Source organism: Mobula birostris, chromosome 29, assembly GCF_030028105.1.
Source record: "Mobula birostris isolate sMobBir1 chromosome 29, sMobBir1.hap1, whole genome shotgun sequence".
Classification (NCBI taxonomy): domain Eukaryota; kingdom Metazoa; phylum Chordata; class Chondrichthyes; order Myliobatiformes; family Myliobatidae; genus Mobula; species Mobula birostris.
In genome coordinates this window covers 2,424,404-3,001,119 of record NC_092398.1, presented here as the reverse complement: position 1 = coordinate 3,001,119, position 576,716 = coordinate 2,424,404, and the positions used below count along the sequence as shown (strand labels likewise).

Sequence of the window (576,716 nt, the reverse complement as noted above, 5' to 3'; positions counted from 1 at the left end):
TGTATGTGGCAACGAATTCCACAAATCCACGACCCGCTGGCTAAAAAAATTTCTCCTCATCTCTGTTTTAACTGGGTACCCTCTAATTCTTAGACTATGGCCTCTTGTCCTGGACTCACCCACCAAGGGAAACAACCTTTCCACATCTACTCTGTCCAACCCTTTCAACATTCGAAATGTTTCTATGAGATCACTTCTCATTCTTCTATACTCTAATGAATACAGTCCAAGAGCCGACAAATGCTCCTCATATGTTAGCCTCTGCATTCCAGGAATCATCCTTGTAAATCTTCTCTGAACTCTCTCCAACATCAGTACATCCTTTCTAAGATAGGGGACCCAAAACTGCACACAGTATTCCAAATGAGGTCTCACCAGTGCCTCATAGAGCCTCATTGACACCTCCTTACTCTTATACACTATTCCTCTTGAAATGAATGCCAACATCGCATTCGCTTTCCTTACCGCCGATCCAACTTGGTGGTTAACCTTTAGGGTACCCTGCACGAGGACCCCCAAGCCCCTTTGCACTTCCGATTTTTGAATTTTCTCCCCATCTAAATAATAATCTGCCCGATTATTTCTTCTTCTAAAATGTACAACCGTACATTTGCCAACGTTGTATCTCATCCGCCATTTCTTTGCCCACTCTCCTAAACTGACTAAGTCTCTCTGCAACCTTTCCGTTTCTTCAACATTTCCTGCTCCTCCACCTATCTTGGTGTCATCGCAAACTTAGCCACAAACCTATTTAATCCATAATCCAAATCATCGATATACATCATAAAAAGAAGCAGGCCCAACACCGACCCCTGCGGAACACCACTAGTAACCAGCAACCAATCAGAATAGGATCCCTTTATTCCCACCCTTTGCTTTCTGCCTATCAGCCAATGCTCCACCCATTTCAATATCTTTCCTATAATTCCATGGGCCCTCATCTTATTAAGCAGCCTCATATGGGGCACCTTATCGAAGGCCTTTTAAAAATCCAAATTCACAACATCCACAGCCTCTCCCTTGTCAATCTTATTCAAGATTACCTCAAAAAATTCCAATAGGTTGGTGAGACAGGATCTTCTCTTCATGAAACCATGCTGGCTTCGGCCTATCTTGTCATGCACCTCGAGGTATTTCATAACCTCGTCCTTGAGGATTGACTCCAATATCTTTCCAACTACCGACGTCAGACTAATAGGTCTGTAATTTTCTTTTTTGCTGCCTCCTTCCTTTCTTAAATAACGGAACTACATTTGTGACCTTCCAGTCCTCCAGAACCATGCCAGAGTCTATTGATTCCTGGAAGATCATTTCCAATGCTTCCACAATCTCCAAAGCCACCTCCTTCAGAACCCTTGGGTGCGCCTCATCCAGACCGGGAGACTTATCTATTCTTAGTCCACTTAGCTTCCCAAGCACTTTCTCTCTAGTAATCTTGACTGTACCTAATTCTATTCCCTGATACCTCTGGCTATCAGGAATATTGCTCATGTCTTCCACTGTGAAGACTGATGCAAAATACTCATTCAGTTCCTCCGCCATCTCTTTGTTATCCATTATAATTTCTCCAGCATCATTTTCAATTGGTCCCATATCTACCCTTGTCACTCTTTTATTCTTCATATATTTTAAAAAACTCTTAGTATCCTTTTTTATGTTAATCGCCAACTTCCTTTCATAATTCATCTTTTCTTTCCTAATGACTTTCTTAGTTTCCTTCTGTAAGTTTTTAAAGGTCTTCCAGTCCTCATTTCCCCACTAACTTTTGCTTCCTTGTACGCCGTTTCTTTTGCTTTTATTTTTGTCTTAACCTCTCTCGTTAGCCACATCTGTGCCATTTTTCCATTCATGATTTTCTTTTTTCTTGGAATATATTTTTCCTGCATTTTCCTTATTTCTTGTAGGAATTTCATCCAATTCTGCTCTGCCGTCCCTCCATTTAGTTTACTCTTCCAATTGACTTGGGCCAGTTCCTCTCTCATACCACTGTAATTTCCCCTGTTCCAGTGAAATATCGATACACCTGATACCAGCTTCTCCTTTTCAAATTTGAAACTGAACTCAATCATATTATGATCACTACTTCCAAGGGGTTCCTTTACCTCCAGCTCCCTAATCGCCTCAGGTTCGTTACACAGCACCCAATCCAAAACAGCCGGTCCCCTGGTGGGCTTCTGGACAAGCTGCTCCAAAAAGCCATCCTGCAGGCATTCTACAAACTCCCTCTCCTGAGATCCATTACCTTCCTGACTTTCCCAATCCACTTTCATATTAAAATTTTCTTTATGTCTTTGCTCTATACTGGTGCCACAAAACAATTTACATGTGATAATAAAGCTGATTCTGATTTGGATTCCTTACCCTGATCACCAGTTCTGACGGGTGACAGGATATCTGGTACTTTGACAAATGTTTCGCCTTTCGGAACTACCGTGAGACTGGAAATGTGTTGGCTACAAAATCCGGAAGGTACGAGCGTTTAAGGCACAGTTCACTTGTGTCGAGTTTGTAAGTGACAGATAATTGTTTCAGCACATCTTTTCTTTGGAACTTTGTCGAACAAACATGCAGAATTTCTTCAAATGACAGCGGGTTTATTTATGTGACAGACGAAAATGTGTGGCTCTTATATAAAACTTAGCAAAGGCTTCAAACATTAGTGGCTGTGCTTTGAAAAATTTGTCATCTGTCGTACCACATCACAAGATGCTAGAAACCACACACTGTTAGTGATTCCCTGATACATCTTTAAGTCTTTGACATTGCGAGAATGGAAGTTAGTGAAGAGAATGCTTGAAAAGTGAATAATAGTGATTTTGGAGACAGAGTCATATTTCATTCTGAGATAATACTGTGTGAAGCAGAAATGATAGGACAAAGTGGATGAGCACTCTCAATCTCCTGAATGGCAACTGATCAGCCCAACTAGTTCCAAATTTGTTTTTAGCAAGTTCAAGTTTAATTGTCATTCAACCACATTTGAATACAGTCAAACAAAACAGCATTTCTCCAGAGCCAACATGCAAAACACAGTGCCAACAGCACACAGCACATATAGTTACAACAGCAGAAAAACAGTAACAAAAAATAGCCCAGTCCCCTGAGTGCTGTGGCCTGTAGATTGATCGTGCCTGGGATGTTGTCCTAGTCCTGCTTGTTTTCTACTCAGCGAACACTGGAGGGCAGCACTGAGTGAACACTGAAGGGCATTTCCATGAAAGGGGCCAGCCCACAGTGTGGATTCTAGTGGGCCCACGGATACCTCTGCTCTGTCCCACACCACCTCGGCGTAATAGACGGCACGAGGGCCTGGTCCATACAACAACCAAGGCAACGCAGCTGCCCCGTTGCCATTCTAACCAATAAACCAGTGAACCAGGCTCAACAGTATTCTACATTTTCAATGTCCAGCCGGGTTTTGCTATCACAATAAAAACATTCAAAGCAAGCATTTAAACCATAAGACGTAGGAGCAGAATTAGGCCCTTTGGCCCATCGAGTCTGCTCTACCATTTCATCATGGCTGATCCATTTCCATCTCAGCCCCAAGCTCCTGCCTTCTCCCCATATCCCTTCATGTCCCGACTAATCAAGAATCTATCAAACTCTGTCTTAAATATACCCACTGACTTGGCCTCCACAGGCATTTGTGGCAACAAATTTAACAGATTCCTCTCTCAGAGGAGGGAGGAGAAGATGGCGACGCGATGCAGCGCACGTAGCCTCTCTGGTGAAATGATACCGTATTTGTTAAATAGGGGCCGTGCACAATTCTGATTTGATGGAGACAGCCGTGAGAGCATGGAGGAACATCTGGAGTAACTTCTGAAATGCCCGGTTTGCTGCTGCTGCTACTGTGCGATCGAGAATCTCCGGAGAGAAGGCCCCAAAATCCTCGGCTTTGCCTGCTGCTGGCGACCGGGGCTGGGGTCAAAGCGTTTGGCAGAGATGGTGCTCGGTGTCGGAGAGCTGGTCGGAGCTCGAAGTTTTCGGACGACTCAGAGTCGGACTGTGGTCGGGTATGGCAAGAAGAGCTTTCTTCCTTCTCCTATTTGCATGAGATGTGGGGCTTTCGAGAGACTTTGAACTTTTTTACCATGCCCATGGCCTGTTCTTCATCAAGTTACGGTATTGCTTGCACTGTTGTAACTATATGTTATAATTATGTGGTTTTTGTCAGTTTTTTAGTCTTGGTCTGTCCTGTGTTTCTGTGATATCACACCGGAGGAATATTGTATTATTTCTTAATGCATGCATTACCAAATGACAATAAAAGAGGACTGCGTGTCCTCATAATCTAATCTAATCTGATCTCTGGCTAAAGAAATTGCTCCTTGTCTGAATTATAAATGCCCATCCCTCTATACTGAGACAGTGCTCCCTGGTCTTCGATTCTCCCACCATAGGAAACATCCTCTCCACATCCACTTGGCCTTGGCCAAATGGCCTTTCACCATTTGATAGGGTTCAATAAGATCCTCCCTCAATCTTCTGAACTCCAGTGAGTACAGACCCAGAGCTATCAAAGACTCTTCATATGGTAAGCCTTTCAATCCCGGAATTTGCACCACCCGCGCCCATCAACAGTACGCAACGAGTGTAGGCGGCAATATGGTACATAGCTCCATCACTATCGAACAACTCACTGATGGGGTAGACCCACTGTATTCGATCTTCTTAACATCCAGAGTTGTCTTGTGATCATAAGAATGGTAAAAGACGAACAATTATCCCTTTGGTTGGGCCTACAGAGGCTGCTGCAACTGTGTGCAGCGCCATCTTAGTAGATTTCTTTGTTAATATCACGAGTAGCAAGGGAGGAGGGAGAGGGACAGAGGAAGAGAGGGAGAGAGGGAGGAGGGAGGAGGGAGAGGAAGAGAGGGAGAGAGGGAGGAGGGAGGAGGGAGGAGGGAGAGGGAGAGAGGGAGAGAGAAAGAGAGAGAGAATGAGAGAATTATAGGTTATGTATTGAGGTCTTAGCAGGGATAAAATCCAATAGTGTGACGGAACTACCACTGTCCTGTGCATGCCCCTAGTCCTGATCCTCTTCTATTCACTGACGTGCTTAAAATATCAGAGCGTTTCGAAGGTTTTATTGTCAAAGTATGCACGTACAATACAACTCTGATGTGCGACTTCTCCAGATAGCCATGAAATACAAAAAAAAACACGGGAGTCATAGAAAGACATCAACCATCCCCTCCCCGCACGAAAGGGAAAATAAAGAATGCTCGCAAACCGCTGACCCCCCCACCCCCTCCCTCGCGCAAAAAAACTGACAGATTTCCCACACTGAAAATGGCATTTGGAACACCCAACCCCTTCCTTGCACATAAACCAACAGGTCACCCACCTGGCAAACAGCATCTGGAACATCAAAAACCCATAACCCTCTCACTCACAAAAAAGTCTGCGACAACAGCATCAAACTACCTCCCCGCCCCCTTTCACGTTAAAAAACATCCCAGCAGTATTTAAGAATGTTGATTCAAACAGTACCAATGATTTATTCCAGCTTACACCTTGCAGCATGAATCACTTAGGAGATTCCCAGGAAACAGACCTGCTACTGGAGACCGTGTTTCAGATGAATTTATTGTGGGAGGAATAGCATTTCACAGGAAACAACCTTCTACATTACCATCCACTCACTCTAATGATTCCTACACTGCAAAATTATTTAACCTTTTGAGGAGTTGTTCCCCGCGTAAACATTTTTTTGATTGCCTCATTATAGGAAGGACGTGTAAGCCTTAGAGAGGGTGCAGAGGAGATTTACCAGGATGCTGCCTGGATTAGGGAGCGTGTCTTATGAAAATAGATTGAGTGAGCTAGGGCTTTTCTCTTTGGAGTGAAGGAGGGTGAGAGGTGACTTGATAGAGGTGTACGAGATGAAAAGAGGCATAGATCGAGTGGATAGCTAGAGATTTTTTTCCCATGAGGGAAACAGCTAATACCAGGGGGCAGCGGCTAATACCGGGGGCATCATTTTAAGGTGATTGGAGGAAGTATAGAAACATAGAAACATAGAGAACCTACAGCACAATACAGGCCCTCCGGCCCACAAAGCTGTGCCAAACATGTCCCTACCTTAGAAATTACCTAGGGTTACCCATAGCCCTCTATTATTCTGAGCTCCATTAAGCTGTCCAGGAGTCTCTTAAAAGACCCTATCATATCCGCCTCCACCACCATCACCAACAGCCCATTCCACACACTCACCACTCTCTGCGTAAAAAACTTACCCCTGACATCTCCTCTGTACCTGCTTCCAAGCACCTTAAAACTGTGTCCTCTCGTGCTAGCAACTTCAGCCCTGGGAAAAAGTAACCGACGAGTAACTTTTATTATTTCAACTACAAAGCACGTGGGTTCACACTCTATCTACCTGTGTGCTCCCTACTAGTAAACACAAAATAATCTGCAGATGCTGGGGTCAAAGCAACACACACAACACGCTGGAGGAACTCAGCAGGTCGGGCAGTCCTGACGAAGGGTTCCGGCCCGAAACGTCGACTGATCTTTTCCACTGAAGCTGCCCGACCTGCTGAGTTTCTCCAGTGTGTTGTGTGTGTTGCTCCCTACTAGAACCCCTGACAATCCATGAACAGTCATGAAGAGAAAGGGTATTACCTGGGGAAAGAGTACACGCCGGCCAGGCCTTTCTCTTGGTTCCGACCTCTACGTGTCTGTAAGATCCTCCTTATCCGCGAAGGTTGGTCTCTGCCTGCTGGAGAGTTATTGGTTCTGTTATGTTTTGTAATGTCAAACATTAAACTAATTCAAAAGGAAAACACGTGGGTCCAAAATGTGAATCTAACTTCGGGTTTACTTCAAGCGATGCGCACACCTATCACATGGTAGTGTGATGACGTATGCAATTCACACATAACGAATTATTTAAAGAACAAGAATGCTTACTCAAAAAATATACTATATATCCACATGGTGGAGAGGCAGATACATTAGGAGCATTTACAAAACTTCTAGGTAGGCACATGGATGATTGAAGAACAGAGGCTATGTGGGAGGGAAGGGTTAGATGGATCTGAGAGAAGGTTACAAGATCAGCACACCATCGTGGGCCAAAGAGGCTGCACTGTGCTATACTGGTCAACATTCTTTATTCTAAGTCCCAGATCTGCCAACTTACATAGGCAGTTAATCTTGAAAAGCAAACAACAGGAATTCTGCAGATGCTGGAAATTCAAGCAACGCACATCAAAGTTGCTGGTGAACGCAGCAGGCCAGGCAGCATCTCTAGGAAGAGGTAGAGTTGACGTTTCAGGCTGAGACCCTTCGTCAGGACAGGACATGCCCTGTTCTCATTGCTACCATCAGGGAGGAGGTACAGGAGTCTGAAGACACACTCTCAACGATTCAGGAACAGCTTCTTCCCCTTTGCCATCCGATTTCTGAATGAACATTAAACCCATGAACACTACCTCACTACTTTTTTATTTCTGATTTTAGCACTACTTATTTAATTTAACTATTTTTTATATATATATATATATATACTATAATTCAGTTTTTTCTATTATTATATTTGTTTTCCTATTATTCTGTACTGCAATGTACTGCTGCCACAAAGTTAACAAATTTCACAACATATGCCGGAAATAATACACCTGATTCAGGTTCTGACAATGGCGGGGTCTAGGACTAGAGGACGTAGCCTCTGAATAGAAAGATGTCCCTTATAACAGAGATGAGGAGGAACTTTTTTATTCAAAGGGTGGTAAACCTGTCGGATTCCTTGCCACACAGGTCAAGTCATTGGGTATGTATATTTAAAGCAGAGGGTGATCAGTAAGTGTGTCAAAGGTCATGGAGAGAAGGCAGGAGAATGGAGTTGAGAGGAATAATAAATCAGCCATGACTGAATGGTGGAGCAGACTCGATGGACCAAATGGCCTATTTCTGCTTGTGTGTCTTATGGTTTCTTTGCATAGTGAGGGAATTAAGGGTTATGGGGAAAAGACAGATAGGCAGAGATGAGTCCATAGCCAGAAAAGCCACGATCTTATTGAATGATGGAGCAGGCTTGATGGGCCAGATGGCTACTCTTGCTCCTAACTTAAGAACATAAGAGCATAAGAAATAGGAGCAGGAGTTGGCCATCTGGCCCATCGAGCCTGCCCCGCCATTCAATAAGATCATGGCTGATCTGTCCGTAAACTCAGCTCCATCTAGCTGCTTTTTCCCCATAACGCTTAATTCCCTTACTATATTAGAACCTATCTAACTGTTTCTTAAATATTTTTAGTGAAGAAGCCTCAACTGCTTCCCTGGGCAGAGAATTCCACAGATTCACCACTCTCTGGAAAAAATAGTTTCTCCTCATCTCCATCCTAAATCTTCTCCCCTGAATCTTGAGGCAATGTCCCCTAGTTCTAGTCTCACCTACCAACGGAAACAACTTTCCTACTTCTATCTTATATATCCCTTTCAAAATTTTGTATGTTGCTATAAGACCCTCTCTCCTTCTTCTCAATTTCAGAGAGTATAGTCCCAGGCGACTCAATCTGTCCTCATAGGTTAACCCCTTCATCCCTGGAATCAACCTGGTGAACGTCCTCTGCACTGCCTCCAAAGCCAGTATATCCTTCCTCAAGTATGGAGACCAGAACTGCACACAGTACTCCAGGTGCGGCCTCACCAGTACCCTGTATAGTTGCAGCACGACCTCCCTGCTCTTGAATTCAAACCCTCTAGCAATGAAGGCCAACATTCCGTTTGCCTTCTTAACAACCTGTTGTACTTCTTATGTTCTTATGTTATATTCATGGTCTGAGAATTTTATCCATACATGTACAGAAAATGTTAAAGGTTTCAACTTCCTGAACTCATCTTCAACAGAAAGGAATAAGTTGAAATGGAGACCAATGGATCCACTTGGGAATTCAGTGAGTAGGCAGCGTGGCCAGTTTCAGCTCTCTCTGGCATCAATTTTCATTGGTACAGTCGAGTTTATATTTCTCTGAAGAATGAGGCAACTTTTAAAATTTTAATCTATCTGATGGGAGGGTGCTGGTTGTATACAAAGGCAGCAAATGTATCACCAGTCAATTAGTTACATTTAACCAAATTTGATATTTTAAGAAGTTTGCGGATGATTATGGGTGGCGGGGTGGAGATATGTCTCTACCAAAGGAGGTGTAAGGTGCTCCTTCCTTCTGCTAGCCTGCAGGTCACCATTGGGCAAGGTGTAGCACCTGCTTAGTCCCTCAACAGGGCCATGTGAATCCGTGAGAGCAGGTGGTGGATGGTCATATGAGCAGCTTGTGGACATCACAAGTCCTGGTTATGTGACCACTGACATCAGGCAGACAATCTCTGAAGAGTATTGATAATGGCTGGGGTCACCCGTCTTGTAGAGACACCGCCCAGAAGAAGGCAATGGCAAACCACTTCTGTAGAAAAGTTTGCCAAGAACAATCATGGTCTCGGCACATTATGAATGAAGGAGCAGATGACTGGGAACGAGTCAATAGTGAGGAGAAAACTGTTGGGTCCATGAGAAGATGTCAATAGATAGATTAGTGGCCCTATAGTAACAAACAGGCCAATTCATAAACACAGGAGATTCTGCAGATGTTTGGAAATCTTGGGCAACACACACAAAATGGTGGAGGAACTCAGCAGGTCAGGCAGCATCTGTGGAAATGAATAGATGGTTAATAACTAGATAGTGAATAAACAGACAATATTCAGGCTGAGACCCTTCGCCAGGACTGGAATGGAAAGAATATGAAGGAAGTGGGGGGTGGGGGAGGATTACAAGTTGGCAGATGATAGCTGACACCAGGTGAGGGGAAAGGTGGTGGTATGAAATAAGAAGCTGGGAGGTGATAGGTGGGAAAGGCAAAAGGCTGAAGAAGAAGGAGTCTGATAGGAGAGGAGAGTGGACCATGGGAGAAAATGAAGAAAGAGGGGCACCAAGGGGAGTTGGTGAGAAAAGAAGGGGTGAGAGGGGAGCCAGTATAGGGAATGGAATGGGGGGGGGGGGGTAGAAATTACTGGAAGTTAAGGAAATCAATGCTCATGCCATCAGGTTGGAGGCTACTCAGATGGAATATGAATGTGAGTTTCATGTCCTCCAATCTGTGCTGAGCTCCTCCAACCTGAGTTTGGCCTCACTGTGGCTGAAGAGGAGATCAGGGATCAACATGTTGGAATGGGAATGGGAAGTTGAACTGAAACAGGTGGCCACCAGGAAATCTCACATCTTGCGGCGGACGGAGTGAAGGTGCTTGATTCAATCCAGTCTATGAGTGTGAGATAATGTAGGGGGTAGTATAAATGAAGAGCAGCATTGATGCAGCACGGAATGGGCTATTTAGAAATGCAAAGGAATGATGAGGTATTAACGTGTTGATTAAACGGGGGGGGGCGGGGGGGGGCTCAACCAGCAGAGTAAACTTAGAAGATAGAGGAGTACAGCACAGGAACAGGCCATTCAGCCCACAGTGTTGTCCCGAAGCAGCTACAAATCAAATCAAACAACACCCGAACACCATGTCCATATCCCTTCATCTTCCTTACACCCTTGCATCTATGTGCCTTTCCAAATATCTCTTAAAAGCCTCTAATATATCTGTCTGTACCACCACACCAGGCAGCGTATTCCAGGCATCCATGACTTTCAGTAAAACCTTACCCCTCTCACCTTCAATGTGCATGCCCGCTGGTATTAGACATTTCAACCCTGGGAAACAGATACTCTCTGTCCACTCTATCTGTGCCTCTCATAATCTTGTAAACCTCTATCAGATCTCCCCTCAGCCTCCGGTGCTCCAGAGAAAACACCCCAAGTTTGTCCAACCTATCATGCCCTCTAAACCAGGAGGCATCCTGGTAAACCTCTTCTGCACCCTCTCCAAAGCCTCAACATCCTTTTAATAGTGGGGTGACCAGAACTGTGGGCAATACTACAGTATGCAGTACCGGAAAAATTCAGTGGTGGGTCAAGTGAGAGGAATTGTCTATGTTGAGGTGGAACTTCTCTAGCCAGGGGATGGTGAATCTATGGAATCCATTGCCGCAGACGGCTGTGGAGGCCAAGTCATTGGGTACATTTAAAGTGGGAGTTGATTGTTTCTGGATTAGTAAGGATGTCAAGTGTTACAGGGAGAAGGCGGGAGAATGGGGTTGAGAGGGAAATTAAATCAACCATGTTGGAATGGTGGAGCAGATTCAATAGTCTGAATGGTCTAATTCTGCTCTGTGTCTTATGGTCTTATGGTTTTGGATCAAAACTCTGCAAATTCATCTGAGTTCCTCCACCAGAAAGTTTGTTGCTCCAGAACCCAGCATCTGCAGGTCTTGTGCATCTCCAAGCTCGATGGGATGAGTGTTTGGCTCAGTTACACATCCGCCTGACTCACAAACAGACTGCAATTACATTTGCCTCCGGCCCTTCTCACTTTTCCTTCTGATGTTGAGCTTCTGAAGTCCTGCTGTCTCAACTCAGAACTGAAGCAGGGATGTCATCTAAACGCAAAAGCACTTGAATTTTTTAAAGAGGGGAGGGTAGTTACTTCCCTTGCACCACAGATCCCAGCTCACTTTCATTAAAACCAGATTCTGCTCTTAGTATGGCAACTGCTGTTCTGAGACAGCAAAAAAAAACCGCAGAGAGTTGTGGACAGAACTCAGCACATCACGGAAACTGGCCTCCCCTCCATGGAAACCGGCCTCCCCTCCATGGAAAACAGCCTCCCCTCCACGGAAACTGGCCTCCCCTCCACGGAAACTGGCCTCCCCTCCATGGAAACTGGCCTTCCCTCCATCGACTCCATCTACACTTCTCACTGCCTCAGTGAAGCACCCAGCCCGGACACTGGAACACAGAACAGTACAGGTCCTGTTGCCCTGAATGTCTGCTGATATTTCAGCTTACTCTAAGATCAGTCTGACCCTACCCAAATAGTCAGAGAGCCATAGAAGACTACAGGCCCTTCAGCCCATCTAGACCATGCCAAACCATTTGAGCAGCCAACTCCTGTTGTGTCTGTACAACTACGTATCAAATAAATAAAGGCATACACTCAGAGGAGAAGTTAACTGGTGTACATTCACTTTGCGGAGAGAGCTACAAATCAATGTGCATGCATAAGTTATCAGTCAATAATTAGTGCTAAGGGGAGTTATGACACTTACAACTCACATGGATCTGCACCGGGACCATATCCTTTCATACCCCTCGCATCTATGTACCCATCCAAACTCCTCTTAAACATTGAAATTGAGGACAAATGCACCACTTGCACTGGCAGCTCATTCCACACTCTCACGACCCTCTGAGTGAAGAAGTTTCCCCTCATGCTCCTCTTAAACGTTTCACCTTTCCCCCTTAACCCATGACCTCTGGCTGTAGTCCGACCCAACCTCAGTGGAAAAAGCCTGCTTGCATTTACCCTATCTGTACCCCTCATAATTTTGTATACCTCTATCAAATTCCCTCTCAATCTTCTACACTCTAGGGAATAAGATAATGGAGGAGACGCAGACGAGGGTGGCACCAGTGGTGTTCAAAGAGAGATCAGGACAGGGGAGAGAGATGTCAGGGATGGACCAAGTAAGTTCGAGGGTAGGGTGGAAGCTGGAGGCAAAGTTGATAACACCAACAAGCATAGCATGGATGTAAACATAGAATATAGAAGAGTATAGCACAGGACCAGGCCATTTGGCCATGAAATCACACCAGTGCAATTGTCAAGGTGGTACGCACCCACCTTCTCCCTCACCTGGTCTCACCGATCACCTGCCAGCTTGTACACCTCCCCCTCCTCCACGCACCTTCTCCCTCACCTGGTCTCACCTATCACCTGTCAGTTTGAACACCTCCCCCTCCCCCCACTGACCCACCCACCTCCTCCCTCACCTGGTCTCACCAGCTTGTATTCATTCCAATCCTCCCACCTTCTTATTTTGGCTTCTGCCCCCTTCCTCTCCAGTCCTGATGAAGGGTCTCCACCAGAACTGTCAAGTCATTTCTCTTCTGCCTGACCTGCTGAGTTCCTCCAGAACTCTTGTGCATGCTATCCAGGTTTCCAACACCTGCAGAAACTCATACTTATGCATGTAAGAGGGAACTGCCTCACGTCTGAAAAATGCTGACCCTCCACCTAGTCAGCCTCAAGGGTTAACATCACCCCACTATTTAACCAGCCGCAGTGACTGTTGCACAGAATCCAGATGACTGAACATCAGCAGGCAGCAAGATTGAATGCAGCTGCCACAAGCTGAAGAATGAACTTTGGACCACGATTCCTTCTGGATCCTGGACTGGCTGTGATCCCGGGTAAAAGTGTGGAGATATTTCTAGCTGTGTGAAGAGCCCCTGCTGAGGAACCGGTGTACGTGTTCAGTCAGTACTCGCTTAACCAATACTTACCATGAGCACGTGGGTTTCCTCCGGGTGCTCTGGTTTCTTCCCACAGTCCAAAGACGTACCGGTTAGTAGGTTAATTGTTCTTTATAAATTGTCCTGTGATTAGGCTCGGATTAAATCAATGGCTGGCGTGGCTTGGAGGGCTGGCAGGGCTTGTACCACACTATGTCTCGAGATAAATGAAATCAATACTGATTAATCTGTTAATATAGGATTCCCCAAAGGTTAATTTGCAGGTTGTAATTTATTTTTTTATTGAGTTTCATCATAAAACAAGCATTTTCATAAGATGTATTTCAAATACTGTACATATATATCATATAATCATATTTGTCACAGATCTCCACATACAGTAATATTTATCTGAGGTATACACTTACGGAAAGGAGAGGAAAGAAAGAACAATCGAAAAAAGAAAACTATCTACAGAGTAGGGAGTGATTTTTTTTACAACATATTCATTGACTTGTTGAGTCGGTGGTGAGGAAAGCAAATGCAACGTTAGCATTCACCTCGAGAGGACTAGAATATAAAAGCAAGGCTGTAATGTTGAGGCTTTATAAAGCACTTGTGAGGCCTCACTTGGAGCATTGTGTGCAGTTTTGGGCCCCTTAGTTAAGAAAGGATGTGCTGACATTTGAGAGGATTCAAAGGAGGTTCACAAAAATGATTCCAGGAAGGAACAGCTTGTCATATGAAGAGCCTTTGATGAATCTGGGTCTTACTCACTGGAATTCAGAAGAATGAGGGGTGACCTCATTGAAACCTACTGAATGTTGAAAGGCCTCGATAGAGTGGAGGTAGAGAGGATGTTTCTTATGGTGGGGGAGCCTAGGACCAGAGAACACAACCTCAGAATAAAGGCTCATCCCTTTAGAACAGAGATGAGGAGGACCTTCTTTAGTCAGAGATTGGTGAATCTGTGGAATTAATTGCTATAGTCTACTGTGGAGGCAGGTCATCTATCAAGCAGAGTTTGATAGATTCTTGATTAGTCAGGGCATGAAGGATACGGGGAGAAGGCAGGAGAGTGGGGCTGAGAGGGAAATGGATCAGACATGATGAAATGGCAGAGCAGACTCGATGGGCCAAATGGCCTAATTCTGCTCCTATATCTTATGGTCTTATGGAAGGGCCGGTTCTGTGCTGTCTCTCTAAATAAATACAATAAAATAAATACTGATTTATCAGTTAATGAATTATCTGGGTGAGATTTAAAAGTCTCTTTCTACAGATCCATCTTTCTCCAGAGGAAGTAGAGAAGCAAAATCTTTGAACCACAGGCAGCTTCTACAAGTACTGCCAAGTTTTTGGAGAGAGACAAGACAGCCAATGAAAACAAACTGATGTGACTGAGCATTTTGGCAAATAATGTGCGACATCATTGGTGCCACTTCATGTGATTTAGATCATAAAATATAGAACAGTACAGCACAGTACAGGCCCTTCGGCCCATCATGTTGTGCCAGCCTTTTAACTTACTGTAAGATCAATCTAACCCTTCCCTCCCATACAGCCCTCCATTTTACTATCACTCATGCCTACCTGAAAGGCCCTTGAATGTCCCTGATGTATCTGCCTCTACCACTGTAATGCAAGGCAGTTTCGAAGGTACAATGAATTAAACAGAAATCACATATTTATAATGGACACATTAACTATTTATTTATAAGCAGACTGTGAAACACTAAACCGGGTGTCTAGCTAAGCAGGAACTCTTCTAAACCACCCAAAACTACACAGAACTACGATAATGAACACTCGGTCACCCGGTAACTTAACAGGTTAATTTGCAGGTTGGGTCAGTGGTGGGGAAGACAAATACAACGTTAGCATTCATTTCGAGAGGACTAGAATATAAAAGCAAGGATGTAATGTTGAGGCTTTATAAAGCACTGGTGAGGCCTCACTTGTAGTATAGTGAGCAGTTTTGGGCCCCTTATCTAAGAAAGGATGTAAGGCTCCTACCTAAGAAACCATTAACCTAACTTAATGGTTAAATCTCCCCGGGTTTTACAACTGAAGCATGAGACAAACGAATACTTAACTAAACAAACAGTGCAGGGAGAGGGGCAACACTCTTCCACAATGGTCCTTCAGCGCTGGTCGCTGGTCGTGACTTCAGCCCAAAGCAGGCCCTGAAGACAACGAGAAAGAGGCCAAGCCCCCCACACGTTCTATTCATGTACCCCCGAGGCACCCGGAACCAGAAAACGACGCCATGGCACCTAAACCAAACAATGGGAAAGAACGGCTGTATCCTTTAACCGTGCCAATCAATGGTGGACACGGATTTCGACTGGAAAATAAGCCACACCCCCACATGACAACCACCACCCCGGCAACACATTCCACACTCCCACCTCTCACTGTGATTAAAAAACTACCTCTGACCAGAGAAAGCAGGATCTCCCAGTGGCCACACATTTTATTTCCACATCCTATTCCCATTCTGATATGTCTATCCACGGCCTCCTCTACTGTCAAGATGAAGCCACACTCAGGTTGGAGGAACAACACCTTATATTCCGTCTGGATAGCCTCGATGGCATGAACATTGACTTCTCTAACTTCCATTAATGCCCCACCTCCCCATTGTACCCCATCCCTTATTTATTTATTTGTTTGTTTGTTTATTTATTTATTCCCTTTTTTCTCTCTTTTTTCTCCCTCTGTCCCTCTCACTATAACTCCTTGCCCATCCTCTGGGCTCCCCCCCTCCCCCTTTCTTTCTCCCTAGGCCTCCCATCCCACGATCCTCTCCCTTCTCCAGCCTCGTATCCCTTTTGCCAATTAACTTCCCAGCTCTTAGCTCCATCCCACCCCCTCCTGTCTTCTCCTATCATTTCGGTTCTCCTCCTCCCCCTCCCACTTTCAAATCTCTTACTATCTCTTCTTTCAGTTAGTCCTGATGAAGGGTCTCGGCTCGAAACGTCGACTGTACCTCTTCCTATAGATGCTGCCTGGCCTGCTGCGTTCACCAGCATTTTTTATGTGTGTTGCTTGAATTTCCAGCATCTGCAGATTTCCTCGTGTTTACCTCTGACATTCTCCCTATACTCTCCACAAATCACCTCAAAATTATCCCCCTCCCTCTGATGAAGTGTATTTAATAAATCAGTAATATTTGAGTAACACTGTATATATAGTGTTTGATTAAGTATTCTTTATGTAAAAGTATGTGAATGGCATATGTCATTATGTCACCACATTAGATGTGCGAACCACACTAAGAGTAAAACTAAGCATACATGTCCTGGGCTCCCGTATTTTTCTTTTGATTAGTTTTTGGAGTTACAAAAACATAGCAGTGGTGACAAGGAAGTTTAAAATGAACCTGAGACTACTACCTACCTGTTGCTACACAGCATGTTTTTTTTCTTCTTCACAAAGGGAGAAGGATGGTTGAATTTTTAAAAAAGCACAGCATGTGTTTCTTTGATAGGGGAGAGAGATGGTCGATTTTAAAAGAAAGGCAGAAAGAGGACAAAGTTCATGAGTTCATAAACAGTGAGTACCAAGTGATGATATTAATAAATTTTTTTAAAGCACAAATAGCTGGCTACAATAGAAAGACAGATGTGTTTGATTACACAACAGATAACTGGATAATGTATACTGAATGAATTCAGCAGTATTTTGAAGCAAATGACAAAGCCAATAAAAGCAGGTGTTACTGAGTGGCATAGGTGGAAAAGGATATGGTTTCGAATAAACTCTTTTTGGGCTTCTGGCTGGGTACAGATATTGATTATAACTGTTGTTTCAATGACGAGCTCTGCTATCTTCTTCAGGGATGATGCCTGGGTATGTCTAGTCCAATGATATTTATTTGGTAGCAATATGGCTTACATCAGAAGGCAACAGCAAATTAAGTAAAATAGAATTGGACACTGGCTTGGTTGTTTCAGTCATTCCACAAAATGAGTTTCAACGATATTGAACTGCAGATATCCAAGTAAGAATTTATACTGGAGAAAAGATAACTCCTGTGGGAATAACATTAGTAACAGTGAAATACAATAATCAACAAGCCACATTGAGTTTGTATGTGGTAAAAACAGGAGGACCAGCATTGTTGTGCTGTGATTGGCTGAGACAACTACAACTTGATTGGAGATCCATCTACAGTCGACCTTCACTAATCCGACTACCTGTAATCTGGTTCCTTCGATAATCCGGCACTGATTATGCTTAATGTGATCCTTCTGTAATTCGGCATTTTCACTAATCCGGCACTCCCCCATGTCCCAATGGTGCCGGATTAGTGAAGGTCGACCTGTACCATTAGCATACCACACTCCCTGCAATAGAGTCAACTGGAAGTGAATGAAGAAAGGTACTGGACGATGCCACAGCAATGTTCAAGGATGGTATTGGAAATCTCAAACATATCAAGGGTAAAATGGTGTTAAACAAAAATGCCACAGGCAAGTTTTACAAAGCCCGTCTGGTTCCTTATACCATACATGATAAAGTAGCCCGTGAGCTCGACCACGTGGAGGCTGAAGGATTTCTTTCCAAGGTTGAGTGGAGCCCATGGGCAATGCCAGAGGTCCCAGTGGCCAAGAAGAATGGGTCTGTCGGGACCTGTGGTGTTTGAAAGTCACATCAGCCCAGCACTGGAAGTCGATCGATACTCTCTGCCCAGGATAGTGGACACCTTTGCAAACCTTACTGAAGGAAAACACTTCAGCAAAGCGGATTAAGCTGTGCCCTACCTACAGATGGAGATGGACGAAGAGTCCAAAGTATTTCTCACTATAAACACTCACTAAGGGCTTTATCACTATAATATTTTGGAGTAGCATCTGCAGCTGCTTTCTGGCAGATAGCTATGGACCAGGTGCTACAAAGCTGTCCAGTGTTACTTGGATATCACCATTGTTACTAGTGAGGATGGAAAGAAACATCTCCAAAATCTCAAAACAGTGTTAATAAGATTAGGATGTTATAGGCTCGGAGCACAAGGCAACAAGTGTGAATTTTTTAAACCAAGCATCACTTACTGTGGTTACACAATTGACGCACAAGGTTTACACAAGTGCGCTGAAAAAGTTCAAGCAGTGTGGATGCACCAAGGCTAAGGGATGTGTCACAGTTGTGGTCCTTTTTAGGATTTGTTAATTATCGTAAGAGATTCCTGCCAAATCTGAGTATTGTGGTCCACACACACAAACAAGAGAAAATCTGCAGATGCTGGAAATCCGAGCAGCTCACACAAGATGCTGGAGGAGCTCAGCAGGCTGGCGGCGTCTACTGTGGTCCACCCCTTGAACTCATTGCTACAGATTGGGAAGAAATGACAATGGACAAAGCAGTGTGAGGTCGGTTTCCAAAATGTGCAGGTCAATGGGAGGAGGCAGTTTAAATGGCTTGGCATGGACTAGATGGGCCAAAGGGCCTGCTTCTGTGCTGTACTTCTCTATGACTCTATGACAAAGGAAATGGGGATGTCAGACACTCACACATTATGATCCACGTCATCCAGTGAAGCTTGCCTGTGATACCTCGCCTTACGGTACATTCGTAGTCATATCCTATGCTATGAGTGATGGAAGAGAGCGCCCCATCATGTTCCCTTACTGCTGCAGAGAAAAATTACTCAGATTGACAGAGAGGCCATGGGTCTGGTTTGGGGTGAAAAATGTTTCAACTTGTACTTGTATGGGAGAGAGTTTAATCCTCATTCTTCACTTCTAGTAAGATAGCGACACGTGTAAATGCAGAGGCCTCTCGGAGGCAAACCAAAAGTGCTTTTTACTTTGAAAACTTTGCTTTTTATGATCCAAAGACAATTCTACTCCAAGAACATCAGGGCTACTCCATCAGGGAGCTGTTTGTTGATTGGAGTAGTTGGACTGGTGTCGACAGTGGAGCCAGCTGAGGTGTCGAAGGGCTCCACAAGATGTCGAAGAGGTCAGCCGAGGTGTTGAAGGAGCTGGTCAGAATATCGGAAGAGCCCGCTGATGTGTTGGAGGATCTAGTTTGTGTACCGAGGGACTGACCTAGCTGCAGACTGCGTTGCTGCCCGCTACTCGGAAGCATCCGAGTTGGTGCAGTATAACCATGGGAGATTGTCTCAGACATTTCACTTGCGATTGCAAGTCTCTGTTGGACAGTGATAATGTAAGTTGCTGCAGGCCTGTTACCCTGGTGTGGTGGGGGGATAGTTGACGTGGGAGCTGCGTAGCCTCAGTTGGAGCAAGAACTAGGCCTCAAGCCTCAGACTTGCCTGCTGCTGCCAACCAGGTGAGAGATGCAGAAGGTTTTTCAAATCTCTTACTAGCTCTTCTTTCAGTTAGTCCTGACGAAGGGTCTCGGCCCGAAACGTCGACTGTACCTCTTCCTGGAGATGCTGCCTGGCCTGCTGCGTTCACCAGCAACTTTGATGTGAGCGCTGGAGAGTGGGTGAGCTCAGCTGGGGCCTGGCCTCGCTGGTCAGTGCTGCCCCCCTGTGTTCGAGTGGTTGAATGGCAAGCCGGACTGCATATGTCTACACTGCTGAGAGACTCCACCATTGATCGCTGGACATTGTCACTCAGGGTCTTGGACTACAAATGTTTCATTTTTTGAGTGAATATGCTTCTTTGCTTGATATTTTGAATTATGTTACTCACTATTTTTGAATGTTTGCATGCTCTTTTGAATGTTTTGCATGTTGGCCCCAGAGGAACGCTGTCTCGTTCTGCTGTACCGATGTATGGATTGAATGATAATTAAACTTGATTTGACATGATCATTACTGATCATCAACCACTAGTGTCAATTTTCAACCCACAGAAGGCTGTTCCAGTAACAGCAGCACAAATGCAGAGATGGGCTCTGTTTTTTGAAGGATTACAAGATCGAATTCAAGAGGACGCCTAATTATGGAAATGCTGATGGATTGTCTGTTTACCCTTAGAAAAGGAAATGCCTGAAAAATTTACAAAAGAGGTCACCCCTCAACATATTCTCCCTAATGCAACTCAATTTTTGCCTATTGACCTATTGAGTCCTGCTGAAGGGTCTTGGCCTGAAATGTCAACTGTTTACTCTTTTCCATAGGTGCTGCCTGGCCTGCTGAGTTCCTCCAGCATTTTGTGTGTGTGTTGCTTGTTATCGTTTCAGTACAAGAATTCTTCATCAGAACCAGAGGAGTGAGAAAAATCACCGTGCTTCTGGCATTTCCTGTCTATGTTTCAGATTTCCAAGATCTGCAGGAGTTTCCTCCAGTCCCTGATATGGAAGGACCAGACCCCATATTCACTACCAGAACACATAAAATGCTAGAGGAAATTTGTTCTTGGTAAATTTTTGTACAGAAGTGGTTTGCCATTGCCTTCTTCTGGGCAGTGTCTTCGCAAGACAGGTGACTCCAGCCATTATCAATACACTTCAGAGATTGTCTGCCTGGTGTCAGTGGTCGCATAACCAGGACTTGTGATATGGACCGGGTGCTCATACGACCATCCACCACCTGCTCCCATGGCTTCACGTGACCCTGATCGGGGGCTAAGCAGGTGCTACACCTTGCCCGAGGGTGACCTGCAGGCTAGCGGAGGGAAGGAGTGCCACGGATCATTTGGTAAATCTTTGTACCCTCTCCACTGCAATCACATAGCACAAAAGATGGGATTTCCCAGTGTCCACCCATTTTAATTCTACTTCCCATTCCTATTCCTATATATCAGCTCATAGACTCCTCGTGTGCCATGATGAGGCCACCCTCAGGTTGGAGGAGCAGCACCTGATATTACATCTGGGTAACCTGCAACCTGATGGCATGAACATGCAGTTACAGTACTGTGCAAAAGTCTCAGGCTCATATATATCGCTAGGGGGCCTAAGACTTCTGCACAATACTGTAGTAATTTTATGTATTGCATGGTACTGCTGCCATAAAAAGAAATTATGACATGTGTGAGTGATGATAAACCAGATTCTGATACGGGTTTCTGTTGTGGACTGAGAGTGGGAAGGGGGCAGGGAGAGGGGAATCATGGTTGGGAAAAGGGGAAGGGAGAGGGGAGAGAGTGGGAAGCACCAGAGAGACATTCTGTAGTGATCAATAAGATCAATAAACCAACTATTTGGAATCAAATGACCTTGCCTGGTGCCTCAGGGCTGGCTGTGTCTGCACACACACCACCCTCACCACCCCTGGCATTCCTTCTCTGCCACCTGCCCCTACACCCTGCCCACGGTGCTCCACCCTCACTATTCCCAACATCCTTTGCTCCCGCCAGATTTACAAACTCGTTCTCCGCTCTACGTTGACAAAATACAGTACTGTGCAAATCTTAGGCATCCTAGCTATATGCATGTGCCTAAGATTTTTGCACAGCACTGTATGTCCACTGATATTAATCATTTTTGCCCTGGGAAAAAGTCTCTGGCTATCCACTCGATCTATGCCTCTTATCATCTTGTACACTTCTATCAAGTCACCTTTCATCCTCCTTCATTCCAAAGAGAAAAACCCTAGATCACTCAACCTATCTTCATAAGAAATACTCTCTAACCCAGGCAACATCTGGGTAAATCTCCTCTGTACCCTCTCTAAAGCTCCCACATCTTTCCTACAATGAGGCAATGAGCAAAATGTTTTAATGCTGTTCGATACTGATCATGTTTTCCTGAATAATTTTGGCAATATTTAATTGAAACAGTCATGAACAAATCTTTATGAGAACAATGGGAAAAGTGAATTCACTGAGTGATGTGTTGAAGCGTACCTGCCACTCATGAGCATCTCTGTGGCATAATCGCATGAATATCACTTTTTGGGTGGTGGGATGGAGATACGTCTCCACCAAAGGAGGTGTAAGGTGCTCCTTCCCTCTACTAGCCTGCAGGTCACCCTTGGACAAGGTTTAGCACCTGCTAGCCCCTGATCAGGGTCACGTGAAGCTATGGGAGCAGGTAGTGGATAGTCGTCTGAGCAGCTGTTGCATATCACAAGTCCTGGTTATGTGACCACTGATGCCAGGCAGACAATCTCTGAAGAGTCACCTGTCTTGTAGTCACTGCTAGAAGAAGACAACGGCAAACTACTTCTGTAGAAAAATTTACCAAGAACAATCATGGTCAAAGACCATGTTCGCTTACATCATACGACATGGTAGATAATGATGATGTCATATGACACGGCACCTGATGATGATGTCATATGACATGGCACATAATGATGATGTCATATGACACGGTACATGTTGATGGTGAATTTCAGATGTTCCTCTCCGTGCCTTGTGGCGCACCTTGCCATTTTCTTAACATTTTGTCTGTTTCTTTACGAGGCCAAGTTGCTAAGCTCGATGCTCAACGCAGCACAGATGAAAAGCTTGCAAGGAACCAGCCAGGTTCGAACCCGGGACCACTGGTGCGGATGCGACTACACCTAGATGCCATAAAGGTGCCACAATTGTCTTTGTGGGCTTCATGAATCAAGTTATTTTAGTTGGACAAAAACCTCATTCACCTTTTCACCTTCCAATAAAAATTCAGACTTTTAATTTTCAGGAGCCAGATGTTGAGACCCTCGTCTCAGCTGCGTTTGGTCCACATCTGTGAAGTGTAAATCAGCAGGAAAGACGGGCCTCTGATACCTTTAAAGTTCAGCTCTCCGGCAGGACCTGGCTGTTGGATGTGGACACATTCACAGCCTGCCTGACAGTGGCATTAACTGGTTATGGTGCCTTTAATTCCTGGAGGGAATCATCTTCATTAATTTTGTCACCAAAGGCACCAATCTTGCAGGGGACAGTCCACTGCAGCCTGCTCACTCGCAGACTAATTCATTCACTCTTAGTGTCAGAACACAAACTATACCATTAGACTCTACTGGTTTACCATGGGGAGCATGCTAACCAGTTGCATCACCATCTGGAACAGAGGGGCCACTGCACGGGATCAGAAAAACCTGCAGAAAGTTGTAAACTCAGCCAGCTCCATCATGGGCACCAGCCTCCCCAGCATCGGGGATATCTTCAATACATGTTGCCTCAAAAAGGCAGCATCTATCATTAAGCATCTCCACCACCCAGGACATGCCTGCCTGTCTTGGCTACCAACAGGGAGGAGGTACAGGAGCCGGAAGACACACACTCAAAACTTTAGGAACAGCTTCTTTCCCTCCACCATCAGGCTTCTGAACAGTCCATAAACTCATGAACACTGCCTCACTGTTTTGCTTTCTTTTTGCACTATTTAATTAGTTTTTGTTATATACTGTATATTTCTGATTGTGATTTATAGTAAATTTTATTTACCGATGTACTGCTGGCACAAAAAAACAAATTTCACGACATATGTCAGTGATAATAAACCATATTCTGACGCTGAAGCTGGGCAAAAAAGGCACATTGACGTTGTTCTACCTCCCTGGATAACATCTATGCGAACCATTCAGTGTGGGACAGCCCCTCGTGTAAGGGGAAATTGTTGGTCTGAAAGAACGACAATCAGTGAACTGGAGTGGAGGTGGCCATTTTGTGAGACTGTCCTTGCAGCCACCATTTTGTGAACTGTTTCATGAATTGATTCTTGCTCTGCGATAACTTAATCCGGGCAATTGAATGCGCACACAAGGAGTTTCAGCTAATGACCTGTTCAAGGTGAGACCATTACCAGACAAGTAGCTACTTATTAAATAAAGTGACAGGCTGGCAGGAGGTGGCTCAGTATCTGGGTTACCTGATTTAACTGGTTGGAACCAGAGTTGAAAAGAACAAAAGGAACGAGGCTGAGGACAGGGACCATAGAACAATACTGGTTGTGGCTCTGGACCAGAGCCAGTAAGAAGGTGACTCAGGTGACCTTGAGCAAATGAGATGGAAATGCAACATTTGAACTGATAAGAAGTGTTTAAAAGTAAGGAGCTTCAAATGCAAGGTAACGATGACTCTCCAGAGAGCAAACATCGCGAATGTGGAGGACCCCTACGTCAGACACGTGGTGATTAGATCAGGAACACGAGGAACACCTGGCCAACATAGACTCCTTTCCCGGGCATTACCTTTTCAACTCTTTGTTCATGGAGAGTCAGGGAAACTTAGTAGGTCTGCACACAGGTATTCGGTTGTGTAAATTCACGTGCTCTTCCATTGAGGCAATAAAGGTACTTGTTGGTAATTACAGATTATCTCTGTGCCTCTCTGATCATTACTATGAAAGGGTAAATCCTTGTATGAACAGGTCTAACTGAATGCTCCAAAAGGATACGGTATTCCCATATACCAATACTGGAGAGTCTGTTAAAGAAGTTTACATTGGATTCATTCCAGGACTTTGGTGAGCTAGTTTTCAGGTCTGGTTATTCTCCTGGGAGGGAGAGTCCAGGCACTTCATGAGGATGTGAGAAACAGAAGCAGGAGTTGGCCTTGGTAAATTGGTAAAGATGTAAGTTGGTTTGATTATTGTCAGATGGAGTGAAATCTTTGTTTTGGATGTCATCCTTACAGACCGTTACTTTAGAGCAGTTCATTGAGGTAGAACAAGGGAAAGCAGTTACAGAATGCAGGATAGAGTGTTACAGTTACTGAGGAGCTACAGTGTAGTAAGGTAACGAGGTAGACTGTATTGTCAAGGGTCCATCTTACCATAATAAGAAATCATTCAAAAGTCTGATAGCAGCATGTAGTGGGTTCAGCCCAGGATATCAAGGGTAAAGCCCTCCCAACCATTGAGCACATCTACATGAAATGCTGACACAGGATAGCAGCATCCATCAGAATCAAAACCAGGTTTAATATCACTAGCACATGTCGTGAAATTTGTTAACTTAGCAGCAGCAGTACAATGCAATACATGATAATATAGAAAAACATAAATAAATGAATTACAATAAGTATATATATGTATATTAAGTAGTTAAAATTAAAAATTGTGCAAAAACAGAAATAATGAAAAAGTGAGGTATGTTCATGGGTTCAATGCCCATTCAGAAATCTGATGGCAGAGGGGACAAAGCCGTTCCTGAATCATTGAGTGTGTGCCTTCAGGCTCCTGTACCTCCTTCCTGATGGTAGCAATGAGAAGAGGGCATGACCTGGGTGATGGGATTGCTTAATGATGGACGCTGCCTTTTTGAGTCATCAGTCCCTGAAGAAGTCTTGGATACTACAGAGGCTAGTGCCCGTGATGGAGTTGACTAATCTTACAACTCTCTGCAGCTTAATTTGACTTTGTGCAGTAGCCCCTCCACCCCATATCAGTCGTCATAATGCTCTCGGTAGTTCATCACCTTTTGAGGGTGTCCTGGGTGCTGGGGAGGCAGGTGCCCATGACGGGGCTAGCTGAGTTTGCAACGCTCTGCAGCTCTTTCCAGTCCTGTGTAGCTGCCCCTTCACAGCAGACAGTGATGCAGCCAGTTAGAAAACTCTCCACAGTACTTCTGTAGAAATCTGCTCGAGTCTTTGGTTCGTTTGAAAGTTACACACGCCGAATCGTTCACCTGAAGCCGGGTTACACGCACAGATGTGCAAGTGCACGCGGTGGGCCATATACATTCCTTTCTCAATTCCACATTCCAATCCAACCTCAAACTGCATAAAACATACTCACCGTGCCGCAGAATTCTCCACTGCTTCCCTCGGTTATACTGAAACTATCTTCCATTGTGCCCCTCTGGTGTAGCAGCCCTGCCTCACCTGCAGGGAGTCTGCACAGAGCTCCTAGCAACCGTCTCCACTGGGTCTGACATCACCACATAACGCAGCTGACATCAGCCTGGGTCCAGGCTCAGCTCTGCAGGAGATCAGTCAAAATGCCATGGAAATAATGCGATCCACAATACTTTGATTATTCTAAAGCTCCATCTGTTTTCATCTTCGGATTCAATTACAATAAAAATCTAGCACACCGCTTGGGTTGCGGTCTTGCGAAGAGTATGATCCCCCACATCAAACTCTTCCTAGCGTCCGCACACCATACAGCTCCAGTTTGAGATCACGGGCAGGGTGGTTTCGGTGCTGATACTGGTTTATTATTGTCACAGTGAAGAGCTTGTCCTGCATACTCTTCATACAGATCACAGAGCATTGAGGAAGAAGAAGGTAAAAGGATAACAATGCAGAATAAAGTGTGAAAGATACTGAAGCATCGCAGTGCAGGTAAACAATAAAGTACATGATCATAACGCGGTAAACTGTGAGGGCAGGATCCATATTATTGTACCAGAGCTTCATTCCAGAGTCTGATTACAGTGGGCTAGAAGCTGCTTTTGTTTTCCTATTACTTATCTTAATTTAACTATTTATATACAGAATATAGATATACCTACAGCAATTCAGTGTTTTTTTTCTTTATTTATCATGTATTGCATCGTACTGCTACTGCAAAGACGGCAAATGTCATGATTTACAGGTGGGGCTCGTCAGGTTTGGATGACAGCCCGCCTAGCAGAGTGAAAACTCTGATTTTAAACCTTTGCTGCCTTGTGGCTATACCCACCCAAGGAAGAAATCCTTGGCTGGGGTGGGGGGGGGGGTGGTTCCTAAGGCAGTTTGATGTTGTCTACAACTTCACTCTGGCAACCCCTGCGATGACACTGGTGCCAAGCTGTATGGGCGGTTGCCCTTCCCTTGGACAACATCAGTGACGTGGCGAGGGGGAGCCCGCTGCATGGGCAACAGCTGGTTCTTCAAATCTTCCCGCCCAGGCTTGCGCCCTGGAAAGGATACAGTCTATCAGAGGCGCAAACCCACGATCCCCGGGGATCGACAGCTGCCTACAGATGCCAGTGATATTAAGTCTGATTCTGATTCCTCGAGCCTGGTGGGACAAGCTTTCAGGCTTTTGAATCTTCTGCCCGATGGGAGAGGGGAGAAGAGATGATATTCAGGGTGGGTGGGGTCTTTGATTTTGCTGGCTGCTTTATCGAGGCTGTGAGAACTGGAAAGATAGATCTGTGAGTACTGGCACCAGGATACACCTCCTCAAGAGTCTCGTCAGGCCAGTAACCCTGTTCGGCTGTGAAACATGGACCCTCAAAGCAGCTGATGAAAAGAAAATGACAGCAGTTGAGATGTGGACATACAGACCGATCCTCAGGGTATCATGCATTGAAAGGAAATCCAACAATTTCATCCTAGAAAAGATTGGCACGAAACCAATACTTCTGGAAACTGTTATCCAAAGGAAACTTCGCTAATTTGGACACATCTCAAGAGCTGATGACACACTGGAACGCACTGTGCTTGAAGGCAGAGTAGAAGGAAGCTGCTCCCAAGGCAGACAGAGGCCGACCTGGATCGACAATGTCAAGAAGTGGGCCAGCCTCGCCGCCAGAGATGCAAGAGGCTTGACTGCCAACAGATCACAGTGCAAGCAAGTGGTCGTCGAGGCTCTGGCAGAGTATGGCCCATGACGATGATGATGAGAAGCGTTGACAGATCCGTGGAGGGGAGGCTGGTTCCCTTGATGTGCTGAGCTGTGTCCACAACTCTCTACAGTTTCTTGCGGTCACATGCAGAGCAGTGGCCATACCAAGCAGTTATGCATCCAGGTAAAATGCTTTCTACGGTACATCGATAAAAATTGGTAAGGGTCAACTTTTAGCCTCCTGACAAAGTTGAAGTGCTGGTGGGCTTTCTTGGTGACGGCATCCTTGTGGTTGGGTCAGGCTATTGGTTCCTAGCAACCTGAGGCCCTCAACCCTTTCAACATCAATGCCATTGATGTAGACAGGATGTGCACTCCCCCCATTACGTTTTGGAGTGTATGGGGTGTCAGGGAGGTGTAGCACCTCTGGTGGGGGAACATGTCACGTCCTTTTCAAGGCAGTTAGTCCACCTTTGGTCCCTACCTGGCACTCAGCTCTCACCTGTGGCTCCCCGTAGCTGTTTGCATGCGACAGCGGCCACACCCCGGGCAACGGCTTCGACAAGTTGGCTAAACCAGGTGAGGGTAGCCGACGGGTCTCAAACCCTCGGTGAGACAGGGAGTTGTCTATCCCAGCATGTGAAGACAGACTCCAGCAGATTGAGCGGACGAGACCTATGGAAGGTCCAAAGGTCAAGAAGGCGGTCTCTGCAAGCGTCGTGGAACGTGTAGAGCAGGACAAGACACAGAAATGTCCTGGTCATCCACCGTGCAAAGTCCCATCTCCAGCCATCTAGACTCTATCTTGCCACTGAATCCAGATGGGAATTGGGAAGAGAGAGTGAGGCTGACGCTATGCAACTCTCCCTCACTTAAATCCAAATCACGCGCTAGTCTCAACACCACCATAATGGTGTCGAGATCCTCATCGATGTTGACAATGAACGAACACATGTACCTTCAGAACATTAAACTAATTCAAATGGAGACAGGAATCTGGGAATACAGGTCTGGTTTTGTCTTTACTTTCAGCGAGCTGCGCACGTATCACATGGTAGCGCGATGATGTATGCAATTAACATATAAGCTATAATTAATTATTAAGATGAACAAGAATGCGTAATCAACCAATATATATATACAAGATTACTCAAATATTACTAAAATATCAAATACATAGGAACTTCCTAAAGACAATGACCAGATCGTTTGTTTTGCTGGCACTGAAGGGAAGGTTGTTGTCACGACAATGTGTCACTAAGCTCTTTGTCTCCTTCCTGTTCTCTAACTCATCGTTATTTGAGATACGGCCCATTATGGTGATATCATCTGCAAGGATGGAGCTTGAGCAGTACTGGGTGTTCAGGGAGCAGAGAAGGGGACTGAGGCTGCAACTCTGTGGAGCACCAGTGTTCAGAATAACTGTGGAAGAGGCATTCCTGCCTCTCCTTTCCGACCTGTGGTCTGTTGGTCAGGAAGTCAAGGATCCATTCTCAGGGAGAGCACTGACTCACAGAGTTGGTGATGAGTTTGCTCGGAATTATACTATTGAACACAGAAGTCTAGTCGATAAGCAACAGTCTGATGTAGGTGGCTTTGCAGTCTGGACGCTCTGGTGATGGGTGTAGGGCCAGGAGGTGGCATCCGCCGCAGAATTGTTTCTGCAGGAGGCAAATTGCATTGGGCAGAAGTTTCCTGGGAAGATGGAGTTGTTGCGTTCCATGACCAGCCTCTCAAAGTACTTCATGATGTCAGACCCACTGGGCGGCAATGGTTAAGGCATGCCATCTTGTTTTCCTTGGATACCAGGGAAGCAGGTGAACCATGTATCCTTGAGGTGTGCTTGTGTTGGTTGTCAGCGAGGAGGAAACGTAAACTGCGATCTGCACTGACTGCAGTCTCTTGTCCGAGGTAGCCGAGGAACCAGCTGCAGAAGAAGGGTACAGAGGCCCAGATTTTGAAGCTGCTAATTAGTACAGAGGAATTCAGCTCTCATTTGTTTCTAGCCTGGTGGTCTGACTTACCAAATTGTTGGCAGGGATGGATTGGTAACACAAATGATGCATTTCATCGTCTGCTTCAACGTCGTCGTCATCATCATCATCATTATGAGATGTGTTGTGTGACATCATCATTATGCATTTTGTATGACATCGTCATTATGTGATGTGTTGTATGACATCATCAGTATGTGTTGTGTTGTATGACATCATCATTATGTGTTGTGTTGTATGACGTGGGCGATCATGGTCTCCGTGACCATGATAGTTTGAGTTCTTGGCAAATTTTTCTACAGAAGTGGTTTGCCATTGCCTTCTTCTGGGCAGTGCCTTTAAAAGATGGGTGACCCCAGCCATTGTCAATACTCTTCAGAGATTGTCTTGCCTGGTGTCATGACCAGGACTTGTGATGTGCACCAGCTGCTCGTACGACCGTCCACCACCTGCTCCCATGGCTTCACGTGACCCTGACTGAGGGGGCTAAGCAGGTGCTACACCTCGCCCAAGGGTGACCTGCGGGGTAGTGGAGGGAAGGAGCAGCTTACACCTCCTTTGGTAGAGACGTATCTCCACCCACCACCCAATGTTTCGATGCACATGTGAAGAATAAATAAATCTGAATCTGGCAGCGTCTTTGATATTTATGTAGAAACGATCAAGAGTGGTTGGACGGGAGTCGCACTGGCCGTATTTTGGTAGCACACTGAGTTGACCTGGTTGAAATCACTGGTTACGATGAGCAGGAACTCAGAGTATCCTGTTTAAAGGCCGTTGATCACAGAGTATGGTCCCTGGATATCTTGGAATGGCATGTTTCAAAGGGATGGAGTATTGTGAGCAGCTTTAGGCCTCTTATCTTAGAAATGATGGGCTGATGTTCAAAGGCGGTTCACGAAAATTATTCCATGATTAAATGGCTCATCAAATAAAAAGAGTTTGGTGGCTCTGGGCCTGTATTCACTGGAATTTAGAAAAATGAGGGGTGACCTCATTGAAACCTATCAAATGGTGAAAAGCCTCGACAGAGTGGGTGTGGAGATGGTGTTTCCTATAGTGGGAAAGCCAGAAGACACAGCCTCATAATAGAGGAGTGTCCTTTTAGAATAGAGATGAGGAGGATTTCTTTAGCCAGAGAGTGGTGAATCTGTGGAATTCAGGTGGCTGTGGAGGCCAGGTCTTTATGCATATTTAAGGCAGAGGGTGATAGATTCTTGATTGGTCAGGGCATGAAGGGATACAGGGAGAAGGCAGCTGATTGGGGTTGAGAGGGAAATGGATGAGTCAAGATGAAATGGCAGAGCAGACTCAATGGGCCAAATGGCCTAATTCTGCTCCAATATCTTATGGTCATGTGGTCTTATGGACAGATGAGGATCAGCTGATATGTCCAGCTGGTATTATGAGGGACAAACCCTTTGCTTAATCGGCACTGATTGAGCGTAATTGAAGTTTATCTTGCGGCAGCTGCCACCGGTTTGTCAGGTGAGTGGGAGAAGCAGAGTTACATCCTCTGCTCTTAAGCAAATCTCCTGAGGTATTACAAATAATGCTATCTGCTAGTCTAGTAGCAAATCACACGCACTCGCCCATCCAAAGGAAACTAGCATCCAAAGATCCCATTACCTTTGCTGATATGTTCTCATTATAGAGTGCAATAAAGAAACCCATTGGTGAAGGGAGAGATATTGTTCCATCCATTTTAGCCTGTATTTCTGAATTATGTCCATCATTACCAAAGTGCAAAAATCAATAATTGTTGACAGAATTGTTGTCAATGCAGCTATCTAGTATGATGCAAGGGGCTAAATAAATATACTGTCTGCCAACTGAATTGATAATGAATGTGATTCATTGCTATTAATAATAGTTACTGAGCCTTCATTTAAAGTGGCTTCAGTATCTGAGAGAGTTCCTGTTGGTGACATTTGATCTACTCAACTATTAATGCAAAATACTACAGCCCAATCATTATGAAATATACATGGGCATTATCCCAGGACCGACTTCCTCGACTGCTGGGTAACTGACAGGCCAAATCGTCTCCCTGTCTCTCTCCCCCGATGCTGTCAGAGGATGATACCGAAGTTCTGGGTCCGTGGTTGGCGGATTGGTCTGTAGTTCGATTCGACTCTTCCGACTTCGTGTTTTTTTGTATTCTGTGTTTTCGCTTGTTCTTTCTTGTTGTCGTTTGCATGAATTGTTTGTTTTTTGCGCATGAGGTGGGGTTGATATTCTTGTCGTTTGCGCGATTTGTTTGATTTTTGCATGTGGGGTGATTGGTGTTCTTGTTGTTGTTTGTGTGATTTTTTTTGCAGCTGGATGTTTTGATTTGAGTGGGTTCCATGGTGTTTCTTTGTTTCGTGGCTGACTGTGGGGAAGATGAATCTCAGGGTTGTATACTGTGTACATAGTTTGATAATAAATGTACTTTAAATCTTTGAAACTTTGACCGATTTCTTCAACTGCTTTGGTCAATTTTCTCGACCTCTGGTGTGAGAACAGTCCAATTCCCTTGAACACTGGGTTACTAACAGACCAATTTCCTCAACCACTGGGGCACGTACAGAAACATTCTGACCACATGCATTTCTTGAATCCTTCCAGAAAACAACAGCATCAATTAGCCTCGCCTCAGTTTTTTCTTGGAGCCAGAATTGCTTTCCTGAAATAAAGCCTCTGTCACAGAAACAGGCCCTTTCACCTGACTGGTCAATGCTGACCAAGATGCCATTCCAAACTAGTCCTATTTGACAATTTTTGGTCCATATCCTTCTCAGTCAGTGTTAGGGTGGAGATACGTCTCTACCAAAGGAGGTGTAAGGTGCTCCTTCCTTCTGTTATCCTGCAGGTCGCCCTTGGGCAAGGTGTAGCACCTGCTTAGCCCCCCGATCAGGGTCACACAAAGCCATGGGAGCAGGTGGTGGATGGTCGTACGATCAGCTGGTGCACATCACAAGTCCTGGTTATGTGACCACTGACACCAGGCAGTCAATCTCTGAAGAGTATTGATAACAGCTGGGGTCACCCATCTTGTAAAGACACTGCCCAGAAGAAGGCAATGGAAAACCTCTTCTGTGGAAAAATTTGCCAAGAACAATCATGGTCATGGAAAGACCGTGATCGCCCACGTCATACGACACGGCACATAATGATGATGATGACGATCCTTCGAAGCCCTTCCTATAAATGTAACTCTCGGTTTGGCTAGTGGCTAGGGGATGATAGCCCGGCCAAACTTCAGAAATCTTGTTTGGGTGGATGCTGCGCAATGTGTCCCTGTTACAAATCAGTACTCCGAAATAACAAGTAGTACATAATATGTGACTAAACAATGTAGCTTTATAATTCTTAATTTGACTATAGGGTTAGTAAAGAAACAAAGTAAAGAAAAGGGCCCATTCTCATGAAACCGTCTAAGGCGCAACGTTCGAGCTCACTGTTCAGCCCACTGGTTTCCCGTCGACCTACTCCGCGCGAAGCTGACTCCTGGACCCTCGCTCCAAGTCCACTCCATCCGGCAGTTTACCAACTCTCTCCACTCACGACTTCCCTCCTCATCGCTCCCCGGCAAAAGACCGCAAAATTCCTGCTCCCAGACCCACAAGAAAGAACAACATCCCTCTCATTGGATGGCCTCACATTCCAAAGCCCCGTTATCTCTAGTCATAACCCAAACATTACTGCTACAGGGAAACCATTACCTTAGCAGTGAAACCTTACAGCGCATTACATAAAGTTCAAAGTAAATTTTATTATCAAAGTATATATATGTCACCACATACAACCCCAAGATTCATTTTCCTGCAGACATACTCAGCAAATCTATAGAATAGTAACTATATCAGGATCAATGAAAGATCAACCGGAGTGCAAAAGACAACAAACTGTGCAAATGCAAATATAAATAGCAATAAATAATGAGAACATGAGATCAGGAGATAAAGAGTCCTTAAAGTGAGATCATTGGTTGTGGGAACATCTCAATGGATGGGCAAGTGAGTGTAGTTATCTCCTTTTGTTCAGGAGCCTGATGGTTGAGGGGTAGTAACTGTTCTTGAACCTGGTGGTGCGAGTCCTGAAGCTCTTGTACCTTCTACCTGATGGCAGCAGCGAGAAGTGAGCCTGGCCTGGGTGGTGGGGATCTCTGATGTTGGATACCGCTTTCCTGCAACAGTGTTTCATGTACAAACTCTTTGTAGATGTGCTCATTGGTGAGGAGGGCTCTTCCCATGATGTACTGGACCAAATTCACTACTTTTTGTAGGATTTTCCATTCAAGGGCATTGGTGTTCTCATACCAGGCTGTGATGCAGCCAGTCAATACACTCCCCAATACACACCTGTACCTGTCCCATTGTCTTTTAAATGTTGAACTTTTACCTGCCTCTGCTTCCTTCTCTGGCAGCTCGTCCCACAGAGATTCCACTCTCATTGCAAAATCAATTGCCTCTCCGAATCCAAATCAGAATCACGCTTACTATCACTGACATATGTCGTGGAATTTGTTGTTTTGTGCCAGCAGGACAGTGGAAGAGATTTGTTAAAATACTATAAGTTACAATAATAGATAAATCAATTAAAGAATAAATAGCACAGGAAGAGGGCAAAATGAGGTAGTGTCCATAGTTCAGATATCTGGTGGTGGAGGGGAAGAAGCTGTAGCTAAAATGTTCCTTTTAAATTTGGCCTCTCTCACATTAAATCTACACCCTCTGGTTCCTGGTTCCACAACCCTGGATAAAAAGACTGGGAGCATTCCCCCCTCGTGATTTTATACGCCTCTGTAAATCACTCCTCAGCCTGGTGCAGCGTAAAAGACTCCGACTGAAGTGAAACGTGTGAAATGAAATTCAGCTAGTTTGAACAACTCATCATGCTTTGACTAATGATTGCTATTTCTGGTTCTGAAACCCTGCCTACTGGAGTATAGTCAGATAAATTGGGGTCAGGGTGTGATAGATGCTTTCCCTGACATGCACTTTTATTAATGTATACAGACGCTCTGTCAGATTTCCAGCTGCAAAGACAACACAATTATTGCTGTAACATTAAACGTTGTTACAAATGGCATCCAGGATGTTACAAAGCGTTGTGCCAACATTTCAAGTAAACTTCTCTTTAAACAATACACGCAGTCTCGAGCACGCACAGTCACAGGCTCGAAGTAAGCTATAGGAAGTTTTTTTCCCTAGTGTGCTGAGAATGGGTCCAGAGTTAGTGGGATGATATGGGAACTCTGGGAGACTCCAGTCTCCCTGATAACTACATCTCCATGCAATGCAGCTCCTTAGAGACCTGGAGCTGCAGCTCGATGACCTTCAGCTCATACAGGAGAGTGAGGAGGTGATAGAAAGGAGCTACAGGGAGGCAATCATCCATAAGATTGCAGGAGGTAACTGGGTGTCAGGAGAGGCAGTCAGTGCAGAGTACCCCTGTGGCCATTCTCCTGAACAATAAGTATACCACTTCGGATACTGTTGGGGGGAAACGACCTACCAGGGGAGATGCAGTGACCTGATCTCTGTCCCTGTGGCTCAGAAGGGAAGGGGTGGAGTGAAGAGGATTGCAGTAATGATATGGGATTCCATAATCAGAGGAGCAGACGGCAGACTCGGTGGACATGAAAGAGACACCTGGATGGTATGTTGCTTCCCAGGTGCCAGGATCAGGAAAGTCGTGGATTGGGTCCACAGCATACTTAAAGGAGAGGGTTAGCAGCCAGAAGTCATTATACACTTTGGTACCAACAGCATAAGTAGGAAAAGAGAGGAGTTTCAAAGGGAAGAGAGAAGTTCAAAGTCAATTTATTATCAAAGTATATAATGTCACCATATACAACCCTGAGATTCATTTTCTTGTGGGCATACTCAATAAATCCATAATCGAATAATAACCATAACTGAGTCAGTGAGAGACCACACTAACTTGGGCAATCAGTCAGTGTGCAACTGTGCAAAAAGAAAAAGAACGAAGTAATAATAATAGCAAATAAATAAGCAATAAATACCAATAACATGAGCTGGAGAGTCCTTGAAAGTGAGTTGCAGTTTGTGGGAACATTTCAATGATAGGGCAAGTGAAGTTATCCTCTTTGGTTGAGGGGTGGTAATTGTTCCTGAAGCTGGTGGTGAGAGTCCTGAGTTTTGCGACCCCTCTTGCAAATGACAGCAATGAGAAGAGAGCATGGCCCGAGTGGTGGGCATCCCTGCTGACAGATGCTGCTTTCCTGCGACAGTGCTCCGCGTAGGTGTGCTCAATGGTGGGGAGGGCTTTGCATGTGATGGACTGGGCTGTGTCCACTACCTCTTTTAGGAGTTTCCATTCAAGAACATTGGTGTTTCCATACCAGGCCATGATGCAACTAGTCAATATACTCTCCACCACACATCTGTAGAAATTTGTCAAAGGTTTACAGAATCTTCACAAACTCCTAAGGTAGAGAGTTGGGTAGAAGGCCGAAAAGCAGGACCTCCAGGGTAGTAATCTCTGGATTGCTGTCTGTGCCACACAGTAGTGAGGGCAAGAATAGGATGATATGGCAGATGAAGACATGGCTGAGGAACTGGTGTAGAGAGCAGTCTCTCAGATTTAGAAACATAGAAAACATAGAAAATAGGTGCAGGGGTAGGCCATTCGGCCCTTCGAGCCTGCACCGCCATTTATTATGATCATGGCTGATCATCCAACTCAGAACCCCGCCCCAGCCTTCCCTCCATACCCCCTGACCCCCGTAGCCACAAGGGCCATATCTAACTCCCTCTTAAATATAGCCAATGAACTGGCCTCAACTGTTTCCTGTGGCAGAGAATTCCACAGATTCACCACTCTCTGTGTGAAGAAGTTTTTCCTAATCTCGGTCCTAAAAGGCTTCCCCTCTATCCTCAAACTGTGGCCCCTCGTTCTGGACTTCCCCAACATCGAGAACAATCTTCCTGCATCTAGCCTGTCCAATCCCTTTAGGATCTTATACGTTTCAATCAGATCCCCCCTCAATCTTCTAAATTCCAACAAGTACAAGCCCAGTTCATCCAGTCTTTCTTCATATGAAAGTCCTGCCATCCCAGGAATCAATCTGGTGAACCTTCTTTTTACTCCCTATATGGCAAGGATGTCTTTCCTCAGATTAGGGGACCAAAACTGCACACAATACTCCAGGTGTGGTCTCACCAAGGCCTTGTACAACTGCAGTAGTACCTCCCTGCTCCTGTACTCGAATCCTCTCGCTATAAATGCCAGCATACCATGTGCCTTTTTCACTGCCTGCTGTACCTGCATGCCCACTTTCAATGACTGGTGTATAATGACACCCAGGTCTCGTTGCACCTCCCCTTTTCCTAATCGGCCACCATTCAGATAATAATCTGTTTTCCTATTTTTGCCACCAAAGTGGATAACTTCACATTTATCCACATTAAATTGCATCTGCCATGAATTTGCCCACTCACCCAACCTATCCAAGTCACTCTGCATCCTCTTAGCATCCTCCTCACAGCTAACGCTGCCACCCAGCTTCGTGTCATCTGCATCCGCATTTCTGGATCATTGGGATCTCCTCTGGGGAAAATATGATCTGTACAAAAACGATGGGTTACACCTGAACGCCAGGGGGACCAATATCCTTGCGGGCAGGTTTGGTAGAGGTGCTGGGGAGAGTTTAAACCAATTTGGCTGGGGGATGGGAACCACGGTGATGCGGCTGAGGAGGGGGCAGTTGGTGTATGACTGGGTGCAGTGTGTAGTGAGACTGTGAGGAAGGACAGGCAGATGATAGGGCAAAGTTTCAGCCAGTGAGATGAGCTAAAATGTAATAAAGGGCCAAAATCAAAAAGGGTGATGAATACAGAACTGAAGGCGTGATATTTGAGTGCACGCAGTACATGGAATAAAGTCAATGATCTTGTAGCGTAGTTAGATATTGGCAGGTATGATGCTATGGGCATCACTGAGCCATGGCTGAAAGAAGCATAGTTAGGGGCTTAACTTCAAGGATACACATTGTATCAAAAGGACAGGCATGCAAGCAGAGAGAGTGGGGTGGTTCTGTTGGTAAAAAATGAAATCAAATCCTTAGAAAGAGGTTTCAATATAGGTTCAATAGGTACCTTTAATGTCAGAGAAATGTATACAATATACATCCTGAAATTCTTTTTCTTCGCAAACATCCACGAAAACAGAGGAGTGCTCCAAAGAATGAATGACAGTTAAATGGTAGAACCCCAAAGCCCCCCCAGCTCCCCCCTCCCATGCATAAACAGCAGTAAAGCGACGATCCCCCCTCCCCCCACCAGCAAAAAAGCATCTGCTCCGTCCACCAAGCACTCAAGCGTGCAGTAAAGCATCAATAAAGACACAGACTTGCAGTACCCCAAAGACTACTCGTTCACCCAGTAATTCGACATACCACAGGCTCTCTCTCTCCCTAATAAGGGAAAAAGAGGTGTCTCCATTTCACAGCGAGAGGGGAGACATAACAAAACAGCTCGCTGGTTTATGGTGCTAAAAGTCTGCTGCATTGCTTTTTCTGAGCTCTGTGCCCAAGCATCCCGAGTATCTGGGCACACAGCCAGCAGCCAGCTCACTGCTTTCAATCATCCGTGTACTTTCACGACGCATCAGGCAGCAGCGCTGGCCTTGAATCAGCCCACCTCCAGAGCCACGAAAATCCGGCACTCTGAAGGTGTGCTAGTCCTCCAAGCCGCGTCCTTGGCGTATCAAAAAGTGGTCTGTCGCAAGACCCCAAGAGTGGGTCCCATTTCCACAAAGAACTGAAGTCAGCGTGTAACTCCAGGTCAGGGTCTTCAAAAGAAACTTGAGAAGGAAAAAAAGAGATATTAAAGATAGAAATAGAGCTGTTTTTGAAGATGCCAGCAAAGGAGACGCTGTTAGGCAGCATCATCCTCTTAAGCTGATGTAAGACGTGACATAAGATCAGAAGATGTAGAATCCTTGTGGGTAGGGTTCAGAAACTGCAAGGGGAAAACGACTCTGATAGGAGTTATATACAGACCGATGAACAGTAGCCGGGATATGGGGTACAGATTACAACAGGAGGGAGAAAATGCCTGTCAAACAGGCATGTTACAGTTGTCATGGTGAATTTCAATATGCGGGTAGATTGGGAATATCAGTTTGGTTCTGGATCCCAAGAGAGGGAATTTGTACTTCCCTCTCATAGCTATCTCTATGAGATAGCTTTTTAGTTGAATGGTTGAGCACACTAGGGTAACAGCATTTCTGGACTGGGTGTTAAGCAATGACCTAGATTTGATTAGGAAGCTTAAGCTAAAGGAACCCCCAGAAGACAGTGATCATAATGTTATAGAATTCACCCTGTTGTTTGAAAAAGAGAAGCTAAAATAAGATGTATCAGTATTAGAGTGGAGTAAAGGGGATTTCAGAGGCATGGAGGAGGAGATGACCAAAATTGATTGAAAGGGGTCACTAGCAGGAATGATGGCAGAACAGCAATGGCTGGTGTTTCAGGGGGAAACTTGGAAGGTGCAGGAGAGATACATCCCGAGGATGGAAAGTATTCTAAAGGGAGGTTGAGGCAACCATGGTTGACAAGAGAAGCCAAGAACAGCATAAAAGCAAAAGAGAAGGCATATAATGCAGCAAAAATTAGTGGGAAGGTAAAGGATTGGGAAGGCTTTTAAAACCAACAGAAGGTAACTAAATCCATAAACGTGCTTGCCAATAAAATAAAAAGAATTAAAAAGCAGTTTTTTTTCAGATGTGTGAAGATGAAAAGAGAGGCGAGAGTGAATATTAGACCACTGGAAAATGAATCTGGAGAGGTAGTAATGGGGAGCGAAGAAATAGCTGATGAACTTAATAAGTATCTTGTGTCCGTCTTCATTGTGGCATACCAGAAATGAAAGAGTGTCAAGGGGCAGGATTGAATGTCATTTCTATTATTAAGGAGAAGGTGCTTGCTGTGAAAAGCCTGAAGTTACAGTAGATAAAATCACCTGGATCAGATGGTGTATAGCCAAGGGTTCTGAAGGAGGTGGCTGAAGAGATTGTGGAGGAATTAGTAGTGATATTTCAAAAATCAATAGATTCTGGAATGGTTCCTGAGGACTGGAAAATTGCAGATGTCACTCCACTCTTTAAGAAAGGAAATTATAGGCCAGTTAACCTGATTTCAGTGGTTGAAAAGATGTTGGAGTTTTTTATTAAGGAAGGAGTACCAAGAGGCACGTGATAAAATAGGCCAAAATCAACTTGGTGTTCTAAAGAGAAAATCTTGACTGATGAATTTATTGGAATTCTTTGAGGAAATATCCAGCAGGATTAACATTCTCCAGGCACGACTTGGAAGATGGCAGCTCTGGGATGTGGCCCTGTGGACGATCGATTCCAGGCTGGTGTTGCCAACTGAGGCGTTCTGGGAGAAGGAAGATCAGGATTTCACCGTAGTGGATAAAAAGCGATGAGGCAGACCGGAATATCGTAACAGTGCCAGTCTTTACTGTGGAGGACGGTAGCAGAATGCCAGAATTGTAAGAGTATCAATGGGCAATATCGAATGTCATTGCTATTCCTAAGGAGAAGGTGCTGAAGTTACTGTAGATAAATTACCTGGACCAGATGGTGTACAGACAAGGGTTCTGACAGATGTGGCTGAAGAGCTTGTGAAGCAATCTGTAATGATATCTCAGGAATCAACGGCGGGAAAGCATCTCAGAGAAATCTATTGCATATTGAAAGGCCTTGACAGAGTGGATGTGGAGTGGATGTTTCCTATAGCAGGGAAATCTAGAACTGGGGGCACTGCCTCAATATAGAGAGATGTCCATTTAGAATGGAGATCAGGAGAAATTTCTTTAGGCAGAGGGTGGTGAATCTGTGGAATTCATTGCCACAGATGACTGTGGAAGCCAAGTCATTGGGTATATTTAAGGCAGGGGTTGATAGGTTCTTGATTAGTAAAAGAGTCAAAGGTTACAGGGAGGAGGCCGGAGAATGTGATTAAGAAGGATAATAAATCAGCTACAGTAGAATGGGGGCAGTAGACTTAATGGGCTGAATGGCCTGATTCTGCTCCTATATCTTATGCTCTTATACAAGCTTTATAACATGAAAATGATACCGCCTAGGATGGTAACAGTTTTACTCCATCACAATTTGAATACACAGGAACAAAAGAAGTAAAGAAGTTGCAGAGAGTACAGGACCATGCCCACTACATCATCGGCACACCCATGCCCACCATGGGTTGTATCTACAGGAGGTGCTGCTTCAAGTCAGTGACATCAGTCATTAAAGTTTGCCACCATCCAGGCCGTGACATTCTTTTGTTTCTCCCATCGTGAAGGAGATACAGGAGCCTGAAGCCCCATACCACCAGGTTCAGGAGCGTTACTTCCCCTCAGCTATTCGGAAAGATGTGGAGGTTTTGAAGAGAGCACAAAAGAGGTTTACAAGGTTGCTGCCTAGATAAGAGGTCATACAAACCTGGATTACTTTCTCTACAGTAACAGAGTCTAAGGGGAGATCATAAGATCATGAGAGACGTAGAAAAGGTAGACAGCCAGAATCATTCTTTTAGCCCAAGGTAGAAATATCAAGTACTAGATAGCACAGTTTTAAGTTGAGAGGAGAAAAGTTTAAAGGGAATTTGTGGGAAAAGTTTTTTTTTTACATAGAGATTGATCAGCGCTTGGAACGTGTTGCCAGGAGCGGTAGTGAAGGATCACATGTGGGCAGAAATATTTAGTTTAATTTGATATCATGTTCAGCACAGACATGATGGGCTGAAGGGCCTTTTCCAGTGTAGTATTGCCCCACATTCTATGTTATATGACTCTTCCTTTCAAACTCGCCCTCAAAACAGTATTCCATCAACTACTTTGGAGGTGTTCCTAACTAGTTTGGCTTCCCATTTCTGTGGCCTTGTAGCGTAGTGGTTAACACAAAGCTTTACAATACCAGTGACCTGGGTTCAATTCCCACCGTTGCCTGTAAGTAGTTTGTACGCTCTCCCTCTGACCGTGTGTGTTTCCTCCGGGTGCTCTGGTTTCCTCCCACAGTCCAAAGACGTACCAGTAGGTAGGTTAATTGGTCATTGTAAATTGTCCTGTGATTAGAAATGAGAGAAAGTCTGCAGACGCTGGATATCAGAGTAACACAGACAAAATGCTGGAGGAATTCAGCAGACTAGGCAGCATTTACGGAGAAGAGCAAACAGTTGACTTTTTGGGCTGAGACTCTTCATCAGGACTGGAAAGGAAGATGAGAAGTCAGAGCAAGAAGGTGGGGGGAGGGGAGGGAGAAGTACAAGGTGGTATGTGACAGGTGAAACCAGGGGAGGGGGTGAAGTAAAGAGCTGGGAGGTTGCTTGGTGAAAGAGAGGGAGGGCTGGAGAAGGGGGAATCTGCCAGGAGTGGACAGAAGGCCATGGAAGAAAGGGGATAGGGAGGAGCACCACAGGGAGGTGATGGGCAGGTACGGAGATAAGGTGAGAGAGGGAAATGGGAATGGGGAATGATGAAGGAGAAGGCAGGGAGGGGAAAATTACCAGAAGCATGAGAAATTGATATTCATGCCATCAGGCTAAGCAGATGGACAATCGGGTGCTGCTCCCCCAGCCTTAGTCCGGGGCCATTGCATTAGTTGTGGTGAATAGGCTGTTAGGCCGGGAGATCGGTGGGCAGCACGGTGAAAAGGGCCAGAAGGGCCTATTCCGTGCTGAATCTCAATAAATAAATAGTGTTTGGTCAGCATGGCGCTGTATTATGCATGGGAATTTAATGCAGGCAAGTGTGACTTTTACTTTAGGAAGACAGACTAGGGTAGGGCTTACACAGTGAAGGATAGGACTCTGAGGTGTATGGTAAAATAAGAAGACCTGGGAACACAGATCCATAATTCCTCGAGAGCGGCGTCACAGGTAGAGAGGGTCACAAAGAGATCTTTTGGCACATCGGCCTTCATAAATCAAATTATTGAGTACAGGAGGTAGGAAGTTATATTGAAGTTGCACAAGGCATTGGAGGGGCTGAATTCTGATGAGAGGTCTCGGCCCAAAATGTCGACTGTTTACTCTTTTCCATAGACGCTGCCTGGCCTGCTGAGTTCCTCCTTGGGAGGAGAAGATGGTGGCGCAACGCACCACGCGCGGCCGCTCTGAAATGATATCGTATTTGTAAGTAGGTATCGTGCACAATCCTGATTTGATGGAGATGGATGTGAGAAGCACGGAGGAACAGCTGGTGAAGCTTCTGAAATGCCCGCTTCGCTGCCGCTGCTACTGTGCGATCCAGAATCTCCGGAGGGGAAGGCCCCAAATCCTCGGCTTTGCCTATTGCCTGTTGCTGGGGCTGGGGTTGAAGTGCTCGGCAGAAATAGTGCTCGGTGTCGGAGGGCTGGTCGGAGGTTCGAAGTTTTTGGACGGACTCAGAGTCGGCTGTGGTTGGTGCTTCCAGGATGCTGCATCGGCAAGTTTGCGGTGCTGGAAGCTCATGGCAGGGAGAGTTTTCTTCCTTCTACCGTCTGCATGAGATGATGGACTTTCGAGAGACTTTGAAACTTTTTTTACCGTGCCCATGGTCTGTTCTTCATCAAATTATGGTATTGCTTTGCACTGTTGTAACTGTATGTTATAATTATGTGGTTTTTTTCAGTTTTTCAGTCTTGTCTGTCCTGTGTTTCTGTGATATCATTCTGGAGGAACATTGTATCATTTCTTAATGCATGAATTACTAAATGACAATAAAAGAGGACTGCGTGTCCTCATAATCTAATCTAATATAATCTAATTCTGTGTGTGTTTCTCTGGATTTCCAGCATTTGCAGATTTTCTCGTGTTTCTGAATTTTTCTGGTGTTCTGGTCACCTACTGAGAGAGAAGATATCAATAAGCTCAAAAAAGTGCTGAGAAAATTTACAAAGGTGTTGCTGGGACTTGAGGAAATGTTGACGAGGTTTGGGTTTTATTCCCTGGAGTATAACAATAATAGTAGTAGTAATAATAATAATTATTATAATAAATATTTAATTGATCCGGCGTGGGAAGTTCTATAGGAGAAGAACAAGGTAGAGTGAATGCATGCGGGATTTTCTCCTCAGGTTGGGTGAGACTGGAACTGGAGGTTACAGCTTTAGAGTGAAAGGTGAAATATTTCAGGGGAATCTGAGAAGGAACTTCACTCAGCAGGTTGTGCAGGTGTGGAACGAGCTGCCAGTGGAAGAGGTGGATGCAGGTTCGGTTGTAACTTATCAGCGAAGTTTCGATGGAGAGGTTTGGAGGGATCAAGTCGATGGCACTAGGCAGAAGATCGGTTCAGCATGGACTAGCTGGCCTGTTTCTGTGGCGGTGTAATCTATGACACAGGAAATGAACATCAGGAAAAATTCCTATATAGAAGTTCTTTTATAAACACTTTAATTTAATGTACTTATTTAGCTAGAACACAGAATAGAGCCTTCCAGCCCTTCGAGCAATCCCTGAGATTAATCCTAACCTAATCACAGGACAATTTACAATGACCAATTAAACTACCTTTGGACTACCCGGAGGAAACCGACACAGTCACGGGGAAAACGCGCAAACTCTGTACAGGCAGCAGTGGGAATCAAACCCGGGTTGCCTGTACTGTAAAGCGTTGTGCCAATCAGCAGTGGCTTTGCATTGCTGATGTATTTAGACGTATGCAGTACTTTATCACTGTTAGTTAGGCGACAGGGTGAAGCTGAAATCAACTCAAACGCCACAGAGAATTTCAGTCTTCATTCTGGCTCCGTAGAGTTGCCATGGATTCAGGTCAATGTAAATCAGATTATAAACATCACAACATTTGTACAGACATTGCTGTTTCTGGTCATTTCATTTTTATTCTCTGCAATAAAGTTACTTTTTAAAGGTTATGCTTTTATTTGGTACGGACTTTCTGCATTGTCTAAAGGTCTTCGTTAAGGGCCTACACAAAGGCCATGAGTCACCCAGCAGCAAACGTGGAATCATAAGATCATAAAATATAGGAGCAGAATTAGGCCATTCGGCCTGTCGAGTCTGCTCCACCATTTCATCATGGCTGATTTCTTTATTTATGGAGATACAGCACAGAGTGGGCCTTTCCTGCCCTTCGAGCCTCACGGCCCAGCAATCCCCCGATTTAATCCTAGCCTAATCACAGGACAATTTACAGTGACCAATTAACCTACCAACCGGTACGTCTTTGGACTGTGGGAGGAAACCGGAGCACCCGGAGGAAACCCACGCGGTCACGGGGAGAAGGTACGAACTCCTCACAGGCAGTGCTGGGAATTGAACCTGGGTCGTCCATCCTGTAAAGAGTTGTATTAACTACTACACTAATCTTTTCTTTTATCCCTCTCAACCCCATCCATCTGCCTCCACCCTATAACTTTTGACGCCCTTACTAATCGAGAAACTATCAACATCCGCTTTAAAAACTCCCAATCACTTGGCCTCCACAGCTATCTGTGGCAATGAAATCCACATGTTCACCTCCCTCGGGCTGAAGAAATTCTTCCTCGTCTCTGTTCTAAAGAAATATCCTTGTACTCTGGGGCTGTGTCCTCTTTTCCGACTCCCCACCATCTGTTATGACAAGCACCCAACTGCGCCAGCTTCCGGGGTTTAGATGCTCTGACTGTCCGGAATATAGAAAGTGGGAAGGGCCTCTTTAAAGATTCAAGCTTGGCCCATTAAATACAGAGAGCTGTAAAATTAGTCAACTCCATCATGGGCATTAGCCTCTGTAGAATCCAAAACATATTCAAGGAACTGTATTTCAAGAGGGCGGCATCCGTCATTAAGGACCCCCATCACCCAGGACATGCCCTCTTCTCATTACTACCATCAGGGAGGAGGTACAGGAGCCTGAAGACACACACTCAATGATTCAGGAACACCTACCTCCCCTCTGCTATCTGATTCCTAAATGGACATTGAACCCAAGGACACTATATTTACTAAAATTCACAGTTTTTTCTATCTAGTGTTATGTATTGCTTTGTACTGCTTCTGCAAAAACAACAAATTTCACGACATATCAGTTCAGGTGCCTTGCCGTTCGGCGTGGGCGATCATGTCTCTCCATCCATCACGGTCCCTGACCCTCCGAATTGTAGTTGTTGCCTCCCCTGTTTCTAACCATGATGTTATTCCATCTATCATTTTCGTTCTCTGTCTCCCTCTGATTCTTTTTCCTTCCAGCTTTCCAGTTGTAACTAAATGTTCTCGTGTCTCTCTTCACATGGTGTCCAAAGAATTTTGATTGCTGTTTTCTGATTTTTTTAAAGTAATGTACATTTTGTTTTTGTTCTCTGTAGAACTTCTTCGTTGGTTATCCTGTCCGTATATGATATGCATAGCATTCTTCTGAGGAACCACATCTCTGCTGCATTGATTCTTTTTCCATTGCGTTTGTGATGGTCCATGACTCGCAGCCGTACATCAATATAGGAAGGATGTGGCAGCTGTGGGTTCTAAGGCGGATGTCAATTGCTATTCTCTTGTTCATTAGGATGTTTCTCATTTCTGTAAATGCTGTTCCTGCCATTGCTATTCTTGCTTTTATGTCTGTTTCACATTTGCCATCAGATGTTACCCATGATCCAAGGTACTTGAAGATGTGAACTTGTTTCAGGATTTCATTTCCCAATACGATCCCACAGTTTGGGATATCAGGTTTCCTTGATATTACCATTACTTCAGTTTTCTTTTTGTTTAAGGTTAGGCCAAGTCTTTCGCTCTCTGTGTTGATGGTAGATATTAGTTTCTGTAAATTTACTTCACTGTTTGCTATCAGTACCGTATCATCCACATAGCGGAGGTTGCTGATATTGTATCCTCATATACTTATTCCAGGTGGGTCTTGTATGGTTCTCATGATGTTTTCACTGTACAGGGAGAACAGGTCTGGTGATAGAACACAACCCTGTCTGTCTCCTCACTTTTATCCCTCTCAACCCAATCCTTCTGCCTCCTCCCTATAACTTCTGACGCCCTTGCTAATCAAGAAACTATCAACAACCGCTTATCAACATGACATATGCTGGTGATATTAGAGCTATTCTGATTCTTATGACTAAACATCTTACAAAGAGTACTGTGCTTGTCATAAGGAACAATACTAATGGCTGTATTTCAAAGGAGCTCTCACACATGTCAAATTTAATAACCGAAGTGTTCTATCCGCTAACTTTGAGATCTTGCATCAAAGGCTCATCTAGATGAAGAAAACCGAGCTGCAGGGCCCGTCAGCCCGTACTCTACCTCGCCAGGAGTGTAGTGAGCAGCTCTGGTTAACACACCTGAGAAAGGTGAGATCTGTCCTGGAGGGAGACCAGTTAAGGGTTTTCCTGCTGGACAGGTGAAAGGGTAGCCTTAAGGTCACAGAGCCATCATGGATAACGTCACTCACCACAGCTCTGAGCCTACAGGCTCACTTTCAAAGACTCAGCAAGTTATGCTCTCAGCCATAGAAAAGCACAGCACAGAAACAGTCCCTTTGGCCTTCCAGGTCGGTGCCGAATCATTTAAACTGCCTCGTCCCTTCGACCTGCACCCAGACCAGAGCCCACCATACACACAGCATGCTGGAGGAACTCAGCAGGCCAGGTAGCATCTATGCCCCTACCCTTACCATCCATGTACCTGTCCAAACTTCTCTTCAATGCTGAAAGCAAAATCGTATCCACCGCCTGTGCTGGCAGCTCATTCCACACTCTCACCACCCTCCCAGTGAAGAAGTTTCCCCTTGCTACCCCATATCCTCCCTTCCCTCTCCTGACAGTCACCACTTATCTGTCTCCTGTAGCCTCGTGGTGGGTAAACTTTTCTCCTTTCACCCTTTACCCATGACCTCTTGTCATAGTCTCAACTGCCCTCTGTGCTTTATTCCCCGAAGCCTCGTACATTAAGGGTGATTTAACCTACATTTTTAAATATTAAAAAGAAGCAACAGAATGAACCAGAATCAAAATCAGGTTTAATATCACCGGCATATGTTGTGAAACCTGTTGTTATGCAGCAGCAGTACAATGCAATACATATTAATAGAGAAAAACATGAATTACAGTATATATATATTTATTAAATAGTTAAATTAAATATGTAGTGCAAAAAAAAATAGTGAGGTAGTGATCATGGGTTCAATGTCCATTCAGAAATCGGATGGCAGAGGGGAAGAAGCTGTTCCTGAATCATTGAGTGTGTGTCTTCAGGCTCCTGTACCTCCTCCCCGATGGTAGCAGTGAGAAGAGGGCATGTCCTGGGTGGTGGGGGTGGGGTTCTTAATGATGGACGCTGCCTTTTTGAGGCATCGTTCCTGGAAGACGTCATTGAAATGACTGAGTCTGGTGCCCATGATGGAGCTGACTGAGTTTACAACTCTCTGCAGCTTAGTTCGATCCTGTGTAGTAGCCGCAAAATCCCCCCCCCCCACCCCCAAACTTGACGGTGATGCAGCCAGTTCGAATGCTCTCCACGGTACATCTGTAGAAATTTGTGAGTGTTTTTAGTGACATACCAAATCTCCTCAAACTCCTAATGAAATATAGCCACTGCCGTGCCTTCTTTCTGGTTGCATCGATATGTTGGGTCCGGGATAGACCCTCAGAAATATCGACATCTCAGAACTTGAAATTGCTCGCTTTTCCCACTTGCAATCCCTCTGTGAGGACTAGTGTTTGTTCCTTCGACTCCTGGATGGAGAGAAACAATTTTGTTGAGTTGTTAGGGTAGGGGTGAGGGCCGAGTCTTTGGGCCAGTGTCTGAAAATTGCAACAGGGGTTTCAGGTTGTGAGATAGAAACTATTTCCTCACACAGAAAATGGGAAAGTGCTTTCATATGTAGTACTCAACAACGGATTAACAGCTAATTCCAAATCTGATTTTGAGAGATTATAACATGTAGAAATAATGGATCCATGGCATTCTCTGACCCTATGTCACCTCTTTCCAGACATGTAATTCCATCTCTTACCAACAGAGCCACACCACCACCTAATGTCTTCCTGTCTGTCCTTTCAATACAAAATATATCTTTTGATGTTAAGCTCCCAACTATGGCCCTCTTTCAGCCACGACTCAGCAATGCCCACAACATCATACCGACCAATCTCTAATTGCGCCATGAGTTTGTCCACCTTATTCTGAATGCTGCGCGCATTTAAATACAGCATCTTCAGTCCTGCATTTCTCACCCTTTTGAATTTTGCCTCTGTGGTACAATTTAACTCTTTGCTCTGTCTGCATTTGTACCCAGTCATTGGCTTGTCCTTCCTTACATCCATTATTTACTTGTAAACCTGCTGGCTCATCCTCAGCTCTGTCATCCTGGTTCCCAACCCCCTGTCATATTGGTTTAAACCACTCCCAACAGCTCTTGTAAACCTGCCCGCAGGAATATTGGTCCCCCTCAGATTCAAGTGCAGCCCATCCCTTTTGTACGGGTCCCACCTGCCCTAAAAGTGGTCCCAATTATCTAGAAATCTGAATCCCTGCCCCCTGCTCCAATTCTTCAGCCACGCATTTATCCTCCACCTCATTCTATTCCTATCCTCACTGTCGCATGACACAGGCAAGAATCCTAAAATTACAACCCTTGAGGTCCTGCTTCTCAGCTTCCTTCCTAACTCCCTGTATTCTTTTATCAGGACCTCCTCCCTTTTTCTACCTCTGTCCCATATGTCCCACGGTTTGTGGGTGCTCATCCTCCCCTTTCAGGACATTATGGATACGTTTGGAAACATTGCGGACCCTGGCACCTGGGAGGTAAACTACCATCTGCGCTTCCTTTCTGTGCCACAGAATCGCCTATCTGTCCCCCGACTATAGAGTCCCCTGTTACTGCTGCCATCCTCTTCTGTTCCTTGTCCTTCTGAGCCACAGGGACAGGCTCAGTGACAGAGGCACAGTTGCTTCCCTCAGGTAGGTCATCCCCCACAACAGTACTCAAAATGGGGTACTTATTGTTAAGGGGACGGCCACGGGGGCACTCTTCACTATCTGACGTCCTCCCTTCCCTCTCCTGACAGTCACCCACTTACCTGTCCCCTGTAGCCTTGTGGTGTCTACCTCCTGTAGCTCCTGCCTACCACCTCCTCACTCTCCCTAACGAGCCGGAGGTCATCGGGCTGCAGCTCCAGTTCCCTAACTCGGTCTCTGAAGAGCTGCATCTCGATGCACCTGGTGCAGATGTGGCCATCAGGGAGGCTGGGGGTCTCCTGGAAATCCCACGTATGACACCCAAAGCAGAACATTGGCTCTGTAAACATTCCCCTATTCTCTCTAGAGTTGAATAAGAAATAAGGAATGAACTCACTTAATTATCTTGCCTCTGCCTATTCTCGCTGAAGCCCCGTTGAGCCAAAGCCTTACTACTCTGAATCAAGACCACTCCGACGACGACCACTCCCACAATGACCGCTCTACTAGGTGGTACCTCTCTTTTATAGAGACTGGGATTTTAAAGCTCTTCGCCAGCCCTACGCAGAAACGCTTCTGTTGCGTCTGCGCAGTACTCAAATCAACAAAAGATTTCAATCAATGCCACTTACAGATAGAACACAGAATACTGAATGTGGAACATGTTACATTACAGAGAGGAAACAGGCATTTCAGCCCACGATATCTGCACCAAACATGGTACCAAATTAAACGTAATCCCATCTGCCTGTACAGATTCATATCCCTCTATTCCCTGCACATTCATGTGTCTATCTACCAGCCTTTCCCCATCAAAGAACCTACAAACAGGAATTTGTACAGCAACACACACAAAATGCTGGAGGAATTCGGCAGGTCAGGCAGCATATATGGAAATGAATAGACAGCCAACATTTCAGGCCAAGACCCTTCATCAGGACCGAGAAGGAGGGGGGAAGATGGCGGAATAAATAGGTGGGGGGGGAGGGGAAGGAGGCTAGCTGGAAGGTGAGGGGTGAAGCCAGGTGGATGGGAAAGGTCAAAGCTGGAGAAGAAGGAATCTGATAGGACTGGAGAGTGGACCATAGGAGAAAGGGAAGGAGGAGGGGCACCGGGGAGAGATGATAGGCACATGAGAAGAGGTAAAAAGTCAGAGTGGGGAATAGAGGTTAAAATGTTGTCCACGGTACATCTGTAGAAATTTGCCAGTGCCTTTGGTGACATACCAAATCTCCTCAAACTCCTCATGAGATATAGCTGCTGTGGTGCCTTCTTTGTAGCTATATCGACATGTTGGGCTCAGGGAAGATCCACAGAGATGTTGACACCCAGGAACTTGAAATTGCTCACCCTTTCTACTTCTGATCTCTCTATGAGAACTGATGTGTGTTCGTTTGCCTTACTCTTTCTGAAGTCCACAATTATATAATTATAAGCTCTCCACAGGGCTTTAGACCACCTGGACAACACAAACACCTACTTCAGAATGCTGTTCATCGACTACAGCTCAGCATTTAATACCATCATTCCCAAAATCCTGATTGAGAAGTTGCAGAACCTGGGCCTCTGTACCTCCCTCTGCAATTGGATCCTCGACTTCCTAACAGGAAGACCACAGTCTCTGGGGATTGGTGATAACATCTCCTCCTTGCTGATGATCAACACTGGCACACACCTCAGGGGTGTGTGCTTAGCCCACTGCCCTACTCTCTATATACCCATGACTGTGTGGCTAGGCATAGCTCAAATACCATCTATAATTTTGCTGACGATACAAACATTGTTAGTAGAATCTCAGGTGGTGAGGAGAGGGCGTACAGGAGAGAGATATGCCAACTAGTGGAGTGGTGTCGCAGCAACAACCTGGCACTCAATGTCAGTAAGACGAAAGAGCTGATTGTGGACTTCAGGAAGGGTAAGACGAAGGATCACATACCAATCCTCATAGAGGGATCGGAAGTGGAGAGAGTGAGCAGCTTCCAAGTTCCTGGGTGTCAAGATCTCTGAGGATCTAACCTGGTCCCAACATATCATTGTAATTATAAAGAAGGCAAGACAGCAGCTGTACTTTATTAGGAGTTTGAAGAGATTTGGCATGTCAACAAATACACTCAAAAACTTCTATAGTTGCATTCTAACAGGCTGCATCTCTCTCTGGTATGGAGGGGCTACTGCACAAGATGGAAAGAAGCTGCAGAAGGTTGTAAATCTAGTCAGCTCCATCTTGGGCACTAGCCTACAAAGTGCCCAGGACATCTTTATGGAGCGGTGTCTCAGAAAGGACCTTCAGCACCCAGGGCATGCCCTTTTCTCACTGCTACCATCAGGTAGGAGATACAGAAGCCTGAAGTCACACACTCAGCGATTCAGGAACAGCTTCTTCTCCCAAGGCAGTGGGACTATTTACCCCCATAACTGGGGATCTGGTTCACGAGCACCGGGGCATGTCCACACACCAGTGAGCCTGCGTGGTAGGTTTGTAGGGGCCAGACCTCTCCCCATCCCCTGTAGTTGAGCCTGAGTCAGAAAGGGGTTCAATTTCCATGTGTCACCAGCCAGGAGGCAGTTTGCTGTTGGATAGGCAGGGAGAGATTTACACAATCAACTCCCCCTTTCACGGGATAGCTAGCCAGCAGTGGAAGCTAAAAGTGAGAGCGCCAAGCACTGCCCACTACACTACCACACTAGATGCGACACAACAGCCATTTTGACGCAAAAATATAATTACTGCATATACTTTGTGTTTATGTGTTCCTAGAAATGACGTGTAGGGGTGTATGAATCTGGGATCCTGGATTCTGCTGCAAGTAAGTTTTGTTTGCATCTGTGCTTTAGACAATAAACCCAAGGTGTAGGTTGACCCGCCACTCTGTTGCCCTGCACATCCCCTTTAAGCTTCCTCCGTCTCTCCTTGACTGCCTTCCTCCTCTTCTCATCTCCCTGCCGCCCTCCCAGAGGCTGACAGATGTCTCAGGCAGGCGGAGAAGCTGAGAGGACAGGCTTGTGCTTCTTAATCAATCACTTCCCGGCTGAGGGCTGTCAAGTGTGTAGCAGCTCAGCACAGCCAGCCGGCGAGGCTGCACGACTGGAGCCGAGGCTGCGGCGCAGACCGGCCCCCGTTACTTCGGCTCGCAAACTCCACGGCGACGCTGCTAATATCTGTCAGTCATCCGGCCGCATGCAACTTGCTGGCATCGTTCAGATGTCACCCAAGGTGACCCCCTCCTCCCCACCCCAACGTAATTTCTCTGCGGCACACACCACTCAGGAGCACATAGTTAAAAAAAAGGAGTGCTGCTCTAAAATACAGCACAGAACCTGCAGGGGGACTTGGGAGAGGAGGTGGGGGGATGGAGATAATTCACAGGCGGCGGCACTGCAGAATCCTTGAGGGATGGAACAATCTTCAGACGTGAATTGATGTCTCCGGGTGCTTCAGATAGCCCACGTTTGCAACTCACCATGAAAGATGATCAAAGATCGCACTGAAGCAATTCGGCAATCCCTCTGACTGTAACTTCGCGCCCACAGCGTTTCGGGCGCTCGGGGAGCCAGACTCCGAACACATGGACACAGCAGCAAAAGTTAGCCGTGGCGCGACCGTGGCGGGCAGTGTCCGCGGTCTCGCTGAGAGCGGATCTGTCTGCAACGGCACGGAATACAACAAGCCTTCAGTCTAACTATCAGCTCATTATAAGAGTGAAAAAAAAAGATGAATTCACCGTCAACTTTAGAACCCGGAATTTAAACGGGTATTTTCCACAAGAGCTGTTACTGGCATATACTGTTAAAAGCGAGCTTTTAACGGTATCTCAGTACACGTGACAATCATACATAATTTTCAATTCCAAAAGCGTTATCGGGGTTAGGGTCCTAGAGTCACAGTTCGACCCATCTAATCTGTGCCGAACCATTTAAACTGCCTACTCCTACGGCGACCATACCCCTCCCATCCATGGGCCTATCCAAACTTCTCTTAAACGTTGAAATCGAGCTCACATGCACCAGTTGTGCTGGCGGCTCGTTGCAGACTCTCACCACCCTCTGAGTGAAGAAGTTTCCCCTCATGTCCCCCTTTACACCCATTGGGTGTACTCAAGGCAGCAATAGATCGGTTCTTGATCAGCCAGGGCATCAAAGGGTATGGGGAGAAGGCAGGGGAGTGGGGATGACTGGATGAAGTGGATCAGCCCATGATTGAATGGCGGAGCAGACTCCAGGGGCCGAATGGCCTACTTCTGCTCCTAAATCTTATGGATTTTTGGTCTAAATATTTCTTTCCAATACACTTCTGCATAGACGCTGTCTGGCCTGCTGAATTCCTCCAGTTTTGTGTGTAAGATGCTCCGGATTTCCAGCATCTGCAGATTTTCTCATGTTTGTGATAATAAACCCGATTCTGATTTTGATTCTGAGGAGCAGAATGTGAAGCATGTAGTTGAGGAAGAAGGAGATACAGGTGAAACAAAACCGATTCCATGCTAAATATTCTCAGCGGTTAGGTGTCGCGAACAGCCGGGAACCTGTTCTTGGCCACACACACTGGATCAGTGAGTAGCACATAGCCCAACAAGCAGTAATATTGACACCCGAGTGCAAACGTAGCTCACTAAATATCAGAGCCAGATTAATAAATCCCCTCAGGTGAATCCGGCATCAGATTTATTTATAATGGCTCACGCTGTGTGTTTGCACAACTCCATGAAAATCTCTGCACAAAGTGTGCTTTGGGTCATAGATGGGGCGGCATGGCAGCGCAACGCTGTTGCAGCTCTGGATGCGGGTTCAATTCCCTCATCCTCCGTAAGAAAGTTTGGATGTTATTCTGAATCAGGTTTATTATCACCGGCGTATGTCGTGAAATTCGTTAACTTAGCAGCAGCAGTTCAATGCAATACTTAATATGGAAGAAGAAGAAGAAGATAATAATAATACTAAATAAAAAGTAAATGAATTACAGTGTACGTCTATTGAATAGATTAAAAATCGTACAAAAACAGAAATAACATATATTTAAAAAGTGAGATGGTGTTCTAAGGTTCAATGTCCATTTAGGAATCAGATGGCAGAGGGGAAGAAGCTGTTTCTGAATCGCTGAGTGTGTGCCTTCAGGCTTCTGTACCTCCTCCCTGATGGTAACAGTGAGAAAAGGACATGCCCTGGGTGCTGGAGGTCCTTAATAACGGACGCTGCCTTTCTGAGACACTGCTCCCTAAAGATGTCCTGGGTACTTTGCAGCCTAGTACCCAAGATGGAGCCGATTACATTTACGACCCTCTGCAGTTTCTTTCGGTCCTGTGCAGTAGCACCCCCCCCCCCACCCCCCATACCAGACAGTGATACAGTCTCCGTGGATTGTCACCTTGTCACGGTGGAGAAGCTTGTGTGGTCCTGTGATCCCGAGAGCAATGTCCTCTGGAGCTATGCTCCTGGTAGGGTCACCCATGGCGGTAAGGTCGAGGGTGAGGTCCCTGACAAAGAATAATCCAACCAAGACCTCAACGGTGGAACAGGCGGACGAAGTTACTTCGAACTCAACGGCTGTGAAGGCGGATGAAGGCTGCAACAAATCCATCAGCTCCAATCGTCGTGGTTTCCATGCCACTGGAATCAGTTGGTTGATTTGTGAAGTATTGTGTGCTTCTTGGAGTGCAACGTCAAGTACACATTAAACAAATACATGCACAGGCGTCTTCGCTCTGTGGGCCACTTCTTCAGAATGAAGACTATCATCCTCGACCTCGAGGGATAGCCACGACGACGACAGCCTGTCAGAATGCTCTCCATGGTACATCTATAGAAGTTTTTGCGTGCATTTGTTGATATGCCAAATCTCTTCAAACTCCTAATGAAGTCACTGTCTTGCCTTCTTTTTAACTGATGGATATGTTGGGACCAGGTTAGATCCCATGGAATGCGTAGGGCTTCTCCCATATTCCAAAGGCATACCAGTTAGTGGGTTAATCATTGGCATTTAGGAGAATGAGGGGGAGGGATCTCATTCAAACCTATCGAGTATTGAAAGGCCCCGATAGAATGAATATGGAGAGGATGTTTCCGATGGTGGTGAGTGTAGGACCAGAGGACACAGCCTCAGAATAGAGGGGTGTCTATTTAGAATGGAGATGAGGAATTTCTTCAGCCAGAGAGAGGTGAATCTGCCGCAGCTGGCTCCAAATTATAGTGGGAGTTAGCAAAAGTTTGTCAAAAGAGCAATGGTACAATACTCATGGGGAATTTCAATATATAGGTAAATGGGAAATCAGGTTGGAGCTGGATCCCAGGAGAGAGAACCTGTAAGCTGCCTACAAGATGGCTTGTTAGAGCAGCTTGTGGTTAACCCCACTAGTGGATTAGCTATTTTGGATTGGGTGTTGTGTAATGAACTGGACTTGATTTGGGAGCTTAAGGTTAAGGAAACTTTAGGGGTCAGTGATCATAATATGATAGAATTCATCCTGCAATTTGAGAGGGAGAAGCTGGAGTCAGATGTATCAGTATTGCACTGGAGTAAAGGGAATTACAGCCTCATGGGAATAAAGCTGCCCAAAGTTGATTGGAAGGGGACACTAGCAGGGATGATGGCAGAGCAGCAGTGGCTGGAGTTTCTGGGGCCAATTTGGATGGTGCAGAATACTTACATCCCGGAAAAGAACCAATATTTTAAAGACATGGCTGACAAGGGAAGTCACAGCCAACATAAAAGCAGAAGAGAGGGCATATAATAGAGCAAAGAGTAGTGGGAAGTTGGAGAATTGGGAAACTTTTAGATACAACTGAAACAGAAAACAACTAAAAAAGCCATAAGGGGGAAGAGATGAAATATGAAAGTAGGCTAGCCAACAATATCAAAGAGTATACCAATTTTTTTCCTGCTATATAAAGAGTAAAAGAGAAAGTGATGCTGGAGAGGGAGCAAGGGGGGGGGGGGGACAAGGAAATGGTGGATGAACTGAATAAATGTTTTGCATCAGTCTTCACTGTGGAAGACACCAGCAGTATGCCAGAAGTTTGAGAGTCTCAGGGGGCAGAAGTGAGTGTAATTGCTATTACTAGGGAGAAGGTGCTTGGAAAATGGAAAGGTCTGAAAGTAGATAAGTCACCTGGACCAGATGGACTACAGGGATTTCATTGAAATTCATGAAAGCTCCTTTATTTAAATCTCTCAGCAGTCGTCACAGTCCTTTGTAGGGTCCTGCTTTCAGATCCTTGCAATTCCTGTACCAGACAGTGCTACGGCTGGTCAGGACATTCCCGAAGGTGCTCCTGTAAAAATTCCTCCTCACTTCCCAGACCTCTTACCTCAACATGTTCATACCCAATGCATTTGATGCAGATTTTAATGTATAGAGAGGTGCTGTAAAGAAAATACGCTGGCAGTGAGTATTAAAAGTCTTTAAGAAATGTGCAAAACTATGATGATAGCAAAACTATCACCAGATTAATTATTTGAAATATTATTTAAATAATCTGGGGACTGCAAAGTATTTGATTAATAAATTGCAAGATTAGCCAACAAAGCCTTGACCTTTCTGTTTTGCTTTGCACCTTCAAGATGTTAAAGAAAGACACTCGAGCCTGAAATGCAGGTCTAACTTTGGGTTTACTTAGGTGAGACATGTGTGTATCACATGGCAGTGTGATAATGTATGCAAGTCATGTATTTATACATATAACAGATAATGAATTATTTAAATGAACAAGAATTCTTAATCAACCAAATAATATACAAGATTACTTAAATATTACTGAAATATTAAATACACAACCCCACAGACATTGTTTACAATGAAAAGAGAAAGTATGGATGTTGTTTGGGAATGGTATTTGAATAGAATGTAGTACCGTACTTTGTTTAATTTGAAATCATGTTGAGCTTGAAAGTTGAAAACCCTTCCAGTTTATACAACTACACTAATATAAAACCCACTACAATCATCTTCCAACTTCACTGAAGCAGAAGCTGGAATGGAATTTAATGTGTGAAATTTTACAAGCAGGCTGCTAAAGGTTTCTTGTACAGATGGCTCTGGGCCTGTATTTGCTGGAGTTCAGAAGAATTGGAGGGCGGGGGTGGGAAATCATTAAAACCTATTGAATATTGAAAGGACTAGATTGAGTGGATGTGGAGAGGATATTTCCTCCATGGGAGTGTCTAGAAACCAAGGGTGAAGCCTCAGAATAGAGGGACATGCCTTTAGAACAGTGGTGAGGAGGTGTTTCTTTAACAAGAAGTGGTGATTCAGTGGAATTTATTGCCTTGGACGACTGTCATTGGGTATATTTAAAATGGAGGTTGATAGATTCTTGATTAGTAAGGGCGTCAACGGTTATAGGAAGAAAGCAGGCAAATGGGGTTGAGAGGGATAATTAGTCAACCATAACGGAATGGTGGAGTGGACTTAATAGGCCAAATGGCCTAATTTACTTATTTTAAAAGTTTTTATTGACACTCAGTGTGGAATAGGCCCTTCCGGCCTTTTGAGCCACGCTGCCCATCAATCCCCTGATTTAATCCTAGCCAAATCACAGGAAACTTCACAATGACCAGTTGTGTGCAAGGATTGTGGGAGGAAACCAGAGCACCAGGAGAAAACCCACGCGGTCACGGGGAGAATGTGCAACTCCGTACAGACTACTACTACGACGTCGACTCAGGCCTAGGGGGCCAGCGTCGGGCACAATGACGGACTCTCCACTTCTCCCTCTCCTTCATCAGTGTGTTCCGTTCATCTACATTAGCCACGCCGCTGTCTTCTAGGAGCGTGTTGACCATAGTCTTGGGAGGGCGCCCAGGGTTCATCCTCCCATGCTTGGGCTCCCATATGATGACTAGACTGGCAGGTAGCTCGGGGTGGTGTTGACAGTGCCCCGCTAGTTGCAGTCTTCTCTCCTCGATTTTAGTGGTGAGCATCGGTAGGTCGTTATAGAGCTCGACGTTCGTCATGTGCTGTTGCCAACACACGTCAAGAGCCATCTGGAGCATTCGTGTATAGCAACCATCTAGAGACTTTTGCATTGTCTTGGTGAGTGTCCACGTCTCGCATCCGTACGTGAGAATGGACAGCAGCAGGAAACCCATGTGATCACAGGGAGAACGTACAAACTCCGTACAGACAGCAGCGGGAAACCCACGCGGTCATGGCAAGAACGTACAAACCCTGTACAGACATTGGCAGGAATTGAACCCGGGTCACAGGTACTGTAAAGCGTTATGCTAACCGCCACTCTACTGTGCTGCCCCAGTGCTCCTATGTCTTATGGTCTCACCTGTATTCAAGGGTGGAATAACTCTCCTTACTGAGAAATCTCATTGTACTGATGCAGCCTGAAGTAGATGGTTTGAAAACCCTTCTGTAATTGTTTTCATTTTATAAGGATAATTGTGGACTAGGCAGTTGTTGATTTTTCAGTGTTTTGTAAGAGATTAAGACGATATAAAGGCACCTATTCATTATTTCAATTAGGGCCCAGAGATGATGGAAGGGCGGTTTGTTGATTGCAATCAAGGGGAGATAGTGGGAAGAAAATGCTTGCATTAATATAGCTTCTGTCGCACCAGCACAGCAAACTTTGTAGGTGATCAAGTACTTGTGTGATTCATAGTCACTTCTGTAATGTACGAAGAGAGAAGATCACCGGAGTCCCCCTCCCTACTGTTTGTGACGTTTATCGGGAGAGTTGCTGACGAAGGGCCTGAACCATTGTTAAAGGATTCCTGCCACCCATCCCACAATCTCTTTGGCCCACTACCATCAGGAGGGAGGTAGAGGAGCATCGGGACCAGGAACAGCTCCTTCCCTCAGGCTGTGAGACTAATGAATACCCTGCCACCACCGAGGTCCGTCACCAGGACAGTGAACTGTTTACTGCGTACTCCACATACATTCTGAGTTATATTTTATTAATTTATTTGTGACAATATTTTGTATTCTGTGCTGTGTACCATAAGACCATAAGACATAGGAGCAATATTAGGCCACTCAGACAATTGAGCCCTGTACCTTTTAAATCGATGCCCTCTACTCTGAGCAGGTGCCCCCTGGTACTAGACTCACCCACTGTAGGAAGCGTCCTCTCTACATCCACTCCATTGAGGCTTTTCAATGTTCGATAGGCTTCAATATCTCCCTCACCTTGCATTCTTCTAAATTCCAGCAAGTACAGGCCAAGAGCCATCAAATGCACCCCACATGTTAACCCTTTCATTCCCGTGATGCTCTCCAGCGCCAGCACACTTTTTTTAGATAACGGGCCTAAAACTTCTCATAGTACTTCCAGTGCAGCCTTATAAAACCAAAACATCACATTCCTGCTCTTATATTCCAGTCTTCTTGAAATGAATGCTAACATTGCATTTGACTTCCTCACCACAAACTCAACCTGCAAATTAACCTTTACAGAATCCTGCACAAAGACTCCCAAGTCCCCTTGCACCTCAAACTTTTAAATGCTCTCCCTGTTTTGAAAATAGTCTATGCCTTTATTCCTTCTACCAAAGTGCGTGACCATACACTTCACTACATTAGGTTTCATCTGCCACTTCTTTACCCATTCGCCTAATCTGTCCAAGTTCTTCTGAAGACTCTGATTCCTCAATACTACCTGCCCCTCCACCTATATTCAAATCGCCTACAAACCTGGCCCAAAGCCATCAATTCCTTCACCCAAATCATTGATATATAACATAAAAAGACAAGGAAGAGTGAACAGCACTGGTCTCTGGCAGCCAAGCAGCATAGGCCCCCTTTATTCTGACAGTTTGCATCCTGCCAGCCAGCCAAACTTCCATCCATGTTAGTATCCTTTCCCGTATAACCTTGAGCTCTTATCTTGTTTAAGCAACCTCATCTGCTGCACCTTGTCAAAGGACTTCAGAAAATCCAGGTAAACAACATCTACTGACTCTCCTTTCTTGATCCTGCCTGTTATTTTCTCAAAGAATTCCATCAGATTTGTCAGGCAAGATTATCCCTTAATGAAACCATACTGCCTTTGGCCTCCCAACCTCTGAAGTCAGGCTATAATTTCCTTTCTTCTGCCTCCCTCTCTTCTTAAAGAGTGGAGTGACATTTCCAAAACCATTCCAGAATCAGGTGATTCATGAAAGATCACTATGAACCCTCTTTCAGAACCTTGGGGTGTGGTCCACCTGGTCAAGGTGACTTATCTGCCTTCAAGCCTTTCAGTTTTCCAAACATCTTAGTAATAGCAACTACACTCGCTTCCGCCCTCAACACTTGAATGTTTGACAGACTGTTAGTGTCTTTCACAGTAAAGACTGATGCAAACTTCTTATTTAAGTTTGTCTGGCATTTCCTTTTCCCCCATTACTACCTCTCTAGCGTCATTTTCCAGTAGTCCAATATCCACTCTCACCTCTCTTTTACTCTTTATATATCTGAAAAAAATTGGTATCCTCTTTGATATTATTGACTAGCTTACCTTTATATTCCATTTTTTTAACTCCTTATTGTTTTTTTAGTTGCCTTCTGTTGGTCTTTAATAGCTTCCCAATCGTTTAATTTCCCACTAATGAGGTTCAGAGTGAATGGTAGGGCACTGAGGAGTGTGGTGGAACAATGGGATCTGGAAATGCAGGTCCATAATTCATAGCAAGTAGTGACACAGGTAGATAGGGTCATAAAGAAAGCTTTTGGCACATTGGCCTTCATGAATCAAAGTACTGAGTACGGGAGATGGGATCAACGTGCCTGAACGACTGGCGTCCTGTCGCACACATCTCAACAATAAGCAAATGCTTTGAGAGGCTGGTGAAGGATTACATCTGCAGCTTGCTACCACCCAGACTGAACCCACTACAATTTGCCTACTGACACAACAGATCGACAGATGACGCAATAGCCACTGCTCTCCATACTGTCCTTACACATCTGGAGAAGAAAGAGGCTTATGTGAGAATGCTGTTCTTGGACTACAGTTCAGCATTCAACACCATAGTTCCCTCCAGGCTCAACAAGAAGCTCAGAGACCTGGACCTTGACCCTGCCTTGTGAGCTGGATCCTGAACTTCCTGTCAGATCGCCGGCAGGTGGTAAGAGTGGGCTCCCTCACCTCCACCCCTCTGACTCTCAACACAGGAGCCCCTCAGGGCTGTGTACTAAGTCCCCTCCTTTACTCCCTGTATGCACATGACTGTATTGCCACCCACAGCTCCAAACTAATAATTAAATGCCAACAATACTACATCGGTTGGCCTAATCTCAAACAGTAACTAGGTGGCCTGCAGGGAAGAAGTCATCTCTCTGACACAGTGGTGGTGTCAAGAAAACAACCTCTCCCCCAATGTCACAAAAACAAAGGAACTGGTTGTGGATTACAGGAGGAATGGAGATGGGCTAACCCCTTTTGACATCAATGGATCTGGGGTTGAGAGAGTAAACAGCTTCAAGTCCCTCGGCATACTCATCACCGAGGACCTCATGTGGTCTGTACACATGAGCTGAGTGGTGAAAAAGGCACAACAGCACCTCTTTCACCTTAATCGGTTGAGGAAATTTGGTATGGGCTCCCAAATCCTAAGATTTCTACAGGGGCACAATTGAGAACGTCCTGACTGGCTGCATCACTGCCTGGTATGGGAACTGTACCTCTCTCAATCGCGGGACTCTGCAAAGAGTGGTGTGGACAGTCCAGCGCATTTGTAGATGTGATATTCCCATGATTCAGGACATTTACAAGGACAGATGTGTAAAAAGGGCCCGTAGGATCATTGGGGACCCAAGTCACCCCAACCACAATCTATTCCAGCTGCTACCATCCGGGAAATGGCATAAAGGCCAGGACCAACAGGCTTTGGGACAGCTTCTTCCACCAGGCCATCAGACTGATGAACTCACGCTGATTTGAGTGTACTCCATATTACGTTGACTGTTCTATTTATTATAAATTACTATGATTGCACATGGCACATTTAGATGGAGACGTAACATAAAGATTTTTACTCCTCATGTATGTGAAAGATGTAAGAAATAAAGTCAATTCAATTCAACACACATCAGATGCTGGAGGAACTCAGCAAGCCAGGCAGCGTCTATGGAGTGGAGTACAGTTCTAAGGAAAGATTGAAAAGGTTAGGACTTTATTCCTTATAACGCAGAAGACTGAGGGGAGATTTGATAGAGGTATACAAAATTATGAGGAGTATAGATAGGGTAAATGCAAACAGGCTTTTCCCACTGAGATTGGGTGAGACTACAACTTGAGGTCATGGGTTAAGGGTGAAAGTGAAAAGTTTAAGGAGAATGTGAAGGGAAACTTCTTCACTCAGAGGGTGGTGAGAGTGTGGGATGAGCTGTCAGTGCAAGTGGTGCATGTGAGCTCGATTTCAATGTTTAAGAGAGGTTTGGACGGGTACATGGATGGGAGGGGTATGGAGGGCTATGGTCCTTCCAGGTCGATCGGAGTAGGCAGATTAAATAGTGTTGGCATGGACTAGATGGGCAGAAGGGCCTGTTTCTGTGCTGTACTGTATGATTCTATGATTCTAAATGGCTAATGGATCGAATCCACAGTTAGGCGTGGATTACTGATTGTATATAGCTCACTGCTAGCCAGACACTGAAGTTCAGTTCACTTTCCAACAGATAAATCCCACTCCTGTCAGAGGCAGAGGCACCTCTGTTTCCTTAGACAGAGCAGCCCACGTGAGACAGGCAATATTACCTCTGCTTTCGTTTAATGTCAGGAGAGTCAGGAACTCCAGTCTGTACACGTGAAGGAGCTTGTCAGTGCGTGTGTGAGTGTGTGTGTGAGAGAGAGAGAGAGAGAGAGAGAGAGAGGGAAGGGGAGGGGAGGGGAGAGAAGAAGGAGAGAGAGAAAGAGGTCTAACTGAGCTAGAGGAAATGTGTGAATGCAAAGGAGAAAGTGTAAGTGAGAAATACTGAGTGTGTGTTTGTGAGACAAAGAGTGAAAGAGAGAGAATGATAGAGAGAAGGAGATAGAGAGAGAAAATGGGAGAGAGATATAGAGAAGGAGAGAGTGAATGAGAGAGATAGAGAAATAGAGAATGATAGAGATAGTGAATGAGAGATAGAGTAAGAGATAGAGAGAATGATAGATAAAGAGAGAGAAGGAAAACTAGAGACTATGTATCTTAGATAGAGACAATGTGTGCATACAAAGGATAAAATGTGTGTGTGAGGGAGTAAGTGTTTGTCTGGTAGATAGAGAAGATGTATTCATGCAAGAGAGAAGGTGTGTGTGAGAGTGGTGAGAGGGTGTGTTTGAGCCAGGGAGAGACAGAAAGTGATTGTCTGTGTTCGTGAGATGAGAAAGTGCCAGTGAGGAATAGTGAGAGGGTGTGAATGTATCCAGAGACAAAGACTGGCACGTGCTGTAATTGGGAAATTGTCTCTGGCCGTGATGTGGAAATGTGTGAGAATGAAAGAGTGTCTGTGTGTGAGTGTGTGTGTGAGTGTGTGTGTGTTTGTGAGTGTGTCTGTGTGTGTGAGTGTGTGTGTGTGTGTTTGTGAGTGTGTCTGTGTGAGTGTGTGAGTGTGTGTGTGTGAGTGTGTGTGTGTGAGTGAGTGTGTGTGTGTGTGTGTCTGTGTGAGTGTGTGTGTGTGAGTGTGTGTGTGAGTGTGTGTGTGTGTGTGTGTTTGAGTGTGTGTGAGTGTGTGTGTGTGTGTGTGTGTGTGTGTGTGTGTGTGTTTGTGAGTGTGTGTGTGTGTTTGTGAGTCTGAGAGAATGCTGCTCCTCCCCCTGCCCCCACCACCTTCTTGTTCTGTCTTCTTCCCCCACTTTCCAGTCCTGGTGATGGGTCTTGGACTGAAATGTTGGCTGTATATTCCTCTCCATGCAATGAGCTGGCAGAGGAAGGAGGTGTTGAGGCAGGTACCCCTGTGACATCTAAGAGGCATTTGGATAGATACCTGCAGGAGAAGGGCTTGGGGGGACATGGGCTGAACTTTGGCAACTGGGACGAGCAGTTGCTGGGACAACCAGGATCCCGTTAGTTGCAGGCCATAGCCTCAGTTCAGCACAGAGTTGAGTAAACTTCACGGAACAGTGAGCTGAACACCGGCCCGAGCCTCTGCTCCGGTAAGATGGCAATGTGCTAGGATACAGAGGCCAATCAAAGGTGTATTTGTTGTCCTGTACGGCTTTTTAAAGATCGTAAGTTGTTGCTGGGACATCCAGTACTGCAGGCCTATCCCATCAGCACATTGCTCGCTAATGATGGAGCTGGTCTTATTGCATACACTTACTGTAGTGTCACCGGGGCTTGTTTCGTACCATTGTGCTGTGACAGTGCGTGGAGTGAGTGATTGGCTTGGATGTTTTTATTCTGATCACAAGACACAGTCGGACATTGGTAATGTTGAATACTGCAGCTCCGGCTCACTGGTTCACTGGCGAGACCGATGGCAGGTGAGCTGTGTTGCCTCGGTTGTGGTAAGGACTAAGCCAAAGCCTCAGTCTCACTTGTTGCAGCCACCCAGGAGAGGAAACGCCAAGGCGGTGTGGGAGAGCATCACTGGGGAGTGTTGGTATCCATGTTGGATTAGGTGCTGTCTCCTCCTGTTAATCCTGCCCTTCAGTGTTCATGCAGTGCTGCCCTCTGGTGTTTGTACAGTGGTACTCCAGTGTTCACTCAGTGCTACCCTCCAGTGTTTGCAGTGCTACTCCAGTGTTCACTCGGTGCTGCTCTCTGGTGTTTGCTCAGTCCTACCCTCCATTCACTCGGTAGAAGAAGGAAGTGGGCCAGGACAACGTCCCATAAATTTACAATCGTGCCACTCAGGGACTTGGGCGGTATTATTTTATTTTAAATTTTCTTCTTTTGTGACTACATGCTTTTTGAAACCGTTACCATATGTACTATTTGTGCTATGTGCTATGTGCTGTTGGTAATGTGTTTTGCATCCTGGCATGGAGGAACTCTGTTTCATTTGGCTTTTTTCATGTATGGTTGAATGATTATTAAGCTTCAACTTGAAGAAAGATGGCAAACCAATCTTCTTATACCATAGATAATAGACATTCCATTCAAATTTGTAGAGAAGAGCTAACCAATCAGATAGCCCCTATTCAAATAATGTGATACACAAGGAACTTCCAGAATAATACAAAGAATTGTCACCACAAGAAAACACACAATTGCATGTATATCAGTAATTATATAAATAGAGGCAGGCATTGGAAAGTTAAACTACAAGAAAAGTAACAATTATACAGTCTAAATCACCACAGATTACATCATATATCAATAAACCCAGTCACAATCATGTGTAAACTTCTACATATTTCCTATGAAATTTCCAGCTCTTGTCACTTTCCTTTCCGGTAGTTTATTCTGTGTGTTGAACAAATCCAGCTGTATTGCACTCAGAGCGAGCTAAGGAGCTGGCAGAGACAAGACACCTTTAATTTTGTCAGACAGCCCGGAGTCACCAGACCAAGAATGTATTCCCAGGCAGTCAGCTGCCACACCTCCCAATGCAGAACGCAATCAGACTCAGAATCTTTCCCCAGTACAACCCTCCCAGTGCAGAATGAAATCAGACCAAGAACCTATTTTCAATGTAGAACGTAATCAGACTCAGAGCTTTTCCCTAATGCCACCCTCCCAATGCAGAACCCAATCAGACCCAGAACCTTTCTCCAGTACCACCCCTCCCAAAGCAGAACGCAATGAACACACAGGACTCATAATTATTAATCACATGCAATGCTGCATATTACTGAGTGTCATACAGATCAGAATCTGTTGAAATTATGTTGTATCATATTTACAACTTCGCTGACAAAAGTGAATATATACTCTTCAACCATTGGATTCCCCAACCAGTGTGGATAAATTCACTTAACTCAAATGTGAACTAATCACTGATTCCACAAGCTACAGAATCGCTTTCAAGAACTCTACAACCCACGTTCTCAGTGTTATGTATCTATCTATCTGTCTATTTATTTCTCTGTTTATCTACCTAGTAATCTATTTATCTACCTGTCTCTGTAAATGTCTTGAATAGTGGGAAGTTCACAACTACAGATGCGCTGGGCTGTCCGCACCACTCTCTGCAGAATCCTGCGATTAAGGGAGGTACAGTTTCCGTACCAGGCATATCAATTTACTGAATAAATTGATTTTGTTCAATGGATTGTTTGTAGTGAGTCCGATGCACTCCCATATCTCCAACTCAGTGATTGACGTACACTCAGTGCCCACGATATGCTCTCACTTTATTAGTACACCTGTACACCTCATTAATTCAATTATCTAATCAGCCAATCACATGGCAGCAACTCAATGCATACAAGCATGCAGACATGGTCAAGAGGTTCAGTTGTTGTTCAGACCAAACATCAGAATGAGGAAGAAATTACTCTGACTGTGGAATGATTGTTGGTGCCAGATAGGGTGGTTTGAGTATCTCAGAAACTGCTGATCTCCTGGGATTTTCACACACAACAGTCTAGAGTTTACAGGGAATGGTGCGAAAAACAAAAAAAAAACTTCCTGTGACTGGCAGTTCTGTGGAAAAATAACACCTTCTTGATGAGAGACAGATTAGAATCTGTTGAAAATATATTGTATCATATTTACAACTAGGCTGACAAATATGAATATATACTCTTCAACCATCAGATTCCCGAACCAGCGTGGATAAATTCTCTTAACTCAATTCTGAACTCATTCCACAACCTACGGACTCACTTTCACAGACCCTACAACAGTGTTTTCTATACTGAGAGGTCAGAGGAGAATGGGTCAAGCTGACAGAAAGGTGATAGTAACTCAGATAACCTCACGTTACAACAACAGTATGCAGGCGAGCACCTCTGAATGCACAACATGTCAAACCTTAAAGAGGATGGATTACAGCAGCAGAATACTCATTCGGAGCAGAGAGTTCCACTCCTGTACCTAATAATGTGGCCACTAAGTGCAGATTGTCAATAAATACGCTGCCAAATTCAAAGCCATAATTTCTGTTGCCTCTCTGTTGTGACATCTGTGTGGGATATTTGATAAAAAAAATCTAATAAACCCTCTTCGAAATATATAGGCAGTTGACATTTCTTGATCGTACACTAAAGCTAATCTTTTAAAAAATGTAAGCACTCAATTTTTATTGGCATTTTGTATGTTTTATTAGACAAAAGACAGAACAATGCCGGCACTCTTCAGAGCGTGCAGCTGCTGTAATACGGCTTTGCAATTTGCTTGTTCTCTGCTATTCGTAAGAACATGAGAAATGGGAGCAGGAGTAGGTCATCTGGCCCGTTGAGCCTGCTCCACCATTCACTAAGATCATGGCTGATCTGACCATGGATTCATCTCCACCTACCTGCCTTTTCCCCATAACCCTTAATTCCCCTACTCTGCAAAAATGTATCCAACCTCGTCTTAAATAGATTTACTGAGGTAGCCTCCACTGCTTCACTGGGCAGAGAATTCCACAGATTCACCACTCTCTGGGAAAAGCAGTACCTCCTCATCTCCGTCCTAAATCTATTCCCCCGAATCTTGAGGCTATGTCCCCTAGTTCTAGTCTCATCCACCAGTGGAAACAACTTTCCTGCCTCTATCTTATCTCCCTTTCATAATTTTATATGTTTCTATAAGAACTCCTCTCATTCTTCATTATTCGGTTTCTTTGTTTGCAGACCACCATCACTGCAGGACTTGTCCAGGACAAAGAAATGGGCAGGGAAAATAATAGTGGACACAACCCACTATGCAAACTTCTTTTCTAAAAGCTCCCTTCTGGAAAGTGCTGTAGGGCTATTAAAACAAAAACTTCTCATCATCTTCAACATTTCTCCTCTCAACAGTTATCTGATCAACCACTCCAGGTGGATAATTCCCACTCCCTTCTATCTATTACCCCTGTCACTGTAAATACTTTAAACCACTTTTTGTAATTAAATTTACATTGTAAATACATGTTGAAATTTATGTATTTATGCAAATGTTATTCCATATCTGTACTTTAACCTTTAACTTTAGTTTTATATAATTCTTTATTCTTTATAATGTTGCATGTCACACCATAACCAACACACCACAGCAAATTCCTGAAACATGTAAATGTATATGGTGAATAAAGACGAGCCTTGATAAGCTCTTATCTGGGAGACCTTCTACAATTGGTTTAACGTTTTGATTCACACAATGAGGGTGGTGAATCTGTGGAATTTATTGCCATAGACAGCTGTGGAGGCCAAGTCCGGTTAAGTTTATTGTCATTGAACTATATACATGTATATAACGTATATAACCATATGCAATGTATATAGAAACAAGGCACCATTTCTCTGAACCAGAGTGTAAAGCACAGTAGTACACATGACACACATTGTACGATAATTTATGAAGGTAAGGATAAATTCATTGTGTATATTTAAATTGAAATTTGATAGAATTTTAAAAGCGAACAAGGCCTAAGCTACCTCACTGCTTTTTTTCTCTTTTTGCACTATTTATTTAATTTAACACTCTCTCTCTCTATATATATTTTTGTCAGTAAGTATTTGTATGTGTGTGGGTATGTATATGAGGCAGCCTGTTGTGTCCTTGAGCAAGGCGCTTAACCACACATTGCTCTGCGACGACACTGGTGCCAAGCTGTATGGGTCCTAATGCCCTTCCCTTGGACAACATCGGTGTCGTGGAGAGGGGAGACTTGCAGCACAGGTAACTGCCGGTCTTCCATACAACCTTGCCCAGGCCTGCGCCCTGGAGAGCGAAGACTTTCCAGGCACAGATCCATGGTCTCGCAAGACTAACGGATGCCTATTTTATATATATATATATATATATATGTAACGCTCAGCTGTATTGGCTCGTATAAATCTAGAGGAAATCCTGCCCGGCGCCCGCCAGGAGGCTCCCGATGGGTCGGTTGCTGTACCACTGCCACCCAAATCAGTTTCAAACATCAATCACCAGCCAGCACACACAGTACGTTTTACCGTACACTTTATAGATATTACTAAGTCTATGAAGTTAATATAAGTTCAATACAGAGAAAGGGAATGGAAAAGGCGCCACACTTATCAAAGTTCAATTTCTTCGTGCACACGTTGGAGCTCAGGACCCTCTGTGGGACCACCCTGACCCCATCGACTCGCGGCTCGGGACCGCCCGGAGTGATTGACCTGAGCTTTCCCACACGTCCGTCGTCCTCACGGTCTCTCCTCAGACTCCCCGCTAAAGCCCCTGGTTCCCAGTCATATGGGACAGCATATCACCCCAAGAAAGAATAACATGGACACCCATTGGCTAATAGTACCTCTGCTATCTGTATTAACCCAAGCAAATTTCTAGCTGGAGACTTTCTCAGCATTTAACATAACATAGAAGCCATTTTAATCCACATACGCAGCAGTTTAAAATATTAGCATAACAAAGGAGCCATTTTAAATTTAACATAACAAAGAAGAAACCCTGTACATATACTTTAATATACAGTTTTTATTATTACTTATTGCATTGTACTGGTGTCACATAACAACAAATTTCATGACACAGGTCAGTGATATTAAACCTGATTCAATGGTTTGATGGTTTAATTTAATATCAGAGAATGTATACAGTATACAACCTGAAATTCTTACTCCTCACAGACATCCATGAAGCAGAAAAAACAAAGAATGAAAGACAGAAACATCAGAACCCCAAAGCCCCCTCACCCCCACGCAAAAGCAGCAGCAAACCCTTCCCCTCCCCCTCCTCCACTTGCTCCAATGACCCTCTCCCCTGACCCCCACCCTACAAGCAACGGCAAAGCCCCCAAAGAGACCTTGATCTAGAGTCCATCAAAGAAAAACACGTTTGACTTCTCAGACAGGCTCTCTCTGCTTCTGTTTCTGAACAGGGTTGAGAGGAGTTAGTAAATCAGGTATGATGGAATGGTGGAGCAGACTTAATGGGCTAAAAAGCCTAATTCTGCTTCTTTTTTTTATGTTTTAAAGTTTAAATTCCTGGGTGATGCGTACTATTTCAGAAGACCTATCCTGGGCCCAGCACATAAAGGCAATTCTGAAGAAGGCACCTCAGCTCCTCGACTTCATTAGAAATTTGCAGAGATTTGGTATGACATCTAAAACTTTGATGGACATATAGGTGTGTGGAAGATAGGATATGGACTGGCTGCATCACAGCCTGGTATGGAAACACCAATGCCTTTGAACTGAAAATCCTACAAAAAAGCAGTGGATTCAGCCCAGACCATCATGATAAAGCCCTCCCAGCTGTTGAGCACATCTACATGATATGCCCTCATAGGAAAGCAGTACTCATCACCATCCAGGTCATGCTCTGGTAGTTGCCGTCAGGAAGAAGGTTCAAGAGCCTCGGGTTCACGAATAGTTACTACCCCTCAACCATCAGGCTCCTGAACAAAAGCAGAAAACTTCACTCAACTTCACTTGACCCATCAATGAACTGTTCCCACAACTAATGGACTCACTGGACCCCAGCACTGACTCCAGCCTGGACGCTGTGCCCACCTAAGCCTCACAGAATGTGATTAAATTCTATGAGTTCACCCCTCGGACTATTTTCCACTGAGAGTAAATCCTGCCTAGTCAGTGTCTCCCTTTCTAGTCAATATCATGGTAAATCTCTTCAGCGTTCTCCCTTTCCCTGCCACGTCCTTCCTGTGGTCCGGAGACCAGAGCCATGCACAACGTTCCAAGTGCAGTCCATTCAATGTTTTGTACAGGTACCCAGCTCCAGTATTCAATGCTCAGCCTTTAAAGCAAGCATGCTGAATGCTTTCATCACTACCCTACCCAACTCCGATGTCACCTTCAGAGAGCTGCGGACTTGCACCCCAAAGTCCCTCTGTACACCCACATTCCTGTGGATCCTACCATTTACTGCAGATATTCTACCAGAATTTGACGTCTCGAAGTGCATTACCTCACAACTATAGTCCATAAGACCCTAAGACATAGGAGCTGAATCAGGCTATTCTGCCCATCGAGTCTGTTTGACATTCAATCAAAGCTGATTCTCCTGCCTTCTCACTGTAAGGGCTGAGAGGGTCAATGGATCAGCCATAATGATAGAGCGGAGCAGACTCGATGGGCCGAATGGTCTAATTCTGCTCCTATTTCTTATGGATCTTATGGAAACTTTGACGCCCTTGTTAGTCAAGAACTTATCAACCTCCGCTTTAAATACACCCAATGACCTGGCCTCCACAACTACTCGTCAGCATGAATTCCACAGATTTACCACCCTCTGGCTTTAAAACAGAGATTCACAGAGTCCTGATTAGTCAGGGCATCAAACGTTACAGGGAGAAGGCAGGAGGCTGGGGTTGAGAGTGATAATCAATCAACCGTGATTGAATGCAGAGTAGACTCGATGGGCCGAATGGACTATTTATGCTTCAATGCCTTATGATCTGATGGCTCAACGAGTTGAATTTTGGAAGTCAGGTGAGAGTGGATGCTCTTGGCACCAATGGAAACTATTCCAATTCTCGGAATCAAAGCTTGCGCGAAGGTAGGTGGGTGATGACAGTCTATCATCTCAGTCCAGGAACGGCTTTGCAGGAACTCCCCAGGACGCCGTCCTGGTCCCAGCTATCATCAATTGTTCCAGCAGTCATGTCCTTCCTTCACCAGTTCAGAAGATGATTGTGCAAAGTTGCAGAGAGAGAGAGATTAGAGATTACAGAGAGAGAGTAGAGATTAGAGAGAGATTAGAGATTAGAGATTAATGAAAGAGAGAGATTAGATAATGAGATTAGCGAGAGAGAGAGATTAGAGACGAGAGAGAGAGAGATTAGAGATGAGAGAGAGAGTTTAGAGATTAGAGAGAGATTAGAGATTAAAGGGAGAGATTAGAGATTAGAGATTAATGAAAGAGAAATTAGATAATGAGATTAGTGAGAGAGAGATTAGATAATGAGATTAGAGAGAGAGATTAGATAATGAGATTAGAGAGAGAGATTAGATAGAGATTAGCGAGAAAGAGAGAGATTAGCTTTATTTGTCACATGTACATCAAAACAAACAGTGAAATGTGTTGTTTTGCATCAACAACCAACACAGTCCGAGGATGTGCTGGGGGCAGCCCACAAGTGCCACCATGTTTCCAGTGCGAACATAGAACACCCAGAATTTATTAACCCTAACTGTAAACATTTGGAATGTGGGAGGAAGCCAGAGCACCTGAAGGAGACCCATGTGATGACGGAGAGAACATACACACCCCTTAAAGACAGCAGCAGGAACTGAACCCTGTTTGCAGGTGCTGTAGTAGTGTTATACTAACTGCCGTTCCAATCACAACTTTGCACCAAATGAAACAGTCCTTGCTTGGATGGTCGAGGCAATATGAGCTGATAAATGGCGAATAAAATTCCTGACCTGAAGAAGGGTCTCGGCCCGAAACATTAACTGTTTATTAATTTCCACAGATGCTGCCTCACCTGCTGAGTTCCTCCAGTATTTTGTGTGTGTTGCTCTGATCTCCAGCATCTGGAGACTATCTCATGTTTCTCTTGCAGAAGACTTCCTGCCTTGAACATGCCAAAATGTCAGAACCTCTATGAAGAAAGGGTCTAGTCATCAACCCTTGACGTTCAATACCATTATCCTTCAAGGTTCTCCCCTCTGTGTTCACCACTGACCAGGAATTTAACTGGACCATCTAGATAAATATTGCGGACCATCTAGGTAAATACTATGGACCATTTAGATAAATACTACAGACCATCTAGATAAATATTACGGACCATCTAGATAAATACTACGGACCACTTAGATAAATTGCATGGACCATCTTGATAAATACCATGGACCATCTAGCTAAATACTACAGACCATTTAGATAAATACTATGGACCATCTAGATAAATGCTACAGACTATCTAGATAAATATTACAAACCATCTAGATAAATACTACGGACCATTTAGATAAATACCATGGACCATCTAGATAAATACCATGGACCATCTAGCTAAATACTACAGACCTTTTAGATAAATACTATGGACCATCTAGATAAATACTATGGACCATTTAGATAAATACTACGGACCACTTAGATAAATACCATGGACCATCTTGATAAATACCATGGACCATCTAGCTAAATACTACAGACCTTTTAGATAAATACTATGGACCATCTAGATAAATACCATGGACCATTTAGATAAATACTACGGATGATTTAGATAAATACTATGGACCATTTGGATAAATACCACGGCTATAAAGACAGATCGGGGTTGGGGATCCTACAAGAAGTGACTCTTCTCCTGAAACCCAAAGCCCTTTTCAGCGTGACCTTGCATGCAATGTTAGCAAGAGCAAAGAGATGATTGAGGCTTACAGGAAGGGTAAGACGAGGAAACACAAACCAACCCACAGAGTGAGAAATTTCAGGTCCCTGGGTGTCACTGACTCTGAGGACATAACATAGTGATGTAGCTATAAGGAAGGCAAGGTGGTAGCTGTTTCATTCAGAGTTTGCAGAGATTCAGTTTGCCAACTAAAACACTCAAAAACTTCTACAAATGCACTGTGGAGAGCATCCTGAATGGCTGCATCACTTTTTGGTATCAGGGTTGAGGTGGAACTACTGCACAAGATTAAAATAAGTTGCAGAAACTTGTAAAATTAGTCGGCTCCATCATGAGTACCAGCCTCGGTAGTGTCCAGGGCATCACTACCATATATATATGTGTGTGTGTGTGTGTGTGTTGTGTTGTGTGTATCATATAGAGAGATAACATTCAATATCCATGGCAAACCCTGGCCAGCGGCGGGGCCTGAAACATAACCAAGGTATCATGGTGATTGCCATCGTGTCTGACGATGACAGGAAATCTGTGCGGGAGAGTTTTTAAAGTGGGAAAGCCATTGCACTGGGGCAGTTCCACTCTCTCGACTTCAGAAGTCAAAAACTGGGGTCTTCCTTGGTTGCAGTGGATGACCATAAGGGTATAGATAGCATGAAAATAAGTATCTTTGCAGCAATATCTCAATAAATTCAAACGTCATGAACATAGAGAAACATAAATTATGCATAAGTTATACATAAATCAGAGGACAAACTAAACGTAATGACTTGAGTGAAAGTTGCCAGAGAGAAACATAAATATAGACCGAGAGAGTGGTAGGGAATTTGAGGCGGGAGGTGGGGAAGAAGGCATTGTTGATCTCTGAGATATAGGTCTTCAGGTTAAAGGAGCAACACCTCTTATTCTGACTAGGTAGTGTCCAGCCTGATGAAAGTTTCTTCAATTTATCTCACTTTCTCCCTTGCTGTTTATTTGTTCTCCATTCTGGCTCCCTCCTCACCCGTTCTCCCTCCTCACCCGTTCTCCCCTCCTCCCCTCCTCACCTGTACTCCCTCCTCATCCGTTCTCCCTCCTCTCCTGTTCTCCCTCCTCACCCGTACTCCCTCCTCACCCGTTCTCCCTCCTCACCCATTCTCTTGTCATCTTGTCACCTTCAGAAGTTTTCTGATGACTCTTCCATAGTTGGATGCATCAGCAAGGGAGATGAGGCTGAGTACAGGGCTACGGTAGGAAACTTTGTCACAAGGTGTGAGCAGAATTATCTGCAGCTTAATGTGAAAAAGACTAAGAAGCTGGTGGTAGACCTGAGGAGAGCTAAGGTGCCGGTGACCCCTGTTTCCATCAAGGGTGTCAATGTGGACATGGTGGAGGATTACAAATACCTGGGGATACGAATTGACAATAAACTGGACTGGTCAAAGAACACTGAGGCTGTCTACAAGAAGGGTCAGAGCTGTCCCTATTTCCTGAGGAGACTGAAGACCTTTAACATCTGCTGGACGATGCTGAGCATGTTCTACGAGTCTGTGGTGGCCAGTGCTATCATGTTTGCTGTTGTGTGCTGGGGCAGCAGGCTGAGTGTGGCAGACACCAACAGAATCAACAAACTCATTCGTAAGGCCAGTGATGTTGTGGGGATGGAACTGGACTCTCTGACAATGGTGTCTGAAAAGAGGATGCTGTCCAAGTTGCATGCCATCTTGGTCAATGTCTCCCATCCACTACATAATGTACTGGGTGGGCACAGGAGTACATTCAGCCAGAGACTCATTCCACCGAGATGCAACACAGAGCATCATAGGAAGTCATTCCTGCCTGTGGCCATCAAACTTTACAGCTCCTCCCTTGGAGGGTCAGACACCCGGAGTCAATAGGCTGGTCCTGAACTTATTTCATAATTTACTGGCATAATTTACATATTACTATTTAACTATTTATGGTTCTATTACTATTTATTATTTATGGAGCAACTGTAACGAAAACCAGTTTCCCCCGGGATTAATAAAGTATGACTATGACTATGACTCTCCTCCTCACCCGTTCTCCCTCCTCACCCGTACTCCCTCCTCACCCGTTCTCCCTTCTCTTCTCCTCACCCGTTCTCTCCTCCTCACCCATTCTCCTTCCCTACCCGTTCTCTCCTCCTCACCTGTTCTCCCTCCTCACCCGTTCTCCCCTCCTCACCCGCTCTCTCCTCCTCACCCGTTCTCCCCTCCTCACCTGTTCTCCCTCCTCATCCATTCCCCCCCTCACCCGTTCTCTCCTCCTCACCTGTTCTCTCCTCCTCACCCGTTCTCCCCTCCTCACCCGTTCTCCCTCCTCACCCGTTCTCCCTCCTCACCTGTTCTCCCTCCTCACCCGCCTATTACCTCCCTTTGTTTCCTTTCCTTCCCTTTCTCCCAAGGTCCACTCTGTCCTATCAGATTCCTCCTTCTTCAGCCCTTTACCTCCTCAGCCTATCACCTGCCAACTTCTTACATTAACCACCTTCCCCCAACCACCCACCTTCCCTCTCACCTGGTCTCACCTGCCACCTGCCAGCTTGCACTCTTTCCCCTCCCCCCACTCCCCCCACCTTCTGCCCCCTTCCTTTCCAGTCCTGATGAAGGGTCTCAGCCCAAAATCAACTGCTTATTCCCCTCCATAGGTGCTGCCTGACCTGCCGAGCTCCCCCAGCATATTTTGTGCGCTGTTCATGAAAATGAATCTCAGGGTTGTATATAATGGCATACACGTTCTTTCATAATAAATTTACTTTGAACTTTGAACTGCTCCTGATGGCAACATTAAGAAGAGTACACGGCCTGGATGGTGGGGGTCAAAGGTGATGGTTGTCGCCTTCCCCAGACATCGTCTTTTGTAAATGTCCTCAATGGTTGGGAAGAACACTGATTTCTTCACCACTGGTGTGCACTGGCTGAGGTATGTGTGCCAATAAAAGACGTTCAGTTGCTCCGTGAGCATTTCCCAAATCTGCCCTCTCTACGCTGAACGAGTGCTGCAGGCACGTGGAGACACTGCCACCTGGTGTTTCCTCTCGGCTACACACCCTCCTGGCCCAGGCGTGCATTACAAACAAACAGGAGATTCTGGAGATGCTGGAGCTCTTTAGCAATGCACACAAAATGCTGGAGGAGCTCAGCAGGTCAGGCAGCGTCTATGGAGAGGCATAAACAGTCAACGTTTTGGTCCAAGTCCCTTCATCAGCCCTTCAGTGGAACAACCTGCTTACCGGCAATGGTGTGTCGGCTTCAAGACCCTGACAATTCCAACTGTTAGCTAGCGTTTGGTGGCTCTGTACTGTACTCAGAGAAATTCAGAAGAATGAGGGGTGATCTAATTGAAACCTATCGAAGGCTGAAAGGCCATGATAGAGATAATGTGGGGAGGATGGTTCCTGTGGTGGAAATGTCTAAGTTCAGAATGCAGAACTTCAGAATGGAGGGGCACCCTTTTAGAACGGGGATAAGGAGGAATTTCTTTAGCCAGAGAGCGGTGAATCTGTCGAACTGGTTGCCACAGGCAGCTGTGGAGGCTAAGTTTTTGGGTGTATTTAAGCAGAGGTTGATAAAATCCTGATTAGTCAGGGCTTGAAGGGATACAGGGAGAAGGCAGGAGATTGGGACTGAGAGGGAAAATTGATCAGCCATGATGAAATGGCACAGCAGACTCGATGGGCCGAGTGGCCTGATTCTGCTCCTATATCTATTGGTCTTACGGTCTTATAGATACTGTCAGCCTGCCCCCGCTGATATACCCCAGCCTGCACATGCAGGCAACTCCCAGTCTCCAGCTAGACAATAGGATTCACTCCAGACTCATCACTGGCAGCCTAATTAACCCCATTTAACCCTGGTTCTCATTCACAGTCTTTGTTCACTCAACAACCAGTCTCTCCCAGCTTTCACTCTCCCTGCCTAAAGTTTACTTTGTTGCCTAGTTTCTGTTTTGTCTTGTCTCATGGCCCCTGGCGGCTTGTTATTTTGCAGTCTATGATTAAAATCATCGTTCACTATTGTCTCTGCTGCTTTGCTTTTGGGTCAAGCCTCCTCAACAGTTCCCAACAGGTTCTTCTTAAATGTGAGAACCAACAACTTTCATGTCATATCTGAGGCCTCCTTTGGTTGGGATTCACCATGGATGTTGCATCCTATCTGTCTAGATACACAAGCCAGTGCCAACGTAGGACTGCCTTAGGCATTCCAGGTCCGGACTTTTCCCTCAGGGCTTTACTCCCAAAGCTCTGCCCCGTGAGTGGGTATGGCCACAAAGCAGTGGAGGTTTGAGATCAGAGTTTTCCTTCTCCTAGATGAGCCGCCAACCGTGGCTGACGAGCCCCATCTGCCCTAAGGCACCAACTTTTCCCCTTCTCCTTTCAGTAGAAACCGTTACGCTGGGCTTAGTAGTGAAGCTAAGCCACACACGAAGACCAGGATGTCATGTCATAAAAGTTAGTGCAAGTCGGTTTCTGGGTCCAATCTCTGCCTCCAACTCCTCAGTCAGTGTGTTCCAGCCACTTTCTGGGTAACAAAGATCTCTTTCTTAGGTCTCCTTTGACCCTTTTATGACTCATCTTTGCCTATGCCCTCTGGTTTTAGTTGCCTGCATTATGGGTAAATGTCCCTCACCGCCCACCCTAATGCCTTCAGAACTGCGTCCTGTGTCCCTCTCTATCAGATCCCCCTCCTCTGCTCTGAGCCTGAAGCTTCCTCGCATTGACAATGAAAAGACCCTCTGAACTTGCCTGGGTTCAATGGGTTGGCGCAGCCAGCGATCAGAGTACAATTCCCACTGCTGCCTGTCAGGAGTTTGTATGTTCTCCCCGTGAATGTGTGGGTCTCCTCCGGGTGCTCTGGTTTCCTCCCACGGTCCAAAGATGTGCAGTTAGCGCTAGAACATACAAAATAGAACAGTACAGACCCTTCAGCCCCTTCAGTTGTGCTGACTTTTTAACCTACACTAAGATCAATCTCACCCTTCCCTCCTACACATCCCTCCATTTCTCTATCATGCAGGTGTCTAAGAGTTTCATACTGTTTCTAATGTAGTGGCCTTTACTGCCAGGCACACACCACTTTCTGTAAAAATGAACCTCTGACATCCCCTCTGTATCTTCCTCCAACACCCTACGATGGTGCCCCCTCGTGCTCCAGGTTCCTCCAAGGACACGTGAGTTTGAGTTACCAAGGTGCGCCATGCTACACTGGCACCAGAAACGTGGCGACTGTTGGCCATTGGCACAAAGGACGTATCTCCCTGTACGTTTTGATACACGTGTGACAAAGAAAGCTGATCTGAAAAGTTGTGAATACTCCGGCCATTCTCTAGAACTGCTAAGAACCGAGAGAGGGTGCGAACCATGTAGTAAAGATGTGTTTTGGATAGTGATCTTCCATGCTACCTTTCAGACAGAGGACTTGACTGTATAAGTGAGCAGGCCACAACACAAACAGGAAGGTGTGGGGAAAGTATCGATTTCCTCACCCGCTCTGAGGAAGCGAAGGTTCAGAGGCATCGTGGGTGCCAAACAGGAGCTGTGCTATCAGATGCAAACAGGGAAAGTCTTGGAGGAACTCAAAGTCAAAGTTGAGTTTATTGTCATCTGCACAAGTCCTTGTACACAGGAGTTTACTTGGAGGAGCATCACAGATTGTCAGATAAACAGCATTCACAATAAAAACAGAAATAAGACACTATTTTTACAAGGAAATGTCAGTTGGTTCAAGAACTGAATGGTTGAAGGGAAGTAGCTGTTCCTGACCTACTGTTGTGGGACTTCAGGCTTCTGTACCTCCTGCCTGATGGTAGCTGTGAGAACACAGCTAGGCCGAGATGGTGGGGGTCCTTGCTGGTGGATGTAACCAGCATGAACAAATGCCTCTGGTTTTAGGTGTCTCCACCTAGAAATAGTTTCTCTCACTGCCTCCCGACCAGTGATCATCCTCCATCTCTGCTGCAGAAACCATCTCCTGTGCTCGCCTCACGCAGGACGTGGTGCGATCGTGTGCCTTCTCCACTGTGCGGCATGGCAGGAGAAAAACTTCAAGTGAAATCCCGTTGCATTCACCCTGCTTCTGCCTGGACCGTGTTTACAGGTGTAAGCATCGATGTGGGGCGGCGGGGTGGGGGGCGGGGGGGTGGAGGGAATTGCAAACGTGTTTGGGTTGTGATCGTGTGTAAGGGGTGGGATCTCCACTGTCAGTCCTGATGTAAAGTTTTGACCTGGATGTCAACTGTCCAATTCCCCCATTGATAAAACATTCAACATGGAACACTACATTGGGCGCAATGGTAGTGTAGCAGTTAGCGTGACACTATTACAGCTCGGGATGGGGGTTCCCAAGTTCAGAGTTCAGTTCCGGTGCCTCCTGGAAGGAGTTTGTGTGTTCTCCCCGTGAAACTCCAGGTGCTCTGCTTTCCTCCCACAGGGTCCAAAGACACAGAGAACATAGAAATCTACAGCACATTACAGGCCCTTCAACCCACAATATTGTACCGACCATGTAACCTACTTTAGAAACTGCCTAGAATTTCCCTAGCACATTTTTTAGGCTTCCGTTAGTCTTGTGAGACCATGGATCTGTGCCTGGAAAGTCTTCACTCTCCAGGGCGCAGGCCTGGGCAAGGTTGTATGGAAGACCAGCAGTTGTCCATGCTGCAAGTCTCCCCTCTTCACGTCACCGATGTTGTCCAAGGGAAGGGCATTAGGACCTATACAGCTTGGCACCGGTGTCGTCGCAGAGCAATAGTTAAGTGCCTTGCTCAAGGACACAACTCGTTCCCTCAGCTGGGGCTCGAACTCACGACCTTCAGGTCGCTAGTCCAATGCCTTAACCACTTGGCCACGTGCCCATACTAGCGCATACCCCTCTATTTTTCTAAGCTCCATGTACCTATCTAAGAGTCTCTTAAAAGTCCCTTTTGTATCCACTTCCACCACCGCCGCTGGCAGTGCATTCCACGCACCCACCACTCACTGTGTGAAAAGCTTACCCCTGACATCCCCTAGAACCATAGAAACTACAGCACAGAAACAGGCCTTTTGGCCCTTCTTGGCTGTGCCGAACCATTTTCTGCCTAGTCCCACTGACCTGCACACGGACCATATCCCTGCATACACCTCCCATCCATGTATCTGTCCAATTTATTCTTAAATGTTAAAAAAGAACCTGCATTTACCACCTCGTCTGGCAGCTCATTCCATACTCCCACCACTCTCTGTGTGAAGAAGCCCCCCCCTAATGTTCCCTTTAAACTTTTCCCCCCTCACCCTTAACCCATGTCCTCTGGTTTTTTTCTCCCCTTGCCTCAGTGGAAAAAGCCTGCTTGCATTCACTCTATCTATACCCATCATAATTTTATATACCTCTATCAAATCTCCCCTCATTCTTCTACGCTCCAGGGAATAAAGTCCTAACCTATTCAACCTTTCTCTGTAACTGAGTTTCTCAAGTCCCGGCAACATCCTTGTAAACCTTCTCTGCACTCTTTCAACCTTATTTATATCCTTCCTGTAATTTGGTGACCAAAACTGAACACAATACTCCAGATTCGGCCTCACCAATGCCTTATATAACCTCATCATAACATTCCAGCCCTTATACTCAATACTTCGATTAATAAAGGCCAATGTACCAAGAGCTCTCTTTACGACCCTATCTACCTGTGACGACACTTTTAGGGAATTTTGTATCTGTATTCCCAGATCCCTCTGTTCCACTGCACTCCTCAGTGCCTTACCATTAACCCTGTATATTCTACCTTGGTTTGTCCTTCCAACGTGCAATACCTCACACTTGTCTGCATTAAACTCCATCTGCCATTTTTCAGCCCATTTTTCCAGCTGGTCCAAGTCCCTCTGCAGGCTCTGAAAACCTTCCTCGCTGTCTACTACACCTCCAATCTTTGCATCATCAGCAAATTTGCTGATCCAATTTACCACATTATCATCCAGATCATTGATATAGATGACAAATAACAATGGACCCAGCACTGATCCCTGTGGCACACCACTAGTCACAGGCCTCCACTCGGAGAAGCAATTCTCTACTACCACTCTTTGGCTTCTTCCATTGAGCCAATGTCTGATCCAATTTACCACCTCTCCATGTATACGTAGTGACTGAATTTTCCTAACTAACCTCCCATGCGGGACCTTGTCAAAGGCCTTACTGAAGTCCGTGTAGACAATATCCACTGCCTTCCCTTCATCCACTTTCCTGGTAACCTCCTCAAAAAACTCCAATAGATTGGTCAAACATGACCTACCACGCACAAAGCCATGTTGACTCTCCCTAATAAGTCCCTGTCTATCCAAATTCTTGTAGATTCTGTCTCTTAGTACTCCTTCCAATAACTTACCTACTACCGACATTAAACTTACCGGCCTATAATCTCCCAGATTACTTTTCGATCCTTTTTTAAACAACGGAACAACATGAGCCACTCTCCAATCCTCCGGCACCTCACCTGTAGACAGCGACATTTTAAATATTTCTGCCAGGGCCCCTGCAATGTCAACACCAGTCTCCTTCAAGGTCCGAGGGAACACCCTGTCAGGTCCCGGGGATTTATCCACTTTAATTTTCCTCAAGACAGCAAGGACCTCCTCCTTTTCGATCTGTACAGTTTCCATGATCTCACTACTTGTTTCTCCTCTGTACCTATTTCCAAGCACCTTAAAACTGTGCCCCTCGTGTTAGCCATTTGAGCCCTGGGAAAAAGCCTCTGGCTATCCACACGACCAATGCCTCTCATCATCGTATACAGCTCTACCAGGTCATCTCTCACCCTCCTTCGCTCCAAAGTGAAAAGCTCTAGCTCACCCAACCTTTCCTCATAAGACATGCCCTCAGATGCTAGTGAGTTACTCCACAGAACGTTGGAATATCGGGGACATCGAAAGACAAGCTGCTAGTTCTGGAAATCTGGAATGCAAACACTCAGCGGGTCAGGCAGTGTCTGCAGGGAGAGAATCAGCAATCTGACAAAGGTCTTTGAACTGAAATGCTGACTTTTCCTGACCTGCTGCTGGTTTCAGGCACTTTCTGTTCAGCTCTGCAAATCCTTCTGGTCGTTGACCTTTGAGAACTGTAGCATCAGGGGTTCATTTGCTGGGATACCACTTCAACAAGTCCCAGAACGACAATGTGTACTGTACTTTAATCACAAACAAGAGAAAATCTGCAGATGCTGGAAATCCGAGTAGCGCACACAAAATGCTGGAGGAACTCAGCAGGCCAGGCAGCATCTATGGAGAAGTGGAAACAGTCGATGTTTTGGGCCGAAACCCACTGTACTTTAGTGTTTTTCTGTCTGTATTTTAGATGCAGAATCATGGAGCTGGACTGCACAGAAGCAAGCCCCTGGCCTAACTGGTATATACCGATGAGAATGTTTTTCTGGTGATTGCAAGACCTTGATGGACATTGGTAATACGAAATATTGTAAGTCCAGTTCATCTGTTCATTGATGAGAGAGATGGCAGGGGGAGTCACGTGGCCTCGGTTGTAGTGCGGACTAGGCCCCCAGCCCGTGGAGTTGTCTGTTACAGCCCCCCGGGTTGGAGTCACCAGAAGCAGAGTGGAAGCGAATAGATGGACCGCGGGTGCCCTGGAGTCCATGCCTGAGGACTAGGTTCTTATGCTGCAGCCTTGTCCGTGACATCCAACCAGGGGAGGAGGTGTGGGGTCGAACAGAGGCACAGCGGGAATCCATGCTGGGCTGGTCAGCCATGGGTCCACACAGGTCCACGTTTCACTGAGAGTGGCGTCATGGCTCAGCGGTCTTCATAAATCAAACTATTGAGTACAGGAGATGGGATGTTATGTTGAAGATGTATAAGACATCGGTGAGGTCAAATTTGGAATATTGTGTGCAGTTTTGTTCACCGACCTGCAGGAAAGATGCAAGTAAGGTTGAAAGGACACAGAGAAAACCTACAAGGATGTTGCCAGGTCTGAAGGGCCTGAGTTATAAGGGAAGATTGAATAGGTTAGGACTTTACAGAAGACTGAGAGAAGATTTGATAGAGTATTCAAAATTACGAGGGGTACAGATATGGTAAATCCAAGCAGGCTTTTTTCCAGTGAGCTTGGGTGGGACTACAACCAGAGGTCATGGGTTAAGGGTGAAAGGTGAGAAGTTTAAGAGGAACATGAGGGGAAGCTCCTTCACTCAGAGGGTGGTGAGAGTGTGGATTGAGCTGCCAGCACAAGTGATACATGCAAGCTCGATTTCAATGTTAAAAGAAGTTTAGATGGTAGGGGTATGGAGGCCTATGGTTCCGGTGCAGGCAGATGGTAGGAGGCAGTTTAAATGGTTTAGCACGGACTAGATGGACCAAAGGGCCTGCTTCTGTACTGTACTTTTCTGTGACTCTGTGGAGGTTGACCCTGCAGGAAAAGTATGACAACCCTTGGATTCTAGAGTGAGTCGGAATCACCGCATCTTACAGATAATCAGCTGGCGGGTGACAGTTCGATGCAGCACGTGTTTTGAAAGGAGCAGACTATGTACCTGGGAAGATCATCTCCATGTTATCCCTGTGACATGGCATTGATCTGCCACTGTGTGAGGAGCAGGGTGAACTCAGTTCTAGAAATGAACGTTCTGTCATAAATTCAGAGAAGTGCGTAGCTACCTCATGTGGTGCTCGTGAATATCACCACTTTATGTGCAAAGTCGGGCAAGCAGGAAAAGTAATGACTTCTGAATGGAAGAAGCTGACTTCTCCAACAATGCATTATTCCTCATTAAGGACATGAGCGATTTACTCTAAGAGCAATTTAACTTTTGCAAAAAAACTGCCTGCTGTTAATCTTAATTTTCCTCTCAGTATGTCACCCTGTTACTGCAGAAGACACAAGAAGCTGTCATGTAGGAAATCGCTCTCTGACGTGATGCCCAATGCCCTACCTAAAAGTGAAACTTTTCCCAGACTCAAGTTCCCGTTGTGTGATGCACAGACGTGTTTCTGGAGTGCCGCTGTTGGAATGCTGTCACTCAGCACTGCTACATTCGATTTTTGCTGAGCATGGGTTGCCAAGATGTGGAAAATCTCACCTCATTCACAAGTCACCTTAATTCAAGATCAAAATCCTAAAACCCTGTGAAACATTCCCTTGACTTGTATAATCCGGGCCTCCAAGAGGACCACAACCTCGTCGTAGGGTTTGGAGGCTTGCGTGCCTCGGTGACCCAGAGGGCTATGTTGGCTGGAGTCAGGGCTTCATGCTTTGGCTGTTGACAGGGTCACCCATGCCAAACAGGTCAAAGGGTAGAGGTCAGACTAAGAGTGGTCCACCAGTCCTCCAGGTTCAGGGGCTGAGCTCAGGGCTAACAACCCTGACTGGTCAAACAGAACTGTTATGGAAACAGCAGTGAAGAATCCTTCTACATCTGAGTGTGATGATAGGACGAACAGAGATGGAGGACCTTCATTGCTGCCCTAAACACCAGTGGTGTAACGGGCAGTGAGTAAGTGCAATCCTGAAGTGAATCTTTTACTCTGACAATCTATCATGTTTTTATGGTCCTTGTTTCTCTTTCACCTTTCAAGATTTTTGGTGCTGCTGGCCAGGCCACCATTTTTTTTTTCCATGAGACAGGATTTTGTCATAAAGTGGGGGCACTGGGAACAGACCCAAATGCAAGACACAGACACTGAAGTACTAGGAACAGGAACGGACAAAACTAAATGACAGGACAGGAAGTCAGACCAGGAGTAGGACAGGAACACAAGACTAGGCTAGGGAAGTAGGACCAGGATGAGGGACTGGGAACAAGGAGCCTGGGCGTGGACTCTGAGCCAGAGACTGGACAAGGACCCAGAATCTGGGTCTTGACTCAGGCTCAGACACCAAAACTAGGCAAAGACGCGACGAGGCTCGGGTTCTTGGAGGCTAGACGAGGACATGACAGGTCAAGGGTACTTCGAGGCAACTCCTGGGCAGGACTCAGGACTCCACACTCCTCACCACAGAGGCAAGGTCAGGGAGGGACAGACCCAACCACAGGGTAACGGCAATCAGCCTGGCTTACCCAACAGAGGCAAGGGACAGGAAGGGAACTAGGTCCGGGGTAGCTCCAAGACTCGAGGCAGCCAGTAATCTTGGCAGGCTACGGAACAGCCAATTCCATATCTCAATGACTGCACTAGCCTTCCACCAGTGAGTTGCTCCAAGGGGAGACTGACAAAACAACCCAACAACCACACTTGCTCCCAGGGCCACTTATATTCCCAGCCCCAAGATGAGCATCAGGTGCTAATGGTTAAGTCCGATCGAAACCAGGGACAGCTGAAAGACCTGGAGTTCGGAGTCTGTGGACTGGACTGTGAACCGGAATGCGGACTTCGGACCGGAGCATGTCAGATTTCCCACACACTGACTATCCCTGACCAGTGTAGACCAACCCTTTTTAATAACATTAAGCAAGGGGTTTGTGAACCCTAGTTGGGAACCCATGGTAGAGTCATAGTATGATACAGCACAGAAACAGGCCCTTCGGCCCACCTAGTCCATGCCAAACCAATGTTCTGCCCAGTCTCATTGAACAGCCCTCCATACCCCTCCCATCTATGTACTTACCTAAACTTCCCTTAAATGTGGCAATCGAACCTGCATCCTCCACTTGTGCTGGCAGCTCATTCCACACCCTCACCACCTCCTTAGAGAAGAAGCTCCCCTTAAATATTTCACCTTTCACTCTTAAAGCATGACCTCAAGTTCTCGTCCTACCCAATCTCAGTGGAAAAAGCCTGCTTGCATTTACCCTATCGAGCAACATCAGCGTCATCATTATGTGCCATGTCATATGACATCATCATTATTTGCCGTGTTGTCTGATGTGGGCGATCATGATCTTTCCATGATCATGATCGTTCTTGGCACATTTTTCTACAGAAGTGGTTTGCCATTGCCTTCTTCTGGGCAGTGTCTTTATAAGACGGGTAACCCCAGCCATTATCAATACTCTTCAGAGTCTATCTGCCTGGTGTCAGTGGTCACATAACCAGGACTTGTGATGTGCACCAGCTGCTCGTACGACCATCCACCACCTGCTCCCATGGCTTCACGTGATCCTGATCGGTGGGCTAAGCAGGTGCTACACCTTGCCCAAGGGTGACCTGCAGACCAGCAGAGGGAAGGAGTGCCTCACCCCTCCTTTGGCAGAAACATATCTCCATCCCACCTGCCCGAATCCTATCTGAACCCCCCCCCCAATAATTTTGTATACCGCTGTCAAATCTCCCTCATTCTCCTTCACACCAGGGACTAAAGTCCTAACCTGTTAAAGTTTAAGAGAAGTTTGGATTGGTACATGGATGGTAGGGGTATGAGGGTTATCATTCCTGAGTAGGTCAATGGGAGGAGGCAGTTTAAATGGTTTGGCATGGACTAGATGGGCCAAAGGGCCTGTTTCTTGCTGTACTTTTCTATGACTCTATGATACTATCCAAATCTTACCAGCAACATCCTTGCATATTTTCTCTGCACTCGTTCAATCTTACTGACATCTTTCCCGCACTTAGGTGACCAAACTGCAACATAATACTCCAAATTCAGCTTTACCTTTGTCTTCTACAGCTCAAACAGAGGTGCATTGAGTACTCTAATACAATTTCTACATTACAGAATCAGCTTCATTTCAATAATATTTCACTTGTCATCAAAGGCATCACGCAAATGTAACCTCTTTCTTTCTCTAATAGTCGTTAGCACAACACTTTACAGTGCAGGCCGTAAGGAGTTCGTACGTTCCCCCTGTGACCGTGTGGGTTTCCGCTGGGTACTCTAGTACGCTCTCTAAAGACATCTTATCCATAGTGATTTGCAGAAACAGAGACAGAATGCACTGACTTCTTTCTGTCGGAATTGGTAGCGGTTTGTGCAATGCTTTACAGCACCTGTTGTAAGATCGGGCTTCGATTCCTGTTCCTGTCTGTAAGGACTTTGTCCGTTCTTCCCCTTCCCATCGGTGTTTCCTCCAGCTGCTCTGGTTTCCACCGACATTCCAAAGACGTATGGGCTAGAGCAGAGGGAGGCCATGGACATGTCAGTCTGTAGCTTCCTCTACGGCCACTGTGGGGCAAATCTCAGGGTGGAGGACCATCTCCTCATATTCCATCTGGGTAGCCTCCAACCTGACCGCATGAACATCGATTTCTCGAACGTCTGGTCATTTCAACCCCCTTGCCCTCCTTTTTCTTATTTCACATTCTGGTTTCCCTCTTTCTCCGTCCCTTCTACTCACCTGCCTTCTACCTCCCCCTGATGCCCCTCCACTTCCCTCTCTCCCATGGTCCACCCTTATCTCCCATCATAAGAACATAAGAACACAAGAAATAGGAGCAGGAGTCGGCCATCTGGCCCATTGAGCCTGCTCTGCCATTCAATAAAATCACGGCTGATCTGGCCATGGAATCATCTCCACCTGCCTTTTCCCCATAACCCTTAATTCCCTACTATGCAAAAATCTATCCAACCTTGTCTTAAGTATATTTACTGAGGTAGCTCCCAACGATTCCTTCTTCAGCCATTTACCTTTTCCACATATCACCTCCCAGCTTCTTCCTTCATAACCACTGTCCACACACCTACCTTTCCCCTCATCTGGCCTCACTTATCAGCCGCCAGTTTATACTCCTTCCTCCCCCTCCAACTCATATTCTGGCTTCTTCCCCCCTCCCTTCCAGTCCTGAAGAAGGGTCTTGGCCTGAAATAACAACCATTTATTCCCCTCCGTAGACATTGCCTGATGTGCTGAGTTGCTCCAGCATTTTGTGTGTGTGTTAGAGTTAGTAAGTGTAGAATCAGAAGCTTAGTGACACTTGTGGGCTGCCCCCAGTACAACCTCACTGATTAGATTTGATGCATTTCACTGTGTGTGTTTCGATGTTTCAAAGTACACGTAACAAGTAAAGCTGATCTCTTCTGTTTAATTTGTGTTGATGACAATTAATTAGATGCTTTCTATGCAAGTGAGATCAGTCAGCATTCTCCAATAAAACTGAGGGAGGAGGAGAATTCTCACCCACCAGGAAACCCAATAATAATCAAGGTTCTCTGAGTGTTAATAGTGACTGGAAGCTACCTCTGTCACTCTGGAGATTTGCGGACAGTGGACTTATCACTCATCAGTTAAAAGTTGTAGTGGACGTCATCAAAACATTACAATTCTTTTGGAAAGATGAGTGAAAGTTGGAGACAGCCTTTCATTGAGTTACAGAAAGTGTATTATGTTGCTTTATGTGTCCTTGGAATTCCAGGTAAGAAATGTTTCTTCTGTTTTATTTTGCAAGCAGACTTCTGTTTTGTACTGTTTGGTCAATGTGCTTTAGTGTTACAGCATTCGGTGATTAACACACCAATAAAACATAGGAAAATCAAAAAGCTTTGGAAGTGCACTTGTCTCCCTGAGAACTAAGTGATAAAAGAAATTGTAAAGCAGTGTTCATTTAATGTGGGGACATTTCTATAAAAACTTCAAATGATCATAGAAGCAGTATGGTAAAAAAGAACTCAATTTCTATAAACCTGAAAAAAATTTACAAATAATAGAAGGAAAGACAGTTTAAACAGTTCATTCTATGGAAGAATTTTTATAATGAAAAATGACATCTATCTTCGTTTATTATTCTTTTAGAGCAGAAATTAATTTGCCAAAACTGCTTTTATAAGAATCAGTGTGGATCATAATTTAAGTAGTTGTGAGTTGCAAAGGAGTGTGTGTGCGTTGATAAAGATCAATGCTTAACAACTGATATGTTACTTTTTCTTTCAAATAATGGGAACTCTCTGAGAGGAGATTTCATTTTGAATATTCATTCTGAATTGTAAAGAACTATACAGATCTTAAAGTGGTGTAGTGGCATCCACCCCAGACTTGGAGGCGAGTAGTCCTGGGTTCGAATCCGGCTGGCTCCTTGCACGCTTTCCATCCGTACTGGGCTGAGTGTTGAGCTAGCAATTTGGCCTCGTAAAAAACAGACAAATGCTAAAGAAACGGCAACTGCCAAAGACGAGGAAAGGAACAACTATACAGATCTTAAGACGTGCGGGATTCCCTAAGGGTTAACTTGTAGGTTGAATCAAATGCAATGTTGGCATTCAATTTGAGAGGACTAGAATATAAAAGCAAGGATGTAATGCTGAGGCTTTTTAAGCTGACAATCAGACTGCACTTGGAGTATTATATTATATTAACATCCAAGGACATACATTGTATTGAAAAGACAGGCGTGCAGGCAGAGTGAGTGGGATGGCTCTGTTGGTAAAAAATTGAAATAAAATCCTTAGAAAGAGGTGACCTAGAATCAGAAAATGTAGATTCCTTGAGGGTGGAGTTAAGATTGTTATAGCTGGGGGTGGTAATGGGGACAAGCTCCCACTACCTATTAAATGGGTCTCAAATAGCCTCTGACAATCATGTCCAGTTCCTGGCCTTCACATGTGGCTTAGCTACTAAACCCAGCAGAACTGTTTCTACTGACAGGAGAAGGGGCAAAGGTGAGTTTCCTACACCTAAAAAACTAGTAGCTTTGGGCAGATGGGACTCATCAGCCATGTTTGGCAGCTCATCTAGGAGAAGGAAAACTCTGATCTAAACCTCCATTGCCTTTCATCTGTACCCACTCATGGGGAAGGCTTCGGGAGTAAACCCTGAGGGAAAAATCCGGGGCTGGAGTCCCTAAGGCAGTCCTACGTTGAGTTCAACGTTGATTAGCAACTCCTGTGATGCTGCTGGTGCCAAACTGTATCAGTCTCTGCCTTTCCATTGGGTTCATCAGATGCGTGGAGAGGGGGAGCTTGCTACGTGGGTAACAGCTTGCTCTCCATATTGTCCTGCCCAGGCTTGAATGAATGAAATTTTTATTTTGGTCAGTACAAACATAACAAAAAAACATCATTCTCAATGATGATTTCATAAAACAACAAAACAACAAAAACATAGATATTCTTTAAAACAGACCAAAAGGGTGTAGGCTGAAGCTACAGCTTATTACATCTACCCCTTTACTTATACAAAAACATATTTTGTGTCAATCTTCAAATCAAAACAAAAAAATTCATAATCTTTCAACATAAAATTCCATTCCAAGTATCATTTATTTACATTACTCCCATTCATTTTAAATCATGTATTGTATATTTGTTCATTAAATTATTTTTAAATTATTTTTTAAACTTGTTAAGTGTGGTGCATGTTTTTAAATTCTCACTACGACTGTTCCATAGATTCATCCCCTGACTGAAATGCAATGATTTTTTACAATTGTTTTTATCCTTTGTTTTTGAAATATACATGTTCCTCTCAAATCATGTTGACTTTCTCTCATTTTAAACAACCTTTGGATACTTTGCGGTAACTGTCCATTTTTTACTTTATACATAATTTGTATTATTTTAAAATCTACGGAATGTCCGAATTTTAAAGCATTTAGTTGAATAAATAGTGGATTGGTTGGCTCATAATAACTTGTCTTATTTACAATTTGTATGGATTTCTTTGCTTGTATATCTAGACCACTAAGAGTCAACATCCATGGTCACCCTTGACTGATAGAGGCCTCAACCTAAAAAATTAAGAAACTGCAAGAGTAAAAAGACCCTGATGGGAGTTATACACAAGCCTCTCTATTGTTGCCAGATGTGAAGTGCAGATTAAAATGGGAGATAGAAAAGGCATGTAAAAAGAGTAATGTTTCAATAATCATGGAGGATTTCAATATGCGGGTAAATTGGGAAAATCAGATTGGTGCTGGATCCCAGGAAATGGAATTTGTAGAATGCCTACGAGATGGTTTTTTAGAGCAGCTTGTGGTTGAGTCCACTAGGGGAAAGACAATTGTGGATTGGGTGTTGTGTAATGAACCAGATTTGATTAGGGAGCTTAAGGTAAAGGAACCCTTAGAAGTCAGTGATCATAATATGATAGAATTCATCCTGCAGTTTGAGAGGGAGAAGCTAACTGTATCAGTATTACAGAGGAGTAAAGGGAATTATAGAGAGAGGAGCTAGCAAAAGCTGATTGGAAGGGAACACTAACAGGAATGAGAGCAAAGCATCAATGGCTGGAGTTTAGGGGGGAAATTCAGAAGGTGCAGGAAAGATACAATCCAAAGATGAAGAAGTATTCTAAAGGAAGAATGAGGAAACTATGACTGACAAGGGACGTCAATGACCACATAAAAGCAAAATAGAGGACATTTAATAGAGCAAAAATGAGTGGAATGGCAAAGTTTTTAAAAACCAGCAAAAGGGAACTAAGAAAGCCATAAGGAGAGAAAAGATTAAATATGAAGGTAAGCTAGCCAATAATATAAAAGAGGATATAAAAAGTTTTTTTTTCATTTATATAAAGGGTAAAAGAGAGCCAAGAGTGGGTATCAGACTGCTGGAAAATGACACAGCAGAGATAGTAAGGGGGGACATAAATAGTGGATGAACTTAATAAGTATTTTGCATCAGTCTGTGCACTGTGGAAGACACTAGCCGTATGTCAGGAATGCAGGAGTGTCAAGGGGCAGAAGTGAGTGCTATTGCTATTACTAAGGACAAGGTGCTTGGGAATCTGGAAGGTCTGGAGTAGAGAAGTCACCTAGACCAGGTGGAGCAACGGCTCCCCAGGGGCTGGTGTTGGCACTGTTTCTTTTTATGCCGTATACCAATGATATAGATGATGGAATAGATGGCTTTGTTGCCAATTTTTCAGATGATACGAAGATTAGTGGAGGGGCAGGTAGTGCTGAGGAAACGGATAGGCTGCAGAAGGACTTAGACAGATTGGGAGACTGGGCAGGAAAGTGGCAAATGAAACACAATGTTGGAAAATGATGATCATGCATTTTGGTAGAAGAAATAAGTGTGCAGTCTATTTTCTAAATGGGGAAAGAATCCAAAAATCTGAGATGCAATGGCACTTGGGAGTCCTTGTGCAGGACACCCTAGAGGTTAACTTGCGGGTAGACTCGGTGGTGAGGAAGGCAAATGCAATGTTAGCATTCATTTCAAGAGGTCTAGAATGCAAGAGCAGAGATGTGATACTAAGGCTTTATAAGGCACTGGTAAGGCCTCACCTTGAGTATTGTGAACGGTTTTGAGCTCCTCATCTAAGAAAAGATGTGCTGGCATTGGAGAGGATCCAGAGGCGGTTCACAAGGATGATTCCAGAAATGAAAGGTTTATCATATGAAGAATGTTTGATGGTTCTGGGTCTGTACTCACCGGAATTTAGAAGGATGAGGGGGGATCTTATTGAAACCTTTCGAATGTCGAAAGGCATAGACAGTGTAGAAGTGAAAAGAATGTTTCCCATGGTGGGGGAGTCTAGGACAAGAGGGCACAGCCTCTGGATAGAGGGGCGTCCATTTAAAACAGAGATGTGGAGAAATTTCTTTAGCCAGAGGGTGGAGAACTTGTGGAATTTCTTACCACAGGCAGCTGTGGATGTCAGGTGATTAGGTGCATTTAAGGCAGAGCTTGATAAGTTCTTGATTGGACACAGCATCAAAGGTCATGAGGAAAAGGTTGGGGAGTGGGGCTGAAGAGGGGAAAAAATAAGGATCAGCAATGACTGAGTGGCAGAGCAGACCCGATGGGCCAAATGGCCTAATTCTGCTCCCATGTCTTATGGTCTTATGGTCTACACCCCAGTGTTCTGAAAGAGATGGCTGAAGAGATTGTGGAGGCATTAGTAATGATCTTTCAAGAATCACTAGATTCCGGAATGATTCCCAGAGGACTTGAAGATTGCAAATGTCACTCTGCTCTTTAATAAAGGACAGGAGAAAGGAAATTATGGAGCAGTTAGCCTGACTTTAGTGGTTGGGAAGATGCTGGAGTCCATTATTAGGAATGAGGTTTCAGTGTGCTTGGAGGCACATGATAAAATGTCAGTTAAGGGGAAATCTTGCCTGACAAATCTGCTGGAACTCTCTGAGGAAATAACGGGCAGGATAGACAGAGAACCGGTGGATATTGTTTACTTGGAGTTTCAGAGGCCATTATAACTCATTATACAGTATGTCAATGATTTTGATGATAGAATTGATAGATTTGTGGCCAAGTTTGAGCATGGTATGAAGATAAGTAGAGGGGCAGATGGTGGTGAGGTAGCAGGGAGTCTGCAGAGGGACTTGGACAGGTTAGGAGAATGGTCAAAGAAGTGGTAAATGGAATACTGTGCCAGGAAGTGTATGATCATGCACTTTGGTAGAAGGAATAAAGTCATTGTCATAGTCATACTTTATCGATCCCAAGGGAAATTGGTTTTCGTTACAGTTGCACCATAAATAATTAAATAGTAATATGTAAATTATGCCAGGAAATAAGTCCAGGACCAGCCTATTGGCTCAGGGTGTCTGACCCTCCAAGGGAGGAGTTGTAAAGTTTGATGGCCACAGGCAGGAATGACTTCCTATGATGCTCTGTGTTGCATCTCGGTGGAATGAGTCTCTGGCTGAATGTACTCCTGTGCCCAACCAGTCCATTATGCAGTGGATGGGAGACATTGTCAAAGATGGCATGCAACTTGGACAGCATCCTCTTTTCAGACACCATTGTCAGAGAGTCCAGTTCCATCCCCACAACATCACTGGCCTTACGAATGAGTTTGTTGATTCTGTTGGTGTCTGCTACCCTCAGCCTGCTGCCCCAGTGCACAACAGCAAACATGATCGCACTGGCCACCACAGACTTGTAGAACATCCTCAGCATTGTCTGACAGATGTTAAAGGACCTCAGTCTCTTCAGGAAATAGAGACGGCTCTGACCCTTCTTGTAGACAGCCTCAGTGTTCTTTGACCAGTCCAGTTTATTGTCAATTCGTATCCCCAGGTATTAGTAATCCTCCACCATGTCCACACTGACCCCCTGGATGGAAACAGGGGTCACCGGTGCCTTAGCTCTCCTCAGGTCTACCACCAGCTCCTTAGTCTTTTTCACATTAAGCTGCAGATAATTCTGCTCACACCATGTGACAAAGTTTCCTACAGTAGCCCTGTACTCAGCCTCATCTCCCTTGCTGATGCATCCAACTATGGCAGAGTCATCCGAAAACTTCTGAAGATGACAAGACTCTGTGCAGTAGTTGAAGTCCAAGGTGTAAATGGTGAAGAGAAAAGGAGACAAGACAGTCCCCTGTGGAGCCCCAGTGCTGCTGATCACTCTGTCGGACACACAGTGTTGCAAGCACACGTGCTGTGGTCTGCCAGTCAGGTAATCAAGAATCCATGACACCAGGAAAGCATCCACCTGCATCGCTGTCAGCTAAAGGTCTAAAGGTGTGGACTAGTTTCTAAGTGAGGAGAAAATTAAAAAATCAGAGGTGTAAAGGAAGTCCTTATGTAGGATTCTCTAAAGGTTAATTTACAGGTTGAACGCAATGTTGGCATTCATTTTAAGAGAGCTGGAGTATAAGAGCAAGAGTGTAAAGCTGAGGACTAAGGCATTGGCCAGACTGCTTTTGGAGTATTGTGAGCAGTTTGGGGCCCCTTAATGCTAGCGTTAGAGAGGGTCCAGAGGAGGTTCATGAACATGATTCCAGCAGTGAAAGGGTTAACCTTTGAGGACTGCTGGGGTTTACAAGAATGAAGGGGGGGGGGCGCAGGAATCTCATTAAACCTATTGAATATTGAAAGGCCTAGATAAGGTGGATGTGGAGAAGATGTTTCCAAAAGCGGGGGAGTCTAGGACCGTAGGGCACAGCTTCAGAACAGAGGGACATCCATTTAGGACAGGGATGAGGAGCAATTTCTTTAGCCAGAGAGTGGTGAATCTGTGGAATTCATTGCCGCAGGCAGCTGTAGAGGCCAACCCATCAGGAATATTGAAAGGACAGGTTGACAGGTTTTTGATTAGGACAGGCATCAAAGGTTACAGGGAGAAGGCAGGCAAAAAGAGTTGAGAAGGATAAGAAATCAGCCATGATGGAATGGTGAAGAAAACTCAGATAGTCAAATGGACTAATTCTGACCACATATCTGAGAAAAGATGTGCTGGCATTGGAAAGGAGGTTCACTAGAATGATCCCAGGAATGAATGAAACATAGAAACATAGAAAATAGGTGCAGGAGTAGGCCATTCAGCCCTTCGAGTCTGCACCGCCATTTATTATGATCATGGCTGATCATCCAACTCAGAACCCCGCCCCAGCCTTCCCTCCATACCCCCTGACCCCCGTAGCCACAAGGGCCATATCTAACTCCCTCTTAAATATAGCCAATGAACTGGCCTCAACTGTTTCCTATGGCAGAGAATTCCACAGATTCACCACTCTCTGTGTGAAGAAGTTTTTCCTAATCTCGGTCCTAAAAGGCTTCCCCTCTATCCTCAAACTGTGGCCCCTCGTTCTGGACTTCCCCAACATCGGGAACAATCTTCCTGCATCTAGCCTGTCCAATCCCTTTAGGATCTTATATGTTTCAATCAGATCCCCCCTCAATCTTCTAAATTCCAACGAGTACAAGCCCAGTTCATCCAGTCTTTCTTCATATGAAAGTCCTGCCATCCCAGGAATCAATCTGGTGAACCTTCTTTGCACTCCCTCTATGGCAAGGATGTCTTTCCTCAGATTAGGGGACCAAAACTGCACACAATACTCCAGGTGTGGTCTCAATGGGTTAATCTGTGAGGAGCTTTTGATTGCCCGGGTCTGTACTCACTGGAGTTTAGATGAATGAGGAGGGATCTTATTAAAACCTAGGGAATATTGAAAAGCCAAGTTAGAATGGATGTTTCCAGTAGTGGGAGAGTCTCGGACCAGAAGGCACTGCTTGAGAATAGAGGGACATCCATTTAGAACAGAGATGAGGAAGAATTTCTTTAGCCAGAGGGAGGAGAACCTGTGGAATTAATTTCCACAAATTCCTGTGGGGGCCAAGTCATTGAGTATATTTAAAGTTGAGGTTGATAGGTTCTTGTTTAGTCAGAGTATCAAAGGTTACGGGGAGAAGGCAGGAAAATGGGGTTGAGAGAGATGATGATTCAGCCTTGATGGAATGACAGAGCAGACATGATGGGCTGAATGGCCTAATTCTGTTCTTTTCCCTGAGAGTCACATGGTGGATGTAAAAGCATACTTTGAGCTCTGAGATTCTTTTGAGGGTGCTGAGTGTGTGCGCGGGAATTTAGAAATGAAATGTTAAGATGGACTGGTGCATGAAGCAACGATGAAGTGACGAGAGGTCTGACGTGGCCCAAGCTCTGTCCCTGCTCTATGTACAAATCTCCCTAAAGTTGCCTCAAGTCACCAAAAAAAAAAGTCAGAATTGTTTCCCAAAGAGTAAGAAATCTTGGTCGGGCAGCCACTGAGCTAGGTTCTTGATGTCAACTGCTCCCAGTGTGGAGTAGGCCCTTCTGGCCCTTCGAGCCATGCCACCCTGCAATCCCCTGACTTAATCCCAGACTAACACGGGACAATTTACAGTGACCAACTAATCTCCCAGCTGGTACGTCTTCAGACTGTGGGAGCACCTGGAGGAAACCCACGTGGTCACGGGGAAGAACGTACAAACTCCTTACAGGCAGCGGTGGGAATTGAACCCGGGTCACTGGTACTGTAAAGTGTTGTGTTAACCACTACCTTACCGCGCCACCCCACCCCCGAAACGTCTTGGTGAGATGTCAGGACACACTAAGAGATACAGAAGGATAACCATACTTCTTGAGCACGTGTCAATGCACATGAGCGAGAATTTAAAATCAGGCCACTGTCGTCTTCGGCCGTTTGCAAGCTTGCTGCGGGAGAATCACCGAGCTTCAACATCACACCAGGATCTTGATTCAGTCTCTCGCTTGCACTGAGGTTTTCCAGAATTCCTCTCCTTCAAAGTTGAAAGCCAATTTATTATCAAAGGGCATAAATGCCACCATATTCAACCCTGAGATCCATTTTCCTGTGGGCACTCACAGTAAGTACAGAGAAACATAACAGAATCTATGAAAGACTGCACATAGCAGAGTCTAAGATGTCAATGGAATAGGCAGTAGATTAGGAGTGTGGAAGGATGTGATCAAAAGCCTGCACAATGTCTATATTCTAATTGAGTGAAATGCGAAACTGTGTCGAAGTCTTAGGCACTCATATATGTAGCCAGGGTGCCTAACACCTTTGCACAGTACTGTATTTGTGGAGTGGAGTACGAGTTTGCAAATCCGGGAGAGCAAAGGATGTTGGGAATGGTGAGGGTGGAGGGGTGTGGGACAGGTGGCAGAGAAGGAGTGCCAGGGCTGGGGAGAGGCACGAGCCCAGACACACCCATCCCCTGGGACCTCTTTTACAAATGGTACAGATATGACGGGCAGAACAGCCTCCTTCCATTCGCTAAGTTTTCTCTGATGTTCAGATGGCGACATTCGCCCATGTAAAGGATGACATTAGTGGTCAGTCTGAGTACAAAGACAACTCAGGATATCAGGATGTCCCTTTGGAACGGAGGTGAGGAGAAATTTCTTTAGCCAGAGGATGGTAAATCTGCAGAATTCATTGCCACAGATGGCTGTGGAGGCTGGGCATATTTAAAGGGGAAGTTGATAGGTTCTTGATTATTCAGGGCATCAAAGGTTACAGGGAGAAGGCAGGAGAATGGGGCAGTGAAGGATTGGAAATTAGCCATAACTGAGAGGCAGAGCAGACCTGATGGTCTAATTCTGCTCCTACGTGTTATGGTCTAACTTCTGTATACAAAACGGGTAGGGTGAAGTGGAGCAACACACATCAAAGTTGCTGGTGAATGCAGCAGGCCAGGCAGCATCTGTAGGAAGAGGTGCAGTCGACGTTTCAGGCCGAGACCCTTAGTCCTGACGAAGGGTCTCGGCCTGAAACGTCGACTTCACCTCTTCCTACAGATGCTGCCTGGCCTGCTGCGTTCACCAGCAACTTTGATGTGTGTTGCTTGAATTTCCAGCATCTGCAGAATTCCTGTTGTTTGAGGGTGAAGTGGAAGCAATGCCTACAGTGCCCGTGATCAGCAACCAAGGTTTGATTGCCACCGCAGTCTGTAGGGAATCTATACGTTCTCCCCATGAACCTGTGAGTTTCCCTGGGTGCTCTGGTTTCCTCCCACGTTCAAAAGACGTAGAAGTTTGGGTCAGTAAGTCGTGGGCGTGCCACGTTGGCGCTGAAAGCACGGCGACACGTATGGGCTGCCCCCAGCACGTCCTCAGACCCTGCTGGTCGTTGACGCAAATGGTAAATTTCACTGTATACTTCAATGTTTCAATGTACATGTGACAAATAAAACTAATTTTTATCTTTATTATTTCCTCCTTCAGGAATTAATTCATCTGCTTCAGCAATCAGGTTCTGAACCAGATGATGTCAGAGTGAGTCAGAGGACGAGCTGGCTCTCAACCCTCCCTGACGGTTTTGGACTTGGTTTAATCAGTTCCAAGCCGAGGTGCCAAACGGCGGACTGGTCCAGTGCGTTACTTCCATTGCGGTGGCGGGTGAAGTGAAGCGCGAGCTTCGTCCTTGTTCACAAGCGCCAATCGGGCCCAAGGTCCGTCTGCTGTGTTAGTCCTGGCAATGGGGAGTATGGGCTGGGAACTGACCTTTGCTGGGAAGGAGACTGGAATTGGTTATGACTTCTCAGAATGCCCATTGATTTAACCCTAGCCTAATCACAGGCTGCAAACACGAGGAAATCTGCAGATGCTGGAATTTCAAGCAACACACATAAAAGTTGCTGGTGAACGCAGCAGGCCAGGCAGCATCTATAGGAAGAGGTACGGTCGACGTTTCAGGCCGAGACCCTTCGTCAGGACTGACCTAATCACAGGACATTGACCAATTAACCTATTAACTAGTTAGAACTGTGGGAGGAAACCAAAGCACCTGGAGGAAACCCACATATTCCGCCGGGAGGATGTACAGACTCCCTACGGGGGACGCTGGAATTGAACTCTGAACTCCAACATCCCAAGCTGTAACAGCATCACCACTATTGGCGTTGCTCTGGTTCATCACAGTCAATCCCAATTTCCTGCATTTGTCCTATATCCCTTCAAGTTCTTCCTCTCTACGTAGTTGTCCAAGTGCTACTTAAATGTACCTTCCTCAGCTACTCCCCCTGGCAGCTCGTTCTATGTACGCACCATTCCCCATGTGAGAGTGTTGACCCTCAAGTCCTTTTAAAGCTTTCTCCACTCAACCTAGAGCAATACCCCCTAGTTCTGAACTGGAGGTCGACTGGAACTCCAGCCCTGCATCCCTTTCACCAATCAACTTCCCAGCTCTTTACTTCACCCCTCCCCACCCGGTCGCCTCGTGTTTCTCTCCCCCCTCCCCCCACCTTTTAAATCTACTCCTCGTCTTTTTCTCTCCAGACCTGCTGAAGGGTTTTGGTCCGAAACGTCGACTGTACTTTCTTCCATAGACGCTGTCTGGCCTGCTGAGTTCCTCCAGCATTTTGAGCGTGCTGCCCCCCAGTTCTGAATTGGCCAACCCTGAGGAAAAGACTGTTACCACCCCCCTTAACTCGTAGGTCTCCACTGGTCAGAATCAACCATGGATGTTGCATGCACGAGCCTGGGCAGTACGACATGGAGAGCAAGCTGCTCCCCATGCTCCCCCTCACCACGTAGCTGATGAATGCAAATGAACGGCAGAGACCGATACAGTTTGGTACCAGCAGCATCGCAGGAGTTGCCAGTCAGCGTCGAACTCAAGGTACAACTGCCCTAGGGACTCTTGCTCTGGATTTTTCACTTGGGGTTTACTCTCGAAGCCTTCCCCATGAGTGGGTACAGCCGCAAGGCAGCGAAGGTCTGAGAGAGTTTTCTTTTCCCAGGTGAGCTGCCAACCACGGCTGACGAGTCAAGGCTGGGGAGAGGTTGGGAACTCCTGCCCTAGAGGATCAAGGATCGACTTTATTCGCATCTACATTTACATGTATTAGGAATTTGCTGCGATGTGTTGGTCAAGGTGTGGCATGCAACAGATACAGCATTCAATAATTACAACAAATTATATAAACAGATAGAAGCTGAAGTATGGATATGGAATAAATGTGCAAAAGTACATCAGTAACAGCACGTATTGACAATGTAAATGCAAATGTAGAAAGTGATAGACACAAGAGATTCTGCAGATACTGGAAATCCAGAGCAGCACACACACAATGCCGGGGGAACTCAGCAGGTCAGGCAGCATCTATGGAAATGAATAAGCGGTCGAAGTTTTGGGCCGAGACCCTTCTTCAGGACTGAGGGCACCATTTGGAATTTAAAAAATGGTTTTAGGTATTTATTGTGCAGTGCAGTGACTGGGTAATTGATGGAGGGGGGTGTGGAGGTGGTTAACTAGAATAGTTGATCAGATTAACTGCCTGAGGGAAGGAAAATTTCAAGATGGCATGGAAGCTTTTGTTTTCAATAGCCATGTAGCGTTTTCCATAAGGGAGCTTTTGGAAAAGCCAGTTTGCAGTGTGGGTAGCATGCAAAGTGGTTTCTCCTTCCCATTTCTCTGCTCTGGATACCTAAAGGTCCAACATTGCAATGTCACGTGAGACGTGTCACTTTTTAATCTGCAAAGGTTTCGTTTCGAATGCAGAATTGTAATTACCTCTCATTACAATGTTTTCTGATAGATGCTAACTTACTCATTTCTATTATCTTTGTTGCAGGAAATCTGTTCGCTATCTATATTATCTGCGGCCGAGCGTGCGGCCTGTCAAGAACCACAACCATTTATTTGGTTGCCCTGGCTGTGTCGGACACTCTGAGCCTGATCTGCGCAGGTATTTTGAACCTGACCAAGTTATGGCTGGGTCCCGGTTCTGGCTGGGTTTATACCACTTCGTGGTGCACTTCCATTGTGTTGGAGTATGGCACCGCCCTCCTTTCCGTCTGGATTATCATGGCCTTCACCGTTGAAAGATACGTCGTGTTATTCAACAAGAGACTGAAGTTCCACATAGCCAAGCCAAAGAACACTCTGTGGATAGTTCTGGGAGTTGTGGTGCTCTCTTATACCTTGACAATCCTCGCTTTTTTAATGAATAAGTTCGCAAAGCACTCCATTGCAGCAACTGTCTGGGTTCCAAGGAACTACACCAGCGAATGGCAGAAGGAATGTGTCCTCTTCAACAACACCTTTTGTCCCACAACCGTTTGGCTTCACACCATCATATCCGGTGGAATTCCTTACCTCCTGATCCTGGTCTTCAGCGTTCTGATCGCCTACAGGTTACATCACGAGACCAAGATCCACTCGGAATTCGAAAACGCCACGTTCAAGGTCACGAGGATAAAAACCAGGAGGTCGGCGCAGATCCTGCTCGCCGTCTCCTTTGCCGCAGTCGCCCTCGGCCTCCCCAGGTTCCTTACCGAATGTCTGCCAACCGGCTCAGGGGACCTGAGTTATTTTGATTACAGCGTTGTGACAAACGTGGTGCTGGACACCCTCTTCATGCTCCAGTGGTTTAATTCGGCAATCAACTTCTGGCTCTTTTCCTCTGCGTCATCTGCCTTTCGAAAGGAGTTCATGGCAATCCTCACCTTCAGCAGCTGTCGGGAAAAGCCTTCGGAGAGCATATCCACTGTGCCAGCCAACGCCCTGAAGAATGGGCTCCAAACCAAGTACTGCTTCACAAAATGAGGACTCCTTCACTTCTTCTGGAAACAGGAGGCCAGAGATTCTCATATCAGCCCTCCTTCATGGAACAGAATGACTGGAGCTGCAAACCAAAAGCGCAAGAGATTCTTTGAATGCTGAAAATCCAGAGGAACATGGATGAACTCAACAAGTCAGGCAGCCTCTATGGAGAGAATGGAGGGCCTTGGCATTCCAATGGTGTCCCAATTAGCATAACTAATCGGTAGAACTAAATTAGCGATCGAATAGCATAATAAGCAGTTTAATGACGTTCCAACTAATGTCACAATTAGCAGTTGACAAGAAAATATCAGTTCCTCTCCACTAGACTACACTAAACAACTACACCAAAGCATGAATACGTAACTATACTCATTTGCTTCTACCACGCCCCAACCCGCACGACCGATTACCATAATGAACGCGCCACAAAATGCAATCGAGACAGAAAATAGACACACGGCTCCTACACTGTCAATGCGTTAAAAGTGGTTAAGATCTCTTGGCAAAAAGTGACCTGAATAATTCTGTCAAGTTTGTACCGCTAGTTTGATAGGATATAAAATTAATCAATTCTTTTTTGTACATAACATCACTGGTAGGAAATTGGCATCAATAGTGAGCTATTGGCCTTTCCTCTCGCTGTGGCAGGAGTGATATCTCTCCTTCGTTAGTGAGAGAGTGGGCCCGTTGAGATGTCGAGGTGCTGGGATGGACGGTAATTTTTGATGGACTCTAGATCGTGGTCTCTTTGGGGATTTGCTATTGCTGGCAAGGTGGGTGGTGGGTGTGGGGGGGGGCTGATGCTTTCTGAGGGGAGGGGAAGGGTTGATGCTTTGTTGCTGCTTATGTGTAGGGGGGGCTTTAGCGTTCTTACGTTTTTCTGTCACGGTTTTTTTTCTCTCTGTTTCGTGGATGTCTGTGAAGAGTAAGAATTTCAGGTTGTGTACTGTATACATTCTCCGATATTAAATGGAACCATTGAACTATTGAAATGTTACGCAGGAAGATGTGCATTATTAATAGAACAGAAAATACTGGAAATAATCAACAAGTCAAACTGCATCTGGAGAGTGAAACAGATTTAAAGGAGTTTTAATACTCTTTGCACCAACATCCCTATAGTCCAGGGTTCCCAACCTTTTTAACGCCATGGACCAATACCATTAAGCAAGGAGTCTGTGGACCACAGATAACCATCCAATCTTTCCTGATCCCCACTGTTTGCTGTAGATTTCCAGCATCTGTGTTTATGATTTGTGATTGTTGTTCCTTTCCACACCTTGTGGAACATCAAGTGGCAAACGTTTCTTCAGCGTTTTTGTCTGTTTACTAAGAGGCCGAGCTGCTAGCTCAGTGCTCAGCCCAGCGCGGAGGGAAAGCATGCAAGGAGCCGGCCAGATTCGAACCCGGGACCACTCGCCTCGAAGCCCACCACCGGCCAAAATGATGTGATTTTTCAGCAGTTATTACCCTTCAACTGTCCAGCTCCTGAACCAGTGTGAGTAATTTCACTCACCTTGACAATGAACTGAGTCCACAACGTACGGATTCACTTTCAAGGACTCTACAACTCACGTTGTCAATATCATTATTTGCAGTTTGTCTTCTTTTCTATATTGGTTATTTGTCAGTCTTTGTGCATAGTTTTTCATTGATTCTATTGTATTGTATTACTATTGTATTGATTCTATTGTATTTCTCTGTTCTACTGTGAATGCCCGCAAGAAAATGGGGAAGTGGCTTCGATGCAATGGTTAACTCTTTGAAATTGGAGAAGAGTGTGAATCTTCTACATGGAGACATTTAGAGTCAGAATCGGGTTTTCTGGTCGCGTACCTACAGGAAAGATGTAAACAAGGTTGAAAGAATATAGGTAAAATTTACAAGGATGTTACTGGGCCTGGAGGACCAGCGTTATAAGAAAAGATTAACTAGGTTAGGCCTGTATTCTTAAGAATGTAGAAGATCAAGAGGAGGTTTGACAGAGGTATACAAGATTAAGAGGGGTATAGGTAGGGTGCCGACCGGCTCCCTTGCATGCTCTCCATCCGTGCCTGGGTTAAGTGTCGAGCTAACAACTTGACCTCGTAAAAAAAACCTGGAGAGGGATGGGCTCTGCCAGGTTTCAGATGCCCAAGACACGCCGTACGATGAGCATACCAAAAAACAGATCGATTCAAAAAGCCTGTCATGACGGCACCCCGACGACTCCACCAGGAGTTAAGGGCGCGTGCGCGCGTGCACACGCGTGCACACACACACACACGCGCGCGCACACACACTCTGGTGGCAGAGGGGAAGAAGCTGTTCCTGATAATAAATTTACTTTGAACTTTACCGACCTTTCCTTATATTCTCTTTCCTCCTTTCCCCTTTCCTTTAATAAAGTATTTACCTCATTCCCGGTATTTATTGATAACATAACCTCAGTTGGAGATGCAGACATGATGAGCTGAAACTAACCTACAACAAACAAAATATGCATCATAGTCATCATTATGTGCCGTGTCATATGACGTAGGAGATCACAGTGGCTATGATCGTTGTCAGCCAATTTTTCTACAGAAGTGGTTTGTCGTTGCCTTCTTCTGGGCAGTGTCTTTACAATTCGGGTGACCCCAGCCATTATCAATTCTCTTCAGAGATTGTCTGCCTGGTGTCAGTGGTCACATAACCAGGATTTGTGATGTGCACCAGCTGCTCATACGACCATCCACCACCTGCCCCCATGGCTTCACGTGACCCTGATTGGGGGCTGAGCAGGTGCTACACCTTGCCCTAGGGTGACCTGCAAGATAACAGAGGGAAGGAATAACTTACACCTCCTTCAGTAGAGAGTGCATCTCCACCCGGCCACCCTAACAGGACAGTACAATACATAAAAATTACCATAAATCACAATATGAAATATTGTATATTAAAAATAAATAAATAAATAAATAAATAAATAAAACAAAAAATACTAGCGTTCATGATTTCAATATCTGTTCAGAAATATGATGGTGGAGGGGAGGAAGCTGTTCCTAAAACTTTGAATGCAAGTCTTCGGGCTCCTGTTCCTCCTCCCTGATGGTAGTAATGAGAAGAGGGGTCTTCAGAATGCTCTCCAGGCTACGTCTATAGAAAGGCTGGAACATACAATGAGTGGAGGAGAGTAGTAGGTAGATATTATCTGCAAAATCTGAGGAGGAATTTCTTTAGCCAGAGGGTGGTGAATCTGTGGAATTCTTTGCCACAGGCAGTGATAGAGGCCAAGCCCAGATATATTTAAGGCAGAGGTCGATAGATTCTTAATTAGTCAGGGCATGAAGGGGTACAGGGAGAAGCCAGTAAACTGGGACAGAAGGAAATGGATCAGCCATGATGAAATGGTGGAGTAGACTCGATGGGCCAAATAATCTGAATTCTGCTCCTATATCTTACGGTCTTTTGATTTTAAATCACTTTTAGTCTCTGACTGCAGTGAGATCAGAGCTTAACAGACAGGGGACCGAGCCAACGCTCTCTACTCTGTGTGACAACGGTGTTATCATTTATTTAGGACATTATTTGTATGACATTAGGACTATCCTTGCCCTGCCCTTTCTGCAGTTGTCAGCAGGAAAGTAATCATTATTTCTTCCCCTCTAACTATTCCAGCTGAAATAAGCAGGCGCCTTGCGACCGGGGTTTCTCGATTACCGTAGGGGAGTTGTGGGGTTCAGTTGTCAGTGGGGAACAGTACAGCTCACCGTGGCACTGAACAATCTCATTTTAGTGGGAGTGTGACTGTGAGGTTACCACCAACAGCCTTGTGAAGGGATGATAAAACTCAGCCCAGGCAGTGGGATTTATAATAACAGATCCCAGGTACCATCTGCTTGACAAGCTAATGCAGAAACGAGTAATCTTCCCTCTGCCAGATTTTTTTTTAATAATGTTCTGCCTGTGACAGTATTTATTATCTCCTGCCGCACAGCACACTGCCATCTGCTCGAAGCCCAGCCTCAGAAGATTAGAGTTGAGAGCCAGCGCGGTTTGTGGAGGGATTTTGGATGAAAACGTTGAGTGTGACACAAACGTCTCCCGTGCCATTTTGTCTGTGCCTGATATGTCTGAAAGACCATCAGTGACGGCCTCTGAGATTTAGTGCTGGCAGAACTGCTGAAATAAAGGAAACCGCCATTACCGAAAAGGCTACTCTGTTTTGAGGGAGCTCTGTGGAATTATTGGAGGCTACGCAGACCCTTAAAGGGACATTCTTTTCCTGAAGAAGGTATTATTGAGTTTCCTGTTTTGTTTCAGAACAGAGGTGCTGGCAGGAGGAAGACTGCCATCACTACGTTTCTGCTAGACAGGACCATCACAAAGGGCAGCATGGTAGTGTAGTGGTTAGCACGACGGTTTGCAGTGCAAGCATCCCAGGTTCAATCCCCACTGCTTCTCCCTGTGACCGCGTGGGCTTCCTCTGGGTGCCCCAGTTCTCCTGCCACAGTCAAAAGACCTGCCGGTGGGTAGGTTAATCGGCCATTGTAAATTGTCGGGATTAATCAAGGGATAGCTGGGCAGAGCAGTTCCATGCTGCATCTCAATAAATACATTTTTTTAAAGATTCAAATAAAAATCTCGAGGCATTCAGCAGGTCAGCTCTACGGAAAGAGAAGTAGAGTTAATGACTCAAGCTCTCCACATTAGTTCTGCTTCTCCTCTCACAGACGCTGACCGACCTGCTGAGTGTTCTCACCACTTTCAGTTTTTATTTCAAATGACAAATCGATAAATTGGTTTATTATGGTCACATAAGACCATGAGATATCGGAGCAGAATTAGGTTATTTGGCCCCTCGAGCCCGCTCTGCCATTTCATCATAATAGATCCATTTTCCCCCTCAGCCCAAATCTCCTGCTTTCTCCCCGTATCCCTTCATAGCCTGAATAATCAAGAATCTGTCAACCTCTACCTTAAATGTACGAAATAACTTGCCGCTAACATCTTTGGCAAAGAGTTCCAAAGATTCAATCATCGGACAAAGTCAGCATGGATTTGTGAAAGGAAAATGATGTCTGGCGAATCTAATAGAATTTTTTGAGGATGTAACTAGTAGAGTGGATAGGGGAGAACCAGTGGATGTGGTATATTTGGATTTTCAAAAGGCTTTTGATAAGGTCCCACACAGGAGATTAGTGTGCAAACTTAAAGCACACACTATTGGGGGTAAGGTATTGATGTGGATAGAGAATTGGTTGGCAGACAGGAAGCAAAGAGTGGGAATAAACGGGACCTTTTCAGAATGGCCGGCGGTGACTAGTGGGGTACCACAAGGCTCAGTGCTGGGTCCCCAGTTGTTTACAATATATATTAATGACTTAGATGAGGGAATTAAATGCAACATCTCCAAGTTTGCGGATGACATGAAGCTGGGTGGCAGTGTTAGCTGTGAGGAGGATGCTAAGAGGATGCAGGGTGACTTGGATAGGTTGGGTGAGTGGGCAAATTCATGGCAGATGCAATTTAATGTGGATAAATGTGAAGTTATCCACTTTGGTGGCAAAAACAGGAAAACAGATTATTATCTGAATGGTGGCCGATTAGGAAAAGGGGAGGTGCAACGAGACCTGGGTGTCATTATACACCAGTCGTTGAAAGTGGGCATGCAGGTACAGCAGGCGGTGAAAAAGGCGAATGGTATGCTGGCATTCATAGCAAGAGGATTCGAGTACAGGAGCAGGGAGGTACTACTGCAGTTGTACAAGACCTTGGTGAGACCACACCTGGAGTACTGTGTGCAGTTTTGGTCCCCTAATCTGAGGAAAGACATCCTTGCCATAGAGGGAGTACAAAGAAGGTTCACCAGATTGATTTCTGGGATGGCAGGACTTTCATATGATGAAAGATTGGATCGACTAGGCTTATACTCTCTGGAATTTAGAAGATTGAGGGGGGCATCTTATTGAAACGTATAAAATCCTAAAGGGATTGGACAGGCTAGATGTAGGAAGATTGATCCCGATGTTGGGGAAGTCCAGAACGAGGGGTCACAGTTTGAGGATAAAGGGGAAGCCTTTTAGGACCAAGATGAGGAAAAGCTTCTTCACACAGAGAGTGGTGAATCTGTGGAATTCTCTGCCACAGGAAACAATTGAGGCCAGTTCAGTTTAAGAGGGAGTTAGATATGGCCCTTGCGGCTAAAGGGATCAGGGGGTATGGAGGGAAGGCTGGTACAGGGTTCTGAGTTGGATGATTAGCCATGATCATACTGAATGGCAGTGCAGGCTCAAAGGCCCGAATGGCCTACTCCTGCACCTATTTTCCATGTTTCTATGTTTCACCATTCTCTGCCTAAAGAAATTCCTTCTCACCTCCGTTCTAAGTGGACATCGCTCTACTCTGGGGCTGTGTCCTCTGGTCTGTGTCCTCTGTGCTCTCCCACAACAGGAAACACCCTCTCCACATCCACTCAATCGAGGCCTTTCAACATTCGATAGGTTTCCATGAGGTCACCCTTCATTCCTCTGAATTCAGGTGAATACAGGCCAAGAGCCATCAAACACTCCTTATTAGACAAGCCGTTCAATCCTGGAATCACTTTTGTGCATATTCACCAAGGTACAGTGAAAACTGCTCTGCAGATCAGTTCATTACACAGAGCATTGTCTGATGGAACAGCCCCAACCCAAGTCTGTGGGTAACGGTGGGAGGAGAGAGAGCAGCGCGCCGCGCTCCGGTGAAAAATGATATTGTATCCGTTAAACAGACGTGAAAGCACAGAGGAACATCTGGAGAAATTTCTGAAACGCCATTGTGCTGTGTGATTGGGAATTTTCCGGAGGGAAGGCCTGAAAATCCCCAGCTTTGCCTGCTGTTGGCGATGGAGATTGAGGTCGAATCGTTCGGACAGAGATGGCGCTCAGTACTCGGTGTCGGAGAGCTGATCGGAGGCTCAAAGTTTTCAGATGACTCAGAGTCGGACTGTGGTCGGGCATGGCAGGGAGAGTTTTTCTTCCTTCTCCCGTCTGCGTGAGATGTGCGATATTTGAGAGACTTTGAACTTTTTACTCTGCTCATGGACTTCTTCATCAGGTTATGGTATTGTTACACTGTTGTAACTATATGTCATAATTATGTGGTTTTGTCAGTTTTTTTCAGTCTTGGTCTGTCCTGTGTTTTGTGATATCATACTGGAGGAAATAATGTATCATTTCTTAATGCATGCATTACTAAATGACAATAAAAGAGGACTGTGTGTCTTCATAATCTAAAAACAAAATCAGTTATCAATGTGTATCAGCCCTGATGGGTGGCGGGGTAGAGATATGTCTCTACCAAAGGAGGTGTAAGGTGTTCCTTCCCTCCTCTAGCCTGCAGGTCACCCTTGGACAAGTTGTAGCACCCGCTTAGCCCACTGATCAGGGTCATGTGAATCTATGGGATCAGGTGGTGGATGGTCATATGAAAAGTTGGTGCACATCACAAGCCCTGGTTATGCGACCACTGACGCCAGGCAGACAATCTCTGAAGAGTATTGATAATGGCTGGGGTCACCCGTCTTGTAAAGACACTGCCCAGAAGAAAGCAATGGCGAACCACTTCTGTCGAAAAAATTGCCAAGAACAATCACCCAGGAAAGACCAGCGTATTCCACTGGAAGGGCCACAGAGACTCCTTACAGAACAGGGCCGGGGTTGAGTTCAAACTCTGGAATGCCCCGAGCTGTAATAGTGTCACACAAACCACTAGATGAGGGACATTTAAGAAACTCTTAGATAAGCACATGAATGGTAGAAAAATGTTGGCTATGTGGTAGGGAGGGGTTAGCATGATCTCAGAATAGGTTAAAAATCCAGCACAACAAGATGGGCCAAGTCGTCTGTAATGTGCTGAGGGATTTTGGGTTCCAATTCCCTTTTTTTTCCCTCACAGATGCTGCTCAACCTGTTGAGTTTCTCCAGCAAACAATTGTTTAAAATATTCAAGTGAACTCGATGAATTCCTGAATAAAAAATGTAAATGATTTCATATTTACCCCTCTCTCTCTCCTTGCGGTTGCTTCCCTTCCATTGAAGTGAATGGATTTCCCGTTGCCATGACAGCGGTGAACTGGGCAGAGTAGGCCCAGGCCCATTCTGCTGCACTGGTGCTGCATACCTCCAACAACATGACGCTGCGTTGCTGTGTTGCTGCCAGACTGGCATCGCAGGATAAGCAGGCATTTATTGTTGACTGTTTATTCTTCTTCTGAACTCATTTCAACTGAACTTGGGTCCTTGATCATCACACTGGACTTGACGGGCTGAGAGGCCTTTTTCTGTGCTGTGTGGTTCTGTCTATAAAACAGCATTTTACTGAAAACACCATTAAACAAACAGACTGCGACAGTTTTACTCTGTTGGAATCAAATAGCTTCCACAATTTTTTCCCCTGTTTTCTTCTCCCTGCATTCCCACCACCTTTCCTTCCATCAATCTCACCACTCACCTACGCACTATGGGCAGTTTACGTCGACTCTTTGTCCCCTCCGTATGTAATGCTTTACAGCACCAATGACCTGGCTTCAATTCCTGCCACTGCTCTAAGGAGTTTCTACGTTCTCCCCATGACCGTGTGGGTTTCCTCTGGGTGCTCTGGTTCCTCACATGTTCCAAAGATGTTCAAGTTCAAAGTTCAAAGTTCAAAATACACATATTATCAAAGTATGTATACATAATGCAACCTTGAGACTGGTCTCCTTACAGGCAGCTACAAAGCAAATTAACCCAAAAAGAAACAAACAAGAGAAAATCTGCAGATGCTGGAAATCCAAGCAACAGACACAGACTGCTGGAGGAACTCAGCAAGCCAGGCAGCACTTATGGAAAAAAAGTACAGTCGAAGTTTTGAGACAAGACCCATCAGCAGAGACCTTTCGGCCTGAAATGTCGACTGTACTGTTTTCCATAGATGCTGCCTGGCCTGCTGAGTTCCTCCAGCATCTTGTGTGTGTAACTCAAAAAGAATCCGTTAAAGAAAAAGACCGTCAAACACCCAATGTGCAGAGAGAAAAAAAAAACAAATTGTGCAAACAATAAAGGTAAGCAAGTAGCATTCAGAGATGGAATTTTATGAAAGACGCAAAGACTGGCATCACTGCAGCGGGAGCCTTTGTTCATCACAGAGCTGAGCAAATAACCAGATAACCATTCCAGCAGGGAAACAGGCCATCTCGGCCCTTCTAGTCCGTGCCGAACTCTTACTCTCACCTAGTCCCACCGACCTGCACTCAGCCCATAACCCTCCATTCCTTTCCTGTCCATATATCTATCCAATTTAACTTTAAATGACAACATCGAACCTGCCTCAACCACTTCTGCTGGAAGCTCATTCCACACAGCTACCACTCTCTGAGTAAAGAAGTTCCCCCTCATGTTACCCCTAAACTTTTGTCCTCTAATTCTCAACTCATGTCCTCTTTTTTGAATCTCCCCCACTGTCAATGGAAAAAGCCTATCCATATCAACTCTATCTATCCCCCTCATAATTTTAAACACCTCTATCAAGTCCCCCCTCAACCTTCTACGCTCCAAAGAATAAAGACCTAACTTGTTCAACCTTTCTCTGTAACTTAGCAGATGAAACCTAAGCAACATTTTAGTAAATCTCCTCTGTACTCTCTCAATTTTATTGGCATCTTTCCGATAATTCGGTGACCAGACTGTACACAATACTCCAAATTTGGCCTTACCAATGCCCTAAACAATTTCAACATTACATCCCAACTCCTATACTCAATGCTCTGATTAATGAAGGCCAGCATACCAAAAGCTTTCTTCACCACCCTATCCACATGAGATTCCACCTTCAGGGAATTATGCACCATTATTCCTAGATCTTTCTGTTCCACAGCATTCTTCAATGCCCTACCATTTACCATGTATGTCCTATTTTGATTAGTCCTACCAAAATGTAGCACTTACATTTTTCAGCATTAAACTCCATCTGCCATCTTTCAGCCCACTCTTCTAAATGTCCTAAATCTCAAATGTCACAGGACCACAAACGCCAAGCCAGGCGTCACTGCAGCTGAGTAGGCCACAGCCTCAGTTCAGAGTAGAGCTAAGTAAACGTCGTGGAGTGGCGAGCAGAACTGGGTAGAATTGAGCGGAACCAGGCAGAACCGAGCGGAACTGGGTAGAATTGAGCAGAACCAAGGAGAACCAGGCAGAACCTATGGACCCGACACCCTGACGTTTTCAATCTGGCCCGGTGCTTAGATCATCCAAACATTGGGTTGCTCCTCAATCCTCATGTTTGGATCATTCCGGGTTTTGGACCCTGCCATATGACTCGGCCCGTAACCCATTTGTAGGTGGATTGGTCACATGGGTGTAATTGGGCTCTTTGGTCTAGAAGGGCCGATTACTGTGCTGTACCTTGGAATAAAATAGTTGCTGCAGAGTTCCTCCACCATTTTGTGTGTGACACTCCACTATTTTGTGTTGTGATACTCTACCATTTTGTGTGAGTTCCTCCATCATTTTTTGTAAGTTCCTCCACCATTTTGTGCGAGTTCCTCCACCATTTTGTGTGTGATACTCGAGATTTCCAGCATCTGCAGAACCTCTTGCCATAGAGTCATAGAACACAACAGCACAGAAAGGGCCCTTTGGCCCACCCAGTCCATGCTGAACTATTATTCTGCCTAGATCCATCGAGCTGCATCCTGGTAATAGACATCCATACCCCTCCCATCCATGTAAATATCCAAGTTTCTCTTAAATTTTTAAACCAAACCTGCATCCGCCACTTCTGCTGGCTTGTGTTCGCATCTTTGGGATGTGGAAGGAAACTGGAGCATCCCGGGAATCCCTATGGAGGGAACGTGCAAACCCGAGGTCCGGAATTGAATCTGGATCACCAGAGCTGTGAGGAGCAGATCACAAGGGCAACTGCGAGCCGATCAACCCCGTGTATCTGGAATCAGAAGCATCCAGACCTGGTTAAATTATCAGAGTTCCACCTCACAGCGAGAGCAAAGAACTGGAAGCAGGTAACTGGAGAGTTAGTATGTTAGCAGGTGACACTAAAGTTGGTGGTATGGTGGACATTGAAGAAGGTTGTCCAAGGTTACCACTGAGAAGGTGGGCCAGGGAATGGCAGATAGAGTTTAACTTGGAGAAGTGTGAAATATTGCATTTTAGGAAGGTGATTCAGGGCAGGAATTATACAGTAAATGCCAGGGACATAGAGAGTGTTTTAAAACAGAGAGATGTAAGGGTACAAGGACATAGTTTCCTGAAAGTGCTGATCCAGGTAGAGAGGGCAGTGAGGAAAGCACTTGGAACACCTCTCTTCATCGGTCAGGGCAAGAGTTGGGACATCATCTTACAGATGTACAGGACACTCGGTGAGACCCGGTTTGGAATATTGTGTGCAAGTCTGGTTGTCCAACTATAGGGAGGTCACCATTCAGCTAGAAAGGATGCAGGAAAGATACACCGAGATGTTGCCAGGACTGGGGGCTTGAAATATAACGAGAGAGCAGACCGCCTGGGACTGTTTGCTTTGGAGTGAGGGAAGCTGAGGGCTGACATTATAGAGGTTTATAAAATCATGAGAGGCACTGATGAGACGGATGGTCACAGTCTTTCCCCCAGACAACACAGATAAATACCCAGATATTATTTAAACACAATATTTTTAAGCTTGTCATCTTCAGAAGTTTTCGGATGACTCTGCCATAGTTGGATGCATTAGCAAGGGAAATGAGGCTGAGTACAGGGCTACGGTAAGAAACTTTGTTACATGGTGTGAGCAGAATTATCTGCATCTTAATGTGAAAAAGACTAAGAAGCTGATGGTAGACCTGAGGAGAGCTAAGGTATCGGTGACCCCTGTTTCCATCCAGGGGGTCAGTGTGGACATGGTGGAGGATTACAAGTACCTGGGGATACGAACTGACAATAAACTGGACTGGTCAAAGAACACTGAGGCTGTCTACAAGAAGGGTCAGAGCCGTCTCTATTTCCTGAGGAGACTGAGGTCCTTTAACATCTGCCGGACGATGCTGAGGATGTTCTACGAGTCTGTGGTGGCCAGTGCGATCATGTTTGCTGTTGTGTGCTGGGGCAGCAGGCTGAGGGTAGCAGACACCAACAGAATCAACAAACTCATTCGTAAGGCCAGTGATGTTGTGGGGATGGAACTGGACTCTCTGACGGCGGGGTCTGAAAAGAGGATGCTGTCCAAGTTGCATGCCATCTTGGACAATGTCTCTCATCCACTACATAATGTACTGGTTGGGCACAGGAGTACATTCAGCCAGAGACTCATTCCACCGAGGTGCAGCACAGAGCGTTATAGGAAGTCATTCCTGCCTGTGGCCATCAAACTTTACAACTCCTCCCTTGGAGGGTCAGACACCCTGAGTCAATAGGCTGGTCCTGGACTTACTTCATAATTTACTGGCATAATTTGCATATTACTATTTAACTGTTTATGGTTCTATTACTATTTATTATTTATGGTGCAACTGTAACGAAAACCAATTTCCCCCGGGATCAACAAAGTATGACTATGACTATGATACTTTAAAGTAATATTCATGTATAGAACTACATTGAGAACATCTACGTGAAACGAGGATGTAAGAAGGTTGCATCCATCATCTGAGGTCCCCACTGCCAGGCCATGCTCTCTTCTCACTGCTGCCATCAGGTAGAAGGTACAGGAGCCTCAGGACTCACACCACCAAGTTCAGGAACAGTTATTACCCCTCAACCATCAAGTTCTTGAACCAAAGGGGATAATTACACTGAGCTTCACTTACCTCATCACTGGAACGTTTCCATAGCCTATGGACTCACTTTCAAAAACTCTTCATCTATTGTTCTCAATACTTATTGCTTGTTTGTTATTCTTTCTTTCTTTTTGTACTTGCACAGTTTGACGTCTTCAGCCCTCTGGTTGAACGCGATCTTTCGTTGCTTCTGTTATGGTTATTATTCTATAGATTTATGAGTATGCCCACAAGAAAACGAATCTCAGCATTGTATATGGTGACAAATACTGTATGTACTTTGATAATAAAGCTTACTTTGAACTTTTTGACCTTTGAATTCTAAACAATTCTACTCTAGTGATACTGCACCTGCGATACAAGGGATGTATTACCCCTCTCAAGGGATGCTGAGGCTTTAGGAGGTATTGGCCAGACCGCACTTGGAGTATTATGAGCAGTTTTGGGCCCCTTGTCTGACAAAGGATGTGCAGACATTGGGGAGTTTTCAGAGGACGTTCACGAGGATGATCCCAGGCGTGAGAGTATTAACATATGAGGAGAGCTTTATGGCTCTGGGTCTGTGCTCACTGGAGTTTGGAAAAACATGGGAGGATCTCATTGAAACCTATTGAATACTGAAAGGCCTTGATAGAGCGGATGTGAAGAGGACGTTTCCAATAGTCGGGGAGTCTAGGACCAGAGGACAGAGCTTCAGAATAGAAAGATGACCTTTGTAAATGGAGTTAAGGAGAAATTTCTTTAGCCAGAGTGGGGTGAATCTGTGGAATTCATTTTTAAAGTGGAGGTTGGTAGGTTCTTGAATGTTTGATACTTTCTTGGAGGTGTTCCATGGTGTTTCTTTGTTTCCTGGCTGCCTGCGGGAGGACAAATCGCAGAGCTGTATTCTGTATACATACTTTGATAATAGATGTACTTCGAATCTTTGAATTTGTCAAAGATTACGGAGAAAAGGCAGGAGAATGGAGTTGAGAGGGATGATAAATGAGTCTTGATGGAATGGCCTAATTCTGCTCCTATTCCTTGAGGTCCAAAGATTTCAGGCAGCAATAATAAGATTTTTAAAACTTTAATGGACTGGTAATTGCATGAATGGTTAGGTATAGAAACCAGTTCCTATGTGACTTTGAGGTGAGATTGTGAATCACATATTTGGAATACTTTCTCCTGCAATTCCTACTGAGATGTGCATGGCTTTCTAAATGGTATGCTACTGACGCCCTCCGATGTTGGGAGGGAGATGAGTGAGGGTGAAATGACACCGAGCCATCGGAGCTTAAAAAGGATTTGCTCAGAGGCGGCCCTAATGCAGTTTAATCCTATGAAGTTCAGGTTTCTCTCAAGATAAGCTTTTACCCTGACTGATATTGCTGTTTATTTTAACAACTCAATTGCCAGACATGGAGGCACTGCAGAAGGTCAGAAGGAAGGTAAGCTAAATAAAAATGAATCTGGTTATTTGTAGCATTAGCTTCCTTCCAAACTGCGCATAGTTCTGCAAAAAGTGACCGTGAATCATCATCACTTCCACCCTGATGTTAAAGCCCAGGCCGCAGATCACTCCATCTGTTTCCAAGATCTCCCCCTCCAAGTTGTTCTTCATTATCTTGAAGGGACTGAGTCTAGTTTTTCAGAATTGCTGAAGGATGTTTGGAACTTTGCTGGCAAACGATTGAGGGCAGATTTAATAGAGTTATATTATGAGGAGTATGGATATGGTAAATGCAAGCAGGTTTTTTCCATTGAGGTTGGTGAGACTACAACTAGAGGTCATGGGTTAAAGGTGAAAGGTGAAATATTTAAGGGGAACCTGAGGGGGAGCTTCTTCTCTACGAAGGTGGTGAGAGTGTGGAATGAGCTGCCAGCACAAGTGGTGGATGCAGGTTCGAATGCCACATTTAAGAGAGATAGCCCAGGAAATTATAGACAAGTGAGTCTTACTTCAGTGGTTGGTAAGTTGATGGAAAAGATCCTGAGAGACAGGATTTATGAACATTTGGAGAGGCATAATATGATTAGGGATAGTCAGCATGGCTTTGTCAAAGGCAGGTCGTGCCTTACGAGCCTGATTGAATTTTTTGAGGATGTGACTAAACACATTGAAGAAGGTAGAGCAGTAGATGTAGTGTATATGGATTTCATCAAGGCATTTGATAAGGTACCCCATACAAGGCTTATTGAGAGAGCAAGGAGGCATGGGATCCAAGGGGACCTTGCTTTGTGGATCCAGAATTAGCTTACCCACAGAAGGCAAAGAGTGGTTGTAGACGGGTCATATTCTGCATGGAGGTCTGTGACCACTGGTGTACCTCAGGGATCTGTTCCTGGACCCCTACTCTTCGTGATTTTTATAAATAACCTGGATGAGAAAGTGGAGGAATGCGTTAGTAAATGTGCTGATGACACAAAGGTTGGGGGTGTTGTGGATAGTGTGGAGGACTGTCAAAGGTTACAGCAGGACATTGATAGGATGCAAAACTGGGCTGAGAAGTGGCAGATGGAGTTCAACCCAGATAAGTGTGAAGTGGTTCATTTTGGTAGGTCAAATATGATGACAGAATATAGTATTAATGGTAAGACTCTTGGTAGTGTGGAGGATCAGAGGGATCTTGGGGTCCGAGTCCATAGGACTCTCAAAGGGGCTGCACAGGTTGACTCTGTGGTTAAGAAGGCATACGGTGCATTGGCCTTCATCAATCGTGGGATTGAGTTTAAGAGCTGAGAGGTAATGTTGCAGCTATATAGGACCCTGGTCAGACCCCATTTGGAGTACTGTGCTCAGTTCTGGTCACCTCACTACAGGAGGGATGTAGAAGCCATAGAAAGGGTGCAAAGGAGATTTACAAGGATGTTGCTTGGATTGGGGAGCATGCCTTATGAGGATAGGTTGAGTGAACTTGGCCTTTTCTTCTTGGAGCAATGGAAGTTGAGAAGTGACCTGAAAGAGGTGTATAAGATGATGAGAGGCATTGACTGTGTGGATAGTCAGAGGCTTTTTCCCAGGGCTGAAATGGCTAACATGAGAGGGCACAGTTTTAAGGTGCTTGGAAGAAGGTACAGAGGAGATGTCAGGGGTAAGTTTTTTTACACAGAGAGTGGTGAGTGCGTGGAATGGGCTGCCAGCCGCGGTGGTGGAGGTGGATACAATAGGGTCTTTTAAGAGACTCCTGGATAGGTACATGGATCTTAGAAAAATAGAGGGCTATGGGTAACCTTAGGTAATTCCTAAAGGAAGTACATTTTTGGCACAGCATTGTGGGCCAAAGGGCCTGTGTTGTGCTGTAGATTTTCTATGTTTCTATGAGAAATGTGGATAGGTACATGGATGGTAAGGGTATGGAGGGCTTTGGTCCTGGTGCAGGTCAATGGGACTAGGCTGTTTGAATGGACTAGATGGCCCAAAGGGCCTGTTTCTCTGCTGAACTTCCCTATGACTCTATTTCTGTTAAACTGTGCCTGAGAATGGTCATTGGACTTTCCCTGATTCCTCCACCCTGAGATAGCTTCAGAAGACCTCGAGTATCCCTCATCTAAGTGGAGGATTCAGCAAACGTGATGATTGTGTGGTCGCCATTTTTAATTACAATATTTATTTCAATTGATTCAGACTTAAGGGGTTTCATGACTTGGCTAGTTAATGATCTGTAATCAAAGTACAGTGGATTCTGGTTAAATGGACCATCGGTTAATCTGGCACCAACATAGCATGCCCACAATGCTTGGCAGAACCACACAAACAACAACAAACAACAACAGAAAGACAAGCCTCACTTCTCCCTCCCACTCACCCATGCACACACCATAGTAACAGTAGTGACTAATAGACCAGATCCTATCAGAACCTTAATGAATAAATGGACTTTATTTTTATTTTATTGTTTTTTATAAAGAACAAAAAACTAATTAAGAAAATGTCAGGACTCCTTTTGCTTATTTGGCACTCTATGCTGCTTCACTGGGGCAGGAGACTGTTGCCAAACAGGTTCTAACTAGTGTCAGTCGTGTGCATTTGCGTGGCCGTAAGATGCTACACTGTGCCAGGACTGAACAGTTTTTAAATAACGTCAGTTGCATGTGTTCAAAAAGCAGTGATATTTGTCACTGATATTTGGTGAGAAGTAAGTAGTAAGACAATTCAGAACTGATTTGTTCACTGCGGTTTCAAGCGTTCAGGCTTGAAGGTGACAGAAACTGCTGGGAGTGAAAATAAAACAATTTCAGTAATTCAACAACTTAGGAAAGAGTTAGGAATTATGACGATATCAACTATCACCTTGAATGTTGCAATGAAAGTGAAGACTTGGAGGATGCTGTTGTCAATAACATTGGATGAAGGCAGTCCCATGATCTACACTCAGTGTCTGAGCTGATTTTGTTCATTGTGAGCACTGGATAAATTCCTCTGACAATAACTATTAGGAACTAATACAGTTTTAGAGTACCGTAGTTCCATCGGTAGTGTTCTACTTTGTTCTGTATTTATTTTAAATATTTAATTTGTTACCCAGTTTGTCTTTTTATAGCTTTCTAACTATTTCCATGAAAATTCAGCTAATTGGTGCAGCAGCTTAAATGGGCAAAAATGTACTGGTCCCGATGTGTCCCAGTTAACAGAATACACCATATTTAACAAAAAATTGCAAACGTTCGCAAACTTGCAAATCTGAATCATTTGAAGCTGGAAGTGTAAAATGGGTCAGACAGCAGCTATAGGGAAAAATTTAAGTAATTTATACCTGGACTCAATGTAGAGGAGCAACATCTTATATTCCGTCAGGGTAGCCTCCCATCTGACGGCATGAAAATTGATTTCTCCTTCCGGTAAAAAAAATCCCTCCCCATCCCTTCTTCTTCTGTTCCTCACTCTGGCCTCTTACCTCTTCGCACCTGCTTATCCAGTGCAAGTTACGGTTCAGGCAGCAGATCTATGTCTACTCCTGAAAACACAATGAGGGAGATCAACTGGATCCTTATGCCAAGCTTTGACCCAAAATGTAGACAATTCTTTTCCCCTCCCCTCACAAACACTGTTTGACTCACTGAGTTCCTCCAGCAGTTGCTCTAGATTTCAGCATCCACAGAGTCCATTTCTGAAAGGAGACTTAGTAAATGCCTAAAGAGAAAAATATGTACCATCGTGGTGGGTCAGAACCGTAAGGGGACTAATCAGAGAGCTTTTGTTCTTTCAGAAGATGATGACACCAGTGAGCAATGCCACCACAGCGACATCCTTCAGATGGTCCACAAAACTGCTTCTTTTACTTCTACCGCGCCTTCTTTGTCTTTCAGATGTGGTTCTGGTACTTTTGGAGCCTGCGATCTGCAGCTTGATGGTGTGTTTTCGGGCTGAATGAGCGGTCTAGTGCTTTGCCATCTCCAGGAAGGTTCAGGAGGCAAGCGGCCTCCAGGCCAAGAGATGGCGCACGAGCCCATGATCGACTTCATTTCTCACCAACCTCACCGATTAAATCATCGAGGAGAGAGCGGAAGGCGAGCATGCATTCACCCCGCCTACCGGTCTCTCACTCGCTGCTGCCGGAGAAGGTGTTTATGTGTGACAGTCTCTCTCTCCCTCTTGTTCACTGCTCCTGAGGGAAGGTCTCTGTGTTTGAATGGTCTCTCTCTCCCTCGATGCTATAGGAGGATGGTGCCAAAGTTCTGGGTCTGCGGTTTGTGGACTGGACGGTGGTTTACGTTACGATATGTTTCTGGTTTCCCGTCACTCTTTTTTCCATTGCCGTGTTGCTATTTTGGCTGACGTTGAATCGGGGCAGCCTGCAGATAATGAACACTGAGCTGAACTGAGCATGAAATCTTTTGATTTTGTTTTTCATATTTGGTGTTTTCGATTGTCCTTTCTTGTTGCCGTTTGCGCGATTTGTTTGTTTTTGCGCGAGGGGTTGATGCTTTTTCTTTGAATGGGCTCCATGGTGTTTCTTTGCTTCATGTGAAGAAGATGAATGTCAGTGTTGTATATGGCATAGAATCAAATTCAGAATCCGGTTTATTATCACCAGCATGTCTCATGAAATTTATTAACTTACCAATTTTATAGGCATCCGTTAGTCTCATGAGACCATGGATTTGTACCTTGGAAGGTTTCCTGGGCAAGGTTGTGTGGAAGACCGGCAGTTGCCCGTGCTGCAAGTCTCCCCTCTCCACGACACCAATGTTGTCCAAGGGAAGGGCATTAGGACCCATACAGCTTGGCACCGGTGTCGTCACAGAGCAATGTGTGGTTAAGTGCCTTGCTCAAGGAGACAACACGCTGCCTCAGCTGAGACTCGAACTAGCGACCTTCAGATCACTAGACCAACGCCTTAACCACTTGGCTACGTGCCAACACTTACTAATTAATACTTAGGTAATAAATATACTTTGCATCTTTTGAATCTTTGAATCCTTTGAAGAGCTGGTAAAAGCCCTGTGGGCTGAGGGCCTGAGGTCATGCTTTTATTACTATTTTGGATTATTTTACAAAGTTGTGGACATTAATCCCACTGTAGAACGTAATCCCCATTCTTCAGAGGAATAATTAATGTTGATTAGGTTGAGGCTAAAGTGGGGAATGTGACCTTGATCAGTTCAGGAACGAACTTGGTGTGAAATCAGGGAACAGCCTAGATAAGTCGACTTAAATGATAATTAAATTTTAATATCTAATATATACCTGGATATTTCAGTTTCAGTTAAGGTGAATGTTTTTGTGCAGCCCTGGGGAGTGAGCTGGGCTTATCAGGCTGGCTTAATTTCTATACTCTAACATCTATATAAAATCCACTGGCAGCTTTTCAACCCCAAGTACAGTCGTGGCTTCACAGAGAGGAAACTGCAGGAAACCCAGATAGATTTATCCTACACTTAACAGGCGTAAAAATGGAGGGAAATGGTCATAATCAATAAAATAAGCTAACTTGCTAGCAAAATAATCAAAGTTCAAAGTCACAAACACGAGGAAATCTGCAGATGCTGGAATTTCAAACAACACACATAAAAGTTGCTGGAGCCCCCGCCCCCCCCCCCATCTTCTCCTATCATTTCAGATCACCCCCTCCCCTTCCCACTTTCAAATCCCTTACTAGCTCTTCTTTCAGTTAGTCCTGACGAAGGGTCTCGGCCCGAAACGTCAACTGTACCTCTTCCTATAGATGCTACCTGGCCTGCCGCGTTCACCAGCAACTTTGATGTGTGTTGCTTGAATTTCCAGCATCTGCAGAATTCCTTGTGTTGTGAAATTTGCTGTCTTTATGGCAGCAGTACAATAGAGAAAAAGAAAACTATGAATTACAGTAAGTGCATATATAAAAATAGTTAAATAAGTGAAAAAAACAGGAAATGGAAAGTAAGTAAACAAATAGATGGGGCCGGCTGGTGTAGTGGTATCAGCACTGGACTTCGAGGCAGATGATCCTGAGTTCAAACCCAGCCAGGTCCCAACCTGGGCAGCAGCAGTATCTGCGCGCAAGAAAGGCCGGGCAATCTACTTCCACATCTTGCCATGAAAACCCTGTGGTCCATGAGGACACAAAGAGTTGGACTGGACTAAGCGACTGAACAACAGATAAATAGATGGAAAGATAGTTAGATAGCACCTCCACTCCATCTGCCAAAAGCAGGTGGCCAAACTTTTAATTCCCATTCCAACATGCCAATCATGGGCTATTTTTATGCTAAGATGAAGCCACTCTTAGGGTGGAGGAACAACACCTTATATTCTGTTTGGGTAGCCTCCAAACTGATGGTTTGAATATCAACTTTTTCTTCCAGCAATTTTTTTCCCTTCCCCCTCCTCTTCTTTTCTATTCCCCACTCTAGCCTCTTGTCTCCTCCAAATATCCGGACCTGCCTCTCGGTTTTTTTGCACTACCTCACTTTCCATTTTTCTATTTCCTATTTATGATTTATAATTTAAAATTTTAATAGTTACTAATTTTTACTATTTTTAATATTTAATATTTGTAATCCAGGGAGCGGGAAGCGCAGAATCAAATATCGCTGTGATGATTGTACATTCTAGTATCAATTGTTTGGCGACAATAAAGTATAAAGTATACAGTACCTGCCTATCACTTCTCCCCGGAGCCCTTCCTCCTTCCCTTTCTCCTATGGTCCACTCTCCTCTCCTATCAGATTCCTTTTTCCCACCCACCTGACTTCACCTATCACCTTCTAGGTACCCTCCTTCTCCTCCCCCCTTTTTATTCTGGCTTCTTCCCCATTCCTTTCCAGTCCTGATGAAGGGTCTCAGCCTGAAATGTCGACTGTTCATTCCCCTCCATTGATGCTGCCTGACCTGCTGAGCTCCTCCAGCATTTTGTGTGTGTTGGATCAGCTCGATAGATAGATAAACAATATGGAAAACATGAGTTGATTTAAGGATTGAATAATCTGAGGATTCATTCCTTAGGAGCACCCTGAAATTTTAAAATCAGAAATACTTTTTAATGAGACCAATAATTCATTCCTTTAGTAAATTACTGCCACCAGATGATACTTTCCTGATTTGTGTGATTTAGGGAGACAGAGATTTCTAAGAATCATTTTATGCTAATTACCTTTCAGACTATTGATAATGAATTTAGTTTAATTTAACCTAATCAAGGATATAAGCCATACTTTAATCACAGAACTGAGAGGCTCTGCTGACATATGTTTTAGGCGTGGTGATGCTAGGTGACTGGGCAACAATTTAATTAAGGTTTTTTTTTCAGCTACACAAATCTCCAAATGTTGATTTAATGAATCTTGTTGATGCAAATCTGAGCAGTGCAGTGTAAATCTGTACGGCAGCAATTACAGCAACATATTCCTTCCCTCTTGCTCTGTCGGGTTAACTCTTGATCATCCAAAACAGCAAATCGAATACCTGTGAACAATATTCCCATAATGCCATAATGAATGCGACGACTCGAGTCGAGCACGATGTCCTCCCAGGAGGTTATTCCCTTAATGGAGAATGCCTGTGCGTGACTTTGTTTAACGTGGGAAAGGTGATACACGAGCAGTCACCACGTGGTCCTTGTCAGATCGGGGTCAGAGTCCAGTGGTATGGAATGCAAGATGACTGGGGTCTCTTCACCACTAAAGACTCTCTCTGATTTCTCTGCCGTTGTGATGTGTCATCATCTTCTGCCAGCTCCAGCTACACCGTTGAGGTTTTGGTTGGTTTGCTATTTGTCTGGAAGACCGGCCCCCTCCCACCCCTGACCTCACCTCCTTGGGTGACCTTACCAGGATCTAAGCTCCAGGAGCTCTATCACCCTCAGGATCTCTGCCGCGACAAGGTGATGGCCCTCAGAGAAACACAATGCAATAACCACCTAGCAACTGCAGTAAAGGAAAGGTACGTCACATCCGGAGTTTCTCCGGTTAGCGGACGATTTCCCTCCACGCCTCTCTGACGTAGTGGGGAACCGCGTACCAGGCAAGTTACAGCAGTGGTTTGCCGTTGCCTTCTGCCAGGTGAGTTTCCGAAGAGATCACCAGCTCGTAACCCAGTACGGGTGGAAAGCGTGCAGGGGAGCCGGCTGGATTCGAACTCAGGACCTTTCGTCCCGAAGTCCAGCACTGATGCCGCTAAGCCACCAGTTGGGTCACAACTGCATTCACTTCTTTAAAAAGGATTCTTTTAAAAAGTATTGTAAGAGGAACATTTATGGATATACAGGAGATCTAATTAAGCACATTAACTTTTTCACCCTTGGAAGAGTGTGAGGTGAGGCCTTCGTCGGTCAGGGTCGGCCATGGATATCGCATCCCAGCTGTCTAGATACACAAGCCAGGGCAGTACGATATGGAGAGGAAGCTGTTGCCCATGTAGCAAGTTCCCCCTCTCCACTCATCTGATGAACCCAAAGGAATGGCAGAGACGGATACAGTTTGGCACCTGTAGCATCGCAGGAAATGCCAGTCAGTGTTGAACTCAATGTAGGACTGCCTTAGGGACTCCAGCTCCAGATTTTTCCCTCGGGGTTTACTCCCGAAGCCTTCCCCGTGAGTGGGTATAGCTGCATGGCAGCCGAGGTTTGAGATCAGAGTTTTCCTTCTCCTTAGCAACTAAGCCACAGTGAAGGCCATGAGCTGGACTTGGTTGTCAGAGGCTATTTGAGATGCACACCATTGGGAGCATTTAATAGGTAGTGGGAGCTTGTCCTCACTACCACCCCCAGCTAAAACAACCTTAAGGAACCTGGAAGAGTGTGTGTGACTCTAATTAGCAGGAAGTTCCCATAGAAACAGAGAGAACTGGGAGCTGGAGGAAGTGATTTGCTCTAATAATCTATCTATTCAGCTTAATTCCATATTCACAGTCACCCTGATGCCTTCCATGTCTAGAAATCTATCCAAAATATATTCAGCAACATGGAGTTGTACAGAAACAGGCCCTTTGGCCCATCACATGAATGCAATCTACACTAATCCTTCTATATTTTGCCTAATTAAATGTCTGTCTAAATTCTCCTTAAATGCACTGATTGTATTGGATTCCATCACCTCCTCTGGCAGCTTGTTCCAGATGTCAAACTCTCTGTGTGAAAATCTTTCCCCTCAGATCCCGTATCAAATTCATTCCTCTCACCCTAAACCAGGGGTTCTCAACCTTTTTTTTATGCCATGGACCCCGACCATTAACTGAGCGGTCCGTGGATCCCAGGTTGGGAACTCCTGTCTTAAACCAAAGGCGTCTTGTTCTTGATACCAGCGCCATGGGGAAAGGATTCTAACAAGCAGCTTTGCTGAGCATCTGACCATCTATTACAGGTGTCCTTTCCAAAATACACCACCTTGCACTAGTAGAGACTAAATTCCATTAGGTCACGAGATGTTGGAGCAGAATTAGGCCATTCAGCCCATCGAGTCTGCTCTGCCATACCATCATGGCTGATTTATTTTCCCTCCCAACCCCATTCTCCTGCCTTCTCCCTGTAAACTTTGGTGCCCTAACTAATGATCAACCTCCATTTTACATACCAATGACCTGGCCTCCACAGTCATCTGTGGCAGTGAATTCCACAGGTTCACCGCCCTCTGTCTAAAGATTTCCGTTCTAAAGGGACGTCCTTGTATTCTGAGGCTGTGCCGCTCTGATCGTACACTCTCCCACTCCAGGAAACATCCTCTCCATATCGGTCCCTCCGGAACTCCTTGGTCCACATGTCCCTCCCCACGGATCTCCCACCCGGCACTTACCCCTGTAAGCGCAAGTGCTACACCTGTCCCTACACCTCCTCTCTTGCCACCATGCAGGGCCCCAAACAGTCCTTCCAAGTGAGGCAACACTTCACTTGTGAGGCTGTTGGGGTCACCTATTGCATCCGGTGCTCCCGGTGCGGCCTCCTCTACATCGGTGAAACCCGACGCAGATTGGGGGACCGCTTTGTCAAGCACCTCCGCTCCGTCTGCCACAACAGACAGGATCTCCCAGTAGCCACCCACTTCAACCCTGCTTCCCACTCCCATTCAGATATGTCCATACATGGCCTCCTCTACTGCCATGATAAGGCTAAACTCAGGTTGGAGGAACAGCACCTCATATACCGTCTAGGTAGTCTCCAGCCCCTTGGTATGAACATCGAATTCTCCAACTTCCGGTAATTCCCTCCCCCTCCCTTCCCCTATCCCTATGTCACTCTGCCCCCTTCCCCAGCTGCCTATCACCTCCCTCTTGGTTCCGCCTCCTTCTACTACCCATTGTGCTTTCCCCTATTCCTTCTTCACCTTTCCTGCCTATACCCTCCCTGCCTCCCTTCCCCCACCCCTTTATCTTTCCCCTTACTGGTTTTTCACCTGGAACCTACCAGCCTTCTCCTTCCCACCCTCCCCCCACCTTCTTTATAGGGCCTCTGCCCCCTCCCTCTTCAGTCCTGACGAAGGGTTCCGGCCCGAAACATTGGCCGATCTTTTCCACAGATGCTGCCCAACCTGCTGAGTTCCTCCAGCGTGTTGTGAGTGTTGCTCTCCATATCTGCTCTATCCAGGCTTATTGATATTTGATAGGATTCATTGAGATCCCCCCTCATCCTTCTAAACCCCAGAGACTACAGGCCCAGAGCCATCAGACTTTCCTCGTTCATTCCCGGGATCATTCTTGTAAGCATTCTCTGGACCCTCTCCAATATCAGCTCAAATCTTCTTAGATGGGGGCCCAAAGCTGCTCACAATACTCCAGCTGTGGCCTGACCAATGAGTTCCTCATTGTGTGTGCTCTACTCTATTTAATTTTCCAAAATACACCACCTTGTACGGACTAAATTCCATTGGACCATATGACATAAGGGGCAAAATTAGGCCATTCATCCCATCAAGTCTGCTCTGCCCAAGTTTGCATCTGATCCATGTCAACCTGTACCTTTCTTACAACTTCACCAGAGCTCCTGTCGGCAGGCCTTACCCTTTTCCACCTCTCACAGCGGGGATGTAGATTAGATTAGATTAGATTATGAGGACACTCAGTCCTCATTTATTGTCATTTAGAAATGCATGCATTAAAAAAGTGATACAATGTTCCTCCAGTATGATATCACAGAAACACAAGACAGACCAAGACTAAAACTGACAAAAACCACATAATTATAACATATAGTTGCAACAGTGCAAAGCAATACCATAATTTGATAAAGAACAGACCATGGGCGCGGTAAAAAAAAGTGTCAAAGTCCCGATAGCCCCAACATCTCACGCAGACGGTAGAAGGGAGAAACTCTCCCTGCCATGAGTCTCCAGCGCTGCAAACTTGCCGATGCAGCACCCTGGAGGCACCCGACCACAGCCAACTCTTGAGTCCATCCGAAAACTTCGAGCCTCTGACCAGCCCTCCGACACCGAGCACCAAGCACCATCTCTGCCGAGCGCTTAGGATTGGATTTGGAGAAGCTATATAAAACTGTAGTCTGTGATAACCTTCCTCACTATCCAAAGCACCATTAATTTCCATATCATCTCCAAAATTACTAATCCAGGGGTTCTCAAACTGGGGTCCATGAACCCCTTCTTAATGGTATTGGTCTGTGGCATGAAAAAGGTTGGGAGCCCCTGATCTAATTATAGAAAAACACAGAAACATATAAAACCTACAGAACAATACAGGCCCTTCGGCCCACAAAGTTGTGCCAAACATGTCCCTACCTTAGAAATTACTAGGGTTACCCATAGCCCTCTATTTTTCTAGGCTCCATGTACCTATCCAAAAGTCTCTTAAAAGACCCTATTGTTTCCACCTCCACCACCGTTGCCGGCAGTCCATTCCACGCACTCACCACTCTCTGCGTAAAAAACTCACCCCTGACATCTCCTCTGTACCTACTCCCAAGCACCTTAAACCTGTGCCCTCTTGTGGCAGCCATTTCAGCCCTGGGGAAAAACCTCTGACTATCCACATGATCAATGCCTCTCATCATCTTATACACCTCTATCAGGTCACCTCTCATCCTCCGTCGCTCCAAGGAGAAAAGGCCGAGTTCACTTAACCTGTTGTCATAAGACATGCTCCCCACTACAGGCAACATCCTTGTAAATCTCCTCTGCACCCTTTCTATGGCTTCCACACCCTTCCTGTAGTGAGGCAACCAGAACTGAGCACAGTACTCCAAGTGGGGTCTGACCAGGGTCCTATATAGCTGTAACGTTACCTCTCGGCTCCTAAATTCAATTGCATGATTGATGAAGGCCAATGCACTGTATGCCTTCTTAACCACACAGTCAATCTGCATAGCAGCTTTGAGTGTCCTATGGACTCGGACCCCAAGATCCCTCTGATCCTCCACACTGCCAAGAGTCTTACCATTAATACTATATTCTGCCATCATATTTGACCTACCAAAATGAACCACTTCACACTTATCTGGGTTGAACTCCATCTGCCATTTTTCAGCCCAGTTTTGCATCCTATCAATGTCCCGCTGTAACCTCTGTCAGCCCTCCACACTATCCACAACACCCCCAACCTTTGTGTCATCAGCAAACTTACTAACCCATCCCTCCACTTCCTCATTCAGGTCATTTCTAAAAATCACGAAGAGTAAGGGTCCCAGAACAGATCCCTGAGGCACACCACTGGTCACCAACCTCCATGCAGGATATGACCCGTCTACAACCTTCTGTGGGCAAGCCAGTTCTGGATCCACAAAGCAAGGCCCCCTTGAATCCCATGCCTCCCTACTTTCTCAATAAGCCTTGCATGGGGTACCTTATCAAATGCCTTGCTGAAATCCATATACACTACATCTACTGCTCTTCCTTCATCAATGTGTTTAATCACATCTTCAAAAAATTCAATCAGGCTCGTAAGGCACGACCTGCCCTTGACAAAGCCATGCTGACTATTCTTAATCATATTATACCTCTCCAAATGTTCATAAATCCTGCTTCTCAGGATCTTCTCCATCATCTTACCAACCACTGAAGTAAGACTCACGGGTCTATAATTTCCTGGGCTATCTCTACTCCCTTTCTTGAATAAGGGAACAACATCCACAACCCTCCAATTCTCCTATCCCCATTGATGATGCAAAGATCATCGCCAGAGGCTCAGCAATCTCCTCCCCTGCCTCCCAGTAGCCTGGGGTACATCTCATTCGGGTGACTTATCCAACTTGATGCTTTCCAAAAGCTCCAGCACATCCTCTTTCTGAATATCTACATGCTCAAGCTTTTCAGTCCACTGCAAGTCATCACGACAATCACCAAGATCCTTTTCCATAGTGAATTCTGAAGTATTCATTAAGTACCTTTGCTATTTCCTCCGGTTCCATACACACTTTCCCACTGTCACACTTGATAGGTCCTATTCTTTCACGTCTTATCCTCTTGCTCTTCACATACTTGTAGAATGCCTTGGGGTTTTCCTTAATCCTGCCCGCCAAGGCCTTCTCATGGCCCCTTCTGGCTCTCCTAATTTCTTTCTTAAGCTCCTTCCTGTTAGCTTTATAATCTTCTATATCTCTAACATTACCTAGCTCTCTAAACTTTTCGTAAGCTTTCCTTTTCCTCTTGACTAGATTTACCACAGCCTTTGTACACCACAGTTCCTGTACCCTACCATGACTTCCCTGTCTCATTGGAACGTACCTATGCAGAACTCCACACAAATATCCCCTGAACCTTTGCCACATTTCTTCCGTACTTTTCCCTGAGAACATCTGTTCCCAATTTAAGCTTCCAAGTTCCTGCCTGATAGCCTCATATTCCCCTTACTCCAATTAAACACTTTTCTAACTTGTCTGTTCCTATCTCTCTCCAATGCTATTGTAAAGGAGGTAGAATTATGACCCCTATCTCCAAAATGCTCTCCCACTGAGAGATCTGACACCTGACCAGGTTCGTTTCCCAATACCAAATCAAGTAGTCTCTCCTCTTGTAGGTTTATCTACATATTGTGTCAAGAAACCTTCCTGAACACACCTAGCAAACTCCACTCCATCTGAACCCTTTGCTCTAGGGAGATGCCAATCGATATTTGGGAAATTAAAATTTCCCACCACGAGATTCATACCCCCACCTTCTTACACAGTCTGTTAGTAGATATCACTGCCATCAAAGGCCCCAGTTCTAATCCCTGTGATACACCTCTGCTCATAGGCATAGTCAGAAAGGAGTCCTCTACTTCCTCTCACCGAGACAATGATCAATCTAATTAGACAGCTTATCTCATGTGCCTTAATCTTCTGTCCCAGCCTATCCTGTGAGTCCTTGTCTAATGCCTTACTAAGGTCCATATGCATAACATCTACAACGCCATCTTCCTCAATTTTCATACTTACCTCCTCAAAAGAGTCGATATCAGAGGTAACTTTTTTTTTAAAATGGAGAGCGCTAGGTGTGTGGAATATCCTGCCGGGGTGGTGGTCGAGGTAGAGACATTAGGGATGTTTACCTGTGGAAAAAGTCCCTGGCCATCCACTCAACCTATGCATCTTATCGTGCCTCACGGTACAGTGACAAACCTCGTTTTGCATGTCAACCACCCAGATCATGCCATCACATCAGCGGACTGAATCAGTACAAGGGAAAACGATAACAGAATGCAAAATAAAGTGTTAGTATTACAGAGAAAGTGCAGTGCAGGGAGACTAACTAGATGCAGGGTCATGACGAGGTGAAGAGTCTATATTAATGCAGAAGAAGTCCATTCAATAGCTGTGTCACAACCACGGATTCAGCAGCGCGGTAGATACAGCAATCGCGCTTGTCAATTTGCACGTGCCAGGTAATTATTATTTAATCGTGATAGTATTTAACCACATTCTTGTCGTCATAGTGCTTGTCAAGACTTGGACAGAGCATAGCAACACTTCGCTGCTGTTTTGTATTCAGCCTTCCCTGAGTTATTGGACTTTCAAAATCAACTGGCTCTGAAGACGAGTGGTACTCGTTTAACATTTAGATGTTCTTTTCAGCCACAGCGCAGGCTTCATTTTCCTTTGAGAGTTTTAGTTAAGGGCCCTGTTTGGCCTAGCGTTTATTGTTTTATTTTCCCTTTAACACTGTTCATATTTAAGTCTGTGAACTATCGACCTGCTTCAGTGTCTCTCGCTCCGCACTTGGGCCTGATCCGAACCGCGGTGACAAGCTGTCTGTATCCGGGAGATATTGGAATGGAAATCATCACCCAAAAATATGTGATTATTAGACACAGAATGTTGAAAATTTGCAATAATGTCAGAAAATGTTGGAAATAAGAAAAACATGGGAATGTTTTCACGCTAATCATCTAGGGCAGGGGTTTCCAAACTGGGGTCCACGGGCCCCTCGGTTAACGGTAGGGGTCCATGGCACAAAACAGGTTGGGAAGCCCTGATCTAGAGTTATTTGGAAACTGTTTACACGTCGCTAAGCATTTCCTGAGAAATGATGGAAATGTAATGAAAAACAGGCTTCCCTCCCCCGACAGTGAAGCAGGAAAAACACACACAAACTGCTGGAGGAACTCAGCAGCTCAGGCAACATCTGTGGAGAGGAATAAACAGTCCATGTTTGGAGCCAAGGCCCTTCCTCAGGACTGGAAAGAACGTAAGAAATAGGAGCAGGAGTCGGCCATCTGGCCCATCGAGCCTGCTCCACCATTCAATAAGATCATGGCTGATCTGACCATGGACTCATCTCCACCTACCTGCCTTTTCCCCATAACCCTTCATTCCCCTACTGTGCAAAAAACAATCCAACCTTGTCTTAGATATATTTACTGAGGTAAAAGGAAGGGGAAAAGGCCAGAATAGGAAGGTGGTAGGAGGGGAAGGAGGACAAGATGGCAGGTGATGGGTGAGACCAGGTGAGAGGGAAGTTGGGCAGGTGAAGGAGGGGAGGGGGGAGGTTGAATTGAGAAGCTTGGAGATTATAGGTGGAAGAGGTAAAGGGCTAAAGGAGAGCTGTTTTCCTCTCCATAGATGCTGCCTGACTGGCTGGGTTCCTCCAGCATTTTGTGTGTGCTGCTCTTGATCCATAGCCATCTGGAGGATCGCTCAGCAGCCTCTGTGACAGTCTGCATGGCTCTGTTCTTTGCAGCCCCTGTAATGCCAAGGAGATCGCAGGTTCTGCACCGTGAGCAGCCAGGAAAACCTCTGCACCCTACCTCTATGGGCTTGCAATGTGCCCTCCACCCCGGTCTCTGGAATTGCTCTACCAGCTCCTGGCTTTCTTCCACTTAAACGCCTCCTCAATTGGGTCTTCCCAAGGAACAGTCAGCTCTATCATGACCACCAGCGTCGAGGTTTCTGACAGAATGACCATGTCAGGCCTCAGGAATGGTGATGTGACAAAGTCAGGGAACTTGCAAGAGTGAGAAGGAAAGACTTAAACAAAAACAAAAATCCCCTCCACTTCTATTGGATTCTGATGGCCAAGACTAACTGCAAAAGTAACTTTAACATCTTTTTATTTTGTTGTAATTGGGTCAATTGTGAACACTCATAAAACAACAGATTTACATAATGTGCAACAGAAGCCATACAGTCCCACTCGGGTCAGAAAATCCACTAAAACAACGTTCTATTCGGGGACATGCGAAGGAATAATGTGGCTTCTAGAGCAAGCAGGAATTTAATCTTCGGTAATCTGCACAAGTAACAATGATAAAATAATTATCAGACTGGCAGTCGGCATCATGTTAAGTGGGTGAATAAAGCACTTAAATAATGCAAAATTAATCCTTCTGTAAAAGAGAGAGAGAAAAAAAAAATCAGTTCCTTTCCGCTCCAAAGCACTGCAAAGATTTGATCTGAACCTCACACTTCTCCTCCGTCTGCCTGATCTTCATCACTGAAGAACTGTCGGACTCAATTTGCAGCTCAGGAGGACGGTGTCGATTGACTGCAGGGCCAGACTGGGAGTTAGCTCACTGACGGATGCCCTCCCGCTGCTCCCGTTATGGCCGGATATTGGAGAGCACTGGGGTTTATAAAGATAGCCGGTGTATTTTCAAAAGTGCCACTTCTGAAAACTGAAGTATTGTCAGCCAGTTATGAAGTCCAACCATCATGGCAGTGATACCCTTAACTTTGCATTGTCTGTGGGTAAACTGATCTGCCCTACACAATAAAACCCAGTGTTTAAAAGTGGAACGATCGTTACCTTCAATCTCATGGTGACAGAGTGAATCACCTTTCTTGATTTACTCCCTGGGACCGTTCCTTTACACCAGACCCACATTTCAGCCTGGTAACCCCCTGCAGTTCACCTGCTGACAGGTGATGTCAGGCAGTGATTCAAACACTGTGGCCTCACACTGTCTTACATTTCACCCTTGTAAGTTATTCAATCTTCTTTCTCATCCTTCATCCTCAAACTACTGGCACTAAACAGGCTGCATTCACAGCCAAAGTCCAGGGTTAAAGTAGACAAGTTGGTGTTACATCACTGGAAAAAAAATGGTATCCATTTTAAATGTGTCTCATTTCCCATGGGCCTACAAAATTGTACAAATGAGAGAGTAAAATAGGTTTGGAATATAGCAAATCAAATACAAAAGCTCTGTGAGATATTAATTAGAAAGAAATTAGCCATTTTTTAGTCTGGTCCTATGCAACATTGTTAAGTAAGCATCGTAGGTCAGTAAATGCTTCCATGGTGTGCTAGGAAGCAATATTCCAAGTAAAGAGGTGACAGGCTGTGGGACAACTGCTGTGCACTGCATTCAGATCCAGGAGATCTTGATCTCAGTGTCTGGGCCCCAACACTCGTCAATAGCATGAGTGATTTTCTGTAACATTCACTCCAACCTCTCAAATGACACCTCTTCCCATGCATCTACTTTGCAGTGTCCACATCTGCCAGTTATGATCTGGGGTCTTGTTAATTTGTGCAAGAGATGGTCTCATTCTGGACGAGTCTCTCCAAGTTTTAGGCTGCAGTCCCATGAAAGCGAGTTCTCCATCACCCTCTGAACAGCTTGATCCACATGGTCAGGAATAGAGTTCGGCGTTGGTGAAGGAATGTTCCCACCGTCTCGGTGGCTACAGGTTCTCTCCGGGTTGGTACTGGGGCTCTGTGGCTGTGAAGTAGTCTTCCAGGAAGGACTGTAAGTACTCGAAGGTGTGTCTCTCCTCAGGGTCCTTCCTCCAGCACTGGACCATGAGTTCGTGAAGAGAGGCCGGGCACCCGCTTGGACACGGCATCCGATAACCCCGTTCCACCTGCTCCAAAACCTCACGATTGTTCATTCCTGGGGAGGGGGGAAGTAACGGGACAAAGAGGGTGAACAAAAGCCAAGGTGTCATAGAACATAGAACAGTACAGGCCTTTTGGCCCGCAATTTTAACCTACTCCAATATCAATATAACCCTTCCCACCTACTTGTCTTCCCTCTCACCTTGTTTTTCCTATCACCTGACAGTTTATTGTATTTTCCCTCCCCGTACTTTTTTACTCTGGCTTCTTCTCTCTTTCTTTCCATAAGACCATAAGACCATAAGACCATAAGACAAAGGAGTAGAAGTCAGCCATTCGGCCCATCAAGTCTGCTCCGCCATTTTATCATGAGCTGATCCATTCTCCCATTTAGTCCCACTCCCCCACCTTCTCACCATAACCTTTGATGCCCTGGCTACTCAGATACCTATCAATCTCTGCCTTAAATATACCCAATGACTTGGCCTCCACTGCTGCCTGTGGCAACAAATTCCATAGCTTCACCACCCTCTGTCTAAAAAGATTTCTTTGCATTTCTGTTCTGAATAGGGGCCCTTCAATCCGGGTAAGTCATGCCCTCTCGTATTAGACTCCCCCATCATGGGAAACAACTTTGCCACATCCACTCTGTCCATGCCTTTCAACATTCGAAATGTTTCTATGAGGTCTCCCCTCATTCTTCTAAACTCCAAAGAATACAGTCCAAGAGTGGACAAACGTTCCTCATATGTTAACCCTCTCATTCCCGGAATCATTCTAGTGAATCTTCTCTGTACCCTCTCCAACGTCAGCACATCCTTTCTTAAATAAAGAGACCAAAACTGCCCACAGTACTCCAAGTGAGGTCTCAACAGCGCCTTATAGAGCCTCAACATCACATCCCTGCTCCTATACTCTATTCCTCTAGGAATGAATGCCAACATTGCATTGGCCTTCTTCACCACCGACTCAACCTGGAGGTTCATTTCCAATTACAATGAAGGGTCTCAGCCCAAAATGTTGACTCTTTATTCTGTCCATACATGCTGCTGAACCTGCTGAGATCCTCCAGCATTTTGTGTGTGTTGCTCCTTCTTTCCCACTAGAATTAGAACACAGAACAGTATAGGCCCTTTGGCCCACAATGTCAGGCTGAGCTTTTAACCTACTCTAAGATCAATCTAACCTTTCCCTCCCACATAACCCTCCATAAGACCATAAGATATCGGAGCAGAATTAGGCCATTTGGCCCGTCGAGTCTGCTCCACCATATCATCATGGCTGATCCATTTCCCCTCTCAGCCCCAGTCTCCTGCCTTCCCTCAATATCCCTTCATGTCATGAGTAATCAAGAATCTATCAACCTCTGCTTTAAATATATGCAATGACTAAGCCTCTACAGTTGCCTGTGGCAACAAATTCCACAGATTCACCACTCTCTGCCTAAAGAACTTCTTCAATGGACGCCCATCTATTCTGAGGCTGCGCCCTCTGGTCCCAGGCTCTCCACCATAGGAAACATCCTCTCCACATCCACTTTATTGAGGCCTTTCAACATTCAATAGGTTTCAATAAGATCCCCCCTCATTCTTCTAAATTCCAGTGAGTAAAAACCCAGACCCATCAATTGTTCGTCATATATAACCCTTTCATTCCCGGAATCATTTTGATTCTGCTACAGAGGAGATTTACAAGGATGTTGCCTGGATTGGGGAGCATGCCTTATGAGAATAGGTGAGTGAACTTGGCCTTTTCTCCTTGGAGCGACGGAGGATGAGAGGTGACCTGATAGAGGTGTACAAGATAATGAGAGGCATTGATCGTGTGGATAGTCAGAGGCTTTTTCCCAGGGCTGAGATGGCTGGAACAAGAAGGCATAGTTTTAAGGTGTTTGGAAGCAGGTACAGAAGAGATGTCAGGGGTAAGTTTTTTAAGCAGAGAGTGGTGAGTGTGTGGAATGGGCTGCTGGCGAGGGTGGTGGAGGCGGAAACGATAGGGTCTTTTAAGAGACTCCTGGATAGCTACATGGATCTTAGAAAAATAGAGGGCTATGGGTAAAGCCTAGGTAGGTCTAAGGTAAGGTCATGTTCGGCACAGCTTGTGGGCCGAAGGGCTTGTATTGTGCTGTATGTTTTCTATGTTTCTATGAACTTCTTCTGAACCATCTCCAATGTCAACACATCCTTTTTTAAATAAGAGGCCCCAAACTGCTCACAATACTCCAAGTGAGACCTCACCAGTGCCTTATAAAGCCTCAGCAGTACATCCTAGCTTTTTTATGAAATGATAAGTTGGTGGGTTGCTGGGCGGTGGGGCTTGAAGGAGCCGAAGGGCCTATTCCACGCTGTATGTCCAAATTTTAAAAGTTACAAAATTAAACACTAGCGCCTCAGCAGACAGCAGTATGTGATAAGGTTTTATGGTACATCTTCAATTGCTTGGGGCTACCTTTGCGTGGGTGTGCTCTGTTGTTCTTACCTGGGTACGGAACCCTTCCCTTCGTAACCAGCTCAGTCAAGAGGATTCCGAACGACCAAACGTCGGACTTGATCGTAAACTTTCCATAAAGGGCTGCTTCGGGTGCCGTCCACTTTATAGGAAACTTTGCCCCTGTCAAGGAGAGCAGAGATAATCAGTCACTTGGCTTTGATCATGAACTTCAAAGTTCCAAGTAAATTTATTATCAAAGTACATGTATGTCATCATGTACAACCCTGAGATTCATTTTCTTGCGGGCACATTCAATACATCCATAATAGAATAATAACCATAATAAAATCAATGAAAGACCGCACCAGTGTGGGCGATCAACCAGAATGCAAAAGCCAACCAACTGTGCAAATACAAAAAGAAAGAAAGAAGTAATAATAATAAATAAATAAACAAGCAATAAATATCAAGAACATGAGATGAAGAATCCCTGAAAATGAGTCCATAGGTTGTAGAAACACTTCAGTGGTGGGGTGAGTGAAGTTATTCCCTTTGGTTCAAGAGCCCCTGATGGATAAGAGGCAGTAACTGCTCCTGGACCTGGTGGTGTGAATCCTGAGGCTCCTGTACCTTCTTGCTAATGGCAGCAGCGAGAAGAGAGCATGTCCTGGGTAGTGGGGGTCTTTGAAGCTGGATGCTACTCTCCTGCAACAATGTTTCATGTAGATTTGCTCGATGACGCGGATGGCTTTACCCGTGATGGGCTGGGCCATACCCATCACTTTTTGGAGAAATTTCTCAGTCGATCATTTATCATTCAGGACCCCCACTACCTGGTTCATGCCACTCCTCACTGCTACCATCAGGCAGGAGCTATGGAAAACTGATGTTCTACACCACCAGGTTCAGGAAAGTTATTACCCCTCAACCATCAGGTTATTAAACCAACCTGCACCATCCTAACCATACCTCAGCAACAGAACATTACAGACCACTTATCTTCCATTGTGTCTTTGTTCTTTATGCATTAAGGACTCTTGTTTTTGCATACTTTCACATTGTGGTATAACTTTAAGTACAATTTATTACTACATCACCGGCACCAGCCTCCCCACCATCAAGGACATTGATACAGGAATGTGCAGGAAAAGGACCAGTAACGTCATGAAAGATCCCACCCACTCTGCTCGTGGATTGTTTGTCCCATCGGGGACGAGACTGCGTAACAACCACACCAGGTCCACCAGACTCAAAAACAGTTACTTTCCCCAAGCAGTACAGCTGATTAACCCACTAACCTACCCCTCCACACCCCCAACCACCACTACTTGATCATTTCCTGTCAGGGTCACCTTATGTACAGACACTCCTGTGCCTAGTAGCAACTTATGGACCTATAATCAATCTATCTACATAAGCTATCCTTTGGGTGATGGGGTGGAGATATGTCTCTACCAAAGGAAGTGTAAAGTATTTCTTCTTGGGCAAGGTGTGGCACCTGCTTAGCCCTTCCCCCCCCACCACCAACCATCAGGGTCACGTGAAGCCATGGGAGCAGGTGGTGGATGGTCGTACGAGCAGCTGGTGCACATCACAAGTCCTGGTTATGCAACCACTGACAACAGGGCAGACAATCTCTGAAGAGTATTGATAATGGCTGGGGTCACCTGTCTTCTAAAGACACTGCCCAGAAGAAGGCAATGGCAAACCACTTCTGTAGAAAAAATTGCCAAGAACAATCACGGTCAAGACCACGATCGCCCGCATGATCTTGTACTTTGAATATTAAGACCACGATATATAACGGTTTCCTAGACCAAATGAGGTCTATCCAGATGCACCGTGACTTGCCCTATTTCATCTGTCATGTGCCAAGTCATGTGACATGGGTGGTCATGGTCTTTCCATGCCCATGATTTTTCTTCGGAAGTGGTTTGTCATTGCCTTCTTCGGGGCAGTGTCTTTAAGAGATGGGTGACCCCAGTCGATATCAATACTCTGCAGAGTTGCAAATGCAGCCCAGTCCATCTCAGAAAACGACCCGTCTTCCATTCACTCTCCCTACAGCATTCCCGCTGTCTTGGGAAAGAAGCCCACATAATATCCATAGACACATAAGATATGGTCTCGGCTATTTAGCCCATCAAATCTGTTCCGGCTGATCCATTTTCCCTCTCAGCCCCAATCTCCTGCCTTCTCCCTGGATCCCTTCGTTCCCTGACTAATCAAGAACCTATGAACATCGGCCTTAAATACACCCAACGACTTGGCTGCCGCCACTATCCTTGGCAACGAATTCCACAGATTCGCCACCGTCTGGCTAAAGAAATTCCTCCTTGTCTTGGTTCTAAACGGACTCCTCTACGTTCTCTGGTCTTTGCCTTCCTCTGGTCTGAGACTCTCCTGCCATAAGAAACATCCTCTCCACATCTACATTGTCAAGGCATTTCAACTTTACATAAGTTTCAATGGGATCCTACCTGATTCTTCTGAAATTCAGTGAATACAATCCTAGAGCCATCAAACGCTCTTCACGTGACAAGCCTTTCAATCCCTGAATCATTTTTGTGAAGCTCCTTTGAACCCTCTCCAATGCCAGCACATCCTTTCTTAGATAAGGGACTCAAAACTGCTCACAATTCTCCAAGCTTGGCCTCATCAGTGCTTTATAAAGCCTCAACATTACATCCTTGATTTATATTCTAATCCTCTCGAAATGAATGCAAATATTGCATTTGCCTTCCTCACCACCGAGTCAACCTGCAAATTAGCTTTTAGGGAGTCCTGCTTGATGACCCCCAAGACCCTTTGCATCTCAGATTTTTGAATTTTCTCTCCAATTAGAAAAAGTCTGCACTTTTATTTCTTCTACCAAAGTGCATGGCCATGCAGTTTCCAACACTGTATTCCATCTGCCACTTTGCTGTCTAATCTGTGCAAGTTTTTCTGGAGCCTCTCTGTGTTTTATCCATATCTATGGGCTTGTGATGCTGCTTTTCAGTGCACTGTCCCTCACCGTATCTGTGCACATGACAATAAACTGAACTTCACTAGATTTGTTTTAAACGGGACCAGGATTGCCAATGACGTTCCGGCAGCATCCTTGTCTGCTGCAGAAATGCGAGAGAATGCACTTTGGTATCCGAAGAAAAGACTCAACATGTCATTGAGCCTTTCAAATCTGTCGGAGTGCAGAAGGGTTACAGCAATTAACGTCAGTCAACAGCCTACAGGAACAGAGGTGCGCACTTCAACCACGTAAAGAGCACAAAACCTCAGCGTGACTCCAGTTTCAGCTACGACTTCAGGGGTGCATTTTAACTCAGAAGTATAAAGCCTCTGCCCGTGATTCCCAGCACATGTACTGAAAGAAACGCCCTGAGTCTGCAACAGCAGTTCAAATGCGCAGGAGCGTAAGAAGCTGCTGAGAGTAGTGGACTCTGCCCAGCACATGGTGGGCACATCACATCCACCATCAACACACATCACAGTTGCTGGTGAACGCAGCAGGCCAGGCAGCATCTCTAGGAAGAGGTTCAGTCGACGTTTCAGGCCGAGACCCTGACATGTGTTGCTTGAATTTCCAGCATCTGCAGAATTCCTGTTGTTTGCGTTTTTACATCCACCATCAGTTGTGTCTCAAAGTAAATTTTAATATTCACAGTACATATATGTCACCATAGACAACCCTGAGATTCATTTTCCTGTGGGCATACTCAGCAAAGCTATAGAGTAGTAACTATAACAGGATCAGTGAAAGAGCAACCAGAGTGCAGAAGACAACAAACTGTGCAAATGCAAATATAAATAAATAGCAATAAATAATGAGAAAATGAAATAACAAGATAAAGAGCCCTTGAAGTGAGATCACTGGTTGTGGGAACATCTCAATGGATGGACAAGTGAGTGTAGTTAACCCCTTTTGTTCAAGAGCCTGATGGTTGAGGGGTAGAACACACCGCCTCCAGAAAGTAACTGCCATCATTTTGTGTGTGATGCTCATCGGTTCCAGCATCTGTAGAATCTCCTGTGTTTAGGATGTGCATTTGATATTTTTAATATTAATAAAGATAGTAGTTTAACCCTTGACTTCCTCCAGAGAAGAACAAGGGCATCTGACGCACGGGAACACCATCCTGACTTGGGAATAAGCCATCGGTTCTTCACCATCAATAAATCCGCGATTGGGAACTCCCTCCCTGAGGACACACCAAGAGCAATTCCACCAGATAGGCGGCAATGGCTCAGGCCAGGAACTCACCTACAGCAGTTAGGGACGGGAGATGAGTACTGCCATTCCTCCTGGCTCCCACATTTCATGAGCGTTTGATGGGTCTTCATTGAAACCGATGGAATGGTGAAAGGCCTAGACTGGGTGTGGAGGGAGTGTTTCCTAGTCCTACAGTGGGTGAGTTTAGGATCAGAGGGCACAGCCTCACGATAGAAGGACCTCCCTTCGTTTAATGTGGTGCAGTGTGGAATAGGCCCTTCGTCCCTTCGAGCCACATCACCCAACAACCCCCAATTTAACCCTTGCCTAATCATGGGAAAATTTATGACCAATTAACCTATCAAGTGGTCGGTCTTTGGACCTTGGGAGGAAACCGGAGCACCCGGAGGAAACCCACACGGTCACGGGGAGAACGTACAAACTCCTTACAGGCTGCAGTGGGAATTGAACCCGGGTTGCCAGCACTGTAAAGCGTTGTGCTAACCACCACTGTGCTATAATGCCACCTTCAGAACAGAGATGAGGAGAATTCCTTTCTCTAGGTCAATGTGTGGAATATATTGCCACAGAGGCCAGTGGAGCCCAAGTCATTGGGTATAGGTAAAGCAGTAGCTGATAGGTTCTTGGTGAATCAGGGTGTCAAGGGTTATGGGGAGAAGGCAAATGATGGATAATGGAGCAGACTATGGGCTGAATGGCCTAATTCTGCCCCTTTGTCTTATGGTCTAATGGTAAATGAGAAACTAATTTTCCACTTCATTCTCCACAACTTCTGCCATCTCCAAAGGGATCCTACCACTAAACACAGCTTTACCTCCCCCCACTCCACTTTCTGCAGGGATCGCTCCCTCCACGATTCCCTCGACAATTCACCCCTCCACACTGATCTCCCGCCCGGCACTTATCCCTGCAAGTGGTCTAAGTGCTACACCTGACAGTTCACCTCCTCCCTCACCTCCATTCGGGGCCTCAAACAGTCCTTCCGGGTGAGGCAACACTCACCTGCGTATCTGCTGGGGTTGTCTATTGTGTCTGGAGCTCCTGATGCAGCCTCCTCTACATTGGTGAAACCCAGGGTAAATTGGGGGACCTCCGCACCATCTGCCAAAAGCGTATCTTCCCGGTGCCAAACATTTTAACCCCCAGTCCCATTCCTGCTCCAGCATGTCAGCCCATGGCCTCCTCTTGTTCCAAGATGAAGCCACCCTTATGGTGGAGGAGCAACACTTTATACTCTGTCTGGGTAGCTTCCAGCCTGATGGCATGGATATGAATATTTCTCCTTCTGGTAAAAATAAATTTCCTTCTGGCTCCCCTCTACTCCTCATTCTGACTCCATACCTCTTCTCACCTGCCTATCACCTCCCCCTGGGTCCCCTCCTCCTTCCCTTTCTCCAATGATCCACTCTGCTCTCCAGTCAGATTCCTTCCTCTCCAACCCTTGACCTTTCCCACTCACCTGGCTTCACCTTTCACCTTCCAGCTATCCTCCTTCCCCTCCCCCCCACCTTTTCATTCTAGCATCTTCCCTCTTCCTTTCCAGTCCTGAAGAAGGGACTCAGCCCGAACCATCGACTGTTTGTTCCTTTCCATAGGTGCTGCCTGATCTGCTGAGTTCCTCCAGTGTGCTGCTTTGAACAAAACCCAACTCCTACCAGCCAGGTTACAGTAAACTCGCCACCTATGCGCTATTTATCTGCAACAAAGTCAACTTCCCAATGATAAAGTGAAGATTGATAAATAGAGGCTGGCCATTGTTCTTTTAATAAATCATTCTTGCTGGAAATATTTCTACATGAATATCCCTCTAAAAGTAACACACAAAATGCTGGAGGAACTCAGCAGGTCAGGCAGCGTGGAGGGGAATAAACAGTCGACATTTCGGGCCGAGACTCGTCTTGAGGACTGGAAAGGAAGGGGGAAGGAGCTAGAATAAGAAGCTGGGGGAAGGGGATGGAGTACAAGCCGGCAGGTGATAGGTGAAGCCAGATGAAGGGGGAAGGTGGGTGGGGGGGGGAAGGAGGATGAACTAAGAAGCTGGGAGATGATAGGTGGAAAAGGTAAAGGGCTGAAGAAAAGGGAATCTGACAGGCGAGGAGTGTGGACCATGGGAGAAAGGGAAGAAGGAGGGGGCACCAGGGGAAGGTGATGGTCGGGTGAGGAGAAGAGAAGGGGTGAGAGGGGAGCCAGAATGGGGAATGTTAAAAGAGAGAAGGGGGTGGGGGTAGAAATTACAGGAAGTTAGACAGATCAATGTCCAAAGCACTGTAATAGCACTTCAGTGGTGAATTGTAACCAGGAACATGGGTTGTTATGGTTACAATGACATGTGTATCAAATAATTACCTCAGTAAAGTTTATACTGTTTGAGGAAATGATATGAAAGAAGTCATCAAGTCAATAATTCACCAGCAAGCACAGGAAGAGGTCAGAGAGGTAGATTTTCAGCAACAAAACTTGTCACTCTCTCTTCCTAGTCCAACTTATTTATTTGGTTACGGCCCTTCTGGCCCAGCTAGCCTGCATCATCCAATAGCAACCATTTGACCAATTAACTTACTCGCCTTTATGTCTTTGGATTGTAAATAGATAAATAGAGTCAAGAACTTAAGATGAAGAGTCCTTGAAAGTGAGTCCAGACTTTGCGGGAACATTTCAGTGAAGGGGGGCCGAGTGAAGTTGATTGAAGTCTGATTCAGGAGCCTGATGGCTGAGGGGTAATGATCGTTCCTGATCCTGGTGGTGTGAATCCTAAGGCTTCTGTATCTCCTTCCTGATGGCAGCAGTGAGAAGAGAGCGTGTCCTGGGTGTCGGGGGTCCCTGACGATGGACGCTGCCTTCCTGCAGCAACACTTCATGTAGATGCGCTCAGTGGCAGGGAGGGCTTCTCCTGTGACGGACTGGGCGGCATCCAGCACTTTTTGAGGACTTTCCATTCAAGGGCATTGGTGGCCATACCAGGCCATAAAGCAACCTGTCAATATATTCTCCATCACACATCGATAGAAATTTGCTAATGTTTTAGATGCCATGTCGAACCTACACAATCTTCAAAGGGAGTAGAGACACTGTGCTTAGGTGCTGAACCCAGATCAGATCCTCCAAAATGATAACACTGAGGAATTTAAAGTTGACCCTCTCCATCTCTGATTCTCCATTGAGAATTGGCTGGTAGACCTCCGGTTTCCCCTCCTGAGGCCATTAACAGCTCCTTGGTCTAGCTGATATTGAGTGAGAGGTTGTGGCTGGTGCTGAAATGCATCCTAGGATGTGATGGGACACATCATCAGTGATGTAACCTGGGGTCATCTGGTGTGTTTCAGGACTTTCAACATCAGACGCCCTCGCCCCGGTGACCCAGCCAGGGTTAATCAGGCCCCGGCTTGTGTCCCAGCAGCACTGGCCCACGGGTCACACGTCTTGATCCACAGACATCTGGAGGCTCGATCAGCAGTCTCTGTGACGGTCCCGATAGCTCTTTTCTTTGCGGCTGCCACAATGCCAAGGAGGGAGTAGATTCTGCAGGGCAGGCAGCCGGCAAAACCTCCACACTCCACCTCTACAGGCTCACATCGTGCCCGCCACCCTCGTCCCTGGCACTGCTCTACCAGCCGCTGGCACTTGCCTTTGTTACAGTCAAATGCCTCCACAGTCCGGTCTTCCCAAGGCACTGTCAGTTCTACCATGACCACCTTCTTCGAGGTTTCTGACAGAACAACCACGTCAGGCCTCGGTGATGATGACGCGATGAAGTTAGGGAATTTTAGTTGCTTGCCAAGACTGACTTTCAGTTGCCAGACAGACGCCGTGACGAGCAAGCCTGCTGGAGACCTGGGCCGAGGGTGCGGCTGGTTCTCCAGCTTTGACAAAGCTGACATTGAGCGAGAGGTTTCTGTGGCACACCGACCAAAGTCCGAGCGCACTCACAAATCCGCCAGAACACGTTACCTTGTCGGGCTGTGTATTCATTGTCTTCAATGAGCCTCGCTAATCCAAAATCCGCGATCTTGCACACGAGGTTTTCCCCGACAAGTATATTGGCAGCCCTCAGATCTCGGTGAATGTAATTCATCCGCTCGATGTAGGCCATCCCTGCTGCAATCTGAGTGCAAGAAGAGAAACACAGGAATTACTAAAGAAGCAGCACTTAGCGAAACATCCCAAAGATCAAATAAATCACAGTGATCACAGGGGGTGAGCAGAAAGGTCAGTTTGTAATGTGATCATTTTGGAACTAATTGTAGAGGGGTTCTTAAAACGAGCACGCCATTCCGATGGCTTGTGTGGTACGGACAGATACCCTCTTCACAGCTGGGAGTTGGATTTCAGTTCTACCCAGTCTAATGGTTTTAACGTCTCTACATTTGTCTCTGTCTGTTTCCTTTCGGATGGTTCTCCCAAGGAAAATCATTCGGAAGTGCTGGGAATTACCACTGTGATAACTCACTCCAAGATACTGTGCAGGAAGTTACAGTACTGTACAAAATTCTTAGGCGCACACATTCTTTTTCTCTCTCTCCTTTTTCTCCCTCTGTCCTTCTCACTATACCTCTTGCCCACCCTCTGGGTTTTTTCCCCCCTCCCTCTTTTCTTTCTCCCTGGGCCTCCTGTCCCATGATCCTCTCATATCCCTTTTGCCAATCACCTGTCCAGCTCTTGGCTCCATCCCTCCCCCTCCTGTCTTCTCCTATTATTTCAGATCTCCCCCTCCCCCTCTCAAATCTCTCACTAGCTCTTCCTTCAGTTAGTCCTGACGAAGGGTCTCGGCCCAAAACATCGACTGTACCTCTTCCTAGAGATGCTGCCTGGCCTCCTGCGTTCACCAGCAACTTTGATGTGTATTCATCTTTCTTTGCTCAGTATTTGATTGAATCACTGCTCTCAGCTATTACAGCCAGTAATCTTTTTAGATAAGTCTCCATTCGCTTTGCACAAGGCGATGGAGCAAAATTTGCCCATTCCACCTTGCAAAATTGCTCAAGCTGTGCCAGGTTAGTTGGGGAATGGCAGTGGACAGCAACCTTGGGGACTTGCCAGAGATGTTCGATCGGGTTAAGGTCAGGACTCTGACTGGGTCACTCAGGGACATGGGTTTTCTTCATTTGAAGCCACTCCATGGTTTCTCTGACAGTGTGCTCTGGGTCATCGTTCTGCTGAAAGACAACCTCCTCCCCAGGTTAGGCTTTCTGGCAGAGGCTAGCAGGTTTTATCCAGGGTCTCTCTGTATTCAGCAGCGTTCATCTTCTCGTTAATCCTGACCAGATTTCCAGTCCCTGCTGCTGAAAAGCATCTCCACAGCATGATGCTACCTCCACCACACTTTACAGTAGGGTTGGTGCTCCTGGCTATTGCGCAGTATTAGATTTATGCCAAATATGCCAATTAGTGTTGAGGTCAAAAATATTCAATTTCAATCTCATCCGGCCACACGACCTTCTTCTACATTTTTTCAGTGTCTCCTAAGTGATGCTTTGTAAAGTCTTTATAGGTAAGCACATGCTCTTTTTTTTACCGGTACGTTTGGTATCCACTGCCGTTCCCCAGCTAACTTGGCACAGCTTGAGCAGTTTTGAAAGGAATGGGCAAATCTTGTTTCATCACGTTGTGCAAAGCGAATGGAGACCTATCCAAAAAGATTGCAGGCTGTAATAGCTGCGAGAGGTGGTTCAACCAAATACTGAAGAAACGGGGATGAATACTTTTGAACTGCTGATGTTTCAGTTTTTGAATTTTTAGTTTTTTAAACTTTACAATTTTCCCTGTTTTGGGGGGCTGTACTGTGAAAAGGGAGCATGGGATTCACAAATAAAAATTCTCAGTTAAATCAATCAAAATCCCTGGTTGTAATACTCATTTATGTGAGCAAAGGGTTGGGTCTGAATGCTTTTACAAGGCACTGTATATTGACAGGGACATAAGGAATATTTGGACTTCATTTATTCATAAGATACATTAATGATTTACATAATGGAATCAAATGTCACATTTCAAAGTTTGCCACTGACGCAAATCTGGGTGGGATTCTGAACTTTCATTTTGAGATACAGTGCGGAACAGGCTCTTCCAGTGCGGAACAGGCCCTTCCAGCGTGGAACAGGCCCTTCCAGCGCGGAACAGGCCCTTCCAGCGCGGAACAGGCCCTTCCAGCGCGGAACAGGCCCTTCCAGCCTGGAACTGGCCCTTCCAGCGTGACACAGGCCGTTCCAGCGCGGAACAGGCTCTTGCAGCGTGGAACAGGCCCTTCAAGCGTGACAGGCTCTTCCAGCGGCGAACAGGCCCTTCTAGCGCGAAACAGGACCTTCCAGCGTGGAACAGGCCCTTCCAATGCGAAACAGGCCCTTCCAATGCGAAACAGGCCCTTCCAGCGCGAAACAGGCCCTTCCAGCGCGAAACAGGCCCTTCCAGCGCGAAACAGGCCATTCCAGTGTGAAACAGGCCCTTCCAGTGCAGAACAGGCCCTTCCGTGTGAAACAGGCCCTTCCAGTCTGCTAAGCTGCACCACCCAGCAGCCCACCTATTTAACCCTCGCCTAACCTCAGTACAACTTACAATGACCAATTAACCTACTAACTGGTACATCTTCGGGCTGTGGGAGCAAGCTGGAGCACTCAGAAGAACCCCACACGCACGCGGGAAGAAACGTCCAAACTTGCTTACAGGGATCGCCGGAACTGAACTCCGACCTTCAGCGCCCTGTCATAGCGTCACGCTAACCGCTACACTACTCTGGCGCAAGGAGCTTTAAAAATGACTTCCACAGAGTAACGCACACAGGATACTGGAGTTGCTCAGCAGGTCAGGCAGCATCTATGGTGAGGAACAAACAGTTGCTGTTTCAGGCTGAGACCCTGAACTGGGACTGGAAATATGCATTTATTGAGATGGAGTGCAGAGAAGGCCCTTCTGGCCGTTCGAGCCGTGCCACCCAGCTATCCCTCTGTTTAACCCCAGCCTAACCACAGGACAATTTACAATGCCCAATGAACCTATGAACTGGTACGTCTTTGGACTGTGGGAGGAAACCGGAGCACCCGGAGGAAATCCACGTGGTCACGGGGAGAACGTACAAACTCCTTAAAGGCAGCGGCGGGAATTGAACCTGGGTCTCCTGTTCTGTAAAGCAAAGCGCTAACCGCTAGGCTATCGGACCACTTAATTTGTTCAAGGAAGAGTTTGTATTGGCATGACACTTTTAATAGCAAGTGAAATATTACTGAAATGAACCCGATTCCGTAACGTCGGAATTACATTAGAGCACTAAGTGCAAAGCCGCTCTGCTACCACGCCGAGAGGGGAGAGGAGCCGAGGGGGGAGGAGGAGGAGTACAAGATGCCGGGTGGATTGAGTGAGTGGGCACATGACGGGACAGATAGAGGAGAATGTGGGTAAACATGACGACAAGTTGAAATGCTGAAAACTCCAACAGCCCACCGCATTGTGGCGTAGTGGCTAGCACGCTACCAGTAGGTCGGGGGATTGGTGGGCACGGCTGGAAGGCCGGAGGGGCCTATTCTCTGCGGCATCTCTACAAACAAATACATCTGCTTGGATGGAACAGAATCAGAAACAGGTTTAGTGTGTTGTGAAATTTGTCTTTGTGGCAGCCGTACAATGCAATACATCATCATAGAGAAAACATGTATTACAGGACGTATACATATATTAAATAGTTAAATTTAGCAAGTTGGGTGGGTGAGACTACAACCTGAGGTCAGGGGTTAAGGTTGAAAGGTGAAAAGTTTAAGGGGAACATGAGGGAAAACTTCTTTGTGTGGAATGAGCTGCCAGCACAAGTGGTGCACACAAGCTCTATTTCAACATTTACGAGAAGTTTGGATGGGTACATGGATGGTAGGGGTATGGAGGGCTATGGTCCCAGTGCAGGTCGATGGGAGTAGGCAGATTAAATGGTTTCAGCATGGACTAGATGGGCCAAAGAGCCTGTTTCTGCACTGTAGTTGTCCATGTCTTTAAAATAGTGTAGAAAGAGAAAAGAAGAGTAGAGAGGCTGCGTTCATGGGTTCAACGTCCATTCAGAAATCTGAAGGCAGAGGGGAAGAAGCTGTTCCTGAGGCTACTCCGGTAAAACCTGCTTCTGGATACGAAGGCACACAGCCCCACTGCGGTGATACACACCGCCACCCGAGTGAAAGCAAACCGATACGAAAGCCATCCCTCGTACCTGTGCTGCCATATCGACCAGCTGCGGCAGTTTTAATATCCTCCCATCGCCATCCTTTAGGAAATCAAGCAAACTCCCTGGAAAGGAAAGAAGACGACTTATCAAAACTTAAACTTACGACATAAATCAGGATTTCGGTCTCTTCCTCCAACAGCCTGACTATCACTAAGCTGGGCTGGATTTCAATGCACTTGGGTAGTCTCTCTTTAAGTACCATTGGCACAGATCTACCAGAGCTGTTATGCCTGAAGACGGAAGGAAGCATTGATGTGCAGACGTTAGATACCACTGCTCTTGTTAAGGGTCCACATCATTAGAGATCAAACACAGAGAGAGGTCAGAAATGACCTCACGGACTCTGAAACCCTCAGGACAATTTCCCTAGTGTTTGATTTACCATGGAATCCTCTCAGGTACCAGACGTAGACCCAGTGCAGCCCTCTCCACCACTTGACCCTCCCCCCCCAGCTCTGTTTATCTTCTCAAATTATATGGTTGTTTTTCGAGGGCATGTTATACACACTCAGCAGTCCTGCAGAGGTGGTTAGTGCTTGTAGGAACAATTTTATATTCAGTCAGCCTCTAAATTATTCATGGCTCACTGCAATAGCTGAAAGCTGAGGAGTTTCCCACTGCAATATCTTAAAAAGAAACTGTGCCCTACAATGACAGAGTTCCTCACAGAGCTTGTAACATCACACTGGGTGTGGCTCGGGCTTATTTTTCTTCCCTTTGCAAGACCAATAGATATTCCTTTCGGAAGGAACAGCCATTGCTCCATTTTTAGTTGTTGAGATGGTAGGGCACATCTGGAGAACCATGTTGTTTACAGCCTCAGTTCCTGCTGGGTCTCCACTGCCTTCCTGTCTGTGTCATTTACTCTGGTAAACGGATGGTGAGAGCTCAGTGCTGACAGCCTTCCTTCTGATCACTGCCGGGAAGGAGTCTGTGAACGGCCTATAGCTCTGACAGGGGGGGTGTCCCTCTCTTTCGATGAGAGTCGGCGATATTGGAGGATGGCATCGTGGTTCTGTGTCTATGGATTGCACTGTTGTATTTATGGACAGTGGACTTTTTCAGACTTATGGTTTTATATTCCGTGATTTTTTTTTAATCGCTCGTTTCTTCTCTGTTCCGTTTTCAGAGGGGAGGGTGTTTAGGGATTGGTGCCCTGTTAGTTTTTTGTGTGGGGGATGGATTGTTTTTTTGGGCGTCAGTGTTCTTGTTCCATTTTTTGTGCAGGAGGAGGGAGGTTTCGGGGGTCGATGGTCAGGATGCTGGGGGCATGTTTCATATTTCTCTCTGAATGACTTTCATGCTCTTTGTTTCATGGCTATCTGGAGAAGACAAATTTCAGAGTTGTACACGGCTACATGCTTTGATAATAAATGAAACTTTGAAACTCCCTTTGTTCCTGCTGATGGGAGACACAAGTGGGTCTCCATTGCCTTCCTGTCTGTTGCTCCCTTCTTCACTTTCCAACATTTTTATGGATTATATTCATTAACACATAATTAATTACGAAGTACGTTACAATTATAATAACATCAATTCCATAAATTTTCTAAATAATAAACACCACAACCTTTACTTTGAAACATTTTAGAGCTTCAATGTGTTTATGTTGTCAGTGTTTCAAGTTACAACACTGTTACAAATTGTAACAATAAACACAGAATGGTAGTAGCTCATTGTTAATAAACCGCCGGCCTGTCGAATGTCAACGCCATGTAGTCAAAACATTTTATTTTTGCCATAATGCCTATCAGTTGTTTAGACTGTCTGGCATTGCTTACTTGTTTTGTGAGTTGTGGTTTGAGTTTGTTTAAAAAGTATGTGAATTTTTCAATTTTCATTCTAAATACTCATTGTATGTTTATTACAAAAAATAACAATTTAAAGTGCCGCACACTTTTCAGGCCATGTAAAAATTTCCTGCTCAGAGCAATGGTTGGTCTGTGTAACTGTAAAAAAGTATATTAGAGTGAATGCTAGTAAAAATGGCACAAAGATTAAGAGAGGTTAAATGGATTATGAGAGTAGGCTTGCAGGGAACATGAAACTGATGAGGGTTAAAAGATTAGTGATGACAGATGTAGATATTCTGCAGTCAGAAACATGGGAAATTATAACAAGGAACAGATAATAAACAACAGAATGAATAAACACAAGCTGTAGTTCTATCTGCATGAGAGAGGGCACAAATGCCCTCACGGATAATTTAGGGAATTAAGAGTCCCGAGACAGGGCAGAACTGAAGGAAGTCAGTACTAGCAATGAAATAGTCCAGGAGGGAAAAAATACAGACACTGCCCAGATTAACAGACACACGATGCTGGAGGAACTCAGCAGGTCAGGCAGCATCGATGGAAATGAATAAACAGTTGTTGTTTTGGGCCGGGACCCTTCGTCAGGACTTCATCGCAGAGTATGCTTGGAAGTGGCCATTGAAATTGTGGGTTCATGGGGCGGGGAGGAGGGTGGGTCACCTGTTTCATTGTATCCAGTGCTGTTCTGCCAAGCACCGGGGGCATGCTATGTTGGCGCTGGGACTTGAGGATCTGAGTTATAGGGGAAGGTTGAATAGGCAGGATACTTGGTAGTGTGGAGGAGCAGAGGGATCTGGGGGTACATGTCCACAGATCCCTGAAAGTTGCCTCACAGGTAGATAGGGTAGTTAAGAAAGCTTGTGGGGTGTTAGCTTTCATAAGTCGAGGGATAGCGTTTAAGAGTCGCGAGGTAATGATGCAGCTCTATAAAACTCTGGTTAGGCCACACTTGGAGTACTGTGTCCAGTTCTGGTCGCCTCACTATAGGAAGGATGTGGAAGCATTGGAAAGGGTACAGAGGAGATTTACCAGGATGCTGCCTGGTTTAGAGAGTATGCATTATGATCAGAGATTAAGGGAGCTAGGGCTTTACTCTTTGGAGAGAAGGAGGATGAGGGGAGACATAATAGAGGTGTACAAGATAGTAAGAGGAATAGATAGAGTGGATAGCCAGCGCCTCTTCCCCAGGGCACCACTGCTCAATACAAGAGGACATGGCTTTAAGGTAAGGGGTGGGAAGTTCAAGGGGATATTAGAGGAAGGTTTTTTACTCAGAGAGTGGTTAGTGCATGGAATGCACTGCCTGAGTCAGTGGTGGAGGCAGATACACTAGTGAAGTTTAAGAGACTACTAGGCAGGTATATGGAGGAATTTAGGGTGGGGTGTTATATGGGAGGCAGGGTTTGAGGGTCGGCACAACATTGTGGGCCAAAGGGCCTGTAATGTGCTGTACTATTCTATGTTCTATATGTTCTATGTAGGTTAGGACTTGATTCCTTGGAGTGTAGGAAATTGAGGGGAGATTTTGATAGAGGTATACAAAATTATGAGGGGAATAGATAGCGTAAATGCAAGCAGGCTTTTTCCACTGAGGTTGGGTGAGACTAGGACTAGATGTCATGGGGTAAAGGTGAAAGGTGAGATATTTAAGGGGAACATGAGGGAGACCTTCTTCGTTCAGAGGTCGGCGAGCGTGCGGAATGATCTGCAGGCACAAGTGATGGATGCCAGTTCGATTTCAATGTTTAGGAGAAGTTTGGGTAGGTACATGGATGGGAGGGGTATGGAGGCTATGGTTCAGGTGCAGGTCAATGGGAGCAGCAAGTTTAAATGGTTTCAGCATGGACGAGATGAGCAAACACACACAGAATGCGGGAGGGACTCAGTAAGTCAGGCAGCATCCACAGAGGGGAATAAACAGTCAAGGTTTCAGGCAAAGACCATTCATCTGGTCCTGATGAAGGGTCTTGGCCTCGAAATGTCCCCTCCATAGATTGTGAGGTTCAGAGTCCATGCGGACACACACAAAATGCTGGAGGAACTCAGCAGATCAGGCAGCATCTATGGAGAGTTCCTTCAATCCTGATGAAGGGTCTTAGCCTGAAACATCAACTGATTATTCCCCTCCATAGATGCTGCCTGACCTTCTGAGTTCCTCCAGAATATTTTTGTGTGTTATTTTGGGTTTCCAGCATCTGTGGAACCTCTTGTATTGAAGAGTCTTTCTTGTCATACCAGACAGAAGGATCAGTATTGAGATCACAGGCATGCAAGAGAGCAAAGACGACTGAGAAGTAACTGGGGAAATGGGACTGATGAGATTGCTCTGAGAGATGGGCTGAATGGCCTCATACCACATATTATGAGAAATAACTGTAATATCTTCAAGTCTGTGGATAACACAAAGCTGCTGTGGGGGCAGAAAGTAGGACAAGGGAAGACCATATCACATGGCAGCAGAATTAGGCCATTTGGCCTATCAAATCTGCTCTGCCATTTCATCGTGGCTAACTTAATATCCCTCTCAATCCCATTATCCTGCTTCCTCTTAATCTTGACACCCTTTCTAATCAGCAACTATCAACTTCTGCTTTAAGTATACCCGATGACTTGGCCTGCGCAATGAGCATTCGTTTGTTCATTATGCACCGTGTTGTAGGACGTGGGTCATCGTGGCCTTTCCATGGCCATGATTGTTCTTGGCCACGTTTTCCACAAAAGTGGTTTGCCATTGCCTTCTTCTGGGCAGTGTCTTTACAAGACGGGTGACCCCAGCCATTATCAATACTCTTCAGAGATTGTCTGCCTGGTGTCGGTGGTCGCATAACCAGGACTTACGATGTGCACCAGCTGCTCGTACGACCATCCACCACCTGCTCCCATGGCTTCACATGGCCTTGGTGGGGGGTGGGGGGCGTTGGGGCGGGGGGGGGAATGGAGCCTACACCTTGCCCAAGGGTGACCCGCAGGCTAACGGAATGACGGAGCCTCTTACTCCTCCGGTAGAGGCCCACCTCCACTCTGCCACCCAGAAGCAATAATGTTCCGCGGATTCGCCACCCTCACTGCATTCTCCTTCTCGACCTGCAAGTTAACCTTCAGGAGATCCTGCAGGAGGACTCTTTGCACCTCAGAGTTTTGAATTTTCTCCCGTTTAGCTTTCATTCCTTCTACCAAAGAGCATGACACTGTATACCACCTGCCCTCTCCTAATCTGTCCAAATCATTCTGGAGATTCCCTGCTTCTTCAGCACTACCTGCCCCTCCACTTATCTCTGCATTGTCTACAATCGTGACCACAAAGCCGTCAGTTCTGTCATTCTGACCTGCTTCGTCCATTGCCATTGAATGTGGAAGTGTCATCAACCACCAAGCAATGGTACAGGAAGCACAGGAGACGCACGGACACGCGGCACGCAGGGAAGACTACGGTTACCTTGCGTCATGAACTCTGTGACAATGTAGATGGGCTCCTCGGAAACCACGGCGTAGAGCTGCACCAGCTTGTCGTGACGCAGTCGTTTCATTATCTGGGCCTCCTCGAGGAATGCCTCTGGTGACATGGTGCCTGGTTTCAGTGTCTTCACCGCCACCTTGGTGGTGCCGTTCCACGTGCCTAAACCCAGCCCAGGCGCAGAGACAGAGCAAAAAAAAGCAGATTACCCACAAGAAACGGTTGGCGCTGGGGTGGAACGAGTGGTGAGGGATGGGTATGAAAAGTGATGGGGATGGTGTGCCATGCTTTTAGAAAGTCTTAACCCTCTTCTATTAATTTTATGCTCTGAAAGAGTTAAGGCCCTGAATCTACACTAGGGGGTGCCTGGGGTCAAAGCCTTCAGTCCAATCACACTGAACCCCAACTCGGAGGAGGTGAGTGAAATGAGGCCAAGCCACGACCCGGCAGATGTGGCCTCTCTATCTCCCAGCCTTGGGTACAGCACCACATCTCCCTGGGTGGGATGTGGCCGGGGTAGGTAATAAAAATGACAGGCAGCACCCTCACTCCCCCCTCAACCTATTCCACCCTCTGCTTCTCAGGTAAGCCGCAGTGAATAGGGCTGGGGCAGGGGGTGCTCCAGGCAAGGCAGTATAAACTTTCCTCATGGGGCTCATGGGGGTGGGAGGGGGGTTTGAGGGTTAACAACAGAGGAGGGCAAATTGGGCACATTTATAAACTTTCCTCATTGGGGGGAGTGAGGGTTAATGACAGAGGAAGGCAAACTGGGCACATTTGGGCTTTCCTGGGCTCAGCCCGTTTCCTGAATTCTTCCACAAAAAAAAAAACAATTTGCGAAAATCATACATTACTCTACCCAAAAAACACCTCTCTGGAATATTGCCAGGCAATTATTTTTGTTTGTGGGAAAGCAAGCCAACCCAACCAAAACTTCAGAGCACGGTACAAGCTGCCAAAGACAAAAAGGGGGGCTGCACCTTGCAAGACCTCCAAGACGACCACAACCTTGTCTTGATATGGAGCTCACGTGCCTCTAAGACCCGGAGAGCTATGCTGGCTGGAGTTAGGGCTTTATGCTTTGGCTCTTGGTAGGGTCACCCATGCCAAACAGGTCAAAGGGTAGAGGCCAGACTAAGAGTGGTCCACCGGTCCTCCAGGTTCAGGAGTTCAGCTCAGGGTGAACAACCCTGACTGGTAAAGCAAAATTATGGTGGAAAAGTAATGAAGAATCCTTCTACACAGAAAAGGAGGACCGTAAGCAGCAGCAGCGTAATTGGCAGGTATATCTTGCAGGGGTTCTAAACCTGGCATTCATGGGCTCCTTGCTTAAAGGTCTTGATCCATGACATAAAAAAAGTTGGGAAGTCCTTTCTTACAGCAATATAGCACAGGAGCAGGCCATTTGGCCCAACATGTCTATGCCATCCAGGCACCTATGTTAGTCCCATTTGCCTGCATTTGACTCTTATTCCTCTTATGGGCAGCGTAGTAGCGTAACACTGGTTCAATTCCCACTACTGTCTGTAAGGAGTTGGTACATTCTCCCTGTGATCGCATGGGTTTCCCCTGGGTGCCTCCGTTCCCCACATTCCAAAAGATGGACGAGTTAGTAGGTTAACTGGTCACATGGGTGTAATTGGGTGGCGGCAGCTCGCTGGGCTATATCTCTAAATAAAATAAAAATGAAAGTCACCTGTCCAACTATTGTTTAAATTCTGTTTTTGTAACTGGCTCTACCACTCCATAAATAACAAATTATAATGTATTCTCAATAAATATAGCTCTGGTAATCAATCATATTGGGCGTGGGATCAAAAATACCACTTTCTTTAAGAAAGACTCGTTTTTTTATGCACAAAGCACAGAATCGAAATTTGTGTCACGGGATGTTATTACCTCTGAGATCCTTGTTCCTAATTTCAGGGAGTCATAATGATACCTGTGGCTTGTGACTTCGCACACTGACAACTTGATTAAGTTGCCAGTGGCTGAAATCTGAACTCAGAGAGACCTGTCTAAAGGGAGAGTGATTTGTTACTAATCCAGGAACTGGTAGTAAGAACCACAAGGGACACATACATTTATGTGCATTTTGACCATAGGAGAGGATTAATGCAGTTGTGAATGAGGAGATGGGAAGACATGCAGTGAAAGTTTAACGGGTTAATGTATACTGATGGCTTGTCAACAGACTTGCTCATTGTATCGAATCTCAAAGGCCAATTCCAGCCTCGTCACTTCTACATCAAACTCAAGAGATTCTGCAGATGCTGGAAATCCAGAGCGACACACACAAAGTGCTGGAGGAACCCAGCTGGTCAGGTAGCACCTATGGAGAGGAATAAACAGTTCATGTTTTGGGCTGACATCCTTCATCAGGACTGGAAAGGAAGGGGGCAGAAGGCAGAATAAGAAGATGGGGGAAGGGCCTCAGCTATTACCAGCTTGTATCCTCTCCCTTCCCCTACCTTCTTCTCCCCCTCTGCCATCTGATTTCTGAATGGATATTGAACCCATGAACACTACCTCACGACTTATTTAAAATTTCTGTTTTTGTACTAACTTAATGTATACTTACTGTAATTCACAGATTTTTTTCTATATTTATCACGTACTGCATTGTACTGCTGCTACTAATGTAACAAATTTCATGACTTATGCCGGTAATACTAAACCTGATTCTGATTCCGATTATGGCTTCTAACCCCTTTCTTTCCAGTCCTGGTGATGGATCTCATACTGAAATGTTGCTCCATAGATGCTGCCTGACCTGCTGAGTTCCTCCAGCATTTTGTGCATGTGACTGCTACATCTTTCAGGATCTTTATTTAAAGAAAGCATCAGGAAAATGATTCATCATCTTACCCACGAAAACGTCTCCGAAACATCCCTGACCAAGTTTTTTGTCCAAGGTTAGGGATTGCCGACTTATCTCCCATGCATCTTTACCCAGTCCCAGAGTCTGTGGTACCTCACCCGGACAAACCTTGGTTAACACTTGGCACAAACCATCAGTATGATCTGCAGGGAATGGATGCAATGGAGGGATAATGTAATCAGGGTCACATGCATTAGTATCCACAGGACCTGCAGCTACTGACGAGGCAGTTGGAACCTTTTGCATAACACATTATTCTCAGTTTTCTGGCCGCAGAGAAATTGTCAGCTGGTTTGGAATGGTAAAGCTCAAAGCTTAAAGTAAATTTATTATCAAAGTACATATATGAAGGTAAGACAGTGGCTATTATTTCATTTGGAGTTTGAGGAGATTTGGTTTGTCACCTAAAACAGTCAAAAACTTTTACAGATGTACCGTGGAGAGCATTCTGACTGACTGCATCATCTGTCTGGTATGCACAGGATCGAAATAAGCTGCACAGAGTTGTAAACTCAATCAGCTCCATCATCAGCACAGGCCGCTGTAGTATCCAAGACATCTTCAAGGTGGCATCCATCATTAAGGACCCCATCACATAGGACATGCCCTTTTCTCATTGCTACCATCAGGAAGGAGGTACAGGAGCCTGAAGGCATACACTCAATGATTTAGGAACAGCTTCTTCCCCTCTGCCATCCGATTTCTGGATGGACATTGAATCCATGAACACTACCTCACTACTTTTTTATTTCTGTTTTTGCACCAGATATTTAATTTAACTATATTAATTTAACAAATTTCATGACACATGCTGGTGATATCAAACCTGATTCTGATTCTCTTCTTGCTGCTGCCATCAGGTAGAAGGTGTGGGAGCCTCAGGACTCTCACCACCAGGTTCAAGAACAGTTACTACCCCTCAACCATCAGGCTCTTGAACAAAAGAGGATAACAACACTCATCCATTGAGATGTTCCCACAACCAATGATATCACTTTAAGGACTCTTTATCTCATGTTCTCATTATTTATTGCTATTTATTTATATTTGCATTTGCACAATTTGTTGTCTTCTGCACTCTGGTTGATCTTTCATTGATCCTGTTACAGTTACTATTCTATAGATTTGCTGAGTATGCCCACAGGAAAATGAATCTCGGAATTGTATGTGGTGACATAGATGTACTTTCATAATAAAATTAACTTTGAACTTTGAAAATATACAAACCTGAGATTCATTTTCTTGTGGATATACTCAATAAATCTATAGAATCATAATCATATTGAAAATAAATGGAAGACTACCCAACTGGGACATTCAACCAGAGTGCAGAAGGCAACAGACTGCGTAAATAGAGAAAAATATAAATAATAATTAAAAAAAGCAATAAATATCGAGAACATGAGATGAAGAGTTCTTGAAAATGAGTCCATAGGTTGGGGGAACAGTTCAGTGATGGGGCAAGTGAAGTTGAGCGAAGTTCTCCCCTTTGGTTCAGGAGCCTAATAGCTGAGGGGTAGTAACTGTTCCTGAACCTGGTGGTGTGAGTCCTGAGGCTCCCACACCTTCTTCCTGCTGGCAGCAGTGAGAAGAAAGCATGTTCTAGGCGGTGGAGGGTCCTTGATGATGGAAGCTGCTTTCCTGCGACAGCATTTCATGTAGACGTGCTCAATGGTTGGGTGGGCTTTAGAAAATTTAGGTCTTCAAAAGAAGCAAATTGAGTGAAGAACTGTTGGAATCAGACTAGGAACCGATTTATTATTGTCTCATGTCCCAAGGTATAGTGATAAGCTTGTCTTTCATGCTGTTCATACAGTGCATTGAGGTAGATCAAGATAAAACAATAACAGAATGCAGAATAAAGTATAACAGCTACAGAGAAAATGATGTAAAAAAAAACAAGAGATTGTGTAGAGGCTGGAAATCCAGAGCAACACACACAAATTGCCTAATGAACTGAGCAGGTCAGGCAGCATCCATGGAGAGGAATAAAGAGTCAATGTTTCGAGCCGAGACCCTTCATTAGGTCCTGGTCCTGACAAAGGGTTTTTGATCTGAAATGTTGACTCTCTATTCCTTTCCAAGGGCAGTCCAAGGAGACAATAAGCTGCAAGATCATAATGAGGTAGATTATGTCAAGAGTCTACCTTGACATACTAGGAAAGCATTCAACAGCAGGGCAGAAGATGTTCTTCCGGCTGGTGGCAAGTGCTTTCTGGCTGATGGGGCAGGGGAGAAGTGAGAATGTCCAGGGGTGATTGGGGACCTTGATTATGCTGACCGTGTTACTGAGGCAGCGAGCGGTGTAGACAGAGTCCATGGAGGGGAGGGTGATGTCTATGGTGTGCTGAGCTGTACCCAGCTTCTTGTTAAACACTGTACATAGTTCTACATTTACTGGAAGGGTCCAAACAATCAGTATATAATGTGGACATTACCGGCAAGGCCAGTATCTATTGCGCCCAACCATGACTGCCCTCAGTAATGTGGTGGTGAGCTGGCTTCTCGAGCCAGTGCAGTCCTCCAGTTGATGTGCACCATCAGAGCTATTGAGGAGGAATGTCCAGGATTTGGACCCTGTGTTGTAGAAGGAGTGGTGATCAATTTCTAAGCTGGGATAACGAGCTTGCAGGGGAACCTACAGGAGATGGTATTATTGGCAAGCACTTGCTGATCTTGCCTTTCTTGGTGGGACAGGTCATGGCTTTGGCCAGTGAGACAAGGATGCCCAGACAAATAATTACAGGATCCTAGAGGGTCGAGCAGTAGCTGTGGAGGGTATGGGAGGAATTGTCAAAGTCTTGTGTTCAAACCCAGATCATTTGTCAATCCGCTCAGTTCCTCCATTAGATTGTTGTTGCTCAAGATTCCAGAATTACTTGTATCTGACTGTAACGGAATTTGTATATTATCATCATCATTATGTGACGTGTCATATGATGTGGCCGATCATGATCTTTCCATGACCATGATAGTTCTTGTCAAATTTTTCCACAGAAGTGCTTTGCCATTGCTTTCTTCTGGGCAAGACGGGTGACCCCAGCCATTGCCAATACTCTTCAGAGATTGTCTGCCTGGCATCAGTGGTCGCATAACCAGGACTTGTGATGTGCACCAGCTGTTCATATGACCATCCACCACCCGCTTCCATGGTCACGTGACCCTGATCGATGGGGGAGGGTGGGGGCAAAGCAGGTGCTACACCTTGCCCAAGGTGACCTGCAGATCAGGGCAGGGAAGGAGAGCTTTACCTCTCCTTTGTATATGATGCACACGTTAAGTCAACATCTTTTCACTGGTCTTTAGCACAGCATGAAGGATTATAGATTATAGAAGGTAAAGACAGGGTAAATGCAAGCAGGCTTTTTCCACTCGGGTTGGGTGGGGCCACAACCAGCGTACAGGTTAAGGGTGAAAGGTGAAAGGTTTAAGGGGAACATGAGGGGAAACCTCTTCACTCAGAGGGTGATGGGAGTGTGGAACGAGCTGCCAGCACGAGTGGTGCATGCGATCTCGATTTCAATGTTTAAGGGAAGTTTGGATAGGCACGTGGATGGTAGGGGTATGGAGGGCTATGGTCCTGGTGCAGGTCCATGGGACTAGGCAGTTTAAATGGTTTGGCACAGACTAGATGGGCCGAAGGGCCTGTTTCTGTGCCATATTTTTCTATGACTTTATCTGTTACTATGGATTTAATAAACTGGGAACTTGTTGGAGATTTACAAAGTGAGGGAAAGGCTCAGGAAGGGAAATAATGCAAATTAGTGTCTTCTCGTGGAGGAAATCACAGACTATTTTACTACAGAGATGTATTGGAAGAAAGATAACCATTTTGCTTCCAAAACAGAAAAATGAGATTATCTGGGAATAAGGACCGGATAGGGATACAGAAAGGAGGAAAAGAAGAGGAATTAATAGCTTGGACAGGGAATGCTACTGCTGTACATAATTCCAAATTAATTGGTTACATTAGCACAGATAATTGGCTGAACCTTCTCTCCCCTGCTGCTCTGTACAATAATTTGTATGAATCCATCCGGGGCCAAATTAACTCTGAGGTTCCAACTGTTCAAATTCACAATTCCATCCAATTTCAGAGAATAATGTGTTTCTTGCACAAGGGATCCAGCCGCTTCCCGAGACAAGGTCAAGGCTCTGTTTTCCAATATAAAACGTGACAGAAGCATTAACATTTCACTTGTCTCTACAGCACCCGCAAGTCCGTCTTTGCCTTGCAGTGGCTCGGTTCCTACCCATCCACACTTCCCCAAACTGCCCATTGCCCAGTTTCTTGATCAGCTGCAGGGACTCGCGAGGAATTTCCCAGACGTCTTTGGTTTTGACTGACAGATCTGCCAGCTTCGGCATCCCTTTATGACAGGGTACGACCAAACGGCAACACAGTCCCGCGGCTCGTTCTACAGCAGGGACACACAACGGGCACAGGGGAAAAGCAAGAGGTCAGACAAAGAGTTAATCATGAGGCAGCAGTAACCAACAGAAACACACGCACAATTACATCCAAAGCAGGCAATGCAGTGCTTCTCCCTCGTAAAACTCTCGAGGACCCTATCTTCTGACACCTTTAGTCAGTGACTTCTCAGAGCAATTAATCTTGTCTCAGTACTAAATATCTACTTAGTTCAGAACTGAGATGACCAAGGACTAACGAGAGAGGAAATTCATAACCCCCTGGGTTATGGAGGCGATGTGATTCTTGAATACTGACTCTATCACAATATTTCTAATAAAAACCATTGACAAAATTTGTTGTCTTTTTACATTTGGCCATTTGATTCCTCACATAAATTCCACCTGAGTGGTTTTTATTCCGTAACTCAGAGTGTCACCCACAGATCAAAGGATCCACTAACAATCTGCGCCATAAACCATGAATTAGTTAGAACTACAGGATATTCGTGCTGTCATTGGAGCGGGTTCAAAAATGGTTCATGAAAATGATTCCAGGATTGATATAGCTTCTTATATGAGGAGAATTTGATGCCTCTGGACCTGTACTCACTGGAATTCAGAAGAATGAGGGGTGATCTCATTGAATGTTGAAAGGCCTCGATAGAGTGGATGTAGAATGGATGTTTCCTTCGGTGGGGGAGTCTAAGACCAGAGGGCACAGCCTCAGAATAGAGGGACATCTACTTATAACAGAGATGAGGAGGAATTTCTTTAGCCAGAGAGTGGAGAATGTGTGGAATTTAGTGCCGCAGGCCAAGTCAGACTCGATGGGCCAAATGGTTTAATTCTGCTCCTTGACCTTATCGACTTAATGAAGAGCTTTCAGCTTCTTACCTAGGACAATACTTCCTGCCCGTTTGCAAACAAAAGAAGGATAGACTTGTACAGAAAATAATTTTGTAGGCAGAAAAACGGCGTCACAGAAGCACAGTGGTTAGTGCGACATTATTACAGCTCAGGGTGATATGGAGTTCAGAGTTCAATTTCGCTCCGTCTGTAGGAATCTGTATGTCCTCCCCGTGAACCGGCCTCCGAGCATCCTCCAGGTGCTCTAGTTTTGTCTCACGGTCTCACATGTGCCAGTTCCATAATAAACCCCATATGATGTAGGACCAGAATGTAGCAATTTGGCCCATAATCAGCTATTTCATCACGGCTGACCAATTTTCCCTCTCAGCCCCAACTGCCTGCCCTCTCCCTGTGCTCTGACTAATCAAGCCATAAATATACCCAATGACTTGGCCTTCATAGCCATCCGTGGCAATGAATTCCACAGATTCACCACTCTCTGGCTAAAGAAATCCCTCCTCACCTGCATTCTAAAAGGACACTCCTCTATTCTGAGGCTGTGTTCTCTGGTCCTAGACCTGCCCACCATAGGAAACATCCTCTCCACATCCACACTATCGAGGCCTTTCAACTTTCCAATGGTAGGTAGGTTAATTGGTCATTGTAAATTGCCCTGTGATTAAGCTAGGGTTAAATCGGTGTGTAGCTTGTGGACTGGAAGGGTCTGTTCTATGCTATGTGTCTACATGAATAAAGTGACCATCCTCAGAGACTGTTTCTTTTTGTTTAAATTGTTGCGTAAATAGGCAGGCCCTCCCTACGACTACCGCTGTCCGTTTGTCCTGAACATCTAGGCTGGACCAGATTGCGCCCTGCAACCCAACACAGCAACAGCAAACACGACAAGAGCGTCTCAGATTGCCCAGAAGGTCACAAAGGCTTAAACGTAAAAGAGATGGTTTTCAAGAATGCCCGCAGAATGCCACAGTGCCTGAAATTCTGTGCTGAGTTTAACCTGTTACATATTTCTGTGCGCACTTTTCTGATTTGGTGTAAAATATTTTTTTAATCAATGTAAATGCCAGGTGTCCTGACCATTCACTGATGATGGGAACTAAAAGGTCACAAGTTCACATTTGAGTTGAGAATCATTTTCAGTTTCTTCTCCCCTTATATTCCTGCTGGTGTTGTCCACGTTGGCACGCCTTCCTAGTGACGTGGCTTAAATGCTTGGACACAGGGCAGTGAAAACTGTGCCATTCTGCAGAGCAAAGGTCTCACAACATACAACAACCAACAAAGCAAACATGTTGCAGACTGGAAACTTTCATCAGCTTGGAAATAAACGGCAGAGCCATGGCCTTTGAATCCAGTACAATATTTGAGAATCTTGTCAATGCATCTCTTATAAATATGCAGTTAAATAAAATTTCACTAGCAGCGCAGAAGTTTGAACTCATTGCCTGTTGAACAACAGTTGCTTCCCATAAAGGTGCAATTATACAACTGTATTCATGGTATATATGACTAGACAATTAAACAAGCAATTCATTTCCCAGAGCAGAAATGGCTCATACAAGAGGGCATAATTTTAAAGTACTCAGAGGAACGTGTAAGTGGGGACGTCAGAGGTAAGTTATTTACATAGCGACTGGAGGGTGCATGGAATGCACTGTCAGGGGTGGTGGTAGGGACAGATACATCAGGGACATTTAGAAACTCCTAGATCGGCTCATGGATGAGAGAGGAATGGAGTGCTGTGTAGGAGGGTTTCCTCCAAGAGGACCACAGCCTTGTCGTAGGGTTTGGAGGATTGCGTGCCTTAATGATCTGGAGAGATACGTTGGCTGGAGTTAAGGCTTTATGCTTTGGCTCGTGGAAGGGTCACCCATGCCAAACAGGTCAAAGGGGAGAGGCCAGACTAAGCGTGGTCCACCGGTCCTCCAGGTTTGGGGGTTTCAGCTCAGGGCCAACAACCCTGACAGGTCAAAAATTAGTTACAGAAACGGCAATGAAGAATCCTCCTACATCTGAGTGTGACGGTATTCCTGAGTCTCCACCTGGGACATGCACAACTGACAGTAGTGAAAACTGAGAGGAAGCTACTGTCATGATGAAGGAAGCCCTGAACACCACCAGAGATGGAGGACCTTCATTGCTGCCCTAAACGCCACTGGCGTAACGGGCCGTGGAGATGCAGAAGGGAAGGGTTAGATTGACCTCTGAGTGGATGGAAGGGTCAGCACAACATCGTGGGCCCAAGAACCTCTGCTGTGCTGTAATGTTCCTTGTTCCGTATGTTGAAAGGAAGTTGTAATTGATAGCAAACAGATCGCAAAGAAAGATGTGAAAATATCCTTCTGCCTGTTGAAGCTACACTAAAGATCCCTTCCTGGTTAGTCAGCGAGGGCTTTTCACATTGTGGGTGAATGTGGGTGAAAATGGTTCTCTGGTTCACTGCTCACCTGTCGCTGCGACGTTGTTCTGCGATTAGAGCTTGCTTTACCCTGCTATAGTGTGACAGGACCTGATTATCAGTGTTGTGCTTAGGTTAGGCAAGTGTGTTTTAATAAAACGTTTTGATTTGCATTTGTGTTGTGAGTAGTTTTGGACCCCCTTATCGAACGATTGGAGCGGCTCTCGAGGAGGCTCACGAGAATGATCCCGGGAATGTTAGGGTTAACGTACGAGGGGGCTCTGGGCCTGTACTCACTGGAGTTTAGAAGAATGAGGGGGGATTGCATTAAAGTGAATCATATGTTGAAAGGCCTAGATAGAGTGGATGTGGAGAGAATGTTTCTAACAGTGGGAGAGTCTAAAGCCAGCCTGCGAACAGGACGTCCCTTTAGGACGGAGATGAGGAGGAATTTCTTTGGCCAGAGAGTGGTGAATCTGTGGAATTCGTTGCCACGGGCGGCTGTGGAGGCCAAGTCACCGGGTATATTTAAAGCAGAGGTTGACAGGTTCTTGGTTAGTCAGGGTGTCAGACGTGGAGACACCCAGCTGTCAGCAGGTTGTTGGTGAGTGAGTACCTTGATGAGACGCCATCTTCCATTGCCTTGTGGATGGTTCAGGGTAGAGCCAGCAAGCATTTGTGAGCCTGACTGGATTTGCCCAGCTTTTGGCTGGCACACTTCCACACCGATGGGCACACCCAAGCACTGAACCTGTTGTGCTTCCATAAGCCAGGCACAAGGGCCACCAAAAGACGTAAGACGATCCCAAGATGTTTACATGTGTTGTGTTATGCAGTCGTTGTAATAATGCTCAGACGTGAGTGGGTGAAGAAAGGAAGTACTGAAGTATTGCTTAATTATTTGAGATCTTTCTCTAAATAAATAACATGCTGACATCTTAAGCAGAAATGTTAGCTCTTTAAAAGCCTCTTGCAGTATATTATCAACACTGACTTAATTCTTATTTTTAAATCATATTGTAGAATAACTCAGTCAATTTGGAGTATTGTGTGCTGTTTTGCTCGGCTACCTACAGGAAAGATTGAAAGAGTGCAGAGAAAATTTACAAGGTTGTTGCCAGGTCTAGAGGACCTGAGTTATAAGAAAAGATTGAATAGTTCAGGACTTTATTCCTTGGCGTGTTGGAGATTGAGGGGAGATTTGATAGAGGTATACAAAATTATGAGGGCTATAGATAGGGTAAATGCAAGCAGGCTTTTTTTTCCATTGAGAAGCACAAACAAGAGAAAATCTGCAGACGATGGAAGTCAAAGTATATACACAAAATGCTGGAGGCGCTCAGTAGGCCAGGCAGCGTCTCAGCCCGAAGTGTCAACAGTTCACTCTTTGCCGTAGACGCAGCCTGGCCTACTGAGTTCCTTCAGCATTCTGTGTGAGTATACTTCTTTCTACTGAGGTTGGGTGGGACTACAATGAGAGTTCATGGGTTAAGAGTGAAAGGTGAAAAGTTGAGGGGGAACTCCTTTGCTCTGAGGGTCCTGTCACACTTTAGCAGGGTAAAGCTGCCAGCTCAGGTGGTGCATGCGACATTCAAGAGAGGTTTGGGTAGGTACGCGGATGGGAGGGGTGTGGAGGGCTGTGGTCCTGGTGCAGGTCAATGGGAGTAGGCAGTTTAAATGGTTCAACAGGTACTAGATGGGCCGAAGGGCCTGTTTCTGTGCTGTACTTTCATATGACTCTATGACTGGAGATGCATTGAGTGAAACTCAATATTTGCAACAGGATATCACAATATTTAACTCCACGAGATGATGCAAAACACCTGGGCCAAAGTGGATTCAACCTTTTCCTGCTCTTTGAACACCTTTTGATGTGGACAGTAAGCAAGTGCCGATGAAAGAACATCCATTAGAACAGGTGTCTGTTCCCTTCCATGCCTAATTTGCGTACCAGGTAGTAACAAAAGAGATTCTGCTGGAAATGCAGACGAACACCCACAAAACGCTGGAGGAACTTGTTGGAGGATCAACACCTCACACACGGCTGGTTAGGCTCCAACCTGATGGCATGAAGATTGATTTCTCTAACTTCCAGGAATTACTCCACCCTGCCCCTTCTCTCTTTGTGCGTTTCCCATTCTGGCTCCTCTCCCACCCCTTCTAGTGCTCCCTCCCCCATCTCCTTCTCCCGTGGCTCACTCTCCTCTCCTGTCAGATTCCTTCTTCTCCAGCCCTTTACCTTTTCCACCTATCAGTTCCCAGCTTCTTACTTCATCCCCTCTCCCTCACTCACCCATCCACTTCCCCCCCTCACCTGGTCTCAATCATCAGATGCCAGCTTGTCTTCCTCCCCTTCTCCCACCTTCTGATTCCGGCAAACAAGAGAAAATCCGCAGATGCTGGAAGTCCAAAGCTCGCACGCAAAATGCCGGAGGAACTCAGCAGGCTGAGCAGCATGTATGGAAAAGAGTAATCCATAGATGCTGCCAGGCCTGCTGAGTTCCTCCAGCATTTTGTGTGTGTTGTTCCCTATTCCAGTGTCTTCCCCCTTCCTTTTCCAGTCCTGACAAAAGGTCTCGGCCCAAAACCTCGACCTTTTATTCCCATCCTTCCATAGATGCTGCCAGGCCTGCTGAGTTCCTCCAGCATTTTGTGTGTGTTGCTCCCTATTCCAGTGTCTTCCCCCTTCCTTTTCCAGTCCTGACAAAGGGTCTCGGCCCAAAACCTCGACCTTTTATTCCCATCCTTCCATTGATGCTGCCAGGCCTGCTGAGTTCCTCCAGCATTTTGTGTGTGTTGTTCATTGGTATTAAACTGCTTCAGGTCTGACTCCGGGAATCTTTATTTGATTGCTGCCTGTTAAATTGTTGCACCTGCCCCAGGTGTGGGGCCGAGAAAAGTGACGACTAATCTCAGATTAGTCGCCTCTTTGTTCATAATGGCTGAGTCAGGGAGGGACTGCCGCATCAGAACTGTGTCCATTCAAAACCATTGGAGCGGAAAACCGACAGTCTAAAATTCACGCCACAGTGAACACCTAACATCCTCTTTCCAATACCCAACGACACGATATAAAAATCCAGTCTACACACTTGTGCTGCTGACTGGGGTCAACCGGATGAAAAGTTTTCAGTTGAACCACAATCCCATTAATCGCCCTCCTGAATGTTTTAACAATAATAATTCAGAGTTACAAATCTTGGAAAAATATTCATATATAGTCGTGAACGTCAATATCAAAGAGCAGGAAAAGGATATATCAGTGTGCTTTCTCCCACAAAATCAAACTTATATGCTCAATCAGTAATTAAGAGCTAGTCTGCCCTTTGAACTAACAAAGAATTTGGCGAGCCCGGTGAATCCTGTTGTTTGTTAATTATTACTTGACCATTTCTGTTTGTGCAGGTATCTAGGCAAAGACCGTTTGGGTTACAAAGTCATGCGTTGAACATACCTGTGTAGTGATGGACCAGTTGTTGTACTGTCTCGAACTGGGCTCGAGTGGTGATGTAATACCCACCATTATCCAGCTTACGGATCTTATAATGCTTCACGTGGTCTCCCTTCATCTCATCCCAGTCCCGGATGGACAAGGAGTAGGCACCTAGGCAGAGGAACAGCTTGTGACACTGAGAGCATTAACAGGTGGAAAGCAGCCCTCCCCTCCATGGACTCTGCCAAACTTGCCACTGCTTCAGTAAAGCAGCCAGTATAGTCAACCCCTCCCACCCTAGACTAATGACACCACCAAGGCCTCATCACTGGGAGTTTACTGTATACCTGTGCTGAATGATATTTTATTAACTTATTTGTGATAATATTTTGGTTCACGTGCTGCGTGCGATATGGGTATTGTGGGTGTGCCGTGGTCTGGAGGAACATTGTTTTGTTTGGTTATATATATGCACAGGCAGATGAAAATAAACCTCAGCCTGACCTCCTCTCTTCCCCCCTCTCCCATCAGGCAGAAGATACAAAAGCCTGAAAGCTCGTCCCGCCAGGCTCGAGGACAGCTTCTACCCCGCTGTTGTAAGATTATTGACTAGCTCTCTAGTGCAATAGGGTGAAATCTCGGGCCCACAATTCACCTCGTTGTGGTCTTGTCCCCGTCGCACATCACTTTCCCTGTAGATATGCTGTGATATAGGAAACATGCTAGACCATAGACATAGGAGCAGAATTAGGCCATTTGGCCCATCAAGTCTGCTCTGCCATTTCGTCATGGCTGATCCATTTCCCTCTCAGCCCCAATCTCCTGCCGTCACCCTGTAACCATTCACGCCCGGACTAATAAAAACCCCCTGCTTTAAATATACTCAATAACTGGCCTCCACAGCCACTTATAGCAACAAATTAAACAGATTCACCACCCTCTGGCTAAAGAAATTCCTCCTTATCCCCATTCTAAATGGATGTGCCTCTATTCTGAGGCTGTCCCCTCTGGTCTTAGACTCCCCCACCGTAGGGAACATCCTCTCCACGTCCACTCTGTCAAAGCCTTTCAACATTCCATAGGTTTCAATGAGATCCTCCCACCCCTGCCTTATTCTTTTGAATTCCAGTGAGTAAAGTAATTGGCAGCTAAAAATTTGCAGCTTAATAGGTAATTAAGGGGCAGCCTGGTGGTGTAGTGGTTAGCACAACACTTTACAGTAGCAGTGAAAGGAGTTCAATTCCCACCACCGTCTGTAAGGAGTTTGTACGTTCTCCCCATGACCGTGTGGGTTTCCTCTGGGTGCTCCAGTTTCCTCCCACTGGCCAAAGGCATGCCGGTTGGTATGTTAATTGGTCATTGTAAATTGTTCCGTGATTAGGCTGGGGTTAAATTGGGGGAATACTGGGTGGTGTGGCTCGAAGGGCCGAAAGGACTCATTCTGTGCTGTATCCCAATAAATAAATTGTGCTCAGAAAGGTCCCATGAATATGCAATAGTGACCAGTTAAACCATTTGTGGGATAAATATTTGCAGGGTACTGGAGGACAGGACAGAGTGGGGGTGGATGACTCGACTATTTAGACTTTTTAGTATCTACTCAGGAGGTGCTGGAAACCGCCTTCTAATTGTGTGACACTCTGACCTTTTATTCTACCGAGTAAACAAAACACTGTAAACAGAATTGGTGCAAAGTTTGAGAAACGCACGGAAAGTGCTGGAGGAACTCAGCAGGTCAGACAGCATCCGTGCAGGGAATCAGACAGCCCACTCAGTCCCGATGAAGGGTCTCACCCTGAGACATCGACCGTTCATTTCCCCCTCCACAGATGCTGCCTCTAGCATTTTGTGTGTGTTGCCCGATCGGATGTCTGCACTCTAATCTCTCTTCCACCCCCCCCACCACCCAATCTCCAGCCTCTTAAGCTCGGCGACATGAATGGGAGAAGAAGGACATCTGTGAGTGTCGGGCTGTCCCAGGATTGAATGTTCGTGCGAAGAGGAGGCAGGAGGGCTGGAGTTCAGGGTCCTGTCCTCGGCTAGTCCGGGAGTCAATACTGAAGATCGATTAGAAGTCCAGAAGTCGAAGACCGTTGGCCAAAGGGTGACACTAGAGGCGTGGAGTTGGAGGACTGTCCGTGTGTGAACATGAGTGGGAGGGAGGAGAGGGGCTTGCTTTGCTGTTATTGTTTTGCTCCTTGTTGAGTTCTGCGTTGTTCTGCTGAGCGTCGTGGGTGTGCTACGTTGGTGTCAGAAGGTGTGGCGACTCTTGCGGGCGGCCCCCAACACATCCTTGGTTGTGTTGGTTGTTAGTGCAAACAATGCACTTCACTGTGCGTTTCGATGTACGGTACTGTGCTCATATATATAGCTGGGGTGTCTCAGACGTCCGCATAGTGCTGTATTTGGCAACGTGGAGTGGAGAGCGAGATTGTAAATCTGGCGGGGAGCAAAGGATGTTGGGAATGGTGAGGGTGGAGCACCGTGGGAGGGGTGTGGGACGGGTGGCAGAGAAGGAGTGCTGGGGCATGGGCAGGGGGCTGGTACAGGTGCAGACACACCCAGCCCTGAGACACCAGGCAAGGTCATTTGATTCCAAACAATTGGTTTATTGATCATTACAGATGTCTCTCTGGTGCTTCCCACTCCCTCCCCTCTCCCTTCCCCTTTTCCCAACCATGATTCCCCTCTCCCTGCCCCCTTCCTAATCACAGTCTACAATCAGAATCAGGTTTATTATCACTCACATGTCATAATATTTGTTTTTTTTACTGCAGCAGTACAGTGCAATACGGAAAATTACTACAGTACTGTGCAAAGGTTTTAGGCACCCGGGCTATATCTATGTGCCCTTAGCATTGTACTGTACAAATTAATCTGTGAATCTGAGAATCTTGTGTTCTGGGTAAGTACAGAAGTAATTGTTCTTGTACACGAGGCAATCTGTCAGATGATGTCCTCACCTTTGGTCGTCTCGCTCTCCCGGATCAGGAATGTACCCCTTGGGTTACCAGGACACAGGAGCATCCTCTCCGCATCTTTGCGGCCCATCTTGCCGAAGTACCATCTGCAGACGGAAAGCAAACAGAAACAACAGCATAAATACTCCCAATGCCGGGTGCACCGAGAATTTATTGACTTGCAGGCTTTGCTAATGGGAAGTGGGTAGCTGGCCGGCTCAGTCAGAGCGGAGTCTTATCTCGGTGACTGAACAGAGCCCAGAGTACAGGTGACCAGGTCAACCAGGGGGCGAAGTGTTTTAAACAGGTAAAGCCATCTGTCGCGGCCATGTTCGAGCGCGGTGTGGTGACGTACTCCTCTGCCTGGATCGAGTCCACAGGGGCCACGTAGTTACTGGGAATGAATCCCGTCCTTCCAGTAGTCAACGAGCGAGCTTCCCACCAGTCTCCTTCCCTGGAAGACAATCAAAGCCAGGCATCAGTCAACAGATTCACACATTTCAGACTCAAACTTTATAATTCTTTATAGAGTTATACATGTATGAAACACACTTACGGCATGCAAATAGCCATTTCAACCCAACAGGTCCATGCGACCAAGATGTCCCGTCCAAGCTAGTTCCTTTTGCCAAAGTCTCACCCGTGAGCCATGGACGGTAACTTGCACCATTAACCCCCACCCCCACCCCTTTACGTCGGCAGTACAGCAGTGGAAACGGTGAGCAGTTTGAAACTCCTGGGAGTGCACATCTCACACAACCTGTCACGGTCCCAGCACACATCCTACACCGTCAGGAGAGCTCGCCGGCACCTTGACCTTCTGAGGAGGCTGGAGAGAGCAGGACTTGGCTCATCCACTCTCACCTCATTCTACAGACGAGAGGTATGGAGCATCCTAACAAGCTGCATCACCACACTGGGGCGGACATGACGGCTCGACAACCGGGAGTGAAAACTGCCCAACGCATCACCAGCACCAGCTACCCACTGCCGAGGACATAGATACAGAAATGTGCCGGAAAAGGGCCAGTAACATCGAGAAGGATCCCACTCATCCTGTTCATGGACTGTTTGTCCCACTCCCATCATGGTGTAGCATCCACACCAGGACCACCGGACTCAAAAACGGATACTTTCTCCAAACAGTGAGGCTGATCGACACCTCCACCCGCTAACCCACCCCTCCACACCCCCAACCACCATTACTTGATCATTTCCTGTCGGAGTCACCATATGTCCAGACACTCCTGTGCCTAGAGTCACTTTATGGAAATATAATCAGTCGATATATTATTCGATATACTTAAGTTATTTTATGTATTTATGTGCACTGTGTTTTTGTTTAAATTACTATCATCTTCTTTATCTTACTGTGTTTTTTGTGCTGCATCGGATCCAGAGTAACAGTTATTTTGTTCTCCTTTACTCTTGTGTAATGCAAATGACATTAAATAATCTTAAACCTTGAATGATGCACACGATTCTGACGCAGGATTTCTACCACCAGGGAGGAGGGACAGGAGCCTGAAGACCCCTCTTCTCATGACTACTCTGATTCAACTGTCCTTTAGATATTGTAAACGCACCTGCCTCAGCCACTTCCTCTGGCAGCTCATTCCAATATGCATCACCTTCCATGCGAGGAAGATGCCTCCCAGGATCCTATTAAATCTGCCCCCTCTCACCTGAAGCCTGTGCCCTCTAGTCCCGGACGGCTCAACACTGGGGAAAGGACTGAGCGTTGTCACCCGGTCAGAATTCCTCATGGACCTTTTCAGCGTGAAGTTCACAAGGAACCAGAGGGCACCGATGCAACTCAGTCGTCAGGGGAAACTGCACCGCCCAGAAAGTTGGGAGAGAGGGGAGATCATCCGCTGGGGTTAAAGGTTAGCTTTATTTGTCACACGTGCATCGAAACCTGCCGTGGAATACACTGTAGGATGTGATAGGGACAGCCATGTTTCCAACACTGACATAGTATGCCCACAACTCACTCACCCTAACCAGCACGTCTCTGGAGTGTGGAAGCAGAATGGAGCTCCCAAAGGAAACCGATGCAGACAAAGGGAGAACGTAGAAACTCCTGACAGGCGGTGGCCTTCCATTTTACTAGAATCATGTGCCCATCTGAGAGTGCCTAATATACCTGCCTCTACCACCAGCTCTGCCAGAGTGTTCCACGTACTCACCACTCTCTATGAATATCTTACCTCTGATATCTCCCCCTACACGGTCCCCCAATCACCTTGAGGTTATACCCCCTTGTACCAGCCATCTCTGCCCTGGGAACACGTCCCCTTCCCTCTTTTCATCTTGTACACCTCTATCAAGTCTCCACTCACCCTCCTTCATGCCAAAGAGAAAAGCCTAGCTCACTCAATCTTTCCTCATATGACACACTCTCTAATCCAGGCCACATCCTATAACTCTCCTCTGCACCCTCTCTAAAGCATCCACATCCTTCCTATAATGAGGCGACCAGAACTGAACACAATACTCCAAGTGTGGTCTAACCAGAGTTTTACTCTCGATCTCAATCCCCCAACTAATGAAGTCCAACACCCCATTCGCCTTCTTAACCACCCTATCAACTTGGTTATTGTGTGAAGTCACTTCAGCCAAATATCAAACCTGCCTTTGGTGGTATTTATTTCAAGTATCAAAGCAAAATTCTGTCTGTAGAAACAGATAAAGCTGGAAGTGTGAGTGTGAACATCCAGCAGACTGAGGGACGGCTACTTCACACACACACACACACACACACTCATACACACAGAAACACACACACACGCACATACTCAATCACACACACACAAACAGAAACAGATACAAGCACACACACACATACACACACACACGCACATACTCACACACACACAAACAGAAACACATACAGGCACACACACACACACACACACACACACACACACACACAGAAAAACACACGAACAGAAACACATACAGACACAGAAACACAGAAATATGCACACACATACATAGAAACACATACACACACTCACTCACACACACTACAATACTAATTAGACCATCACTGCCATCTGCTGTTGACACTATGAATTACACCAGGTACAGTATTGGTACCAAACTGGAGATAAGAGTGATGGAGTTGTAGAAAACTACAGCACAGAAACAGGCCCTTCAGCCCATCTAGTCCATGCCAAACCATTTAAACAGCCTAATCCATTGATGCATCTGGACTAAAGCCCACGTACCTATCCAAACTTCTCTTAAACATTGAAATGGAGCTCGCATGCACCACTTGCACTGGCAGCTCATTGCACACTCTTACCGCCCTCTGAGTGAAGAGGTTCCCCTCATGTGTCCCTTTTTACCTTAAAACCATAAGATATAGGAGTTATTAGGCCATTTGGCCCATTGAGTCTGCTCCACTATTTTATCATGGCTGATTCCATCGTTTCTCTCAGCCCCAATCTCCTGTCTTCTCCCCATATCCCTTCATGCCCTGACTAATCAAGAAACTATTAACCTCTTCATTAAATATAAATAAAGACTTGGTCCCCACAGCTCCCTGTGGCAAAGAATTCCACAGATTCACCACTCTCAGGCTAAAGAAATTCCTTCTCACCTCCGTTCTAAAAGGATGCCTCTCCATTCTGACGCTGTGTCCTCTCGTCCTAGACTCACTCATCACAGGAAACATCCTCTCCACATTCACTCTATCAAAGCCTTTATCATTCAATGGGTTTCAATGAGGTCACCCCTCATTCTTCTGAAGTCTAGTGAATACAGACCTGGAGCCATCAAACGCTCTTCATATGACAAGCTGTTCAATCCTGGAATCATTTTCATGAACCTCCTTTGAACCCTCTCTAGTGTCAGCACATATATTTCACCTTTCACCCTTAACCCATGACCTCCAGTTCTAGTCTCACTGAACCTCAGTGTAAAAAGCCTGCTTGCATTTACCCTACCTATACCTCTCAAGAGGTAACGAGAGCTTCTGCAGAAACTGGAGATCTGGGGTAACACAGTAAATGCTGGAGGAACTCAGCAGGGTGAGCAGAGGAATAAACAGTTGACATTCCAGGCCTAAAGTCACCAAAGCACACAGAACACGCAAGGCTTTGCAGGCCGAGACACTTCTCCAGCTGTGATGTAGGGCCTCGGCCCGAATCGTTTTGGTGTTCATTGGTACCAATCTCCGTAGGGCCTGACGGGAGCTGGAGATCTTGGCTGTGTGTGTCAAGGATGCACAAAGTTCTTATGTAGAAGATCACCTCCGAAACTGCGCTGAGCAAACCCTCCTCTGCCATCTGATCCTGGGGTCTCACCAGTCACATCGACACTGGAACAGGAGCAAGCTATCCTTCATCCAGAGCAGATCATTCAAGGGGTGGTCATAAACCTGATGAAGCAACCCTGAGTGTGGAGATCGGCAAAGATAAAGACTGTCTGTTTCGAAGCAGCATTGAGTGAGTCGTAAATACTGGCCCGTCAACAGAGACGGCTTCCCGCTGTTCTTAAGGAGAGATCCCCAGGAGTATTTTATGTCCATCTGAAAGGGCAGATGAGATACTGTCAAGTGCTCTTGCCAACGTTCTGCATTCTGTTATAACTGCCCCTCATGTCACCACATACAACCCTGAGATTCCTTTGTCCCTGCGGACATCCTCAGCCAATCTATAGAACAATAACTGTAACAGGATCAGTGAAAGATCAACCAGAGTGCAGAAGACAACAAACAGTGCAAATGCAAATATAAATAAATAGCAATAAATAGATCATGAGATAATGAGATAAAGTGTCCTTAAAGTGAGACCATTGCTTCTGGAAGCATCTCAATAGATGAGTATTATTATCCCCTTTTGTTCAAGAGCCTGATGGTTGAGGGGTGGTAACTGTTCTTGAACCTGGTGGTGCGAGTCCTGAGGCTCTTGTACCTTCTACCTGATGGCAGCATTGAGAAGATGGCACGGCCTGGGTGGTGAGGATCTCTGATGATGGATGCTGCTTTTCTATGACACCCATATAGATGTGTTCAATGGTCGGGAGTTCACCAGTGCAGGGCATCCTCAGTACTGACTCAAACTCCGCCAGCCCGCCTGCCTGGGATGCTGCTGCTGCACATTTGCCATTGTCCCTGCACTTTACCCTCCTTTGCAGGCGACAGCGAACTCAGACCGACCTGAATCCACGTAGGCACGAGTGCGTCAGTGGCCCAACTTCGTCGGCAGCTTGTGGAGTTTGAGGGCCCCTTATCTAAGAAAGGACGCACTGACACCGGACAGAGTTCAAAGGAGGTTCACAGAAATGATCCTGGGATTGAAAGGCTTGTCATATGAGAAGCTTTTGCTGTCTCTGGGCCTCTACTCACTGGAATTCAGATGAATGAGGGGAATCTCACCAAAAACTATCGAATGTTGCAATGTCTCGACAGAGCGGATGTGGAGGCAATGTTTCCTATGCTGGGGGAGTCTGGGACCAGGGGGCACAGCCTCAGAATAATGAGGCGTCTATTTAGAACAGAGATGAGGAGGAATTTCTTTAGCCAGAGAGTGGTGAATCTGTGGAATTTGTTGCCACAGGCGGCTGTGGAGGCCAAGTCGTTTGGTATGCTTAAGGCAGAGGATAATAAATTCTTGATTAGTCAGGGCATGAAGGGTTACAGGGAGAAGCCAGGAAACTGGGGCTGAGAGGGAAAATGGATCAGCCATGATGAAATGGTGGAACAGACCCGATGGGCCAGATAGCCTAGTTCAGCTCCTATATCTTATGGTCTGATAGATTGGGTACGTTACCAAAGACTAACAGGTTTCAGGTGTACGGTGGAGAGCAGTCTGAGTGGTTGCATGGCCGCCTGCTGCTAGGGAGGCTGCAACGTACAGGGTCACAAGATACCACAGACTGTTGTAGACTCCGCCAGCTTCACCCCAGGAACAGCCAAACCCCTCCCCCCAGGAACAGCGCCCCCCCCCCCACCACCACACCATCAAGGACATCTTCAAGAGGTGAAGGGTCCTCAACACCCAGGACTTACCCTCTTCTCATTACTACCATCAGGGAGGAGGTACAGGAGCCTGAAGACCCCTCTTCTCATTACTACCCTCAGGGAGGAGGTACAGGAGCCTGAAGATCCCTCTTCTCATTGCTACCCTTAGGGAGGAGGTACACTCAACATTTTAAGAACAGCTTCTTCTCCTCCGCTGTCAGATCTCTGAACGGTCCATGAACCTGTGAACTCTACCCCTTTTGTGTTATTTATCCTAACCTTAGCCCTAATTTTTTATGACCCACACTGTAGTGCTGCCACAAGACAACAAATTCCCTGGCATATTCGGTGATGATATAACTGATTCAGATTCTGATTTGTCTCACGAGCCCTGTGGAGGGGCTTCCTTCACCCTTCGGCTCAGAGGGTTACTGGTGCCGTGGTATCTGGGAGAGAGGCTTGACGATGGCACGGTGAGCCTCATTGCTCTTCAGTCATGTTCATGAATCTCACAACCAGCAGACAGGCTCTTTAATCACAGCACTGAGACACGCACAGCAGAGGAGGGGGAGCGGATCAGTGAATCCTACGCCAAGCACGTACAGAGAGAGGAACGATTGGATTGAGAGTGCTACACAAGTGAGACAGAAAAGGAAATAAATTTAAAACCTGACATTTTAAAAGCCCCTAACAACCTGAAGGAATGAGAGACAACGATTTTAAATTGCTCTTTTCTTCAGACCAACATTAATAATCATCTGGTTAGTCAAGAAGTATATACACCTTTCATTACCAGGGCAAGCTTCATGGATTCATGTATAAATTGGTAAATCATGGATGGCCTAACCCAGTCCCTCAACATCATGTCCCTGAATAAAAAGCCACAACAGCGCCTCCACTTCCCGAGGAGTCTGAGGCAAGCGAGGCTCCCTCCCCACCCCATCTTAACTGAATGTTACAGGAGCACCATTGAGATTGTCCTGACAAGTTGCATCTCCATCTGGTATGGGAGCAGCCGAGCGTCAGACCGGAAGTCCTTACAAAGGACTGTGAGAACGGCCGAGAGGATCATAGGGGTCTCCCTATCATCCATCGGGGACATTTATCAGGAACACTGCGTACCCAGGGCCCTGAGTATTATCAAGGATCCCACCCATCCATCCAGCATCCTCTTTGACTTTCTACTATCAGGCAGGAGACTCCGATGGATAAAGACAGGAACGGTCAGGATGAGAAACAGTTTCTTCCCTCAGGCCATTAGGCTTCTGTACTCCCTGTCGCATCACATTCAAAGTGTCACCGGTTAATCTGGTCCAAACCGTACAATATTTAACTTATGCACTTTACTTTGTTTATTTATCTGCGAGTCATCAGTAGATTTTGCCCTTACTTTTCTAAGTCCTGACGAAGGGTCTTGGCCTGAAACGTCGACTGTGCTTCTTCCTATGGATGCTGTCTGGCCTGCTGCGTTCCACCAGCATTTTGTGTGTGTTGCTTTCCAAAGTTATTGTGTGTTACGTGTACTACAGTGCTTTACACCCTGGTCTGGAGAAACATTGTCTCGTTTGACAGTATACATGTATGTAGTTAAATGACAACAAACTCGACTGGATGAGATACAATGAAAACCTTGCCTGACATACAGATCAATTTGTTTCAACTACTAAGCAATCACGGTTCAGCGGTGAAAACACTTCAGACAACAGCTGGTGCCAATTCACAACCCCTGGGACGATTTGCACTTGTTATTGATTTTTTTTGTATTAATTACAAATTAGAAATCGCTGCTTTTCCTGCAAGTTCTGGGTCATTGAGCAACTTCAAGTTTCTTGGTGTCGATATCGCTGAGGATGTAACCTGGTCCCAACATATCGATGAAGCTCTAAAGAAGGGAAGGCTGCGGCTATATTTCATTAGGGGTTTGAGGAGATTTGATATGTCAGTCGCACATTTCTACAGATGTACCATGGAGAGCATTCTAACTGACTGCATCTCCATCTGGACTGGTGGGGAGGGGGGCTACTGCACAGGATCGAAATAAGCTGCAGAGAGTTGTAAACTCAGTCAGCTCCATCATGGGCACCAGCCTCCGTAGTATCCAGGACATCTTCAAGGAGCGATGCCTCAAAAAGGTGGCGGCCATCATTAAGAACCCCCATCACACAGGACATGCTCTCTTCTCATTGCTGTCACCGGAAGGCACACAGTCAATGACTCAGGAACAGCTCCTTCCCCTCTATCATCCAATTTCTAAATTGAACCCATGAACACTATTTCATTTCTGTTTCAAATTTAAATATTATATATATACTGTAATTCCCAGTTTTTCTCATATATTATCATGTATTGCATTGTACTGCTGCCACAAAGTTAACAAATTTCACGATATATGCCAGTGATATTAAACCTGACTGATTTTGACTGCCTTTGGGTTGTCAATAAAAAGAGAAACATTTAGCCACCAGGAGGCAGACAAAGCCCACAGTTTTAAACCAACATCCTCTAGGATTCCAATAAATTGCTCAACGGAATTGCATTAATATTAGGAAACAAATATTTCATAAAACCATAAGGAGCAGAATTAGGCCATCTGGCCCATCGAGTCTGCTCCGCCATTTCGTCATTGCTGATCCATTTTCTTCTCAGCCCTTCAACAGAAAGGTGACATAACTACGCCTCTATCATTATAGTGGGTGCTGCAGGTCACCCTTGGGCAAGGTGTAGTGGGCAAGTGGTTAAGGCGTTGGTCTAGTGATCTGAAGGTCGCTAGTTCGAACCTCAGCTGAGGCAGTGTATTGTGTCCTTGAGCAAGGCCTTAACCACACATTGCTCTGCGATGACACCGGTGCCAAGCTGTATGGGTCCTAATGCCCTTCCCTTGGACAACATCGGTGGCGTGGAGAGGGGAGACTTGCAGCACGGGCAACTGCCGGTCTTCCATACAACCTTGCCCAGGCCTGCGCCCTGGAAACCTTCCAAGGCACAAATCCATGGTCTCGTGAGACTAACGGATGCCTATATAAGGGGGGGAAAGAGAATTAGGATTTGGGAGGTCATTGGAGAATTAAAATTTGCTGGCCGTCAGAGACAAAGCATTTTGGTAAACAAGACACGCTGGAAATCTTGTGCAACACGGACAAAATGCTGGAGGAACTCGTCAGGCCAGGCAGCGTCTATGGAGAGGAGTACTCAGTTGACTCCCTGCATCGGGACTCATTTTGAATGTTTCAACAGGAGGTATTTCGGTGTTACTCCTATTGAAGCCAGTGGCTGCACTGACAGGCTCAGAGACACTGATGATTTTGTTTAAAACCCGACTCTGTGAACGGTCTGGAATGGGGAATTGATTAAATAAAGCGAACAGCAACTGTGCTGGGTTCTGCTTCCTGACTGTAACATTTTCACGGGTTACATAAAACCCACGGCGCTCGGAGTATGGGTGAAAATCAAATTCCACTGAAGCAGGGGTCCTCTCCTCCGCCCCCGGGGTCACAGACCCCTTGTTTAATGGTATTAGTCCATGGTATAAGGAAAGTTGTGAGTCCCCGTACCAAGGCCATTTTGTCAACGAGAACCCAGAGAAAACTAACAGAATTAAAATCGCCAAATTTCAAGTTTCCTAAACCCCCATTAACTTACAAACAAAACTCGTTAAACCTAAGGAAATGGAGGCACTAGATGGCAGATGCTGACAATGGAAGCAAAAAGCAATCTGTCGGTAAATGGTTTAATTATTGTCACATTTACTGAAAACCCTGACCTGCACACTGTTCATACCGATCAATTCATTACGACAGTACATCGAGATAGTTGGGTGGCGGGGTAGAGATACGTCTCTACCAAAGGAGGTGTAAGGCGCTCCTTCCCTCCGCTAGCCTGCGGGTCACCCGTGGGCAAGGTGTAGCACCTGCTTAACCCCTCGATCAGGGTCATGTGAAGCCATGGGAGCAGGTGGTGGATGGTCGTACGAGCAGCTGGTGCACATCACAAGTCCTGGTTATGTGACCACTGGTCCCAGGCAGACAATCTCTGAAGAGTATTGATAATGGCTGGGGTCACCCGTCTTGTAAAGACACTGCCCAGAAGAAGGCAATGGCAAACCACTTCTGTAGAAAAATTTGCCAAGGACAATCATGCTCATGGAAAAACCATGATCGCCCACGTCATATGACACGGCACATAATGATGATGTCATATGACACGGCATATAGCGAAGACGTCGTACGACATGGCACAAAATGATATGAATGATGACTGAGGTAGAACGAGTTAAAACAATAACAGAAGCAAAATAAAGAGTTGCAGCTACAGGGCGAGTGCAGACAGTAAGGTGCAAGATCATGAACGAGGCAGGTTGTCTGGTCATGAGTCCATCTTGTCGTCCAAGAGATCCATTCTGAGAGTCTGATAACGGTGGGGTAGAAGCTGCCCTTCAGCCTGGTGGGACGGGCTTTCAGGCTCTTGTATCTTCTGCCCGATGGGAGGGGGGAGAAGAGACAATGTCCAGGGTGGGTAGGGTCTTTGATCATGCTGGTAGTGAGAAGTGTAGACAGAGTCCATGGAGGGGAGGCTGGTTTCCGTGATGTACTGAGGTGTGTCCACAACTCTCTGTGGTTTCTTGTGGTCTATGACCCACCTACCACAGACATACTCCCTTCTCCCCCCACCCCAGACATACTCCCTTCTCCCCCCACCCCAGATGTACTCCCTTCTCCCCCCACCCCAGACATACTCCCTTCTCCCCCACCCCAGACGTACTCCCTTCTCCCCCCACCCCAGACATACTCTCTTCTCTCCCATCCCAGACGTACTCCCTTCTCTCCCTACCCCAGACGTACTCCCTTCTCACCCCACCCCAGACGTACTCCCTTCTCACCCCACCCCAGACATACTCCCTTCTCCCCTACCCCAGACGTACTCCCTTCTCCCCCATCCCAGACGTACTCCCTTCTCCCCCTACCCCAGACGTACTCCCTTCTCCCCCCACCCCAGACGTACTCTCTTCTCCCCCCACCCTGACGTACTCCCTTCTCCCCCCACCCCAGACATACTCTCTTCTCCCCCATCCCAGACGTACTCCCTTCTCCCCCTACCCCAGACGTACTTCCTTCTCACCCCACCCCAGACATACTCCCTTCTCCCCCTACCCCAGACGTACTCCCTTCTCCCCCCATCCCAGACGTACTCCCTTCTCCCCCTACCCCAGACGTACTCCCTTCTCCCCCCACCCCAGATGTACTCTCTTCTCCCCCCACCCCAGACGTACTCCCTTTTCACCCCACCCCCATCAGGCAGAAAGTGCAAAGCTTGAGAGCAGGTACCACCAGGCTTGAGGGCAGCTTCCCCGCCGCTGTTATCAGACTCCTGAACAATTCCCTAGTGGATGAGACGGACTCTTGGCCTCACAGTTTATTTGCAGATACTGCCCGGTAACAGGACCTCGGGCCCAGCCAGCCTGTGCTGCCCAATTACACCCATGTGGCCAGTTAACCTACTAGACCGTACACCTTTAGACTGTGGGAGGAAACCAGAGCACCTGGAGGAAACCCACGTGGTTTCGGGGAGAACGTGCAAACTCCTTACAGGCAGTGGTGGGATTGAACCTGGGTTTCTGGTGCTGTGGTATCATTACACTAACTGCTAACCCATCAGGCCGCCCAAGCCGTCACCGTGCCTGGTACACGTGATCACAATGGAAAAACAATTTACCAATTTATCTACAGTGAGGATTTCCCGGTGACCAGCCATTTTTATTCCATTCCCCCTTTCCCATTCCGACATGTTGGTCCGTGGCCTCTTCTACCACCACCATGAGGCCACTCTCAGGTCAGAGGACAACATCTCAGATTCCAACCTGATGGCCTGAGCATTGATTCTCCAAAGTCCAATGATTACCCCCACCCCACCTCCCCCTTCTCTCCATTTCCACTCCCCATTCTGGATTCCCTATTACCCGTCTCTTCCCCTCTCCTACTGTTCACCCTAATCTGGTGCCCCTCTTCCTTCCCTTTCTCCCATGGTCCACTCTCCTCTCCAATCAGGTTCCTTCTTCTTCAGCACTTTGCCCTTTCCACCAATCACCTCTCGGCTTCTTACTTCATGCTCCTCCCCCACTCATCCACCCACCTTCTCCCTACCCTGGTTTCACCTATCAGTCCTGATGAAGGATCTCGGCCTGAAATGTCAACCGTTTATTCTTTCCTATAGACCTAGTCTGACCTGCTGAGTTCCTCCAGCGTTTTGTGTGTGTTTCTTTGGATTTCCAGCATCCGCAGACTGTCTTGTGTTCACCTGTCACCTGCCTGCCCCAACCTTCTTATTCTGGCTTCTTCCCACTTTCTTCTTCCGTCCTGAAGAAGGGTCTTGACCCGAAATGTTGACTGTTTATTCCTCTCCATGGCTGCCGACTGACCTCCGGATTCTGAGTGAGTTTCTCTGGACTCCCAGCATCTGCCGAGTGTCTGAGTGTATCTACCTGCCGCACGCTAGCGTCTGCTGAGTGTCTGAGTGTCTGAGTGTATCTACCTGCCGCACGCTAGCGCCTGCTGAGTGTCTGAGTGTCTGAGTGTATCTACCTGCCGCACGCTAGCGTCTGCTGAGTGTCTGAGTGTCTGAGTGTATCTACCTGCCGCACGCTAGCGCCTGCTGAGTGTCTGAGTGTCTGAGTGTATCTACCTGCCGCACGCTAGCGCCTGATGAGTGTCTGAGTGTCTGAGTGTCTGAGTGTATCTACCTGCCGCACGCTAGCGTCTGCTGAGTGTCTGAGTGTCTGAGTGTATCTACCTGCCGCACGCTAGCGCCTGCTGAGTGTCTGAGTGTCTGAGTGTATCTGCCTGCCGCACGCTAGCGTCTGCTGAGTGTCTGAGTGTCTGAGTGTATCTGCCTGCCGCACGCTAGCGTCTGCTGAGTGTCTGAGTGTCTGAGTGTATCTACCTGCCGCACGCTAGCGTCTGCTGAGTGTCTGAGTGTCTGAGTGTATCTACCTGCCGCACGCTAGCGCCTGCTGAGTGTCTGAGTGTCTGAGTGTATCTACCTGCCGCACGCTAGCGTCTGCTGAGTGTCTGAGTGTCTGAGTGTATCTACCTGCCGCACGCTAGCGCCTGCTGAGTGTCTGAGTGTCTGAGTGTATCTACCTGCCGCACGCTAGCGCCTGATGAGTGTCTGAGTGTCTGAGTGTCTGAGTGTATCTACCTGCCGCACGCTAGCGTCTGCTGAGTGTCTGAGTGTCTGAGTGTATCTACCTGCCGCACGCTAGCGCCTGCTGAGTGTCTGAGTGTCTGAGTGTATCTGCCTGCCGCACGCTAGCGTCTGCTGAGTGTCTGAGTGTCTGAGTGTATCTGCCTGCCGCACGCTAGCGTCTGCTGAGTGTCTGAGTGTCTGAGTGTATCTACCTGCCGCACGCTAGCGTCTGCTGAGTGTCTGAGTGTCTGAGTGTATCTACCTGCCGCACGCTAGCGCCTGCTGAGTGTCTGAGTGTCTGAGTGTATCTACCTGCCGCACGCTAGCGCCTGCTGAGTGTCTGAGTGTCTGAGTGTATCTACCTGCCGCACGCTAGCGTCTGCTGAGTGTCTGAGTGTCTGAGTGTATCTACCTGCCGCACGCTAGCGTCTGCTGAGTGTCTGAGTGTCTGAGTGTATCTACCTGCCGCACGCTAGCGCCTGCTGAGTGCTACTCACGAGTTGTTGATTATGTGGAACTTCTCTCCTTTCCTGAAGGTGAGGTCGTCCTCAGTCCTGGCATCATAGTCATACAATGCTATGAACAATGTCACTCCTGTCGGAATTAAACACAGAACTCAGTTACTGGCTGCCTTATCGACAGGTAACACAGGAAAAACATCACAAAGCTGCCCTCTGCTTGATCGAGGAATTCCACATCCTAAAATGCTTGAGTCTGGGAGGCAGAAGTCTGGGCGGCCTCTCTGGGTCAAGGCTGCCATTCAAGAGGAAGCTCACCGCCATGCTCTCGAGGGCAAGAGGAGACGCATGATAAATAAATCTCCTCGGGACGGGTGAGTCCCGAGGTCAGACGTCCGCACCAGTCTGGAGTTCAGAGTCCCGTGACCAGTCGTTCCTGGGTTCGATACCGGAGGTCAGAGCCTAAAGGTCAAAGATCAAATCTGGAGGCCGAGCCTGAAAGTCAAGGCCCGCAGGTTGCCACGTTCAGAATTCAAATGTCTGCAAGTCTGGACCAACAACTGGGGATTGGTGGCCTCGTGACTGCCAGTCCAGGCCAAGGACTGGGGTTTGGAGGCCTGATGTCTGTGAGTCTGGGCCCAGGAATGAGGATTGGAGGCCTAACGTTTGCAAGTCTGGGCCTGGGAATGAGATTGGAGTCCTGATGTCTGTGAGCCTGGGCCTGGGACTGAGGATTGCAGGCCAAATGTTTGTGAGTCTGGGCTAGGACTGGGGTTTAGAGGCTTGAAATCTGCGAGTCTAGGCCTAGAAGTGAGGTTTAGAGGCCTGATATCTGTGAGTTTGGGCCTGAGACTCAGGATTGGAGGCCCAATGTGTGTAAGTCCAGGTCTGCGACTCCGGATTGGAAGCCTGACATCTGCAAAACCGGGTCAGGAGTTGAGGTCTGGAGGCCTAACACCTTAGGTGTGTGGGTTCTTATTGCAAATGATGCATTTTGCCCTTTGTTTCCATGTACATGTGATAAATAATCTGAATCCGATCTGTTGATCAATACTAGAGGTGCTTGCACAGGCCAGTTGGACTGAGCTGCCTATTTCTCTGCTCTGTTGCCAGCTTCACCCTGTGAATTTTTAGCGAACATGCCCTGAGTTTTCCTCCCAGTGATAGGTGCGGGAAGGCCTTGCAGTCATGTTCTCTCCACATCCAGCTGGTGGCAGGGCGGCCGAGCGGAGTGATAGGCCCAGAACTGCGCGGGCAACCAGCTCCCTGAATGGGAAGTTTGGATCGTGCTGGCGCCAGCAGGTTTGACAAGATGGGTTTCTCTTTTTTAGAAGGGAAGTGTGACTATAAAAAGGACCCTGAAGTTAAACCACAAGCCTGCCTCAGATCACTAACCCCTAGTTATTCTCCCACAGCCGAGAACGAGCAAGGGTTCCACTTTAGACCATCAGTGTTTTGAACCTTGCTTCTTGCGCGCAATAACACACCCGTATCTCAACACTGAGGGTTCAGCAGATCAATGGTGGGAATCGATCACTGGTGCTGTTGAGATTGAGCTAACCACTACGCTACCGCGCTACCCACTTAGTTTCCCCTTACTCCCTCCTGGGTGGTGGGGTGGAGACACGTCTCCACCAAAGGAGGTGTATGTTGCTCCTTCCCTCCGCTGGCCTGCAGGTCACCCTTGGGCAAGGTGTAGCCCCTGCCTAGCCCCTGATCGGGGTCACGTGAAGCCATGGGAACAGGTGGTGGTTGGTCGTACGAGCAGCCGGTGCACATCACAAGTCCTGGTTATGTGACCACTGACACCAGGCAGACAGTCTCTGAGGAGTATTGATAATGGCTGGGGTCACCCGTCTTGTAAAGACACTGCCCAGAAGAAGGCAATGGCAAACCACTTCTGTAGAAAAATTTGCCAGGAACAAAAATGGGAAAGCCATGATCACCCACGTCATATGACACGGACATAATGATGATATTGCCATCAACTCCCCTCGCCTGCAAACAAGGGACAATTTAGAGTGACTCACTAACCCACTAAGCCGTGCATCTGTTGCTGACCTTCTGAGTTTCCTCCAGCATTCTGTGGGTGTTGCTAGATTTCAACACCACTTCCCTACAAAGGCTTCCAAAGTTCACATTTATATTACTGCTTAGGTGGCCTTTGTCAACACAAGAGATTCTGCAGATGCTGGAAATCCAGAACACAAAATAATCTGCAGATGCTGTAAAAGATCAAAGCAACACTTTCAGGACGCTGGATGAACTCAGCAGGTTGGGCAGCATCAGTCAGAAACGGTGAGTCGACGTTTCGGGCCGGACCCCTTCGTCAGGACTGAAGAATGAAAGATGGGGAAGGATTTGAAGAATGCTTGTAGTGTCAGTTGATAGACCAGTAATTTGAAAGACAAAGTGGTGGGGGAGGGGAAGCATTGACGTCATAGCCCTGAAAACAATGGGAGGTAGACGAAGGAGGTGGAACCATGAGGGAGCTGGGGGAGGGGGTAGAGTGAAATAGGGATAGAGGAAGGGGGGGGAGGGAATTACCGGAAGTTGGAGAATTCTATGTTCATACCAAGGGGCTGGATACTACCTAGACGGTATATGAGGTGTTGCTCCTCCAACCTGAGTTTAGTTGTAAACTCCTCTACTGCCATGAAGAGGCTAAACTCAGGTTGGAGGAGCAACACCTCATATACCGTCTAGGTAGTCTCCAGCCCCTTGGTATGAACATAGAATTCTCCAACTTCCGGTAATTCCCTCCCCCCCCTTCCTCTATCCCTATTTCACTCTACCCCCTCCCCCAGCTCCCTCATGGTTCCACCTCCTCCTCCTACCACCCATTGCTTTCAGGGCTATGACGTCAATGCTTCCCCTCCCCCACCACTTTGTCTTTCAAATTACTGGTCTTTCAACTGACGCTACAAACATTCCTCAAATCCTTCCCCATCTTTCATTCTTCAGTCCTGACGAAGGGTTCCGGCTCGAAACGTCGACTCATCGTTTCTGACTGATGCTGCCCGACCTGCTGAGTTAATCCAGCGTCCTGGAAATCCAGAGCAACACACGTACTAAATGCTGGAAGAACTCAGCAGGTCAGGCAGCATCTAATGCTAACTAATATCTCTGTCTGTCTAAGTAGACAGTGGATGCGCCGGATCCGGGGTGCAGACCTGGGCGATGAATGTGGAGATCCTGGGCTGCCCAGACATCAAGATCCCCCTCTCGGCCTCCCGATGTGGTCCAAAGGAATGCGAAGCAGTACATTTGGCATCAGCTTAGCTGCAAGAGCTGCCGGGAGGTGACGTGATACATCATCCACCCGCCTTAGGGGCTCCACTCCGGATTTGTGTAGGGTTTACTCCTTAGCCTTCTCTTCTCCCGAAGATACCCACAAGGCAGTGGGATCTGTAACTCTGGATAGGGGCCCATACCGGGTACTGTCAGCCGGAGCCAGCTGAGCCCGGGACTCGTGTAAGGCAGGGTCGTCACGCCCTCTAGTAGTGACATACGGAGCTACTACCCACTACCCAGGGAGCATCTGTGGAGATGAATAAACAGTTGACATTTCAGGCCAAGGCCCTTCATTCCTTTATTTTTGGCACATTGGCCTTTATAAGTCAGAGTATTAAAATACTGGAGATGGGATGTTATGTTGACGTTGTATAAAAAGTTGGTGAGGCCTACTCTGGAGTATTGTGTGCAGGTTTGGTCACCTACCTACAGGAATGACGGGAACAAGGTTGAAAGAGAACCACAAACAAAAGAAAATCTGTAGATGCTGGAAATAAAAAATAACGCACACAGACTGCTGGAGGAACTCAGCAGGCCAGGCAGCATCTATGGAAAAGAGTAAACAGTCAATATTTCAGGACAAAATGACTGGTGCAGGGTCCTGGTGAAGGGTCTTGGCCCGAAACGTTGACCGTTTACACTTTTGCGAAAGGCTGAAATAGTGCAGAGAAAAGTCGCAAGGATGTTTCCAGGACTTCAGAACCTGAGACTAGGGAAAAATTGAACAGGTTAGGACTCTATTCCCTGCAGCGTAGGAGAATGAGGGGAGATTTGATAGAGGTTTACAAATTTATGAGGGGTATAAATCAGTAAATGCAAGCAGGCTTTTTCCACTGAGGTTGGGTGAGGCAAGAACAAGGCGTCATAGGTTAAGGTTGAAAGGTGAAATACTTAAGGGGGACATGAGGGGGCACTTCTTCGCTCAGAGGGTGGTGAGAGTGTGGAACGAGCTGCCAGTAGAAAAAGTGGATGCAGGTTCAAGTGCAAGGACGTTTGGATAGGTACAAGAATGGTAGGGTACAGTTGGCCTGGACACAGGTTGACAGGACGAGGCAGAATACTAGTTCAGCACAGACTAGATGGGCAGAAGGGCCTTGTTTCTTTGCTGTAGTGAAGTGTGGCTCCCTAAAACATCCTTTAGAAGTACTTCTCTAAAAATACCTTCTTTGCCTTTCCCCCCATATCTTGTAATCATGAGATCGTTTCATGTTGATGAGCAAGGCCGGCAATGGTAATCAACAGGTCCTTAAAGCTGCGAGCTACAGCATAATTCTAACCAGACAAACAAGAATCTGAGTGTGTTATTAGAAGTCTTGCCAAGTGAAATGTGTCAGGAAAAGGTAGATAAATTTTCAGTCTACGAACAACCGAACAGCTGTGTCTGAATGATTAAGCTGTTCCCAGCTTTAAGGGTGTTCAAGCTCTTTCGTGAGACTTTGCACAACTCAAAGGCAGAGCTCATGGTAAAGGCAGGATTCTTAGCAGTGCGGAGGACCAGAGGGGTCTTGGGGTCCATGCAGCCCCAAAGCCCCTCATCAAAGAGCAATGCATCAAAAAGGCAGCATCCATCATTAAGGACCCCCTTCACCCAGGACATGCCCTCTTCTCATCAGGGAGGAGGTACAGGAGCCTGAAGACACACACTCAACAATTCAGGAACAACTCCTTTGCCTCTGCCATCCGATTCCTGAATGCACATTGAACCCGTGAACACTACCTCCCACTTTTTTATTTAAATTTGCTATTTTTTGCATCATTTATTTAATTTAGCTATTTTATATACACATATACACACTGTAATTGGCAGTTTTTTTCTCTATTATTATAAGACCATAGACCATTAAACATAGGAGCAGAATCAAACCATTCAGTCCATCAAGTCCCCTATACCATTTCATCATGGCTGATCCCAGATCCCATTCAACCCCATACACCTGCCCTCTCACCATATCCCTTGTTCCCCTGACCGATCAGGAATCTACCAACTTCAGCCTTAAATATACCCACAGACTTGGCCTCCACCGCAGTCTGTGACAGAGCATTCCACAGATTCACCACTCTTTGGCTAAAAAAAATATTCCTCCTTACTTCCATTCTAAACGGTCACTCCTCAATTTTGAGGCTGTGCCCTCTAGTTCTGGATACCCCCCCCCCCCATGGGAAACATCTTCTCCACATCCACCCTGCCTAGTCCTTTCAACATTCGGTAGGTTTCAATGAAATCCCCGCTCATTCTTCGAAATTCCAGTAAGTACAGGCCCAAAGCTGCCAAACGCTCCTCAACCCCTTCGTTCCCAGAATCACCCTCGTGAACCTCCTCTGGACTTTCCCCAATGACAGCACGTCTTTTCTGAGATACGGGGCCCAAAACTGTTGACAATACTCCCAGTATAGCCTGACTAGTGTCTTATAAAGCCTCAACATTATCTCCTTGTTTTTATGTTTTATTCCCCTTGAAATAAATGGAAACATTGCTTTTCCTTCTTTACCACAGACTTGACCTGTAAATTAATCTTCTGGGAATCTTGACGAGGACTCCTAAGTCCCTCTGCACCTCTGATGTTTGAACCTTCTCCCCACTTAGATAATAGTCTGCACTATTGTCCCTTTTACTAAAAAGTGTTATCATACATTTCCCAACACTGTATTCCATCTGCCATTTTTTGCCCATTCTTCCAATTTGTTAAGTCCTGCTGCAGTCGCATTGCTTCCTCAGCACCACCTACCCCTCCACCTATCTTTGTATCATCCACAACCTTTGCCACGAAGCCATCAATCCCATTATCCAGATCACTGACAAACAATGTGAAAAGTAGAGTTCCCAATACTGACCCCTGAGGAAAACCACGAGCCACCGGCAGCATTGTGTATCGCAGTGTACCGCTGCCGCAAAGTTAACAAATTTCACAAAATATGCTGGTGATATTAAATCTGAAAAAAAGTCCATGAATCCCACAAAGTTACCGCACAATTCGATAGAGTGGTTTAGAAGGTGCGTGGTGTGTTGGCCTTCATTCGTAAAGTGACTGGGTACCCATCATCGAAGCTCCCCAAGATCTGGGATATGCCATCTTCTCACTGCTACCTTCCCGTAGGAGGTGTGGGAACCTGAAGTCCCACACCACCAAGCTCTGGAATTGCTTCATTTCAACTCTAACCACAGCAGTTTTGCAACACTCTGCACACTGGGGGTGACACGGTGGCGTAGTGGTCAGCACAACGCTTTACAGAACAGGCAACGCGGGTTCAATTCCCGCCACAGCCTGGAAGGAGTTTGTATGTTCTCCCCATGACCGCGTGGGTTTCCTCCGGGTGCTCCCGTTTCGTCCCACAGTCCAAAGATGTACTGGTTGATCGGTTAATTGGTCATTGTGAATTGTCCTGCGATTAGGCCAGGGTAAAATCGGGGGTCGCTGAGGAGTGTGGCTCAAAGGACCGGAAGGGCCTGTTCCCCACTGTATCTCAAAAAACAAATAAAAACTTTGACCATGTTGCACTAAAGTAGATCTGTTTCCTTTATTCTAAATGTATTTTTCTTGTTTAAAAAAAGCGTATAAATTACATTTAATTTATAAGTGGGTGCTGGGATGGAGATACGTCTCTACCAAAGGAGGTGTCAGGCACTCTTTTCCTCCGCTAACCTGCGGGTCACCCTTGGACAAGGTGTAGCACCTGCTCAGCCCCCGATCAGGGTCATGTGAACCCATGGGAGCAGGTGGTGGATGGTCGTATGAGCAGCTGGTGCACATCACAAGTCCTGGTTATGTGACCAGTGATACCAGGCAGACAATCTCTGAAGAGTATTGATAATGGCTGGGGTCACCCATCTTGTAAAGACTCTGCCCAGAAGGAGGCAATGGCAATCCACTTCTATAGAAATATTTGCCAGGAGCTCTCATAGCCATGGAAAGACCACGATCGCCCACGTCATACTACATGGCACATAGTATGATGATAATTTATGATTCATTTATGTTTTTCTTAGTGAACGCTGCTCATCTGATGTCCTTGCGTGTATGACCATAAACTGAACTTCGACTGAGTAGATGGAAAATCTCTTCACTCAGAGGTTGATGACTCTTTAGAGTGAAAGCGAAAACACTCAACGTTCCTCGGGACACCACTGTATGGAAATAACTCTGGTAGAGCTAGGAAATCATCAAGTCAGGCAGCATCTATGGTGGGGAGATGCAGTCGGCGTTTGGGCCAAGACCCTTCATCAGGGCAAGTGTGTGTGTGTGTGAATGTGTGTGTGTCTGTGTGTGTGAATGTGAATGTGTGTGTCTGCGTCTGTGTGAGTGTGTGTGTGTGTGTGAATGTGTGTGTCTGTGTGTGTGAATGTGAATGTGTGTGTCTGTGTCTGTGTGAGTGTGTGTGTGTGTCTGTGAGTGTGTATGTGTGTGGGTACATGGGTGTGTGTGTGGGTGTCTGTGTGAGTATGGGTGTGTGTGTGTGTGTCTGTGTGTGTGTGGGTGGCTGTGTGTGTGGATGTGTGTGTCTGTGAGTGTGTGTCTGTGTGAACATGTGTGAACGTGTGTCAGTGTGTGTGAATGCGAGTGTGTGTGTGTGTGTGAGTGTGTGAGAGAGTGTGTGTGTGTGTGAGTGTGTGCGTGAGTGTGAGTGTGTGTGTGAGAGTGTGTGTGTGTGTGTGAGAGAGTGTGAGTGTGTGTGCGTGTGTGTGTGTGTGTGTGTGTGTGTGAGTGTGTGTATGTGTGAGAGTGTGAGTGTGAGTGTGAGTGTGTGTGTGTGTGTGTGTGTGTGGGTGGGTGTTGCAGAATGAAGTGTAACAGCTACAGAGAAAGTGCAGCAGAGACAGACAATAAAGTCCAAGGCTGCGATAAGTTAGATTGTGAGGTCAAGATAACCTTTCAATGGTCTTAGTGTGGAACGAGCTGCCAGCACAAGTGGTGCATGCGAGCTTGATTTCAAAGTTTGGATAGTACATGGATAGTGAGTGTATGCAGGGCTATGGTCCCGGAGCAGGTTGATGGGAGTGGGCAGTTTAAATGGTTTCAGCATGGACTAGATGGGCCAAAGGGCCTGTTTCTCTGCTGTACTTCTCTATGACCCTGACAGTAGGGTAAAAGCTGCTTTTTGAGCCTGATGCTCTGTGCTTTCAGGCTTTAGTGCTTCTGATTGAATGGAGGGGGAGAAGAGGGAATGTCCGGGGTAGGTGGGGTCTTCCATTATGCCGGCTGCACTGCTGAGGTCCCCCAAGAGGACCACAAACTTGTCGTGGTCTGGAGGCTTGCATGCCTCAATGACCCGGACAGCTGTGCTGGCTGGAGTCAGGGCTTCATGTAGGGTCACCCACGCCGAACAGGTCAAAGGGCAGAGGCCAGACCGAGAGTGGTCCAGGTTCGGGGGTTCAGCTCAGGTGAACAACCCTGACTGGTCAAAGAAAAATGTGTTAAGGAAACAGCAATGCAGAATCCTTCGATATCTGTGTGCGACGATGTGGACAGACAGAGATGCAGGACCTCCATTGCTGCCCCAAATGCCAACAACACGACAGGACGTAAGTAAGTTTACTGAGGTAGTGAGGAGTGGAGAGAGAGTCCATGGAGGGAGATTGGTTTCCATGGTGCTTTGGCTGTATTCATGTATGGTTGAATGACCATTAAACGAGTTGAATTGAATGGAAGTGAATTCCGAGCAATGCCTTATAAAGCCTCAGCTACTGACTGTCAGAGCATTCAGGCAGCAGGGTTGTGCGGGGCAGGCGAAGGGAGGCAGAATTCTTCATCAGCCGTTTAGTCTGGAGGCTGAGTGTACAGATCAGGGCTTTGGCAACCAGAGTCTGATGGAACGGAAACAGACCCTTCAGCCCATCAAATCTGCGCCAACCATCGACAACTAATCTCATTTTATTCTCCCCACCAACTCCCCCCCTCCCCCAGATTCCGCCACCCACCGACCCAATTGGGGGAGTTTATAGAGGCCAATCAGCCCACCGGCCTGAGCACCCAGGAGGTGACCCACAGAGTCACAGGGAGAATGAGAAATCACCACACAGAGAGCACCCAGGTTGGCATTGAACCCAGGTCTCTGTAGCTGTGAGGCAGCAACTCTCCAAATGGCAAACCCACGCAGCCTTAAAGCGGGGTTGGTGGCAGGGGGAGCCGTGTTGAGGTCCAGGAAGGGGCAGTCAATGTCTGACTGTTCTCCTTCCAACAGAATTAATGTTGGGGTGGTGAGTTTTCTGTAGGGGAGAGAGGGAACAGAACAACTCAGATGCTCCCAAGGCTCAACTGGGAACAGACCGGTACATTAGAATAAAAGATGACCTTATTGAAACTGAACTTAGGAATGTGCCAGAGTGGATGCTGAGAAGATGTTCACCTTGTTAGGGAATCTAGCTGGTGGTCTAGTTTGACTAATAAGCATCCTTTTTGTAAGATAGAGATGAGGGTTGAGTTCCCTGCTGCAAAGAGATTGAGTAGCTAAATTATTAAATAAGGTCATAGAATCATACAGCATAGAAACAGGCTCTTTGGCCCATCTAGTCCATGCTGAACTATTTAAACTGCCTACTGTCATCAACCCACACCAGGACCATCGCCCTCCATACCCCTCTCATCCATGTACCTATCCAAACTTCTCATAAATGTTGAAATCGAGCTTGCATGCACCACTTGCACCTCTGAGTGAAGAAGTTTCCTCTCAACTTCCACTTAAACATTTCACCTTTCACCCTTAACCCATGACCTGTGGTTGTGGTCTCACCCAACCTCAGTGGAAAAAGCCTGCTTGCATTTACCCTGTCCACACGACTCATACTGGATTAAATTGGCTTTCTTTGTCACATGTACATCAAAACATGCAGTCAAATGCGGCATTTGAGTCAACGACCAACACTAGTCTGAGGACGTGCTGGGGGCAGCCTGCAAATGTCGTCATGCTTCCGGCACCAACGTAGCATGCCCACAACTCACCAACCCTCACGGGTGCGTCTTTGGACTGTGGGAGGAAACCAGAGCACCCGGAGAAAACTCACGCGGTCACGGGGAGAACGTACAAATCCTCATGTACAGCGGCAGGAATTGAACCCCGGTCGGCGATCAGTGGCGCTATAAGGTTTCACGCTGACTGCTGCGCTACGTGTTGGCTATATAATGCATGGCCAAGGTAGATTACTGGACCATGGAGCTGTGGGGGGTGGTGTCAAGGGTTATGGGAACAGGCAGGAGTCGAGATGAGGCAAGCCCTGGTCTTGTTGAATGGCGGAGCAGGCAACAGGGCTCGAAGGGGACACCTCCTATTTCCTCTGTCCCTTTGAAGCCGTAATTCGGACCACCCGAATAGTGAGAATGACCAAAGGGTCTTTCTTACCTGGTCTGGTGGACAGTGAACCAGTTGTGTATCCGATGGAGCCCCCGAACGGGCTGAGGGCGGCACTGGTGTTTTCATGGTAGCTGTTGAAGTCCGGGATCCTGGTGAAGACGGCACTCTGTGCCTGATTGGTAGGGTCCGGCCCGTAGCGTGAGTTTGCGTTTTGGTTGAAGAATCCATCAGTGTCATCGGTTTGGGATTTTGTAGTTCCCTTCTCTTTACAATGCACGCAGCCCATTATCTGGATGTCTGTTGAAGAGAAAAGGAGAGAGAGCATGAGATGTTTATGTCCGTAAGACCGTTGGACTTCCTACCGTGAATTACTAACTTCAATGTGCTTCCTACTCTTTTAAAGTGGATGTACACTCAAAGCCTCAAACTCAACCCCACAGCAGCCAAACCAAACCCAAGCTGAGCCGGAGGTCGTACAATTTGTTCCATCCCCGACACAACTATAGATAGAACAATCTCAGATGTCCCATAGACTAGCTTGAGAACCAGACACCAAGTATTGATCAGGGACTGTGCTGTACTTTTCTATGACTCTAGACTGCAGGCATGTGCAAGAATAACAAGCATTTATTATGAAGTCCCAAGCCTGGCCCATATCACCATAAGACATAGGAACAGAATCAGGCCATTCAGCCCATCAGGTCTTACTCCCAGCGCCAATAACACTTGCCCACAACCTACTAACCCTAATCCCATCAAAGTTGCTGGTGAACACAGCAGGCCAGGCAGCATCTCTAGGAAGAGGTACAGTCGACGTTTCGGGCGAGACCCTTCGTCAGGACTAACTGAAAAAAGGGCTAGTAAGAGATTTGAAAGTGGGAGTGGGAGGGGGAGATCCTCTGGGCTTTTCCCCCTCCCCTTTTTCCTTCTCCCTGGGCCTCCTGTCCCATGATCCTCTCATATCCCTTTTGCCAATCACCTGTCCAGCTCTTGGCTCCATCCCTCCCCCTCCTGTCTTCTCCTATCATTTTGGATCTCCCCCTCCCCCTCCCACTTTCAAATCTCTTACTAGCCCTTCTTTCAGTTAGTCCTGACGAAGGGTCTCAGCCCAAAACGTCGACTGTACCTCTTCCCAGGGACGCTGCCTGGCCTGCTGCGTCCACCAGCAACTTTGCTGTGTGTTGCAACCTCACTGCTTTGTTTTTTTGCACTGCATATTTAATTCAACTAATATAGTGTAATTCACATTTTTTTCTATTATCATGTATTACATTGTACTGCTGCTGCAAAGACAACAAATTTCACAATATATGTTGGTGATATTAAGCCTGATTCTGATCCTGATTTATAGCATACAAAACACTTTGGATCAAGTTAGGCTGCAATCCCATTTCTGTGCTGTTGACCTCTGCTGTTTGTTTCAAAAACAAACTCTGCACTGCAAGGGAAACAGGGCCGTATCTTTACCATTATTGTTGGCTGTTGTTGACTACAGATACTGAGACATTACATCCAACCCCCAGCGAGAACTTGACACAGCAACAAAACGAGGAAATGGCTTGCATGCTTTTATATAATATCTGGTACAAGGTTAAGGGGTCTGCAAAATGAACCCCATTCTAATCCTGAAACCCTTCACCCTCAGTTTTAGAGGAGGGAACTTTTTGCCCAGTTGTCAGTGGTGGTGAGGGAAGTTGATAAAGGAAAGAAGAAGTTTATAGTAAGAAAAGGAAATAAGTTTGGTTATCATTTGACACCTTAAACTCAAAATAACACACTAAACAAACCTAGTGGTGGATGTGGGGATGATTTGAACACTTAAGAAAAGAATTGTTAAGTAGATGTGAGGATGGTGGAAGACAGGTTGATGGGACGAGGCAGGATAACAGATCAGCATAGACTAGATGGGCTGAAGGGCCTTTATCTATGCTATAGCGGAATGCTGCAGCACTGTTATTGGAGAGCAATACTCCAAATAAATACAACTTTAGAAACTTTGGTAAGCTCTTCAACACAACTGAATCGTACTCCTGATCTGATCCCTCTTCTTAAAGCAGAAACTCATTGAATCGGTGAGTGTACATGATACACAGTGCTCCAAACTCTCTGTAAATTGTCCTGTGATTAGACTAGGGTTAAATCGGGGGGGGGGGGGGGGGTGGAAGGGCCTTTTAGATTATAAAACCTGACTTTGGAGTTTTATAATCTAAGAATTAGGACATTTGGCCCATCGAGTCTGCTCTGTCATTTCACAATGACTGATCCACTTCAACATGGCTGAACTCAAAGCTCCAATCTGCTAATTAAATTTGCCAACAACACTACATTGATTGGCCTAATCTCAAACAGTAATGAGGTGGCCTACAGGGAAGAAGTCATCTCTCTGACAAAGTGGTGTCAAGAAAACAACCTCTCCCTCAATGTTGCATAAACAAAGGAGCTGATTGTGGACTACAGGAGGAATGGAGACAGGCTGACCCCTATTGACATCAATGGATCTGGGGTTTAGAGGGCGAACAGCTTCAAGTTCCTCAGCATCCACATCACCGAGGACCTCACATGGTCTGTACACACCAGCTGTGGGGAGAAAAAGGCACAACAGCGCCTCTTTCACTTCAAACGGTTGAGGAAGTTTGATATGGGCCCCCGAATCCTAAGAACTTTCTACAGGGGCATAATTGAGAGCATCCTGACTGGCTGAATCACTGCCTGGTATGAGAACTGTACATCCTTAATTGCAGGATTCTGCGGAGAGTGGTGCGGACAGCCCAGAGCATCTGTAGTTGTGAACTTCCCATGATTCGGGATATTTACAAGCACAGGTGTGTAAAAAGGGCCCGAGGATCATTGGGGACCTGAGTCACCCGAACCACAATCTATTCCAGCTGCTACCATCCGGGAAGCAGTACTGCAGCATAAAAGCCAGGACCAACAGACTCCGGGACAGCTTCTTCCACCAGGCCATCAGACTGATGAACTCACACTGATTTGAGTGTACTCTATATTACACTGACTGTTCTATTTATTATAAATTACTATGATTGCACATGGCACATTTAGATGGAGACATAATATAAAGATTTTTACTCCTCATGTATATGACGGATGTAAGAAATAAAGTCAATTCAGTTCAATTCAATTCAATTTTTCCTCTACCTTGCCTTCTCCCCATATCACTTCATGCCCTGACTAATCAAGAACCTATCAACCTCCACCTTAAATATACCCAGTGTCTTGGCCTCCACAGCCGCCTGTGGCAACAAATTCCACAGATTCACCATGCTGTACCTCAACAAGTAAACAAAATCTCATCGCATCAGTGCACAGAGGTAGTGCAAGGAAAAACAGTAACAGAATGCAGAACAAAGTGTTACGATTTCAGGGAAATTGCAGTGCAGGCAGGCAATAAGGTGCTAACCCATAACGAGGTAGATTGTGAGAGCAAGAGTCCATTTGGTTGTACTAGGGGACTGTTCTCTCGTCTAGTAACGGTGGGTTAGAAGCTGTCCTTCAGCCCGGTGGTACGTGCTTTCAGACTTCTGCCAGCATTGCCGATGTGTTAAAAAATCTGACCTTAGTTCTTGTTAAGATTTAACTTTTTAATTCTGTCTTCCCCGGCTACCTCACCCATGCAGTGAAGGACTCTCCCCCCCCCCCAAGCCTATCCTTCCACTGAAAACTTGCAGAGCATACAAATGCTTAAAATGAATCTCACGGCCACGTTATAAGGGACCTCCTGTATCTAATGAAGTGGCCACTGAGGGTATGCTTGTGGTCTTCTGCTCCTGTGGTCCATTCACTGCAAGGTTTGAAGTGCTGAGCGATCAGGGAAGCTCCTCTGCACACCCCTGTTGTAAGGCGTGCTTATTTCAGTTACTGTCAGATTGAACCGGTCTGGCCATTCTCCTCTGACCTCTCTCATTAACACGGCGACTCACCCACAGAGCTGACGCTTGCCAGATTATTTTTGTTTTTCACACCATTCTCTGTAAAATCGAGAGATTGTAATGCTTGAAAATACCAGGGGAATCAGCAGTTTCTGAGATACTCAAACCACCCCATCTGGCACCAACAATCATTCCATGGTCAAAGTCACTTCGATCACATTTCTTCCCCATTCTGATGTCCTTATCAGAGTGTAAAAGATCTTTGATTTGTGACAGTTGTAAGCGTCAGAAGGCAGAGCTCAAAGCAGGTTTGTTCTGTGACTCACCACTGAAGTTCATCAAGCCACAGGCGGCAGCTCCTCACTGAATTTAATTCATTCATCTGTCAGTTCTGTACCGCAGTTCACCTTTGTCAGAAGCATCAGGCAAAGCACAGTGCTTGCTCTTAGACAGGCATGAGGATGAGGGAAAAATGGAGGGCTATGTGGGAGGGAGAGTTTAGATTGATCTTCAAGCAGGTTAGCACTACACTGTGGGCCGAAGGGCCTGTTCTGTGCTGTCCTGTTCTATGGTCTAAGTTCTAAAGAGAGAGGCTGGCATTGCTTTCTTTGACACAGGGGAGACTGGAAGTTCCTCTGCCCAAAAGGGAAGGAGAGACTGAAAGCCTCAGCCCTCTTGCTTGTGGACATGAATGGCTATACAAGATGTGCTGGCCCTGGAGAGGTCTCAGAGGAGGTTGAACTCGATGGTGTTCAAAAAGATGAGGGGGGGCATCTCACTGAAACCTACTGGATACCAAAAGGCCTGGATAGAGAAGACATGGAGATGGTGTCTCCGTTAACAGGAAAGGGCAGCATCTGAGGCCGACACCGGCCCCCTAGGCCGGAGTCGACGTAGTAGTAGCAGCATCTGAGGGCACAGCCTCAGAACAAAGGGCTTCACCTGCCCCTGCACCTCCTCCCTCACTACCAAACAGTCCTTCCAGGTGAGGCGACACTTCACCTGTGAGTCTGTTGGGGTCATATACTGTGTTCGGTGCTCCCAGTGTGAACTCTTGCATATCGGTGAGAACCAACGTAGATTGAGAGACTGCTTTGTCAAGCACCTTCAGTCCATCTGTCAGAAAAAACGGAATCTCCCAGTGGCCACCCATTTTAATTCTACTTCCCATTCCCATTCCAACATGTCAATCCATGTCCTCCTCTACTGTTGCGATGAGACCACATTCAGGTTGGAGGAGCAGCACCTTATCAGGGTAGCCTCCAACCTGATGGCATGAATATCGATTTCTTGAATTTCTGCTAATGCCCCCCGCTTCACCATTCCCTTCTCCCTCTCTCACCTTATCTCCTTGCCTGCTTCAGGCGCTCCTCCCCCTTTTCTTTCTTCCATGGCCCTCTGTCCTCTCCTATCAGATCCCCCCTTCTCCAGACCTGTATCTCTTTCACCAATTAACATCCCAGCTCTTTACTTCACCCCTCGCCCCCATCCTGGTTTCATCCATCACCTTGTGTTTCTCCCTCTCCACCCTCCCACCTTCTAACTCTGACTCCTCATCTTTTTGCCTCCAGTCCTGATGAAGGGTCTCGGCCCAAAACGTCGACTGTCTATTCATTTCCAGAGATGCTGCCTGACCTGCTGAGCTCCTCCAGCAAGTTGTGTGTGTTGCTGTGGATTTCCAGCGTCTGCAGATTTTCTCACCGATCACCTCTCAGCTTTGTAATTTCCCTCCCCTCCCATTCTCACCTATCTTCCCCCTCACCTGGTCTCACCAATCACCTCCCAGTTTGAACTCCTACCCCTCCCCTCAACCTTCTTATCCTGTTGCCTTTCCCCTTTCCTTCCCAGTCCCAATAAAGGATCTTGGCCCAAAACATCAGCCACTTAATCCTCTCTGCCCGACCTGCTGGGCTCTCCCTGTATTTTGTGTGCGTTACACTTGTTCTCCCTCCGTATTGTGAGCTAACGATTTGGATATCGGACATTTCTTGCTCAGCTCTCCGTCTATAAAGCTGCAGGAGCATGAATGCTATGTATGTAAAATTATTAGATTAGATTAGATTATGAGGACACTCAGTCCTCGTTTATTGTCATTTAGTAATGCATGCATTAAAAAATGATACAATGTTCCTCCAGTATGATATCACAGAAACACAAGACAGACCAAGACTAAAACTGACAAAAACCACATAATTATAACATATAGTTACAACAGTGCAAAGCAATACCGTAATTTGATGAGAGCAGACCACGGGCATGGTAAAAAAAAATCTCGAAGTCCCAATAGCCCCAACATCTCATGCAGACGGTAGAAGGAAGAAACTCTCCCTGCCATTATGCCCCGTGTTCTGAGATAATAAATTCAGTGACTGATGCTCGCACAGGGAGCCGCACAGAGGGGGGAGAGTGGGGTTGGGGGGGGGATTGTTTCTGTGTGACACTTCTCTCTTTCAGTCACTTTTATCCTGTCTGAGCCAACCTCTGCGGCTGCTTTCGGTGAGGTGAAGCTGCCCCCCTTCTCAGCTGATACAACATTCAGACAGTTTCCTGACCACACACAGACTCCTGTCCCGTCCCACGGCTGACCCAGGTGGCTGCAATCAGCCCCTGCTCTGTGGGTTTGGTTAGCAATCCCGTGTAAAACGGCAGCGTAGGAGACTGAAACTACACAGTTATTATCAGCCACAGTCATTCTGAAGCATCCTGAGGTCTGAAGTGGATTTGCAAGAACCTAATGTATTTCTGTTTTTCAGGCCAAGACCCTTCAGCAGTTTATTCACACCCATAGATGCTACCTTGGTTCCTTAAGGTTGTTTTAACCAGAGTGGGACTCGACACAAGCTGCCACTACCTGTTAAATGTTCCCAATGGTGTGTGCCTCAACTAGCCTCTGACAACCAAGTCCAGCTCCTGGTCTTCACCTGTAGCTTAGCTACTAAGCCCGGCAGAACTGTTTCTACTGAGAACGGGAAAGGGCGGGTTACTGGTGTCTTAAAGCCGGTAGTTTTCGGCAGATGGGGCTTGTCAGCCATGGTTAGCAGCTCATCTAGGAGAAGGAAAACTCTGACCTCAAACCTCCGCTGCCTTGCAGCTGCACCCACTGATGGGGAAGGTTTCGGGAATAAACCCTGAGAGAAAATTCCGAAGCTGTAGTCCGTAAGGCAGTCCTACATTGAGTTCAACGCTGACTGTCAACTCCTACGACATGACAGGGGTGCCAAACCATATCGGTCTCTGCCGTTCCTTTGCATTCATCAGCTGCGTGGAGAGATGGAGCGTCCTACATGGGCAACAGCTTGTTCTCCCTATCGTACTGCCCTGGCTTGTGTATCTAGACAGAGAGGATGCAACATCCATGGTCGACCCTGACCGACGGAGGCCTCAAGATGCTGTCCAGCTTGCTGAGGTCCTCCTGCGCTCTGTGTGTGTTCTTCAAAATTTCCAACACCTGCAGAATCTCTGGTGATAGAGTATCGCTAGTTGTGGAGTGTTTCTGCTGTGTTCTTTCTCTCCAGTAACTCAGAAATCCAAGGTATACGAGAAATGATTTACACTGCGGTATAGCAGGGCACCACAGTTAACACAACGCTTTACAGTACCCGCGACCCGGGTTCGATTCCCACTGCTGCCTGTAAGGAGTTTGTACGTTCTCCCCGTGACCGCGTGGGTTTCCTCCGGGTGCTCTGGTTTCCTCCCACAGTCCAAAGATGTACCAGTTGGTAGGTTAATTGGTCATTGTAAATTGCCCCGTGTTTTGGCCAGGAGTTAAATCGGGGGATTGCTGAGTGACACGGCTCAAAGAGCTGGAAGGTCCCAATCCGCTCTGTATCTCAATAAATAAATAAATGAAAGTTTAGGTAAGCCCGCTGTTCAAAGACAATGGCGATATTTTCATTGCTACCTCAGCCGTGCTCAGTTTTCTGATGTGCAAGGGAGCCGCAACAACCTATTTCAGTCCAAGCCCCGTTGGCAGATGTCTCGGTCATGTGAGCCTTGGTGGAGTTATTGAAAGACTTGCAGTCATCCTGAAGCATCTTGAGGTCTGAAATAGATTTGCAACAACTAAGCATGTTTTTCTGTTTTTAGGCTGAGATCCTTCATCAGTTTATCCGCTCCACAGAAGCTGCCTGACTTGCTGAGGTCCTCCAGCACTCTGTGTTGTTAAAGATTTCCAGCTTCTGCAGAATCTCTTGAGTTAACGTATTGCTATTTACGGAGTATTTTGCGGTGTTCTATTTTTCCATCACTCAGAAGTGCAAGGTCTATGAGAATTACAGTACCACTGAAGGACCAGAATAGGACTTTCTGGAAGGAACAGTCCGCTGTGAGGTTGGGTCACTGATCGGAAACACAAACGCGGTTTCCGATCTGCTGAGTGCTCTCCGTGCTCTGCTTCTGCCGTTCTTCTTGATACCCATACACTGCTACGTCTCCTTCAGGAAGGCCGACCTTGAAGAAGTTCTCTACTCTCCGCCCGGACGTCCATTCGTCCCTTTTGCTCTGCTCACTCTCGCGGGCTTCTGTCTCCCTTCCGCACTTCCGTAATGATGGATGCTGCCTTCTTTGGGCATTGCCTTTAGGAAGACGTCCTCGCTGGTGGTGAGTGTTGTGCTGTGATGGAGCTGGCTGAGCTCACAGCGCTCTGCGGCCTTTCGCAATCCTGTGTGTTTGAGCCTCCAAACAGAATGCGGGGCAGGTCAAAGTTCAAAGTGCACAACCCTGAGATTCATTTCCTTACACGCACCCACAGGAAAATCAATCAATAAGTAAATAGATCTATGAAAAAGACACACGCACGGAGCCAGTTCAGCACTGAGCCTTTCTGTGTTCTGCTTCTTCAGTTCTTCATAATCTTCATTTGTCGTTGATTATAAAACTCCAGTTAGGCCGCATCTGGAGTACGCCCCAATAACGCAATCCGTTTCCAAAAACCGATGCACTGCATATCACATTCACAGCGAACAGAGAAACTCCACGGGTCCTGATGTTTTATGTGTTAAATTTGTTCTTATTAAAGACAAACTTGGCATGGGTAAACGCTAGAACATTTTATTACTGAGTTATTGTTCAACACTGAGCGTGTGCGATCAGCTCATCATCGAAGTTTCCAGTTCTGGGTGAACCGCCCACAGTGCCCACCGGGAACTGAAGTTCTTTATTACGCAGAAATAACACAGTATGTTCATAACTCTGTGAGAATCAGCTGCCTATTTTCAAATCCCAGGTACAATTTGACCAAATGTGAACCGAGTCAATATGTTGTGAAGTATGGTTAGACCACACACAGAATATCGTGTTCAGTTCTGGTCACCTCGTTATAGGAAGGATGTGGAAGCTTTCGAGAGGGTGCAGAGGAGATTTACCAGGGTGCTGCCCGGACTAGGCAGCAGGTCTTATGAGGAAAGGTTGGGAGATCTCGGGCTTTTCTCTTTGGAGTGAAGGAGGATGGGAGGTAACTTGATGGAGGCGTACGAGATGATAAGAGGCATAGATAGAGTGAACAGCCAGAGACTTTTTCCCAAGGGTGGAAGTGGCTAATACGAAAGGTATAATTTTAAGGTGATTGGAGGAAAGTATGAGGGGGATGTCAGGTAGGTTTATTTACACAGAGAGTGGTAGGTGCATTGAATATCTGTCAGATAGATTAGAGACGTTTAAAAGGTTCTCAGCACATAGATGAATGAAAAGTGAAGGACTACGTGAGACGAAAGGGTTAGATTTATCTTAGAGTATGTTAAAAGGTGGGCACCATATTATGGGCCGAAGGGCCTGTACTGTGCTGCACTGTTCTATGTTCTATGGTATTGAAGAACAGGCTGGATTGGACAGAGCAGCACATTTGGAGCAGATCCGTTCGTTATGTGCCATGTCATATGATGTGGGTGATCACGGTCTTCCCATGACCATGATCGTTCTTGGCAAATTTTTCTACAGAAGTGGTTTGCCATTGCCTTCTTCTGGGCAGTGTCTTTACAAGACGGGTGACCCTAGCCATTATCAATACTCTCCAGAGATTGTCTGCCCAGCATCAGTGGTCACATAACCAGGACTTGTGATGTGCACCAGCTGCTCGTATGACCACCCGCCACCTGCTCCCATGGCTTCATGTGACCCTGATCGGGGGGCTAAGCAGGTGCTACACCTTGCCCAAGGGTGACCTGCAGGCTAGTGGGGGTAAGGAGCACCTTACACCTCCTTTGGTAGAGATGTATCTCCAACCCGCCATCCATTGGAGCACACGGTCCTTCTAATGACGTGTATGGATCATATTCAACCTGCAGGGGTGGGGTAACAGGAGGCAGGCTGACTGAGACACTTTACTTACAAGATTGATAGTTCAGCCAATCTCCTTCAACAATCCTGACGACTTGTCATTGAACTTTGGGCAGATGGAAAGTTTTGCCAAAGGCTTGTGATTTCTCCATATTTCATAAAATCAAATGCCAGGTGTGGTTTGGTAGCACCAGCGATCAGCAATTGGGCTTTGGAGCCAGCCACAGTGTGTAAGGAGTTTGTACGTTCTCTCTATGACCATGTGGGTTTCCTCCCACATTCTATAGATCTACAACTCTCGATGCCTATGGCACATCATAAAATCATTAAGGACCCATCCCATCCCAGACACTGTCTGTTCAATCTCCTGCCATCTGGTAGGAGATACAGAAACATCTCAGCCAAGACAGTAAGACTGAAAAACAGCTTCTTCCCGAGGGCTGTTGTGCAGCTGAATAATGCTACACCCCAGCTTGCCAGTGACCTTTGAGTGTTATGGACTGTCAAAGTCACCTGTTGCATGTAAATATGGGATTATTTTTTAATTAAGCTGTACTGCATGCTTTGTAAATATCAGTTTTGCACGGACTGGAGTAGCACCACGTTCTCATTGTCTTGAGCAATGACAATAAAGTTCTATGAGAACATAGAACATAGAATAGTACAGCACAGTACAGGCCCTTCAGCCCACAATGTTGTGCCGACCCTCAAACCCTGCCTCCCATATAACCCCCCCCCCACTTTAAATAACTCCATATACCTGTCTAGTAGTCTCTTAAACTTCACGAGTGTATCTGCCTCCACCACTGACTCAGGCAGTGCATTCGACACACCAACCACTCTCTGAGTAAAAAATCTTCCTCTAATATCCCCCTTGAACTTCCCACCCCTTACCTTAAAGCCATGTCCTCTTGTATTGAGCAGTGGTGCCCTGGGGAAGAGGCACTGGCTATCCACTCTATCTATTCCTCTTATTATCTTGTATACCTCTATCATGTCTCCTCTCATCCTCCTCCTCTCCAAAGAGTAAAGCCCTAGCTCCCTTAATCTCTGATCATAATGCATACTCTCTGAACCAGGCAGCATCCTGGTAAATCTCCTCTGTACCCTTTCCAATGCTTCCACATCCTTCCTATAGTGAGGTGACCAGAACTGGACACAATACTCCTAGCGTGGCCTAACCAGAGTTTTATAGAGCTGCATCATTACATCGCGACTCTTAAACTCTATCCCTCGACTTATGAAAACTAACACCCCATAAGCTTTCTTAACTACCCTATCCACCTGTGAGGCAACTTTCAGGGATCTGTGGACATGTACCCCGAGATCCCTCTGCTCCTCCACACTACCAAGTATCCTGCCATTTACTTTGTACTCTGCCTTGGAGTCTAGAAATATGGTTAGGGTTAACAGGTTGTGGGCATGCCACCTGGTCACCAGCAGCAGGACACACTCAACACCTCACACACCATGATGCAAATGAAGTACTTCACTCTAGGTTTCGATGTTCCGCTGTACCAGTGAAAAATAAAGTCAATCTTTAAATCTCTCTTTAACTATAACCCAACCTGTGCAGGGCAGGAATTAGCCCTGTGCTGGGTTGAGTCAGGTTTTGACCTGCTCAGATCTCCGAATTGAGACCCCAGTTGAGTGTTCAGCACCGTCTGCCAGCCTCTCGCTCGCTGCCGCCGGAGAAGGTGTCTGCGTGTGACGCCTCTCTCTCCCTCTCGCCCGCCGCTCCTGAGGGAAGGGCCCTGCATTCGAATGCTCTCCCCCTCTCTCTCTTTCACACTCTCTCCCTTGATGCTGTCAGAGGATGGTCCCAAAGTTCTGGGCCTGCGGTTTGTGGATTGAACTACTCACGTTATTGTTTCTGGTTTATTTTTTCCTGTTGCTATTCTGTGCGACTTGAATCGGGGCGGCCTGCAAGTAATGAACACTGAGCTGAACTGAGTATGCCTGCACCCTCTCGATTTGTGTTTTATAATCTGTCTTTTCACTCGTTCTTACTTGTTTACGTTTACCCAATTTGTTTTTTCTTGCATGGGGGTGGGGTTTGATGTTCTTGTTGCTGGTTACGCAAACATTTTTTTTTGCACTGGGGAGGGTTTTTTCTTTGAAGGGGCTCCATGGTTTTCTTTGTTTCGTGGCTGTCTGTGAAGAAGACGAATCTCAGATTGTATACTATGTACACACTTTGATAATAAACATCCTTTGAACCCTTTGAGGGCAGGTCGTTATTTCGGAGTTTAATCCCCGCTCAGCCACTGAGTGTGCAATTCAGCATCGTCGGCGCACCTGAAGTTCCCATCTGGCGTGGGATAAGATTTTGCGGGAAGATTAATCAGCCGTGAGAGGATTCGAGCTTCGTGAGGGAGCCAGCTCTTCGCGATCCTCACCTTGGGACCCGGCCATTTAATTGAAAGCTCCGTTACCTCAGCAAGTGTTCACATAGAACGGACAAAATCAGAGCAGAGAAATCCCGCCTTCAGATTCAGAACCAGGTTTAATATCACTGGCACAGGTAATGAGGTCTGTTGTCTTTGCGGCAGCAGTACAATGCAATACATAAATAATTACGGTAAATATATATATACTAAATAGTTAAATGTAGTGCGAAGATGGAAATAAAAAATTAGTGAGGTGGTGTTCACGGGTTCAATGTCCACTCAGAAGTGCGATGGCAGAGGGGAAGAAGCTGTTCCTGAATCCAGAAATTTTCTGGAATTTCGAAGACCTAATGATTGCAGCTCTGAATGAACTCGATAAGTGAGCAACTGTGGAAGGGAATTCCGACACTTGCTGAGGAAATTCCCGTTGTTCCGGGTCATTGCGCGTCAGATCCTTGCCACCGAGCTGCGTCTTTCAGTCGCAACCCTGCTGCTGCTGTGTGACCACTTTCTCATTATGGACATCAGACATTGTCAGTTTAATTAAGCCTTCCTGCAGATCACAGAATGTCAGCAAAATATCGTTTGTTTTCGCTTTCAGCAGTTGCTCTACTTTTCATAATAGGAATCACAGAAAAAGGCCCATCGGCCCATCTGCTCCATGCCTGCCAAAATCTCCATCTAACCGAGTCCTGTCTGCCCACATCCCTCTAAACCTTTCCCAACCTTTATAATACCTATCATGGACCCCTACCATTAGGGTGGCAGTGTGGAGATACATCTCTACCAAAGGAGGTGGAAGGTGCTCCTTCCCTCCACTAGGTCACCCTTGGGCGAGGTGTAGCACATACTTACCCCCAGATCAGGGTCATGTGAAGTCATGGGAGCAGGTGGTGGATGGTCGTAAGAGCAGCTGGTGCATATCACAAGTCCTGGTTATGCAACCACGGATGTAGTGGTCACATAAGCATAGCTTTTGCATGGTAGGGGAGTTAAGGGTTATGAGGAAAAGGCTGGCAGATGGAGATGAGTCCATGGCCAGGTCAGCCATGATCTTATTGAATGGCAGAGCAGGCTCGATGAGCCAGATGGCTGACTACTGCTCCTATTTCTTATAACACCAGGCAGACAATCTCTGAAGAGTATTGATAGTGGCTGGGGTCCCTTGTCTTGTAAAGACACTGCCCAGAAGAAGGCAATGGCAAACCACTTTTGTGGAAAAATTTGCCAAGGACAATCATGGTGAAAGACTATTATCGCCCATGTCATATGACACAGCACATATTGATGATGTCATACGACATGGTACATATTGATCATTGACTATAGAGAATAACTTAAATTTGTAAAGAGCAATCCGAATCGGAATCGGGATTATTATCCATGACGTAAACTGTGAAATTTGCTGTTTTGCAGCAGAGGTACAGTGCAACACAAAATAAAACTACAAATTAAAATAAGAAATAGATTCACAGTACTGCGCAAAATCTTAGGCAAAATCACGGTACGTAGCGAGGGTGCCGAAGATTTTTGCACAGCCATTGTGGAGTGGAGGCAGGTTTGTAAATCTGACGGCAGCAAAGGACGTCGGGAACGGTGAGGGTGGAGCGCCACGGGAGGGGTGCGGGACGGGTGGCAGAGGAGTACCAGTGGCAGGGTCGGGGCGGGAGGTAGCACGGGTGCAGACACACCCAGCCCTGAGACACCTGGCAAGGTCATTTGTTTCCAAACAGTTGGTTTATTGATCATTACAGAATGTCTCTCTGGTGCTTCCCACTCCCTTCCCTCTCCCTTCCCCTTTTCCCAACCATGATTCCCCTCTCCCTGCCCCCTTCCCACTCTCAGTCCATAATACAGACCCATATCAGAATCAGGTTTATCATCACTCACATACGTCATGAAATTTGATTTTTTTTGTGGCAGCAGTACAGCGTAATGCATAAAATTACTACAGTACTGTGTAAAAGTCTGAGGCAACCCAGCTATATAAATGTGCCTGAGACTTTTTGCACAGTACTATACACGCTTCCCCTACTGTAAAAAGTTCAGACACCCCAGAGTTCCTGGGATACTGTAAGAATCTAATCCTAATACTTTGTCATCCAATCCTTGGTCATGCAACAGACAGTGTCCCTGTTTCATCTGCCGAATATTTTCCTTGTATTAAATTATTATCCGACACTTTGATGTAAAGCCAGTAACGTGTGGTAGGATTCATCCCTCCTGGCAGCAGAGGCAGGGATTTACGTAATGCGGAATTACGTTCTCAACCCATCCTCGTAAAGCGCGATCTCTAGTCCCGGTGGCCCGCTGGTCAGCAACAAAGAACTCCCTCTCAGAGACGTCCAGTGAGCTGGATCCATTTTAGCTGGGCCCTCTTTGCTCTTGCTCTCCCTGAAGTCACAGATTATCTGCCACTTGTGTTGAAATTTCAGCCTCAGCTATTTTTGGACCTGTGGCCTGCACGCCAGTAATTTACTCAGACAAGTGTAGCATCACTGTCTGACACCCAGGTGCAAACCACTTCCAACAGATAGCGCAAGACGCCTGCCACGCAGAGGAACCAGCTGCATCTGCCTGCGTGACAACGAGGAGAGCTACGGCACAGTGACCCAGACCAGGATCAGGCTGAGACCCGGTATGGAACCTCGCTGCTCTCCCTCACTCTTTATCCGTGGCCTGGCCCGGAGATGGGAGCTTCAACTGTACAAGCATGGTGTCCCCACCACAGTCCAAAGACGTATGGGTTCAGTTTAGTGAACTGTGGGCATGCTATCTGGGCATACACTTTCCAGCACTTTCCTTGCTGACTTGATTTGATACAAACAATGCATTTCACTGCACAGGTGAAAATAACGCTAATTGAATCTCATCAGCGTTTACCAATAAATGAAAGTTTGGAATTAAAAGCCTGCAGCCACTTTCATCAGATTTGTCAAAGCATCTTCTACGGCCTTCGATCCAAAGATTCAAAGTACATTTATTATCAAAGTGTGTGTATGCAAGAAACAACCCTGAGATTCATCTTCATCACAGACAGCCACAAAACAAAGAAAACTATGGTCCCCGTTCAAAGAAGAAACATCAACCCTGCCCTCACACAAAAAGAACACATCATGCAAAAGGTAACTGGAATGTTTACCACCCCCCCACTCGCGTAAAAATATGTTTGACATAAATCGGTTCAAATGTATCAGAAAAGTAAAAGGCGGAAATGGCAGCAAGAACATCAACACCCTCCATGCGCAAACAAACAAATGGCGCTCGTGACAACCACATCAAACCCGCCACCACCACCATGCGCAAAAAACACGTCACGCAAACGGCAACAAGAACATAAACCCCACCCTCGTGCAAAATCCAATCGCGCGAACGGCAACAGGAAAAGACGAGCAAAATCACAGAATACAAAACACAAAATTGAACAGTCCACATTCAGTTCAGCTCAGTGTTCATTATCTGCAGGCCGCCCCAATCCAAAGTCGCCCAAAGCAGCAACAGAAAAAGGAGTGACGAGAAACCAGAGACACATCATAATGTGAACGACAGTCCAATCCACAAACCGCATCGATTAAACCTTGCTCCAGCACCAACCTCCAACAGCATCAAGGGAAGAGAGAGACCATTCAAACACCGGGGCCCTTCCCTCGGGAGAGTGAGTGAGAGGCAGAGGGAAAGACCATCACGCACAGCCTCCTTCCTCCTGCTGCAGCAAGCGACCGCCACAACTTGCGCAGAATCATACGGTTAAACAACACAAATACAGCCCCGTCACGAACAAGAGAAAATCTGCTGATGCTGTTAATCCCAGCAACACGGGCACAATGCTGGAGGAACTCAGCAGGCCAGGCAGCATCTATGGAAAAGAGCACAGTCATGATGAATGGTCTCGGCACGAAACGTCGACTGTTTACTCTGTTCTATAGATGCTGCCTGACCTGCTGAGTTCCTCCAGCATTTTGTGTGTGTTGCTCAGATACAGCCCGACCTGATTGTAATGAGCTCTGCTGGCCTGTGTGTGGAGCCAGAGAGTAATGGGTGCCAAGGCTTCTGGAGCATCTCAATTGATTAATCGTAGATTAGCGAGTACCATTAATACCTGGTGCTTTCCGCTTAATCTTGTAAGTTTATTTTGGCTGGCTTGGGGATTCCACATTCTGGTGTTATTTAAGTGGATACCCAATTAGCACTTATTGCGGGGTCATAGCTTTGAGAATGTTATATCTCGCGGTATCGCTTGGATGACCCACCAGTGTTTTGTTGTAACTATTATGATTAAACCCTCCCTACATGGCAGTCCATCTTTCCTTGGCACTTGGGTTCGGGCTTTGCCAGCGCACATCGTGACACCTCACCATGTTGACCATGGTATCCTCCTGAAATACTCCCAATGGTCTCCCATTGTTAGAGTAGATGTGGAGAGGACATCTCCATCAGTGGGTGAGTCAAAGACCAGAGAACACAGCTCAGAGTACAAGGACAAACAAGAGGGAATCTGTAGATGCTGGAAATCCAAGCAAAACACACAAAATACTTATCTCCTCGCCTGCCCATCATCTCCCACTGGTGCTCCTTCCCCCTTTTCTTTCTTCCATGGCCTTCTGTCCTCTCCTATTTGATTCCCCCTTCTCCAGCCCTGTATCTCTTTCACCAATCAACTTCCCAGCTCTTTACTTCACCCCTCCCCTCCCGCTGACACCTATCACCTTGTGTTTCTCTCTCCCCTCCGCCCACCTTTTAAATCTATCCTCATCTTTTCTTCTCCAGTCCTGTGGAAGTGACTTAGCCCAGAACATCAACTGTACATAGATGCTGCCTGTCCTGCTGAGTTCCCCCAGAATTTTGTGTGTGGCTCAGAATACGAGGACAGACTGGAGATGCAGAGGGATTTCTTTAGCCAGAGAGTGGTGAATCTGTGGAATTCGTTGCCACAGGCAGCTGTGGAGGCCAAGTCATTGGGTATATTTAAGCAGAGGTTGCCAGGTTCTTGAGTAGTCGGGACATCAAAGGTTATGGGGAGAAGGCAGGAGAATGGGGCCGAGAGAGAAAATAAATCCGCCATGATCAAATGGTGGAGCAGACTCGATGGGCTGAATGGTCTAATTCTGCTCTTACATCTTCTAGTCTAATGGCCTTGTTTCATTTGACTCTACAACTTTCCTACCCATATACTTGTCCAAAAGTCTTTAAATATTCTAATTGTATTGATAATGGCTGGGGTCACCCATCTTGTAAAGACACTGCCCAGAAGAAGGCAATGGCAAACCACTTCTGTAGAAAAATTTGCCAAAAACAATCATGGTCATGGGAAGACCACGATCACCCACATCATACAAAACGGCAAGTAGCAATCCAATGAATGAACCCACGTCTACCACTTCCTCTGGCAGCCCCCTCCATACTCCAATCATCCTCTGAGTGGAGGAAGTCAGGTCCCTTCTGATTCCAGTTTCAGAATACCCCACCCAGGGAAAAAGACTGTGATCATCCATCTTATAAATCCAATGAATTTGCAGCACCTGCAGATTCTCTCTTGTTTATAAATCCAATAATGATTTGGTTAGCCTCTGTAACGTCACCCCCCAGCCTCCTCTGTCCCAGGACACAGATGATAGAATGGTCAGCACAAGAACAGTCCCTTCAGCCCGTCATCCCTGTGCTGACCAATTAAAAATTTTAAGCAAAGCTGCTTAGACCATTAGACCGTCCTGGTGAAGGGTCTGGGCCCGAAGCGTCAACTGTACTCTTTTCCATAGATGCTGCCTGGCCTGCTGAGTTCCTCCAGCATGTTGTCTGTGTTGCTTGGATTTCCAGCATCTGTAGTTTCTCTTGTTTGTGATTAGACCATAAGATATAGGAGCAGAATTAGGCCATTCAGCCCATCAAGTTTGCTTCACTATTTCATCATGGCTGATCCATTTTCCTCTCAGCCCCAGTCTCCTGCCTTCTCCCCGTTTCACTTCATACACTTCTTTAGGAGTTTGAAGAGATCTGGCATGTCGACAAATACACTCAAAAACTTCTATAATTGTACCATGGAGAGCATTCTGACAGGCTGCATCACTGTCTGGTATGGAGGGACTACTGCACAGGACCGAAAGAAGCTGCGGAGGGTTGTAGATCTAGTCAGCTCCATCTTGGGTACTAGCCTACAAAGTACCCAGGACATCTTTAGGGAGCGATGTTTCAGAAAGGCAGCGTTCATTATTAAGGACCTCCAGCACCCAGGGCATGCCCTTTTCTCACTGTTACCATCAGGGAGGAGGTACAGAAGCCTGAAGGCACACACTCAGCGATTCAGGAACAGCTTCTTCCCCTCTGACATCCGATTCCTAAATAGACATTGAAGCTTTGGACACTACCTCACTTTTTAAAAAAAAATTTACAGTATTTCTGTTTTTGCACATTTTTAAAATCTATTTAATATATGTAATTGACTTGTTTATTTATGTTTATGTTTATGTTTTATTTTATTCATTTTTTTTCCCTCTCTGCTAGATTATGTATTATAAATTTCACGTCACATGCTGGTGATAATAAGCCTGATTCTGATGCCCTCAGGAACCTATGAACTTCTGGCTTAAATATACCCAATGGCTTGCCCTCCACAGCCTCATGCGGCAGAGAAGTCCACTTATTCACCAGTAATTGGCTAAAGAAATTCCTCCTCATCTCCACACTAACAGGATACCCTCTATTCTGAGGCTGTGTCCTCTGCTCCTAGACTCTCTCACCACAGGAAACATCCTCTCCACGTCCACTCTATCGAGGCCTTTCAACATTCGATAGGTTTCAGTGAGGTCAGTCCTTAATAAAGCATTAACTTACAGCCACTCGAGTGTTTGTACTTACCTTCAGTGAAGCAGTACTGGATGCAGAATGAGCTACAGCAATCTCTTGTGAAACTTAACTTTCCAGATGACTCAACCATTGTCAAATTTATTCTTATTTCCTTTCCTGGATGACAAACAGTTGCGACTACAACTCCTCCCTCCTACTCACATCACCGCAGTTTGAGGCAGCTCTGACTCTCTCCCCTCCACGTCAGGCAGGTTTGTTCATCAGCGTGTGGGAGCAGAAAGTTGTCACGAGAGAGAGAGAGAGAGGGACGGACAGACAGAAAGAGAGAGAGGGAGCGAGCAAGGGATAGAGAGATGGAGAGACAGAAAGAGAGAGAGAGAGAGAGAGACAGAAAGAGAGAGAGGGAGAGAGCAAGGGAGAGAGAGACGGACAGACAGAAAGAGAGACAGAGAGAGAGAGAGAGAGAGAGGGAGAGAGATCTTCAAGACTTTTTGTGCTAAATCAGAGAAGGTGGACAGCAGTGGAACTTATTGCTTATTTCTGATTGCCCTTGGATTAAACAGTCTGCTGTGCAGCTTTGAAGGAAAGGAAAGAGTTAAACACATTCTCGAGTCACCAGCTGCCTGAACAGAAATGGACAAAATATCTTTCCACAGCAGGCCTTCGGTGAATCAGATGGAGTTTTCAAAAGTTCATTTAATATCTGAGAATGCATACAGTACACACACACACACAAAATGCTGGAGGAACTCAGCAAGCCAGCAGCATCCGTGGAAAAGAGTACAGTCAATGTTTCAGGCCGAGACCCTTCATCAGGACTGGAGAGGAAGGGGAGGTGTCAGAATGGGAAGGTGGTGGGAGGAGAGGAAGACGTACAAGGTGGTAGGTGATGGGTGAAACCAGGAGAAGGAGAGGGGCTGAAGTAAAGAGCTGGGAAGTTGATTAGTAAAAGAGATAAAGGGCTGGAGGATGGGGAATCTGATAGGAGAGGACAGAAGACGATGGAAGAAAGGGAAGGGGGAGGAGATTGGTAGGTAGGGAGATAAGGTGAGAGAGGGAAACAGGAATGGGAATGGTGATGGAGAGTGGGGGCCAAAAACCAGAAGTTAGAGAAGTCGATGTTCATGCCATCAAGTTAAGGGCTACACAGGTGGATTGCAACGTGCTGTTCCTCCAGCACGAGCGTGGCGTCATCGAGGAGGCCATAGACTGACATGTCGGAATGGAATGCAAAGTAGAATTGAAATGCGTGACCACCGGGAGTTCCTGCTTGTTCTGGGGGAAGGAACAAAGGTGCTCAGTGAAACAACCGGAAATTCGTAGTCTTCACAGTTGAAAATTTGGCTGCGTGGTGTAATAACAACAACCTCTCACTCAATATCAACAAGACCAAGGAACTGATTGTAGACTTCAGGAGAGGGAAACCAGAGGTCCGTGAAACAGTAATCATCGGAGGATCGGAGGTGGAGAGGGTCAGTAACTTTAAATTCCTGGGTGTCTCTATCTCAGAGGACCTGTCCTGGACCCATCATATAAATATAATGGCAAAGAAAGCACGACAGCAACCTCTACTTCCTCAGGAATTTAATATTTAATATTTGTAATCCAGGGAGTGTGAAGCACAGAATCAAATATCGCTGTGATGATTGTACATTCTAGTACCAACTGTTTGGTGACAATAAAGTATAAAGGAGTCTGCGGAGATTTGGCATGTCATCAAGAATCTCGGGAAACTTCTATAGATGTGTGGTGATGATTGTGCTGACTGGCTGCATCACAGCCTGGAATGGGAACACCAATGCCTTTCAGAAGAAAATCCTACAAAAGCTAGTGGATTCGGCCCAGTACATAACAGGTAAAACCCTCCCAACTATTGAGCACATCTGCACGAAACACTGTCGTAGGAAATCAGCATCCATCATCAGAGATCCCCACCACCGAGGCCATGCTCTTTTCTCAGGTAGAAGGTACAGGAGCCTCAGGACCCACACCATCATGTTCAAGAACAGTTGCCACCCCTCACCCATCAGGCCGTTGAAGAAAAGGGGAAAGCGACACTCATTTAAGGACTCTTTCATCTTGCTATTTATTTATATCTGTATTTGCACAGTTTGTTTACAGTTTCTGATGTTTACAGTTTACAGTTACTGTTCTATAGATTTGCTGAGTATGTCCACAGAAAAAGAATCTCAGGGTTGTATGTGGTGACATGTATGTACTCTGATAATCAATTTTACTTTGAACTTTGAACCTCCACGAAACAAGAAACCCTAGAGAGTGGTCAGCAGAGCCCCAAAGCCCCCGCTCGCCCTTCCCTTCATGCAAGTTTTACAACAACCCACGGTCACCCGTGTAGAACTGAGTGTCTGTCACAGATTTAGTTCAGTAACTGCTCTTAAATTCTGAGCTACCAAGATAGGACTGGAACTTATGAGTCCTCAAGTCCTGTAACAAAACCACATCCCTGAAGCGTGAGAGATTTGTTTTCTGAAGTCAATGAGAGGAAAAGAACATTTCCTGTTTTTGGGTTTTGTTCCTCCTGAACAGGCAGTAGCACACCCAGAGACGAACAAGTCAGATAAGCAAACCTTCTCAACCTCGGTGACTATCCAGCAACTGACTGAAGACCAGTTTCCAATATAGTATCGACCCAGCTGGGGAGCATCCGTCGTATCCCCCGCTCCCAGCTCTCTGGTCACCGTCGAGGGGTGGGAAATTGCTTCACCGTCAGAGGTGCCTTCACAATGAAACTGTTACAATTGTAGAGGATCACAGAATCATAGCATATTCATAATGTGTATTTGTTCAGCCAAGGGGATGCATTTAAGCGGAGAGAGGGTCAGCTCAAAGGAGAGGCGTGGGGCAGTTCAATTTTAACAGAGAGTGGCGCGTTCCTGGAATGCACTGCCTGGGCTGGCGGCAGAGTCGGATATGACAGGGGCATTCAAAGCTCAAAGTAAGTACTCAATATCCGATGTTTTCCTGACTTCAATTCAAGTTCAATTATCGTTTAACCATACACAAATACTCACGAACACAGCCAAACAGGACAGCGTTACTGTGACGAGAGGCCCTGACGAGGATGGTCTGGACCCACATGTTGGAGTGTCTTAATCAAGGATCGAGACACAGTGTCAAACTGGATTGAGAACTGAGCACGAAACAAACACTGGACGATATTACTCGTGGACTTATGATTCAGCACCAAAGCTTTAAATATTTACTTCTCGGTGCCAAAACCATAATTGCCGATAAGCGGGACTGTCCAGAAATCTTAAATGGGCTGCATCAGCTATCCATAGCTTCCTATAGTGAGTTAGCCTGTCTAAGTCCCGGAAGCTGGCTTGCTTGGGAGCATCTTGTAACAATTACTCTGGGGTCAAGGGGCAAAACACAGTACCAACAGTCACACACAGCACAAAACACAGGCAAGATAGCAAGCGCAAATGGTATCACAATCACACAATAAAAGAGTCCAAATCTCGCGCCATTGAACACTGGGCAGGGAGCACCGACTCCAGACTGGACGCCATGCCACACCGCCCCCGCCAGCCCTCCCCCTGCCACTGTCAGCACCGCAGCCTGAGGCCCAGTCCCCCGCACATACAAGACACGTTTAGAGTATCAGCAAAATATAACAATGCAGCATATACATGCTTAGCAATTATCTCACAGTAGGTGTTGCTAATTAGTAATCAGCCTTCACGTTTCCATAAGACACAGGAGCAGAATTAGGCCATTTGGCCCATCAAGTCTGCTCCATCATTTCATCATGGCTGATCCATTTCCCCTCTCAGCCCCAAACTTCTCCTTTCTCCCCGTAACCGTTCATGCCCTGACTAATCAAGAATCTATCAACCTCTGCTTTAAATATATCCAGTGACTTGGCCTCCACAGCTGCCTGTGGCAACAAATTCCACAGATTCATCACTCACTGGCTAAAGAAATTCCTCCTCATCTCCATTCTAAATGGATGCCCCTCTACTCTGAGGCTGTGCACTGTGGTCTTAGATTCCCCCAGCGCAGGAAACATCCTCTCCACATCCACTCTATTGAAGCCTTTCAACATTTGATAAGTTTCAATGAGATCTCCCCCCCTCCCCAATTCTTCTAAATCCTAGTGAGTACAGGCCCGGAGGCCCGAACATTCTTCATTCGATAAGCCTTTCAATCCTGGAGTCATCTCAAGAACCTCCTTTGAACCCTCTCCAATGGCAACACATTCTTTCTTAGCCAAGGGGCCCAAAACTGCTCACAACACTCAGAGTGAAGCCTCACCAGTGCTTTATAAAGCCTCAACATTTTGATAGCAAACATACCTTAAGTATCCACCGTTGGCAAAAAAGTCTTTCAGGAGGATGTGAAAGGTGATGTCTTTGTCTATTCGTTCACTTACTTCAACACTGAACCGACTCCACAACCTATGGACTCATTTTCAAGGACTCTACAACTGATATTCTCTGTACTATATATTTATTTTCTTATTTGCATGATCTTGTCCGAGGAAGGTGCCCACGTTTGACCGGTCTCTCTCTCTCTCTCTCCCTCTCACTCAATGCTGCCAATGTCTTGGGTCTTGGGCAAGGTTTACTCTTCAGGGTTTGTGGATTGGATTCTGTAGTTCATGTTTCTGGTTTCGGGTTACTCTTTTCTTTGTTGCTATTTTACGCAATTTTGATCAATGCAGACCAGGTCTGTGGCCTGTAGCTAATGCACGACACAGTACGAAGTCAAACTGAATGGAACTAAACTGAAGGTTCCTTAGTTTCGATGAGTCTGTGGTTTGATGCTCGACATTCTGTGTTTCTCACTCGACTTTTGCTGTTTACGTGATTTATTCTTCATTTTTTGCACATTGGGTGTTTGATGTATTCTTTGAAGGGTTCCACAGAGTTTCTTTGTTTCGTGGCTGTCTGTGAAGAAGTTGAATCTCAGGGTTGTATACTGCATACACACTTTGATGATAAATTGTACTCTGAATCTTTGAATGATTTGATTTCAGCTTATTTGTCAATCTGTTTATGTATCAGTTTTCATAAATTATATCATTTTTTAAATTTTCATATAAATCCCTCCATGAAAATGAATCTCAAGTGACATGCACATTCTTTGATAGTAACTTTGAACTTGGAGCCTAATTGTTCCTTTCATGTGGGGTCCTATAGATGATCTGACAGTCCAATAGCTCCACCGGTCGAAAGGAGTTATGCAGGAACAGGTTATGTTGACACTAATTCCGCGGTGGAAGCCCACGGAGATGGGACACAAAGAATGCACCATCTGTTGCACTGTTACTGACTGCCTTCTGTCCTGTTCTACACCACTCCCGTTCGGTATAACACTGAGCCGAGAGCAGCAGAGGACACCCGCAATAACGGCCAACAAATCAACCTGGTCGGTGAGGTAATGTTGCAGTCCTATAACACACTGGTTAGACCATTCTTGGAAAATTCTGTGCACTTCTGGTCACCTCATTGTAGGGAGGAGGGTGCGGCGGGGGGTGGGGGGATTCACCAGGATGCTGCCTGGATTAGAGAGCATATTTTATGAAGCTAGTTTAAGTGAACATAGAACGTAGAACATAGAATAGTACAGCATAGTACAGGCCCTTCGGCCCACAATGTTGTGCCAACCCTCAAACCCTGCCTCCCATATAAGCCCCCACCTTAAATTCCTCCATATACCTGTCTAGTAGTCTCTTAAACTTCACTAGTGTATCTGCCTCCACCACCGACTCAGGCAGTGCATTCCATGCACCAACCACTCTCTGAGTAAAAAACCTTCCTCTAATATCCCCCTTGAACTTCCTACCCCTTACCTTAAAGCCATGTCCTCTTGTATTGAGCAGTGGTGCCCTGGGGAAGAGGCGCTGGCTATCCACTCCATCTATTCCTCTTATTATCTTGTACACCTCCATCATGTCTCCTCTCATCCTCCTTCTCTCCAAGGAGTAAAGCCCTAGCTCCCTTAATCTCTGATCATAATGCATACTTTCTAAACCAGGCAGCATTCTGGTAAATCTCCTCTGTACCCTTTCCAATGCTTCCACATCCTTCCTATAGTGAGGTGACCAGAACTGGACACAGTACTCCAAGTGTGGCCTAACCAGAGTTTTATAGAGCTGCATGATTACATCACAACTCTTAAACTCTAACCCTTGACTTATGAGAGCTAACAACTCATAAGCTTTCTTAACTACCCTATCTACCTGTGAAGCAACTTTCAGGGATCTGTGGACATGTACCCCCAGATCCCTCTGCTCCTCCACACTATCAAGTATCCTGCCATTTACTTTGTACTCTGCCTTGGAGTTTGTCCTTCCAAAGTGTACCACCTCACACTTCTCCAGGTTGAACTCCATCTGCCACTAAGTGAGCTAGCACTTTTCTCATTGGAGCAAAGGAGGATGAGGGGTGACTTGATAGAGGTGTACAAGATTGAGTGGACAGTCAGACTTTTTCCCAGACTGGAAATGCCTCATACAAGGGGGCGCATTTTTAAGGCGATTGATGGGAAGTATAGAGGTGGGGTTATTTTTGCACAGAGCGGTAGGTGTGTGGAACATGCTGCCAAAAGTTCAAAGTAAATTTATTGTCAAAGTACACATACGTCACAATATACAACTCTGATTCATTTCCTCAAGGGCATACTCAATAAATATATAGAATAACCATTTCAGATTCAATGAAAAACCACACCAACTTGTGCATTCAATAAGATAATTAATTAATTTTGTGCAAAAGACAATAAACAGAGTAAATATAAAAAGAAAACAATAATAATAATAATAATAATAAATAATGAGAACATGAGATGAAGAGTCTTTGAAAATGAGTCCATAGGTTGTAGGAATATTTCAATGATAGGGCAAGTGAAGTTGAGTGAAGTTATCTCTTTGGTTCAAGGGCCTGATGATTGAGGGGTAATAACTGTTCCTGAACCTGGTGGCTCAAGTCCTGGGGTTCCCGTACCTTCTTCCTGATGGCAGCAGCGAGAAGAGAGACTGTCCTGGGTGATACATTAGCGACATTCAAGATAGGCACATGGCTGATGGAAAAATGGACAGCTGTGCAGGAGGGAAGGGTTAGATTGATCTTCAGTGGGTCAGGAGGTTGGCACAACATTGTGGGCTGAAAGGACTCACAGCGCTGTAATGTTCTATGTTTAAAGGAGAGGGCAACCTCTTTCTTGACGTCCCCACAAACTGCAAATTGGTATCTAAAAGGAGCAGTGCTGAAGAGAGCAAAATGATGCAGCAAACCCGAGGATGTGGGGTCTGAAACTGATGAGAAATTCCGCATTCTGTACTCTGCGAATAGTAAATCTAGAGAACGGCTAGATGGTGGGGGGGTGGGGGGTGGTGAAGCAATAACAAAAATCTAGGCAACAACTTGTGAACAACTGAATTCTCTGCATGTAAGGAACATTTTAATTGCTTGTTGCTTCATTAAAGGATGCATGCGATGAGCCACAGGCATCCTGCAGGGATGCCAAATGTCTGTGCGACAACTCAGACTCGGGACAAATTCACTGGTTCAAAGGGAACCTGCCATCCATTGGGACCCACAGATTTTCTCCAGCATGAAGGTAACCCCAAAAAGTACAAACTGGAGATCCCATAAATATCTTTATACAGGGAACAGATAATCAAACATAAAACACAGCTGCAGCAGAATTCACTAAAAAGGACTTACTTATTTTGTACGTGATCTCGGAAAGATCGAGCACAGAAGGAGGAGAGTGGGATTGCACCGGAAGGCCCACCCAAAGTCTTGGGGGCATAGAAACAAAGTTCACCTTTACCAGTCTGACAAGATTCCCCAAACTCAGCCATCATTTATTTTTAAGGCAGTGGGTTAGAAATATGGTGGATTTCAGTTAACTGGGGCACGTCGGGACCAGCACATTTTGGCCCAATTAAGCAGCTGCCCAATTAGCGGCAAGTTTCATGAAAACGTTTTAAAAGATATAAAAAAGACAAATTACTATTTAACTGTAACAAATTATGTATTTAAATGAAATAGAGAACAAATTATATCACTACCAATACTATTACAGTACTATGAACTGTGTATTAGTTCCTAATAGTTATCGACAGAGGAATTCATCCGGGGAACTACAGGTTATGGGGCAAAGGCAGGTAGGTGGAGGTGAGTCTATGGCCAGATCAGCCATGATCTTATTGAATGGCGGAGCAGGCTCGATGGGCCAGATGGCCAACTCTTGCTCCTATTTCTCGTGTTCTTATGTACGCTGGCTGCCGTGTTCTTTTGCAAATGAACAAAATCAGCACAGGCACTGAGTGCAGATAATCAACTGCCTTCATACAATGCTTTCAACAATTGCATCCTCCAACTCTTCATTTTCATTGTAACATTCAAGATGATTGTAGATACCTTCAAATTCTTTGTAGTTCCTAACCTGTGAAACCATTTCATTTTCACTCCTGGCTGTTTCTGGTATCTCCAAGCCTAAATGCTTGAAACTGCAGAGCACAAAACAATTCTGAACTGTCTTATTGCTTATTTCTTGTCACCCTTGGTGACAAAAATCACTGCTTTTTGAACACCATCATTTAACGAACGCTAATTAAAAACGGTTTGCTCTGAGCACAGTGCGGTGTCTAACAGACACACGAGTACATGCAACTGGCGCTAGTTAGAAACTGTTCAGCAACAGACTCCTGTCCCAATTTGGTGGCACAGTGTCCCAAATAAACAAAAGGAATCAAAACAAGTTTCTCAATTAGTTTTTGTTCTTTAAAACTTGGCCTAAGTTGGCAGCTGCCTGGATTAACAAATGGCCCACTCTGCTTAATATCCATTGCAATTAGTTACATCCACTCATTAACCCTCACTAGTTTTTGCACTACTTATGTACTTTTAATGTATATAATTTATAATTTAGTCATTGTCATAGTCATAGTCATACTTTATTGATCCCGGGGGAAATTGGTTTTCGTTACAGTTGCACCATAAATAATAAATAGTAATAAAACCATAAATAATTAAATAGTAATATATAAATTATGCCAGGAAATGTCCAGTACCAGCCTATTGGCTCAGGATGTCTGACCCTCCAAGGGAGGAGTTGTAAAGTTTGATGGCCACAGGCAGGAATGACTTCCTATGACGCTCTGTGCTGCATCTCGGTGGAATGAGTCTCTGGCTGAATGTACTCCTGTACCCAACCAGTACTTTATGTAGTGGATGGGAGACATTGACCAAGATGGCATGCAACTTGGACAGCATCCTCTTTTCAGACACCACTATCAGAGAGTCCAGTTTCATTCCTACAACATCACTGGCCTTACGAATGAGTTTGTTGATTCTGTTGGTGTCTGCTACACTCAGCCTGCTGCTCCAGCACACAACAGCAAACATGATCGCACTGGCCACCACAGACTCGTAGAACATCCTCAGCATCGTCCGGCAGATGTTAAAGGACCTCAGTCTCCTCAGGAAATAGAGACGGCTCTGACCCTTCTTGTAGACAGCCTCAGTGTTTTTAGACCAGTCCAGTTTATTGTCAATTCGTATCCCCAGGTATTTGTAATCCTCCACCATGTCCACACTGACCCCCTGGATGGAAACAGGGGTCACCGGTACCTTAGCTCTCCTCAGGTCTACCACCAGCTCCTTAGTCTTTTTCACATTAAGCTGCAGATAATTCTGCTCACACCATGTGATAAAGTTTCCTACCGTAGCCCTACAGTATATCATTCTGTAATGCGCTATACTGCAGACACAAAACAACAAATTTCACGACACATGTCGGTGGTACTAAACCTGATTCCGGTTCCGGCTCTGGCTCTGAATGGTTTCCTCTGCTGCTTGACATTTTTACCCTTTGGAAAAGATGCTGACTGCCTCCTCTTGGTATGCCTCTCATAATTTTATAAATGACTACCCCTTCCCCCGCCCTCCAGAGTAAACAACCCAGGCCGGTCGTATCTTTCCTTAGCTCATACCCTGTAATCCAGGCAGTATCCTGATAAACTAGGTCCGTACCCACTCTACTACGTCCACAAACAAAATGAACGCTCCAAAACTAATAAGCTAAAAACTTTCTTTACAACCCTGTCTACCCGTGATTTCACTTTCGATGGATTATGGGCCTGTATTCCCAGATGCCTTTGTTCTACTGCACTCCTCAGTGACCAACACCTCACTGGGCCTGCTGGAAGTCACACATGGGTAGGATATACATAGGAAAATGGTAGGGCACTAAGGAATTCTGATAAAGAGGGACGTTGAGGTTCGAGTTCCCCTGAAAGTCGTATCACAATGAGACAAGGTAGTGAGGAAGGTGTAATCCTCGCCTTCACAGACAAAGATGCGGATTTTAAAAGGTTTTCATTTCACTTAGAGGTAACAGGCCCTCCTAGACCAATGAGGCAGCGCCCCGAAACTGTACCATGTGACCAATGAACCTACTAACCCTGTATATCTTTTGAATGTGGGTATCTTTGGAAACCGGGCACCCTGAGGGAACCCCCACAGTCACGGGGAGAACGTTGACACTGAGTTACTGGCGCTGTCGTGGTGTAACGCTAAACGCTACTGTGTCACTACGGTTCCAGCTTGACAATACTCTTGTTTAGACCACAATTAGAGTATTGTGTGCAAGCTCTAGTTACGCCTTATCATTCAGATGATCTTCTGATGTTTGGCAGACTTCCTGTGCCCAAATTGACTATGTAGAATTTATCTTTTTGAAGCGTAATCAGAACCTGAATCGGAATCAGACCCAGGTTTATTACCACTGACGTACGCTGCAAAGTTTATCGTTTTGCAGTGGTGGTACAGTGCAATACATTAAAAAAAACAATAAATTACAATAAGATGCATATCTAGAGTACAACACACACAAAGTGCTAGAGGAACTCAGCAGGCCAGGCAGCGTCTATGGGAGAGAGTACACAGTCAACGTTTCTATGTACTCCTCATCTTTCTTTCTCCAGTCCTGCTGAAAGGTCTCCGCCCAAAATGTCAACTACTTTTTTCCATCAAGGATGCATGGCCCGCCGAACTACTCCAGCATTTTGTGAGTGTTTCTCAGATTTCCAGCATCTGCAGATTTTCTTTTGTTTATATATAGAGTACGCACAGTACTGTGCAAATGTCTGAGGCACATATATATATATAGCCAGGGCGTCTCAGACTTTAGCATATTACTGTATTTGTCAACGTGGAGCAGAGAGCGAGTTTGCAACTCTGGCAGGAGAAACAGCAAGGTTATTTGATTCCAAACAATTGAGTTGTGATCACTACAGAATGCCTCTCTGGTGCTTCCCGCTCCCTCCCCCTTTTCCCAACCATGATTCCCCTCTCCCTGCCCCCTTCCCACTCTCAGTTCATAATAGAGACCCAGATCAGAATCAGGTTTATCATCACTCACATCTGTCATGAAATTTTTTTTTGCGGCAGCAGAACAGTACAATACGTAAAATTACTACAGTACTGAGCAAAAGTCTTAGGCTCGCTAACTATATATATACTGTGTGTGTATATAAATATGTATATGCAATTTATTTAAATTAAGTAGTGCGAGAAGAGAGCAAAAGGTATTGAGGTTGTGTCTGTAGGCTGGTTTTCAGAAATTTGATGGGGGAGGGGAAGAAGCTGTTTTAAAAACTGCTGCATTTCCTACTGTCCAGCAGAGTGCAAAATACTTTACTAACTCAAAAATATTTTGTGAGATCCTGAAGTCACAAAAATCCCAATGGAAAAGGAAGTTCACCACCCAGATAGTGCTCTTTTCTCCATCAGGAAGAAGGTGTGGGAGCCTCAGGACCTGCACCACCAGGTTCAGGAACAGTTATTACCCCTCAACCGTCAGGCTCTTGAACCAAACAGGAGAACTTCACTTGCTCCATCATTGAAATTTTACCTCAGCAAATATATTTAAGACTAGGTTGGATAGATTTTTGCATAGTAGGGGAATGAAGGGTTATGGGGAAGAGGCAGGTAGGTGGAGATGAGTCCATGGCCAGATCAGCCATGATCTTATTTAATGGCGGGGCAGGCTCGATGGGCCGGATGGCCTACTCCTGCTCCTATTTCTTATGTTCTTATGAAATGTTCCCACAACTATGGACTGATTGTCAAGGACTCTTATCTCATGTTCTTGATATTTATTGCTTATGTATAGATAATTAGTTGTTAGTTAAAGCATCCAATGAAGTGGAGTGACCTTAAAAAAGTTCTAAAATGTAAGAAAATGGGAGTAGGAGTAGGCCTTCGGCCCCTCAAACCTAACCTATCATTGAGTGTCTTCATGGTCTGGTGTAGAGTCAAGAGCCATAGAGTCATAGAAACGTACAGCACAGAAACAAGCCCTTTGGCCCATCTAGTCCATGCCAAACCATTTAAACAGCCTACTTTCATTGACCTGCTCTGGGAGCATAGTCCTCCATTCCCCTGCCATCCACGTACCTATCCAAACTTCTCTTAAACATTGATTAGCCATCCACTAATTGCACTGACATCTCGTTCCCCACTCTCACAACCCTCTGAGTGAAGAAGTTTCCCCTCATGTTCCCCTTAAACTTTTCACACTTCACCCTTAACTCGTGACTTTTAGTTGTAGTCCCACCTAACCTCAGTGGAAAAAGCCTGTTTGCATTTACTCTGTCTATATCCCTCATAATTGTGTGTACCTCAATCAAATTTCCCTTCAATATTCTGCATTCTAGGGAGCTCAGACCTATTCAGTCTTTCCTTCTAACTCAGGCTCCCCATTCCCGAATTTTCTCTGCACTCTTCCAACCTTATTTACACTTAGGAGACCAAAACTGCACACAATACTTCAAATTAGGCCTCACCAACGTCATACACAATTTCAACATAACATCCCATCACCTGTATTCAATACTTTCGTCTATGAAGGCCAATGTGGCAAAAACTTTCTTAGCGACCCCACTTATAATAACTGATGGACCTGTATGCCCAGATCCTTTTGTTCTACCGTACTCCTCGGTGACGTACGGTTCACTGTGTCAGACCTACCCTGGCTGGTCCTTCCGAAGTGCAGTCCCTTCCTCTTGTCTGCATTAAATTCCATCTGCCACCTCTCAGCCCGTTCTTCCAACTAGCCCAGGACTGACAGCGAGCTTTGGTAGTCTCCGTCGCCGTCCACTACCCCTAATCTTGGCAAATTTGCTGTTCCAGTTAGTCGCATTATCATCCAGATGGCAAGAATGAAATGCATAGGGAAGTATGAAACTGTAGGAAGTTCTTGTCTCTGCCCAAAACATCACTGGCACGTACGTCGCCACCATTGATAGTGTCTATAGGAGGTACTGCCTCAAGGAGGCAGCATCCATCATCAAAGATTCCCGCCATCTGGGCCATGCCATCTTCTTGCAGCTCCCATTAGGCAGGAGGTACACCCGGTTCAGGGACAGTTACCCTACAACCGTCAGGCTCCTGAACCGGCATGGATAACTTCACCCACCTCAACGTTAAACTGCTTCTACACACTACAGACTCACTTTCAAGCACCCCTTACAACTCATGTTCTCAATATTATTTTTATTTACGCAATAAGTCTTCTTTTGCACGTTGGTCGTTTGTCAGTGCCTATTTATGTATAGGTTTTCACAAGTTCTATTTTAATTTATTTTCAAGAGAATTAATCTCAAGGTAGGATCAGTAACATCCCTATAAATCGTCTGAGAACAAATGCACTTTGAACTATATATAAAACAAATGCAAATTGGTAGCGTCGTGGTGAGCACATCACTTTACAGTACAGGCGACCCAGGCTCAATTCCTGCCACTGCCTGTAAGGAGTTTGTACCTTCTCTCCGTGACCGCGTGGGTTTCCCCCGGGTGCTCTGGTTTCCTCCCACAGTCCAAAGACGTACCGGTTAGTAGATTAATTGGTCATTGTAAATTGCTCCGTGATTAGGCTGGGGTTAAATTGGGGGATTGCTGGGTGGCGCGGTTCAAAGGGCCAGAAGGACCTATTTTGCACTGTATCTCAATCAATAAATAAATAAAAAGATGGTACAGTGATGTGGCTCGTGAACAGCTGCTTCCCTTAAACTACTGAGTTCTTGAATCAACCATCCCAACACTAATCATTACCATTTAGGTCATCTTGCACTACAAGGATTTCATTTTATTTTGTTCTAGTTGTGTTCTTTTTGTGGAAAAATTGCTTATGATTTCTGATTTTTTTTCCCTGTGAATGCTTTTTATGTGAAGCGACAAAGACAAAAGGCCGGAGGAACTCAGCAGGTCAGGGAGCATCTGTGGAAGTGAATGAACAGTCGATGCTTCGGGCCAATTCCCTCCTTCAGCACTGGAAAGGAAGGGGAGAAGAAGAAGGAGGCTGGGAGGAGGGGGAAGGTGACAGGTGAGGTGACGGCAGGTGATAGGTGAGACCCGGCAAGGGGGAAGGTGGGTGGATGGGGAAGTGAGAAGCTGGGAGGTGATGGGTGGAAAAGGCAAAGGGCTGAAGAAGAAGGAATCTGATAGGAGAGGAGAGTGGAGCATGTGAGAAAGGGAAGGAGGAGGGGCACCAGAAGGAGGTGATGGGCAGGAGAGGAGAAGAGAAGGGGTGAGAGGGGAACCAGAATGGGGAATGGAGAAAGGAGGAAGGTGCAGGGTGGAGAAATTCCTGGAAGTTAGAGAAATCAATGTTCATGCCATCAGGTTGGAGGCTACCCAGGTGGAATATGAGGTGTTGCTCCTCCACCCTGAGTGCGGCCTCATTGTGGCAGTAGAGGAGGCCATGGACTTACATGTCGGAGTGGAATTAAAATGGTTGAACCAATTGGTAAACTGGTTCAATATTATCACAGGTACCGAGGCACGGTGATAACTTGGCCTACTTGGTAGTTTAACAGCTGGCACAACACTGTTACAATACCACCGACTCAGTGAATTTCGCCACTGTAAAGAGCTTGTGCATTCTCCCCACGACCGCGTGGGTTCCCCCCAGGTGCTCCAGCTTCCTCCCACACTCCACAGACATACCGGTTGGAAGTTTAATTGATCACAAGGGTGTAATTGGGCACCGTGAGCTCGCTGGGCCAGAAGAGTCTGATACCCTGCTGGATGTGTAACTAAATAAGGAATACTGTTTGTACCGATCAATTCATTGCACAGTACATTGAGGTAGAGCAAGGTAAAACAATAGCAAAATGTAAAATAAAGTGTCACACTTGCAGAGAACGTGAACACCCAGTTGCCACTTTATTAGGTAGATCTGCTCACTAATCGGCCAATCACCTGGCAGCAACTCAATGCATAAAAGCATGCAGACATGGTCAAGATATTCAATTGTTGTTCAAACCAAATATCAGAATGGGGAGGAAATGTGATCTAAGTGACTTTGACCGTGGAGTGATTGTTGGTGCCAGACGGGGTGGTTTGAGTATCTCAGAAACTGCTAATCTCCCGGGATTTTCACGCACAGCAGTTTCTAGACCATTGGAGAAACTAGATATATATATCTAGTGGGCAATAGTTCTGGGGGCAAAAACACCTCGGTAATGAGAGGTCAGAGGAGAATGGCCAGACTGGTTCATGCTGACAGGAAGGTGACAGTAACTCAAATAACCATACGTTACAACAGTGGTGTGCAGAGGAGCATCTCTGAACACACAACACATGGAACCTGGAAGCGGATGGGCTACAGCAGCAGAAGACCATGGACATACACTCTGGTCACTTTGCTCAGTACAGGAGCTAACTAATAAAGTGGCCACTGAGAGTACATTTGAAGGTATTTGGAATTTGCTGTCGTGTGTTGGTCATGGTGCAACACACAACAAAAACAACAACATTCAACAAGTATAAAGAATTTTTTTTTATATAGGCATCCGTTAGTCTTGTGAGACCAGGGATTTGCACCTTGGAAGGTTTCTAGGGCGCAGGCCTGGGCAAGGTTGTATGGAAGACCGGCAGTTGCCCGTGCTGCAAGTCTCCCCTCTCCACGCCACCGATGTTGTCCAAGGGAAGGGCACTAGGACCCATACAGCTTGGCACTGGTGTCGTCGCAGAGCAAAGGTTAAGTGCCTTGCTCAAGGACACAATACGCTGCCTCAGCTGAGGCTCGAACTAGCGACCTTCAGATCACAAGACCAATGCCTTAACCACTTGGCCATGTGTCAACACATAAAGAATTACATACAAAATAAAGTTAGAGTTTAAAGTATAGACATGGACACACTGTATTTAATAACATAATTACTGAGGATTTCTGATTATAATTTATAGTAGATTTTGTCTTGCACTGTACTGCTGCTGCAAAACAACAAAATTTTCAACATATGTCAGTGGTAATAATTCTGACTGTGATGCTGATGTCAGGGCCGAAGGCAGCGGCAAAAGTAATTCAGGTCCATACGGCAGATCCGGAGATGTCTTGTTTACAGTGGAGTGATGCAGAGCAAGTTAGCAATTATGCTTCTTTCACTTTCCAGCCCATGACAAAGTGAGCAATTTTTTTATTTTTGCGGCTTGTTGAGTGGAAATCCACAGAGATTCACAACTCGAGATGCTTCTGCCTCAGGGCTCCTGCCCATGCTGCCGGCTGCCACGGGTTTGTGGCAATTGACCCAGCAATGTCTGGGCTGGTGAAAAGCTCCACGTTTCCTTCCAGAATCTCTTGCCTTTTTAGAGCATTGAATAAGCGAGCTAGCAGCGGACAGGAAAAATGAAAGTGCGGAGGGAACACGGGAATAAGGGAAGCAAAAATATGATTGATCAAAGAAAAGTAGCAACAGGACAACAATCAGAAAAATTCAGGGAAGTGGATGGAAGGGATTGAAAGAAATGCGATTTCCACTTCCAGTAAAAAAAAGATCCCTCTTCTATTCCCCATTCTGCCCTCTTACCTCTTCTCTCCAGTCTATCATCTCCCCCTGGGTCCCCTCCTCCTTCCCTCCTTCCCCTTCTCCAATGGTCAATTCTCCTCTCCTATGATTCCTTCTTCCCCAACCCTTTTATCTTTCCCACCCGCCGGGCTTCATAGAGTCATAAAGTCACAGACTCGTAGAAAAGAACAACACAGAAACAGGCCTTTCAGCCCATCTAGACCATGCCAAATTATTTAAACTGCCTACTCCCATCGACCTGCCCCAGGACCATAGCCCTCCATACCCCTACCATTCATGTCCCTATCCAAACTTCTCTTGAACTCAATGAGCTTAAACTCAACAAATCCAACTCGCATGCACCCCTTGCACTGGCAGCTCATTCCACACTATCACAGCAATCTGAGTGAAGCAATTTCCCCTCATGTTCCCCTTTAAGTTTTCACCTTTCACCCTTAACCCATGACCTCTAATTGTAGTCCCACCCAACCTCAGTTGGAAAACGCCTGCCTGCATTTACCCTATCTGTACCCCTCATAATTTGTATACTTCCATCAAATTTCCCCTCAATCTATCCTCCTTCCCTTCTCCCCACATTTATTATTCTAGTATCTTCACCCTTCCTTTCCAGTCCTGCAGAAAGGTCTCGGCCCAAAACTTTGACTGTTTACTCTTTTCCATAGATGCTGCCTGACCCACTGAGTTCCTCCAGCATTTTGTATGTGTTATCATGGTTAGATGTACAGGATTGAAAATATCAAAGGAGGTCAACATAAACACAAGAGATTCTGTAGGTGCTGGAAATCCAGAGCAGCAGCTTAAAATCAGAGTCAGGTTGAATATCACTGGCATTTGTCAAGTGGCAGCTACATATTGCAACACAGAATCATAAAAACTAAATCACAGCAAGGACGGTCTATGCAAAGGTACAAAGAGTTGACGTTTCTGGCTAAGACCCTTCATCAGGACTCAGCCTGAAACATTGAGAAAAGTTCAACTGTTGACACCTTCATCCAAACAACATCAAGAGGTTCAATTGCCCCCTTTTCTTGTAAAAATAAAGCATAATGAAATACAGTTAAAAACATGTCAGGTCTTGTCAGGGTTCAGCAATGGAGATCGTGGAGATTCGAGAGGGCAGGGTAGAAATGGAACATTTTCTGGATGTATCAGTCATCTGAATACAAGGTCCCACTGCAGTGCAAGACAAATATCCAGATACAAACCCCTCAGTGGGAGTACACTCAATGGCCATTTTATTATGTACACCTATACACCTACTCGTTAATGCAAATATCTCATCAGCCAATCACGTGGCAGCAATTCAATGTATAAAAGCATGCAGACATGGTCAAGAAGTTCAGCTGATGTTCAGACCTAACATCAGTGTCATAACAGGGGGGCACTAGGAGCAGACCCAAATGCAAGACACAGACACTGAAGTACTAGGAACAGGACTTGACCAGAGAGCTGTGACAAGAACACAGACTTGGGCTAGGACATTGACTAGGCAAGCGGGACCGGGATCAGGAACTGGGAACTAGGAGCCTGGGCTTGGACTCCGAGCCAGAGACTGGACAAGGACCCAGAACCTGGGTCTTGACTTGGGCTCGGACCCTGGAACTAGGTGAGGACATGATGTGGCTACAGGACTGGACATGGCTTGGGTTCTTCGAGGTATGGACATAACGAGGCTTGGGCCCTTCGAGGCGAGGACATGATGAGGCTTGGGTTCTTCGAGGTGAGGACATGACGAGGCTTGGGTTCGGACTCCGAGCCAAAGACTGGACAAGGACCCAGAACCTGGGTCTTGACTCAGGCTCGGACTCTGGAATTAGGCGAAGACATGACGTGCTCTTGGGAGACAGGACTAGGCGAGGCTACAGGACAGAACGAGAGATTCCTGGGCAAGACAAGGGAACTCCAGTACAGGACAAGGAAACGCCAGCACAGGACGAAGCATATGGACAGGACCAGAACACGAAGCCTTGACTTGGTACTGAGGAACAGCTGAGCCTTGGACTTGGGACGACAGGAACTTTGGAACCTTGGACTTGGGGCAACAGGAACACAGAACACAGAGCCTTGGTCTTGAGGAGGATAGGGACACAGAGCCTTGGTCTAGAGCACGGGAACATGGAGCCTTGGACTTGAGAGACAGGAACACAGGAACATGGAACATAGAGCCAGGACCCCTCCTTGGGAACAGGACTTAGGGCCAGAACTTGTACACGGAACACAGAGCCGGGACCTCTCCTTGGAAACAGGACTTGGGGCCAGGACTCATATACAGAATGCTGAACACGACGAGATGGTTCCCAACACTAGGTAGCGGCAAACGGCCAGACCTACCTAGCGAAGGCATGGACACAGAGACGGTTCCCAACACTAGGTAGCGGCAAATGGCCAGATCTACCTAACAAAGGCGTGGACACAGAGACAGTTCCAAACAACGAAAGACAGTTCCTTATCTAGGCACAGTAAGGCTCCGGTCTTGCTCCAGCGGTAGAACTTGACAACGATGCAGGCGAGGTTGCAGGCAAGGGAAGAGAACAGTCCAGCCCCTGAAGCTGAACACAGGAGCTGTTTTATGTAGCCAGTCCAAAATGAGAACCCTGTGCCTCAATTAAGGCACCAACAGAACCAGGGAAAACCAGAAAACCTGGAATAAGGATCGATGGACCAGTCTGTGAACCGGAATGCGGACTTCATGGACCGGACTATGACAATCACAATGGGGAAGAAATGTGATCTAAGTGACTTTGACTGTGGAATGATTGTTGGTGTCAGATGGGGTGGTTTGAGTATCTCAGAAACTGCTGATCTCCTGGGATTTTCACACACTGGGATTCCCAAATCCTTTTTTTTATGCCATAGACCCTTACGATTAACTAAGGGGCCCATGGACCCCAGGTTGGGAACCCCTGTGTCTAGAGTTTGCAAAGAATGGTGTGATAAACAAAAAAGACATCCAGTGAGCAGCAGTTCTGTGGGCCAAAACACCCCGAAAATGAGAGAGGCCAGACTGGTTCAAGCTGACAGGAAGGCAACATAATAGGCATCCGTTAGTCTCATGAGACTATGGATTTGCGCCCAGGCAAGGTTGTATGGAAGACCGGCAGTTGCTCATGCTGCAAGTCTCCCCTCTCCACGCCACTGGTGTTGTCCAAGGGGAGGGCAAGGGCCGATACAGCTTGGTACCAGTGTCATCGCGGAGCACTGTGTGGTTAAGTGCCTTGCTCAAGGACACAACACGCTGCCTCGGCTGGGGCTCGGAACTAGCGACCTTCAGATCACTAGACGATGCCTTAACCACTTGGCCACCCGCCAACACAAGGAAGACGACAGCAACTCAAATAATCAGGTGTTACAACAGGGGCCTGTGGAAAGTCTCTGAATGCGGCTGTCTAATGTTGAAGTGGATGGGCTACAGCAGCAGAAGACCACAAACGTACACTCAGGGCCACTCTTTGAGGCACAGGAGGCGTCTAATAAAGTGGCCTCTGAGTGTATAAATATTCCTATTGCTATTTATAGTCATTGCATTGTACTGCTGTCTCAAAACAACAAAGTTCACGATGTACGTCAGAGCTAAACCCGATTCTGATCCTTTTCAAACATCAGAAAACACCCGAGCGGGGAAGAAATGCGACTTTGACGGTGGAGTGATTGTTGCTGCCTGTCAGGGTGGTGTGAGTATCTGCTGACTTCCCGGGATCTTCACGCACAACAGTCTCTGGAAGAGCATCTCTGATCTCCCCCTCCCCCTCCCACTTTCAAATCTCTTACTAACTCTTCCTTCAGTTAGTCCTGACGAAGGGTCTTGGCCTGAAACACCAACTGTACCTCTTCCTAGAGATACTGCCTGGCCTGCTGCGTTCACCAGCAACTTTTATCTGTGTGTTGCTTGAATTTCCAGCATCTGCAGAATTCCTGTTGTCAGCATGTTGAACCTTGAAAGTGGATGGACTGCAGCGAGAGAAGAGAACACCAGTGCCTCATAGAGTAGCTACCCGAGTGGACAGGAAACAGGCAGATGCCAGAGCGATCTCTTCAATAAACACTTTGAAACATTGATCGCTAAGGCCTCTTTCGTCAAGTTAACTACAGAAAGGAACGTGACGACCTTTGTCATTTTAAAGAGGTGGTCTGCACGTAGCCTGGGCTATTCAGTGACAAATTACTTTGAAATTCATGGCAAAAATTATTCCAGTTAAAAAGGGCACTAATCCCTGTAAATGTCTGTTGCTTTTAAAGGATACCAAGACAGAGACCCTGATCATATGAAACCATTTCAGGGCAGATTCAGCGGGGAGCTGGCAGTGACATGGGAGTTGTCAGCAGGTCCACTTACCCCGCAGAGAGTTAACAGTAAATGTGTTGGTGCCCCTGCACATTTCTGCCTGGCTCGGGCAGACTGGTGGCTGGCTTTCAGAGCCTTCGCTGCGTGCTCACTTGTAGATCCATTCCCACTCGCACTCCCCGAACGCTTCTCTCAGTCTCCAGTCCATACAGCGGTCCGCGTGAATTCCAGCACTCCGCTGAATGCTCGGAAGGAAGATGAGGTATTGCTGATGACGAGAGCAGATGGCAAATACCCTTCGCCCAGAGTCTGCAAAGTGCAGGGGATGTGGGGCTGCAACCAGGAAACAGCTGCACTCGCTGACACTGGGAATCCTGCCGGTCCGCACATTGCGAGCGGGAGGAAGCCTGGCTTCACCGCGGCTTCTCTCCTTGTGTGTAACTGGCTGCGAGTCCCAATTGGACACGCAGGAAGAGCCAAGTCGCGGCACAATCTGCTTCAGGTCAGGGACACAGATGCCTGCAGAAACCCCATTGTCTGCGCTGAAAGCCATTTCCGTATTTTAATAAATTACACAAATGTTTGCAGCCACAGATCCGATTTCCTCTCCGGCCCTTACTGTCTGTATGCTTGAATATCAGTGATTAAAACCGAGCACATACCGACCAAGGGTGTTAATTTGAACTCAAATTCTAATGAACAAAGGAGGAAACAGAGACTTTGCGGATTCTGGAAATCCAACGCAACATCACACACAGAATGCTGGAGAAATGAAAGTTTTCTCCACATGGGAGAAATGAAAGTTCCCCTTCACTGGCGAAAGTTTGGAGAACGGGAGAAGAGAGTAGGAGGGATCTTTTCTTGCATAAAACATTGGATCCCATCTGAGACTTGGGTAAAATCATTAATACTCCTCCTGGCCTGATCTCTGCGCCCACACACAAAACATAAAAGAACTATCCAATAGAATTGCTGGTGGGAACTCTCAGTCAACTGATCTGCACAGAAAACGTTACATGCCCTGCCATGTAAACTTGACTATTCCAATCATTTTAAGCAGTTTTATTTGAGATTTTCACTTCAAAACGTTTCTTAATCCTGTCCTGGACCCGTCATATAAATACAATTGCGGAGAAAGCACGACAGTGACTCTATTACCTCAGGAGTCTGCGGAGGTTCTGCATGTCATCAAGAGGCTTGGAAGACTCCTGTCGATGTGCGGTGGAAAGTGTGCTGACTGGATGCATTGCGGCCGGGCAACACACATCAAGGTTGCTGGTAGACGCAGCAGGGCAGGCAGCATCTCTAGGAAGAGGTACAGTCGACGTTTCAGGCTGAGATCCTTTGTCAGAACGGAGGGTGAGGACGCAGTGTCCTGACAAAGGGTCTCGGCCTGAAACGTCGACTGTACCTCTTCCTAGAGATGCTGCCTGGCCTGCTGCGTTCACCAGCAACTTTGATGTGTGTTGCTTGAATTTCCAGCATCTGCAGAATCCCTCGTGTTTGCATTGCGGCCTGGAATGGGAACACCAATGCCTTTGAGCGGAAAACCCTACGTCAGATGGAGAGGATCGAGGAGGGTAAAGAGAAAGCGTGATGGGATAACGGAAAAAGAGGGAGCGTGGGGAAAGAGGAATGGTCACTGCAAGTCAGAGAAATTAATATTCATCCCATCAGGCTGAAGACCACAAAGAATAACAGTGACATTCTGTTTCTCAAATCTGAATCTGGCCTCAAATTACCAATGAACATACTCCAGGCAGCGTGCCATTCTAGTCTCCTCACCTGAGGAAGGATATACTGGCTTTGGAGGCAGTGCGGAAGAGGTTCACCAAGTTGATTCCAGAGATGGGGGGGTTAGACTATGAGGAAATATTGGGTCACCTGGGACTGTACTCGCTGGAATTCAGAAGAATGAGAGGAGATCTTACAGAAACATATAAAATTATGGAAGGGATAGATAAGATAGAGGCAGGAAAGTTGTTTCCACTGGTAGGTGAGACTAGAACTAGGGGACATAGCCTCAAGATTCGGGGGAGTAGATTTAGGACGGAGATGAGGAGGAACTGTTTTTCCCAGAGAGAAGAGAATCTGTGGAATTCTCTGCCCAGTGAAGCAGTGGAAGCTACCTCAGTAAATCTATTGAAGACAAGGTTGGATAGATTTTGCATAGTAGGGGAATGAAGGGTTATGGGGAAAAGGGAGGTGGGTGGAGGTGAGTCCATGGCCAGATTAGCCATGATTTTATTGAATGGTGGAGCAGGCTCGATGGGCCAGATGGCCGACTCCTGCTCCTATTTCTTATGTTCTTATTGTGTGGGATTGGGAAATGGAATTCCAGTGGCTGGTCACTAGGAGATTTGGGCGGTTGTGGTAGACAGTGCGAAGTTGCTCAACCAAACTGAAAACCAGTCTGCGTTTGATGCCATGGACCAATTACCATTAAGCAAGGGGTCCGTGAATCCCAGGACGGGAACCCCTGGTGTAGACGCCACAAGTGAACAGGGAGGGAATGGGAGTAACAGGCACAAAAATGCTGGAGGAGCTCAGTGGGTCAGGGGGCATCTAAGGAAATGAATAAACAGTCAACATTTTGTGCCAAGACCCTTCATCGGGACTGAGAAGAGGTCAGGATAAGAGAGTGGAGGGAGGGATGGGAGGACAAGTTGGCAGGTGATTGATGAGAACCAGGGGAGGGGGAAGGTGGGTGGGTGGGTGAGGGAGGAAGAAGTGAGAAGCCGGAAGGTGGTAGGTGGAAAAGCAAAAGGCTGAAGAAGGAATCTGAGAGGAGAAGAGAGCGGATGGGAGAAAGAGAAGGAGGAGGGGAACCAAAGGGAGGTGATGGGCAGGTGAGAGAGGAGGATTAAGGTGGGAGCCAGAATGGGGAATGGAAAAAGAGAGAAGAGGGAGGGGCAGAGAAAGAAGAAGGGGGAGAAGGGGGAGAAGGGGGAGAAGGGGGAGAAGGGAGAATGGAAGTGAGATATTGGCTGGGTTCCAGTGTTGAAAAGACTTCAAAAGTATTCATTGCCCAGTTTTAGCAGAGCAGGAACACTGGGAGGAACACACTGGCATGTGCTCCAGTGAGTGGGCTGCATCCCCACCTCTGCATCAGGACTCTGGGGTTCAAGGCCCATCTGGGGAGCAGGGGAACAATAATTTTGGTAACACTCCAGCTCACAGTAGCGGCTAATTACTGCAGCATTTCCCGTCAGATGTTGAAACTGGAGCCAGCTTCCGCTCTCAGCTGGACACCTACAGTATCCCTTCATCTCTGGATACTGTTGGCTGAGGAGAAGATTCCGGGCCAGCACTCAGTCCCTGGTTTGAAAACCAATTATTTAATTATCATCATTTTTCTGTTTGCAGCAACTTGCGACTGACTAGTTATCTACCATGCTTCCCACGTTGGCCATGAAGCACTTTGGGTTCATTTATTATCAAAGAATATATAAATTATACAACCTTGAGATTTTTTTGCTTAAAGTCAGATGCAAAGCAAGAAACTCTAAAGAACTCAATTTTAAAAATTAAAGACCAACCCCTAATGCACACTGAGAAAGAGAAAAAAAAACAAATCACACAAACAACAGAAGCAAGCACCAACAGCAGCATTCCAGACCAAATTGAGTCCTTAGTAGGCCCAAAGCCTTGGTATTCAGTTCTTCATATTAGTGGGGCAAATCATCGCAAAATTCACAGATGAAGCATAGAAGCCGGGGTTAGTCTCACAGCTTTAGGGTCTGACCCCACTACGGCGAATCACTCCAGGCCTAGATTTTGCTGCTGAAGAAGCCGTTCTCGACCTCTCCAGATCAGCTCGGTGCCCAGAGTGAAACAACCTCGCCCGACCCTCAGCGTCCTGCCCTTCCAGTCTATACGAGCCGGCGTTTAGATTGTTCAAACAGAGGACTGTACCTTGCATTAGGCCCAGGCTTGGCCGTGGCACATTGCTCCAGGCCTGGAACACCTGACAAGAATGGCTCCATGCAAGTGCGAATCTTTCTTTAAAAAGCCAGATTTGTCCTTTTATCAGTATTTCTCCTGCGGCCAATGTGAAAGAGGCCGCGTGTTCGGTATCTCACATATTCTGCGCCAGCCCATGCCACTCAAGTATTGAGCCATTTGACAGGTTAACCCCCAGTGAATCTACATCACCTCTCCAGGGAGCCAAGAGATTTATCTGTCACGTATACATCGAAACACTAAAACTTATAGTGAAATGCGTAGCTTTGCCTCAGCGACCTACACAGTCTGAGGATACACACAAACAAAATGCTGGAGGAGCTCAGCAGGTCAGGCAGCATCTATGGAAATGAATAAACAGTCGACATTTCAGGCTGAGACCCTTCTTCAGGACTGAGAAAGACGGGGGAAGATGCCAGAATAAAAAGATGGGAAGAAGAGAAGGAGATAGCTGAAAGGTAAGAGGTGAAGCCGGGTGGGTGGGAAAGGTAAAGGGCTGGAAAGGAAGGAATCTGATGGGAGAGGAGAGTGGCTCATGGAAGAAAGGGAAGGCGGAGGGGCACCAGGGGGAGATGATAAGCAAGTGCCAGTAAGAGGTCAGAGTGGGGAACAGAAGAAAAGGGAAAGGAGGAAGGATATTTTTCCACCGGAAGAAGTCAATATTCATACCATCAGGTTGGAGGCTACCCAGACGGAATATAAGGTGTTTCTCCTTCACCCTGAGGGCGGCCTCATCGTGGCCAAAGAGGAGGCCATGGACCAAAATGTCAGAACTGGAAATTAAATTGTTTGGCCACCGGGAAGTTCCGCTTTTGGGGGATTGAGCGGAGGTCTGAGGACGTGCTGGCAGCAGCCCACGTGTGTTGCCAAGCTTCCGGTGCCAACACAGCATGCCCACAACTCACTAAACCTAACCCACATGTGATTGGAATGTGGGAGGAAACTGGAGCACCCGACGGACACAGCGTGAATGTACAAGCTCCTTCCAGGACTGATCGAACTGAACTGAGGTACAGGGAGTTTGCGTGAAATCTTTCTTTCTTTTTTTAAATTAAAATACAGACACTTTGGGCCACGCTGCCCAGCAATCCCCCGATTTAATCCTACCCTAATCAAAGGAACAATTAACCTACCAAACGGTACGTCTTAGGACTATGGAAGGAAATTGGATCATTCGAAGGAGTCCCACACGGTCACCGAAAGTCCGGACAAACTCCTTACAGGCAGCAGGGGGAATTGAACCCAGATTGCTGGTACTGTAAAGCACTGTGCTGATGACTTTGTGGGTTGGGGCTTAATATTCTGTGCTTCTCGCTCATTTTTTTCTGTTTTTGCTGTTTGCGCAATTTGTTTTTTTTTAACGTGTTGTGGGTTTGATGTTTTACTTTGAACGGGTCCCATGGTGTTTCCTGGTTTTGCGGCTGTCTGTGGGAAGATGAATCGCAGGGTTCTGCAATGTAAGCATACTTTGAATCTTTTTGAATTGAATCTTAACCTTACAGATGACACGGTAAAGCATGACGCTAGTCGCCACGGAACTGTGCCTCTTTGGTACTAGCAGCCCAAAGCTGTGCCTCTGCCTCGTTTGCAACACGGTCAGACAAACCAGAGTGACATAGAGCGACAAGGGTCAAATGGGATCAGCTCAATAAACAACCTGGTCAGCATGGGCCAGATGGGCTGAAGGGCCTGTTTCTGTACTGAACATGACCATGATCCACCAGAATTTTGTGGCTCAGCAGCTTCATAAATCCAACAGGAATATTTAAGGCAGAGATTGACAGATTATTGATGAGTCAGGGCGTGAAGGGATACGGGGAGAAGGCAGGACTTTGGGACTGAGAGGGAAATGGATGCCTCTGGGCCTGCACTCACTGGAATTCAGAAGAATGGGGGGCGGATTGCACTGAAACCTATCGAATGTTGAAAGGCCTCGACAGAGTGGACGTGGAGAGGGTGTTTCCTAAGGTGGGGGAGTCTGAGAGCAGAGGGCACAACCTCAGAATAGAGGAACATCCATTTATAATGGAGCTGAGGAGGAATTTCTTTAGCCAGAAGGCGGTGAATCTGTGGAATTCATTGCCACATGTGGCTGTGGAGGCCAAGCCATTGGGTATATCTAGGGGAGAGGTTGATAAATCCTTGATTGATCAGGGCATGAAGGGATACGGGGAGATTGGAGCTGAGAGGGAAAATGGATCAGCCATGATGAAATGGCAGAGCAGACTCGATGGGCCGAATGGCCTGATTCTGCGCCTGTATCACATGGTTGGATCGGTAGGAAACTTCTATCCTTGATTTTTGTAACTTCAAATATTTTTGTCACTTCTCAATGTGTCAACTTGAAATCACCTTCAAGGTGTTTAAAAAGAAATACCAAATATGCGCTGATTACCTGTGGTAGTTATCTATCAAAATACTATCATTCAAAGGCCAGAGAGAGGCTGCATTGTAGTCTGCTAAATATTACTTTGGTTTTTTTTAAATATGTATATTTATCTCTTATATTTACAATACTGTATATAACTAGGGTGCCTCAGACTTTTGCACAGTACTGTAGTAAATTTATGTATTGCACTGTATTGCTGCCACCAAAAAACAAATTTCATGATATATGTGAGTGATGATAAACCAGATTCTGATACGGGTCTCTATTGTGGACTGAGAGTGGGAAGGGGGCAGGGAGAGGGGAATCATGGTTGGGAAAAGGGGAAGGGAGAGAGGGGGGAGTGGGAAGCACCAGAGAGACATTCTGTAATGATCAATAACCCAATTGTTTGGAATCAAATGCCCTTGCTGGTGTCTCAGGGCTGGGTGTGTCTGCACCCCCAGCAACCCCACCCCTGGCACTCCGTCTCTGTCACCTGTCCCACATCCTACCCACGGTGCTCCACCCTCGCCATTCCCAACATCCTTTGCTCCCGTCAGATCAGATCTACAAACTCGTTCTCCGCTCCACATTGACAAATACAGTTCTGTGTAAAAGCCTTAGGCACCGGAGTGATATATATGTGCTGAAGACTCGCACAGTACTGTACATGTCCTCAATACTTGACATATTCCAGTAACACTGAAAACTATCTCCTTAACAAATGCAACACATTTCTTTTGTAGTTGATGGATTTTGATGGCTTTGCACTGATGTCACAAAAAGACACATTTCATGTCATGTCAGTGATAATGAGACGGCATGGTAGCGTAGTGGTTATCACAACACTTTACAGTACCGGGTTCTATTCCGTCGCTGACTGTGAGGAGTTTGTACGTTCTCCCCGTGACCGCGTGGGTTTCCCCACAGCCCAAAGACGTAGCGGTTGGTAGGTTAGTTGGTCATTGTAAATTGCCCTGTGGATTAGGTTTAGGTTAGTAGCTGGGTTAATTAGTCATTGTAAATTGTACTGAGATTAGGTTTAGGTTAGTAGCTGGGTTAATTGGTCATTGTAAATTGTACTGAGATTAGGTTTGAGTTAGTAGCTGGGTTGCTGGGTGGCACAACTCAGAGTGCCAGAATGGCCTGTTCCATGCTGTATCTCAAGAAAGAAGAAATAATCAATCTGATTCTAATTCTGATTCATGAAATCGGTCTGTCTTGGTACATTAGATTATGAGGACATGCAGTCCTCTTTTATTGTCATTGAGTAATGCATGCATTAAGAAATGATACAATATTCCTCCGGTGTGATATCACAGAAACACAGGACAGACCAAGACTGAAAAACTAACAAAAACCACATCATTATAACATATAGTTACAACAGTGCACCAATACCATAACTCGATGAAGAACAGGCCATGGGCACAGTAAAAAAGTTCAAAGTCTCTCGAATGTCCCACATCTCACGCAGACGGGAGAAGGAAGAAAACTCTCCCTGCTATGCCCAACCACAGTCCGACTCTGAGTCGTCCCAAAACTTCGAGCCTCCGATCAGCCCTCTGACACCGAGTACCGAGCACCGTCTCTATCCAAGCGCTTCGACCTCAGCCTCGGTCGCCAACAGCAGGTAAAGCTGGGGATTTTGGGGCCCTCCCTCCGGAAGATTCTCGATCACACAGTAGCAGTGGCAGCGAACCGGGCATTTCAGAAATTTCTCCAGATGTTCCTCTGTGCTTTCACGTCTGTCTCCATCAAATCAGAATTATTCTCGGCCCCTATGTAACAGAAACGATATCATTTCACCAGAGAGCTGCGCGCACTGCGTCACGCTGCCATCTTCTCCTCCCGCCGATGTAAGAGTAACAGATGAACTACCATCAGAATTAAAACAATAACCTGGCCAGCCACTTTGCTGAAATAATCCCAGCGAGCCTCCCCTGGTAGAGGAGAGGAAGTGAGCTGTGTTTGAGCCAGGGCTTTTTCAGCTCAGTGCAAGACCTTGTCTCACAGTGACATTGCCACTTGCCAAAAATAACTCCTGAGGCTAACCTCCAATGGACAAAAATTTGGGTGGTTTCTCACTTGCCCTCAATCTCTCTGTCTTTCAATTTTGTCCTTAAAGGAGCGTTGTTAAATCGGTACTTGTAACACTATTTATTGACTGATTGATTGAGATACAGCATGAAACAGGCCCTTCTGGGCTTTCGAGCCGTACTGCCGTCAATCCTCTGATTTAACCCCAGCCTCATCACAGGACAGTTTACAATGACTAATTAACCTCCCAACCGGTTCGTCTTTGGACTGTGGGAGGAAACTGGAGCACCTGGAGGAAACCCACGCGGTCACGGGGAGAACGTACAAACTCCGTACAATCAGTAGCAGGAATTGAACCTGGGTCGCTGGGAACTGTAAAGCGTTGCGCTAACCACTGCGCTACCTGAACAATCTTCGCTGCATTTGCCGGTGCACAATGAAATCTTCACCACTGACCTTCAGGGACATGCCCTACATGCTGCCTCTTCACATTCTCACTCTGCTCTGGTAGACAATGACCTCCGCATCGGCTGTCTTTCTTGCTGAGCTTACCCGACTATACTGGGGGAGGAAAACAGTGTAGTTGCACCTCCTTGCAACTACACTGTTTTCCTCCCCCAACTAACCGACCAACCGGTACGTCCTTGGACTGTGGGAGGAAACCGGAGCACCCGGAGGAAACCCGTGTGGTCACGGGGAGAACATACAAACTCCTTACAGACAGTGGCCGGAATTGAACCCTGATCAATTCCGTAAAGTGTTGCGTTACCAGCACACTAGCACGCCGCACACCGCCCCACCCCCCCACCCCCAATAGGAGGGCTGTTCACCTCCTCATTCTCCCAGTTTTCAATAGAATCTATTCCTGCCTCCACTTCTGCCCTCACAGAGTCAGAGAGCGTGGAAACCCCCTGGTCACAGGGAGAACATTTCTTGTTGGCATTTACAGGATAGAGTATACAGCTGGGATATCTATTTTCCCTAGGGTCAGAATGTCTAATAGTAGAAGGAATGCATTTAAGCAACGCACACACAAAATGCTGGAAGAACTCAGCAGGCCAGGCAGCATCTATGGAAAAGAGTACAGTCCATGTTTCGGGCCGAGATCCTTCATCAGGACAGTAAAAAAGTCAGATAAAGAAGGTGAGGGGAGGGAAGGAGGAAGTGCAAGGTGGTAGGTGACAGGTGAAACCGGGAGAGGGGGACGGGTGAAGTAAAGAGCTGGGAAGTTGATCGGTGAAAGAGATAAACGGATGGAGAAGGGGGAATCTGATAAAAAACCATGGGAGAAAAGGATGGTGGGGGGGGGGGAGCACCAGAGGGAGGTGATGGACAGGTAAGGAGATAAGGTGAGAGAGGGAAATGGGAATGGGGGAATGGTGCAGGAGGGGTAAATTACTGGAATTTTGAGAAATCTCTGGATTTCTAGCATCTGCAGATTTTCCTGTGTTTGGAATGCATTTAAGGTGAGAGGCGATGAGTTCCATATAATGATATAACAATTCCAGCACGGAAACAGGCCATCTCGGCCCTTCTAGTCCGTGCCGAACTCTTACTCTCACCTAGTCCCACCGACCTGCATTCAGCCCATAACCCTCCATTCCTTTCCTGTCCATATATCTATCCAATTTAACTTTAAATGACAACACCGAACCTGCCTCAACCACTTCTGCTGGAAGCTTGTTCCACACAGCTACCACTCTCTGAGTAAAGAAATTCCCCCTCATGTTACCCCTAAACTTTTGCCCTTTAACTCTCAACTCATGTCCTCTTGTTTGAACCTCCCCCACTCTCAATGGAAAAAGCCTATCCACGTCAACTCTATCTATCCCCCTCATAATTTTAAACACCTCTATCAAGTCCCCCCTCAACCTTCTACATTCCAAAGAATAAAGACCCAACTTGTTCAACCTTTCTCTGTAACTTAGGTGATGAAACCCAGGTAACATTCTAGTAAATCTTCTCTGTACCCTCTCAATTTTGTTGACATCTTTCCTATATTTTGGTGACCAGAACTGTACACAATACTCCAAATTTGGCCTGACCAATGCCTTGTATAATTTCAACATTACATCCCAACTCCTATACTCAATGCTCTGAGTTGAAGGGAGATGTGCTGAGGCCAGTTTTTTGTAACAGAGTGGTGGGTGTCTGGAATGCGCTGCCAGGGTGCTGGCAGACACCAATATGAACAGAGGCACTTACCACAAGAAGCATTTGAGGAGGCACAGGAATGTGAGAAGAATATGGATATTGTTTAGATAGAAGGGACTAGTTTAGTAAGCATTTAATTACTGGTTTAATTAGTTCAGCATAGGTTTATGGGCCAAAGGGCTTGATCCTGTGATGTACTGTTCTATAATAGCATTTTGTCAGAGGAATTATTTTTGTTTGCTGGCCATCTGGGTAATACACTACGGTCATGTATACTGGCATCTGTGCAATCTCACCACAGTACACACACCCCCTGACATCTTCCCTGATGTCCTTTCTTTCTATTTATCTTCAACCCCCCTCGGTGACCCCACCTGCCTTTTTGACAACCTTGCAGGGCCTTGCACACTTTCCACTTCAATAAACCTGTTGCAGCAAATGGAAGGAACTGCCGTTGATTTCAGCCGAATGCCATCTCGACAGCGAGGCACTGGTCACTCGTCACTGCTTATGACAGCAAGGTGTAACAATACGCAAGTCAGACTTCACTGCGTGAAAATCTGACGGCAATTCCACTGGCACGTTCGCAAACGAGTCACGAGAGCAGAGGCGACGAAGGCGTGAATTCTTAAATTACTGCACTCACTGGTCTACACTGGGGCATTGGCGGTGGAGAGAGTCAGCAGAATCTGGCCATTCAGCCCATCAAGTCTGTTCTGCTATGGCTGATTTTTTTGATGGCGATGCCTCAGAAAGGTGGTGTCCATTATTACAGACCCCCATCACACAGGACATGCCCTCTTCTCATTGCTGCCATCAGGGAGGAGGTACAGAAGCTGCAAGACTCACATTCAACGATTCGGGGGCAGCTTCTTCCGCTCTGCCATCCGATTTCTGAATGGACATTGAACCCATGAACACTACCTCACTACTTTTTTTTTTCTTTTTGCACTACCTATTGAATTTAACTATTATACACATACGCTGTAAATCACAGATTTTATTATTTATGTATTGCAATGTACTGCTGCCACAAAACAACAAATTTCATAACACATGCCAGTGATATTAAACCTGATTCTGATGTCCTCAAACCCATTCTCCTGCCTTCTCCCCATAGCCTTTGACATCCTTACTAATCAAGAAACTATTAACCTCCGTTTCAAACATATCCAATGACTTGGCCTCCAAAGCTGTCTATGGTAATAAATTCCACAGATTCATGGCTGAAGAAATTCCTCCTCATCTCTGATCTATTCTGAGGCTGTGCGCTCTAGTCATAGGCTCTCCCACTATTGGAAACAACCTCTCCAAATCCACTCTATACAGGTCTTTCAATACTCACTAGGTTTCAATGAGATTTCCCATCAAATATTCCTTATATGTTAACGTGTTTCCTCCAGGTGCTCCGGTCTCATCCCACATCTCAAAGATGTGCGGCCGAGGGTTAGTGAGCTGTGGGCACGCTTTGCTGATACCGGAAGCAAGGCAACACTTGCGGGCCGCCCTAGCACGTATTTGGACTGTGTGTTCATTGACAGAAACAATCCATTTCACTTTATGCTTTGATGTTTCAATATATATTTAACAGACAAAGACCTGTCTACTCACCTCTTCAATCTACATCTGGACCAAGGCTGTGGTGACATCTGGAGTCACGAAGGCCTCAGTCAGGACTTTGTCAAGGTCCAATGCAGGATTTGGGTCCAAAGGGTTACGGCCCTTGTGATTCAGGATAACCTGGAAGATTTGATATGAAATTTTCTTGGCAATGGCAGGTAATGGATGATGACCAAGGGTTGTTGTTGCCTTTGAAAGACTGTGGTCAAAGGTGTACCACAGGGATCAAAGTTCAAAGTAAATTTATTTTCTAAGTTTGTATATGTTACCATAAACTCCCCTGAGATACATTTTCTTGCAGGCATTTATAAGGGTGAAAGAAATACAACAGAGTTTACAAAACAAATTACATAAACAAAGGCTGACAAAGAATATGCAAAAGAAGACAAACTGAGCAAATAGCAAATAATACTGAGAACATGAGCTGTAGAGTTCTTGAAAGTGAGCCTGTAGAGGTTGTAGAATCAGCTGAGAGTTGTGGTGGGTGAAGTTATTCACGCTGGTTCAGAGGCCTGATGGTTGTAGAGTGAGAGCTGTTTGCAGAGAGTTACTGCTGGAGTTCCAGTTCCAACACCTCCTGCCCGATGGTAGTGGTGAGAGGAGAGCATGGCCCGTGGGGTAGTGCCTGGTGATGGATGCCACTTTCTTGTAGATGTGCTCGATGATGGGGAGGGCTTTACTGTGATGGACTGGGCAGCACCCAATACTTTTTGTGGACTTTATAATCCCTGCGTGTTGGTGTTTCCATACCAGGCCGTGTTTCGGCCAGTCAGCATTCTCCCCACTGTGCATCTACACAAGTCGGTCTAAGTTTTGGCGACATGCCTTCATTGCTGGGACCCTTGTTCCTTGTTATGCAGGTCGATCTTAAAAGTGTGACCATTAGTTTTGTTTGTCCATGTACATCGGGACAGTGAAATCTGTCATTGGCATCAACGACCAACGCACTTGGGATGTGCTGGTGGGAGCCCACAATTGTCGCCGTGCTTCTGGCGCCAACATAGCGCGCCCACAACTCAGCTATCCTAACCGGTATGCCTTAGGAACATGGGAGAAAACCTCAGCACCTGGAGAAACCTGTGATGAGCCCTGCGACTTGCTGTAAAGTGTTGGGCTTCAGGGCTTCTCAAATTAATCGTTAAACCCAGGTGCTTTCGGTTTAATCTTGTCAAGTTAATTGTAACTGGCACTATATGATTAATTATGACCTCGAAAAGATGGGGTTCATTTACTCATTATTATCATTTGAGTTAATTGATAGATTTCCTCCACGATCTAATTGTAAATTTTTGGTACATTTTTTTTCTTGCTGGCGGTTTGATGTTTATCTTTAGAAGCTTTTTGTATGACGCATGGCTCCGGGGTTGAACACCTAATGGGGGTTTTTTTCCCACTTTTTCTGCTTAGTAGGGTTTTTTTATTATCACCAAAAATTTTCAATCTTTAAAATAATGTTTTTTTTCCCCTAAGACATTGTAAGTGTTGCTTACTTCGATGTACTTGTGTTATTTTTGAATAATGTAATAATAAAAAGATTTGAAAAAGAAAGATTAATTATGACCTCATTCTATGATTATTTAAAGGGGACTCTCGTTGGGTCCTTGTGTGTTTGTGGAGAATGTCCCACCTCAGGGTGTCGCTCGGTCATGGTGCCAGTTCCCTGTTGGTTTTCCTGTGTCTAAACCCTTCCTTCCGTCCCTTCACAGGGAGTCTGCTGTTCCTCTGTCCCTGGGTTAAGTTATTGCCAGCGCTCACTGTGACTGGGTCCAGTCCTGCCAGCGAGACCCACGCAGTCATGGAGGGAAGCTACAAACTCCTCACAGGCCGCAGCGGGAATCGAACCGCTAGCGTGATGAAGCGTTGCAATAATTGCTCTGACACCCCACTTTCAGATACGAAAGTAGGAGTGGCTCACAGGTTTGCGGATGTCGCTAAGGTTGTGAGTGCTGGCAGTGAAAAGCGGAGTCCTTGGTCTTGGCATAGCGTACGCACATTGGGACGGAGTGTTCCAGCGGCAGGAATCACCAGAGAGGCTGGATGTGTTTTCTTTGGAGCTGTGGAAACTGCTAATTAATCTGATAGTCACAGAGTCTTAGAAAAGTACAGCACAGAAAGAGGTCCATCAGCTCATCTCGTCTGTGCTGAACCATTTAAACTGTCTACTCCCATCGACCTCCCATAGCCCTCCATACACCTACCGTCCAATATCTACGGCTTCAGGTTGTAGACACCTGTTTTAAGAATGTTTAAAGAACAGCTTCTTCTCCTTCACCATGAGATTTCTGAACGGTCCATGAACACTACCTCACCATTTTCCTTTGCAAAATTTATTTATTCTTGCAACTTAGAGTAACTTTAATGTATTGCGCTACACTCCTGTCACAAAACGCCACATTTCATGACTCATGTCAGTGACAATAAACTTAAGTCTGATTCAGTTTTGCAGATAAGTTTCTTACCCCCTACCCTGTCTATGTGCCTCATAATTTTATAAACCTCTATAAGTTTCAGGGGAACATGAGGGGAAACTTTTTCTCTCAGAGGGTTGTGAGAGTGTGGGATGAGCTGCCAGAACAAATAGTGCATGCGAGCTCGATTTGAACATCTAAGAGAAGTTTGGATAGGCACATGGATGGTAGGGGTATGGTCTGGGTGCAGGTCGATGGGCTTAGGCAGTTTTAAATGGTTCGGCATGGACTAGATGGGCTGAAGGGCCTGTTTCTCTGCTGTACTTTCTATGTCTCCATGGCTATTCTAGTAACATTTTTCTATAATCCATGTGCTTATCTAAGGGTTTCTAATATATCTCTAATGTATCTCCCTCTACCATCACCCCAGCAGTGTATTGCATGCACCGGTTACTCTCTGTTTAAAGACCTCACATCTGACATCCCCCTATCATTTTCCCCAATCACCTTAAAACTGTGTCCCCTGGTACTGGCCATTTCTAGCCTGGGAAAAAGTCTCTGGCTGTCCACTCTGTCTATGCCTCATCCTCTTGTACACCTCTGTCGAGTTACCTCCCATCCTGCTCGGTTCCAGATAGAAAAGCCCCAGCTCACTCAACCTCCCCTCATAAGACACGCTCTCTAATCCAGGCCGCATCCTGGTAAATCTCCTCTGCACCCTCTCTAAAGCTCCCACATCCCGCGGGTCAATTAGCATCTGTGTGGGGCAAGAAACAGAGTTAAAGTTTCAGGTCAGAGACTGTTCATGAGAAGTGAGAAAGAGACGAAAAGAGATTATTTTAAGTTGCGGAGAGGGGAGGTGAGTTTTGGTCAGCACTTTATCGAAGACAAAAAGGGGAACAAAAAAAACGCTGATGACAATCAAAGCAGAAGAAACAGACGGAAATCTCATCGGAGAACAGAGCAAAACTCCTTCGACACTGTAGCACCAGGTTTTGGTTCACATCTAATCGAAAAGGGACACCGTTGTGAATGTACAACTTACTTACCCAAGTCTCTTACTCCTGAACATACACATAGTGGCCACTTTATTAGGTACATCTGTATACCTGCTCGTTAATGCAAACAATCAGCTAGGATATCAACCTCTCTCTCAATGTCCAAAAAACAAAAGAGCTGATTGTGGATTACAGGAGGAACGGAGACAGGCTCATCCCGAGCAACATCAATGGGTCTGCGGTTGACAGGGTGAGTAGTTTCAAGTCCCTCGGTATACACACCACCGATGACCTCGCCTGGACTGTACACACCGGCTTTGTGGCAAAAAAACAGTACAGCAGCATCCCTTCCATCTCAGGTGACTGATGTATAAGTTCAGGATGTATATTGTATACATTTCTCTCAGGAGAATAGCCAGACTGGTTGAAGCAAACAGGAAGGCAACAATAACTCAAATATCAAACATCACAAATTCTGCAGATGCTGGAAATCCAGAGCAACATGCACAAAATGCTGGAGGAGCTCAGCAGGTCAGGCAGCGTCTATGGAAATGAATAAACTGTTGACAGTACAAGCCGAAACACTGACTGTTTATTCCCGCAACACACACAAAGTTGCTGGTGAACGCAGCAGGCCAGGCAGCATCTGTAGGAAGAGGTGCAGTCGACGTTTCAGGCCGAGACCCTTCGTCAGGACTAACTGAAGGAAGAGTGAGTAAAGGATTTGAAAGTGGGAGGGGGAGGGGGAGATCCAAAATGATAGGAGAAGACAGGAGGGGGAGGGATATAGCCAAGAGCTGGACAGGTGATAGGCAAAAGGGGATACGAGAGGATCATGGGACAGGAGGTCCGGGAAGAAAGACAAGGGGGGGGGGGACCCAGAGGATGGGCAAGGGGTATATTCAGAGGGACAGAGGGAGAAAAAGGAGAGTGAGAGAAAGAATGTGTGCATAAAAATAAGTAACAGATGGGGTACGAGGGGGAGGTGGGGCCTTAGCGGAAGCTAGAGAAGTCGATGTTCATGCCATCAGGTTGGAGGCTACCCAGACGGAATGTAAGGTGTTGTTCCTCCAACCTGAGTGTGGCTTCATCTTTACAGTAGAGGAGGCCGTGGATAGACATGTCAGAATGGGAATGGGATGTGGAATTAAAATGTGTGGCCACTGGGAGATCCTGCTTTCTCTGGCGGATAGAGCGTAGATGTTCAGCAAAGCGGTCTCCCAGTCTGCACCGGGTCTCGCCAATATATAAAAGGCCACATTGGGAGCACCGGACGCGGTATATCACCCCAGTCGATTCACAGGTGAAGTGTTGCCTCACCTGGAAGGACTGTTTGGGGCCCTGAATGGTGGTAAGGGAGGAAGTGTAAGGGCATGTGTAGCACTTGTTCCGCTTACATGGATAAGTGCCAGGAGGGAGATCAGTGGGGAGGGATGGGGGGGACGAATGGACAAGGAAGTTGTGTAGGGAGCGATCCCTGCGGAATGCAGGGGGGGGGAGGGAAAGATGTGCTTAGTGGTGGGATTCCGTTGGAGGTGGCGGAAGTTACGGAGAATAATATGTTGGACCCGGAGGCTGGTGGGCTGGTAGGTGAGAACCAGGGGAACCCTATTCCTAGTGGGGTGGCGGGAGGATGGAGTGAGAGCAGATGTACGTGAAATGGGGGAGATGCGTGTAAGAGCAGAGTTGATAGTGGAGGAAGGGAAGCCCCTTTCTTTAAAAAAGGAAGACATCTCCCTTGTCCTAGAATGAAAAGCCTCATCCTGAGAGCAGATGCGGCGGAGACGGAGGAATTGCGAGAAGGGGATGGCATTTTTGCAAGAGACTGGGTGAGAAGAGGAATAGTCCAGATAGCTGTGAGAGTCAGTAGGCTTATAGTAGACATCAGTGGATAAGCTGTCTCCAGAGACAGAGACAGAAAGATCTAGAAAGGGGAGGGAGGTGTCGGAAATGGACCAGGTAAACTTGAGGGCAGGGTGAAAGTTGGAGGCAAAGTTAATAAAGTCAACAAGTTCTGCATGCGTGCAGGAAGCAGCGCCAATGCAGTCGTCGATGTAGTGAAGGAAAAGTGGGAGACAGATACCAGAATAGGCACAGAACATAGATTGTTCCACAAAGCCAACAAAAAGGCAGGCATAGCTAGGACCCATACGGGTGCCCATAGCTACACCTTTAGTTTGGAGGAAGTGGGAGGAGCCAAAGGAGAAATTATTAAGAGTAAGGACTAATTCCGCCAGACCTAATCAGTTCCCCTCTACCACCACTCTGCTCCGTCTAGCGGAATTAGTCCTTACTCTTAATAATTTCTCCTTTGGCTCCTCCCACTTCCTCCAAACTAAAGGTGTAGCTATGGGCACCCGTATGGGTCCTAGCTATGCCTGCCTTTTTGTTGACATCTCTCACTGTTTATTCCCGGTTGGCTCTGGGGGTGTCCTTGTGTTTGTGGAGAATGATTTTTCTTGCGGTGTCATTTGGTTGTGCCTCCAATGCTCTGTTGGCACTCCTAAACCTAACCCTTTGTTTCCATCTATACATGGGAGTCTATTGTTCCTCCGCACCCGGGTCCAGTCCGGCCAGCAGCTACCATGACATATTCCTTCCAGTGATGTACGGTTAGGGTTCGTGAGTTGTGGTCATGCTATGTTAGTGCTGGAGGCATAGCAACACTTGCTGCCCCGCACAATCCTCACTGACTGGATTTAATGCAAAATGATGCATTTCACTGTATGCTTCCATGCTTCGATGTACATGTGACAGATAAAGCTAATCTTTCCTCTTTTTCCTTCTTCTTTCCACCTGCCCTCTCAAGTAGACGCAATGGATCTCAACCTGTTTTTAAATGCAGAGTGAAGAAGTTCTCTCAAGTCTTTCAGCCAAAGCACCACCAGTGCCCCTCAACATTATTATAATCATTGTTTGATGATGGTTATCTTCACAAACTTGCGAGGTGCAGGAGCCATGTATCTGTGTTTGTATTTTCTAACTGTATTGGATTTTGTGTCATGCGTTTATTATGAGTAGTTAGTCATGTGGGTTGGGGTGTTGTAGAACTGAAGGAAGAAGAAGAAGAAAGCCCTTAACGCCGAGTGGAGTCATCGGGACGCTGTCATGACGGCGTTTTTTTTTAGCAGGCTTTCTCATTTTTACGAGGCCGAGTAGCTAGCTCGATGCTCAACCCAGCACGGATGGAAAGCGTGCAAGGGAGCCGGCTGGATTCGAACTCGGGAGCCTCTGCTCCAAAGTCCGGCGTTGATGCCACTACGCCGCCAGCCGGCAGGTAGAACCAAAGAGTTTAGTTATATATTCCTAGTTTGTCTTTAGTTTAGTCCAGTTTCGATAGAGCTAGGGAGTGGGCCATCTTTTTGCTGACTGTTGAAATATATTTAGTAACAGTTCACTAATGTTTAAATACACTAAGACGGTCAACGTCATTATATTGCTAGTTTTAGTTTCATTAGTTTTATTGCTTCAGGATCAAGTTTAGTCAAGTTTATTGTCATTTAACTATATGCATGTATACCGTCAAACGAGACAACATTTCCCCGGACCAGGGTGTAAGGCACAGTAGTACACATAACACACAATAACTTAAGAAAGTAAGAATTAAATCCACAAATGAATTACGCACAGATAAACAAAGTGAAGTGCATAAATTAAATATTGTGAGGTACAGAACAGATTGACCAGTGACACTTCAAATGTGATGTGGCAGGGAGTTCAGAATCCTAATGGCCTGAGGGAAGAAACTGTTTCCATCCTGACTGTTCCTGCCTTTATGCATCGGAGTCTCCTGCCTGATGGTAGAAAGTCAAAGAGGATGCTGGATGGATGGGTGGGATCCTTGATAGTACTGAGTCCTGCGTATGCAGTGCTCCTGGTAAATGCTCTCACAGTCCTCTGTAGGGACTTCCGGTCTGAGGCTCGGTTGCTTCCACACCAGATGGAGATGCAACTTGTCAGAAGGCTCTCAATGGTGCTCCTGTTAAATTCAGTTAAGATTGTTGATTCTTCTGGTTTCTTAATAAATTTATTTTACTGATTGAGATACAGCGCAGAGTAAGCACTTCTGGCCCTTCAAGTCACATCACCCAGCAATCCCCCGATTTAACCCGAGCCTAATCACAGGACAATTTACAATGATCAGTTAACCTACCAACCATCTTTGGACTGTGGGGGGAAACCAGAGCACCTGGAGGAAACCCACACTGTCACAGGGAGAATGTACAAACTCCTCGCAGACAGCAGCAGGGAAGGATCGAACGTACTTTCTTCGACTTTACAACCTTGCTGCTGTGGATAGTGCGTCATACAGTGCCAGTGCGTCATACAGTGCCAACGCGCCCCACACCACCGTGCTTAATGCGCGGTTCTGGTTTGTTCTCAAGGAACCACTACACTAGGTGTAAACTGAACGGTGCGTCTCCTGTGTTGCAACACTTCAAAAATACTCTTCAGCTTGTGAAGCACTTCAGTGTACTGACAAAGAACTTGGGAAATTCAAAATTTGCTCGTTTATCTTCACCTTACAAATAAAGAATGAAGAATGTCTTGTGAGAGTAGACCTTGAGACCATAAGATATAGAAACAGAATTAGACCATTTGGCCCATCGTGTCTGCTCTGCCATTTCGTCATGGCTGATCCAATAGGTTGAGCGAGCTAGTGCTTTTCTCTTTGGAGCGAAGGAGGGTGAGAGGTGACTTGGTAGGGATGTACAAGATGATAAGAAGCATAGATCGAGTGGATAGACAGAGACTTTTTCCCAGGGTGGAAATGGCTAATATAAGGGGGCATAATTTTAAGGTAATTGGAGGAAGGTGTAAGGGTATGTCAGAGCTAAGTTTTTCTAGACAGAGAATGGTGTGTGTGGAACGCCCTGCCAGGAGTGTTGGGAGAGGCAGATATATTAGGGGCATTTAAGAAACTCCTAGATATGCAAAGAAAAATGGAGGGCTATGTGGGAGGAAAGGGTTTGATTGGTCTTGGGGTAGGCTAAACGGTCAGCACAACATTGTGGCCAAAAGTCCTGTATTGCGATGTACTGTTCTATGTCCTAAGACTCTTTTAGCACATAGTGCTCTGTTGGTTTGTTTTACATTGTGGAGACCGTAGCAATATGCAGCGCTCTGCCTATCCGTCCACACTGCTGCTCTCTCCCGGTCTCGGCCACACCAGATTAGTTGCTGCTTCACGCTCCGTGCATTTGGCAAAATGTGCTCCGGAAAAGCGCTATTCAGCAGGAAAAAAAGCAGCAAACACGATTGCCTCAGGAACTGTGGGCAAGTGCGAACGAAAGCTTCAACTGCCGCTTACATAATCACATGGGCCCGCACCGCAGGGCCGTGCAATTGATCGGAAGCCATCTGTGTTGTGTTTCAGCTGCAACTTCGGCTCTTTTCAAAAAGAGAACTGGTACTTCTCCAAACCTGACGGGAACTGAAGTGAGAGAGGCACTGCCGAGCACTTTGAGGAATGTTAAATGAAAGGAATCGACAAATTATTTTGCAGTCACTTCAGTTCTCCTGGAGTGCAAAGTCATCAAAAGAACCAAATTATGCTCTGGCAATCCAACCCCAAGTAACATTATGCAAATACCATTTGCAAGGCACCTTTCTGTGTCTATTCGCCCCACTCTCATCAGGGAGGAGGCTGCAGAGCATCCACACCAGGACCAGCAGACGCAGAAACAGTTACTTCCCCCAAGCCATCAGGTTGATCAATGCCTCCACCTACTAACTCACCACACCACCCCCAACACCACTATTCTATCATTTTTTGTCAAAGTCACTTGAAAAATGGACCAAAGCCACTGAGAGGGAATTAACAATGTGCGGCACATTTCCAAGTCTCCAAGTTTCAAGTCAAGCCAAGCCAAGTTAATTGTCATTTAGCTATATACATGTCAAACGAGACAACGTTTCTCCGCACCAGGGTGTAAAGCACTGTACTACACATAACAAACAATAACTTAGGAAAGTAAGAACTAAGTCTACAAATGAATTGCGCACAGATAAACAAAGTAAAGTGCATAAATTACACATTATCCGGTTGGAAAAAAAATTGGATAAAAGTACACTCAATTCTTTATTATGAAACCAACAAAGATGAATTATCTTATATAGCGATAAAAACTAATGGAACTAGTGTAACAATAGAGAAATTAATGATATTAGTGATAACGGAATTAGCAAAATAAGCAGTCAACAAAAAATATCCAAGTCCCTGCTCTTTTTAACTAAACTAACGAGAACTGAGGGTGAATATGTGACTATGCTCGTTTACATCTACCACACCCAACCCCACATGACAAATTGCTGTAATCCATAATAAAAGTTGGAACACAACATACAATACAGACAGAAAATACATACAAGGCTCCAGTGGTCACCTTATGTACTGATACCACAGCTCGCGTCACTTTCTGTACAGTACATAAAATCAGTCAGTGCATATAAGCTAATCGAATGTATTTATCTTTAATGTGTTTTTATTGTGTTTTTATGCCTACTGTGTGTTTTTTTTTGTGCGGCATCAGATCAGGAGTAAAAATCCTTTTGTTCAGGTTCAAGTTCGTGGGTGTCAGCACTTCCAAGGATCTCTCCTGGGCCCGATGCATCAATACAGCCACAAGGAAGACACGACAGCGGCTATATATGAGATTTGGTCTGTCACCAAAGACACTCACAAATTTCTACAGATGTACCGTGGGGAACGTTCCAACTGGCTGCATCACCATCTGGTATCAGGGGGTGGGGGGAGCTACTGCACAGGATCGAAATAAGCTGCAGGGAGTTGTAAACTCCATCGTGGCCACTAGACTCCACGGTATCCAGGATATCTTCAAGGAGCGATGCCTCAAAAATGTGGTGTCCATCATTAAGGACCCCCACCACCCAGGACATGCCCTCTTCTCAGTGTTACCATCAGAGAGGAGGTACAGGAGTCTGAAGACACACACTCAATGATTCAGGAACAGCTTCTTCCCCTCTGCCATCTGATTTCTGAATGGACATTGAACCCATGAACACTACCTCATCTGTTTGTTTATGTACTGCTTATTTAATTTACCTATTTAATATATAAACTTACTGTAATTCACAGTTTTTTTTCTCTATTATCATGTATTCCATTGTACTGTTCCTGCAAAGACAACAAGTACCTGATTCTGATTCTGATCTTGCACTTCTGACGACAAACAATCCTGAATCTTGAATCTGTCCTGACACTCTGAGCTGTCCCCTACACTCTGACCTGTGTCCCTTACACTCTGACCTGTCCCCAACACTCTTATCTGCCTTCACAAATGATTTATAGTTATGCGGCTGATGAATCTTTGGCAGTCTTGAATCAACCAGGGACATTCTGTGTATGTTTACAGGATTGAAAACACTCCGCCACAAATGAAGCTTTGCTGTAACATACATTTGAAATAAATAGCCTTTGGCAGAAGGTGAGTAAAAGAGAAATGCATTACCATATGCCAACCTTGTATCTGGTAGTGCCTTTAGCTGGTAATTATCCAGGTACCAAATGTTCCACATCTTTTTTCCAGCCAATACCTTAATCAAATTGAAATCAAATTCACGCGACCATGCAAGGAGTTTGGGGAGGAACACTTTATATGTTTCGAAAGCAGGAAAGCAGCATCAATCATCAGAGACCCCCACCACCCAGGACATGCTCTCTTCTCACTGCTGCCATCAGGAAGAAGGTACAGGAGCCTCAGGACTCACACCACCAGGTTCAGGAACAGCTACTACCCCTCAACCATCAGGCTCCTGAACCAGAGGGGATAACTTCACATGCCCCATCATTGAAATATTTCCACAGTATATGGCCTGAGATCCAAGGACCCTTCATCTCACGTTCTCAATGTTTGTTGCTTATTAATTTATTATTATTATTTCTTTCTTTTTGTATTTGCACAGTTTGACCAACCCTCCATCGGTCAAGGTCGACCATCGATGTTGCATCCTATCTGTCTAGATACACAAGCCAGGGCAGGACAATATGGAGAGCAAGCTGTTGCCCATGTAGCAAGTTCCCCCTCTCCACACATCTGATGAACTCAAAGGAACAGCAGAAACCGATACAGTTTGGCACCAGCAGCATTACAGGAGTTGCCAGTCAACGTTAAACTCAACGTAGGACTGCCTTAGGGACTTCAGCTCTGGACTTTTCCCTCGGGGTTTACTCCCAAAGCCTTCCCCATGAGTGGGTATAGCTGCAATGCAGCGGAAATTTGGGATCAGAGTTTTCCTTCTGGGTGAGCTGCCAACCATGGCTGATCTGCCTGAAGTGACTGGTTTTAAGTCGTGGGTAATGAATCTTTGGCAGTGTCTTGAATCAATTAGAGACAGAGTGTAGGTTTAAGAAGAAATCAATCTCATAAATATATTCCCCTTTATTCTGAACCAATTCCACCAAGTTCCAGATTCCCCCACCAGTGGAAAACAGCCTCTAAACATCTACCCTATCCAGTTCCATCAGAATTGGAAGAGTTTCAATAAATTGGTTAATTCATTTTTTATTGTCACACGTACAGTGAAAAAGTTTCTTTTGCATGCCGTCCATACAGGTCATGTCAGTACATTGAGGTAGTACAAGGGAGAACAATGACAGAATGCGGAATAAAGCGTTACGGTTATAGAAAGAGTGCAGTGCAGGCAGATCACGATGAGGTAGGTTGTGAGATGATGCACTTTGGGAACTCAAAGAGGGTTAAGGTCAAAGAGGACTTCTGCTGTGAAATGTGGGGCAAAAAGCAGGGGTCACCAACCTGGGGTCCATGCACCCCTCAGTTCATGGCAGGGGTCTAATACGTTAAAAAGATTGGGAACCCTGGTATAAAGGAACGTTGATGGACGGGTTCGATCCCACCGCTGCCCGTAAGGAGTTTGTATGTAGTTCCTGTGACTGCGTGGGTTTCCTCTCAAAAAGTTCCAGGTAAATTTATTATCAATGTTCGAGATTTGGGCAATGGGTGGAGATACGTCCCTACCAAAGGAGGTGGTAGACGCTACCTCTTTCCGTTAGCCTGCAGGTCACCCTCAGGCAAGGTGTAGCACCTGCTTAGCCCACCCCGATCAGGGTCATGTGAAGCCATGGGAGCAGGTGGTGGATGGTCGTACGAGCAGCTGGTGCACATCACAAATCCTGGTTATGCGACCACTGACACCGGGCAGACAATCTCTGAAGAGTATTGATAATGACTGCAATCACCTGTCTTGTAAAGACACTGCCCAGAAGAAGACAATGGCAACCCACTTCTGTAGAAAAAGTTGCCAAGAACAATCATGCTTTAGAAACAATCACAGCCTACAGGATCATAGGGGTCTCTCTTCCAACCATTGGGGATTTTATCAGGAACACTGCATACGCAGGGCCCTTAGTATTATCAAGGATCCCACCCATCCATCCAGCATCCTCTTTGACTTTCTACCATCAGGCAGGAGACTCTGATGCATAAAGACAAGAACGGTCAGGATGGGAAACAGCTTCTTCCCTCAGGCCATTAGGTTTCTGAACTCCCCGCCACATTGCATTTGAAGTGTCAAAGGTTAACTTGTTCTGCAGCTTACAATATTTAATTTATGCACTTTACTTTGTTGATTTATGCATAATTCACCATATTATCCTGTGCTTTACACTCTGGTCCAGAGAAACGTCATTCACTTGACGGTATACATGTACAGTATGTAGTTAAATGTCAATAAACTTGACTTGACTTGAAGGACCACGATCGCCTATGCTATACAACACGGCACATAATGAACGAACGATTCTACTACCTTCTAGCTATAATCTTTAATCCCTTTACCAGTCAAGAACCTGTCAATCTTTGCCTTAACTACGCCCGATGACTTGGCCTCCACAGCTCTCTGTGGTTGCAAATTCCACAGATTCACCACCCTCTGGTTGAAGAAATTCCTTCTCATTTGTCTGTTAAAGGGATACCCTTCTATTTTTGGGCTGTGCTCTCAGATCCTGGACTCTGCTACCAATGGAAACATCCTTTCAATATCCCATCTATTCAGGCCTTTCAGGACTCAATAGATTTTATTGATATCCCCTTTTCATCTGTCAGAATTCCATTGAGTACAGGCGCAGGGCCATGAAATTCTCCTCATGTGTTAAGCCTGGGATTATTCTTTTGAACCTCCCCTGGACCCTTTTCAGAACCACCACCTTCTTCCCTAGATACAGCACCCACAATTTCTCTCAGTGCTCCAACTGAATTCTGACCAATGCCTTATAAAGACTCAGCCGTACATCCTTGCTTTCATATTCTCGTTCTCAAAGTGAGCGTTAACATTCCATTTGCCTTCCTTACCACTTAGTCAAGCCGCAAGTGACTGCGTAAAGCAGGGGTTCCTGAGCTGGGGTTCACAGACGTCTTGCTTAAGGTCCACGGCATTGGGAACCTCCTGGCCTAAAGGAACAAGGACTCCCAAGTCCCTCTGCAGTTCCGTTTTCTCAACTCTCTTCCCACTTTGGAGAAGAGTCTACACCTTTATTCTTTCCACCAAAGTGCATAACCCTGCACTTCCCTGTACTATATTCCATCTCAAACACAAGAAATTCTGCAGGTGCTGGAAGTCCAAATCAACACACGGAAAATGCTGAAAGAACTCAGCAAGTCCGGCAGCATCTATTGAGAAGAGTCCTGAGAAAGGGTCTCGGCTCGAAACGACATTTCCATAGACTCTGCCTGACTCGCTGAATTCCTCCAGCACTTTGCGTGTGTTACTCTATATTCCATCTACCACTTCCTTGCCCATCCTCGCATGTTATACGTTCTACTTGCTGAAATTCTGTGCAGTCTGAAACTGCCGTTGAGTTACGCCTGATAATTTTAAAATATTCTCAGCGAAACTTACCTCAAGCAGTTCATGGCAACAGATTTTAACACTTTAGGAAAGGGTGCAAAGTCTAATGTTATGCAAAGAAGCAGTATTCTGTTTGACGTACAATGGCAGACGCCAAAGGGCTGAGAAGTTGATTCAGTCATTGCCTTCCCCTTAAACAGCGGGAAGCAATTATATCTGGACGCCCACCCTGCCACTGCAGTGGCCCACACTGACGCACGATGTTACTTAAAGAGTAAAGACTCATAAACACTAAATAAAACTGCACGGTGGACTGTCGGCGTGGTGCACTCACTGGGCTGGTAGCTGTTGGGAAGGTTTAGAATATTGCAGGTCCAGTGATAGCTTTAAGAAGCAATAGTTTAGACAGGACTGACTTACTCCGAATTGCGGCTACAAGTTACGTTCTGCAGTGCCGTCTGCTTCACGGAACATCCTCATCCAGTCCCAGTTACCATCATTCAAATCATCGTTCCTTCTTTTTCTCACGCACAGAGGCTCTTTCTGATGCTGTCTGAGAGAATATTCTTTAGCTCTGAGCTGGTCTGACAGTGACATTCAGCCAGACTTCCTGTCTTGCTGTGGCTCTCATTCAGATGGGATTTCCTGCACTGTGACAGGCGAGGCGCTGAGGTTCCACTTGGGCTGACCAGCAGAATTAATTGAGGCCACCGGCCTGCTGCGTTCGACTTGTTAAAGATACATCTCAGTCCTGTGCTGACAGACAGATGAAAAGGGACCAGCTTTGCTCACTGTAAGCAAGAACAGTGTTCATAAGCATCTTTCACCATCTGAAGGTTTTCAAAGACACCTCACAGCCAAGCAAAAGTCTATGGACGGTACTCAGCATTACAATATGGAAAGGACAGCAGCCAAACTATGCAGAGGAGCAAATTGAGAACATCTGAGGTATTTTTGATCTGGAGCGGGTACTGGCAGGGTGGAGATACGTCTCTATCAAAGGAGGTGGAAGGTGCTTCTTCCCTCCGCTAGCCTGCAGGTCACCCTTGGGCAAGGTGTAGCACCTGCTTAGCCCCCGATCAGGGTCACGTGAAGCCATGGGAGCAGGTGGTGGATGGTCGTATGAGTCCTGGTTATGTGGCCGCTGACGCCAGGCAGACAATCTGTGAAGAGTATTGATAATGGTTGGGGTTACCCGTCTTGTAGAGACACTGCCCAGAAGGTGGCAATGGCAAACCACTTCTGCAGAAACATTTGCCAAGAACAATCATGGTCATTGAAAGACCACGATCGCCCACGTCATATGACACGGAACATAATGATGATGTCATACGACGGCGCACAATGATGAGATGAGAATCTCCATCAGCACAGGAGCACCACAAGGCTATGATCTTCTCACTTCACACCTACGACTGTGTGGCTAAGTACAGCTCCAACACCATATACAAGTTTGCTGATGGCACCACTGTTGTGGGCTGTATCAAAGGTGGTGATGAATTAGAAAACAGGAGGGAGATTGAAAATTTGGCTGATTGGTATAATAACAACAACGTCTCACTCATTGTCAGCAAGACCAAGGAACTGGCTATAGACTTCAGAAGAGGGAAACCATGAGCCAGTCCTCATCAAGAGGATCTGAGGGAGAGAGGATTGGCAACTTTAAATTCCTGGGTGTAACTATTTCAGACCATCTGTTTTGGACCCAGCATGTAAATGAAATTGCAAAGAAAGCACAACAGCGCCTCTACTTCCTCAGGAGTCTGCAGATATTAAACACAACATCAAAAACTTCGATCAGCTTCTACAGGTGTGCAGTGGAGAGTGTATTAACTGGCTGCATCATGGCCTGGTATGGAAACTCCAAGCCTTTGAACGGAAAATCCGACAGAAGGTGGTGGATTCTGCCCAGCACATCATAGGTAAAGCCCTCCCAACTATTGAGCACATCTACATGAAACGCTGTCAGAGAAAAGCAGCATCCCTCGTCAGAGATCCCCACCACCCAGGCCACGCTCATCAAATCTATAGAACAGGCTCGATGAAAGATCAACCAGAGTGCAGAAGGCAACAAACTGTGCAAATGCAGATATAAATAAATAGCAATAAATAACGAGAACGTGAGATAAAGAGTCCTTAAAGTGAGATCATTGGTTGTGGGAACATGTCAATAGATGGGCAAGCAAGTGAGGTTATCCCCTTTGTCCAACAGCCTGATGGTTGAGGGGTAGTAGCTGTTCTTGAACCTGCTGGTGTGAGTCCTGAGGCTCCTGTACCTTCTTCCTGATGAGAACAGCAAGGAAAGAGTATGGCCTGGGTGGTGAGGATCTCTGACGAGGGATGCTGCTTTTCTCTGACAGCGTTTCAATGGTTGGAAGGCTTTTACCTGTGATGTACTGGGCTGAATCCATTACCTTTTGTAGGATTTGCCATTCAAAGGCATTGGTGTTCCCATACCAGGCCGTAATGTAGCCAGTCAATACACTCCCCACTACCAGACATCCCACCCTGCAAAAACTCATTTCAGGGATGGAGAGGTGGGATGTCTGCAATAGAGCAGCTCCTTAGCAGCTGGCCAGCTAGTTTAAATAATGTTAGCTATGCTAATGAACAAAAGACACCTGTTAAACTCACCTCAATATGTCTTTTACAGTCTTAACCCACCATGGGCAATAGAAAAGTCACTGTTGCAAACAATGCAGCGAGCAACACTGTCATTATTTCTGACCCCTATTAGGCAGGGGTACACTTTAGTGTAGTCTGGGGTGACGTACGTTTTATATATTTTTTTGGAACACTCTGCCATGGCACTCTCGTGCTCTCTCACGCTCTCGCACTCTCTCTCGCTCTCTCTTGTGCTCTCTCTTGCTCTCTCTCTCTCGCTCGCTCTCAAAAATATCCATTTCTGGGATATTGTATATAATTTCCAGGCATCAGGGAGCCACTATCAATATGCAGGAGACTCCTGGAACTTCCAGGAGAGGTGGGATGTCTGCACTACACATCTGTAGAAGTTTGTCGAAGTTTTAGATGTCATGCTGAACCTCCACAGACTCCTAAGGAAGTAGAGGCGCTGACGTACTCCCTTAGCAATTGCACTTACATGCTGGGTCTGAATAAAAATTTACTTTATTTAGAGATACAAAGTAGAATAGGCCCTTGCAACCCAATGAGCCAAACCACACAGGAACCCCCAATTTAACCCTAGCCTAATCACGGGACAACTTACAATGACCAATTGACCCAGTAATCAGTTGGTCCTTGGACTGTGGGAGGAAACCAGAGCCCCCAGAGGAAACCTATGGGCACACTGGAAAGATGTACAAACTTCCTTATAGAGGACACTGGGATTGAACTCTGAACTCCGAACTCTGATGCCCCGAACTGTAATAGCAGCGTGCTCACCGCTAGGCTACCATGATGCCTCCTTGTTGCAGACTTGAACCTAGATCCACAGCCCAGCATCATGAGGCCGAAGTGAGACCACCTTTGTTTCTCACCAATGTACAGAGTGCAAGTAAAATCACTCAAAACAATCTAATCTGAATGTCACAAACGTGAGAGATTCTGCAGATGCTGGAAATCCAGAGCAACACACACAAAATGCTGGAGGAACTCAGCAGAACTCATTCGGGGAAATGACTAAACAGTCAATGTTTCGGGCTGAGACTCTTCTTCAGAACTGGAGAGGGAGGGGGAAGATGCCAGAATAAAAAAGTGAGGGGAGGGGAAGGAGGATCGCTGGAAGGTGACGGGTGAAGCCAGGTGGGTGGGAAAGGTCAAGGGCTGGAGAAGAAGGAATCTGACAGGAGAGAGAAGTGGACCACAGGAGGAAGGGAACGAGGAGGGGACCCGGGGGGAGGGGATAGGCAGCTGAGACGTAAAGGCCAGAGTGGGGAATAGAGGGGGAGGGAAAATTTGATCTCTATTTGCCAAGCCAAGCAGGTTCCCGGTGATTAAGTTCCTGCTCTGGGAGGTGGTAGTCAATGACTCTTGTCTCCAATCGACAGAAACCGGCAGGTGGCATGTGTTAGGCAGTCTCCTGCTGCAGGTCTCCCAGTGCGTAGCCCAGGCAGCTCTGAATGCAAGCTGCAAGAGAATTCTCTGCGGAAGGCATGTGGGATAAAATCCTTCAGAGCTAACTCCGCTCAGAATTAACCCATGGCTGTACGCTACAATCCTGCCTTACGTCAGAGATATGTACAAGTCATTTCGGGTCATTTCAACGCACCTCAGTCAGAGGTTGAATCATGAAACATACATTGACATTTCTAAACCTCTCCCCTGTCTGTAACACTGGGTAAAGAACTGCAAGGTGTTGTACCAATGACTTTAGTGACTGAGACACAGTTCAAAGTTCAAAGTTCAAACCACATTTCTTATCAAGGTACAAATACCATATCCAACCTTGAGATTCGTCTCCTTACAGGCAGCCACAAAACAAAGAAACCCAAAAATGCATTAAAAAAGACTGTCAAACATCCACTAATGCAGAAAAAAACACAAATTGTGCAACAGTTAAAGTAGGAAAATAACATAAGTTCACGAGAGTGAGGCCACAGCCACGAAGTCAGTCACAGCTGATCCTGGGGCCTGTTAGCTGCAGGCCACAGCCTCAGTTCAGCACAGACAAGTAAACCTTGTGGAGCAGTGAGCTGAACACTGGTGCGTCCCTCGCCCCTGGCCCTGACACACGGACCTTTTTCAATCTGGCCCGGCACTTAAATTGGCCAAACAATGGGACAGTCCTCGCTCTTGCTCTCGGGCCCTGGCCCCACCGCCCGTTCGATTCAGCCCACACCCGAGCTTCCCAATCTGGCCTGATGCTTAAACCAGCCAAACGCCAGCTTGTTCCTTGACCTTGGGTACGGGCTCCATCACCACGAGTTTACCTCACCTCGGCTCTGCCGCTTCAAATCAGCTCCAGGTCCACTCCACCAACGGCCATCCATCGGCTCGTTCCCTGCTCTCCCGCCCAGGCCCCACTACCACGATTCAGTTCACACACGCCACGCCCCAGCCATCCTGTACCTTTGACACTTCAGTTCACACTCCAAAACTGCCAGGCCGTACAGGTGTTTCAAAAGCTCAACTCCAACAGAGAAGTTCCAGAATATTGATTGCAGTAATCATTTCCCAGAAAAAGTGTGATTAATAAGGTATTTAGTAGTTGTGTTTGCTGCCAGCTAGTTGTCGCTGTGCTTCACCAGCACCATCTTAAACCAGAAGGTTTCTGGTCTAGTGTCCTAACTTACATGTGAGGTGTTGTATGCAGAGCCCTCAGCTTTGCCAATGATCCCTCTCATCCATTCAACAATCCTTAGGACCCCTGCCATCAGGCAGGAGGTACCGTGGCATTAGGACAAGAACTGTTAGGAGGGGGAAACAGCTTCTTCCCCCAGACCGGGTGGTTACTGAGCTCCCTGCCGCCACCCAAGTCTCAACGCCAGTTGTGTTCTACTGTTTACTTTTTAACTTGTGCCATAAATGCACCTTATTATGTGTTAATTTATTTGTGGTGATGTTACTTTATGTTTTGTGCGGGCGAGTTATATGTAGTGTGTTGTGCACCTTGATCCGGAGGAACATTGTCTTGTTTGGCGATATACGTGTTACAGTTGAATGGCAATAAACTGACCTTGAACTTGACCTTTGGGAAGATAAACCAGGGTAGATTTACAGAGTGAACAGCAGATCACTGAAGGATTGCTCAAGATTTCCAGCAACTGCAGAATCTCTTGCATTTACATGATTGCACCTCTTTTAACTTTCAGTAATGCTAATTCTCAAAGCTCCTGCGTTACGCCATTTAAGTAACAGCTTTGTCAGAGCTAACTGTATTTTCCACCATACGTCGGCACATGTGACAGTCAAAACACAATCCACTGGAGTTGTGAATGAGTTCTCTAATAGGTTGCACCAGGGAGATAGAGAGATGACACATTTCTGTGACAAGGCTGTGAAGAGACGATGCTCAGCTGTCATCAGGCACCGTAACTGAGATCAAAAGTGATGCATAGCAAAGTTACAGGATTGACAGAGTTAACAGCTGAGTTAAAATTAGAGGCCAAGAGTTCTTCAGCCCCTTTTAAACAACCGAAACCACAGCTCCAACAGAACAGAATTTTCTAAGCTGCTTAACTGTTTTATTTATTTGTTCAAAGTTCAAAGTACATTTATTATCGAAGTATGTATGCAGTATACAACCCTGATATTCATCTTCTTCACAGACAGCCACGAAACAAAGAAGAACCAAGGAACCAACTGATTCAAACAGAAATATCAAACATCAAAAACTCCCCACCCCCCACATGCAAAGCTAATCACCCAAACTACAACAAAAACCAGTGAAAACACAGAATATAAAATACAAAATCAAAAAGCAGACTTCAGTTCAGCTCAGTGTTCATTATCTGCATGCAGGCCACCCGATTCAAAAATCAGCCTAAGAAGTAACAACAACTCTATTTCTATCTCTAATATCTCTTCCTTTCCTCTTCGAGGTTCTTTTGAAGACCCTGACCTGGAGATACTCGCTGACTTCGGTTCTTTGTGGGAATGACAAAGGGTAAGACGAAGGAACACATACCAATCCTCATAGAGGGATCAGAAGTGGAGAGAGTGAGCAGCTTCAAGTTCCTGGGTGTCAAGATCTCTGAGGATCTAACCTGGTCCCAACATATCGATGTAGTTATAAAGAAGGCAAGACAGTGGCTGTACTTTATTAAGAGATGGAAGCGATTTGGCGTGTCAACAAACACGCTCAAAAATTTCTATAGTTGCACCGTGGAGAGTATTCTGACAGGCTGCATCACTGTCTGGTATGGAGGGGCTATTACACAGAACCGAAAGAAGCTGCAGAAGATTGTAAATCTAGCCTACAAAGTACCCAGGACATCTTTTGGGAGCGGTGTCTCAGAAAGGCAGCGTCCCAGGGCATGCACTTTTAGAAACACAGAAACATAGAAAACCTACAACACAATACAGGCCCTTCGGCCCACAAAGTTGTGCTGAACATGTCCCTACCTTAGAAATTACTGGGCTTACCTATAGCCCTCTATTTTTCAAAGCTCCATGTACCTATGCAAAAGTCTCTTAAAAGACCCTATCGTATCCGCCTCCACCACCATTGCCGGCAGCCCATTCCACGCACTCACCATTCTCTGAGTAAAAAACTTACCTCTGGTATCTCCTCTGTACCTACTCCCCAGTACCTTAAACCTGTGCCCTCTTGTGGCAAACATTTCAGCCCTGGGAAAAAGCCTCTGACTATCCACACAATCAATGCCTCTCATCATCTTATACACCTCTATCAGGTCACCTCTCATCCTCCGTCGCTCCAAGGAGAAAAGGCCGAGTTCACTCATAAGACATGCTCCCCAATCCAGGTAACATCCTTGTAAATCTCCTCTGCACCCTTTCTATGGTTTCCACATCCTTCCTGTAGTGAGGTGACCAGAACTGAGCACAGTACTCCAAGTGGGGTCTGACCAGGGTCCTTTACAGCTGCAACATTACCTCTCAGCTCCTAAACTCAATCCCACGATTGATGAAGGCCAATGCACCGTACGCCTTCTTAACCACAGAGTCAGCCTGCGCAGCTGCTTTGAGTGTCCTATGGACTCGGACCCCAAGATCCCTCTGATCCTCCACACTGCCAGGAGTCTTACCATTAATACTATATTCTGTCATCATATTTGACCTACCAAAATGAACCACTTCACACTTATGTGGGTTGAATTCCATCTGCCACTTCTCAGCCTATCAATGTCCCGCTGTAACCTCTGACAGCCCTCCACACTATCCACAACACCCCCAACCTTTGTGTCATTGTTACCATTCTCACTGTTACCATCAGGTAGGAGATACAGAAGCCTGAAGGCACACACTCAGCGATTCAGGAACAGCTTCTTCCCCTCTGCCATCCGATTCCTGAATGGACTTTGAAGCTTTGGACACTACCTCACTTCTTTTAATATACAGTATTTCTGTTTCTGCACATTTTTTTAAATAACCTATTCAATATACATAATTGATTCACTTGTTTATTTATTATGTTTTATTTTATTTATTATTTTTTTTACTCTCTCTCTGCTAGATTATGTATTGCATTGAACTGCTGCGGCTAAGTTAACAAATATCACGTCACATGCCGGTGATAATAAGCCTGATTCTGAATGGGACCCGCTCTCAAGACCTCACGACTGGCCAGTTTTCGATATGCCAAGGATGCGGGCCGGAAGACTAGCGCACCTTCAGGGCGCCGGATTTTCGTGGGTCTGGGGATGGGCAGATTCGAGACCGGTGCCAGCATCGCCTGAAAATAGGAGGGCTGTCTTTGGACTGTGGGAGGCAACCAGAGCACCCAGGGGAAGCCAACATAGTTCACAGAGAGAACGTACAAATTAGAGACAGAGGTGTACAGAACAGAAACTGGCCACCCGGCCCACCTATGCCATGCTGACCATCAATTACCTCTACTAGTCCTGTTGAGTGTTGACATATAGATGGTGTGGGAAAGCATTGAGTCTCTGTGCTGTATGACTCAATTATTCCACCACTCCATCTATCTATACTAATCCTAGGGCGTATGGGGTATCCAGGGAGGGGTAACACCTCTGGTGAAGGGGCTTGTTGTGTCCATACTGGGTCAGCTATCCTACTGGACACTCAGCTTTCCTCTGTGACTCCAAGTAGCTGTTTACATGTGGCAGTGGCCACAACCCTTTACACCACTTTGACAGGTGGGCTAAACCAGGTGAGGGTAGCCAACGGACCTCGTACCCTGGTGAGATAGGTACATGCCCGGTGGATGAGACCTACAGTGAGATCCAACGGCCAGGAAGGCGTTTCTGCAACGCTCCGTGGACAGTGAAGGGCATGACAAGACACAGAAGTCATCATCATCCTCTGCAACCAAGGAAGACCCCAGTTTGTGACACTTGTCCGTACCACTGGGTTTCTGAGATCGAGAGAGTAGAACTTCCCCAGTGCAATGGCTTTTCCAATTCGAAAAACTCTCTCACACAGGTTCCCTGTCATCGTCAGATATAATGGACAGCCACCATACTAAATCCATTTAGGATCACTTGGTTCATAGCCTACAACGTCTTGGAGAGTCAAAGTGACATGCACACTCAAAATGTTGGAGGAACTCAGTAGGTCAGGCAGGATTAAAGACTCAAATACTCATCGAGACACTTCTAAATTTATTGAGTGTCTCCACCACCCTTAAGGTAGAATGTTCCAGATTACAGTCACTCTTCTACATGGAAAACAGTTCTACCTCACATTCCCTCGAAACTTCTTGTACCTTAAACCAGTGTTCTCTGGTATTAGATATCTCTGGTATATAGAAAACTTCCTTACCATCTTTAGCTAAGCTCTCAGAAGTTCATTGACCACCACAGGTCCCTCCTCAGACTCTCTGCTTTACGGAAAATAAGCCCATTCTATCAAGTCCCAAAGTCAAAGTAAATTTATTATCAAAGTAGAAATATATCACTATATATTACCCTGACATTCACGATATCATTCCCTGAGATACCAAGGGCATTCACGGTAGATACAAAGAAACACAATAAAATCAGTGAAAAACTGCACACAACAATGGAGGCAAACAACCCATGAGCAAAAGACAATCTGTGCAAATACAAAAAGAAAATAATAATCATAAGTAACTAAGCAATAAATCTCGAGAACATGAGAGTGAGTCCTTGAAAGTGAGTCCATTGGTTGTGGGAACATTTCAATGATGGGGCAAGTGAAGTTGAGTCAAGTTATCCCCTTTGAACATAGAACATAGGAATCTACAGCACATTACAGGCCCTTCGGCCTACAATGTTGTGCTGACCACGTAACCTACTCTAGAAACTGCCTAGAATTTCCCTGCCACATAGCCCTCTATTTTTCTAAGCTCCATGTACCTAGCTAAGAGGCTCTTAAAAGACCCTATTGTATCTGCTTCCAGCACCACTGCCGGCAGTGCGTTCTACACACCCACCACTCCCCGTGTGAAAAACTTATCCCTGACATCCCCTCTGTACCTAATTCCAAAACTATACCCCCTTGTCTTAGCTATTTCAGCCCTGGGGAAAAAGCCTGATGGCTGAGGGGTAGTAACTGCTCCTGAAACTGGTGGTGGTGGTCCTGAGGCTCTCGTTCTTCCTTTCTGATGGCAGCAGCGAAAAGAGAGCATGGTTTCGATAGTGGCGGCCCATGATGATGGAAGCTGCTTTCCTGCGACAGCACTCCATGTAGATGTGCTCAATTGTGGGGATGGCAAAGTCTCTCTTCACAACCAAAATATTCTATCCAGGCCAGATTAACATCCCGCTGAATCTCTCCAGTACAACTGCATCATTCCAACAGTGTGGTGATCAGAACCATAATAGAACAGAACAGAACTTTATTGTCATTGCTCAAGACAACGAGATTGTGGTTCTACTCCAGTCTGTGCAAAACAGATATTTACAATGCATGTGGTACAGCTTAATCCAAAAAAAAATCCCATATTAAATGCAATAAGTGTCTTCGATAGTCCATACCACTCAAAGGCCATTGGCAAGCTGGGGTGTAGCATTATTCAGCTGCACAACAGCCATCGGGAAGAAGTTGTTTTTCAGTCTTACTGTCTTGGCTGAGCCGTTTCCGCATCTCCTACCAGATGGCACGTGGCCAAGTGGTTAAGGTGTTCGACTAGTGATCTGAAGGTTGTGAGTTCGAGCCCCAGCCAAGGCAGTGTGTTGTGTCCTTGAGCAAGGCACTTAACCACACAGTGCTCTGCGACAACACTGGTGCCAAGCTGTATGGGTCCTAATGCCCTTCCCTTGGACAACATTGGTGTCATGGAGAGGGGAGACTTGCAGCATGGGCAACTGCTGGTCTGCCATACAACCTTGCCCAGGCCTGTGCTCTGGAGAGTGAAGACTTTCCAGGCGCAGATCCATGGTCTCGCAAGACTAACGGATGCCTTAACCAGTTGGCAGGAGATTGTACAGATCGTGTCCGGGATGTGACGGGTCATTAATGATGTAGGCATCGACAGTTGTAGATTGTCTCCAGGTTTGATAGTTGAGGTCCCAGTGATGTGCTGAGCCGTCCTAATCACCCGTTGGAATTCTTTGTGATCAATCTTGCTTCAGCTAGAGTCCCACACCGTCATTCCGTATGTCAGTATACTCTTTATTGCACATTGATAAAAGTCGCCCAGCAGTTTCTTTAGGCAGAGTAGCTCTCCTTAAGCTCCTCAGGTAGTATAGTTGCTGCTGTGCCTTCTCTACTATCGTGGTTTCTTTTATTTCAAAATATATTTCATTCAGAAATAAAATTATGTACAATAAACCATTCAATGACTGTCAATCCTTTACAGATGTTTCCATTACGGGCTTTACATTTCCACACTCTTAGCCACCGATGTGGTGCTCTGTTGTTTCATCTTTCCACACCATTGTTGAGGGGTTTACTCCCTGCCACCCGACCCCTCCTACTCCCATGGGAGAAGAACTCTAAACCATGGTCCTTCCCCACCGGGCCCTTGCGGTGGCTGCACCGAGTTTCAGTGCGTCCCTCAGCACGTACTCCTGCAGCCGAGAATGAGCCAGTTGGCAGCATTCTCCCACGGACATCTCCATGTGCTGGTAGATCATCAAGTTTCAGCCCTACTATCATGGTTTTTTTTTAAATTTCAAATGTGTTGACAGACCAAGAGAGGTCCTCAGTGATACTCAGCCTTGAAAACTTGAAACTGGAGATCCTTTCCACTACCTCACCATTTATTACTAGTGGGGCTTGTTCAGGACCCCTTGCTTTCCTGAAGTCAATTATCATTTCTTTCATCTTCTTGACGTTGAGTGATAGGTTGAGGGTCCTGCACCAATCGGACATTTCCAGCATTTCCTCTCCATATGCAGATTTATTATTGCTCGTGATTCGGCCAACCACAGTTAAATCTGTTTTTTTTAAACATGCTATTTTAACTACTAAAGAGAACTTCAGCCCAGATTAGCCATCAGGAGAATTTTCACTGCAGAACAATTTTTGAGAAAGCTACTTACCAAAATATAAACTAGGAAGAGAAACAGAAGCATTCCATTTATTGCCTTGGCAGTTTCCATTTTTACGCATTTGTCAAATCATCTTCTCTTATCTTTCGTCTACTGCTTCCATTCTTGCCCAAGGCTCAGAGGCTCAAGCATGTGGTCACAGTGCCAGGAACACCCAGTGGAAATACTCAGCTTTAAGAAATGCTGAGCTTACAGTGACAGGCTTCCTAATTGTAGAGGTTTGTAAACGCCAATGTGTGTTTCATGATTCAGCCTCGGGCAGTTGACGACTTTTGTCTGCAGAGACAAATACCCTCTGACACAACACAGCCAGCACTTCCAAAGTGTTTCTGAGGCTGTTGAAGAGCTTCAGATATCCTGAATGTTATATGAAAGAGGCTATAAAAGTTCAAAGAAACACTCAAAACGTTGGAGGAACTCAGCGTCTCAGGCAGCATCTGTGGAAGGAAGGGGACAGAGGAGATTTCAGGTTGAGACTCTTCACCTGGACTGGATGAAAGTTCTCAACCCAGAATGTCAACTGTCCAGCATCAGCAATCTCTTTTACATATTCTAAAGGCAAGGTGACACAACCTTGGCTAACAAGAGAAGTCAAAGCCAACATGAAAGCCAAAGAGAGAGCATATAATAGAGCAAAAATTAGTGGGAAGTTGGAGGATTGGGAAGCTTTTAATAACCAACAGTAAGTAACTAAATTGTCATTAAGAAGGTAAAGATGGAATACGAAAATAAGCTAGCCAATAATACTAAAGAGAATAGCAAACATTTTTTCAGATACATAAAGTGTAAAAGAGAGGAGAGAGTGGATATCAGACTGCTGGAAAATGATGCTGCACAGGTAGTAATGTACAAACAGGAAATGGCGGATGAACTGAGTAACTATATTGCATCAGTCTTCAATGTGGAAGATACTAGCAGTATGGTCGAAGTTCCAGGTGTCAGGGGTCATGAAATCTGTTTAGTCACCATTACTAGGGAGAAGGTTCTTGGGAAACTGAAAGGTCTGAGGGTAGATAAGTCACCAGGACCAGATGGTGTACACCCAGGGTTCTGAAAGAGGTGGCTGAAGAGATTGTGGAGGTATTAGTAATGATTTTTCAAGAATCGTTAGATTCTGGAATGGTTCCAGAAGATTGGAAAATTGCAAATGTCCCTGCACTCTTCAAGAAGGGAGAAAGGTAGAAGAAAGGAAACTATAGGCTGGTTAGTCTGATCTTAGTGGTTGGGAAGATGTTGGAGTCAATTACTAAGGATGAGGTCTCAGGGTACTTGGAGGCACATGATTAAAATAGGTCATAGTCAGCATGGTTTCCTCAAGGGAAAATCTTACCTGACATATCTGTTGGAGTTCTTTGAAGAAATAACAAAAGACAAAGGAGAATCAGTTGATGTTGTGTACCTGGATTTTCAGAAGGCCTTTGACAAGGTGCCACACATGAGACTGCTTAATAAGCTATGAGGCCATGGTATTACAGAAAAGATTCTAGCAAGGATAAAGCAGTGGCTGATTGGCAGGAGGCGAAGAGTGGGAATAAAGGGAGTCTTTTCTGGTTGGCTGCCAGTGACTAGTGGTGTCTGTGTTGGGATGATGGAATTGATTGCTTTGTTGCATATTTTGCAGACAATATGAAGATAGGTGGAAGGGCAGGTAGTTCTGAGGAAGTAGGGAGGCTACAGAAGGACTTCGATAGATTAGGAGTACAGGCAAAGAAATTACAGATGGAATACAGTGTCGGGAAGTGTATGATCATGCACTTTGGTAAAAGAAATGAAAAGGAATATGGTGTAAATAAAAAAAACTGAGGTTCAAAGGAGGTTCAGGAAAATGATTCCAGGATTGAATGGCTTGTGATATGAAGAGCGGCTGATGGTGCTGGGCCTGTATTCAGACGAATGACAGGTGACAGGTGGAGGTGTAGTAGACAGTGAGGAAGGTTTTCAGAGCCTGCAGAGGGACTTGGACCAGCTGGAAAAATGGGCTGAAAAATGGCAGATGGAGTTTAATACTGACAAGTGTGAGGTATTGCACGTTGGAAGGACAAACCAAGGTAGAACATACAGGGTTAATGGTAAGGCACTGAGGAGTGCAGTGGAACAGAGGGATCTGGGAATACAGATACAAAATTCCCTAAAAGTGTCGTCACAGGTAGATAGGGTCGTAAAGAGAGCTTTTGGTACATTGGCCTTTATTAATTGAAGTATTGAGTATAAGAGCTGGAATGTTATGATGAGGTTATATAAGGCATTGGTGAGGCCAAATCTGGAGTATTGTGTTCAGTTTTGGTCACCAAATTACAGGAAGGATATAAATAAGGTTGAAAGAGTGCAGAGAAGGTTTACAAGGATGTTGCCGGGACTTGAGAAACTCAGTTACAGAGAAAGGTTGAATAGGTTAGGACTTTATTCCCTGGAGCGTAGAAGAATGAGGGGAGATTTGATAGAGGTATATAAAATTATGATGGGTATAGATAGAGTGAATGCAAGCAGGCTTTTTCCACTGAGGCAAGGGGAGAAAAAAACCAGAGGACATGGGTTAAGGGTGAGGGGGAAAAGTTTAAAGGGAACATTAGGTGGGGGCTTCTTCACACAGAGAGTGGTGGGAGTATGGAATGAGCTGCCAGACGAGGTGGTAAATGCGGGTTCTTTTTTAACATTTAAGAATAAATTGGACAGATACATGGATGGGAGGTGTATGGAGGGATATGGTCCGTGTGCAGGTCAGTGGGACTAGGCAGAAAATGGTTCGGCATAGCCAAGCAGGGCCAAAGGGCCTGTTTCTGTGCTGTAGTTTCTATGGTTCTAATGTTGAAAGGCCTTGATCGAGCAGGTGTAGAGAGAATGTTTCCTATGGTGGGAGAGTCTAAGACCAGAGGGCACAGCCTCAGAATTGAGAGGCATCCTTTTAGAATGGAGATGGGGAGGAATTTCTTCAGCCAGAGAGTGGTGAATCTGTGGAATTCTTTAACACAGGCAACTGTGGCGGCCAAGTATTTATGTATATTTAAGGGAGAGGTTGGTAGGCTCTTGATTGGTCGGGACATGAAAGGATGCAGAGAGAAGGCAGGAGATTGAGGCTGAGAGGAAAATTGGATCAGCCATGGTGAAACAGCAGAGCAAATTTGATGGGCCAAATGACCTAATTCTACTCCTACATCTTATGGTCTTATGGCCTTATATTTATTTTTATTGCTCATCATTTTCACTTCCTCCCCTGTGGAACTTGACCTGTTTTGTGTGTCTTCAACGGGCTAGATTAGGACAATGTCACAGTCAGTTCTGAATGGCATCTGAATGACTCTCACCATTCAGGACATGCCCCCTTCTCATTACTACCATCAGGGAGGAGGGGCAGGAGCCTGAAGACCCCTTTTCTCATTACTACCAGCAAGGATGGGCAGGAACAGCCTGAGATTACTGGGCACTGGCTTTGATGTGACGCAAGTGACACAGATCAAGGGCTGGTCCATTGAACAGGATATCTAGGAACTTAAAATAAAAGTTAATTGTATCCTTTCTGGAATATGCACACAACCCTTTTCCCAGGGAAGGGGGAAGGCTGCACTTGTGTGAGATGAGAAACTGCTGGGGGCTTGTTCTTGCAGAAACATGGCTTCAGGACAACATCCACGTAGCATAAGTCTACAGGCCATGACACTAAGGGACATGGGATATATTATTAATTTTTTCCTATTTTTTGTGACTCTGTTTATATACTATCATAATTATTTGTGCTGTGTGTGAGTGTTGGTACTGTATTTTGCTCCTTGACCCTAGAGAAACGCTGTTTCGTTTGGCTATATTCATGGGTATGGCTGAAAGACAATTAAACATAGGCACACATATATAGCTAGGGTGCCTAAGACCGGCACAATACTGTCTTTGTCAACATGGAGCAGAGAGTGTGTTTGTAAATCTGGTGGAGCAAAGAATGTTGGGAATGGCAAGGGTGGGAGATGTGGCAGAGAGGGAGTGCCATGGGTGGGGCGTGGCACAGGTGTAGACACACCCAGCCCTGAGACACCAGGCAAGGTTATTTAATTCCAAACAATTGGTTTACTGATTATTACTGAATGTCTCTCTGATGCTTCCTGCACCCTCCCCTCTCCCTTCCCCTTTTCCTGACCATGATTCCCCTCTCCCTGCCCCCTTCCCACTCTCAGTCCCCAGTAGAGACCCGTATCAGAATCAGGGCGTATTGCTGCGAAAGGCCTGGGTCCTGGTGCGAGGAACAACACAATATTGGGATGATTTAAATGCTGGATAGCTGGATCGAAAAGGCAAGCGATGGGGCCGAAGGCGAGGGTCGGGCCAGTTCCGCTCACTGCTCCACGACGTTGACTTGGCTCTGCATTGAACTGAGGCTGAGGCTACAGTACTGCTCCGACTACTTCCCGCTTTGTCTCTGAGGGCTTCCTTTCATTCTAAATGCTATTTCCTTACTTTTATTCTTTAATAATTGTGTTTTTTTCCTCTCTCTGCACGTTCGGTTGGTCTGTTTTTTAATGGTTCTTTTGGGTTTCTGGTTTTGTGGCTGCCTGTAAGGAGACAAATCTCATGTTGTATAATGTATACATACTTTGATAATAAATGTACTTTGAATTTTGAAGTGACCCCCCATCAAAGTGGCTCCATAACTCCAAAAAAACTCTAATTCAAGTTGAAGTTTATTCTCATCTGCCTGTACATTTATACAACCGAATGAAACAACGTTCCTCAGGACCACGGAGCATCCACACGATATACATCACACATAGCATGTAAACCAAAATATTACCATAAGTAAGTTGATAACGTATAATCTAAAATGTATGTAGTGCACAGCACAGGTAAACGTCAAACAGTTTGCTGTCCTAGTGATGGAACCTCGGTGGAGGCAGGGTATTTATTAGTCTCACAGTCTGAGGGAAAAACCTGTTAATCAGTCTGGCAGTCCTAGTCATGATGCTCTGTACATCCTGGTAGAGGGTCAGAGAAATTGTGGGATGCACGGCGGGGATCCTCAACAAAGCTTCAGGCCCTTTGTCTACAACACTCCTGGTAAACGTCACAAATAGGGGGCAAGGAGGCCCCTGTGTTCCTCCCGGTGGTTGTTAATGTAGCTTCACTTCTCTGATGGATTTTTTGCTTGGGAAGGCTCACCTTGGCAGGAAGGGGTTGCGAGAGGAGATCAGTGGTCAGTCAGTCAACGAAAGCTCTCTCCCCCTCTTTCTCTCTCTCTCTCTCTCTCTCTCTTCCGCCCTTCACAGAAGGATGGTGGGACTGTGCGTCAGCGGAGGCCCAGGCTGTTGTGGACAGCTGTCTGTGCAATGGACGAGGGCAGCAACAGCACAGACCCTCAGTATCCCCCGTATAATCTGCTCCAATAAAGACACTGTTATATAATTCAGGAAGATAACACACATGCACCACTGCTCACACAAAGCACAGCATTCATATCATGCCACGCACCAGCTTAAGCACCTACCAGCTGCAGGCAACAGCTGGCAGAGAACTCGTGCACTGTGCTTATGGGATGACATGCTAATTCATGCAGTGTTCCATATTTCTGACTGCTCGTCAGTCTTTGTTATGTACAGATTTTTCATAAATTCTATTGCATTTCTTTATTTTCCAGTAAATGCCTGCAAGAAAAAGAATCTCTAGGCAGTAAATGCTGACATATATACTTACTTTGATAATAAATTTATTTTGAACTTTGAACTAAAGGCGGAGCTAATTCCAGAGACAACAAGTGGAACTGGAGGTTGCCCAAATATCCTAACAAACCACATAGAACTTAGATTTCAGGGGTTTTTGATAGCTTAATTAAGTGTGTATCACTTCAAGTCCATTACTATTCCCAGAGTCATAGAGAACAACAGAAAAGGCCCTTTGGCCCATCTAGTCTATACCAAACTATTATTCTGCCCTAGTGTCCATTGATCTGCACCCACGACCATAGCTCTACCATCCATGTACATTTCCAAATATTTCGTAAATGTTGAAATCGAACCCCACCCACCACTTCTGCTGGCAGCTCGTTCGACCCTCTCACCACCCTCTGAGTGAAGAAGTTTCATCTGGGCCACTGTAGGTCTCCCTGCCTTCCCACGTCACACAAGAGGAGCATTTAACTATCCCGCCTGGGCATCCCTACTGCTCTAACTGTGCAATTATAAAGAAGGAAACAATCAATAAACTGAAAAAAAATCTACCTACACCTTTTTTCCTTCTCTCACTCAAGCCTCTCCTCGCCAAAGCCTCAAATCACCACTTTTACACTCTCCACTCCAACAATGACCGCTCCATCCAAGGCCGTTAATTTTCATTTTCCCTTGTTAATGAATCCTGATCTCTGATTGGTTGCTGTCAAAACTCCCGCAAAGCGCTGATTTTTACTGTACACTCACTGACCTGCGTGAGTCACCACTTCTCTCACTCCAAACCTCTGATTTACCTTGCAGGCAATCATCTGGAATTTTTTTTTGTAGGGATACAAACAAGAGGCTCTGATTGTCTGCACTGTGCTTTGTGAAATTAGATAAAACACAGAAGAGAGTTCAGATTCAAGTTCTCGTACACTACAAATGAGAATGCACGAGATAGTGAAATCAAACACTCCAATTAACACGCTATATCACAGAGAGTTAACGACCGCCTCAGGCAAAAGGTCGACACTTTAATGGCTCTGCGCTGGAAAGAATCCTGCAAAATGGATGAAGGCAATTTGTACAAATGCATATATGGCTGTGTCTGATTCCAACTCACTGTGTGCCAGGTTGTCCGTGTCTCGACAACCAGCACAGGGCAGCTGTGGGCCAAGGCATTGTGGATTCCCGGGAACAGGACCAGAATCAGGTTTATCACTGACATACATCGTGAAATTTGTTACTTTCTGATAGCAGTACAGTGCAATACCTAAAAATGGCTGTAAATTACAATAAGAGTATAAATCAGAATCAGGTTTAACATCACTGGCGTATGTCGTGAAATGTGTTACCTCTGCAGTTGCAGTCAAATGCAATAAGTGATAAATACAGAAAAAAACTGAATTACAGTAAGTACATATACTGTATATATGTTAAATAGTTAAAATAAGAAAGCAGAGCAAAAAAAGAAATGTTTTAAAAAGTAGTGAGGGAGTGTTCATGGGTCCAATCGGACGGCAGAGGGGAAGAAGCTGTTCCCGAATTGCTGAGTGTGTGCCTTCAGGTTTCTGTACTCCTTCAGGGTGGTAGCAATGAGAAGAGAGCATGTCCTAGGTGATGGGGGTCCTTAGTGACGGAGACTGCTTTTCTGAAGCACCACTCCTGGAAGATAGTCAGTGGCCACTTTATTAGAAACCTCTTGTGCCTAAAGGAGTGGCTAGAGAATGTAAGGGCTCCTCTCTGTATGTGCCTTTGATGACAGGCAGGCTGGTGCCAGTGATGCTTTGGCTAGTTGGGAATGAATATATGTGTTCATGTCATTTGGAAGAGTGAATGACATGAACACGTATGTGCTGTTCACGTGAGAAACCGAGTTAACACATGTCTCGGCACAACATAAATCTCCAGAGGCTTAAAAAAAATCTATTTTTATGTATTACTAATTCTAGGTCTTGATTTTAACTGAAATGATCCCTGTGCTTTTCCCAAGTTACATTTTAAATAAAAACACAGTTTTGGAGAGCATACTGTGTCCTACATTTGAAATCCTCAGTGACACTATATAATTCTGTCAATTGACATCCTTGCATTCTTAAGATAACGCTCCATTAATGTATTTTAATGATTCCACTCCTATTCTGTGACATTTCTCCTCAAGTGCTTGGTTGTCAGTTTCAAAATCTATTTTAAAGCTCTTCAAAGTCATCCAGTTGTGACTGGTGTTACGGTGAAAGACAAAAGACCCCCAGTGATGAAAACGGCAACCATTTCGGCCATTGAAGAGAGACCGAACAGTGGATTTTACCTCGACGGTGAGAAGTTCAAAGCATCAAATGTCAGAGTATCGTTTCATTCTGATCTTCCCCCCAAGCATCCCACAAAAGGATTGATCATAGAGCATAGAACAGTACAGGCCCTTTGACACATGATGCTGTGCTGAGTTTTTAACCTACTCTAACATCATTCTCCTCCCACATACCCTCCATTTTTCTTTCATCCATGCATCCATCTCTTAAATGTAACTACCTCTACTACAACTCCTCACACCTACCACTCTCCCTGTAATAAAACTACCTCTGACATCCTCCTATACTTTCCTTCAATCACCTTAAAATTATGCCCCCTTATATTAGCCATCCCTACCCCGGGGAAAAATCTCTGGCTGTCCACTTGATCTGTATCATCTTGTACACCTCTATCAACTCACCTCTCATCTTCCGTTGCTTCCTGAACCAATAAGACATGATCTCCAATCCAGGCAAGATCCTGGTAAATCCTTGAACATCATGGCATAACAGGACTCTCTACCGAGTCACAAGAATTGGTTTCAAATCTCACTCTAGATCATAAAAATCAAGGCAGCGGGGCCTGGGCCCAGGAGTGGGGAATGAGCCAATGTCGAAGCCCCAGGGACCATATGACTGGAGGTTGGATGCCCAATGTCTGTGAGTCTGGGGACTCAGACAACCAGAGGCCGACTGTACTGGGGTTGGAGGGTTGTACTGGTGTGTGAGAATGGTTGGGAGGGAGTGAAGAAAGGGGTATGTTTTGCTTTCGTTGTATTGTTCTGCTTTGTTCTTGTTATTGCTGATGCATTGTTGTTGCTTCAGTTCTGGCTGTTGTTGATGTTGTGTTGTTATTGTTGTATTGTTATTGTTATTGTTGATGTTATTGTTGCTTTTGTTGTAGTTGTTGCTGATATATTGTTGCGGTTGTTATATTGTTGATGTTATTGTTATTTTGTTGTTGCTGATGTGTTGTGTTGTTGTTGATGTTATTATTGTTGCTGTGTTGCTGTTGTTTTTGCTATGGTTGTTGTTGTGCTGTGTTCTGTGTCGTTGTGCTGAACATTGTGGAAAATGCTATTTTGGCACTGGAATGTGTGGTGAGACTTGCGGGCTGCCCCCAGCACACCTTCGGGCATTTTGGCTGTTAACACAAATGACAAGTTTCACTGTGTGTTTCGTTGTAAACAAGACTGAACCTGAGCCGTTATCTCGGAACTGGCGGGGCAGCCTTCTCCTCTCCCCTATTTCTGATGCTCTCTGTACGTCTGGGATTTCACAACCAAACACAAAAAAACTAATGGAGAGAATAATTTCAATAATCAACCATTTTTCTGCACAGTTTTGCACACCGTGAGTCACCCACGGAGAGAATGTTTCACCGCACATTCAGCGGGCAATTGATCAACCTGGCCAGTCATGTAAAGAAGGCCAGGTGAGAACAGCAGGTTTCCTGCCTCCAAGGATGTTCGTCAAACTGGGTTTTTTGTAATCATTTGGTGGTTTCAGACCCAGAGCTACTGAAACTACCAGTAGCTTGGGTCCCACACCACCAGGTTCAGGAAGTTATTAAAGTAGGTCAAAGTCAGCATGGCTTCTGTGAAGGGAAATCTTGCCCTGACAAATCTGTTAGAGTTCCTCGAGGAAGTAACAAGCAGGGTGGACAAAGGAGAGGCGGTGGACGTCACATACTTGGATTTTCAGAAGTCAATTAATAAGAAGCCACACATGAGGCTGCTTAACAAGATAAAAACTTAACGGTGTTACAGGAAAGATACTGGCATGGAGAGCCGAGTATCTGACAGGCAGGAGGCAGAGACTGGGAATAAAAGGGGTCTTTTCTGGTTGCCTGCCAGAGACGAGTGGTGTTCCTCAGGGGTCAGTACTGGGAACTCTACTTTTCACATTGTTTGTCAATGATTTAGATAACGGAATTGAAGGCTTTGTGGCAAAGTTTGCAGTTGATACGAAGATAGGTGGAGGGGTAGGTAGTGCTGAGGAAGCAATGCGATTGCAGTAGGACTCAGACAGATTGGAAGAATGGGCAAAAAAGTGGCAGATGGAATACAGTTTTGGGAATACATTTTGGTAAAAAGAACAATTGTGTGGACTATTATCTATATGGAGAGAAAATTCAAACATCAGAGGTGCAGAGGGACTTAGGAGCCCTTGTGCAAGACTCCCAGAAGGTTAATTCACGGGTTGAGTCTGTGGTAAAGAAGGTAAATACCATGTTGGCATTTATTTCAAGGGGAACAGAATAGGAAAACAAGGAGGTAATGCTGAGGCTTTATAAGACACTAGTCAGGCCACACTTGGTGTATTGTCAACAGTTTTGGGCCCCATATCTCAGAAAGGATGTGTTGTCATTGGAGAGAGTCTAGAGAAGGTTCATGAGGATGATTCTGGGAATGAAGAGGTTAACATATGAGGAGCATTTGGCAGCTTTGGGCCTGTACTGATTGGAATTTAGAAGAATGCGGAGGATCTCACTGAAACCTACCAAATGTTGAAAGGACTAGATAAGGTGGATGTGGAGAGGATGTTTCCTATGGTGGGGTATCCAGAACTAGAGGGCACAGCCTCATAATTGAAGGGTGACCTTTTAGAACAGAGGTAAGGATGAATTTTTTTTAGCCAGAGAGTGGCAAGTTTGTGGAATTCCCTGCCACAGACTGTGGTGGAAGCCAAGTCCGTGGGTATATTTAAAGCAGAAGTTGATCATTTCCTGATTGGTCACAGCATCAAAGGATATGGCGAGAAGGCAGGTGTATGGTGTTGTTTGGGATCCGGGATCAGCAATGATGGAATGGCGGAGCAGATTTGAAGGGCTGAATGGCCTAATTCTGCTCCTATGTCTTATGGACTTATTACCCTTCAACTATCAGGCTCCTGAACCGGTGTGGATAACTTCACACTAAGTTAATTCCACAAACCTTGGACTTACTTCCCTGGACTCTACAACTCATGTTCTCAATATTTTTTGTTTGCATTTGCAGAGTTTGTCTTTTTTTGCATATTGATTCTCAGTCTTTGTTTGTGTGTCATTTCTCAATGAGTCATGGTACATTTTGGTACCAATGACATAGTCAGGAAAAGGGAGAAGATCCTGAAGAGAGAATATAGGGAGTCAGGTAGAAAGCTGAAAAGCAGGACCTCCAGGATAGTAATCTCTGGATACCTGCCAGTGCCACGCACCAGTGAGGGTAGGAATAGGATGATTTGGGAGATGAATGTGTGGCTGAGGAACTGGTAAAGGGAAGGTATGACTTGTACAAAAAGGACAGGTTGTCCCTAAACCCAAGGGGAGGGGGAGTAGAGTGAAAGAAACTACAGAGGCATGAGAGAGGAGCTGGCCAAAGTTGATTGGAAGTGGACATTAGCAGGAATGATGGCAGAACAGTCCTTTGGCTGGTGTTTCTAGGAGAAATCTGGAAGGTGCAGGATAGATACATCCCAAAGATGAAAAGTATTCTAAGTGGAGGATAAGACAACTGTGGCTGACAATGGAAGTCAAAGGCAGCATAAAAGGGAAACGAGAGGGCATAAAATGGAGCAAAAGTTAGTGGGAAGTTGGAGGATTGGGAAACTTTTAAAAACTAACAGCAGACAACTAAAAAAGCCATAAAGAGAGAAAAGATGAAATATGAGGGTAAGCTAGTTCACAATATCAAAGAGGATATAAAATACTTTTTTCAGATAGATAAAGAGTAAAAGAGAGAAGAGAGTGGATATCAGACTGATGCTGGAGAGATAGTAATGGAGGGTAAAGAAATGGCAGATGAGCTTATTGGTATTTTGCATCAGTCTTCACTGTGGAAGACACAAGCAGTATGTCAGTAATTCGAGTGTCAGAGGGCAGAAGTGAGTGCAGTTGCTATTACTTGGGAGAAGGTGCTTGGAAAGCTGAAAGGTCTGAAGGTAGATAAATCACCTGGACCAGATGGACTACACACCAGGGTTCTGAAAGAGGTAGCTGAAGGGACTGTGGAGGCATTAATAATGATATTTCAAGAATCAAAAGATTCTGGAATGATTCTGGAGGACTGGAAAATTGCAAATACAACTCCATTCTTTAAGGAGGGGAGGGAGGCAGAATAAAGGAAATTATAGGCCAGGAAGCCTAACCTCAGTGGTTGGGAAGATGTTAGAGTCTATTATCAAGGATGAAGTTTCGGGGTACTCGGAGGCACATGATAAAACAGGCTAAAGTTTTCTAAAGGGGAAATCTTGCCTGACAAATTTGCTGGAAACCTTTGAGGAAATAACAAGCAGTGTAGACAAAGGAAAGTCAGTAGATGTTGTTTATTTGAATTTTCAGAAGGCCTTTGGTAAGGTTCCACATATGAGGCTGCTTAACAAGATGAGAGCCCATTGTATTACAGGAGAGATACTAGCATGGATAGAGCAGTGGCTGAGTGGCAGGACCAAAGAGTGGGAATAAAGGGAGCCCTTTCCTGTTGGCTGCCGAAGGCTAGCGCTGTTCCACAGGGTTCAGTGTTGGGACCGCTTCTATTTATGTTACATATCAGTGATTTGGATGATGGAATTGATGGCTTTGTGGCCAAGTTTGCTGGTGATACGAAGACAGGTGTAGGGGTAGGTAGTTTTGAAGAAGCAGGGAGGTACAGGAGGACTTAGACAGATTAGGAGAATGGGCAAAGAAGTGGAGAAATTTCAAAAATCCAAGGTGCAAAGGGACTTTGGAGACCGGTTCAGGATTCCCTAAAGGTTAACTTGCAGGTTAAGTCAGTGGTGAGGAAGGCAAATGCAATTTTATCATTCATTCTGAGAGGACTAGAATACAAAAGCAAGGATGTAATGCTGAGGCTGTATAAGGTATTGGTCAGTCTACACAGAGTATTGTGAGCAGTTTTGGGCCCTTTATCTAAGATTAGATGTGCTGGCATCGGAGAGAGTCCAGAGAAGGTTCACGAAAATTATCCCAGGAATGAAAGGGTTAACATACATTTGATGGCTCTGGGCAAGTACTCGCTGGAGTTTAGAAGAATGAGGGACGATCTCATTGTAAAGATTGAAAGGTCTGTATAAAGTGGATGCAGAAAGGACGCTTCCTGTAGTGGGGGAGTCTAGGACCAGAGGACGCAGCCACAGAACAGAGGGGCACCCACTTAGAACAGAGATGAGGAAAAATTTCTCTAGCCAGAGAGTGGTGAATCTGTGAAATTCATTGCCACAGCTGGCTGTGGAGGCCAAGTTACTGGGAACAGTATATACTGTATATAAGGCAGAGGATGATAGATTCTCGATCAGAGCACCAAGGGTCACGAGAAGAAGGCAGCAGAATGGGGTTGAGAGTGATAATAACTCAGCCATGGTGGAATGGCAGAGCAGGCTTGATGGGCCAAATGGCCTAATTTTGCTTCGAGGTTTTATTATTCTACTATATTTGTGTTGGCGCGTGGCCAAGTGGTTAACGCATTCGTCTAGTGGATCTGAAGGTTGCTAGTTCGAGCCTTGGCTGAGGCAGCGTGTTGTGTCCTTGAGCAAGGCACTTAACCACATATTGCTCTGCGATGACACCGGTGCCAAGCTGTATGGATCCTAATGCCCTTCCCTTGGACAACATCGGTGGCATGGAAAGGGGAGACTTGCAGCATAGGTAACTGCTGGTCTTCCATACAACCTTGCCCAGGCCTGAGCCCTGGAAACCTTCCAAGGTGCAAATCCATTGTCTCACGAGACGAACGGATGCCTATAAATATTTCTTTGTTTTTACTGTGGATGCCTGCAAGAAAATGAATCTCAGGATTGTACATGGTGACATATATGTACCTACTTTGATAATAAATTTACTTTGGACTTGAATGTCTTTTCCCTTCCTCAAATTTATTTACTTGCTCAAGTTAAAATACGATCAGAGAAGTAGAACAGGAACAAGTTGGAGATGTAAGATCTAGAGTTAGCTCAGGCTTGGCTGGGGAGCTGATGTGACCAGCGGCAGGAGTGATGTTACGAAGCCAACATCAACCTTAATCTCAGGCGGTGACGTACTTTACCACCCTTCACACTCGATGTGCCCAGCAAGTTGTTCCGCAGCATCACAGACGGCGTTTCTGTTCAATCTGCTTCACACAAACTAGTAATATTTGGCACGTGCTCTGTGCCAAAGTGTGACAGGGAGCACACACAACACGCCTGCGAGGCACCTGACAGACAAAACACATTCTTCCGGTTTGAGCCAGCAGAAAATCTCCCAGCGTAAGGCTCTAAGTAACCAGACACTTCCATAGCCATGAACCACAGAGAGTACTCATCTATAACCTTACACAATCTCCACGTTCTATTGACAATGTCTGGCTCACAATATAACGCTCTGCTGAACTGCCAAGGATGCTGGACGTTTGCAAAGGCTGGTCACACGTTTCATGAACAAAAAACACTTTCTGGAAGCAGAGAGGAATTCTTTGATTTGTCCTTACCAAATGTCCACCGGCATTCAGATCAACTGCTCCTGAGGGCTTCTGATCAGACGAGGAAACCTGAAACACAAATTTAAAAAACAAATAACGCGTAAACTTCAAAAGTTCTCTTGCCAAGTTTTACCAAACTAATGGAGATGAACAGATATACAGATACCTGTAAAACATTTTCCAGATTAATTGGTCGATTAATATAGATCAGAACATCTCAGGAGCAGCCTCTTTGGTGCACGATGTTTGAGTATACACCCAAATTAACCCCACCTGCCTGCACACGGTGCATATCCCACCATTCCCTGCCTGTTCATGCACCCTGTCTAAATGCGTCTCTTGACATTATACGTCAACGATTTGGATGGTGCCTGAAGTAGTAGTAGCAGTAGTAGACTTGGATGAAGGAATTGATGGCTTTGTAGCCAAGTTTGCAGATGATGGAGGGGCAGGTAGTGTTGAGGAAGTAGAGAGGCTACAGAAGGACGTAAGACCAAGATGCAGCACAGAGCGTCATAGGAAGTCATTCCTGCCTGTGGCCATCAAACTTTACAACCCCTCCCTTGGAGGGTCAGACACCCTGAGCCAATAGGCTGGTCCTGGACTTACTTACATATTACTATTTAATTTTGTCTCCGCAGACTCCTCCACATCAGGTGGCAGGACAAAGTCCCCGACACGGAGATCCTGGAACGAGCTGGGCTCTGCAGTGTCTACACCCTCCTGCTGAAAGCCTAAGCCAGGTGGGCTGGACATGTGGTCAGAATGCCAGACAGCCGATTGCCTGAGCAGCTGCTGTACGGAGAACTGTGTTAGGGCAAGCGCTCAGTCGAGGGGCAGAAGAAACGTTACAAAGACTGCCTCAAAGCGTCTCTCAAAGGCCTGGGTGTCGACATCAACACGTGGGAGACGCTTGCCCTTGACTGTCCAGCTTGGCGCAGCAAGATCACCACAGGAGCCCGTGCAGCTGAAGTCAGGCGCATCATCGAGGCGCAACGAAAGCGTGCTGTGCGCAAGGCCCGAGCAGCACCCACTGCCACGACAGCACCCACCCACTTGTGTCCCACATGTGGGCAAGCCTTCAGGGCCCGGATTGGCCTCATCAGTCACCTCCGGACCCACAGCCACCAATCTCCCATTTGACTTTGAAGCCATGGTCATCTTCAACTATGAAGGACGAACAACAAACAACAACAACTATTTAATTATTTCTGGTTTTATTACTATTTAATTATTTATGGTGCAACTGTAACGAAAACCAATTTCTCCCGGGATCAATAAAGTATGACTATGACTATGACTAAGACAATTTAGGAGAATGGGCAAAGAAGTGGCAGATGGAATACGGTGTCTATTTTCTAAATGGAGTGAAAACTCAAAAACCTGAGGGGCAGAGGTATTTGAGAGCCCTCATGAAGGATTCCCTAAAGATTAATTTGTCGGGCGAGTCTACGGTGAGGAAGGCAAATTCAATGTTAGCACTCATTTTGAGAGGACTAGAATATAAAAGCAAAGATGTGATGTTGAGGCTCTATAAGGCACTGGTGAGGCCTCACTTGGATTATTGTGAACAGTTTTGGACCCATTATCGATTTTCTTACATTGGCGAGGGTTCAAAGGAGGTTCACGAAAATGATTCTGGGATTGAAAGGTTTGTCATATGAGGAGCGTTTGATGGCTCTAGCCTTGAACTCACTGGAATTTGGAAGAATGAGGGGGGAATCTCATTGACACTTATCGAATGTTGAAATGTCTCGGTAGGGTAGGTTTGGAGAGGATGTTACCTATGGTGGGTGAGTCCAAGACCAGGGGACATTTAAGTCCATTTAGAACAGAGATGAGAAGGAATTTCTTTAGCCAGAAAGTGGAAAATCTGTGGAATTCATTGCCACAAGTGGTAGTGGATACAAATTTATTGGGTATATTTAAGGCAGAGATTGATTGATAGTTGATCAGTCAGGGCATAAAGGGATACGGGGAGAAGGCAGGAGATTGGGGCTGAGAGGGAAATGGATCAGACATGATGAAATGGCAGAGCAGACTCGATGGGCCAAATGGCCTAATTCTACTCCTATATCTTATGTTCTTATGGTCCAAACGTTGTTATGGTGTCAGCTTCCATAATACATTCCAGACAACCAATTCATGATGTGTAGCTTGACCTTTCTATTTCTGAATGACCACAATCATTAGGCAAGTTCATATTGTTGTTTGTTGACAATACGCCTGTTATAATGAAACTCTAGGGCGTTGATCTAACACAAGTATTTCCTGTCTAATAACATTCATTCCAATTGCTGCATTTTTCGTCACATTTGATCATCAGGTTTTCACATTTCTCATAAATAATCAACCTGAGACACTTCACTCTTTCAGACTGCTCACAAAATGCAGGAGGAACTCAGCAGGTCAGGCAGAATCTATGGCGAGGAATACACTGTCAACACTTGGGCTGAGACCCTTCATCAGGTCTTGGCCCAAAACGTCGACAGTCCTGATGAAGGGTCTTGGCCTGAACCATCAGTTGTTTATTCCTCTCCATATTTACTGATTGATTTATTATTTGATTGATCGGCATACAGCCCAGAACTGGCCCTTCAGGCCTTTCCAGCCGTGCTAGCCAGCAACTCCCAATTTAACCCGGGCCTAATCACAGGACAAATTACTATGGTCAATTACCTACCAACCTGTACAGGACCACGGGAGGAAACCAGAGTACCCGGAGGAAACCCACGCAGTCCGTAGATGCTGCCTGACCTGGCATTTGTTCTTGCATTTTGTGTGTGTTGCTCTGGATTTCCAGCATTTGCAGAACCTCAGGTGGTTCTCTTTTCAACTACACAGAGTATTGCGAATACTTCTGGTCACCCCATTAAAGCAAGTACGTGAAGACTGTGAAGAGGTCTACCAAGACACTGGCTGGATTGGAATTCAAAGTTCAAAGTACTTTTACAATCAAACCATGTACACAATGTACAACCTTGAGATTCGTCTCCTTACAGACCACCACAAAACAAAAAATAAACCAACAAATGCCCAATCTGCAGACAGAGAGAGAGAGAGAGAGAGAGAGAGAGAGAGAGAGAGAGTCAGACAGAGAGAGTGTGAGAGAGAGAGACACAGAGAGAGAGAGTGTCAGAGAGAGAGACAGAGAGAGAGTCAGAGACAGAGGCAGAGAGTGTCAGAGAGAGAAACAGAGAGAGAGACAGAGACAGAGAGAGACAGAGACAGAGAGTCAGAGAGAGAGAGAGAGTGAGAGAGTCAGGGAGAGAGACAGATAGAGAGAGAGACAGACAGACAGAGACAGAGAGAGAGAAAGACAGAGACAGAGAGAGAGAGACAGAGAGGGAGACAAAGAGAGAGCCAGAGAGAGAGACAGAGACAGACAGAGAGAGAAAGACAGACAGAGAAAGACAGACAGACAGAGAGACAGAGAGAAAGAAGAAAACAAATTGTGCAAACAATAAAAAGCAAGCAAGAATGCGAACTGTAAGAAAAGGTTGGACAAACTTGGGTAGCTCTCTAAAGTGTCAGAGGCTGAGGTGAGACCTGATAGCGGATTTTAAAACTATGAGAAGAACAGACAGGGTAGACAGTCAGAATCTTTACCCCAGTGTAGAAATATCAAACACCAGAGGACTTGCAGTTCAGAAAGTTCTCTCCTTGATCGCATGGGATTCCTCACACATTCCAAAGACATACAGCTTACAGTTAGTAAATTGTGGGCATGCTATTTTTGGCAACAACAGTGAGGCGACACTTGCGGGCTGCCTCCAGCACAATCCCTGGACTGCATTGGTCGTTAGAGCAAACTACACATTTCGCTTTGTGCCTGGATATTTCGACATGCATGTGACAAATAAAACTTCATCTGATCTTAATCTGTTTGTGAGCAGTGTCACAGGTGATCCATTCGTGACTCAGTGAAATATAACACACTCCAGAACTGAAGCAAGCAGCCAGTGTAAACGAAGGAGAGAATAAACCCAGGATCATTATTGATTTAAAGACAGCCTGGCTTACTTCATACAGCACCGCACTGAACTAGAGTTGATCCCAACAATTTGGGAGCTGCCAAAGTTATTCAGTTGTACACTCAATCAAGGGTGGTCTTTAAAGGAACAGATCATTCGAGCGGCAAAACAAAAGATGCTCCCTGGAGGGTTTGGACACCAGCATAGGTTTTCACAAATAAAACAGCAGAGGCATTTTATGTTCAAGAAAAAACGTAGCAACTAATTTACCTAGCATGGTAAAAGTCGCTTACATAATTATGTCATCACGTCAGACCAGCCTCTTAAAGTGAAAACCCCAACTCAATGTTGGAGGCTGTGAATTATGTACATTTCCACCAGTTACGTTACCCTGCAGCAGAATACAGAACACAGATCACAGAATGTACAGCAACACAACATACACACACAAAGTGCTGGAGGAACTCAGCAGGTCGGGCAGCATCAATGGAAAGGAGTAAACAGTCGACATTTCGGGCTGAGACCCTTCTTCAGGACCGAGAGGGAAGGGGGCAGATGCTGGAATTAAAAGGTGGGGAGAAGGGAAGGAGGCTAGCTGGAAGGTGCCAGGTGGGTGGAAAAAGTAAAGGGCTGGAGAAGAAAGAATTTGATAGGAAAGGAGAGTGGACAATAGGAGAGAGGGAAGGAGGAGACCCAGGGGGAAGTAATAGGCAGGTGAGAAGAAGTAAAACGTCAGAGTGGGGAAAAGAACCACAGCATAGTATTCTTTACAAGGATGTTGTCGGGACTGAAGGACCTGAGTTATATGGAAAGATTGAAAAGGTTAGGACTTCATGCCTTGGAATGTAGAAGATAGAGAGGAGATTTGATAGAGGTATACAAAATTATGAGGGGTAAATGCAAACTGGCTTTTTCCACTAAGGTTCGGTGGGATCACAAGCAGAGGTCATGGGTTAAGGGTGAAAGGTGACAAGTTTAAGGGGAACATGAGGGGAAACTTCTTCAATCAGAGAGTCGTGAGAGTGTGGAACAAGCTGCCAGCACAGGTGGTGCATGCGAGCTCGATTTTAACAGTTTGGGTAGGTACAGGGATGGTAGGTGTATGGAGAGTCATGGTCCTGGTGCAGGTCAATAGGAGTAGGCAGTTTAAATGGCTTGGTATCAACTAGATGGGCTGAAAGGCCTGTTTCTGTACAGTACTTTTCTATGACTGTACTTGTCCACAAAGTTGTGCCGACATTCTAACCTATTCTTAGATCAATCTAACCCTTCACTCTGACATAGGCCACCTTCTCCTATCATCCATGCGCCTTTCTAAGCGATTCGTTAATATCCCTAAGGGTATGTGCCTCTAGCACCACCCTTGGCATCACATTCCAATGTATCCACCACCCCCTGTGGAAAAATCTTACCTCTGACATCCCCGCGCACCCCCCCACCAAACCTTCTTCCAATCACTTGGAAATAATGGCCTCTCGCATTAGTCACTTCCACCCTGGGGAAAATTCTCTGGTTATCCACTTGATCTTATCACTTTGTACACATGGTTTGGCATGGATTTGATGGGCCGAAAGGCCTGTTTCTGTGCTGTAGTTTTCTATGACTCTAAATAGCAGGTGTTGAGGTTGACAGGGTTGAGAGCTTCACATTCCTCAGTGTGAACGCCACCAAAAACCTGAGCCGGTCAACCACGTTGATGTCACGGCCAAGGAAGCTCACCAATACCTCTGCTTCCTCAGGAGGCTAAAGAAATCCAGCAGGCCCCCGCCAACTCTTTACTACTTTTATTGACGCACCATAGAAACGAATCTGTCTGGATGCATGACGACTTGGTATGTCGACGTGACCACCAGAGACGGCGGAGAGTTCTGCAACATCTCAGATTCCATCTGGGTAGCCTGCGAACTGATGGCATGGACATAGATTTCTCCACCTCTCCCCTTCTCTCTTTCTCTATTCCCCATTCGGCTCCTCTATCGCCCCTACTCTTCTCCTCATCTGCCCTTTACATCCCTCTGGTGCCATGACCCTATCTCCCGTGGTCCACCTCCTCTCCTATCGGATTCCTTTTACCTCAGCCCTTCGCCTTTTCCACCTCTCAGCGTCCAGCTCCTCACTTCATCCCCTCTCCCCCCCCACACACACTCACCTTTCCCTTCACCTGGCCTCACCTAACACCTGCCAACTGGTACTCCTCCCCCTCTCCCGCCCCCACCCGATGTTCTCATTCGGACTTCTTCCCCCTTCCTTCCCAGTGCCGAGGAAGGGTCTCGGCCTGAAATGCTGACTGCTTGTTCCCCTCCAGAGATGCTGCCTGGCCTGCTGAGTTCTTCCAGCGTTTTGTGCATGTTGCTCTAGATTTCCAGCCTCTGCAGAATCTCTTGAGTTTCTGAGTTGAAAGAGAAAGTATTTTTCCCACTAAAGATTACATATTTAATGATACTGTTAAATTAGCATTGAATGTGCCTTAAGTAAGTTAGAGACATTTGTAAGCATTCAAGCACTGTATGTTAATTCTGGGGTTGGTGTGGTTTAAGTGAGCAAAGGATTGGTGGGGTGAGACTCATCAATAAACCCAGGAGACCAGCACTGTACCAGCAACAACCAACTTCCTCACAGAAGTTCATCTCCCGGGGGAGGCTTCACATCAGGTAAATTCAAGCAGTAGGTCCCCCGAATTCACTGTTCCAGGCCACTCTGTGTTGTTATCGACAGCCCATTCATCCCGTCAACTCAGTCCCATTGATAGATTTGCATCCCCTCATTTACAGTCATATTTTCAAAGTAATTGACTTCAGAGATGGGCCATAAACGCTGTACTCGCCTACACCAGCCTTCGTCTTCTTCTGCCCGTTATGCCACTGGTATTTAGGGCAGCAATGAAGGTCCTCCATCTCTGGCGGTGTTCAGGGCTTCCTTCATCGTGTCAGTAGCTTCCTCTCGGTCATGCGAGTCCTGGGTGGAGACTCAGGAATACCGTCACACTCAGATGTAGAAGGATTCTTCAGTGCTGTTTCCATAACAGTTTTGTTTTGCCGGTCAGGGTTGTTAGCCCTGAGCTGAACTCCCAAACCTGGAGGACTATTGGACCACTCTTAGTCTGTCTCTATCCTTTGACCTGTTTGGCATGGGTGACCCTGTCAAGAGCCAAAGCATAAAGCCCTGACTCCAGCCAACACAGCTCTCCAGGTTGTTGAGGCACGCAAGCCAACAAAGCCTATGATAAGGTTCTCGGACACCAACACCACCCAGGATCTGAAATAAAATCATAAACACAAGAAATTCTGCAGATGCTGGAAATCCAAAGCAATGCACACTAAATACTAGAGGAACGCAATAGATCAGGCAGCATCTATGGAAATGAACAAACACTTGCCATTTCAAGCCGAAACCCTTTTTCAGGACTGGAACGGAAAGGAGAAGGCATCAGAATGAAAAGGTGGGGGGAAGGGGAGAAGGATAGTTGAAAGGTGATGGGTGATAGGTGAAGCCAGGTGGGTGGGAAAGGTAAAGGGTTGGAGAAGAAGGAATCTGATAGGAGAGGAGAGTGGACCATAGCGGAAAGGGAAGGAGGAGGGGGCGGTGAAGACAAGTTCCCAGGGAGGATACATGGCCTTGGTAGCAGGTCTAGGTGCGTCCATGGTCAAAGAGTCAAAGGGCAGCAGAGATCACAGAGAGGAATAGTGAACTCCCATCGAAGAGAAGATTTGAACCACTTCAGGGTAGGCATTGCTCGAAGAGACTACAAGGTAGTGAGTTCCTTGTTCTCTTAGAGAGGGGTTTCCCCTCAGTTCTCATTTAAATTCATTCTTACAACCGTCTGGTTCAGGATCAGAATCAGAATCAGGTTTATTATCACGGACAAAAAGTACACCATGAAACGTGTTACTTTGCGGCAGCAGTATAGTGTATACATAAAATGTTTATTATAAGTTGCAATAAAAATATTTTTTAAAATGAATAAGTAGTGCAAAAAAAGAGAAGGATAGAGAGGTAGTGTTCATGGTGGGTGATGGGGTGGAGATACGTCTCCAGTAAAGGAGCTGTAAGGCGCTCCTTCCCTCCACTAGTCTGCAGATCACCGTGGGCAAGGTGTAGCACCTGCTTAGCCCCCGATCAGGGTCATGTGAAGCCATGGGGGCAGGTGGTGGATGGTCGTACGAGCAGCTGGTGCACATCACAAGTCCTGGTTATGTGACCACTGACACCAGGCAGACAGTCTCTGAAGAGTATTGATAATGGCTGGGGTCACCCGTCTTGTAAAGGCACTGCCCAGAGGAAGGCTATGGCAAACCACTTCTGTAGAAAAAATTGCCAAGAACAATCTTGGTCATGAGACCAAGATTGCCCACGTCATACAACACGGCCCATGATGATGATGATGATGATGAGTTCTCATAGACTGTTCAGAAATCAGACAGCAGAGGAGAAGTAGCTGTTCCTGAATTGCTGAGTGTGTGTCTTCAGGATCCTGTACCTGCTTCCTGAAGGTAGCAATGAGAACAAGGCATGTCCTGGGTGGTGGGGGTCCTTAATGATGGATGCTGCCTTTTTGAGGCACACTCCTTGAAGATGTCCTGGATGCTGGGGAGGCTGGTGCCCATGATGGAGCTGACTAAGTTCACACCTCTCCACAGCTTATTTCAATCCTGTGCAGTAGCAACCCCCCGACCCACACCAGACAGTGATGCAGCCAGTGAGAATGCTCGCCACGGTACACCTATAAAAATTTGCAAGTGTTTTTGGTGACATATCAAATCTCGTCAAACTCAGAATGAAATATAGTCACTGTCATGTCTTCTTTGTTACTGCATCAACATGTTGGGACCAGGTTATCTCCTCAGAGATATTGACACCCAGAAACTTCAAATTGCTCACTCTTTTCCCATCTGATCCCTTGATGAGGACTGGAGTGTGTTCCCTCACCTCACCCTTTCTGAGGCCCGCAATCAGTCTTACTTTCGAGATCTCTGTCATCATCTCAAACCCCTTCATATTACACAGAGGCCAAGGTTTGTAAAGTGGTCTCAAACAAAGAAAAATGCTGGAAGCACCTGGTAGCTTCTTCAGAAACAGAGACAGAACACGTACGACACAGTGCACTCTCCCTTCTGGCTATTAAAAGAACTTCAACAATATTAAACGTTTGTTTCCCAGGGCAGTTAATCTGATCAACCATTCTAGTTGGACCCCCCCCACCTCTCTAACCGATTACCTCAGTCACTTTTCGGCACTGAAGGTTGGAAAAATGGGCTGAAAACTGGCGGATGGAATTTAAAAACGCAAACAACAGGAATTCTGCAGATGCTGGAAATTCAAGCAACACACATCAAAGTTGCTGGTTAGTCCTGACGAAGGGTCTCGGCCTGAAACGTCGACTGTACCACTTCCTAGAGATGCTGCCTGGCCTGCTGCGTTCACCAGCAACTTTGATGTGTGTTAGATGGAATTTAATGCGGACAAGTGCGAGGTGTTGTACTTTGGTAAGAACAGCCAAGGGCGGTCTTACACAGTGAATGGTAGGGAGCTGCAGAGTGTGGTAGAACAAAGGGATCTGGGAACACAGGTCCACAATTCATTGAAAATGGCTTCGGAGGTTGACGGGGGTGTAAAGAAAGCTTTTGACACATTGGCCTTCATAATTCATAGTATTGAGTACAGGAGATGGGTTGTTATGTCGAAGTTGTATGAGTCATTGGTGAAACCTAATTTGGAATATTGTGTGCAGTTTTGGTCACCTACCTACGGGAAAGATGTAAATAAGGTTGAAAGACTACAGAGAAAATTTACAAGGATGTTGCCGGGTCTGGAGGGCCCGAGTTATAAGGAAAGATTGAATAGGCTAGGGCTTTATTCTTTGGAACGTAGAGATTGTGGGGAGAGTTGATAGAGAAATACAGAATTATGAGAGGAATAGATAGGCTAAATGCGAACAGACTTTTCTTCACTGAGGTTGGATGGGACTACAACTAGAGGTCGTGGTTTAAGGGTGAAAGGTGAAATGTTTAAGGGGAACATGAGGGGGAACATCTTCACCCAGAGGGCCACGGGGGTGTGGTACGAGCAGACAGCGTAAGTGGTGCATGCGAGCTCAATTTCAATGTTAAAGAAAAGTTTCTGCAGGAGGGGTATGGAGGGCTATGGTCCCGGTGCGGGCCGATGGGCGTGAACAGATTACAATGTTCAGCACAGACTAGATGGGCCAAAGGGCCTGGTTCTGTGCTGTACTTTTCTATGACTCTCTGACATACAATCAATCTATGTGCATAAGCTATCTCATGTATTTATATTTATTGCATTTATTTATTATTATTATGTTCTTTATCTTATTGTGTTTCTTTTTATGCTGCATCGGATCCAGAGAAACAATTATTTCGTTCTCCCTACTCTTGTTTACTGGAAATGAGATTAAACATTCTTGGATCTTGAATCTTGATAAGACATAGGAGCAAGTTATGTTATTTGGCAGGCTGGATTTAAGCAGAAGATGGGATTGTGAAACAGGGAACACGGTAAAGAACCACTTGAAGTTCTTCAGTTCTTTTATAGTCTACAATTCTCTTTCATGTTTAACCTTGACAAAGGCCTTGCGAAAAAGTAAATTCCATTTTAGATAAATATTCGTTTTACCACAAAGACCTCCTTATGGAATTTAGGAAGAGGACCCACCCAATGTAATTTCCACACTGCTCTGAGCATAAACTACGTAGGCAAAGTATCAGGGTGGACACAAGAAATTCAAGATTAAGACTGCCTGAGCCTTTCATTAGGTTGCAATTCTCCGCCCTATCTAATATTAATGTGACTGTACAACACATACAAAATGCTGGAGGAACTCAGCAGGTCAGGCAGCAGCCATGCAAATGAATAAACAGTCAATACCTCAGGCTGAGACTCTACTTCGGAACTGAGCAGGAAGGGGGAAGATGTCAGTGGTGGGGGGAGTGGAAAGGGAGGGCACTAGATAAAAGGTGACAGGTGAAGCCAAGTGGGTAAGAGCGCCAGGCCAGATTGAAATGGTCGGGGCATCAGGGTTGGAGGCAAGAGGCAAGAGTTTGGCTCACTGCTTCGCGGGCTTTGCTCGTCTCTGTGCAAGGCTGAGGCTGTGGCCTATGACTAGTGGACGTCTGGATTGGCTGCAGTGATGCCTGGTATTGAGAACTTCAGTTCTGAATGGTGTTTGCCTGCTTTTATTGTCTGCACAGTTTGCTTCTCTCCCTCTCTCTGTGCACACCGGGTGTTTGACAGTCTCCGTTTATCTTCATGGGTTTCTCTGTTCTGTGGTTGCCTGCAAGGAGACAAATCTCGAGGCTCTGTAAAATACACGTACTTGGATAAGAAAATGCACTTTGAACTTTGAAAGGCAGAGGGCAGGAGAGGAAGGAATATGATAGGAGAGGAGAATGGAGCAGAGGAGAAAGGGAAGGAGGAGGGGGCCCAGGATCTAAATCGAGTCTGACGCCAACAGCATATGTTGTAAAATTTGTTAACATAGCAGCAGTAGTACAATGCAATACATGATAAACTTAGGAAAAAATATAATTGAATTACAGTAAATATATATATATAATTACTGTAATTAAATTAAAAATAGTGCAAACGCAGAAATAATAATAAAAATGTGAGTTTCTGGTTTCAATGTCCACTTAGGAATCGGATGGCAGAGAGGAAGAAGCTGTTTCTGAATTGTTGAGTGTGTGTTTTCAGGCTTCTGTACCTCCTTCCTCATGGTAGCAATGAGGAGAGGGCATGTCCTGGGTGATGGGGTCCTTAATGATGGACATTACCTTTCTGAGGCAATGCTCCTTGAAGATGTCCTGTATACTATGGAGGCTAGTCCCCATGATGGAGTTGACCAAGCTTACAACTTTCTGCAGCTTATTTCACTCCTGTGCAGTAGACCACCACACCCACCCCATACCAACACAGTGATGCAGACTTTCAGAATGCTCCCCACAGTACAGCTGTAGAGGTTTTTTAGGTGAGAAACCAAATCTCAAACTCCCAAAGAAATATAGCTGCTGTCTCACTTTCTTTATAGCTGCATTGATATGTTGGGACCAAGGTAGACCCTCAGAGATATTGAGAAGAGGCAAGGGGCCAAAGTGGGGAATAGAAGAGGGTTGGGGAAGGAAAAAATTTTACCACAAGGAAAAAATCGACATTCATGCCATAATAATGTTCTGTATTATATATCAGGAAGGGAACTCAAGTGAAAAAGACCATCAATAATTCATTTCTTATGTTATAAATTTTTATTTCAAACTCATAAAATTGCCTGCTTGGTTCTGGCTTCTGGAAACCAGCTGAGGCTCCATAAAATTACAATGTGGACTGGCTTCCAGCTACAGACCATCGTTATTTCAGTACGTGTTAATCCTTTCAGGGTTACAGCAGTACTGTCGTACCAAGATTGAAATAAACTGCAGAAAAGCATTCGAAAGTGAGGTTCTGCAGATTTTACTTTACTTTATTGTCGCCAAACAATTGATACTGGAGCGTACAATCATCACAGCGATATTTGATTCTACGCTTCGCGCTCCCTGGAGTACAAATCGATAGTAAATATTAAAAATTTAAATTATAAATCATAGATAGAAAATAGAAAAGGGAAAGTAATTTTCCTTAATTCTCCAATTTAATTCTTTTTCATAACTGCATCTACAAGCTTGTCTTTATAGTTTCAATTCACAACTGCAGTGGTCATATGTTAAAACCTTCAGTTTAACTACTTCAGGTAGACCCTGTTGGACATTGCTAATGTATGATGTTGCTGGCCTGCTTCCCTTGTTTGGTGACAGCATAGGTGGCATGGGAGCTGTGTGGCCTCAGCTGTAGCCAGGAATAGGCCCCAAGCCGCGGGCTTGCCTGCTGTTTCAGTAAAGGTGAGGTGACGCCAGAGGCGGTGCAGCGTGGTGTCCGTGCTTGGTAGGGGGCTGGCCACGCCCATCGATGCTGCCCTCCAGTGTTCAATTGGTGGAATGACAGGCTAGATTGCCAAGAACTGTACCATCAATTTGCGAGATATGCCGTTCAGGGTTTTGGACTATATATGTGACTTTTTATGCACAACAATATTCTCTTTTGGCTCACTAATGTGTTGTGCATGTTTTGCACCTTGGTTCGCTGAAGAGCACTGTTTTGTTTGGCTGTATTCATGTATGGTTGAATGATAATTAAACTTGATTTGATTTGATTTTGATTTCATTCATAGGACATGGAGCACAGTATGGGCCTTTTTCATCTATTCTAACATCAACCTAACCCATCCCTCCCACATAGCCCTCCATTTTTCCTTCATCCACATGCTTATCTAAGAGTTTCTTAAGTACCCCTGAGATATCCTCCTCTTCCACCAACCCCAGCAGGGCACTCCACGCACCTAACAACCTCTGTCTAAAAAATCAACCTCTGACACCACCATCCCACCCCATACGTTCCTTCAATCACATTAAAACTATGCTCCTTCATATTAGTCACTTCCATCCTGAGAAAAAAGTCTCTGGTTGTCCACTTGACCTTTGCTTCTTCTCACCTTGTACACCTCTAACAAGACACCTCTCATCCTCCTTCAGTCCAAAGAGAAAAGCCCTAGTTTACTGGGTCTACTCTGACTTGTACCTCATTAAAACACAGTAAGATCAATCTAACCAATCCCTCTATTTCTCTTTCATCCATATGCCTATCTAAGAGACTCTTAGACACCTCCATCTTTGGCAGGGCGTCCCACACACTCACCACTCTCTGTGTAAAAGCCTATCTCTGATATTCCCCCCACCCCAGAATTACTTCCAATCACCTTAAAATTATGCCCCCGGTTTTCAAGGCAGACTATGCTTTACTGCAGATTTCCCATGTCATTAATAAGTTCAGGACAATATAAATAAATCACGTTAATCTGAATTATCACTGGAATTTGGGTTTGCAATTCAAAATTATACATAATTACAAAAATAACTTGTTTATCCATACCAAGGACTGTTTCAAGTCAAGATGACAATCAGTAGCTGATCCTTTTCTTGTGTGAAAACATTCTTGCCAAATATCCTCTCGAATGAGAGTTTCGGACGTTGACTTTGTGTAACAACATGTCACAGAGAACTATTCCTGGCTGATGGCTCTTTCGTGGTCTCTTTCTGTGCTGAAGCTTGAAGTCTAAATACCCTGCCCTTTGCCAATCAGCCTGCGAGAGGCTTGATCACCTTCCAACAGTTGCCCTTTGCCTGAGCCAAACAAACACTTCTTTCATCTCTGACTGAATCTCTTAGCTGTTCCAAGCTCAGTCAATGAATTCACATTGATTCACAATCTTTAAACTGCAAGACTTGTTTTACTGTTTCAAGCAAACTTTGAATTTCCCAGACATTCTCTCTTCTCCTCACTCCAACTGGGTTCATCCGTTCATTATGTGATGTGGACAATTGTGGTCTCCCCATGACCACAATTATTCTTAGGGCAAATTTTTCTGCAGAAGTGGTTTGCCATTGCCTTCATCTGGGCAGTGTCTTTACAAGATGAGTGACCCCAGCCATTATCAATACTCTTCAGAGATTGTCTGCCTGGTGTCAGTGGTCATATAACCAGGATTTGTGATCTGCACCGGCTGCTCGTACAACCATCCATCACCTGCTCCCATGGCTTCACGTGACCCTGATCCCGTGGGGCGAAGAAGGTGCTACACCTTGCCCAAGGGTGACCTGCAGGCCAGCAGAGGAAAGGTACTTCCTTTGGTAGAGGCGTATCTCCACCCCACCACCCTATTATCTAACTACCACCCCATTGGACAGTAGTTCTAAAAGCCCGAAAGGACGTACGACCATGCTCAAGGACAGTTTCCGTCCCGCTGTTACAAGAATATTGAATGGCCCCTAGTATGATAAGATGGATTCTTGACCTCACAATCTACCTTGTCATAGCTTTGCAAGTTATTTTCATAGACATAGAATCGTAGAGTACGATGGGACAGAAACAAGCCATTTGGCCCATCTAGTCCATGCTGAACTGTTATTCTGTTTAGTCCCATCGACCATAGCTCCTCATACCCCTCCATCCACGTACCTATCAAAATTTCCCTTAAATGTTGCAATCAAAGTAAATCCACTGCTTTCGCTGTCAGCTCATTCCACACTCGCACCACCCTCAGGGTGAAGAAGTTAGTTTCTGCCTGCAGTGCACTTTCTTTGTGATTGTGAGGCAGTAGTGTAGCCTTTAGCATAACACTTTACAGCACCAGCGTTCAGGTTCAATTCTGCTGCTGACTGGAAGGAGTTTGTACGTTCTCCCCCATGATCTGTGGGGTTTCCTCTGGGTGCTCCAGCTCCCCCCGCCCCAAAGACGTAGAAGTTTGGGTCAGTAAGTCGTGGGCGTACCACGTTGGCGCTGAAAGCACGGCGACACGTACGGGCTGCCCCCAGCACGTCCTCAGACCCTGCTGGTCATTGTCGCAAATGTTACATTTCACTGCATACTTCGATGTTTCAATGTACATGTGACAAATAAAACTAATCTGTATCTTTATTATTTCCTCCTTCAGGAATTAATTCATCTGCTTCAGCAATCAGGTTCTGAACCAGACGATCTCAGAGTGAGTCAGAGGACGAGCTGGCTCTCAACCCCACCTGTCGGTTTTGGACTTGGTTTAATCAGTTCCAAGCCGAGGTGCCAAACGGCGGACTGGTCCAGTGCGTTATTTCCATTGCGGTGGCGGGTGAAGTGAAGTGCGAGCTTCGTCCTTGTTCACAAGCGCCAATTGGGCCCAGGGTCCGTCTGCTGTGATAGTCCCGGCAATGGGGAATATGGGCTGGGAACTGACCTTTGCTGGGAAGGAGACTGGAATTGGTTATGACTTCTCTGAACATCGAGCACGTATACATATCGAGTATGCCCACAAGGAAATGAATCTCTGGGTTGTACATGGTGATATATATGTACTTTGATAATAAAATTTACTTCGAGCAAGATTGTGAAGAATCAGTGCTCAGCTGTCATCGGGCACCTTAACTGAGATCACAAATTATGTATAGCAAAGTTACAAAGAATCACACACAGAGGAATGGATTTCTCAATAAAAAGGTTTCCCTCCTACTAGGTGATGCCAACGCAATCCCAGCCTGACTACACAGCTTTGTGCTGGGAACGGAGGCTTCTACCGCCGTTGAGTTGGGGGGTCAGCGGGCATTGGTGCTCGGGGGTTACACCCACAAGCATTCCTCTCTGGGAGTAAGGGTACCATTGGCGCAGAGCGGAGAGCACAATGCTTCACAGCGCCAGCTGTCGAAACATTGTCGGTCAATTCCTGTCTGTAAGGAGTTTGTATGTTCGCCCCATGGACCATGTGGGTCCATGCCCCACTACACTCCAAAGTCATACGGGTCGGGGTTAATAAGTTGTCATTATGCTATGTTGGCATCGGAAATGCGACACTTGCAGGCGGCCTCCAGCAAGTCCTCGAACTGTATTTGTCGTTAGCCTAAATGACACATTTCCGAAGACCATAAGATACAGGAGCAGAGTCAGGCCATTTGGCCCATCTACTCTGTCCCACCATTCCATTATGGTTGACCCAATCCCTCTCAGCCCCAATCTCCTGCCTTCTCCCCGTATCCCTTCATCCTCCGACCAATCTGTCAACCTCTGCCTTAAATATACCCAATGACTTGGCCTCCACAGCCACCTGTGGCAATGAATTCCACAGATTCACCACCCTCTGGCTAAAGAGATTCCATTCTAAATGGACGTCCCTCTATTCTTAGTCTCCCCCACCATAGAAAGCGTCCTCTCCATATCCACTCTGTTGAGGCCGTTCAACGTTTCATAGGTTTCAATGGGATTCCACCCCTCAACCCCATTCTTCTGTAATCCAGTGAGTACAGGCATAGAGCCTCATATGACAAGCCTTTCAATCCCAGAATCATTTCCGTGAACCTCCGTGTTTCGATGTACATGTGAGAATTAAAACTAATCTTTAAAGTTTAGTTGAACTTTAGAAGTTTAGAAATGCTGAATTTCAAACCTTTATTCAGTCTGAAATTCAGCATTGAAGGGATGTGGCAGAGGTTTGGATAACACAGAAGTTGTAGCCTGTATTACTCAATGCATTTCACAACTGTATTACAAAACTACATGCAAACTCTTCCCCTGGTACTAACTGACCAAAAAATACAATATACTATAATTACTTCACACAGTGTACAGTACTTTTAGGTCTAAATACCCCTTTTGAAAACCTGATGCTTCATGCATGGAATTCTGGAGTGAGGTTAGATAAGGACATTCCCATAGAACAAATGACAATCCTATTAAACAGGATAAAATACCCTTGGTCTTTAATCTGAGAAAATTCACATTTTGTCCCCATCAGCATTTTCCTTAAATAAACAGAGTTCACTGGGATCCCTTTTTAAATTTAGAGTCATGAGTCATGGAGAAGTGCAGCACAGAAACAGCCCCTTCAGCCCATCTAGTCCATGCCAAAACTATTTGAGCTGCCTACTCCCATCGACTTGCACCGGGACCATAGTCCTCCATACCCCTACCATCCATATATCTATCAAAACTTCTCTTAAGTATTGGAATCGAAATCACATCCACCACTTGTGCTGGCAGCTCGTTCCACACACTCATAACCCTCCCAGTGAAGAAGTTTCCCCTTGTGTTCCCCTTAAACTTTCCACACTTCACCCTTAACCCGTGGCCTCTTATTGTAGCCCCACCCAACCTCAGTGGAAAAAGCCTGTTTGCATTTACCCTCTCTATACCTTTTGTAATTTTATATAACGCTATCAAATCTCCATTCAATCTTCTACATTCCAAGGAAGTCCAAACTCATTCAATCTTTCCTTATAACTCAGCTCCTCCAGTCCTGGCAGCATCCTTGTAAATTTTCTCTGTGCTCTTTCAACCTCATTTATTTCAAGATGTAGCAAGGAACAGGCCCTTCCAGCACAACGAGCCACGCCACTCAGTAACCTGCCTCGTTAACTCTCCCCTAATCGCAGGACAATTTACAGTGACCAGTTAACCTACTAACTGGGAGGAAACCCACATGGTCACAGTGAGAATGTGCAAACTCCTTACGAACTCTGAACTCCAAAACACCCTGAGATGTAACAGAATCACGCTAACCGCTACACTACTGCACAGGAGCAAGAGACCATAAGGTATGGGAGCAGAATCAGGCCATTTGGCCCATTGAGTCTGCTCTGCCATTCAGTCATGGCTGAATTACTACCCCTCTCAACCCCATTCTCCCACCCTTGACACCCTGACTAATCAAGAACCTATCAACTTCCACTTTAAATATACCCAATGACAGCCTCCATATCTGTCTGTGGCATTAAATTCCACAGACTCATCACCCTCCAGCAAAAGAAATTCCTCCTCATTTCTTTTCTAAAGGGCCGTCCTTCTTTTCTGAGGCCTCTGATCCTAGACCTGCCCGCTATTGGGTGCATACTCTCGAGATCGACTCTATTCGAGTCGGCCTTTCAATATCTGTTTCCCTCTGTAGTAAGCAAGTCTATGTGATCCTGAATGTCTTTATCAACCGAACAGCAGCAATCACTCAACTTCCAGACGGTGTTGGATCACCACTGCAAAACAGCTGGGTCAAAGCCAGCAAGTGTCAGAGACGAACAGGCAAGCCAGAGTTAACACGTGTCACGTGCTGGCTATAGTGAGAAAATTAAATAGTGTATATCGTAATTCTTCCCACACCCAAACCGTAAAACACCACAACCTGTCAACTGCCCTTTGCTGCCAGTAACACACATGACATTGACTTTGGCAATCATTCAATAACGTCGACATTAGTCATTGTTTAAAGGAAGAAATCAGAACTCCTGGCATTTCATATCTTCTGCAGATTATCACGAAGGACCTCACAGCTACTGAAGGGTTTTTCTGAAGGAAAAACAGTCATATACAAAATTATGAGGGTATAGATGGGGTAAATGCAAGCAGGCTTTTTTCCCACTGAGGTTGGGAGAGACTAGAACTAGAGGTCATAGGTTAAAGGTCAAAGGTGAAATTTTAAGGGTAACTTGTTCAGTCAGAGTGTGAAACGAGCTGACAGCAGAACCAGAGGATACGGGTTGGATTTCAACCTTTAAGAAAAATTTGGATAGGTACATGGATGGGAGGGGTACAGAGGGTTATGGTTGGTAGCAGGTCGATAGGATGAGGCAAATTAATAGCTTAACATGGACTAAATGGGCAGAAGGGCCTGTTTCTCTACTGTGGTGCTCAGTGACTATAAATTACAGGAAACCTAACAAAAGACTTACATAGACTGGATGTGGAGAGGATGTTTCCTAAATTGGGCTGTCTAGGACAAACCTCAGAATTAAAGAACGTCCCTTTAGAACAGAGATGTGGAGGGATTTGTTTAGCCAGAGGGTGGTGAATCTGTGGAATTCTTTGCCACAGGTGATTGTGGAGGCCGAACATTGGGTATATTTAAAGCAGGGGGGGGTTAATAGGTTCTTGATTAGCCAGGATGTCAAAGGTAAGGGGAGAATTTATGCAGTTTATGCAGTCCTGGGTAGGTCTGTAGTCTAGTGTAGTTTTTGTGTTGTTTTACGTAGTTCAGTGTAGTTTTTGTATTGTTTCCTGTAGCACCATGGTCCTGAAAAACGTTGTCTCGTTTTTACTGTGTACTGTACCAGCAGTTATGGTCGAAATGACAATAAAAAGTGACTTGACTTGACTTGACTTGAATGGGTTTGAGAGGGAGAATAAATCGGCCATGATGGAATGGCGGAGCAGACTCGATGGGCTGAATGGCCTAAGTCTGCTCCTGTGTCTTATGGTCTTACGGAAACTCAGCAAACAAATTACAAACTGCAAAACCTCCCACAAACAGCATTGTGATACCACAGAGATAATCTCTGTTTCTCGTCAGGATTCAAAGGCAAAGTCAAATTTATTGTCAAAACATATCTACATTACCATATACCACCGTGAGATTCATTTTCTTGCAGGCACTTACAGGCAAAATAAAGAAATATAGAGGAATTTATGAAAAACTACATATAAACAAAAAATGACAAACAACGTGCAAATAAAAGATAATACTGAGAGTGTCCTCCCCTCCCCTCCCCTCCATCGAACACATCGACATGAAACGCTGTTGCAGGAAAACCGCATCCATCACCAAGAGCCCCCACCACCCAGGCCATGCTCCCTCCTCGCTGCTGCCAACGGGAAGGAGGTACAAGAGCCTCAGGACTCGCACCACCAGCTTCAGGAATGGTTACTAGCCCTCAACCACCAGGCTCTTTTACCAGAGGGGATAACTTCACTGCCTCCATCATTGAAATGTTCCCACAACCTATGGACTCACTTTCAAGGACTCTTCATCTCATGTTCTCGATACTTATCGCTTATTTATTTATCTTTTTTCCCTCTTTTTTCACACTTTTGTCTTTTGCACACTAGTTGTTTGTCTGTCTTATTGGGTACGATCTTCCACTGATTCTATAGTGGTTCTTGGATTTGCTGAGTATGCCCGCTGGAAAATGAATCTCAGAGTTGTATATGGTGACATATACGTACTTAGATAATAAAGAGTCTTTGAAAGTGAGTCTATAGGCTGTAGAATTAGTTCAGAGTTGAGGTGAGTGACATTACCCACGCCAGTACAGGAGCCTGATGGCTGTGGGGTAATAACTGTCCCTGAACCTGGTGGTGTGGGACCCAAGGCTCCTGTACCTCCTGCCCCATGGTAGCAGTGAGAAGAGGGCACAGCCTGGATGGCGAGGGTCCTTGGTGATGGATGCTGCTTTCCTGTGCCAAGTTCATTGTAATTGTGCTCAGTGGTGGGGTGGGCTTCGTCTCTGAGATGGTGTCCGGGATACCGGGGACAGTTCCCTTGATCTTCCTTGGAATTGTATCATGTGGTCAGCAACGTCTACCCAAGACGGTATACCAGGGCTTCAGTCCAACTCACAGAAACACCCCTCCAGCATGTGGTTCCTTGGCCGTGCAGCTCTGTTAACACAGCGCTTCCTCGGTGCCTCTCTCCAACAACATTGGGCACCACTCTGGCGTAGCATTTAGCTTGATGCCATTACAGCTTGGCTAGAGTTCAATTCCAGTGTTGCACAAGGAGTCTCTGTACATCCTCCCTGTCCAATGTGTCAGTCTTCGTCAGGGGCTCTGGATTCCTCTGACAGTCTAAAGACCTACAGTGTAGGTAATAGGTCATTGTAGACTGTCCTGTCCTTAGGTTAGGGTTAATTGATGTTGTCGGGGGTGGGGGGGAGGGCAGAAGGGTCTACGTTGCACGGCATCTCTAAATAAGTTAAATAAAATGTAGCACCCAACACCGCATGCCAAAAACAGTGGACTTCTCCGTCAACGTTGTGAACCTCCGTCGGAGCATCAGGTTATTAAAGTTAAATCCTGGCATGGACACAGCAACGCCCAAGAATGGAAAAGCCTACAAAAAGTGGTGGACAAGCAACACACATGAAAGTTGCTGGTGAACGCAGCAGGCCAGGCAGCATCTGTAGGAAGAGGTGCGGTGGATACAGCCCAGTCCGTCAGAGGCAAAAGCCCTTCCCACCATCGAGCACATCTGCAAGGAGCACTGCCACAAGACAGCGGCATCCATCGTCAAGGACCCTCAGTGTCCAGGCCGTGCTCTCTTCTCGTTGCTGCCATCAGGCAGAAGATACAGGAGCCTCAGGTCTCATACCACCAGCTTCAGGAACAGTTATTTCCTGATTTATTTATTATTACTATTTATTTTTATAATTTGTATTTGCACGTTTTGTCTTCTTTTGCAAGTTGGCCCTTTGTCAATCTTTGTGTGTAGTTTTTCATTGATTCTTTTCTATTCCTTTGTATCTACTGTGAATACCTGCAAAAAATGAATCTCAAGATAGCATATGGTGGGATATACCATCCGCAGAAAGTTGTAAGCTCAGTCAGCTCCATCAAGGGCACTAGCCTCCGCAGTATCCAGGACATCTTCATAGAGTGATGCTTCAAAAAGGTGTCATCCATCACTGAGGACCCTCATCACGCAGGACATGCCCTCTTCTCATTGTTACCATCAGGGAGGAGGTACAGGAGCCTGAAGACACACACTCAGTGATTCAGGAACAGCTTCTTCCCCTCTGCCATCCGATTTCTGAATGGACATTGAACCCATGAACACTACCTCACTACTTTTTTATTTCTATTTTTGCACTACCTATTTGACTATTTAATATATAGATACTTACTGTAATTCACATTTTTTCTATTACTGTATTATGTATTCCATTATACTGCTGCCGCAGAGTTAACTAATTTCATGACATATGCTGGAGATATTAAACCTGATTCTGATACTGATACATATACATACTTATAATAACTTTACTTTGAGCTTGAGGGTTTGTGCTCCAGCACAGAATCTGAATCGGATTTAATGAACATCAATACCAAATCGAAAGAGTGAATCACCATGACATTTACTCTATGTATTTAATTTAATTTATTTATTGAGATACAGTCCTTCGAGCCACGCCGCCCAGTGATCCTCAGATTTAACCCTAGCCTAATCAGGGGACAATCTTCAATGATCAATGATCAAGTATCAATGATCAATTAACCTAGCAACCAGTACATCCTCAGACCGTGGAAGGAAACCAGAGCACCCGGAGAAAAACCCAGTCACGGGGGGAACATACAAACTCCTTACAGGCTGCAGCAGGAATGGAACCTGGGTTGCTCGTACCATAAAGCGTGTGCAAACTACTACGCTACCGCACCTCCCCGTTCAGAGCAGAACCCAGAGCACAGAACATACAGTGAAATGCGTCGTTTGTGTTAAAAACCAACGTGACCTAATGGTGTGCTGGGGGCAGCCCATTTATCCCGGTTCTGATTGGGCACCGCGGTGGCGTAGGTGTTAGCACAACACTGTGACAGCGCGGGGCGTACTGGAGTTCGAATCTCGATCCCGATGCTGTTCTGTAGGGAGTCTCCGAACGTCCTCCCTGTAGAACGCATCCTCTGGTTTCCCCTGATAAACCAAAGACCTACTGGGTAGGTTAATTGGTTATTATAATATGATATTTGGGAATGACTATATGAAACATCGGTGTTGAGTTAAACTCCCGCTTCCATTTCCTGAATATTGGCGTGGATTTTAAGTGAAATATCGTTCAGTTAGTGAAATTCAAAATTAATGCATCTTGTCACAGGGAATCATTGTAATTCTGGTTGGAGCTTTGTGCTGGTAATGAGAACATGGATTAGAGACAGAATAAATTAATCTGCAGATGTTGTAACTGAATGTGGATAAGAACATTAGCGACTGCTCCATCATTCATCACAATCGTGACTGATCTTTAACCTCATTACCATTTCTAGCTCTATCTCCATATCCCCTGATGGTTCAAAGTTCAAAGTTCAAAGTTCTAAGTAAATTTTATGATATGTCAACTGAGATTCATTTTCCTGTGGGCATAATCAGCAAATCTATAGAATAGTAACTATAATAGAATCAGTGAAAGATCAACCAGAGTGCAGGACAATAAATGTGCAAATGCAAATATAAATAAATAGCAATAAATAATGAGAACATGACATAATGAGATAAAGAGTCCTTAAAGTGTGATTACTTGTTATGGGGAACATCTCAGTGATAGGGCCAGTGAGGGTCGTTATCCCCCTTTGTTCAAGAGCCTGATGGCTGAGGGGTAGTAACTGTTCTTGATCCTGGTGGTGCAAGTCCTAAGGCACCTGTACTTTTTTCCTGATGGCAACAGCGAGAAGACAGCATGGTCTGGATGGTGGGGATCTCTGATGACGGACGCTGCTTTCTTACGACAGTGTTTCATGTAGATGTTCTCAACGGGTGGGAGGGCTTTACCCATGATGGACTGGGCCAAATCCACAACCTTTTGTTGGATTTTCCATTCAAGGGCTTTGGTGATCCCATACCAGGACATGATGCAGCCAGTGAGTACGCTCTTCCCTGTACATCTATAGAAGTTTGTCAAAGTTTTAGATGTCATGCCAAAGTTCTGCAGACTCCTAAGAAAGTAGAGGCACCACCGTGATTGCTTTGCAATTGCGTTTACATGCTGGGTCCCGGACAAGCCCTCTGAAATAGTAACACCCAGGATTTTAAAGTTGCCCCAACACTGACCATTTCAAACTGGCCCAAGGATTAAGTCATCCAAACCTTGGGTCATTCTTCTTTTTCGGATCTGGGCCCTGCCATTTCAATACACTCTCAGGCCTGGGCCCCACTGCCTCGATTCAGCAACTACCTGAGCTTTCCAATTTGGCCTGGCGCTTAAATCAAAGACCCCCATCATCTAGGCTATGTTCTCCTATCGTTATTACCATCACGTTGGAAGTACAGGAGCCTTAGGCCCCACATCACAAAGTTCAGGAAGTTATTACTCTCCAACCATCAGGCTCCTGAACTGGAATGCATTACTTCACTCACTCAACACCGAACAGATTCAATGACCAACAGACTCACTTCTAACAGCTCTACAAGTCACGTTCTCAGTAATATTTTTATTTGCCTGGAAGGAGGCCCTTCGGCCCAACTGGTTCATGCCAACTGTGTTGTCCAATCAGCTTGTCCCATCTGCCCGTGCCTGATCCATAGCCCTCCAAAGCTCTCCTAACCATGTACTTATCAAGAAGTCTCTTAAATGCTGCTAGTGTACCTAACCGTTCCTGGCAACTCAATCCAAATATGCACCCCACCTTTGTGTGAAGAAGCTACCCCTGATACCCTTTCTAAATCTCTCAAAGTACTTACATGTCACCCTGAGATTCATTATACTCAATAAATCTGTAGAATAATAACTATAAAAAAAATCAATGAAAGACCGCCCAACTAGGGAGTTCTCAGAGTGCAGAAGACAACAAAACATGTAAATACAAAAAGAAGAAACAATAATAATAAAGAAATAAGCAATAAATATCAAGAACATGAGATGAAGAGTCGTTGAAAGTGAGTCCATAAGTTGTGGGAACAGTTCAGTGATGAGACAAGTGAAGCTGAGTGAAATTCTCCCTCTGGTTCAGGAGCCTGATGGTTGAGGGGTAATAACTGTTCCTGAACCTGGTGGTGTGGGTCCTGAGGCTCCTGTACCTTCTTCCTGATGGCAGCAGTGAGAGGAGAGCATGCCCTGGGTGGTGGGGGTCCTTGATGATGGATGCTGCTTTCCTACGACAACGTCTTGTCACTCATGTGCTCAATGGTGGGAGGGCTTTACCCGTGATGGATTGGGCTGTTTTCACGACGTTTTATATCTGATCTTAAACCTATGCTCTTTTGGTTTTCATAATACCCATCCCACCCCCAGAAAAAAGACTACATGCTTTCACCGTGTCCCTGCTCTGACACATCTCTACCACTCAGCCTCCTACGCTCCGTGCTAGTCTACACAACCTCTCCCTACAACTCAGCTGCCCAAGTCCAGGCAGCATCTGGCAAATGTTTTCTATCTTCTTTCTAGTTTAATAACATCTTCTCTATAGCAGGGTGACCAAAACTGTACAGAACACTTCAAGTGCAGACTCCCCCAGGTCATACCTTGTTCTGATTGCAGCCATTAAGGAGGTGGTACAGGAGCCTGAAGACACACACTCAACGATTCAGGAAAAGCTTCTTTCCCTCTGCCATCTGATTTCTGAATGGACATTGAACCCATGAACACTACCTCCCTACTTTTTAATTTCTATTTTTGCACTACTTATTTAATATAACTTTTTAAATATATATGTACTTCTTACTGGTAATTTACAGCTTTTAATATTGTGCATTGCAATGTACTGCTGCCGCATAACAACAAACTTCATGACATTGGAGGATTACAAATACCTGGGGATACGAGTTGACAATAAACTGGACTGGTCAAAGAACACTGAGGCTGTCTACAAGAAGGGTCAGAGCCGTCTCTATTTCCTGAGGAGACTGAGGTCCTTTAACATCTGTCGGACGATGCTGAGGATGTTCTACGAGTCTGTGGTGGCCAGTGCGATCATGTTTGCTGTTGTGTGCTGGGGCAGCAGGCTGAGGGTAGCAGACACCAACAGAATCAACAAACTCATTCGTAAGGCCAGTGATGTTGTGGGGATGGAACTGGACTCTCTGATGGTGGTGTCTGAAAAGAGGATGCTGTCCAAGTTGCATGCCATCTTGGACAATGTCTCCCATCCACTACATAATGTACTGGTTGGGCACAGGAGTACATTCAGCCAGAGACTCATTCCACCGAGATGCAACACAGAGCATCATAGGAGGTCATTCCTGCCTGTGGCCATCAAACTTTACAACTCCTCCCTTGGAGGGTCAGACACCCTGAGCCAATAGGCTGGTCCTGGACTTATTTCCTGGCAAAATTTACATATTACTACTTAACTATTTATGGTTTTATTACTATTTATTATTTATGGTGCAACTGTAACGAAAACCAATTTCCCCCGGGATCAATAAAGTATGACTATCACTATGACTATGCCGGTGATATTAAACCTGATTTTGATTTTTTTAATTTATGGAGATAAAATGTGGAATACGCCCTTCCAGCCCTTCAAGCCACGTTGCCCACCAACCCCTCTCCCCCCAGTTTAATCCTAGCCCAATCACAGAACAATTTACACTGACCAATTAACCAATGGTGGGGGAGTGGATAGAGGCAAGCTGCAAGGTGATAGGTGAATTCAGGTGGGTAGGAAAGGTCAAAGGCTGGAGAGATGGGAGAGGAGACTGGACCGTAGGATTGGTCAGTGTAAATTTCCCCGTGATTAGGCTAGGATTAAATCAGGGGATTGCTAGGTGGTGCGCCTTGAACGGCCTACTCCATGCCATATCTCAAATTAATAAATTATCTATAACAGCACATTGAATATAGAATGCAGAAATCTATGGCACATTACAGGCCCTTCGGCCCACAATGTCGTGCCGACCAAGTAACCTACTCTAGAAGCTGCCTAGAATTAGCCTACTGCTCGGCCCTCTATTTTTCTAAGCTCCATGTGCCTATCTAAGAGTCTCTTAAAAGACCCTATTGTGTCCACCTCCACCATCACCGCCGGCAGCCCATTCCACTCACTCACCACTCTGTGTAAAAAACTTACCCTTAACATCCCCTCTGTACCTACTTCCAAGCACCTTAAAACTGTGCCCCCTGGTGTTAGCCATTTCAGCCCTGGGAAAAAGCCTCTGGCTATCCACACGATCAATGCCTCTCATCATCTTATACACCTCTATCAGGTCACCTCTCATCCTCTGTCGCTCCGAGGAGAAAAGGCCAAATTCACTCAACCTATTCTCATAAGGTACGTCCTCCAATCCAGGCAACATCCTCTGCACTCTCTCTAATAGTATCCACATCCTTCCTGTAGTGAGGTGACCAGATATGAACACAGTACCCCAAGTGGGGTCTGACCAAGGTCTTATATAGCTGTAATGTTACCTCACGACACCTATGATAGTATCATCTGCAAATTTCCTAACTCTGCCTTAAATATTTACATCCAAAAAGTTAAGAAAAACTACCAGCAGGTAGACAAGCCATACACTTACCAGTCAACCTTCCGCCTTATTAAGGGTGGGTGATAGGATCCGAGCAGGGCAGTGGGTGAATTTGTGGAATCTTGCCACTTGTTAGAGGTGACCAGGAACTATAAAGCACAATTTTATCTTCACCAACTCCCCCAACCTTCCCTTGTGTTTTTATGCTTCAGTCTGAATCAGGTTGCGTAAGGAAATAGGATTGGAAAGAACCCAAGCTGTACGACGTCAAAGTCCTAATGCTGTTCTGTCAGACGCACAAATGGACATAATCAAGAAGCGAGTGTTGGTGACTCACCAGCTCGTGATCCATTGTCAGATACCCTTGATAAGTACTGCTCAGCAGCACAACACACAGACAACTATTCCTTCCACCTTAAACTAAAGGCACAAATCATGTCCACGGAGATTCATTCGTGAGGATTTTTCCTGCATTAAAAATGTTTCCCCTTTCAAACTTAGATAGCTTGGGGATAGTTTATCATCCTTCCTCAGTACAGGAGTGTAAATAAGAATGAAATGATAGTTACTCCGGATCTGACAGCATAAAAAACACAATAAGTATGAAGAAAACAATAAAAAAACAATGAATATAAGACCATAAGATATAGGAGCAGAATTAAGCTATTTGGCCCATTGAGTCTGCTCTGCCATTTCATCTTGATTGATCAATTTCCCTCTCAGCTGCAATCTCCTGCCTTCTCCCTGTATCTCTTCATGTCCTGACTAATCAAGAATCTATCAACCTCTGGCTTAAATATACCTGGCTGATCTGGCCATGGACTCATCTCCACCTACCTGTCTTTTCCCCATAACCCTTAATTCCCCTACTGTGAAAAAAAGTAGGCTAAAGAAATCCCTCCTCATCTCTGATCTAAATGGACATCCCATTATTCTGTGACTGTGTCCTCTGGTTCTAGACTTCCTCCACCACAGGAAGCCTCCTCGCCACATCCACTCTGTCAGGCTCTTTTAACATTCAACAAGCTTCAATGAGGTCACCCTTCACTCTTCTATTCCAGTGAGTACAGACCCAGACCTTCAATCACTGCTCAAACAATAACCGTTTCAATCCCAGAATCGTTCTTGTAACCCGCCTCTGAACCCTCTCCAATGTCAGCACATCCTTTCCAAGATAAGGGGCCCTAAACTGCTCACAGTACTCTATGTGAGGCCTCACCAGTGCTTTACAAAGCCTCAACATTATACCCTTGCTGTTATATTCTAGTCCTTTCAAAATGAATGCTAACATCGCATTTGTCTGCCTCACCACTGACTCAACCTGCAACTTGAGTGTAGGTATGAGGTGTGGAGTGACAGTGACAGTGAATGGGGGGATGAAGGGGGTGGTGAGGGACTGTGGAGAGGAGTGTGTCTGTGGGTATGAGGTGTGGAGTGTCAGTGTAAAGTGACAGTGAATGGGGGATGAAGGGGGTGGTGAGGGACTGTGGAGAGGAGTGTGTCAGTGTAGGTATGAGGTGTGGAGTGTCAGTGTAAAGTGACAGTGAATGGGGGGATGAAGGGGGTGGTGAGGGACTGTGGAGATGAGTGTGTCAGTATGGGAATGAGGTGTGGAGTGTCAGTGTAAAGTGACAGTGAATGGGGGGATGAAGGGGGTGGTGAGGGACTGTGGAGATGAGTGTGTCAGTGTGGGTGTGAGGTGTGGAGTGTCAGTGTAAAGTGACACTGAATGGGGGATGAAGACGGTGACAGGCCACTTAGAAGGTTAAGGTATGAATAATTAAGCTGAATGACATTGATGGGACTTGCAGACGGGGGTAGACAGAAAATATTCCCACTGGTCATATTGTATGTCCAGGACTTCGGAGAGGGCATTGGGAAGCACAACCATCAATTACAGTCTTAAATAATAGCCAAGCTTTCAGGATTGAAATCAGGAACCATTTTGACATACTATGTCCAGTTCTAGTTACCTCATTATAGGAAGGATGTGGCCGCTTTCGAGAAGGTACAGAGATTTACCAGGATGCTGCCTGGATTAGAGAGTGTGCCCTATGAGGACAGGTTGAACGAGGGAGGACTTTTCTCTTTGGACCGACGGAGGATGGAAGGTTACTTGATAGAGGTGTGTAAGATGATAAGAGGCATAGATCAAGTGGGCAGCCTGAAACATTAGCCGACATTGGAAGTGGCTAATACTGTATGAAAAGCCAGAATTCTAGGTTGATTGGGGAAACCAAGTAGTTTTTTTTTCATAAGCATCAGTAGGAATTGAACCCAGGTCACCTGTACTGTATAGTGTTGTGCTAACCACCACACTATCTGAGAACTGAGTACAGGAGTTGGGATGTTACGTTGAATTTGTATAAGACTTTGGTGAGGCCTTATTTGGAGTATTGTGTGCAGTTTTGGTCATTTACCTACAGGGAAGACATCAATAAGGTTGAAAGAGTACAGAGAAAATTTACAAGGATGTTGCTGGGTCTGGATGACCTCGGTTATATGGAAAGAATGAATAGATTAGAACTTTATTCCTTGGAACATAGAAGGTTGAGGGGAGATTTGATTGGGGTATACGAAATTATGAGGAGTATAGCTAGAGTAAATGCAAGCAGGCTTTTTCCACTGAGGGTTGGGTGGGACTACAACTAGAGGTCATGGGTTAAGGGTGAAAGGTGAAATGCTTAAGGGGAACATGATGAGGAACTTGTTCAGTCAGAGGGTGGGAAGAAGGTGGAATGAGCTGCCAGAGCAAGTGGTGCATGTGAGCTCGATTTCAAAGTTTGAGAGAATGTTGGGTAGGTACTTGGATGGGAGGGGTATGGAGGACGATATTCTAGGTGTGGGTCAATGGGACTAGGCAGAATAATAGTTCAGCACAGATTAGATAGGCCAAAGGGACTGCTTCTAGATTCTATCCTCTCTTTAATCCTGCAGCATCATAGTTCCTGCTGAGGTCACGTGTTGTGTGTGCTTGTCCCACAATGTCCTGTCCACTGAGCTAACATTGTGGTCGCCTCTGATTCTTTTGATCTTATCTAACTACAGGCACTCTCTCTGCACAGAGGTTTGCAGCAGTCATGTGACGGACAAGATGACATTCCCTGCGTGTGTGCTGATGTAGTGGCAGCGAGGAAATCTCATCTCATTACATCTAAAGTACAGCTATCAAGTCCGACTTCTGACCCAGTTAAAACTGGTCCAATCACTCGCTGTCTGAATGAATCATATTGTGCACCATCTCTGGGCTTTGTTAATAGTTTCCTTTGGAACAGAGCAGCTGTGAAGCTTGAGTCAATTTAAACTGAAATTAATTAATGCAGAAGCAATTAAACCATTAGAATTCGTACGTCTGCAAACTGGTGCATTTAGATTCTGATTTTAACCGTGGAAATCACCTGCGGTCTCAAGTGCTCTGCATCACACAAACACTGCAAAAGTGTGAGCATTAGTTTTCAACATTCAGATATCAGAACTTTAACCTAATATATGACAAGTGGCAATGCTCGATATGACCTGTCTATTTCAATTTTAACAAATCCTTTCTGTTCATTTGCAGTTTCAGAATGTCGTAATCCTGGTGAAATGGGTTTGCTGGTCTCAATTATTCAGTAGCCTCTAGGTATTCTTTCAGCAAGTCATTTCATGAAGAGATTGTTAGTGGTAAGAGAGAGAGGGAGAGGAGAGAGAGAGAAGAAAGAGATAGATGGATAGAGGGGAGAGACAGAGAGAGAGGAGGTATACAGAGAGGGGGAGGAGAGGAGAGAGAGAGGATACACAAGATCATGAGTGAGAAAGAGAGAAGTTGAGAGGGAGGGGCAAAGAGAGAGGGAAAATACACAAGAGCATGACGCCGCAAATCACACTTGGTTTCTACATCTGCAGCTGAAGGAAGTTTACGACAATGGGAAATATCTGCCACTCGTAACCCTAGTGGTTTACTGAAGGTCAGCAGAAACAGAACTGGTGAGATAATAAAAAATTTTGAACTCATGAGTTAAAAATTAAGTCATAGAATCAGAGAGTTAAACATCAAAAAAGAAGCCCTTTGGCCCAACCAAGCCCCCTTAAACCTGGGGTTCCTAATCTGAGGTCCACGGACTCCTTGCTTAAAGGTGTTGGTCCATGGCATAAAACCGATTGGGAATCCCTAAACCTTTCCGACACACATACTCCTACAAATGTTTTTTTTCAAATGTTGTAACAGTTCCCACCTCAACCAATTTCTCTGGCAGCTCATTCTGTGCACCCACCAGCCCCTGAGATACCAATTCAACCCTTTCCTCTCTCACCTTGTCTAAAATAAAAAAAGAACTAGAATATAAAAGCAAGGGTGTAATGCTGAGGCTGCACCTGGAGTATAGTGAGCAGTTTTGGGCCCCTTATCTAAGAAAGGATGTGCTGACATTGGAGAGGGTTCAAAAGAGGTTCATGAAAATGATTCCGGGATTGAAAGACTTCTCATGTGAGGAATGTTTGATGGCTCTGGGCCTGTATTCACTGGAATTCAGAAGAATGAGGTGGTGTTGGGGCGGGGGGGAACCTCATTGAAACCTATCAAATGTTGAAAGGCAACCTATCAAATGTTGAAAGGCCTCAACACAGTGGATGTGGAGAGGGTATTTCCTATGGTGGAGGGATCTGAGGTCAGAGGATACAACCTCGGAATAGAGAAGCATCCTGTTAGAAGAGAGATGAGGAAGAATTTCTTTTGCCTGAGAGTGGTGAATCTGTGGAATTCGTTGCCACAGGTAGCTGTGGAGGACAAGTCATTGGGTATATTTAAGGCCGAGGTTGATAGGTTCTTGATTAGTCAGGGTATGAAGAGATACTGGGAGAAGCCAGGAGGTTGGGGCTGTGAGGAAAAATAGATCAGCCATGAGGAACCAGTGGAGCAGACTCGATGGACCAAATGGCCTATTCTGCTCCTTTACCTTACGGCCTTTACTTCAAATGACGTACAATTCTAATAAGTTAAGCAACAACACAAAACACTGCAGGTCAGGCAGAACTGATGGAGGGCAATCAACAGTCAACATTTCGGGCCAAGACCTCCAGAATTTTGTGTGTGTTGCTCTGGATTTTCAGCATCTACAGAATCAAGTCAAGTAAGTTTATTGTCATTTAACTATGTACACGTATACCATCAAACAAGACAATGTTTCTCTGGGACAGGGTGTAACGCACAGTAACACACATAACGCACGATAACTTATTAAAGTCAGGAAAAAATCTACGGATGAATTACACATAAGTAAACAATCTAAAGTGCATAAATTAAATATTGTAAGGTATGGAACAGATTGACCGATGACACTTCGAATGCGATGCAGCAGGAAGTTCTGACTCCTAATGGCCTGAGGGAAGAAACTGTTTCCCATCCTGACCGTTCTTGTCTTTATGCATCGGAGTCTCCTGCCTGATGGTAGAAAGTCAAAGAGGATGCCGGATGGATGGGTGGGATCCTTGATAATACTAAGGGCCCTGCGTATGCAGCGCTCCTGATAAATGTCCCTGATGGACGGGAGGGAGACCCCTATGATCCTCTCGGCCGTTCTCACAGTCCTTTGTAGGGACTTCCGGTTCGATGCTCGGCTGCTCCCATACCAGATGGAGATGCAGCTTGTCAGGACAATCTCAATGGTGCGCCTGTAAAATTCCGTTATGATGGGGGGAAGGGAAGCCTCGTTTGCCTCAATCTCCTCAGGAAGTGGAGGCTGCTGTGTCTTCTGATTCAGGAGGATGACACTAGGGACTACGTGAAGTCATCCATGATGTGAACTCTCACGAACTTGGTGCACTTAACTCTCTCTGCGGAGGAGCCATGTATTCACAAAGGGGGATGGTTCACCTGCACCTTCCTGAAGTCCACAATGATTTCCTTGGTGTTCTCCACGTTCAGACTTAATTTGTCATTCTCAAACCCGTATCTAATAAATCAAGGCTGTTAGTCGGTACCCAGCAAGTTATTTGAATATTCAAAACTATTTTATTTAAGGGTCTGAGCACAAACATTACAGCAGAGGAGGCAGACCTAACAACTGATTTTATACCATCTCACTTTCCTGTTTTGTTCCAAAACGAACACAAATTTTGACCTAATTAAATACGGCAGGCAGACTGCAAGCTTCACTTCTTTGTAAACCTTCATTATTCAGCCGGGCTGGGCAATGGCATAGCTTTAGAATCACACGCAGCTCACTGCCAGCCCCCGATACTGTCCATCCTGTCAATTACTGAGATAAAAGTCTTTGTTACTCTAAAGTTCACTCGATCTTTATTCCAGCACCCCTTGCAAAGTCTTTACGAAAATTCCAGTGGATATAAACCAGGAATACCCAGCTCATGCTGAGTTGCTTTGATTAGTGTAGTTTTCAGAGCTGGTGTTAGGAAACCCCCTCCGGCAGTGGACTTTTGACAACCCCAGGCAAAACAACAACAAAAAAACAAGTTCCTAGGAATGTCCCGGAGTTCCCCAAATAATTCCATCGACACACAAATCTTTCTCAAATACATACAATTATTTTGTTCCAGTAGTTATTCATATAACCATATAACTATTACAGCACGGAAACAGGCCATCTCGGCCCTTCTAGTTCGTGCTGAAGGCTTACTCTCACTTAGTCCCACCGACCTGCACTCAGCCCATAACTCTCCATTCCTTTCCTGTCCATATATCTATCCAATTTTTTTTTAAATGACAAAATGGAACCTGCCTCTACCACTTCTACTGGAAGCTCGTTCCACACAGCTACCACTCTCTGAGTAAAGAAGTTCCCCCTCATATTACTCCTAAACTTTTGCCCCCTAACTGTCAACTCATGTCCTCTTGTTTGAATCTCCCCTACTCTCAATGGAAAAAGCCTATCCACGTCAACTCTATCTATCCCCCTCATAATTTTAAATACCTCTATCAAGTCCCCCCTCAACCTTCTACACTCCAAGGAATAAAGACCTAACTTGTTCAACCTTTCTCTGTAACTTAAGTGCTGAAACCCAGGTAACATTCTAGTAAATCTCTTCTGTACTCGCTCTATTTTGTTGACATCTTTCCTGTAATTCGGTGACCAGAACTGTACACAATACTCCAAATTTGGCCTTACCAATGCCTTGTGCAATTTTAACATTACATCCCAACTCCTATACTCAATGTTCTGATTTATAAAGGCCAGCATACCAAAAGCTTCCTTCACCACCCTATCCACATGAGATTCCACCTTCAGGGAACTATGCACCATTATCCCTAGATCACTCTGTTCTACTGTATTCCTCAATGCCCTACCATTTACCATGTATGTCCTATTTTGAATAATCCTACCAAAATGTATCACCTCACACTTATCAGCATTAAACTCCATCTGCCATCTTTCAGCCCACTCTTCTAACTGGCCCAAATCTCTCTGCAAGCTTTGAAAACCTACTTCATTATCCACAACGCCACCTATCTTAGTATCATCTGCATACTTACTAATCCAATTTACCACCCCATCATCCAGATCATTAATGTATATGACAAGTAACATTGGACCCAGTACAGATCCCTGAGGACACCACTAGTCACCGGCCTCCAACCTGACAAACGGTTATCCACCACTACTCTCTGGCATCTCCCATCCAGCCACCGTTGAATCCATTTTACTACTTTAATATTAATACCTAACGATTGAACCTTCCTAACTAACCTTCCGTGTGGAACCTTGTCAAAGGCCTTACTGAAGTCCATATAGACAACATCCACCGCTTTACCTCATCAACTTTCCTAGTAACCTCTTCAAAAAATTCAGTAAGATTTGTCAAACATGACCATCCATGTACAAATCCATGTTGACTGTTCCTAATCAGACCCTGTCTATCCAGATAATTATATATATCATCTCTAAGTATACTTTCCATTAATTTACCCACCATAGACGTCAAAATTACAGGCCGATAATTGCTAGGTTTACTCTTAGCACCCTTTTTAAACAATGGAACCACATGAGCAATACGCCAATCCTCCGGCACCATCCCCGTTTCTAATGACATTTGAAATATTTCTGTCAGAGCCCCCGCTATTTCCACACTAACTTCCCTCAAGGTCCTAGGGAATATCCTGTCAGGACCTGGAAACTTATCCACTTTTATATTCTTTAAAAGTGCCAGTACTTCCTCTTCTTTAATCATCATAGTTTCCATAACTATCCTACTTGTTTCCCCTACCTTACACAATTCAATATACTTCTCCTTAGTGAATACCAAAGAAAAGAAATTGTTCAAAATCTCCCCCATCTCTTTTGGCTCCGCACATAGCTGTCCACTCTGATTCTCTAAGGGACCAATTTTATCCCTCACTATCCTTTTGCTATTAACATAACTGTAGAAACCCTTCGGATTTATTTTCACCTTACTTGCAAAAGCAACCTCATATCTTCTTTTAGCTTTTCTAATCTCTTTCTTAAGATTCTTTTTACATTCTTTATATTCCTCGAGCACCTCATTTACTCCAGGCTGCCTATATTTATTGTAGATCTTTCTCTTTTTCCAAACCAAGTTTCCAGTATCCCTTGAAAATTTTTAACCTTTCCTTTCAACCTAACAGGAACATAAAGATTCTGTACCCTCAAAATTTCACCTTTAAATGACCTCCACTTCTCTATTACATCCTTCCCATGAAACAAATTGTCCCAATCCACTCCTTCTAAATCCTTTCGCATCTCCTCAAAGTTAGCCTTTCTCCAATCAAAAATCTCAACCCAGGGTCCGGTCCTATCCTTCTCCATAATTATATTGAAACTAATGGCGTTGTGATCACTGGACCCGAAGTGCTCCCCAACACCTACCTCCGTCACCTGACCTATCTCAGTACCTAACAGGAGATCTAACACTGCCCCTTCTCTAGTTGGTACCTCTGTGTATTGCAGCAAAAAAATTATCCTGCACACATTTTACAAACTCCAAACCATCCAGCCCTTTTACGGAATGGGCTTCCCAGTCTATGTGTGGAAAATTAAAATCTCCCACAATCACAACCTTGTGCTTACTACAAATATCTGCTAGTTCCTTACAAATTTGCTCCTCCAATTCTCGCTCCCCATTAGGTGGTCTATAATACACCCCTATAAGCATTACTACAGCTTTCCCATTCCTCAATTCCACCCAAATAGCCTCCCTAGACGAGCCCTCTAATCTATCCTGCCAAGGCACCACAGTAATATTTTCTCTGACAAGCAATGCAACACCTCCCCCTCTTGCCCCTCCGATTCTTTCACACCTGAAGCAACAAAATCCAGGAATATTTAGTTGGCAATCACACCCCTCCTGCAACTATGTTTCACTAAGAGCTACAACATCATATTTCCAGGTCTCAATCCATGCTCTAAGCTCATCCACCTTTCTTAGAATGCTCCTAGCATTAAATAAAATTTAATTTAATTTAATTACAATTCATTTCTAAACAGTTACTACACTCAACCATCAGGGTTTTCAACCAGAGGGGAGAACTTCACTTGCCCCATCACTGAACTGTTCCCACAACCAATGGACTCTGCATCTCACAGCACAGAAATGGGCCCTTCTGCCTGAGTCACTCAGGCTATCTGAGACACGCTGCTAAAGTAGTCTCAGTTGCCTGCAGTTAGCTCTTAGCCCACCAAACCTAACCACACATCTGTAAGTCAACCATCAGGCTTCTGAACCAGAGGCGATAACTTCACTCACCCTAACACTGAACTGTTCCCACACATATGGACTCTCTTTCAAGGACTCTTCACCTCATGTTTTTGATATTTATTGCTTATTTACTATCTTTTTTCTCTCAGTTCAAGCTGGTAAAACCTGAGGTACGGGCAAAGCCAAGCACACTCATTTCTCAATTGCTAGGAACTTTCAGACTATTTTAGTGGTGTTTAGTATTGTGGCTTTCTGGAGATTTACATAAATATTTCTTATTAATAATTATAATTTTTATTTTTATTTTTGTACTTGCACATTTTGTCTTTTGAACTTTGGTTGTTTGTCTGTCCTGTTGGGTGCAGTCTTACGTTGATTCTAATGTGTTTATTTGTATTTATTGTGGATGCCCACAGGAAAATGAAGCTCAGAGTTGTATATGGTGAAAATATCTTCCAAGAACCAAAGCATAAAGCCCTGCCTCCAGCCAACATAGATCTCTGGGTCACTGAGGCATACAAGTCTCCATACCATGACTAGGTTGTGGTCCTCTTGGAAGTGAAATGGCTCTGGTTGTGATAGTCAGCAGCACTGTAATTTCATGTCAGGAAGTATTTGTCTCCCACCCTTCCCTCCTACATGCAACATACAACATAAAGCCAAGTGCAGGCCCTTCGGCCCACAATGTTGTGCCAAGCATTTAGCCTACTTGAAGATCAATCTAACCATCCCCTCCCACATTGCCCTCTATTTTCCTTTCCTCCAATCACTTTAAAATTATGCCCCCCCCCATATTAGTCATTTCCACCGTGGGAGACAGTTTCTGGCTATCCTCTTGATTTGTGCCTCTTATCACCTCTAACAAGTCACCTCTCATCCCACATTCTCTGTGTAAGAAAAACTTACCACAGACATCTTTCCTTTCCTTTCCTCCAATCATCTTGAAGTTACGCCCCCTCGCATTAGCACGCCCTCCTGGTTTCAATAGTGGTCGTAACAATTGAAGGTTCAGTGTCCATAAAATGAGTAGCTGCTAAGTGCCATGGATCTGTTTTTGAGGACTCTACATCTCACGTTATCTATATTTATTGCTTATTATTATTATAACAATAACTATTATATATTTCATTGTACTATATTTAATTGGGAGATTAAGGAGATTTGGTATGTCACCAAAGTCAGTCACAAGCTTCTATAGATGTACCATGGAGAGCATTCTGACTGGCTGCAACACTGTCTGCTTTGGGAGGGGGATCTGCACAGGACTGAAACAAGCTGCAGAGAATTGTGAACTCAGTCAGCTCCATCATGGGCACCAGACTCCCCAGCGTCCAGGACATCTTCAAAAAGGCAGCATTAATCTTTAAGGACCAACATAGGACATGCCTTGTTCTCACTGCTACCATCAGGGAGGACGTACAGGAGCCTGAAGACAGCTTGAAGATTCAGGAACAGCTTCTTCCCCTCTGCCATCCAATTTCTGAATAAACATGGAACCCATGAACACTATCTCGCTACTTTTTATTTCTATTTTTGCCCTACTATTTAATTTAATTATTTATTATACATATTTTACACACTGACTGCAATTCCCAGTTTTTTTCTCTATTGTTACATATTGCATTGAACTGCCGCTGCAAAGACAACAAACTTCATGACATGTGCCGGTGATATTAAACCAGGTTCGCATTCTGATTATTATTCTTTTTTTTTTCTTTTTGCATTGCACAGTTTGCTGTCTTTTGCACATTGATTCTCTATCTGTCCCGTTGGGCGCGGCCATTCATTGATTCTATTGTGTTTCTTGTATTTACTGTGAATGCCTGCAAGTAAATGGATCTCAGGGTCATATATGGTGACATGTATTTGCTTCGATAACAAATTTGCTTTGAACGTTGGATTGGCGCGGCTGAAATTCAGCTTACACCATCGACTTCACCAACAGAAGCCTGGCACAAGTCTCCCAATCAGCGGCGTGGCAATGATTGCTATTCAGACTGACTGTGTGTTCAGTGACCTGCTCAACCCCTGAAAACATCCACCTTTTAAGAAGTTATTTTTAACTCCGAATAAAGAGGCTGAAGCTAACATTCAGCTTCCGCCAATTCAGCTGCTGCTTCCTGCTGGGGAGGTAAGATTCAAGCATAAGAGCACTTGTGCAGAAAGACCTTCTCCTTGGGGAACTGACCAACCTCCAGCCCCTCCAATGGAGGCTTATACCCAGTATAGATGCACAGCGGAGAGTATCCCAACTGGCTGCATCACAGCCTGGTATGCACACACCAGTGCCCTAGATACATCACGGGTAAAACCCTCCCCACCATTGAGCACATCTACAAGGAGCAGTGTCACAGTGAAGCAGCATGCATCATCAAGGACCCCCACCATCCAGACCATGCTCTCTCCTCTTTGCTACTATCAGACAGGAGAAAGAGGAGCTTTAGGTCCCACACCACCAGGTTCAGAAATCGTTATATAGAACATAGAATAGTACAGCACAGTACAGGTCCTTCAGCCCACAATGTTGTGCCGACCCTCAAACCCTGCCTCCCGTATAACTCCCCACCTTAAATTCCTCCATATACCTGTCTAGTAGGCTCTTAAACTTCACTAGTGTATCTGCCTCCACCACTGACTCAGGCAGTGCATTCCACGCACCAACCACTCTCTGAGCAAAAAACCTTCCTCTAATATCCCCCTTGAACTTCCTACCCCTTACCTTAAAGCCATGTCCTCTTGTATTGAGCAGTGGTGCCCTGGGGAAGAGGCGCTGGCTATCCACTCTATTTATTCTTCTTATTACCTTGTACACCTCTATCATGTCTCCTCTCATCCTCCTTCTCTCCAAAGAGTAAAGCCCTAGCTCCCTTGATCTCTGATCATAATGCATACTTTCTAAACCAGGCAGCATCCTGGTAAATCTCCTCTGTACCCTTTCCAATACTTCCACATCCTTCCTATAGTGAGGTGACCAGAACTGGACACAGCACTCCAAGTGTGCCCTAACCAGAGTTTTATAGAGCTGCATTATTACATCGCGACTCTTAAACTCTATCCCTCGACTTATGAAAGTTAACACCCCATAAGCTTTCTTAACTACCCTATCCACCTGTGAGGCAACTTTCAGGGATCTGTGGACATGTACCCCAGATCCCTCTGCTCCTCCACACAACCAAATATCCTTGGTTATCATCCTTCAACCATCAGGCTCCTAAACTGGCGAGGATAATTTCACTCACTACAACTCCAAACTGTTTCCACAACCTACAGACTCACTTTCAAGGACTCTACAACTCATGATCTCAGTATTATTTATTTTCTTATAATTAGATGTGCAGTTTGCCTTCTTTTGCACCCAGTTTGTCTGTTTATGTATAGTTTTTCTTACAATCATACTGTACTTCTTTTCCAGTAAATGCCTGCAAGAAAATCAGTCTCAGGGTGGTGTATCATAAACACAAGAGATTCTGCAGATTCTGGAAATCCAGAGGAACACACACAAAATGCTGGAGGAACTCAACAGGCCAGGCAGCATCTACGGAGAGGAATAAACAGTCGATGCTTTGGGCTGAGATCCTTAGGACTGAAAGGGAAGGGGGACATTGAACCCATAACAATATCTCTATTGTTTTTGCACTACTTATTTAATTTAACTATTTCAAATATATATATATTTATTATCTAAATGGAGTCAAGTCAGGAAAAGGGGAAGCACAACGAGATCTAGGTGTTCTTGTACTTCAGTCACTGAAAGCAAGCATGCAAGTACAGCAGGCAGTGAAGAAAGCTAATGGCATGCTGGCCTTCACAACAAGGGGAATTGAGTATAAGAGCAAAGAAGTCCTTCTGCAGCTGTACAGGGCCCTGGTGAGACCACACCTGGAGTACTGTGTGCAGTTTTGGTCTCCAAATTTGAGGATAAACATTCTTGCTATTGAGGGAGTGCAGCGTAGGTTCACAAGGTTAATTCCCAGGATGGCGGGACTGTCACATGTTGAAAGATTGGAGTGACTGGGCTTGTATACACTGGAATTTAGAAGGCTGAGAGGGGATCTTATTGAAACATATAAGATCATTGAGGGATTGGACACGCTGCAGGCAGGAAACATGTTCCCGCTGATGGGTGAGTCCAGAACCAGAGGCCACAGTTTAAGAATAAGGGGTAGGCCATTTAGAACGGAGTTGAGGAAAAACTTTTTCACCCAGAGAGTGGTGGATATATGGAATGCTCTGCCCCAGAAGGCTGTGGAGGCCAAGTCTCTGGATGCTTCAAAAAAGATATGGATAGAGCTCTTAAAGACAGTGGAATCAAAGGTTATGGGGATAAGGCAGGAACTGGATACTGATTGTGGATGATCAGTCATGATCACAGTGAATGGCGGTGCTGGCTCGAATGGCTGAATGGCCCACTCCTGCACCTATTGTCTATTGTCTATATAGTGTAATTCACAGTTTTCTATTATTATGTATTGCATTGTAGTGCTGTCACAAAAACAACAAATTCCACAACATATGCCTGATTCAGATTCTGAAAGCTCTCCTTTCTAGTCGTCCGGGTAGAAGATGGTGTCATATAAATTTAGCTTGACTGAAATTTATAACAAATTTACCTTGACTGTGACTTGACTGCAAACTTGTCGGCTCTGAATCAGCAGGCAACTCAGCTCCAGCTCTACAGAGAGAGAATTAAACAGTCGATATCTCAGGTTGAGTCGCTTCTGCGGTCCTGATGAAGAGTTTCAGCCTGAAGTGTCGACTGTTCACTTCCTCCCCAAAGATGCTGCCCGACCTGTTGGATAGATACATGGAAGGTAGGGGTATGGAGGACTACAGCGATGGTGCAGGTCGATGGGAGTAGGCAGCTTAAATGGTTTGACATGAACTAGATTGGCTGAATGGCCTGGTTCTGCTCTGTAATTTTCTATAACATTGTAATTTGACCTTTCCAAATCCTTCTTATTAACTTAAAATATACGAATAGAGGAGCGGAGTTGACGACATTACTGAACGTGTTCTATTTAAGATATTGGTCTAGCCCTGTTTTGTTCCGTTTGCTTTTTTTAGGTTTAGTATTTAGTTCCTTTTTTTTTCTTTTTTCAGGGGAATTTCCTTTGTATATTTTTTTCTTTTTATTTCTTTTTTTCTTTATGATTAATTACATCATGAGTTTGGAAGTCTATTATACCTGTGTTATTTGAAATCTTTTTTGTATGTGTTTATTAACAATAAGGTTATTCCAAACTCTTTGTATCAACATTGTAATTTTGTTTATAATTTTGAAAATTAATAAAAAGATTTAAAAAAAAAGAATTTTCTATAACATGTCACTGATCAGTAGACCAGTTCTAGCATATCCACAAGGCAGCCTACAATAGGTTTATAACACATTTACCATTTCCAAACTTATTTTACTTCTCTGTACTGTTGGTTGAGAGGAACGGAGTTGTCGACACTAAGGTTTTCTTTTCTTCCATTTTTACGTTATTAAAATTGCCCAGGTCTTTTTCAGTTTAGTTGATTAATTCTGTTTAGATTAGTTTTTTTTGAGGGGGCGTTGTTTTTTTTTCTTTTTTCATGATTTTTGTCTGGATATTTTCTTTTTGTCCTGTATTATTCATTGGTAGCCTACATGATTGGGAGTTTTGTCAAATAAATACTATTTGGTTTTATAATTACTCATGTTGAGTATAACAATGTATTCCCAACAATTCTGTACTATTGCTATGTTATGTTTATATTCTATGAAACTAATAAAAAGATTGAAAAAGAAAGAAAGAACATATTTACTAAATGGAGAGAAAATTCAAAAATCTGAGATACAAAGGGACTTGGGATTCATCGTGCAGGATTCCCAAAAGGTTAATTTACAGACTGAATAAGTGACGAAGAAAGCAAATACATTGTTCGCATTCATCTCGGGAGGACTAGATTAAAGAGACAAGGATGTAATGTTGAGGCTTTATAAAGCACTGGTGAGGCCTCGCCTGAAGTATTGTGAGCAAGTCTGGGCCCCTTACCGATGAAAAGATGTGTCTTGCATTGGAGGAAGTAGAGGGTGAAAACTTTTGAGCGCATTTTAAATTCCCGTGCACTTGTAGCGAAAGATGCGTGCACACGCACACGCCCACCTTACAGGGAACAATGGTAGTGGGGTGTTCGATTGTGCTGGCTGCTTCGGATGAACTGAGTGTAGACATGGTCCATGGGGGGCAGACTAGTTTCTGCAATGTGCTGAGCTCTGTCCACAACTCACTGCAGTTTCTGCATCGCTATACCAAGCCATGATGAATAAAAGCAATTACTTACTACCCGTTAGGCCGCTGGTGTTTAGGGCAGCAAAGAAGGTCCACCATCTCTGTCTGTCCCTACTATTGCACACAGATGTAGAAGGAATTGCTGTTTCCGAAACAATTTTGCTTGACCGTTCAGGCCTGTCAGCCGTGAGCTGAAGCCCCGAACCTGGATGACCAGTGGACCACTCTTAGTCTGACCACTAACCTTTGATCTGTCTTGTCCGAGTGACCCTACCAAGAGCCAAAGCATAAGGCCCTGACTCCAGCCAGCATAGCTCTCTGGGTCATTGAGGCACACAAGCCTCCAAACCCTACGACAAGGCTGTGGTCCACCTGGACACTTTATTCACCAGAAGAGTCTACTATCTGTGGTTCTGGGCTTCATCAACGAAGGCACAGCGTATGCAAAAAGGGAAGTTACAGTATTCTGGTAGAATGGTCTGGCATTTGCTAGAGAAGTGAGTTCTGTTCTGGTCACCACATTTACAGGAAGGATGTGAAGGTATTGGACAAAAGGTTGACAACAATGGTTCCTGGAATAACTGACGCAAGTTTGAATGGTAGAAAAACTGTTTTGTTTGGAGGAGAGAGAGTGAGAGATCTGATCAAATTGCACAAAATGATGTGGTGTCAGGGCAGAGAGGATAGTGGGAGTAGTGCCCACTGGTGTAGGAGCCAAGGACAAGAGGTCGCAGCCACATATTAAAAAGAAAAAAGAATTAAGGGTGATATGAAGAAAACATTTTGTGCAGCAGGTAATTGGAATCTAGATGGCAATGCCTGCAGATGAGACAGAGGCAGCTTCTACTGCAGCCGTCAAGAGAAAATTAGTTAAATGTAGAGTGAAGGGAAATTCACACAGCTGCAGAGAAACGGCTGGGAGAGGGGGCGGGGGGAATGGATGACACGAGGGAGTCGCTGTCGCAGACAGAGACAGCTGCCTCCTGACAGAACCAATGGGCTCCTCCTGTGCTGCTGTCATCTTATGCTTCTGTCAATCCTTCCCGAATCAGTAAAGAAACACCCACACATGTGGGGGTGACCAGAATATCATCTTTCCTCTCTGAATCTCTGACCCTGCCTCTGTAACTTGAGTGGGATGTTTTGGCATCAACAAATTCCCTTTCAGCGTTTCCACCAATTGTTCAGCTGCAGCACACACACACACACACACACACACACACAGAGCAGAGTTAAAACGGGAGGTCAGGTCCCGATGCTCTCTCTGCAACTGGTCAGTGACGAACTCAGTATCCCACAAGCAGGGAGTCATGTCCGCCTCAGAACCAGAATCAGGTTTAATCTCACTGATATATGTCATGAGGGTGGCAGGGTGGAGGTACGTCTCCACCAAAGGAGGTGGAAGGTGCTCCTTCCCTCCGCCAGCCTGCAGGTCACCCTTGGGGCAAGGTGTAGCACCTGCTTAGCCCCCCAATCAGGGTCACGTGAAGCCATGGGGGCAGGTGGTGGATGGTCGTACAAGCAGCTGGTGCACATCACAAGTCCTGGATATGTGACCATTGTCACCAGGCTGACAATCTCTGAAGAGTATTGAGAATGGCTGGGATACCCATTTTGTAAAGACACTGCCCAGAAGAAGGCAATGGCAAACCTTTTCTGTAGAAAAATTTGCCAAGAACAGTCATGGTCATGGAAAGACCACGATCGTCCACGTCACTTGATACGGCACATAATGATGATGTCATATGACACAGCATATAATGATGATGATGAGATGATAAGTCATGAAATTTGTAGTGTTGCAGCAATAGACCAGAATTATACATAAAAAACCTATAAATTACAGTAAGAAATATATCTTAAAAATAATTAAATCAATAGTGAAAGGCTGCATTACCAGCCTTCCTGCTGGTTATTTGGGGCACTTGAATTGCTGAAGAATCAATGGTTTCCTTTGGACATTTTGTTTCAGTCCTGCTAATATGTAGATATTTACACTCAGTGGCACTCCGGGACCTCCTGTTCCAGATAGTGACCATGGAGTGTATGTTCATGGTCTTCTGCTGCTGTAGTCCATCCACTTCAAGGTTCAATGTGTTGTGCATTCAGAGAAGCTCTTCTGCACACCAATGTTGTAACGAGTGGTTATTTGAGTTACTGTCGCCTTTCCGTCAGTTTTAAACAGTCTGGCCATTCTCCTCTGACCTCTCTCATTAACAAGGTGTTTTCGTCCACAGAACTGCCGCTCTCTTGATGTCTTTTTTTGTTTTTCACACCATTCTTTGTAAACTCCAGAGCCTTTTGTGCGTGAAAATCCCTGGAGATCAGCAGTTTCTGAGATACTCAAACCACCCCATCTGGCACCAACAATCATTCCACAGATAAAATCACTTAGGTCACATTTCTCCCCCATTCTGATGTCTGGTCAGAACAACAAATGGACTTCTTGAACATGTCTACATGGAGAAGAATGGTCAGACTGGTTCAGCTGACAGGAAGGCAACAGTGACTCAAATAACCATGTCTTATAACAGTGGTGTGCAGCAGAGTATCTCCGAACGCACAACATGTCAAAACTTGAAGTGGATGAGCAGCAGAAGACCACAAGCATACACTCAGTGGCCGCTTGATTTGGTATCGGAGTTTCCTGATAAAGTGGCCGCTGTGTGTAATGTCGCTGTATTTTGTGGTTCACTCTTGCTGCTGAGCTGGGTGCCTCTGAATTTTCACAGTGTACTAAACGCTGTGCACTGCTGAAAGTTTTGTTATCAAGATACCCATTCTGCCAGCTGATGTTTCCTTTTCTCCCAGCATTTCCTCCTTGACAAGCAGTGTGAAACAGACAGGAACGCATGAGTTATTGCCTGAACGCAGCTTCCATTTTGAACAACAGACCCTGCCTCAGGTCTCAGGTTGTCTGACAGAAGAAAGGGTAAGCAGTGGAACACAAAAACAATGGGGCAGCGCCCAAACATTAAACTTGGAATAACGGTTGGAGTCTGCACAGATACTAGACAGAAGCATAAATTAAGAAGGCACGAAACTCGTGGACATGTTACCTTGGCCTTCTCGCTATAAATATGCCTCGATATGCTAGGACTTGACGACCAGAATAATAGGGGAAGTTTGAATAGGTTAGGAATTTATTCCCTGGAGCGTAGGAGAACGAGCGGAGATTTGTTACAAAATTATGACAGGCATAGATGGGGTAAATGCAAGCAAGCTTTTTCCACTGAGGTTGGTTGAGAGTAGAATTAGAGATCACAGGTTACGGGTGAAAGGTGAAATGTTCAAGGGGAACATGAGGGGGACTCAGAAGGTGGAGTGAGTGTGGAACGAGAAGCCAGCGGAAGTGGTGGAGACGTTCTGCACCTCTCAGTTATAAATTTTCTCCCCGTTTACAAAACAGTCCACACCTTTATTCCTTCTGCCGAAGTGCACAGCGCTATACTTCCCTGCACTATATTCCATCTGCCACAAGTTTGCCCATTCTCTCAATCTGCCCACGTCCTTCTGCAGAATCCCTGCTTCCTCAATGCTATCTGCCCTTCTGCCTATGTTCGAATTGTCCGCAAACTTGGCCACAAACTCATCAATTCCTTCATCCAAATCATTGACATACAATGTGAAAAGAAGTGGTCCCGACACTGATCCCTCTGGCACAGCACCAGTCACTGGCAGCCAGACAGAAAAAGCTTCCCTTATTCCCACACTTTGCCTCCTGCCAGTCCACCTTCTACCCATGCTAGTATCTTTCCTGTACAACCATGGGATCTTATCTAGTTAAGCAGCCTCACGTGTGGCACCTTGCAAAAGGCCTTTTGAAAATCCCAATAAACAACATTCACTGACTCTCCTTTGTCTATCCTGCCTGTTATTTTCTCAAAGAATTCGAATAGATTTGTCAGGCAAGTTTTCCCCTCGAGGAAACCATGCTGACCGTGGCCAATTTTATCATGTGCCTCCAAGTACTTCAAAACCTCATTAACAATCGACTCACTGTGGTGTCAAGAAAACAACCTCTCCCTCAATGTCGTAAAAACAAAGGAGCTGGTTGTGGATTACAGGAGAAATGGAGACAGGCTAACCCCCATTGATATCAATGGATCTGGGATTGAGAGGGTAAACAGCTTTAAATTCCTTGGCATAAACGTCACCGAGGAACTCACATGGTCTGTATGTACCGGCTGTGTATTGAAAAAGGAACAACAGCGCTCTTTCACCTCAGACGTTTGAAGAAGTTTGGAATGGGCGCCTAAATCCTAAGAACTTTCTACAGGGGCACAATTGAGAGCATCCTGACTGGCTGCATCACTGCCTGGTATGGGAACTGTCCTCCCTCAATCACAGGACTCTGCAGAGAGTGGTGCGGACAGCCCAGTGCATCTTCCCACTATTTGGGACATTTACAAAGACAAGTGTGTAAAAAGGATCATTGGGGACCTGAGTCACCCCAACCACAAACTGTTCCAGCTGCTACCATCCGGGAAACAGTACCACAGCATAAAAGCCAGGATCAACAGGCTCCGGGACAGCTTCTTCCATCAGGCCATCAGACTGATTAATTCACGCTGACACAACTGTATTTCTATGTTATATTGACTGTCCTGTTGTACATACTATTTATTATAAATTGCACATTGCACATTCAGAGGGAGACGTAACGTAAAGATTTTTACTCTTCATGTATATGAAGGATGTAAGTGATAAAGTCAATTCAATTCAATTCTGCCGCCTGACATTCTCATATTTCTGGCATTCTGCTAGTATCTTCCACAATGATCTGTAAGGATGGCAGGAAAACAAAGTTTCTCACTGTACCTCGGTTCATTTGGCAATAACAAACTAAGTGCCGGATTCTGAAACCTCAAGCAATTATGACCACTGATGAACTTTCTGCATCTCCTGTACCTTGACTGCCAAGACCCTAGCAAAGGATCCAAACTCCACTGCAACATTGTGGATATCACAATCACACAGTTAAACCCACTCACCCTCCCCCCTCACCGGGTCTCACCCATCACCTGCCAGCTTGTCCTCCTTCCCCTCCCCTCCACCTTCTTATTCTGGCTTCTGCCCCCTTCCTTTCCAGTCCTGCTGAAGGGTCACTACCCGAATCGTCAACTGTTTATTCCTCTCCATAGACGCTACCTGACCTGCCAAGGTCCTTCGGCATTTTGTGTGTGTTGTTCAGAATTTCCAGCATCTGCAGAACTTCTTGTGTTTATCATTCACAGCAGCCACTTGCCATCACACTCTTTCCTAAAATATATTCTAAAATCCCACACTGAAAATATAATTAGGTCTTTCCAGGTTTCTGAACCCAAGGCAGCAATCTACTGCTACATGCAGAGAGGTTTGACAAGGTTTAACAATGCTCGTTCACTGACAGTGTAATTTCAGAAGAAGTTGCCCCCACATGAAAGATGGAGAGGAGGAGGAATTGCTTCCCTCAGGCACTCCTGAACCTGAGGAGTTTTCTGCTCCAGACAACTGGAGGGAGGGACTCAGTAAATATATTCAAGCCGGAGACAGGTTTATAAACAGAAGAGATTCTGCCAACACTGGAAATCCAGAACAACACACATAAAGTGCTGGGGGATCTCTGCAGGTCAGATAACGAATATAGAAATGAATAAACAGTCGATGTTTCAGGTCAAGACCTTTCATCAGGACTGGAAAGGAAGGGGGAAGAAGCCAGAATAAGGAGGTGGGGGTGGAGGGTAGGGGAGGGAGTTCAAGCTGGTAGGTGATAGTTGAAATCCTCCCCCGCCCCCACCTTCTTATTCTGGTTTCTGCCTTTTCTTTTCCAGTCCTGACGACGGGTCACAGCCCAAAATGTTGACTGTTTATTCCCCTCCGTAGATGCTGCCTGACCTGTCGAGTTCCTCCAGTATTTTGTGTGGAGACAGGTTTATGGTCCTTAAGAGTGTCAGGGGTCAGGGGGAAAGGCAGGAGAGTGGACCTGAGGTCAGGCTTAGATTTAAAGGATAGTACAGCAGGTTCAATGGGCTGAATGGCCAACTCTTCCCCTACTTCTAATGTTCTATTGCCTCGTTATTAATGTGAGCACTGTCCATGTTTACAAGCACAGAGGACGAAGGTGTGGCAGATAAATCTTGTGTGGGAAGCCACAACGACTTGTGCATCTGCTTTCCACCTCCTCCACTGTTCCGAGCTCAGAATCGGGTCTAATATCACCAGCTTATGTGGGGAAATTTGTTCACTTTGCAGCAGCACTACATGATAAATATAGGGGAAAAAACACAAATTACAGTAAGTACACGTATTAAATAGTTAAATTAAATAAGTAGTGCAAGACAGAAATAAAAAAGTATTGAGGCAGAGTTCATGGGTTCAATGTCCATTCAGAAATCGTTCGGCAGAGGGGAAGAAGCTGTTTTTGAATCACTGAATGTGTGTCTTCAGGCTCCTGTACCTCCTCCCTGATGGTAGCAATGAGAAGACGGCATGTCCTGGGTGGTGAGGGTCCTTAATGATGGACGCTGCCTTTCTGAGGCATCGCTCCTTGCAGATGACCCGGATACCACTGAGGCTAGTGCCCATGATGGAGATGACTAGGTTTAAAAGTCTCTGCAGTTTATTTCGATTCTGTCCAGTAGCCGCACCCCCCCCCCCCCATACCAGACGATGATACAGCCTGTTAAAATACTCTCCAGGGTAGATTACTGTCAATGCAAGCTCACTGTGAATGAGATTAACTTACACTATAATTGAACCAAGGCAGGCTAGATAGATATGACAATTAAACTGAGGACAATTGTGGGCGAGTTGCAATTTAATACTGCTGCTCGTAGGCTTAACAAACTTTGAAAATAAAATGGTAAATTAGCTATCAAAACTTACTGAAGGATCATGTTTAAGCCCGGCCAGCGCAGAGGATCGAAATAAGCTGCATCACTACCTAGGATTGGGGCTGGGGGGTGGCTAATGTACAGGATCGAAATAAGCCACAGAGAGTTGTAAACTCAGTCATCTCCATCATGGGCACCAGCCTCCGTAGTATCCAGGACATCTTCAAGGAGCGATGCCTCAAAAAGGCGGCATCCATCATTAAGGACCCCCATCACCCAGGACATGCTCACTTCTCATTGCTACCATCACGGAGGAGGTACAGCAGCCTGAAGGCACACACTCAACAATTCAGGAACAGCTTCTTCCCCTCAAACAGGGGTACTGTGTTACATGCCTGAGTATGTATTGATTAGATGTACAACAAGTATTGAAGAAGACATGTACCGATTGTATTGCATATATATTGTAAATAGAATATGAAAAGAGAGATAAAGATTTGCATTATTTGTCGGGGCATTACGGAGGTGTAGGGTTTGGCGCGACGCTGTTACTGCTCAGGCGTTGGAGTTCAGAGTTCATTTTTGGCGTCCCCTGTAAGGAGGTTTGTACGTTCTCCCCGTGACCATGTGGGTTTCCTCCGGGTGCTCCAGTTTCCTCCCACAGTCCAAAGACGTACCGGTTGGTAGTTTAATTGTAGTTTGCCCCATGATTAGGCTGGTGACAAATTGGTGATGAGTCTTGGTGAACCAGAAGGACCTGTTCCACATTGTACCTCTAATTAAATAAATAAACAAATACCCATACAGTACTGTGCAAAAGTCTTAGGCACATCTATATAGCCAGGGTAATAATTTATTCTTCTGTAGTAATTTTATGTATTGCACTGTACTGCTGCCACAAAAAAAAAACAAATTTCATGACATATGTGAGTGATGATAAACCTGATTCTGATCTGGGTCTCTATTGTGGACTGAGAGTAGGAAGGGGACAGGGAGAGGGGACTCATGGTTGGGAAAAGGGGAAGGGAGAGGGGAGGGAGTGGGAAGCACCAGAGCGACATTCTGTAATGATCAATAAACCAACTGTTTGGAATCAAATGACCTTGCCTGGTGTCTCAGGGCTAGGTGTGTCTGTACATGCGCCACCCACCCCTGGCATTGCGTCTCTGCCACCTGTCCCACACCACTCCTGCAGAACTCCAACCTCGCCACTCCCAACATCCATGGCTCCCACCAGACTGACAAATTTGCTTTCCTCTCCATGTTGAAAAATATAGTACTTTATGTTGTAACATACACTCAGAGGCCACTTTAATAAGAACACCCAATAAGTTACGGGAAGGTATTCCAAGGGACTGAATATATAAGGATATAAGTATTTGGATAGAGAGAGACTCATTATGGATGGTCAACATGGCTTTGTCCGTGGGGAGTCATGTCTAACCAATCTTACAAAGTTTTTCAAGGAAGTTACCAGAAAGGCAGTGCGGCTGCCTACAAGGATTGAGACAAGGCACTTGATAAGGTCCCGCATGGGAGATTGGACAAGCAGTCATTGGCTTGGCATTATGGATGAGGTAGTACATTGGATTAGACATTGGCTTTGTGGGAGAGGCCAGAGAGTGGTAGCAGAGGGAAGCCTCTCTGACTGGAGACCTGTGACTAGTGGTGTGCCACAGGGACTGGCGCTGGGTCCGTTGCTGTTTGTTATCTATATCAGTGATCCGTATACAGTAAACTGGATCTGCAGATTTGCAGATGACACCAATATGGGGGGTGTAGTGGACAGCGAAGAAGGCCATCGAGCTTACAGTGGGATCTGGACCAGCTGGAAAAATGGGCTGAAAAATGGCAGGTGGAATTTAATGCAGGCACTTTGGGAGGACAAACTAGGAAAGGACGTACACAGTGAATGTCAGGGCACTGCGGAGTGCAGTAGAACAGAGGGATCCGGGAATACAGGTACATAATTCTCAGAAAGTGGCGTCACAGGTAGATAGCCTCGTAAAGAAAGCTTTTGGCACATTGACCTTCTGGAATCAAGGTACTGAGTGCAGGAGATGGGATGTTATACTGAAGTTGTATAAGACATTGGTGAGGCCTAATTTGGGGTATTGTGTGTCATTCTGGTCACCTACCTACAGGAAAGATGTTAAGAAGATTGAAACAGTGCAGAGAAAATTTACGAGGATGTCGTCAGGACTGGAGTTTTAGGGAAAGGTTGAGTAGGTTAAGATTTTATTCTCTGGAGTGTAGGAGTATGGGGGATATTCAATAGAGGCACACAAAATTATGAGGGGTATAGATAGGCTAAGTGCAAGGAGGCTTTTTTCACTGAGGTTGGGTGGGACTACAACGAGAGGTCATGGGTTAAGGGTGAAAGGTGAACTGGAACACAGGGGAAACTTCTTCACTCAGGGAGTGGATGAGAGTGTGGAACGAGCTGCCAGCACAAGAGGTGAATGCGAGCTTGATTTCAATGTTTCAGAGAAGCTGAATAGATGGTCACGGTATGGAGGGCTATGGTCCCGGTGCAGGTCAAAGGGAGTAGGCAGTTTAAATGATTCAGCACGGATTAGATGGGCCAAAGGGCTGTGCTGTACTCTTCTATGACTCTTTGGTTATTCTATCATTGATTACAGCCTCCAGCAATCTTCCCAGTCCTGACATTAGTCCAACAGGCTGGCCCTTGCCTGTTTGCTCTCTTCCTTCCTTCTGAAAGAGTTGGACAACATTTGCTTTCCTCCAAACTGCAGGAACCATTCTAGACTCTGTCCAATTTCAAGAAATGAAGATTAGATCATTGGCTCTCTCCACAATCACCCATTTCACAACTCTAGGATACTGATCATGTACAGTCCAACCAATTTCTCCAACACCGTATTTTCGAGAATACTTTTCACTTCCTTATTCTTGATAGAGCTGGTGTGGTTTTCCAGTATTTCCAGGAGGAAGCTTTCTTGTGCCTTCTTCCACAAAGTATTTTTAAAAATGTTGTCACTTTTTGATTCTCTGGTCTTAATTCTACCATCTCTCACTACAAATAACTTTCATTTAACATAACTAGTCCTTTGCCTGGTCTCCTGTTCTAACTTTTAAACTGGAAATAATTCAGGAGATCCGTAGCTCAGGTGATTGATGGTTGGGTTGAGTTGTTCTCCGATCTTGGCAATTTACTTGCAAAAGTTTTGTCACCAAGCAAAGAGGTGTTGACAGTGCATTAACAAAATGCTTGCAAGTAAATTGCCAAAATCAGAGAACAACTCAACCCAACCATAACTACACACACAGAATGCTGGAGGAACTCAGCAGGCTAGGCACAGAATGCTGGAGGGACTAACCCAGGCAGAAGCTTTATTGGTCACATGTACAGTACATCGAAACACACAGTGAAATGTGTCGCTTTGGGTCAGAGATCAGTATTGCCTGAGGATGTGCTGGAGCAAGTGTCACCACATTTCCAGCAGCTGCTAGAAGCAACTACTCTGCCCGAGACCACAAGAACCCCATCATCCAGCCCATGCTCTCTTCCCACTCCACCAGGTTCAGGAGCCAGAGGTCAAACTCCACCAGGTTCAGAAGCCTGAGGTCAAACTCCACCAGGTTCAGAAGCCTGAGGTCAAACTCCAACAGGTTCAGGAGGTCGAGGTCCCACTCCACCAGGCTCAGGAGTTTAAGATCACACTCCAGCAGGTTCATCCCATCCGTTATTTATATATACACACATTCTTTTTCTCTCTCTCCTTTTTCTCCCTCTGTCCCTCTCACTATACCCCTTCCCCATCCTCTGGGTTTCCCCCCTCCCCCTTTTCTTTCTCCCTAGGCCTCTTGTCCCATGATCCTCTCATATCCCTTTTGCCAATCACCTGTCCAGCTCTTGGCTCCATCCCTCCCCCTCCTGTCTTCTTCTAACATTTCAGATCTCCCCCTCCCACTTTCAAATCTCTTACTAACTCTTCTTTCAGTTAGTCCTGACGAAGGGTCTCGGCCCAAAACGTCGACTGTACCTCTTCCTAGAGATGCTGCCTGGCCTGCTGCGTTCACCAGCAACTTTGATGTGTGTTGCTTCAGGAGCCTGAGGTCCCACTCCACCAGGTTCAGGAACAGTTATTACCTAACAACCATCAGACTCCTGAACTGGCATGGACAACATCACTCACTGCACTCTGAACTGATTCTACGCGCAAAAGACGCACTTTCAAGGCTCTACAGCTCATGTTCTTGGTGTTTTTTATTTGTACAATTGAGAGTCATAGAAAAGTACAGCACAGAAGCAAGCCCTTCTGCCCATCTAGACCATGCTGAACCATATAAACTGACTGGGCACATCAACCTGCACCAGGACCATGGCCCTCCATCATCTCATGGGCAACAGGGGACCAACAGTGATTTCTGACCTTGAGCACAAAACACAGGTCCCAGAAAAATGTGAATAAATTAATAAGAAAATGCAGTGCATAGAACTTCGTTAACATTCTGGGTAGAGGACAATAAATATGAAATATCCAATCCCAAATAAGCAGGATCAAAGTTACACTGAGATCTTATTTTTACAAAAGGTTGCCTTCCCTGTGGACTTGTGTCTGCTGGTTTAAAGGAAGATGGCATTTACAACTTGTACTCTGTTCACTTCCTCTGCAGTTATACTTAACCAGCTCCAGTAATCAGGAAATAGTCACTGGAACAGACTTGTGTGTCCTTTGTCACATCTCAAGATGGGGGTATGCCTACGGAACACCATAAGATATAGGAACAGGATCAGGTCATTTGGCCCATCGAACCTGCTCCACCATTTCATCATGGCTGATCCATTTTCCCTCTCATCCCCAATCTCCTGCCTTTCCTTCAAGCCCTGACTAATCCAGAACCTATCAACTTCGGCCTTAAATATACCCAACGACTTGGCTTCCACAGATGCCTGTGGCAATGAATTCCACAGACTCACCACTCTCTAGCTAAAGAAATTACTCCTCATCTCTATTCCAAAAAGACATCCCTCTATTCTAAGGCTGTATCCTCTGGTCATAGAGTCCTCCACCATTGCAAACATCGTCTCCACATCTACTCTATCAAGGCTTTTCAACATTCAATAGGTTTCAGTGATGTCCTCCCTAATTCTTCTGAATTCTAGAGTGTAGGGGCCCAGACCCATCAATTGTTCCTCATATGACAAGCCTTTCAATCCAAGAATCATTTTCGTGAACCTCCTCTGAACCCTCTCCAATGTCAGCACATTCTTTCTTAGATAGGGGCCCAAAACTGCTCACAATGCTCCGAGTGAGGCCACACCAGTGCTTTATAAAGTTTCAACATTACATCCTTGCTTTTATATTCTAGTCCTCTCAAACTAAAGGCTAGCATTACATTTGCCTTCCTCACCACTGTCTCAACCTTCAAATTAGCCTTTAGGGAATTCTAAATGAGAACTCCCAAGTCCCTTTGTGCCTCAGATTTTTGAATTTTCTCTCCATTTAGAAAATAGTCTACACTTTTATTTCTTCTACCAAAATACATGACCATACATGTCCTGAAACGATGTTTCACCTGCCACCTCTTTGCCCATTCTTCTATGTGTGCCTCGGTTCAGGGGTGTTGTTGGTGAACACAAACAACACATTTCACTGTATGTTTCACACACAAAATGCTGCCTGGCCTGCTGAGTTCCTCCAGCATTTTGTGTGTGTTGCTCAGATTTCCAGCATCTACAGATTTTCTCTTGTTTGTCACTGTATGCTTCGATGTACACTTGATTAAAAAAATTCTTTCTTGAATCTTGAACCAAGCATTGGGACAGCATTAGTGAAACAGCAAACAGGCGCGGTTCAGGGGCTGGGCTCCTGTGGGAAGACATTCACCACCACACATTCCACAGTCTTTCGTCCATCTGCAAGGCACAACTCAGAGGAGTGAATACAGAATACTCTCTGGGTGAGGGCAGCACCAATTATATTCACCACAGGTACTACACTTGCCCAGGGCAACTTGCAAATCGAGTCTGGCTCATACAACACGGAAACAGAGCCTTCAGCCCACTTGTCCATGCCGAACTAGGCGCCCTCCTGAGCCGGAGCCTGTATCAGGACTGGAAGAGAAGGGGACTGAGCCCAGTAGGGGGGATTATGAGGAGCAAGGCTGGCAGGATATACTGTAGGTCTGATCAGATGCAGGATGGAGGAGCAACGCCTCATATTCTGTTTTGGTAGTCTCCAACCTGTTTTTCTCCAACTGGAGGCTGAAGATTGAACATCACCAATAGTCCGACCTGATCCAACCACGTAGACATCACAGCCAACACAGTTCATCAACCCCACTACTTCCTCAGGAGACTGAAGAAATTCAGCATGGTCCCATCGAATCCATCAGAGGAGGAGGAGAAGATGGAGGCGTGACGCAGTGAATGATATCTGTTATCTGTCAAGCAGGGGACTGTGCACAATTCTGATTTGATGGAGACAGACGTGACAGTACAGAGGAACATCTGGAGAAACTTCTGAAATGCCCACTTCGCTGCCGCTGCTACTGTGTGGTAACCGGAATCTCCAGAGCAGAAGGCCCCAAATCCTCGGCTTTGCTTGTTTCGGCGGCCGGGGCGAGGTCGAAGGCGCTCGGCAGAGGATGGTGCTCGGGAGGCTGTATCGGAGGGGCTGGTCAGAGGCTTGAAGTTTTCAGATGGACGGACTCAGTGTCGGCTGTGGTCGGCTGCTTCCAAGATATCGGCAAGTTGATGGTGCCTGGAGGTTTATGGCAGAGAGTTTCTCCCTTTTGCCGCCTGCTATCGGGGACTTGGGAGTCGATTGGGACTTGAGACTTTTTTTTACCGTGCCCATGGTCTGTTCTTTATCAAATTATGGTATTGTTTTGCACTGCTGTAACTATATGTTATAATTATGTGGTTTTGTTAGTGTTAGTCTTTGGTTTATCCTGTTTTCTGTGATATCACCAGAGAAACATTGTATCATTCCTTAATGCATGTATGCATTTCTAAATGACAATAGGGAGGACTGAGTGTTCTCACAATCTAAAAAAAATCTTCCAGTTTGCAGATGATACCACAGTAGTGGGCCATATCTTAACTAATGATAAGTCAGAGTACAGGAAGGAGGTAGAGAGCTTAATGAGATGGTGTCATGACAACACCTTTTCCCTTCAATGTCAACAAAACAAAAGAGTTGACCATTGATTTCAAGAAGGGGAGGGGGAAGTGCACATGTTCCTGACTACATCAACACTGTTGAGGTTGGGAGGATGGACGGCTTCAAGTTCCTGAGAGTGAACATCACCAATCGCCCAACCTGGTCCAGACACGTAGACATCACATCCAACAAAGTTCACCAATGCCTGGAGTTCCTCAGGAAGCTAACGAAATTCGACATGTCCCCATTGACTCTTACAGGTTTCTCTCGGTGCACCGTAGAAAGCATTCGATCAAGATAAACAGGTCCACCCAGGGGGCATTTCGCCTGCTCTACACTCACCTCTGGAGCACTGGACACCAAAGGCACCTATTTCCAACTATTGTTTAATGACTACAGCTCTGCATTCAATGCTGCAATTCCAAGCAAACTCATCACCAAATTCTGGACACAGGGAATCAACACCGCCCTCTGTGATTGGCTCCTTGACTTCCTGACCAACAGAGAGCAGTCAGTAAGGAAAGGCAGCACCACCACCACAATTATCCTCATCACCAGACCCCTACCGGATTGCAGACTGCGCCGTTGCATCTTTGTAACCAACTGGTCTGGATAGACAAAGACGGGATTTTCACTGTCTGCTGATACATGTGGCAAAAATTAACCAATTTAGAGCAACGCACACAAAATGCTGGAGGAACTCAGCAGATCAGGCAGCATCTACAGAGGGGAATAAACAGTGGACAATTTGAGCCAAGACACTTCATCAGGACTTGGGTTTCCAGCATATGCAAAATCACTTATGTTTATAATCAACTGATTTACCAGCTTTTGGACCAGATTTGGTGACTGTGATTGACTGGTGTAGATGACACTGAGACTGATAGAAATGCCATCATGCGACAGAAATATACTCAGTGGCCACTTTATTGCGTATACCTGCTCATTAATGCAAATATATAATCAGCCAATCATGTGGAAGCAACTCAATGCATAAAAGCATGCAGACACAGTCTAGAGGTTCAGTTGCTGCTCAGACCAAACATCAGAATGGGGAAGAGACGTGATTTAAGTGACATTGACTGTGGAATGATTGTTGGTGCCAGATGGGGTGGTTTGAGTATCTCAGAAACTGCTGATCTCCGGGGATTTTCACACACAACTGTCTCCAGAGTTTACACAGAATGTTGCAAAAAACAAAAATCATTCAGTGAGCATCAGTTCTTTGGGTGAAAATGCCTTGTAATTAAGAGAAGTCAGAGGAGAATGGCCAGACCGGTTCAAGGTGACAGTAACTCAAGAAACCATACGTTGCAATGGCTGTGTGCAGAAGAACATCTCTGAATGGACAGCACATTGAACCTTGAAGTGGATGGGCTACAGCAGCAGAAGACCACAAACATACACTCAGTGACCACTTCCTTAAATATAGGAGGTACATAATTTATACATAGGCATCCGTTAGCCATGCGCCAACATAATTAGGGTCAGTTTAAACAGGTGGGTTGACGGGCAGTGCAGCTCGAAGAGCTGGAAGGGCTAGTCCACATTGTATCTCAATATATAAATAAGTAAGTGGCCACGGTGTGTACAATTCTGTCCCCAGACTCACACTAATTCAAAGGTTCATCCGTATCATCCAGTTCATCCTTAATTCCAGCATTGCCTGAAAATATCATGTTACAAAGATCCTGTTTATTCGCTGCTTTGCTACAAAGAGATGGCTGTTGCAGTTCTTTGAATTAAAGAACGGCATTCTGCAGGATTATCACGGAGGATCCTTCACCCAATTAATTCTCATGAGACAATGCCAGGCACTGTTTCAAAGCACATGACTCGTCGATGCCGTGGGTACGCACAATTGATCTGAAAACCTTGAAGAGCAAAGAAGAATACCGCATTCATTTTAAAAGTGAATTATTCTATTGATCCTTCAGACGGTGATGTTTTAAAAGTGCAAGTTGATTTGTAGTCAATGGACCGTGAGGAAAAAACCTGTTTTGAAGTCAGAGTGAAAGCGAGCCAGTGCGGAACTTTAATGAGCTTAAAATTCACTTTCAGGGTTCCCAGCCTGATTTCTATGAATATTTTCCTTGCAAGAGCGGGTGAAATTGTCGACAGCAAAGTAAGAGTGAAAAAGACTGAATTATTGGCAATTAAAGTCACTCTCTGACTGTTTATCATTTCATATAACCATATAACCATATAACAATTACAGCACGGAAACAGGCCATCTCGGCCCTTCTAGTCCGTGCCGAACGCTACTCTCACCTAGTCCCACCGACCTGCACTCAGCCCATAACCCTCCATTCCTTTCCTGTCCATATATCTATCCAATTTAACTTTAAACGACAACATCGAACCTGCCTCAACCACTTCTGCTGGAAGCTCGTTCCACACAGCTACCACTCTCTGAGTAAAGAAGTTCCCCCTCATGTTACCCCTAAACTTTTGCCCTTTAACTCTCAACTCATGTCCTCTTGTTTGAATCTCCTCCATTCTCAATGGAAAAAGCCTATCCACGTCAACTCTATCTATCCCCCTCATAATTTTAAACACCTCTATCAAGTCCCCCCTCAACCTTCTACGCTCCAAAGAATAAAGACTTAACTTGTTCAACCTTTCTCTGTAACTTAGGAGATAAAACCCAGGCAACATTTTAGTAAATCTCCTCTGTACTCTCTCAATTTTATTGACATCTTTCCTATAATTCGGTGACCAGAACTGTACACAATACTCCAAATTTGGCCTTACCAATGCCTTATACAATTTCAACATTACATCCCAACTCCTATACTCAATGCTCTGATTAATAAAGGCCAGCATACCAAAAGCTTTCTTCACCATCCTATCCACATGAGATTTCAGTTCTTTGCACTGAGTCTTGTTTCAGATCCCTCACGTCATGACTTTTTTGCCTTTCAAAGACCAATCCTAAATCCCAGTCATGAGAGGTGGAAACGGGTAAGGCTGGTCAACAGGGGCTCTGGTGAAGTTATCTAGGCCAATCCCCTGCACGGTGAATTACAGAAACATTGATAACTTCAACCATACCATTGAATTTGGACAATGGAGACGAGCGGTTATCAACGGCCTTTGCTCCACTGGGAACTAAGGGACCAAGAAAAAGAGTTATCATGAGATTGATGGATTCTGTTCTCCTTTTGCCCCCCCCACTCTCTCCTACCATAAGTGTGCCCTCAATTTAATGCCATGTGCACCTATTCCTGCATGTCACCGTAGCAAATACTGTCATGTTCCCAAGGTTTCGATACAAGCACCTCTGTTCTGGCTTTGTCAGAGATTCTATTTGTCCCCGGTGTTGCGAAGGTTGGGTCCGGCCCTGTTGCCGGGCAACGCCCCAGCCATACTACCTGTCCCTTGTGAGACGGTAGCTCACCTCCTTGTGGGCTGTGGGCTTGCGAGGAGGGTGTGGAGGAAGACGCAAGAGGCTCTGTCACGTTTCATCCTGTGCAGCAGCGTGACAGAGGACTCTCTGATCTACGGGCTGTTCCCGGGGACACACACCGAGACCGATGTCAAGAGCCATCGGCAGATCATCAACTCGGTGAAAGACGTCCTTTGGTCTACCCAGGACCTGTTGGGATGTCCGTGGAGGAATGCTGCCGACTGGCACGTTCCAGGCTGCAGGAGGACGTGCTGAGCTTGGTGCAGTCAGGTGGGGAAGGACCACAGTGTTGGGTTCTTCTACTGGAGAGGGAGGGGCCGGGTTGGGTGAGGAAGCCTCTCATTTATTGTAGTTGTGAACCACCCCAGGGGACCTCATGAGTGGCAACTGTCCTTTGGTTTAAGGAATACAGCAGAACCCTATTTAATGCATTGACTGTAAATGGAAGAATGGAAATGCATTGTGCTGTTTATTCTCTGTTTATTTATTGAGATACAATGCAGAATGGGCCCACCTGATCCTTCGAGCCTCACCGTGCAGCTGATCCCGATTTAACTCCAGAACGATCCAGGCTGGTGCTCCATTGCTGGATTTTGGACGGGGCAATAAAATGAAGCCCAGACTAAATACTCGGGTGGGAGTGAGATTCCACAATACTCCTTCAAGGGCAGCAAGGGATTAGGCCAAATATTCCTGAGGTATTCGATTCTGGTAGGCTTATTGTAGGAAGGGTTTGGGAGCTTTATAGAGATTGCGGAGATTTATGCATAAGATGATAAGAAGCATTGATATAGTGGACAGCCAAAGACTTTTTCCCAGGGCATAAAAGGCTAATTCAAGGCGATATAATTTTAATGTGAGTGTTTTTAACACAGAAAAATACAACAGAATCTGTGAAAAATTATTTATTTTACTTTAATTTATTGAAATACAATGTGGAGTTGGCCCTTCTGGCCTTTTGAGCTGCGCCGCCCAGCAATACCCCTAGCCTAATCACGGGACAGTATGACCAATTAACGCAAACCGTTAGATTGACCTTAGAGTAGGTTATAAGGTCCATAAGTAATAGGAGCAGAAATAAACTATTTGTCCCATCGAGTCTGCTCCGCTGTTTCATCATGGCTGATCCATTTTCCCTTTCAGGTCCAGTCTCCTCCCTTCTCCCCGTATCCCTTCATGCCCTGACGAGTCAAGAATCTATCAACCTCTGCCTTAAATATACCCAATGACTCGGCCTCCGCAGCTGCCTGTGGCAATGAATTCCACAGATTCACCACCCACTGGCTAAAGAAATTCCTCCTCATTTCCATTCTAAATGGACATTCCTCCATTCTGAAGCTGTGTCCTCTGATCTTAACCTCTCCCACCGTAGGAAACATCCTCTCCCTGTCCGCTCTATCGAGCCCTTTCAACATTCAACATCCCTCTATTCTGAGGCTGTGTCGGCACAACACGGTGGGCCAAAGGGTCTTTACTGTGCTGTACTCTTCTGTGATCTATTGTCTGAAAACTAGAACAATGAAGACGAGGAGCGAAAATAACTCAATAGTTTTATCTAGAGGTTGGTTCAAATTTCGTAAACTTATTTTCCATGATTCCTGATTGGGAGTTTTGTGTGAAGCGGGAAGTAAGACATTGAGTGAGAGTTTTGTTCTTCACCGCCTCTAAACAGCGATGCGTGCTATGCGCTAAGTTTACCACTTCACTCACTGCTTTTCGGAATATAGATTGCAGGCTGAAATACATTTCAGCTTTTTCATGAGAATCCTCTGACCTATTCTGGTTTGACCTACCAGCATTCTGTCCGTCCACCATCTCAAGTTGCACTGAGAATGAGCAGTCGGCACAGGGTCCTGTTTAACTCATACCAGTGCAGAATGCAGCGAATATGATGCAAATTTACAAAAATTTACAACACTGGGGATATTTAAAAATTGCCTTTATTTGTCACATGCACTCCAATGAAATGCATCGTTTGCATCAAATCAAATCAACGAAGATTGTGATAGGGGCAGCCCACAAGTTTCACCACACCTCCAGCGCCAATGCAGCATGCCCACATCTCACTAAACCTGTGGACTGTGGGAGGAAACCAGAGCACCCAGAGGAAACCCACGTGGTCACGGGGAGAACGTACAAACTCCTGACAGGCAGTGGTGGGAATCGAACCCATTTGGAGATGGATGGCACAGTAAGTCATCGGGCTAACTGCTGTGTTGCCCGTGCCAACCAGGACACCAGGCTGGACATGCTCTATCACTACCAACAGGTAGAAGGTACAACAGCCTCAGGACTCGCACCACCAAGTTTAAAGAACAGTTACAACCTCTCAACCATCAGGATCTTGATCAACACTCACTTACCCATTAATTGAGATGTTCCCACAACCAGTGATCTTACTCTAAGGACTCTTTATCTCATTATCTCATGTTCTCGTTATTTATTGCTATTTATTTATATTTGCATTTGCACAGTTTGTTGTCTTCTGCACTCTGGTTGATCTTTCACTGACCCTGTTATAGTTACTATTCTGTAGATTTATTGAGTATGTCTGCAGGAGAATGAGTCTTGGGGTTGTATATGGTGATATATATGTACTTTGATAATAAAATTTATTTTGAACTTTGAACTTCGAAATAGGAAGGAAATGCTAAATTTCAGTTGGAGGTTAGTGAAAATAAAGAGGTAAATTTTTTCCATCCAAGTTGACGGACATCCTGAACCCTATCCAGGGAGCCCCGAGGGGTTCATGGGTCTCTGGTTATGAACACCAGCTCCCGATTCTTTCAGGATATGCCAAAATACCCACATTCAGCAAAGTGACGTCAGAAACAAGGCAGCAAGATCACACAGGGAGCAGCGCGCTAATGACCAGAGAGTTTATTTATGGTATTGGCAAAGCAAAATAATCAGAATCAGGTTTAATATCACCGGCTTATGTTGTGCAAGTTGTTGTCTTCATGGCAGCAGTACAATGCATTACATAATAATAGAGAGAAATAACTGAATTACAGTAAGTATCAATATAAAATAGTTAAATTAAATAAGTAGTGCAAAAATAGAAAATTAAAACTGTAGTAAGGTGATGTTAATGGGTTCAATGTCCATTCAGAAATCGGATGGCAGAGGGGAAGAAGCTGTACCTGAATCGTTGAGTGTGTGCCTTCAGGCTCCTGTACCTCCATCCTGATGGTAACAATGAAAAGAGGACATGTCCTGGGTGATGGGGGTGCTTAATGATGGACGCCGCCTCTTTGAGGCATCGCTCCTTGAAGACGTCCTGGATGCTAAGGAGGCTAGTGCCCATGATGGAACTGAATAACTTTACAACTCTCTGGCCCTTTGAGTCTGCTCCACCATTTCATCATGTCTGATCCATTTCCCTCTCAGCCCCAATTTCCTGCCTTCTCCCCGTATCCCTTCACACCCTGACAGATCAAGAACCTATCAACCTCTGCCTTAAATGCACCCAGGTGCACCTGACCTCCACAGACATTTGTGGCAATGAATTCCACAGATTCACGACCCTCTGACGAAAGAAATTCCTCCTCATCGCTGTTCTAAATGGACATCCCTCTATTCTGAGTCTGCGCCCCCTAGTCCTCGACTCCTCTACCAAAGGAAGTATCCTCTCCACATCCACTCTATCGAGGCCTTTCTAACAAGCTGCATGTCTTTGTGAAAGTGGAGGAAATCGGAATATCAGAGGGAATTCCATGCACATGGAGAATGAGCAAAGTCCACATAGACAGCACCAAAGGTCAAGATCAAACTGCTTCCGCGTCGACCCTCCGAGTTTTAAAGGCAGGGGTCGAATTTCAAGGTTGTACAATGTATACATACCTTGATAATAAATGTGGTTTGAATTCTGAAAATTAACACACACTTACTACAGAAAGCTAACTGAATATTCTATAAAGATTATAGGAACCACAGTAACAACAGAAGGAAATCTGCTTGGAATGTTCTCCCCTTATGCAAGTTACATTGGGCTGGGAATATAGCCCAGAGGTTGGGTAGTCTGGGAGTTGAAGTCACATCCAGGGACCTGAGTCTGGAGCTCACAGTAGTCACTCCAATGCACGTGATACAGGAGCCAGAAGATACACACTCAACATTTTTTCAGGAACTGCTTCTTGCCCCCTACCATCAGATTGTTGAATGCTCCTTGAATACCCCCCCCCCCCCGCTCTTCATCTTTTGTACTTTCTTTCTTTACTTCTGGAATCCCTAATTCACTGCTACAAAACAACAAATTTCATGATCTATTGTCAGTGAAAATAAACCTGATTCAGATTCTGAGTGAATGATAAACAGTGCAAACAGGCATTTTTAGAGTTAGCTCCCTTACCTCCTGCTCGTTCCCCTCCTCCTTCCTTTGCTCCCTTGGTCCACTTTCCTCTCCTGTCAGATTCCTTCTTCTTTAGCCTTTTATCTCATTCACCAATCACCTCCCAGTTTCTTACTTCATTCCCTCCCCCACCCACCCACCTTCCCCCTCATTTGGTCTCACCTATCAACTGCCGGCTTGTACCCTTCCTCTCCCCCACCTTCTGATTCTGGCTTCTTCCCCCTTCCTTTCCATTCCTGATGGAGGGTCTCGTCCTGAATTGTCAGCAGTTTATTCCTCTTCGTAGATGCTGTTTGGGCAGGTGGGGCTCGTCAGCCATGGTTGGAAGCCCTTCAGAGAGAAGGAAAATTCTGATCTGAAATCACTGCATTGCAGCTATAATCACTCCTGGGGAAGGCTTCGGGAGTAAACCCCGAGAGAAAAATCTGGAGCTGGAGTCCCTAAGGCAGTCCTACGTTGAGTTCAACGTTGACTGGCAACTCTTGTGATGCCACTGGTGCCAAACTGTTTCGGTCTCTGCCATTCCTTTGGATTGGTCAGATGTATAGTGAGGGGGAACTCACTACATGGGCAACAGCTCGCTCTCCTTATCGAACTGCCCTGGCTTGTGTATCTAGACAGTTAGGATGCAACATCCATGGTCGACCCTGAGCGACAGAGGCCTTTCTCTCAATTCATTCAGATGCTACTTGACCTGCTGAGTTCCTCCAGCACTTTGTGTGCATTGCTCTGGAATTCGGTGTTAAACTGCAACTTTCTCAATCAGCATAATTTCCTCTGACATTACTTCAAGGTGAGTTTTCCCCAGCGTCTTGACAAATATTTATTTTGCAATTAACACGCCAAGAAGAAATCTATGATCTTTATCACACACTGAGAAAAACATTATCAGTTGTAAAACTCCTTGAGCAAACTCCGCTCCTTTAATTTGTCCAGTGTGGGGAAAACACATGGTTTATCAGGAACACTCAGCCTATAGAGAAAGTATCAGGATGGCAACAAGACATGGTTCATAACACAGGAGCAACTCCCAAAGTCCTGGAGGAACTCAGCAGGTCAGGCAGCATCTATTAATGGACAGTAGACATTTTGGGTTCAGACCCTTCTTCAAGACCAAAAAAAGGTCTCGACCCAAAATGTCAAGTGTGCATTTCCATCCGCAGATGTTGCCTGACCTGCTGAGTTGCTCCAGGACTTTGTGTGAAGATCCAGACTTCCAGAATCTTGTGCCTCGCGTCTCGGTAAGTAACTCAGGGTTGTGTTACAGAGTAACACAATATAGTAACACTGCGGGACTGTTCTGTATTTCATCAGGAGTTTGAGGAGATTTGGTTCATCACCAAAAACACTTGAAAACTTCTACAGGTGTACCGTGGGGAGCATTCTAACTGGCTGTATCACCATCTGGTATGGTGAGGAAGGGGTGGGGGACTACTGCACAGGATCAAAATAAGCCGTGGAGTTGTAAACTTAGTCAGCTCCATTATGGGCACTAGCTTCCATAGTATCCAGGACATCTTCACGGAGCATTGCCTCAAAAAGGCAGCATCCATCATTAAGGACCCCCATCACCCAGGACATGCCCTCTTCTCACTGTTACCATCAGGAAGAAGGTACAGAAGCTTGAAGACACACATTTAACGATTCAGGAACAGCTTCTTCCTCTCTGCCATCCGATTATTGAATGGACATTGAACCCATGAACACTACCTCACCAATTTCTTTATTTCTAATTTTGCACAAATTATTTATTTAACTATACACTTCCCACTGAAATTTACCAGTTTTTATTATGCACTGCAATGTACTGCTGCTGCAAAACAAAAAATTTCATGACATATGTTGGTTATATTAAACCTAATTCTGATTCTGATCTCCATGGAGTTTGCCTGACCTGCTGAGTTCCTCTGGCATTTTCTATGTGTTACTCTGGATTTCCAGCATCTGCAGAACCTCTTGTGTTTAATCCTCATACTTATCTGGATTGAAATCCACTTGCTGATCCTCAGACCCCATACCAAGCTGACTGAGATCTCCCAGTAATTTCTCCTAACCTTCTACATTATCTCCTCCTAGAGTGCCACAACATTGTCGTAGGGTTTAGAGGCTTGTGTGCCTCAATGTCTCGGAGAGCTCTGTTGGCTGGAGTCAGGGCTTTATACTTTGGCTCTTGGTAGGGTCACCCATGCCAAACAGGTCAAAGGGTAGAGGACAGATTAAGAGTGGTCCATCGGTCCTCTAGGTTCGGTGAGGGGGTCGGTGTGGTGGTGGTGTGCTGACTGGTTAAACAAAACTGTTACAGAAACAGCAATGAAGAATCTTTCTACATCTGAGTGGGACGGTATTCCTGAGTCTCCACCCGGGACTTGCATGACTGACAGTAGTGAAAACCGAGAGGAAGCTCCTGACACGATGAAGGAAACCCTGAACACCGCCAGAGATGGAGGACCTTCATTCCTGCCCTTAACAGCAGTAAGTAAGTTCTACATTATCTAATCATAAACAAGACAAAATCTGCAGATGCTAGAAATCGAAGCAACACACATAAAATACTGGAGGGACTCAGCAGGCCAGGCAGCATCTATGGAAAAGAGTAGAGCCAACGTTGCAGGCCATGACCCTTCAGCAGGACTGGAGAAAAAAAAGATGAGGAGTAGATTTAAAAGTTAGGGGGAAGGGAGGTAGAAACACAAGGTGACAGGTGAAACTGGGAGGGGGAAGGGTGAAGTATAGAGCTGGGACGTTGATTGGCGAAAGAGTTACAGGGCTGGAGAAGGGGGGATCTGAAAGAAGAGGACAGAAAGCCATGGAAGAAAGAAAAGGGGGGAGGAGCACTAGAGGGAGGTGATGGGCAAACAATGTATTGAGGCCTCAGTTGTGATGTTGTGTTGCTGAAAACCTTATTAAAGAGGTTTGAGTCACATTGCAACAACAGACATAAAGCTGGAGAAGAAAAGTGTCTTTTCAAGACCTTTCAACAGAACGGATATCCAAGAAGCTTTATCCAAAGGTGCCTCAAGGTCATAAAACTGAAGAGAGAAACTACACAATTGATTTATAAATGAATTGTATTGTCGTACATGAAGAATATCTCAGAAATAACAGAAAGGCTGCTTCAGCAACACAACATCACAGTTGTTCACAAACCGACTGCTACTGTGAGGAGGAACCTATCAAAACACAAAATGCAAGAAAATGTAACTGATGGAATAAATGTTATCTACAAAATCCAGGGTAGTGACTGCAACAAATACTACGTTGGCCAAACAGGAAGAAAACTATCAACCAGGCTACACGGGCATCATCTAGCGAGCAAAAGGCAAGACCCACTCTCACTAGTATCAGCTCATGAAGACGAAGAAGGACACCAATTCACCGGACAACAGCCAGAGTCTTGACTCAAGCAAAATCAAGAAAAGAAAGAGAATTTTTCTAAGCGTGGTTCTCTACAGAAGGAGCTATCAACAAACACATCGTGGTATATGAACCTTTACAGAGAAGAGAAACAATGACGTCAACAATCAGTAAATCACCAGTAATCTCAGGATCTGGACAGAGAAACAATCACTTCCGGTGGATCTCCAGCCAGTCAGGATCTTCCCTTGCTAAATTGTTCGCAGTGTTTTGAACCAGATCAGACCACAACGTCTAATCAACATCAATTCGGACCTTGAAGGAGTATCACACATCCAAGTTGCTGGTGAACGCAGCAGGCCAGGCAGCATCTCTAGGAAGAGGTACAGTCGACGTTTTGGGCCGAGACCCTTCGTCAGGACTAACTGAAAGAAGAGCTAGTAAGAGATTTGAAAGTGAGAGGGGGAGATCCAAAATGATAGGAGAAGGCAGGAGGGGGAGGAATGGAGCCAAGAGCTGGACAGGTGATTGGCAAAAGGGATATGAGAGGATCATGGGACAGGAGGCCCAGGGAGAGGGAAAAGGGGGAGGGGAAACCCAGAGGATGGGCAAGGGGTATAGTCAGAGGGACAGAGGGAGAAAAGGAGAGAGAGAGAAAGAATGTTTGTATAAAAATAAATAACGGACGGGATCCGAGGGGGAGGTGGGGCATTAGCAGAAGTTAGAGAAGTCAATGTTCATGCCATCAGGTTGGAGGCTACCCAGACGGAATATAAGGTGTTGTTCCTCCAACCTGAGTGTGGCTTCATCTTTACAGTAGAGGAGGCCGTGGATAGACATGTCAGAAAGGAGTATATAAGCCAGCATTCAGAGGAGACAGCATCCTCAACTGGGCACTGATAATGGCTTCTCCATTGGAGCTGAAACACCTGCAAACATTTTGTCAAGCTCGGCGATCAATCAATATGCCTGTAATATTAAACCTGATTCTCATACATATTAGAATTAAATCAGGCAAACAAAAATCCTCAGATGCATCAAGAATTCTGATGGCTAAGGACAACATTTTATCAAACATATCAATGATTCGAAGTACATTTATTACCGAAGTATATATGTAGTTTACAGCTCTGAGATTTGTCTTCCCACTGACAGCCACGAAACAAAGAAACACCATGGAGCCCCTTAAAAGAAAAACATCAAACCCTTAAAAGGCAAAAAAAGAACAAATTGTGCTAACAGCGAAAAGAAAATGAGCAAAAAGCACAGAATATAAAACATCGAACCACAGAGTCATTGAAACAGTCCAGGACTTTTCAGTTCAGTTCACTTTAGCGCTGTGTCGTTTGTTGACTGCAGGCTGCAGAGCCAGTTTGCCCTGACTAAAGTCGCACAAAATAGCGGGAAGAAAAAGGGAGCAGCCAGAAAGCAAACACATCATAACGTGAACTACTGCCCACTCTTTTAGAAAGAGGAATGGGCCTGAAGAGGCAAAGGTCAATGTGCGTATCATCTGCTCAGTGGATGCCTAAGCTCACAGTTTCAAAGGCAGAAAGATGTGAAGCTTGCTGAGGCTGCAGCATTATCAACACTTAACTTAGAAACTTCCAACCACATCCACAGCAGGACAGAGACCAGGAAATGTGATCAGAAAACCGCTTCATGACTCTTTAACCATCAACGCATTCAACAAAGACAGACAACACCTCAAAGGAATGTGGCTGAGTAGGAAAATATCAGGGCTAGTTTAACAGCCTTCCTCCCCAATTTCAGTCAGTGTTGAGTGTAGGGGAGGTTAACACAGAGGTACAGAAACTGCCCCTCCTCTCAGCACATTGGTCTCACCAGCTCCATCGTCGTTCTTACTCGTGAGCTTGTTTCTCATTGTCGAAGAACATCGAACAGTACAGCAAAGGCCCTTTAACCCACAACGTTGCACTGACCTTTTACGTCCTCTCAGATTAATCCAAGGCTTCCCCTCTCATACCCCTCTATTTTTCTTTCATCCATGCACCTGTCGATCACAAGACCCTGCAGCGGATAGTGAGGTCAGCTGAGAAGATTATTGGGGTCTCTCTTCCTGCCGTTACAGATATTTACACCACACGCTGCATCCGTAAAGCAAACACCATTATGAAGGACCCCACGTACCCCTCATACAAACTCTTCTCCCTCCTGCCATCTGGCAAAAGGCACTGAAGTATTCAGGCTCTCACGACCAGACTATGTAACAGTTTCTTCCCCCAAGCCATCAGACTCCTCAATACCCAGAGGCTGGACTGACACCAACCTACTGCCCTCTACTGTGCCTATTGTCTTGTTTATTATTTATTGTAACGCCGCACTGTTTTGTGCACTTTATGCAGTCCTGGGTAGGTCTGTAGTCTAGTGTAGTTTTGTGTTGTTTTACGTAGTTCAGTGTAGTTTTTATATTGTTCATGGTCCTGAAAAACATTGTCTTGTTTTTACTGTGTACTGTACCAGCAGTTATGGTCGAAATGACAATAAAATGTGACATGACTTGACTATCTAAGAGTCTGCTAAATATTCCTAATGTATCTGCCTTCACTACCACCTCTAGCAGAACAATCCACACACCCACCAGTTTGTGTGGAGAAGCTTATCTCTGACCACCAACCCCTGCCCCCACAAACATTCCCCCAGCCCACTGCGCCTGACAGCACATGGAAGGAGAGATTGGTCACCGTAACCACAACTGCAAATGCAGAGCACGTTCCTTGAACAGATTCGAACAAAATTTAGCATCAAGCCACCAGAGGAGGTGCGTTTTAACGGGTTCTTAAAGGATGAAAAGAAAGGCGGAGGTGGTGGGGTGGGGGGGAAGGGAGTTGAAACCTGAAGTTCTTGCAGCTAAAGGCGTGACGTTAGTGGTGTAACAAGTCCGGGGGAATCAGCACGGCTGGAGCACTCATGTATGGTCTCAATAACTCTTCGAGCCAGGGCTTAGCAAAAAAACCACAGCGATGGTTGCAAAACTGGGTGACAATTTTGAAATGGAGTTCTTGCTTTACCAGATGCCAGGGTGAGACAGCAAGTACAAGGGTGTGATAAAAAAAAAAAGCCAAGTAGACTACTTTATTTTAAAGTTTCTTTATGAGTTGAACAGAGGCTTCCTCCTGCCTAGGGGTGAGCCTAGGTCAGTTCAAGGGTTAAACTGGCCCCCATTTTGAGCACCTTCGGCCCATCCGCAACAGGCGAGATTTCCCGGTGGCCACCCATTTTAATTCTACGTCCCATTCCCACTCAGGCATGTCGGTCCAGGGCCTCCTCTACTGCTCAGGTTGGAGGAGCAACACCTCATATTCCAAACGTGCGAATATCTGCAGATGCTGGAAACGAAGAGCCAACCACACACCCACACACATACACACAATGCTGGAGGAACTCAGCAGGTCAGGCAGTTATCTGTGGAAAAGAGTAAACAGTCAAGGTTTTGGGCCGAGACCCTGCTTCAGGACTGAGAGGGAAGGGCGCGATGCCTCAGGTCCATCCTAGTAGCCTCCAACCTCACAGCAAGAACACTGGTTTCCCTAACTTCTCCAACTTCCAGTAATTTCTTCCTCCCCCCACCCTCAAATGTTCAAGTGGTTCAATTTAATATTAGAGAATATATACAGCCTGAAAGTCTTACTCTTCACAGACATCCAGGAAACAAGAACACACATAGAATGAATGAAAGAAACATCGAAGCCCCTAAAGAGCCCCCAGCTTGTTTTCCATTCACCATTTTGGTTCCCCTCTCCCTTCTCCTCGCCTTCCCTTCACCTCCCACTGGCACCCCTCCTCGTTCCCTCTCCCCAATGGTCCACTGTCCTCTCCTATCAGATTCATTCTTCTTCAACCCCTTAGCTCTTCCACCTATCACCTCCCTGCTTCTTAACTTCATCCCCCCCTCCTCCACCTTCCCCTCACCTGGTCTCACCTATCACCTTCGAGCTTGTCCTCCTTCCCCTCCCCCCTGCCCGCCCCCCCCCCCAAAGTTTTTCCTGGCTTCTGCCCCTTCCTTTCCAGTCCTGATGAAGGGTCTCGGTCCAAAACGTTGACTGCTCCAAGATCAATCTAGTCCTTACCTCGCATGTTTCCATTTTTTCTATTTTAGTTTATCCATGTGTCTACCTAAGAATTTCCTAAACTGCCTCTACTGCCACCACTGGCAGGGTGTTCCACACACCCACTGCTTTCTGTGTGAAAACCTACCTCAGACTCCCCCACTATACTTTCCTCTAACCACTTTAAAATTATACCCCCTCCTATTAGCCATTTCTGCTCTGGGTAAAAGTCTCTGGCTATCCACTCTATCTGTGCCTGTTAACATCTTGTACACCTCTAAAAAGTCACTTCTCATCCTCCTTTGCTCCAGAGAGAGAAGCCCTAGCCCTCTGAACCTTTCCTCATAAGACACGCTCTCTAATCCAGGCAATATCCGGGTAAGTCTCCTCTGCACCCTCTCTAAAGCTTCCACATCCTTCATATATATAATCAGGTGACCGGAACTGAACACACTATTCCAAGCGTGGTCTAGTCAGAGATTCACAGAGTTGCAACGTTACCTCACAGCTCTTGAATTCAATCCTCTCGACTAATGAAGGGCAATTCACCTTCGCCTTTATCCACTCTATTGACATGCACAGCAACTTTGTGCGCAGAATTTTCCATCCCCCCCTCCCCTAAAGACGTCCTTCTGCAGCTGTACAGGGCCCTGGTGAGACCACACCTGGAGTACTGTGTGCAGTTTTGGTCTCCGAATTTGAGGAAGGACATTCTTGCTATTGAGGGAGTACAGCGTAGGTTCACAAGGTTAATTCCCGGGATGGCGGGACTGTCATATATCGAAAGATTAGAGTGACTGGGCTTGTATACTCTGGGATTTAGAAGGCTGAGAGGGGATCTTATTGAAACATATAAGATTATTAAGGGATTGGACACGCTGCAGGCAGGAAGCATGTTCTTGCTGATGGGTGAGTCCAGAACCAAAGGCCACAGTTTAAGAATTAGGGGTAGGCCATTTAGAACGGAGTTGAGGAAAAACTTTTTCACCCAGAGAGTGGTGGATATATGGAATGCTCTGCCCCAGAAGGCAGTGGAGGCCAAGTCTCTGGATGCTTTCAAAAAAGAGATGGATAGAGCTCTTAAAGACAGTGGAATCAAAGGTTATGGGGATAAGGCAGGAACTGGATACTGATAGTGGATGATCAGCCATGATCACAGTGAATGGCGGTGCTGGCTCAAAGGGCCAAATGGTCTACTCCTGCACCTATTGTCTATTGTCTACTTCTTTCCACCTGTGTCCCCTCCTCCTTCCCTTTCTCCTATGGTCCACTCTCCTCTCCTTTCAGATTCTTTCTTCTCCTGCCCTTGACCTTACTCAGCCACTAGGCCTCGCCTATCTCCTCTCAGCTAGCCTCCCTCCCCTCCACCCACCTCTCTATTCTGGTGCCTTCTCCCTTCCTTTCCAGTCCTGATGGAGGGTCTCAGCCCAAGACGTCGACTGTTTATTCATTTCCATGGATGCTACCTGATGTGCTGAGTTCCTCCAGCATTTTGTGTGAGCTGCTCTGGATTTCCAGCATCTCTCATAAGTTTGAACTTTGAGGGATTTATGGATGTGGCCCCCCAAGATCCCTCTGTTCCTCCTCATGGCTAAGAATCCTGCCTTTAACCCTGCTTCTCACACACACAAACAGAGCTAAATTTAATATTTTTTTAAACTAATGCAAGTAAGCCACTCACTCTATTGTTGGGTGAACAGTGTATAAACTAGATGAATTGTGATGCTCCTCATCTTGAGAAAACAGAGACATATTCACAGCTTCACCCAACTGAATCGCCCAGAACTTAACACAAGTTCTTTTCATTCGCAGTGCACCCTTTTCTCCCAGCTCAAAAATAACTGCAAAACTAGCTTCTGATGAAGACTGGCCCCATTCATTCTCCTACAGACAAACCTCACATCCAGAGTCGCTGGATGCACCTCGGAGCTCAGTGCCGCGTCCAGCTGTGCTGACTCACCAGGCTGTGCGAGCGTGCACATCTGTATCCCCCAAACAAAGGAGATACTCAATGCCAGCCCCCACCTCCCACCGACCCACTCCAGCCTGCTGGCTGCATGCACGTTCACAGGAGTGGGTGGGTGGGTGGCCCACAGTACCTAGGTGTAAACTTTGCCACAGAACCCCTCGCAAGCACACAGGCAGAGCAATGCGGCTGAGGTCCCTCGGATTCGGATTCACTAGTTTGCCGCGTGTACGTGGAAACACACAGTGGGGTGTGTCATTTGCGTTAACAGCCAACACAACCGATCGACGTGCCAGGGTTGGGCAGGTGTCACCACACTTCCAGTGCCAACACAGTGTGTGCACCACGTTCAGCAGAGCAACACAGAACACAGCAAGCAAACAAACATCAGCACTCTGTGTGTGTGAAATCTACCTCTGACATCCCCTATACTTTCCTCCAATCACCTAAAATCTATACCCCCTTGGATTGGTCACTTCTGCCCTGGGAAAGTGTCTCTGGGTCTCCACTCCATCTGTCAAATCTCCTCTCATCCTCCTTTGCTGCAAAGAGAAAAGCCCTATCCAACTAGCTGTCCTCCAATTAGGACAAGCCTCCAGGTCTTCAGTCCCTCCGGCATCAAGCAGACGACAGGCTTTTGACTTCCCCAGTTGACTTCAAGCTCGTAGACCCAGAGCTTCAGCCACTGGGTTTCAAATTCCGACTTCTGATCAAACTTCGGGCTTCAGTCTTCAATACAAACCCCAGGACGAGCCAGTGACGGGAACCAAACACAAGGCCTCGAGTTCTGGATTAGCCAACTTGCATACCTAGGGTGACAGTGGCCCTCGAGCCTCCTGCTCACACAGACATCTGATCCCGGGACCCATCGACCTGTGAGAATTCACTGACCTGCTGGGCCACACCAGCCCTTGTCCACAGCACACGCCAGCCTAACACCCACATCACTGGTCTTCAAATGCAGAGCGGGGGCCTGAACTCTGGGTGTCCTTCATCCCACATCCGCATTGCTGGCCTTCGAGGGATGAGTGCGGAGCAGCGGCCTTGATTCTGGGCGTCCTTCGTCACCCATCCACCTCGCCGGCCTTTGAACATAGAGCAGAGGCCTAGTCTCCAGCCAGACCTCTAACTCCCCCACATCCCTGTCCCTAAACCCTTCCTCCTCTCTGTCCCCAAAACCACCCTACAAACTTCAAAAAACAAGACACCCTGAGCCACAACCTTGACAGAGACAGCGCCTTGACCAAAACGCCAAACGCTGCACAGAACAGTCAGACCAACGTTACGCAGAAGTGGGGCTTGGTTCGGTAAGAGGCGAGTCGTGTTGGCGTGGTTAGTGGGAAACTTAAGGAAGAAGAGGAAGCCTTGTGGCGGCGTACAGCAGCACCTTCCCACATTAACACCGTATCCTCCATTTTGCACTGAGAATCAATGAGCGAATGAGAACCGATGGGGCAAGCTGGGGCAAGCCGATCAGAGCCGTAACTCTCTGCAGCTTTACAGGAGCCCACACAAACTTTTAAATGTTTCTTATTATATATTTAAAACCACAGGCAGAGGGTCCACACACCGCGCTTGAAAATCAGCGATGTGGATGTCAGGCTGGCAAGTGCCGTGGACAAGGGCTGGTGTTGTCCCCCCCCCCCCCATGGGTCAGTGAATCCTCACAGGTCAGTGGGTCCTGGGATCAGGCGTCGGTGAGCAGGAAGCATGTGGGCCCTTCACCCCCGCCCCCAGGTGTACAAGTTGGCGAGACTAGTGATCGAGGCCTTGAGTTCACATTCTCATCATCAGCTCATCCTGAGGCTGATCATGAAGACTGAAGCCCAAAGCCCCAAACTTGATCAGGCGTCTGGAATTCAAATCCCGATGGCTGAAGCCCTGGGCCTACGAGCCTGAGGTCAACTGGGGAAGTCAGAAGCCTGTTGTCTGCTGGTCCACGAGTCCACTGGAGGCCAGAGGGGCTGAAGGCCTGGAGGCTTGCACTATCTGGAAGAGTGAGTGAGTGAGTGTGTGTGTGTGTGTGTGTATGTGGCTGTCTGTCTAAGAGAGGGAGGAAATGGTCCTGTTCTTGCTGCTGTTGTTCAGTTCTGTGTTGTTGTGCCGAGCATTGTGGGAATGCTGTGTTGGAACCGGAAGCTATCTCTGGAGAAACGGCAATTCCTAAGCAATGACTTCAGCTTCAGGAGGAAAGACTGAGTTGAGGAGAGACTGTGTGGCCCTAACATATGGGTCAGAGGGGAGTAGCTGGACTCGTTGGGCCGGAAGGGCCTTTTATTGTGCTGTATCTCTAGATAATAGAGTTTCCGGGTGGGTAGAAGCCGGACAGCACTTGCTGCTAAGCAGCTGATCGACAACCCCAACAACTGACGCACTTCCGAGACAGTGAATTAAACCAGTCAGCTGAGGAGCATTTACAATGTGTGCTACAGACCCCAGGGCCCCAGGGACCATCCACAGCTTTGCACCAGAGCCTCAGGACTCACACCTGCAGGTTCAGGAACAGTTGACACCCCTTGACTCTCGAACTCTTGAACCAAAGCAGATATCTTCACTCTCACCAACAGAAACTATTGCTGCAGCCTACAGACTCACTTTCAAGCACCTTCGCCTCATGTTCTCGATATTTATTGCTTATTATATACTTCCTTCTTTAATTTAACGTATTTTTTATTTTTATGTATTGCCGCATAACAACAAATTTCACAATATACGCCAGTGATATTAAACCTGATTCTGATTCTGCACTGTACCAGGATGCAAATGCCCGTCGAGATCTGTGAAACAGGGTATTAGTTACAAATCACTGTCTTAACCCTTTCTCTATGTTTCAGTGCAAACGTTAAACAGTTTGAAAGGAATAATGAGAGATGCTAAGAGTTGTCACATTAGTCCCTCAGACACCTATTTAAGAATAAATCGGATAGGTATATGGATGGGAGAGGTCTGGAGGGTTATGGACTGGGTGCAGGTCAATGGGACTAGTGGAATAATGTTTCGGCACAGACCAGAAGGGCTGAATGGCCTGTTCCATGGATGGTTCCAGGACTTGACTTATAGGAAGGGTTGTATAGGACTGGAGTTCATTCCCTCGAGGTAGGGAAATGAAGGGAGATTTGATAGAGGTATGCAAAATTATGAGGGTAAAGGCAAGCAGGCTTTTTCCACTAAGGTTGGCTGAGACTATAATAAGAGGTCATGGGTTAAGGGGTGAAAGGTGAGATAGTTAAAGGGAAACTTATTAAATCAGAGGGTGGTGAGAGTGCGGAACAAGCTGCCAGCACAAGTGGTGAATGCGATTTTGATTTCAACAAATAAGATAAATTTGGATAGGTACATGGGGGGAGGAGAATGGAAAGCTATGGTCCAGGTGCAGGTAGGCAGAATAATAGTTCAGCATGGACTAGATGGGCCAACTGGCCTGTTTCTGTACTGCAGTGGTCTAGGACTCTACGGCAGCTGGAAGGGGGCTGGAGACCTGTTCCTGCTCTCATCTCCCATGTACTCATCGTCAACGTGCCCCGCAGCAGTTCACTACGTCAACTAGACTACCAGTACTCACAGCCGCTCATGGTGAATGGCCACTTCCCCAGAGATGGTTCAGAGATGCTCCTTCAGGTGAACGGTCAGTCCGTGCCTCTGTGGGGAAAAGAATCAAGATTGACATTTTTAAAACTCAGAAGCATCAAACACAAACGAGTGAATCGACTGTCACAGTTAGGAAGAGCTGTGACCATGAGTCATCAGCAGGAACTCTGGACTATCAAACCACCACTGTCCCGGCATCTGAGCAGATGGCAAAGTCTCTTTACGCAATATCGATATTTCACAGCTCATAGTAACTGAAAATCAGCAAGAATATCTCCGGGAAGCAGCAGACAAACTGCTAGAGGAACTCAGCAGGTCAGGCAGAATCTGTGAGGGGAAAGTAATTGACAATGTTTCAGCTCGACATCCCACAGGTTGACAATTCCTTTAGATCACTTTGCAGAGATCTGCTTTCACTTTGACACGCAAGTGTCTTTTTCTGTTGAACAGTGTCAAGAAAGCCAAACAAAATCCATTGTGATTCAACATTGTAAAACAATAAAACATGAAAACTTCTGGTGGGGGGGGGGTTAAAGGGGGTGAATACTCTTCATAGACACTACCTATCTATATATATCTATTTACTGTAATTAAGTTTTTTTCCGATTATTACGTATTCCATTGTGCTGCTACCATAAAGCCGACAAATTTCATGACAAATGCCGGCGATATTAAACCTGATTCTGATTCTGATCTGCAGTCTCTTGCACAGAGTGTCCAACTTATTAGACACACCTCTACACCTGCTCGTTAATGCAATCATGTGACAGCAACTCAATGCCTGAAAGCATGCAGACATGGTCAAGAGGTTCGGTTGTTGTTCAGGCCAAACATCAGAATGGGGAAGAAATGTGATCTAAGTGACTTTGACCGTAGAATGATTGTTGGTGCCAGATGGGGTAGTTTGAGTATCTCAGAAACAGTTGATCTTCTGGGATTTCCATGCACAACAGCCTCTAGAATTTACAGAAAATGGTGTGAAAAACAGGAAGAAAAAACATCCAGTGAGCATCAGTTCTTTGGGTGAAAACACCTTGTTAATGAGAGAGGTCAGAAGAGAATGGCCTGACTGGTTCAAGCTGACAGGAAGGAAACGGTAACACAAATAACTACACTTCACAACAGTGGTGTGCAGAGGAGCATCTCTGAACACACAACACATCAAAACTTGAAGGGGATGGGCTACAGCAGCAGAAGACCATAAGACATAAGAGCAGAATTAGGCCATTTGGCCCATCAAGTCTTCTCCACCTTTTCATCATGGCCGATCCAATTTTCCTCTCAGCCCCATTCTCTTGTCTTCTTCCCGTATCCCTTCGTGCCTTGACCAATCAAGAATCTATCAACCTTTGCCTAACATATATATAAAGGCTGTGTCCTCTAGACTTAGACTCTCCCACCACAGAAGACATTCACTGTATGAAGGCCTTTCACTGTTCAATAGTTTCAATGAAGTCACGTCTCATTCTTCTGAATTCCAGTGAATACAGGCCCAAAGCCATCAAACGCTCTTCATATGACAAACCATTCAATCCTGGAATCGATTCCATGAACCTCCTGCCCAAAACATTTCACAATACTCCAAATGGGACCTCATCAGTGCTTGATTAAATCTCAACATTACATCGTGCTCTTATATTCTAGTCCTGTTGAAACGAATGCTAACATTGCATTGGCCTTCCTCAACACAGTCCCAACGTGCAAATTAATCCTTAGGGAATCCTGGACAAGGACTACCAAGTCCCTCTATGCCTCAGCTTTTTGTATTTTCTCTCCATATTCTCCTGACCTGCCTAAGTTCTTCTGTTGCCTCTCTACTTTCTCAAAACTACCTGCCTGCCCCTCCACCTATCTTCATATCGTCTGCGAACTTTGCAGCAAAGCCAACAATCCCATCATCCCAATCGCTTACATATATTGAAAAAAGAATTGGTCCAAACACAGACCCTTGTGGAACACTACTAGTCACAGGCAGTCAACTAGAAAAGGCTCCCTTTATTCCAACTCGTTGCCTCCTGCCAATCAGTAAATACTTTATCCATGCTAGAATCTTTCCTGTAATACCATGGGCTTGTAGCTTGTCGAGCAGCCTCATGTGTGGCACCTTGTCAAAGGCCTTCTGAAAATCCAAATACACATCAATGAATTCTCCTTTGTCAATCTTGCCTGTTATTTCTTCAAAGAATTTCAATAGATCTGTCAGGTCAAATTTTCCCTTGAGGAAACCATGCTGACTACAGCCTATTTTATCCTGTGCCTTCAAGTACCCTGAGTCCTCATCCTTAATAACCGACTCCAACATCTTCCCAACCACTGAGGTCAGACTAACTGGTCTATAGTTGCCTTCCTTCTGCCTTTCTCCCTGCTTGAAAAGTGGAGTGACATTTGCAATTTTCTAGTCTTCCAGAACCATTCCAGAATCTGGTGATTCTTAAAAGATACTTACTAATGCTTCCCTGATCTTTTCAGCCACCTCTTTCAGAATTCTGGGGTTTTAGCTTCTCAATTTTCAGGGTGAATTCGATCATATTATGATCACTTACCCCTAACGGTTTGTTTACCTTAAGTTCTCTAATCAATTCTAGTTCCTTGCAGAATACTGAATCAAGAATAGCTGATCCCCTAGTGAGTTCAACCACAAGCTGCTCTATAAAGACATCTCATAGGCGCTATAGAAATTCCCCCTCCTGTAAGCCAGCACCAACCTGATTTTTCCAATCTACCTGCATATGGTAACATTGTCCTTTTGGCATGTATTTTCTATCTCCCTTTGTAATTTGCAAGCCACATCCTTACTACTATTTGGGGATCTGTATACAACTTTCGTCAGGGTCTTTTTACCCTTGCAGTTCCTTAGCCCTTGCAGTTCCATCACCTTCCTACCCTGTGTCACTTCTTTCCAATGATCTTATTTCATTTTTTACCAACAGAGCAACACCACCCCCTCTGCCTTCCTGCCTGTCCTTTCCATACAATGTGTATCCTTGGACATTAAGCTCCCAGCTATAATCTTCTATCAGCCACGATTCAGTGATGCCTACAACATCATACCTGCCAATCTGTAACTGTGCTGCAAGTTCACCTACCTTCTTCCATATACTGTGCGCATTCAAATACAACACCTTCAGTCCTGTGTTCGCCCTTTTTTAATTTTGTCCGCCTTTTACATTGCAACTCAGCCTGTTGACTGCAATTTTTCCCTATCAACAGCCTCTCCTCACTACACATTGCCTTTGTTTGTAAGCCAGCTACCTCATCTTCAGCACTATCACCCGTCTTTCCTACGACACTTCTTGCATTGAAGTATATGCAGCTCAGGACACTAGTTGCACCATGTTCAACCTTTTGATTCCTTGCTTTGTCTGATGTCTTACCAACATCAGCCTCCACAACCTCTCCACTAACTGTTCTGGCACTCTGGTTCCCACCCTCCTACAACTCTAGTTTAAACCCCACTGTGCAGCATTAACAAACGTTCCTGCTGGACATAAGTCCCCCTCCGGTTCAGGTACAAACTGTCCCTCCTGTACAGGTCCCACCTTCCCTGAAAGAGAGGTTAATGATCCAAAACTCTTATGCCTTCCCTCCTACACCAACTCCTTAGCCACATATTAAACTGTATACTCTTCCTATTTCTGGCCTCACCAGCACGTGGCACAGGTAGCAATCCTGAGATCACAACCCAGGAGGCCCTGCCCTTTAACTTCGCACCTAACTCCCCGAACACCCTTCTGCAGAACGTCGTCACTCATCCTACCCATGTCATTGGTACCTACGTGGCCCACAACCTCTGGCTGTTCACCCTCCCACTTAAGAATCCTTAGAACTCAATCCGAGATATCCTGAACCCTGGCACCTGAGAGAAACATACCAGCCGGGACTCTCGTTCTCACCCACGGAACCTCCTGTCCCTTCCCCTAAAATCCCCATCGCCACGGGGTGCCTCTTCTCTCCCCTTTCCCTTCTGAGTCACGGAGGCAGACTCGTGCCAGAAATCCAAACAGACAACAAACATACAGTCAGTGATTACTTAATTAGGTTCAGGGGACATCTAATAAATTGGCAACTGAGGGTATATCACCGGGAACTTCACTATATGCTGGGACACAGCCTCTGTTCCAAGGCCAGGGAACTGTCTGTAAAGCCAAAACTTCCACTCAAAGGTCATGGATCAAGTCAGCTCACCGCAAGGTCCCTGAGTCATCAAGTGAAAGTCAGTACTCTCATCTCCAGCGAGATGGCCCAGAAAAAAAGAAAGCATTACCAGATTATGAAGATCAGGGTAGATTTCACACTGTTTCGGCGAATCCAGCAAGTTGGACAATTTTATGTACTTATTTACAGCACAGTTACAAGTCCGAAATGAGCCCACGATCCTGAATTACAGCCATGTGGCCAATTAACCTACTAATCTGCCCACCTTTGGAATGCGGCAGGAAAGCCACGTGGTCCCTGGGAGAACGTACAATCTCCTTAGACAGTGGTGGGAGTTGAACCTGGGTCACTGGCACAGTAATAGCGTTACACTAATCGAAATTCTACCGTGACGCCCTCTTGATATACAAATAAAAGCCCCTCCACAGTAGCTGGAGAATCTAAAGACATGTCATGAAATCCATCTTAATCGAAAGCTGGCCCACAGTACTGGTGACATGAAACAATGGAGCAGATGTTCAAGGAGACTGCCACAAACGGAAAAGACCTCGAGGAATATGCCTCATCTGTCACCGGATACATTAGTATCGCAATAAATAAATTAATTAATGTTTTGTTTTCCTTTACTCTTGTGTACAGGAAATAACATTAAACAATCTTGAATCTAAAAACATCCATCAAGTTCTCCAATATACTGCAGGAGAGGAATTTTTCTTTTTATTGATTGGGATACACTGCGGAATACGGTTTGGTCACTGGCCGCCGGATGCTCGGAGAGATTCGGCGGGAGAGGCGGGAGCCCGGCACTCGGCCGGGGGCCGTGGTCGAGTGGTCGGCAACTTGGCCGGCTGCCCCCACCAGACTTGGTCTGGTGAGGAGGGTGTGAGGACACCCAGCAGGACTAAAAAAAACAAGACCTGACAAAGGGCGGATGAGCTCTTTGTGAGCCAACGGCCATCTTCCGTGGAAGAGATTAAAGCCTCACCACGTATCTACGAATCGTATGCGATGCACCTAGTCAGAAGAGACATGATGAACTTGGGCGCTGCACTGTGTGCCCGGACCTGCCCAGGGCCTCCGCCTAAGGAAGGGCTGAGCTCGAAGAAGTGGCCGCGGCTGGAGGCTGACACGGCCTCGGGCTCGAGTTTGGCGGGGGCGGCAGGCAGTGCCAAGGCGGCCAGCGAGAACAAACTGGAGGAGAGGCTGTACTCAGTGCTGTCGCAAGATCGAAGAAGATGGAGGTGCATAGCGACCAACCCCAGATTCGGGACGGCACCCACTGACTGACTGACTGACAGTGCGGAATAGGCCTTCTGGCCCTTCGAGCCACGTCACCCAGCAAACCTGATTTAACCTTCATCTAATCACGGGACAATTTACAATGACTAATTAAACCGGTATGTCTTTAGACTGTGGGAGGAAACTGGAGCACCCGGAGGAAATCCACACGGTCACGGGGAGAACGTACAAACTCCTTACAGGCAGTGACAGGACCTGCTGCCCTTACTTGGCCCTGCCTATACTTGACTCCCAACCCTCCAAGTCCCCTCTGGAATGGGCAAAGTGGCCCATGGGGAGCAGGGCTGGTACACTACTGTTCCCCTCCTGCCCCTCTGCAGTGTGCGCTTGAAATATTGTGAACATTTTCAGACTCCATGTATAAGAAAGGATGTGCTGACATTGGAGGGGGTCCAGAGGAGGCTCACCACACTGATCCCTGGAATGAAAGGCTAATGTATGAGGAGCATTTGATGGCTCTGGGCCTGTACTCACTGGAGATCAGAAGTACGATGGGGAACCTCATTGAAAACTATCAAATATTGAAAGGTTTAGACAGAGTAGGTGTGGAGAGGATGTTTCCTATGATGGTGGAGTCTTGGAACAGGGGGTACAGCCTCAGAATAGAAGGATGTTCATTTAGAACAGAGATGAGGAGGAATTTCTTTAACCAGAGGATGATGAATATGTGGTTGTCACTGGATATATTTAAAGCAGAGATTGATAGGTTCTTAATTCATAAGGCAAAGTTCAGTAAACATTGTTATCAAAGTACATATATGACACCGTATAAAATCCTAAGATTCATTTTTTTGTGAGCATGCTCTACAAACCTATAGGATAGTAACTATAACAGAACCAACGAAACAACCCCCACTTAGAGTGTTCAACCAAAGTGCAGAAGCCAACAACCTGTGCGTCTAAAAAGAAAGAAGTAATAAAAATAAATAAATAAGCAATAAATATTGAGAACACGAGACGAAGAGTCCTTGAAAGTGAGTCTATAGATTGTAGGAATATTTCAGTAATGGGGCACATGAAGTTGAGAGAAGTTTCCCCCTTTGGTTCAGGCGCCTGATGGTTGGGGAGTAGTAACACTTCCTGAACCCGGAGGTGTGAGTCCCAAGGCCCGTGTACCTTCTTCCTGATGGCAGCTGCGAGAAGGGAGCGTGGCAATGATTAGGGGGTGAAGGCAGAGGAAAAATAAACCAGCCAGGATCAAGTAGCAGAGCAGACTCAATAGGCCAAATGGCCGAATTCCGCTCCCATGAATTACAGCCTTACGGCCCAGTAAGCTGCTCAGTCAAGAGTAGGGTGAGTGACCCCTGTACTGACAAAGTGTCGTCCCATAAACGAATAACATCAAATAAAATATTTGATATCTTCTCACCAAATGTGAAGAAGCAGGAACCAATGAGTCAATGCTGCACCCTGTACAGCCAACAGGAAATGTTCTGCAAGCACAATCTGCTAATTTTACTCCATGTTCAGACATTTTCGTCTCACTAAAGCCTGTGGTCAGTGGTGGACTGAGATAAGCAGCAATGGTAAACGCAAAGTCACGGCCCGAACTTGCATCCACTGTTAGCAGGAGTCGGCTTTTATTGCAGTTGCTCTGCAGTTGTGGTACATCTTCAGAAGCTGAGGCTCTCGTGCTTAAGATCTTGAGCAACTAGAGATGAAACGCGTAGGGCATTCATAGTGCTCACAGGACAGGATCATGGCCAGCACTCCCTAGCGGAGAGTGCGGGGGTGAATCATTACACGTGCCTGACATGTTCTATCTCGCCATTATCAGACACTTGATTGGATCTCTTCGTCTCCATTCTAAAGCGACATCCCTCTACTCTGAGGCCGTGCCCTTTCACCCTCGACTCCGCCCATAGGGAGCAGCACAGTAGCGTAGTGGTTAGCACAACGCTTTACAGCACCAGCAACCCGAGTTCAATTCCCGCCACTGCCTGTAAGGAGATTGTATGTTCGCCCCGTGACCGCGTGGGTTTCCTCAGGGTGCTCTGGTTTCCTCGCACAGTCCAAAGACGTACCGGTTGATCGGTTAATTGGTCACTGTATAATGCATACATACTTTGATAGTAAGTGTACTTTGAACTTTGTAAATTGTCCTGCGACTAGGCTAAGATTAATTCAGGAGATTGCTGGGTGGCCCAGCTCAAAGGGCCAAAGGGCCTATTCCACACTGCATCTCAATAAATAATAATGAAAAAATTTCCTCCCTTGTCAGTAATTTGGAGAAAGGTAAAGGTAAAGGTAAAGCTATTTGGCATTGTATCTCAATAAATAAATAAAATTGGAAACATCTTCTCCCCATCCACTCTATCTAGGCCTTTATGTACCCCACAAGACTCCTGCAGCAAAACAACCAATTTCACAACATACTCCATGTCTGTGATATTAAGCCTCATTCTGACTCTGATAGAAAACAAAAGGCATTAGTTTAATACTTCGTCTGAAAATGAAACACCTAGCTAGATGCTTGTGCTCAAGCCTTCTGTAGGGCTTGAATCCCCGACCTTCAGGCCCACAGGGGTCACGCTGAGGCAGAACTGACAGCTTGCTTCCTTCGACACGTTGAGCGACCCGGACGTGGCCCTCTCCACCACATCCCCTGTCCACACATTTTTTACAAGAAATCGGCAGTTCTTCATGACGAAAACCAACCAGCGAATAAACAAGCCCTGGTTCCTCACAGTAATATCAAGGATCACGGTAAACACTGGCTACTTTTTGCGTTTCTTCACTGTAAGTAGTCTGATCCCAGCATGAATAATTGAAAATACAAAAGAACTTTTTTTTTTGTGTGAGGAATTCTCTAGGATAAAATTAGTTATGAGAATATATCAATTAGTTGAGTGGTGTCACAGCAATAACCTTGCACTTATTGACAGTAAGACCAAAGAACTGACTGTGGACTTCAGAAAGGGTAAGACGAGGGAATAGAGACCAGTCCTAATCGAGGGATCAGAAGTGGAGAGAGTGAGCAATTTCAAGTTCCTGACTGTCAATATCTCTGACGATCTACCCTGGCCCCAACATATCGATGCAGCTACAAAGAAAGCATGACAATGACTATTTCATTAGGAGTTTGAGGAGATGTGGTATGTCACCAAAAACACTTGCAAGTTACTACAGATGTACCGTAGAGAGCATTCTGATTGGCTGCATCGCCATCTGGTATGGCGGGGGGTGGAGGCTACTGTACAGGATCAAAATAAGCTGCAGAGAATTGTGAACACAGTCAGCTCCATCATGGGCACTAGCATCCATAGTCTCCAGAACATCTGCAAGGAGCAATGCCGCAAAAAGGTGGCAGCAACGTTAAGGATAACTAGATTTGCTAAGTACGCCCGCAGAAAAAGAATCTCCGAGGTGTTTGTGGTGACCGTATGCACTCTGATAATAAATTTTACTTTGAACTTTGACTTTAACGACCCCTTTCACCCAGGACATGCCCTCTTCTCATTGCTACCATCAGGAAGGAGGTACAGGAGCCTGAAGGCACACACTCAACGATTCAGGAACAGCTTCTTCCCCTCTGCCATCAGGAAGGAGGTACAGGAGCCTGAAGGCACACACTTAGCGATTCAGGAACAGCTTCTTCCCCTCTGCCATCAGGAAGGAGCTACAGGAGCCTGAAGGCACACACTTAGCGATTCAGGAACAGCTTCTTCCCCTCTGCCATCAGGAAGGAGGTACAGGAGCCTGAAGGCACACACTTAGTGATTCAGGAACAGCTTCTTCCCCTCTGCCATCAGGAAGGAGGTACAGGAGCCTGAAGGCACACACTCAACGATTCAGGAACAGCTTATGCAGACGATACTAAGATAGGTGGTGTTGTGGATGATGAGGTAGGTTTTCAAAACTTGCAGAGAGATTTAGGACTGAGTGGGCTGAAAGATGGCAGATGGAGTTTAATGCTGATAAAGGTGAGGTGCTACATTTTGGTAGAACTAATCAAAATAGGACATACATGGTAAATGGTGGGGCATTAAAAAATGCTTTAGAACAGAGGGATCTAGGAATAATAGTTCCCTGAAGATGGAATCTCATGTGGATAGGATGGTGAAGAAAGCTTTTGGTTTGCTGGCCTTTATTAATCAGAGCATTGAGTATAGGAGTCAGGATGTAATGGTGAATTTGTGTAAGGCATTGGTAAGGCCAAATCTGGAGTATTGTGTACAGTTCTGGTCACCGAATTATAGGAAAGATGTCAATAAAATTGAGAGAGTACAGAGGAGATTTACTAAAATGTTGCCTGGGTTTCATCTCCTAAGTTACAGAGAAAGGTTGAACAAGTTAGGTCTTTATTCTTTGGAGCGTAGAAGGTTGAGGGGAGACTTGATAGAGGTGTTTAAAATTATGAGGGGGATTGATAGAGTTGACGTGGTTAGACTTTTTCCATTGAGAGTGGGGAAGATTCAAACAAGAGGGCATGGGTTGAGAATTAGGGGTAACATGAGGGGGAACTTCTTTACTCAGAGAGTGGTAGCTGTGTGGAATGAGCTTCCAGCAGAAGTGGTTGAGGCAGGTTCGATGTTGTCGTTTAAAGTTAAATTGGACAGATATATGGACAGGAAAGGAATGGAGGGTTATGGGCTGAGTGCAGGTCGGTGGGACTAGAATAGGGTAAGAGTTCGGCACAGACTAGAAGGACCGAGATGGCCTGTTTCCGTGGTGTAATTGTTATATGGTTATATGGTTATAGCCTCTTCTCCTTTGCCATCTGATTTCTGAATGGACATTGAAGCATGAACACTACCTCACTACTTTTTTATTTCTATTTTTGCACTATTTACTTAACTACTTTTACACATATACTGTAATTCACATTTTTTCTATCATTATGGTTTGCATTGTACTGCTGCAGCAAAGATAACAAATTTCACGATATATGCTGGTGATACTCAACTTGATTCTGAAAATAAGCCACACGCAATTGAAAGCGACGGGAGTGGCTGGGTTTCAGAAACATTATCCGGACCAGAGTCAGAATCAAGCCTTAGAGTCACAGGACACCAGAGCTCAGAATCAGGCCCTTCAGCCCATTCAGTCTCTGCTGAGTTCCCTCAAACTGAATCTGCATCAATCACCTCTGCTGGCAACTCGTTCCACATTCACATCACCCTCCAAGTGAAGTTCCCCTTTTACTTTTAACCAATGACCTCTAGTCCTAGTCTCACCCCACCTCCATGGGAAAAGCTTGCTTGCATTTCCCCTATATATATATATATATATATATATATATATCCCTCATGGGTGGCGGGGTGGAGATACGTCTCTAACAAGGGAGGTGTAAGGCGCTCTTTCCCTCTGCTGGTCTGCAGGTCACCCTTGGGCAAGGTGTTTAACCATCACCCCACCCCCGCAGCTCCCCACCGATCAGGGTCACGTGAGGCCACGGGAGTGGGCGGCGGATGATCATGTGCACATCACAAGCCCTGGTTATGTGACCACTGACACCAGGCAGACAATCTCTGAAGAGTATTGATAACGGCTGGGGACACCCGTCTTGTAAAGACACTGCCCGGAAGGTAGCAAGGGCAAACCACTTCTGTAGAAAAAATTGCCAAAGACAATCATTGTCATGGAAAGATCATGATCGCACATGTCATGCAACACGACACACTACAAACAAACGATTACCATTCAGTTAAAGCACAGAGAAAATCCATTTAAACCACATTTCCATTCAACACCAGGGACTGCCATTCAGCCCATCTATACCAGTGTGTAGAGCAATCCTGTCCCACTACATTTCCCTATAAACTACTCTCCTAGCTTTCAACTTAACACTCAAACGGAACAACTAACAACAGCCAACTAACCTACCAGTCTGCATATCCCTGAGACGTGGAAGGAATCCAGAGCACCCAGAGGAAACCCACGCAGTCAGGAAGAGAATGTGCAAACTCCACAGAGACAGACCGGGAAGACACGATTGAACCTGGATCTCCGGAACCCCACAATCTGTGCCACGGTACCTACCCAGCATAGCTTCCCTCAAAACGCTCCATAAACTACCCCAGGGGATGGGAATGTTAACAGCAAATGTCGCCTTTTACTGTGTAGACTGTTCTCCATTTAAGGCTTACCAATGTAATCCCATGTAGCTAGTCACTCACCTCTCTCATTTCTCTCACCTATGCCTACCTGGAATAAGCATAGGAGGATACAATATCAACAACCTCAGCTATGCGGATGATACGGTACTGATAGCAAACAATGAAGTAAATCTACAGAAACTAGTATCTACCATCAACACACAGAGCGAAAGACTTGGCCTAACCTTAAACAAAAAGAAAAATGAAGTAATGGTATAATATCAAAGAAACCTGTCGTTACTGTGTGGTCGGGAATCTTTCGGAGGGTCGGCCTCAAAATCCCCGGCCTTGCCTGCTTTTCGCAACCGAGAAAGAGGTCGAATCACTCGGACAGAGATGGCACTCAGTACTCGGTGTCGGAAAGCTGATCAGAGCCGAAGTTTTCAGATGACTCAGAGTCAGATTGTGGTCGGCATGGCAGGGAGAGTTTTTCTTCCTTCTCCCGTCTGCACGAGATGTGGGACATTTGAGAAACTTTGAACTTTACTGTGCTCACGGACTTCCTTCATCAAGTTATGGTATTGTTACACAATTGTAACTATATGTTATAATTATGTGGTTTTTGTCAGTTTTTTCAGTCTTGGTTTGTCCTGTGTTTTGTGATATCACACCGGAGGAAATAATGTATCATTGCTTAATGCATGCATTACTAAATGACAATATAAGGGGACTACGTGTCTTCATAATCTAAATCTAAACCTGATATCCCAAACGGTAGGATCATATTGGGAAATAAAATCCTGAAACAAGTTCACATCTTCAAGTACCTTGGATCATGGGTAACATCTGATGACAAATGTGAAACAGACATAAAAGCAAGAATAGCAATGGCAGGAACAGTATTTACAGAAATGAGAAACATCCTAACGAACAAGAGAATAGCAATTGACATCTGCCTTAGAACCCACAGCTGCTACATCCTTCCTATATTGATGTAAGGCTACGAGTCATGGACAATCACAAATGCAATGGAAAAAGAATCAATGCAGCAGGGATGTGGTTCCTCAGAAGAATGCTATGCATATCATATACGGACAGGATAACCAACGAAGAAGTTCTACAGAGAACAAAAACAAAACGTACATTACTTTAAAAAAATCAGAAAACAGCAATCAAAATTCTTTGGACACCATGTGAAGAGAGACACGAGAACATTTAGTTACAACTGGAAAGCTGGAAGGAAAAAGAATCAGAGGGAGACAGAGAATGAAAATGATAGATGGAATAACATCATGGTTAGAAACAGGGGAGGCAACAACTACAATTCGGAGGGTCAGGGACGGTGATGGATGGAGAGACATGATCGCTCACGCCGAACGGCAAGGCACCTGAATGAATGAATGAATGTAATCCCACATCACCCCAATCTTTTAAACCTCCTTTGTTGAACAAAGCATAAACTGCTCCTGCACTAGAAAACTGCTTTGATTTCCGCTGGATAGGCTGATGAGATTATGATCGGCTTTTGTACATCCCAGCCAGCTTCACCTTGTCTAAAACCCTCAATTAGATTACATCAACAATTCTCCGTCTCATTTTGAACTGAGTGACATTTAAAGCAAGCTCAGCTCTCAGGAGCGATGTGTCTAATTTGTCTTGTAGTGCAAAGCCTTTAAAACCTATTCATTTTCCTTAATTATTTTATTTTGAACATCAATTTTTTATTTCCCTCACCCTCTGAAAGTCACTCCTGACTTTGTTTTGTTGCTTAAAGTTCAAAGTAACTGTTTTAGCAAAGTACATACATGTCACCATATGTAACTCTTATATTGTGAACATTCACGGTAAAGGCCAAGAAACGCTGTAGAATCAATTAAAAACCATACACAACAAGACGGACCAACAACCAATGTGCAAATGACAACAAACTGTGCAAATACAAACAGAAAAAAACAAATAAAATAATAATACTAAATAAATAAACAATCAATATCAAGAACATGAGATGAAGAGTCCTTGAAATTGACACAATAGGTTGTGGGAATGTTTCAGTGTTGGGTTGAGTGACATTGAGTGAAATTATCCCTCTGGTTCAAGACCCTGATGGTTGAGGGGTAATAACTGTTCCTGAACCTGGTGGTGCGCGTCCTGAGGCTCCTGTACCTTCTACCTGATGGCAGCAGTGAGAAGACAGCATGGCCTACATGGTGGGGGTTCTTCATTGAAGAGGTGGCTTTGATGAACTGAAATAAAGAGTGTATTATCCAGTAAAGCTAAATTAAGTTGTTGGTATTAGGAAATTAACAACCTGCACAGTGAACAGTAGGGCTCTCAGGAGTGCGGTAGAACGGAGGGATCTGGACATGCAAACTTATTCTTTGAAAATGGTGTCACAGGTAAATAGGGTCATAAGGTAAGCTTTTGCCATATTGGCCTTCATAAATCAAAGCATTGAGTACAGGAGATGAAATGTTATGTTGAAGTTGTATTAGACATTGGTGAGGCCTAACTTGGAGTATTGTGTACAGTTTTGGTCACCTACCTGCAGGAAAGATGTAAATAAGATTGAAAGAGTACAGAGAAAATTTACAAGGACGTTGCCAGGTCTGGAGGACCTGTGTTATAAGCAAAGATTGAATAGGTTAGGACTTTATTCCTTGGAATGTAGATGATTGAGAGGAAATTCGATAGAGGGATACAAAATTATGAGGAGCAGAGATAGGGTAAATGCAAGCAGGCTTTTCCACTGAGCTTGTACGAGACTGGAACAAGGTCATGGGTTAAGGGTGAAAGGTGAAATGTTTAGGGGGAATCTGAGGGAGAATGTTTTCAATCAGTTGGTGATGAGAGTGTGCAATGAGCTGCCAGCAGACATTGTACCGTGTAAGAGAAGTTTGGATAAGTACGTGGATGAGAGGTGGAAAGAAGCTTATGGTCCAGGTGCAGAGAGATGGGACTGCACAGATCAGGCCAGCATGCACTAGATGGGCTGAGCAGCCTGTTTCTGTCTATTGTACTGGCTTTATTTGTCAGATTGGATGTACGTTGAAACATTGAAACACACAGCGAAATGCATCATTTGTGTCGAAGAACACAGTCCGAGGCTGCGCTGGGGGCAGCCTACAAGAGTCACCATGCTTCCAGCGCCAACATAGTGTGCCCACAACTCACCAACCCTAACATCTCTGGAATGTGGGAAGAATACCAGAGCACACAGGTGAACCCTACGTTGTCATAGGAAGAAGGCACAGACTCCTTAGAGACAGCAGGGGAAACTGAACCACAGTCACTGGTGTTGTAAAGCACGTACCAAGGGTTCCCAACCTGGCTGATGGTAAGAGTCCATGACATAAGAATGGTTAGGAACCCCTGCTTTACGCTAACCACTACACTACTGTGCCCCCCATTCTAAACCATCAAAAATTCAATAGCTATTACCAGACTCAAGATGCATTATGGGAGGTCAGCGGTGCCAGGGAGACACAGGGTTACATTTTTGTGATGGGCCTGTCAGTGAATCAGCCTCTTCAGTTACCAAGAGCCACACAGCTAATAATTATTGATATCACAGACACAACTTCCTGTGGATTAGTTACTGCCTGTTATGCCACTGGAGTTTAGGGCAGCAATGAAGGTCCTGCCCCTCTGTCTATCTTTGGCCATCTTGGTGTGGTTCAGGGTCCTCAGTTCCACCTCTACTATAAGGCACCAAGTTGTCTTTGGGCCCCCACGTTTCCTCCACCCTTCAGGGGTCTGATGAAGTGCTGTCTTGATGATGGAGTTGGCCTCTCTTCTCATCATGTGCCCAAACGAGAATGATCCCAGGAATATGAGAATGATTCCAGGAATGAAAGGATTACCATATGAGGAACGTCTGGCAGCTCTTGGGCTGTATTCCCTGGAGTTCAGGGGAATGAGGGGGCATCTCATAGAAACATTCTGAATGTGAAAAGGCCTGAACAGATTAGATATTGCAAAGTTATTTCCCTTGATAGAGGAGTCTAGGACAAGAGGGCATGACTTCAGGATTGAAGGACGTCCATTTAGAACAGAGATGCAGAGAAATTACTTTAGTCAGAGGGTGGTAAATCTGTGGAATTTGTTGCCACGAGCGGCTGTGGAGGCCAAGTCATTGGGTGCATTTAAGGCAAAGATAGATAAGATTCTTGATTAGCCAGGGCATCAAAGGGTATGGGGTGAAGGCAGGGGAGTGGGGGTGACTGGAAGAATTGGATCAGGCCATGATTGAATGGCAAGAGTAGACTCGATGAGCCGAATGGCCTACTTCTGCTTCTGTAACTTGTGGTCTTATGGTCAATCCATCTCCAACGTTTCCTCGTGATGATAGTGGCCATGTCCTCTTGGTGACACTGAGGGAGCAGGGCGTGCTTGGAGATCTTGCTTGGCCAGAAAATACAGGGGATCTTCCGGAGGCTTGTGGCATGGAATGACAGCTTGGTCCTGGAGATTACTGCTAAAATATTTCTCAGAGATCGAGCTAATCTTTTTAATGTCTTTTTAATCACACACTTAACAGAAATTTAAAGTGCCTTGTCTGGGTGATTCAGATTTCTGTATTTACTTGGAAAGCAGTCAGAGTGAACAGAATTAATTGCTGAGCTTCGGTGCAGATGAACGACCTTTAGTACAACACCTAGTATATTCCTTAAAAAAATAGGTGGTTTATCAAAACCAACAGTCAAACAATGCAAATTAAAACAGAAACTCAAAAGACATAGACTTGGATTGTGCCTTGTGGTGTCTGAATGATTTCTCTTGGATTATCAAAGCTCTCCCTGCAGAATTGTTTTACACCAGGCTGTTATGAGTTATTATTAGTAACTCGGAAGGTAAATCAGTAAGTGGACAGATTAATTTGTATTATATGAATACATAAACCAGTAATGTTTCTAGAAAGGTTTTAATTGTCTGGTACAGTAATTAATTTCTGCAAACGGTATAACTGTGCACTGGGAATGTCTCCGTTCATCGTATAGCAGGTCAACTCGCAGCGAAGCTCGCAGTCACGAAGCGCATTGCAGCTGGAGCAGTCTCGTAGCCTCAGTGCCGCGGCGAGGAGAGTGATCCTCGCAAGAGAGTGAGCGGAATCGGTCTGACCATCACCTCCAGTCCCAACACCCTGCTTTCCAGTCTAGCTGGCCCGGAGCTTAAACTGTCCAAACACTGGGTTGCTCCCCCACACTAGAAGCCAGGCCCCGCCGTAGAGTTTCAGCAGGCCAGGCACCATCTATAGAGGGAACTGGACAGTTGATATTTCATTTCAGGACTCTGTTAGGTTTTTTGAACTGTAACATCACTGTCCTCTGTTGAAGATCTCTACTAGGGTGGCACGGCAGCGTAGTAGTTAGCACAACACTTTACAGTACAGGCATCCCAGGTTCAATTCCCACTGATTCCTTTAATGAGTTTGTACGTTCTCCCTCAAGTGCTCCGGTTTCCTCCCACAGTGCGAAGACTGACTGGCTGGTAGGTTAATGGTTCATTGTAAATTGTCCTGTGATTAGGCTGGGGTTAAATCAGTGGTCGCTGAGAGGCGTGGCTCGAAGGTCCCGAAGGGCCTATTCCGCAATGTATATCCACAAATAAATAAAAACATTTCCACAACACTTCCAGAAGATCACTCAGGTCTTTGTGTACAATGGGATACCACACCAATGCTTCTAATATTATTGTTCCATTTTCATTTTAAGGCATTTATATAAGACCATAAGACCTGGGAGCAGGGTTAAACCACTCAGCCCATTGTGTCTTCCATTACTATCCCTCTCAACCCCATTCTCCTGCCTTTTCCTTGGATCCTTCAACTGATCAGGAACCCGTCCTGAGGTTCTATTTGTTATGATTTGTTGCTGCTTTCTGGTCACTCCTTTCTGCAGAACACCACTAATCACCAAGAGCCAACCAGAAAGGCCCCCTTTATTCCCCGTCTCTGCCTCCTGCCAGTCAGCAATCTTCTATTCATGCTGGTAATTTTCATGTAATAACACGGGCTCTTGGTTGGTGGCCTCATGTATGGCACCTTGTCAGAGGCCTTCTGAGTATCCAAGTAAACAACATCCACTGACTCTCCTTTCTTCATCCTGCCTGTTAGTTCCTCAAAGAATTCCATCAGATTTGTCAAGTAAGATTTTCCCTCAAGGAAATCATGATGACTTTGGCCTATTTTATCATGTGCTTCCAAGTACCCTGAAACCTTAATAATGGACTCCAATATCTGGTGTTTAACTTCCGTTACTTTGCCTCCTTCCCTTCTTAAAGAGTGGAGTAAAAGTGCGTGAGAAGATGGCGGCCCGACGGCAGCGTGCGCAGCCACTTCGGTTGCGATGTCTGTTATCTGTCAAGTAGGGTGCCGTGCACAATCCTGATTTGAGGGAGACGGACGTGAGAGTACGGAGGAACATCTGGAAAACTTCTGAAATGCCCGCTTCACTGCCGCTGCTACTGTGTGGTAACCAGAATCTCCGGAGCAGAAGGCCCCGAAATCCTCGGCTTTGTGTGTTTCAGCGGCTGGGGCGAGGTCGAAGGTGCTCAGCAGAGGATGGTGCTCGGGAGGCTGTATCGGAGAGGCTGGTTGGAAGCTCGGAGTTTTTGGACGGATGGACTCAGTGTCGGCTGTGGTCGGCTGCTTCCAAGGCATCGGCAAGTTGACGGTGCCTGGAGGTTTATGGCAGGGAGTTTCTCCCTTTTGCCACCTGCTATCGGGGACTTGGGAGTCGATCGACTCGGGGACTTTTGAGAATTTATTTACGGTGCCCATGGTTTGTTCTTCATCAAATTATGGTATTGCTTTGCACTGCTGTAACTGTATGTTATAATTACGTGGTTCTGTCAGTGTTAGTCTTTGGTTCATCCTGTTTTCTGTGATATCACTCCAGAGAAACATTGTATCATTTCTTAATGCATGTATGCACTTCTAAATGACAATAAGAGAGGACTGAGTGTTCTCATAATCTAACATTTGCAATTTTCCATTCTTCTGGAATAATTCCAGAATATAGTGATTCCTGAAAGATCATTCTGACCACTTCCACAATCTCTTCAGCTACTTCTTTCGGAACCCTAGGGTGTAGTCCATCTGGTCTATATGACGTATCTACCTTCAGATCTTTCAATTTCCCATGCACCTTCTCCTTAGTAACAGCAATTACACTCTGCACTACCCTGACACTCTCAAATTCTTTGTATATTTCTACTGTCTTTGCTTGTCTGTCTTACAATACCCTTACCAGGGTTTACAAAGGTACTAGTAACTGTAGATCTGTGGTGTTCAAGTGTGCATAGACTGTAGAACACGACAGCACAGCAATGTTCCCTTCAAGGTGTGCACATGTGTGTGTGCACACATCCTTTGCTACTTGCGCACAAGGGAATTTAAGCTGCACACAAAAGGTTGTCACCCTCCACCTCGTTGGCATGTTAAGTATATTTCACGATCGTAGACAATCACATTTCCTTTTCCAGTTTCTGATCCGGACAGTGTTCACAATGTGGAGTTTGTGATGATTTGTTTGCAGGTTTTAGAAATGGCCTATTTATACTGATTTTATTGAAGAAGTTATTGATCCACAATAGAAGCAAAGGGTGTGATGCGCAAAAGAACTGCTAGCTCATTTGAAGCAGAATGGCTTATGATCTTTAGAACAGCTCCAGGTTTCCTCCCAGTTAAAAATTCAGTGCGCACATGTTGTTGTCACTGGGCACAAAATTGCACAGCACAAGATTTTTGTGCACAAAGAAGAAAGAACATCACAGCACAGTACAGGACCTTTGGCCCACGATGTTGTGCTGACCTTTTAACCTACTCTAAGATCAATTTGAGTCTTCCCCCTGACATAACCCTCCATTTTTCTATCATCCCTGTTCTTATCTCTCTTAAATGTCCCGAATGTATTTGCCACTACCACCACCCCCGACAGGGCATTCAATGGAGTAAATAAAAACCTCCGACATCCAACTATATTTTCCTCCGATCACCTTAAAAGCATGTCCTCATATTAGCTTATGCTGGCCTTCAGAAAAAAGTCTCTGGCTGTCCACTCTATCTATGCCTCTTATGATCTTGTGCACCTCTGTGGTCACCTCCCACCCTCCTTCGCTCCAAAGGGAAAAACTCTAGCTCCCTCAACCTTTCTCTAATGCCCTCTCATCCAGACAACACCCTAGTAAATCCCCTCTGCACTCTCTCTAAAGCTTCCACATCCTTCCCACAATGAGGAGACCAGAACTGACCCCAACACTCCAAGTGCAATCGAAGCAGAGTTTAACAGAGCTGCAAGATTACCCTGCAGCTCTTGAGCTCAATTCCCCGAGAGATGAAGGCCAACTCATCATACACCTTCTTAGCCACACTATGGGAACTTTGAGGGGTCCCTCTGTTCCTCCACACTGCTAAGAATCCTGCCATCAGCCCTACCCTAAGACGAGTTAGTGTAGATAACAGTGCACTGTAGCTTCTGCACAGAGTGGCTCCACCCTTATCACCAAAATCTTTCTAACAATTTCAATTTAAAATAAACAATCTCTAAATAAATGTCATAAACAACCGACAAAATCCCACTGGAATCAAAACTAACTGAACTGTCACTGCCTGTGCGAAGGAGAAGTAGTTGACAGTGCTTCAGAACAGAACAATACAGCACAGTACAGGCCCTTTGGCCCACAATGTTGTGCCAAATTTAACTTACTCTAAAATCAATCTAACCCTTCCTTCCCACACAGCCCTCCATTTTTCCATCATCCATGTACCAATCCAAGAGTCTCTTAAATGTCCCTAATGTACCTGTCTCTACCACCACCCCAGGCAGGATGTTCCACACACCCACCACTCACTGTTTAAAAATCTACCTCTGACATCGCCCCCCCGCTTATACTTTCCTCCAAACACCTTAAGATGATGACCCTCCGTGTTAGCCATTTCTTCCCTGGGGTGGGACAAAGTATCTGGTTGTCCACTCAATCTACGCCTTTTGTTCCCCTCTATCAAGTCACCTCTCATCCTCCTTCGCTCCAAAGAGAAAAGCCCCAGCTCGCTCAAACTATCCTCATAAGACCTGCTCTCTATTCCAGGCAGCATCCTGGTAAACCTCTTCTGCACCATATCCTTTCTAAAATGAGGCAACCAGAACTGAATACAATATTCTAAGAATCTTACAGAGCTGCAACATTGCCTTACGGCTCTTGAACTCAATCCCCCGACTAATGAAGGCCATCTCACCATATGCCTTCTTAATTACCTTGTCAACTTATACAGCAACTTTGCGGTATCTATGGACATGGACCCCAAGATCTCTGTTCCTCCACACTGCCAAAAATATAATCAGACCCTCCTACATAGCCCCCCATTCTTCTTTCATGTGCCTATCTAAACGTCTCTTAAGTGTATCTAAAGCAGGGGTTCCCAAACCTTTTAATGCAATGGATCCTTACCATTAAATGAGGGGTCTGTAGACCCCAGGTTGGCAACCCCTGCTCTATCACCACCACTGGCATTGTGCTTCACTCACCCACCACTCCGTGTTAAAAAAAATACCTCTGATATCCCCTCTATAGTTTCCCCCAATCACTGTAAAGTTATGCCCCCGGTATTAACAATTTCTGCCCTGGGACAAAGTCTCTGGCTGTCCACTCAATTTTACCTCTTATCTTCATGTACATCTCTGTCAAGACACCTCTCATTCTTGTTCTCTCCAAAGAGTATAGCCCTAACTCGCTCAACCTAGCCTCTTATCATCTGGTACACCTCTGCCAATTTCCGACCATTACTTTTGAATCTATTTCTCTTTATTGTCTTCTATTGATGAGTTAATAATCAAGTTGTGTGTAATTTGATTAAATGAACATAGAGCAACACAGGCCCTTCAGATCACGATGTGGTGCTGACCTTTGAACCCACTTTGATCAAATGGGATGTAAAACTGGCACACGATGCCTAAGTTTTGCTGGATACGGCAGTGTGTTTGAAAAACTACATCTACACAACTGTGCAACAATCACAGGCACATACAGTATATACAGCCAGGGTGCCCAAGAGTTTATCAACGTGGAGTGGAGAGTGAATTTGTAAATCTGGAGGGAGCCAAAGGATGTTGGGATCAGCAAGGATGAAGGGCTGTGGGGCAGGTGGCAGAGAAGTACCGGTGGCAGGGTCGGGGTGGGGTGTGGCGCGGGTACAGACACACCCAGCCCTGAGACACCAGGTAAGGACATTTGATTCCAAACAATTGGTTTATTGATCATTACAGAATGTCTCTCTGGTGCTTCCCACTCCCTCCCCTCTCCCTTCCCCTTTTCCCAACCATGATTCCCCTCTCCCTGCCTCCTTCCCACTTTCAGTCCACAATAGAGACCCAGATCAGAATCAGGTTTATCATCACTCACATATGTCGTGAAATTTGTCTTTTATATAGAGTGCGATACATAAAATTACTACAGTACTGTGCAAAAGTCTCAAGTAGCCTAGTTATTTATATATACACCAAAGACTTTTGCACAGTACTGCATGTTGCTGGAATCAAAATTTGGTTTAATATCACCAGGATACGTCGTGAAATTTGTTGTCTTTGCAGCAGCAGTATATTGCAATACCTAATCATAGGAAAAAACATGAATTACAGTGAGTATTTATCTATTAAATAGTTAATAGAATAAGTAGTGCAAAAATAGAAATAATAATGTAGTGAGGTAGTGTTCATTATGGAGGAGATAATTCAGTTATCCACAGAACCTAAGAAATTAGTTTACCGAATCTAGCATTGGCCCCTCATTAAGGATAACAAAGCCGCTCTCATTAATCTGCGGAGACCAGTTCACCACAGCCCGTCACGACAGTATTTATTAATCTGCAGCCCGCTGGGCCCAGTGAGGCCTACAGTCCAGGTGCTCCCACACACCCCCGCACGGTGAATGCCGCTGCCGCCATGGCAACACCACCAGTCCTGTCAGGCGAGGCCGGCTGCCACATGTTCGGCGATGAGCTGTTGGCCCGTGCGCTCACACAGCAGCGATGTATACCTGGCAGCCGGCAGGTATTCAATCCTCTAGCTCAGCTTCCGTGGAGCGAAGGGAGGCGATTTATTTGCGTGTGAATTGAGTAAGCGTGCACATATGCAACACACATGTGTGGATGGAGTACAAGTGACGTGGGGACCGAGGTGCACAGAATGCAAGTGGGTGCGCACATGTGTGTGTTTGGGAGAGGGAAAGAAAACAAGTGTGGGTATGTGACAGAGAACGAGTGTGTGTCCCTGTGTGCACTAGGGCTACACAGAGGCCGACCTCCTCCCCACAGGATCGGGCTCTGTTCCTGCTAAATGCCAGGAGACTTCCTGCTCCAGCTGACCCATTTCCCTCTCATCCTACCTACACCCACTCGAGGCCTTTCAATATCCAATAGCTTCCAGTGCGATCTCCCCCTCATTCTTCTGAAACTCCAGCAAGTGCAGGCCCAGAGCCATCAAAAGCTTCTCAAATGTTAACCCTTTCATTTGCAGGATAATTGTCATGAACTTCCTCTGGACCAACTCCAATGCCAGCACCTTCTTTGCTAGATATGGGGCTCTAAAGTGCTCACAAGCCTCCAAATACGGTCTGGCCAATGCCTTGTAAGAGGGTCAGTACTACATCCTTGCCTTTTTATTCTAGTCCTCTCAAAGTTCTACGTTCAGTTCTAATATCACATTTGGCTTAACGATCATCCCACCAGCGAGTGCTGAACTTGGCCTTTAACTCCAGTGGAGATCTGACCCTGAGGGGAAGGTACAAAACTTGACCCTTAATTCTAGTGGAGATCTGACCTCAAGGAGCGGATACAGGAATTCACAGGTCACAGGGAGCCTCTCCCCGCTGCCTGGCCAATCCGAGCGCTCCACATCCCATTGGGAATTGTGCCCTTTAAGGACGAACAAGCTTACCCCCGAGTGCCATAAGCTACATGATTCTGAGGCTGAAATCCTCCAGGATCCCTGTAGGTTCCAACCTGACAACAGCTCCCGAGGTGGAGTCCACATTGACACTCCTCCACGTCTGTCCTTCACTTCCCCTGTCACTTCCTGGACGACACGGCAGCAGAGCAGCCAGCGCGACACTTCACAGCTCCAGTGACTGCGGTTCAATTCCTGCTACCATCTGTAAGGAGTCTGTACATTCTCCTCGTGACCGTGTGCATGTCCTCCCGCATTCCAAAGACGTGCAAGTCAGTACAGGTTACCAAACTGTGGCCATCCTACGTTGGCGCCAGAAGCACGGCGACACCTGCGGGCTGCCCCCAGAGCAACCTCGGACTGGGTTGGTCATTGACACAAAAAATGCATTTCACTGTGTGTTTCGATGCCAGTCTGCGCAGTATCCACGACACCTTCAAGGTGCAATGCCTCAGAAAAGTGGGGGTGGGGGAGGCTTTGACAAAGGATCAAAATAAGCTGCAGAGAGTTGTAAACTCAGTCGGCTCCATCATGGACACTAGTCTCCATAGTACCAAGAGCATCTTCACGGAGTGATACTTCAGAAAGGCGGCATCCATCATTAAGGACCCCCATCACCCAGGCCATGCCCTCTTCTCATTGTTACCATCGAGAAGGAGGTACAGGAGTCTGAAGACACACACTCGATGATTCAAGAACAACTTCTTTCCCTCTGCATCCAGTTTCTGAGTGGACATTGAACCCACGAATGATACCTCACTAATACAAGAAAAGCTGCAGTTGCTGGAATCCAGAGCAATACACACAAAATGCTGGAGGAACTCAGCAGGCCAGGCAGCATCTGTGGAAATGAGTGTTTTGATGCACATGTGACAAATAATGCTCATCTTTCAACTTTATTTTTAGGTCTCTGGGGGGCTTGATGAAACAATGAACACGTTTTTGTACACCAAGTATGACAGGTTAATTTCTGAGCACACATCTGCACTTCTGGATTTTTCCGATACATGCAAACCTCTGGTTTTATTTGTGTCTGGCATGACAGAAATTAATCACCCTGTTCACCCATTGTCCATGATCCAGATAAACTTCCTCATGACCTCACCCCATCAGCACATCCTCTGATGTAACGTTGAGGCTTTATAAAGCACTGGCAAGGCCTCACTTGGGAGTACTGTGAGCAGTTTTGGGCCCCTTATCTAAGAAAGGATGTACTGACACTGGAGAGGGTTCAAAAGAGGTTCACAAAAAATGATTCTGGGATTGAAAGGCTTGTCATATGAAGGGTGTTTGATGGCTCTGGGCCTCTGCTCACAGAAATATAGAAGAATGAGGGTTGACCTGATTGAAAGTTATCGAATGTTGAAAAGTCTCGTTAGAAAGGATGCTTCCTATGGTGGGGGAGTCTAAGACGAGAAAATATAGGCTCAGAATGTAGGGACATCCATTTAGACAGAGATGAGGAGGAATTTCTTTAGCCAGGGAGTGGTGAATCTGTGGAATTTATTGCCACAGACGGCTGTGGAGGCAAGTCTTTATGTATATTTAAGGCAGAGGTTGATAGATTCATGATTGGTCAGGGCATGAAGGGATATGGGGAGAAGGCAGGATATTGGGGCTGAGAGGGAAGATGGATCAGCCATGATGAAATGGTGGAGCAGACCTGACGGGCTGAATGGCCTAATTCTGCTCCGATATCCTAACTCTCTCTTCACCCTCTGAGACACATCAGTGCCAGTCTGTGCGGCTGCCAATTCTACATTCACACCTTAACCAATGAAATCTTTAGTGTTACTCCCCAAATCTAAACCAGGCATCACAGGTTTGACAAAAGCGAAGCCAGTCTCATTTCCAGGGTGCGAACGGATGAATCCTGACTAAAAATTTCCCTGGAATGTATTCAGAATAACTCGGCAAATACTTCAGTTGGAAAATCAGATTAAATTGTTATGACATCCAAGGTGAATAAAGATTTCTCTCCACTGGAAATGCAGTGGAATCAAACGAGCTTGCAAACATTTCCTGTGATGACATACACACAGAAACTCTCAGAACAGGATACACACATTTCCACTTGGAGGAGAATAGGACAGATAAAATTCTTTTTAATTCTAAAAATCAGACGCAGTGCCATAAAGATGCTCGTTTATAAACTGACCTTAAGAAAATCAGCAAATGGCAAATGTGTGAGTGTTACCGCAGGGGCAAGGAGAGGGATTGAGACAGCGATGTGGTTTCAAACACTGCAATCACTTCTCAGACGCAAGGTAATCTGCAGATGATGGAAATCCAAAGCAGCACACACAAAATGCTGGAGGAACTCAGCAGGTCAGGTAACATCCAAGGAAATGAGTAAAGAGTTGACATTTCGGGCCGAGTCCCTTCTTCAGGACTGAGGGGGAGGGGGCAAAATGCCTGAAGTGCATTACTGTTTCTCAGAATCAGACCCAGGTTTATTATCACTGAGATATGTTGTGACATTTGTTGTTTGGCGGCAGCAACAGTACAGTGCAATACATAAAATATTCTATAAATTACAAGAAATATAATTTTAAAAATTAAAGTGCAAAAGGAGAGCAAAAATCAGTGAGGTGGTGTTCATGAATTCATTATCTGTTCAGAAATCTGAAGACAGTGGGGGAGCAACAGTTCCTAAAATGATTTCTTTAACTTCCAGTAAATGCCCCCCTTCTCCATTCCCCATTCCTGTTTCCTCTGCTCTCTGATGGTAAAAATGAGAAGGGGGCATGTCATGGGTGGTTGGGGGGGGGAGAATGCAGACTTTTGAGGCATCGCTGTTTCAAGATGTCCTCAATGTTGGGGGTGTCTGCGGTAAAGCTTATCACAAAAGGGAAGAGCTCAGCAGGATCTGCACCATGACATGAACTCATCTGTCCAGGCACAGTGAATGATTTCAGACTTCACGCCAAATTTAACACTTCCTCCCCTAACCACACCGCACATGAGCAAAGAGCTCGCAGGACGTATGAAGATCTCAGGAGAAACGTGCAGGAGTGAGATTGATCAGATGGTTGAGTGGTGTCACAAAAACAGCCTTGCAAACTCAGACTATGGAATTGCTCACGGACTTTGGGAAGGGGAACTCGAGGGAATACACACCAGTTCTCGCTGAGGGATCAGCAGTGGAAGGGATGAGCAGCTTCACATTCCTGGACCCAACATACAATTACAAAGTACGGACAACAACAGCGAGAGTTCATTAGGAAATTTGGTATGTCACCCAAGACTTGAGCAAATTTTTACAGATGTACCATGGCAGCAAAAGCTGCAGAGTATTATAAACTCAGTCAGATCCACCATGGGCACCAGCCTCCCCACCATCGGGTACATCTTCAACAGGCAATATCTCAAAAATGCAGCATCCATCATTAAGGACCCTCACCACCCAGGACATGCCCTCTTCTCATTACTACCACCAGTGAAGAGGTACAGGAGCCTGAAGACCCCTCTTCTCATTACTACCATCAGGGAGGAGGTACAGGAGCCTGAAGACCCCTCTTCTCATTGTGTTGGGCATAGATATGGTGAGCTGAAGGGCCTGATCCTGTGCTGCATTGATATACAGTCATCATTATGTGCCGTGTCGTATGACATCAACATGATGTGCCATGTCATATGACGTGAGCGATCATGGTCTATGACCATATTGTTCTTGGCAAATTTTTCTACAGAAGTGGTTTGCCATTGCCTTCTTCTGGGCAGTGACTTTGAAGACTGGTGACCCCAGCCATTATCAACACTCTTCAGAGATTGCCTGCCTGGCGTCAGTGGGCACATAATCAGGACTTGTGATGTGCACCAGCTGCTCGTACGACCATCCACCACCTGCTCCCATGGCTTCACGTGATCCTGATCGGGGTGTGGGGGGCTGCTAAGGAGGTGCTACACCTTGCCAGAGGGTGACCTGCAGGCCAGCAGAGGGAAGGAGCGCCTTACACCTCCTTTGGTAGAGACGTATCTCCACCCCGCCACGTGAGACACACTAACGCTATTCCTTAAACAGGGAGAGCCATACTGTCCACAGTGCTCTAAGTGTGATCTCACCAATACCCAGATAACCAAACCACAATCTTCCTTGCCTCCTATGCAAATTTCCTCAAAATAATTCCATTAACTTTTCTGATTACTTGTAATTTCACACTGGCCTTTTGCAAATCATTCATTAGGGTCATGGAGCACTACAGCACAGAGATGGCCATTCAGCCCATCTAGTCTATTCCCAATTATTAATCTGGCTGGTCCAATTTACCTACACCTGGATCACAGCACTCCATATGCTTCCCATCCATGTACTGAACCTCATAGACGTGAAAGAGTCTCCAGGTACTGTAAACTCAAAGCACACACACAAAATACTGGAGGAAATCAGGCAGCATCCATGGAAATGAATAAACAGTCAACATTTCGGGCCGAGACCCTTCTTCAGGACTGAGAAGAAAAGGAAGAGACACCAGAATAAAAAGATAGTGGGAAGGGAAGGAAGATAGCTGGAAGGTGATAGGTGAAGCCAGGCGGGTGAGAAAGGTCAAGGGCTGGAGAGGAAGCAATCCGACAGGAGAGGAGAGTGGATCGTAGAAGAAAGGGAAGGAGGGGACTTGCGGGGAGGTGATAGACAGGCAAGAAGAGGTAAAAGGCCAGAATAGGAAATAGAGGAAGAGGGAAGAGGGAAGAGGGGAGGGAAACATTTTTTTATCAGAAGGCGTGATCAATATTCATGCCATCAGGTTGGAGGCTACCCAGACAGAGTATACTGTACCTATCTAAATTTTAATTAATTATTGAAATTCAGAGACTTAGATGGTCCTCATTGTTTTCAATAATGTTTCCCTTTTTCCTTCCAGGATGGACATTTCCCAGGTCCACTCAAGTAAGCTACCTATAATAAGGTTATGGCCTCTTTACGCCCCCTTTTCAATCTACACTCCTGTCAGCAGTTTTAGTAACCGTATCTCCAGTGCCTTCATTCAGGTCATTGGGATAAATTCTTAAATGCTGAGTCTCCGGTGTCTGTATCCATGGTTACCTTGTGCCAACCAGAAACAGCCCCATTTGTGTGTACCACTCTTTTCCTGTTAACCAGCCACGCCAGATGATAAAGGGCCAAATTATTTGAATGGGTTTTCACAAACTGCCCAGGAATGGATGAAATCCGTCAATAAATATTTTGAAGGCGGCACTGTCAGACGATAATAGATAATCTGCCAAGTGTCTTGACAGCAAACATCAGACAGTCTGTGTTCAAACTGAGTACTTGTTCTACTTGGCCTGATATCCTTTCTTGGGTGTCAATATCTCTGAAGCTCAAACCAAAGCCCAACATATCGATGCAGCTACAAAGAAGGCACGACAGTGGCTAGATTTCATTAGGAAGCTCCTACAGGTGTACCATGGAGAGCATTCTAACTGGCCGCATCACCGTCTGGTATGAGGCGGGGCGGGGGTTACTGTACAGGATCGAAATAAGCTGCAGAGAGTTGTAAAATTAGTCAGCTCCATTGTGGGCACCGGCCTCCGTAGCATTCACAACATCTTCAAGGAATGATGCCCTAAAAAGGCAGCATCCATTATTAAGGACCCCCATCACCCAGGACATGCCCTCTTCTCATCACTACCATCAGGGAGGAGGTACAGGAGCCTGAAGACCCCTCTTCTCATTACTACCATCAGGGAGGAGGGACAGGAGCCTGAAGACACACACTCAGTAATTCAGGAACAGCTTCTTCCCCTCTGCCATCCGATTTCTGAATGGACATTGAACCCATGAACACTACCTCACTACTTTTTTTATTTTTATCTTTGGACTACTTATTTAATTTAAATTAATTTAAGTACATATATACTTACTGCCACAGATTTTTTTGTCTATTATTATGTATTGCATTGTACTGCTGCCGCAAAGTGAACAAATTTCACAATATATGCCGGTGATATTAAACCGGATTCTGATTCTTGGTACCAAAAGGTTCTCAGGGAAAGAGAAATTTAGCCTTGTACTTAAACCTGGAGAGGTTCCAAAGTGAAAACATCCCAATCATTTTTATTCCCTGGCGAACATACTGTCCAAGAACTACATCGGCCAGACAGGACGTAAACCTTCAACTCATTTACGGGAACACACACTGGCAGTACGGAGACATAATCTGCTGTTGCTGATCTCGGTACGTGAAGACCAAGAAGGACACCAGTTGAACAGGGACACCACGAAGGTTCTGGTGCAGGCAAACAGGAAGCAGGCACGAGAATTTTTCAAAGTGCGGTTCTCTCCTGATAACTCTGTAATCAAACGTTTTGAAATAGGCACCATCTACCAACCCTTAAGGGCCTAAGAAACGTGAGCCAATAGAGTTGAAAGGTCAACTGAAGGGGTAGCCAATCAGGACCAAGGCAAGCGAACGGGGGCCTATATAAACACGAGCACTCCCAGAGAGACCGCGCACTAAGGATGTCACCTCGACTGGTGATGAAACGTCTGCAAACCAATGGCCAAACTCGGCAAACTCTGCAACGTCATACAGCCCACCCTTAATGGAGAAGGTGCAGAAGCCTGAAGTCACACACTCAACGTTACTTCTCAGAGGTGCTTCTTCCCCTCTGCCATCCAGTTTCTGAATGGACATTGAATCCAATAGACAATAGACAATAGGTGCAGGAGTAGGCCATTCGGCCCTTTGAGCCAGCACTGCCATTCACTGTGATCATGGCTGATCATCCACAATCAGTATCCAGTTCCCGCCTTATCCCCATAACCTTTGATTCTGCTATCCTTAAGGGCTCTATCCATCTCTTTCTTGAAAGCATCCAGAGACTTGGCCTCCATAGCCTTCTGGGGCAGAGCATTCCATATATCCACCACTCCCTGGTTGAAAAAGTTTTTCCTCAACTCCGTCCTAAATGGCCTACCCCTAATTTAAACTGTGGCCTCTGGTTCTGGACTCACCCATCAGCGGGAACATGCTTCTTGCCTCCAGCGTGTCCAAACCCTTAATAATCTTATATGTTTCAATAAGATCCCCTCTCAGCCTTCCAAATTCCAAAGTATACAAGCCCAGTTGCTCCAATCTTTCAATATATGACAGTCCCGCCATCCCCGGAATTAACCTTGTGAACCTACGCTGCACTCCCTCAATAGCAAGAATGTCCTTTCTCAAATTTGGAGACAAAAACTGCACACAGTACTCCAGGTGTGGTCTCACCAGGGCCCTGTACAGCTGCAGAAGGACCTCTTTGCTCTTATACTCAATTCCCCTTGTTATGAAGGCCAGCATGCCATTAGCCTTCTTCACTGCCTGCTGTACTTGCATGCTTGCTTTCAGTGACTGATGTACAAGAACACCTAGATCTCGTTGTGCTTCCCCTTTTCCTAACTTGACTCCATTTGGATAATAATCTGCCTTCCTGTTCTTACCACCAAAGTGGATAACCTCATATTTATCCACATTAAACTGCATCTGCCCACTCACCCAGCCTGTCCAAGTCACCCTGCATTCTCATAACATCCTCCTCACATTTCACACTGCCACCCAGCTTTGTGTCATCGGCAAATTTGCTAATGTTATTTTTAATTCCCTCATCTAAATCATTAATATATATTGTAAACAGCTGCGGTCCCAGCACTGAACCCTGCGGTACCCCACTGGTCACCGCCTGCCATTCCAAAAGGGACCCATTAATCGCTACTCTTTGTTTTCTGCCAGCCAGCCAATTTTCAATCCATGTCAGTTCTCTGACCCCAATACCATGTGCCCTAATTTTGCCCACTAATCTCTTATGTGGGACTTTATCAAAGGCTTTCTGAAAGTCCAGGTACACTACATCCACTGGCTCTCCCTTGTCCATTTTCATAGTTACATCCTCAAAAAATTCCAGAAGATTAGTCAAGCACGATTTCCCCTTTGTAAATCCATGCTGACTCGGACCAATCCTGTTACTGCTGTCCAAATGTGTCGTAATTTCATCTTTTATAATTGACTCCAGCATCTTTCCCACCACTGATGTCAGGCTAACCGGTCTATAATTCCCTGTTTTCACTCTTCCTCCCTTCTTGAAGAGAGGGACAACATTAGCCACCCTCCAATCTACAGGAACTGATCCTGAATCTATAGAACATTGGAAAAAGATTACCAATGCGTCCACGATTTCTAAAGTCACCGCCTTAAGTACCCTGGGATGCAGACCATCCTTCAGACCCAACAGACCAGCTTTCAGACCCAACAGCCTATCCAACACCATTTCCTGCCTAATATAAATTTCCTTCAACTCATCCATTACCCTAGGTCCTTTGGCCACTATTACATCTGGGAGATTGTCGGTGTCTTCCCTAGTGAAGACAGATCCAAAGTACCTGTTCAACTCGTCTGCCATTTCCTTGTTCCCCATAATAAATTCACTCGCTTCTGTCTTCAAGGGCCCAATTTTGGTCTTAACTATTTTTTTCCTTTTCACATACCTAAAGAAGCTTTTACTATCCTCCTTTATATTCCTGGCTAGTTTACCGTCGTACCTCATTTTTTCTCCGCGTATTGCCTTTTTAGTTACCTTCTATTGCTCTTTAAAAGTTTCCCAATCCTCCGGCTTCCCACTCGTTTTTGCTATGTTATACTTCTTCTCTTTTATTTTCATACTGTCCATTACTTCCCTTGTCAGCCACAGCTCCCCTTACTCCCCTTAGGATCTTTCTTCCTCTTTGGAATGAACTGATCCTGCACCTTCCGCATTATTCCCAGAAACACTTGTCATTGCTGTTCCACTGTCATCCCTGCTAGGGTATTGTACCATGAACAATAATAGACAAACACAATCTGAATAAACTATTAATACACAAACAACTGTACTTCTCATCAATACTAAGTACACTATTTAAACAAGCACAGTCTAGGTTCAAATAGTTATGTGAACCTCTGCGGTAATGCCTTCTACAAAAGCAATGAGATGAGGTTGGGAGGTGTGGGTTGTAGAGGGGCCCTTCCTGATAAAAAAGACACACAGAGTCAGGTTACTGACAGAGTCTGCTCTTCTCAAGAAAGATCTGTTTATCTGCACCATGCCTCAATCAAAATAACTTTCAGAGGACCTTAGAAGAAGAATTGTAGAGATGCATGAAGCCAGAAAAGGCTACAAAAGCATTTTTAAAGACCTGGGTGTTCATCAGTCCACAGGAAGAGAAATTGTCAATAAATGCAGGAAATTCAGTACTGTTGCTACTCTCCCTAAATGTGGGCGCCCTGCAAAGATCACACCAACAGCACAATGTGCGATACTGAAGGTAGTGAAGAAAGAACACAAGGGTAACAGCAAAATTTCTGCAGAAATCTCTAGAACTTGCTAAAGTCTCTGTTCACGTGTATACTATAAGAAATATTGAACAAGAATGGTGTTCGTGGAAGAACGTCACAGAGGAAACCACTGCCCTCCAAAAAAAGACCATTGCCGCACATCTCAAGTTTGCAAAAGACCACCTGGATGTTCCACAACGTTTCTGGAACAATGTTCTGAATTGAGTTGACTTTATTACTTACATCCTTCATATTCATGAGGAGTAAAAATCTTTATGTTACGTCTACGTCTAAATGTGCAATGTGCAATTATAGTAATTTATAATAAATATTTTATACAATAGCATAGTCAATATAACATAGAAATACAGTCGCATCAGCATGAATTGATCAGTCTGATGGCCCGGTGGAAAAAGCTGTCCCACAGCCTGTTGGTCCTGGTTTTAATCCAGCTACACAAGGCAGGGTTCAGACATGTTACCTTGGTCTGGGGACAGATGCGACTTTCTGGCAGAAATGCACATTGCTGTGTTTGGAGGGAAAAGGGCACTGCACACCAACATCAAAATCTCATCCCATCTGTGAAGCATAGTGGAAGGAGCATCATGGTTCGGGGCCGCTTTGCTGTCTCGGGGCCTGGACAGCTTGCAATCGTTCAGGGAACAAGGAATTCAAAATTTTACCAAGACATTTTACAGGAGAATATCAGAGTAGTGGTTCTTTACCTGAAGCTTGATAGAAGTTGGATGATGCAACAAGACAATGATCCGAAACACAAGAAGAAATCAACAACAGGATGGTTTAAAAAGAAGAAACTTTGTGTTTTGAAATGGCCAAGTCAGAGTCCAGACCTTAACCCAATTGAGATGCTGTGGCGTGACCTGAAGAGGGCTGTTCATGCAAGATGGAAAGTGTATGGTTATGCACTTTGGCAGAAGAAATAAACGGGCAGACTATTATTTAAATGGGGAGAGAATTCAAAGTTCTGAGATGCAACGGGACTTGGGAGTCCTTGTACAGGATACCCTTAAGGTTAACCTCCAGGTTGAGTCAATAGTGAAGAAGGCGAATGCAATGTTGGCATTCATTTCTAGAGTATAGGAGCAGAGATGTGATGTTGAGGCTCTACAAGGCGCTGGTGAGACCTCACTTGGAGTACTGTGGGCAGTTTTGGTCTCTTTATTTAAGAAAGAATGTGCTGACGTTGGAGAGGGTACAGAGAAGATTCACTAGAATGATTCCGAGAATGAGAGGGTTAACATATGAGGAACGTTTGTCCGCTCTTGGACTGTATTCCTTGGAGTTTAGAAGAATGAGGGGAGACCTCACAGAAACATTTCGAATGTTGAAAGGCATGGACAGAGTGGATGTGGCAAAGTTGTTTCCCATGATGGGTGAGTCTAGTACGAGAGGGCATGACTTCAGGATTGAAGGGCGCCCATTCAGAACAGAGATGTGAAGAAATTTTTTTAGCCAGAGGGTGGTGAATCTATGGAATTTGTTGCCACGGGCAGCAGTGGAGGCCAAGTCATTGGGTGTATTTAAGGGAGAGATTGATAGGTATCTGAGTAGCCAGGGTATCAAAGGTTATGGTGAGAAGGCGGGGGTGTGGGACTAAATGGGAGAATGGATCGGCTCATGATAAAATAGCGGAGCAGACTCGATGGGCTAAATGGCCAACTTCTGCTTGTTTGTCTTATGGTATGGTCTTATATCCCAGAAATATTGATGAACTGAAATAATTTTGTAAGGAGGAATGGTCTAAAATTCCTCCTCGTCATTATGCAAGTCTGATCAGCTGCGACAGAAAGCATTTGGTGGAGGTTATTGCTGTTAAAGGAGGTTCTACCGGCTATTAAATACAAAGGTACATACTTTTTCGAACCTGGATTGTGAATGGTTAAACAATGTGTTCAATAAAGACATGAAAAGTACAATAGTTTTGTGCGTTATTAGTTTAGGCAGATTGTGTTTGTCTATTATTGTGACTGAGATGAAGATCAGACCACATCTTATGAGTAATTAATGCAGAAATCCAGGGAACTGCAAAGGGTTCACAAACTTTTTCTTGCAACTATATATTGTTACCGTAATTCACGTTTCTCAGTTATTATGTGTTGCATTGTACTGCTGCAGCTTTGTACGCTTAATGGGTGTACAGTATCAGCTGCCTTCTGAACACTCGGCCAGTATTTCCACTGATGCAATGAAAGTGAATTCAAACAGGCTGTGCAATGCGAATCTATTAAACGTACCTTCCCACCCACGTCCACCACCAGCCCATGTTCCTCCAGTATGCGTGGGTGCAGATGCTGTGCGTCGGGCCAATCAGCACCCAGCTAGCAGCCCCACTCCAGGTTCAAGATAAGATGCCAGTGTTTAACCTCTGATAGTTGTTGCAACACTCACAAAATGCAGGAGGAACTCAGCAAGTCAGGCAGCAACCACGGAAAAGAGTAAACAGCCAATGTTTCGGGGCAAGACCTTTCATCAGGACTGTTGCAAACCATGTGGTCTTAACAGAGCATATCCATATCACTATTAGATCATTGTGTAATATAGTTATGGGAGCAGAATTAGGCCATTCGGCCCATTGAGTCTTCTCGCCCATTCAATCATGACTGATATTTTCAACCCCATTCTTCCACCGCTTTCCCGTAACCGTAAGCCCCTAAATAATCAGCCTATCAATCTCTGCCTTAAGTATACACAAATGGCTTGGCCTCCAAAGTTTAGAGTATATTTATTATCAAAGTACGTATATAGTATACAACCCTGAGGTTCGTCTCCTCTACAAGCAAAGAAAACCATGGAAAATATCAAGAAAAAACCATCAAAACCTACCCCCCCAGCACAAAAAAAAACAAATTGCACATGCATCAACAAGAACATCAAAACCATGCCCCTTGAATTCCACAGATTCACCACTCTCTGGCTAAATAAATTCTTCCTCATCTCTGTTCTAAAGGGAGTTCTGCGCCAATTATGACATAGTGGACACTTTGAAAGGGACACAGCGATAGTCATACAGTACCACAACACATAAACAGTCCCTTACATCCACTGAGACCTCAGTTATCATCAATGATACAGGGTCTCCACCCCAAACATCGGATACAGCGAAGACTCCCGAGTTCGAATCCAGCCGGCTCCCTTGAACCCTTTCCATCCATGCTGGGTTGAGCGTCCAGCAAGCAACTCGGCCTCGTAAAAATAAGAAAGCCTGCTAAAAAAAACGCCGTCATAACAGCATTCCTCTTCCCCCACAGATGCCACCTGACCCACTGTGGACCCCAGCAGTTTGCTTTAAGACCCGCCATCACCTATTCAGCACTGCGGCTGAATGTCATTTAGCTAGCAACATTGGAAGAGAAAATGTGCAAGAGTCACTCCCTCAGCCCTTCTTCCACACACAGTACCGAGTGGCTGTTCAGACAATAACACAATGCTTTACAGTACAAGCACTTCAGGTTCAATTCCCGCCGCTGCCTGTAAGGAGTTTGTGCATTCTCCCCGTGACCACGTGGGTTTCCTCCAGATGCTCTGGTTTCCTCTAAAGACCTACTGGCCGATAGGTTAATTGGTTATTGTAAATTCTCCTGTGATTAGGTTGGGATTACACTGGGGGATTGTTGGGCAGTGCAGCTCGAAGGGCCAGAAGTGAATGCATGGAAGACATACAGATGGAGACAGCGAAGGCTCCCGAGTTCGAATCCAGCCGGCTCCCTTGCACACTTTCCATCCGTGCTGGGTTGAGCGTCGAGCTAGCAACTCGGCCTCGTAAAAATAAGAAAGCCTGCTAAAAAAAAATGCCGTCATGACAGCGTCCCAATGACTCCACTCGGAGTTAAGGATTTTCTTCTTCTTCTTCATAGACAGGCAGGCAGACAGATGGATGGAAATCTAACTGTGCTTTATGACAGTGACATACTACAGACTGGATTAGAGAGCCGACAACGTTTATGCAGTTTAATATTTCCCATGAGATTATAGGGATTAATACAGATTAGGAACAGCTTTGTGGTTCATCTATTGTGAATGTATTTCCATCCATCCCCTCACCTGACCATCTGTAATCCCCTTTTTTCACACACGTTTACCAAACCAGCTGATCCCCATCCATTTGCTAAAGCCTCCGAGTACAAGATCAGCAACGCAAAGCAGCCACTGTGCTTTTCCCTCCACAGTTACCACCCGGTCAGCTAAATCTTTCTGAACTTCTCTCATTACCATCACAGGTTTAGGATTAAGACTTCTCAAATGTACATCAAAACAAACAGTGAAACGTGTCAGTTGTGCCATTGGCCAACACAGTCCGAGGATGTGCTGGGGGCAGCCCGGAAGTGTTACCCAGCTTCCGACGCCAACATAGCATGCCCACAACTTACCAACCCTCACCTGTACGTCTTTGGAATGTGGGAGGAAACAAGAGCACCCGGAGGAAACCTATGTGGTCAAAGCCTGTGCCCCTCAGCTATGTGGAGTACTTCACCATGTATTCAACCTGAGCCTTAGGCTCCGGAGGGTTCCTGTACTGTGGAAGACGTCCTGCCTCGTCCCTGCGCCGAAGACGCCGCGCCCCAGCGGCCTCAATGACTACAGACCGGTGACATTGACTTCCCACATCATGAAGACCCTGGAGAGACTTGTTCTGGAGCTGCTCCGGCCTATGGTCAGGCCACACTTAGATCCCCTCCAGTTCGCCTACCAGCCCCAACTAGGAGTTGAGGATGCCATCGTCTACCTGCTGAACTGTGTCTACGCCCACCTGGACAAGCCAGCGAGCACTGTAAGGGTCATGCTTTTTGACTTCTCCAGTGCGTTCAACACCATCCGCCCTGCTCTACTGGGGGAGAAGCTGACAGCGATGCAGGTGGATGCTTCCCTGGTATCATGGATTCTTGATTACCTGACTGACAGATCACAGTACGTGTGCTTGCAACACTGTGTGTCCGACAGAGTGATCAGCAGCACTGGGGCTCCACAGGGGACTGTCTTGTCTCCCTTTCTGTTCACCATTTACACCTCGGACTTCAACTACTGCACAGAGTCTTGTCATCTTCAGAAGTTTTCTGATGACTCTGCCATAGTTGGATGCATCAACAAGGGAGATGAGGTTGAGTACAGGGCTACGGTAGGAAACTTTGTCACATGGTGTGAGCAGAATTATCTGCAGCTTAATGTGAAAAAGACTAAGGAGCTGGTGGTAGACCTGAGGAGAGCTAAGGCACCGGTGACCCCTGTTTCCATCCAGGGGGTCAGTGTGGACATGGTAGGGGATTACAAATACCTGGGGATACGAATTGACAATAAACTGGACTGGTCAAAGAACACTGAGGCTGTCTACAAGAAGGGTCAGAGCGTCTCTATTTCCTGAGGAGACTGAGGTCCTTTAACATCTGCCGGATGATGCTGAGGATGTTCTACGAGTCCGTGGTGGCCAGTGCTATCATGTTTACTGTTGTGTGCTGGGGCAGCAGGCTGAGGGTAGCAGACACCAACAGAATCAATAAACTCATTCGTAAGGCCAGTGATGTTGTGGGGATGGAACTGGACTCTCGTACGGTGTGTCTGAAAAGAGGATGCTGTCTAAGTTGCATGCCATCCTGGTCAGTGTCTCCCATCCACTACATAATGTACTGGGTGGGCACAGGAGTACATTCAGCCAGAGAGTCATTCCACTGAGATGCAGCACAGAGCGTCATAGGAAGTCATTCCTGCCTGTGGCCATCAAACTTTACAACTCCTCCCTTGGAGGGTCAGACACCCTGAGCCAATAGGCTGGTCCTGGACTTATTTCGTAATTTACTGGCATAATTTACATATTACTATTGAACTATTTATGGTTCTATTACTATTTATGATTTATGGTGCAACTATAATGAAAACGAATTTCCCCCGGGATTAATAAAGTATGACGATGACTATGACTACTATGGTCACAGGGAGAACGTACAAACTCTTCACAGGCAGAGGCAGGGATTGAACCTTGATCACTGTGCTGTAAAGTGTTACACTGGCTGCTAAAATACCATGCCTCCAGCAATGGTCGTTGTTTATTGTTTACCTGCACTGCACTCCTTTGGTAGGTTCCTTAAGGTTGTTATAGCCGGAGGGTGGTAACGGGGACAAGCTCCCACTACCTATTAAATGCTCCCAATGGCGCGCATCTCAAAAAGCCTCTGACAACCAAATCCAGCTCCTGGCCTTCATGTGTGGCTTAGCTACTAAACCCAGCGTAAATGTTTCTACTGATAGGAGAAGGGGCAAAGATGGGTTACTGGTGCCTTAAAGCCAGCGGCTTTGGGCAGATGGGGCTCATCAGCTGTGGTTGGCAGCTCATCTAGGAGAAGGAAAACTCTGACCTCAAATATCCACTGCCTTGTGGCTGTACCCACTCATGGGGAAGAGTTCGGGAGTAAACCCTGAGGAAAGCTCCACAGCCGGATCCCTAAAGCAGTGCTACGTTGAGTTTAATGCGAGTAGATTGGAAAAATCAGGTCGGCACTGGATCTCAAGAGTGAGAATTTGTAAAATGTCTGCGAGATGGCTTTTTAGAACAGCTTGTTGTTGAGCCCACTAGGGGATCGGCTGTACTGGATTGGGTATTGTGTAATGAACCGGAGGTGATTGGAGAGATTGAGGTGAAGGAACCCTTAGGAGGCAGTGATCATAACATGATTGAGTTCACTGTGAAGTTAGAAAAAGAGAAGCCGAAATCTGATGTGTCGGTGTTTCAGTGGAGTAAAGGAAACTACAGTGGCATGAGAGAGGAACTGGCCAAAGTTGACTGGAAAGAGACACTGGCGGGAAAGACGGCAGAGCAGCAGTGGCTGGAGTTTTTGCGAGAAATGAGGAATGTGCAAGACAGGTATATTCCAAAAAAGAAGAAATTTTCGAGTGGAAAAAGGATGCAACCGTGGTTGACAAGAGAAGTCAAAGCCAAAGTTAAAGCAAAGGAGAGGGCATACAAGGAAGCAAAAATTAGTGGGAAGACAGAGGATTGGGAAGTTTTTAAAACCTTACAAAAGGAAACCAAGAAGGTCATTAAGAGATAAAAGATTAACTATGAAAGGAAACTAGCAAATAATATCAAAGAGGATACTAAAAGCTTTTTCAAGTATATAAAGAGTAAAAGACAGGTGAGAGTAGATATAGGACCGATAGAAAATGATACTGGAGAAATTGTAATGGGAGATGAGGAGATGGCAGAGGAACTGAACAAGTATTTTGCATCAGTCTTTACTGAGGAACACAGCAGGATACCGGACACTCAAGGTTGGCAGGGAAGAGAAGTGTGCGCAGTCACAATTACGACAGAGAAAGTACTCAGGAAGCTGAATAGGCTAAAGGTCGATAAATCTCCTGGACCAGATGGAATGCACCCTCGTGTTCTGAAGGAAGTAGCTGTGGAGATTGCGGAGGTATTAGCGATGATCTTTCAAAAGTCGATAGGTTCTGGCATGGTTCCGGAAGACTGGAAGATTGCAAATGTCACTCCGCTATTTAAGAAGGGGGCAAGGAAGCAAAAAGGAAATTATAGACCTGTTAGCTTGACATCGGTGGTTGGGAAGTTGTTGGAGTCGATTGTCAAGGAAGAGGTTACAGAGTACCTGGAGGCATATGACAAGATAGGCAGAACTCAGCATGGATTCCTTAAAGGAAAATCCTGCCTGACAAACCTATTACAATTTTTTGAGGAAATTACCAGTAGGCTAGACAAGGGAGATGCAGTGGATGTTGTATATTTGGATTTTCAGAAGCCGTTTGACAAGGTGCCACACATGAGGCTACTTAACAAGATAAGAGCCCATGGAATTACGGAAAAGTTACATACGTGGATAGAGCGTTGGCTGATTGGCAGGAAACAGAGAGTGGGAATAAAGGGATCTTATTCTGGTTGGCTGCCGGTTACCAGTGGTGTTCCACAGGGATCAGTGTTGGGGCCGCTTCTTTTTACATTGTGCATCAACGATCTGGATTATGGAATAGATGGCTTTGTGGCTAAGTTTGCTGACGATACGCAGATAGGTGGAGGGGCCAGTAGTGCTGAGGAAACGGAGAGTCTGCAGAGAGACTTGGATAGATTGGAAGAATGGGCAGAGAAGTGGCAAATGAAGTACAATGTTGGAAAGTGTATGGTTATGCACTTTGGCAGAAAAAATAAATGGGCAGACTATTATTTAAATGGGGAAAGAATTCAAAGTTCTGAGATGCAACGGGACTTGGGAGTCCTCGTACAGGATTCCCTTAAAGTTAACCTTCAGGTTGAGTCGGTGGTGAAGAAGGCGAATGCAATGTTGGCATTCATTTCTAGAGGAATAGAGTATAGGAGCAGGGATGTGATGTTGAGGCTCTATAAGGCGCTGGTGAGACCTCACTTGGAGCACTGTGGGCAGTTTTGGTCTCCTTATTTAAGAAAGGATGTGCTGACGTTGGAGAGGGTACAGAGAAGATTCACTAGAATGATTCCGGGAATGAGAGGGTTAACATATGAGGAACATTTGTCCGCTCTTGGACTGTATTCCTTGGAGTTTAGAAGAATGAGGGGAGACCTCATAGAAACATTTCGAATGTTAAAAGGCATGGACAGAGTGGATGTGGCAAAGTTGTTTCCCATGATGGGGGAGTCTAGTACGAGAGGGCATGACTTCAGGATTGAAGGGCGCCCTTTCAGAACAGAAATGCGAAGAAATTTTTTTAGTCAGAGGGTGGTGAATCTATGGAATTTGTTGCCACGGACAGCAGTGGAGGCCAAGTCATGGGGAGTATTTAAGGCAGATTGATAGGTATCTGAGTAGCCAGGGCATCAAAGGTTATGGTGAGAAGGCGGGGCAGTGGGACTAAATAGGATAAAATGGATCAGCTCATGATAAAATGGCAGAGCAGACTCGATGGGCCGAATGGCTGACTTCTGCTCCTTTGTCTTATGGTCTTATGGTCTAACCATCTGTAATCACCATTTACACACTGGCAGCTCCTGTGACGCCACTGGTACCGAACTGTATCGGTCTCGGCCGGCCCTTTGGGTTCATCAGGTTTGTGGAGAGGGGAAGCTTGCTACATGGGCAACAGCTCGCTCTCCATATCGTACTGCCCTGGCTTGTGGATGTAGACAGCTAGGACACAACATCCATGGTCGACCCTGACCAATGTAAGGCCTCAATCTTTTGGTAGCTTTCACACTTTATTCTGCATTCTGTTACTGTTTTACCTTGCTCTACCTCAATACACAGTGTAATGATTTGATCTGTATGAACAGAATGCGAGACAAGCTCTTCACTGTATCTTGGTACACATGACAATAAAAAGCCAATTCAAAATGATCTTCTCTCAGAGGGATGCCCAGTGTCTGGCATTCTCTGCTCCCGAGGGTGTGGTTGGACTATGAGGTGTATTTAAGGTGGAGGTAATTATTTGAAAGATCAATGAATTGAGTGGGCTGGGGAATTGTCACAGAGGAGATAAGGCCTGGGGTAGATCAAACATACATAAATAAAGGCATCCGTTAGTCTTGCGAGACCATGGATCTGCGCCTGGAAAGTCTTCACTCTCCAGGGCGCGGGCCTGGGCAAGGTTGTATGGAAGACCAGCAGTTGCCCATGCTGCAAGTCTCCCCTCTCCACGACACCAATGGTGTCCAAGGGAAGGGCAAAGATCAAACAGGATGACACTGAACTGAGGGCAAGTTTGAGGGGCCAAGTGGACAACTCCTGCCCCTGTAGATCCATGTCTATAGATCCCGCATAGTTGCCATGCGAGCTTGTAGGGTGGTTGGCCTTCATTAGTCAGGGATTGAATTCAAAAGCCGTGACGTGATGTTGCAGCTCTGTAAAACGCTGGTTCGACCACACTTGGAGTATTGTGTTCAGTTCTGGTCACCTTGTGATGGGAAGGATGTAGAAGCTTTAGAGAGGGTGCAGAGAAGATTTACCTGGGAGCATCCTGGATTAGACAACATGTTTTAAGGGGATAGGCTGAGCAAACTACAGATTTTCTCATTAGAGTGAAAGAGAATGAGAAGTGACTCAATAGAGGTGTACAAGATAAGAGGCATTGATCGGGCAGACAGATAGCGACTTTTTCTCAGGGCAGAAATGACTAATACATTATTTGTTCATTGTGTGCCATGTCGTATGACAAAGGTGATCATGGTCTTTCCATGACCATGATTGGTCTTGGCAAATTTTTCTGTAGAAGTGGTTTGCCATTGCCTTCTTCTGGGCAGTGTCTTTACAAGACGGGTGCCCCCAGCCATTATCAATACTCTTCAGAAATTGTCTGCCTGCTGTCAGTGGTCACGTAACCAGGACTTGTGATGTGCACCAGCTGCTCATACGGCTTCATGTGATCCTGATCGGGGGTGGGGGGGGTGTGGGGTGGAGGGTAGTGGGATGGGGAAGGGTAAGAAAGTGGTACACCTTGTCCAAGGGTGTCCTGCAGGCTAGTGGAGGGAAGAAGCTCCTTACACCTCCTTTGGTAGAGACGTGTCTCCACCCCACCACACAAACAGTAGTACAAGAGGGCATAATTTTAAGGGAATTGGTGGAAATTGGTTGTATACATTTCTCTGACATTAAATGGCCATATTGACCCTATTGAAAGTGTAGAGGAATGGCAGAGGCAGGCTTTTTTTAAACACAAAGAGTAGTGAATACATGGAACATGCTCCTGGAGTGGTGGTAGAGGCAGATACATTTATAGACAATAGACAATAGGTGCAGGAGTAGGCCATTTGGCCCTTCGAGCCAGCACCGCCATTCACTGTGATCATGGCTGATCATCCACAATCAGTATCCAGTTCCTGCCTTATCCCCATAACCTTTGATTCCGCTGTCTTTAAGAGCTCTACCCATCTCTTTTTTGAAAGCATCCAGAGACTTGGCCTCCACAGCCTTCTGGGGCAGAGTATTCCATACATCCACCACTCTCTGGGTGAAAAAGTTTTTCCTCAACTCCATTCTAAATGGCCTACCCCTTATTCTTAAACTGTGGCCTCTGGTTCTGGACTCACCCATCAGCCGGAACATGCTTCCTGCCTGCAGCATGTCCAATCCCTTAATAATCGTATATGTTTCAATAAGATCCCCTCTCAGCCTTCTAAGTTCCAGAGTATACAAGCCCAGTCGCTCCAATCTTTCGACATATTTGGGAGGCACATGGATGAAAGAAAAATGTAGGACTATAGCTGAGGGAAGGGTCATATTGATCTTGGAGTATGTTAAAATATCAGCACAACATTGTGGGCTGAATGGCCTTTACCATTCTGTGTTCTGTGTTCTGATGTTAAGATCAAGACAGAGTGAGCAGACTGGGGCAACACGGTAGCATAGTGGTTAGCACAACGCTTTACAACGCAAGCGACCTGGGTTCAATTCCCGCTGCTGCCTGTAGGGAGTTTGTACGTTCTCCCCCCATGAATGCGTGGGTTTCCTCCGGGTGCTCTGGTTTCCTCCCACAGTCCAAAGACGTACCAGTTAAACAGTCTTTGCAAATTGTCCTTCTCCCCCGTGAATGCGTGGGTTTCCTCCGGGTGCTTTGGTTTCCTCACACAGTCCAAAGACGTACCAGTTAATCAGCCTTTCTGAATTGTCTCGTGATTAGGCTAGGGTGACATGTGTGGGTTGCTGTGTGGGCTGGAAGGACATATTCCACTCTGTATCTCAGTAAATAAAGAATTAGTCAGCGTCTGAGCCCAGTTAAACTCAGTCGGCCCAGCACACCAACGACCCCATTGCTATTTCCTCTCCTTGACTTCTCTTGAACCCATTGTCAAGTGTTTGGAACAAGGACATAGAACTACGCAACTCAGGGACAAACTCCTCACCCACCATGTCTGTGCCAACCTCGCTGCCAATTCTAATGAATCCCATCTGCCTGAGCGTGGTCCACATCCCTCCATCCCCTGCCTATTCATGCATCTGTCTGAAGGCCACTCAAACTTCACTATCACATTTGCTTCCATCACCTGTGTGCCCCACACATCCACACGCTCTGTATAAAAACAAAAATTCTTCCACCTGTACGTTTCCCCCTCTCACCTTGAGGGCCTGCGTTCAGTCAGCATTTCCTGCCCTCGGGAAGAACGTAGCTGTAACTGAAATGGTGCTGACAGGCTTTCCAAGATTGTTTCTCTGCGAGGGGCAACAGCTTGGGCAAATGCCCACTGGAGTTTGAAAAAGGAAAGGTAATCTCATTGACTTGGAAAGGACAAGAGCTCAAGGAATTGGACATTCTGTAGTTTCCCCTGTCAGTGGGAATCCTCTAGCTCAGAGGACTGTAGAGGTGAGGCCTCCGTCGGTCAGGGTCGGCCATGGATATCGCATCCTGGCTGCCTAGATACACAAGTCTGGGCAGTACGATAGGGAGAGTAAGCTTTTGCCCGTGTAGCGAGTTCCCCCTCTCCACACATCTGATGAACCCAAAGGAACGGCAGAGACGGATTACGGTTTGGTACCAGCGGTGTCACAAGAGTTGCCAGTCGGCGTTGAGCTCAACGTAGGACTGCCTCAGGGACTCCAGCTCCAGATTTTTCCCTCGGGGTTTACTCCCGAAGCCTTCCCCGTGAGCGGGCATAGTCGCAAGGCAGCGGACGTTTGAGAACAGTTTTCCTTCTCAGAATAAAGGTGATTAGAAACATAGAAAATAGGTGCAGGAGTAGGCCATTCGGCCCTTCGAGCCTGCACCGCCATTCAGTATGATCATGGCTGATCATCCAACTCAGAACCCTGTACCAGCCTTCCCCCCATACCCCCGATCCCTTTAGCCACAAGGGCCGTATCTAACTCCCTCTTAAATACAGCCAATGAACTGGCATATTCAAGGAGGAGACGGTTTCCGAAAGCAGGATATAGGGAAAGGGCAGGAAAGTGGAGCTAAGTTTTTTTTAATATTTATTGAGATACAGCATGGAACAAGTTCCCCTGCCCTTTGAGCCACACCACCCAGCAACCCGCCCAGCTGAATCATGGGGCAATTTACAATGACCAATTAACTACCAACCGGTACTTCTTTGGAACGTGAGAAGAAACTAGAGCACCCGGAGGAAGATCATGTATTCACTAAAGGGAACATACAAACTCCTTGCATTCGCCGTCGGATTTGAACCCCGAACTCCAATGCCTCGTGATGTAATGGCGTCTCGCTAACCCGCTACTCTACCATTGCGACCGTAAATCAACGGAGATCTTATTGAACGAAGGAGCAACCCTGCGGGACTGAGCAGCCTACCCATCAAGCGTGGGCAGCGTAGCAGTTAAGGGTAACACTTTAGTGTGCCAGTGACCCGGGTTCAATTCCCACCACTGTCTGCAAGGAGTTTGTACTCTTTCCCCGTAACTGTGTGTGTTTGCTCCACAGGCTCCAGTTTCCTCCCACATTCCAAAGGCACGAGGGTTAGGGTCAGTAAGTTGTGTGCGAGCTCTGTGGGCACCGGAAGCACATCCGCGGACTGTGTTGGTCAGTGATACGGGAAACACATTTCACTGTACGTGTGATGAGGGAAGCTAATCTTTAATCACACTCCTTATTTTCACTACAGTCATTATTTCTGGCAAAACTTCTTCAGCTGCATAAGACACCCACATCATTTCATTACTTTAGGAAATAGAACTTGCTGAAAATAAAGTATGAGTTTGGTTCTATTTTAAGAAAGGACTGATGCACTTCAGGTTGATGCATCATCACGTTACCATGGTGATAACACACATGGAATTTATTTCTACCGTACTGCAGTCACAAATGCTGTCTTGGACGCTTTGCCTCCTGTGACACTTGGATTTCAGCACTGGGTCCTCATGGCCAGTTCCTGGGGCTCTTTGTAATCAAAGGTTTATTGGATTAAAAAGAGTCATCTAGCTGTGAGAAAGGCAGGTGGTCCTTCACTTGGAAGTAGTCAAATGGAGGCCTTTGATAAGCACTCGCTGTAGGGGGGGTAATGAGAGGGGTTCACCACTGAAATGTTCCCACAACCTATAGACTCACTTTCAAGGACTCTTCACCTCAAGCGACCCGCGCACAAAATGCTGGAAGGACTCAGCAGTTCCGGCAGCATCTACGGAAAATAGTAAACAGTTTTTGCTTCAGGTTCAGACCCTTCTTCAAGAACTCTTCATCTCATGTTCTCAATATTTATTGATTATTTATTATTATTTGTACTTGTACAGTTTGTTGGGCAGTCTTTCATTGATTGTATTATGGTTAATATTCTATTACAGATTTATAGAGTATGCCTGCAAGAAGAATGTATATGGTGACATATATGTACTTTGCTAATAAATTTACTTAGAACACTGCTTTGTAGGAAGTGGGTGTCTGCTAATGAGAAAGGTCTCATTAGTGTTGTAGAGGTGTACGAAACAGGCCAAGTTGTCGGCCAACTTCCAATGTCCTTTGGAAATCTACTTGGAAAGAGTTTCCCAGTGACCCTATCATGAGGTCTGGGACACCACTGGTAGGTTCATCACTTATTGTGGGGAGTCATCTCCACCTTGGGCAGCTGCAGCCCTTTCGATGAAGGGGCTTCGACAATGCCTACACACACACTGACACAGAAACACACACACACACACAGAAACAGACATACATACATACACACACACAGAAACAGAGATACACACAGACGCATACAAACACACAAACACACCCACTGACACAGACACACAGAAACAGAGATACACACAGACGCATACAAACACACAAACACACCCACTGACACAGACACACAGAAACAGACATACACACACACTCACTGATACATAAAAACACTGACACAGATACACACAAACTTACAGACACATACACACACACACACACACACACACACACACACACAAAAACAGACACATACGTTGCAGGAGGAACCCAGCAGGTCAGGCAGCATCTATGGAGGAGAAAAGACAATCAATGTTTTGGGCCGATAGCCTCTGAGTTTCCTTGTGCTCTGGGCATTATGATGGCATTATTTCACCGCTCTTCTCCAGCTACTGGACCAGATCAGCAGATCCGAAGTGGATTCATTGCCTCAGTTTTAGCACTGGTATATATTTAGTGTGAAAACTGATGGTCGGTAAAAGATGGATTAATCCTCAGTTTGCCTGAATACAGACGCTGAGAATATTAATATCATGTTACCCATGGAGTAACAAATTAAAGCGTGGCCACAACAATGGGACATAAATATTAATTCATAAAGTGTAGCCAGATACCATGGAGTGTGACTCCAATTACAGATCTACAATATCTCAGACCGACACACTTCGCCAGGACTGGAAAGAGGGGAGAGAGCCTGTAAAAGGAGGTGAGGGGAGAAGTAGAACGAGAGGGATAAGGGAAAACAAAGGGGAGGGCAGGAAGAGGTAACTGGAAGTTAGAGGAATTGATATTGATGCCACTTATCACCTGCCAGTCTTCTTTCATTCCAGACCAAAACATCCAGAAATCTATACGACCATACAATATAGGAGAAGAATTAGGCCATTTGGCCCATCGAGTCTGCGCCGTCATTTCATCATGGCTGATCCATTTTCCCTCTCAGCCCCAATATCCTGCCTTCTCCCTGTATTCCTTCATGCCCTGACTAATCAAGAATCTATCAACCTCCACCTTAAAGTACACCCAATGACTTGGCCTCCACAGCTGTCTGTGGCAATGAATTCCACAGATTCACCACTCTCTGCCTCAAGAAATTCCTCATCACCTCCATTCTAAAAGGACATCCCTCTGTTCTGAGGCTGTGCCCTTTGTTCCTAGACTCCCTCACCATGGGAAACATCCTCTCCACTTCCACTCTATTTCGGCCTTTCAACATTTGATAGATTTCAATGAGATCTTCCCCCCGCCCACCTCAACCCCAATCTTCTAAATTCCAGCAAGTAAAGATCAAGGGCCATCAATTCCTCCTCATATGATAAGCCTTTCATTCTCAGAATTGTTTCCCTCAAAAGATGCTGCCTGGCCTGCTGAGTTCCTCCAGGGTGTGTGAGTGTGTGTGTGTGTGTTGCTCTAGATTTCCAGAATCTGTAGGTCTCTCCCATGTCTCCTGTCACTGCTGGAGACATAAGGGAGCTTGCAGATGGTGCAACACATCTGAGAGCACAAAGTGGCTTCCTTGGCCATTTCAGAATCAACACTACCGTAGGTTAACGGGCACAGAAACGCCAAGAGAACTAAGAGAACTGAACCGGAGCCAGGCGAGATATCACCCAGTCAACGCCAACAGACCACGCTGTATCTTGTAAACTAACAGTTCACTTGTAACGTGAGATGCAGAGGAGGTGCATCTGAAAGGTTCCCTTTGCATTGTACTACGTTTACCCCCGATCAAAGCACCATACAGCAGGTTTCATCAACCACACAGTCAGTTTCAGAATCGGGCTGTGGCGTCTGTTTCAAAGGTTCTCACTACACAATGGTACAAACCTCTCCAGTGCCAATTACTTCCTGTGATAAGTGCAACCAAATGAACGGCTGTTGACAGACGTCCTTTCATGCAAGTATATGAAACTTTCTCTTGAGCCATCGTGCACCCCCCGCCCACCCCCGCCCCCGTCACTCAGAGAGAAAGTCTCACAAATAGTTTCCATTGCCTGCAACTACACAAACCTGTTAACAGGTTTGATTGATGACAAGTTACTCAACCAGCAATCCAGTATCCTGGGCTGATTAACGACATACTTGAATACGTTCTGCAATTAAAAGTAACAGAGACCCTCAGACCATAAGACCTGAGAGCAGAATTAGGCTACTTGACACATTGAGTCCACCCTGTCATTCCATCATTCATTTCCCTCTCAACCCCATTCTCCTGCCTTCTCCCTGTAATCTTTGACACCCTGACTAATCAAGAACCTAACAATCTCTGCTTTAAATATACCCAATGACTTAGCCTGCACAGCAGTCCGTGGCAATGAATTCCTCAGATTCATCATCCTCCTCCCCCGCTAAAGAAATTCTTCCTCATGTCCGTTCTAAATGGGTATCCTTCTATTCGGAGGCTCGGCCCTCCGGTTCTAGACTCCCCTAATATAGGAAACACCCTCTCCGCATCCTCTCTATCTATGCCTTTCAATATTCAATAGTTTTCAAAGAGATCCGCTTTCGTTCTTCTGATCTCCGGTGAGTACAGGCCCAGAGCCGTCAAATGCTTCTCATGCATTAACCATATAACATATAACCATATAACAATTCCAGCACGGAAACAGGCCATCTCGGCCCTTCTAGTCCGTGCCGAACTCTTACTCTCACCTAGTCCCACCGACCTGCACTCAGCCCATAACCCTCCATTCCTTTCCTGTCCATATATCTATCCAATTTAACTTTAAACAACAACATTGAACCTGCCTCAACCACTTCTGCTGGAAGCTCGTCCCACACAGCTACCACTCCTCATACGTTAACCCTTTCATTCCCAGAATCATTCTCATGAACCTCCTCTAGACCCTCTCCAATGCCAGCACATCCTTTCTTAGATAAAGGGCCTAAAGCTGCTCACAATACTCCAAGTGCGGCCTGGCCAATGCCCTGTAAAGCCAGATCCTTACAAAAACCTTAAATAACACACACAAAATGCTGGAGGAACTCAGCAGGGCCGGCGGCATCTATGGAAATGAAGAAACAGTCGGCATTTCGGGCCAGGATCCTGCATCAGGACTGAGAAGGAAAGGGGGAAGATGCCAGAATAAAAAGGTGGAGGTGGGAGGGGAAGGAGGCTAGATAGAAGGTGATAGAAAAAGCCAGGTGGGTGGGAAAGATCAAGGGCTGGAGAAGAAGGAATCTGATGGGAGAGGAGTAGGCATCCGATAGGAGAAAGGGGGACCCAATGAGAGGTGATAGGCAGATGAGAAGAGGTCAAGGCCAGAGCGGGGAATAGAAGGCAACGGGGGAAGAGGGGGGGGATGGAATTTTTTTTTACCAGGAAGGAGAAATTGATATTCATCCCATCAGGTTGGCGGGTGCCCAGCAGGAATACCAAGTGTTGCTCCCCCACCCTGCGGCGGCCAAGAACCTTTCCACGGTGGCCAAGAAAACACACCAGCACCTCTGGTTCCTCTTAAGCCTCAGGAAATTCAGCACGTCCCCACTGGCGCTGACCAATTCCAAAACATGAGTGGTAGAAAGTGTCCTATCCAGACGCACCACCGCTCGGTACGGCGACTGCTCCGCCCGAGACCACGAGAAACCGCGGAGAGTTGTGGGCACAGCTCAGCACACCACGGAAACCTACCTCCAATCCACAGACTGATAGGCAACACCATGAAAAGCCTCACACCAGCAAAGCAGCCCTCCTACCTCAGATATTCTCGCTTCTCTCCCCCTTCCAACGGGCAAATGATACTGAACACTTGAACAATATCCTATATGATAAAGATAGACTCCTGTTCTCCCAGTCCAATTCTCCATGGCCTTATTGTCTGCCTGCGGTGAATGTTTTCTGTAACTGTAACACTTTATTCTGCATTCTGTACTTCTTTTACCTTTGTACTGCCTCAATGCACCTACGTAATGAATGAAAGGAGGGTCTGCAAGCTAATTTAGAGATTAGCTTTAGTTGTCACGCGTACATCGAATCATACAGTGGAATGTGCTATTTGTCTGCAGGCAGCTCGCCAGTGTCACCGTGTCCACACAGTTGGCTAACCCCGACCCTACTGTACACCTCCGGAATTTTCCTAAGTTCTATTGTATTTCTTTACTTACCTGTAAATGCCTGCAAGGAAATGAATCTCAAAGGGGGTACATGGTAACATATACCATAAGACCATAAGATATGGGAACAGCAAACACGAGGAAATCTGCAAATGCTGGAACTTCAAGCAACACACATAAAGGTTGCTGGTGAACGCAGCAGGCCAGGCAGCATCTATTGGAAGAGACTATCGTCAGGACTAACGAAGGGTCTCAGCCCAAAATATCGACTGTACCTCTTCCAATAGATGCTGCCTGGCCTGCTGCGGTCACCAGCAACTTTTATATTAGATATGGGAGCAGAATTAGGCCATTCGACCCGTCAAGTCTGCTCCACCATTTCATCAAGGCTGATCCATTTTCCCTCTTAGCCCCAATCTCCTGCCTTTTCCCCCTATCCCTTCGTGCCCCAACTAATCAAGAATTTATCAACCTTTGCCTCAACTATACCCAATGCTTTGACCTCTGCAGCTGCCTGAGGCAAGAAATTCTACAGATTCACCACTCTCGGCTAAAGAAGGTCCTCCTCATCTCCGTTCTTAATGGACGTCCATCTATTCTGAGGCTGTGTCCTCTGGTCTTAGACGCCCCCACCATAGGAAATGTCCTCTCCACATCCCCTCTGTCGAGGCCGCTCAACATTTGATAGGTTCCAATGAGGTCACCCCTCATCCTTCTGAGTTCCAGTGTGTACAGCCCCAGAGCCATCAAACACTCCTCATACAACAAGCCTTTCAATCCCGGAATTATTTTCTTTTCAACCCTCTCCAACGTCAGCACATCCTTTCTCATATAAGGGGGCTAAAACTGCTCACAAAACTCCAAGTGAGGCCTCACTCACCAGTGCCAACGTTTCAACATTAAATCCTTGCTTTGACATTCCAGTCCTCTCGAAAAGAATATATGTCTTTGACTTTTGACGCTGCCGAGCAACTTGCATCAACACCACTGCTGATACTTAGCCCAGACTCTCAGACACCATACGGATACTAAAACATTGCAAGGGAGAATAAGTCACCAGACGTAACAGTCAACACATTGCTTCAACACAAAGAATTTAACCGTGCAATGAAATTGTGCTCGGCATATAAAGCAGAAGTCAACAGCTACATGTTTAGTAGTCAAAGTAGGGTTGGTGGTTTAGACCAGGTTCTCCATTTTCAGAGTTACTCTTCAGAGAATTTTGACCTACAGTGGTTCTTAGAAACACGATGCTCATGAGGAAATAAAAACACACAAGGGATTCTGCAGATGCTGGAAATCTTGAGGAACACACACAAAGTGCCGGAGGAACTCAACAGGTCCAGCAGCATCTACGGAGGGGAATAAAGAGTCAGCATTTCGGGCCGAGCCCCTTCTTCAGGACGGGAAAGGAAGGGGGGAAGAAGCCAGAATAAGAAGGTGGGGGAAGGGGTAGGAGTGCAAGCTAGCAGGTGATAGGTGAGACCAGGTGAGGGGCCAGAAAGGCAAGCGGAGGAGGGGGGATAATGTCAGAAACTGGAAGGTGATAGTCATAGTCATACTTTATTGATCCCGGAGGAAATTGGTTTTCGTTACAGTTGCACCATAAGTAATAAATAGTAAGAGAACCATAAATAGTTAAATAGTAATATGTAAATTATGTCAGTAAATTGTGAAATAAGTCCAGGACCAGCCTATTGGCTCAGGGTGTCTGACCCTCCAAGGGAGGAATTGTAAAGTTTGATGACCACAGGCAGGAACTTCCTATGACGCTCTGTGTTGCATCTCGGTGGAATGAGTCTCTGGTTGAATGTATTCCTGTGCCCACCCAGTACATTATGTAGTGGATGGGAGACATTGACCAAGATGGCATGCAACTTGGACAGCATCCTCTTTTCAGACACCACCGTCAGAGAGTCCAGTTCCATCCCCACAATGTCACTGGCCTTACGGATGAGTTTGTTGATTCTGTTGGTGTCTGCTACCCTCAGCCTGCTGCCCCAGCACACAACAGCAAACATGATCGCACTGGCCACCACAGACTCATGGAACATCCTCAGCATCGTCCGGCAGATGTTAAAGGACCTCAGTCTCCTCAGGAAATAGAGACGGCTCTGACTAGGTGGAAGAGGTGAAGACTGAAGAAGAAGGAATCTGATAGGAGAGGAGAGTGGACCATAGGAGAAAGGGAAGGAGGAGGGAGAGTACCAGAGGAAGGTGATGGGCACGTGAGGAGAGATGAGTGGGAATATGGGTGGGTGGCGGAGGTGGGATGAAGCAAGAAGCTGATAGGGGATAGATAGAAGCAGAAAATGCTGTCTGACTTGCTGAGTTTGTCTTCGTGTGTGTGTGCGCTGATCAATTTTATACATCAGCTCAGCTCAAGGGAGCAGAACTATACAGAGAAATCCCCATTCTTCAATTTTCAAAGCAGAGCAGTGAAAAACAACTACATCGCCCAGTCACTTCAGTCCCATGGTTCGAGCTGGTTTGCTGCAGCATCACAGTTCAGAATAAAATGGACCCTTTGAAATTCGTTAGTGGATGTAATTTAAATGGTAATGACGACCCATTTTTCATACGTTGCTTGGTATTTGTCAGCGTCCCACTCAGCTCCAGAAAGCACTCAGTAAACAGAGAGTGGAACAACACGACTGTAAGGAAATAAGATAGTTCTGTACAGATACAGCTATTATCCAATAGAAGTGATAAGGGCAGGAGGGTCAGGTCTATGAGCTGCCGCTTTTGCAGACATAAAGTATGAATGCAGGATGGGGAACTGTGAGAAGAAACATCCTGGTTATTGGATTCAAGTCTAATGCAAGTGAACATGACATGCGATGTTGAATGAAATCCAAATTCTATTATAAATTATCTGGTTTTATTTTCTCATTTCGGTAACAACAGAACGGTGCCCGAGTAAAGTCAGTGTTATTACCAGCCCCAGAAATGGAAGCCGGGAGGTTTGGGCTGGTTCTGATCGCAGCTCAGCCCTGCTCTGCGCTGAACTGAGGCTGAGGCTGTGGCCTGCTCCAGGGTTCGTGTCCAAGGACTCACTTTTGTCAGAAGTGTTATTTGCTTATTTTTATTGGGTTTTTTCCTCTCTGCACTTTGGGTGTTTGATGGTCTTTTTTTTTTTAAAATGGGGTTTTTTTTGGATGCCTTGTCCTGCGGTTGCATGCAAGGAGACGAATCTCAAGCTTGTATAATGTATACATACTTTGATAATAGATGCACTTTGAATGTGGAATACCAGGAATGCAATAGAAACAGAAATCTTGTGATGTTCTCCTCATGGGATCAAATTTACAGGCAAATGACAACGTACAATAGAATAAAAACAGAAAACTTGAGCTCTTCCCCTCATGGGATCAAACACGCAGGGATCCAACACAAGAACGAACACAGGGTTGGAAGTGCAGGGAAGTGTAATGTATGGATCTATTTCTTTTAGAGCAATGACAACCCCCCCCCCCTTAGCACAACGTATTGATCAGTTGTCTATGCAGGTGCATTGTCCTCTCTCTCTCTCTCTCTCTCTCTCGCTGCAAGGTGAATACACCAGTTAAAGCCAACTCCCACGTGCATGCTTTTATTTAATATGTATGCATTTGTGCACAGACGCAACAAATTGGCAACGATTACAAACCTTGTACACTCTCTGGCCTCATGGTGGCTGCAGAGGTCAAGCTGTATCCGTGGGAGGGAATGAACTGCGAACAATTCCTCTCCTCCCACAGACATTGCTGAGCCCACCACATTCCTGCAGCAGAGCAGACTGATTGTTGCATCAAGTTCCAGAGTCTGGCATTCACAAGAAAGTCACAGAGTCATAGAGCACTACAGCACAAAACAGGCCCTTCGGCCCATCTAGTCCATTCCAATCTGTTATTCTGCCAAGTCCCATCTCCCCGTAGCGCTTCCATCCATGTACTTATCCAAACTTATCTTACATGCTGAAATCAAACCCACAACCACCACTTCCACTGCCAGCTCATTCATACTGGCATCGTCCTCCAATTGAAGAAGTTTCTTCTCAGGCTCCCCTTAAATATTGTACATTTCACCTTTAACCTATGACCTCTAGTTCCAGTCCCACTCAACCTCAGTGGTAAAAGCTTGCTTGCTTTCACTCTTGTTATATTTATTTAAACCTCCCAGAGGACCACAATGTTGGAAAATGTATGGTCATGCACTTTGGTGGAAGAAATAAATGGGCAACCTATTACTTAGATGGGGAGAGAATTCAAAATGCAGAGGTACAAAGGGACTTGGGAGTCCTTGTACAGGATACCCTAAAGGTTAACCTCCAGGTTGAGTCAGTGGTGAAGAAGGCGAATGCAATGTTGGCATTCATTTCTAGAGGTATAGAATATAAGAGCAGGGATGTGATGTTGAGGGTCTATAAGGCACTCGTGAGACCACAATTGGAGTATTGTGTGCAGTTTTGGGCTCCTTATTTTAGAAAGGATATACTGACATTGCAGAGGGTTCAGAGAAGATTCACGAGAATGATTCCAGGAATGAAAGGGTTACCGTATGAGGAACGTCTGGCAGCTCTTGGACTGTATTCCCTGGAGTTCATGAGAATGAGGGGGAATCTGATAGAAACATTCTGCATGTTAAAAGGCCTGAACAGATTAGATATGGCAAAGTTATTTCCCATGGTAGGGGATTCTAGGACAAAAGGGCATGACTTCAGGATTATCCATTTAGAACAGAGATGCAGAGATATAACTTTAGTTTGAGGGTAGTAAATCTGTGGAATTTGTTGCCATGAGTGGCTGTGGAGGATGTCAATGAGTGTATTTAAGGCAGAGATAGATAAGGTTCTTGATTAGCCAGGGCATCAAAGGGCAGGGGAGTGGGGATGACTTGAAGAATTGGATCAGCCCATGATTGAATGGTGAAGCAGACCTGATGGGCCGAATGGCCTATTTCTGCTCCTATATCTTATGGACCACAACCTTGTCGTAATTTGCAGGCTTGTGTGCCTCAATGACCCAGCGAGCTACGTTGACTGGAGTCAGGGCTTTATGCTTTGGCTCCTGGTAGGGTCACCCATGCCAAACAGGTCAAAGGGTAGAGGCCAGACTAAGAGTGGTCCACCGGTCCTCCAGGTTCAGAGGCTCAGCTCAGGGCTAACAACCCTGACGGGTCAAACAAAATTGTTACGGACACAGCAATGCAGAACCTTTCTACATCTGTGTGCGTCTGTATGGACAGACAGAGACGGAGGACCTTCATTGCTACCCCAAACGCCAGTGGCATAACGGGCAGTAAGGACGTAATATTTATTTACATAAGGTTGTTATAGCCGGGGGGGGGGGGGGGGGGATGGTGGGTTATTGAGGACAAGCTCCCACCACATATTAACTGCTCCCAGTGGTGTACATCTCAAATAACCTCTGACAACCAAGTCGAGCTCCTGACCGTCACGTGTGGCTGAGCTTCTGAGCTCAGTGGAACCGCTTCTACCGACAGGAGAAGGGGAAAGGGTGGGTTACTGGCGCCTTCGGGCAGATGGGGCTCATCAGCCGTGGTTGCCAGCTCATCTTGGAGAAGGAAGACTCTGACCTCAAGCCTCCGCTGCCTTGCAGCTATACCCACCCATGCAGAAAGCTTGAGGAGTTTACCCCAAGGGAAAAGTTGAGAGCGAAGGCAGTCCCGCTTTGAGTTCAATGCCGACTGCCTACTCCTGCCACACTGTATCGGACTCGGCTGGTCCTTTGGATTCATCAGCTGCATGGAGAGGAGGAGCCTGCTACACGGGCAACAGCTGGCTCTCCGTATTGCACTGCCCTGGCTTGCATAGCTGGACAGCTAGGGTGCAACATCTATGGTCGACCCTGACCGACCTAGGCTTCATAAACATGTATGTATTGGTTTACTGATTTATTTTTTAGTTTGAGATATGGCACTGGAACAGGGCCTTCCAGCCCAGCGAACCTGTGCTGCCCAGTTACACCATGTGACCAATTAACCAACTGACCCAATCAAGAGTCTGCAGAGGCTGGAAATCCAGAGCAATGCACACAAAATGCTGGAGGAACTCAGCAGGCCAGGCAGCATCTGTGGAAAAGAGTAGAGTCGAAGTTTCGGGCTGAGACTCTCCATCAGGACTCTACTAACCCGTACATGTCTGGAATGTAGGACGTCCTGAGCGATCACGGCAAGAACGTACAAACTCGTTATGGACAGCGGTGGGAATCGTACCGCGTCACTGGTGATGTAATGGTGTTACGCTAACCACTACCCTACTGTGCTGTCACCTGTGAAAGGCCTTACAAATAGTTATCCATCACCTGATCTGTCATAACTCAACTCCAGATAATATTTTATGTTAATATATTTCATGTCTTACACCTCATGATGGCTCTCAGAACTCTCCACTCTATTCCCAGTTCGGAGGAAAGGTCCCTGGCCCAAAACAGGGAGTGTTTATTCTTCCCACAGACCGGCCGAGTAATCCAAACATTTCTGTTTGGTTCCATATCCCGTCTCTGTCCTCATATCACTTTATGCATTTGTTATCTCAAAAACATTTCTTGTACCCCCTCTGTGTCAATTGTGCCGATAACACGACAATTGTAGGCCGTATCTTGGGTAATGATGAGTTTGAATACAGAGAGGAAATTAAGAACCTTGTAGCACGGTGTGAAGACAATAACCTATCCCTCAACATCAGCAAGATGAAGGAATTGGTTATTGACTTCAGAAGGAGTAGTGGACCGCATGACCCCATTTACATCGGTGGTGCGCAAGTGGAACAGGTCAAAAGCTTTAAGTTCCTCGGGGTCAATATCACAAATGATTGGACTTGGTCCAACCAAGCAGAGTCCACTGCCAAGAAGGCCCACCAGTGCCTTTACTTCCTGAGAAAACTAAAGAAATTTGGCCTGTCCCCTAAAACACTCACTAATTTTTATAGAGGCACTGTAGAAAGCATTCTTTTAGGGTGCATCACAACCTGATATGGAAGTTGTCCTGTCCAAGACCGGAAGAAGCTGCAGAAGATCGTGAACACGGCGCAGCGCATCACACAAACCAATCTTCTGTCCTTGGACTCACTTTACACCGCACGCTGTCGGAGCAGTGCTGCCAGGATAATCAAGGACACGACCCACCCAGCCAACACACTTTTCGTACCTCTTCCCTCCGGGAGAAGGCTCAGGAGCTTGAAGACTCGTACGGCCAGATTTGGGAACAGCTTCTTTCCAACTGTGATAAGACTGCTGAACGGATCCTGAACCAGATCTGGGCCGTACCCTCCAAATATCTGGACCTGCCTCTCAGTTTTTTTGCACTACCTTACTTTCCATTTTCTATTTTCTATTTATGATTTATAATTTAAATTTTTAATATTTACTATCGATTTGTACTGCAGGGAGCGCGAAGCGCAGAATCAAATATCGCTGTGATGATTGTACGCTCTAGTATCAATTGTTTGGCGACAATAAAGTGTCAGCTGCATCTTTTTCTGAGGTAAGACACTGAAACTGAACAAGTACTCCTGGTTCTGTATAATTGTAGAGAGACACCCTTGAGTTTTCCTTCTCAGACACCCACAACACATTTCCAAATCTATCTTCTATTCTTCCTACCAAAATAGACGGCTTTACACTTATCCACATTAGACAGTAGCTGCTACCTATCCACTCACCCACTCACAGTCATAGAATATGGAAATAGATTTCCTGCCCAACTAGTCCATGCCAGCCATTGAGCCTCCAGAGCTGGTGCCAGCTGAACACGTTTCACTCATTTCCCTCTGAATCTTTCCTTTCCCTGACCTCATTTGGAAGACGGAATTGATGGCTTTGTGGCCAAGTTTGAGGACAATATGAAGATAGGTGGAGGGGCAGGTAGTTTGGAGGAAGTAGAGAGGCTACAGAAGGACTTAGACAGATGAGGAGAATGGGCAAAAATGGCAGGTGGAATACAGTGTTAGGAAGTGTATGGTCATACACTTCGGTAGAAGAAATGAAAGGTTTTCTAAATGGAGAGAAATTTCAAAAATCTGAGGTGCAAGGGGACTTGGGAGTCCTGGTGCAAGATTCCCTAAAGGTTAATTTGCAGGTTGAGTTGGAGGTGAGGAAGGCAAATGCAATGTTAGCATTCATTTCAAGAGGGCTAGAATATAAAAGCAAGGATGTAATGCTGAGGCTTTATAAGGCACTGGTGAAGCCTCACTTGGAGCATTGTCAGCAGTCTGGGTCCCTTATCTAAAAAGGGATGTGCTGATTTGGGGGAGGGTTTTAAAGGAGGTAAACATAGTACCAGGATTGAAAGACTTATCATATGAGGAGCATTTGATGACTCTGGCCCTGAACTCACTGGAATTCAGAATAATGAGGGGTGACTCACTGAAACTTACTGAATGTTGAAAGGGCTTGATAGAGTGAATGTGGAGAGGATGTTTCCTATGGTGGGGGAGTCTAGGACCAGAGGACACAGACAGAGTGAATGTGGAGAGGATTTTTCCTATGGTGGGGGAGTCTAGGACCAGAGGACACAGACAGAGTGAATGTGGAGAAGATGTTTCCTATGGTGGGGGAGTCTAAGACCAGAGGGCACACCTCAGAATAGAGGGACATCCATTTAGGACGGAGATGAGCAGGAATTTCTTTAGCCAGAGAGTGGTGAATCTGTGGAATTTGTTTGCACAGGCAGCTGTAAAGGCCAGGTCACTGGGTATATTTACGTCAGAAGCTAATACCTTCTTGATTAGTCAGAGCATGAAGGGATACGGGGAGAAGGCAGGAGACTGGGGCTGAGAGGGGAAAAGATTCAGCCATGTTGAAATGGCAGAGCAGACTCGATGGGCCAAATGGCCTATTCCACTCCTATATTTTATGGTCTTCTGGGAGGCTCGGTAGCGTAGTGGTCAGCACAGTACTCTACGGTACCAACGACCCAGGTTCAATTCCCACTGCTGCCTATAAGGAGTTTGTACGTTCTCCCCATGACAACATGTGTTTCCACCAGGTGCTTCAGTGTCCTCCCACAGTCCAAAGACATACGGGTTAGTAGGCTAATTGGTCACATGGGTGTAGAAGGGGATCCTGGGCTCGTTGGTCCAGAAGAGCCTTGCTACCATACTGTATCTCAAAAAAAATTATCTCTTATCTTGCTTAACTGCTGCCTTCACTTACCGGGGTTTGTGTAGCAGGCATGATCTCTGCTGTTTACTTCCCCTGGATGAAGTGAGATGCAACACTACCTTCAGAAACAGAAAGCAGGCAATGTGCCCCGGCGGGTCGGACGCTAATTGCAGAGGAGGAGGGGTGGGAGTTAGGCTGATGCGTTGTTTGATTCCAGTGAATTGCAGGAAGTGTCAGAGCGTCCTGTCAGAAGTGAGATAATGCAAAACCAGAAATGTGCTAAAGAAGCTGACAGCTTCAGGGCTGAGATGAAGTGAGGCAGAGTGTGCAGTCAATGGGGCTTGGGATCTGTGGTGTCTGAGAGGCACAGTGTTACTCTGAACAGACAGTGTCCTGTTACATTGCTACACACCAGTATGACTGCTGCCTCTCATGTGGCCCCCCTAGGCTAGTTCACTCCTACAATAACCGAGGGTCTTCCTCACACAACCCAGCCCCTCCCTCTCCAGCCGCGGAAGAACTGCACAGTGGTCCTTCAACGCCTGGCAGATGCTCAACCAACCTGTTCCTTGCGCACAACAATTACGATTCTGAGAAACCGGGTGCACTGGCCATCCCTTGGGACGCACCAGTTAATGAAGGTAGACATCAATAACAGTCAGCTCCAGTACTGTTATGCCCAAATTTGAAGGTGATGAAGATCTTTGAAGAGCAAGACCCCAAATATTTATTTACGTATTGAGATAAAATAAATATTTTATTCCAATACAGCTCACAGTAGGCCCTTCCAGCCCTCCCAGTCACGTTGCCCAGAATTCCCCTGATTTAACCCTAGCCTAGTTACGGGACAATTTACAATGACCAATTAACCTACTAACTGGTAGGTCATTGGTCTGTGAGAGGAAACAGGAGCACCCAGAGGAAACCCACACAATCACAGGGACAACATACAAACTCCTTACAGGCAGCGGTGGGAATTGAACCTGGGGCGCCTGTACTGTAAGGCGTTGTGCTGACCGCTACACTACCGTGTCGTACAATATAAAATTGTAGGAGAATACGTCGAGTAGGTGGTCATTTTCCCCCGATGAAAGGGACAGCATAAACAAGAGGGAATGGGCTTCAATTGAGCAGAAGCAGGCCGGAGATGGCAACCACGATATTTGAGTGATATTTGGACGTGCAGTTAAATAGACAAGGCGTAGATGGATGTGGGTTTAATGCAGGTAATCAGGATAGGGCAGATGGGTGACAAAGTCCACAGGTCTGTTGCTGTGCTTTCCAACTCCCTTTATCTCAACCTATTCTCATGAGCAGGTCACATCACCCACAGTTCTGAACCGATCCCCTGTCATACCAAAAGATTTCCAGAAGGACAAGGAATATACATCCGAAACACTCTTAAAGTCCTCTTTGAAAATGTTACATCACATCTTGTACCAATAACACAAGAGGCCATTGAGCTCACTAGTTCCATGCCAGCCCCATTTCCCTTCACCTCACGTGTATTTTCTACACACGTCCGTCAATTGCTCCTGGGTTTGCTGTGCTGCTAATCAAGGCGATAAGGTGCGAACAGATGGGCCAGGATGTCTCTAGGATGTGGAGGAACCCCACACGGTCACAGGGAGAGCTTGCAAAGTCCACACAGAGAGCACCAATCTCAATTTCGAACCTGGATTCTTGGAGTTTTAAGTCAACTGTGGCACCATCCCAACTCAGCAGGAGAAGAGGGGCCCAGGATTACACTAGACTGGGAGGGGGCATCTAGAAATGCACAAAGGACATCAAATCTCCACACCAGGGGCAAAGGAAAACAGGGAGGGGGAGCAGAGCAACTCCCAGCTACCTGGCATATTGTGGCCCTGCCCACCAAACTGGAATGGAAGCAAGACAGAGATCCAGGGATCTTCCCAGAGCTGCAGAGGACAGAATGGCTGTCTAAGGATTCCGGAGAAGCTGGTTCGATCCCCACATCAGACCCCACCCCTGTGGAGTTTTCGTGTCCTCCCTGTGACCAGGCGGGATACCCACCGCATTCCTGAGCAGGTTCTGTTGGTATAATTCGGTTGGTGGGCTAGAGAGGCGGAGTGACTAATCAATGCTTCCCAACCTGGGGGCCACGGACCCCTCGGATAATGGCAGGGGTCTGTGACATGACGATGGTTGGGAACGACTGGAAGGCACGGCGCGACCTGTGTTCACGGCAGGGCAGCTGGGATCCTGCCGTGCTATGGAGTTGGGTTTCGGAACCTGCAATCGATGCCGCACAAACTCCACAATCGATGCGATCCGCGGCGTGAGAGCTGAAAACTCGCGATGAGGCGGGGGCTCGCCACCTTCGCGGCGCAAACCCCACGGTTCGGGATCTGAGCGCTGCGGCCGGGGGCCGAGAGCCGGGTCATCCATCACCCCCGGGGCGCAGCGGGACGGGTTTGCAAAGGCCGGACTTTGCGGGCTCTGCTTTTAAATCGCCCGCGGGTAATGGAGGGTGGGGTGAAGGTGGAAGTGGACGCGCATTCCTTCCATCCACGCACCGGAACCGGGTACCGACCGCGTCCCTTTACCCTCCCGGGGACTGGGCGGCCACTCCGTCCCCCGCTCGAACCCGGCGCCGTGCCCCTCCCGCCGGCCACACCGGGAGAGCGCCCGTTCCCTCCGCAGCCCGTGTCCATCCCTCCCGCCGCCCGGCGAGGGGATGAGGCCGGCTCCCACAGCCTCGGCCTGCCGGCGCACCCGACCGCGGCTCGGTTCGTACCCCAGACCCGGCGCCCAGCCGGCCCCTCGCTTACCTGCGGGTGGACGGGCGGCGCCGGCAGCTCCTCTTCGCTCTCAGTCGCAGCCCCGGAGCTTCACGCACCGCCTCTGCTCGTCGCCGAAAGCGAACCAGAAATCATCCCGGGACAATATCCAGCCACGCCGCAGCAGCGGGTATCCCCGAGCGGGGCGAACCTCCCTCCGCCCGGCCGAACCGTCAGACGCGGACCCGGGGCGGCTGGAAACCGCCTCCGATTGCCTGGAGCTCGGCTGCTCTCCGGGAAGACCGCCGGTGTCACCACTGGATCAGAGAGAACGGGATGAGGCACAAGTGGTCGGCTAATGTCAGCGTCGGGGGAAGGAGACGGACGGTGACCGACGGCAAAACGCACAGGCAGAGGAGACACAATCGCACAGGAAATGAAAATGGTCACGAAAGACTATAGCAGAAGTTGGGGCTGATCCTGGAAGCAAGGAGCAAGACTTCCAGCTTTCTGTTTATGGCTGTGAGCCGCTGATAATTGAGGGTCCCAACCGGGCGGGGAGAGACTTCCTGCGACAATTTGTTTTTGGGGAAAACACATCCCAGTTGACCCCATTCCCCACTTCCCAGCCACTCACTCCCCGTGGCACCTGTCTGACACTGAAACGCCAGATATTGTGTGCCGTTTCTGTCGCCTAGTCACAGGAAAGATGTAAATAAGGTTGAAAGAAAGAGTACAGAGAAAATTTACAAGGATCTTGCCGGGTCTGGAAGACCAGAGTTGTTTGTCATCTGTATCAACGATATGGATGATAATGTCTCAAAGTCTGCAGATGCTGGAAATCCAAATCAACACACACAAAATGCTGGAGGAACTCACCAGAGCAGGCAGCATCTATGGAAAAGTGTAAACAGTCGACCTTTCGGGCGGAGTCCCGTCGTCAGGAGTTCTGAGAAAGTATCCCAGCCCAGAGCGTCGACTGTTTACTCCTTTCCATAGATGCAGCCTGGTCTGCTGAGTTCCTCTAACATTCTGGATGATATTGTGGTTAAGTAAATCAGGGAAGTTTGCGGATGACACCAAGATTGGGGGTGTAGTGGACAGCAAGGAAAATTATCATAGCTTGCAGCGGGATCTGGACCAGCTGAAAAATAGCAGAGAGAATTTAATGCCGACAAAAGCGAAGAGTTGCACTTCGGTAGGACCAACCAGTGTAGGTCTTAAACAGTGAAAGGTAGGGCACCGAGGAGAGCTGTAGAATGAAGGGATCTGGGAATACAGCTCCGTAATTCATTGGAGTGCCGTCACCGGTAGTTAGGGTTGTAAAGAAAGCTTTTGGCACATTGGCCTTCATAAATCAATATATTGCATAGAGGAGATGGGATGTTATGTTGAAGTTGTGTAAGATATTGGTGGAATATTGTGTGCAGTGTTGGTCAGCTACCTACAGGAAATATGTAAATATGGCTGAAAGACTACAGAGAAACTTTACAAGGATGTTGCCAGAACTGGATGACCTGAGTTACAAAGAAAGATTGAATAGGTTAGGACTTTATTCCTTGGAATGTAGAAGATTGGGAGGAGATTTGATAGAGGTATACAAAATTATGAGGGGAACAGATAGGGTAAATGCAAGCAGGCTTTTTCCATGGAGGTTGGGTGGGACTACAACTAGGGGGTCATGGATTAAGGGTGAAAGGTGAAATGTTTAAGGGAAACATGAGGGCGAAAATTCTTCACACAGAGGGCGGTGAGAGTGTGGAACGAGCTGCCAGCACAAGTGGTGCATGTGAACTCAATTTCAACATTTAAGAGAAGTTTTGATAGGTACATAGATGGTAGGGGTATGTAGGGCTATGGTCTTGGTGCAGGTCAATGGTTGCAGGCAGTTTAAATGGTTTGGCATGGAGTAGATGGGTCGAAGGGCTTGTTTCTGTGCTAGACTTCTCAATGACTCTGTGATCTCCCATCCGCCCACCACAACCCCAGGAAGGGCTTCAACCCATATAAGGGTCTTCTCTTTGTCCCCTTCCACAGATACTACCAGACCCGCTGAGTTCTTCCAGCATCTTGGCTGTTTCTCCTGATTTCCAGCAGGTGTACTTTTTGATGTCTCCACAATCAAGGATCCCTCCTACCCTGGTTATTCACCCTTCTTCTCCCCCCCCCCCGCCCCAAGCAGACAGAATAGGAGGAGAAAGAACTGAGTTCAAGTTGAAGCTTAATATCACCAGCATACGTATGTCATGAAATTTGCTGTTTGTGATAGCAGTACATTGCAATACATAAAAATAAAACCCATAATTTTCAGTAAGTATATATTTAAAGTTAAGTAATTAGTGCAAAAAGCGAAGAAAAAAAGTGAGGTAGTGTTCATGGTTTCAATGTCCATTCAGAAATCAGATGGCAGGGGGGAAGAAACTGTCCCTGAATCATTGAGTGTGTGCCTTCAGGCTCCTGTACCTCTCGCTTGATGGTAGCATAAGAAGAGGGCATGTCCTGGGTGATGGGGTCCTTAATGATGGATGCTGCCCTTTTGAGGCACGCCTCCTTGAAGATGTCTTGGATACTACAGAGGCTAGTGCCCATGATGGAGCTGACTGAGTTTACAACTCTCTGCAGCTTATTTTAATCCTGTGCAGTAGCCACGCCCCATACCAAACAGTGATGCAGTCAGTTAGAATGCTGTCCATGGTAAATCTGTAGAAGTTTGTGAGTGTCTTTGGTGACAAACCAAATCTCCTCAAACTCCTAATGAAATATAACTGCTGAATCGATATATTGAGTCCAGGGTAGATCCTCAGAAGGACGGAAGTGTACATTAATCAGAACACCTAACATATGCCTGGAGGAACATTTCATTAATTGTTTTAGCTCAGCAGATCCATTGGCTGCATTACAGCCTGATATGGGAACATCAATTCCTTTGAATGGAACATCCTACAAATAGTGGATTCAGCCCCATACATCACAGGTAAAGCCCTCCCAACACATCTACATGAAACACTGTCACAGGAAAGCAGCATCCATCATCAGGAACGCCCATCATCCAGGTCAAGCTCTCTTCCCACTGCTGCCATCAGGTAGAAGGTACATGCACCTCAGGACTCACATCACCAGGTTCAAGAACAAATACCATCCCTCAGCCATCTGGCTCTTGAACAAAAGGGGATAGCTACACTCACTTACCCATCCTTTGAGATGTTTCCAAAGCCAATGATCTCAGTTTAAGGACTCATATCTCATTATCTCATATTCTCGTTATTTATTGCTATTTATTTATATTTGCATTTGCACAGTTTGTTGTCTTCGGCTCTCTGGTTGATCTCTCATTACTCCTGTTATAGATTTGCTGAGTATGCCCACAGGAAAATGAATTTTAGGGTTGTAAGTGGGGACAAATGTATACTCTGATAATAAAAGGTACTTTATACAGTACTGGATTCATGGAATGAGGATCTCAAGAGCTGAAGGTGATGTCATATATGTACTCTGATAATAAATTTTACTTTGAACTTTGAACTTTAAATGTAACTCTAAAGCTTGGCTCTAATTGGACAATTTTGGAGGTAATGAAGACAGCCGCCTTTTTGTAGATTGAAATTTGGAAAGATTAAACCGTTCTGTGCGAAAGTGGGAAGTTTGACCATTTGTAAAATGAAATAGTGGATACAGCACAATCCATCACAGGAAAAGCTCTCCCACCATTGAGTTCATCTAGAAGGAGTACTGCCACAAGTGTGATGGATATTCACTGTCCTGGGCCAGGGCCCCTGCTTTTTGCCAAGCTCAGCTTTCTAAATATAGCAGCTGACACTTGTAAAGCTCAAAGTGTTGTTTTTGAATAAGTTCAAAGTAAATGTATTAATTAACGTACATATACGTCACCGCGTACGACCCTGAGATTTGTTCTCTTGCGGGCATGCTCAGTAAATCTAAGAACCATAATAGAATCAATGAAACCACACCTAACAGGATGGAGAAGCAACCAAAATGCTCACATTGATTAGTTTTGAGAGGATGATGGTATTGAATACCAAGCTGTAGTTGATAAAGAGCATCTTGATGCATGCATCTTTGCTGTCCAGATGTTCCAGGGTTGAGCGAAGAGCCAATGAGTGATATCTGCTGTGGACCTGTTGCGCCGTAAGCAAATTGGAGCAGATCCAAGTCGCTTGTCAAGCAGGAGTTGATATGTTTCATCACCAGCATCTCAAGACGCTTCATCACAGTGGATGTAAGTGCTACTGGACTACAGTCACTGAGGCAGGTTACCACGTTCGACTTGGGTCAAAATCAGGAAACTCATTGGAACCATAACCCCTCAGAAGCAGCTTCATCCCACGCTAAAATGGTGAGCAAGTTTCACATTCACTACCTTGACATAAAATTCCTGCAAATACCACACAGATTATTTAAACACGGGTAGCCTTCAGATGGCAGGGTGGAGATATGTCTTCGAAAGGAGATGTAAGGCTCCTCATTGCCACAGACAGCTGTGGAGGCCAAGTCTTTGGATATACTTTAAGCGAGGATTAATAGATTCTTTGGGGGTCCGGGTGGAGATGCTTCTCACAGAAGGAGGTGTAAGGCACTCCTTCCCTCCTCTAGTCTGCAGGTCACCCTAGGACAAGGTGTAGCACCTGCTTAGCCCCCACCCTCCCGATCAGAGTCATGTGAAGCCATGGGAGCAGGTGGTGGATGGTTGTACGAGCAGCCGGTACACATCACAAATCCTGGTTATGTGACCACTGACGCCAGGCAGACAATCTCTGAAGAGTATTGATAATGGCTGCGATCACCCGTCTTGTAAAGACACTGCCCAGAAGAAGACAATGGCAAACCACTTCTGTAGAAAAAGTTGCCGAGAACAATCACGGTCACGGAAAGATCATGATCAGCTACGTCCTACGACACGGCGCGTAATAAACGAACGAGGCTTCCGATGTCAACTAAAATAGACCCTGCAGACTGCATCGCTGGAGGAAAGGTAACTAAAATGCAATTGGAATCATAAAGCAAGGGATTAATGAGCATGGTGTCATTTGAATTGAAGTAGTTGCCAATCATTTTATTTTAATTAATAACATAAAAAATACCCGAGCGATTGTCTGCACCGATCCATCGACGCCGTCTCTCACTGTGCTACAGAATGCCAGAGTTTTGTAGTCGTAGCAAATGGATACAAGAAAATAAATACTCATTATGGAAAATAAATCTACGCACATTTGTATTCATATATGATAGGGAATGTCTTACTAAGCCTCCGAGACGGAAGGGAAAGTAATTGACTCGTTAAATGAAGTCCAAATGAAGCTGAGGGGGAGGATTAGGTTGCGCCCGTTGCTGCTGGGAGCACAGTCACTAATGGAGAGAGATTCAGATTAATTTATTTCTCACATGTACATCGAAACATCCAGTGAAATGGTTCCTTTGCATTAACAACCAACACGACCCAGGAATGAGATGGGAAGTTCTCATCGCACATTGCGGCGCGCACGTAACTTAGCCATAGGGCCCGGCGGAACAATACAGAGCACAACAAGCAAAAAACAACTGCAGCGAAACAAGTCCCCTTCCTTTCCTCCCACACAGAGAGGCGATTGGATGCGGCCAAGTTCAAGTTCAGTTTATTGTCATTCATCCGTACACATGAAACAGTGTTCCTCCGGACCAGAGTGCACAACACGGCAGAAAAACTCACACACAAGAGGTAAAATTACCACAAATAAATTAACAAATAATGAGCTGCATTTGCGAACTAAGTTAAAAAGCAAACAGTATAACGTTACTGGCGCTTCATGAGACCTGGGTGGTGGCAGGGAGTTCAGTCGTCGTACATCCTGCGGGAAGAAGCTGTTTTACAGCCAAATAGTTCCTGTCCTCATGTTAGGGTACCTCCTGCCTGAAGGTAGGTGGATCAAAGAGATTGCTGGATGGATGGGAGGGATCATTGACAATGCTAAGGGCCGTGCTCCTGGTAAATATCCCTGATGGGCGGAAGAGAGACCCCGATGATCTTCTCAGCAGGAACACGTGGTCAGAAGCCCTGCAATTCCTGTACCAGACGGTGATGCGGCTGGTCAGGGCACTCTCGATGGTGCCCCTGCAAAATTGGTTAAAATGAAGGCAGGTGGAACATCACTCACCTCAATCTCCTCAGGACGTGGAGACGCTACCGTGGTGCCTTGACCAGAGGTTGTGTTGAGGGACAAGGTCCGTTATGTTAACTCCCAGAAACTTGGATGCACCTAACGCTCTTCACGGAGGAGCCATGAGTAGGTGCAGTGAGGAGTGGTCAGCACGCATCTTCCTAAACTCCACATTTAGCTCTTGGGTCTTGTCCACGTTGAGACTGATGTTGTACTTCTTGCACCATTCTATCAGCCGCTCTACCTCCTCTCTGTACGCCGCCCTGTCGATGAGGCCACCCACTGCTGTGACATCAGCAAACTTGCTGACTCAGTTCCAACTGAATCCAGCAGTGCAGTCAGGCACCAGCAGCGGACTGAGCATGCGGTCCTGCGGAAGAGCCAGTGCTGCATGGACTGACAGCTGTGCGTGGGACTTGGCTAGAAGCAGCACTGCAGCCCCGTACGGGACTGTATTGGCTCGCTCCCTTCCAACCGGTCTGTTGTCACCAGCACAATCTTCTATGCAGTGGTGCCATGGGTGATGCCAGCAGGCCCAATAAACTGGCTCTGTTGTAGGAGTCAAACTGGACACACTGGAGGCTGTGGTAGAATAAACGACCCTACAGAAAATCCTGGCAATTCTAGACAATGTTGGATTTAGAAGTTTCAAATCTATTGTTACACAAATTGTGGTTTATTAATGGATGGTGAGCTGTTTTATACATGTGGCAGAGTGGAGATACCTCACTATCAAAGGAGGTATATGGTACACCATTAGCTAGCTCAAAAAAATTCCTCTTCATCTCTGTTCTAAATGGACGTCCCTCTATTCTGAAGGTGAGCCTTCTGGTCCTAGACTCAAATTTCAAAGTACACTGCACTTCTGAGTTTCATAAAATGTACAATGTAGGCATATATTATACAACCTCGACATTCTTCTCCTTACAGGCAGCCACAAAACAAGAAACCCAAAAGAACCCATAAAAAATGACAAACACCCAATGTGCAGTGGGAAAAAAACACAAATCATGCAAACAGTAAAAGTAAGCACATTGTATTTGGAATGAAAGTGAGCCCTCAGACATGAAGCCCAGAGCGGCCAGAGCAGACACAGCCTCAGCCTCAGTTCAGCATGGAGCAGAGGAGACGTCACAGAAACAGCCGGCTGATTATCTGTAGCTGATTCTATATTTTTCTAGAAGTTTTTCTGCAGCCTCTGTCACACCACTGAATTTGGTTATTTCATGGGTTATCTCTTCTCACTGAGTGTTATCTGTCGAGACTGAGCAAGTTGTGCATATAAAATAACCACAATTTCTTTATCCTTTGGTTTGTCTTTCTTTGTTTGCCATTTGTTCTGGTAACGCTTAATAAGGTGTTGTTCCTTCCCACAGCTTTCAGCACATTGGGCGGTGACCTTGCTGTTTCTTTAGCATTTATCTGTTTTTATGAGGCCGAGTTGCTAACGCAACACTCAACCCAGCACGGATGGAAAGCATGCAAGGAGCTGGCTGGATTTGAACCGGAGATCACGCGCCTTGAAGTCCGTGGAGGATGTCACTGCGCCACTGGTTGGCGTACCGCTTAACGAGTGGCTGTAACCAACAAGTCTTTTGCTTCTTTCTTGACTTCCAAAAAAACAACTAGATGACCAGACCATCAAATCCAACAAATACTAACATTCAAAATGCAAAATAAATTTATTCTCAATATTCTTCATCTCATGCTCCTATTATTTATTGCTTGCTTATGTATTATTATTTGTTCTTTTTGTATTTGCACAGTTTGCTGTCTTTTGACACTGGTTGAACACCAAAGTTGATGTGGTCTTTCATTGATTCTATTATGGTTATTATTCTATAGTGGGTTTATTGAGTATTCCCGCATGAAAATAAATCTCAGGGTTGTATGTATGGACTTTGATAATAAAATTTACTTTGAACCTTGAAAACATTCCGTTTGTCTGTTTGAGCTTCAGAGTAGATTGTACTCTCGAGGGTTTTGCTTCATTTTGTTGTGCTTTTGTTGTTCTCCAATGTTTCTTCAAGATTCAAAGACTCAAAGAATCAAGACTCATTTATTATCAAAGGATGTTTAAATTAGACACTTTTGAGATGCGCCTGCTTACAGGCAGCCACTAAGCAAGAAACACAAAAGAACCGCATTAAGAAAGGAAAAGCCAACACCCAATGAGCCAACATTTAACCTGTCGAAGCACCAGGTAGACGTCTGTACTTCATCATAGAATCAGGGTCTGTTGATAATAGTTCAAATGCCAAAAGGCAGGGCAGACTCTGCAAGTCTGGTTCCTGTGATTGTGTTTGGTAGAGGCTACTGCAGAGAACGACCGGTGAAACTGTGAGCAGTTTTAGGCCCTTATCTAAGAAAGAATGCACTGGCATTGGAGAAGATCCAGAAGAGGTTCAAGGGAATGATCCTGGGAATGAAAGGGTTAACGTGTGAGGCGAGGCGGCTCTGCGTCTGTACCTGGTGGAGTTTGGAAAAATGTGAGGGGGATCTCACTGAAACCTATCAAGTGTTGAAAGGCCTCGACAGAGAGGATGTTTCCTGTAGTGGGGGGAATCTTGGACCAAGGGGTACAGCCGCAAAATAGGAGGAATTTCTTTAGTCAGAGGGTGCTGAATCTGTGGAATTCATTGCCACCAACAGCTGTGGAGGGCAATAACCGGATATATTTAAAGCTTAGGTTGATCAGTTTTGGATCAGTAAGGGGGTCAAACAAGCAGGAGAATAATAAATCAGCCATGCTGGAATGGTGAGCAGACCTGATCGCCCAAATGGCCTCATACTGCTCCTGTGTCTTATCATCTTCTTAAGGCATTGAATCAACAGGCTGGCTTCCAATTTAATTTGAATGGACGGCACTTCAATGTATGGCTAATATAGAATGTATTTGCAATATAAATAACTTAATTTGAATGGGCAGCTCTTCAATGTATGGTGAATATAGAATTTATTTGAATTATATACAATTTAATTTGAATGGGCAGCTCTTTCATGTATGGTGAATATAGAATTTATCGTCAAATTATAATTTCCAGCCGGTGTGTTTCTTTGTACATTTTGTCAGCATGTACAAAATTTCTGAGTGACAGGGTGGAGAAATGTCTCTACCAAAGGAGGTGTAAGACCCTCCTTCCCTCCGCTAGCCTGCAGGTCACCCTTGGACAAGGTGTAGCACCTGTTTAGCCCCCCGATCAGGGTCACGTGCAGCCATGGGAGCAGGTGGTGGACGGTCGTATGAGCAGCTGGTGCACATCACAAGTCCTGATTATGTGACCACTGATGCCAGGCAGACAATCTTTGAAGAGTATTGATAATGGCTGGGGTCAGAGCCTTGTAAAGACACTGCCCAGAAGAAGGCAATGGCAAACCACTAGAAAAATTTGACAAGAACAATCATATTCATGGAAAGAGCATGATTATCCATGTCACACGACACGGCAGATAATGATGATGTCACACGACACGGCAGATGATGATGATGTCACACGACATGGCACATCATGATGATGTCACACGACACGGCAGATAATGATGATGCACAAAATTTCAGCTGACTTTGCACAGTTTATTCCTGCTTTCTCTCTCTCTCTGTAAGAAACAAAATTAGTTTTGCAAACGTTAAGATTTTCAGGAGGAAATATACTTACAGAAGTGTATGCCAGGAATTGGCAAAAACAAAATTTTCCAAAAACCTACTGCATGTGCAGAAAACAGATTTGAAGATCAAACATAGGACCAGAAATCATCAGTTCAAAGGAGGCATTACCTATTAGCGCTTCTGGAAGTGAAATCTCCCACCCTTAACCTAATTGCTCTAATCTCTTTGTGACAGCAGACTCATCAATGTCAGTAAGAGACTTTTTGGCCCATCCTGACCATGCTAAGCAAGGTGCCCATCTGAGCTAGTCCCATTCGCCCACATTGGATCCGCATCCCTCAGTACACTTCCAATGGACCTATCCATTGGGTTGTGTTGAGTTGTTCTCCAAACGTGGTAATTTACTTGAAACGTTTTATCACCATATGAGGAGACATCGTCAGTGTGCTATTGATTGTGATGTGTCCTCTGAATGCTTGGCCTTTATATAATTACCAATCAGCTGATTGAACATCACTTTGGAGACTCAATTGTGACATGGGGAGGAAATCTCATTGCTGATTGGTTGAGTGGCGAAATTTAATGCATGAAGTGTAGTCACAGGAAAGCAGCATCAATCATCAGGGACTTTCCACCCCCCCCCCCCCACCCCTTCCACTTCCCACCACCCAGGTCATGCTCTCTTCTTGCTTCTGCCATCAGGAAGAAGGACCAGGGCCCTCAGGACCCTCACCACCAAGTTCAGGAACAGCTATCAACTATTGGGCTCTTGAACAAAAGGGGACAACTTCACTTGCTCCCTTATTGAAATGTTCCCACAACCCATGGATTTGCTTTCAAGGGCTAATCATCTCATGTTCTCAGTTTTGGTGGATGGGCCTCGCTTCCACTCGCCCCAACTCTGCCTCACCTTTGCTTGCCTCCCCATGGTCTGCAGTGATCGTTGACCAGAAATTTTACCAGAAAAAGTGTTATTAATAAAGTATTTAGTTGTATTCTTTGTTTTGTTTGCCGCTGATAAGTAGTTTCTAGGCTTCACCAGTGCCATCTAAAAACAGAAGATGGGCACCATGGTTGGCATTGACCAGTTGAGCTGAATGGCCTGTTTCTGTGCTATACGTCTCTCTACTGTTCTCTATCTGAATAAATCCCTGGTCCTTAGAAACAACTCTGTTCCTAGCTGTTGTGAAGAATCTCCAAACCACTGACTGTTTTGGTCTCTACATCGATGCTGTGAAATCTATTGGCTATTTCCATCAGTCTCTGTAGGTAGCCAGCTAATTCATGTACTGTATCCATCACCTGCACCGACCCTCTCAGCCCAGCTTCAGTGGCATCAGATTCAGACAATACTTTTACTTTCTACAGATGCCCAGTGGAGGGTGTCCGAAATGGTTGCTTAATGGCCTGGTACAGAAACACCAATGCCCAGGAATGGAACAAACCTACAGACAGAAGTAGTTACAGCCCAGTCCAGCACAGACAAAGTCCTCTCCACCATGGAGCACATTCACAGAGCCCTGTCAGAAAAAAAATGGTATCCATCATCGAGGACCCCCACCATCTCTTCTCGCTGCTACCAATGGGAATGAGGTACAAGTGCCTTAAGACCCACACCATCAGGCTCGAGGAACTGGCATTAATAACTTCACTCACCCCAACTCTGAATGGATTCTATGATCTACAGGCTCGCTTTCAAGGTCTCTCTATATCTCATGTTCTCGGTCCTTTTTATTTGCAGAGATTGTCCTCTTTTGCACATTGGTTGATTGTCCGAAAGGCGACAAACCAGGACAGTGGTCACTCTCAAACATTATCCCAGTCCCCAAGTCTGGATCCCTCACGAAGACAGATAACTACCGCAGTATCAGCTTGACCAGCATCTTAGCAAAGCTATATAATCGGATGATCTTGAACAGGATTCGCACCGCCATTGATCCTAAGCTAAGATTCAATCAGAATGGTTTTCTGCAGAAGCACACAACAGTAATGCAAATAATTGCTTTCAGTAGGATCATCGAGGAAGTCAAGAAGAACAACCTACCAGCCGTGCTTGCTTACATCAATTTTCGCAAAGCTTTTGACTCCATTCACTGAGGTAAAATGCTGAAGATCCTGAAAGCTTACGGAGTGCCAGACCATCTACTGAGGGCAATAAAGTCCAGCTATACCAAAACCATGGTGAAAGTTGTATCACCAGATGGAGAAACAGCAGTGTTCGAGCTCCTAGCTGGTGTGCTGCAAGGAGACACTCTGGCACCCTACATCTGTATAATCTTCCTTGATTACAATAGACAATAGGTGCAGGAGTAGGCCATTCGGCCCTTCGAGCCAGCACCGCCATTCACTGTGATCATGGCTGATCATCCACAATCAGTATCCAGTTCCTGCCTTATCCCCATAACCTTTGGTTCCGCTATCTTTAAGGCTCTATCCATCTCTTTCTTGAAAGCATCCAGAGACTTGGCCTCCACAGCCTTCTGGGGCAGAGCATTCCATATATCCACCACTCTCTGGGTGAAAAAGTTTTTCCTCAACTCCGTTCTAAATGGCCTACCCCTTCTTCTTAAACTGTGGCCTCTGGTTCTGGACTCACCCACCAGCGGGAACATGCTTCCTGCCTCCAGTATGTCCAATCCCTTAATAATCTTATATGTTTCAATAAGATCTCGGCCTTCTAAATTCCAGAGCATACAAGCCCAGTCGCTCCAATCTTTCAACATGTGACAGTCCCGCCATCCCGGGAATTAACCTCGTGAACCTACGCTGCACTCCCTCAACAGCAAGAATGTCCTTCCTCAAATTTGGAGACGAAAACTGCACACAGTACTCCAGGTGTGGTCTCACCAGGGCCCTGTACAGCTGCAGAAGGACTTCTTTGCTCTTATACTCAATTCCCCTTGTTATGAAGGCCAGCATGCCATTAGCTTTCTTCACTGCCTGCTGTACTTGCATGCTTGCTTTCAGTGACTGAAGTACAAGAACACCTAGATCTCGTTGTACTTCCCCTTTTCCTAACTTGACTCCATTTAGATAATAATCTGCTTCCTGTTCTTACCACTAAAGTGGATAACCTCACATTTATCCACATTAAACTGCATCTGCGTCAAGCTACCAAAGATCAGGACAACCTTGGTTTTACCATAAAACCAGGACGAACCAAAAGGGTCAGACCAGTTACGCTCACAGATCTCGATTTTGCAGATGACATAGTCCTGCTCTCTGACCAGATGGAGGAAGCACAGCAGCTACTGACAAAAGTGGAAATTGAGTGCAATAAAGTTGGACTTCACCTAAATGCTAAAAAGACAGAGTACATGGCGTTTAACTGTGACAAAGGTACTCTCAAGACCGTAAAGAATGATACCATTAAGAAAGTCTTTGACTACAAATACCTCGGGTCAAGAATGATGAGTTCGGAGAAGGACATAAAGATATGGAAGGTGCTGGTGTGGATGGCTATGAATGACATGAAGGGAATCTGGAAGTCGAACCTGACCAGAGGGCTTAAAAAGAGGATTTTCATAGCAGTCATAGAGTCCATTCTCACGTACGATGCGAGACGTGGACACTCACCAAGACTAGTCGAAAGTCTCTAGATGGTTGCTATACACGAATGCTCCAGATGGCTCTTGACATGAGTTGGCAACAGCACATGACAAACGTCGAGCTCTATAACGATCTACCGATGCTCACCACTAAAATCGAGGCGAGAAGACTGCAACTAGCGGGGCACTGTCTATGCCACCCCGAGCTACCTGCCAGCCCAGTCATCATATGGGAGCCCAAGCACGGGAGGATGAACCCTGGGCGCCCTCCCAAGACTATGGTCGACACGCTCCTAGAAGACAGCGGCGTGGCTAATGTAGATGAACGGAACACACTGATGAGGGAGAGGGAGAAGTGGAGAGTCCGTCATTGTGCCCGACGCTGGCCCCCTAGGCCTGAGTTGACGTCGTAGTAGTAGTGATTGTCCGAGCAACGCACACAAAATGCTGGAGGAACTCAGCAGGCCAGGCAGCACCTATGGAAAACAGTATAGTTGATGTACTTTGATGCTGCCTGGCCAACTGAGTTCCTCCAGCATTTTGTGTGTATTGCTCTGGATTTTCAGCATCTGCAGATTTTCTCTTGTTTGTGGGTTGATTGTCTATCTTTGTTTGTGTGTAGCTTTTCATAAATTCTGTTGTATTTCTCTATTTTCCTGTAAGTGCCTGCAGGAAAATGAATCTGAAGGTAGTAGATGGTGACATAATAAATGTACTCTGACTTTGATAGTGGACAAACACTATGAGTTGTGAATTCGAATGCGCTTTCCCATGCCCCTAAATAACTTTAACTGTCGCATCACATGGTGTCACAGTGTAAGCTGACAAATGACTGAAGCCAGGTACGGAGGAAGGACAGACTCTCATGTAGAGGTGGAAACAAGAGTTTATTTATACTTAGGAATTCCAGCAGAACATCGATGGCTCGACTGAGCAACACCATGAGACGTATCATTCTCAAAACTAGGACTGTGCAATTAGCACTAACTGGACATCCACTTAAATAATAAAAGTAACACAGAATCCCTAAACACCTCACAATAAACTTAACGAGTTTAAACAGAAGGCACCAGGAGACCACATTACAAAGAGTGAGTCGCTCGAGAAAAACGCAAGGAACTTTATACGATTATTGACTCTCATTAAACAACATTAACCAATTCAGGTGCTCTAAAAACCTCAGAGCCCAATGCTCTCTGGTGCCCCCCACACCCCCCGCACAGGTCCAGAGAGCTCAGTACACATGGGTCATAAACACAGGCACTGACCTGATTCCCCGCGGTCGTTTTCGTGATGTCCTTTGCAAATAATATTTAATTCAGTAAGAACTGATAGCAAGGGTGAAGATGTGTGAAGCTTTCAATCGCCTTGTGCACTTGGTAACAGATGCTGTGCTGACAATTTTTTGTGTTATCCAGCAGAGGTTGGGTTCTGCCTTTGGTCTCTCCCTGTCACTGATCTTCTTTCTCCTCCACCCTTTCAGAAAGCGTAGAGACAATTCTTCACAAGCCTTCTCTTTCCCACCATCTTGATCTCATGACAAAATTTCACTGCCCATTGTAACAAAATTCACAGTTGTCTAAGCATAACCTCTTAAATGAAGGGCTGAGAGAGGTGCTTTTGATGTTGTTAACTGGAAACTATGTGGAGGAGAGATGTCACGAGACAACAACTTTTTTCCAAAGTGCTGCTTTCTCAGAATTTTTTTCTTTGTTTATGATAGACAACTTGAAGCTGAACACAAATATAATTTCAGTCTACTTATATCATGTAGGAATTTGGAGAAACAAGAGATTAACTTTTATTGAATATAATGTGTTTAATTGCATAATGGCGCTGACGTTTTGCAATAGTTCAACTAAACTAAAAATACTTTGTTGATGATTTTCATTTGTACTCAGTGTCCGAGGCTCCTCACTTATGTGTCCAACAATAATCAGCCAGCATTGATGGATTCCAGTTGCCCTGATACCATTTCTCCATGACCACAATGTCCTGGTGAAACCTTTCACCATGCTTGTCACTGACAGCGCCAAGATTTACAGGGGAGAAGTCTAAATCGGAATGCAAAAAATGAATCTTTGGTGACATGTTGTGCTTCATGGTTTTGCATGCTTGAAGCATGTTGTCAACCACCTGCATGTAGTTTGGTGCTCTGTAGTTCCCAAGAAAATTTTCAACAACATCCTTGAATGCCTTCCATGTGATTTTCTCCAGTCCCACTCAAAGTTCTTTGGATTGCCTGTCATTGAAGACCTGTTCGTGGACCAACAAAAATGCCTTCTTTAATCTTGATATCAGTTTTTCTGACTTGAATTATGAATTGAAATAACTTTCTTCTTTATTAATCTTTTTATTGATTTAAAAGGAACAGAAATACAAACAAGAGGAGAATTATCTCAAATATATATATCAATAACAATACAAACGGAGATTGAAATAGACATCAAAATCATACATAGTGTTAAGCTAGTATATAATATATAATAAAAAAGGAAACAGCAATTCTCCTCTTATCAGTTCATGAAGAGGAAAGGAAAAAATCTGAATTTTAAATGAAGGAAAAAACCCCACTACACTATACAAAAAAAAAGGACTGGGCTCCATTCTGAGGACACGACCCAAAAAGAAGAAAGACTTTCTGATCAAATCTAAAACTTCAAAAAAAAAATTGGAAGAGTAATAAATAAAATTAAATGAAAGTATTGAATAAAAGGTCACCAGATTTGCTCAAAATTAAAGGATGTATCAAATGTCCGACTTCTTATTTTCTCATAACTTAACCAGGACATAATGGAGGAGAGCCAATAAAAGACAGTAGATGGATTAGAATCAGTAAAATGGCTCTCCTAGACAATAAAGTTGAAAAGGCTGACATTTGACACGTGATACGTTGAGCAGAAACAGAAATATTTCCTGGTTTCGATGGGATAATCCCAAATATTGCCGTAAGTAAATTAGGTTGTAGGTCCAGATCCAAAACTTTTGATAATGTTTTAAAAACATCTCTCCAAAAATTGTCTAGCTTTATACAAGACCAAAACATATGAGTTAAAGTGGCCACCTCAATATTACGTCTATCACAAATAGGATTGGTGTTGGAAAAAATACCTGCTAGTTTATCCTTTGACATATGTGCCCAATGCACTACTTTGAACTGTATCAAGGAGTGACGGGCACAAATAGATGAGTTATTAACCAAATGAAGAATTTTACTCCATTGATTATCTGAAAATGACTCTTGAACTTCCAATTCCCAAGCACGCTTAATTTTATTGTTAGATATCATTCGTAAATTCAATTTCCATTTATAAATTATAGCTACCAACCCTTTTTCAAGTGAATTTCCATGAATTGAAATAACACATAGAGGCAATTTCAAAGAATTGTGTGTGATAGGGAAATTTCATGGTGATTTTCAAGATCAGCAGCCCAAAATCCTTAAAATACATCGTAAAGTATTCAGGAAGCAAAGTCTTTGTTGTCCAATGATTTCATCACCGTCGGCTTGATGTGCTCGTGGGCTGTAAAGTTTTAACACACAGGCAATAAATATTCACTGCTTTGAACAATGTGTCAGCATTTGAGAGAAGTTTAATAGCAAATGTGTTTACTTGCTCTGAGAAATGAGGTGGCTTGAAACCACACCAGAGTGCGGGAAGCTTTGTAAATGCATGTTAACGCAGTATTGTACTGCCCTCTGTTGGGTGCTTTATTCCGCCTAAAATATTTCTGCTTGGGACAGAGCTACAGCCCTGCTACAGCTACAGCCCGTTCGACCCATGAGATTCTGGCAAACTAATTAAACCAGTTATTAAAAGGCTAAATAAACTAATTCCTTCTGCCTACATAATGTCCATTTCCTCCATTTTCCACATATTCATCTTGCTGTCTTGTTATGTTTCATAACTCCAAAAGTAATCAAAAGAAAAAAACAGGGAGCCCAGTGATAAATGTGTGTCAGTCAGTCAGTGGGTGCCGTCCCGAATCCAGGGTTGGTAGCTATGCACCTCCATCTTCTTCGATCTTGTGCTCTTTTTCTGGCCTCAGCATAACTCAGCCCAGTCCATTGCCTCACATTATCGTACCAAGTGGTTTGCTGCCTTCCTCTTTCCTTCTTTCCTTCTATCATCCCTTCCAATAACAATTTCTGCAGTCCGCCACCTCGTAACAAGTGCCCGACATATTCCAGCTTCCTTTTCTGCACATTCTTCAGCAACTCCTTTTCTCTCCTCACTCTCTTCAACACTTCCATATTACTGACCTTCATCACCCATCTAATTTTCTGCATTCTCCTTAAACACCACATTTCAAATGCCTCCAGTCCTCGTTGCGCTTCCTCGCATAAGGTCCACGATTCGACTCCATACAACAGACTGCTCCAGACGTAGCATTTCCAAATTCTACAATGCAGCCCAAAGTCCAACCTCTTGTCACACAGCACCTCACTCAGGCTCCAGAACGTTGATCTTGCAATCTCAATTCCTCGTCTAATTTCTGTATCACATTTCCCATCCTCTGTGACCATCTGTCCCAAGTACACAAACTTCTTGACTTGCTGTATGCCTACACAGTTAATTTTGAGACTGATTTTGGGGACTTCTTTCTTCCGAGATACTACCAACATCTTCGTCTTTGCAGCATCTATTTTCATTCCAAATCGTTCACCTTCAGCATATATCTTATCTACTATTCTGAGTAACTCGTCCTCAGTCTCGGCTAACAACACTGAATCATCTGCATACCTCAAGTTGTTCACCATCGCTCCACCAATTTGGACACCAGCTTCATCGTTCAACACCCTGAAGATTACATCTGAGTAAATGTTAAATAATAAAGGGGAGATAATGTAGCCCTGGCGAACCCCTTTTTGGATCTCAACTTCCAGTGAATTCCCATCATTAGTTCTTATTACTGCCTTCTGATGCCAGTGCAGACTCGCAATCAGTTGATCATCTTTCCCATCCAGCCCCAATGAGTTCAGGCAATTGACCAGCTGTTCATGATTGACTCGGTCAAAAGCTTTTTCGTAATCCAGGGAGCACATGTAAATGTCCCTTTTTTTTCTAGACCTCGTTCCACAATTATTCGCAAATTAAAAATCCCTTCACGGGTACCCTTACCCAGTATAAATCCACTCTGGCACTCATTAATTTCATTAATTTATACAATTTTGTGAACAGTATGAGCTGATGGTAGCAAACACATGGTTCAAATTACCTAAACAAAAATTAGATTAGATTATGAGGACACTGAGTCCTCGTTTATTGTCATTTAGAAATACATGCATTAAAAAATGATACAATGTTCTTCTGGTGTGATATCACGGAAACACAAGATAGACCAAGACTGAAAAACTGATAAAAACCACATAATTATAACATATAGTTACAACAGTGCAAAGAAATACTGTAATTTGATAAGAGCAGACCATGGGCACGGTTAAAAAAAAGTCTCAAAGTCCCGATAGCCCCAACATCTCATGCAGACGGTAGAAGGAAGAAAAACTCTCCCTGCCATGAACCTCCAGCGCCGCAAACTTGCCGATGCAGCACCCTGGAAGCACACGACCACAGTCCGACTCTTGAATCCGTCTGAAAACTTCGAGCCTCCGACCAGCCCTCTGACACCGAGCACCGAGCACCATCTCTGCCGAGCTCTTCAACCCCGGCTCCCGCCGCCAAGCAACAGGCAAAGCCGAAGATTCAGGCCCTTCCCCTCCGGAGATTCTGGATTACACAGTAGCGGCGGCAGCGAAACAGGCATTTCAGAAGTTTCACCAGATGTTCCTCCGTGCTCTCACATCTGCCTCCATCAAATCAGAATTGTGCACGGCATTCTACTTGACAGGTAACAGATATTCATCACCGGAGAGGCCGCGCGCACTGTGTCGCACTGCCATCTTCTCCTCCAATTATACACTTGGAAGAAGCCTGGGGATACTGGAAGGAGACAAATTGACTATATTGCAGTGAGGAAATGCTTCAGGAGAAGTATTAGGATGGCAAAGATTTATCCAGGTGCCGATATAGGCTCAGATCACAACCCGGTGGTTGTTAGGGTGAAGATTGCACTAAAGACAAAGATTAAGGCTGCAACCGAGGAAGCCAGGTTGGATATGGACTTACTGAAGAAGAGCGAGTATAGTGAAAGATTTTCTGCAGCGGTACAAAATAGGTTTAAAGGACTGAGAGTAGAAGACATGGAGCAGACACCAGATAACATGCGGTCAAACCTGAAGGACTGTATGCAAATGGCAGCAGAAAAATGTCTCCCCAAAAGAAGGCGTGTAGCGAAACAGGTCTGGATGACGGATCACATTCTGAAGCTCATGGAAGAGAGAAGGAAGCACAAGAAGGTCACATCTAAGTACAAGGAATTGGACCAACAAATAAGAGCAGAGTGTGCAAAAGCTAAAGAACAACGGTTTATCAAACGGTGTGAAAAGATAGAGACCATGGACATGTTGCATCATTCAAGGGATATGCAGAGGGAGATTGCAGAGATGACCAATAGGAACAAGAAACAATCAAGGGCTGGCATTATTCAAGACAAGAATGGGAACACACTCTTTGAGAATGACAAGGTGGAAAGTAGATGGATGGAATACGTTAGGGAATTGTACTACGATGCTAGAAATGATCAAGTGAGTGAGGGAAACACGGAAGGTCCGGAAATTTTGATAGCGGAAGTAAGAACAGCCATTGGAAAGTTAAAAACTGGTAAAGCTTGTGGTGTAGATGGTGTTACAGCCAAAATGATGAAATGCCTTGGCGACTCGGAGGTTGAGGAAATCACGAGGCTTTGCAATACAATCTACTCAACAGGAAAGTGGCCAACAGATGTTGTGGCGTCAGAGTTTGTCATGATCCCAAAGAAAAGTAAGAGCACGAAATGCTCAGATTTTAGAACTATAAGTCTTATAAGTCATGCCTCCAAGATCTTGTTATTAATACTTCTAAGCAGAATAAAAAGGGCAGTTCTTAATGAAACCTGTGTATGTTTATTTTAATTTAGCGAGGCACACACGTATGATGTGGTGCCGTAATGACGTACGCCATTCACGTACTTCTACATATAACTCATAATGAATTATGTAAACAACAAAGAATGCTTAATCAAACAATATATTAATGAAATATATTTCACAACGTATCTAAGAACCTCTTGATTGCCTCTGCAATATCTGCCTCCGCCACCACATTCCAGGCACCCACCACTCCCAGTGTAAAAAAATTTGCCTCTCACATCTCCTTTCAATTTACCCCATCTCAACTTAAATGCATGCACCTTAGTATTAGCTATTTCAATCCTGAGAAAAAAATACTGATTGTCTATCTACATCTCTCGTAATCTTATAAACCTATCAGGTCCCCTCTCCACCTCTGTCGTGCCAGAGAAACAACCAACACTTGTCCAACCTCTCCTTAAAGGACATGCTGTCCAATCCAGTCTGCGTCCTGCAGATCTCCACAAAATGTTACAGAGTCACACAGGGCAGATAGTGAGGACAAGAGTCCTAATCAGAATCAGGTTTAATATCACCAGCGTATGCCATGAAATTTGTGCCCTTGAAGCAGCAGTACAATGCAATACATAATAATAGAAAAAATATCATGAAATACTGTATATATATATATATATATATATATATACACACACACACATTAAATTTAGTAGTGTTAAAATAAGAATTTTTTAAAAAGTAGTGAGTTAGTGCTCAGGGGCTCAATGTCCATTCAGAAATCTGATGGCAGAGGGGAAGAATTTGTTCCTGAATCGCTGAGTGTGTGCCTTCAGACTCCTGTACCTCCTCCCTGGTGGTAACAGTGAGAAGAGGGCATGTCCTGGGTGCTGGGGGTCCTTAATGATGGATGCTGCCTTTTTGAGACATCTCTCCTTGAAGATGTCCTGGATACTACAGAGGCTGGTGCCCATGATGGAGCTGACTGAGTTTACAACTCTCTGCAGCTTATTTTGATCCTGTGCAGTGTTCCCCCAGCACCCCCCACCCCCATACCAGATAGTGATGCAGCCAGTTAGAGTGCTACAGCTGTAGAAATTTGGGAGTGTCTTTAGTGACGTGTCAAATCTCCTAATGAGATATAGGAGTCTATCTTATTGTACTAGGGGACTTTTCAACAATCTTCTAACAGTGGGATAAAAGCTGTTCTTGAACCTAGTGGCATGTACAGCATATCTTGTGTCTGGTGGGAGAGGAGAGAAGAGAGAACGTCTGGGGTGGGTGGGATTTTGGATGATGCTGGCTGTTTTCCTGAGGCAGCGAGAAACGTAGATGGAGTAGATGAATATTGCAAACACCCTGGGCTGAAGTAGAAATTCAGATTCCTTTTCTTTATCACGTGCATTGAAACGTAAAGTGAAAAGAGTCATTTGCGTTTACTGAAATTTGCCTGGACTCTTTCGATTTTGTGTTTTATACTCTGTGTTTTTCTCTTGTTTTTTTTGTTGCTGTTTGTGCAATTTATTTTGTGCATGGTGGGGGTGGGTTTGATGTCTTTCATGGAACAGGTTCCATGGTTTTCTCTTTGTTTCGTGGCTGTCTGTGGAGAAGACGAATCTCAGGGTTGTATACGGCACACATACTGTGATAATAAATGTACTTTGAACCTTTGAATCATTAAACCCAAGGATGAGCAGGGGGCAGCCCACAAGCATTAGGGTTAGGGTTAGGCCTCGCCACACATTCTATCGCCGACATAGCATGCCCAAAACACAACTACAGCAATAACCACAAAACAAAAGCCCTTTTCTCCCTCCCAGCCACCCAATCACACTCACAGACAGCCCTCCAACCCCAGCACAGTCCATCTCCAGTCGACTCACAGACACAGAGCCTCAGTCATCAGGCCCCAAATTCCAGACTTGTTGATTTCAGTCCGTGACCTTTGAGCTTTGATCTTCTGTACCAACCCCAGGACTTGCCGATGACGGAACCCTGAGCGCCAGGCCTCAGCCTGTGGACTCGCCGACTCGCCAACCTACAGACCTCTGATCCGGGGACCCGCTGACCTCCTGCCTGTGGAGCTGTTCCCTGGACTGGCGCCCAGCACATGGAAATCTTTAGCCACAGAACGAAGCCAGGTGTCATTACCTTTACAGAATGGGACTTTGTCTCTCCTGAGCACTGGATTTAGGGCTAGAAGTGAAAAAGGGTGATCCCAACCGCAACTGCAGCACTGAGGCTGCAAACCAAATCTTGCCGGAAAATAAAGTAATCCTGAAGTGCCAGTCAGTATTAATCCCAAGCCTGCATTAATTCCGTCTCACTCTATGTCCTGCTCTTTCAAGTAACCGGTCCAGAAGCCCCTCGGATGTTATTAGTGCCCCTGCCAACACCGTCCCCTCTGGCAGCTCATTCCAGAAACAAACCACTTTTTGTATGAAAAACTTCTCTCTCAGATTCACTTTAAACTCCTTCCCTCTCACCTCACTTCTCAGGGCACCAATGGAACGTACGGCTCTTTCCCTCAGATTTTTACACCTCTCAAACCTTTTGCATTTTTTTAGAACAGTACAGCACAGCGCAGGCCTTTCAGCCCATTGATGCTGTGCCGACCGTTAAATCCACTCTGAGAGCAATATAACCAACCCTTCCCTCCCACATGGACCAGCATTTTCCATAAGTCCCAGCACATCCTTCTTAACATCGACACATTGCAGCAAATCAGTTTATTTACTGGCCTGCTCTACGTTGTCCTCACAAATGTCCAGATCCCTCTGTCCAGTGGATACTGGGCAAAGTTTTCATTAACAACTTTCATTGCCTCCTTCAGTTCAGTTTGAGACTTCCTCCTCTATGACCGATCAGTTAGTCACGGAGTCACAGCGCACTGCGGAACAGAAACAGGCCCTTCGGCCTATCTAGTCCATATCAGAACCGTTTAGACTGCCTACTCCCATCGATCACAGCCCTCTATACCCCTTTCTCTTAAATGTTGCAATCGAACTTTCATCCACCACTTGTGCTGGAAGCTTATCCCTCACTCCCACGACCCTCTGAGTAAAGAAGTTAGTTCCCCCTCATGTTCACTTAAACATTTCACCTTTCACCCTTAACCTATGACCTCTAATTCTAGACTCATCCAACCAGGGTGGAAAAAGCTGCTTTCAGTTACCCTATCTATACCCCTCATAATTTTGTATCCCTCTATCAAATTTCCCCTCGTTCTCCTACACTCCAGGAAGTGAAGTCCTAACCTACTCAACCTTTCCTTAAAACTCAAGTCCGGACAACATCTCTGTAAATTTTCTCTGTTCTCTTTCAAACTCTTTTACATCTTTCCTGTAGGTAAATGACCAAAACTACACACAATACTCCAAATTAGGCCTCACCAATGTCTTATACAACTTCAACATAACATCCCATCTCTTGTACTCGGTACTTTGATCTATGAAGGCCAATGTGCCAAAAGCTTTCTTTACAACCCTATGTACATCTGTTGGTACTTTCAAGGAATTTTGGATCTGTATTCCCAATTCCCTCTGTTCTACCACATGCCTCAGTGCCCTTCCGTTCACAGTATAAGACCTATCCTGGTTGGTCCTACTGAAGTACAACAGCTCACACTTGTCTGCATTAAGTTCCATATGCCATTTTTCAGCCATTTTTCCAGCTGGTCCAGATCCCTCTGTAAGTCATGATAGCCTTCCTTGCTGTCCACTACACCCCAAAACTTGGTGTCATCCACAAATCTGCTGATCCAGTTAACCACATTATCATCCAGATCACCGATGCAGATGACAAACAATAATGGTACCACCGATTGTGTGACACACCACTAATCACGGGCCTCCAGTCAGGGAGGCAACCATCTACCACCACTCTCTTGCTTCTTCCACAAAGCCAATATCTGACCCAAATTACCACCTCATCTTGAATCCTGAGTTAATGACCCTTCTTGACCAAAGTCCCATGCGGGACCTTGTCAAATGCCTTGCTAAAATCCATGTAGACAACATCCACTGCCTTGTCTTCATCCACTTTCCTGATAACTTCCTCAGAAAACTCTATAATATTGGTTACCACCTACAAAGCCATGCTGACTATCGCTAATCAGTCCCTGTCTATTCAAATACTCATCTATCCAGTGGCTTAGAATACCTTCCAATAGCTTTCCCACTACTGATGTCAGCCTCCCCAGCTTATAATTCCCTGGCTTATGCTTAAAGTGTTTCTTGAACAACAGAACAACATGAGCTATCCTCCAGTCCTCTGGCCCCTCACCCATGGCTATGGCTGCTTTAAATAGCAATTTCTGCACTAGCCTCCAATAACACCATAAGGCATAGGAAGGAATCAAGCCATTCAGCCCATCGAGTCCACTCTGCTATTCCATCATGGCTGATACCAGATCCCATTCAACCCCATACACCTGCCTTTTACCACTTCCCTCAATGCCCCAATCAGATATCCATCAACCTCCGCTTTAAATACACCCACAGACTTGGCCTCCACTGCAGTCTATGGCAGACTATTCCACAGATTCATCACTCTTTGACTAAAAAAAAATCCTCTTTACCTCTGTTCTAAAAGGTTGCCTCTTAATTTGGATGCTGTGCCCTCTAGTTCTGGATACCCCACCAAAGGAAACATCCTCTCCACATCCACCTTAACCAGGCCTTTCAACAATTGGTAGGTTTCAATGAGATCCTCCCACGTTCTTCTAAGTTCCGGTGAGTGCAGGTCCAAAGCTGCCAGATGCTTTCATCCCTTCATTCCCGGAATCATCCTTGTAAACCTCCTCTGGACTCTCTCCAATGACAATACATCCCTTCTCAGACGAGGGGCCCAAAACTGTTGACAATTCTCCAAGTGTGGCCTGACAAGTGTCTTATAGAGCTGCAGCATTATCTCCTCGTTTTTATAATCTATTCCCCTTGAAATAGATACCAACGTCACATTTGCCTTCTTTACCACAGACTCAACCTGTGAATGAACCCTCCATATAGAATATAGAACATAGGATAGTACAGCACATTACAGGCCCTTCGGCCCGCAACATTGTGCCAGCCCTCAAACCCTGCCTCCCATATAACCCCCCCCACCTTAAATTCCTCCATATACCTGTCTAGTAGTCTCATAAATTTCACTAGTCTATCTGCATCCACCACTGACTCAGGCAGTGCATTCCACGCACCAACCACTCTCTGAGTAAAAAACCTTCTTCTAATATCCCCCCTGAACTTCCCACCCCTTACCTCAAAGCCACGTCCTGTTGTATTGAGCAGTGGTGCCCTGGGGAAGAGGCGCTGGCTATCCACTCTATCTATTCCTCTTATTATCTTGTACACCTCTGTCATGTCTCCTCTCATCCTCCTTCTCTCCAAAGAGTAAAGCCCTAGCTCCCTTAATCTCTGATCATAATGCATACTCTCTAAACCAGGCAGCATCCTGGTAAATCTCCTCTGTACCCTTTCCAATGCTTCCACATCCTTCCTATAGTGAGGCGACCAGAACTGGACACGGTACTTCAAGTGTGGCCTAACCAGAGTTTTATAGAGCTGCATCATTACATCGCGACTCTTAAACTCTATCCCTCAACTTATGAAAGTTAACACCCCATAAGCTTTCTTAACTACCCTATCCACCCCTCTTAATTTTGTACACCTCTATCAAATCTCCCCTCAATCTGCTATATTCTAAGGAATAATGTTCTAACCTATTCAATTTTTCCTTATAACTTAACTCCTCCATTCCCGGCAACATCCCTCCCACCACCATCAGATTTCTGAACAGACAAGGAACCCATGAACATCACCTCACTACTTCTGCTTGTACAAAGATGAATCTCAGAGTTGTGTACGTCCTTTGATAATAAATTTACTTTGAACTTTGTTGTGTTGCTTACATTTTTATGGATTTTAGTAAGGTGTTTGACAAAATTCCTCACGGGAGTCTCACCCAGAATAAAATGTCTCAAGGCCATTTGGATTCAGAATTTGCCTGAGAGTAGATCAGCACAACACTGTGGACTGAAAGTCTTCTTCCTGTGTGTACTGTTCAATGTTCTATGGTCATTTATTGGAATAAGTTTCATTAACTCATATGCTCTCCAGTACAAATTCCTTACTGGTCCTAAAATAGCATAAAACCAATTGACTGAAGAAAGTTCGACACACACAAAATTCTGTGGGAACTCGGCAGGTCAGGTAGCATCTATGGAGGGGACTAAATGGTCGATGTTTTGGGGCGAAACCATTCCTCCAGCATTTTATGTGTGTGTTGCTCTGGATTTCCAGCATCTGCAGTATCTCTTGTGTTTATGAAGTTCAATAAATTACTTAGGCAAGATAATTAGTTACCATTCAGCAGACATAATTTGTTCCACTTCGATCTTCAGCCTTGGAGAATGTCCTTTAGGTCAAAACATTATTATTTGGGAGAGATGTTTTCTGGCGTTTACCTTCTGATACAGCGCCCGGCGTGCTGCAGCAGTTCACACAGATATAACACCTTCAAAATAAAAAAGATCCCAGGGTGAATTGTATTTTGTCCCGAGGTTCATGAGGAAAATTGGGATAAAAGAGCAATATTACTCAACTCAGTGACTAAGCAAAGTTTAGCAAAGGGAGCACTCAGCAACACACAAGGACAGAAGAAACAGGAGATGAAGAATGTTTTTCAGTCCCTTGTCTCCTTCAATCAGTTCATGTCTGATCATCAACATTCTTGTCCATCCCTTTAAAGCCACTCAACCCGGAGTGTCTAAAACTCGATTAATCTCACCCTTGAAGGTATTTAACACTTGAATTCCTACTGCACTCTGAGGTAAAGGATTCCCTGCAAAAATAAATTTCTCTTCAACTCAGTCAAAACACAAAATTATGAAATGTACAGACAGGGCAAAAGCGAGCAGGCTTTTTCCACCAAGGTTGGGTGAGACTACAACTTGAGGTCGTGAGTTAAGGGTGAAAGGTGAAAAGTTTAAAGGGACTATGAGGGGAAGCTTCTTCACTCAGAGGGTGGTGAGAGGGTGGAATGAGCTTCCAGTGCAAGTGGTGCATGTGAGCTCAATTTCAACATTTAAGAGAATTTTGGATCAGTACAAGTATAAACCAATCAAGGTTTGATTCGGTATAGGTCAAAAGTTTTGCTTAGCTGAATTTTTTTCTGCTTTGGTCATATTTGAGATTAGGTGAATAACAGAAGTTTGAGACGTTGTTGGGAGCAGACAAAATACAAGAAGGTCCTAAACAATGCCAAAACCTCTATGTTAAGAATATAAAGCATAATTAACAAAAATAACACATAAAATATCAAAGTACAAAGGTGGTTTAATGATAAGCACAGCTCTCAGAAGACAGAGAGAAAATAAAACGTTGTTTTCCTCAATTAATGTTTGCCTGTGTCAGGCGAATGGACATCTTCATGAACGATGCCTCAGAAAGGCAGCCTCCATCACTATTCCATAGATTTGTTGAGTATGCCCACAGGAAAATGAACCCCAGGGTTGTATATGGTGACTTACTTGGAACTTTGCTGCCTTCTTGAGGCACTGTCTCCTGTAGATGACAGGAAGAGACATACTGGGCAGAGTGCACTGCTCCCTGCAGCTTATTACATTCCTGGACATTTAAATTCTGATACTGTAGCAGCATATGCAGGTAGGTATGGACAACACAGAGAAGATAAATTATATATCAATTATAAAAACAGATAAGAGAGAACATTAAGAAAAAAGGCTGTGCAAAATAGATTCAGGTTTATTTGAGATGGCCTGTTTCCATGCTGTAATTGTTATATGGTTATATACAACGAAACATACAATAAAACACGTTGTTTGCATTAAGACCATAAGACCTAGGAGCAGCTTTGGGCCATTCGACCTGTCAAGTCTGCTCCATCATTTCCTCACGGCTGATCCATTTCCCACTCAGCCCCAATCTCCTGCCTTCTCCCCGTATCCCTGCATGCCCTGACTAATCAAGAATCTATCAACCTCTGCCTCAAATATACCCCACTGCTCGGCCTTCACAGCCACCTGTGGCAATGAATTCCACAGGTTCACCACTTTCTGCTAAAGAAATTCCTCCTCATCTCTTCTAAATGGTTGTCCCTCTTATTCTGAGGTTGTGCCCTCTGGTTTTAGACTACCCTACTATAGGAAACATCCCCTCCACATCCACATCCTCTCAATATTCATCAGGTTTCAATAAGATCCCCCGCCCCACCATTCTCTGAATTCCAGTGAATACGGCCCAGAGCCATCGAACACACTTGATATGATAAGCCTTTCACTCCCAGAATCAATTTTGTGAAGCTCCTCTGAACCCTCTGCAATGTCAGCACATCCTTTCTTAAATAAGGGACCATAAACTGCTCACAATACTCCATGTGAGACCTCACCAGTGCTTCATAAAGCCTCACCATTACATCCTTGTTTCTATATTCTAGTCCTCTTGAAATGAATGCTAGCATTGGATCTATCTTCCTCACCGCCAACTCAACCCACAAGTTAACCTTCAGTGAATCCTGCATGAGGACTCCCAAGTCCCTTTGCACCTCAGATTTTTGAATTTTCTCCCCATTTAGAAACAGTCTATGCTGTTATTCATTCTATCAAAGTGCATGACCATACACTTCCAAATACTGTATTCTATTTGCCACTTCTTTGCCCATTCTCCTAATCTGTCTAAGACCTTCTGCAGCCTCCCTACTACCTCAACACTACCTGCCCCTCCACCAATCTTTGCATCATCCACAACCTTGGCCACAAAACTGTCAATTTCATCTTCTAAATCACTAACCTACAACATAAAAAGAAGTGGGCCCAGCACCGACCCCTGGCTAGAACGTCGCTAGTCACTGGAACATCTACCAATCCTCCTTCCTCTATCCTGCTGGTTATTTCCTTAAAGAATTCCAAATAATTCATCAGGCAACAATTTCCCCTTAAGGAAACCATGCTGACCATGACCTATTTTACCATGCATCTCCAAGTACCTCGAAACTTCATCCTTAACAATCAACTCCAACATCTCCCCAACCACTGAAGTCAGACTAACTGGCCTATAATTTCCTTTCTTCTGCCTCCCTCCCTCCTTGAAGAGTGGAGTGACATTCGCAATTTTCCAGTCGTCCCAGACCATTCAAGAATCTAGCGATTCCTGATAGATCATTAGTAATGTTTTCGCAATCATTTCAGCTACTCTTTCAGAACCCTGGGGTGTACACCAGCTGGTCCAGATGACTTATCTACCTTCAGACCTTTCAGTTTCCTAAGCACCTTCTCCCTAGTAGTAGTAAATGCTCTCACTTCTGCCCCCTGACACTCTTGAACTTCCGCAATATTGCGAATGTCTTCCACAATGAAGACTGGTACACAATACTACTTCAGATCATCCACAGTTTCCTTGTCCCCCATTACTACCTGTCCAGTCATCATTGTCCAGTGGTCCAATGTCTACTCTCACCTCTCTATTATTCTTTATATATCTGAAAAAAAACTTTTGGTATCTTCTTTGATATTGTTGACTAGCAAACCTTTAAATTTCATCTTTCCCTCTCATGGGTTTTTTTAGCTGTCTTCTGTTGTTTTTTAAAAGCTTCCCAATCCTCTAACTTTCTGCTAATTTTTACTCTGTTATATGCCCTGTCTTTTAGTTTTATGGTGGCTTTGACTTCCCTTGTCAGCTGTGGTTATATCATCCTGCCTTTAGAATACTTTTTCTTCTTTGGGATGTATCTATCCTGTGCCTTCTGAGTTGCTCCCAGAAATTCCAGCCACTGCTGCTCTGCCATCATCCCTGCTGGTGTCCCCTTCCAATCAACTTTGGACAGCTCCTCTCTCCATCCTCTGTAATTCCCTTTCATCCACTGATATATCTGACTTTAGCTTCTCCCTCTGAAACTGCAGGGTGAATTGTACCATATTGTGATCACTGTCTCCTAAGGGTTCCTTTCCCTTCAGCTCCCTAATCAAATTTCATTCATTATACAACACCCAACCCAGAATAGCTGATCTCCTACAACTACAAGCTGCTCTAAAAAACCATTTTATAGGCATTCTACAAATTCTCTCTCTTAGGATCCAGCACCAATTTGGTTTTCCCAAACTACCTACATATTGAATTTCCCCCAAAACAATCATAACATTGTCCTTATTACATATCTTTTCTATCTCCCACTGTAATTTATATCCCACATCCTGACAACAGTTCAGGGGCCTGTATACAACTCCCATCAGGGTCCTTTTACTCTTGCAGTTTCTTAACTCTACCCACAAGGATTCTACATCTTCTGTCACACCTTTCTAAGGATTTGATTTCATTTTATACCAACAGAGCCACAACACCCCCTCTGCCTACCTGCCTGTCCTTTCAATACACTGTGTATCCTTGGATGTTAAGCTCCCAGCTATAACGTCTTTCAGACATGATTCAGGGATGCCCATAATTTCATACATGCCAATCTCTAAGTGTACTACAAGATCATCTACAGAACACCTTCAGTCCTGTATTGATTTTGTCCCCCTTTTACACTGCAACTCATCGCATCAATTGCAATTTTGCTCTATCATCTGCCTGTCCTTCCTGACAGTCTCACTACACACTACCTTTGCTTGTACCCCAACTGTCCCATCCTCAGCCCTATCACTCTGGTTCTCTTTGCCCTGCCACTTTGACTAAACCCTCCCCAACAGCTCTCGCAAACCTGCTCACAAGGATATTGGTCCCCCTTGGGGTCCGGTGTCCAGATCATACCTTTCCTGGAAGAGATCCCAATGATCCAGAAATCTGAACCTTTGTCCCCTGCACCGGTTCCTCAGCCACGCATTCATCTGCCAAATCATCCTATTCTTGCCCTCACTGGCATGAGGCACAGGCAGCAACCCAGAGATTACCACCCTGGAGGTCCTGCTTTTCAGCTTTCTACCTAGTCCCCTAAATTCTGTCTTCAGGACCTCCTCGCTTTTCCTACCCATGTCATTGGAGCCAATGTGCAGCAAGACTTCTGTCTGCTCAGCCTTTAGAATGTCGTGGACCTGATCTGAGATGTCCTGACCTTGGCATCTGGGAGGCAAGATAACATCTGGGTGTCGCTATCACATCCACGGAATCTCCTATCTACTCCTATGGAACTATGGAACTATGGAATCCCCTATTAATACAGCAGTCCTCTTTACCCCTTCCCTTCTGAGCCACAGTGCCTGGTCACTGTGTCTCCCCACCCCACCCCCCCATAGGTCATTCGCCCGACAGTATCCAAAACACATACTTATTATTGAGGGGATTGGCCACAGGGGCACTCTACACTGTCAGCCTATTCCAAATTCCTTCTCCTGACTGTCACCCAGGTCAACCGAGGGGTGACTACCTCCCTGTTGCTTCTTTCCAACGCCTGCTTAGTCTCCCGTGCGAGCCAAAGGTCATCGAGCTGCAGCTCCAGTTCCTTACCTCATTCACTGAGGAGCATATAGGGCCTCTGCCCCTTCCCTCTACAGTCCTGACGAAGGGTTCCGGCCCGAAACGTCAACTCATCATTTCCACGGATGCTGCCTGACCTGCTGAGCTCCTCCAGCGTGTTGTGAGTGCAGCTCTGAGCAGCTGGTGCGGATGAGGTTATCCAGGGAGGTCTCCCGGAGTTCCCACATCTCACACAACAAACACAACACAGCCCCGAAGCCATCCTCACCTGCTCTAACTGTGTACCAACAGACGAAGAATGAAGAAACTTTCCTCACCCAAGCCCGATGAGCCAAAGCCTCCCCACTCTAACACTGGTCCACTCGCACAATGGCCACTCCATCGTCCCTTTTTAATTTTTATTTGCCCTCGCTAACTGTGCCCCCTGAAAAAGCCGAAATCTTGCGAAAGCTCCTTTTTTTCAAATCCCTCATTCCTTGATCTGTGTGACGGCTCCTGTGTCGATTCGACTGCAGCTGAGCAACCGGGAAAAAAGCCAAGATCCCGCGAAAGCTCCCTTTTATTTTAAACAACCCAATGATGGGTGGGGGGGGGGCAGCTCGCAAACAAGATCTTAGCGCATAAAAAAACTCAGACACACGGGAAATATTGCCGTAAAAAAGCAGCATCCATCATCAGAGATCCTCTCCACCCGGGGCACGCTCTCTTCTCACTGCTGCCATCAGGTAAAAGGTACAAGAGCCTCAGGACTCGCACCACCAGGTACAGGAACTGTTACTACCCCTCAACCATCAGGCTCCTGAACAAAAGGGGATAACTAACTTGTTTAAGGACTCCTTTTTATTTTGATATTTCATGCTCGTTATTTGTTGCTATTTATTTTATACGGGAGGAGAAGATGGCAGCGCGCCGCACGTGCACAGCCCTCCGGTGAAAAATGATATCGTATCTGTTAAATAGGGGCCGTGGACAATTCTGATTTGATGGAGGATGGACGTGAAAGCACAGAGGAACATCTGGAGAAATTTCTGAAACATCCGTTCGCTGCTGTCGTTACTGTGTGGTCGTGAATCTTTCGGAGGGTAGGCCTCAAAATCCCCAGCCTTGCCTGCTATTGGCGACCGAGAAGGAGGTCGAATCGTTCGGCAGAGATGGCGCTCAGTACTCGGTGTCGGAGGGCTGATCAGAGCTCGAAGTTTTCGGACGACTCAGAGTCGGATTGTGGTCGGCGTGGCAGGGAGAGTTTTTCTTCCTTCTCCCGTCTGCGTGAGATGTGGGACATTTGAGAGACTTTGAAGTTTACTGTGCTCACGGACTTCTTCATCAAGTTATGGTATTGTTGCACTGTTGTAACTATATGTTACAATTATGTGGTTTTGTCAGTTTTTTCAGTCTTGGTCTGTCCTGTGTTTTATGATATCACACCGGAGGAATATTGTATCATTTCTTAATGCATGCATTACTAAATGACAATAAAAGAGGACCACATGTCTTCATAATCATAATCATATTTATTTCTAAGAGACGGTCCTTGTTCACTGTTGCTGAGGTTACTGAATGAGGAAGCAGGATTGAGAGGCGGAACGCCCTCTTGCTGGGTCCGGCCCCTGCATAGACATTGCCTCTCTGGGGTGGGGGGGGTGGAGAACCCACCCCATGGGTGTGTCGGTGTCTGCCCATTCCGCGCCGAGACGGGGGGGCAGAGCACAGTGATGGGGCCGGCCGTGCGATGCGCGGCTGTCTTGCTCCTGGGCGTAATCACAGGTACTGGGACATCCCCAAGCCGGAGAGAAAGGGAAGGGGGGCCGACACATATACAGGGAATTGCACCGCTTCTAAAGGGAGGGGAGTGCTTGCTGAGGGAATTGTATGGTGCGGTGCTGGACAGCTGTATCTCCACAGATTATACACTTCATCTTCGTTTCATGGGATTGGCGTGAATGAGGAAAGTCCCAGCTGACCCCCAGCAGGACATCTCTCTCAGGGGCCACAGTCCCAGCTGACCCCCAGCAGAACCTCTCTCTCGGGGCGCACAGTCCCAGCTGACCCCCAGCAGAACCTCTCTCGGGGGGCACAGCCCCAGCTGACCCCCAGCAGAACCTCTCTCGGGGGGCACCGTCCCAGCTGACCCCCAGCAGAACCTCTCTCGGGGGGCACAGTTCACTTGACCTCTGATTGCAATGGGAGCCAGCGATCCCACATTGCACTGTGCTGCACTGAGTGTCTATTCGGCACTCACCCGTGCAAAAGCATTCAGGTCAAGGGATGTGTGATAAATCGTTTCTGCATTCCCTGGCCGAGCTGCCGTACATTACTCTAACTTCTGTTTCGATCTGTTTTCCAGAATAGCACTCGACGCCAAGCCCCAGGCAGAACCGCCGAAGTTCGCGGATACCTACCACGTCTCAGGTAAGACGCGGAAAGTGCGGGGGTCGCGCACCAGCCCTTCAGCCCCTGTCCCCCGGCACTGGGTACAGATTCCGGGACAAGGACCCTCTTTTGCCAGATGCAAGAGCAGGTTTTCAGCATTTCTTGCTCAAGTTGCATTGGGGGGGGATGGACTAGATGGGCCGAATGACCCGTACAGAAGCCTGAAGTCCCACACCACCAGGGTCAAGAGTAGCTACTTCCATTCACCCAACCCCAGACACTACAGTCCAGCAACACCATTATCCCCTTGCATGAAAGTGCGCAGGTTTTTCTTTTCATTGTTTTCTTGTAAAAAAAATGTGTTAAATTCATGCTTTTCTCGCGACTGCTGCTTATATGATGTTAAGAGTTTATATGTTCTCCCCGTGACCGCATGGGTTTCCTCCCAGTACTCTGATTTTCTCCCACAGTCCTTGTAGATTGTCCTGTGATTAGACTCGGATTATATCGGGGGCTTGCTGGAAAGGATGGAAGTGCCTATTCCAAGCCGTATCTTCATAAATAACTAAACAGACATGTCTGTGGTACTGCTGCAAGTCAGATTTTCATTGTGCACATGTACTTGTGTAGATGATAATAAAGCTGTCTGTGTGACCCTCTGCACAGGCACTGCCATCTTAGATTCAAATGTAACAGGAAGAGTGTAATGTTAAGACTTTATAAAGCACTGGTGAGGCCTCACCTGGATTATTGTGAGCAGGTTTGGCCCTTATTTAAGGACGTGCTGATATTGGAGAGGGTTTAAAGGAGGTTGACGGAAATGATTCCGGGATTGAAAGGCTTGTGGTATGAGGAACGTTCTATGTCTCTGGGCCGCTGCTCAGTGGAATTCAGAATGAGGAGGGAGGGGAATGGTGAAAGGGTTTGATAGGGTGAATGTGAAATGGATGTTTCCTATGGTGGGGGAGTCTAAGACCAGAGGATAGAGGGCTGTCCTTTTAGAGTGGAGATGAGGAGGAACTTCTTGTGCCAGAGGGTGGTGAATCTGCGGAATTCATTGCCCCAGATGACTGAGGAGGCCAAGTCATTGTTAATATTTAAGGCAAAGATTGATAGATCAGTCAGGGCATGAAGGGATACGGGGAGAGGGCAGGAGATTGGGGCAGAGAGGAAAATTGGATCAGCAATGATGAAATGGTGGAATAGACTCGATGGGCCAAATGGCCTTAATTCTGCTCCTGTTTCATATGGTCTTATTTTGGCCCTCACTCTGTCTAACTCTACCTACAACCAGTTTCCAGTCCTTGAGGTTATTCCAGATATCTCCAACATTTCCTGGAGATTCCACCAATACCTGAAGAGACCCTGGACTGTGTGAGAGACAAGAGGAGGGCATGGAGGAGTTTAGTGCCCAAAGTTCTCTAATCTCCTCTAGGTGCTAGTATTAACCATTAATTGTAGTTGGTTTCTGGTCTGTGGTAAATTGCAGCTGGACAAATAGCATCTCTCGTTAGGGTAACGAGGCATCAGCAGATGTGATTGTGGGTCCACGCCAACATAGTTCGTTCATTATGTGCCATGTCGTATGACATCATCATTGTGTGCCACATCATATAATGTCATCATTATGTGCCATGTCGTATAACGTGGGCGAACATGGTCTTTTCATGACCATGACTGTTCTTGGCAAATTTTTCTACAGAAGTGGTTTGCCATTGCCTTCTTCTGGGCAGTGTCTTTACAAGACAAGTGACCCCAGCCATTATCAATACTCTTCAGAGATTGTCTGCCTACCATTAGTGGTCGTATAACCAGGACTTGTGATATACACCAGCTGCTCATACAACCATCCACCACCTGCTCCCATGGCTCAATGTGACCCTGATCGGGGGGCTAAGCAGGTGCTACACCTTGCCCAAGGGTGATCTGCAGGCTAGTGGAGGGAAGGAGCACCTTGGGAGAGATGTATCTCCACCCCGTCACCCAGAGGATAGGGTGGTGACAAACAAAACTGCAGATGCAGGGTTCTAGAGCAATACATGGGCTGCTGGAGGAAGTCAGTAGGTCAGGCAATATCAACAGAGGGGACAGGGAGTGACAAGACCCTTCATCTGGACTGGAAATGAGGATGTGTGGAATAGAAAGGGTCATAGTCGTAGAGAACTCCAGTACAGATACAGGCCCTTCAGCCCATCTGGTCCATGCCAATTCCCACTGACCTACATCTAAACCATATCCCTCCATCCCGCTCCCATTCATGTACTTAACCAAACTTCTCTTCAAAGCCCTCCCAAACATTCAGCCCATCTACATGAAACACTGTTGTAGGAAAATATCCATCATCAAAGATCCCCACCACCCAGGCCAGGCTCTCCTCTCATTTCTGCCATCAGGTAGAAGGTACAAGAGCATCAGGACTCGCTCCACCAAGTTCAAGAACAGTTGCTACCCATCAGGCTCTTGAACCAAAGAGCCCATCCAATGATCTCACATTGAGGACACTTTATCTCATTATCTCATGTTCTCATTATTTATTGCTATTTATGTACATTTGCACTTGCACAGTTTGTTGTCTTCTGCACTCTGGTTGATTTTCATTAATCTTGTTATAGATTTGTTGAGTATGCCCGCAGGAAAATGAATCTCAGTGTTGTATGTGGTGACATATAATAATAGGCATCCGTTAGTCTCATGAGACCATGGATTTGTGCCCTGGAAGGTTTCCAGGGCGCAGGCCTGGGCAAGGTTGTATGGAAGACCGGCAGTTGCCCGTGCTGCAAGTCCCCCCTCTCCACGCCACCGATGTTGTCCAAGGGAAGGGCATTAGGACCCATACAGCTTGGCACCAGTGTCGTCGCAGAGCAATGTGTGGTTAAGTGCCTTGCTCAAGGACACAACACACTGCCTCAGCTGAGGCTGGAACTAGCGACCCTCAGATCACTAGACAAACGCCTGAACCACTTGGCCACGCATCAACACATGACATATATGTACTTTGATAATAAAATTTACTCTGAGCTTTGAAAACTGTTGCAGTCAGTCCTCGATTATGTTTGCTGCCGTGCATGATATTTATCAGTGAGAATGTACACTCAGCTGTGTAAGATATTCAGCTTTTTTTCCAGTTGCTAGAAAGATTTCTTCCTGTGTGCATAAAGTAACAGTTTAAAATCTGTTCACAGGAGTTTTCTCATTGCCATATGCCGAGATTGAAGAACCATTTGAAGCCTGGTTTAACCTGTCTGGGAACGCCAGTCGCATTGAGTACTACCATGGTATGGACTTAGCCCTGATCCATTCATATACTGGTTGGATTATTAAGATGTACTGTAGGGGGTAAATGTATGAATTTATCAGAATCAGAATCAGATTTATTATCACTGGCATGTGATATGAAATTTGTTAACTTAGCAGCAGCGGTTCAACACAATACATAATCTAGAAGGAAAAAAAAACAAATAAGTAAATCAATTATAGTGCACATATATTGAATAGACTAAAAATCATGAAAAACAGAAATAATATATATGAAAAAAGTGAGGTAGTGTTCTCGGATTCAATGTTCATTTAGGAATCGGATGGCAGAGGGGAAGAAGCTGTTCCTGAATCACTGAGTGTGTGTCTTCAGACTTCTGTACCTCCTCCCTGATGGTAACAGTGAGAAAAGGCCATGTCCTGGGTGATGAGGTTCCTTAATAATGGACGCTGCCTTTCTGAGACAACGCTCCTTATAGATGTCCTGGGTACTTTGTAGGCTAGTACCCAAGATGGAGCTGACTAGATTTACAACCCTCTGCAGCTTCTTCCTGTCCTGTGCAGTAGCCCCTCCATACCAGACAGTGATGCAGCCTGTCAGAATGCTCTCCATGGTACAACTATAGAAGTTTTTGAGTGTGTTCGTTGACATAACAAATCTCTTCAAACTCCTAATGAAGTATAGTCGCTGTCTTGCCTTCTTTATAACTGCATTGACATGTTAGGACCAGGATTTATCACCTGGATTATTCTAATGGTTTTAAAACATAGAGCAGTTCAGTACAGACACTTCAGCCCATAATACTGTGCCAACCTTTTAACCTACTTCAGGGGTTCTCATCCTTATTTATGCTACGGACGTTAAGCAAGCAGTCTGGTAACCCCTGACCTACTTCAAATTCAATCTAACCCTTCCTTCTTTCCTGTGTAGCCCTCCATTTTTCTTTCATCCATGTTCCTCTCTAAGAGTTTCTTAAGTGCCCCCAATGTAATTACCTCTGCCACCACCCTTGGCAGGGTGCTCCATGCACCCTCCACTCTCGTTCGGGCATTCGGTGCATGGGATCTGAATGAGCGTTCCCTTAGTTGAAATATTTGATCCAAGAAGTTGGACAAAATTGAATTGTTTATTTAGCTGTGAAGGGAGGTTGGACACGTTTAGATTGTTTACTCTGGAACATTGAAAGGTGACGAGTGGCCTGATGGAAGTATGTTCTCAATGGTCACCATATTAGACAGACCTGCTTGTTAATACAAATATCTAATCAGCCAATCAGGTGGCAGCAACTCAATGCATAAAACCATGGTCAAGAGGTTCATTCGTTTTTCAGACCAAACATCAGAATGGGGAAGAAATGTGACCATAACCATGGAATGATTATTGGTGCCAGATGGGGTGGCTTGAGTATCTCAGAAACTGCTGATCTCCTGGGATTTTCAAGCACAATAGTCTTCAGAGTTGATAGAGAATGGTGCAAAGAGAAAAACCATTAGTGAGTGGCATTTCTGTGGGTGAAAAAGCTTTGTTAATGAGAGAGATCCGAGGAGAATGGCCAGACTGGTTCAAGCTGACAGAAAGGTGACAGAAATTCAAATAACAACGTGTTACAACAGCGGTGTGCAGAACAGCATCTCTGAACACACAACATATCGAACCTTGAAGTGAATGGGCTGCAGCAGCAGAAGACCATGAACATACACTCAGTGGCCACTTTGTTAGCTACAGGAGGTACCTAATAAATTGGCCACTGAGTGTATAAAATTATGATTGGCATTATAGGGTCACTAGAGTCTTCTTCCCAGTGTGGACATGTCAACCGCTAGTTGGCGTAGGATCAAAGTGAGAAGGGTAAAAGTGAAAGAGAATTTACAAGGCAAGTTTTTTACTCAGGGAGTGTTAAGTTCCTGGATCAGGCTGCCAGGGGAGGTGGTAAAAGCACCTGCAAAAACAATGTTTAAAAGGCATTTGACAGGAATGTGAACAGGAAGGAAATGGAGGGATAGGGACCACGGACAGGCAGATGAGATCGAAGTTCAAAGTTCATATGATAACATACAACCCTGAGATTCATTTTCTTGTGGGCATACTCAAGCAATCCACAGAATAATGTTATGATTGAGGCCTCTGTCGCTCAGAGTCGCAACCCAGCTGTCTAGATACACAAGCAGGTCAGTACAATATGGAGGGCAAGCTGTTGCCCATGTGGCAGGCTCCCTCTCTCCATTCACCTGATGAACCCAAAGGAACGGCAGAGATCGACACAGTTTGGCACCGGTGGCATCGCAACCAGTCAGCGTTGAACTCAACGTAGGACTGCCTTAGGGACTCCAGCTCCAGGCTTTTTCCCTCGGAGTTTACTCTTGAAGCCTTTCCTTAAGTGTGCATAGCCGCAAGGCAGCAGGGGTTTGAGGTCAGAGTTTTCCTTCCAGATGAGCTGCCAACCACGACTGATGAGCCCCATCTGCCTGAAATGACTGATTTAAAGGTGCCTGTAATCCGCCTTTCCCCCTTCTCCTGTCAGTAGAATCGGTTCTGCCAGGCCTAGTCAGGAGCTGGACTTGGTTGTCAGAGGCTATTTGAGGCACACACCAATGGGAGCATTTTATAGGTAGTGGGAGCTTGCCTCCATTACCACCCCCGGCTATAACAACCTTAAGAAACCATAGAATAATAACCATAACAGAGTCAATAAAAGACTGCACCAACATGGGTGTTCAACCAAAGACAACAAACTGTGTGAATACAAAAAGAAAAAAATAATTACAATAAATAAATAGGCAATAAATATCAAGTACATGAGATGAAGAGTCCAGAAAAGTGAATCCGTTTGTTGTGGGAACATTTCAATGATGGGGCAAGTGAAGTTGAGAACCGTTATCCCCTTTGGTTCAGGAGCCTGATGGTTGAGGGGTAATAACTGTTCATGAACCTGGTGGGGTGAGTCCCGAGGTTCTTGTACCTTCCTCCAGGTGGCAGCAGTGAGAAGAGCGCATGGCCTGGGTGGTGGGGGTCCACACATACAATTTCTTATTGTAATTTATAGTTCTTTTATTACGTATTGCAATGCACCACTGCTGCAAAACAACACATTTCATGATATTCACCGGTGACATTAAACCTGATTCTCATTCTGAGATGTGTTGTAGCAGTCAGTTCAATTTCCCCATGGGTCCGGAGACCCAGCTCGCCCTGTCCTTGTGGCTGTCTATATACACGCTTCCCCAGAACCTCGTGTCTTCCCACATATTTTCTAGTTTCCTTCTACATCCCAGAGATGTACTGGCAGCTTAATTGTCCACTGGAATTTACCCTTCAGTGTTCATTCGTTCGTTATGGCCTGTGTCGTATGACATGGGCAATCACGATGACCATGATTGTTCTTGGCAAATTTTTCTACAGAAGTGGTTTGCCATTGCCTTCTTCTGGTCAGTGACTTTACAAGGTGGGTGACCCCAGCCATTATCAATACTCTTCAGAGATTGTCTGCCTGGTGTCAGTGGTCACAAAACCAGGACTTGTGATATGCACCAGCTGCTCGTACGACCATCCACCACCTGCCCCCATGGCTTCACATGACCCTGATTGGGTGGGTGGGGGGCTAAGCAGGTGCTACACCTCGCCCAAGGGTGACCTGCAGGTCAGCAGAGGGAAGGAGCACCTTACACCTCCTTTGGTAGAGACGTATCTCCACCCCACCACCCATCAATGTAAGAGAGCCAAAGCAGAGGTGATGGGTGCGTGTGAGAGATAGTAGGTTCCAGGGCAGGAGTAGTGCGATAGAGCAGCGGTTAGTGTAACACCGTTACAGTGCCAGAAACCTGGGTGCAATACCACCACTGCCGGTACGGAGTTCGTACGTTCTCCCCGTGACCACGTGGGTTTCCTCTCACCGTCCAAAGGCAGGCAGATTAGTAAGTTAATTATATTTGGGCGATATGTACTCATTGGCGCGGAAAGCCCTGTCATCATGCTTTTCCTCATAACTAAACTAAATGAGGAGGCAGGGAAGTGGGATAGGCTGTGCGTACATGTAACATGGACCCAACGGCATGAACTAGCCACCGACTGTGATGGTGGACATCGGTAATCTTCAATCCCTGGGTTCTTTTAGGAGGTCAGGAATGAGTGAGAGACTTTGATTCTTCATAATCGTTTATTTTAAAGTTTAAACAAAGGACAGGAACCAAGCAAACAAAGTAATGATGATACAAGGCAGATGAGAGACAAGAAATTAAAGAGATTCATTATGTCGCTTTCAAAAAATCTATCACCTTTACACTCCAGACAACAGAAATTCCTTAGATAAAGTGAGTGAATTCTTCGTCAATCAGGGTCGGCCACAGATGTTGCGTTCCAGCTGTCTGGATACACAAGCCAGGGCAGTACGATATGGAGAGCGAGCTGTTGCCCGTGTAGCAAGCTCCCCCTCTCCACACATCTGATGAACCCAAATGAATGGCATGAACTGATACAGTTTGGTAGCAGCAACATCGCAGGAATTTCCAGTCAGTGTTGAACTCAACGTAGGACTGCCTCAGGGACTCCAGCTCCGGACTTTTCCCTCTGGGTTCACTCCCGAAGCCTTCCCCATGAGTGGGTACAGCCGCAAGGCAGCGGAGGTTTGAGATCAGTTTTCCTTCTCCTAGATGAGCTGCCAACCACAGCTGATGAGCCCCATCTGCCTGAAGCCACTGGTTTCAGGCCTCAGTGACCCACCATTGCCCCTTCCCCCATCGGTAGAAACAGTTCTGCCGGGCTTAGTAGCCACATGTGAAGGCCGGGAATGGGACTTGGTTTTGTCACGAACCCCGTGACGGGTTGAAAAAGGCCAGCAGAAATGGAACACACCTGGGGGTGGGGTGGTGTGGGTTGATACTGTATGACACACTATCCACCCAATGATGAATTTCCAAAGCCCAGGAATGCGTTTGATCCTTTATTTTAAAAAACTAGCAAAACAAACTATCTTGAAACAATAAAAACTAATGAAACTAAAACCAGCAATATAACAAAATAAACAGTCTTAGCGTATTAAAGCAACACACACAAAATGCTGGAAGAACTCAGCAGGACAGGCAGCGCCTATGGAGATGAATAAACTGTTGGCGTTTCGGACTGGGACCCGCCTTCAGGACTGGAAAGGCGGGGGGAAGACACTGGAATAAAAAGGCAGGGGGTGGGGGAGGAGGGTAGTTGGAAGGTGATCGGTGAAGCCAGGTGGGTGGGAAAGGTCAGGGGCTGGAGAAGAAAGAATCTGATAGGACAGGACAGTGGACAGTAGGAGAAAGGGAAGGAGGATGGGACCCAGGGGGAACTGATAGGCAGGTGAGAAGAGGATAAAGGTCTGAGTGGGGAATAGAATGGGGGCGGGGAGATGAATTTGCTTTTCGATATTCACGCCATCAGGTTGGAGGCTACACAGGTGGAATATAAGTTGTTGTTCCTCCACCCTGAGCATAAGAGGAGGCCATAGACCATGTTGGGAATGGGAACGGGGAACGGGAATGGGAATGGGAATTAAAATGGTTGGCCACCAGGAAGTCCCGCTTGTGGCAGATCGTACAGGTTCCCAATTTGGAATGAGTATAAAACGTATTTAGCCAAGCATTCTTAAACGTATTCAAGAGTATGTAAGCATTCAACAAGAAGATATCACCCCACACCCCCTGGCCCACTCCCACGACTCTCCCCTAACAAGGCTGAACTGAAGACCAAGTATGAATAAGTAACTAAACTTCTCGCTTCGACCACGCCCCAACTCCGGCGACTGACTACCCATCACAAACGTGCAACACAAAATACAATAATGATAGAAAATAGATACATGGCTCCTACAGGTACTTCAGCTGTGGAAAGTCCAAAGAGGATGTGGAACAGTGTTGTCTTGGAGACAGAAGAGCTTTGGGAATTGACCGGGTAGGAGGATCACTTGGGAAGAGTTCCGTGTCACCGTCTGCTCCACTTCCATTACTCACACCTTCCTATTTATCCTGGTTTCCACGCCAAAACAGGGAGAACACAATAAAGAGAGAATCTCTGAAAGCTTTCCTCAACTCATTTTAGACATCCCTCAGTAAATACACATTGGGCCAAGTTCACACTCCCAGGGACGGATGGATTTTTAATGTGGAGAGCTTTGGATTAAAAGACAGATGTGAAATTGGTTTCTGAAAGGTTGGAGTTAGGCCTGTGAAGGAATGAAAACATTTAAATACGCAAATACCCCCTGCCCAGTGGTCCCTGGACTTGGTGTGGGACCAGCAGATTTGCCAGATTCTTGGAGATTATTTCTATAAATACCCCATCCCTGAACCCTGCCCCATTCCTTACCCCCTTCAACACTCCTGACTCCCCACCCTCTTCACCCACTCCAGCTCGCTTCCCACCCACCAGACACCCTATTCCCTTCCCTTGCGCCATTGGCTCGGTGCTGGCCCTCACGTTGCCAACTTCAATCCCCGTCTGGTCTCTGATTCCCTCCCAGCCGCCCCCATACTCAATCCCCAGGCTTCTCCCCCTCTGGACCCTGCCCCAACCCGAGTCACGGGTAAGCTTGGACTTTGAGTTTGGTGACAGAGCTTAGCAGACTCTAACCTTGAATCACCTGTCATGCTGAGTTATTGTAAAATGTCAAAGTAAATCTGGCAGTGACCCAGGCTGTCAGAGCATCTTCTTACCTCTTCTCACCTGCCTATCACCTCTCCACTCCCCCCCGAGTCCCTTCTTCCCTTTCCCCCATGCTCCACTCTCCTCTCCTATCAGATTCCTCCCTCTCCAGTCCTTTACCTCTTTCACCCTTCACCTCCCAGCTTCCAACTTCATCTGCCCTCCCCACCCACAAGGCTTCATCTATCACCTTCTAACTTGTGTGCCTTCTCTCCCCCCACCAAACTTCTCTCCCCTCCTTCCTTTCCAGTCCTGAAAAGGGTCTCTGCCCGAAACGTCGACTGTTTATTCATTTCCCGCAAGTGCTGCCCTCCAGTGTTCGACTGGCAGAATGACAGGCTGGATTGCCGGGAGCTGGACCATCAACTTGCAGGTCGCTCAGGGGCTTCAACTCTACCTGTGTGTGTGTGTGTGTGTGTGTGTGTGTCTGTCTGTCTGTGTGTCTGTGTGTGTGTGTGTGTGTGTCTGTGTGTGTGTGTGTGTCTGTGTGTGTGTGTGTGTGTGTGTGTCTGTGTCTGTGTGTGTGGTGTGTGTGTGTGTGTGTGTGTGTGTATGTGTGTGACTGTGTGGTGTGTGTGTGTCTGTGTGTGTGTCTGTGTGTGTGTGGTGTGTGTGTGTGTGTCTGTGTGTGGTGTGTGTGTGTGTGTGTGTGTGTGTGTGTGTGTGTGTTTGTGTGTGTGTCTGTGTGTGTGTGTGTGTGTGTGTGTGTGTGTCTGTGTGTGTTCGTGTTCACACAAGATCACACAAGACAAAGGAGCAGAAGTAGGCCATTCAGCCCATCGAGTCTGCTCCGTAGCTCCCCCATGAGCTAAACTATTCACCCATCCAGTTCCAATTTCCAGCTTTTTCTCTATATCCCTTGATACCCTGACTAATTAGGTACCTGTCAATCTCCTCCTTAAACACCCTCAGTGATCGGGCCTCCACAGCTGTATGTGGCAACGAATTCCACAAATCCACGACCCTCTGAGTAAAAAAATTCTCCTCATCTCTGTTCTAACTGGGTACCCTCTAATTCTAACACTATGGCCTCTTGTCCTGGACTCACCCACCAAGGGAAACAACCTTTCCACATCTACTCTGTCCAACCCTTTCAACATTCGAAATGTTTCTATGAGATCCCCTCTCATTCTTCTATACTCTGATGAATACAGTGTTTGTTTGGTTTTCTCTCTCTCTCTATTTTGAATGTATGTTTGAATGTATGTATCTCAGGTAATGATGAGTTTGAGTACAGAGAGGAAATTAAGAACCTGGTGGCATGGTGCGAAGACAATAACCTATCCCTGAATGTCAGAAAGAAGAAGGAATTGGTTGTTGACTTCAGAAGGGGTAGCGGACCACACAACCCAATTTACATCGGTGGTGCATAAGTGGAACAGGTCAAAAGCTTTAAGTTCCTTGGGGTCAATATCATAAATGACCTGACTTGGTCCAACCAAGCAGAGTTCACTGCCAAGAAGGCCCACCAGCGCCTTTACTTCCTGAGAAAACTAAAGAAATTTGGCCTGTCCCCTAAAACCCTCACTAATTTTTATAGATGCACCGTTGAAAGCATTCTTCTAGGGTGCATCACAACCTGGTATGGAAGTTGTCCTATCCAAGACCGGAAGAAGCTGCAGAAGATCGTGAACACAGCCCAGCACATCACACAAACCAATCTTCCATCCTTGGACTCACTTTACACCGCACGCTGTCGGAGCAGTGCTGCCAGGATAATCAAGGACACGACCCACCCAGCCAACACACTTTTCGTACCTCTTCCCTCTGGGAGAAGGCTCAGGAGCTTGAAGACTCATACAGCCAGATTTGGGAACAGCTTCTTTCCAACTGTGATAAGACTGCTGAACGGATCCTGACCCGGATCTGGGCCGTACCCTCCAAATATCCAGACCTGCCCCTGGATTTTTTTTGCACTACCTTACTTTCCATTTTTTCTATTTTCTATTTATGATTTATAATTTAAATGTTTAATATTTACTAATTTTTACTATTTTTAATATATTTAATATTTAATATTTGTAATCCAGGGAGTGCGAAGCGCAGAATCAAATATCGCTGTGATGATTGTACATTCTAGTATCAATTGTTTGGTGACAATAAAGTATAAAGTATAAAGTATGTTTTGCACCTTGGCCCCAGAGGAGCTCTGTCTCCTTCACCCGTATCCATGTGCAGTCTAAATGGTAATTAAACTTGATTTGATTTGATTTTCCATGGACGCTGAGTTCCTCTTGCATTTTGTGTGTGTTGCTTTGTGTTTCCAGCATCTGCAGAATTTCTTGTGTCTTTTCTCTATTTAGTTTCTAGAGGAAGAGGATTATAAAGGTCGGCGCTGTGCCGCACGGCAGAATATTACTTTCGTGAACACAAAGATAAACAAGTACACCATATGGATCACCGATTCAAGCCAGGGCCCCATCCCGGTGCACTATGAAATGAAAGGATTTAACACCCTGCTCAGAGCACATTATGACGTACGAAGTCAATTATCACACTGTCCATTTCAAAGTGGACCCAAGTGTCTTCAAGCTACCGGAAGGTAAATTCTACAACTGGTAATCAAGGGCATCAGTAAATTGGTTAATTATTGTCTCAAATACAGTGAGAAACTTAGTTTTGCGTGCCTTCTACAGAGATCATTTCATCACATCGATGCCTTGAGTTAGGACAGGTTGAGTACTCCTTATCTGAAATTCCAAAATCCAAAAACCTCCAAAATCCAAGGTTGTTTTGGGCACTGACATGACGTCATGACGAACTGTAAAGTTTGAGTACAGGTCGAATTGAAGCGGTGGGGTCCAGGGCCCAGAGCGTGTCGAAGCAACAGAACCCGTCATTTGGCTGACGATTTAAGTGCCGGGCCAGGTTGAAACGGTTAGGGTTTCAGGGCCTGAGGCCAGGGGCAGGCCGATTCAGCTCACTGCTCTGTGATGTTCACTCAGCTCTGCGCTGAACTGGGACCGTGGCTTCGTGTCTGTGGACAGATCCTCTTTTGTGGACTTCAGTTCTGAACGCCGTTTGCTTGCTTTTGTTGTTTGCACGATTTCCTCTGCACACTGGGTGTTTGGCGGGCTTTTTTTTAACGGGTTCTATTGTGTTTCTTTGTTCTGTGACTGCCTATAGGGAGACGAGTCTTGAGTTGTATAATGCATACGTATTTTGATCAAAGTGGAAGAGCTGTTACACTGGGTCATTTCCACTCTCTCGACTTCAGAGCTCCGGGTCCCGTGGTACGAACAAGTGTCACAAACTGGGGTCTTCCCTCGTTGCAGTGGATGACCGTGACGTCCTCTGTGCCTTGTCGTGCCCTTCGCTTTCCACGGAGCATTGCAGAGCCACCTTCCTGGCCGTTGGATCTCACTGTAGATCTCATCCACCCAGACTGCCAGAGCTGACTTCACATGCTGGGACAGACCTGTTCCTGTCTCACCGGGGTATGAGGACCCCCGACTACCCTCACCTGCCAGCCTGTCAAAGCGGTGTACCAGGGCGTGGCTGCTGTCACATGCAAACAGTTATTTGGAGCCACAAGTGAGAGCTGAGTGTCCGGTGGGGACCGAAGGTGAGTGAGCTGCCCCAGAATGGACACAACAAGCCCCTTCACCAGAGGTGTTGCCCCTCCCTGGACGCCTGGCAACATACACCAGATTAATTCCTCCAAAGACAACGATCAGGAACTAACACACGGTTTCATAGTACTGTAGTAGTATTGACAATGTTCTAATTTGTTCTGTATTTTATTTAAATGTATAATTTGTTACTCAGTTAAACAGTAGTATGTCTTTTTTATAATTTTACTATTTCCATGAAACTTCAGCTAACTGGAGCAGCCGCTTAATTTACCCAAAAGCACTGGTCCCGGTGAGTCTCAATCAACCGGAATCAACTGCAAATCCTTCCTATTTACGCAACCATAAGCCCCCATAATTTCACACACAATATTTCAGTGTTGGCAGAGAGCAAGCTGTTTGTTCAGTGGTGTGTGGTGAGCTGATCTAGCCCAGGCCAGGCACTTTGCGATGCTGTCAGAGGTAATCCCAGCAGAGCCGTCTGCTACCATCACTCTGAATTGAGAGACGCTGCACAACCGTGTACACAGCACAGAACGCTGCTTTCCTGTCAGTGCCTGTCAATAGGTAGCTCCTGTACCTGGTAAAGTGGCCACTGAGTCTGTGCTCGTGGTCTTTTGCCGCTGTAGCCGAAGGTGACGTGGAGCACGAGTCTAGAAGGACTACCTTCACTCACAACATGAGGTAACGTGGAACTTGGAGTCTTAGAAGCCCTTTCGTTTGCCCCAGAGGGTCAAGCACGGTAGGTCAATCTCGCCCGGATGTTTTGGTCACAGACACACAAGAGATTCTGCAGATGCTGAAAATCTTGAGCAATGCACACAAAATGCTGGCAGAACTCAGCAGGTCAGGCAGCATCCACGGACAGAAATGAACTGTCGCCGTTTGGGGCTGAGATCTGAGTCCCAATGAAGGGTCTCGGCCTGAAACATTGACCGTTTATTAGCTTCCACAGTTGCTGCCTGGCCTGCTGGGTTCCTTCAGCATTTTGGGTACATTGGTCTGGATTTTCACTCTGCAGCACAGAGTCTTTCATTTCTGCACCCGTCTATATATGGGGATTTGCAAGGTGAAATTTTCACCTTGGTTATCAATGTTGCTTTGATTGTATTTATAAATGTTAACACACCCACAGAAATAAATTAAACCCTTCAGGGATGATCACAAAGTACTTAAAGATTTAAAAGCCAAGCTTTACTTGTCACATGCCTCAGAAAGGAATGGGGAATGGTGAGGGAGGGAAGGTGGACAATTACCAGAAGTTCGAGAAATCGATGCTCATGCCAACAGTTTGGAGCTACCCAGATGGAATATAAGGTGTTGCTCCTCCAACCCTGAGTGTGGCCTCATCATGGCAGTAGAGGAGGCCGTGGACTGACATGTTAGAAAGGGAATGGGAAATAGAATTAAAATAGGTGGCCACTGGGAATTCCCGCTTTTTCTGGCAGACAGAGTATGTGCTCAGCAAAGTGGTCTCCCAATCTACGTCGGGTCTCACCGATATACAGGAGGCCACACCAGGAGCACCAGACACAGTAGATTACCCCAACGGACTCACAGGTGGTGGCATTGGAGATGACAGAAGTTACGGGGAATAATCTGCTGGATGCGGAGGCTGGTGGGGTGGTAGGTGAGGAGAAGAGGAACCCTATTGCTGGTGGAGTGGCAGGTGGATGGGATGAGGGCAGACGCGCGCAAGATGGAAGAGATGCGTCTGAGGGCTGCGTTGATGGTGGTGGAAGGAAAGTACCTTTCTTTGAAGAAGGAGGGTATCTCATTAGTTCTGGGATGAAGAGCCTCCTCCTGAGAGCAGGTGAGGCAGAGACAGAGGAGGATTTAAGACAAGGGAATGGCATTTTCACAAGTGACAGTGGAAGAGGTATAGTGCAGGTAGCTGTGAGATTATAAAAGGTATCAGCAGATCATCTGTCTCCAGAGATAAAAGATCCTTTCTTCACCTGTCTGTAGCTTGCCCTTTTCCCACTCCCCCCCGACCCGCCCCATCTGGCATCTTTGTCCTTTCCTTTCCAGTCCTGATGAAAGGTTGTGGCCCGAAACTTCGACTATTTATTAATTTCTACAGATTCTGTCTCACCTGCTGAGGTCCTCCTGTACTTTGTATGTACTGCTGTGGATTTCCCACATCTGCAGAGTCTCTTGTGTGAATGACGCTTCCTGCCGGCCTCTTTGTCCTGGTCACACAGAAGTCCTGCAGTGATGGTAAACTGCAGCCGACGACCCGACAGTTCACTGTGGATTTTGTATATAGCGAGAGGACGCTGTACGGAACCGGACAGTAATGGCTGATGTGAGGACTCTCTCTATATTGGTGGTGAAGAGCTACACCAGGGTGTTCCAGCTGTGGGAATGTTCTCCAGCAACACATGGGCTTCTTTCCTCAACCCAAGATGCACCAGTAGATGAAATGACTATGACAACTTAGCTGATAGTGAAGGTAAGCAGCAAATGAATGAGATGGGTGTGGATGGACATGGGAGGGAGGGAGTGCAGGACCATAGGAACCAAGAGAGGGGAGAACGGATTGATTGGACTGATCTGGTGGGCAGCATGGTAGTGTGGAATCTCGGTTATTTTTCGTGTTCTTCCAGGGGGGGTCACAAACGGCAAGGAGTTTTAATTCTTAACGGTCGTGTATTTTAAAGCTCCAACAAGCATGCAAAGACTAACTAAGTAAAGAACTGGGAAACAAACCTTGAAAAGCAAAGAAGGCAAAAATTTAAAAAAGGAGAGAAGACGAAGATGGCACCTTTGAAAAATCCATCACCTTTTATAATCCTACTCGTGACTTCCTAACATCCCATTACACTGCTGGTGTTTAGGGCAGCAATAGACATCCTCCATCTCCAGTGGTGTTCAGGGCTTCCTACATCATTTCAGGAGCTTCCTCTTAGTTTTCACTGCTGTCAGTCATGCAAGTCCCAGCTGGAGACTCAGGAATACCGTCACACTCAGATGTAGAAGGATTCTTCATTGCTGTTTCTGTAACAATTTTGTTTTACCAGTCAGGATTGTTCGCCCTGAGCTGAACCCCAGAACCTGGAGAACAGGTGAACCACTCTTAGTCTGGCCTCTACCCTTTGACCTGTTTGGCATGGGTGACCCTACCAGGAGCAAAAGCATGAAGCCCTGACTCCAGCCAGCATAGCTTTCTGGGTCATTGAGACACGCAAGCCTCCAAACCTTGCAACAAGGTAGCAGTCTTCTTGGAGAATTTATAATCCAGATAACAGAAAATTCCTTAGGTAAGAATAAACCAATCACTGGTTACACAATTACATCATATGGGTTATGTGTTAATACTTACCAATGAAAAATGAGAAAGGTGATAAACCGTTAGTTTAGCTCCTATACCACTTTCTGCCCGTGAATGGGTGCTAACCACTACATAACGTGAAAAATACGTTTGTTAAAAAGTATGATTGATTAAACTACAACTTTAGTCTTGCATTAATTTATCTAATATCTTATAAAAAGTATTAAAAAACGGTGGTTTCCATCCAACACTTTACAGTGCCACCAAACAGGGTCCAATTCCAGCTGTTCTTCCTGTGACCGTGTGAGTTTCCTCTGGGTGCTCCGGTTTCCTCCCACAGTCCAAAGATGTCAGAATCAGAATCAGGTTTTAATATCGCCGGCAAATGTTGTGAAATTTGTTAACTTTGCTCAATTCAATTCAAGTATTATCAAAGAATGTATAAATTACACAGCCTTGAGATTTGCTTGCTTACGGGTAGCCACAGAGCAAGAAACCTGAAAGAATCCGATTAAAGAAATAAAAGAATAAAAGACCAACACTGGATGTAGAAAAATTAAATTACAGAAAATATATATGTACTTTAAATAGTTATATTAAAAATAGTGCAAAAACAGAAATAAAAAAAGTAGTGAGGTTGTGTTCATGGATTCATTATCCATTCAGATTCAGATGGCAGAGGGGAAGAAGCTGCTCCTGAATCATTGAGTGTGTGTCTTCAGGCTCCTGTACCTCCTCCCTTATGGTAGTAATGAGAAGAGGGCATGTCCTGGGTTTTGAGGGTCCTTAATGATGGATTCTGCCTTTCTGAGGCATCGCTCCTTGAAGATGTCCTGGATACTACGGAGACTAGTGCCCCTGATGGAGCTGACTGAGTTTACAACTCTCTGTAACTTACTTCATTCCTGTGCAGTAGCCCCCCCCCCCTTACCAGGTGGTGATGCAGCCAGTCAGAATGCTCTCCACAGTACACCTGTATGGGTTAGCAGGGTGACTATGGGATGTACGGGTTAGTTGGTTAATTGGTAACATGGGTGTGATTGGGCGGCACGGGCCTGTTACCATCCTGTATCTCTAAATAAAAATAATAATCTCTTTTACCTTGGAATATCTTTGAAGGTATATCCATTCAAAGAATCGGGCAAACTTGTCCTATAAGATGGAGGTTAACCATCTCGCTGACCGGACAGAGGAGGAGATGCTGGCCATGAGGGGAAGGCTTAAAGGATTATACCTCTACAATGGGCAGCCTTTCCCCAAGGAGCGTTACGTGCCTGTGGTTCTCCCAGCCGGCCTGGATTGGAGGTTATATGGTATGTTACTCAGGGAAGGGGGACATATTAACATAGGTTGAAACCCTCTGGCCAGGAATCCTGTGGTTCAGCATCTCCCTTAGAGTCACAGAGCAATATAGAACAGATATAGGCCATTCGGCCCAACCATTCCATGCTAACCATGGTGCCCACCCAGCTAAAGTAAATTTCCAGCTTTGGCCCATATCCCTCCAAGCATGGCCTCAAGAGGACCACAACCTTGTCATAGGGTTTGGAGGCTTGCATACCTCAATGACCCAGAGAGCTATGTTGGCTGACATCAGGGCTTTATGCTTTGGCTCTTGGTAGGATCACCCATGCCAGACAGGTCAAAGGGTAGAGGCCAGACTAAGAGTGGTCCACCAGTTCTTCAGGTTTGGGGGGTTCAGCTCAGGGCTAACAACCTTCACTGGTAAAACAAGATTGTTACGGAAACAGCAATGAAGAATCCTTCTATGTCTGAGTGTGACGGTATTCCTGAGTCTCCACCCGGAACTTGAGTGACTGACAGCAGTGAAAACATAATGAAAACTGAGAGGAAGCTGCTGACGTGATGGAGGAAGCCCGGACACTGCCAGAGATGGAGGGCCTTCATTGCTGCCCTAAATGTCAGAGGCATAGCGTGCAGTAAAAAACGATAAATAAGAAGTCTTCTCCTATCATTTTGGATCTCCCCCTCCTGCTCCCACTTTCAAATCTCTTACTAGCTTTTCTTTCAGTTAGTCCTGACGAAGGGCCTCGGCCCGAAACGTCGACTGTACCTCTTCCTAGAGATGCTGCCTGGCCTGCTGCGTTCACCAGCAACTTTGATGTGTGTTGATGCAAAGTTTAAGGAGATTTGGTTTGATTCCTGGTCATTTGTTGCAAAATATTCATTAGTGTACTAAGATCAATCTTCACTTATTAGTAAGTGCAGTGCCGGAATGTTTAATTTTATAGAAATATACATAGTGAAAGACAACTAAAATATGATTAATCATAATGATCCTTCTGAAACCGTAAGCCCTGTGAAGACTCTGTGCCAGAGAAATTCGCTTTGTCAACTTATCAAAGCACTTTATGTCTGTTTGATGGTGCCGTGTGTACAATTCCTAATTCTGAACGGTGTGCATCTTTCAGGAGCGGGAAGCCTGCGATGGACCAAGCCGTGTACATCTCTCAGGAGCGGGGAGCCTGCGATGGACCAAGCCATGTGCATCTCTCAGGAGCGGGGAGCCTGCGATGGACCAAGCTGTGTGCATCTCTCAGGAGCAGGGAGCCTGCGATGGACCAAGCCATGTGCATCTCTCAGGAGTGGGGAGCCTGCGATGGACCAAGCCGTGTGAATCTCTCAGGAGCAGGGAGCCTGCGATGGACCAAGCCGTGTGCATCTCTCAGGAGCGGGGAGCCTGCGATGGACCAAGCCGTGTGCATCTCTCAGGAGCAGGGAGCCCGCGATGGACCAAGCTGTGTGTGGCTCTTGCTAGAGCTTTGGAGCACAGGTGCATTGGGAGGTGCCCCCTCCTTCTTAAGGTGAGATGTGTATCAGGAAATACAACAGCTTATGGGAAGGGCAATGATAAAGGGAGACAGATCCCAACTAGTACCCAGGAAAAGACAGGGGAAGATCCCAAACAGTGTGGTCTATAAAGCCTCCAATTCTAGAGTGTCCAGATCTGCTTATTTTTTCCAACCAATGTTGAAAGTAAGTTTATCAAAGTACATACATATTACTGTCTAGTACCTTGAGATTCATTTTCTTGCAGGTATTTACAGGGAAAAAAAAAGACATTCAAGAAGGTTTATGAAAAGCTACATATAAGCGAAGGACAAGCTTTCCCACTGAGGTTGGGTGGGACTACAACTAGAGGTCACGGGTTAAGGGTGAAAGACGAAATGTTTAAGGGGAACATGAGGGTGTTAAGAATGTGGAACGAGTGGCGCACGTGAGCTCGATTTAAACGTTTAAGAGAAGTTTGGATAGGTATATGGGTGGTAGAGGTACGGAGGGCGCTGGTCCTGGTGCAGGTTGATGGGAGTAGGAAGTTTAAATGGTTTGGTATGGACTAGATGGGCTGAAGGGCCTGTTTCTGTGCTGCGCTTTTCTATGACTTTGACTCTGTGAGGGGCATAGATCGAGTGGACAGCCAGAGTCGAGGGGACTTTTCCCAGAGTGGAAATGTCTAATACAAGGGGGCATAATGTTAAGGAGATTGGAGGGAAGTATAGGGGGGTGTCAGAGGTAGGTTTTTTACACAGAGAGTGGTGGGTGCGTGGAACACCCTGCCAGAGGTGGTGGTAGAGTCAAATACATTAGAAGCATTTAAGAAACTCTAAGACAGGCACATGGATGAAGGCAAAATGGAAGGATATATAGGATGGAAGGAATTGATTGATTTTCGAGTAGGTTAAAAAGTTGGCACAATATTATAGGCCGAAGAACCTGTACTGTGCTGAAGTATTCTATAAAGTCTGATAAAACAGGTCGCAGGAGCCAGGAATCTATTTTCTGTCTGACCGTCTGTATCGTATTTTGCAATGTGCATTTATTATGGACAATCTGTCACATAATCTGTCACAGAAATAAATGAGTAAAGTTGTGTTTTCACACTTTCACCTAGTGGGTTTAGTGTCGATGAGAGGGGGTGAGACACAGTGATATTTTTTTGTTGACCGCCAACTTCACTTATCTATCCTAATCAGAACACTTCATCCCTTGATTTCACCATATCACTAATTTTAGTTTCGTTAGCTTTTTATCGCTATAAGATCGTTCGTCTTTGATGGTTTCGTAATCAAGGATCAACCGTACTTTTCTCGACTTGGAACTCAGTTATTTTGGAACTGCGTCAGACACACACTGTCAACTCCCATACTCTGTCCCTCAGCGGTTTTCTTGTAACCACTGCACAGGCGTCAACGCAGGCAGGAGAAGAGAATAAAAGCACCAGATAAAAGCCTTTGAAACTTTAAACAGACTATATTTCTCCCAGTGCCTTTCACCTGTTGAAATCATAAGTGTAGCCAAAGAAACCAAACTGATAAAAGGAAACTTCAAATCTGATGCTGAAACTGCTCAGTGAGACAAAGAAGACTCACATGGGAACATGGAAGATTAGGCTAACTACCTCCCACCCATTCCCCCACCCCTCAAGGAAGACGTACAGAGAGCCAGCATTGTCCAGGGGAAGGAATTCCTTCTCCACTCAGTGCTGAAGGAGCGGAGATGGATCGAAAAGACCTAACCCTTCAACTCGTTGAAACTCTTCGCTCTTTGTGGTGCGTTGGATGGCAACCTGGCCGTTTCTTTAGCATTTGTCTGTTTTTTACGAGGCCGAGTTGCTAGCTCGATGCTCAGCCCAGACGGATGGAAAGCGTGCAAGGAGCCGGCCGGATTCGAACCCAGGACCGCTCGCCTCAAAGTCCGGTGCGGATGCCACCAACCACCGGCCAGCATAACCATTCAATAGCGGCGTTTATTTAATGAAACTGTCCATAAGACCATAAGATATAGGAACAGAATTAAGCCTTTTGGCCCATCGTTGGCTCCGCAATTTCATCATGGCTGATCAATTTTTCTTGTCAGCCCCATTCTCCTACCCTCTCCCTGTATCTCTTCATGCCCCGACTAATCAACCTCTGCCTTAAGTATACCCGATGACTTGGCCTCCACTGCCTTCTGCGGCAATGAATTCCACAGATTCACCACCTCGCTGGCTAAAAAATTTCCGACTCATCTCTGTTCTAAATGGACATCCCTCTATTCCGAGATCATTTGCTTATCTGTGGAAAAGTAGAACATCTAGCCAGCATAGCTGAAACAGTTAACTTCTTCCTGGTTCGATAGAGTCACAGAGCACTACAGCACTGAAACAGGCCCTTGGGCCCATCTAGTCGATGCTGTCTAGTCCCATCGACCTGCACCATACCCCTCCCATCCATGCACCTATCCAAATTTCTCTTAAATGTTGAAATCAAACCATCGTCCACCACTTGTGCTGCAAACTCGTTCCACACTCTCACCACCCTCTGAGTGAAGTTCTCCTTCATATTTTCCTTAAATATTCCACCTTTCACCCTGAACCTATGACCCCTGGTTGTAGTCTCACTCAACCTCAGTGGAAAAAGCCTGCTTACATTTATCCTGTTAATACCCCTCATAATTTTGTATACCTCTATCACATCTCCCCTCATTGACCTACGCTCTAGGAAATAAAGTCCTAGCCTATTCAACCTTTCTCTATAACTCAGTTCCTCAAGTTCCGGTAACATCCTAGTAAATTTTCTCTGTACTCTTTCAAGCTTATTGATAGCTTTGCTGTAGGTAGGTGATCAGAACTGGCGAGTGGTGAACAATTTGACTTTATTTCATTTGATGGTCCGCGTTTCTCTCATGTTAGGAGGAAAATGAATGAGCGTATCTTTTGAGAGTGAGAGATCCGAGTGGAATCTGTGAGACGTGAATTTCTTCCCATTTTCATTCCAGACTGGAAAGTTGATCTCTCTCTCGCAGCAAATGTTGATCGATTGCTCCTGGGGCTTTGGAAACCATGCCTGCGACGAAGGGTTGGCGTGGAGAGCGTTCGAGTGGATCAAGAAACACGGTTCTACTGCAGATGCAGAGTCCTATGGTCCATACCTGGGGCAGGTTGGTACGTTTGTTACAGGTTTCTAAGAAAGTAGAGGCTCGGTTGTCCCTTCTATGTGATGACACTTGTGTGATGGCTCCAGGTCAGATCCTCTGATATGGTAATGCCTAGGAATTGTCTTATGTCTCATATTTTCCTTCTCCCTTCCCATTCCCCCCTCTTCCATATCTCCCTCTCTCTCTCTCTCAGTATAGGAAGGATGTGGAAGCTTTAGAGAGGGTGCAGAGGAGATTTACCAGGGTGCTGCCTGGATTAGAGAGTGTGTCATATGAGGAACGATTGATCGAGCTAGGGCTTTTCTCTTTGGGTCGAAGGAGGATGAGTGATGACTTGATAGAGGCGTACAAGATGTTTAGAGGCACAGATCTAGTGAACAGACAGAGACTTTTTCCCCAGGATGGCAATGACTAATATGGGGTGGCAAGGTAGTGCAGTAGTTAGCTCAATGCTTCACAGTACAAGTGACCCGGGTTCAATTCCCGCCGCTGCCTGTAAGGAGTTTGTACGTTCTCCCCGTGATCGTGTGGGTTTCCTCCGGGTGCTCCAGTTTCCTCCCACAGTCCAAAACGCACCAGTTGGCAGGTGAATTGATCTTTGTAAACTGACCCGTGATTAGGTTCAGATTAACTCAGGGAGTAGCTGGGCGGCTTGGCTCGAAGGACTGGAAGGGCCTATTCCACGTTGTATCCAGGCATCTCAATAAATAACCTTAAAGTGATTGGAAAATGTATAGCAGTTATATCAGAGTGAAGATTTTTTACTCAGGGAGTGCTGGGTGCATGAGTTCAGCTAGGAGGTGACGTTACAGCTCTAAAAAGCCCTGGTTAGACCACACTTGGAATATTGTGGTCAGTTCTGGTCTCCTCATTATAGGAAGGATGTGGAAGCTTTAAGAGGGTGCAGAGGAGATTTACCAGGGTGCTGCCTGGATTAGAGAGTGTGTCTTGAGGAATGATTGATCGAGCTGGGGCTTTTCTCTTTGGAGTGACGTAGTGGACGTGTGTAAGATTATGAGAGGCACGGACGGAATGAACAGTCAGCATCTTCTGTCCAGGACAGCAGTGGACACCCGTTTAGGGTGACTGGAGAAAAGATTAGGGGAGATGTTGGAGGTAGTTTTTTTTTTTACAGAGAATGGCGGGAGCCTGGAGCACTCTGACAGGGTTGGTGGTAGATGCTGATGCAACTGGAATATTTAAAAGACTCTCAGATAGTTCCATGGATGTAAGGGAAATGGAGGGTTATGGGCTGTGTGGGAGGGAAGGGTTAGATTGACTGTAGAGTAAATTTATATAGGGCCTGTACTGTACTGGTGTTTGGGTGCAGCGGGCGGGGCGGGGGTGGAGGTGGAGATATGTCCCTACCAAAGGAGGTGTAAGGTGCTCCTTCACTCCGCTAGCCTGCAGGTCACCCTTGGGCAAGGTGTAGCACCTGCTTAGCCCCTGATCAGGGTCAGGTGAAGCCATGGGAGCAGGTGGTGGATGGTCGTACGAGCAGCCGGTGCACATCACAAGTCCTGGTTATGTGACCACTGACACCAGGCAGACAATCTCTGAAGAGTATTGATAATGGCTGGGGTCACCCACCTTGTAAAGACACTGCCCAGAAGAAGGCAATGACAAACCACTTCTGTAGAAAAATTTGCCAAGAACAATCACTGTCATGGGAAGATCATGATCCCCCACATCATACGACACGGCACAAATGATGATGATGACTCTGTTACACTGTTCTATTTGCTGATTTTTGTAAGTTATAATAATGTTATATCTTTTTTCTCTTACAAAACAGATGTCAGAATGCAGGAGGCAGTGATAATAATTCTGATACAGAATCTATCCTTAACAGGTTGATTTCTGCTCAGTAGTTACACGGTGTGCACAATAATCCATTTTAACCTGAATAATTGAAACATCTACATTTAGATTTCTAAAGCATGGGGACTCAACTTGCAGAAATGGTTGTTGAGTAACGTACTGTGTATGTAGTGTTTGTCCTTGAATAACACTGCAACTACTGTTCAAAACATTCAGCTTCCTAGTTAAAGATGCCAACACTTAGGTTATTAAGAATGTTTCATGCTGGGCCGGCTGGTGCCGCAATGACATCGGTGCCGGACCCGGTTCGAAACCAGTCAGGTCTGCTCCTGAGTACGCTTTCCATCCGTGCCGGGTTGAGTGTCGAGATCGCAAGTTGACCTCATAAAATAAAGGGAAAATACTGCGAAAATGTCTGTGTGAGGAGTGGTGCACCACACAGTCTCTCTCTCGCTCCGTGCCTTGTAAAAGCCATGAAAAAGACATCATCACGGACGCACGCACACACACGCAGACACGCACACGCAGACACACACACACAGACGCACACGCACATGCCAAAAAAAGAGAATATTTCATGCTTTGTTTAGGTCAGATTAACAATTTAACAAGTAACATCAACTAAATGTAAATTGGTAACGTCAAGCGGCAGGTTCTACTCCAGGCGCCTGGAAACACACACTCAATGTCTTAGGAACAGCTTCTTCCCCCCTCCCCCCCAACAGCAGATTTATGAACGGTCCATGAACACTACCACACTAGCTTTTGCTCCCTTCTTGCAGTACTTAGTTGGGGGGGCCGCCTTGTCGAGTGCCTCCACATCATCTGCCACAACCAGGACTTCCCGGTGGTCAAGCATTTTAATTCCCATCCCCATTCCCGTTCTGGCGAGTCGGTCCAAGGCTTCTTCTTGTGCCTGGCTATGCCTTCCCCCTGGGTCCCCCTCCTCCTTCCCCTTCCCCTGTCGTCCACTCTCCTCTCCCAGCACATCCCTTCTTCTCCAGTCCTTGACCTTTCCCACCCACCTGGCTTCACCTCTCACCTTCCAGCCAGCCTGACTTTTCCATTCTGGCCTCTTCCCCCTTCCTTTACAGTCCTGAGCAAGGGTCTTAGCCTGAAATCATTTCCACAGATGCTGCCTGACCTGCTGAGTTCCTCCAGCATTTTGTATCTCGAGTACTTATTTACATTTTTATGAACGCTCCGTGGCCACTTTATGAGACACTGTACCCCCTGTACTGAATAACGTAGCCACTGAGTGTGTGTTTGTGGACTTTCTGCTGATGTAGCCCATTCACTTCAAGGTTGACGTGCTGTGTATTCACAGATGCTCTGATTTAATGCGTGGTTATCTGACCTACTGTTGCCTTCCTCACAGCTTGAATCAGTCTGCCTGTTCTCGTCTGACCTCCCTCATTAACGAGGCACTTTCAACCACACAAATATCACTCACTGGATGATTTCTGTTTTTTTGCAGCATTCTCTGTAAATTCCAGAAACTGTTGTTGTGAAAATCCCAGCAGACCAGCAGTTCCTGGGATACTCAAACCACCCTGTCTGGCACCACCAATCATTCCACGGTCAAAGTCACTTTGATCGCATTTCTTCCCCATTCGGATGTTTGGTCTAAGCAACAACTGGACCTCATGACCATGTCTGCATGCTTTTATGCATTGAGTTGCTGCCACATGATTGGCTGATTAGATATTTGCATTAATGAGCAGGTCTACCAAATAATGGGTGGCAGGCTGGAGATGCATCTCTACCAGTGGATGTGAAAGGTGCTCCTTCCCTCCACTAGCCTGCAGTCACCCTTGGGCAAGATGTAGCACCTGCTTAGTCCCCCGATCAGGGTCATGTGAAGCCACGGGAGCAGGTGGTGGATGGTCGTACGAGCAGCCGGTGCACATCACAAGTCCTGATTATGCCACCACTGACCAGGCAGACAATCTCTGAAGAGTATTGATAATGGCTGGGGTCACCCGTCTTGTAAAGACACTGCGCAGAAAAAGGCAATGGCAAACCACTTCTGCAGAAAAAAAATTGCAAAGAACAATCGTGGTCATGATTGCTCATGTCATATGACACAGCACATAGCGAACAAACATACTGAATAAAGTGCCCAGTGAGTATGTATATTTCTTATAGTATATTTTATATTTTGCACTGTATTGCCACAAAACAAATTCCACGACATATGTTTGTGGTAATAAACCTGATTCTGATTCTGTTTTTTGATACTTTTTGATGATTTCCTCACTCAGTATAGATTGAATCTAATTTAGTTCCCTTTGCTTTTTAACACGCTTATTTTCAGAATGGACTCTGTCACTATAACCAGTCCACAATGACAGCAAAGGTGAAGGGCTATACAAATGTTACTTCAGGAGACAGTGAAGCTTTAAAGTTGGTCCTCTTTAAAAATGGTCCCGTGGCTGTTGGAGTTGATGCATCTCACAAGTCCTTTCGGTTTTACAGCAGCGGGGTTTACTATGAGCTGGAGTGTGGTAGGTATTCAGCTTGTATATTAATGGAAACAGGTTTGCATTGAGTATGCACTCAGTGTGTATTTTATTAATTACCTCCTGGAACTTAATCAGGTGGCCACTGAGTGTATGTTCGTGGTCTTCTGCTGCTGTAGCCCATCCACTTCAAGTTTCAACGTGCCGTGCATCCAGAGATGCTCTTCTGCACACCACTGTAGTGGCGCGTGGTTATTTAAGTTACTGTCACCTTGAACCGGTCTGGCCATTCTCCCCTGACCTCTCTCATTAACAAGGCGTTTTCATCCACAGAACTGCTGCTCACCAGCTGGTTTTTAGTTTTTCACACTATTCTCTGTAAACTGTAGGCACCGTTGTGGCTGAAAATCCCAGGAGATCAGCAGTTCCTGAGATACTCAAGCCACCCTGCCTGGCACCAACAGTGAAAGTTACCTATATCACATTTCTTCCCCATTCTGATGTTTGGTTCGAACAGCAACTGAACCTCTTGACCGTGTCTGCATGCTTTTTTTGCATTGAGTTGCTGCCATGTGATTGGCTGATTAGATATTTGCATTAATGAGCAGGTGTACCTAATAAAGAGGTACACTAAGTATATGCACTAAAACAAGTGTAACATTTTTATTCCAGTATAGTTTGTGTATTATTCATCGTTTGAGATATGGTTATTACCCCTGAGAAGATACTCTGTTGGACAGCGTAGAGGTTAGCGCGACACTGTTAGCTCAGGGCAATTCTATCACTGCTTGTAAGGAGTTCATACGTTCTCCCCGTGACCAAGTGGGTTTCCTCCGGGTGCTCCAGTTTCCTCCCACAGTCCAAAAACATACCGGTTAGCAGGTTAATTGGTCACTGTAAATTGTCCCGTGATAAGATTAGGGTTAAATCGGTGGCTTGCTGGACAGCGCAGCTCGTTGGACTGGAAACGCATGTTTCATGCCGTACCTCTGAATAAATAGGTGGTCTGACCACCACCTTAAACCACCGCTGTATTTCTGACGAAGGTGACCCCACAGTACTATTGGAGAGAGAATTTGTGTCTAGGTTGGGTGGGACTCCAGCTAGCAAATCAGAATTGGGTTTAATATCACCGGCATATAGTTACCAAGCGGCAGCAGTACAATGCAGTGCTTGATAATATAGAAAAATAGTAAATCAATTACAGTAAATATATAGAATAAAGTTAAAAATAGTGTAAAAACAGGAATAAAAAATGAGGTAGAGTTCATGAGTTCAATGTCTATTTAGAAATCAGACGGCAGAGGGGAAGAAGCTTTTCCTGAATTGTTGAGTGTGTGCCTTCAGGCTCCTGTACCTCCTCCCTGATGGTAACAATAGAAGAGAGCATGGCCTGGGTGATGGGGTCCTTAATGATGGACGTTAGCTTTCAGAGACACCGCTTCTTGAAGATGTCTTGGAAACTACATGGGCTAGTACCCAAGATGGAGCTGACTAACTTTAAAACTTTCTGCAGTTTCTTTTGGTTTGATGCAGTAGCTCTTCCCCCCACCCTCGTACCAGGTGGTGATGCAGCCTGTCAGAATGCTCTCCACGGTATATCTTAGAAGTATTTGAGTATATTAGGTAAAATATAAGACAAATCTTCTCAAACTCCTAATGAAATATAGCCGTTGTCTTGCCTTCTTTTTAGCTGCATCGATATGTTGGGACCAGCTTAGATCCTCAGAGAAATTGACACCCAGGAACTTGAAATGCCTCACTCTCTCCACTTGGATCGCTCTATGTAGATTGGTGTGTGTTCCCTTGTCTTAGCTTTTCTGATGCCCACAATCAGCTCTTTGGTCTGAGCGACGTTGCTGCGACACCATTCATCTCGCTGGTATATCTTGTTCCTGCACACCCTCGCGTCTCCACTTTAAATTCTGCCAGCAATGGTTGTATCATCAGCAGATTTATATATGGTATTTGAGCTGTGCCCAGCCACGTGGTCATGTAGAGGGAGTAGAGAAGAAGGCGAAGCACACACTCCTGAGGTGCGCCAGTGAGGAGAAGTAATTACTAATCTGCACAGATTGTGGTCTTTTGGCTAGGAAGTCAAGGATTCTATTGCAGAGGGAAATACAGAGGCTCAGGTTCCATAGCCTATTGACCAGGACTGTAGAAATGATGGTGTTAAATACTGAGCTATAGTTAACAAGTGTGGGCACGTGGCCAAGTGGCTAAGGCATTCGACTAGCGACCTGAAGGTCGTGAGTTTTAGCCCCAGCCGAGGCGGCGCGTTGTGTCCTTGAGCAAGGCACTTAACCACACATTGCTCTGCGACGACACCGGTGCCAAGCTGTATCGGCCCTTGCCCTTCCCTTGGACAACATCGGTGTCGTGGAGAGGGGAGACTTGCAACATGGGCAACTGCTGGTCTTCCATACAACCTTGTCCAGGCCTGCGCCCTGGAGAGGGAAGACTTTCCAGGCACAGATCCATAGTCTCGCGAGACTAACAGATGCCTTAATTTAGTCAACCAACACTATCCTGACATAGGTGTTTGTATTGTCCAGGAGATCTAAGGCTATGTGAAGAGGCATTGAGATTGCATCTGCCATAGACCTATTATGACGAAAGGCAAATTACAGTGGGTCCAGGTCCTTTTTGGGTTAATTCTAGCCAGACTAACCTCTATAACCATTTTATCACCATAGACGTGAGTCTTACTGGACAATAGATATTAAGGAAGTTTACACTACTATTGTGCACGGGTATAATTGTTGCCCTTTTGAAGCAAGTGGGAATTTCCAACCATAGCAATGAGAGGTTGCAATGTCCTTGAATACACCCCACCAGTTGGTTGGCACGTTTTCAGAGCCTTACCAGATACTCCATCGGGGCCTGCCGCCTTGCAAGTATTCACCCTCCTAAAAGACAGCCTGACATCCACCTCCGAGACAGAGATCACAGGGTCACCGGGTGCAGCAGGGATCTTCACAGCTGTGGTTATATTCTCCCTTTCAAAATGGGCATAAAAGGGTTGAGCTTGTCTGGTAGTGAAGTATCACTGGCATTTATAGTGTTGGGTTTTGGTTTGTAGGAAATAATGTACTGTAAACTCTGCCAGAGTTAACGTGCATCCACTGTCGCCTCCAACCTCACTCGGAATTGTTTCCACACTCTTGAAAAAGCCCTCTGCAGGTCATACCTAGTTTTCTTGTACAGGCCTGAGTCACCAAACTTAAGTGCCACAGATCTAGCCCTCAGCGGATGGTGAACCTCTCAGTTCATCCACAGCTTTTGGTTTGGGAATGTACAGCAAGTTTTCATAGGTACATGCTCATCCAAACGGGTTTTATTGAAGTCTGTAACAACTGCGGCAAACTCGTCCAGACTCGAATGGTGAATTCCTGAATACAGCCTATGGTTAGAGGTCATGGGTTAAGGCTGAAAGGTGAAAAGTTTAAGGGCAACTTGAGGGGAAACTTCTTCACTCAGAGAGTGTGGAACAAGCTGCCAGCACAAGTGGTGCATGTGAGCTCGATCTCAACGTCTAAGAGAAGTTTGGATAGGTAGCGGTATGGAGGGCTATGGTCCCAGTACAGGTCGATGGGAGCAGGTAGTTTAAATGGTTTGGCATGGACTAGATGGGCTGAAGGGCCTGGTTCTGTGTTGTACTTTTCTATGAGTCTATGACATGAGGATAATGGTACAATGGCATTCTAGACACTTGAGACATGAAGTGGGTCTTGATGCCTAACCAGGTAAGAGTGACTGACATGTCAATGAAATTTACATTATTAATGTCAAGCAGGGTGGTCTCAGGTCCTTTGGTTGTGTTACTTTTAGATTGTCTCTACACTTTGATCAAAAAGCTGCAGAACCTGGACCTCTGTACCTCCCTCTGCAATTGGATCCTCTACTTCCTAACCGGAAGACCGCAATCCGTGCAGATAGGAATTAACATCTCTACCTCTCTGACCATCAACACTGGCACCCCTTAGGAGTGTGTGCTTAGCCCACTGCTCTACTCTCTGTACTCCTGTGATTGTGTGGCAAGGCATAACTCAAACAGCATCGAAAATCTGCTGATGATATAACCGTTGTTGGCAGAATTTCAGAAGTTGACGAAAGGATGTAGAGGAGCGAGATATACCAGCTAGTTGAGTGGTGTTGTGGCAACAACATTGCACTCAATGCCAGCAAGACCAAAGAGCTGATTGTGGACTTCAGGAGAGGTAAGACAAGGGGACACAAGTCAATCCTCATAGAGGGATCAGAAGTGGAGAGAGTGAGCAATTTCAAGTTCCTGGGTGTCAATATCTCTGAGGACGTAACCTGGATCCAACATATTGATACAGGTCTAAAGAAGGCAAGACAGCAGCTATATTTCATTAGGAGTTTAGGAGATTTGGTCTGTCAACTAAAACTTTCTAAAACTTCCATAAATGTACCATAGTGAGCATCACAAGTTGGTATTGGGGGGGCGGGGGTAGGGGCTACTGCACAAGGTCGAAATACGTTGCAGAAATTAGTCAGTACAGTATCCAAGACATCTTGAATGAGCGGTTCCTTAGGAAGGCAGCATCCATCATTAAGGATCCCCACCACCCAGGACAGGCCCCCTTCTCATTGCTACCATCAGGGAGGAGGTACAGGAGCCTGAAGACACACACTCAGTGATTCAGGAACAGCTTCTTCCCCTCTGCCATCTGACTTCTAAATGGACACTGAACCCATGAACACTACCTCATTATTTTTTTTATTTCTGTTATTTTGCACTTTGTGTTTTAGCTTAACTATTTAATAGACCTATATATACTTACTATAACTCAGCTTTTCTCTCTATTTGTTTATCATGTATTTTATTGTACTGCTGCTGTAAAGTTAACAAATTTCATGATACAGGCTGGTGATATTGAATCTGATTCTGACTTTGTATGTATTGAATCTATTTTATTTTGTGTTTATTATCACTGCTGTAGTTATAATGTTGACCATTACACACCCTACATATCACCAATAAGTCATAGTAGAAAAGTGCATAAAAATCACAGCAACCTTCAGCCGTGTCCTAATATATACTTCAGTACATGTATAAACTGCTAGGTCCATCTAACCATGAGACATAGGAGCAGAATTTAGGCCATTCGGCCCATCAAGTCTACCCTGCCATTCCATTACGGCTGATTTGTTATCCCTCTCAACCCCATTCTCCTGCCTTCTCCCCATGACCTTTGACAGCCTTACTAATCAATAACCTATTAACCTCCAATGACTTGGCCTCCACTGCTGTCTGAGGCAATGGATTTCACAAACTACCGTGGAGGCTAACTGATGTATTAACGCGAGGAAGTCTGCAGATGGTGGAAATCCAGAGCAACACGCATAAGATGCTGGAGCAACTCAGCAGGTCAGGCGGCATCAGTGGAAATGAGTAAATAGTCAACGTTTTGGGCCAAGACCCTATTTCAGGACTGAGAAGGAAGGGGGAAGATGCTCCAAACCTACCGTTACCTTCCCCGGATCCCTTACTCCTCACCTTTCTCCTGTGGTCCGCTCTCCTCTCCCATCAGATTCCTTCCTCTCCAGCCCTTTCCCTTCCCCACACCGGCTCCACCTATCATCTCTAGTTCCCCTCCCCCCACTATTTTACTCTGGCATCTTCCCCCTTCCTTCTCAGTCCTGAAGAAGGGTCTTGGCCTGAAATGTCGACTGTTTATTCATTTCCATAGATGCTGCCTGGCCTGCTGAGGTCTTCCGGCATTTTGTGGGTGTTGCTAACTCGTATATAATTTTCTCTCCATTGTAAAACTATGATTGTCCTAAATCTCCAAACCTCTCACACCAAGCTCATCTGACGATGGTTTAATCTCAGAGTCTGCCCATCAGAATACCAGTGAAACAAGCCCTCTGCCACATCTCTCACTCCCATGCTGAATTTGAAAAGACTTATGCTTGAGTGCAAAATGTTTTAAGAAAACAATTTAAAAACTGTAAATTAACTGTATATGCCCTAGTTTAGTAGTCTGAGTGCAGACCATTTTGAAATGAGAAGAATCCTACCTGGAGTAAGGCTTTGTCTTTGGTAGCTTGCTCGAGTGCCCTGGAGAACTGGGGCCATTGGATCATCCACTTGAGCACGTCAATGAAGCAGGTTGAGGCGTCGTGCAAGGTTGACGTCGATGAGGACGAGAACGTATCACAATCATGTAAAAAGTAGTCCCAAACCTCACGCCGTCAATCCACAGTAACCACAATAGAGCCCATCTCCATCTCCCACTGAAGAAGCCACGTCCTGAGCGTTCTTCAGAACCAGCCTTCATGGAAGGGATAAGGTGGGAGCAGACTCATTCCACACCAGTGTTTTAAGGTTCCGATTTTGATGTTTTTAGGAAACAAACTGGAAGATTTGGATCATGCTGTGCTTGCCATTGGCTTTGACGTGGTTAATGCTCAGCCGTACTGGCTTATCAAAACCTGTTGGTCAACGTACTGGGGCCATAATGGATTCATACTGATGGCCATGAAAGACAACAACTGTGGTGTCACTACAGCTGCAATCTATGTCACCTTGGAGCGACGACTGCTGGTTTACTTGTGTTATAAAGTTTAGAAAATAGATTCAAAGTACATTTATTATCGAAGTATGTATGCAGCAGACATCCCTGAGATCTGTCTTCCCCACAGACAGTCATGAAACTAAGAACTGTGGAACTAACCTGTTCAAAGAAAAACTTCAATCCCCCCAACACGTGCAAATAAAAATCGCACAAACGGCAACAACAGAGCAAAAACATCGAATATAAAGCACAAAAATCAAAAGGCATATTTCAGTTCAGCTCAGTGTTATCTGCAGGCTGCCCCGGTTAAAAGTCACCCAAGAGTATTAACAAGGAGCGGCCAGAACTCAAACCAGAGACATGACAAACCTGATTTAGAGTCTAAATCTACACACCGCATCCAGGTGTCCTCCGACAGCGTCGAAGGAGGGAGGGGGAGAGAGATGTAGAACATTAAACCCCAGTGCAGACCCCCTGACCCACGATGCTGTAACCTACTCTAGGGTCGATCTAACCCTCCCCCCCCCCACTACATAGCTCTCCATTTCTCTATCGTTCATGTGCTGATCTAAGCGTTTCCTGGATGTGTCGGTCATGCCCCCTTGCAACATGTTCCATGCACCCACCACTCTCTGTGTAAAGAGCTTATCTCTGGCCTTCCCCTTATACTTCCCTCCAATCATCTTAAAATCATGCCTTCTTCTCTACCAATTTCCACCCGGGGGGAGAAAAGGTTGTTAGCTATCCCCTCTTGGCCCGATGCAGCCGTCTCTACATTGGTGAGACACGTCACAGATTGGGAGACCGCTTCGTCAAGCATCTCCGTTCCATCCGCCAAAAGTTGAACTTCCTGGTGGCCAGTCATTTTAATTCTGACTCACATGTCCATTCCAACATGTCAGTCCACAGCCTCCTCTTGTGCCAGGAGGCCATCCTTAGGGTGAAGGAGCAACGCCTTGGGTAGCCTCCACCCTGATGGCATGAATATCGAGTTCTCCTTCTGGTAAAATCACATCATGGTGTGTTTCTGGTTGCTCCATTTTCTTGTTGCATTTTGGGCGATTTTAGATCTGGCCAGTCTGCAGATAATGAACTGAGCTGAACCGAATATGCCTGGACTCCTTCCATTTTGTGTTTTATATTCTGTGTTTTTCACTCTTCTTTTTGTTGCCATTTGCACAATTTGTTGTTTTTTTGGGCATGGGTGATTGATGTTTTCTCCGAACAAAAACAAAGATAGTTTTCTTCATTTCGTGGCTGTCTGAGGGGAAGATGAATCTCATGCTTTGAATTTTGAGCCTTTGACCTGATAAAGAAAAGGTCATACAGAAGCAATGTCTTTTGATGTGTTGACTCAGCCTTAATGAATTGTTGTGAAATCCTTCATGGAATTCATCTCTATTCCTGCGTGTGGTTTGCTATTAAGGTATTTTGCAAGCGGCAATTATCAGTGATATTCGTTTAAAAGTGAAATCACATCAAAGTGAGGTATTTCAAGTCAAGTTTATTGTCATTTAACTATATGCATGTGTACCATCAAATGAGACAATGTTTCTCTGGGCCAGGGTGTAAGGCACAGTAGTACACAGTAACTTATGAAAGTACAGATAAAATCTACAAATGAATTATGCATAAATAAACAAAGTAAAGTGCATAAGTTAAATATTGTCGGGTACAGTACAAATTATCCGGTGACACTTTGACTGCGATGTGGCAGGGAGTTCTGAATCCTAATGGCCTGAGGGAAGAAACTGTTTCCCATCCTGACTGTTCTTGTTTTTATGCATCGGAGTCTCCTGCCTGATGGTAGAAAGTCAAAGAGGATGCCGGATGGATGGGTGGGATCCTTGATAGTACTCAGGGCCCTGGGTACGCAGCGCTCCTGAGAAATGTCCCCAATGGACGGGAGGGAGGCCCCGATGATCCTCTCGACTGTTCTAACTGCCCTTTTGTAGGGACTTCCGGTCGGATGCTCGGCTGCTCCCACACCAGACAGGGATGCAGATTGTCAGGATGCTCTCACTGGTGCTCCTGTAAAATACAGTTAAGATGGGGGGGGGAGGGTAATCTCCTCGGGAAGTGGAGGCATGCCGTGCCTTCTTATTCAATATTCCCCATTGTACACTGCGGGAAGCAAGAAATCTCCCACGACTCCCAGTCAGGACGGCTCATGCAAAACCAGTCATGCATTTCAGCTAGACCGCAGGCGCCACAGTAGCGTAGCGGTCAGCGCAACGCTGTTGCAGCTCGGGCTGTCGGAACTCAGAGTTCAATTCCGACATCACCTGTAAGGAGTCAGAACCTCCAGTCCTCGGAGCGCGTGGGTTTCCTCCAGGTGCTGTGGTTTCCTCGTACACGGGCCAAAGATGTACCGCTTAGAAGGTTAATTGGCCGTTGTAAATTGTCTTGTGATTTTGCTGGGAACATGGGGGTTGCTGAGGCAGAGCAGCTCAAAGGATTGCAAGGACTATTCCGAGCTGTATCTCAGTAAATAGATATTCGTAGACATAATCTTTAAAGGCAACAGTGCCAACACACTTCAGTTAGATGGTGCCTTTTCATATAATGATATGTCCATAAGACATGGGAGCAGAATTAGGCCATTCAGCCCATTGAGTCTGCTCTACCGTTACGTCATGGCTGATTTATTATTCCTCGCAATCCCATTCTCCTGCCTTCTCTTACTAATCAAGAACCAATCAACCTCCGCATTAAATTTGCCCAGTGGCTTGGCCTCCAAAGCCGTCTGTGGCAATAAATTTCATATATTCACCATCCTCTGGCTCAAGAAATTCCTCCTCATCTCTGTTTCTTGTATTCCCTCTGGTCCTAGACTCCCCCACTCTCAGAATCATCATCTCCGCGTGCACGCTATCTCAGCCAGCGTTTTTTATGCCACGGACCCTTACCATTAACCGAGGGTTGGGAACCCCTGACCTTTCAATGTTCAATAAAGATGTGCCGAGGTATTTCATAGGAACATTATCAGTGTTACTTTACACTGAGTAAAATTAAGAAGCTATTGTAGCAGATGCCAGAACGTTTGATACTAGAGGCTGGACCTAAGAGAGAAATGTACCATAAGCCATAGGAACAGAATTAGGCCATTTGGCCCATCGAGTCTGCTCCGCCACTCAGTCATGGCTGATTCCTTCTTTCCCCTCCTCAGCCCCACTCCCCATAACCTTTGATACTGTTTCCAATCAAGAACCTGTCAATTTCTGCCTTAAATATATCCAACGATGTGGCCTCCACAGCTGCCTGTGGTCACAAATTCCACAAATTCACCACCCTCCGGCTAAAGAAACTTCTCCACATCTCTGTTTTAAATGGACGCCTCTCTATCCTGAGGCTGTGTAACTTTCCCACCATGGGAAACATCCTTTCCACATTTGAAAGGTTTCAATGAGATCCTCCCTCATCCTAAATTCCAGTGAGTACAGACCCAGAGCCATCAAAATATTCCTCATATGATAACCCTTTCATTCCTGGAATCATCCTTGTGAACCTCCTCTGGACCCTCTCCAATGCCAGCACATCTTTTCTCAGTTGAGGAGCCCAAAACTGTTCACAATACTCAAGGTGAGGCTTCGCCAGTGCCTTATAAAGCCTCAGCATCACATCCCTACTCTTGTATTCAAGACCTTTTGAAATGGAGGCAGACAGGAGGTAGAAGTAATTCCAGAGTTTAAAGAGAAAGTACTGAAAATGCCCAGTTAGTCAGACAGCCTCTCTGCAGCATAACACGAAACTGAGTCTGTGAATCTCTGAAAGTCCACTGGGGAAGTTGAAGTCCGAGTCTGAGTCCGCTGGGTGCTGGGGACTGCCAGACCTGGGCTGGAGGACTGTATATGTGTGCGGGAGGGTTGGAGCGAGGGACGGGGCTTGCTTTACCGTTGTCGTTTTGTTGCTTCTTGTGCTCTGTGCCGTTCTGCCGAGCTCTGTGCCGTTCTGCCGAGCTCTGTGCGCATGCTGCGCTGGCGGCGGAAGGCCTGGCAACACTTGCGTTACGACCCCAGCACGTCCCCGGTTGTTGACACCTACAACACAGTTCACTGTGTCTTTCAATGTGCACGTGATCAATGAAATTCAATCTTCATCTTGCAAACTGCTGGAGGAACAACAGCAGGTCAGTCTGCATCTGTGGAAGGAAATGGACTGTTGACTCTCCAAGTGACCCTTCATTTAGACTGAAAGATGGCTGGCCCTGATAACAAGTTCGGAAGAGGGGTGGAGCAAGGGCTGGCTGTATCCAGGTGAAGGGGTGTTGGCAGATTTATTTATTGAGATACCGAGCACAACAGGCCCTTCTGGCCCTTTGAGCCGCACAGCCCAGCGATCTCCTGATTTAACCCTACAATGGCCATTTAACCTACCAATCGGTACGTCTTTGGACTGTGGGAGGAAACCAGAGCACCCGGGGGAAACCCACGCGGTCACGGAGAGAACGTGCAAACTCCTTACAGGCAGTGGCAGGAATTGAACCCGGGTCGCCTGTACTGTAAAGCGTTGTGCTAACCACTACACTAACGTGCTACGGAGGAGGGGAGAGTGAGAAAGGCTGGAAGGTGAGAGGTGGGGGGGGGGCAACTGAGAGCCTCAGATGGTGGAATTTGATAAAAAAACCAAGGTGGAACCAACCAGGGGAGATGAGGTGGGCAGATGCGAGCTGTGGGGAGGGGTACATCAGAGTGAGTTAATGTCTATGACTTCATTGGGAACGTAGAGGGGTATGGTCATTAATACTGATCTCACATCTCTGGGGAGCAGAGCTTGGTTGTGTGTGGAGTTTGCAGGTTCTGAGAGCACGGGATTGCCGCAGGAACTTCTGTCTCCTCCCGCAAGCATACTGTTGGATTTTTTTTACCTGTGAGACTTTACCACACCAACCCCTACTGGAGGGATGAGGCGGGAAGAGCAAATTGATGGGCATCTGTGAGAGAAAGTAAGCTGCAGAGGGGAATAGAACCATGGACTTCACCTCTATGGGTCTTCTGTTCGACTTACCCCATCCCACTGCCCTCCCCTGTGATCTACTGCTCTTTGACCATGTGCTCACCCAGACTCCTTTTTCCCGTTCCCCTCTCACCTCCCATTGGGTGCCCCTCCTCCTTCCCTTTCTTCCAAGGTCCACTCTGCTCTCCTAACAGATTCCTCCTTCCTCTGTCCATTACTTCTCCCACCTATCTCCTCCCAGCTTCTTCATTTCCCACCCCCTTCACCTCCCTCCTCACTTGGTCTCACCTATCATCACCTCCCAGTTTCTCTCCATCCACCCACCTTCCCCTTCGCCGGGTCTCGCCTCTTACCTGCCAGTTTGTACCCCTCCCTGCCCCACTCCCACTCTCTTATCCCTCCCCTTCACTCCCAGTCCTGAGGAAGGGTCGCCGACTGTCTATTCCTCTCCATTGGTGCTGCCTGACCTACTGAGTTCCTCCAGCAATTTTTTTTTTGTGTGTTACTCTGGATTTCCAGCATCTGCAGAATCTGAAAACGCAAACAGGAATTCTGCAGATGCTGGAAATTCAAGCAACACACATCAAAGTTGTTGTCCTGACGAAGGGTCAAGGCCTGAAACGTCGACTGCACCTCTTCCTAGAGATGCTGCCTGGCCTGCTGCGTTCACCAGCATTTTGTGTGTGTTATCTGCAGAATCTCTCGTGTTTCTGTCCGGATCGATGAGTTTTCCCATTTGGATGTTTCGCAAACACGTCAAGAGATTTTGCGATCCCGTCCCGGGGAGGTGGGGGAGGGGGGGGGTCTCCAGTCCCGCCTTCCGCCGCGCTTGATTGGCCGCCGTTGTAACCGGACTCCCCCTCCCCCCGCACTTGATTGGTCGCTATTGTAACGGGACCCCACCTCCGCCGCGCTGATTGGTCGACGGGTTGGCTCGCCGAGGATATTTGAGTGACAGCGGCGGCGGCGGCGTGAGGTGGGAGCCGGGGCGCTGCGCGATGTATCGTTGGATTGTTACGTTGTGGGGCTGCTGGGCAGGTACGGTACAGGAATGGGGCCACGTTGCTGAGTGCGGGGGCAGTGGGACGGGATCGGGAAATGTATGGCCATGCAATCTGGTAGCAGACTATTTTCTAAACGGGGAGAAAATTGAGAAGTCCGAGGTGCAAAGGGAATTGGAAAGTCCTTGTGCAGGATTCCCCAAAGGTTAACTCTCAGGTTGCTTAAGGAAACCAAATGCAATGTTGGCATTGCTCAAAACCAGATTTAAGATCACCGGCATATGTTGTGGCAGCAGTACATTGCAATCTATGAGAATGATAAATCTAAATTTTACAGTAAGAATTGTGTGTGTGTATATATAAAATAACTAATGCAAAGAGAGAGATAAGAAAGTGTAGTGTTCATGGGTTCAGTGCCCAATCGGATGGCTGAGGGTTAGGGATTTTGAGAGTACTAGAATATAAATGCAAGAATGTAATTCTGAAGCTTCATATAGCGCTGGTGAAGCCTCACTTGGAGTACTGTGAGCAGTTTTAGGCCCCTTATCTAAGAAAGGATGTGCTGGCATTGGAGAGGGTTCAGGGGAGGTCACAAGATTGATTCTGGGAATGAAGGGGTTAACACATGCAGCGTGTCTGATGTCTCTGGGCCTGGAACCATGGGAGTTCAGAAGGATGGGGAAGGGGTGGATTAACCTGCCCCACCTTTCACTTCTTACTTGGAGCAAGACCTTAGTCTCTGTTAAAATAGGACAGCGGAAACCTGATTGGATGAGGACTAACCAATCAGGTGAAATGGGCGATGGGGGTATAAACACCACCAGACTAGACGTACCCAGGCATCATCCTAGGTGAAGTTGGCAGGGTTTGCCACTCAAACATCGATTAAAATCGATACCTGTACCCGGCTGGACGCCTGCGAAGAGTTTATTTGTAATATGTGCTGGGAAAGCACTAGATCCTTTTCAAATAAATAAATAAGAGAGAAAGGAAAGGTTAATTCTGATAGGGCAGGTGTTGAGGAGCTTTGACCCTGCTGTTAGTTAGAGATACAACACGAATAGGCCCTTCTGGTCCTACAATCCAGCTCAACATCCCCTGATTTAACTCTTAACCTAATCACAGGACAGTTTATAATGGCCAAGTTGGACTGTGGGAAGAAACTGGAGCACCCAGAGAAGATCCACGCATTCCAGAGGGAGAACGTAAAGCACCTCACCGCTGATGTAAGACGTCCTGCTGAAGGGTCTCAGCCCGAAACGTCAACTGTTTCCTCATTTCCATAGACGCTGCCTGGCCTGCTGAGTTCCTCCAGCATTTTGTTTGTGTTCTTTACACAACTTGCATCTTTACGTCTGCAAAGTGAGCCCATGATTTTGCTTATAACTTAGCCGACAAGTTGAGACTTGATAACTGTATCCCTGGCAAAGAGCTTTGAAAATGAATCCATTTTGTAACAGATTCCTCCAGCTTCTTTCCCTGTTGTGTTTGAAGGAGCTCCCGTGTGAGGTTTACACGTTCTCCCGGTCACTCTCGGCTCCAGTTCCTCCCCCAATCGTGAGAGATTGGGTGAATTGCACCTGGTGTGTAGGTGAGGGTTAGAAGCCAGAGGTACCTGGGGGCAACATATGGAGGGAGAAAACAGGCCAGGGTAGGGTTAGTGCGAGATGGTGCTGGATGATCAGCAAGAACTGAGGCACCAAAAGGATCGGGTTTATTAGAATCAGAATCGGGTTTAATATCACCGGCAGATGTTGAGGAATTAGTTAACTTTGTGGTAGCAGTACAATGCAAATCTTGATAATATAGAAAAAGAAACTGTACCTAAGATGCACATGAAGGCCAAGAGCTGGACTTGGTCAGAGGCTACTTGAGATGCACATTGGGAGCATTTAATAAATACTGGGGAGCTTATCCCCACTGCCACCCCCAGCTACGACAATCTTAAGGAACCAGTGTGAATATATTAACTGCTTAATGAAGTTAAGTCATTACAGGAAGAAAAAAATAAAGGTAATTTCATTTAGTGCTAAGCACAGGTAGTGAACTCAACTCAGAAACAAAAAGACAGTTGTGTAGAAATTAACTCTAATCTTTTTTTCATAGCTGTTTTAATTCATGTAGTTGACAATTGATTTAATCCAGTATGAATTATGCCTGTGTCTGTTTGGAAGTCAAATTCCACCCCCCTCCCTGCTCCAGTGGGGAATCTCATTTGGACGTTTCCTGTTGAGTCTCTTTTCTGCAGCCCACCTCCCTCCGAATCAGGTGTCCATGTGATAATGTCAGCCCTCAATTAACCTCCGTTCAGAGCTTTGCAGGGGAATCGGTGTTGATGGTCGTTGATCTTGTTGCTCTCCACCATTGGGACAGCCGTCTATTTGACTAAAGCCCTTCACAATTGTACAACATCAAACCACAGAGTCCTTGCAACAGTCTAGTTCAGTTCAGTTCTGCTCGATCTGGCACGGTGTCGTTCATTGACTTTTGACCGCAGGGCCAGCCTGCCCCAATTGAAGTAGCACCAAGAAAAGGACTGACCGGAAATGCATCTGTGAGTCCAGCCCTGCTGAGTTCCTCCGGCTTCTTGTGTGTGGCCTCTGATCAGCAGGGCTGGATGGTATGTGGCCTGCTCCAGCATTCTCCCTCCCTCCCTCCCACCCCACACCCTGTCAGGACCAGGGACAGATTCTTTATACGGGCAAGCAAGCTGCCCGGCTGCTTTGACTCTACAGAGAGTGTGCTGGAGTTTCCAGGCAAGAATGAGCGAGTCACTCCAGTATCTGGCGACCACGCTTCCTGCCACTGCCTGTAAACAGGCTTGTATGTTCTCCCTGTGACTGCGCGGGTTTCCTCCGGGTGCTGCGGTTTCCTCCCACAGTCCAAAGACGTGCAGGTTTTTTAGGTTAATCAGTCATTGCCCCGTGATTAGGCGAGGATTAAATTGAGGGATTGCTGGGCAACACGGCTCGAAGGGCTGGACAGATCACACTTTATTTCAGTAAACAAAATAAATAAACTATAAAGTTGTATGTATTTCTAACTAAAGTATTTGTGTCTTTTTTTTTGTAGTGCTAGATGCCAAGCCTTTGACTGTTCCGTCATTTGGGGAAATTTACCATGTTTCAGGTATGCTGTGTGCTCGATAAATATCGTGTGGTTAAATGAGTTAGTCACTCTCCTGTCAGCTTGAACCAGTCTGGCATTCTCCTCTTGACTTCTCCCATTAACAAGGCGCTTTCACCCATAGAACTGCCACTCACTGGATGTGTTTTGGGGTTTTTTTTTGCACCATTCTCTGTAAACCAGGGTGGCACGGTAACGTAGTGGTTAACATAACACTTTACAGTACTGGCAATCCAGGTTCAATTCCCACTGCGGCTTGTAGGGAGTTTGTACGTTCTCCCCGTGACTGCGTGGGCTTCCTCCGGCTACTCCTGTTTCCTCCCACAGTCCAAAGATGGCCGGTTGGTAGGTCAATAGATCATTGTAATCTGGCCCATGTTTAGGCTCAGGTTAAACCCACACAGTCACGGGGAGAACATACAATCTATCTCATTCCCGTTTCTTGCGTGGAATGCATTGCTGGCGGTGGTGGTGGTGGAATCGATACAATAGGGTTTTTTTTAAGAGCCTCTTGGAGCTTAGAAAAATAGAGGGCGATGCAGCAGGGAAATTCTGAGCAGTCTCTGGAGTAGGTTACATGGCCAGCACAACATTGTGGGCCGAAGGGCCTGTAATGTGCTGTAAATTTCTATGTTCTTGTTGCTATTTATTTATATTTGCATTTACATAGTTTGTTGTCTTCTGCACTCTGGTTGATCTTCGATGATCCTGTTATAGTTACTATTCCACAGATTTGCTGAGTATGCCCACAGGAAAATGAATCTTGGTTGGATATGGTGACATATATGTACTTTGATGATAAATTTACTTTGAACTTCTGGCCAGCATTACATTCCCAGCACGGTGATTTTGCATTTGTTTTTCACTTATCCTGATCTATTATTTCTGGAGATGAGGAGCTTAATTACTGGGGTAATGTCAGGGCAGGACCAGTTGAAAGGTTAAGATATCAATGTCTCCGTAAGATGTGTTGTGCAACTTTGCAAATATTTGATCAGGCCACCTATTGTTTTAATTTTCCACAAAACAATAGTCTTTGGGCAACGTCGTTATGGACCGAGTTAATCTAGACCAGTAGAGTGTCAACAACTCACATGTTTCTGTGGGGAGTAACTGCACACAATAGAAAATTCAGCACCTCTTTGCTAACGATTATCCAGGCTAGGTTTACGAGACGTTTGCAAATCAACAGAACTGAGTGTATCTGTCAATAAACTGCAGATTTTCAACATTGAAGTAAAAATCAGAAAGCGCTGTAAACCCTCTGCAGGTCAGGCCGTAAGTACAGGCGACAGGGCTGTTCTGATAATAGAAATTTGTCCCTCCAGCATTCCCAGTTCACTAGCCGAAAACAAAACTGAGATGTGGAATAAAGTCACTTCCATAGAACTAATGTGGGAAAGAATCAGAGTCAGGATTATTATCACGGACATTTGTCGTGAAAATTGTGCTGCTGCAGCTGTACAGTGCAAATGTGAAAATTACCATAAACTTCAAAAAGAATTTATTAAGAAATCATAAATTCAATGCAAAAAGGGAACAGAATGGTGAGGTAGTGTTCACGGACCATTCAGAAATTGACGGCAGAGGGGAAGAAACTGTTCCTAAAATGTTGGCAACACACATCAAAGTTGCTGATGAATGCAGCAGGCCAGGCAGCATCTCTAGGAAGAGGTGCAGTCGAAGTTTCAGGCTGAGACCCTTCGTCAGGACAGAACTGAGTGTTGGCTGTGTGTCTTCAGGCTCCTGTACCTCCTCTCTGATGGTAGTAATGAGAAGAGGTATGTACTGGGTGATAGGGGTGCTTAATGATGGAGGATGCCTGATTAAGGCAGGAAGTCCCACACCACCAGATTCAGGAACAGAAATTATCTTGCAACATCAGGCTCTTGAACTATAGTGGATTACTTCACTCAGTTTCGCCCACCCCAAGGCTGAACTGATTCCATAACCTATGGACTCATATTTAAGGACTCTGCAACTCATGTTCTTGATATTTATTGATTATTTATTTGTTGTTATTTTTTCTTTTTGTATTTGCACAGTTTGTTGTCTTTTGCACACTGGTGGTTGTTTCTGTCGTGTGAGATTTTTCTTTGATTTTTTTGTGGTGTTTCTTTGTATTTGCTGTGAATGCCTGCAGGAAAATGAATCTCGGGTTTGTACACAGTGACGTATGTGTACCTTGATAATAAATTTAATTTGAACTCTGACCTCTTTACGATGAAGAAGAAGGAACCAGTGATCTCCAAAGTGTTCAGTACTTTCCTGGCTCTGCTACCAACCATTCCTGGTGATGGAACGAGATCCATTTAGAACAGTAACGTGAGGTTTGAGCTGAACTAGCTGACGTGATCCAAGCTGCTGACTGTCAGCACTGTTCCTATTTAGGGCTACTGAGATTGGGAAAGAGGCTGCTTTCGAACAGCCCGTTTAAAATGTTGCACTACTATTGCTCTACCCGTACTCAATGTAGGAAGTGTTGAGTTTTCTGTAATTCTGTCTGGATAAGAGACGCGTCTTATGAAGCAGAGGAGGAGGAGGGGTCTCTGTGCTGTAGTTTTTTGACTCTAATTAGAGAACAGCGGCATGGTAGTGTAACACTTTACAACACCAGTAACCTGCCACTGTCTGTAATGAGTTTGTACGTCTGCGTGGGTTTCCTCCGGGTGCTCCGATCTCCTCCCGCTTTCCAAAGATGTACCGTTTAGAGTTAGCAACTTGTGGGCGTCCTATGTGGCGCCAGAAGTGTGGCGACACTTGCACAGCACGTCCTTGGACTGAGAGGGACTCATGACACGAATGATGCATTTCACTGTCCGCTTTGATGTCTTGTGACAAAAAAGTTGGTCTTTAAAAGCCAATCTTCGTGTCACGGTGCACGGAGTTTGGTAAACCACAGCACAAGTGGGCTTCTTGCTTCAGAGGGCTAACACAGGAGGAATGGGGAACTTCTGGAAGAGCAAGCCCTGTCTTTAAGGTTGCGGTTTAGTCATGAACACATGATTTCTTCAGCAGTCACTTGTGTCGATTTTGGGAAATGAGATTGCTTTGAATTTCATCTTGTGGTCACGGTACTTTCAATGGAACTTGTTTCCCGGGGCTGATTTGTCAGAAGCCTCAAAGTTCACTGATAAGTTCAATGGAGAGTTATTGGTACTGGTTTATTGCTGTCACATGAACCGAGATACAGTGAAAATCTTGCCTTGCTGACTGTTCGTACAGATCAGATCATTGTATAGTGCATTGAGGTAGAACAAGGGAAAACAATGCAGATTAAAGTGTTACAGTTACAGAGAGTGCAGTGCAGGCCAAAGTGCAAGATCACAACGAGAGCGATGACTATACATGCTTGATTACTTACCTGACTGAAGTTTGTAGAATTGTGAGGCAGAGACAGACAGAATCATTTCCCAGGGCAGGAATGACATATATGAGTCTCCCTCTCTTCTCTTCCCCTTTCCCCACCCCCCTTGGATCAGGGTCATGTGAAGCCACGGGAGCAGGTGGTGGATGGTCGTACGAGCAGCCGGTGCACATCACAAGTCCTGGTTGTGTAACCACTGACACCAGGCAGACAATCTCTGAAGAGTATTGACAATGGCTGGGGTCACCCGTCTTGTAAAAATACTGCCCAGAAGAAGGCAATGGCAAACCACTTCTGTAGAAAAATTTGCCAAGAACAGTCATGGTCAGGAGACCATGATCTTCCACATCATACGATACGGCACATAATGATGATGTTGATGGTTTATATACTATATTTGCATATCCAGTTGATTCTGGGTGAATTGTCAGAGCATTTTTCAACAATATCCAACCTGTAACCACAACGGTGACCATTAGTTTGGTGGAGGAAGAATCTTTTGCGGAACAAAGGAGGACTAACTTGGATGTTTGGAAGGAAATTCTTGAACTTGGTGCCAAGGTCATGTGGAGAATTCTGATTGGATGGTAAGGAGGCCATTCTGCCCATGGAGTCAATGTTACCCCCGGCAAAGCAATCTTAGCAATCCGATTTCGCCCCCTCCCTATTTCCCTTCTGTCCTACAACATATTCTCTCTCGCATCTGGAGATTTCGGGGAGGGTGCAGAGGAAGTTTACCAGGATGCTGCCTGGATGAGAGAGAATGTCCTTTGAGGATAGCTTGAGCAATCTAGGATTTGTGTGACATCGGAGCTTGGTCTGTCTCTAAAGACACTCGCAAATTTCTACAGATGTACCCTGGAGAGCATTCTAACTGACTGCCTCACTGTCTGGCAGGGGTGGATGGGGGTTGGGGGGGCTACTACACAGGAGCAAAATAAGCTGCAAGGACTTACTAACTCAGTCAGCTACAACATGGGCATTAGCTTGTATAGAATCCAGGACATCGTCAAGGAGTGATGCCTCAAAAAGGCGGCATCCATCATTAGAGACCCTCATTGCCCAGTACTTACCTCTTCTCATTACTACCATCAGGGAGGAGGGACAGGAGCCTGAAGACCCCTCTTCTCATTAGTACCATCAGGGAGGAGGGACAGGAGCCTGAAGACACACACTCAACGATTCAGGAACGGCTTCTTCCCCTCTGCCATCTGATTTCTGAGTGGACATTGAACCCATGAACACTACCTCACTATCTTTTTTATTTCCATCTTTGTACTTATTTAATTTAACTGTTTGAGATATATATCAAGAAGGATGGGAGGTGACCTGATGGAGGGCTATGTGGAAGGGAAGCGTTGGATTGATCTTAAAGCAGGTTAATAGGTCGGCACAACATTGTGGGCCGAAGGGCCTTACTGTTCTGTATTCCATCTGCCTTAAAATATGGAAGGCAGCCTCAAGTCCTCTGGCGGATCTCAGAGCAATCCCATTAATCCCCCTGACATGTTTTAATTTTTATTTCATTAACTTATTGAGAAACAGCACGGTATAGGCCCTTCGAGCTGCACCACCCAGCAATCCCTGATTTAACCGTGCCTAATCAATGGACAATTTACAATGACCAATTAACCTACCAACCGGTAGGTCTCCGGACAGTGAGAGGAAATGGGAGCACCCTGAGGAAACCCACACAGCCACGGGGAGAACATACGAACTTCTTGTAGGCAGCGGTGGGAATTGAACCCAGGTCACTGGTACTGTAAAGCGTGCTAACCACTACAATACCGTGCTGCAACCCAACCCCCCCACCCCATGTGCCCACTAGCTGAGATAGATTGATCTTAGAGTAGGTTGAAAGGACAGGACAAGATTGTGGGCCGAAGGGCCTGAACTGCGTTGTATTTTTCTATGTTCTCACCCCCTTTGATACATTTTGCCGTTTCATTTGAATGTGCTGCATCGATTTATCCCAAAGACAAGCAGTTGGCAGGCTGTGGGAGATGATAGGGAAAAATGAAAGCTCCACATAGATGTCACAGAGATCAAGACTGAAGCCAGGTCACTAGATCTGTGAGACAACGGTGTTAGCTGCTACACCCGTGGGCTTTGTGGGATGCTGCTTGCTCGGGCAATGAATCCAGTTGCTCTCCTGTGGTTAACAGCTGCGTTTCTTTCAGGGATTCTATCACTGCCCTACACGGAGATTGAAGAACCATTCGAAGCTTGGTACAACTTGTCCGGCAATGTCAGTCGCATTGAGTACTATAAAGGTAAGGCAACACTCTCCGTAAAATACACTTCTTATTCAGATAGGGAAAAATTGTGAGCTTGTTTTATGTGTTGTGCATGTGGACAAGTGGTTAAGGCGTTCGTCTAGTTATCTCAAGGTCGCTAGTTCGAGCCTCAGCTGTGGCAGCGTGTTTGTGCCCTTGAGCAAGGCACTTAACCACACATTGCTCTAGTCTGTGCGAGGAGTGGCGCCCCACACAGACTTCCAATCTGCGCCTTGTAAGGCATGAAACTGCCCGACGCAGACCTCTCATGGTCTGAGTCAACGTTCCCTTTGTGTTTGAACTCCCCGCGCCCCCCAGTAAATTTATTCTGCTAAATTATTAGGCTGTGTTATATTTTGTATATGTAGGCGGGGTGGAGATGCATCTCCACCATAGGAGGTATAAGGCACTCCTTCCCTTCATTGGTCACCCTTGGGCAAGGTGTAGCACCTGCTTAGATCCGGATCAGGGTCACGGGAAGCCATGGGAGCAGGTGGTGGATGGTCGTACGAGCAGCTGGTGCACATCACAAGTGAGAAAGGAGGATGTCAATGTTCAAAGTGATAAACACAGGAGATTCTGCAGATGCTGGAATTCCAGAGTAACACTCACAAGCTGTTGGAGGAACTCAGCAGGTCAGGCAGCATCTGTGGAATATTTAAGAAAGGACGTGCTGACATTGGAGAAAGTTCAAAGGAGGTTCATGAAAAAGATTCCAGGATTGAAAAGCTTGTCATATGAGTAGCATTTGATGGCTCTGGGCCTGCACTCACTGGAATGAGGGGTGATCTTATGGAAGAGTGAGTGTGGAGAGGATGTTTCCTGTGGTGGGGGGTTCTAAGACCAAAGGATGCAGCCTCAGAATAGAGGGTGTCATTTTAGAACGGAGATGAGGAGGAATTTCTGTGGTCAGAGAGTGATGAATCTGTGGAATTTGTTGCCTCAGGTGGCTGTGGAGGCCAAGTCATTGGGATATTTAAGGCAGATGCTGACAGATTCTTGATTAGTCAGGGCATGAAGGGATGTGGGGAGAAAGCAGGAAATTGGGGCTGAGAAGGAAAATGGATCAGCCATGATGAAATGGTGGAATTGACTCGATGGGCCAAATGGCCTAATTCTGCTCCCTTGTCTTTTGGTCTTAAGGAAATGAACCACAGGGTTGTATAAGGTGATAGATACATACTTGGAAAATAGATTCACTTTGAACTTCATTGAATTATGTTGTTTCAACTCTCAGATATTCAGCCAGTGAGAGTTAGTTTTGACTGATAATTGGTTGAGTCAATTTGCAACTCACCGCTGTTTCTTTTGATCACGTTGACTCACAACTTTGCCACATTGGGGATGATTCTTTTTAAAGGTGGTTTAAGGCTGGCTGAAAATAGGCTAAAGCTAATGAGCCTGTGGTGCTTTGCTGTCAGTCTGTGTGACTCTTGTTGCTCTTGTTCACATAGTTGTGACAATTCTTTCCCAATCCGACAGGCCAGGTTATCACCTTACAACACGGATTCGAAAAGCCGGCCGGAATAAGTTACAAGATTTCTCCCGAGACCACAGAAACTGAGATAAATGTGATCAAGTGTTTCCAAGTGAACGGGACCATTAACGACCCCGTCCTCCCGCAGTCGGTATTTCCGTATCTGGAAAGTTTTCGGGTAAGGAGACTATTACAGAGGAGCGGGGCAGTGAATTGAAGTGCCTCTTGCACAGGGCTGAGCTGGGAACATCTTGTTTCAATTCCTGCTTAGAGTCAAAGAACACGACAGTACCGAAACTCTACTAGGCCCTTCAGCCCATCTCGTCCGTACCTAAGTATTAATCTCCCTAGTTCCATCAACCTGTACCCAGACCATAGCCCTCAATACCCCTGCCATCCACGTACTTATCCAAATTTCCCTTAAACGTTGAAATCGAACCTGTATCCGCCACTTCTGCTGGCAGCTCGTTAGACTCGGAGTGATAGAGTCACAGAAACAGGCCCTTTGACCCATCTAGTCCATGCTGAGCCATTTCAACTGCCTACTCCAACTGACCTGCGCCAAGACCACAGCTCTCCATACCCCTCCCATCCATGTACCTATCCAAACTTATCTTAGCTGTTGAAATCGAGCTCGCATGCACCACTTACGCTGGCAGATCATTCCACACTCTTGAGTGAAGAGATTTCCCCTCATGTTCCCCTTTCACTGTTGACCTATGACCTCTAGTTCCAATCTCACACAGCCTCAGTGGAAAAAGCTGCTTGCGTTTACCCTATTATATCCCTCACATACAGTACCTCTGTCAAATCTCCCCTCATTCTCCTGCACTTGCAGGGATTGAGTTTACTTCACAGTATGTCCATGGCACGGGGCTTGTTTTCAGTCGCGACCATACCATTGCATCTATCGTGCTTCTGTTGAAAATGGTTCAGTGTGGGGCCTTCAGGAATGGTGACTCAGGAGTGCTCCGTATGGCAATTGCTGCATGGGATTCATGTTTTCGATGGTTACTGTCTGCAGAAAGAACGCTGTACAGGGCAGAAATTGGAAACCAGTGATAGGCCCGAGGTTTGATAGATCTAAGTGCCAGGCTCATTCGGAAAGTTCGGGTACGGGCCGAAATATGGCAGCAGGGTCCAGGCTCAGAGCTTATTGAAGTGGCAGGGCCCGTGTCCCAGAGCAGGGAATGACTGGATGTTTGGACAGTTTAAACACCGGGCCAGGTTTGAAAGGCAGGGTGACAGGACCAGAGGTGAGCATTGAGCTGGTTCTGCTGGCTGCTCCGCAGTGTTTACTCATCTCTGTGCTGAACCGAGGCTGAGGCTGAGGCCTGCTTGGCCTGCTCCGGGCTTTGTGCCTGTGGACTCGCCACTGACGTAACCAGGAGCGTGTGCACCACCACATTTCCTGAAGGTGCTGTTCCAATCAAAAAAGAAATATTTACAAGAACAAACATTGCGATGTATTTCGGAGTTGTTCTGTTACATTCCTTCAAACCAACAGGACTGTTGCCACTTGTGTGCACCCTCCCTCCCACTCCTCTGGGGTTGTACACTGCTGCAATAAATGAGAGGCTTCCTCCCCCAACCTGGCCCCTCCCTCTCCAGTAGAAGAACCCAACACTGTGGTCCTTCCCCACCTGACTGCACCAAGCTCAGCACGTCCTCCTGTGCCAGTCGGCAGCATTCCTCCACAGACATCCCAACAGGTCCTGGGTAGACCAAAGGACGTCTTTCACCGAGTTGATGATCTGCCAACGGCTCTTGACATCGGTCTTGGTGTGTGTCCCTGGGAACAGCCCGTAGATCAGAGAGTCCTCTGTCACGCTGCTGCTCAGGATGAACAGGATGAACTCTTGCATCTTCCTCCACACCCTCCTCGCAAACCCACAGCCCACAAAGAGTTGAGCTACCTCCCCATCCTCGTTACAACCGTCCCATGGGCAGCGCCTGGCAGGTTTCAGTGAACCACTGATGTTAAAGGGAGGACAGGAAACTTCACCAGATCTTGAACTATCAGAATCTTTGACCAGTTGGAGGTAGATTTACGGAGTTTCACTGTATTCAGCACATTTAATCAGGAAATGCTTGGAGCAAAGCACAGGGGGATGTCAGAGGTGGGCTTTTCACTCAGAGAGAAAAAACACTGAACCATTTTTGTTTTGGGGGGAAAAAAAAAGTCAGAAACTTACTGAAATCTGCTTGTGTGTGCACATTTTTTTTCAAGAAGTATTATCCGCAGCCCACAAAAGGTCACCAACAATCACTAGCATCATCATATAATGAAATTTTCCCACAACCTATGAACTCACTTCCAAAGACTCTTCATCTCATGTTCTCGATATTTATTGTTTACGTATTTATTATTATTATTTTTTTCTTTTTGTATTCACACAGTTTGTTGTCTTTTGCAAACGGTTGAAGGCCCTAGTTGGTGCGGTCTTTTATTGATTCCAGTCTGGTTATTATTCTATGGATTTATTGAGTATGCCCACGAGAAAATGAATCTTAGGGTTGTATATTGTGACATATGCATAATTAGATAAAACTACAAAGGTTCTTGTATTTATTATCAAAGTATGTATGGAGTATACCAGCGGTCCCCAACCACCGGGCCGCAAAGCATATGCTACTGGGCCGCGAGGAAACGATATGATTTGGCGATATGAGTCAGCTGCACCTTTCCTCATTCCTTGTCATGCACTGTTGAGCTTAAACGCACGTGAGGTCATTATGCACGCGTCATCCGTGTCAGCGCGGGAAGGAGATCAGCTCCTCGAGCTTGCAAATGATGACGGGCTGAAAAGTATGTTTGACATAACATCCCTGCCCGCATTCTGGATCAAAGTCAAGGCTAAATATACTGAGATAGCCACGAAAGCACTGAAAATGTTGCTTCCATTTCCAACATATCTCTGCAATGAATGCAACGAAAACTAAATTGCGGAATAGACTGGACATAAGGAACCCCATTCGAGTATCACTGTCTCCCATCACCCCTCGATAGGACCGTCTTGTCGCAGGGAAACAAGCCCAGGGCTCCCACTGATTCAGCGATATTGATGTGTTGCAATGATTTTATATGTTCATACAGGGAAAGTATCTGCTGTGTGTTTAATATACAAACGTTAACTGAAAATGTTATGATGCTATTGACTTATAAGTGACTTATATAACCATATAACAATTCCAGCACGGAAACAGGCCATCTCAGCCCTTCTAGTCCGTGCCGAACTCTTACTCTCACCTAGTCCCACCGACCTGCACTCAGCCCATAACCCTCCATTCCTTTCCTATCCATATACCTATCCAATTTTTCTTTAAATGATAATATCGAACCTGCCTCTACCACTTCTACTGGAAGTTCGTTCAACATTTACTTCAAGCTCCCTTGTCCTCCCCTGATAATTGACTTATCACTATATTCATGCGAGGAAAATGTGCGCTGTGTGTTTAATATTAAATTCGTTAGATAAGCCCTTTTAGAAACGAAATTGAGTGTATTCGCCACTTATCACCTATATTCCGGTTGTGATTAACACCCCCTCCATACAGAATAGCCAAAAACGATTTGTAAAAAAAAATTGGCACGTGCACGCATGTGCACTGTACCCGCGCAAGGCTTCATGGTCATTGTAGTCTTTCTCGGGGTAGACACAACGTATTTGACTGCTACTCTTGTCCGTTGGCAACCCTACCCCCCACACCCCCCTCCCAGTCAGCTGGTCCGCAAGAATATTGTCAATAATAAACAGGTTCTCAGTGCAAAAAGATTGGGGACCCCTGAAGTATAGAACTCTGAGATTCATCTTCTCCAGATAGCCATGAAACAAAGAAAACCATGGATGTTGTTCAAAGAAAAACATCAACCTTATCCCTCACAAAAAGAAAATCATGTAAATAGCAAGAACATCAAGCCCCAACTAACTCGCGCACAAAAAAACTAACAAATCGCGGCAAACGGCAACACAATCAACAGGAAATTACTTTGAACTTCATATTTTTTTAGCTGCTAAAGGAGGACGACTGGAAGGGACGACCGTGCAGTGTGTGGCAGTATGTTGCTTTCGAGGGGAAGAAAAAGAACACGTACACTGTGTGGGTTGCCAATTCCACAGTTGGTCCCGTTCCTGTCCATTATGAAATGAAAGGATACAACACCTTGTTTGGCTCGCATTACGACAAATATGAAGTAGACTACAAGGACCTGGACTGTAATGTAGACCCAAGTATTTTCAAACTTCCGAAAGGTAGGACATCTGGGCAAACAGTTATGGAGTCATAGTTGCTCCGTCTTAATTGATCAACAACATGTATGGTTATTTATATGGTCAGAGAAGAGTACAGCCCAGAAACAGGCCCTTTGGCCCATCTAGTCCACACCAAAACCATTTAAGCTGCCTACTCCCAAAAGCCTGCACCCAGACCAAAGCCTCCATACCCCTACTATCCATGCAATTATCCAAACTTGTCTTAAACATTGAAATCAAACTCACATGCACCACTTGTGCTGGCAACTCTCACCATCTTCTGAGTAAAGAAGCTTCCTTTCATGTTCCTCTTAAACTTTTCACCTTTCAACCTTAACCCATGACCTTTGGCTGTAGTTCCACCCATCCTCAGAGGGAAAAAGCCTGCTTGCATTTCCTCTACCTATACCCCTCAATTTTGTATACCCCTATCAAATCTGCCGTCAGTCTTCTACATTCCAGGGAATAAAGTTCTAACCTATTCGATCTCTCCTTATATCTTGGGGCCTACAGACTCGGCAACATCCTTGTAAATCTTCTCTGCATTCTCTCAAACTCATCTATGTCTTTCCTGTATGTAGGCAACCAAAACTACACACAATACTCCAAATTAGGCCTCAGCAACATCGTTATTTGTTTTGCCTTACAAGAAGGGGCGAGGATGGATAAATCCAGTCAACAGTTCAATCTGCAGATCAATTCTGAAGGCTTTTAATTTGTACATTTGTTGAGGCTCTTTATCAGCTGATACGGAAGATTGAGTTAAATGACCTCTTCATGTGTAGTAAAAGTTCTGTTCCTATGATCTGACAGACTACTGTAGCAGTAAAGGTAAATACAAAGGATTCAGCAGATGCTGGAAATCCAGAGTGACACACACACAAAATGCCGGAGGAACTCAACAGGCCAGGCACAACCTATGGAAATGAACAGTTGACATTTCGGGCTGAGACCCTTCGTCAGGACCGAGAAGGAAGGGAGAAGACAACACTAGAATAAAATGGTGGGTGGGTGGGGGGAGAAGGAGGATAGCTGGAAGGTGATAGGTGAAGCCAGACGGGTGGGAAGGGTAAAGAGCTGGAAAGAGAGGTACCTTGACAAGAGGGGAGAGTGGACCATAGGAGAAAGGGAAGGAGGAGGGGACCCATGGAGAGGTGATGGGCAGGTGAGAGGAGATAAGAAGCCTAGAAGAAGACGGGAGTGGGGGGGAACAACTTTTGACGGGGGGAGAAATTGATATTCATGCTATTAGATTGGAGGCTACTCAGACGTAACGTAAGGGGTTGCTCCTCAACCCCATGCGTGTCCTCATTGTGGCACAAGAGGAGGCTATGGATCGACATGCCAGAATTGGAATTAAAACGTTTGGCCACTGGGAAGTTCAGCTTTTGGCGGATGGAGCTGAGGCGCTCGATGAAGCGGTTCCCCAATTTTACGACGAGCCTCTCCGACGTGGAGGAGTCCACATCGGGAACGCCGGACGCAACAGGTGATCCCATCAGGTTCGCAGGTGAAGTGAGTGCCTCATCTGGAAGGATTGTTTGGGGCCAGAAGTCTGAAATAAAAATACTGGAAGGACTCAGTGGGGTTGAGTAAGAGTGCATATTTCAGGCTGATGAGCTTTTCAGCAAAAATTTAAAACTGGAAGTGTTAAAGTTGCAGAGAAAGGGAAGGGGAGGAGGGAAGAATGGAAAATCTGATAGTGTGGACTAAAACCGTTTAGATTACTGCTATGATTTGGGGAAGGAAACCTGCTGCCATCACTGGCCTGCTTAGCATTTGGCCTTGGGCCCAACATATGTGACTTGACTTTTAACCTACTAACTATTCCCCTTGGGCTAAGTAAGCATGAGCAATAATGATGACATTCCATTGAGACTCATATTCTGGGAATTAATCATCCAATTTTCACCAGGGAATCTGTAGATTCAAGACAAAAAAATATATATAGCTTTGGGAATTCAATGGTTCTTTTTAGTATCAGAGAATGTATACAGTATACAACCTGAAATTCTTATTCTTCACAAACGACAGGTGGAGTGCACTCGGCCTTTTCTCCTTGAAGCGACGGAGGACGAGAGGTGATCTGATAGTGGTGTATAAGATGATGAGAGACATTGTTTGTGTGGATAGTCAGAGGCTTTTTCCCAGGGCTGAAATGTCTAGCACGAGAGGGCACAGTTTTAAGGTGCTTGGGAGTAGGTACAGAGGAGATGTTGGGTAAGATTTTTACGCAGAGAGTGGTGAGGGTGTGGAATGGGCTGCCGGCAACAGTGGTGGAGGAGGATACGAGAGGGTCTTTTAAGAGACTTTTGGATAGGTACATGGAGCTTAGAAAACTAGAGGGCTATGGGTAAGCCTAGTAATTTCTAAGGTAGGGACATGTTCGGCACAACTTTGTGGGCCGAAGGGCCTGTATTGTGCTGTAGGTTTTCTATGTTTCTATGACATCCACGAAACAGAAGAAAAAAAACCCCAAAGATTGAGTGACTGAAAAACGTAAAACCCCGAAGCCCCCCTCCCCTCCCACGCATAAGCAGCAGCAAAGCATCAACCCTCCCCCCCCCTCCCCCCGCACCTGCCTCAACAAAAGTGTCAGTCCCCACTCCCTGGCATGCAAGCAGTAGGAAACCCCCCCCCCCCTCCCCAAAGAGACCATGATCTAGTCCATGAAAATCCACTGTTCATCCCAACAGTTCAACATGCCTCTGTGTGTGTCTGTCTCTCGCTGGCTCTCTCTCGCTCGGACTCTCACTGTCAATGTCACTGTATCAGTCCTGCCACAGCCAGAGGGGAGACCAGCAGCTCCCTGTTCAGGTGTTACAGTTTACAGGCGACTTTTGGATGACTCCAGGTCTTGAAACTAAGATCACTTGTATGATGCATGCAGGATTGGGAGACTGATTCCTTGTTCCAGGTTTATCCTGTGAGGGTTTCCCAGGACCTGGAGTGGAACACAGAATTCTTGCCAACCCCATCGAAGATTTGGTCAGCACGGATAAGGAAGACCGGGCTTATCACTTCTTCAAGCATTACAAGGAGAGATTTGCGAGGGAGTACAAGGAAGATGACATGGAACATGAGCTTAGAAGGACTGCTTTCACTCACAATATGAGGTAAAGTTCCTTATTGTATATTATCAATTTTTTTTTCGCATCCGTTAGTCTCGCGAGACCATGGATTTGCGCCTCAGAAGGTTTCCCGGGTGCAGGCCTGGGCAAGGTTGTATGGAAGACCGGCAGTTGCCCATGCTGCAAGTCTCCCCTCTCCACGCCAACGATGTTGTCCAAGGGAAGGGCATTAGGACCCATACAGCTTGGCACCAGTGTCGTCACAGAGCAATGTGTGGTTAAGTGCCTTGCTCAAGGACACAACACACTGCCTCAGCTGAGGCTCGAACTAGCGACCTTCAGATCACTAGACCGATGCCTTAACCACTTGGCCACGCGCCAACGCGCCATTATCAATATATTGTTGTACATTAGGCTAAAGGAATCTTTAGGGATTTATGTAAAACCAGGTTGGGTGTAAATGCAGGATGAACTCAGCAGGTCGGGCAGCATCTATGAAGGGGAATAAACAGCCAACGTTTGAGGCCGAGACCCTTCATCAGGTCTGGAAAGGAAAGGGGGAAGATGCCAGAGTTAAAAGGTGGGAGAGGGGAAGGAGGACAAGCTAGACAGTGATAGGTGAAGCCAGGGAGAGGGGTTGAATTAAGAAGTTGGGAGGTGAAATGTGAAAAGGGCAAAAGGCCGAAGAAGAAGATCGAAACTTACAGTGAAACGCATCATTTGCGCCAACGACCAGCACCGTCTGAGTATATGCTGGGGGCAGCCCGCAAGTGTCACCATGTTCCTGGTGCCAACGTAGCACATCTTTGGGCATTGGGGGTGACCGAGGCACTCGGAGGAAACCCACACGCCAAGCGCTGAGCAGAAAATTGAACCCGGGTCGCTGGAACGGTGATAATGTTATGCTAATCACTACACTTCTGTGCTGGACATTAAATGAAATAAGTACATTATTTGAGCTGCACTCCTGAACGTCCACTCTCAGCACTTTCCTGTCCGCCCAAGTACTTCAGCCGGACCACTGTGGACCGTTGAGAAAGCAGAACTGGTTTGTGACGTTTGAATCTGAAAAACAAACTGATGTACATTAGAGTTCCTAGCTATGAAATAGTTCCTCTAATAATGACAACAGCCTCTCACTCAATGTCAGCAAAACCAAGGAGCAGATTATTGACTTCAGGAGAGGAAACCAAAGCTTCATGAGCCAGTGCTCATCAGAGGTGGAGAGGGTCAGCAACTTTTAATACCTCAATGTTATTATTTCAGGGAACCTGTCCTGGGCCCAATACATAAATTGGATTAGTAAGTATGCAGATGATACTAAGATAGGTGGCATTGTGGATAATGAAGTAGGTTTTCAAAGCTTGCAGAGAGATTTAGGCCAGTTAGAAGAGTGGGCTGAAAGGTGGCAGATGGAGTTTAATGCTGGTAAGTGTGAGGTGCTACATTTTGGTAGGACTAATCGAAATAGGACATACATGGTAAATGGTAGGGCATTGAGGAATGCAGTAGAACAGAGGGATCTAGGAATAATGGTGCATAGTTCCCTGAAGGTGGAATCTCATGTGGATAGGGTGGTGAAGAAAGCTTTTGGTATGCTGGCCTTTATAAATCAGAGCATTAGGTATAGGAGTTGGGATGTAATGTTAAGATTGTACGAGGCACCGGCAAGGCCAGATTTGGAGTATTGTGTACAGTTCTGGTCACCGAATTATAGGAAAGATGTCAACAAAATAGAGAGAGTACAGAGAAGATTTACTAGAAACCTGCGTTTCAGCACCTAAGTTACAGAGAAAGGTTGAACAAGTTAGGTCTTTATTCTTTGGAGCGTAGAAGGTTGAGGGGGGACTTGATAGAGGTATTTAAAATTATGAGGGGGATAGATAGAGTTGACGTGGATAGGCTTTTTCCATTGAGAGTAGGGGAGATTCAAACAAGAGGACATGAGTTGAGAGTTAAAGGGCAAAAGTTTAGGGGTAACATGAGGGGGAACTTCTTTACTCAGAGAGTGGTAGCTGTGTGGAACGAGCTTCCAGCAGAAGTGGTTGTGGCAGGTTCGATTTTGTCATTTAAAAAAAATTGGATAGATGGACAGGAAAGGAATGGAGGGTTATGGGCTGAGTGCAGGTCGGTGGGACTAGGTGAGAGTAAGCGTTCGGCACGGACTACAAGGGCCAAGATAGCCTGTTTCCGTGCTGTAATTGTTATATGGTTATATGGTTATAAGTGCATTTACGAAGGCAAGACTTGGCGTAACGTTTACAACTTTGACAGACCTCTACAGGTTTGTCTGTTGCCTGGCAGCATCACAGCCAGGTCTGGAAACACCAAAGCCCTTGAACGAAAAAATCCTACAACAGAGAGTGGATACGGCCCAGTCCACGGCGGTAAGGCCTTTGTTACCGTTGAGCACATCTACATGAAACACTCGCGGGAAAGCAGCAAACACCCAGGGCATGCTCTCTTCTCACTGCTGCCGTCAGGAGCCTCAGGTTCCACACCACCAAGTTCAGGAACAGTTATTACCACTCAACCATCAGGCTCAACTTTACTTGCCCCACCACTGAAATGTTCCCACCACCTATGTACTCACTTCCAAGGACTCTTCGTCTCATGTTCTCGATGTTTTGTTTATTTATTATTTATTTTTGTAATAGCACAATTTGTTGTCTTTTGCGCTCTGGTTGAACGCCCAAGTTGATGCGGTCTTCAAGGATTCTGTTATGGTTATTATTCTATGGATTTATTGAGTATGCCCCAAGACAATGAATCTCAACGCTGTATGTGTAATGCTCTGTTTGAGATTTCCACTGCTATGCTGTGAGGTATTTTTATATTAGCAGTTTTCTGCAAAAGCCGGGTGTCCTTTTTGTAAGAGTGTTTTGGCTTTGGCTAAAGATAAGGAGCCATATTGTCCAACTTAGGAATGTTGTGTTAGCCAGCCAGGAGTGCCTTGGTACGTGTTGTAGCTTTCTGCCCAGTGGAAGGTTCGGGAGAGCCGGGCAGGATCAGATTTCTGAAGGACAGTCGTCTGGTTTGGGGTCTTTGGGTGGGAACTGCTGAGCGGAGCACAAGGGAAGATGCTGTTCGAAGGAGAGCCCCGTTGTAGGCAGTGCTTTGTGCAGATTAATGGCTGCAGGGGGAATGTGCCAGTACTCCTAAAAGAGCCAGTTCATTGGAGATGGCCTTCAAGGGAAGTTTGAACTATGGCAGGTTCATGCAGAAAGTGGGTTCAGCACTTGAGTAAAAGGATGCATCTGACTACTCCAGAATGAGCTCCAACATTTAAGTGCACGTTAGACTGGTTTAACTGTAATGGGGCCCTTTTAATTTTCTTCTCCTTTTCTATAACTATTTGCTAAAGTTGAAAACTTGGCAAATATATTTCCTTTGTAATTTTATGCCAGGGTATGATCTATTAATTTTCTGGTGCTCAGCAACTTCTACAGGGAACAGGATTTACACAGCACTCATACAATCAAAGCTCCCTAATGGGAGCATCCCAACATTCCCGTTTGTTGAACCCCAAATCGTACCGACCCTAGATGTGTGTGGCCTTGTTACTGCTGAGGCATGTGACTGTTAGCACTGTTGGCTTATGAGCCCGGTGAGAACGTTGCATATACATTGGCATGTCTGTACTTTGATAATAAATTTTACTTTGAACTTTGAAGTTGTTTGATTTCTTTTTGTAGGTATGTCCACTCAATGAACAGTCAGAACCGGACCTACAAAATGGCTATCAACCACTTTGCCGACCGGACTGAAGAAGAAATGATAGCTGTCCGGGGAAGACTGAGCAGAAGCACTCCCAACAAAGGACAGCCCTTCCCTACACACCGATATAAATCAGTCCTGCTGCCGGCCAGCCTGGACTGGAGATTGTATGGTACGTACATAAACCTGGCTGCTGCACAGTTGGTGTGAATTGACAGGTTATCAAGAAGCCAAAAACTTTCCATTTTGCTTTGGAGACCAGCAAGATGACATTGATTCAAATAGTATTAACAATTTAAAGTCCTACACCACCAGATTCAGGAATAGCTATTAACCTTCAACTATCAGGCTCCTGAACCACAATGGATAACTCAACTCTTAGAGTTATTGGTCGTTCTTTCATTATGTGCTGTGGCATTGAACGTAGACATTTATGGTCCTTCCATGACCATGACTGTTCTTGACAAATTTTTCTACGGAAGTGGTTTGCCATTGCCTTCTTCTGGGCAGTGTCTTTCCAAGATGGTCACTCCCCACCGTTATCAATACTCTTCAGAGATTGTCTGCCTGGTGTCAGTGGTCGCATAACCAGGACTTGTGATGTGTACCAGCTGCTCGTATGACCATCCACCACCTGCTCCCATGGCTTCACATGACCCTGATCGGGGGCTAAGCAGGTGCTACACCTTGCCCAAGGGTGACCTGCAGGCTAGCAGAGGGAAGGGGTGCCCTACACCTCCTTTGGTAGAGACGTATCTCCATCCTGCCACCCCCACCAGAGAGTCATAGAAGAATACAGCACAGGAACAGGTCTCTTGATCCATCTAGTCCGTGCCGAACTACTATTCTGCCTGGTCCCATCCACCTGCACCAGCACCATAGCCCTCCATACCCCTGCCATCCATCTACCCGTCCAAACTTCTCTTAAACGTTGAAATCGAGCTCGCATGCCCCACTTGCACTGGCAGCTCGTTCAGCTCACCTCAACACTGAACTGATTCCACAACCCGTGCACTCGCCCTCAAGGACTCTACAACTCATTTTCTCAGTTTTATTTATTACCTATTTATTTATTATTCTTTATTTTTTGTTTTTGCACAGTTTTGTCATCTTTTGCACATTGGTTGTCTGTCACTTGTGTAGTTTTTCATTGATTCTATTGTTTTTTTTGTATCTATTGTGAATGCCACAAGAAAATGAATCTTGTTAGTAATAAATTTACTTCCAGCTTCAAAATATATTGAGGTTAAATCTGCATGTATTCCTACCTTTTTATTTATTGAGATGTAGTGTTGAATAGGCCCTTCTGGCCCTTCCAGCAATCTTCCGATTTAATCCTAGCCGAATTATTGGACAATTTACAATGACCAATTGATCTACCAACCGGTACGTCTTTGGATTGTGGGAGGAAACCAGAGCACCCGGAGGAAACCCATGCAGTCAGGCAGAGAACGTACAAACTCCTTACAGGCAGCGACGGGAATTGAACCCATGTCGCTGGTACTGTAAAGCATTGTGCTAAGTGTGCTGCCTTGATCTGATGAATTCAAAGAAACTGATATTTGTGGTACGTGCTTTCAAAAAAAACAAGAAACTGATGACCCTCCTGGCAAATAAAAATTTGTATCTAACATAATTGTGCTCCTAGTACATGTTTTGATGATGCTGGAGAGATTTTCCAAACTGAACAACCATAAAACCAACTTGGTTATGATTCAAAATGTTAATGTTCTTTTTTTAATGTCTGCAGGTGCAGTGACCCCTGTGAAAGATCAAGCTGTCTGTGGCTCCTGCTGGAGTTTCGGTACCACAGGAGCGGTAGAAGGGGCCTTGTTTCTGAAGGTGAGGGACGTGCTTACAGTGTTGTCCTGGAGATATCATCTTGTTACTTGCACTCTGTTTCGAAGGGGCAGATTGGACCCAACCATAGGAATGACACCTCCAATGGGACCACAACCTTGTTGGGGTTTGGAGGCTTGACCTGGAGAGCTATGTTGACTGGAGTCAGGGCTTTATGCTTTGACTCTTGGTAGGGTCACCCATGCCAGACAGGTCAAAGGGTAGAGGCCAGACTAAGAGTGGTCCACCGGTCCTCCAGGTTCGGGGGTTCTACTCGGGGCGAACAAAGGATTCAAGGTAGATTGGTTATCACACTATATATGCAGTGTACAGCCCTGAGATTCACCTTCTCCACAGACAGCCACGAAACAAACGCTGTGGAACCCATTCAAAGAAAAACATCCACCTCCCAACGCGCAACAAGAACATCAAACCTCCCTTCTCCCAGATGTTTCTAGGAAAGTAAATTTGTTATGGAAACAACAATGAATCATCCTTCTACCTCCAAGTGTGACGGTATTCCTGAGTCTCCACCTGGGAATTGCATGACTGACAGTAGTGAGAACCAAGAGGAAGCTACTGACATGATGAAGGAAGCCCTGAACACCGCCAGAGATGGAGACCTTCATTGTTGACCTAAACGCCAGTGGCGTAAGGGACAGTAGTAGGAGTGGCGAGAGCTGATTGATAAGGTGATGGATGGATTTTCAGCATGGGAGGTGGTATGTTCCTTCACTTGTTCACTAACTGATACTGCCCAGAAGACTCGAGGTCCCCACTGCTCCTCTATCCTCGCCTCCCTGGTGGTAGTAATGAGAAGAGGGGTCTTCAGGCTCCTGTACCTCCTCCCTGATGTTAGTAATGAGAAGAGGGGTCTTCAGGCTCCTGTACCTCCTCCCTGATGTTAGTAATGAGAAGAGGGGTCTTCAGGCTCCTGTGTGAAAATCCCCCAAACAAGAATTGAAAGACTCTTAGCTGGCTACAAAAAGCGTTTACAGGCTGTGATACTTGCCAAAGGGGGTGTTACTAAGTACTGCCATGCAGGGTGCCCAAACTTTTGCTTTGGGTCCTTTTTTTTGTTATTTTGAAACTAGAAGATGGAAATAAAAAAAGTTTTCTTGCCTAAAATATATGTCACCATAATGCTGTCCTTTCTGCACCCTGTAGCACATCGGGTGGCAACTTTGCCCTCTCTTTAGCACTTTTTTTTGTCTGTTTATTATGAGACCGATTTGCTAGCTCGGTGCTCAGCCCAGCACGGATAGAGAGCGTGCAAGGAGCCGGCCCGATTCGAACCTGGGACCTCTTGCCTCGAAGTCCGATGCAGTTGCCATTACACCTCTGGCTGGCTATGTCACCATACGCAACCCTGAGATTAACTTTTCTTACAGGCATACTCACTAAATCCATAATAGGATAATAACCATAACAGGGTCAATGAAAGTCCGCAGTGGGAACAGCCAGTGTTTCCTAACATGCAGCAGTGATTACATTGAAAACTACTTCACTGTGGCACTCTTAGAGACCTGAGAATGAATTCCAGACTTCCTGTATTATGGACCATGAAGATTTATAAGTTGTTTCATTATTTTTGAACATTTTACACTCTGTTTTGTGCTTTCAGACGGGAAACTTGATCCCACTCTCACAGCAAATGCTGATGGATTGTTCCTGGGGCTTCGGAAATCTCGCCTGTGATGGAGGAGAGGAATGGCGTGCGTTTGAGTGGATCATGAAGCACGGTGGAATTTCAACCACAGACTCGTACGGCTCTTACTTGGGACAGGTTAGTTTGTTAAAATTTATTTGTTGAGATTGGCCCCTCTGGCCCTCCGAGCCCCACTGCACAACGAACCCCAATTTAACCCGAGCCTAAATACGGGACAATTTACAATGACTCATTAACCTACCCACTGGTAGGTCCTTAGACATTGGGAGGAAACCAGAGTACCTGGGGAAACCCATGTGGACAACGGGGAGAACGTACTAACTCTGTCCAGGCAGCAGCGGGAGTCAAACCCGGGTCACTGATACTGTAAAGCGTTGTGCTAACCACTATACTACTATTGGACTTAGAAGGCAGATAAGCTCCTTTCAGGCTTTTATACTGAGAGGGGTTGCTGGAGCTGTGGCAAAAATTTTCTAATCTTCTGTCCTCAGATTAGTGGAGGCCAGCAAGTGTGGTGCCTAGATTTAAGAAGGAAAGCAAGGTTGAGCTCGGTGTTTACAGGCCTCTAGCATCCAAATTATTGGAGGGACAAGATTAATCTGCTGTTGCAGAGAAAGGAATTAAAGATGGTCAGTGTAGGTTTACCAAGCCTGGGTCCTGTCTGACTATATTAAATTTTTTGAGGTCATTAAATGTGAGGATGAATATAGTGCAGATGACATGGAGTTCTGTTTGACAAGGTCCCACATGGGGCCCAGGACAATTTGACATGTTAACTCTCAAACCGGCTTGGTGCTAGGAGGTCATGCGTGATGGACAAGAGTTGTATTCGTATGGAAGCCTCTAACTAATGGTGTACCACAGGGGCAGGTACTGAGACTCCAGTTGATTATGTACATTTAATGATGTGTCTAGGAGACATGTATCTGTTCTCTATCTGCTTTGTATTCTACGCTGCAGATTTTTTACGATAACTAGTCACATGGCAGTTTGTAGCTTGGGGTCATATCTTTTGCTGACCGCTGAGATAGCGCTCAATAATGATAAAGAATCTAGTGCTTTGCCAGTGTATATGACGAGTAAACTCTTCTCAGGATTCCAGCCAGGTTCCCCACCCACCTCATCCCCACCGGTTTCAATGACAAACTGCCATCTTCATCAAGCGTCCCCTGATGAAGATGGCGGAGTCTAGCATCAAAACGTCAGTTAGAACCGATCTCTGTACCCTTCTGGAAGCCTGAGAAGAGCTTATTTGCTCAATAATGCTTAATTATATGCTTGCTAATTGCTAAAAAAGGACCAAATAAAGGCTTCGACTTCTGGAGCTGGGGGCATGTTGCACTAGTATACCAGGGATAGGCAAGCAGCAATTGCTTTCTTTGATTTTGTATTAGTGTTTCCCCTGTAATGTGGATGTGAAAGTAGGGCATACTGTTAATGACACTCCAGGTGACATAATTAACCCTGTGGTGAACAGTGAGCAAAGTAGCTGTTATCCAGTAGACAACATTGATCCATTGGCAAGGTGATGGAGAAACAGCGGATAGCATTTTGTTCCTAATAACTGTAAGATGTTGCACTTGGCGGAGGCTGATGCAGAGAGTGGTGGACTCCAGGGAGAACGGGGGAACAGAGAGATTTTGGTGAACTTGTCCAGAGAACCCTGAAGGTGGCAGTGTCTGCAGAAAAGTGATTAGGGTGGTACGCAGGAAACTTGTCTTCATTAGCTTGGGCTGAGTATTAGAGCAGTCAGGTTCAAAAAAATAACTTGCCCTACAGCTGGAGTACTGTGTGCTTTTCCAATTCACCTTACTGTCCAACGACCTTTTAAAAGTTGTAATTATACCTGTCTCAACCGCTTCCACATAATTCCACATTAATACCACCCTTTGTGTATCATAGAAACATAGACATCTACAACACATTACAGGCCCTTCAGCCCACAATGTTGTGTTGGCCATGTAACCTACTCTTGAAACTGCCTAGAATTTCCCTGTTGCATAGCCCTCGATTTTTAAAGCTCCATGTACCTATCTATGAGTCTCTTAAAAGACCCTATTGTGTCCACTTCCACCACCACCGCTGGCAGTGCATTCCACGCACCCACCACTCTGTGTGTGAAAACTTACCCCTGACATCCCCTCTGTACCTGCTTCCAAGCACCATAATACTACGCCCCCCCCTCCTGTTAGCCATTTCAGCCATGGGAAAAAGCCTCTGGCTATCCACATGATCAATGCCTCTCATCATCTTATACACCTCTATCAGATCACCTCTCATCCTCTGTCGCTCCAAGGAGAAAAGGCCAAAAAAAAGTTGCCCCTCTGCTTATTAAATCTTTTCACTCTTACTTTAAACCTATGCCCTCGAGTTCTGATACCTCAGTTCACTGCAAACAAGTGTGAGGCATTGCATTTTGGGAGGACAAGCCTGGGTAGGACTTACATGGTGAGTGGTAGGGCACTGAGGAGTGCAGTGGAACAGAGGGATCTGGGAATGTCGATCCATAATTCCTTGAAGGTGCGCTCACAGGTAGATAGGGTTGCAAAGAGAACTTATGGCACATCAGCCTTCATAATCAGAGTTAATACAGGGTATTGATTGCTACACTCTAGTATGGCTAGACAGGTCACGGAGCAGATTCACCAGGAGATCCTATGAGATCATAGAGCACTACAGCAAGGAAACAGGCCCTTCAGCCCATCTAGTCCCTGCTGCACTTATTCTGACTCACCAGAACCATAGCCGTCCACACCCCTTCCATCCATGTTCTTATGCAAACTTCTCTTAGATACTGCAGGTGAAACGTGCCTCCACCACTTCCACTGGCAGCTCGTTCCACCCTCTCAGTGAAGAAGGTCCCCCTCAGGCTCTCCTTAAATATTTCACCTTTTACTCTCAACCTATGACCTCTACTTCTAGTCCCACCCAAGATCAGTGGAAAAAGCCTGCTTGCGTTTACTCTATTGATACCCCTCATTATTTTGTGTACCTCTATCAAATCTCCTCTCAATCTTCAATGCTCCAGGGAATAAAGTTTTAACCTCATCAATCTTTCCCTAATAACTCAGGTCCTCATAACATCCTCGTAAATTTTCTCTGTGCTCTTTCAATCTTATTGATGTCTTTCCTCTAGGTAGGTGACCAGAACTGCTCACAATACTCCAAATTTGGTCTGGCTACTGTCTTATACAACTTAGCACAACATCCCAAATCCTGTACTCAATACATTGATTTATGAAGGCAATGAGCCAAAAGCTTTATTTCTGACACCACTTTCAAGGAATGATGGATCTGTATTAACAGATCCCTTTGTTCCACCACACTCCTCAGTGATTTTCCCCCTCCATCACTCATTGCTTCTCATTTATCAAATTGACCTTTCCTTTTCATCGATAATGAGTCTCTGATTTCTTCTTCACTATCAAATGGTGTGGTCAGTTTTTTTTTCCCCCTCTACCAGCGCTTTGACGTTGCAGAGACCAGACAGTTTCACTGATTAATAGAATGCAAGTCATTCCCCAATTCTTTGCTTCAGAACTTTGATTGCTTTGACTTCTGGAAGTAAGTCATCTCCATGTGTACTGCCCTCGCTGAGGTGTTGTAACAGCGACTGGACAGTCAGACAAACACCATTCAGAAATGACATGAGAGTCTGGACGTAGTGTCCTAGCACCTTGGGTTTATTTCAGACTCAATGGCGTAACAGTGTGAATAAGGAGTGAAATGGAAAAACAACAAATACAATGCACTTACCGAGTTATTCCATTCACACAAGTAAATATACACAGGAAAGTTAGACCTTAGTTAAGTTTCCTTCAGGTAAATACTATAGGGTTCTGACAGGCAAATACTATGGGTAAAAGAATGTGTAAACCATTGGTATAGTCATAGTCATAGTCATATTTTATTGATCCCGGGGGAAATTGGTTTTTCGTTACAGTTGCACCATAAATAATTAAATATTAATAAAACCATAAATAGTTAAATAGTAATATGTAAATTGTGCCAGGAAATAAGTCCAGGACCAGCCTATTGGCTCAGGGTGTCTGACCCTCCAAGGGAGGAGTTGTAAAGTTTGATGGCCACAGGCAGGAATGACTTCCTATGACACTCTGTGTTGTAACTCGGTGTCTGGGTTAGTGTCTAATAAACTCAGCAAAGTCTTATTGATACCTTTGGATTAATTTCTCAACAATATAACATCAACTTACAAGCAGTGCTTCTGCTGGGGAAACAATGGGATGGCTTCAGATAGAAACTGCTTTCTCTCCTAACATAAACCTCTTGGCCTTCAGCCAGACAAAGTGCTTTCCTACTTTCTACTTCCCGACTGCACAGGAAGTGACCTGATACAGATCTGAAATTGCTAATTTCAAAATAAAAGTTGAATGTGCTTAATCACATAGAGAAAAAAATAAATTGTCTGAAGGGCGGAACACTACAAGTACAATGTTGTAACAATCCAGTTACTCCCCCTTGCCCCATCCCCTGCAAACCTGAAGATGTGCATTATGCAAGCACATTCATCAGACCACAAAAGAAAAACTAGTGGAATATCCATCAGGGTACATATTAATTAAAAGGGTGGAGGGGGAGGCTGCAAGTTCTGGTAAATTGAAAATTAAAAAAAAGACCAGAAATGCACATTCAGTAAAATCACATCTGTGGAGAGAGAAACTGTTAATGTTTCATGCCTATAATCTATTAAAATTTTAAGAAATTTCAAATTAAATTTATTAACAAAGTTCATGTGTATCACCATATATAACCATGTGATTCATTTTCCTGTGGGTATAAGAACATGGGAGCAGGCGTCGGCTATCTGGTCCATTGAGCCTGCTCTGCCATTCAATAAGATCATGGCTGATCTGGCCATGGACTCATCTCCACCTACCTGCCTTTTTCTCCATAACCCTTAATTCCCCTATCAATAAATGTATACACTGGTAACTATAACAGGATCAATGAAGGATTTGGCACTTTGGAGTTCATAAATCAATGTATTGAATACAGGAGATGGGATGTTATGCTGAAGTTGCATAAGATGTTTGTGAGGCCTAATTTGGAGCACTGTGTGTAGTTTTGGTCACCTACCTACAGGACAGATGTCAATAGGGTTGAAAGAATACAGAGAAAAATTACAAGGATGTTGCTGGGTCTAGAGGACCTGAGTTATAAGGAAAGATTGAATAGGTTAGGACTTTATTCCTTAAAATGTAGAAGATTAAGAGGCGATTTGATAGAGGTACACGAAATTATGAGGGATAGCAAAAGGGTAAATGCAAGCTGGCTTTTTCCACTGAGGTTGGGTGGGACTACAACTAGAGGTCATGGGTTAAGGGTGAAAGGTGAAATGGAACATGAGGGAAAACCTTCACTCAGAGGGTGGTGAGAGTGTGGGGCGAGCTGCCAGTGCAAATGGTACATGCGAGCTTGATTCCAATGTTTAAGAAAATTTTGGACAGGTACATGGATAGTAGGGGTATGGAGGGCTATGGTCTCGGTGCAGACTGGTAAGAGTAGGCTGTTTAAATGGTTTTGGCATGAACTAGGTGGGCCGAAGGGCCTGTATCTGTGCTGTATTTTTCTATGACTCTATCAACCAGAGTGCAGAAAACAACACACTGCAAATGCAAGTATAAGTAAATAGCAATAGGTAATCAGATAAAGAGTCCTTGAAATGAGATCATTGGTTGTAGGACAGTTCAATGATGGGGCGTGAGTGTAGTTACCCCCTTTTGTTCAAGAGCCTGATGGTTGTGGGGTAGTAACTGTTCTTGATTTCCATGAACACACCAGCCAGTTGGTCAGCCAGGTCTTTAGATGCTTTCCGTGGATTCACCCTCCTGAAGGCAGCCTGCTCATCAGCCTTATGTTTTCAAACTAGCAAATGATGCATCTCGAGGAATATCAATTTATATTATAAGAGAAAAATTAGTGGCAATACCCACTGTTTATGAATCATTTTGACTGCATTAAACATTTTTAAGTTCATTTTTATTAGTTATTCAGAGATATATCGCTGTCCAGCTATCCACCAATTTAATGCTAGATTAATCACAGGACAATTCACAATGACCAATTAACCTACCAACTGGTACGTCTTTGGACTATGGGAGGAAACCAGAGCACCCGGAGGAAACCCACATGGTTGTGGGGAGAACATACAAACTCCTTACAGGCAGTGGTGGGAATTGAACCCCTGTCGCTGGTACTGTAAAGCGTTGTGCTTACTCTGCCGCCCTGACTTTGAAGTATGAGTCCATGATTCTAGGACTTTTCCAACAAGCTATATTCTATCAAATATCCTTTGTACTTCTATTGCCAAATGGAACACATTAGAACTATACAAGGGGTGTATTGGCTGAGACCTGATTTTTTTTCTCTCTCGGGTTGGGAGCCTCTGCATTGTTAAGGGGTGTTGGAGACAGTCAACTCGGTTACTCTCAGGTCAATAACCTTGTAGTTCAAATGTATCACATAAACTAGTGAACAGAAACTTACTTCAGTGTTTGGTATTCTGTGATAGCTTCATTTAAAACTGAAAAGAGAAAGAACAAAGGGAATGAGAAGACTTGTATTGAACAATAATGAGGCATCAGAACAGGAAGATGACATTCGGCTCCTAAAAGTAGTTCTGGCATTGATCACATCAGATTGAGATTCTTTTATTTATCACTTGTACATTGAAACATTCAGTGGCAGGAATTAAACTTAGGTCGCTGGTACTGTAAAGCGTTGGGCTAACCTCTGTACTGTTGTGATGCAATCTAACGTTTTTGCTTTGGTATTTCTTATATCTTGCTGTTTTCATTCAATCCCAGAATGGATTCTGTCACTATAACCAGTCCACAATGATGGCAAAGATGAAGAGCTATACGAATGTTACTTCCGGAAGCATTAAAGCTTTAAAGTTGGCCCTCTTTAAAAATGGTCCAGTGGCCGTTGGAATTGACGCATCTCACAAGTCCTTTCTATTTTACAGCAACGGGGTTTATTATGAACCACAATGTAGTAAGTATTCAACTTTCATTTGATCGAGGTGAAGGAAAACCATTTTCTTAGTTCCTTGAGTGTGCCTTGCACCCACAGTTACCTTTCGCTGCTGTGCAGTTTTCAGTTCAAAGTAAATTTTTTATCAAAGTACATATTTTTTAAAAAGCTTCCCATTATGCCACTGGCGTTTAGGGCAGCAATGAAGGTCCTCCAGGGCTTCCTTCATCGTGTCAGTAACACCCTCTCGGTTTTCACTACTACCAGTCATGCAAGTCCCAGCTGGAGACTCAGGAATACCGTCACACTCTTCTTTGCTGGTTTTGTAACAGTGTTGTTTAACCAGTCAGGGTTGTTAGCCCTGAGCTGAACCCCCAAACCTGGAGGGCTGGTGGACCACCCTTAATCTGGCTTCTACCCTTTGACCTGTTCGGCATGGGTGACCCTACCAATAGCCAAAGCCGAAAGCCCTGACTCCAGCCTACGTAGCTCTCCGGGTCATTGAGGCACACAAACCTCCAAACCACGACAGACTTGTGGTCCTCTTGGAGGAAAGTACTTACTTGTCACCACATACAGCCCTGAGATTCATTTTCCTGTGGGCATACTCAGCAAATCTATAGAATAGTAACTATAACAGGATCAGTAAAAGATCAACCAGAGTGCAGAAGACAACAAACTGTGCAAATGCAAATATAAATAAATAGCAATAAATAACGAGAACATGAGATAACAAGGAGAGAGTCCTTAAAGTGAGATCATCGGTTGTGAGAATATTTCAATGACGGGGCAAGTGAGTGTAGTTATCCCCTTTGTATTCAAGAGCCTGATGATTGAGGGGCTGTAACTGTTCTTGAACCTGGTGGTTTGAATCCTGAGGCTCCTGTACCTTCTACCTGATGACAGCAGTGAGAAGAGAGCATGGCCTGGGTGGTGAGGATCTCTGACGATGGATGCTGCTTTCCTACAACAGTGTTTCATGTAGATGTGCTCAGTGATTGGGAGGGCTTTACCCATGATGTACTGGGCTGAATCCACCACCTTTTGTAGAATTTTCTATTCAAAGGCATTGGTGTTCCTATACCAGGTGACCATAACCTCACTTCTGCTGTATACTGGAGCAGTCTATGAGCTGCAGCTAGACCTTGGCAGGAGAATCATGATCCCAATTAAAACTCCTTCACTAATCCCCGTTCCCATTTCCCTCTCTCACCTTCTCTCCTTACCTGCCCATCACCTCCCTCTGGTGCTCCTCCCCCTCCCCTTTCTTCCATGGTCTTCTGCCCTCTCCAATAAGATTTCCCCTTCTCCAGCCCTTTATCTCTTTCACCAATCAACTTCCCAGTTCTTTACTTCACCCCTCTCCCCTTCTCCCGGTTTCACCTATCACCTACCACCTCACACTTCTTCCTCGTCTCCCCCACCCTCTTACTCTGACTTCTCTCCTTCCTTTCCAGTCCTGAAGAAGGGTCTCGGCCCTGAAATGTCGACGGTTTACTCTCTTCCATAGGTGCTGCCTAGCCTGCTGAGTTCCTCCAGCATTTTGCATGCGTTTCTTCGCACCTCAAACCGGCCTAGTTTGACTGTGATAGTTTGCAGGCAATCAAATTTAGAAACCGTTTCACTGAAATAGTGGAAAAAATATAATTTAAAATTCATTAAGGTGTGAAATTGCTATAAATTTAAAACAAGAAGTGATAAGGCGTGGGAAAAGTCCTCAGTAAAGATCAGAGACCTCATTCATATGGGTGGGGTTGCACTAGAAATAACGCCTGTGACTTGTGTAATGCTGATACAAAATGGCAGCAGTTCCTCTGCTCTGGAGCTGCCCTTGAATGGTGGTAGTTCATAAAGTGACTCAATGAGACCACGTCTAATGTTTGGTTCATTCCATAATCCCATGGGACACAGCACACGCAGGATAGAATTCTGACATCTTCAGTACTTACAAGTCATTCTACAACGATAAGATCATAACACTGTGAGATATAGGAGCAGAATTGGACCAGAGGACGTAGCCGCAGAATAGAGGGGAATCCTTTTAGAATGGAGTTGAGGAGGAATTTCTTTAGCTAGAGAAGAGTGGTGGACCTGTGGAATTCATTGCCACAGGCAGCTGTGGAGGCCAAGTCATTGGTACATTTAGGCAGAGGTTGATTCTTGATTGGTCAGGGCATGAAGAGATATGGGGTGAAGGCAAGAGATTGGGGCTGAGAGGAAAATTGGATCAGCCATGATGAAATGGCAAAGCAGACTTGATGGGCCAAATGGCCTAATTATGCTCCTATATCTTATGGTCTTATGGAAATGTTTTGTTCAATGTAAATCCATAAAATGACTGGTGTATAAATTAAGATGTTGGAATTATTAATCAGTGTTAGAGAACAGAAGTGTATTTTGCAACCAATCAGTCTTGTTACAAATCAATTTTCTCTTGGTGAGCTGGGTGGGGAGATGGTGGCACGAAGGGGTGAAAAAGCTTCAGCCAAAAACATAAACTGCAGTCTACTTTTAACATAAATCTCAACCCCATTAAACTAAACTGCCACAATAAAAGCACTACCAAGTCAAATGATTATTTGAATCGAAGGATTTTGTTGGTTAAGGTTGACGGTGGCTAGCTATCTAGAATCAGAATCAGGTTTATTATCACCAGCATGTGACGTGAAATTTGTTAACTTAACAGCAGCAGTTCAATGCAATACATAATATAGAAGGAAAACAAGTTCCTTGAGGAATCTCTTTAAACTTCACCATGTTGCTGTGTTCCTCCCACCCCCAATCATCCAGGCAAAAAGAAAGAAATAAAAGATAGATAAAGTATAAAAAGAAAAGTAACAAAATACCCCCCTACTAATGTTGTGAGTGAAAATAACCACAACATTACCCCCCTCCATTTTGCGGGTCATGACTGTTGCCACGATTGCACACATGAATCCCATAGCGATTGGTCAGTATTTCTTCCAGCTCCCCGTAACAAAAAAATTATATATATATAATCTGATTCAAAAACAGACACTTAAACAAGGAATCCACAAGTCAAGACAAAAATGGGAAACTGATTTGAATATTAATATTGATGTAACAAATTGGTCCAGACTATGTCTTGACAGTATGACAAATACAATAAATGTTCGACTCAGATTAGTACCATATAATTTTTTACACCAACTATATATTACACTGCAAAAAATAAATAGATTAAATTCAAACTTATCTGATCAATGTTTTTGGTGCAATCAAGAAATTGGTACTTTTTTACATTCTACTTGGTCCTGTTCCAAAATTCAACCTTTTTGGTTAAATTTAAGAGTTTTATTGGAACTCAACTTCCACATAACCCTATATTATTTTTATTAGGTGACATTGAAGGGATAAAGCCGAAACTTAAATTGAATAAATACCAGAAAGAATTTATAAAAATTGCATTGGCAGTAGCCACGAAGGCTATTGCAGTTACTTGGAAATCGGATTCGTATTTAAGTATGGATCGTTGAAATAATGAAATTTTTAGCTGTATTCCACTTGAAAAAACTACTTATAACTTAAGAAATAAATATGAAACATTTTTGAATATTTGATGCCCTTATTTACAAAAGATAGGATTGTATATATAGGTGCTCCGATGATAAAGATGTTGGTCCTTTGGGGAAAGAAACAAATAAATATATTAAATTTATTTTGAATCTCATGGAGCATGTGGAGACCTTCCAATATCCAGGCAGTCTTTCTTTCTTTTTCTCTTTTTCTTTCTTTTCTTTTAGGTAGGGGTATGTATCGGGGGGGGGGAGGGTAGATATTATTATTCCATGTAACCAACTTTGAAAATTCAATAAAAAAATTATTTTAGAAAAAGGAAAACATATAATAAATAGGTAATTACAGTATGTGTATATTGAATAGATTAAAAATCATGCAAAAAACAAATACTGTATATATTAGAAAAGTGAGGTAGTGTTCACGGGTTCAATGTCCATTTAGGAGCCAGATGGCAGAGGGGAAGAAGCTGTTTCTGAATCGCTGAGTGTGTGCCTTCAGGCTTCTGTACCTCCTCCCTGATGGTACCCAAGCCTCGGCAGTACAATATAGAAAGCGAGCTGTTGCCACGTAGGAAGCTCCTCCTTTCCATGCATGTGACGAACTCAAAGGGACGGCAGAGACTGATGCAGTTTGGCACCTGTAGCATTGCAGGAGTTGTCTCAGTGTTCAACTCAACGAGGCACTGCCTTGGGGACTCCAGCTCTGGATTTTACCCTCGGGGTTGACTCCCGAAGCCTTCCCCGTGAGTGGGTACAGCTGCAAGGCAGCGGAGGTTTGGGATCAGAGTTTCCCTTCTCCACATGAGCTGCCAACCACAGCTGACGAGCCCGTCTGCCCGAAGCGACTGGTTTCAAGAAGCAAGTAACCCACCCTTGCCCCTTCTCCTGTTCCGCCGAGCTTAGTAGCTAAGCCACACATGAAGGCCAGGAGCTGGACTTGGTTGTCAGAGGCTATTTGAGGCACACACCATTGGGAGCATTTAATGGATAGTGGGAGCCTATCCCCATTACCATAACAACCTTGAGGGATATTTAATTATAGTGTCTATATGTAGGAAGCGTGCATTTTAATCATCCGGCCTTGACTTACATATAATGCTCACCTTTAGAAAACCAGCTGGATGACCTGGACCATGCCGTGCTTGCTGTTGGATATGGAAAACTTGATGGTGAGGCGTATTGGCTGATTAAAAATTCCTGGTCAACGTACTGGGGTAACAGTGGCTACGTGTTGATGTCCATGAAGGAGAATAACTGTGGAGTTACGACGGATGCAACATACGTCACACTAGAATGAATGCTCACGTTTACTTTTATGGATTTGCATTTTTGGTGCAAAGTGTTTTAAATAATTGTTTTTAAATTTGTACTGAACATTCTTCGGGGGAAAAATTCTATACATAAAATTCAATACAATTCAAGTTTAATTGTTATACTACCATACAGGAATACAGCCAAATGAGACAGCGTTACTCTGGGGTCAAAGTCCAAAACACAGTACCAACGATCATCCACAGCATAAAGCACACATGCGATAGCCAGCACAATTGGTATCACAATCACGCAATAAAAGTCCAAAACGAACACGTGGTTGGGACTCTGAATTCAGCTTGGACACCCAGCCACACCAATCCTGACCACGCCCCCCCCCCCCCCCCACTGGTGACACCGCGGCTTGAAACCCAGACCTCGCATATACAAGATAAACAAGTATATATACAAAATACAACCGCAAAAAAATGTACGTATATAGTCCAGACCCTCTGGTCCATTGAAATCTCCAGTTGACTGGTGGGAGGCAGTGCTGACTCCAAAACTCGTAGAGTTAATCAATACATAGCCCCAACACTGTAACTTGTTTTGCTGTGGTGATTTAATATTTTGATCCTTTTTTAAAAGACTCTGACTTATTGAAATGTTAATATTGGTGTAAGGTGTACTTAACTGAATTTGAATCCATGTTGAAAGTTTAAAAACAAATAAAATTTCTGGAAATGGTTTCATGGCTATTTTATTGTGCTCCAATTCCCACCATGGACTGTAAGGAGCTTGTGTGTTCCCCTTGCGACCGTGTGGGTTTCCTGCGGGTGTTCTCACTTCCTCCCAAAGTCCAAAGACTTGCTGGTTGGTAGGTTAATTGGTCATTGTGAATTGTCCCGTGATTAGGTCCGGTTAAACCAGGGGATTGTGGGGCGGTGAGTCTTGAAAGGCCTTTTCTGCACTGTATCACAATAAATAAATAAATTTGAAGAGTTTATGTGCATTTGAATATTGCCAAGTCAATTTTGAAACTTTGAAGCATAAATTCTACAGCAATGAACATGAAGATTATCCACCTCGATTATTGAATAGATACCGTCAGCAACTTTATAAAACTCTAGTTAGGCCACATCTGGAGTTCTGTGTATACAGCCCTGGTTGCCCTGCTACAGGAGGGACGTTGAGGCTTTGGAGAGGGTGCAGAAGACGTTTACAAGGATGCTGCCCGGTTTGGAGGGCATGTGTTATGAGAGGTTGGACAAACTTCGGTTGTTTTCTCTGGAGCACCAGAGGCTGAGGGGAGATCTGATACAGGTTTATAAGATTATGAGAGGCACAGATAGAGTGGACAAACAGTATCTGTTTCCCAGGGTTGAAATGTCTAATACCAGAGGGCATGCATTGAAGGTGAGGGAGGGTAGGTTCAAAGGGGACATGAGGAGTTAGATTTTTACTCAGTTGTGGATTCCTGGTATGGTGATAGAGGCAAATACACTTGAGGGAAGGAGGAGGAAAGCCGGGGGTGATTGGCAGGTGAGGAGAAGGAGAAGGGGGAGGTGATTAGTGGCTGAGGAGGAGGGAAAGTTCAAAGTAATTTTATCATCAAAGTACATATATATCACCATATACAACCCTGGCACATGGCCAAGTGGTTAAGGCATTGGACTAGTGACCTGAAGGTCGTGAGTTCGAGCCGCAGCCCAGGGAGCGTGTTGTGTCCTTGAGCAAGGCACTTAATCACACATCGCTCTGCGATGACACCAGTGCCAAGCTGTATGGGTCCTAATGCCCTTCCCTTGGACAACATCGGTGGCGTGGAGAGGGGAGACTTGCAGCATGGGCAACTGCTGGTCTTCCATACAACCTTGCCCACGCCTGCGCCCTGGAGAGTGAAGACTTTCCAGGCGCAGATCCATGGTCTCGCAACACTAACGGATGCCTTTATACAACCCTGAGATTTATTTTCCTGTGGGCATACTCAGCAAATCTATAGAATAGTAACTATAACAGGATCAATGAAAGATCAACCAGAGTGCAGAAGACAAGAAACTGCAAATATAAATAAATACCAATAAATAACGAGAACATGAGATAAAGCGTCTTTAAAGTGAGATCATTGGTTGTGGGAACATCTCAATAGATGAGTGTCGTTATCCCCTTTTGTTCCAGAGCCTGTTGGTTGAGGGGCTGTAACTGTTCTTGAACCCGGAGGTGCGAGTCCTTATGCTCCTGTACCTTCTACCTGATGGCAGCAGCGAGAAGAGAGCGTGGTCTGGGTGGTGGGGATCTCTGATGATGGATGCTGTTTTCCTACAACAGCTTCTCATGTAGATCAGATGTGCTCAATGGTTGGGAGTGCTTTACCTGTGGTGGTCTAGGCCGGGGCTGGGGGTGAGAGGGGGAGCCAAGAAAAAGGGACTTAGAAAAAGAAAGAAGGGATGGGGGGTTTGTAAGAAATTGATATTCATGCCACCAGGTTCAATGTTCCCTCTGAGGTGCGCACACATCTTTTGCTACTAGCGCACAGCAGAATTGAAACTGCACACGAAAGATTGTCACCCTCTACCTCGTTGGCACGTTAAGTATATTTCACGATCGTACACACTCACATTTCCTTTTCCATTTTCTGATGCGGATGGTGTTGGCAACGTGGAGTCTGCGAAGATTTGTCTGCGGATTTTAGAACTGGCGGAGCAGTCCCGATGGGCCAAATGGCCGAATACTGGTCCTACTTATACTGTTTTTATTGAATAAATGATTCACAGCGAACATGTTGTTGTCACTGGACAAAAATAATTGCACAGCACAAAACTTTCGCGCACTCTGGTCATTACAAACTAGAGGGAACATTGATCAGGTTGGAGGCTAGCCAGCTGGAATATGAATTTAGCCTCATCGTGGCAGAAGAGGAGACCATGGACCAACTAGTCGGACTTCGCATGTTTCTTCGATGTCACTTTCCGGCAGGCTGCAGGGTGGCAGAAGCTGTACCAGCAGCTTCAGCTGAAGGGGACAGAGGCGCCGCTGTCGCTGCTGAAAGCACAGGCCCTCTTTGCGACGGCTGCCCAACAGGAAAGGACAATCACGGTGCACATGTTCAACCCGCACGTGCCAGTGGTAGATGTCCTTATATTCCTTGCTCGGTATGTGGAGAGCGTAGGAACACCAGCGGACGTGAAGGACGGACTGGGAATCTGGACCAGCAAACGGCAGGTCAAGGTGAAGCTGAGGTTGGATTCCAACGGCGGCGTCATCCACCCCCCCCCCTCCGTCTTCGCCATCGGAGGGAACCGAGGGTACATGGTGTACACGGGACAACCCAGGGTGTGTCGAAACTGCGGCAAGGCAGGGCACATCGCAGCCCAGTGCAGGGTGGTGATGTGCAAGAACTGTAAAGCCGAAGGCCACCAGACCAAAGACTGCACGCAGGCCAAGGCCTGCAACCTCTGCGGACAGGCTGGCCACCTGTACAGAGCCTGCCCGAGGCGTGGGGGCACCTACGCACAGGCGACCAGGGGAGGTGCTGGCCCTGAAGGGGCCCAGGCAGCTGCGGACGTACCCGCCAGCGCTGCAGATGAGGCACCCGACAGGACGGACGACGAGACCGGGGAGGAAGGCGCAAGCACCCCAAGACCTGCCACCCCACTGCAGACCCTCCAGGACCAGGCAAACGACGAGCAGGAGTCCATGGAGGAGGGGCGAGCTGAGGTGGAAACCGAATGGAAGGTCGTGAAACGCAAAAAGACCCAAAAGGCGGCGGAGCAACACAAGAAAAGGGCAGGGAACCACACAGCCTCTGGTACCCTGTCCTCTTCAGAGGAGGAAGGAGTTGAGGGAGGCCAGCAGCCCCGGCGGAAGAAGCGGCTGGCAGAACAGGTGGAGAGGAGGAGAGAGGAGGGAGAAAGTCTGCTGGCCACCGAATATCAGCGCAAAGCTGCCCCGCAATGAGCTGGGAAGAGTGCCCCTCATCCGGGAGGTCACGGCGTCATGAGGTCAGCTCGTCAACCGGGTCCGCCCCGCAACGAGCTGGGAGATGCCCCTCCCCCTACCCCGGAGGCCGTGGCGTCATTGCGTAATTACGCCATCACGTCTGCGTGGCCGCTGCGGCGGCGAGACAGCAATGGGGGCCAGCGGATGGCGGCGGTGACGAGCGGGGCGGCGGGCGCCGGCCTCGGCCTCATCTTCTGCTGCCTGCTCACTCAACACGTGCTCGGTACCGTGTCTTTCCTTTCTCTCTCCAGCCATTCATTGCAAACGTGCAGGCGCTCGTTCCTGATCGGTTGCTGATGTGATTTGGGTGGATGCCGGACCAGGGCGGTGGTTCGGGGTCCCAATGGTGGATCTGAAGTCTGGGTGGTGGACCTAGGTTTGAGCAGTGGATCTGAGGTTCAGATAGTAGATCTCGGGTTCGGATGGTGGATCTGGAGACTGGGCGATGGGTCTGGAGTCTGGTTGGTGGATCTGGGGTCTGGGTGATGGATCTCAGCTCTGGATAGTGGAATTTGAGTCTGGTTGGTGGATCTGAGGTGTGGGTGGTGGATCTAGAGGGCATTGATTAGATCATTGTCATTAGAAGACTTGAAGTCGACTAAAGTATTGCCTCATGAGGGTTATAGGCAGTGAGAGGAGGGAAGGGTGTGAGGAGAGGGCTGCTCCAGAACTCATGGAGAAGTTGGTGGAGAAAGAGGCATATTTCAAAAAGGTTAAAGGTGTTCACTGTGGGTGGAGCAGACTGCAGTGTTGTAATATTAGGTGACATCTTTCGTGTGAGGTGTAAAAAGCGGTACAAGTTCACACATGCACAGAGGCAGTGGAAAACTCACCGCAGCATCACCGACACAGAGCATCAGATAAGCAGCATTCACAATTAAAGTGTAAATTATGCAATTATACACAATCTCTTAAAAGTCAATGTCAAAGATCCTTAGGCTGTCCTGAACTGAAAGACATGATCCTTAGAATCCAGGAGCCACTATTTGTCCTTTGCCTCCCCGGCGCAGCACGGTAGCGTAGTAGCCAGAACTACACTTTACAGTCCAGGCGACCCGGGTTCCAGGTCCCGCCACTGCCTGTAAAGAGTTTGTACGTTCCCCCTGTGACTGTGCGGGTTTCCTCTGGGTGCTCCGCTTTCCTCTCAGAGTCCAAAGACATCACAGTTGGCGAATTGAATTGAATTGGCTTTATTACTTACATCCTTCATATACATGAGGAGTAAAAATCTTTTACGTTACGTCTCTGTCTAAATGTGCAATTTATGGTAATATATAATAAATATTATGTACAACAGGATAGTCAATATAACACAGAAATAGTTGTGTCAGTATGAATTAATCAGTCTGGTGGCCTGGTGGAAGAAGCTGGCCCGGAGCCTGTTGGTCCTGGCTTTTATGCTGCGGTACCGTTTCCCGGATGGTATCAGCTGGAACAGTTTGTGGTTGGGGTGACTCGGGTCCCCCATGATCCTACGGGCCCTTTTTACACACATGTCTTTGTAAATGTCCTTAATAGTGGGAAGTTCACATCTACAGATGTGCTGGGCTGTCCGCACCACTCTCTGCAGAGTCCTGCGATTGAGGGAAGTACAGTTCCCGTACTGGTCAGTGATAGCCAGTCAGGATGCTCTCAATTGTGCCTGACTGGTTAATTGGTCATTGTAAATTGTCCCATGATTAGGCTAGGGTTAAATTGGGGATTACTGGCATGGAAGGGCCTATTCTGCGATGTAAATAAAAAATTAACAATAAAAAAATGACCACATCAGTTAATTACTGTTGTGTAAGCTTGTACTGTTCAATGTATATCCAATGCAACATGAAGGCAGTTTCTTTCGTGTAAAGTCCTTTGGAATGTCCTGAAAACAGCTTCAATGATGTAAACCCTTCTTTCTACTGTTTGAATTCCATAACCAGACTTTCAACAACATATACGTAGGTGTAAAAATTGTTGCATTTTAACATCAGTGATGTTTTATATATGTACTTACTGTACTTACAGTTTTTATTGTTATGTATTGCATTGTACTGCTGCCACTTAACAACAAATTTCACGACACATGTGGATGATATTAAACCTGATTCTGATTCTTGCAAGTAATACAAACACGTTCAAAATTTTGTTCAAGATTCAAGATTGTTTAATGTCATTTCCTGTATACAAGTGTAAAGGAGAATGAAATAATTCTTACTCCGTATCGGATGCAGCACAAAAAACACAGTAAGATAAAGAACACAAAAATAGTAAACACTTTAAATATAAATGCACAGGATAGTTTGTATACATTGATTGTATTGCCATAAAGTGACACTCGGCACAGGAGGAGACTGTGACAGGAAATGATAAAGTAGTGGTGGTTAAGTGTGACAGTGTGGGTTTAGTGGCTGGAGGTGTTGATCAGCCTCACCGTCTGAACAGGAGACTCAGACTGAACTGTGTTCTGTTTATTCATTTCCATAGATGCTGTCTGACCTGCTGAGTTCCTTCAGCACTTTGTGTGTGTTGCTGTGGATTTCCAGTATGTGCAGACTTTCTCAGGTCTATGTTTTTGAGTCTAGTGATCATATATAAAATTGACTCTGGAAAAAGTTCTTTTATAATATAAAACTTAACCATATTTATTAAAATAATGTCTATGTGTTTTAGAATCATGTTCTTTTATAGTAATTGAACGGTCAGTCGAATTTATTGTCATACACACTGGGTATATAAGCACAGTCATCAAAGGTACATAGTATTGTAGATTCACCAATCATGGAAAACATATATTGAACATGCAAGATGGGTATGTTTAATTGTTCAAGAAAAATCACAACTTGAACCAAAATTACAAAGTCTGTTGTTATTTAGGTCACAGGCATTTAGGGCAGCAATGAAGGTCCTCCACCTCAAGTGGTGTGCAAGGCTTCCTTCGTCACGTCAGTAGCTTCTGTTGGTTTTCACTACTGTCGGTCATGCAAGTCCCAGATGGAAACTCGGGAACACTATCATATTCAGATGTAGAAGAATTCTTTATTGGTGTTTCCGTAACAATTTTTTTTACCAGTCAGGGTCGTTAGCTGAACCCCTGAACCTGGAGGACAGGTGGACCACTCTTAGTCTGGTCTCTACCCTTTGACCTGTTTGGCATGGGTGACCCTACCAAGAGTCAAAGCATAAAGCCCTGACTCCAGCCAACATAGCTCTCGGGGTCATTGAGGCACAAACGAGGTTGTGGGCCTCCTGGAGTAAAGTCAGCTGTAGTCTAGAGATTTTAAGGCATTTCTATAGTGAACTAGTGAGCTATACCAGGTTGGTCCAAGAACTGAATGTTTGAAGGGAACTAGCTGTTCTCGAACCAGGTGGTGTGGGACCTCAGGCTTCTATACCTCCTACCCAGAGGTAGCTGCAAAGAAGATGACATGGCCCAGATGATGGGGATCTTTGCTAGGCGTAGCCTTGAGGTTGCACATCATAGATGTGTTTTGATGATGGGGAGGGGTGTGTCCATGATATACTGGGTTGAGTCCACTCTTCCTGCAGCTGCTTGCATTCCTATGCTTTCAAATGGTCAGACCAAACCGTGATTTGACCAGTCAAGATGTTTTCAGCGGTATATCTGTAGGATGTTCAGTGACAAGCCAAACCTCTTTAACCTCCTAAGAAAGTAAAGGTGCTCGCCACCTTCCTTGTGATTGTGCCTTGGCTGCTCGGTAAAATTATTTTCTGACTTGTTATTTGCAGGTGGCCTGCCGGCTCCGCGAAATGTGAGCTTGACTTCCAAGAACTTCAGCCTTTTTTTGACATGGGTACCTGAAGAACATAGACCTGAAAACTTCTATTTAGTGGAGATAAAGTAATTGCATACTTTGATTGTTTTTTAAAATTTGTTTCAAAAATAAATTGTTCTGTAACCAAGGGACACTATCCCTTAACAATATCGTCCCTCATTAAAAGAAGTTGACTGTGAAGGTGAGCTTGTTTGGTGGGGGTGGTGTTAAGGATAATAGCAGACTGTGATGAGATTCACCTCCTTAATCCCTGCCACGTCTCCATCATCTGCAAATCTCAACTCATGAAAATATGGAACAGTTTTCACTTTCCTGGTTCAACACCATTCAAAGGTCTGTTTAAGGGTTTCCCAGCCTGGGGACGATCAGTGGTAGGGGTCCCTGGCATGTAAAACACTGGGAACTCCAGGTCTGTTGTGTTGATACTTCATCCATTGACTGAAACCATCAGTATAGAATGGCTGCAACAAAAGACATTGCAGCAGTCATCCAAAGCTTCTTTGACAGTGCCTCACAAATCCTTAATTTCCACTATCTCAAGACACAAGGTCCTTAGACACAAGTCTTGCAATGTTTACAAGTTCAGCTCTGAGTCGCACACTGGCCCAGTTTGAGATTGACCAGCAAAACGCAGAAGTTGCTAAGCCAACAGCAGGGGTAGTACCGGCCTATAGCTGCCTTCTCAAAGGCAAACGTGATTTTGTGTCACCAATACCCTCATTCCTTTTATGTTTATCAAGCTCCTTGTGAAGATTATAATCTTTCCTACCCTCTCACTTTCGGCTCTTGGTTCTCCTTGTAGTCAGGGATCCTCTTGGAAAGAGTGATCATAGTATGATTGAATTTCGCATTCAGATGGAGGATGAAGTTAGATCTAAAACCAGTGTATTATGCTTGAACAAAGGAGACTACAACGGGGTGAGGGAGGAGTTGGCTAATGTGGATTGGGAGCACAGGCTATTTGGTAGGACAGTTGAGTACAGTGGAACACTTTCAAGGAGATTTTTCACAGTGCTCAACAAAAGTATATTCCAGTCAAAAGTAAGGACAATAACTGTGGGAAGAGCAACACACATCAAAGTTGTTGTCCTGACGAAGGGTCTCGGCCCGAAACGTGGACTGTACCTCTTCCTAGAGATGCTGCCTGGCCTGCTGCGTTCACCAGCAACTTTGATGTGTGTTGCTTGAATTTCCAGCATTTGCAGAATTCCTTGTGTTTGCATTTTTAAAGTGTGGGAAGAGCCAGCTTTGGATAACTAAGGAAATAAAAGATGGTATCAAATTAAAAGCTCGTGTACAAAGTCACAGAGGGTAGTGGGAGACTGGAGGATTGGGAAAACTTTAAAAAGCAACAAAGAACAACTAAACAAGAAATAAGGAACAGGAAGATAGAATATGAAAGTAAAGTAGCACAAAATATAAAAATAGATAGCAAAAGTTTTTATAAATATATAAAGTGGAAGAGGGTGGCTAAAGTCAACATAGGTCCCTTGGAAGATGAGAAGGAGAAATTGATATTGGGTGATAAGGAAATGGCTGAGGCATTGAACGACTATTTTGTGTTGGTCTTCACGGTGGAGGACACATCTAATATGCCAAAGAAGGATGTTATGGACGAAATGGGAGGTGAGGACCTCGATAAAATCACTGGCACTAAATAGGTAGTGATGAGCAAACTAGAAGGCCTGAAGGTAGATGAGTCCCCTGGTCCGAATGGGATGCATCCCAGGGCGCTGAAGGGATTGGCGGAGGTTATAGTAGACGCGTTGGTAATCATTTATCAAAACTCTAGACTCTGGGCAGGCCCCGGCGGATTGGAAGACAGCAAATGTGACGCCACTTTTTAAAAAAGGATGGAGGCAAAAGACGGGCAACTCTTGGCCAGTTAGCTTAACATCTGTAGTCCGGAAAATGCTTGAATTTGTCATTAAGGAAGAAATAGTGGAACATTTAGAAAGGAGTGGTTCCATTAGACAGGTGCAGCATGGATTCAGAAAGGGCAGGTCCTGTTTGACAAACTTGCTGAAGTTCTTTGAGGACATAATGAGTGCAGTGGATAGAGGGGAACAGGTGTCGTATACTTGGATTTCCAGAAGGTGTTCTATAAGGTGCTGCACAAGAGACTTATAAATAAGATATGGATGCATGGAGTTGGAGGAAGTGTATTGGTATGGATAGTGGATTGGTTAACCAATAGAAGGCAGAGAGTTGGTATAAATGGGTGTTTCTCCAGTTGGCAGTTTGTAGTGAGTGGGGTGCCGCAAGGGTCGATGTGGGCCCGGAGCTGTTTACCATTTACATTGATGATTTGGAAGAGGGGACTGAGTGTAGCGCAGCAAAATTTGCTGATGACATTAAACTGAGCGGAAAAGCAAATTGTACAGAGGATGTGGAGAGTCTGCAGAGGGAAATAGATAGGTTAAGTGAGTGGGCCAAGGTCTGGTAGATGGAATACAACGTCAGTAAATGCGAGATCATCCACTTTGGAAGGAATAATGGAAGAGCAGATTATTATTTAAATGGTGAAAGATTGCAGCATGCTGTTGTGCAGAGGGACTTGGGAGTGCTTGTTCATGAATCGCAGAAAGTTGGTTTGCAGGTACAGCAGGTTGTTAAGGCAAATGGAATGTTGGCCTTCATTGCTAGAGGGATTGAATTCAAGAGCAGGGAGGTCATGCTGCAACTGTACAGGGTACTGGTGAGGCCGCATCTGGAGTACTGTGTGCAGTTCTGGTCTCCATAATTGAGGAAGGATATACTGGCTTTGGAGGCAGTGCAGAGGAGGTTCACCAGGTTGATTCCAGAGATGGTTAACCTATGAGGAGAGATTGAGTCGCCTGGGACTATACTCTCTGGAGTTCAGAAGAATGAGAGGGGATCTTATAGAAACATACAAAATTTTGAAAGGGATAGATAAGATAGAAGTAGGAAAGTTGTTTCCATTTGTAGGTGAGACTAGAACTAGGGGACATTGCCTCAAGATTCAGGGGAGAAGACTTAGGACGGAGATGAGGAGAAACTGTTTTCCTACAGAGTGGTGAACCTGTGGACTTCTCTGCCCAGGGAAGCAGTTGAGGCTTCTTCACTAAATATATTTAAGAAACAGTTAGATAAGTTTTTACATAGTAAGGGAATTAAGGGTTACGGGGAAAAGGCAGGTAGATGGAGCTGAGTTTACAAACCGATCAGCCATGATCTTATTGAATGGCGATGCAGGCTCGATGGGCCATTTGGCCTACTCCAGCTCCTATTTCTTATGTTCTTATGTTCCTTGGCATCCATCATGCTGCTCACAGTTTGGTAAGTTGTCGAATTGCCTGCATTGCCTGTAGGTTTCTACCATTGCGACTTTCTTAACTATCAGATATATACTTTTCGGTTATCTAAATTTATCATCAAAAATTGAAACTGAGGTGACGTCTTCACCTGAACAGAATATGTAATTATTAAATCTAAATCACCTGCACATCTGCTGGGGCCGTCTACTGTGTCGGGTGCTCCCGATGCGGCCTCCTGTACATTGGTGAGAGCTGTCTTAAGCTGGAGGACTGCTTTGTTTGAGTACCTCTGCTCCATCCACCACAAGTGGGACTTCCCGGTGGCCAAACATTGTAATTCTGATTTCCGTTCCGACATGTCGGTCCATGGCCTCCTCTTGTGCCAAGATGAGGCCACCCTCAGGGTGGAGGAGTAACTCCTTATATTCCATCTGCGTAGCCCCCAACCAGATAGCCTGAATATTGATTTCTTCTTCCAGTAAACAAACTTCCTCCCCCCAATTCCCCACTGGAACTTTTAGCTCCTCTCGCCTGCCTATTACTCCCCCCAGGTCCCCTCCTCCTTCCCTTTCTCCTCTGGTCCACTCCCCTCTCCTACCAGATTCTTTCCTCTCCAGCCCTTGACCATTCCCACTCACCTGGCTTCACCTATCACCTTCTGCTAACCTCCTCCCCCATCCTTTTACTCTGGCATCTTCCCCCCCCCCCCATCCTTTTATTCTGGCATCTTCCCCCTTCCTTCTCAGTCCCAAAGAAGGGTCCCAGCCCAAAACTTCAACTGTTTATTCATTTCTATTGATGCTGTCTGACCTGCTGAGTTCCTCCAGCATGCTGTGTGTGTTGTTCTGGATTTCCAGCATCTGCAGAGTTTACAAAACCTAGGGTTAATAAAGAAACTAGCAGTTCATTAAAGGTTGTAAGAAAGTCCTTTTTATTTATCCCATTCCCCAACAGTTAAAAACCTAGTTGTCGGAGCCATGTATCTATTTTCTGTCTGTATTGTATTTTGTGTTGCAGGTTTATTATGGGTAATTTGTCACATGGGTTTGTGGTGTAGAAGCAAATGAGTGTAGTCATGTATTCACCCTTTGTCTAAGTTCATTTTAATCTGGGTAGGGCAAGGGAGTGGGCCACAAGGTGATGCTTTTTGTTGACTGCTTATACTGATAGATTGCTATTCTATTATTAGACCACTTATTTCGTTATATCGCTAGTTTTAGTTTCAGTAGCTCTTTATTGCTACAAGATTGTTTGTCTTTGCTGGTTTCCTAAAGAGTTGAATGTATTTTCTTCGACTTAGAATTTCATTATTGTGGATAGCACATCACACAGTGTCACCACTGCCCCCCACCCCAACTCGTGCTTAGTCTCCAGGCAGTTTTGGTTTGTTTTCGGGTAACCATTACACTAGTGAAAGAACATGTCAGGCTTTGTTCCTGGAAGTCCGGATAGACACGGTGATGGTCCAGCTACATTGAGAGTTCATGAGGAAAGGAATCGGGATCAATACTGAACAATGTCACTGTGTAATTTTTTCAAGCTATTAAGCCAAGTTTCCTTAATCTGTTTGTGTAAGCTAATAATTATTACTTTGTATAATTTTGGATCAAGCTATTGTGTCTAAATTCCTTGTGTGTGAAGAAAATTAAAGTATCTTAAAGATTTAATTTCTATTTAACATCAAATCTAGAATAACCTACAAATAAGAAATCTTAAAAATCATTTGAACTCCATGAAAAATATTTAGATTAAATGTCATCTTTAAATTTGTAGAGCATCGTAATCAAATAATAATTTGTATTTAAAATTACAAGGTTTATCTTTGTATAATTCCAGGTCTTATGACGTCTGGCAACCTTTCACCAATTGCACCAGTCCACTTGGAGAAGGCTGTGATGTTACATGTACTATTAGAGACTGCTATCAATATCTTCAAGCCAGAGTTGGAAGCAATGTGTCTGGGCATCCCACCTCCTGGAGCTTCTCCAGAGATTTTTATCCGTTCATTGAGTGTATGTATTTTTATTTACATTTTATCAGTTTTCTGTAATTTAACAATGTTTATCTGGTGACAACACATTAAATCTTGCCAGATCTCCTCACGAGTTCAGTGTTTCCATAAGACAAAGGAGCAGAAGTTGGCCATTTGGCCCATCAAGTCTGCTTCGCCATTTTATCATGAGCTAATCCATTCTCCCATTTAGTCCCACTCCCCCGCCTTCTCACCATAACCTTTGATGCCCTGGCTACTCAGATACCTATCAATCTCTCCCTTAAATACTCCCCATGACTTGGCCTCCACTGCCGCCCGTGGCAACAAATTCCATAGATTCACCAACCCCTGGCTAAAAAAATTTCTTCGCATCTCTGTTCTGAATGGGTGCCCTTCAATCCTTAAGTCATGCCCTCTCGTACTAGACTTCCCCATCATGGGAAACAACTTTGCCATATCCACTCTGTCCATGCCTTTCAACATTCAAAATGTTTCTTTGAGGTCCCCCCTCATTCTTCTAAACTCCAAGGAATACAGTCCAAGAGCAGGCAAACGTTCCTCATATGTTAACCCTCTCATTCCTGGAATCATTCTAGTGAATCTTCTCTGTACCCTCTCCAACGTCAGCACATCCTTTCTTAAATAAGGAGCCCAAAACTGCCCACAGTACTCCAAGTGAGGCCTTACCAGCGCCTTGTAGAGCCTCAACATCACATCCCTGCTCCTATACTCTATTCCTCTAGAAATGAATGCCAACATTGCATTGGCCTTCTTCACCACCGACTCAACCTGGAGGTTAACTTTAAGGGTATCCTGCACGAGGATTCCCAAGTCCCAGTGCATCTCAGAACTTTGAATTCTCTCCCTATTTAAATAATAGTCTGCCTGTTTATTTCTTCTGCCAAAGTGCATAACCATACACTTTCCAACATTGTATTTCATTTGCCACTTCTCTGCCCATTCTTCCAATCTATCCAAGTCTCCCTGCAGACTCTCTGTTTCTTCAGCACTACTGGCCCCTGCACCTATCTTTGTATCATCAGCAAACTTAGCCACAAAGCCATCTATTCCATAATCCAAATTATTGATGTACAACGTAAAAAGAAGCGGCCCCAACACGGACCCCTGTGGAACACCACTGGTAACCGGCAGCCAACCAGAATTGGATCCCTTTATTCCCACTCTCTGTTTCCTGCCAATTAGCCAACGCCCTATCCACGTATGTAACTTCCCCGTAATTCCATGGGCTCTTATCTTGTTAAGCAACCTCATGTGTGGCACCTTGTCAAAGGCCTTCTGAAAATCCAAATATGCAACATCCACTGCATCTCCCTTGTCTAGCCTACTGGTAATTTCCTCAAAAAATTGTAATAGGTTTGTCAGGCAGCATTTTCCTTTAAGGAATCCATGCTGAGTTCTGCCTATCTTATCATATGCCTCCAGGTACTCTGTAACCTCATCCTTGACAATCAACTCCAACAACTTCCCAACCATCGATGTCAAACTAACAGGTCTATAATTTACTTTTTGCTTCCTTGTCCCCTTCTTAAACAGCGGAGTGACATTTGTAATCTTCCAGTCCTCCGGAACCATGCCAGAATCTATCGACTTTTGAAAGATGATCGCTAATGCCTCCGCAATCTCCACAGCTACTTCCTTCAGAACACGAGTGTGCATTCCATCTGGTCCAGGAGATTCATCTACCCTTAGACTATTCAGCTTCCTGAGTACTTTCTCTGTCGTAGTTGTGACTGCGCACACTTTTCTTCCCTGCTACCCTTGAGTGTCCGGTATACTGCTGATGTCTTCTTCAGTGAAGACTGATGCAAAATACTCGTTCAGTTCCTCTGCCATCTCCTTATCTCCCATTACAATTTCTCCAGCATCATTTTCTATTGGTCCTATATCTACTCTCACCTGTCTTTTGCTCTTTATATACTTGAAAAAGCTTTTAGTGTCCTCTTTGATATTATTTGCTAGCTTCCTTTCATAGTTCATCTTTTCCCTCTTAATGACCTTATTAGTTTCCCTTTGTAAGCTTTTAAAAACTTCCCAATCCTCTGTCTTCCCACTAATTTTTGCTTCCTTGTATGCCCTTCCATTTGCTTTAACTTTGGCTTTGACTTCTCTTGTCAGCCATGGTTCGTTAGGCCATTTCAGATGGTAGTTTAGCAATAGGGACATGCTTGAAGGTACAGAGCCACATGAAATTCCTTGTTCACTGTCTTTACTTTTACTATTACTGATGCTGTTTTTCTGTTACATTGATTTAACTTTTGTTTATTGAGATATAACACGGAATAGGCTCTTCCAGCCCTTAGAGCGACCCGCAATTTAACCCTAGCCAATTTACAATAACCAATTAACCTACCAACTGGTACGTCTTTACGCTATGGGAGGAAACCAGAACACCCGGAGGAAATCTACAAGGTCACAGGGAGAACGTACAAACTCCTCACTGGCAAGAACCCGGGTCACCAGTACTGTAAAGTGTTGTGCTAACCACTACACCACTGCTGTCCTGGTAATTCTGAATTGGTTCCAGATCAAAAGTGCAAGCATCTTGATGCTGGTCCAGTTCATAGAGAGCGGTGAGTGCTTGGAACGCCCTGCCAGGGGTGGTGGTAGAGGCAGATACATTCGGGGCATTTAAGAGACTCTTAGGTAGGCACACAGATGATACAGGAATGCAGGGCTGTGTAGGAGGGAAGTGTTAGATTAATTTTGGAGTAGGTTTGAAGGTTGGTATAACATTTTGGGCTGAAGGGCCTGTACTGTGCTATAGCTTAATCAGTGGGTCATATCCCAGTTAATGTATCTTGAGGCAGAATTAGAATTCAGGACTATTATTGTGAAGAGACAGATTCCTCTGGGTGTTGGAGTTTTGGTGGGGGGGCAGAATTGACAGTGGTGATTGCCAGCACAATACATCCAGGATAGAAATGCATTGGGATCTTTCTTCTAAATTAGAATAGCCGTTAACATTCCTTTATAGAATTATCTATTCCAGATGTGTACTTGTGACTTTCTGTTAAGAGAGAGTGGGGGCTACAGACTATGGAAACGGGGTAACTAGTTATTGAGCCAAGCTTTACAAGTAGGATGAATTATTCGTATATAATTTCCAATAAAGAAAGAGGAATTTCTACACTACTTTTCATGACCTCGGAATGTTTCAAAGCACTGAACAGCCAGAATAAAGTTCTGCTGAGTCTCTGGTGCAGTGTGGTCCACCCACTAACCCACACCTCCGCACCACCAGTTCCTGTCAGGGAGGAGGCTATATAGCATCAATGCCAGGACCACCAGTCTCAAAAACAGTTACTTTCCCCAAGCCGCAAGAATGGTCAACACCTCCACCTGCTAACCCACCCCTCCACAGCCCCAACCACCACTACTGTGCCTGTCAGAGTCACCTTATGTACTGACACTCCTGTGTCGAGCGTCACTTTATGGGCATGCACTCAATCTATGTTTATAAGCTATTTTGTGTATTTATTGTGCTTTTATTTATTATTGTATTCTTTATTTTACTGTTTTTTTTGCGCTAAATCGGACCCGGAATAACAATTATTTTGTGCTCCTTTACACTTGTGTATCGGAAATTACATTAAATAATCTTGAATCTTGAAGAAAATTTTATTTATCCTAGCCCCAAGAGCTAAATAAAGAGCCCCAAGGAACGTAGTTGTAGGAGCCACGTAACTATTCTTTGTCTGCATTGTATTTTGTGTTGCGCGTTTACTGTGGGTAATTGGTCACTTGGGTTGGGGTGTAGAAGGGAATTAGTATAGTTACACATTAACCCTTTGTCTCAGTTTAGTCTAGATAGAGCCAGGGAGTGGGTCACGGGCTGATATTTTCTTGTTGATCGCTAACACTACCGCTAGGTTGTTCTATTGTTATTAGACCGCTTATTTTGTTCTATTCTTAGTTTTAGTGTCATTAGATTTTATATCGCTACAAGATTGTTTGTCTTTGCTGGTTTCTTACTGAACGATTGAACATACTCTTTTAAACTTTGGACATTCGTTATTGTGGATAGCGCATCACCCCTGTGCTTAGTCTCAGCAGTTTTGGCTTGTTTTCAGCTAGTAAAAGAACATGTCCGATCTTTGTTCCTGGATGTTAGGATAGACACAGTGACTGTTTGGCTGTATGAAAGAATCTTAAAATATAGTAGTCATATTTGCAAAGCATACTTATGAGCAATAATTGGATAATAACTATAGTGATGTCATAAGGCATTGAAAATAAATAGAGCTATTGCTGTTAAGAGTTAGTTTGGACACCAGAGAGATTCTGATACATTTACAACATCAAACATTTATTCTAATTGTGAAAACTATTCCTAATCAAGTGTTAAGGGTGGAACATTGTTTTCTGAATTAAAAATCTCTTTTTAATGCACAACATCATATCAGAGCCATAATTCCATATTTGTCGAGAAGCCCAGGGTTCCTGTTTAATATCTGCAAGTGGGGTGGGGGCCTTTGGGGTTCTAATGTTTTCTGTCATACATTCGTTGGGGTTTCTTTCTCTCTGTTTTGTGGATGTCTGTGAAGAATAAGAATTTCAGGTTGTATGTGGTATATATTATTTGATATGAAGACCATAAGAAATAGAAGCAAGATTGGGCCATTTCCCCCATGGAGTCTGCTCTGCCATTTCGTCATGGCTGATCCATTTCCCTCTCAGCCCCAGTCTCCTGCTGTCTCTCCATATCCCTTCATGCCCTGACTAATCATATTAAATTGAGCCTTTGACATTACAAATTTGTTTCAAAGAGTGAGGCCGAGGATTATAGGAAGTGAGATGATTTATTGACTAGTGATGAGTATTCTCAATAATTCCAATCACTCATTTCTCTATTCTGAGGCAGAAAGTAAATGGAAAATGAACTTTTATTTTGAAGTTGGATGTTGGATGCCCTGACTACATTTCAAAATTTATGGTCAATCCACATAGAAAATGAATGGGTGGGGGGGTGTGTAGAATGCCCTTATTCTGTGGACTGCCCTCCAGTAATACCACCAAGAAAGTACATGTGATTACCTCAGACGAATGTGATGTTCTCCTAAGGGACTACTCCCTTAACGGAGAACGCCTGTGTGTGACTTTGTTTAAAGTGGGGAGGCTGATGCACGAGCAGCTACTACATGGTCCTTGACAGATTGGGGTTTGGGTCCAGTGGCAGGGAATTCAAAGTGACAGTATTGCCTTCTCACTCTGCTTAATCTCACCGTTTATTCAGTTTATTACATCCAAAGGGCTCAATTTAATTTAATAGTTTGTCTTAGTCGAAAAACCAGAAATAGTGATATTCTTGTTAACTGCCACGTATTAAAAATATGTCAATAATAATCGATAATTTCTGTTTCTTTTGAAGTGGAACTCGGCGCACCTCAACTGAAGGTAGTTGTGAAAGAAGAATCTGTGCTGGTGCATCTTCGAATTAATTTGGCAGCGTGCAAAGAAGAGGTGTTGAAAGCGTGTCTGATTGATAACTTGAGCTATGAAGTGGAATTCTGGAATACAGATGAAGGTGTCAGAGTATGTATTCAAAGAGTTTTACTGCACAGAGGCGCTCGGTCCCATTCGTATGCGCTAATCCCAGTTCTCTGCGTTCCTTTCCTGGCTAAGTGCCATATGCCTCAAAAATGCCACAGTTGTATTTGCTTCCATGTTGCCTTCTGGCAGCTTTACCTCCACTGTCAGATTTCTGAACAGGCAATAAGGCAAGCCATGAACACACACACACAATGCTGGAGGAACTCAGCAGGTCAGGCAGCACCAATGGAAATGAATAAACAGTCGATATTTTGGGCTGAGACCCTTCGGCAGTCCTGCTGAAGGGACTCGGCCTGAGATGTCGACTACTTTTTTTTCCATAGACGCTGCCTGGCCTGCTGCTCAGTTCCTCCAGCATTTTGAGTGTTCCTTGGATTTCCAGCATCTGCAGAATCTCTCTTACTTGTGATTTGCAGGATCTCTCTTGTTTGTGATTTGCTCACTATTTTTGCTCTCTTTTGCTCTATTTATTTAATTTAACTAATATATATTTCAGAACCAGATTTAATATCACTGTTATATGTCATGAAATTTGTTGTCTCTGTGGTAGCAGTACAATACAATACCTAATAGTTAAATAAGTAGTGCAGAAACAAAAATAAGAAAAAAGGTAGTGAGGTAGTGTTCATGGGTTCCATGTCCATTCAGAAATCGGATGGCAGAAGGGAAGAAGCTGTTCCTGAATTATTGAGGTGTGCTTTCAGGCTCCTGTACCTCCTTCCTGGTGGAAGCAATGAGAACAAGGCGTGACTTGGGTGATGGAGGTCCTTAATGATGGATGCTGCCTTTTTGAGGCATCGCTCCTTGACGATGTCCTGGATACTGCAGAGGCTAGTGCCCAGGGTTGGGCTGACTAAGTTTTCAATTCTCTGCAGCTTACTTCAATGCTGTGCAGTAGCCTCTCCCCACACCCAGAGGAGACAGTGGTGAGCCCAATAAGAATGCTCTCCGCGGTACATCAGTAGAAAGTTATGAGTGTCTCTGATGACATATGAATTCTCCTCAAAGCCCTAATGAAATATCGCTGCTGTCGTGCCTTCTTTGTAGCTGCGTTGTTCTGTTGGGTCCGGGATAGATCCTCAGAGGTATTAGCACCAGGAACTTGGAATTGCTCATCCTTTCCACTTCTGATCCCTCCATGAGGATTGGTTCGTGTTCCCTTGTCTTATCCTTTCTGAAGTCCACAATCAGTTCTTTGGTCTTACTGACCAAATTTATAATATTTTTATTTGTCGCACTGAAATGCTACCGCAAAACAACAAATTTCACGACGTATGTCGTTGCTATTTCTTCAACTAATCCTGGAAAAGCCTAATTCTCAGAGCAGAGAACAAAGAGCAGTGCAACACAGGAGCAGGGGCTTCAGCTCATCATGTTACCACTGACTATGATGCTAATCTAACAGTCCCTTCTTACTGTGCACGACGTGTGCCTCTCCACTTACTGCTGTCAGGTTCCCCTCACCCTCTGCTTTTCCCAAGAAATTGAGCCTGGTTTGTTCGACTTTTCCCCATAGCTAATATGCTCCAGTCCTAACGAGATCCGAGTGAACTGACTTATTCAGTGCTTTCTCAAACCGTCATATCTTTCCTATAGTGTGGGGATCAGAACTGCACACAGTGCTCTAAATATGGGTGGCGGGGTTCATGTATGTCTCCACGAAAGGAAGTGTAAGGTTCTCCCTCCCTCCACTAGCTGACAGGGCGCCTTTGGGCAAGGTTTAACACCTGTTTAGCACCCCCCCGCCCTCCCGATCGGGCGATCAGGGTCAGGTAAAGCCATGGGAGCAGGTGGTGGATGGTTGTATCAGCTGGGGCACGATAGCGTAGTGGTTAGCACAACGCTTTACAGTGAAGTGAGATGCTGGAAGGTGATAGATGGAAGGGGGAAAGGGCTGAAGAAGGAATATGATAGGAGAAGAGGAGCAGCACCAGAGGAAGGAGATGGATAGGTGAGGAGAAAGGAAGAGGTAAGAGGGGAGACAGGAGGGAGGGTTAGAAAATACCAGAAGTTCGAGAAATCCATGTTCCTGTTGTGTACCCAGACGGGATACTCTACATGCAAACACGAGGAAATCTGCAGATGCTGGAAATTCAAGCAACACATACAAAATGCTGGTGGAATGCAGCAGGCCAGGCAGCATCTATAGGAAGAAGTACAGTCGACGTTTCATGGAACATAGAATAATACAGCACAGTACAGGCCCTTCGGCCCACAATGTTGTGCTGACCCTTAAACCCTACCTCCCATATAACTCCCTACCTTAAATTCCTCCATATATCTGTCTAGCAGTCTCTTAAATTTCACTAGTGTATCTGCCTCCACCACTGACTCAGGCAGTGCATTCCATGCACCAACCACTCTCTGAGTAAAAAACCTTCCTCTAATATCCCCCTTGAACTTCCCACCCCTTACCTTAAAGCCATGTCCTCCTGTATTAAGCAGTGGTGACCTGGGGAAGAGGCGCTGGCTGTCCACTCTATCTATTCCTCTTAATATCTTGTATACCTCTATCATGTCTCCTCTCATCCTCCTTCTCTCCAGAGAGTAAAGCCCTAGTTCCCTTAATCTCTGATCATAATGCATACTCTCTAAACCAGGCAGCATCCTGGTAAATCTCCTCTGTACCCTTTCCAATGCTTCCACATCCTTCCTATAGTGAGGTGACCAGAACTGGATACAGTACTCCAAGTGTGGCCTAACCAGAGTTTTATAGAGCTGCATCATTATCTTGCGTCTCTTAAACTCTATCTCTCGACTTATGAAAGCTAACACCCCATAAGCTTTCTTAACTACCCTATCTACCTGTGAGGCAACTTTCAGGTAGATTCTTTCAGTTAGTAAATCTCTTACTATCTCTTCTTTCAGTTAGTCCTGACCAAGGGTCTCGGCCCAAAACGTTGACTGTACTTCTTCCTTTAGACGCTGCCTGGCCTGCTGCGTTCCACCAGCATTTTATGTGTGTTACTAAGATACTCTACATGTTGCCTTACCAATTGATCATACAATTGCAGCATGATTTGCCTCTGTTTATATTTGATGCCCTAATCAATGAAGACAGGCTTGTCATACGCCTTTATGGCAATCCTGTACACCCCCTCCACATCCTAGAACCCGCCCATATACCCATGGCACCACCTCCATTCCCAAGTACCCCCTCTGTACCCTTCTCCCCCATACCCCAGTACCCCTTCTGTCCCCCAGTCCCCTTCCACAGCTCAGCAGCTCCCTCTGTCCCCATGGCACCACCCCCTGTATACCAGTATCCCATTATCCCCTCTGTACCCATCCCCCCTCCGTACCCTAGCACCCCCTCTCTATCCCCCCCTTACCCCAGTACTACCCCCATACCACAGTATCCCCTCCATACTATAGTACCCCTTCCATACTCCAGTCCCTCCTCCGTACCATTCCCCAGTACCCCCTTCTTACCCTGGTACCCCTTCCGTACCCCAGTTCCCCTCAGTATAGAAACATAGAAAATAGGTGCAGGAGTAGGCCATTCAGCCCTTCAGGCCTGCACCACCATTCAGTATGATCATGGCTGATCATCCAACTCAGAACCCTGCACCAGCCTTCCCTCCATACCCCCTGATCCCTTTAGCCACAAGGGCCATATCTAACTCCCTCTTAAATATAGCCAATGAACTGGCCTCAACTGTTTCCTGTGGCAGAGAATTCCACAGATTCACCACTCTCTGTGTGAAGAAGTTTTTCCTAATCTCGGTCCTAAAAGGCTTCCCCTTTATCCTCAAACTGTGACCCCTCGTCCTGGACTTCCCCAACATCGGGAACAATCTTCCTGCATCTAGCCTGTCCAATCCCTTTAGGATTTTATATGTTTCAATCAGATCCCCCCTCAATCTTCTAAATTCCAACGAGTATAAGCCTAGTTCATCCAGTCTTTTATCATATGAAAGTCCTGCCATCCCAGGAATCAATCTGGTGAACCTTCTTTGTACTCCCTCTATGGCAAGGATGTCTTTCCTCAGATTAGGGGACCAAAACTGCACACAATACTCCAGGTGTGGTCTCACCAAGGCCTTGTACAACTGCAGTAGTACCTCCCTGCTCCTGTACTCGAATCCTCTTGCTATAAATGCCAGCATACCATTCGCCTTTTTCACCGCCTGCTGTACCTGCATGCCCACTTTCAATGACTGGTGTATAATGACACCCAGGTCTCGTTGCACCTCCCCTTTTCCTAATCGGCCACCACTCAGATAATAATCTGTTTTCCTGTTTTTGCCACCAAAGTGGATAACTTCACATTTATCCACATTAAATTGCATCTGCCATGAGTTTGCCCACTCACCCAACCTATCCATGTCACCCTGCATCCTCTTAGCATCCCCCTCACAGCTAACACTGCCACCCAGCTTCGTATCATCCGCAAACTTGGAGATGCTGCATTTAATTCCCTCATCCAAGTCATTAATATATATTGTAAATAACTGGGGACCCAGCACTGAGCCTTGTGGTACCCCACTAGTCACTGCCTGCCATTCTGAAAAGGTCCCGTTTATTCCCACTCTTTGTTTCCTGTCTGCCAACTAATTCTCTATCCACATCAATACCTCACCCCCAATACCATGTGCTTTAAGTTTGCACACTAATCTCCTGTGTGGGACCTTGTCAAAAGCCTTTTGAAAATCCAAATATACCACATCCACTGGTTCTCCCCTATCCACTCTACTAGTTACGTCCTCAAAAAATTCTGAGATTCGACAGACATGATTTTCCTTTCACAAATCCATGCTGACTTTGTCCGATGATTTCACCGCTTTCCAAATGTGCTGTTATCACATCTTTGATAACTGACTCTAGCAGTTTCCCCACCACCGATGTTAGGCTAACCGGTCTATAATTCCCTGGTTTCTCTCTCCCTTCTTTTTTAAAAAGTGGGGTTGCATTAGCCACCCTCCAATCCTCAGGAACTAGTCCAGAATCTAACAAGTTTTGAAAAATTATCACTAATGCATCCACTATTTCTTGGGCTACTTCCTTAAGCACTCTGGGATGCAGACCATGTGGCCCTGGGGATTTATATGCCTTTAATCCCTTCAATTTACCTAACACCACTTCCTTACTAACATGTATTTCCCTCAGTTCCTCCATCTCACTGGACCCTCTGTCCCCTACTATTTCCGGAAGATTATTTATGTCCTCCTTAGTGAAGACAGAACCAAAGTAATTATTCAATTGGTCTGCCATGTTCTTGTTCCCCATAATCAATTCACCTGTTTCTGTCTGTAGGGGACCTACATTTGTCTTAACCAATCTTTTTCTTTTCACGTATCTATAAAAGCTTTTACAGTCAGTTTTTATGTTCCCTGCCAGTTTTCTCTCATAATCTTTTTTCCCCTTCCTAATTAAGCCCTTTGTCCTCCTCTGCTGAACTCTGAATTTCTCCCAGTCCTCAGGTGAGCCACTTTTTCTGGCTAATTTGTATGCTTCTTCTTTGGAATTGATACTATCCCTAATTTCCCTTGTCAGCCACGGGTGCACTACCTTCCTTGATTTATTCTTTTGCCAAACTGGGATGAACAATTGTTGTAGTTCATCCATACGATCTTTAAATGCTTGCCATTGCATATCCACCGTCAACCCTTTAAGTGTCATTTGCCAGTCTATCTTAGTTAATTCACGTCTCATACCTTCAAAGTTACCCTTCTTTAAGTTCAGAACCTTTGTTTCTGAATTAACTATGTCACTCTCCATCTTAATGAAGAATTCCACCATATTATGGTCACTCTTACCCAAGGGGCCTCTCACGACAAGATTGCTAATTAACCCTTCCTCATTGCTCAATACCCAGTCTAGAATAGCCTGCTCTCTAGTTGGTTCCTCGACATGTTGGTTCAAAAAACCATCCCGCATACATTCCAAGAAATCCTCTTCCTCAGCACCCTTACCAATTTGGTTCACCCAATCTTCATGTGGATTGAAGTCATCCATTATAACTGCTGTTCCTTTATTGCACACATTTCTAATTTCCTGTTTAATACCATCTCCAACCTCACTACTATTGTTAGGTGGCCTGTACACAACTCGCACCAGCGTTTTCTGCCCCTTAGTATCCCAGTCCCCCTCCATATCCCAGCCCCCCCCATGTATCCAAGCTCCCCCACTGTACCCCAATGCCCCTGCCCTTTATGGTAGCACCCTCCCGCCCTGCCCAATACCCCAGCACCCCTCCATACTCCAAAGCCCGTCCAGGTCTGCCATTTAATTTTTAGAATTGTAGCTTTTACATTAAAGCAGATCCAGAAGAGCTTACAGTTACTTTCCCCAAGCAGTACGGCTGATCAACACCTCTACCCACTAACCCCCAACCACCACTACTTTATCATTTCCTGTCAGTCACCTTATGTGCAGACACTTCTGTGCCTAGTGTCACTTTATGGACATACAATCTATCTGTGTATATATGAGATACTCGTACTGTAAGCTATCTTATGTGTTTAAATTTATTGTGTTTCTTTTTTTTATGCTGTATCAGATCCCAAGTAACAATTATTTTGTTCTCCTTTGCACTTGAATCTTTAAACAATCTTGAATCTTCATGCCATCCTGTTCTTTGTTGCAATTTAAAACATGCTTACAGTATTAAAAAAAACTCCTATTACAGATTTGGTTGATTTGACATGTAGTTTACTGATTTTATTCAAAATTTTGAGAATTATTTATATTTTTCTGCAGCTTATCTGATGATTGATTTCATCTTTAACCACCAAGCACTGTTAATTGATACTTCTACAAGGCAATTTTTATATTTTTGTCCTCTATTTCTTCCCCAGAAAATGGTTGGAATGTGGCATTTGATGTTGGGATGTGCAGCATGAATACATTTATGGGATTGTGGGGTAACTGAGGGAGGAAGGAAGGTACAGGTGGATATGCCATTGTGATTAGGTGAGAAACACTTTGTAGGGAGTGTAACTAGTTCAGCAAGTACGGTACCTATTATGTAAAGTCCCGCAGGATTTATTGACCTACACTGACATATTGTAACTATTGATCACTTTGACTTTTTTTTCTCTGCTTTGATGCATATTGAGGAACAAGTGGAGCTTTGGCCTCGGTTAGGGTGTATTCTGGAGTTAGGGTATATAATAAATATTAATTTCACCAGCAACCAATCTTCACTTTTTTACCTGGAGCTGTGGACTGGAGTTGATTGCAAACCAGACAATGCTGATTAACGTTCATTTTGTGTGTCTGGAGTGTGGGTGCAAAGAAGAAGGTGCATGAAAACTATATGTAATTCAAAGGAAGCATTATAGATACATTGTAACTATAGAACTGTTCTGCTGCTGTTCTGCTGTTACCTTTGATCTTTAGCATATAAAATGTCATGTACTATTGGGTCAGGAGACTTCTTCCTCCAAGAGTGTCTCAATGTGATGCCTGCTGCTATATTCACTTCGATATCCACTAGCTTCAGTGTCTCTCTGGTGGCTTTATTCACAGTACAACAGCCAACAATACCTGCAAATGCAGTTCTGAATATGACATTTGGAAATCCACAGGGTAGTTCAGTTAATTTCCTGATAATCAGACATCAGTTTCGTATCTGTTAGAGGACCAAGCTTGTCACCTGAAGAAATCAATAGGCATCAAGCTTTCTTTGTCAAAATATAATCTGTTAATTGTGAGAATTTGTTACAGAGTCTTTAACTTACTGGTGACCTGGTTAACATTAATATCATGTGCCTTGAATCCAAATTTTATTGAGTTTAAAATCTGCTGTATTTGTATTCACACTTTTGTTGGGTTGAGTTGTCCTGCGATCATGGCAATCCATTTGCAAACGTTTCATCATCATACAAGGAGTCATCATCGGTGCACTATTAATTTGTGATGTGTTCTCTGAATACTTGGCCTTTATATACTTATCAATCAGCTGATTGGTGATCATTACAAAAACTGGATTGTGATATAGGGAGGGGATCTCGTCGTTGATTGGTTGCGTGGTGAACTCTGTGCATTGTGGTCTGGAATTTTGCCTGTATTGTCTCATAAATAGGATCGAGGTCTATGTGTCTGTTTACAGAATTGTTCGCTGAAAACCTTGCTTCTAGGAATTCTCTTGCATGCCTTATATTTGCTTGTGCCATGACTTTCACTGATGCCCAGTCACATTTTATTTTTGAACAGCATCCAGTTCAGCAAAGCTCAACTGAGAACATAATAAAAATTGAAAAAGGTCAGTTGCAAGGCAGCAACAATTGTGTGTCTGCGCGATCTGTATACAGGAATACGATGAAGATGAGCAATTTCTCTGAACCTGTCTGTTTTGAACTGAAAGTCAAAGGTAAGTTTGCATAATTTGTGTGTAGATTTTTTTTATGGTAATGTGATATCTCATGCTCTCTTTATTTTAATTTTTACAAATTTCAGCCAATGTGTTCCCACATCTGTGTTACTGTCTGTGCGTTTGAAGGTAATTAAAAAAGGTGGAAAATCAGACTATAAGGCCATTCAGCCCATTACGTCTTCTCTGCCATTTGATCATGGCTGTGTTTTTTTTTATCTCTCTTAACCCCATTCTCCAGCTTTCTCCCCATAACCTTTGACGCGCTTACTAATCAAGAACCTTTCAACCTCTGATTTAAATATACCTAATGTCTTGGCCTCTAGAACCATCTGTGGCAATTAATTCCACAGATTCGCCGCCCTCTGGCTAAAACATCCTCCTCATCTCTGTTCTAAATCAGGGGTCCCTAACCTGTTTTGCACCGCAGACCAGTTTAATATCGACAATATTCTTGCGGACCGGCCGACAGGGCTTTGGGGGAGGTGCTGGTGTTCAAGTAGGGTTAAACTCACCTCAACATATCTTTTACAGTTAGGGTCGCCAACTTTCTCACTCCCAAATAAGGGACAAAAGTAGCAGTCAAATCCCGGGACACTTTACCCCAGGAAAGACTACCATGACCATGAAGCCTTGTGCGGGCTCCTGTATGCGCATATGCGCGTGTGTGCCGATTTTTTCCCCCACAAATTGGTTTTGCCTTCATCTTCCCGACTATTCTGTACATACATTATTTCTACCTTATATAGGCTGTGTATTTATCATATCATTCCTACTTTTACTATATGTTAGTGTTATTTTAGGTTTTATATGTTACTTGGTATGATTTGTTAGGTTATTTTTTGGGTCTGGGAACGCTCAAAATTTTTTCCCATAATGGTAATTGCTTCTTCACTTCACGCCATTTCGGCACGAAAGGTTTCATTGGAACGCTATACCTCTGCGGGGGAAATACGGAACAAACCAATTTAACCCAATAACGGCAAATACGGGACAGTTGGCAACCCTATGTTGGAGTTCAACAGTGCGCGACAGGGAAAGGGGAAAGGTGCAGCTGACTCATATCGTTTCCTCGCAGCCCGGTAGCGCATGCCTTGCGGCGTGGTGGTTGGGGACCGCTGTTCCAAATGGACAGCCTTGTATTCAGAAGCTGTGCCCACTAGTTTGAAACTCTCACACTATTGGCAATATCTTTTCCATGTCAGCTGTACCTGCCCCCTCCCCTCTGGACTCTACTGAGCACAAGTCCAGAGCCATCAAGCTCTCCTCTTATGTTACGTCATAATTCAGAGCAGGATGAGCCAATGGAATTTCCCCATCACTGGGCTGTGGATACCAAGCTACTGCATATATTTGAGAGAGGAAGAGAGAGAAGATTTCCTGAAATAAAAAGATATAAAGGTGTTTGGGTGGCGAGTGGACCTTGATGTTGAGATAGAGGACCAGCCATCTCTCTGCTTTGACTTTGTTCCTATAGAATTTACACCGGAGTGGTATGGGAGCATAGCAGTTAGCACGACTCTTTACCGTGCCAGCATTAGGGGTTCGATTCCTGCCACTGCCCATAAGGAGTTTATATATTCTCTGTATGACCGGTTGGGTCATGTACTCCATTCTCCACATGACCCTAGTGCTCCAGTTTCCTCCCACATTCCAAAGACATAGGGGTTGGAGTTAATTAGTTGTGGGCATGCTTTGTTTGTGCCTGAAGTGTGGTAACACTTGCCCGCAGCACATCCCTGGACTGGGTTGGTTGTTGATGCAAACAACGCATTTCACTGGATAGTTCAGTGTGACAAGTAAAGCTAATCTTTAAATCTGCCCTTATCCACCTTGTCTGTTTGGGTGTATTCTCTCAGGGCTGTATAATCTTAAAATAGGAAATGTAGTTAACTCTGAAAATCTGTCTGCTGTACAGTTTTGGAGAAGTTTCTTGCCTCAGTTGATAGAGCCAGTGTCTATATTCATTGATGATTGCAGAATACACAAACATGATCCAAAAATAATCAAACACGAGGAATTCTGCAGATCCTGGAAATTCAAGCAACACACATCAAAGTTGCTGGTGAACGCAGCAGGCCAGGCAGCATCTCTAGGAAGAGGTACAGTCGACGTTTCGGGCCAAGGCCCTTCGTCAGGACTAACTGAAGGAAGAGCTAGTAAGAGATTTGAAAGTGGGAGGGGGGGAGATCCAAAATGATAGGAGAAAACAGGAGGGGGAGGGATGGAGCCAAGAGCTGGGCAGGTGATTGGCAAAAGGGATGTGAGAGGATCATGGGACAGGAGGCCTAGGGAGAAAGAAAAGGGGGAGGGGGGAAAACCCAGAGGATGAGCAAGGGGTATAGTGAGAGGGACAGAGGGAGAAAAAGGAGGGAGAGAAAAGGAATGTGTGTACATGGGTAGCCTCCAATCTGATGGCATGAACATTGACTTCTCAAACTTCCGCTAATGCCCCACCGCCCCCTCATACCCCATCCGTTATTTATTTATCACCTACACTCAGTCCGCCAGAGAAAGCAGGATCTCCCAGTGGTCACACATTTTAATTCCACGTCCCATTCCCATTCTGATATGTCTATCCACGGACTCCTCTACTGTAAAGATGAAGCCACACTCAGGTTGGACGAACAACACCTTATATTCCATCTGGGTAGCCTCCAACCTGATGGCATGAACATCGGCTTCTCAAACCTCCGCTAATGCCCCACCTCCCCCTCGTACCCCATCCGTTATTTATTTATATATACACACATTCTTTTTCTCTCTCTCCTTTTGCTTCCTCTGTCCCTCTCACTACACCCCTTGCCCATCCTCTGGGTTTTCCCCCCCTCCCCCTTTTCCTTCTCCCTAGGCCTCTTGTCCCATGATCCTCTCATATCCCTTTTGCCAATCACCTGTCCAGCTCTTGGCTCCATCCCTCCCCCTCCTGTCTTCTCCCATCATTTTGGATCTCCCCCTCCCCCTCCCACTTTCAAATCCCTTACTCACTCTTCCTTCAGTTAGTCCTGACGAAGGGTCTCGGCCCGAAACGTCGACTGTACCTCTTCCTAGAGATGCTGCCTGGCCTGCCGCGTTCACCAGCAACTTTGATGTGTGTTGCCAGAAATAATCAAGTGGCTCACGACCTGGATACTGCAGCAATATACTAGGTTAACCTGTATGTTTTTGCTATCATAGAGTCATAGAAAAGTACAGCACAGAAACAGGCCCTTCAGCCCATCTAGTCCATGCCAAGCCATTTAAACTGCCTACTCCCATCGACCTGCACCAGGACCATAGCCCTGCGTACCTCTACCATCCATGTACCAGTCCAAACTTTTCTTGAATGTTGAAATCAAGCTTGCTTGCACCACTTGTGCTAACAGCTTGTTCCACACCAATGACCCTCTGAGTGAAGAAGTTTCCTTTCATCTTCCACTTAAATGGGCAGACTATTACTTAAATGGGGAGAGAATTCAAAGTTCTGAGGTGCAACAGGACTTGGGAGTCCTCGTGCAGGATACCCTTAAGGTTAACCTCCAGGTTGAGTCAGTGGTGAAGAAGGCGAATGCAATGTTGGCATTCATTTCTAGAGGAATAGAGTATAGGAGCAGGGATGTGATGTTGAGGCTCTATAAGGCGCTGGTGAGACCTCACTTGGAGTACTGTGGGCAGATTTGGTCTCCTTATTTAAGAAAGGATGTGCTGACGTTGGAGAGGGTACAGAGAAGATTCGCGAGAATGATTCCGGGAATGAGAGGGTTAACATATGAGGAACGTTTGTCCGCTCTTGGAGTTTAGAAGAATGAGGGGAGACCTCATAGAAACATTTTGAATATTGAAAGGCATGGACAGAGTGGATGTGGCAAAGTTGTTTCCCATGATGGGGGAATCTGGTACGAGAGGGCATGACTTAAGGATTGAAGGGCGCCCATTCAGAACAGAGATGCGAAGAAATTTTTTTAGCCGGGGGTGGTGAATCTTTGGAATTTGTTTCCATGGGTGGCAGTGGAGACCAAGTCATTGGGTATATTTAAGGCAGAGATTGATAGGTGTCTTAAGTAGCCAGGGCATCAAAGGTTATGGTGAGAAGGCAGGGGAGTGGGACTAAATGGGAGAATGGATCAGCTCATGATAAAATGGGGGAGCAGACTCGATGGGCCGAATGGCCGACTTCTGCTCCGTTGTCTTATGGTCTTAAACATTTTCACCTTAATCCATGACCTCTAGTTGAAGTGCCATCCAACCTCAGTGGAGAAAGCATCTAAAAATGTTCTCTTTTCAGTGGAAAAAGCCTGGTTGCATTTACTCTCTCTATATCTCTCATAATCTTGTATATCTCTGTTAAATCTCCTCTCAGTCTTCTACATTTTCAGGAATAAAGTCTTTGTCTATTCAATCTTCCCTTGTTATTTTGGTCTTCCAGACCTGGCAACATCCTTGTAAATTTCTGTGTACACTTTCGACTTTATTTATACCTTTCCTGCATGTAAGTGACCAAAACGGCAACTGCACACAGTTGTCCAAATTAAGCCTCAGAACGCAACTTGAACATAACACCCGAAGCTTGTCGGTGAAAAGGTGAAATCAAGTGAAGGGGAGATATGTTGGTGGGGGCGGGGGTGATGAAGTGAGAAGCTGTCGTTTTGACCATGGGATATGCACAGAAACGCCAAGTCCTAAAATTGCTGTCTGCTCTGAGAGATGTTTTACAAGCACCTGCAGCAGAGCTGATCACGGAACCCAGGACAGGCGACGTATCTCATCATTTCACTTGTGCTGAAGTATCTGGGAAAACTATATAGATGGATTAGGAATGGCATTTACAGGGTGAAATTTGCAGATGACATAGCAATGGTTGGCCTCATCAACGATGACGAGAAGGAGTATAGAGAGGAAGTAGAACGGCTGGTGAATTGGAGTGAGAAGAACAACCCAAGTCTGAACGTGCTGAAGGAAATCATTGTGGACTTCCGGAGGGTGCAGCTGAACCATCTCCCTTTGTGAATACGTGGCTCCTCTGCAGAGAGAGTGAAGTGCACCAAGTTTCTGAGAGTTCACATTACAGATGACTTCACCTAGTCCCTTAATATCACCTCATTTATCAGGAGTGCTGCATACGCAGGGCTGTTAGTATTATCAAGGATCCCACCCATCTATCCTGCATCCTCTTTGACTTTCTACCATCAGGCAGGAGACTCCGATGCATAAAGACAAGAACAGTCAGGATGGGGAACAGTTTCTTCCCTCAGGCCATTAGGCTTCTGAACTCCCTGCCGCATCACATTCGAAGTGTCGCTGGTTAATCTGTTCCGTACCTTACAATATTTAGTTTATGCACTTTATTTATGTGTGATTCATCTGTAGATTTTATCCTTACTTTCATAAGTTATTGTGTTATGTGTACTGTACTACTGTGCTTTATATGTTGGTTCCGAGGAACATTGTCTCATTTCTATTTATGTTATGTGGTTAAATACATTATATAGGTGTATATAGTTAAATGACTATAAACTTGACTTGAAATTTGAAAGGAAAGGAAGTCTGTCAGGCATATGGTGAGATTTCATTAACTTGCACTGTTAAATTGTTGTATTTTTGTTCTTCTTTGTGTTTGTTCTTCATTTCTAATAGTTTGAACATTAAAGCATTACATTTTACTTTGAGTCTATTTGAATGTTACTGATGTCAAATATTCAGAAACATTCATAGCCTTTGACCACAAACACAAAATGCTGGAGGAACTCACAGGTCAGGCAGGGTCTTTGGAGGGGAATAGACAACCAGCATTTCAGGCCGAGACCCTTCAGCAGGACTGGAAAGGAAGGGGGAAGAAGCTAGATTAAGAAGGTGGGGGGGAAGAAGGGGTACAGGCTGGCAGGTGATAGGTGAGGAGGAGGGTGGGTGGATGGGGGATGGGGATGGTGAGAAGCTGGAAGGGGTAAAGGACTGAAGAAGGAATCTGATAGGAGAGGAGAGTGGGTCATGGGAGGATGGGCACCAGAGAAGGTGAGGAGAAGGAAAGGGGTAGGAGGGGAGCCAGAATGGGAAATGGAAAGGAGAAAGAAATTACTGGACGTTAGAGAAATCGATATTCATGCCACCAGGTTGGAGGCTACCAGACAGAATATGAGGTGGTATTCCTCCAGCTTGAGAATGGACACATCATGATAGTAGAGGAGGCCATGGACTGACATGTCAGAATAGGAAGTAGAATTAAAATAGGAAACATCCATCTTTTATGAGAGAGGAGAAGGTGCTCAGTGAAACCATCCGCTAATCTACTGTACATCAGGTCTCACTGATGTAGAGGAGGCCGCACCAGGGCACTGTCAATGTTTCTGTCCTGCTCCGGCTGTACAAATAAAGTGAAACGTTACACATATTTTAACTGTACCTTTTCTATGCAGGATTCCAGACTGCTGTGCTTTTCACCATACTGGCCTCTTTGTTTGGATCTTTGCTGACAATCTTAATCTTGATAGCTATAACCATGGTGAAAGTGAAGCAAAATATCTCTGTTCCATCAGAACTGAAGATACCAGAAGCCTTGGTTTGTAAAAATAATTACCATTCTTGGTCTCTTTCATTTCATACAGTTAAATTATTTCTTAGTAAAGAACATAGTATATTTGGAGAGCAGGTCTTTTGGCTGATCTGTAATTTGCAATATCAATATTGAGCAGCAAACAAAATGCTGGAGGAACTCAGCAGGTCAGGCAGCATCTGCGGAAAAGAGTGAACAGTCGACACTTTTTCCTGGTCCTGAGGAAGGGCCTCAGCCTGAAACATTGACTGTTTTCTCTTTTCTGTAGATGCTGCCTTACTTGCTGAGTTCTTCCAGCATTTTGTTTGTATTTGTTTAATTCATTAACTGCAAGTTCCCAGAAAAACTTATTTACTAATGGTAGATGGTAAATCAAGACCAATATGACTGTGAGGTGCTTGTCCATCTTATCCAACGATGATAGGAAACCTGTGCGGGAGAGTTTTTAAAGTGGAAAATCTGTTGTCCTGGGGCAGTTCCACTCTCGGCCTCGGGAGTCCGGGTCCAGTGGTACGAACAAGCGTCACAAACTGGGGTCTTCCTTGACCGTGACACCTTCTGTGCCTTGTCATGTCCTTTGCTTTCCACGGAGCCCTCCTAGCCGTTGGATCTCATCTGCCCAGTCTGCTGGAGCTGACCCCACATGCTAGGACCAGCATCTCCTTGTCTCACCGGTTTATCCCGCCTGTCGAAGTGGTCTGCCGGGGTGTGGCTGCTGTCGCATGCAAACAGCTGCTTTGAGCCACAGGTGAGAGCTGAGTGTCCGATGGGGACCAAATTGCCAGCTTTCCCAGAACAGATACAACAAACGCCTACACTAGAAGTGCTACCCCTTCCTGGACACCTTATACACCCCAATGTATATTAAATTCATAGGAGATATCTTTTGTTTATACATGTGAGATATACATCATTACTAATTTAGTTTTCTTTTATTAGGATTTCACAAGGACCATCACTCTTACCCAGATAGAAGATTACCATTCAGTTGAATGCAGTTTGCCAAATGTTATTGACTGCAACGAAAGTGAAGAGATTCTTGAAGAAAAAACTGCCTTTGAAAGAATTGTTAAGCAGGAAGAAACCGAAACCAGTGCTTCGAATGATGTAGACTGCTCGAGTGAGAGTGATGAGGAAATTGAATGTTTCGACTACACTGAGAGTCGCTGGATTCCTGATGGAATAGTCTTTGACAATGACGAACCGCTGAACAATGACTTCCATCAGACAGCTAATACAGAACCATATCAAAAAGCAGATAACTCTTCCATGTTTAGTCACGTTGCCACTGACGTCCAGTCTCAAGTCTGTGACTGCTCTAATCCTGATATACTCCAAACTGAATGGCCTGGTGCTGAGGATCAGCCTTCCAGTGTTACTTCAGAGGTGCTCAACAGCCGAAACTTCCATGACAGTATTGATCTGCTTCAACACTGTGATAAACACAGCAGTAGTGATATCCTCTTAACATCCGTACAGCTGCTCATGTGTGATGCAGGGTATGATGAAGATATGTTATCATCAGTACATAATCATGATATGAACTTCATTTCCAGTCCTACTCGCCTTTGTACAGTGTAGGGAAATGGGTCCCTTCAGGGATTCAAAGTACATTTATTATCAAAGTATGTATGTAGTATACAACCCTGAGATTCATCTTCTCCACAGACAGCCACGAAACAAAGAAAATGCAAAGAAATGGTTCAAAGAGAAACTTCAACCCCTGCGCAAAAAAAAAATCAGGCAAACGGCAACCAAAAAAAAAGTGAAAAAAAAACAGATCATAAAATACAGAAGTGTTCCTATTGTACTTTGTAAATGTATGAAAATAAGCAAGGTGGCAGGAGGTTGGAGCAAAGCTCAGTTCAGATACATTTCATTGTGAGTATTTAGTAGTTTTATGACTCAGAAGTATTTCGAGAGTGAGTAGAGAGTGCAAGGCCTTGCATCAGCCAAAGCATTGATTGGTGGAAGAGGCTCAGGATTTATATTTCTGGAATCCTGTGGAGTTTTTTATCTAATGCATTGTTACAACACATAGCACTATTCAGTATTTCATGTATACTGGAGACAGTTTGCCCTTGAGCCTAAATCAGTATTTTTAATTCTTCTGAATAATCTATGCGTACAAGTGTTACACTATATTTTTTAACTTTTAACAATTAAAGTTCATTTCTAGAAAATCTGGTCTTTAAGGCATTACTAATGTATGTTGATTATCCTAATTGGTTATTCAGTCAATATTGCTATTTATTCTTCTGAAGCAGGAGTTCCCTACCTTTTTTATGCCATGGACCAATACCATTAAGCAAGGGGTCCAAGGACCCTTCGGTTGATGGTAGGGGTCAATGGAATAAAAAAGGTTGGGAACCCCTGCTGTAGGGTAAGGATAGACTAACATCCTTCCACATTATAGGAAGGTTCAGTGGTTCAATTTAATATCA

The 576,716-nt window shown here is 45.5% G+C and overlaps 3 protein-coding genes, 1 long non-coding RNA gene and 1 pseudogene across 12 annotated transcripts; 4 read left to right on the top strand and 1 right to left on the bottom strand.

The window, feature by feature from the left end:
• Nucleotides 1-133,113: 133,113 nt before the first annotated feature.
• On the bottom strand, nt 133,114-431,498 carry LOC140190134 (tyrosine-protein kinase Fyn-like). 7 transcript variants are annotated; one of them, XM_072246641.1, is made up of 15 exons: nt 431,425-431,498; nt 430,726-430,991; nt 367,435-367,511; nt 289,408-289,467; nt 196,173-196,421; nt 185,586-185,682; nt 172,294-172,392; nt 171,942-172,045; nt 169,000-169,149; nt 162,121-162,285; nt 154,969-155,148; nt 149,704-149,780; nt 145,470-145,623; nt 137,339-137,470; nt 133,114-134,915 (listed from the first exon to the last, which is right to left on the bottom strand). In XM_072246641.1, the coding sequence occupies exons 5-15, from the start codon at nt 196,408-196,410 to the stop codon at nt 134,707-134,709; spliced, it is 1,605 nt and encodes a 534-aa protein (XP_072102742.1). In that variant the 5' UTR covers nt 196,411-196,421; nt 289,408-289,467; nt 367,435-367,511; nt 430,726-430,991; nt 431,425-431,498; the 3' UTR covers nt 133,114-134,706. The 7 variants fall into 7 exon arrangements, with proteins under 7 accessions (XP_072102742.1, XP_072102744.1, XP_072102746.1 ...); XM_072246643.1 differs by lacking the exons at nt 367,435-367,511; nt 430,726-430,991; nt 431,425-431,498 and adding an exon at nt 316,924-317,029; XM_072246645.1 differs by lacking the exons at nt 289,408-289,467; nt 367,435-367,511; nt 430,726-430,991; nt 431,425-431,498 and adding exons at nt 157,855-158,010; nt 215,527-215,620.
• Nucleotides 431,499-434,842: 3,344 nt separating this feature from the next.
• On the top strand, nt 434,843-438,520 carry LOC140190078 (uncharacterized). Its single transcript, XR_011883533.1, has 2 exons — nt 434,843-435,028; nt 438,203-438,520. It is a non-coding gene; the product is annotated as an uncharacterized lncRNA (long non-coding RNA).
• An 11,462-nt stretch (nt 438,521-449,982) lies between these two features.
• Nucleotides 449,983-498,330, top strand: LOC140189892 (uncharacterized; annotated as a pseudogene).
• A 5,860-nt stretch (nt 498,331-504,190) lies between these two features.
• Nucleotides 504,191-541,760, top strand: LOC140189865 (digestive cysteine proteinase 2-like). 2 transcript variants are annotated; one of them, XM_072246189.1, is made up of 11 exons: nt 504,191-504,271; nt 507,307-507,363; nt 512,908-513,000; nt 514,486-514,658; nt 518,493-518,733; nt 521,651-521,849; nt 525,500-525,693; nt 527,272-527,363; nt 528,985-529,146; nt 535,857-536,046; nt 540,674-541,760. In XM_072246189.1, exons 1-11 carry the CDS (start codon nt 504,232-504,234, stop codon nt 540,859-540,861), a joined length of 1,629 nt encoding a protein of 542 aa, XP_072102290.1. In that variant the 5' UTR covers nt 504,191-504,231; the 3' UTR covers nt 540,862-541,760. The 2 variants fall into 2 exon arrangements, with proteins under 2 accessions (XP_072102290.1, XP_072102291.1); XM_072246190.1 differs by lacking the exon at nt 504,191-504,271 and adding an exon at nt 505,432-505,596.
• A 2,960-nt stretch (nt 541,761-544,720) lies between these two features.
• On the top strand, nt 544,721-576,455 carry LOC140190048 (uncharacterized). 2 transcript variants are annotated; one of them, XM_072246476.1, is made up of 8 exons: nt 544,948-545,037; nt 547,278-547,335; nt 548,541-548,652; nt 553,702-553,877; nt 559,248-559,411; nt 567,590-567,746; nt 574,136-574,278; nt 575,212-576,455. In XM_072246476.1, the coding sequence occupies exons 2-8, from the start codon at nt 547,278-547,280 to the stop codon at nt 575,851-575,853; spliced, it is 1,452 nt and encodes a 483-aa protein (XP_072102577.1). In that variant the 5' UTR covers nt 544,948-545,037; the 3' UTR covers nt 575,854-576,455. The 2 variants fall into 2 exon arrangements, with proteins under 2 accessions (XP_072102576.1, XP_072102577.1); XM_072246475.1 differs by lacking the exon at nt 547,278-547,335 and having other exon boundaries at nt 544,721-545,037.
• Nucleotides 576,456-576,716: the final 261 nt, after the last annotated feature.

What these genes read in the sequence shown, in the direction of transcription:
- LOC140190048 (XM_072246475.1), top strand. Translation starts at nt 544,812, where the DNA reads ATGAGGTCAGCTCGTCAACCGGGTCCGCCCCGCAACGAGCTGGGAGAT. An exon ending in GCTCACTCAACACGTGCTCG is followed by an intron (nt 545,038 to 548,540) that starts GTACCGTGTCTT and finishes TGTTATTTGCAG; the next exon opens with GTGGCCTGCCGGCTCCGCGA. An exon ending in TTTTGAACTGAAAGTCAAAG is followed by an intron (nt 567,747 to 574,135) that starts GTAAGTTTGCAT and finishes TTTTCTATGCAG; the next exon opens with GATTCCAGACTGCTGTGCTT.
- LOC140189865 (XM_072246189.1), top strand. Translation starts at nt 504,232, where the DNA reads ATGTATCGTTGGATTGTTACGTTGTGGGGCTGCTGGGCAG. An exon ending in TCGCATTGAGTACTATAAAG is followed by an intron (nt 513,001 to 514,485) that starts GTAAGGCAACAC and finishes CCAATCCGACAG; the next exon opens with GCCAGGTTATCACCTTACAA. An exon ending in GCTTTCACTCACAATATGAG is followed by an intron (nt 521,850 to 525,499) that starts GTAAAGTTCCTT and finishes TTCTTTTTGTAG; the next exon opens with GTATGTCCACTCAATGAACA.
- LOC140190134 (XM_072246645.1), bottom strand. Translation starts at nt 215,605, where the DNA reads ATGGTTGAGTCATCTGGAAAGTTAAGTTTCACAAGAGATTGCTGTAGC. An exon ending in ACTGGTCCATCACTACACAG is followed by an intron (nt 162,286 to 168,999) that starts GTATGTTCAACG and finishes TCCCTGCTGTAG; the next exon opens with AACGAGCCGCGGGACTGTGT. An exon ending in TGGTCGATATGGCAGCACAG is followed by an intron (nt 145,624 to 149,703) that starts GTACGAGGGATG and finishes TCTTGCACTCAG; the next exon opens with ATTGCAGCAGGGATGGCCTA.